We start from the raw sequence: 576716 nt of genomic DNA, 5'->3' as shown, positions 1-576716 counted from the left end.
TGTTACGGGGTTGTGTGCGTGCATGCGTGTGTGTGTGTGTGTGTGTGTGTGTGTGTGTGTGTGTGTTTGGGGGATGGGGTGGGCTCCCAAGCTTATGAATAAACAACAACAATCATCTAGATAAACAACAACATTATCTGGCGTCTGAACCTTGGCGACGATCCATTATGGCCATTACTGTCACATCATGTGCTACAGTTGGCTTTTAATTGCTCTTATTTGCTATTGAGAATGGGGGGAAACTCAGACACTGTATCAGTCGACACTCTTAATTGATTTGTCCTCATGCTTGCCAAGGCTGCAGTCAATACAGTCGAGTGCGGTGGAACCTATCAAAGCAGAATTAGGAGTGAAGGCACGAGCACTGAGAACAAAACAGTTGTAGCTTGTGGAGAGAAAAGGGAGGAAGAAAACAGCATTTCTACTTCTCCCGATCCTCCACCCTCCTCCGTCCTCCTCCGCCTCCTCCTCCTCCTCCTCCACTCACATCTCTCCCTCACCTCTTGCTCTGCTCTTTCTCTCTCCACTCTCTCCTCTCTCCATTTTCATGCCTGGCAGCAATCTTTCTCAGGAGACTTTCTCTGCAGTTGTGTGAGGAGAATGTCAGTCCTGTGTAGTCAGATGTGTGTGTGTGTGTGTGTGTGTGTGTGTGTGTGTGTGTGTGTGTGTGTGTGTGTGTGTGTGTGTGTGTGTTTCTGCCTCGACACAAAACGTCCCCTGGATGTGCTCATTACCAAAACACAAGTGCGTATGGCTCCCCAGAACAAGGCATTCTGGGTACAGCCACAGTCTATCTTAGCTTTGTGACTTTGTAAGCAACTAATGAACAGATTTGGGCGTGAATACACACACACACAGACACACACACACACACACACAGAAAATAAAAACTAACTGACCTTTCATACATCACAGACTAAGAAAAATAACTAGTTGTTCAATATTCTACAAATTTGATATTCTGATTTTGTGTGTGGATGGTCTGAGGCTGAAGCTGTGCTCTGCTAACAAAAAAAAGAAGAAAAAGAAGAGGAAGAAGAAGAAGAAGAAACATTTTCTGCACAATCCCCCCGCCTCCAAAAAAGTGCATAAAATCAGATGCAAGTGGAGCTGCTGCTTACAATACTTCCCAGGCTTGTACATTAATTCAGCATTCAATATTTAGCACACAGTGGGGTCCTGCTGGTGGGCTGGAGGAGGCTCTGTTAGTGTGAGAGGATTTATTTTCTCTCGCAGCTTGACTCAGTATGACTTTCAATACAAAGTAAGTTTTTGTATTTTATAATATGAAAACTGGCGTCCTGATTTTTGAGAACATTACCATTCAGTTCAGCAGTTGGCCAAACAATATCTCTGCAAGGTCTGTTTTATTTTTGTTTTTGTCTCAGTTTTTTTTTTTTTTTTTTTTTGCAGCTAAATTATTTTTTTATTACAATTAAGATAGCATTTTGATCATAGTTCCATCAACTTTAAAGTATTGCAAAAATTTACTATTGCACTTCAATAAAATTGGGTGACTTGCCAGAGACAGATTTTTTTTTAATTCAGTGTTAATTGGCTTTTTTGGGCAAACAGTCAGTCAACAAAACAAGAAATTCAGAAATGGGACATAAAAGAAAATGTACATGATTTAGAATAATGTAACTTTAAAAAAAGAAAAAGAGAGAGAGAGACAGAGAGAGAGAGAGAGAGAGAGAGAGGATAAAAAGAAAATGATTAACATCGATTGCTCAAGAGAGTAACTAAAAAGTAAATTTGTTTTATTGATTATTGATTATTTCAAGATAACCTGACCTTTAGTCCATAGGCGGGGCTCAGCTCATCATTAGTGCTCTCTGTGACCAGTAAAGATCTTAAGGGGGGGGGGGAACTGAACAAACCACTCTAGTTGGGTTCACATTCATACGCAACCTTTCATACATATAGTGGGGGCCAAAAGTCTGAGACCACTTCCCCGGTCAGTGCTCTCAAACATATTTCTCCCCAATCAGGAAAGCACATGTTTCCTGTAAGTGCTGCGTAACTGATCAGTACCAGAAAATAAAAGTGTTCAGTTTTAGTGTTACATGTGCAATATGTCGAGAAAGACTGTCTAAAGATAGAGTGGTGTCAAATGTATTTCAAGCTGAGCACAGGCACTCATAAATATGTATTTTCATGTACGAAAGGAAACAATTTATACCCAATCATATTCCTACTGTTCAAAACTAATCAGCACATGGCCACGAATGAAAAAACACTCTAATCCCACATGGAATAAAATGCTGTGAAATGAGCAGGTGCATAGGTGAACAAAGATAAATATAGCTTGGCTTGATGAAATAATTTCTCTACCTGTCCTGGATAATAACTCATTATGTTAATCACAAGACCTATTAATCATTTTCTCATTTGAACTGTCAGGATGTGATTGTTGTACAAGGACATTGTGTGAAGTACAGCGAAAAGATTCGCCTTTTGCCATTCATCAAAAAAAGATGTGAGCGCTGCAGCGGAAATCAAGGCTGAAGCTGCTGTGATGTGTCTGGACTGAGCTGCAACAATGAAAAGCCTCCTCATATCTTCAGCAGCAAAATAGAAAAGAGTAATGATAAATGCGTTTGCTCTGCTGACCCACTCCGGCAGTTAGATTCTGATGGTGCTGTAACACAACAGCACAACAGGATACATATTAGCAATAGCCAGGACAGTGCGTATGCGTGTCTGCATACTGTATGTGCTCTCCTCTGCGTTTGTGTGTGGCACTAGGCTCATATATTGTGATTGTCTCATTGTGAAAATGCCCTACTGGGATGGCCAGCTGTTCCTCTGGCCATAAAAAGGAGGCAGGAATGTCTGGTGGGATGAAGGAAGCTGCAGAGACGCAGAGAGAGAGCGAGACACACACACACACACACACACACACAAACACACACTCGCTTTAGAGGAGCACATGTAGGACACAAGAATTTAACAAAAAAGGGCAAAAAACTACAAAGACACATTCACATGCATATACATCTGCATGCATGCATTTAGCAGCATTCTACACAGTTCAACCAGCAGCAGCAGCAGCAGCAGCAGCAGCAGCAGGCGAGGTGGTGGAGCCGTTATCGGCCCATATCTGTGCTTGGAGCCACAGCAGTCTCCAAGGCTGCTATCTGCTCCCCCATTATCTCTGTCTGAGAGTGTGGAGGAGGAGGAGGAGGAGGAGGACAACGATGAAGCCTGCTTCCCCACCCCCCATCAACCAGCTCCCCTCATCGCTCCTGTACATACACACACACACACACACACACACACACACTCAGCACCAACTCGTTAAGAGGGCGGAAATGAAATGTCTGTCCCCCGAGTTGCTTGAGAAGCAGAGCTGTGCTACTGTGGCACAACTTTGGTAGGTACAATAGGCATCAAATAATAACTCTACAGACAGAAAGAGAGGAGGATAAGGGAGGAACAGAGATGGCATGAACAGGACTGAAAGAATATCACAGAGAATGAAAGCGAGAGAGAGATAGAGGGGATAGTTGGAGGAGCAAAGAGAGGGAGCAGCCTGCTGCTGCAGCCCCTACCTCAGGTGTCATTAAGCTAATGGTCTCTGTGGATGGTGAAGGGCTGAGCGAGGATGGAGGGCAATGGTAGAGGAGAGGAGAGGAGAGGAGAGGAGAGGAGAGGAGAGGAGAGGAGAGGAGAGGAGGAACTGCTAAACAAACTTGAACTAATGTTTCATTTTGTTTTAGTCTGTGTTGCTTATTTTAGTTTTCAAAGAAAACTCACATTTCTTTGTGTATTTCTGTTTAATTTTATATCTTTATTGCACAGTCGTGTTCATGCTGTGTAAAATTTTCTATTGAAGACAAAACTACAAAACTACAGCTAAAGCAAAATAGAAGACGGCTCAAAGTGTTCTCCGCTACACAGGCTCAATGTGTGAGTGCAGACTGTGGATCCGTTAAGTGTAATGGATCTAAAAAGCATAGCATAGCAGAGAAATATTTGCACTAAATGTGCAAAAGAGCAAAGTACAAAATGAATTTAATATTATGTAAATATAGTTTAAGTTCAATAAATTGCACAAAACAGAAAACACAACTTTCCTGTCACTTGCATTTTGCATTCTGCTCATTTTTTAGAATCAGAGTCGTATTGTTGCTACTGAGCCAATGTCCCTAATTTATGCATCACAATAGTGTTTTGTCAAGTGGAAATAGAGAGGGGCAAAAATAATGTGCATTTATATGAGGCTACAAGTTGAAAACCAAAGCAACTCAAACTTTGCAAGAAGGACGTAATGAAAGATTAATAACTCAGATCAAACCCTTTTTTCTTTTATTCACTTACTTCAGGGTTTGTTGTTTTGTTTAGTTTTGTTTTAGACATTTTTCATTTTCCCTAAAAGTCTATTTTTCCTCTTTCAGTAACACAATCAGCATAAAGAAAATCTATATAATACAATAAACATTCAGCGTAGTAATAACAGTGATGGCATATAATAATCAATAAATGGAAGTCTTTACAAAGGGGGAATTAGATGGAGATACCATTTCCACTCTATAGTCCTACTATAGGGGGGGCATTTGAACAAAAGTACAAAAAGTCACTGTGAAAAAGGTCCAGTAAGAGTGATCATAGATATAGATTTTTGTCATATAAATCGCTGGGTTAATTAATGGGGAGATTTTGTTTTTCTACATTGATCTCAGACCCAGACCACTGTCTTTATGAATCTGTCTCCTCTGTACAGAGGGACCACTTCTTGTTTTCATCAGCGTGCCTCAGCAGCACTTATAGTTCTTCAGCGCTGGTGACATGGCCGTCAGTGTTGACAGGGCGTCCGGCCACTGGCGCCACACTCAGAGGAGCCTCTGCACCACCTCGGGTCTGACATGAAGACACCCAGACACATGAGACAGCTTTTAGAGGACTGCTGTCCGGAACATAGACAAAGAATGGGCAGAGAGACTTCCTGGTACTGTGCTGTTGATTTTAATATAATGTCATTATTGCATGCGTAGGATGGAAATCAGATTTACAGAGACCGAGAAGACAGCCATTGGCATTTCCACTGAAATGCTGCTCTCGCCATGGCAACATATTAGCTTTCTGCATGTCTGTATTCAAAATGTATTTCCATGACACTATTAATCAGAGGTGTCAAGTAAGTGTACCGTGTAAAACCACCATTCAGTAATGTGAACTGGGATGAAAGATCATTCTTCTTATTATAAATCTGCTCTGGTCTGAAAACGCAAACAGCTGCTGATTTGCAGCATGACAGACAGCATGAGGGTAGGACAGGAGAGACAGATGACAGACCTCAAACTATTCTACATACATAAGACTGACACAAAAAAAAAGCAAGAGGGGCACTGCAGAGATGAATGGGAGAGGAAGGGAGCTGACGAGAACAATATTTAGCACAGAGGGACCGAAGGGGGACAATAGTGACAACACTGGAGCCAATATGAGTAGAAAAGCGATAATTCATGGGAAATGTAGTGAGAAATAATTTGTCATCTCTGTTAAAAGTACCTTGATCACAGCTGTGTGGGTCTGCAGGGGGAAGCATCTTCAGAGAATTGCTTATCCACCATTACAGCAACTCACTGTGTTCAAGTTTGCTATTTCACACACAAGGTTTTCTGTAAGTTACAACAACACACGCACACAAATACACACACAGCAGCGCACTATTTTCTCTCTCACACACACACACACACACACACACATACACACACACACTGCAGGGACCATCTGACAAGGCCAAAGTGATGTTGGTTTCAGGGGACCGTGAGTCAGTCCCTCCACAGATGGGCCGGGGCCCTGCACCCTTTCCCTAATGCTCCATTCTGCAGCTGTTTGAGATTAGCTAGGTACCATCAATGCTAATTTGTGCTGATACAACCAAAACTTTTATTGAGATGAGGGGGAAAAAAGTAGATAAAACACACACACACACCCCTGGTACACTGAGGATGTCTCCTTGAGTCTGCTGCGGAGGCTGCACCCAAGGTGTGCAGATTCCAGAGTTTGTATTTAGATACATTATTAATTGTTAAAGCTTTGTGTAATGATCATTTCTAGGAATTTGAGCCTTCTTGTAAAGCTTTGGATAGTTTTAAACCATTACAAATGAGAAGCTAACTATTCATTCAACCAAGGTAGTAACTTGTGCATGTTACCTGGCAACCCACTGGATCAGCTAACAGCTTGGCTGGCTTGGCTTTCCTTTGCTGACAAGGTGTGGCATTGCTGCATAGACCGTGCATGTGCACATATGAATGTACTGTCGAACTGGTTGTGTTTGCTGACCAGAATGATCTGGAACACAGCAGGGTGCAATGGATTCATGTAGATAAGCTATTAGATATGCATTGGACTACCTATGACCTGCAGTCTTTTACGTCTTTCTTGGTTTCCCACGGGGCAAAAGTTGTGGATAGCACCTGGTACCTGGTACTTCTTTTTGCCAAGGTTCCAAGCAAACTTAGGCGATGCCTCAAGGTGATGTGAAAACACTGCAGACTACTGATTGGTCGGGGAGAATCGTTAGTACTACATCTGTGTGTGAGATTGGATGTTCTGTACAAATCCACCATTTTTGAACAGCTAAGCAGCTGTCTGACATCTGGCATCTTGTACTGTACTTCTAATGTGACAACCAACAAAACCACATCATGGTAAATTGAGGAGATGCAGATCTTTCTCTCTTTGGTATCCCTTCGATATCCTCCATTGTTCATGTGGTGGTGCAAGCAAGCAGCAAAACATGTAGGCAGACGTCTTTTAAAACATATTCTTTACTCAAGTATATGTATATAGGCCATATACAGTATATTCCATATATGTATTACTGTCTTTACACCATCAAAGGTTAAGTAAGGGAACTTTCATGGATGCTATTAAAACTGCTGTACAAGAATAAAACACACCTTTACTCTACTGTCAATGGTTTTAACATTGAGACTTTTTTTCTTGCATTGGCTCTATAATTTAGCACATCAACACAGAAATGAAATAATAACTATGGTGTACATACACTACTCTGACACTTAAAAAACTAAATAGAATTCAGCCATGATTCATTTAAATTATTTACTTTCCTTTTCTACCTGACACGTCAAATGTTTGGCAAGAAAACAATCTAGAAAGAAATGTTATATAGGAATAACATATTATAGAAATGTTGACCACTAGTGCCATTAATATGGTGCAGCGTCAGCAAACTCCCACCAGCCTGTTGAGCTGATCCTAGAGAACTATTACAAGGATGAATATGTTTGTTTCTTGAGGCTGTATGTGTATCATACATTCAAATCTGCCACCACGCCTCACACATATCCATCCATCCAGTTTTGTCAGCCTGTATACCATCTAGTAAAGCAACAGTAATGTTCTTATGGTTAAATACTTGAATATCTCAATAAATAAGAGATTATCCAGTGGGATTCATATTTTTGTGGATAATGTTGACTGATTACTAGTAAATTTACTGTGTTGTGATAGAATTTGAGCCAGTAATGCCACACAGAGATCATCTATTTACAGATGTTTACACATGATGCATTTGTTCATTTTCCATTCGGCTGTGTGTTCACCAAGTTTCATCCACGGCAGCAATAAGCCACAAAAACACACCAGACCTCTAAACCTCTGTAACACACACACACACACACACACACACACACACACACACACACACACACACACACACATACACACACACACACATACGTCGTTTTAGATCTCCCTCTCTGTCTTTCTCTGTCTCTCTCTCTCTCTCTCTCTCTCTCTCTCTCACATAGACACACACATCTATCCCACATTTGGCCAACCCAATACATTATTTATCATGTGCATAATGTCTCCCAGTTAGCCTATTTTTCCCAGATAAGTAATATACAGTGTAATGTCACTGGAACGCACACTGCAGTCGGAATAATGAGGAGGTTTGTTCACTTTATGAAACACTATTTATCACAACAGAGACAAACAAAACCGATTTCGGCTCTGGATTATTCACTGACAGAGACTGATATTGTTTTCATGCAAAACTAATAAAGAGGCATCATGTGGATGTTTTGATTATATTATCAGGGCTACAAATACATTTAATAATAAAAGTGCACTAGTGCCTCATGACTGAATCCTAATACAGCATGGTTTATTCCTTGGGGTTTTTAATACTGTGGAGCCATGAAAATAACACACTTATTGTCATTGTCAAATTAATGACATCTTAAATAAGCTTAGCCTGCCTGGTGACACACTGTCATGGGGTAAGTTCTGTGATGTCATCTTTTTAATTCATTGGGTGGTGGGTGAGTAGTACTCTGAGTAAAAGGTTAGAGTGAGGTTAGACTACTGTCTAAAGGGCAAGAACAACTTGAAGCATGACCATTTAATAGGACTGAAATTGCCCTATAATGTTTTCATATATCAGTCAGTATAAACCATGTTTTCTTAGAGCCTCCATATTAACCAAATTTGGAGGACACTGATCAGATAAGATAATTCCATACCTTTGAGCATGGTTCAGTAGAGATCACCACTTATGATATGAAACCATCACCTGTGACAAGTCACTTGGACAACAACTCAGGAATGGTTACAACCATATTAGCCACTTCGCCTTACCCATTTTCATACAGTGTTCAGTCTCTCTCTCTCCTGTGGAGGACACCCTTAACATTTGACTTCACTGATGACAAATTAACAGTACTTTGCACAAAAGAAGTTGCTAAAGTTAAAAAAAAGTAAAGAACGTACAGATTACCACTTTAAAACTGAGTAGTTAATGTGCACACACTATCTCTCTTTCTCTCCCTTCTCTCTCTCTCTCTCTCTCTCTCTCTGTGTCTCTCTCTCTCTGTCTCTCTCTCTCAGATCTGATGCCAAGTGGGCACAAGAGAGGCGCTGTGTGTTTGTGTAATGACTACCTGCTGCCTGGCACAGTTACCTTTGGACACTGCAGAGAAATCTGATTAACCACTCAGCACACATAGGTGTGTGTGTGGTGGGGGGGGGGGGGGGGGGGGGGGGGGGGGCAACGGGCACATTTCCTCTCTGGTGTACAGCTCTGAACATAAAAACAAAAAAAATCTGTTGTGTTGTTGTTTCTTTTTAGCTCCATAATCAGAGCTGTTTTTCTTCGAAGCTTTACATTGACTTTCTCAGATATCATTCCCCTTTCAAAGCTGTTTCTTTTTCTTTAGATTTGCTTTAAATCTATAAGGCCTCATTCAGTGGTCTCAGATTTGACCAACAGGGTCACCAGTGTGAGCTTGTGCAATCTATAAAAAAATCATTTGTTCTTTCAGCGATTTGTGGGTGATTATGTGAAAGACTGTGTCTTTTCCTGTAATTTTCCTGTTGATTCCAAACAAATCACTGTTATTGCTGCAGCGAACATAAGACATCACGTTTGCCAGATGATTCTCGCTGGTAAACGTGCACCACTCACTGGGGGTGGAGAAGAGTGAATACTGGTGTCAGATTGTAATAAAACATTGTCTTTATATGAAAGTGACTAATTGGTTTTTTAATGATCTCAAGAAAAAAGGTCAGACTAATAGATTTTGTTTCATCTAAATCAATCAAATCTTTTAAACCCAGTTAGAGAATGTGCTCGTCAAAAAAAAGAAGCTAATGTGGAGCAAGTCGCAATAGATATAACAGGACATGTTAAAAATGTACCAACTTGTGAAAATGTTGCTCTGTTTTCATTTCCCAGTTCCATAAAGATTTAAATGAATCTGTTTTCAGAAGCTGCAAACAAGGAACAAGGGCTGACACATTTAGATGCCTCTCTTTCTCTCAGCTTTCATCTCTCATAAACAATCCTTCCTTCCTCTCTCTCTCTCTCTCTCTGCCCCCCCCCCCCCCCCCCCCCTCCCTGCTCATATTTTACCATCTTGTCAATTAATGTCCCAGTGGTTTACCTCCTCAGTCTGACACATCCACAGAGTGTGTGAGCATTCATCAGAGCTGTTTAACCCTCACAATGGCCTGAACTGGAAAACAGCCAGGGAACGTCACGGAGGCAGCCAGTTGTCATCCCCTTCACCCCCCCCCCCCCCCCGTCACCGAGGAACAGATCAGACAGGGAGCAGGCCTTGTTGATGAGAAGAAATTCACTAATTGTTTGATTATACAGATCTCCATGATAATGAATCACTACTCCATGGTTCGGGAACATGGTGTGCAACCCGAATTACCACCCCAACACTCAAGCTGTGAAAGTTGATTACTCATTAGCGGGTGACTGAGTGGCACAAACAACCCTGACACCCCTTTTAAAATCCCCTCCTGTGTTTTTTACTGTATGTACTTGTAATTGCTTTAGGCAACAGTACACTGTGACTCAGGAGACTGGCCTGCAGCAACATAGAGATTAAAATCCAATCCAAAATCATGAAGCAGCACTGCTTCTTTGCTTTTACACCAGTTGTTAAATACTTCAAATGTTCAACAATATCGTATCATCTTGACTTGTCTGCAGGCTTAGGGGCAGAATAAAATGGCACATGACTGAATGAAAATACGACTGAAATGTTACTGAAACATCATTTTTCTGCACATCTGAGCAAGATGTGGAGTTGTAAAGGGTGCTGGGGGATCTTCATGGTTCTGAGCTGCTTGTGTGGTTCAGATCCCAACTTCTTCCTAAACTTTTCACTCCAAGCTCTTTCAAATATTATACCTAATATTTACTCAGTATTATACTTTATGCTACTTTATGATTACATTATCCATCATTATATATTTTTATTTACTTAATAATGTAGGCCAAAACTTTTCCTCTACAAAATAACTCATTTTATAATAATTCATTTTTCAACCGGTCAGGTTCAGGTCTATTGTCATTTTCACACACTTGCTTGACATACAGCATATAACAGACTTACAAACACCACACAGTCTTAATGGTGGAGTGAGTGCTCTTATATTAGCAGTGTTGGGGCACAGGTAGAAGCAATTTGGTTATTGGCTTATCATATTAATGATTATCAGTGATAATCACCAATATATATATAGATGTTTACTACAAGTAGTAACCTCGGGGCACCACCCTGTCACCAGGGACCAATGACCAAATTGATGGCTCAGAATACAGTCTCAGAAGGTTGGTTGAAGGATAAATTCGAGCACTGACTGTTGTGAATCCAGCTGTTATCACAAATATAGTCACAATAATCACAGACAATGACGAGTTAAATTATAACAGGATTTATTAATAAGAGTAATAATTATTCAAAATAACATCACTTAATATTAAACCGATTATAACTCAACTACAACTAAAACAAACATTGGTTACTAACTAGATGATTACAGGCAAAACACATATGTACAACCGTGTGTGTGTGTGTGTGTGTGAGAGTGTGAGAGAGAGAGAGAGAGAGGATGTGACGAGGTCACGTGAGTGACGTGTCAGTAGGAACCAAGATGGCGGCAGAGTGAGGTACTCGCTAGAGCCAAGATGGCGGCTGGCCGCAGAGCGTGAGTGGCGTGAACACGAGAACAGTGGGAGGGGCCTTGAGCCTTACGTGTATGACGCGACCACACTCTCGGGCCTGAATGAGAGAGAGATGTAGATGAGGTGATTGGGAGGAAAGAGGGAGAATAGAGGTGAAGAGAGGAAAGAGTCCACAAGAGATCGTCACCACAGTTAATAATCACCACAATATCACTACACAATAACAGAGCCAGAGAACCGAGCTCGTCTGGTCGGTCCTCGGCTGGAGGACCGAGCTCCGGCCGAGGACCGAGCTGTGGAGACCCAGAGACTTTCTGTTCTGACTCCGGAGAACCGGAGCCGCTCACAGTAAGAGGCCGATGTCTGGGCAGAAACACAGTTAGTGTAGCTGTTGTATTGTTGCTATCTGACTTATAAGTGCTGCAGATCCTGTTGTTTAGATCGTTCACTGTGATCAGCTTAATAAGCCAAATATCACTAGTTAAAGGACCAATATCCGACCAGACGAGCTCGGTTCTCTGGCTCCGTTATTGTGTGGTGATGTTGTGGTGATTATTAACTGTGGTGACGATCTCTTGTGGACTCTTTCCTCTCTTCACCTCTATTCTCCCTCTTTCCTCCCAATCACACATCTCATCTACACCTCTCTCTCATTCAGGCCCGAGAGTGTGGTCGCGTCATACACGTAAGGCTCAAGGCCCCGCCCTTTGTTCTCGTGTTCACGCCATTCACACTCTGCGGCCAGCCGCCATCTTGGCTCTAGCGAGTACCTCACTCTGCCGCCATCTTGGTTCCTACTGACACGTCACTCACGTGACCTCGTCACATCCTCTCTCTCTCTCTCTCTCTCTCTCTCACACTCACACACACACACACACACACGGTTGTACATATGTGTTTTGCCTGTAATCATCTAGTTAGTAACCAATGTTTGTTTTAGTTGTAGTTGAATTATAATCGGTTTAATATTAAGTGATGTTATTTTGAATAATTATTACTCTTATTAATAAATCCTGTTATAATTTAACTCGTCGTTGTCTGTGATTATTGTGACTATATTTGTGATAACAGCTGGATTCACAACAGTCAGTGCTCGAATTGACCCTTCAACCAACCTTCTGAGACTGTATTCTGAGCCATCAATTTGGTCATTGGTCCCTGGTGACAGGGTGGTGCCCCGAGGTTACTACTTGTAGTAAACATTTATATATATTGGTGATTATCACTGATAATCATTAATATGATAAGCCAATAACCAAATTGCTCCTACCTGTGCCCCAACAGCAGCAACATCTTGGGTGTAAACCAATGATGAAGCATCTCCACTTCCTCCCACTGTACAAAAATGAAGCCAAAGTATCCCAGAAACAGGTGCTGTCATTTTGTGCTGATGACGTCATATGAAGCCAGAGTCTGCAGAGTAGTGATCAGTGGGTGGAGCTGGTATGGAGGTCCCACCCATACACCAGCTGACATGTCACACTCCTGTTTTATAGTATCAATAACTAACTGAAATCAAAATTATCAGAAAAATAAACACGTGAACAAACATCACCATGTTAAGAACGACCTAAAATGACAGAAACCATCTTTGGAAAAAATGTATTTGAACTGTTTGAAATGTATTTGAATTTTTTATTATGTCTAACTCCTCAACATGGAGGGGGCGGGGTTTATGACCAGTACAGCATCCAGCCACCAGGGAGCGGTCATGATGTTTTGGCTTCACTTTTGAAGAGCTGTCATGTCATCCATCTTTAGCCTCAGTTGTGTAAACTGCGTTCCCTCCTCTTATAGCAAACTTGACGTGTTGGTGGAATTTTGGCAAAAAAGTCTTAAAATTTTCTTGCTTGAAGTCGTCAACAATGCTGAAAAATCTGTTGGAGTGTGCCGTTGTTGATCACTGATGCTGCCTATCTCAGGTAAACTGCTTCAATAAACACAGCAAACTCCCTCAGCCGATAATATGGCCAGCATCTCACAACTATAACTCCACCAGCGGTAAACAGTCTTTGGAAATAACCACAAGATTCTTGCACCTGTCCTTGTAGTTATAATCACACAGTTCCCCGCCACAAGCCCCATCGCACAGTGAGGATTCCCTGTCCTTTCAGTAGCAAGTTAAGCTCGATGGCCATGCTGTGTAGCCACAAAGCTGTATTGGTCTGTAAGAGGGCGCTGCATCTGCAGCCTTCCATGGCAACCAAAAAAAAAAAAAAAAGGGTCTAAGGACAGAAATACAGAAAGAAAGAAATAGCCCATGTCACAATAGGAAAGGCACAGGTGTAAATAATAAAAAGAATGATGGCTGAATTCCATTTAGCTATCATAGCTTGAATCACTGGGAAACCTGAAGAGAACAGAGCCACTGTTAATGTCATTAGTCGCCGAACACCTGTACCTTTCCAGCTATGGCAAGTCAAAATGGGCTTTGGGCTATAAATATATATCCAGGTACATGTAGAAACTACCCAGTGGAGTTTTCCATTTTGACTGATTCACAACCACTCTCAGTCGCACTTTGACTGGCTCATGTGTCTGAATGATTCATTCAGTCCAATTCAGCTACTGAGCAACAAATTCACACAGTATTAGTCGCAGTGCTCAATGACCTACATCAGCGCAACAATGTGACTCTTGAATTGATTATGTGGAGAAAAGCCAGCAGCAGTTGTTGCCAAGGTAAAAGTATAATAACTGTCTTAGGCCTGAACATTTGTGTTTACAGGAAAACTGACCCTTTGCTAACGCTTTTTATTCATTTCCATCTGACTTCACCTCAGCATGTCGTTGAGTAATGATTCATGTGTAAGCTAAGCCATTTGCAAACGCACAGTGTGGATTGTTGGTATTAGTGATTTCCTTCACTTTGATTTGATACTGACACTCATCCACTCATCCATAATGTTCACACTGGAAATCAAAGCAAACATTTGAGACTCAAATATTGCTCAAGTATCTATCATATAGTCTAGTTGGAGAGCGGCTTCAGAGCTAAAGATGGACAGATGTGTGTGTAATTGTTTGTTCGGGCTTTTGTGTGCACACATGTTTGTGAGTACATGTATACGTGGGAGCGTCCATGCCTGTGCGTATGTGCAAGTGCGTGCGTGCGTGAGACTGCCGCAACAAGACAAAAGTTAATGAGGTTTGAAGGCTGCTGTGGCAGCGGCGGCCTCGTCTTAGTCTTCGTCCTCAGCCTCTCTGCGTCCTGCCCAGACCTTTATTAAAAGGATAATGCAGCATGGGCCTTTAAGTGTGCAGCTGCAGAGAGAAAGGCAAGGGTGACAGAGGGGTAGAACAAGATAGAGAGAGAGAGAAAAAAAAAAGAGAGTTAGCGGTGGTAAGCAAAAAGAAAAAGGAGTCAGTGAGAGTGAAAGAGAGGGAAGATGGCAGAGAAAAAAGAGAAACTGGCTAAATTAATAAGAGGAGCAGGGGGAAGAGGATCAGGACGGGGCGTGCAAGGATAGATGGATAGATAGAGACATGACGCATAACAAGAGGAAGACTGGAAATGTTGGAGATGAGGGATAAAGAAGGAACTGAAACAGAGAGAGAGACAGGGCACTGCATACTGTAGCAGGCCTGTGATCACAATGAATACACAACAGGGAAAGAAGAAACACTAAACCAAACAAACACATTAGGACTGTGGTTTCCATTTGTTCTGGCATTACCAGGGAACATTTTGACTTTTGGTATACTTAGGCCTATACTACTGTAATGAGAAACATCAAGGATGTTTAAATACTTTATATCTTAACAACATCAGTTTCATAACATATTACACGTGTACATTTACAAGCCAAAAGACTGTAAAACTAAACCTAACCTGATATTTTCATCCATCCATTCATTTCCTTTTCAGGATCACAAGGGGTGGGAGCTTCCCAGCATGCACTGGGCTAGAGACATATCAGTGGTTTTGAGGGTAGAATGAATCACACAAACAATTTGAACGCTAATTTTGTTGGGTCTTTATTTTCTTGTCTTAGTGCTATTTGGGGGTTTAAAATAAAACATGGTTTCCACAGAGGGAAATCAAATATTTCATACAGCAAATAAAAAAGAAATCCAGTACTATTACAGTACAGATGCAGTACAAGTCTGCGAGGGCTCAAATACAGAATAGTATATGCTACACACAGGACGTGACAGTTATTACACTGCCTTGTAAAATCCCCTCAGAGCGTTTGTGCTGACCTATTGAACTTGGAAGAAAACAGAATATGTTCATACTGTGGAAAAAGAATACAAAACAGCAAATCAGAAATCATCATAAAAGAACAGGTTCCTACTCAGAAACAGCCACGTAACCACAATGTCCAGCTGGAGTCCTTTGTTTGGAGTCTCTTTCTCCTCCATATTTCCTGTCGGCCTCTTCACTGTCGACTGTCAAAAATAATCCAACCTGGTAAAAGTCAAATACAAGTGACAAAAAATGAGTCTTTATAAACAAAAAACTTTAAAAGAGTACTGACACATCTTGGAAGTTCTGTATATTTGCTTTCAAATCTCTCAAGTCTTAGGTGTTAAGTAGGTAGGGGGCAAATAGTTTAGTTTAGGAGGGCGAAAGCCTGGTTCTCTTCAATGCAAAAAAAAGATAAATACACTTAAAGCTGAATCAATACATATCTTGCTTGTGTAACACAAACAGCAATAAAAAAAAAAGACCATCTCTATTAGAGGGAGTAACAAGGTGGAACTGTTAGTGTGTACCCCGTACTTCCTGTACATCGTCTTCTCTAGTTGCCTGACAAACTCACTACCTCTGTAACTCTGTAACAACAAAGTGCTGTTTCACATTAGTGTTTGTGCACTGATTAAACAAATGATATCAAAAGTGATTTTAGTTTTTAGACAATGTCTAATACCAATAGCGACAGCTGACGCTGATATTTTGTTAGTTTTAAATTGTGTTGTTAAGTAAACAAAATCCAACGTCTTCCAAATGTCTCATGTCAAGGTAATGTTGACTCAAAAATATTGACATTCTGGTCGTGAGCAAAACCCAACCTCTACTACACATCAGCTAAACATCACTTCAGTTTTGACATTAACGCGATTAACATCCAGATCCAGGAGGAGAGAGCGCTATCAATTTCTTCATCTGACTTTTAGTAAGAATGCAAATGAGTGTAATTCTTAAAATGTCAAACTGTTATCTTAACATAAGCTTTCTTCCAAATTTAACAAGCTTTCTTCTAAACTATAACAATGTCTAATTAGTTCCTAACTGTCACAACACACAGTAACAGCGTCTCTCTCCCCTGTGGATCAATCAGTCTGTTGAGACGAACAGACATTTTTGTTATATCCTACTTTGTACTGGCCAATTAGTAACCTGTTAATTGGCGCAGGTGCACATGTCTGAATCCGGGGGCATTGTTATTTATTAAAGGATCTCTGCAGACCTCCTGCTGGCTGAAATTAGGCCTCCTTTCGGCCAATTGCAGGTCTCAGGTGTGAGTGTTGTGGTGGAGACGTGTGCCTGTTAGTGTTGGTAAGTGCATTGTAATTAGTCTGTGACTGTAATAAGTCTCTCTCTCCTCTCTCCTGTCTGCTTGGCCTCTCCCACCAGCTGCCTCTCTCCTTTCCCCCTGCTTTGTCCATCTTTCTCACCTCTCCTCTCTCCATCTGCATGTTTGTCACTTGAAACATATATAAGTCTCTTCTCCATTCTTCAGTATTGCATCTGTTTTCAAATCCTTCTATTTCTGTTGGGACTAACTTTAAATTTGTGATTTTTTTAAATCATATTGCTGGATTAGAGCAGATAGGGAAGTCAAGATTTTGTGTGAAATTATACCCAATTTATGACTCTACAGTTTTTAACTGCGAAGAAGATTCTTCTGTTTGACATCTGTATTTGATTGAGGTGAATTATCATTGACTTTCAACTGTGGATTCACTGAGACACTGCAGCAGGGTGAACTTCATGTTGAGCTTCATCTACAAGCATTGTGTGTTTTCTGAAATACAATACAATAAAATACAAACAGAAATTAAATTAGTGAATTAGTTGCAGATTTTGCAAAAAAATTGTATTTTGAAATACAAGCATATATTAATTAATTTATTTACACAGTGCCATAAGCCTTTTAGTTTTTTGTTTGCACGTGTAGCTGGGTATAAAATGGTGTTAATTAAGAGACAAAAGCTTTGGTCTGGATTAGATACTGACACTGTAATCTACTAAACATTTTATCTACCTCATGAACAGCAGTGGAAACAAGCTTTAAACACACAATTGAGATATTATCACCCTATAAAATTGATATGGTGAACATGTCGGTAAACAAGTGTCGCAGATATGTTGGATGTTCACCAGCGGGTCGATAGCACTGTCAGTCTGCCGTCGGGCACTGGGCAGGTAGTTTACCGTAGCTTTTTCTTCAAACAACTGCTGCTAGAAACACTGGTGATGAGAAACGAGGGAGTTAACTTTGCAGTAAAGATGGGGGCCTGAAAACCAAAAAAGAAAAACCAACTGAGAGACGCTAAAATGATCCATGAGAAGTGGCTATTCGCTGTGAGTTTGTCACTACAAGCAACACAGCACTTTCACACACAAGCAGTCTCACCTATCAGTCCAGTTGGCTTTACATTTTAAAGCAGCCACAACAAACAACTTGGCATCCAGATACCCAGCTGCTCTTCTGCTGTTCACCTGAACTGAAGTCTCTTCTGTTACTGTCAAATCACCTCCTTTTTTTTATCTCAGCAAAAGACCTAAAGGACATGTTAAAATGTGGATATAAATGTGGGTGTAGCCACAGCCTGGCCATTAACCCCTCTGTGGAGGAAGGACAGAGGAGGAGGAGGAGGGGCTGCAGGGAAGCTGTAAAAGAGGAGGGGGTGACAGACAGCTGACAGACTCCTGCTGGGAGCTTCATTTGCTTCCAGGACACTGCTTCTTCAGTGGGTAAGAAAACTCTGGCCTGCATTACAAATACCCTTTTACACCAAAAGTATGGGGGGAAAGCAGGTTTTTAAACAGACAACAACAACTGCAAGGAGCGACGTCATTGTATCAGATGCAGTGGAGAAAGAGTGAGCTGCTAGCCGCCGTGCAAGCTGCTAAAACAGATCTGTCCCGTCTCATCTCCAGGTTGGTGCGTGTTCACCCGGACATTATGTTTACATCACTGCCAATCAGAGCTGAAGCCAATAAATACCAGTGTCTACTGCAGAGTCATTTGACCCAGGTGTTTTCCCGAGCGCGGTCGCCATGGACAAGTCAACTGGCAGCAGATCAGCATATATAAGATATAATAAGAAAAGTTAAACACATAATCTAAAAACAAAATGCAGGAAGGAGAGCTGGCTAAAAATTGCAGACTACGTAAAGGTGTAAGTTAATAGACTAGTATCATGTAAAGCTCCTACATCATGGCACGAGCTCTGACCTTAAATAACTTTTGTGTATTCCTTTAAATTAATGTGTTGCTTAGTGTATTACAAGTTTAGCTTTATTCTTTCAGCTGCAATCCTGGTGAAGTCAAACAGACCTGGGAGCAAATAAAAAAAAACTAAAACATGATTCGAAGCACTAAGCTGTCTTATCTTTCATATCTTGGAAATACAAGGCTTTAGTCCTTCAGTCAGTCTCTGTTAGGATGACACTGATACACACAAGCACAATAAAATGGCTTTGACACTGCTTTTAGCCAACAGGGAAAAAACACGATCCCTGCACCAAAAGCTCCTCTGGATCTTCTAGGCATGATGATGCCATTTTCCAAGAGAACTGATTAGTCAGCAGGCTGTGTTTTTGTACACATCGATCTGTTATCTCGAATTGTCCTGAGCAGGTCACATGTGCAGCGTAAGTTACCATGGCGATGTAGGGTACACCAGTAAGATGTGAATCCCCTCAAACCTTACCTTGTTAGTTTAAGTGTTCATTGTGAACAGACAGCACTCAGCAGTGGTGAGCCAATGATCTGGGACAATCATATCTTCATTTGGGTACAAAAAATCATCTGCAGTTGTGTCTCTTTCAGGATCATTCTCCTGAGCCTCACAATTTTATCCACTGCATAAAATGTTCTGCCTCCCCCTTCAGTAAGAGGTCGGTCCCTATAGATGAGATGATACAGCAGCCACCTAAACATCAGTGGCAGTGATGGAGTATGGCGGCAGCAGCTGAGTTAATGAAGCAATATCTACTTTGTTTGCAGAATATGAAAGCTTGAATATATTTGAATATATCTGTAAATACCCACGCTGAAGTCATACATTTTTATTAGAGAATATGAGAATATGTTGCCGCTGTTTTTCTGACCAATTTTGCAAACAAAAGAAAAGAAAAACAAAAAGAGGCAAGAAGCTAATAAACTTCATTATGTCATTATTTGGAGAAGCTGATTGGCCAATGTGCAAACTTAGGTATCCTTGCTAGTTAACGTGAACATACATGCAAGAATGCAGAAATACAACTTTCACTTAGTTAGACACTTATTTAGTTAGATGCTAGTCAGCAGTGATGCAACCTCACATAACCAGTTGTATAAGTCATGATCAGTTTGGGATAAATCTTTAATATGTCGTGGGTAGGTCGTCTAGTGTGGACTAAAATTTAACTTTAGGGTCCTCACATTTCTTTCTTTCATTCCTCTTTTGTGCGTCTGTGCTGCTGCAAAAATTCTGATTTTATAACATCATCTGACAAAATCACCAAAGGCGTAAATTAAAGACAAAGACAGTGCTGTGATTTTGTCTATATGTTCTTGTAAAATGATCACTCAGAGAGAAAGTTAGAGGCTTATTCACATCAGCATGAAGAGGCCTGTCTTCAGGTGGAAAGCCCAACCTCTCACTTGTGGAGCAACACTGGAGACTCTCTTCTGTGCAAAGTAGGTTTGTCCAAAAAGTCACTGGATTTGTGGCTCTGTGCTTTTTTGAAAAAAAATCGCTAAAGACGTCTGAAAAGTTGTTTAAGTAGCTACAAAGGTGCCAAGATGGACTACACTGTTTGCTTGTACCAAATCATTTTAAAAGAGCAACAACCAATGGGGAAACCCCAACACTCAGCTGGCTGACCAATGGTGTAGCTTTGTCACTCGACCCCAGATCTCATTCAGTCAGCAACATCCACGTAAATAGGGCTGGCCCTGCTGCTGCAATCCAACAAAATATCTTTTAAAAAAAGCCTTCAGTTTGGCACAGACACGTTAGCGTGGAGTGTGGGTCTGTACTAATGCACTTGTCTGTGTATGAAGCATCATTCTCTCCATCCTCTACATGGACATGGCCTTCATTTTCCTAAGACACATCACAGCAACACGCTGAGATCTAACATGGCATAGATGATGGACCAAACCAAGTGGATGAATCCCATTGCTTTTATATGGGCCATTTATTCCCATCTATCACTTTCAGTTAGGAGCACTGGGACGAGGGAGACTGGTCAATTTATTAGTCATCTTCCTCCCCGGTGGGTTCAGGAGCAAGAGAAAGCCAGGCATAGAATACAGACAGGGGTTCAACGTGGGGAGAGTCCACAGTGAAAGACCATTTGACAATCAATCAGAGTGACAGAGGGCTCTGTGGTGTGTGAAGCAGACTCGAGGTGTGGACATGCGTAAAAAGAGAAACATAACATCTCCTTTAGTTTATTGTCTTTTATATTTATTTCTGTGGATTACTTTAGGAACATGAGGAAATGTTTTATTTGTGAACTCATAGTTTGATTTGCATTACTTTGGCCGAAAACTGTGATTAGAATAGGAATAAATCATTTTTAAACAACTAATCCAAAGCTTAGTGTAGCGGCCATGAGATTTTCAGTCCCTTTGTTCTTTTCATTTCTGTGATATGTCTTATTTTCTCTTCAGGTGCAGTCTGTCCCTCAGTTTTCTGTTGTAAAATAAAGAAAGAATAAGTTAATTCTTGTGAGAATGAATTAACCATACATAGAATATCATTGCAAAAGAAGAAAGAAAGAGGGATGCAGGATGTAAGAGAAGAGCAAAAGAGACAGGAAAAGAAGCAAAGAAGAAAGTAAGTGAGATAGCAAAAAATGAGAGGTGAAGAAGAAAGTGCACAGACAGAGGAGGTGGAGGGTTGTGGGGGGTGGAAGGACCACTCTCCTTTTTATTCTGAAGAAAAAAAGGAGAGAAGGGACGAGTGGAGGATGACAGCAGGGTCTGAAAGCAGAAGCCTTCTGAGAGGATCATACCTCCTGTCAGACCATCACTCAGGATGTCATGAATTCTCTCTCATACACACACACACACACACACACACACACACATAAAAGCAGGCAGCTCAGGGAGACCTGTCTGAGGAGAACACGTGTGAATGGATAAGAAAACAACGAGGTCAACAGAGGTTGATGGGCACACTGCAGTAACACAACACAACACAAACACACATACAACAAGCCTCAGTTCCCATTCAGGGAAATATTGAGCGGAATAAGGGGGTGATCTTGTCTCTTAAAAAAAACTCTTACACAACTCATTTGCCCACAGTGTTTTGTTTTTTTTATTGAACATATACAGTTCCCTACCTGGATAAACTCAGTGGATATATCGCACATCTATAACATGTTGACACATTTCACTTGTTCGCCTTTTGACATTCACTCCTGGAAGATGCTTAACATTATGTGAAAAAACTACTCGGAGTACTTGAAAAGGTTCTTTAAAGATTGTGTCACGGTTAAATACTGAAAAAGTCAACGCTGACTGAAAACACACCGTTAGGTTTATATTCAAAAACAGTGTGTGTCTTTGATGTCTGACACACATGTTCAGAGCGTTTTCCTCCTTATGGGACATTTACCAAGCTGATTTTAAAAATATTTTAAATCCTACATTGGTCATGCATTTATGCTTGAATCATCTTCACTTCTTCCCATGTTACAGCATTTCTACACTTCTTTGCACATGTCTGACCTGTGATCAGTGGAGCAACCATCGGCAGGATCTGTGTTTTGTTTCCCTTATGCTCGTGCCAGGATGTACGGAAGCGCACTGCTGCCATGCCAGAAAAAAAAGAGTTTATTTTAGTTTATAACATGAAAAGTGTGCCATTATAACAATATGTTTTTCACATTATAGCAATATATTTTCATGTTATACGACATACAAACTTATCACGATATAACAGTATAGCACTTTATTGTTATACTGTGAAACATTTCCATTATAACATGATGATTTATATTGTTAAAACATGAAACGTTTCTGTAGTAGAAATCTGACGTTGATTTCCCAGATGTTTTTCTGTTCTTCTGACGTGAGCAGTGAGTCGTCTGTCCCAGTCTCAGGCTGAGCTCTTCTTCCTTTTTGCAGGGGAGGAATTATCAACAGGAGGTTTCTCCAGGCTGTGCGTACAGTCTTCCCTCTGAGCCCTGGAGAGCAAAACAATATCACTTGTGACATCCCATCCCCGGTTGCCAAATTGTTGTGGAAATCCTAAAAAACAAAAGATAAAGACTCATAAATGTCTTTGGTGGGTTTTATTCAACACATTCAAAACTTAAACAGAGCCCTGAAGTGAAACATTCCAGTCTCTTATACTATAGCAAGCAAGGATGTGGGAGTATCTGCCCCTAGCTGACAGATGGTGATCTCAGGCTGCACAGCCAGGTAGCTGTAAATTCTCAAAACCCGATTAAAAGGGAAAGGAATGCCGATAAAGTACTATATGAGAGCACACAAAAAGACCCACTGAAACAAAAAGAAGACAAGTCACACTAAAATTTTCCTCTACAGTTTCACGTTATAACGTGATAAATTATATTGTTAAAATGTGAAATAACGTGGTAACTTCAAACTCATGTTTGAAATGAGGAAACGGTGTGCCGAGAATAAACTGAGGAATATGGCTCGTTTACAGGATTAAATCAAGTTCTGTTTTATCCGTGGGATGAGATATGGCAAGATTCTGCTGTTGTAACACAAATGACCCCTCTCTCCTGCTGTAGTGAGGTAGACAACACCTAAAACCTAGTTTTCCTCAAAACGAGCTGTCCCTCGAGCTGAAGAAATAACAATGATCTCTGTGAGTCGAGTGCGCAGGGCCCGTCTCCAGAGTGCAACAGCTAAAACAGAAAAAAAATATTCACTCCCTTCTCATACAGTATAGTGTCACAAAAATCACTTCACACATCACCAGCCCCCTCTTGGTTCCACGACAATGTTAACATGATAATTAGGTTTTATGTTATAACGTGAAATGTTTCATGAAATGTGCGTCCTTTTGCATGAAACAAATAAAACAGTGGTTTTTAAAAATATGACTCCAGAGCACTTCTGTTGGTCAAAAACTCTACAGGGTACTTTAACCAAACCCCAGCCTCTAAGAATGAGGCTGGCAGCATTTTCCCTCCTGTTTTTTATGGTCGACAAAACTCATGACGAACAAGTGTTGTGTGTGTATCCAAAGCCTGGCCCCTGTGCCATAGAGTGTCATCCAAAAACTATTAAAAACATATCAGTGAGCCAAACTGGTGCACTAGCCAACATTTTCCATCATTACCATAAACACACACACTGTAGTTTATTCTAACTCAGTCTTACATACACCATCCTGCTGCCAGAAAATGTAAATCTAAATTGCTAAATACGACTGTGCCCAGTCAGGTGTCATGAGGCCATCATGTTTTATGATCTCAAAGATGTAGTTATTTATTTATTTTATACAAAAATAATAAAAGAGAAAAAATAGCCCTGAATCTGTTCATAAGTCATTCAGATCTTGCATTAAAGCCCTTGAAAACAACTTGAAACTGCTGATCAAATACGCAAGTACAGTCTGGGTCCTCTGTGTCATTCAAGCAGCAGATCTTCTTCACACTTCTTGGCATGTGCACATTTTGTGTGAGTGCAAGACCAAGAGAGAGAGAGAGAGTGAGCGAGAGAGAGACAGCAGCAGTTACAGGGCTATTGTTGGCATCTGGTGGCAGCTAACGAGCTAAGGCTGTGGATAAGAGAAGATTTTTCTTAAACAAACAGGATGAAGGAGGCAACGAGGTGCAGGTGGAGGAAGAGTCAGGACCTAAGAGCGACACTGACTCACCTTCAAGCTCAGGCTGGTGAAGAAAAGGCCCCTAAAATGTTTTTGACACACGGCACACCTTACATGTAATTATAGCTATGTGACGGCACCGCTGGAGAGCTGCTGGTCTGGCTAGTCTGTGCTCACTGTGATATTAATGCAGAACATGGGCTAAGCATTTCCCCTGGAGCACCTGTCTGAAGCATCTCTGCAGCTGATCTGGTGATGTATTCTACCCTACTTCACTCTCAATAGCAACTAGAAATGTCAAGCTAGCAGCAGGGTCACTTTTAATCACATAAAGGACACTACACATTACACATTTGTGTGCCATTCAAAGATGGCACACAAATCATAACAACACCTCTGGTGCCCAGTGTCTAAAAATGACATATCTATACTACTTTATATTTCTAGAAACTATATATCTGTGACCCGTTTTTAAAGACGTGAACCAGTGGGTTTGTGCCACTGACAGGATGGAGAAGTCAGAAAGTATCATGAGATGGACTGACTCATTGTTGATTCTGGTCTTAATAATACACCTGATCTATAACTAGCACATTGGTCTTTAGGGTTTATGTCATGTGCCGTCTGTGATCAAAAATCCACCCAGACTTATTCCCTATAAGTTCAGTGTAACAGAGCAACAGCAGGATGTCGCACTGAAATGGAAAAGTGTATGTAATGAATTGACAGTAACGCAAATGTATGTGGGCGACATATACTGAATTTCCACGTATGACATCATATAAAGCCTGTCAGTATAAACAGGCTAGTCTGAGACCACTCTTCCGATCAATAAGAAACTGATAAGAAACATATATAAGCGTATAGAATTTTTGTGTTTGTCTTTCAAAAAACCAGCATAAAACAATATTGTTAACATTTGTATAACATGGTTGCAACATGTTATACAAATTTCTGAGGTGTATCTAACTATTCCACGTCACCCGTGGCACCAATGTGTTTTCTAAGTGTCCCTGCTCTTGTATCCAGAGAGGGCCAAACCTCTCCAACACACAGCAAGCATCAAGAAGGAGCCTCTTCATACCACTCCTCTATATTCATTATCTGGCTCTATTGTACACTAGATGTGTGCTGCTGGGCTGTGATGTGCTGTGTTGTTTGGTGCCATGCTCGGCTGTGCACTGAGCTGTGTTGGTTGTGTATACTTCCCTCCTCTCTGCTGTGCTCCCTATCACTAATGCAACAGACATTAGCATAGTGTTTGATGTTGAGTTAGAAGACATTTAGACGCTCTCTGTTTAACAACGGTGTCAAGTGTTTGCTGCATCTATTTACTTCTATAACAAAATCAAACAATGCACGCACAGGGCCACAATGACTCCCCGGCTGTGGAGGATGATGAGAGGAGGAGGCGAGGGGAAAGAGAGAGAGAGAGAGAGAGAAAAGAGAGAGAGGAAGAAAGAGAAAGAAATGAGAGAAGAGCCCTCCTTCCAGCGTAGGAACTGTGAGTGCTGTGAATCAGCAGCACTGCGTGGAGACTGTGGTGTCCACTGCAGGTCTTCATTAGAGCACAGCTTAGACAGGAAGAGCCCGCTCACATCCAACTGAGCTATTCAATACTTTTTTTCTTTTATCCGCAGTATATTTGGATCACTCTGCATCATTCCTCCTCCAAAGCAATGAAAGAAAAGTGTGTGTGTGTGTGTGTGTGTGTGTGTGTGTACACATATGCAATTCTCTTTGATTCTTGTGTGGAAAAACTGGTGCAATTAAATCTGTTTGGATGAAAAAGATATGTTTATGCAAGATTAAAATGCAGATAAATTAAAATAGAATTCACCAATTTGTACAGTTGCAGAGAGAGTGAATAGAAGTAATATGTTTGGATTTCCTGCTTTCACTGTAGAAGTTTAAAAGAAAATCTGCTGCTTCGACGTATGTGTCACATCATCGGCATCTCACCTCAAGTCTAAATTCCCCATGAAACTGAATGACTGGTGGCTCCGCTTGTTTACCTGTTAAAGTTGTGTCAAGACCCAGGTAGGATTTTGTGCTTTGTTTTTTATCCCCTGATGTAATTGTTCCATCTATTACAGCTTGGAAATAAAAGTTTAGCAGTGCCATGTGCCATGCCACAGGAACACCTAAAGGAATTTGGATGACCTGCATCCATTAGTGGGGGAACCATTTTTATATTAGATACTCATACTTGAAATCCCCTGGGAACTGCCAAAGATGTGGCATCAGGTAATGGTGAGGACATGAGTCTATGCACCGATCTGATAATATGTAATTTTTTTATAATCTTAATAGTGTCGCACCCAGATAGAATGGCAGCTTTCCTAGAAATCAATTCTTCTTCACTGCTCTGAAACAGTGGCCCACACATGAAGGCAACGACTGTTTTAGAAGAACTGATTTCTGGTCAATAGTGTAACATTAGCCATTAGCAAAATATCGGTAATTTGGCAAAATGACACACTGGAAACTCCCACCAGCAAAGTGTACAGTATGTAAGGCTTTGACACTTCAGCATTTGGAAGCAAAAATGGTACTTGAACATCTACACTGCTTGTGTTTACCAGCCAGCAAGGTAAGTTCAGCAATATGAAATAAATTTATGGAGGGCTACACCAAAGCATTTTCACAACTAACAGCACATCAACACAGGAGGTGTTTCAGACGTGATTTTCATCCCGGTCCATCTCAAGTCTGATGTAGCAGATATATATGCTTCAGTTTTAATTAATGCAATTGTCTGTGCAGGCTTTTTTGTAGCACATAAATGCAATTTAGATGATATCTTTATGTTTTAAGTCTATTTTCTTACCTACACTTAATATTGTGCCCAGACAGAGGACTGGAGCTGCTGCAGCTGCTGCAGCTGATGTGCTCCTCACATGGCATAACTTGTTTTTTGAGGACATTTTTTCACAAGTCCCCGTGAACAATGCAGCATCTAGTACTGTGTATGCTGTGTGCTGCACAGTCATGTGTAGCTCATGTGCTTGTGTTTCTCTTTGGTTGAGAGTGATTTATTAGATCAGAACAAATATAATCTATAACCTATATTTATCGCCACAATAGTGTATCATCTGCATAAGTGAACATGTTTGTGTAAGTTTTTATATGAAATAAGAGGAGCCAGGAAGAAAGAAGAGAGTGAGACAGAGCAAGAGAGCAAGAGAGAGAGAGAGAGAGCAAAAAGGAACGACAGCTCTATGGAAGGAGGAAGATAAGAAAAGGTGAACAGCAACGCTTGTCACAGCCGATGCTGCTTCAGATTGGGATGGATGGAATTTAATGGAATAAAGGCAGGGCTGGGATGGGCTGGTGGAAAGCACCATCAGCGCTCTGCTGGGCTCTAACCTACATAGAATAAAACATCTAATGTTGCTTGTTTATTATTTGTAATTTCCAGACCTATCACATGCTAAATATCATAGAAATTCTTTAAGAAGTCTCCAAATTTTGTATAATTGCATTTTTATGAATAAAAATGTTTTATGTTCGCTTAGAAAAAGGAGCAAAAAGGCAATGTGTGTTTTTTTGGGGATTTTTTTTGTGAAAAATTATACAAATTATCAATAGCAGTAAACACTTCTGTCATGTCTCATCTTTCTACACACACATCAGAATTATGTATATCTGCATGTTATCCCTGCAGTCAATACCTGTCCATCATCCTCAGCCAGCACAGTGTTTCAGATATGTGTGTGTGTCCAGTTGTGGCAGGTGTTTCTCTCTTCGGGCTGTCAAGGACAAATGGTGGGAGATGGGAGGGTCACTTGTAAGTAACGAAGAGCAATCTGTCCCTCATCTCCGCTCCATTCAGCTCCATCAGCCGCAAGCTAAACGTTGCAACAGTAACTCTGGCAACCAGGGCTGTACATCAAATAATGTTGATGTGTGCTTTTCTAATGCATTTGTGAATATGTGTGTGCGTGCGCGTGTGTGCGATCTGGGAGCATTGCCCTCTGAATCTCTACTTCCTGTATAACAATCCAGCAGAGGTGTGCAGTGGCCAGAGACCTCTTTTCTTTGATATGAATAGCAGCCAAAAGGTCTTGGCTGGAGGCTGATATATGTCAATCAGCTTTTTCTTTTTTCTTTTCTTTTTTTTTTTTACCTCTCACACAGCAGCAGCGGCAGCAGCATCTGCCGTCCTGTCCGTCTCTCTCACCTACAGCAAATCCCTCCCCTGCACTGATAACACTCCAAATAACAGGTGAGCGACTGCTGGCAGAAAGGAGATTGCCTGACCTTATTGTTTGCCTTCGCCACCTCTTTGTTCTTCACAAATAAAGGGTTTTTTAATAAACTGAAAGGTCCTCTGCCGTGGCCCATAGAGAAAATGAAAGGGGGCAGTGAGGTATGGTACAATGTGGCGGGAAAAAAAGAGCAGCTCATCAGAAAATAACAAAGGTGCAAGTTAAAGATAAGGCGCCTGTCAGAGATTAATCCAGGCCTGCTTGATTGTTTTCTTTAATACCAGACCTGCTACAGCAAGCGATAAGTTTGCTGAGTAATTTGGTTTTGTAGGGGACGGTTAGCGAGTGGGTGGCTGGGTGCTCGAAATAATATTCAGGTGTGCACCATAATTGATTTCTTTTTTTTCCCACTCCTCAGTTCTCAAAGAAAAATGAGATGAAACTCAAAACTGCTTTGACTTGCCATTCTGTTCACCCCGATCTTTCTCTCTCTCTTATCCCCCCCCTTTTTTTTTTTTTTTTTGCTCTCTTCCCTTCTCTCTTTCGTCTTTGGATTAATAAACTGGCTTTGTTCAAGACAATAAAGGGAAGGGGAGAGTATGCTTGAGGAAGCAGTTTTCTCTTCTTGCTAGCAGCTCCATTGTGACGGTTTCTGAAAGTAGCAGAGAAGAGAGAAAGATGGGTAGCACATGCTGCAGATAGACAGTGCAGTGTGTGTGCATGTGTGCCTGTGTGTCTGTTTGTGTGTGTGTTTGTGTGTGTGTGTGTGTTTGTGTGTGTGTGTGTGACTTTTTGATGTGTCTGAGGAAAATGAATGCAAAGAACAATAGATTAAAATCTATTGGTTTGGCAATGAAAAGCACGCATACAGTCACCCTATGTTAATATGGCTGCAGAAATAAAATATGTACATACAATATATGAGGGAAAATGAGTTGATAAAAATGCTGCCCAACTTATCTTAAAGGACTTTTTAATTTTCTGCAGCAATTACCATCCTTTCCCCTCTGTCTCTTCCCTCAGAGATTATTCCAGTGAAGTTTCTCTCACTTGCTGTATAGGAAATGCTTTGGGACACATACTTTAAATTAGATTCGTTTGACAACATACAGATCAGCTGTGGGCAAAGCTCCACATATTTTTTATTTTTTTTATATCTCAAAGGTGAGTAATAGGCTTTTCCATTTTTGAAAAGTAGACAAGCAAAATCTGAGTGAAATATTTATCGTCAAATCAATCATTCATCATCATCATTTCAGCTTCAGCACTGTGCCCGTTCACCTCTGCGTATCTGAATAAACAACTTGAAAGAGGGATTGGAGAGACAGACACAGAGGAAAGGAAAAATGTCTCATATTTTTCATCATTTTGCCATTTTGATGCCAGAATTGATCCTGCCTCACAAATCCCCCATCTCTCTGCCTCTCTCCTCCCCTCTGCTCTCACTCACTCACTCTCTCTCTCTCTCTCTCTCTCCTCCATCCCAGCCACTTCTGCAGGAGATGGCCTGTACTCCAGGGCTGTTTTCCAATTACGGCTCAACCTTTTCAGAGAAGGTCATTATAATTAGAGATCCATTTAGCTTTTCTGTGAAAAGCACGAAATATTTTTTTTCTGATTGTGGTCCCTGGAAGAAGGAGAAAAAAAAATGCTGCAGTGCTGATCTCAAGTGGCTCTATTATTATGGTTGGGTGGACAGGTTGCATGCATTAATGGCTTCACTTGGAGGGGAGACTGGCCTTTTGCACATTACTTGAGCATGAATGGAAAAAGACATCTTGGAAATAGTGCCCCAAATCAATACCAGGTCTGTATGTGTCTGTTCACCTCAGCAAAGAGAGGATAATAAGCAGAAGAGGACTTCATTTGGAATGGAAGTTGCTGTGGACTATAACCTGTCTGAAAAAATGAATTCTTCATATGTAATCTAAGAAAAAATGATTATAGAGCCATTGAGTCCTGTTTGAACAAGTGTGGCGTGGCTAAGATTGTCTTTTATATAAGACAGTAACAAAAGTGATCCTGTGGATATAGATTTCTGTTTCTGTTGGACCATTAAAGTGAAAATATGAGCATGTCAGCCAAACCTAACATCACACTGTTTGGATGCCTAGCTTCTTGTTCTGATTTTACATTTCTACATTTTTTTCATATTATTATTACTCTAACTATCTCGACACTGCAATAACAGATGGCTTCATTTTTGATTTCCCGCCCTGATTTCCCCTGTTTTATAATCAGTCCACCAGATATCTGGAGATGGTGTTTTCGAAGACTGTCTTCTGAAGAAAAAGAACAGCACTGGTTGTTTCAGCATGGGCCACAAAATAATATTACAGTACAGTACGTTTATGTTCACGTGACAAAGCCCTCCGACAGAGGAGGGCGTCAGGAGATTATACCAACGAGTCCTCCAACCTGAATAACCATATAAGTTTCTCTAAGACCTCTAATGCCTTGGTTGTTATGGTTACAATAATAAACACCAGAGGATACTGACAGCAGTGTACCGTGCCTTTGTCGCCATGGTTACAGTAATCATGGTTTGGTTACATCCAGGCACAAAAACCACTTGGATAGGTTTAGGTTAATAAAAAGATCATGCTTTGGGTTAATATAAGTACTTCCTTACGATTAGACAACCTTTGTTGTCATTGTTACAATAATAACAATGTGGTTACAGGTGTCAAAACTAGATAAACTGCTAGTTATTTTTCAGCAGGGATTTGTAACAGTTTAGGAAAGCACAGATAAAAAATGTTGTCCTGCTGACTGGGGTATCATATCAGAAAACGCTTCTAGAGAGCACACTGTTGATCATTTATTTGGAGGACTTGTTGGAGAGGTTGTCAACGCACTTGTGGAGCCAACATTAGCTTAATAAGCTAGCTAGCTACAGCTCATAAAACCTGCTAGCTACAACTTATTTCAGCTACAGATAAAAACACTGCATTTGTCAACCTCTGTCTGAAATCAGGAGCCCATTGCTTCAGAAATACTAATCTGTCATCACCACTGTGAACTGTGTTGTTCAAACATCTAGTAACTGGGGGCACGGCTTAGCAAATGGTCACTTCTGACTTTACCCAGTTTTTATCGCCTGCCTATCTCACCTGTTAATTGATTTTGTTTTTAATGGAAACCATGTAAAAAATATCAGGCCCACACTTGTACTGTTGACACATTATTGATGAAGGAATCTAATATTCATGTTCAACCAAAACAATGTACCTGTGGTTCAAGGTTTGTACTTTTCACAATATACATGAACGTGAATGATGCGTGTTTGTGGACAACGATCCTAATTTAAATTCCCTCTGCAGCCGCACACAGATAGGAAGTGGTTCTGTGCAGCATACAATCTATATACAGCAGTATGTTTTCTCCTCTCTGTATTACAGAAGCAGATGGCTGGGGACCAACACTCCAAAGTGGTGGAAGCCAACTAATTGGTTTGAGGGAAATCGATATGGTGCCAGCAGCAAACCCCCTCCTCTCCCCTCACAGTCCATCAGTCTTACTCTGCAATTACCCCATTGATTGGCTGGTGCTAATTGCAGGTCTCATTATTGCAGGTTTCAGCCAGTTGCCATTACAGCAGATGAGTTCAGGGGTAAACAGTGAGGAGTAAGTGCAGAGCATATACATTACGCTATAGCATGAATGACAATGCAGAGGGATGGTCCGGGGGTTAGTGGGCTAAAGTCTCTCTCAGTGTATCTGAATCTGGATCATGACATCAGACATTTCATGGAGCCTTATAACAGGGATGGAGAGTTCCCTGTGCTCTATTGCAGAGGGAAGTCAAAGGTCAGGTCAGCTTCACACCAGCAGCCTTTCAGCTGCAGGATGACAGCGTACTGTGTCATACTCCTACATGAGCACAAACAAGTACTGAAATGTTCTGGTCAAGTGTAAACTGAACTGCTTGTGCTGCTCATGAGATCATAAGTTAAAAAGCTGTATACGGTGCCTAATTCAACTCCTTTTTAATCAGAAACAGATAAGTTGTAGATCAATAAATCCCAAAGGGGGTGATGTTTTGTTCATCCAGCACTGCAGCCAACACCCTCTCTCAGTTAATGATTACTTTAGCATGTCTCTGGGATTTAGTTGGACTGACCATAAAAGTAGTTTTTGTGATCAATTTAGAGTTACTTTGAGTTGCAACAACAAATGTTCAAAGAAGAACATTTCTTCTGTAACGTTGATCTCTCAGTGATGTAATTTAATATTTTATGAAAGTCCTGAGAACATAAACACAACCACTTCACTGTTGTGAAGCATGATGATAAGGAGCGCAATGATTTATAGACATGCAGCTTCTCTAGTGTTAAACCGACTGAAGGAGTGAGCACATGATGACACAGTTTTAAAAATCAACACACTAGTACACCAAGACCAGCAAGTCACCAACCCAAACAACCATATAGGTGATTTGCCCTTACCCTCTGATACGACCCAAAGGAGCATATCCAGAATTAGCGCCCAAGAGATATGTCATATATAACCTGTTAAAAATCACTGTTGAAAAATAAATATATTAAATTAAACTAATACTTGATACTCTGTGGCTCCGTTAACTAATCCTATCCTAATCCTTTCATGATGTGACAATGCTATTGTAAGAGTTTGGTTGGAGACAAACTTGGCTAGGTTTAAGGAAAGAGCGTAATTTGGGTTAAAATAAGTACTTACATCTCCCATGTTTAAATATAATGTTTTTTCAGCCTGTCCATCCACCCCACCCTCCTGCCTGTGCGGACTTTGTCGATACGTAATAACATCACTTGATTTCCTCCTGTCCTCGTGTCATTTGTTGCCTGAAAATAAACCTTTTATATAGTCTGCAGTCTATGATGTCAGTATGTTTGCTGTGATTCAATTTACGTACTTCCTTTCTCAAACTTGCTATTTTGAGTGCATAAGTGCATCCACACTGATAAGTACAGCAACATGCAGTTGTACCTGGGTGGTGCACTTAAAACGGTCAGAAAAACTGAGAGTGGTACGATGGGCACCTCTCACCTCAGCAGTCGCCTTATTGGCTTAGCAGAAGGAGAAGAAGCACCAGCATATTTTCAAACTTGTGAAAACGGTGACCCAGGTAGGAGGACATGTCGCCGCTTACAGCAGCATACTATCCAGGCGGGACACAGGGAGCACACACAAGTAAAACATCAAAAGTAAAATTTTCGAGTCAAGTGAACAAATCACCCAGCGGACATTTTGGCGGGCGACCCTCACGTGTTGTGAATGTTGTTTCATGTGCTGTGTACGTCTGTGTACGTCTGTTATCCACACCAACCACCTCCTGGCTGCTATGCTGCCATGTTCTACAGAACAACAAGCTCGAGCTCCAGTAACTCTGTTCACTTCTTTACAAATCTGTTCCAGCGCTTGGCTGGTGTTGTTTTCACAGAAGTGAACTTTGAGCACTTTGGCAAGTGTTTATACATCTGTCTGTCTGTCTGTCTGTGGACAGATTTTGTCACCACAATAGCTTCACAACCTGCAAGATACAGTCACAAAATTTCACAGGTGAGTAGCTGAGATCAAGATGATGAGCTCAAAGATAGCTACTGAGCACTCATTGGTCAGAATGTCAACATGTTGATGGGTGTCACAGCTGATGTGATTCCATCACAAGATGGTCTCTAGTTTTAGTTAATTAGCGCTGATAAATTATAACAATCAGCGTTGGTAGGATCAGTGGTGATGAGAATATACACTGCAAGTATTTCTCACAACCACTCATTAAAGCACCACTGAGAGAGAGAGACATGATATCCCAGAACCAGAGAAAGTGTTTGTTTTGAATGAAAATTGACTTTATTTTTCTTGAAAAGTTTTCAGTTTAGTTTTTGGGAGCTGAAGTTCATGCAAGAAGTAAATCTGCTGGAGAAGGAACGAGGTTAAAATATAAAGTTTCAACGCTTAATATGAAGCTAAAGCTTTTGTCAGCACTAATATTTCTGTAATGGGAGAATAGAAAAGAAAAGTGTGATTGTAACAGACTAAAGGTGATTCAGGTCATTCACACAATTTCCCCAAATTCAAAGAAGTGTAATAGTCATTCACATATACTTCAGGAGGACCCTGTATTGAATCAGTCATTTCTGTTTCAATGTGACTTTTTTTTATTACTAGGATGGTCAGTCAGAGCAGTTGGTCTGTAAAGTGTAAAATTATTTTAAAATAAGCACTAGGAAGGAGAATTCAGGCTTCTTGCCGGAGAAAATGTACCGGGCAGAATCCCCTCGGTCAATGAAAACATACAGACGAAGACATTTTCAATGGATCACATTAATGCATAATTATTCTATCGTTTCTATTATATAAAATACACGCACATATATTTCATTTTGATTTAAGTCAAAATCAATTGCCGTGGTGTTTACTTTATTGTTTTCCTTTCAAAAGGTTGTGAACTAAAGGAGCCTGATGATAAAATACAGCACTACAGCATTACAGACGTGTCCCCACCCACACACACTAACACACTCACACAGACACACGTACACACACCACAATTAATCTATTCACACATTAAATCCAATGGCTGTAGAGTAACGCACATACACACAGGTAAACACACACAGAGAGACACACACACAGCCTCCGCTTGTCCTGCTCTCTCCCATGGGTCTCTGTTAAAATTGACCTTCTCTGCCTTTCATCACAGGAAAATATCACCCTCAAAGAATAATAAGGCCGCCAGACACATTAATTAGAGAGCATCTATTTAGATAAACGTCTGAGAGAGACACAGAGAGAGAGAGAGAGAGGGAATGTAAGAGTAAGTTATTAATATGCAATATGAAAATAATTACGCCCGATTCTTCTTAATATGTGGAAATGGCACCTGTGCATTTCGTTAATGTGTTTTTCAAATGCAAGCTTTTTATGGACATTTATTTTGTGGGTGGAAAAAGCATTTGTAAGGTTTATAAGCTTATGTGTTTTACTGTTTGTATTTTCTTGTTTTTTTTCTTGTTATTTCCATGCATCTCTATATTTGGTTAATTAATTAATGTTACTGTTTCTGCAGACCTGCAGTATTTCCTGTGATTTAAAATCAAGCTTGCAGTACAGCAGCATCAGTCACTTCAACAGCATGAAAGGCTGTGGTTTTCCCAGTATTTAATCCTGAGCCTCGGTTTTTATCAAGGTTAGGACAGTAAACTGCTTGTAATTGTGCTGGTTTTGTCGTTAAGTGTGTGTGCCTCCTGCAACAGACATATAACAGAAAAAACTCAACACACATCACTCTTTCTTGTATTTCTCAGAACATGTTTGCATTAAGGTCTGTGTGTGCGTAAGCAGCCAATGTGCTTAAATGTGTGCGGTTTGCTTTTTGTGTATCTGCAGGCGCTCTTACATTCATGTGTGTGTGACCCTCTGTAAATAAGGGTCTGTGCTCCATCTGGTCTCAGTCAGAACAGTTTGAGGCAGCATCTCAATCAGAGCTGCTGATTGGTGTTGTTCTCATGTGCTGCAGCTGCCCAGCCCTCAGCTTGACACATACACTGGGATCAGCTCTGCTCACACCTTTTACCCACACGGCCAACTGCAGAAACAGCCCACTTCATGCGTATAGTGATTTTTTGATTTACCATACCCTGCAGTTGATTCTGAGTTTCTGCACAGGATGCAGAAAGCATCAAAAATATAGTCTCTCTTACACCATGAAACCTTTGTCTTAACAAAGAAAGCTTCACACATTTAGTTCTCCTGGTCTCAGCTAATTCTTTGCTGTTGAAAAAACAGTGTTGTATCAATCACACCTAAACTGAAGTGGTAACTATGGCAGGGAAAGTGGGAATTTTCTGTTACACGAGTGGCAGAAACATGACATTTAAGATTATGCTTTGTGTGCTTATAATATATTATATTTTGTCTTGTTTTAGATTTGTTCTATGTGAGAAATATGGGGACACTTTGCCTTCTTTTCTTTTCAACCACTGACCATGTGACAGGTCAGAGGTGCATGATTTCATACACAGGGGTTTAAAGAAAGTGAAAGGCTTCCTTCTCTCTTATTGCTGCTCTACATTTCTCCTGCTTTGTCAACGTTTCATTGTTATTTCTTTAATGCAGATTTTTAAACACCTCAGTCGACTTCAGAGCAGTCATCACTCTCTGGGGAGACAGACAAGTTGTGTTTGTGTGTGTGTGTGTGTGTGTGTGTGTGTGTGTGTGTGTGTGTATGTGTGTATGTGTGTTTGTGTGTATCCCAGGGTTGGGGGTGGGCTTGATGGTTACCAAGGCGACAGAAATATGTTTCCCTGTTCTTTTGCAGCAGGAAGCAGGAAGACTTCATCAACTCTGGGTGACCCCCCCAGAAACACAGGTGCCATATCGTCCCTCTCTCTCTGTGTCTTTCTCCTCCTCACAGTGTCTCCCATATACACAAAAGCATACACCACACCTATATACATATGCACACACACACACACACACACACACATACACACATTGCAATGCACTTTTACATATAGGACTGGAACAATATTGGGTTCATCAGCTGCTCAAATGACAGATGAATTAATGGACAACTGTTTAGATTTTTTTTCTTGCTAAAGTGCCAGACTTTCCATCTGTTTCCAGCGTCTCTCTTATGTGATCTGAGGATGAGTCTCTGCGAATGCTGAACAAGACAGAGGCAGTTTGAGGATGTTGCCTTGGGTTGTGAGAAGTTATGAGCAGCATATTGATTTCATGTACCTTCTGTATTGATGATGCATGTGATCAGTCTCGGGTATTTATACCTGTTTTTAAACCATTACCTTTTTCCAGTCTGTCCTTTTCTTTTCCCTTAAAGACTTCAATAAGTTATTGAGGACAGTGGGTCAGAAGTAGGGAACAGTTATGTTTTTCACCCCACATTCCTCATGTATTTCAGCCTTTACTTTAAAGATAAACTTTGAAAGAAAAAAAAAAAATTATTTACAATAATTGCTTTAATGTGTACACATCACCATATGAAAAGGACAACAATCCCGCCTCTGTGTCAAGGTTTTATTTGTTGTGGTGAATTTAAATGTGTGGTATAAAAATAAAATAATATAATATATTTTTCTTTTCTTTTCATTCAAAGCTAAATTAAGGAATATCCCCTTCACCTCCATCAGTGATTTCTTTGATTGTGAATTGAGTTGTAACTACTCAATATAAAACTGTCATATTATTTTAATTAATTTTGGCTGTTTTTTTGGTAATTAAGGGTCCAAAGAAATTATTATTAATCCTGGGAAGGGGTTGTTTTTTTTTTACAAGTGAAAGATACAATCATTTATATGTCATTACGCCCTACATGTATTGGAGTTTTGTGTAAAAAATGTTAACAAGAAAGAAAGAAAGAAAGAAAGAATGAAATCAATCAATCAATCAATCAATCAATCAATAACATAACATACACATACGATACCACTGTACCATGTACTGTGGTATCCTGTGTGTTCTTTTGTTTTTCACTAATGAAAAACAAAAGAACACAAATTTCTCTGCAGGGATCTGTGTGTGTGTGTGTGTGTGTGTGTGTGTGTGTGTGTGTCCTGATTATGTACAATAAGACCTTTCCACCGTAAAGCTGATGTATGATGAAACACAATGTGGGAAAGGTGCTGCCAATAAATGTGAGAGCAAATTTGACAAACAGGGAATAAAAACTGCAGATAGACGCTCGACAAAATGACAGATGACATGAAAAAAGAAGCAAAATGACACAGTGATTGTGATCTGACGTGTCTGTCTAACATGCATATTAAACTGCTGGTGCTATCAGATCCACAGTGACTTTTTTGGCTTACAACATTTAAACACAAAGGTTAAAAACAGCATTCTTTATTACACTCTTTAGAATAATTACATGGATGTGTGGTCAAAATCAAATTAAAGGTTTAAGTATTTTTCAGTATGCTCTTGGTTATCTCTTAACCAGGAAGACTCAGGGAATGTTTAACATGCGGCACTCTGGTTTGGACCTTTTCTTGGCTCCGTGCCTCATGAGTGTAATTTGGATGAGTGCAGCTTGCTTGCCTTTGGGCTCATTAACAACAATATAAACAGTAATTACTGTGATCGCCTAATTAATTCATTTAAAAATGCTGCACGGCATAAAAGGCATGAGCAAATCTTTTCTGGAGATAACAATTTTACAAAATTATTGTTGGCATAATTAGCAATTTTATGTTCCAAAATACAAGTGAAATAATTAAAATTCTGTTTTGTCCCATTTCATACATGTACTGTTTTATTATTCAGATTCCTCATGCTTTTCTTTCCCTTTTCACTAAGCCTGCTTTCTGTGAGCTATCCGCCTCTGATCCCGTCTCTGTCTGCACAGCAGCTCTGCAGCCCTGATAAATGTAATCCTCCCCTCTGGACACATTCCTTTGTTTTTAGGCCATTTCCACGCTCTCCTCTGATCACCAGGCTTTACTTATTATAGAATTCTTTGCCTTCATTCAGTGGGTTTTGTTGGATTGAAGAATGGTCATTTGGGCCTCAACTGTCCATTAATTCTATCTACTTTATTGGGCAGTTAATTGTGATTAACAGCAATTAAGATTCAGCTGAACAAAGAATAGGTTTGTTTTGCTTCTGGACAATAGACACTATAAAATCATGAACTCTTTCAGTTTCATTTCTCCTACCACATCCACATCAAGATTTTCTCCAGAAACAACATTTCAATTAAGTATAACAATACACAGCATAGATCTGGTCCATGATAACGAGTTGCTATAGTTTCTATATGAAGGACAAGATCAGCTCTCCTCGAAATTAAATCCAAAAATGGAGCACAGCATATAAACATTTTGTGTCTGTATAAATCCCAGTGGCCTTTAATTGTATTATATCTTAATATATATTATTATAGCAAAATCTATTGTTTGAAATTCTAACTCCTCCAATGCTTTAATGGGGGAAATATGAATGCATAATATGAGAACTACAACGAGGGACAGAGTGGTTTATGGTACAGGCACGGTCCTCTGACCCTTCAAAACCCCAATTAGTATTCCTGCTGAATTTATTACCACGCCAGGCCTCACTTCTTGTTTATTACGTCTCTACTCATTAAAATGAGAGTAGATTTACGGACAGATCTGACTGATGCATGACTGAGGGGGAAAAACACACTACATCAGAATGGGGACAAATCTGTATTTGATCCAGTGCAGTGTGGTGGATGTTTTAGTTTTAAGTGCCAGAGATTAATGGTAAGGATAATTATTTAGATTAAAACAGAGGCAGAGGTTATATGGGGTAACAGTGACATATCAGCAATGTGTGCAAAATGCCTCTCATCCCCACACACACACACACACACATACACACACACACAAATACGGATGTACACAGTAAATGTTAAAATTATTCTTTTCTTGATGTATACACAATTTACTGACCTATATGGTCATGTGTAGCTAAAGTAGACTTTGACGCCCATTGGAGTAATTCTAATTCGCTGTATGTGGAGATAAATAGCTTATAAATAATGAATAGATAAATAAATACATAAATAAGCCTTTCAGCTGTTCAGCAGGATGTATGCAATATAAGAACATTTTCATTTTTGGCACCTGAACTTACAAGGCTGTGTGGAGCACAGCACTTGATCACCATCTGCTGGTCTTTACTATACACAGCTCCATGCTCTTGACTGACTGACTGATTGATTGATTCTTGTCACATTTTGCAGTAAAGCTCAGGAGCTTCTTTCCCAGAAGTCATCATGTGTTTGCATTATTAAGATAATGTATAGCTTGTCTAAAGCTGTTCTCTGACACTTCTCTGCACAGGTATGATACTAAGTACTACAACATACTATACAAAGTATTATCTTTGACTGCTCAACAAATCACTGACACTGACCCAGAGCCTCCCTGCCCTCTTTGGTTCTTGTGCTTGTTCCTGGTGGGCCGATCAGTAGTCCATCCATGCTTTGGAGAGGTTCCCAAATTGAAATATTTTCAATGCAAAGTAACAGTCAGAGACATTAATTGAACTCAGTGGTCATTTTTGAAAGTATCTGCTTTCAGTCATTGTCACTGACGGTCTCCTTGTGCCCACTGTTGATGTTCCCTGTGACTGGCACATCTCATGATGTTTGGCATTTTGAATATTTTCTTATGATTTTTAAGAATTTCCTCAAACCACATTACATTTATTTTCCATGCGTTTGCTTAATACAACATTAATTGTAGAATGTAAAGTTTCCTTAAAAATGGCAAACACAGGAAAAGCGTCATGACGACATCCAAAGAAAGGATAACTGTGTAAACAGAGGTGTTCGCCACACTGCCACACTGCCACACTGCCAGATTATGGCTTCAGGAAACGGCTCACCTGCCCTGGTTTTTCACTAGGCGGCGCCAGAGGCTCATTCACAACAAGTCACACTGTCCATTCGTTCTGAGTGGTTAGAGAGGAGGGAGAAGACAGAGGTCCCACTCTGCTCTTTTCTGGTTGCCACAAATGCAAACAAATATGGATGGAGAGTTAAAATATGGATGGAAATTTAAAATACAAAAAAAAAATACAAACAACAAGACTCTCTCGTGTCACAATTCAACAATTCTTTAAAAATATCTAAAGACAATATCCTTGCTTTGTCTGAGGGCGCATGCGTCAGACACAATTTTGCAGTCCGGAAGATGAGCCAGTGTTGCTCCGGTGCAGCGCATCTCATTTGAATGCAATCTTTGATGTAACTAACTACACACTGACACTTGTTGGGAATACATGTGTTCCCGCGTCTCTCAGTTTACCGATTTACCGGCAGATGAAGACACGTCCGATGACATTGTTAACTGAAGTGGTAAGTGTCCTGTTTGGGCCTAGCTGTTTATGGCATTTATAGCTCTTGTCCCTCTTGAAGACGCTTATTTAGACTCAGTATATAGCTGTGTCACGGTGTGATAAACTCTGCAGTCTATCCTTTTTACCCGGGTCATAATATGAGCAGTCTGATAAACATTACCTCCGCACACACTGTCGTTTCTAACACGTTTAGCTAGCCACTGCTGTCTGTGTTTGTGCTACAGGTTGAGTCAACACACAGTAAAGCGTGTGTAGCTTCGGCGCATCCAAAAGCAGTAGCATCTTAGCTTGCTATGCTAGTAGAGCTCAGTAGAAACAAACGTATCTTTGGCTCCGGTTGGATGCCACAGGCTTTTAATGCTCCGCGGGCTTTTCCTCCTCTGTCACGGTTGTGGTGGGGTTGCACTCTCATTGTTGTGTATTTACAATTGTAGTAAAGATGTCCTCAAGTTGTACTGTAGGCGGATACATACTGAAACTACTAAGATTTATTGGCGCAGAAAGTCGAGAGGGATTTAGGGAGAAGTGACGCTGTAGTTTTTTAAACACACGTTCAGCAGATCCCCTGCGGTGTATCTCACCACATAGAACCGTGTCTCAAATGATGTCGTATTTTGTTATTATGATGAACACACTTCTGTACTGGGAAATTAGTCCCCGCTTGCCTCGTCGTCTAACTTTCAGCAAGCAAATAATAAGGGGATGAAGCTTTTCCTCATCTTGCTGCAGAACAAGAATCCATATTTTTGACAAAGGTGGAGCCTGGTTGTATGCAGCCCCATTCCTCTCTGAGGGCTGAGGTCCCGCTGATTTGCTATTATAAATTACACAATCAAGTTTTTATAAGAATCAACTTCTATCATTAAAATGTATTGTATAGGTCACATTAAGTGGTGGTGGTCACTAGAGCTAGACAGATCAATCAGCCAGGCCAATATTCACCATTGGCTTTTTGTACATACACCAGTGTCATTGTATATGTCGCCAAATAAGTGAGAATTAACTGCAGTGCAGACGGGCCAAACCAGGTTTAAGGTCCTTTGAAAACAGTGTCCTCATTACATAGGTTGTTCAACAGCTTTGACATGTAGAGTTTTATAATGAAAGATGTTCTTGGTCTCAATTCTAAAACACAAATCTGTGTTTTGTAATAATAATGACAATAATGATAATAATACTGATAACAATTACTATCAGTAAGTATTTAATTATCAGTATTTCCCTCAAAGCTCCAGTACTGGACAGACTATATTAGACACCTGGTGTGACATATTGTTATATACTAGACAATGGATTTTTATATTAAGTTCAGTTTTTTTTTATTTCATTTTTGGCAACAATTATTTTAATTATTTATGCAGTAAACTCATTTTCAAAATGGTTGCAGATTGTTTTTCTGTAAAATCAAATAATGATTCCTACCATCAAAACAGCTCAAATGCTTATAGCTTACACCTCTGGTAGATGCAGGTTACAGTCCCCTGCTATAGCAAGTGAGAATATTTGCTTTGATACTGACTGCACCCGCATCTACAACAGGAGATTGGTAGTGTGGTTTAACACGTGTGGGTTAGTGAAGGTCTGTAGCTCATTTCCCCTCAATGGTGAGAAACATTTTTTTCTGCACATCTCTGTATGAATAGTGCCCTGAGATAAGTCAGGCTACATAAATAAAACTGGCTTAACTTGACTCTCTGGCAGTCTCTGTCAGTATGATTGTTATTTGTTTTATGTGTTGTTTAAGTATCAGGGGTGTTGGAGGTGTTGGCAGGTGCAGATCAATAAAAGGAAAGCAGTGGTAGCAGCCGCTTTCTGGATGTGCAAAGTAGATTTCTCACCTTATCTCCTGAGTTTATAACATGTACAGAGCAACAGATGAGCCGACATCTGGGGCAGGTTGCACATCATCAGATGGAGTGGTTTTCCTGACAGCTGCAGTCAGCATCAAAGACATCTCACTGCTGCTGTTGGGATGGCAGATTTGGTCAAAGGTTTTCTGTATGTAAAACTGAGCTGTAGATGAATGACACCTAGTTATGTACTTTTTGTTTGAGTATTTGTTCCTAAGTGAAGGTTCATGTTATATTTATGATATTTCTGACATTATCTTTTGAATTATCCCTTGTTAAATGTTTCTGCTTGTGCTTTTGATTTTTTTTTTTTTTTTTTTTTTTTTTTCATACCAGCCATGCTAAATAACGTCACAAATTGTGGAGTAGTCAGTGAGCGTCTGAGCAGCTGTAATACTGTGGCTGTGATAAGAGCCAGTTGCACAGTAACATCATCTGAGGCTTGCTGTGTGTCAGTGTTTGTTCTGACCCAATGTATGAACCGTGGGTCAGTGACTCTGAACAGCACAGTTCACACTCATCTGAACCTCAGTCACAACCCACTGACCTACTCATTAACGTGCGTGGATGTTTGTGCGCACACATTTAATACAAACACAAACATACACCAGAGTACATATTCACATGTCAAATTCAGGAACTCATTGGTTGTTTTACTGGTAAATTGGAAAGTATGTTTCTATACATTCTTCTTCAGGTGGTGTTAACTTTCAGTTAAGGTCATTGGTGGATAAGGAAGGACGCTATTAACCCAAACACCAGAGGGAGTAACCCAACAGTGTGAAACCGCTCACCTGGGCTGCAGGCGTCTACACGTTCCACCTGGTAAGTGACAGATAATGAATTCATTGTTGCCCACCTGATTTAGAGTAAGTATGTTTGTACTTAAAAGTTATTGTACATACGTGCAGGATGAGGACTTCGTGAGGACACGTGTTTAAATCCAATGCCAATGTGAAGACTGAATGAATTGGAAAATAAAAATATAACTTACCCAGAGCTCGTCTACGGATTAATAGATTATCAGACGTCTTCATAATTACACGTCAGACATGCTAACATCAGCTTCTAGTTCAGACAGACTGACGGTTATGTGTTGTCAAGCAAGAGAAAACAGTTCTGAAATGCGAAATGACAGAATTTTAATCATGTGATAAAACATGCGATTAATCGCGATTAAATCGTTTGACTGCCCCATTAAATGTTCCCATAATAGTACCAGTGAGTCTGCCCTCTGTTTTTATGCCCCTGAACTGTTCAACACACTGCCTCTGGATATTAGAATGGCAAGCTTGATGTGGATTTTTCAAAGAAAACTAAAGTCTCGTCTTCTTAATCTGGCTTTTAATTTGGAGTAATGTTATAGCTATAGTCTTTGAGTGTAAGCCATTGGTTTTCATATTTATTTATATATTTGTGTTCACTCTATCTTACTGTGTTTTACTGACTTTTTTATTTGTTTGTAACTTTCTGCCTTGCGATGTGAGCCACTTTGGGCTGCATGTTTGTATGAAAGGTGTGTTATAAATGAAGTTGAGTTGAGTTTGAATTGTTACATTGGTTGCACATACACTTCATTTCATCACATTGCTTTCTGTTAGTACACGCTTACCAGGGCATAGTGCATTTTTTTGTGTAAAAGCTTTCTGCAGTGCAGTGGTTAACACTGTGGTCCCAGAGTATTGGAACCTTGCCACAGTCAAAAAAACATGTAGTTCAGGTGAATTTCCCATAGATGTGAACGTGATGTCTGTTAAATGTCAGCCTCTTGCCCAACACATGCTGGGATAGGTTCTAGCCGCCTGTAACTCCAGTCAGGATAAACAGTTGAGAGAATGGACGGATGAATGGAGCATATAAGAATTCTTATTCACTGCTTATTGTAAATCTGTTGGACATTTCTGACATCTCTGACTATTGAGTGGCAAGACTCTGACATCAGTATTTCATTTATTTATTTGTTGTTGATCATGAGGTAGCTGTTGTTTAGGAAATAGGATTATTTAATCCCAGTACCAGTTCTAGTGGATGTTACAGTTTAGGAAAGGCTCTTATGTGGCTCTTATGTGGGTGTAATTTATATATTTATTCAGTGTATATAGATATTGACTCTTGTGCTGCAGTTAAATTTTTTCCAAGTGAGCTGAGTAACTAAAACTGTTCATTCTATGTTTTTCTAGCTAACTGGAAATGTGGAAGAGCATCTTACTCAGTCTTATTAGTCTCAGTGTGATAGGTGTTACATCCTAGTGTTACTGTCATGACACATGTTCTAATTATTGGCCTGGGGCCAGGAAGGGGCCCTGATCTCCATATTCTTGGTGAGGTTGACATCACTGGTCAGTTCAAGGGCTCTTGAATCACTTGTGGTCAGGCTCCAAGCCACTGTGTCATATATATTATGTCTGACAGACAAATTATCCCCAGTTATACTATAAAAGTATAACTAATTACAAAAATCTTGTGAAACAACAATTCATTATAAGTTACTGTGAGTGAATGGTAAAAACAAATGGCTGTAGTGAGCAGGATAAGAGCAGCAGACGTGTTCCCTGCAATGGTGCAATGAACGTGTAGGAATTTAGCCAGAGCTGACATCATGTCACCACTTGTGCGTTGGTTGTTTGGTTTTCTTTGGCTCTTTTTCCTTATCAAGCACAGACCCTGTGGGAAACGGTTTCTACTTTTGTCCTTCAGTTTTCCCATCATGGATAGTTAGAATTGTTGGCATTCCTCATTGAAACCAAGGACTCAGCGATACCACGGCTAGATGAACCCCCTGCACATAATAAGAATGTCGAACAAGTCAAATTACAGGCAGATATGTTTTTAGTTTGTTTGTTTTTACTTATTATTGGCAAGATCATTTTAAACATAAGACTTGAGAGTTTTAGAGAATTTGAAGGGGACGACATGTAAAACATCCCAGATCTTAACCCAGGACATCACATTTACACAGTCTGTGCCTTTAAAAAGGTGAAACTGAATTTCCAATATGTCCTGTGAAGAGGAAAAATAACCCTCTGAAATTCTAAATGTCAAGGCATGTCCTTCGTGAAATATCCTTGAAGCACCACTGTACAGACAAATATCACAGCATCTCCACTGTAGTGTACAGAGCTCTGCAGTGGTTCCCCTGTGCCCCTGCTCCACACACGTGTGGCTCAGTGGCTTAGACCAAACAGGATCATCAACTGTCAGCCTCGTGCTTCCCACAGACACAGCGGTGACAGCTTGAACAAGAGAACATGATGTGCTGCCCGCTGCCTTCAGGAGAAGGCCTGACACACTACGCCCCCTCACTCCATCCATTCATAGGAGGATCATTTGTGAATGTAGTGCTTGTGTTGCCTTGTGGCTCGCTCATCACTTCATATCATTTAGAAAATACCCCCCTGCTCAGTTCCACAAATTTAGATTTCTGACCCACAGAGAAGGCAGTAATCAGTAAACACAAATCAGAGTTTCAAAGTGCTGTCTGAGAAACCCATGGGTGTCATCACTGTCGCTGACATCCAGACCAGACTGTCACCCCCAGACCGGACTGTCACCCCTAAACTGCAACAAACAAGGGGAAAGCATCTAGTTATGTTGTGTCACTTTGTCATTGCTGGTGCTCTGCTGTGTAAAGTTGTATCATCACCCTGATCTTAAACAAAAATTTTTGACTATTACTTATAAGCCAGGGATGGAAACTAGCCAGTGGCTAAATCTGGTGCAGAACATCTCATCTTTTGCTGAGAAGTTTTTATATACTGTCCCTGACAAATACTTCAATAATTATATAACAGTAATATAAAATAAGAAATAGGACTGGTGTCAACTTGGTGCTCAAGATTTTGTCTTCAGTAATACATATTTGCCAGTTTTACTGTTCTATAAAGATGTCCCTTACAGATGGAATATACAAAAATGTATTGATTAAAAAAACACCATCTATTTTCAGCTTGAAGTGAAATGTAAAAATTCCCCTTATTGAACCAAACATGCAGAAAAAGTAAAGCAGGCTAAAGTATTAAAATCAACGAGTCACTCACTCTTCAGTCCCTTACACAGTGTGGCAGTAGCCACTAAGATGATACAGAGATGATTCTCTATGGTTTTAGTAGCAACTTAGCCTGTATAGCCTGAAAGTTTCCTTGAGCCAAGCACATGAAATTAGCTCATACATCTGCTTCTCTTTAAGTTAACTTTCCCAAAATTCATCATTGGGGGCCATGAATGCTGGATGTCTTTGCAGAGGATTGTCAGGGATGGATCAGAAAGATTCTTTTCCAGGTGTATTGTCAGAGAGGACATGAGGTGTGAATGAGAACTCATTGACAAATGCAGAAGGCAAGGTTGACTGGTGCAAGGTTGACATGTATTTCTATTTTTGTAGCTGTCCTACACAAGTTTAGGGGAAATGTATAGTTTCATTACTGGAATGACTTAAGTTTCATTTTGTGCACTTAGAATTACTCTGTGCAAGAATAAATAAAAAGAAGCACTTAATTCATTCATTTCTAAAAAATATACTCTGCGGTAGCCTGTTCCAGGCAATAAACAATTGTCCTTTTTGTTAATGGAATCCTAGCTTATGTTAAATAAATAAGATATACTTAAATACTTTGTAACAAGTGACAAAGTGTTAAATTTCAGGGAAAAACATTGTCAGTGTTTGGTTTGAAAGTGAGAGTAACTGCAGGTCGGTAAAGAGAACTGTGTGACAAGTTTTGAAAAGGGGAACTCTTTAGAGAAACGTGTGTTACTAACTGCAAAAAACTGTAATGAACTGTAGTTCATGTATCTTTTCATTATACAAAGCAAGCTATTGTAGAAGGAGAGGCAGAGTGTCAGAGTGAGCCTGCAGTCCATAGATGACTGACACCTGGCCTTGTGATTGGTCTTTGACCTCTGAGTCATCACAGTTATGTCTGATGTGTTAGATCATAACAATGGCTGTCATTAAATGTGCTGACAGATTGCTGCAGTCTGCAGCACTTAAGTCCACTCTGAAATGGATATACACATTTCCTTACTAGGCTGCACACTTATATAATCAAATATAATCAAAATCGCTATATGACCAAGTGCAATATCCAAATCACAGATGCTGCAAAAAAAACAAAAAACACAGGAGCTGTTAATTTTTTGATAAAGCTAAAATGTGTTGCAACATTATTGCACACTACAAATGTTGTGATGCTACAGAGACAACCCAGCCTACAAATCATATTCTCCAGACATAAGAGAACATGCTTGTTTGGAACAAGCCCCAACAAAAGTCTCATCACCATCATTGAAATTTTTTTTTTTTTCAGTGAAAATGAAATGGAAAAAACAAATCTTTCTTACTGAAATTTGTACTCCTATTGCAATTGCAATATCTGCCAAAATGATCACAATATGATTTTTCTTGCATTTCATGCAGCGCTAGTTTCTTTTTTTTTTTTTTTTTAAAGGAGACCACAGGGAGAAATGAAAGTCAGCCGCTGATTGTGAGTGTTATCACTAGTCTGTTTGTCTTTGAGATATGATACGACAGTTTACAGTTGAGTCTCGTTGGCAGTAACAGTAACAAATTACTGCTAATTAAATTGTCTGGACAGTGGAGTGAAGCTTCCTAACAGCTCTACATTATGTGGACTGTAGAATGTGCTGAGGATCCACATGGTTTTGCCTTGTAGATCTTAGTTTTACACTCATTTAGCATTTGATCAAGTTTATTTTGATCAACACTGCGTCCATCACCGCACCCCTCTGTTGGTGTGCCTAGAAAACCACATCCTTCTGTGGTCATTCAAATGTCAGCTGTGCATTCAACTCTGTGTGTCTGTCTGTACATGTTTATCTGTCCATCTGTTTGTCTGGCACAACTTTCCTCTATTATGGTCAAATAGAAACACAGAGACCAACTGCCAATGTTTAATATTTTGGTGATGGCTTCATGGCCTGATGCTAAATAAAACCACATTTCTGTTTCCTCATACACATTGAGAGGTGATTTGAGCGGAGCTGGTGCTGTATTATACATACAGTGTATGAAGAAGTCAAGGTCTGAAGAAAACTGACCAACATTGCAGACCAGAGAAACTCTTTGGGTCACTGAGATCACACAGTAACTCCTGAACCAGCTCTTTTCACAGATTAAGACTGTGAGTTGCAATTTAAAGCCTCAAAAAGCTAGTAAGTGGACCTGTTGAGTTTATATTATTTTGTCACACAACTTTGATATTTCCTGTGGCATTTCCCCTCAGCTCTTCAGAGCTCTTTGTTTTGGTTCTGCAACTTAACTGTTTTGGTTCACTCTCACTGTATTGCAGCTGTTTTCAGGAAAAGATCTCGAAAAACCCACTGTACACAACCTGCTCAGCAACAGCCAGCAGACAGACACAGTTGGCAACAGGTCAGTGAACATTATTGAGCAGATAATCGCTAATCAGCCTAGTATGTCCATCAGGAAGCTGTGGAAAGCAATGTAGAGACATATTAGACACACATTTATCAGGTGGACAGAAATACATCTTCAAATGAATACAAATGTTGCTCCATGTGTGCTAGATGTGGACATAGGCAACTGTTTGCTTAGAAATTTGGGGTCAGACATTCACACCCACTTCACACTATGATTGTGCAGCTGTGTAGATGTGAGAAACGAGCCGAGGATTGAACTTCTGAACTCCTCACTCTCCTTTTCCATTTGCTACACAACGATTTCACATCACTTTTAATGTAAACAACTGAGTGCAACACCATGAAGAGACTGGAGAGACTGACTGCAAATACACAGTTATAAAGAATATCATGTCTCCCCCCTCTCCATGACTGCTGGCTTTTCACTCCACCTTCCAAGATCTTACAAAGAAATCACATTTGGGGCCAGTTAATACAACAAGCAAGCTGCAGCTTGTAACTTGAAAGGCATTTTCTCTCACATAAATTTTGACACATTTTGGTAATCGAAAGAAAAACCATACTTGTGGTCCATGCTTGTGCATGCAAGAGGACTGTAGATCTCAGAAATGTATCTGCCATTTGTAAGCGACAATCATTTGTGAAACAGGACGTGAGCACCATTTTCGATCTGCGTGTAAGCTGTGCAGGCAAATGCCCTTTATGAAACAGGGCCCAGTAGCCCAAAGATACACTATGCATATGCTCAGAAGCAAAGCAAATGACCCCATTCCTAAATGCAAATAGGCCCACTGAATTCTCTTTGGTAGTCACTTCTGTCAACATCATCCAGGTGCTCAAAGTCAGTGTGGAGCATCTACCCCAGTGGGCAACATACCACAGTGCATCCATGTATGAACTGTCTTAATGGGCAGCAGCTGCGGCATTTCACAGTGATCTCTGTCTATCATTGTGCCACTCCTTATGTGGCTTCAAACATGTCTACAGCACAGTTTGACTGTCATACAAAAAAGATGAATGTTTAGCCATAGACTTTCATTTTGCACTTTTGCTGTTGTGTGTGTCCGCGCTGGGGCTACATTAGGAGGATCCAGCCTCATCTCCCTGTCCAGATAGTTATCAGACTTTGTTCCCACTTGACATGAAACAATCCTCTACTATAAAATTTTCTTCCATATTTTTGGCTGGACTGCAACAGCCCTATAAACACAAATGTGAGTGAGTTACATCACTGGTCAGCCAAATGTTAGGTGACTGAATCATGAAGTTACGCCAATGGTAACTGAGGGTTGGCTGTGTGCCGTGTGAGAGACTAAAAGATATTCTGTTGCTTCTGTGTTTTGTGATTTTGTCAAATTACATCATGGTTATAAAATCAGGATTTTGGCTTGGAAGTGACTGTTGGTTAACGTGTAGTGTTAATGGGCTGTGTCCCAGTCACTTTCATACTTGACCTGTTGTCTGACAACAGAAACGGAAAAACATGCAAATGAGAACAGATTTATTTTAAATTATTAATATTAATAATATTGAAATGCTGTATATAACAGAGCTGGAGATTAGGAGGCAAACCAAGTTAAACCAGGGGACACTAGGCAGACTGACGATGAGCAGCAATGATGTCAGCTGTTTAGAGAGGTTCCTCATCAGTAACGTCTTCAATCATTGACCGTATGCGGTCCAGCCATGTGGCCCAGTCTTGTTCTTCATAATAAATGTCATTGTCTGAATAAATCAGGATGTATAATGTGTCTGATCTGCACATAGGATGGTCGGATAGCATCGGAAAAAACTGTCGATCCGACGTTCACACACCATGATTGGGAAACTGCACAGAGATGAGAGAGGAGCCATTGTACTTCTCTCTCTAGCTCTATTTTTAACTTTGTTACACATCTATTTCTGTCACTTTTAATGTGAACAGCCAAGTGCAACACCATGAGTGTCTTCCTGGAAGAACAGTTGTTTTCATGTTCCCCCTGCATGGCTACGTTCGCACTAACACGTTTTCAACTTAAAACAGCATTTTAAAACAAAATATCCACATCAAAAATAGTCTCCGTCCATAATAACACACCTGAAAATGCTTATCTCATGTTTACGAACACTGGGCACGTGTGTGTAAGCAGGAAGCAGATTGTCTACTCTACGAACGAGGAACAACAAAGGCAGTGGTAGCAAAAACGACAAGGCCAGCAACACTTTTAGTTCCTTATCCATGTTGAATTCAACCCTGGTATTCATGTCTGATTAGACCAATCAGAGAGTGGCCGTGGGTGTCTCCCTCATCGTCTCCAAAGGTTTCCGTTTCCGCCCGTCCAGATTGCAACGCTACCCTGGAGTTATCAAACTAAAACACCATCAGTAGCGTCTCTGAAGGTCTCTGTTTAAGGGCTGGAAAAGCAGCAATAAACGTAGCAAAAAGAGATGTATTTTACAGTGAAAATGTGTTCGTGTGGATGTAGCCTGAGACTTGTGGCTCTTCATTCCACTTCTCAGTGCTACCACCAACGAGTTCAATGAAGGCTTTGAACAAGCAAATGAAGACCTACATTTTGTATTTGTCTTTGTAAAGGCAGCTTCGGAACTAAAGATCGAAGGAGTCACACACAGTCACAGTGGTTGTTTTTACTTGTTGTTGCTTACATCAAATGTGTGTGTGTGTGTAATCTTGAACAACAGCTGCTAAACTTGACTCTGAGTTCTCAGGGCTGTATGTAGACTGAAATAGATGAATGCAAAGTGACACAGAAACAGTATGCACAAGATACGCCAATGTACTACAAATATAAACATAGGTGAAACCAAACAAAGACATACAGTACCGCAGGCAGGCAGATAGTCAGACAGATACTAACAGGTATGCATTTTTAATCTGAAGTGCTAAAAAGATTTATGCACTATGACACCCTTAAACCACACACTCCATTACCTCACCAGTTACACAGTGACACCCCTCCACCAAGGCCAGACAGATTGTCAGAAGTGGTGGCATCACTCACTGCGGGTTGTGTTGGAAGAGCTGAGAGGAGTTGCTGAGCTTCACTGACAGGTTTGGCTTCACACCCTGCCTGGCCAAGAGTCCACAGGGATGCCCTGAATTAGCACAGGGCTTTCCCACTATGTGAGGATGCTGTGGCGGCTGGAACACCTGTCACTGTCAGACAAGTGTGAAAATCTGCATATACAACTGACCTCACAGGGATTTTGAGGCACATAGAATACCGAATACTTCAACCCTGTTAGTATGAACTCCCAGTGGGTCATCAGTACGTTTACTTTTGTGAGATTTCTAGCATAAGCAGTTCATTGTTGCAAGTGTGAAAATGTGGGCATAGAAAAGACACATCAGCATGAAGCACAAACGATATGGAGAGAACTACTCCCAAGAGTAGTGACAAATGTGTCTTTTATGATCCACCAAAAAAAAAACAAGAATTGTTAATGTGTATGACAATTTGCGATTAAGTTCGTAAATTTTTTGTACACCCCTAAAACCAGCACAAAATTTGGGAGCACCACTTAAATCGACATGAAACACAACACATTATTTTTTTTTTCCATCTTAACTGCATTAGTGATACATGCTTTGGTAATAAATTGACAATTTACAGAAATAACAATGTGTTGTTTTAATTTCATTTAAAGGAAAGTCACAAGTAGTGGTGTAAGACACCCAAACATAGACATCCAATAATACATTTAAAAATGGCAGCTGCTCCTTTGTGGTGTGATGAATTGTGTTGAATTTTATTGTCATTTCAGGCTCTTCTGCCTTCAAGATGCTGCTAGCAGAGGAGCTGCAGTTCCATCAGTGCATCTGTCCATGCAGAGTTTATGCTGTTGTACTTTACAAGTGTTTTGTGCTTAAAGTTTATGGTCAAGTCATCGTACTCGGATGCGCCCTGCAAATGTCGGGCTACACCAAGAGCAGCACATACGATAAACAGCATACCTTTCTTTGCAATGTCTCAGCCACATAAACTGTGTGAGCCATTCCTTTTGGAAAGAGTAGGGCTTTTTCATTTGTGGCACTGGAACATTTGAGCGATCTGTGTTTTATTATTTTGTTTTATTATTTGCAAGTTGCACTGGTGCTCCTAGTTAAAAAAAATTAGTAGCACTGTGTCCAAAAGTGGTCGCAGTCTGGAGTCCTGAAATGCATTTGTGAACATCATGATTCATTCACACTTTATCTTGTTCACCATGAAACCTGCACATAAAATACCACTGAGGCTAATTTCTCTCCATAAAATAACAATGTGTCAGAAAAAGTTGCATTCAAGCTGGTGCAGACAGCCTGAGTAATTTTTTTTTTAGATAAAGAGAAATGAAAAAAATCTACTTATATAAATGAATTAGTTTTATTTAAACCCTTTGAGAGACTCACTTTTTATTTGGAAGTGGGGTTTATATCACAGAGGTGAAAATCTTCCACAAGCCCTCTGCTGTAAAACAGAATAAATGAAATTCTGCCAGAACACAATGTACTGGATATTACACATAACTTTAATCTTCTGAAAATTACTTATTTAAAAATTTATTTTAATAAATTAAATTACTAATTTAGATGAGAACCTGTTCCCTCCACAAAATGTTAGGCCTTCACCCTTCTGTTTTTAATTATTCTGATATGCAGTCTGTTATGTCGAAACTTTTTACACTTTTTCATGAATGCAGGTGAATATACACAACTAAATGCACACGTCCACACTCAAACGTACACGCACACACGAGTTGGGCCCACATTATCTTTATGTAATGTTCCAGTTTGCCGCCCAGTGTGCAGTGGAGGAGAGGCGGGATGAAAGCTTCTCGGAACGACAGTTATATGAGAGAGGAAAGGTAATGAGTGGGCTGGAAACCGTGACAGCTGGTCAGCCGCAAGTAGGGGAGTGCGAGAGAAAGAGTGAATAAGAGGAGGGGTTACATGTGGGAGTATACCACAGCGAATATGGTAGGACGACGACTCGTTGCAGCCGCAGCCCAGTTTTATTGAGCAGATGAGCAAATGAGTGAGCAAGCGTGTCTCGTCCAGACACCCACACTGCCTGGGCTGGTGTCCTAGGAGATTAGCAATGCATTGTTACATCGTCCTCTGTTTTTCTCCCTGTGCGTTATGTCGTTTTTAATACCTGATGCCATTTCATCCATCCATTTACATCCATCCAGGACATTTTTATATTGGCACTGTGAACATTTTTCAGCCATTCCCATGTGACAAGTAGACCCATACCATAGCTTTTATAGCTGCACATTGTACTCCAGATTAATTTAATGAACTCAGCACATGTCAGGATGCAGGGCCACTTATTGTATATCACCAAATAGGTGACTAAAGACATCAGTAATGGATGAAAGAGAGAGAGAATACTGTTTAATGAAAAAAAAAGATATTATGAAAAAGGAAAAAAGTTCAACTCTGCTCACAAGCCGCTCATGTGTCAGCGCTCACATTTAGTATAACACCTCATTATGAGTTTTAGAGATGGAATATGTGAATATGTGGGTCAAGCGCTCTCAACACAATGGTGTGAAATATTTGTCCAAAACAGTGGCCAGTGTGGAACCCAGTCCTAGTCCTCCCCTATAGGCAGAGTGAGCGCCACCGGTAGCTGCATTGTTGGGCAGCAGTGATTTGGTTTTAGGGTGAACATTTTTCAATCAATTTTCACAAAGTGCACCACTTGTATTCTTCATTTTCATGTCGTTGGGATCGGGGTGTCGTACCACAACATGAGCTACAGTGATCAGAGTCTGTGCTGGTGCCATGTCACAAACACACAGTGAAAATGTCAGTGTCAAGAGGATATACTGAGAGGGACCAACAGTAAAACCTTACGGTAGCAGGTCGTTGCTAAGTCACATAATCTCCTTGTTGAGCTGTCAGTGTCAGTGTTCGGCCATTGATGAGGATGTTTTATCCTCATGAATGTAACAGAAATAGAACACGAGAGCTTGCAGCTAATAAAATGTTAATCCCTGGAATTACACAGTCTTCCTGCTCATTTTACACTGCTGCTGGTGTTTGTTTTGCATGAATACACACACACTCACTCACTCCCCCCCCCCCTTCACCCTCTCTCCGGGGGTTTTTGATCCTTGATCGTTCTCTTGGAGTGGAATATTGTTCTGGTTTTTACACCTGATTCTTACTGCTTTGTTTTACCTGCCTTATGCCACATAGAACATGTTGCCATGGCGCCAGTGAAAAGGCTGAGGTCCCCCTGTTGTCACCTTTTGTTCAAAGACAACCATAGATTTCCAAACTTTACTTTTCTGTACCTTCATACATTTATTTCCTTTATTTCCCCCCATGTGTCTTCACAGAGGAGCTGACCACCCTGACGACATCATCTTGACAAAAAACAAAATGGAGGAAATGAAAAGTCATGTGATTGCAGCCAGGAACTGCTCACATTTTTTCAGTGTGTACTCTCTACCATTAAGGACTACGTCATGACTTTCAGCTCTGTCTGTGGTTGTAGCCTGATTAGAACAATAACCTCTTATTACAACTATTTAGTTGCAGCAGAGCCTGTTTAAGTGGCACTGAGGTAATGTAATGGCATTGAACACTCTTGAGAACAAAAGCATGGCCTCTGTCATGGATTTATACACAAGTTGTTCTATTTTTAGTTTTGTTGTAGCTCTTTCCTCTTTTTTCCTGTAGTGTAACATCAAAGTTATGTAGTAATTTTGTTATTGAGCCAGAAGCTGCATATTCCATATACGGTCGCTGGTCAGGCCAACTTGTATGTCATTTGTGTTTGTCTAGTTTCACAAATGGTGTGTGAAATATGCTCGAGCCTTGGACAATCTGTAGTGTGTGCACATGTTTGTGTGTGTCTGTGAGAGTGAGAGTGAGGGCATAAATGTGCATAAACACCAGTGGTTCTGCTTTTACTTGCGGGACTATTAAAATTGCTCTAGGCCAAAGCATTCCTCACAGAACCAGAGGAAATGATTCCCTTTCATTGGAAAGCATCAGTTGATTGAGGGAGTTGCTGTTGGGATGTATTTTGGTGGATTAGCGTTTTCTCAGGCAGCCTTCCCTCTCCTTCTTCTCTCCCTCCTTGCTGTTCGGTTGCAAGGTGCCGAAGTAAAGTTAAATTTATTATAGAAAAATAGTAGTTTGGTCACTGAAGAGACAACATAAATATTTGCCCCCTGTTTCAGCCAGTGGTAAGATATTTACAGGAAGCTCCCTAACATAACTACCCAACTCTAAAAAGTGTTGTTATCTCGTGATAAAAAGGTGTGTAAAGTAGAGCTGCCCCCTTAAAGCTGATGGGTTGATATGTCTTTTTTTAGCTGCGTCACAGTACACAGCAGTGCAGGAGCTACAGTGTGGCAGGCTGTAAACCGTACAGTCAGGTCTCATCAGTGTGTGTCTCATCAGGAGAGCTGCTAGTGCTCTGGCTATGACAGACTGTGTGGATTTAAAAAAATGCTGGTGTTTTGGCCTGACTCTCAGATGTTTGGGGTCGACATCTGTTGGAAAGTTTTTATTGCATGTAACATGAGGAGGTGTCAACCAGGAGAAGAGAGAAATGTGACTGACTGTCACAGAGCTGAAATGAAACAAGTGCACATAAATCAGATAAATGACATAGATAAAATGTTTAGTTTCCTTTTATTCTTTTATTTATTGAATTCTTTTTTTCCTTTGGTTTCTTGGAGGCAGGCGGACACCACTAACTGACCAAACCACAAAACTGTGATGGAGGTAGAGAGTAAGGGCAGAGTGGCTGGTTTCTGTTTCTGTTGACCGCTCTGATCCTGTCAGCGCTGGGGTCTGGCTGACAACAATGTGACAGCTCTCTCCTGCTGAGCTGCTGACATTCAGGGTTATTTTATAACCCAGCCATGACCAAGACGCCAATTTCGACTTTTTGGATTTTCTGATTGCCATCTGGTCTGTATGGGGGGGGAAAAGGAACAGATAGTTGAATCTTTGTATTGAACAGCCAAATCTAATTCGACTGACAAAACTGTGGGTCGGGTACAGCCGCAGCCGAAGTGTAAAACCATCCCACTGACTAACTATTCTGGGAAAGTTACAGCTGAAACGCCTCGTGTTTGGAGTGGTAGTGGAGCTGTTACACTGGCACTTTCACTGGGTGCTTCCCAAAGAATGGAGCAAGGATGCTACATCGTTCTTATCATTCCACAATAAACATTTAAAAGTACATGTTTTGAATTAATATTCCACCCCTCCCCTTCTAATAAAGGGTATGCACTCCTTTGACTTTTTTACATGGGACAGTCCCACTCACAACCACTGAGCAAACCAAAGACAAACAAATATCTTGATGAAATGAAGGCCATCAGAAACTATTTGTTTTTGTATGACTATGGCAGAAAGTCAACATTTTTCCTTCATACACAGCACAGTGCCGACACAAAGTGTTCACTCACCCCTGAACAAAGTCCAAACTTTCTTGCCTGGAGTTAAATGAGGAGGAGGATACCACCCTTTTGTCTGTACATTACATTTGAAGCTACCCTCAGCAGTCACTTAGCTTAGCACAGAGACTAAAAACAGAAGGAGACAGCTATCCCGGTCTTGTCCCAGTGTATAAACAAGTCTTGCCATCAGCGTGAGGTTTCCAGAGAGTTCAGGAAGTTACTGCACTCAGCCAAGAAATAACCTGGCACATAACCCTTGTACAAGCACAACATCTTGTTTTTACACTTTGGTGTTGGGTGGATTTTGTTACCTTTAGGCAGAGGCTAGCTGTTTCCCCTGTTTTGAGCCTTTGTGCTAAGCTAACCAGCAACTGGCTCAAGAAACATGTCTAACATACAGTTTGGTTTCAGTCTCCTCGTCTAACTCTTGGCAATTAGCTCAGACGTATCACCACATTTTCATATCGTATGTGTCAGTGCACATGGCTGAAGTTGTTGATATAAAATGTGTCCAGACCACCTCTGGTGGCTGAATGGTTACAGCACGTCCAACCTCACTATCCGTTCTTCAATACGTCCAGAGACCTTTGTTGAATGGCGTGCCCCATCTCTCCCCCATGTTTCCTGTCTGCCTCTTTACTTAACAGTCACATAAAGACACAAATAACTAAAAATAATCTTGGGGAAAAAATGTGTCCAAATTGTTCAAGTTCAAGTTAAAATAGCAGTAAACCCCTGCTGTGGACCTCATTGCCTGGAACTAATTGGGGTCTTTCCTCTATGTGTGAGGTTAGTGCAGACAAACGCCAACCTGCGTTTCAAGTTTGAACATTAATGTGGTCACATCTGGCCAACACCAGAATTTTCGAATGAGGTTAGTGACACAGGAGTGTTAAGAAATGATTAATTGATTCCTCTGTAATTATGCAGACTGAAAACAAAATGTGCGGTGTATCTGAGAGAAAATCTGTGTCTGCATGTCTTGCCAATCTTTTTTTCTTTCCTTTTACAAGAAAGCAAAATGGTTGTATAATGCTGCTGTTACACTTACGCAGACAGAAACAGCCTCTCACACACGTACACAGCTGTCAGTTTGCCTGCAGAGTTTGCGGTTATCAAGCTGTGCTCTGCGAGAGGAGTTGTGTTATTTGACAGAGCTTGGGGAAGTGAGAGGACAGGAACCTGAGGAGCTGTTCTGTTCCTCATCCGCTGCTACAGGGACAGTAGCTCTCCTCATACCTTCCCCTCCTCCAGGCACTCAACAGGAAAAAGCTTTAATGGCATTGGCTCGTATTGTCATAGCTAAGAAAAACACTCGATGCTTGCAAAGAGCAGGTCATGTAGCTTTGCATTTAAAAAGAATACCAAGAATTGAAGGATAATTATCATGAAATGACTCAGCTCTGTGGTAAAAAGCACAATAATCAAATGAAGTCCTCCGTTCTTGAATAGATGAACCATTGTCGTTTTGCCTCCATTCACTGCTCACTGCACATTATAGCCATAACGTGAGACTTTAGGATTCTTGGCATCTTTAGAACAAGCTTCCATTTTTTTGTGCTATGACTGGACTGGTTTTTAATTCCAATTTTTTCAATCTTTTTAATTCTTTATCACTCAACTGCACTTTTAACTATGAACGTCCTCACTAACATACAATTCACAGTCACTCTTTTCTGCCTGCTAGTCAGAAAACGTGTCATTGTTGTACTGAAATCTCACCATGCTGTGTGGTTTAACCTCATTTGTGTTATCCAGTCGGTATCTATAAATATACAATATATACAACATTATGTGATATATATATATACCTGTCTTTTTCCACTCTGAAAAGCACAGGTGTGTTTTTGGCATGAATGGCACTCAGCTGTTCTGGCCTTACTGTAAGTTTAGGCATCTGGTTTGGCCTAAAATGAGATTTGAACTTTGAGATTTGAGGTTTTTCCAATTCTTTTCCCTACTATGATCTAAATATAGAGGACTCAATGACCATCATTAATTTCAGCAATTCCTGTATAATAAGGCTGTTTCTCTTTGAAAAGTGCAGTAACTATGTTTCCCAGTGGACTGGGAAAACTGCAGATGCTGGTGGACAGGTCATTTGGTCAACATGTTGCTGTATGTACTGTATGTCTCTTATAAATAAGTAAACAGCCTTGAATTTTCATCTAGTGCCATCAATCACTTTTCTTTAGCGTAAATAAATAGTGAACAGTCAGCTGTGCAGGGATAAAAAGTAAGCTGGTTTGAAACTTCCACATTCTGTCCTCTCTGTTTTGTTTTTTTTTTCCAATCTTTACACCACTATTTCTGTCACTTTTCACAGGTACAGCTGAGTGCAACATTGGGAGTGTACCATTATCCTCATATTTAAATCATTGTTGTGTCTGGACAACACAGTGCTGTGCCTAAATAAAGCCTCACAGAGCTACTTTATTAGCAAGGTTGTAGACACTTGTTTCACTATTTGAAACATATTTCTTCTCTTTCTACAGATCTGACGGGCTGTGCAGTCTGAAAGACAGAAATTACCCTGTGAACCGAGACGAAGACACTAAAGGTTTGCAGAAAAAAACATCTTAAATCTATGTTCATCTGTCTGCTTTGAAACTCACAATGTATTCTGAAATGTAGTGTTCAGGAAGTAATCCTGGACAGACTGATGGATAGACAGAGACCCTAGGAAAAGTGGGAGGGACACACTGTTGAGTTTGTGGTGTTGTTACTAGTATTGTATGTATTATTTTACAGCATAAACACTTTTATAAAAAGTGACATGAAGAACATCATAGCATGGTAAAGAAGAGTGCACTGAGTTGGACTGAGAATGTTTCCATTCACCACAGATGACCTTGTGTGAAGTTTAGGGCTTTTATATTTCATCATTTTCTCTATATTTTCATGAAGTAACACGGTTCTCATTCTACAAACTGTGAGATCTTGAATATTTAGCTTATATGTTTTTTGCCTGGACCAGCACTAGATCTCCCTCCATGAGTAAGCTATGGAGATGAGTTTGAGATGTAGTTACACCAGTGTTTGCCCAAGCATTGGACTTTTTTTATTCTTTAGACTTTTCGGACAAACCTGAGCTACCTTCCATGCAAGAAGTCGCCAGTAGAGACACATCTCTCTGTGTCTACTCTGCTGCAATTTACAAGTAAATGTAGCCAAAACCACACCACGGTCTTTGTCTTTATCTTGTGTGTTTGGTGAGTTTGTCAGACGACATTGTGATTTAAAGAATAATCTTTAAGGACTATAACAGTAAGAACAGCTGCTTGGAAAAGGCTTGAAAGTTAACATGTAGTTGTAATGAGCCACATGTCAGTCACCATTTCACACTTCACACTTTCAAACAGAAACAAATTTATTGGGAATTTGTCTGTATGAAAATACTGTATGTGTAGGAGAGACACAAACAAATTGAAGACTGAACCAGCTGACACTGAGCAGATAATTAGTGTAGTACATGATTTAGCAACATTTAGTGACATTTCCAGCAGCTTTAGATACTTACCATTGAAAGTAGTGTCTTTCAAAGCCGTTTTCAACCACATCCTCGGTTTCGCACATTGACCATACACACACACACACACTAGGTTTTGACATAGTCTTGTTGAAATATGTGATTTTGTTCTGGTAAAATACTGAAAATCGTTTGACTCAATGAGGACAAACATGAGTTTAATGACGTCTTGTTGAATATTTTTATCATGACATGTAGGCGTCAAAAATGATAACTGTCGTAATCATTGACAGTCTGATTTTGTTCATATTTCCCAGCAGCCATAGATCAGTGTAGGACGCACTGCTCTCTGCTTTCATCTCTGATTATGTCTAAACACTAAAATGTTGAGTGGTCAAGCTGCTTCGTGTACAAGCCCTGTTGTTTTTGGTCAGTGTTGTTTCCCATGACTCTGAGATGAGCCAGAGGAAGCTCAATGTGATTTCCACACAGTTCCCAGGCCCTCAAATCCCTCCAAACACAGGCCATTACACACAGTCACACACACACACACACACACACACACACACACACACACACACTTGCTCAGAAATCAGCAGACAGTTGTGTGTGTAAGTATGTGTGTTACTGACATCAAAAGATATAAAATGAAATTGCCTCAACATCCTTTAGTCATTAGTACACAAATTTTAACTTAAACTTGTCAGACACACACACATACACACACACACACACTGTGGACTACAGGCCTGTGAGACTAAGGGACAGCTGCAGCTTGTCCAGTTAAGAGGCCCACTGCTTTCTAACCGGGGCCGACTGCAACTGTGCCTCACACACTCACACATAGGTCACTTGCTGTCAGTGAAACCTCTGAACTTCTTGAACGTGGCAGTTTTAATACAGAGTTGTATTCAGATAGGGGAACTCAGTTTGCTTCTGAAACCATGGAACAAAGGTAATAAATAGCCGGTTAGTCTTGAGTAAAAAAAAATTGTTCCACTGTGTAACTTCCTGTAACACCATGATTTGTTGTTTTTACTTTTTGGTTATTGTACAGCTTGAGCTAGTGTTTGGCCCCTGCTTCCAGTCTTTTTTCTAAGCTAATCTAACTGCTAGCTGTCTCTAGCCTTGAGAGTAGAATCAATCTTCTTATCCAATTCTTGGCAAGAAAAGCAATAAGTGTCTATGTCTATGTCTATAATGTCTATAATTATTCCTTAAAGAAATGGTATTGTCACCAAACCTGTATGTGGTATCAGCTGTGAAATGAGCCACAGAAGAAGTTTTGTTCTCTGCATGGAAGGTTTTAGAAAGGTTTACATATAATATATACAACATATATTTTGTATATGTGTTGTATATTCTGCCACATTTAGGAACTACATTTTGGATTTAAAACCAACTGACTTGTATGGTTGACAGTAAGGGGTTGGACATACGTGTGTGTGTGACACTTTTGTTAGTATTTTTTCATATCACATGTTCATTGTGCAGCTGTGTTAGCAGTAAGATGCTGCACCTGTTGTCTCCTAGAGATTTTCTCTTCAGTCTTTCATCACCAGTTGCTTTTTGTTTTCTCTGTATGTATTTGTATGTTTTTAATTTGAGATGTTTTGGATACAGCGGCTGTCCTGTCCTGCTGCCTCCAGGTCACTCCATTAGATCAGACTAGATGTAACTATGTATAGCAGTATTACCTCACCCTCTCTGACAGCCTTTCCCTCTTAGCGGATTCACAGCCATAAAAGCTGCTGGTTTTAATGAGGTGTTCTGGTGGAGATGGTGGGGGAAATGCTGCTGTAGAATGTTACTATCATACTGGTTTTAGACTGATGCAGTGACCTGGGGTAAACCCGTATTTACCATTGTTCTAAGGGGTCAACATGGATTAACAGCCAAAGTCTAGTTAAACCCAGGTTTATAGTGGATCTGAACAAATGGAAACAAGTATCTATAATAGCTACAAGATTACTGCACAATTGTTTTAGATTTATCCTGGTATTACACTAGTTGTGCAGGTTGTCAGTCTCTGTTGACATGTAGCATTTAAACATAATACTTCCATGGGTCATTTGATAAAAGTTTGGTATAAACCTTAGGATTTGCTATTTTCTGTGTACCTGTGATTTCTTAATTACCCCTCATGAAGATTATGTGAATAGCAATGGCTGAAGATCTGGATGGATGTGATGTGAAGCAGGAAATCTGATGAGATCAGTGGAAGGGGCCATGTACACTGGTTCAAAATCTGATTGGTTTACAAAGAGAGAGACAGACGGAGAGAACAGAGCAGCATGAAGTTAGTCTTCCTGATTGAACTTTCCTTAAGCTTCATTTGTCCAAAGTTGGAAAAAGCTGTGACTCACAGGAAGTGCCTGGCCAATAAAAATAAGAGTGCGATGGCTGCTCCTGCAAGCTGAGTCCATGAATCTGGTTAAGTCTGACATTTGATAGGCGAGTTGCATCTGTCCCTCCATTGCATGCCAGTAGACAGTCATTAATATGCAGAGACAACTGCTCTATTTCTGCATGATTGGTGTGTGTGGAGTCTGTATGTGCGTATCAGTGATAGTGAGCAGAGGACCGGAGCATGACTCATAGAGAGGAGGTGATGTGTCTTTTTCTCGCTCCTGACTCCCAACCTGCTGCTCTCTGATAAGCGAGAGGCTGAGACAGTCGGCTCTGGTTAATCCTCTCTCTGCATCCAGCCTGCTGTCTGCCATGAACAACAATAGATGGGACAGACCGCTCGTCAGTCTTTTCTTCTGGCTTCTGTTTATAGCTCCTGAATCACCAGGGATAGAGTGGGTTGTAATGCAGTTGAGTAACTCTTGAGACTCTTTGTCGATTGTATAACAATCCTTTTTTTTTTTTCACCCCCAATTTCCTGTTTCTTCACAGCCCACCTCCCGAGCTATAAATTGGATTAAATAAATACATTCTGTAAATAATGTTCTTCTCACCACTCTGGATAATGAAGAAATATAGACACATCAAAGGTTGAGTCATACACAGTAATATAATTATTATGACTACCAAGAGAGAAGAGAGCGTCATGGTGGTGCTTAGACTCTCCTGAGGAGAAAGAGTTTGTTGCTTTGTCAGAGGCTCATTAAGATTATTTTAGACTCTGGACCATCAGCATTACATCAGATATGATGATCCATCACGACACTCCTGGATCAGGGATAATTCGTTTATAATCATGTTCACCAGCTTTAAGAGCTCACCTGAAGTTCACCCCACTCTCGTCACGTTCACTCATTAAGCTTAAAAGCTCAAACCTTATTAGCCTCTTGAGACAATGAGGCACCACCTTTTTTACATTAAATGTTATTGAAACTGTTTTGCATGAAAGCAAATAGGTGCATAGTATCCTGTTTCAGTCACATTGTAATGCATATTCTACAGATATATTCTGCTATCAATTAAATCATTTACTGATTTAGTGATTATTGTTTCATACTGTTTAATACTGAAATATGTGTCATGTGCTACCAAGAGCTGACAGATGTCTATCAAAGGTTGCATGTGGTTAAAAAAATGAAATTATATAAAGCCAGGATGTGTGTTGCATAGAAAATGAATCTCTAAATAGTCATTTTTTTGTCTGTAATTGATTTTGTGTATCTCACTCACTGAGTCACAATGATTGGCTGAGTAGCATCACATGACCAGTGCTGCAAAGACTGGAAAAGCTGCACCGGTACATACACTTGTACACTTGCTGATTCCTGATCCAGTATTTTTGGCAGTTAGGCAATCGGAGGGGTTTCTGATACTAGTATTAAACATGGGTGATGGAAAGCAAGTATAAAACAAGAGGAGGAGGAGGGGGATGGTGGGTAATGTATATACAGTACATAGATACTTTTATTTTATGGCATGAACACATTTAAGTTTATTCTTGCCAAAGCAGGTTGTTTAAGCTTTCACAGTGTAGACATAGCATTTCAAAAAGAAAAAAAAATGGTAGGCACGACAACAAGAGGAAAATACATGTTTGAATAACTGCAGTATGATATGTGAGTTTGGGAGCATGCATGCAGTGAAAGTGTATGTCTGTCAGCTGACCTTCCTTCACCTCCTCTCTCTTGGTGAACCGTCCAATAACTCATTATTTTCTTCACCTCTTCCCCTCGTTCAGGTGGTTTTTACTTTCTGTCTCCGTCCCGTCACAGATCATATGTCTCTGACTGATCCGTTTCTGTTCTTAGATCTGGATCAAAACACCTAATTCATACAAAACTGGAGTGAGAAGAACTAAAGATTTAGTGAGAAACGCACACTTAATTAAACTCCAACCAAATTCACACACTGTTTTAACACAGTGTCACCAGCTTAAATGCATGTAGTATAATTTCAGTCAGTCCATCAGTCATTATTTTAATACCACCTCTAATGGTAATTTAGCTCATCTCTTTAGACTGTGCAGCTATTTCATTGCTAGAGATTTATTACAATTTATCTTTAAAATTGTGAATATTCACTATTTTATTCCTATGGTAAATAATTGCCCACTTAATTGACAAATGGTTGTTTTCTTCAGTTTTTTTCTTGAATTAATCGACATTATCATATTCAGTCATTTTACAGTAACAGACTCTTGAGATGCTGTCGTCATTTCTTTTGGCAGGTGGTGTGGTACATCGGATTAGCCTGTTCAGCGAGTTGCATCAGCTCGCCCACCTCGTGTACTGCAGTTACATAACACATGAGGAGATTTGTTTTTAAACAGTCTTGTCTCCTCATTTCAGTGAGTAGTGAATTAACCTACTGTATGTGAGAAGCTACGAGAACAGCTGCTGTTTGTAAAAGACTCTCTGACTACAACTGCTGCAGGTTAAAGGAGCATGCACCATCAGAGGTAAACTCTATTATCAGAGTGGTAAAAAAAAATAAAAACTATAGTGGAGTAGTGTTGCACAGTGTAGCTTCTTTAGGTTTCCTGCAGTATGCAAGTGTGCATGGCTGCACAATTACAATTGTGATGGTGTGTACATACACATTTACCTCACACTACCACCACCACCACCACCCCCCCTTCTGTCAGGACAGTGCATTGTTACATTCATAACCATATGGTGTGTGGGACATGACTCCACTTCCTGTCTGCTGGCCAGGTTTCTGCTGATTCCTGAATGTGTTGTAATTGGCGGTTACATAAAAAGGTGGCGCTTGTAATTGTGTAAAACCGTCATCATTTTAGTGCTCTATCTGTCCCGTGTTGAGAGTTAAGCTCCATGTTCCAAACAGATCCTCATAAGCATGGAGCAACAGTGCATCAGGCGTCAACATCTGCACCACGGCTTCACCAGAAACTCTGACCTGATAACACCTCTTTGTTGTTGTTTTTCAGAGCAGCTTTCTGAGAATACCAGTAAGAATAGATATTGGTGTTGGTGGGTGGTTGAGAGCATAAATAGTACCAACTGTCTGAACAGTGACCAGTGGTAAATCTGCTTTATGACATTTCCCAGAGTTTAGTGTCAAGTCAGCAACTGTCCTGTTTTCAAAAGGCTGACGAGTTGAGTATAGACCAGCTGTGGCGCCTGTGTGTATTAATCCACAAAAACAGGAAGATTGAGAAGTGCCACTTGATGTATATTTGCCTCTGATGATAAGTGTTTATTATGTGCAAAGGGATCTGCCCAGTCAGTGCCCTCCATTCAGGCTGCATGACTCTTATCCCATTATCGTGGATGGAATAACTACATAACGCCTTGAGAGAATTTCTTCAAATTTGGTAAAAAGATTCACCTTGACTCCAGGACAAACTGATTACAAATTGGTGGTGACATGTCAAAGGTCAAGCTCACTGTGACCTGACAAAACATGATTTTGGACCTGTGAATACAATATCTTGAGAACTTTACGAGGAAATCCCTTCAAATTTGGTATAAACGACTTTGACTTTGGTGTTCACAGGTCAAGGTCACGGTGACCTCACAACACACTTTTTGGCCATTACTGAAGACTTCACACAGCAATTATGTCAACGTTTAACACAAAATGGTTAATATTTTATGTGACTGGATAGACGGGGATTTAATCTGAAATTGGTCTGAGTGGTGGAGGCATACAACCGCGAGGCAGTAATTCTAGTCTTCAGAGATATCAGTTGGAGCTGTAATGACATCCAGTGCTTTTACACTGCTAGTAGAAGGAAGTGTAGCTTTAGGCTTGTTATTTACTTGTCTTTTAGCAAAGTGTGGACAAGCAGCTGTGACTCGTGGCATTGTCCATATACCTGTCTGTAGGTGATTAAAAAGTTTATCAGCAGATAATGGCCAAATCATCCTTACCCGACACAGTGTTACCTTGAGAACCAGCAAATTTCCACAACATAAATGTAACATGGAAACATTCAGGGAGGTTACTGTACTGTTAAAGGACAGATTCACATTTTTTCTTAATTGTCTCAAAATAATAGTCATGTGCCCATATAAACACATTGTACAGGCTGCAATCACTCCTCCTGTTCATTCATGTGGCGCTTTGGTCAGTATGAATAGAAGGAAACTACAGGAACAATTACAGCAAGTCCAACTGTATTTCAGTGTTCTCATGGGCACCAGAGTAATGATTTTAGATGGCTTGAAAAGTTGTGAACCTTCCCTTTAATGTTGGTGTCATAGCAGAAAAAGCAAGTGGCAACCTCTGGGGCTGAAAAAATGATGCCAACGTGGAAGTGTTCCTTGAATGGCCACCAGCAGCTGGCTCCAGAAGTGAGTCATTCCCCATAGACTCCCATGTTAAAATGCCCAACTTTACAGCAGAAATAAACATGTTCACAGCCTTGTGCTAAAAACGGTGCGGTCTGTGTCGCTATTTTTCCTGTTCCCTGTGGCAACTGTATTGGGAGTTAATTTTTATGTAATACTTAATTTTATTGAGGCTTAAGTTCTGCATAATTGAGGGTGTGCTGCTTTGTGTGACAGGTGGGGGAGCATGTGCTTACCACAATGACTTGACTCCAACACCCTACCTCGTTGCCCATGTTTGGATTAGCAAGGGAGTTAGGTGGAGTCGGGCACTGCCAAGATGAAGATGGGCTGCCATCAAGCCCATGTGAACGTGTAGTTAAAAGCAAGTGTATGATAGGCTTAGAGACACAGAGGCTTAACAGTCTATATCAAGATAAAACCACTCACATCATGCCCCTGTCACAGGCTCCAGGTACATTTGTTCATTGTGCAGGATGGGGCAGGTATAGTATCCCAGTCACATGAAAATGTAGCATTTCATGGATGTCTGTTTTAACTATTGTTTTAAAACAATTTAAACCAAAATCAAATGTTGCAGAGACTCAGCTTATGTATTGTTCACAGGGATGTCTACAGAGCTCTGTTACTTGGAACAAAAAATACAACTTTATAGCCTATTATAAATGCATTTACAAAAGCTTTTCTCAAAATATTGCTCTAAATCCATTGAGTAAAATGTTGAAACAACAATACCACCTACTACCTTCAAAAACTGTAGAGGAATCACTGTGTCTGTTTACTTTATGTGTTCATTGATTTGTTAGACACTCAAACCTTGTTATGGGCTCTGGGCCCTCCCCCTATTTTATAATCAGTTGTTATCTAATACCTCCAGTCCAGCTGCTGAAATGAACATAACAGGTCTCTGATACAGATCCAACCTTCAGCTTCAAGGTCTCACTGTCTAATAACAATTCACTCTTACAAAAACACTCATAAGCAGACATTTGTCATTGCTTGTTTTGGGTTCATTTACCATTTGTGAGTTTGAGTCTGTTGATTCATACCTGACTTCTTGTACCCTGAGCTGATTTTAGTAACATACTGCAGACAATGATGGAGTTATTTAGACATGAGTTTCTAACATTGACAGAGTGTGGGGAGTGTTTCCTTTTCTAAAGGAACAACTTCTGAAGGGTCTGCCTTGGAAAGAGAAGTTGTTTTCTCTTCCGCTCATGCTGTTGCTTCCTGAGCATTCTGCAGGAAGGAATTCCCTCTAGTGCCTGTTACCCACCCTACATCCTAACACACACACAGACGCTGGTTACATGCTTCTGTAGAGGTGCTGCTCAGAGAGTCTAAACGCGGTGAAAAGCACCTTTCAGAAAGTCAAATATATATCCCTTTTCCACCAAGACAGTTTGAGGGCCAGTTCAGAGCTGGTTCCTTGTCTCTAAATATTTCTTTGCATTTCAACAGCCAGAGAACTGGCTCTCCACCAGGAATACTGGTTCTAGAGGGTGGGGATTATGGTGACAACAAGACTAACTAAAAACAGAGCTAGTGTAGCATCTTGTCTGCCTAATCCAAAGAAGAAGAAAAACCAGAGTTTCAGTATTGACATTAAACTGGAGCAAAACCGTCAAAAGGACAATGTAGTACGCAAGCAGCAACCTCAGTGGCTGAAACATGAGGCAAACATGGAAGTGCCAAAAGCTGCAGTTCCTTTAATGGGCGCTTGAGGCTGGTTCCAAAACCAAGTCAGTCCCCATGTTAAAATGTTCAACTTAAAAGCAGAACTAAACATGTTTACAGCCTGCTACAAAAACAGTTTGGGTCTTTATAGCTAATTTCCTCCTTCATGACCACTGTACGGTGGGTGAATATCTATATAACTCACACATTTAAATTTTATTAACTCTTTAAGTTCTGCATAATTGAAGGCTTGCCACTTTGAGTGACAGGTGGGTTCGCATATGCTTACCACCCACCGGCATGCACCAAAGTCTCAGCTCCTCACACGCCCCACCTCTGAACTTCAAAACTGCTCTTCAGAGACGTATGGGTGACGTTTCGGAGGCTATGTCCTTCTTTGTATACACTATAGTAGTACGCCATTGTTGATGTTGTGCTTAGTGCCAGCATTGCTGGGAAAGCATAGTCACATACAGATGTATATAGTGACGTAATGACCTGGCTCTCTAGCTGTGGAAAAGCAAACTAGTTCTTTTAAGGTTCACAAGTCAACTCCAAACCAGCATGAATACCAGCCCAGGACTAGCACTAGTTTTTCATTGGTGGAAAGCAGCTTAAGGTGGTCTGCAGTACCAAATCTTTGTATTTTTACCAAACTGAAAATCTACAGGCATTACCACTTTTCACAAGGATATGCACAGGCAGGTATGCACAGGGATGAAAATGTCAGATAGGCAGAACAGTGTGACCTGTATTGCAGTAATTTTTCAGCAGCCTGTACCCATACCAAAGAATATTTTCCTTTATCATTCCCGTGCCCCTTAATTATGATGACCAGCATCAATCTCATCCCACCTTCAAAGGCAGCTCACATAAAACAGTATATACAGCTTGGCTTTTCTAACATGGTAGACAGTGCTTCTCAAAAACTTTTTCTGACAGGCCATGTGTTCACCTAAATTAGCCCAGGCATCACCGGTCAGCCCACTAATCCCAGGATTCAGGCTCTAATCTAACTAATTTATCCCTCTACCAATTTATCTACCTGACAGTCAGACTCATTTCAGTTTCTTACATCATCTAAGCTCCCTGTGCTTTGCTCTTCTCGTCCTAATGGCTTTCTCTCTGGTCTCTCGCTTGACTCCTCGACAGGATCTTTACAATCATATTTATTCTAGCTGCAGGCTTCATTACATTATGTCTCCCTGTATTCTGTCGATTCTCTCTGCCCTGCCTGGCATTTCATCTTGCCTCTGTCCATGTGCCTCTCTCTCAGTCACACATGCCCTTACTCACAGTAGTCCAGAGGGGGGTGGTTTTCACTTGGCTGACCTCAGCCCCACCCTCCACACTACCCCACCCTGCTCTGGGCCCCACAGCGCTCCATTCAACAGGCCAGCAGATGCTCTCCAAATGAATGTAATCAGACCAAAGCTGTTCATACTTGCAGCTTGGTGGAGGATGGGATAAGGGTCTTTGGTTGGCCCTTAAATAGTTTTTTTTCTTCCCACACTGCACAGCCTCAGTCTTTGTCTCATACACAAACCCTCCCCACACAAACTTGACACAATGCACAGCACATTCTGGAAGTGGAGTGGAGGTGATTCTTCAACAGACCACTATGTAAAAATGTTAAAACTCTGAATACAGAGAGCTTCTTGAACACACACAACACACGTGCATGTAGGGCTGCAGTCAACAATTATTTGAATGATCAATTAATCTGCTGATTATTTTGTCAAGTATGTGGTCCATAAAACATAAGAAAAGAGTGGAAAACTTCCATCCCAGTATTGTGCTGTGCTGTGCTGTGTGCTGTGTATTGTGCTTCAAATCCACGCTGCTGCTGGGTGAAGACAGAAGTAAGACGTCTTTCTGTCGAACACCTGAAAGTGTCAGGCTGTGACTCATCCAGTCTGACAGTGACAGCAATACACCATTGAGACATGAAGTTATAATCAAACCCATATCCCCACTGCAACACTAATAGTCACCATTGTTGATTTAATTGTTATTTCTGATAATTACTCACAGTGGTGCACTTGAAATCCGTTGAGGTTTGCGGCTCTTCTCACTGTGTTACATAAATGAAATACAAAAGCAAATGAAACTAGAGCTACTGTATTCCCCACTTCCCTAAAGTAATGAAACTTGTTTAGTTTCTTATTTTTCACCATACTCCTTCATACAGATATAGTTCTTTTGTTAGTCATGTGTTGAATTAATCACTGGAGGATTTGTGGGGACTTCAGAGTAGCAACATAGAGGGAAGTTCCATGTCTAATAACCAATGTCATGTTTTCATTTAATCAGCTGTCTGTCTTTAGAACCAAACCATGGCAAATATATGAGATTTTATTCATAAATAATCTAAATATAATCTACTAAAAATAAACTGTGAAAAGCCTTAAAAATGCAATAAAATCTGCCGTCTCTATACATATTGGCCCCTCAGAAAGGTCACACACTGTCGTAAAAACCAACTTTGAGCAGAACATGCTTATTTTGGTTCAAGGAGCCTAAGCACAAGTTCAAAAGGGCAGTTTGTCTGGTGCACATTCCTTTTGTTGATTGCATGTGTTTCTGAGAACTGTGAAAAAAACAACAACATAGGAAATTTGAACCATTTGTATCAGTTTCTTCTTCTCCACTTTTTCTTCTCTGGTGCTCCTTCACACTGTTCATCCTGTCTAGATTATTCTGTCTGTGCAGCTCTGAGCTTTGGCTTTTTCCAGCGTCTCTGTGTGTAAGAATCTATGTGTGTGTGTGTGTGTGTGTGTCAGATGACCTATTGAAATCATTGCGGTGCAGTGTGCCTGTTACCACGGAAACACAGGCTTCTCCGTCTCTCTCTTTCTCTCCCTCTCTGTCTATCTCTCTGTCCCCCCTCCTCTTTCATTTCCCCTCCACACCAGACTGAGGTCATGTGACCACTCTGACGTCAAGCTGGGGAGGCAGGCAGGCAGAGGAGCGAGTTAGTTTGTGGGCTTTTAACAGACCTCCTGCTCAAACTAGCCTCTGAGAGTCTGTCAGTCACCGCTAGCTCTGTCTCACTCGCTCACTCTCGCTCTTCTCTTTCTCACTCTGCCGTTCTGCCTTCCTCTCTCTTGCTCTCATCTTTGTTTCTTTCTGGTGCACTCCTTTATTCTCGCCTGTTGCTTCTTCTGCAGCTGCCGCTGCCACAAACTTAGTCTAGGGAGAAAGTGTTGGGTGATGGACTGCTGAACAGTTCATACGTTGCTACAAAGTGAGGTAAGCTTCCTGTGTTTTCTCTTTGTATGAATATTGTGTGTTTTAGCCAGTGGTTTCTTCCAGAGGAGTGTGCAGCAAGTTAAAGCTGGATAAAGGTGTACTGTAAGGGTTTCTCGTGCGTTTGAGTCGCAGACTTGTGCAGAAGGGAAGTTGTCTTTTAGGTGTATTCTCTGACAGAGAGTGAATGGGGGTTAATAGCAGAGAGCTCTTTTTGTCACTCTTAGATAAACTTTAGGGTAAAATAACAGCAGAGATGTAGTGTGATGTTTGAGGTTTGAAGGGAGATCCCTGATCAGGGTGTGAAGAAGACTAGCTGCTTTCTCTACCAGCGAACACAGCCGTATTTGTTTCCAAACCCCCTGCAGGAAATGAGTGATGATAGAAGAGAGAGAAGGGGAGTGTGATCATTATGGGGGCAGAGTGTGTTATGTGCCGTGTAGCTGGAAGTGATGGGCAGTTCCACATGGCTTTTCCTCCCAAAGCGTGGCTAATGTTAGAGGCAGTAGTGTGGGCTGGAGCTGCTGGCTCTGTCTGCCAGAGAGTCAAAGGCAGGGAGAGGGGCAGAGCAGCTGCCGCCTGCCCCCCCACCCCCCTCACAAAGCTTCAGAGGTATGTGCTGCAAAAATGTAACTCTTACAGTTTCAAGGTCAGTTTTAATTTTTTATTTTTTCGAAAGAAATTCAATAATGTGATGAGATAAGGTCATTTAATCCAAAGAATTTTTCTCAACAAGTGTTAAGCTTGAGAACCCCCCCTCCCAACATCACCCTCACAGACACCCCCCTACTCCCTGTGTTGCTGCAAACAAAGGCATGCCAGCTCACATTTAGCCCAGACAAGGTGGAAAGAAAGGGAAATGTGGATAACAAGTGGTTTGGATCTCCCTTCAGTATCCTCATTCTCTCTACCCCCCTCTCCATCTCCTCTGCTGTGAGACTTTATCTCTTGCCTCGTGCCTCCGAGCTCCAACTTAACAAAGTTGAGTCGAGCCAAGAGCATGTAACAGGTCTTTGTCACTGTATCTAATGTGTCATAGTCACAGATTTCTCCATAAATGCTTGTCGACGCTGTGGAGAAGGTTACTGTGGGACACAAATTAGTATTTACAGTTAGTTAGTTTCACAGTTTGGTTTTTGGAGAAAAGGTTATGCCTTACCTTACATGGTCCGTTTGAATATAATCGAGCATCTTAAACTTATCTTTCCTAAACGGTGAGTACTTCTGCTCTCATTAACTTCATGTAAATGTGTCATCAGAAGCAGACAGCATATGAATTTTGACATTTCACAGTTTGTGAATTAGAGTTCCACGTGTGCATTAGTCTCCTTCCAGTTTGTTTTGTTTGTGTTGAGCATTTCCAAATGTCCTGTAAGCCTGAGGGTTCATCATCCACAAGTGTCTTCCTGTTGTGAAATGAGCTGCATTAATACCACAAGAGGCCATTTTGAGTCAAGAGACAGAAGACATATGTCACATCCTACTTCTGTTGTCATGTCCACCCCATAAAATAATACTTTGTGTTTGTGCACACACGTACTGTTATCTAATACTTTGTGTGTTTTCATGTTATGTGTGTGTGTTATAAACTGGTCACGTTGGCAGCCTTTACTCTGGCAAAAGATCCACCGCCACACACACCTCTAGCATACAGCCAGACGCTTTATCTGACATCCTGCAACAATGGATTGTTTCAGAGCGCACACGTGTGTGTGTCTGTGTGTGTCTGTGTGTGTCTGTGTGTGTCTGTGTGTGTGTGTGTCTGTGTGTGTCTGTGTGTGCGTGTGCTGTTGTTTCCCAGCAATAATTTCACAGATGACATTGTGCAAGAGGTGAACAAATATAATATCATCTTACATTTTTTATAACCTTCGTATTGAAACAGCTTTGTGGACTGAATTCATAAAATGAAACAGGTGGCAGCAATAGGTGATTGCATATGGTGTTTTAGCTTTTATCTTGGCACATTGGTTTTACATTAGAATATCAAAAAGAGATATATGAATGTAGTGTATTCAGAGGAATTATGTATGACGCCACGTTTACACTCACAATTAAAAAGCAAAGCCAAGGAGATAATCCTGGATCTGAGCTTTGAATCTAGAATCTGTCATGTGAATGATCTGATACTTCAAAGTGACTCTGTCATTTCATGCTAACAGCTCGACACACACTGCACACACATTAGAACAGAGGTAATGGGATGATTGAGCGGGGTGACATGGTTACCATGGTTTTTTCTCATTTTGTTCTCCAGCTTTCATTTACATGGAACACGCGCCGGGTTAGGTCGGGCTTTTCTCCAGCTTCATTCTCTGGGGGCGGCCTTATCTCTGGGTCAGATGCTCTGCCTGATGATGGCAAAAGTGCTTCACTGATATTGTGTAGATATCTCAATCCAAACAACAAATTAGTACTTCTTTATTATTTTTACACCTCTGTTTCATTCACCAGGAATTGATAGGATAGTACTGGGGGTTGAGTTTATTAATGTCCACATGACAATTAAACAGCAGTAGAGCAGCAGACTCATTTTCCTGCTTGACTAACAGCTGTTTGTTGTTATTCATGCAAACATAACACTTCCTGTCACTGGTTCAGAATTAAAGCTTTCCACTGACCAACCACTGTAAGTCTACAAATGTGAAGCAGCGACAGCTTCCTGTAGCCTCAGTTAACACTGTGACAACTGCTTTCAACTTGCTGCAGAACAAATGGGTTCACATGAAGTTTCAACACTTCACCAAATAATCAACAAGGGCAGCAGCAGGTGATTTAACCAGAAGGAACTCTGGCACACATGATATATAAAAAAAAAAACACTGGTGCTTTGCTCTGTGTCAGTGATTGTTAAATGTGTGGGATTGTTTGAAAAAAAAATAACATGGTTAAAAATGGTAATTAACTGCTTTCAGTGGTAAAATAACTGCAACATGATGTGTTCGATTTCTGCTGAGTGCCAGTGTTACATGTCATCACCTGTTTCTCTCTCCTCGTTTCCTGTTTACATCTTTCCAGTCACTATCAGATAAAGATAAAGTGCAAAAAACTTAACTATTAAAAAAAAAAGTGGTGGCTGACTGCCTGACGTCTTTGAGTGCACTGACCTGTCATTGCATGAGCCCAACAGCCCAACATCAGAAATATGACACCTCAAGAAATCATCACTAAACGACAGATAACGGTGCTGGTTTTGGAACTAACTTTGTATTTTAAGATGTAGGAGGAGATTTTCTGCTGTGCAACCGCATCAGGAAATTCAGGTGAGTTGAAAATGTCGAAAAGCAGATGGTGCAATATTATAGAATTCATAGTATTCTGTAATATTGCAACAATGAATATCATTCATTGTTCGTTATCTCCTCTTAAGAGTTATTACCATCAGAACTCTGCACTCAGATCAGCCACTTTTAGTTGAGTGTGTTTGTGAGTGCGCAGTTTGTGTCCTTGTGGTTGCAGCTGGGTGAAAGTAGAGTGGCAGTTATGTGTATTTCACCGAGTGTGTGTCTGTTCTATACATACATTCTGCATGTCCAAGTGAGTGTAAATGTAACTGCTACAAGTGTGTGTGTGTGTGTGTGTGTGTGTGTGTGGAGCAAATCCCGAGCTGTGCTGTGTTTCAGTTGATTTAAGGAAGTTATATCATGGAAAAAAGTGACTTGCCTCCCTCCTGGTTTTCTCCTACAGCAGCCCACACACACTGTGATGTGTTTATGCCCATTTCTGTTTAAAAACCTGCTGAAAACAGTTAGATTCTGCTACACACAAGCTCAGCTGAACTATCTGAACCAGGGTTCTATAACATCCCATTTTGTACTTAAGGGAGTCTCATGTAACACTGGTGGAAACTAACTTTAAGGCAGTTTATGTAACAGTTGATTTATGACCAGAGTCAGAGAGGGAGACAGAAACAGAGAGAAATGGAAGGAGTTTAAGTGAGGAATACACTCAGAGATAAGAGAAGAGACAGACACTGGAGGAGGCAGTTGGAGCTCTTTCCTGTCTAGATTCCTCTCTCTCTTTTGGTGGTAAATAATGGCTGCTCCAAGTGATGGAGCTTTTTGAAAACCAGGAAGCTGATTCAAGGAAAACAGCGCTCATTTCTCTGTTATTATTCAGATAAACTGATGTCCAACAGACCATTTGCTTTAGAAAGCAACAATCTACTGACATTGTTTGATATTGGTAAGTGATTACAGGCTGTAGGAAACACCTTGGGCCTTATCTTACACCAGGCGCAAGTGAAACACAAGTGTCTTTACTAGTTTCAGACTGACGCAGTTGTCATTTTCCCGTCCTGCGCCCACGTTGTTTAAATAGCAAATACACTCGTGCTCATATGTGCGCACGTAGGTGTCCTAAAATGAGGTGTGGTCAGTCATATTGTTGCCGCGTTGTTATCTTGAGGCGGCAGAAACTAATTGTGCAATTGATCAAGAGTAATATGCACCAACATATGAAGGTGCACCACGCTCATACACTCTGCCTGTTACGCACAAGCAGAGTGTGCTGAAAATGCGCCTCGGGTGTTTGGATAACTCAGGTGCAACATTACATTTCAGCCTCAGAAGGTCAGAGCACTGTTTGTGGCATATTGTGTGTTGCATAATTGCTCTGCATCAACGATGTCTCTTGGGCATAATGAGGTTCTGTGTCTTCCTGCCTGGTAAATCCTCCACATTTTTTTTCCTTCATCGGCCAGACTAAATTTGTCCACGGTTTCATAATGAATTGAAAATTGATTTACACTTGTCATAATATAACACAAAAAGATGTCTGTTGTTGTGATTTGTGTCATTGCTTCTTAGTAGAACTGTGTGCAGCACATTGATTTGCTCAGCCCGTCCTTGCCCCTCAGCACTCTGGTTGGTTTATCGAATGTTACACAAAACGCTCCCATGATTAATTGATAGAAGCTTTTTTTCCACCGTTGGTTTAGAAAAAGTGGATTTGGACATGCCCTAAATGCATTTGCACCATGTGCTTTAGACTAGAGCCCCTTATGTGTGCGTGTGTGCATGCATGTGTGCGTGATGGTCGCCAGCAGTTTACCTCATTGTAAAATTCTCCATTCACCCTGCAGTCACAGGCACACGTGGCAGAACACAAGACACAAATGATAAAGGCACCTGCTCATCAAGACATTGTTCTGCAGCTCCACAGTCACACAGTCCACAGTGAAAATGAAGCTTCATGCTATCATGGACAGATTTGTGTAGCATGTGGCTTTAGTTGAAAGTGGAAAAGGTTTTAAAACGTGGGCCCTCTCACATGAACATCCACTCAACAAGCGCTCCCTATGGGTCACTGCTTCTGGTTTCAACTGGGAAACAAACTTCACTGGGTGAACTGGATGTCACAAGTAGGTCATAGGTACTTCACACTGGGTTTGAGAATTCTGAATCCTCCATGCAGTGCTGCATTGACATATTCCCACCGAGTGCTTTATAGCTTTAGGCTTGTTATATACTTGTTTTTTATCAAAGTGTTTGCAGAGACAAGCAGCTGTGAAACATGTGGCATTGTCCACATACTCGTCTGTGTGTGTGCACCTGGCTGATTAAAAGTCTATATTCAACAATGGCAAAGGCACTCACATCTCAAATGTGTTTGTACAGTGTAAATTCCCAACTGTGGAAATGTCAGCCAGAGAGTTCACTTCACTTCACTACTCCATCTGCACTCACCACATAGGTCAAAACACTGAGGACGGGACAACCAGGACAGTAGAGGTGCAATTCCACTTCTTTGCTGATGTGTTATGATGAGATCTCTGGGTGAGGCGTGTTACTCACTGAATGTCATAGCGCCTCTGCACTGATGGCTGTGTCATGCATGTATCAGACATTTCAAACATATTAAGGATGAGTTTCGTTTCAGTTTTTGCAGGACTTGTTTTGTACATATGAAATGAACTTGTTTTCATAAATGTGTAAGCAGGCTTTGAAAATGCTCTGCATTTTATTGTTTTAATTATATTTGAGTAGATGTGGATCAAGGAGGATAGATTTTTACAAATCCTGCCTGCCTGAACAGAGTGACCTCCAGCCTGTGAGTAGCTGTGGACTGGGACCCATCAGTGATTGAAAGGAGAGGAACAATACATGTAGAAATATGACATTCACCACACTTATGGAAACACTTAATGAGTCCAGTGGACGTTTGACAAACAGCAGCACTCTGTAGTGTTAGTCTGGAGCCTGGATCTTGGAAGAGGAGTCTTTTGCTGTTGCGTTTATAGTGATGATGTATAGAAAAGCTATAAGGATCAGGAAACGGTATGTCAACAATTTATGTCAGGCCGTGTTTGACCTAGAGATGAGTTTATGATAAAATAAAACAAGTTTGCCTCAGAGCAGCAGCGTATAAATAATTGCACTCACCGTCCCCTGTGTAAGCATCCATCTCTGTGATATACAAGTTGAGCAAGCGCTTGCAGACAGACACAGTGCTAGTTTCAAGGGACAGCTGGTCAGCCATGCTCTTTGTCATTCTCCCATGGGGTTCTATATGAAGAGGTCAAAGGTTACTCCTGCCCCAATGGGCTGCAGGATGCTCTCAAAGATTGCCTGCAGTTTAAAAGGTCCCACGCAGAGCAACACTCGCTGACATAGATCATTTTTAAAGGAAAGTCTTGGCCTATAGGTTGCCATGCATTGGTTTAGGGGAACTATGGGAAACAGATGTTCTATTTTTAGTCACAGAGAGGAATTCACACACTCACTGTCATGTCATGCTGGACACAAGAGAAAAAAGGAGTTCTTTTTTCTGTGAGCTGTTCTTTCTAGAGTATTTTTGTTGGTAGTACGTCACACGAGACAACTCCCCTGCTGCCATTACTGAGAATGTTTCACAAAACCACCTATTACGAATCAGAGTTCGCCCATTGTGAATCGAAAGATGTGATTCAAGATTATCATCATTATGGGGAATAACAGAGTAATAAAAAGCATACAGTTTGTTTTCTACTTAACTTTAATTGGTTAATTTGGTTTTTCCAAATTTGTATAGAGTTTGGTCAAGTTGGTTGTTTGTTGGCTCTGTAAGTTGAACAGTTCCATACAATTCAATATTTCCTTTACTTTTTGGTTTCAAAGAAACATAATTGAGATGTGTGGGTTAGCTTCTTTATTACTGCCTTTGTTGAGATTTATTTCTCGCACTGTGAACAAAGAAACAATAAAAGACAAAAAAAGTTACAGCAGAGAAAATCATTGTATCTGTCTGAGGAGTAGAACTGCACCATTCACATCACACAAAATTAATCATTGCCTATCAGTGCGTTACAATATGACTTTATATTATGTTGCAGTAAAAGTTTAGCGAGGCTTAATTGCTTTTGCTGGAATACCCTGCATGTTTTTGGCCTTAGTCTAAATTATTTTCACAAAAATAACCTTTTTTAAGGCTAAATTTTGTACATGTGCTCACTGCACACGAATGTGCTTAATGTTTGTTGAGACCTGGTCCACGATCACAGTCCAGACTGGGATGTGAAAGACTTAATAAAGGTGCTGGGTCACTAACTCATATCATAGATTAGGGCTCTATACATTCATTCATTCATTCATTCATTCATTCATTCACTCCTTACTCTTAAAAAGTCAAATTAGTTTTTATTTTTTGGGAATAGCTACTAGAAAATTGATAGTACACACGGGCATTAAATAAAATGTGGGTTCAGTAGAAAGACAATATTTTAATTTTATTTCATTAGATTTTTTTTTTTTTTTTTTTTTCAATATGCATTACTGCTGACATTTTGAACCAAGCTGTTTTTCTACCTTTGACATGGAGCACAGACACAGCTCTCAGATACTGAATCGCTAACAATATAATGTGAATAATTTCCCAAAGGGAGTGTAGCCAATGACACTGTGGCAGCTTGGGGTTGATGGATCTCCAATGCACAGCTACTTAGAATTCCTCAGTGCTTGCAGAGATCTTTGGCAGTTAGGACGCGTGCCTTACTGGGGAATGTGAGGCAGAGGGAGATGAGTACCATCACTGAATTGTCACTTTAAGAGAACTTGAATGCAAGGAATCATGAGCAAAAATTAAGGGGAGGGGATACTGAGGAGGAGTTCTGTCTTTGTATGTGTAAGCCTGTATGTTATTGTGGTAGCTGTTCAGGATACAGACAGAGACAGTGTAAGGCACACAGATTAATATTTCACTGATTTTTGTTATGAATATCATCTGCACAGATATGAAAAATACTGTGTCAAGACATACTCTGTGATAAGTTATCCGCACAGTTACTGAGTCGTCCTCTTGGGTCTTCTGTCATTCTACAATATGTATTAACTCATTGTGTGCAAGTTGTCAGCCCGACTGATAACAGTATTGGAAGCAGTGTCCAACTCAGTCTTGGCCTATTCTGTCCCTAAACCCATGACTTTGTGCATGCATATGTGAAAGTATGTGTATTTGCATCAAAGTACATCACATTTAAAAAAGAGCTCCTATAAATCTAGTATTGCCAAAATGTAATGATGATTATTAATTTCCAGCATTGCCCAAAATGTAACATTTAATGGGATAGCTACTTTGCTACTTTAATGGCAGAGCAAAACCATATTGTATCAAATCATATCAGCTGCTGCTCCTGAAAGTCCCAGTCCATTGTTTGTGACCATTCTTAAATAAATCAAATGAAATACAACAGGATAACACGGCTGAAAAAAACCCTCATAAATCATGAACATGGGTTTTTGTGCGAAGACCAAGTTTTAATACTCCAGATTTACTATAATAGACACAACCAATAAGCATACACATATACACTCACCAAGCTACAATACCATTTCCAAAAAAGTTGGGACACTGTGTAAAATCGAAATAAAAACAGAATATGATGATGTGCAAATCATGTAAACCCATATTTAATTGAAAATAGAGCAAAGATGAATGAATTTGATGCAGGCAAAACATTTCAAAAAAGTTTGGACAGGGGCAACAAAAAACTGGAAAAGTTGTGTAATGCTAAAAAAAAAAAAAACACCTGGTTGAATATCTCACAACTAATGAGGTTAATTGGCAACAGGTCAGTAGATGACTGGGTATAAAAAGAGGCTCCAGAGAGGCAGTGAAGATGGGGAGAGGTTCACCACTCTGAAAGACTTTGTGGACAAATAGTGCAGCAACTGAAGGATAATGTTCCTCAGCGTAAAATTGCAAAGACTTTGGGAATTTCAGCATCTACAGTTCATGATATCATTAAAAGATTCAGAGAATCCGGAGAAATCTCTGTATGCAAGGGACAAGGTTGAAAACCAGTGTATGGTCGTGATCTTCAGGTCCTCAGGCAGCACTGCATTAAAAACAGACAGGATTGTACAGTGGAAATCACTGCATGGGCTCAGGAAGACTTCTGAGGACCATTGTCTGTGAACACAGTTCGTTGCTGCTCCACAAATGCAGGTTGAAACTCTACCATGCAAAGAAGAAACCAGATCTAAACGTGATCCAGAAACGTTGCTGACTTCTCTGGGTTCATTTGAAATGGTCTGAGGTGAAATGAAAAACTGTCCTGTGGTCTGACCAATCAAAATTTAAATTTTTGGAAATCATGGATGGCATGTCCTCTGGACTCGAGGAGAGGGACCATCCAGCTCGTTATCAGCGCACAGTTCAAAAGCCAGCCTCCATGATGGTGTGGGGGGGCATTAGTGCTAATGGCTTGGGCAGCTTGCACATCTGGGAAGGCTCCATTAATGCTGAACGGTATACACAGGTCTTGGAGCAACATTTGCCGCCATCCAGACAACATCCTTTTCAGAGAAGGCCTTGCATAGATTTAGACAAACTACACTCTGAGCATATTCCAACAGCGTGGCTCCGTAGCAGAAGAGTCCAGATGCTAAACTGGCCTGTCTGCAGTCCAGACCTGTCACCCATTGTAAACATTTGGTGCATTATGAAACAAAAAATACAACAAAGGAGACCCCGAACTGTTGAGCAGATGAAATCCAAGAATGGGACATTTCACTTCACTCAAAACTCCAGCAGCTGATCTCCTCAGCTCCCAAACATTTACAGAGTGTTGTTAAAAGAAGAGGAGCACAGGGGTAAACATGACCCGGTCCCAACTTTATTGAAACATGTTGCTGGCATCAAATTCATTTTGAGCAAATATTTTTCATAAAACAATAACATTTCTCAGTTTCAACATTTGATATGTTGTCTTTGTTCTATTCTCAATTAAATATGGGTTTACATGATTTGCACATCATCACATTCTGTTTTTATTTACATTTTACACAGTGTCCCTTCTTCTTTGGAAACAGGGTTGTACTAATAGGAACATCATAATAACAGGGCCTGCCTTTGCTCTCACAACAGCCTCAGTTCTTCATGGAATGGATTCCTTAAGATGTTGAAACATTCCTTTGAGATGTTGCTCTATGTTGACATTATTGCATCACACCATTTCTGCAGATTTGTCAGCTGCATATTCATGCTGTCAGTCTCCTGTTCTGCCACATCCTATAGGTGTTTCCTGGATTCAGATCTGGGGAGGACATTGAAGTTCACTTTGACATACATAAAACTAGTTTGAGATGCCTTTTGTTTTGTGACACAGAGCATTATCCTGCTGGAAGTAGCCATTAGAAGATGGTCAATTGTGGCCGTAAAGCAATGCACACGGTCAGTAACAATACTGGCTGCAATGTTAATGATGAAACCATAAAACCAAAACAACGATCTGAAAGATGCTGTGAGGAAATTAGTTCTCTTTGGGTTCATCACTGAGTGACCCCTTTCACATACACTCATCATTTGAATCATTGTTGATATAAAAATCTTGATCAAAGCAGCCTCTCATTTTTTCACTTCACAGTACAAGCATATTGGTTGAATGTCATTAGGCACCTATTGTAGCCATTCTTTATTACCAGAAACATGCAGCATCCGTGAGCACTGACTACAGTTGTGGTTAATGATTGGAAACACTATGACGGCACTGGCTGTTTCCCAGTCACACTGCTGAATAATGGCTGAGTGTCATTGGTTCTATTTAATCATCTCTGGTGGTAGCCTTGCACCTTTCTGATGGTTACTCTACTTTAATCTATTACTGAAGGACAGAGGGAGTGTGTGTGTGTGTGTGTGTGTGTGTGTGTGTGTGTGTGTGTGTGTGTGTGTGTGTGTGTGTGTGTGTGTGTGTGTGTGTGTGTGTGTGTGTGTGTGTGTGTGTGTGTGTGTGTGTGTGTGTGTGTGTGAGACTCTACAAAGATTCTCTCAGTAGAATTTTCCCATCCCACTCGTCAGTGTGAAAATGTTTACGGTGCCAAATTGCAGTGGTTCTTTCTTCCAAAAGAAAAAATGCAACTGTGAACTTACTGACCCTTAACTAAAATTAGTTTGGTCCACTACGCAAATTATTCCCTGTGAACCTCTGCCATGAATGAGGAAAAATCCAGTAATGATGAGTTAAACATCACTGGATATGAGTAATATGAGCCAAAAACATGGGCTGTGTTTCTTTGGCATCACCTTCGTGATAAGTAGTCGTAGCGTTGGTGTTTTGTTTCCAACACTATCACCAGTACACCCACACCCTGAACCCAGTGTTATCTGCAAATACAAAAACAATAGCCAAACCTTCCTGCTCAAAATAAATGAAGTCACATCTGTACCACTCGTCATTTCTAGTCTGAGTGTTTTTCAGTTTTGAAAGCCAAAGCCAGTGTGGACCTAAAGTAACTAGGTTACTCAGAGAAGAAATTTACATGCAGTGTATTAAGGTGGCTACTGTAAATCTGTGTATACATGCTGGATATTTGTTATCAGCTTTGTCTCCTGACTGAATTTGGAAGCCACAGACTTGGTGCTGAATTTTTTTCTTTTTTCCTTTTCTTTGTGTTTTTTTTCTGATGAGTCTTTGTGTCTCTGCCAGAGCAGCCTGACGGTGCAGTGAGAGGACAGGCAGACAGAGCACAGCTGTCCTGCACAGCGCGAAAACGTCAAATAGTCAAATGTTCAGCATGGAGACCGACTTTATTTAGACTTCTAGAAGATACTTGGTGGTAGTTTCAGTAAGTCTGGAGTATTAAAAGCCAATTAAAAATCTTGTTATCTTTATATAAAGAAAAGAAATCTGTGTTCTTCTGGAGAAACCTGGGAGAATAAGGTTCCTGTAATCCCCTACCCCATCTACAGGAACTAGATTTCTTGTTTCCATGACATTTAAGAAATCACCTAACTGGAAAAAGCAAAATGTAACCTGATCATTAAGTTCTTACTGTTGTGCATTGTGTGTTCACTTAACCATATGGCTGTGCAGGCTCACTACTTATTTTTTCTTCTCTGAAACAAGTATTTGTCGTAGCTATTCCCACCGTTCACTGTCCTCATAGTTCTAAGAGTTAGTGACACACACCTCAAGTTGTATATGAGTTCACAGACTTGGCTTTAAATTAAATCACTTTGCTGAAAATCCTAAAATTATTTATTCACATTAAACAGTTGCAGATTCTTGCATTACATGGCACATTGAGAATCAACTCACTCAAACTGCTGACTAATTTGTGCTCTCAGTAATCCAGTTCCCTAGGCTCTTGCTGAACCCTGACCTTCACTGTGATGTAACTTCCGTTCTGTTTGTTATTTTCCGTGATGTTATATCCTGTTTCTATATTTTTCTTTGACCACAGGAAGCAGAGCAAGCTTTGTTGCATCCCCAGGGGTGTTCTTCAATCAGAACCATCTCCAGGCTCAGTCTCTGCCTGAGTCACGTTTTCTCTTTCCCTTTCTTTTTTTTTCTTCCTCTCTCTTTCTACTCTGTCTCTCATAACACATACACTGTCAGACATGATACACCTTGCACTTATCCTGTTACAGCCATACATTTTCCAGCTGTTCTGATAGTTCCTTCTCAAACATCTTCTATCAGTTATAGCTCAGCTTTAGTACATTTTACAGCCGTCCTGCTTCATCTTTTACAGTGCTAATGGCACCTTGAGTCCAGCAGGTGGAAGGCAGTTCTTTTTTTTATCGTCAGTCATCAGTTTTATGGAAAATTCAGTTGGTTGAATAAAACAACATAGGCAGCAGTTAGTGTATAAAGATTTAAATTGATTGAAAAACTTGTTTTCTTTATTGTGCCACAACACAGGTGACCCATGTGGCTGGAGGTATTATGTTTTCAGATTGTCCAGCCCATTTTTTTGAACACAACATCTGAGGAACACCTTCAGGGAATCCCCACAAATGTTCACTTTGACTCAAGCATGAACTGATTAGAATTTTGTGGTCAAGGGTCAAAAGTCAAGGTCACAGTGACCTAACAAAGCACGTTTTTGACCTTTTAAAAGTGATATCTTAGGAGTCTGCCTTGATCTGTCCCTTCCTCATGAGGACTTCAGAGTTGAGTCCAGTTCAGTTCTTCATTGATTTGATCTGTAGGAGCCCACCCCCTTCACTTCCTCTTCCTGGATGACAACCAGGACAGTTCCCTCCTGCTGCTCATATGGTCCACCACAAGATCATTGGTTTTGCTGACATTTAGTTTCAAGTGATTGTCATTGCACCATGTGACAAAGCTGTCTGTCAGTCCTCTGTACTCCAGTGTAATAACAGCCTTTAAAGTGAAGACAACATATTTCTCTGTAAAAATTATTCACTGGAATCATCAATGTTAACATAATGATAAGTTTCATTTTGCCAAAAACCCATTTGCAACTAACTAGCTTACTTCCTACAGTAGTGACCCAGTGTAAGTCCAGGTTACATAGGCTACATTATTATGTGGGATTACAGGTTATGTTAAAAAATTCAACTAGCACATCCACTGTGTAGTACGTCTCTTGTGGATGCTGCTCTGTCAGACTGTAGGCTAATGTTAGCTGCTCTGTCCTGCTTTATTGGATTTGGAAACATTTACAGCCAGCAGCCCCACCCAAACTCATTGTCGAGATAGCATGATGTTCACCACATACACTGGTTAGTCCTCAACACTAAGGTCGTCTCTATTGTTACCTTAAAAGTGAAATCAACTATTTTGACACAGGAACAGTAAGGAAGAAATTTAACCACGATTTATACACTAACCATTATACTGTGTATAGCTTGTCTAAGTATGTAAGCTAAGCGTCGTAAAAGATTTATGTTAGAATAAAATAACAGTCTCATCTTACACTTTTCTTTTTCCTGCTTATAATACCAGGACTAGCTATACACTAACAACAATGCTGTTTCTTTCTCTGCACAATAGCATGTGTGCAGGGATTAAGTGCATATTTAAAACCACTTTTATGGCGTTCTCATTTTAAAAACAATCTGGAAGATGTAAAGTTGTAAATCTGCCACTGTTATCATAACAAACCACATACTGTCTGTTCTGTGCACGAATGGAAATCTTAACCAGCATAGCAACAGTGACAAAAGGAGGCTGGACTGGGCTGAATTTCTGCAGGCTAGATAAGTTTTATATTGAAGCTGTTCGTGTTAGCAGACTAGATCATAGAAATGTATTTAATATAATAAGAGACAGGAGGATATTTATCCAGCTTTGGCATCCAGGAGTTCAACCAGTTAACCAGAACCAGTGGTCCAGTACCTGGCAGACAGAGCTCCCACCATGGCACTGCAGACAGGGAGCCAAACAAATTATACATGACCTCCATGTACAAGGCAGGGGGCATTTTCTGTTGGACAAAGACAAAGAGAAGAAGGAGGAGGAGAGTCCATAGAGACACAAACACATCTGATTCTCACAACACTTGACCAGAATAGTTGTCAAGTTGTCAGTTGACTCAGCTGAGAAGTTGCTTAATCCACTGTTTTCCTAGATCTTTGCACAATTATATACCCAATGCTGGCAAAAAAGCCAGTATAAACAGTAACTGTTAACCCTTATTTAATACCTGAATGATCAAACAGAGCTGTGCAGGTACAGTAACCACAGACCCCTGCACTGTGGCTTCATGGATGAAATTACATAACCCTGCAAGTTGATTTTGAAATTGACTTGAGGAAATGCGTCATCTTGTGCTTCTCACCAGTTCACTCTTTTTCTCCTGAATCAATAGACACAATGTGTGGTTGCCACATCCTCCTCCTCCTCCTCCTATCAGGTCTGTTACCATAGCAACTTAATGAGGGCTAAGAAGGCCATTTAAAAGTATAAGGGCTGAAAATAACGTTAGGCAGCATCAAGCTAACCAGGTAGCAACCCCAATCTATCTGACAAGACGTCAAACACTGTTTATCTCCTGTCTCCTGTTTGGTGTTGATTTCATAGAGCTTGCACAAGTATGGTCAGCTTTATTACAAAAGAAGAGGGAAATGTTGGCTTTAGTCCAAGTAGTACACACTCATCTGCCCCCCTCTTGGGTCACCCTCTCTCTAGCTACTCCCTGGCTGTCTGCCAGTGCCTGTCTCTGTGTTTTCCTACCTCACCTCCCAGAGCCATTGCATTGTCAGGAAGTTTACGGGGCGAGGCTCCTCTTTTTGGAACCAAAGCACACTGCAGACCGGTTCTATGTTAAAGTAAGATGCTTTTAGATTTCACACTCTTCTCTGGAAAAAAGCAAAGCACAGGTACACTGCTGAATAATTATCCTACATAAACAGTGTTGCTTGAGTGATGAATTATTATGAAATGGCTTGAATTGTCTTAGGGGTTTCCTGCTGGAACAGGAAAAGAGAGAACAGAGGTATGTCTGGTAAGGCCCAGTGGGATGTAGGCAGACACAGTCATCATCCATTCACCCAGCATTTTCTTTCTTACTTTAATCTCTGTTCTCTGTGTGTGTTCTGGAGGCTCGACTGCCTTTCATTAAGAAAAATGAAGTGTGCCTATGTTTCTCAAGAAAATGAACTCTTCCCCCTCCCTGGGAAACATTCTCGATCTGTCACTTTTACTGCCTTTTCTTTGTCATTTATTTCCCCAAACCAAAACTATTTCTTTATGGTTGCACATCAGTCTCTGTGTGGTCAACACACACATTATTCATGGGTTTCAGCACAAACCACTTTGCTTTTCCATTTCAAATGTAGCATTTCCACTTGGATTTCCATTAAGAAATATTTGCAGTGAGTGAACAGATGAACCAAATTAAGAATCAGAATCAGAATCAGAAGTATGTTTCCACATACAAGGAATTTGTGCTGGTGGTTGGTGCAAACAGTAACATAAATAGACTTAGGGTAAAATAAGAGTAGGATTTACAAGTTAAAAATTAAAATGAGATTAAAATAAAATTAAGATAAAAATATACAAGAAAGATAAACAAACAAACAAAGTAAAGGTTAATTATTCTTTAATTGGCACAATATGTAAGCATATATTGGCTCTCAGCATTTTGATGCTAAGGTAGAACAAAACAAAACAAAGGCACACCACATGATGAATTAGTACCCTGTTATGCAGAGTACTTCAGGAAGTGGAAAGGAGATTTCCAATTTGAAGTGCTCTGCTACACTCAATTAGAAACTTTTAAGACAGGTTGCTGTAGAGTAAATACAAATTAGTTTGCCATTAACTTGCTACATTTATAAGCAAAATCACACGGCACACCAGTGAGCCATTTTAACATTTAATTTAATATATTATACATATGATTTGAGTGTGCGTGGGTGTGTGTCTGTGCAAAAGAATGCTCTGCTACAGTGTGAACAGACCAGACCACAGCCAGAACCAACAAGGCTTTGTAAAGGGTTCTTTGAATCCAGTGAAGATGGAGTTATTTCCTCAAAGCTGCATGAGCACAGTGGGATACATGGGGCCATTGATCCTGGTGTACAACCACCACAGAGGCCCACTTTTACATATTTGCTGCCTGGCTTTTCTCCAGTGTTATTCCAGAGAGAAAGGAATTGTTTGAAACATCCTACACGGTAGTAAGGAGAATATTATTGTTACCAGTGGACCAGTGGGTAGTTTGAGAGATGGACAGACCTGTTGACTCATAGCCAGAATTTTCATGTTGATCACCTGGAAGTTTTACATTACCAGACTTTACAGTAAGACATGGCAAATACTGTCAGCTTAATGGTAAATGCAGTATATCTTTATCTTAAATGTATGAAATGACAAAAAGAACTTCAGGAAAGATGTAACCAAAGAGAAGTCCTCACTTTTTAATGCAGCCATTATATCCACAAGTGAAGTAATGGAGCTGAGTGTAAATATGTTCTTTTTATTTACACAGAGGTGCAAACAGCTGTGTGCCGCCTCTTTTATTACCTCCGCCAGTAAGGTTATGTTTTCACCTGTGTCTGTTTGCTCGTCTGTTTGTCAGCCAGATTATTTAACAAGCACTGAACCAAACTCGGTCGAAGTATGGGGCGTGGGCCAGGGACGAACCCATTACATTTTGGTGTGGATCAGTGTAATTGTCTGAATAGTTACCACACTCTTGTTATGGTTTGAACCTATGTGTGCTTTTGTAAGAAGGAATAATGAAACATTGTTTGGCATCACTAACAAAATGTCAATCTTATGGCAGCAATCCAGTTCAGTTTTGGTTACTACACTGCTGGTTATAGTTGACCAGTGGAAGAACAATGGGCTGGAGAGGCTGTTTCTGATGACAGACACACAAAGAGTAGACCGCTGTAACGTTGGACCATGTTGTGTCTCAGTTCTTATTATTTGACTCCCTGCTTCACAACAAGGATGTTTTGTTACCTTTCTGAATTTGTACAGCTGATGATCACAGTTGGCTACTTGCCACTCAATTCACTCATATACCTGCACCCACACAACCACCCATACACCTACACACACACATACACACACACATCCCGCAGTCAGTGATTGTGAGTGTGAGTAGGGTGTGTATGTACCCATGCGTATGTTTATGCAATGCACTCAGCCAGAAAGCTCATCAATGGCTGTGAGATTTTGCCGAATGTTACTATGGTAACTGCAGTAAAACTGCTTCATAAGAGAGTGAATTGGTCTTGTGTAAGGTGAAATAAAACAGAGGGTGAAGGGAATGAAAATATAGTGCAGACAAGGTGGAGTAGGAAGAAAGAAAGATTGGTTGAAAGTGGGATTAATGAACGAACAAAGTATAATTCCCATTGACCATCCTGCTGGTCAAGGGGAATTTATTATTATTGTTGTTGTTGTTGTTGTTGTTGTTGTTGTTGTTATTAACAGCAATAATGATAATAATAATATAGAAAAGAATAGAACAGAATCTTTATTATGTCATTGTACATGTAAAAAAGATAAATAAATAAAGAGACCGTATATACACAACATAACCACAACATGAAACAGTATAAAAACAGGCACTTAAACATTAACAGACTTTAAACACAGGGCATTCCACCTATTGCATAATCCATCTATTGCACTTAGCATATTGCTCAGTTCATGTTGTTGATTGCAGCTATTATTATTATATTATTACTACTACTATTATTATTATTACTATTATTACTATTATTGTGATGAAACTGCTTTCATGCATGTCATCAACAAGTTCTGTGAGTTAAACAGTAAGAAAATGAATGCTCAGTGGAGTCAGTGGAGCAACAGCTTCTCATGTGCTACACAATCGCTAACAGATGTGGATAAAGGTGACTGATGTGATGATGGAAGTAGCACATGAAGAAACAGAACTGAATTTATGGACCAACCCGTAATTCTCCTTTTATCCCATCTAAGTCCACCTGGCGTTTTGTTGTGGAAAGTGGGCGTAGACGGCCTGTTCTTGGATAGTCAGAAAAAAATTGTTTAGATATACCACCCCCAGCCCAACTGTGAGAAAGCAGCTTTCCAGTGCTGTGTAGCTCTCTGAATAGCTCGTTGAAGCATGCAGCAGCCTTAAGAGACACAGAAATGTGTTCTGTCACTCACCAATGCCTACTCCTTTTAATGTCAGCTGTTGTCAGTCTCAAATGTACAGTGCTGTACATATCCAAGTGTTTGTTCTCTTTTCAATACATATGCCCACATACAGTGACATTTTTATATTTCCCTGTTTCCTTTGACTACATTCATTCCTGAAGTAACCAACTACAAGCAAATCTAAACCTGAATCCATGTTGGATGAGAAAACCAGTGAGTATCAGGTGTGACCACACACATCTCCTCTGTACAGAGTTGGTCAGGATGATTGTGGCCTGTGGAAATGACAGGAGGAGTAACTGCTCCTCTTCAGTGGCTCTGAAGTTGCTTGATATTGGCAGGAAGTGCATCATGCTGTGGCACACACAGGTCCAGAGCCCCCCAAACATGCCCAATGGGTGACATGTCTGGCAATGATGCAGGCCGTGCAATAACCGGGATGTTTTAAGCTTCCAGGAATTGTGTACATCATGCTGCAACGTGAGGCGATGGCAGCAGATGAATGGCACAACAATGGGCCTCAGAATCTCATCACAACATATCTGTGTGTGCATGTGTGTGCGTGCAAGCGTGTGTTTGTGTATGTCTTTTGTCTTAGATCTTTTATTTCAACTTGTGAAAAATGGGAGTGACAAAAGTGTTGCATTTATATTTTGTGCGTATATTTGTTCCAATGGTTTAAAAATCGAACTGAAAAGATGAGAAGAGGAGAACAGAAGTACAAACGCACACACATACAGACAAGCCTGACTGTGTGTGGTGTGTGTGTGAGTAGCTTGGAAATAGTGGGTGACAGAGCACAGTGGGTCACTGTGAGTGTGTTTGCACCTTGGCAGTTTGTTTGTACTTTATAGCCACATTAATGGCATGGCTTTGGATAGCAGTGTCAGTCAGACAGTGTGCGTGTATGGACTGTGTTAGAGCAGTGGACAGGGTCATGACTGTGATTCCATTAGTGAAGACTTGGCTACGCACTGAAGTGTTATCACTCAGGGTCAGTCGCTGTAACGGCACCTTAACAGTACAGTAATTGGCAAATTACGTTTAACTTTTTCAACCAAACCCTCAATTGTGTAGTTTCACTTGCTATGATAGGACAGAGGATGATAAAAAGAAAACATCATGATACTACTTGTGCCAAACACAAACTCATCCAAAGACCTGTTTTTGACCCAGATTTTGGAACGTTAAACCTTTGTTGATCTTTCATTTAATTTTGAAGGCCTTTACGTTTCTTTGTTATGTGTCTTATTTTTGATTGAGTTGCTTTACACTTAATTTGGTGAAAGCAGATATAAAGGAAGGCAAAAAATGGATAAAACCACCTAAAATTAACCAGTGATTAAATGTGATGTCTGAGCAGTATCTGTAAACTGCAACAAAGGACTTGGTTACCTCCGCCAGAAACGGAGAAACTGGACCAGAAACTCAATGTTTCTTTATCATTCTCAAGAAGCATTGCATCCACATTCAGGCTGTGTGTGTGTGTGTGTGTGTGTGTGTGTGTGTGTGTGTGTGTGTGTGTGTGTGTGTGTGTGTGTGTGTGTGTGTGTGTGTGTGTGTGTGTGTGTGTGTGTGTGTGTGTTATTGGATGGACCATTTCCACAGTGAGGTTGACATTTGTGGTTTTGAGTGAAATGTCTGAACAGTATTGGATGGATTGGTGTGATCTGCGTCGCACCCTTTCATGTTCCCCACAGGATGAACTGTGATAACATTTGTGATCCTCTGACTGATCATCAGGTCAAAATATCTTAGTAATGACGTTACCATCAGCCTCAGCTGGCACTTGTCTTTAGTGTTAATTAGCAATTGTTTGCATACTAATATGCTAAACTAAGACAATGAGCATGATGAACATTATACCTGCTAAACTTACAATGTCTTTCTGACTATGTTGATGTTAGTATTTAGCTCAAAGCACCCCTGTGTCTAAGTCCAGCCTCACAGAGCTGCTAGTGTGGCTGACTTTTGTTCAGTTTTTGTAAGCACCTTGTTATGTATAGCATTAGTATCTTGGTTCTTGGTTCCACATGGCCTTGAGACTCTGTTTTCTGTTGTGTTATTTTGGATTCCAGTCTCCAGTTTATCTTGTTTTTATTGACATACTGTCCCTGCAGCCTGTTTAAATTTTGCATCTACTTCCATGTTATCTCTCTTCCCACATTTTCAGTATGCTGCTGTTTAAATGTGAAGCAGTGTTTTTTTTCAGTGCTCAGTGTGTCTGTGCAAACAAAACTCAGTGATAGATGTAAACAGAGGTGAATGTCACAAATAACACCCTGCAAAAATCAATCATTCATGTGCCACTCAAGTGATTGCTTCACTTGATTATGATTCAATCCCACAAGACATAAGAGCTGTTTTCATCAACATGTTTACCAAAGAGAGGTAGAAGCTGTTGGCCGCCTTGCTGGGTGTTACACTGTGGTTTAGAACACAGTGAGTTTCAGGTTTTCCATCAGACTCTGAGAGTAGATAATTCATGCTTATGATAAGTTATCAGTTCTCAAATATCCTTGCTTGCATTGTGGAATTTCTTCTTGGTGGTAGCCTTGGTTGAACCTTGAGAGCAGGACTGTTTTTTTACTATGAGCTGTTGGTAGACTAAACTGCAGTGAGTCAGAACTGCAGATCTCACTCACTCTTTTATTGCCATATTAGTTTGTAGTAGTTAACTAGACACTGTAGATGATCTGCTGTGATGTGAAAAAGAAACTTTTTGCAGTTGTAGTAACATCCCATGGTTTTCTATAGCACGGTTGTATTCAAAGACCTTGCTAGGTAGCTTTCAGTACACAAGTGACTCATTTCCTGATTCTTTTCACAGTGAAACCCAAGGCAGGTCTAACAAGGCAATGCACAGAGCTGAATACATGCTGGACATAAATACATACGGACCTAAACACACACGAGAAACTCAAAAGCATGTTAATGACACTTCTCCATGTGCTGTTGTTAGTCCAGACATGTTTGGTTCTTATTATTGTATTTTTATTACATATGATAACACACATTCAAGAATGAGCATGTATACACTCCCATACACACATAGAGCATGGTTACTGTACTGAGTGCAATCTCACTCAGACCAGGAGCAGGCACTTCCTGTTTGTGTCAGCAAAAGGACATAGAAAAACACAGAACCTTTCCACTGTCTCTTGTCACTTTTTGTCTCACTGTTACTGACTGATTCTAACTCTCCATCCGTCTGTCTGTCTCTTCCCTCCTCTGTCCAGTACCATAAGAGAGGATTTTGTAAATTACAAATAAGTGTATTGAAGCGCAAAGTGACCAACATTAAGTAAATATGACACTAAGAGAGTAAATACAGACAATATATTATAGTAAAATAATATTTGAAATAACCATGACCCAATCCAATTTTACAGTCTAACTCAGTATTATGAAATATTATGTAATTCTGCTTCTTTTGACAGCAACATAGATCATTTTGTCATATTTATTTAATTCCAGCAGTTTTTATTTCAAAACTTTTTTATGTTAGACTTTGTTTTGTTTTAGTTTTTTTCCAATTCCAATTACCTAGTTATTGTTAATCAGCCAGACCAACAGCCAGTCAAATACTTTTGCCCCATTTATCTTGGTAAACAGGCAACACAAGTTAGAGTCTGTTCCATGAGGTGTTTTATGACCTTAATATCCAGGTCATCCATTAATTTCAAAGGTCCAATCACTCGACATGACAGACAGCAAACACTCACTTCGATAAGCACTAGGAGTTGTCATACAAGGTGGTCGGCTCAACTGCCTGTAGATGAAGACTCACTGGTGATGAATCATTGTTACTGTTTTGAACAAATGTGGTATTTTGACATGAATATTTTAATCAACTACAAACACTGTAAACAGGGTTTATAAAGCTTTATCCTCTTCATAAAGATTGGCACCACAAACACAGAGACTCCAGTTCTAGGAAGACAATTAAGAAACTGTTTCTCAAGAGGTTATGAATCTGAATGATGTTTGTTGAGCAGCTCAGCTTAAATAACATTTGACTCCACCACCTTTTCCTCCCTGTGTATCTACGCCGAGTTTAATGTGTGTACAGAGATTTTATAGACTAATTAAACCCATGTTGGGCATATGGCGCCGTGTGTACTCGGAGTACACAAAGCTGTTTTCCATGGAAAGTTCCATTAGTTTTTAAAAAGGGAGTGATTTAAGTCCTGATAAATTTAAAGTATAAAAAGAAGGGTTGCTGACATTTCTGGTCCATACCTCGATTAAGCCACTGGAGGACACAGCAACTGTGTCCTCAGCTTAGTCTGATGGTTTGTTTTTCTCCCCTCCCCCAATATCACTTGGGAAACTCTCTATAGATTAAAATTTCTTTTTAATTTATCCTAAGCATTTTATACATGTATGATGAACAGTTTTTCTTCTTGTCATCTCTGTCCTTCAGTTAGGAGTAAATTTAAGAAGCCATTGCGTTGCACTGTGGATTGTCTGTTGATTTTTATCTCATCCTAAATCATCACCTTCTTCCTTCTCTGCCCTCCCAGCTGTGTGCAGAGTGATCAACAGGACTGACAGACATGGGGAAGCAGAACAGCAAGCTCCGTCCTGAGGTTATGCAGGACCTGCTTGAGAGCACAGACTTCACCGAGCATGAGATCCAGGAGTGGTACAAGGGCTTTCTGAGGGACTGCCCCAGCGGGAACCTCTCTATGGAGGAGTTCAAGAAGATCTATGGTAACTTCTTCCCCTACGGAGATGCTTCAAAGTTCGCCGAGCATGTCTTTCGCACATTTGACGCTAATGGCGATGGGACAATAGACTTCAGGGAGTTTATCATCGCATTGAGTGTGACATCACGTGGCAAGCTGGAGCAGAAGCTGAAATGGGCATTCAGTATGTATGACCTGGACGGCAATGGGTACATCAGTAAAGCTGAGATGCTGGAGATTGTACAGGTGAGTGTGCATGCATCATTTATAGTGTGTCTCTGTATATAAATACCACATATTGACCAGATAGCAGCAGTTCCCAGTGGCTAACATAGAGAAAAATGCAAAAGAAGAAAAACATAGAGAAAGTGTCTATCGTCATGGTAGCCTCTGTTTTCTCTGTGACTGTGAGCCTGTCAGTTCTTAATTAATTAATCCAGTACACACTCACACGTACACATTAACTGTAACATTAGCCAGGGCAGTGATTGTTACATCATTGTATTAACAGCACTGCCTGTGTATCCATAACACACTCTTTATGACAGTGCTGGCATTTTAAGCGAGGCCAGGAGGACATACAGCTCTGCTCCATGGGGGGAGGAAGCTCTTACAGACATGGAGCTGGATGTGTCTCCAGACTCACATGATTTCTTAGAGAGATGTCATTCAGGACCTCATTTACTGTCAGCACTGAAATGTCAGTGTACTAGATACTAAGACTAGGTAGAGTAATTGGAAAAGTTCCTTGTCTGGCAAATGAAAGCAGTTGTGGAAACAGTCAGGGGTTCATTGAGCTTTACTGCTTTTTAAATGTGGCTTTAAGGCTTATCAAGAAAGGAAAATGATAGATTTTCCATTTGCTCTGCCTTTTTTACAGGAGCAAATGGAACCAAAGCTGAGCCTAATCCAAGTCTGCATTTCTGTTTGTTAAAAAAATACAGCTGACTCAATTTGAGGAACGCCATTCAATTTGTAATAAGAGGAAAAGCTGATTTCTAGATTTTGGAGTATTCAACAGACATACTTGTACTTGACTTGTTACAGTGATCTGTTTTCTGAGCTGTACAGCAGAGCACAGCTGGTCTTCAACAGAAAACAACAAAGCAAGTGATGCATCTTCCTCTCTTACATTGTTGTTTTCTGTTTTCAGGTGACATTTATTGCACAAGAGCGCCTCATGTAAACACACCATTACATGCAAACACAAATGCAGTGTAGGTTTAAGTGTGTGTGTGTGTGTGTGTGTGTCTTCTCTTTTTTTTTTTTTTTTTTTTGTTAACTCCACATTTGTGGAACAGCAGCTACTTTCACATATAGACTGTAAATAAAGGTGCCCGCAGCCTCTGTGACGTCACCTATAGGTTTCTGAGGAGCAGTTTTGAAGCTCAGAGTGGGCTGCTTCCCTATCACCATCTTGGCAGTGCCTGACGCTAGCTTACTCCCAGCTAATCCAAAAATAGGCAAAGAGGAGGGACAGAGACTTCGGTCATGAAGGAGGAAACTAGTGGGTGGCCCGGTAGTCGAGTGGTTAGGGCGCGTACCATGTTGAGCGCAAGAGGCTCTTGGCAGGGTAGTCACCGGTTCGACTCCCGACCGGTCCGACTCTTTCCTGCATGTCTACCCCCTTTCCTGTCAGTCTCCACTAAGCTATAATAGAAGGCATAAAAAGCCCCCCCCAAAAAAAAAAAAAAAAGCTCAGTTTAGCTCAGTTGGTAGAGCACCCGCCCCATGTGTTGAGGAACCCTGGTTCGAATCCCGCACCGGGCGGCCCTCTCCTGCATGTCATTCTGCCTCCCCATTTCCTGTCTCTCTCAACTGCCCTATCCAATAAAGGCATGAAATGGTTCATCTTTTATCCAATAAAGGCATGAAAAGGCCAAAAAAATAATATTTAAAAAAAAAAAAAAAAAGGAGGAAACTAGCTATAGAGAAATTACACGTATTTTGTACCATGTTGTGAACATTATGTGTGATGTGAACATATTTCTGTTGTAAACATTTTGATGTGTGAGTCTATGGGGACTGACTCACTTTTGGAGCCAGCCTCAAGTGGCCGTTTGAAGAACTGCAGTTTCTGGCACTTTTGTGTAGGCTTTATTTTTCAGCCCTGAAAGTTGCCGCTTGATTTCTCCCACTTCAATGTCACCTAATTTGACCTCCCATTGAGGAGACTTCTCATCTTGTCTTTGGGGTGGGAGTCCATTAACCAACAGGAAGTTTTTGTGGCCTGTGTCAGGATAGGAAGATGTGTGGCTGAGAAGAACTGCACATTCTGTACATAGAAAAAGGCTGAATAGAGAAGAGAGCAGGTGATGGAGAAAATATATTATAATAGACAGTGTTTTTCAGAGAAGAAGCAGAACAGTTTACAGTGATCACAAAACCAACACATCTTGGCACATTGCCTTCATCAGGGATTTAAATCACCTTTTGGGGAAATAAAGAATATTTTTCCAGTTTTCAACCAGTGTTATTAAGCTGTCTTCACGTTTGATTTAAGTCACCATGATGAAGGCCCTGTGTCCAAATGTGTTGGTGAAACAAAGATGACTCTGACAGTTAGTCAGCCAGTGTTGTTGAGCTGTTTTTTCACATTTGGTTCATTGTTACATGAGCACATAGTTGGCTGGTGAAGTGGCACAGCACATTCCTCGTGCTCGACACCGATAGCAGAAACCACAGAAAAGAGGAATGCTGCGGTCACAACACAGAGTGACGTTCGCTCATCAGTGCAAATGTGGGGGGCTGGAAGCTTGGTGATGTAGTGACTACCTGCAGGCACTGGTGGGTGAACTACTAGCTGGATAGTTAACTGTTAGCTCAGTCACAGGAGCTCCCAGAGCCTCTATATTCAATCTGCTGTTGGCATTTTGTTCAATGAAATGTTCATGAAGAGGGAAAATAAAGTCAGCTAGCAATCTTATTAACTTAGTTTGGCCACTGCTTCACCAATAAGTTAACAGTTTATTCAAAAGATGTACTCGTACGACTTCTGTCTCACAATTGTTTGGTGCTCTTTAGTGGAACAGTTTTTACGATGATAGAAGAGGTTAAGAGTTGTAGTTGTCTCCAGCTCTCCATCCCCTCACAGGTCAGCACTGTCACGACAGCAAGCTGTTAGTTCATCATAGTTAAACTCCACACAGAACATTAATGCAGATTCATTTTAGATCTTCTTACCGCTCCAATTTTATTGGAATTAATCAATACAGCAGTGAAATTTTTCCTCTTTAAATCCTGCTGTGTCCAGGCTATAACAACACATTAATACTTGGGGGCAGCAAACATTAACTGCAAACCCTACTTTGATATATTATTGCCATTTAAACTTGATGTAATTATTTATTCACACATATGTGAGCAACATCAGAATTCATTTGAAGTGAACGTCCAATTTTCACTCTGATTGTAGCTCTGTTGTCTTGTCGTAGTAAAACTAGGCACTTTGTCTTCGGTGCTGGACTGGTAGTTCACAGTGGGTGGGAGACTGAACCAAAACAAGAAAGTTGTCGGCCGTAAAACTAAAACAGTAACGTGCAAGATGCTTAAATGCTCTGTGGAGCTCAGATGAGCTGAAGATTTGTATGATAATTCTCTGTCATAGCCATTTGTGCCATTGTTAGTCTAACAATATAATGTTGTAGCTGCTTTATAGTTTGATTTAAATACCCTTTTTTCATTCCCATCACCATCACAGAGCTTTGGTTTGTATTTTATAAGCATGCTCTGAATCACTGATGACTCACAGTACGGTAGCTGTAGAATTGAGCTAATTAAGCCAAATTCTCTGATTCATCTCTAAGTTAGTCACTGCCAATCCCACAAAATATCAGTTTATAATGCCTCACATGTATCACACGTATTGTTGCTTTAAGAATAAATTCCTACATCAAGACCACACCGATTCAGACTTCAGTCTGTCATTTACCTCTACATCCTGACAACATAAACCCTCTGCCTGCTTTCCATTAAACGGTGGTGCTGTTCTCAGAGACAGCAGAATAGAAATCAATGACTTAAAGGCTCACGTCTGACCGTCTGCAGGGTTGTTAATTAACTGCAGTTTGTTAACGACTCAGAAATGATGTCCACTTGGACCATGCATACAGAAAACAGTATTGTAGTTCGTACTCTGATTTAATTGTAGCTTTGGTAAAGTAGACACAGGATCTCTGTGTTTTACTCATTAGATTAGACAGTGCCATTCCTCATTGTTCAAGCACAGTTTTACAAAAAGCCCAGGGCCGTCTCGGTTTCTATCTTTTTATCTAACATACACAGAAGCATTTATTCATACACACATACACACAGTATTCATTTATCCTCATGTCTGTCTCCTCCCTCTCTGCATTTGGCTGGCTGAGTCTGTTGGTTCAAAGCCAGCCACCTCCGCAGAGAACAACGCAGGCTTAAGAGAAAAGTTTTCAGGTAGCGCTGACTTGTGCAAGTAACTGCACAAAAGGCTCAAAGTCTTTGAATAAAATCTGCAGCTTAGTGTGATCACAGTATCTGCTTTCGGTGGTATCAGAGGGCAGATTGTCAGGCGGTTCTCATAAAGCAAAATCCAACCATTTCCTGCCACTTGTGCAGGTTGTGATAGCCCAGACTTCTCCCAATCGTCTCAGTCTCAATGCAAGAGGATAATCACAAGCTTCAGTGTTAATACTGATGTAGCACTACTTCAGTTTAGGTTGAAGGAAGTAAAAATGAAGTTTGGAGTGAACTTTCCACGTCTTTTTTTGCTAGTGTTAGCTCAGTGTGATTGCTTTTAGCCAGGCATTGTCTTTCAATCTGTCAACCACAGGAACTCTTAGTGATGTGGCTCTGCTGTCGTTCTACAGACGTTTCATCACTTATTTAAAAACCTACAGCAAGTTAGCAGGTTTGTAAGCCACATCCACCCTAGCTAGCTAAACCTGGAAATGCTGTCAACACAAAATGTGTTCTGTTCATTTGGATAAAGATCTGTGACCATACTGAAAAAACATTTCTTTATTCTCTTTTGTTCAGAAAAAAAAGAAAAAAAAACAGTTGACATCAGCCAATAATTGTTAATCTTATCCTAAATGAATCCCATAATAATAAGGTGAAATTTTTAATTTGTCCCATACTTTAGTTTACAACTAAACGCCTGAAAAACTAATGTCGTCCCCATTAGCCTCAGCTGTACTTTATGTTTGGTGCTAATAAGCAAATGTTGGCATGCTAACATCCTAATCTACACCATCAACATTGTCACTGTGAGCGTGTTAGCAGACTAACAGTAGTACTTAGCTCAAACCACTGCTGTCTATGCACAGACCCACAGAGATGCTACCTTGGCTGTAGACACTTAGCCGTGTTCATAATCTCATAATCTCGTGTGTCCAGCCTGTGTTGTTGTTAGTCACAGAAATAACTCTTTTAATCCTCATTTGGCAGCAGGTTTTAGAGTGTATTCTCTCTGTAAGGGATATTGTCCATTACACCAGTATTATTGTGGCCAGCACTTTCCAGTGCTTTACCTAAAGAGCTCTCTCCTCCCACAGTGGTCTCCATCTTCTCTATTCACACTCACCTCCATTTACTGTAGTAACTGGGAGCCAGCTAATGCTCTCCTGCAGAGAGTGTGTAAAATCTGGTGATGCTCACAATTAGCCTTGCAGTGGAAGTACTTGAATGGGATGGATCTCAGTCAGCCTGGCTCATCCTATTCAGATAATGACAAAATCTGAACACAGGGAGAAAGATAAAACTGCCTCATCCACTCGGTAATCATTGATATCTAACCTCTGTCTGTCTTTCATCTGAGAAACAGAGTTAACAGCAGAGCAGACAAGCACAGAGGGAAGTTCATCAATCCACAGTCTCAGTTGGCAAAAAGCTTTCATACTGGTAATTTAAAGAGTGATTGAATAGAATAGTGGGAGTAGATGAAGAGATCACTGCTCAGTTAGATAAAGGCACCATGGGAAACGTATCCATCTTTGGTGTGAGGATGAGGCGAGACATGTTGTGCCTCAACATTTGGATTACCCCCCCCCCTCCTATTTCTTTATCTGTCTGTCTTCAACTCTGCCCTTCCACATCTGTCTCTTTCGGTATTATCTGATGTGACTTGGGTGTAGAGGGAAGGTAATAACCAGGGTGTTTTAATTCTCACTCTCATTCATAAGTGGTCAGGTATTAGTCCAGAGCTGTGGTTTAGTAGCTATGTGCTTTTTTTTTTTTACTCTATCTGACCTTAACTGTCGCTCAGGCTGTTTCTGGCTCCACTAGAGGTGATGTTTTGTTGTTGTCTGGAAGGTCCCAGCTGAAAGGGTTTGGAGGAACCTTCCTTTCTCTCTTGGGGGCATTCAGGTAGTAGAAAGGCTCCTCCTCAAACTGCTGAAGCGTGGTGAAGTCTGTGTAAAATAGATAAAATATATATGTGTGTTACAGACTGATGGGGAAAAATCAATGTCAAAGCACGTTTCATTGTTAGATTAGTGAGAAATGAAGAGAATCCATAATATCAGGTAAGAGGAAGGATGGAGACAGACAATCAATTATCAGCTTTTGGGGTAACACTGGTTCTACTTTTGGTGAGAGTTACTCTACCTGTCAATTAACCCCATCACTGAACTATAACCAATAAGGTCTATTAATAAGTCTGTCTCTCAATGCTGTCTAACTCCCCTGCCTTTCCTTGGCACAGTGGTTCCTACTGAAGATGTAAATGTGTCACAAATAAATTCTTCTTTTTTTAAAGGCTGAATACTTTTTCTGAAACAGTGGGGCACAAATTTTCAGCAAATTTTACTTAAACCCAAGTGGAAAGTGCATTTGATAGGGACTGTCTTCAGCCACAGAAACCCTGGCTAAGAAGAGTAAGACATGTCAGACTTGGGACACACAAATGAAAAGATTACCACACTTGTACTTTAAAACAAGCAACCGTTGTTTGTTATGCATTTTAAGATTTCACTGGATGTCATTGTAGAATGAAATGGGTTAGAATAATAACTTCCTCTGTCACTCTTTTGTTGTAACTGCTTTCATAGCATCCTGAGTAGTCAGGAATACTGAGAGGGCTATAAGCTACAGATCATTTCACTTCTTATTGGTTGCTTGTAATTTTGGGATTTAGAAATTTAATCTTATTCCAGTGCATTGCTCTGGATTAGACCAGCGGTTAAATCCCCACTATGTAATATTGGCTAAATGTAATAAACTCTCCCGGCAGTTTGAAGGATCTCAATGAATAACAGACCCAACTCCAAACTGAAATAAATCCTGTTATTTCCTGTGGCTGCTGCTTGTCTCTCAGTCTCTCCACTTTGACCGAGAAGCTGAGCTGCCCTGTTACTGTGTAATAGGAGGCATAACCAGCACCTATTTAAAGCCCCCGCTGCACTGTAATCACAATCAAACTTCTTCTGTTCACGTGTCAGCTTCTATTCCTCCTTATTAGAGACTGAGAGAGTGGGTTGTGATTTCACTGTTTACTGCCAAACAGCCTGCAATGCAACAGAGAGCAGAGGAGACACAACACTGATAAATAGTCTGTGAGAGATTGTGCATGTGCATATGTTTGTCTCCACCCCTCTCTACCTAAACCACGAAAATATAATCAGTAGTTGGAATAAATTCTCGTCTGTGCTGAATGGATGCAAGCACTGAGTACTTATATTGACTTACCTGTGTTTGTCTTTGTGACAGAGCAGAATAAATGTTACTTGTATCAGTAAATTAAATATCACAGGGACACGTTACATAAGATCCCGTGTGTGGCAGAATCCTTTGTGTGGGCTTTCTGGGTCTCTTTTGTTATGGTACTCTTTTCTCTTCTTTAACAGAACTGAATGAATCATCAGTTCAGCAAACTGAAGCACAAATAAAAGAACTGCAGAACGTTTCCTCAGCGTTCAGCACAGAAATGAAGTGGTTCAGAGAATATTCATGCTGTGTGTATAGATGCTCCTTTAAATTCCAGCAAAAGGACTAAGTGTGTGTGTGTGTGTGTGTGTGTGTGTGTGTGTGTGTGTGTGTGTGTGTGTGTGTGTGTGTGAAATAATGACCCAAACAGTTTGTTCAACTTAGAAATGTGAGTCAACTGAAATCAGGTTAAAGTTATAAGTGAAGTTCAACTTTCACCTCGATGAATCTTTTATTGAGCCATGCGCTCTTCATATTCAGTAAAGTGATTGTGTTCAAAGTAGTTGACCAAATTGGTGATGTCACCTTTGGTCACTATCCATGTTGCCTTCGTCTCTGTCTGGTAGTGGTGATTGATAAAACCCAATCAGGAGGCGAGGCAGGTGTCTGTGTCATTGTTTCCAAAAGTCGCCATTTTTGCCCTTCAAGATTACAGCGCAGGATTTTTCAAACTAAAACAGATTCAGCAGCATTTCCAAAAGTCTTCGTTATAGGAGAAGAGGACACCAGGCATAAGTGTAACAAAAGTGATGTGTTTTTAAATTAAACTTCTTAGTGTGGTGTAGTCTGAGGCTCAGTGTTCATGTCATCCATATCGCCAGCTTCGCTGTGAGTGAGACAGACTGATGTCAGTTGGATGAGGCAGAGGCAAGTGACTGAACATGAGGTAGTTGTTGTATCTATAGTTCATGAACACATGCGTTGAGGAAAGTATCCGAATTAACCGACATGAGCAAGAAGTCGGTGAGAGAGGTGTGTGTGTGTGTCTGTGTCTGTGTCTGTGTCTGTGTCTGTGTCTGTGTGTTCCTTGCTCTCTTCTCTTCTTTCAGTGCTCTCTGATGAGGAAAAGCCACACCAGTGTTAATCCGTATTTGTCCTAACCATCGATCGCTTTCCTTTTAATCCTTCCTCTGAATGGAGTTTCTTATTTGTCCGGAGAATCACAGATTTTTCTTCTTAGGTTTTTCTGCTGTGCACTAGCTACTCTACACTACATGCTCCTGCTGCTGTAGCCTGCTCTGTCGCTGTCACTACAGTCACCCCTCCTGACACCATGTTTTATTGTCTACATGTACATTGTAAACATCTCTCGAGGCTCAACACAACCACCCGACAGGAACCTTCAGCATGTTGCACTGTGTAATAAAAGTATGAGAAGTAATGTAGCTGTCTGTCTGGTGCTTAATTGAGCCTCCACATATGTTTACAATGTACACACAGACAACAGGACACACTCCTCAGCTCTGGCAAACTCACTGGTTGATGTAAAACACATCACTACCACTGCACAGTGTGGGGAAGTATCCACAGACACCAGATTTAAAACTCTGCTGTTGAATGTACAGGAACTTACCTGCTGCTCATAGGCTTATTCAGCATCATGTGAACTGGTTTGGAAAGGGCTTGAATGGAACGGATGTTTATATTAAAAAGTCTCCAGCTTTAAGTAGTTGGTTCAGTGTTGTTTTGAGTTTTGAAAATGTGAAACTGAGTTTACTGAACTTGAGAAAACAAGTTCAATAAACTTCAGATTTTAAGCTGACTCAACTGTTTAGTCACATGGACAGTCATCACACACAGGCAGACAGATTTGCTTTCATCTAACACTTTCTCAGTTTGAAGAATCGGTTCTTCATTTAGAAATATAATACTGACTTTCATCGTGGCGAGAACTGCATTTGTTATGATAAGAAAAAGTTAACATGTATTAAAGACACCGTTTCTCAGGAGGGGAATGCTTGAGTGTCCGTCATGAATGTGTGCTTCAAACACACACCAAGCTTAGTTCCCTGAGAGGTGGAAAAGCAACTTCATCACTGAAACAGAATTTGGTAAATAACGAACACAAGACTCAGATAACATACGGCCAAAAGAAGGCTGTGTTGAAGTGGTCTCATAGAGCAAGTAGCAGTTTCCAAACTGTTTCTCAGGAGGGGAATGCTTGAGGTGGGCTCGGAGATACCAGCAATTCACAGTGGATGACTGGAGAAAAGTCCTATTTACTGGAGAATCGAGGTTTTGTTCCTAATGCAGTGCTTGTGAGTGTGTAACCTCAGCTGTGTCCCCATGTAGGCAATCTATAAGATGGTGTCCTCTGTGATGAAGATGCCTGAGGATGAGTCAACACCTGAGAAGAGGACAGAGAAGATCTTCAGGCAGATGGACACCAACAGGGACGGTAGGTTAACCTCGTCTGATTTTTTTGGCTGGACTTTAACAGCAGGGCCTGCCCTATAAACACCAATATCCATGACTGACTGACTGACTTAGTGATAGACTTTTTTTGACTTTTCAGACTCCTTAACCGACTTTAAAAAAAAAAAAAAAAAGCACCTTGTGACTTTTTGGACAAACTAGTGCTAGATGCTAGTATCGGAATCAGAACAACTCTAGCCAGTATTACCCTAAAGAAGTAAATAAAGCTGAAATCACACCATAATCTTTGTCTTTAACACGTTTGGGGATTTTGTCCGACAACATCACAGTTATTTAGTCAGGATTTTAGCAGTAGCTTGGAAGTGACTGTCGGAAACAGTGTCATCGGGGAACCTTTCAGTCACTGTTTCAAACTAGTTTCGTTTTCTGACAACAGAAACAGAAAACATGTAAATAAGAACAGCTTTATTAGAATTCAGCTGTATTGAAATACTGTATATGTGAGCACAGAGAGGAAGAGAGGGCCTGCTGACACAAGGCAGGACGCAAACAGCCAACGACTTGGTCCAGTCATATACTAGGTTTTGACTTAATCTTATTTAAAAGAGGGTTAGTTTCACATGGATGTTACATACATTTAGTAGAATAAATTTATGGTACAGAAAAAGGTTAAAGTGACTGTAAAACAACATGTTGGTTATTTTTTGTGCCAAGACTAACTGCCATGGTGTATTAAGATAACCAAAGGAGTACCTTCTTGTATCACTGCTCTTTAAATCAAAAAATGTTGCATCAAGTTAATATTGATTAGATACCAAAGAGATACCAAAAGCATTTTAAAACAATCTGGTCGAAATTGGTTGATTGGTTGGTTGATTGATTTCAGTGAAATGAGACATAACAGGCATTTAAAATGCAAATGTTTTGAACGGTTGGTCCATGTCACACAGGCATTCTTCAGTCTGAGGCAGCTATTCACTGACAGCAGAATTCACACCTGACCTGTAATTCTAGCCACACACAACACACTGGAGTCACACATCATTTTAATGTAGGTGCTCAGAAAGCACATTTATACAGCAGAAACACTCCGTCAGTGATCCCGAGCAAGCACAGGGGACACAGACACGGGGGGTGGGGGGGGTGGACAATTAGGAATTAGGGACTGGCATGGGTGGAAGGAGGAGACATGGTGAAAGAGGAGTGGGTTGGAGGAGGAGGAGGGCTGGGCCTGGGAGGAAAGTGACAGCAGAACAAAGACGGCAGCACACAGCGATAGGAAGCGTGCTGACCTGGATGTGGATACGTGCTGTCTTTGTCTTCTTCTAACGAAAATCACAAATAGTGAGGAACACAGTGTCTGTATGAGAGAGGCAACTTGAATGTCTCTGGGGGGGTGTGTGGGGGGGGGGGGTCACGAGAAGGAAGAGCCGTCTCAACACTGCCACCTGTTGGTGAGAAATGGGGCTTGTCAGGACGCACTGATGGATGTTGTGAAAGCTCTGAAGTGAGAACGTGTGAAAACATGAGCCTTCTTATCATCTCAGTAACATTCTTCCAAAAACCCTTTAGTTCAAAAGTCACCAATCCATCCCAAACAACTGCTCAGGCAAACCATGGACGATGAGAGAATTACACTAACATGAGGTACCCTATAAAGCACTTAAAAAAAGGTCAATTTTCACAGTGGAATGGGTGAACGAGTTTATCAGAGTAGAGATTCAACAGGAACACATTTAATGAAGAGCTGAAATGCACATAATGTAAAAAATATTTGCTTTTCAGAACAAAATGTCTCTACTAGTGCTGAGTCGGAAAGCAGTGATTAACCTTCCATGTTATCAAAACAGGATGTCATCACAGATCCTCTTTTGTTTCAACCTTTAAAGGTATAATAGGTAACTTTTCCACATTAAAATGTCTAAAAATGACCAGACCTGTGTTGTATCATTTGATGAGTTGTGTACTCACATTGTCCCAAATGTTTCCAGCAATTTTCAAACCTAAAGAAATCTGTCATTTTAATCATGGTGCGTTTCACTTGATCGCCTGTCAATGACGTCATGTCCCCTCTGCACATTCTGCATAATTATTATGTTTTTACTGGTTTTAATCACCTGCACTATAAAACAAGTTCATTATACCCAGAATAACTTTTCATCACCTCGCATAACATAACATTGGCCGTCCAGGATAACTTGTACTACCAAGCTGGTTATCAACTGGTTCAGTTAACCCTGGGTTTACCTATCCAGCTACGGCGCATTCACGTAAAAAACAGGTGGAGTTTTTAGTTGTTATTTCCAGTCATCCTCACAGTCTCCTCATGTTATTCTGAGCTGCAGTGATGAAGAACAGTGTATAAGCATCAACACTGTCAGGAATCCTGTCAGGATTAAGGAAACTTTGTTTAATGAAATTGTTGCTATAGTAGTTATTAAGTTAATCATTTATTGTGTTAAAGTCTCTCCTTGTTTATTAGAAGCTCTGTTTTAAAACCAGTGGACACATGGAAAGCCTCAAACAGCAAAACTGTTCCTCTGATTTATAAAACTGTCTAATGCTCAATATTATTTGTCACTTTATTATAAACTCTTCTGTCCGAATCCTGTAGGAAAGATGACTCATTTTTTCCAGTAACCTGATTGGTCAGTAGTTGGGCTGTTGGCAGGTTTTGATCTGATCCTCTGACATAAAGCTGCTCCAGAGCAGGTTAGGAGTTGAGCATAAGTTACCATGGTGATTTACCCTGGTAAGTAGTGAACCACTGTCGTAGGACTGAAAACCCAGAGTTAAACCTGAAGTTACCTCATTAACTGCTTGGTAGCACAGGCCTCTGGTCCAGTGGTTTTAGAGAGAATAATTCAGCCCCTGGTAAAACCCTCCTGAAAGACTGACCCTGAATGAATCCTAACAGGGAGAAGCTGACTGCAATGACAGCAATGGTGGTGAAGACAACAACTCCCATCATCCCACGCTATTTCACATTGTCACCAAATCCCATGTTCTGTTATTGATTTGATTGAGAGACCCTTAGAAGCAGAAAAATAACATTCTGTGCATTTAATTAAGATGGTATCCTGATAAAAATCTAACTTCAGTCTGTTTTTTATCCTTAGCCTCTTTACTTTCCATCAGTTAAAAATGCAGACATATGAATGACAGAAAGATCATTTCTCTCCTAATTTCTGGCTGGTTTTGTGTGTTTTAGGCAAGCTGTCTCTGGAGGAGTTCATCAAAGGAGCTAAGAGCGATCCCTCCATCGTCCGCCTGTTGCAGTGCGACCCCAGCAGTGCTGGACAGTTTTAAACCTGAGGCATCAATATAACCTGTAAGTCTCACATTTACTTCACTTGCAATACAACTCATAGTGGAAGTTTCAGTTGCCTAAATGTTTAATTGCATTTTTTTTTTAAATCGCAAAGTGTTGCAAGTTCAGAGGGTGAGTTTCTAAAAGTGCAGTGGCGTTATAAAGCTCATGTTCAGCCTCAGGAGTGATGGTACTTCTCCTGTGAACAGTTGTGCCTCCCAGGCAGTGCAGTCGCTTGCTGCAGGGAAGCTACTGAGAGGCTGTGTGCGCTGTGCTGATTGTGGGATGGGTCACGCACAGTGTCACTGGTGACTATGTGTAGTTCATGGACCGATATGAGAAACTTTGCAGGAGGTGGCCTGGTATTTTGAAAAATGCATTGAAGCTGTTGAAGCTCCTAAGAAGCTTCTGTTTTCTAAAGCCTTTAGTGTTGGATCTTTGAAGTGCTGTCTTTGTGACCACATCTTGTAAAAAACCTCAGTATTCTCCAAGAATTTAAGCCTTTAACTAAAGATAAAAACCCAAGAACTTGTGTTGCCTCCTCTGGTCTGAATTATTGTTGTATACTGAATTATTTTGATACTGTTTAATTAAGATGGTATTCTGATAACACATCCTTTGTAAGTGTTTTCATGAAATATCAACATTTCATGTTAATGTAGTATCTGAAGTTCTGTATGTTATGTTGTGTGAATTTATGGATTTGGTATGTTTAGCTAGGAGTCCCCTGGTCAAAAAGATTTAATGGCCTTAGACAGAGGGCTCTAGGGCAAAAAGATTTAGGGGTCGTGTTTAGGGGTTTCTAGGTCAAAAGGTCTAGGTGTGGAGGAGAGATTGAAGACTCACCCATCTTACGTAAGGAAGCCCTTTTTCTGTAAGTTAGGAGCCATATGTTTCACCTTAGGTTCACGAAAACAACCAGCCTATATAGACGGGGAGTTAGAACAGTTATTCAGAGGAGATTCACATTGGCTTTAACTCCTCTCTCAGGCAACCCATGGTGCTTGATTTGATGCTGGACTTCTTTGTAATAAACCTCTTTATATACAAGCAAGACGGTGTCAGCGGAGTTTTCTTCATCATCATCACATCATCGCTGCTTAAGAAACAACATTAATATTTGGGCTCTCTAACGTATATTCTTCGATATGTTCTTTACTTACTGCAGGATCAAATAAGTCACGTACTTGTTGACAGGGGGTTGATTAGTGGTTAATTAGGGGTTAACTCCAGAGTTGCTGGAGTAGTTCTGCTTAAGGTTGCTGCCTGTAGCATCATATTTACTCTACAGACATGACAGTGGTATCATCTTCTCATCTAACATTCTCCACCAAGCGAATAAGCATAGTTCTTGAAATGTTCAACTTTAAATTGAAAACCATCCATGCAGTTTCTATCTGAACAGTAAGGTAGTTCAATTCAATTCAATTCAATTTATTTGTATAGCGCCAAATCATAATATACATTATCTCAAGGCACTTTACAGGGTAAGGTCAAGACCTTACTTTGTTACAGAGAAAAACCCAACAGTTCCCACAACGAGCAAGCGCTTAGTAGTTGCTGCTTAAAAGAAGGATTGGTGCCATGTTTTTAAATGAACCTGCTCATTTGTTGACCTGGCAGCCGTTGACCTGTTCTGTTTCATATTGTTATTATTGCAAACCATGATTTCAACATGTGATGATGACTGATGACCACCACCTGTTTTCACAAGAGCGTGTCTCATTGCTGACGTCACTTGTCTCCTTGCAGAGCTTCCTTGGGTGACTCTAAATGCCCTTAACTCTCCACTATGGAGCAGACTGATGATGAAGGATGACAAGCTGATGAACGATGAAGAAGACAGGCCTTCAATTTGCACTGAGGACTTCAAAGATGGGCAAAGGAGCCACGTTCTCCAGTTTTCCACCTTGAGCCGTTTTATCAAAACTCTCCAAACTCCAACAAAGACTGAACCTGAAGATGTTTCCAGACCCTCAACAGGTTATCTAACCCCGCTGATTGTAATTGACCAGGACCCCTCAGTTCTCCTATAGGCATGTCAGAGTATAAAGAAGGTCTACAGTAGGTTGTATATATACAGTATAAACTGGATTCTCTGTATCAGTGTCTTTGCTTGGCTCTCTGTGCCCTCTGAGGCTCCAGCCAGGGCGACAAAGAGCCTCTATCACTCTAATGTGTATCATAGACAGAGTGCGTGCATGAGACCCCAAGAGAGAGATGATGGTGTTGAATAACAGGAAATACTGTAGGTGAGATCATTAAATCTACGGAGAGGACTTGTGAAGTTTGTCCTTCACTCAGAATAAGTACTGCTTTTAGTTTCCTCTTTTCTACTGTGAGAATGTGTACGCATGTTTGTGTATTTTGCAAACTTGATAGACTTTGTTTCATATTTTGTGCTGGGACAACAAGAACATGTATTATGCTACTATGCATATGCACCCTAATCAATAGTTTGATTTTGTGAAGTGTCACTGATGTAATGAAGGATGAAATGCATCCCTTTATCCATCATCTGTCCCAGTGGTTTTTCATGTCAGTAAGAATTTGACAGAGGATTTTAGAGTTGCAGCGTCACTGCACTCTATCTTAAGGTGAAATAGAAAACTAGTCTTTAAAGTATTTGAGTAGTGTAGATATTTTAAAGTGCAACTACATTTGTAAAGCAAATTCACGTAGCCCAGAATGCTCGGTTCATAACAAATGTTGTGAAATAATAATGAAAATGTTTGTGTATTTAAACTGTTGCAGGATATCAAGCATGCAAACCAGTTTCTTTTTGACATGTACTATGTGAAGAACAAAGACACTTCTTCACATTCACTTTCAGATGTCTTTAAATGCTGCATGTTGAATCAGTCGTTGAACAGTTGGGTACAGTGGTGCATAGACTAAGTAACACATATGCATGTGACTTATGCGCATGTGTGTGTTTTTAATGTATGTTTATGGACATCAGTGGCTAAACGGCCAGTGGCCCATCCAGCTGAGCTCACTTCTGTATGTTAGTATTGTCAGCGTGTGCCACCAGTAGTCAGTGTTATTGACAGCATCATTGACTGCCAAAGCTGGCACATCTGATGGTTCGTATGAATACCTTCATGGGGGGAAACAAAGATGTAGAACAAACTATACACATAGAGACGCACGCTGTGTAACAGGGATGCTGGGTAGTCAGAGCTGAGAGATGTCCTTTCTGTATTGATCTCAATAATTCAATCACCTTCTAGCTGTATCTGTAACAGGGCCAAACATGCACAGAGTCCCAAATCTGAGTATACTTTCAACTAAATGGTATTTAAATAATTTATAGTATTACAAAAAAATGACTGACATGATGTTGGGTGACACAACATAAATGCTGGTGTCGCACTAATACAAACACTCACAATAAATCAATTAACATTTTTGATCTCATACCCTCTTCCTCCTTTTTTCTTTGCTCAGTTGCAACAGATAATTCCTGAAAAGAAAAGGAAGTTGTCCCGCTTTAAATATTTTGGGGAAGATTGGCCAGGAGCAGGGAATGTAACCAAACCCTCCTCCATGGCTGAGCAAAGCCTTTCAGTTATTGCATTGTTTCCCAATTAGAAAAGCTTTGAATGTTTTATTAAGTAACTGCTGTTTTTTGTAAAGGAAAAAAAGATGCAGACAGACAAACAAACAGAGAAACACAACTACTGCAATGATATTGTCACAATGTGTTGCTTTTATTGTATTTTTATGATTTTCCTTTTTTTTCCCTTTTTTTTTTTTTTTTTAAACCGTGTCAGGGTATAACATTTCTGTTAAAACACAAAATAGCATCTTGTGCCAAATAAAAACAAAAACAGTATTCTATACATTTATACTGTACAATTGTTCTTATCTGTTGAACAAAATGTTTGTAATTGTTGCATTTTGTAGGTTTTGTATGGTATTCTGTATTTAGTGACTGCATTTTTGGGACACAAGATTCAGTTTTTTGGTCAACTTTAAAAGGCAAGAATTAAATTTACAATTTATTGTGTGCAAGCATTTATTTGGTGCCTGGTTTATTGTGTAATTTTATGCATATTATTGTGGTTTTAATTAGACCTTGATGGATAAAGTTCAGCCTATATTGGCTTATTGAAGACATATTGTATCATGTAAGTAACAAAACATTTCAGGATATTTTTTGGTCGAAACAGTGTTGCCATCACATAGTTTGTCTACCAAGACAAGTTTAGTTTTTAAGTGTAAAATGTCCCAATTTGCACATATGTTTGGTAGAATTTAAAAAAAAAAAAAAAAGTATCAAAATGTTTGTGTTTATGTAATATAATAAGAATTTCAAAATTACAATATTCAAGTACAAGTATCTCAACTGTACTTAAGTATGTAGAACATGTACTTGGTTACTTCCCACCACTTCTATGGGACACAGATTGTGAAGTGGTGCGTTGAAATTAACGGCTACATTTAGCCCAAATAATGTTTAAAAAAAGTGATGTAAATATTTTAAATTTTTTACCAGATTTACAGCAATATTTCTGAACATTGTTATAGTTACTTTTCTTTAAAAAAAATAATGTTAATGTCAAATCTAAAAGTCAAATGTTCAATCTAAATCTAAATATAGATGTTAAATATAAATGTTAAATGTTTAGTCTGAGTGTTAAACATAAATCTAAATGTTAAGTATAAACATGCCCATAAAGTTCTAGTTTTTCTTATCCTAAAATGTGCTCCGTGACATCAAAATGCTCACAAGCAAAAATGTTTTACTTATTTACCATCCTGTTGACCTGATTTATGTTTTTGAGCATATTGTAACTGAATGGAAGGGCTTAAGTATATACAGTAAGAAGATACAGTCTGTGCAGCCTGATTACACTGCCTCTGACTTAACCTTTCACTGCAGTTGATGCCCATGGTGACAAAGAAAACAAGAGTGTAGAGAAATGCTAGCAGCTTTTTGAGGCTGTACTTGGTAAGTGTGCAGCTTTGAGCTAAAAGCTAATGTCAGCATGCTTACACGCAGATGATACACCACCAGGTCTTGGTTCAGTATTGGTCCGGCGTGTTTGCATTCTCAATTTTGCAATTAGTGCAATTTGCACTACAGTACAACTGATAATGATGGGAATGTCAATAGCCTTTTAGGTATTTGGCCAAAATCTAGAGTGTTGGATTAAATAGATTTTGACCTGATCTAGACACTACATGAATGTGTGTACCAACCTTGAAAGCAATCCATCCAATAATTTGGGACATTTTACTCTGAAATGTCAACCTCATATTGGCAATAGTGGTTAAGTCGGGGGGTATATAAATAATGTCAAATGAAGACATTTGTCAGTTCAGCTTACTAAAATGAGATCACTGTGACCTGTCATACTGATCTAGAGTCAGTGTGAAGAACTTTGATCCATCATTACAGAAAGGAACAGAGTGAAACTGTTGTAAAACTGAAAATAATACATGCCAATACTTTTTGCTGGTGCAGACAGTTCAGTAGAAACTCTGATCCATCAGCCTCAACCATATGACTCAGTACAGTGTCACTTATTCTTAATTAGCTGCCACTTCCAGCAGAACAGGCTCCATGAAATATACTGAAGATGAAGCTAATGTGAACATTGGGAAGAATCCCATAAAATATTAACTTGATTGTATTTATGCTGAATCCACAAGTCACCACAGGAGTGTGTGTGTGTTGGAACCAACTTTATCAACTTATTCATTTCCAAAGTTGGGTGTAGCTGTTGTGTCTGCAGGTTGTTGCTGGCTGCTGCCAGATACCAACATTTGAAACTACATTATTACTGCATGTTTTTAATTGTTTATAACTGATATATAAATCATTTACTAATGCTTTACCACGAATAAAACCATTAATTACAGCTCATAAATCCCTCACAGAGGGAGCCCTTTGACCTTTGATGCAGCAGAAACTCTTGATTAAAGCTGCAAACAAACTGAAGTTGGAGGTAAAATAAAGAGACAGTGATAAGTGACTGCATATAAAACTATATTTATTGAATCATTTAAAAGACTGTACATCACAGTGCATGAGGCATATGAAGGATGGAGATGTCAGTGGATCAGGTGTAAACACAGGCAGTGAACAGGAACAGAACAGTTAGACTGTTACATTCTAATGGTTCGCAGTAGCCTCAGACCGGGATTGTGTAAATGGACCAGTTGGGCTTTGTAAGTCCCTAACTGTCATAAATACAACTGACTACAGTCTCCACAGAGAGAGATAAAGCAATAAACATTCGCACAGAGGAAGCAAAACAGTTTAACAGCATCCTGGAGACTTGCAGTCTTGCTCCATAATGGTTCCTCATGTAATTACAGAACCTGTGACACCAGCATATAATCACAACCGGGCATAACCATTATTTTACTGGCACCAATTGGAAACATTTCATAGGCAGTGAAAATATGGCCAATCAATGAAAAAGCCAACCAATAAAGATTAGACAAAGTTCACTTTGACTAAATCAAAAGACCAGAACTACTTTCAAGACACGTCTAAAGATTATTATATACATACAAAACAATAAGCCATTACCTTTAACTGCTGAGTGCCAGCAAAAGATAAACTTGCTTATAATGTTATAAAACATCTGATCAAGTCATTTAAAAGCTTCCACCACTTGAAGACGTAACAGGAAGAACCACAGGGGCCATGGAGGAACCAAACAGCAGTCTCTGGTTAATCCAATAAGACCACTGTGTGCTGTTCTGTCCTCTTCCTGTGAAACCACAGCGAGCTCGCTGTATGGATGCTTTGTGGTAATCTCATCTCAGTCACAAAGTGTTAACAAGTGAATTCTTATGAGCTAGTGAAGACTTGCAAAGGTAGAAAGAACAACAAATCCACAGATTTTCAACATTAAACCTGAGTTACTAGTGCAAGAAATCCTAGAGCAGGTTGTCTGGTAAACAGGAGCTACAGCAGGTGAGGTGGTTGTGGGTTTACATGCTGGATGGAGTTTGGCCAATGATCCATTCAAGGCAACAAACCCTTCTGAGACTCCTATGTGCCCTTCAATAAAGAGGGTGCTGTCGTCTAAATACTGCTAACAATATTCACAATTTTTACACGTGGCATTGCTAAAGCTTCACCCACAACTGCTCACCTCTGTCTGACAATATGATGACCAACAGCGATCAGATCTCTGACAGAGTCACACGCAAGGAGTCTGCTGAGCTCTCGACAGCCAAGATGAAGGTGTCCTCATTGGAGAAATGCTGGATGATGTTGTCATCCATGTTCACCAGGACCCTGAGGAAGGCAATAAACAGATTAGAAAGGCTTGTTTGACTCACTCAGTGAAATTTTCCTTGAGTTCATCTGAATGTTTTTAGCCATGCCTACAGTGCGGCTCGATGGCAGTCTGTCAGTTCTCATCAGCTGGTGCACCACTGAAATATCCTGCTGCGTTTTTATTTGTCCATTGAAATATCCACACATCTAGCAGATGGACTGGCACCACATCTTGCACATTCCTGGTTTCCAGATGATGTATGCTAAATATTTAAGTGATCCCCTGATTATTTTCGAGCAGCGTCATGAGGTCGACAGCTGTGGTTTTAAGGGAAATGCATTGCTGGTGATTTGGATGAACTGCAGTATGTATTGTCCTGTTTACTGGGAACAACACACTTTGTTTATGACCAAAACTAATGGCATTCACTGCACATTGTGCTTTGCACTAATTAGCTGATGTTAGCATGATAACACAATGAACATGGTAAAAATGATCTGCTAAACATAAGCATGACAGCATTGTTACTGTGAGCATGTTAGCATACCTACATTAGCATTTAGCTCAGAGCCATGCTGTCCATAATTGCAGCCTTATGGAGCAGGAAGCACAACTACAGACTGTTGGTGTTGTTTCTGCGGAGGCCGACTCACCCTTTTTTGCTTTTTTGGTAAACTTTGTCCATCTTGTCAATAGGCAATGCATATTTCTCTGAGATCTGTGAAGAAACAGTATATTTTAAACATGAAGCACCCTGAGGTCACTGCGTAGTGTTACTGTTTAGTAAAAGATTATATCACTTTTCTAAGATTAATTGTGTTTAGTGCAATGGTTCCAATGTGTTTTTCCCATTTCACCATACTACAGTTAGAACCACATTACAATGTTACTTTCAACACTCACTGCCTCCATCAGTGCTTTGAGGGTTGGGGTATGCAGCATTAAGGCATCAAACACTTCATCACACTCCTTCCTCACATATAGAAGGACTAACATGGGTTAGAAAAGACAAAAAAAATCAATCATCAATCAATTCTATAAAATGGTTTACAAGGAGAAGAACCTGGCACAGATATACAGTGAAGCCCAATGTTCTACACAGATACAATGAAAACATTAAGAACAAAAGAGACACTGACGAACCTCTTCTTTCCTCGTCTACTTTGACCTTCTTGGACTGAGGTGGACAGCTATCTTCCTCAGCAACACACGACATCCTCTTCACCATGACACTCCTGACACATACACATAAACACACACACACCAATTAAATCAAGCCTATGGCTGCAGTCAAAAAGTCTCCTTTACTTACAAAGGTTCCTAACTGAGTATCTAACTGGCAGCCGTGATAAGAGCTGGTCCAACTGTCTAAATGGTGAGCAAAGGAGCTTCAATGTCTCCTATCTTATCTCCTTTAGCATAGGGGACACTGGACCTTCCTTTACGAACTGAAAGGAGACAATGCCATCCCACAATTCTTTGCAGCAGCAACATTTAACGCAATGCACATTATAGTTTTTTTTTAGCAGATCCATGTGCATGTAGATACAACAGAGCACCTATTTTATGCTTGGGCATGATCCAAAACGTCCTTGTGTGATTGGCTGAGCGCCATATCAACAAATTTAATTTTCTTCTCTTTCACATCCGATTAGGAGTCAACTTCAAGAACAAGCAACAGCAACATCATCATCATCATAACAAAATACAATACACATGAGCTTGTTTCTTTACTTGTATATTCCTTTCATGTTATATTATTTCTATATTTCAGTTCTGTTTGTTTAGTTTTAGTTTTTATTTTCTGTTGGGCTCTGAGTCTGACTGGTGACACAGCTCATGTACAGAAAACAAAGCGTACTCATGTACAGAAATCAATCGCTCATGGATCAAACACAAAATCACAGATAACAGAGCAGATATAAACTCAGCTTTTCCAAGATACAGGGAATATGCTGCCATGGATTAAGTGAGTTAAGCTGTGAGCTTCTTTTTTCTCTGATTTCTGTGCAGATTTATGGACACTTCTTTGCAGTGGTACTTTTGACACAAAAACTGAAACTGATGTGATATTTTGATTTGGATATTGATATTATTATCATTCATCTTTGGTGGTTTGGATCAGGAGTGTTTTGATACGATATGAGAAAAAAAGTAACCAGTAATACATGAGGAGCTCTCAGCCCCTTTCATTTCGTCAAAGTAGCTCTCAGAGGAAAAAAGGTTGGAGATCCCTGCTTTAAATGATCTCAATCTTTGCTCCTCTTATGGAGATGGTGTCCAATCCATTTCACAATCTGTTTCACCACGACACAAGTACAGAGACTATTCCGCCATGGAAAGATCATCAAAAATAAACCACTTCCAGTTGTTACACAGGTGCACATGGTGCAGTGAGGTGCACGACATGAGCATTTAGAGCAAACCCAGGGTGTAGAAATAAAGAAACAGTATGATACTCACCCTTCTCTATCAACCTCCTCAGCATTAAAAGCAAACACCTGCAAACAGAGTCAAAACCCATCATGATTCACACCGGGTCTTTTCCTGTGTGTGTGTGTGTGTGTGTGTGTGTGTGTGTGTGTCAGAGACAGAGAGGGGTCCCTCACCTGCCCTGCTCTCTGCAGGTTTCCAAAGTGGACATCAGGAATGAAGAGGACAGGCTGGGAGTCCAGGTCTATCATGGTTTTGAACAGTGTGCTATGAGCCCTCTTAACAGAAGAGTTTTGCCCCGAGCTGCTACTTTTCCCTAATCCAGAGAGAGCATGAACTGAGCATCTGTTGCCAGGCAACCACTTCATGTACAGATATGATAAGGTTTGATTACTTTTTCCTGGCTTCTGCTGTCCTCTCTGTTCCATTCAATTTTATGATTTCCTGGTGCTTTGTAACCTCAGCAGATTTCAAATCAAATGCAGTAACATTATTTATGTACATAATCAAAATGAATATCATCATTTTCATTATTTAGCCAAAATGAAAAAGAAAGAAAAAGCATTTTTACCTTTCATCCTCTTTCTGAGATGTTTCTTTTCCTCATCACGAAGCTTCCTCTCAGCGCCCTGCAAAAAACCCAGGGGGATGATGGGACAGAAAGTACGGAATATGCATACACAGACAGTTAAAGCACAGTCCGAAATAATTGCTCAAGTTTAACCAGAATGTGCAGATGACTGTGCTAGCATCCCTCCTCACCTTGTCACAGAAGACCTTGATCTGAGAGAAGGCCCTGTGGATGGGTCTGCTGCTGCAACTGTTGTATCTGTAGGTGTCGATCTGGATTATCAGAGGCGTCCCCTTCACGCCCTTCTGTGAGGAGAAGTCCGTGCTCAGACAGTTCACTGAGATAAAGACCTAGGAAACAACAGGACTAGATCAAAACCTAGTATAATGCTGGACCATGTACGGTCAATGTTTAGGTAACAAACTGTGCTCTGCCTCACTACCACGCACTGAACAGTGAAGACACGGAGGAGGTATGCCTCTCGCTTGCCAGTCAGTACTGGAAACCTTCCTCTATGGAAAGCAGCTAGCTTCAAGTAAAGTAGCTTCGTCCAAAAAGTCACTAGATTTGTCGCTAGGTGCTCTTTGAAAAAAAGTCCCTAAAGCGGTCTGAAAATGAAACCGTAATAGAAAATGAAAATTGTCAAATCATTTTGAAAAGAGCAAAGGCCAATTGAAAACGTCCAACACTCAGCCAACCAATGGCATCACTCACTCACTCACTGGCACTCAGGGATATAACAAAATAAGTTCCTGGTCAATTTCTGAGGCTTCAAACAGTGGTCATACAGCAGTGATTCCCAGTGTCTGGGGGAGTACTTCTGAATATACTGTATATCCATTACTTTTTTATCATTTATCAATAAAGTCACTTGTCTTTGTTGTCAAGTGCTTCGGTGAGCCTGTGTCCACTGCACTCTCAGATTTCTGTTCCTGAAACTAGGAAATACATCACTTTAATCCACTGTTACAGGTAAAGCAGTAACTGCTGACTTAAAAGTGATAATTAAGGTATTACGCTCTTCATTTTAACAATAACAACCTATTATTTGCCCGTCATCAGCTGAAACTTAGTTTCATAGCCACTCTGTCTCAGACAGGGAGTCAGATAATGAAGATTTTTGTTCCCTAGTGAAACTCGACCTGACTCAGTCTGTGCAGTAATGAGTGAGAGGATCACAGGGTCATGAGTCACCACAGCAGCAGCTGCAAATGTGCCCAACTATGCCACTTCTCAACACTCCTTACCTTAAATGTCTTATATGCTTACAAATAAGCTTGAAATTTATGTGAGCAAACTTGTTAATGATGCTAATTTAGAAGTGTGATTTCCATTATGAAACACTGAATTATCAGTGGTTTCATATTTTTCCAAACCCCTCAGTTTTTAGAAACACGTTGCTCTGCTCCAAAATCTCTCTCTTCCAGAAATAAATAGTGTAGTAGAGCAGGGCAGCAGATCTGCTGCAATGCTAAGTGGCTGAATCTTTTACACACTTGTAAGAGAATAACAGAATTCACAAAACCTCACCCAAATCGCAGTACAATCATTTAACTGTTTTAAACAATGTTTTAGAACAACAGTGTTCACCGTCAACAACTACATTTGGTTAATGTCACACATTTAGTTACATGATGGCAAAGATTCCCATGATTAATGAAGACATTTGTTTAATGCCAAACAACCTAAACCAAAATAAACTCCCAGTTAAACAGGACCAACAGCCTAACAACATGTCGGCAGAGACGGATAACAGTGAGATTCCTCACGATGGCTCAGCAGCAATTTTCCCACTACACGGTATCAACAGCATCGTGTCTGAACCTGCAGAGGTGAGGGCTGATTGCTGGAAAGGCCTGGAGCACAAATGAGCCTCCTACACTCCCCCACAAATTCACACCTCCACAGACCCAAGCCATTTGAATTTCTCCAGGATTGGTGAATACATTGCTGCTAGCATCTGTGTGTGTGTGTGTGTGTGTGTGTGTGTGTGTGTGTGGGAGGCTTGTTGTGCTTAGGCTTACTGCATGTATGAGCATTCAAATACCTTCCTTAAAAAAGTTCATAAGGCCACTGAAAGTGGATGTTTAGTGCCACCCGCTCGACCAGGCACAAACAAACACAAAAACACTGTCATGCTGCAGGAAGCTGCTCATCTCTCCCACCAATACATTTCACACTCCATTAAAATGAGGATGATGACTGTTGCCTGGCAACAGCAGAGCAATGTTAAACAAAACTTATCATTTGGACCAAATATATATGGCAGCCCATCAGAGTCTGATTGGACATCCAACAAAATCCAAAATGTCTCGGTGGTGCAACCACAGAGAGAGGAGAGAAGCGATAGCAGTGACATGTGAGCCCACATATTTCCTCACAATAACAGAGGTTTTCTTTCTCAGCCACTTCCACCTTATTTCCAGGCCAGTTTCAGAGCCTGAGAACTGCACCTCTGTTTTCTGCGGATGATGTGGTTCTAGTGGTTCAACCAGACCATGACCTTCAGCGCATGCTTTGTTGGTTTGGAGCCAAGTGTGAAGCAGCCATGGTTCTCTGCCAGAAAACACTGGACTGCTCCCTCTGGGTTGGGGGAGGGTTGCTGCCCAAGCAAGGAATTTAAGTATACTTTGGAATCTTGTTCACGAGTGACGGTAAAATTGAGCAAGATTGGTCAGGTGACACATGTCTTTGTTGAAAAATACAAACATGCACAGGCTGTTCTGGACCTCTGCTGTGAAGAGAGGGCTTAGCCAGAGGGCAAAGCTTTCAATTTACCAGAGAATCTATGTTCCAGCCCTCACCTATGTGTTATGAGCTCTGGGTTATGATCGAAAGAATGACACTGTGAATACAAGCAGCTGAAATGAGTTTCTTCTCTAGGGTGTCTGGGCTCAACCTTAGAGGTAGGGTGAGGAGCTCAGACATTCAAAGGGAGCTCAGAGCAGAGCTGCTGTTCCTTCACGTCAAAAGGAGCCAGTTGAGGTAGTCTGGGCAGTAGGATGTCTCCTGGGTGCCTCCCCACAGGGTAGACCCAGAACTCGCTGGAGAGGTTACATGTCCCATCTGGCCTAGGAGCACCTTGGGATACTCCAGGATGAGCTAGAAAACAATCATGAGGAGGGGAGATCTGAACTACTCTGCTCAGCCTGCTGCCACAGCAGCCCGAGCCTGATGGTTCGGGGCATATTTCAACTAACCAATATAGACAAAAAGTTACATACTGAAAAACACATGCTTTTTGAAGTGAGGCTTCAGGACAAGATGAGAGTTAGAGTGGGGCATTGGAGATGAAATTAATGTCACAACTTTACATGTATTGTATAATAATACAGAAAATGTAATATGAAACAATCCTACTGATATTCAGTGCAGCAAACTGTTGTCCATTGTATGTATTACATCAGAAAAACCTTTCACAGGGATCCAACGGTTGGATCCTTCATGGCCCAAACTATCCCAAGATGCATTGCACGCTGGTGATGAATCAGTATGGAATTACTTTTCAAAACAAAAATATGGTGGACTCCGCAAATAAAACAGTGGCCAAAGATGAATAAGAAGTCAGTCAAGTTCTAGATGCATCTGAAAGATAATTGTAGGATGCACATGACCCTAATTTGGAGAGCCACACCAAAGGGTCTGAACACATAAGTAAATGTGTGATGTGATTTTAGTTTGGAATTATTAATACATTTGCAACCTTTTCCAAAAACAATTTGTTACTTTGTCCTTATGAGTTATTGAGTGTAGACTGATCGTTACAGTGACTGTTGGGTTCTTTGTCACCTCCCTGATCAAGGCCCTTAAAGGGAAAAAATGGCAATTTTATCCATTTAAAGTTTAAACACAATAGTGTGTACAAAAAGTGAAGGGGTCTGAATACTTTCTGATGCCAGTGCCCAAGTAGCATAAATTGAGTGAACACCGGTTGATCCTGTATCATCATCCAACTACCTGAACACAATAAAAACTAGAATGGCACTCAGTAGAGTGCATATCTTCACAATGGCCAAACAATCCTACATTTTCTTCTTGCACCAAATTGTACAAACTCATAGATCTGAACACCATAAATATGTCAGATTTTGTACATTAAGATCCATTCATTTTTTTCTCAGAAATTGGCAAAAAATGCACTATCTCACAATGTCAAAGAAAATGTTTTTTTTTCTCAAAATAATTTTAAAATCCTGGATCCACTCCTTTAACTAATCCACAGCAAAATGTAATGGGTTCTTCCCTGGCCCATGATCCATCCCTCCACCAAGTTTGATGCAAATTGATTTAGTGCATTTTGCATAATCCTTATGGCAAATAAACGAACAAACAGACACAGGTGAAAACATAACCTCCTTGACGGAGGCAACAGTTCCCCATGTTTTGGCCAACACCTTCACTCAATTAGTGAAGGTGTCCATATTTATCCACAAACCCACAAGCTGCAAATAACTCTCCTTAACAAGGTTGTTTTTGGAGTTCTCATTAAATTTGAACTGAATGGGAGCTGCAGCCACAATGACCTGAGCCCAAAACAGCCTGAGGGGGTCTGATGCTGTGCAAGGGGGTATGTGTGTGTTTACCACCTTTACAAAAGGTAAAATCCAAGTAGCCCCTTTTCCAGGTTTGTTGCCATGTGCCTGGCATGCCCCGTCCTCCCAAATAATGACCTGACTCAAACCAAGAGATGCTCCCTATGTCATGGACAACAAAAGGGTTGGGGGTGGACGGGGGTCTGGCATATGCTCCATCAACTATTCTAAAACCCTGAGGTGACAACAGTCGAAAACCCTGAGGTGTCAAGAGAAAGAGGACACAGGACAAAAACAGGACAAACCCCCTGACTGAATGTGAAAGTGAAGGAAGGAGAATAAAGAATAGTGAGAGCTATTTCATGTGATCAGTCAGGTCTTGCTTTGACTTAAACAGCACAAAATTCCCACTTGTTTTTTTTGGTTTTGTTTTTTTTACCTTAGCTTCTTCACTGACATCCCATGTGAAAGAGACAGCATTGTAGGCAATTTCCTCCACGTTCCCAATCGTGCAGAAGCTCTCCTTGTAGTCAGCTGCATGCAAAGTGAAGACCAGGGAAAAGTGTTTCAGCAGGTGTCAGCCTAGAGCACTAGAGCATTTGAAATTGTGGCACAAGTAATAATACAATATAAACAATGTAAAAATACTGCATTACATGTACATGTAAATATCCTACATTCAAAATCCCACTCAAGTTAAAGTGTAGAAGTATTTTAAGCAGATAAACCTAAATTACCAAAGGTGAAAATTCTGGTTCTGCAGAAAAATGCCCCCCATGACTGATATATTATTATATAATCACATTATCAATACATTTAGCATTTTAGCATTTTAGTATTATTTTACTGTTGCATTTTACTGTTGTAGTTTGGACTACAACTACAGTTGGGTAGTTTAAGTCCAACTAAACTACTCAGGCATCTAAAACATGACAAGGAGCCCCAGCCAGACTTTTTTGTAAAGTATGACAAAGCCAGAAAGGTTGTCACTGGTCTCTGGTTTAATCTATAACAATGCACTGAATTCTATAAGATCATAATATGTTTTTAATGCAAAAATCATAATCTATAAAGAAACTAATTATAAGTGTAGAAATCATTAATGTAGTGGAATAAAACAGTTTACATCAAAAACATTGTAGATTAGAGGTATAAAGTATCTTAAAATGGAAATACTCAAGTAAAGTACACGTGCCTACAGAACAGAACTTGAATATATGCACTTACTTTCCACCACTGTTCAGCTGCTAGGAAACAGTTCTGTCTTGAAATAAACTTTATCTGTCTAGACTCACTACCAAATGAAGCCATATCATAATCTGGCACCTTTTCACAAGACAATTTTGCGAACAAATTAAGATGTAAATTAGTGAAGATTCGCAGAAATTCCTTGTTACCTCCTAAAACACTCAGCCTCTGCTCATGTGGGCTAATTTTCACCCACCATGGTGTTGGCATGAACTTGCCACAGACAAAACCACCATAGTGTTTGACATTACTGGTTCATTCAGTTCATTCCATTGAGTTTAAAAACCGCAGGTTGAGGCCTGTCTCTTGCTGCTCGTACAGGATATGGCCTTAGTCCAGGCCCCCACCTATTTCTCCTGTTAACGTCTATGCAAATGCAAACCCATTGGCTGTCTCTTCACAGAATTCCTGTGAGAATCGAGGATTGACAGTTATTTAAATTGTGTCGGATGTCACTTCAGGATGTGTGACGGCATTCTCTTGGAGGCTCCTGGAGGTTTTCCAGCTGCGTACTCTCTCTTTACCAGCATGGTTTTGTGCAGCTTAGGAGTCAAAATATCTATATCTGAGTGTGATATAAAATACCTATCACATTCATCTCATATAAAATACCTATCACACTCATCTGTTCTACTTATAAACCCCATCAAGACATGTATGTAGTGGGCAAGGCTGTCTGTGACAAGCATAACAATAATCTTACCAATGTCCAGGACTCTCTGTTTGGCAGTGTGCTGACGGGAGTGCCAGTATTTCCAGTTCTTTAGCTGCTCATCTCTGCACTTGTCTTCCCCAAAGACAACCATGATAACACTCTGTGGTGCGAGATGTAGTAAAATCAGGCAGAAACACAAGATAAATAAAAGCGCAGGTTTCATGCTACCAAACAATAAGTTAACAGTTACATTTTCAGTCTCAACCTTTAAACCTTCTCACCCTTTATTGTATCTCCCCTCCCTCACCTGTACAATACTGTCACGCTGCCGCTCAGAGCCTCCCATGGTGCATTGCTCACAACTGGATTGGCTCCCATCAGGCCTTTGTGACACCGTGGGTCGACTCACCCGCACTTTGCCTCTGTGCTGACATGGGGATGATCTGAAGCCGGTCTCAGACAGTGTCAAAGCATAGAACTGGCCCCGGTTCAGGTAGGCCATGGGTCCATCTCCTTGCCGCAGCGACATGCTGGCCTCCAGACTGTATTGAAAACTACCACTGTACGAACATAAGCATGTGTGGAAACATTTGATAACCCATCATGAAGACAGTATCTGTTCTGATACAGGAATAACACCACATTTTGTATATGCAAGTAAAACAAGCACAAAAAGTGTGAACATTTTAATGAAAAAGAAAAAAAAATTAGAATTAAATTTGAAGATTTTTGACTCTGGCATAAACACTGTCCTTCTGTTGTTGTACAGTAAATACTGACTAGAAAACCAAATTTGTATTAACCCACAGGTGGAAATAGTCCCCAACAAATGCACTATTTCCTCTTTTTTGAGTAATGTTTTCTAAAAACTACAATTCCCAGCTGTTTTGTAAATTAATTCATGAAAAATTAAACAATATATTTGTGACCCTCTTTTGAAGATTTCCCTCCTCAGTAGGAATGAAGGGGCTTGGGGCTGAGAGCCAGAGAGAGAGTGGGGAAGTCATAATTAACACATTGTTGGTTTCAGTCTTTTTCATGAGTCAAATATATAGAATATTGCCAGTCTTCTGTGTCATATCACTCTGTGTGCACATAAAACCTCTGTAAATCTTCTTCATTTGTAGTGTCTACAAGTTAAATACCTTTGTTTGCATCTGAATTTCAACTTACACTGGAGGGCTGTGGTGGAATTCATCAGCTCCTGATGAAGGACTTCTGTGGTACATCTGGGAAAGAAGACAATACATGCCATGTGTTTCAAAAGGAGAAAGGCGGGAAACTACTGATCAAGCAAAAAATCCAAATGATGTGAAGCTGACTTATAAAGCGAGACATAATGCCGCCACCTCCACCTCACTTACCTCCCCCTCCACAACATCCTCATATGTGCTGTCAGGAGTGCTTCTCTGGTCATCTTTCAAGTACCCGGAGAAGGACAAGTCATAGCAGCTCTGCTCGTAAGGCATCCTTATCTGGTCTCTGGGTTCTTCTAGACAGGAACCTCCAAAGGAGGACACTCCCATAGATGTCTGGCCCTCTGTTTTGACCAGAGCAAGAGCCGTTCCACCTTTTCCTTTACCATCTCCTCCTCTGCTGTCTCCTGCAAGGCTGGTAGCCCCATACTTGGAGCCCTTATGTTCTGTAGTGGTGCTGTTGTTGAGAGAGAGGTTGACAGGCATGCATCTAAGAGCCTGAAGTTGGTGATCTAGTATTTCCAAGTTCCCACAGGTATTGGGCCCAATAGCGGGGGGGTCTGTGGGTGTAATGCTGCTGGAAACACGTCCCCTCTCTCTGACCTGACAGGGTTATAGCAAATACAAAAATACATTTTGAAACCAATCAGAACACATTATGTGGCTGTAATGTAAAGCCTTTCACACCTTGTAGTAGTCATACAGCAGTCCCAGAGCTGCTGCACTGTCCTCATCTCCATTGATGCTCATCATGGCCTTGGTGGCAGCGGTCAGTGGGTTCTCCAGGTAGCTCCTCCATGCCTCATCCTCACTGCTGAACACCCTGCCTGAGGGTACTGACACCTCATTTGGTATCACCACAACCAGCCGTTTACTGAGAGGTGCAGGACAATGGGAAGAGACGATAAACAATGTTGTCACTGCAAAGCCATTCTGTCATTAACAGAGGCCACGTCTGCCAAACCACAAAGTCTGCCCCAGGTTGTTTCTCACCAAACTTCAATCTAATTTCCCGGTCCGTGTCAGGTGTGTTTATCTAAGTTCACTGAGGAGTAACTGTTGTGTATACCACATTTAAATAACAGAAAGATATACTGATTCAGCTCTGAAAATGTCAAGCTGGTGATCAAAAGGAAGAGTTACTTTTTAAATATGTCATTTATAAGATATCATCCAAACAAGCTGGTGAGAAGAGATATTGTGTGCAAGACCTTGGTTTTTAAAAAGCATATATTGTAGAGTTTTAATATTCACAGTTTTGTCAAATCTTTAGCAATAATTATAGTACATCACTGTAATATTACCATTATGTTAATTAAGTAATGCCTGTGTCTGTAATGCATTTAGGGAGATGTATCTCTTGTAGTGCCACTATTTAATAAAAACTACTGCATATCATATTAATGTTAAAAGAAATAAACTACGGAAATTATGTATTTTTTAATAAATGAGAAATATTCTGTTGCATATATGCAAAGGACAAAGAGCCAAACAAAAGAAAATGAAAATATTTTAAACACTTGACGGAACTGGAGTAAAACTGGCAAAAGTTATTAACCGTAATATGAATATGTCTTTCCTACCTGTCCAGGTCCATGTTGCCTCCAGGACTCTCTGATGTTTTCTAAGACTTGCTTGAGAAACTGGACTTTCAAGTTAGTGCAGGTAAGTTTCTGTGGGAGACTGAGAAAACTAGGCCGGCAAGAGGCGGGCTGCATGTAACCTCTCAGTCCAAACAGCCAGTGAAATCCTCTGCAACCATGAGCACTAAAGTACATTTGGTATCTTTGACGTCAGGTATATACTGAGGTAACGCATGGAGCAGGTTTCCATCCAGGCTTATATCCGGTATGGAAGTTGGTGAATCAAGAAAACGTGAAAAGGACAAACAAGGAAACGAGGGATTCATTGCTCATTGGTTAGATGTTTCTACACGGCTGCCGCAGTCGCCCCCCCCCCCCCCCCCCCCATTGGTGAATCAGGGGAAGGCGTTGCCAGAAGCGAGGGCGGGGCGGGCGCGCCGGTGCTGAGCTGAGTGACCGTCCGCCGACACCTGCCCGCTGTCCGCAGCAGCGGCCGCGCCTTGTCCCGCTGCTGCGCTCAGCTTCCACACTGACGTCTGCAGATACTCTTACCAGCCCCAACCTGCAAATACACATGACTATATATAAAGGTATGTCGAACAAACAACTGTGGCCAGAGAAGTGTACACACAATCAGGCATGACATGCAGGCAATATTGTTTCCTTTGAGTTTGGTTTGAACAGCGCTGTTTATATTTGGAAAGTAATGGACGCCTTGGGTTATTCATAGGATAAAGAAATGATCTGTTAGATTAAAACCAGTCCAGTCGGTTTAAATATCCTTAAAGCTGCAATACTAGCCACAATAGCTCTGAGGCTGAGGAGGTAGGCTAGAAAAAACAAAACAGTGGACAAACCTTTTCCAATCAGCAAAACTTGACCTTTTCTCCCCACACTGGGATGATTTGGTTGCTCTTAATTGTTTTTACCAGTAGGTGTCATCAGTGAACACTGTGAGACTTCCACTAATCAATCTTTTGGCGATACAATTAGCTGCAAAGTCTAAATGCTTTGAAAACTTTCTCCATCTTCTTACATTCATAAGGTGGAAGCAAACACGTCTTAAAGGGAATGATAATGCTGCTGGGTCCGTTATAAACAAGACAATTTTCACTGTTGATTACAGTTGTCACAAGGTCCCAGGTTCAAATCCTGGAAGAGCCCCCATTTGACACAAACTGGCTCAGTGAATGTGACAAGAAGGGAGTCCACACAAAGTTAAACTAAAAACAAACAATTTATTATAACTAAAGGTAATGCAAATAAGCAATGGGGTGTGTAAATCAGCGATTTTAGCCATGAAAGCAGTGCATGAATGAGTGGCATGTCGGCTGTGGAGGTGTTGTATGTGCAAAAGCAAATAATTGCCAAAGCAAATGGATGTCAGGAGTTGGAAGGGAGAGGTCAGATAAACACATGGGCCAGCTTTTACACTCCAGAAGGCCTGAGGTGAACTGCATCAGCTGACAACCCTCCCTTGTCAACCAATGGCCTACTGAGGTTGGCCAAGACAACCTCCAAAGCAATCATTTTGATAAATTTAATTGATAACCCAAAAACCGATGATGATTTTGTATGCTTTGTAAGGGCATTTTAAAAGACATAAGAATACTAATTTATAATAATAGTTATACTAATTTGTAATAATAGTTATACTACTTTTATGAAATATATTATGAAATATATTATTTCTTATACATAACTAAAAATTTCAGGTAAAAGAAATGCAAGTACACAAAAAATACTGTGTAAGTTATTTGTAAATTTTATCTTTATAAGAATTAGTTGGAATATTTATGTAGATAAGTGTGATCTTGCACACATACAGAACAACTCCTTTTACAATCTACAGTCAGACAGACACATTTGTTTTTATCCAACAAAGAACAAAACCTGATCTTTTTTAGCATGAGAGCCCTTACAGGCAAGTGTATGACACTAGTCTCTCCCAGAGTTGGCGCTCCATCGAGATGTGGAGCCCACACCAGCTCCCAATCTTCTGTCAAAAGCTCCTTCTGACAGAGAGAGACCTGGAAGCATGTCTCCTGAGTTCTGCTCCGCCCCTGCGCCATGCTCCTGCTGTTCCCTATATATCCCCATCTCCATTCTTCTGCTTCTTGTTCTATGCCCCCTGTATGGAACATCTGGGACTGTCTGGTACAGTTTCAAATATGATTACAGCAGCTCGAACATATATATACTGCCAGGAGTAAATAATGAGTTTCTCTTAAGTTGAAGTCATGTTTTTACATTGACAATCTCATGGTCATCCTATGTTCCGTGAGTATTGTTGTTATTATTGCTTTGTATTGTTGTATTTCCACAACCATCTTTCTGAAATTATTTTTAAGTCTCTAACAAGCTATATGTTTTGTCAAAGTCTGTTTCCAAATCGATCTGTGTTTCCCTTACCTTAGCATGGACCTGAATTTATCCTATTGCTAACTACAGAGAGGGTTGCTACAGGAAACACAATTGTAATAGGAGGGAAACACTATCTGACCTGCATTTAGTCTGTAATCATAATTATGGAGCTCCAGCTGCCATTTAGGACTCCAGACTCCTTAAAAAGAAGAGCACACAGCTCTTGCCCCAGTTACCCATTGCTTTCAATAGAGACACTGGGGGAGTTTTCTGTTGCCTATTGGCAAAAAGACATTTCAACAAGATCTACAATTTTCCATGGGACTGTGTGAACTGTCTTCAGCCTGTCAATATCCAACACGCCTGCTGATTAACAGTAGATACTGCTGAATGGGCTAATTAATCAAAAAAACAAAATGATGCTTGATTTACAAATAACCAGCATGGTTCCTGTGGTAATACTGCAACAGTCCGGTGCTTGCTGCACTAAATTGAAGCAGACTTGCCATATGTAACTGTGGCTTGTCAAAGAACAACATCACTCCTGTTAGGGACTGCAAACTGAACAGACAGAGCTACTTGATGGATCTGTGGCAATTTTATCAGCAGCACAATAAAGCCGGCCAAACACTGGTCAATCAATGATAACAGCTGATCCACTGGTATGGGGCCATTTCCAAGTACTACAGTGATGGTGGGACTGAGAGCTGACCTCTACTCAGCAGACTTTTGACCAAAAAAACAAACAAAAAAAGTCACTCCTGAAATTGGAAGAACTTGAGTATGCCACCGGCTGCACTCACATTGGTTGTCAGACTCAGGGATCGAGACTCTGGTGACACTGATAACAAATGGACAAAAGCTGACAAAAGCTGAGTTGAGAGCTATGGTTATGACACTGTGTCCACATGGGGGCAGTACTGCATAGAGGGACAGATTTTCTGTTGTTGGCTGGTGATTATGTTCAAGCTGCTCCACCATTACTGGCTGCTTATATCCTCTGAACCTCTCACATGTTGCTGTTGAGGTGTATGGATTTGGTCCATAGTTTGCACACAGACAGTACAGACATAAACAAATGCAGATGATTTGATATAGGTCACTGAGTGACAGGCCTAACTATGAAAATGACCCTAACCCTCTGTGTGTAAAACAATAATAAGTTTGAACTAAAAATAAAAACTATAAAGTGAAAATGAACATAACACACTGGCTCAGTTATAAATAAGGAACAACAAGATGTTTGTTGTAACAATGCTTTAAACATTAGACTTGGAGCTTATTCCATACAGTGCAGTGGATCTTTTTCATTTGTTTTTATGGACAAAGGGAAATAATTACATTTAAGTAATTCAGGTAAACAGCAGCACATAAAAATCAAATGTCAATGACACAAAGTACAACTAGAGAACACAAAATGAAAATACTGAGAGTCAGTTTCCGTACCACAAAAACAAAAGGCATGGGTACATGAATACTGAACTATTCAGTCACAGGTGACAAAAGCGTATTAGTTTTTCCATTATTTAATAAACTGAGTGAGTTGAGTGGAGAAATCAGTTCTAGGAGAAAAGGTGAAAACTTGATTTAGCAAATTTCTGTTTGTGAATGAAAAAAATGCATATAAAATAATGAAATGAATCAGCTATACAAGAGTGCCATCATTTGGATTATCATAATAACAGATTATATCTTTAAGGTTAAAGGAATAAACAGAGTTGAGACTCTAGGTCTTTCAAAAACCTTTGGAATATGTTACAATCAAAAGAAACATAAATTATTTCTATATTATGTTTACAAAAGATACAAGAAATATCAATGTCTGCAAATTTTGCAATAAGTCAACTAGCAGGGTATATATTGTGTGAAATTCTGAAATGACCTTTCTTAGCCTTGTTTGATATACAGTGTTCATAAAGTAAACTGTGTATAGACATAAACCATTTATAAGGCAGCATATTACCATATTCATGAAAAATTGAGAGGTGAGAATTTATGGACAGGCAATCTCTCTGACAAGAAAGAAAAGAAAGATCTCCAGTTTTGACGATTTGCATGTCACACAGTTTTGCAAAGATTAATCAGGGCTCAGAACAGAGCATCAAGATTATGTTTAGGGGCTGTGAGAACAACTCCAGTAAATGCTCTGGTAGGTGCTGTTACATCTTAGATGAGAGAAACTATCAGTAGTGTATTGGGTTTGACTAAAAGGATGTGTAAAGGTACACCCTACCACTGAAGTGAATTCTGTGAGTATACTTGGAGACTGACTGATTGTCAATATACAAGACAAAGCAATAGAGGTCATTTTGGCCTTCAGTGAATGTAGCTAACAGCCTACAGCCATCCATGTTCATTTACACAGATCAGATTCAGCAGCAGCTCTCAGACATTTGTCATCAAGGCAAACGGTCAGAAAAGAACTCATGATAGAAACTCACATTATATGTCTGAGGATGGTTATAGAAGTGCAGTTTTGTTGGGTCTCTCTGCTCATATGGGTGTTGGTCATGTTCACACAGATACATTGGCAAAGCCGGCTCTTAAAGAATATGAAAACAAAGTGATGGAAGTAGCTTATGGTAGGGGAGAGGCAAAACCATTAAGTAGAACAGTCATAATTAATGCCTGGCAGAAGGAATGGGATACAGACAATAAAGGAAGACATCATTATAACATACAGAAGGCTGTTCATGTTTAACAGTTTAAAGGAAGATTTCAGAACCCCAGAGAGGCTCTGATGTGCAGGTTTTCACTCCGCATTTGATATAATGGGGAAAAGTCAAACAAATCTGTCAGTGATGAAGCATTTTGGAAGATGTAGGGAACATTAGCATAAGAAAGCATAAGCATAAGAAATATTGTACATAGGGCAGGAGTTACTACTGAGCACAGGACAGGATTTCGGGGAAACCAGCAGGTGGTTTGTATGTTATATAATACATGCAGGATGAGGAAATCTGGGTGTGATTTTTCTAATGGACCAGTCACTATTCAGCTGATCTAATCCCCTCTACACACCCCGACGCAGTAGATGGCGGAATTCCAAGTTGGTTTCCGTTGCTGCAGTAAACACGCAGAAGAAGAAGAGCGGCGCGACGAGGACAGGCCACTGGGAGCGGCGGGAGCTCCAGAGGACCCAACGGAGCGTTTCCTGGGTTTCATTTTGGAGGCTACCTTCAGGAATACATTTATTTTTCACTGGTAAGGCATTACAAGTGTGTGTTATGACTCTTAAAGACCAACATCGACCAAAGTTTTCTGTGTGTATCCCTTCATACTATTCTACCTAGCTAACCTAGCTACCGGCTAACAATATGGTTGTGTTTAGCAGAAAATGAAATCCATGTTATATTTCCTCTGTAAAGATAAACGCACTAAAGGATGCTACTTTTATTTTACTAAGACGACCCTGTCTTCCACAGAAACGTTTTTCAACAGTCGCTCTGAAACCAACCCCTCGTCGGCTAGTTAAAGTTGGCTAAAGTTACCGGTTGACCAGCAGTCTCAGGTATTGTTGTAGTGGCCGCATAAGAGCACTGCATGGTGGAGACTGCCCTCTCCTCGCCCTCAGTGCTCATGGGTGGAGGATATTTCCAGTGTAAAAGGTTGCAAAGTTAACAAAGTTATAAGCGAAGAGAGTAATGGTCACTCCTGTCCAACACAAAATGTTATGTTAGTGGGGGGTTGTGAAATGGTCCCAGACACAGCTGATGTAACTGCATTGCATTTCCAAAAAGTGCTACTTTCAGTCTCTTGGTGCCTTCCATTTTCCTGGAAGTCATTCTTTGCAAGCTAGGTTTTATCACTCATCACCCTCTTCGTGGTGTTGTGCTTATCAAATTCCTCTATAATTTCTTCAGGTCTAGCATCAGATATGGCCCGTGGGCACCAGAAGTTCCAGTCCCAGCAGAAGAATGCCAAAAAGCAGGCAGACATCAAGAAGAGCAAAGGCCATGACCAGAAGGCTGCAGCAAAGGCTGCTTTAGTGTACACCTGCACTGTGTGTCGGGTATGTGGTTAGGCCCAACACAGAACAGAAAATTAATATTCTCTTTTGGCTTTGGTATCATTTAACCATGGCGTTAAGATGGAACTCAGTAGCTTGAGGACAGGCAAAGGAGCCACATGCCTTCCTGTACTGAGCAGTATTAAATCGTTCTCAAAATGAAAGTATGTATTAAAGAGAATGTATCTAAGCGTAAGTATGATTCAGGCAAATGGCTGTTCCAGATCATCTCACTTGACATATTGCTTTGGCCATGTAGGAGAGCTTTTTTTTTTTTAACTAATGTGCTTTTCTTGGACTGCCTGTTTAAATGTATATTTTCTAATTTTTCACTTTTTTTCTCCCCCCACATTTTCTCAGACACAAATGCCTGACCCGAAGACCTTTAAGCAGCACTTTGAAAGCAAACATCCAAAGTCCCCAATGCCCCCGGAGTTGGCTGATGTGGATGTGTAACAGATTCACCTCGATTTCAGTTAGACATTTCGGGCTGATTCAGGACAAGCTTCTAAATTTTGCAGCGTTTTACATAAAATATCTTCAATACAACTTCAATTATTGCTCATTCTGCTTAATTCAGTTATTGATGCAGGGATGGTACTTAGCTGCATACTAATGGTCATTTTTCCAGATTGGATATTTCTTGCCAGAATTTGATGCAGGATGACTACTGAGGGTAGACACACAGCAGCCCGTACCTTCTTTTGGGTTGTGCCAAAAATGTACATGTTCATTTTTTATTGTATGCAATATAATAGTATCAGATCATTTAATGATATTATGTTTACAATACCAGCTTGTCCGTGGGCTCTACCACCATTACACCATCTCAGGGCTCCCACTGTTCCAGAATGAGCTTTGGGTTCAGAAGGAAATATGAATTGGCGTTAGCTCAGCTGAATAAACTTGTAATACTAGGATGATAATTGGAAGTCATCTGCAACCAAATCCAATATACTGTGAAACCCACAAAGGTTTGACACAAACTTATTAGTGATGCACCAGGGTCGGGGTCATAATTATAGGTTTTTCAGAAAGACTAGAGCTCATGGTGTGTTTGGACACTCAATCAAAACCAATAATAATGTATTCCATTGAGTAGATTCAGATTTACTTCCAATGTGCACTGATTTAGTTTTTCCTTACCTAGATAATTAAAAAAAATTCTACTCAAGTCTGTAGTTTTTGTTAATATAATGAGTATATTAAACACATTGTGCTACACGGGTACTGAAATTGTGCATTGCGTTTCCCCTTTCATGACTTTCATGAAATGTATGTAGTTCATGTCCATTGTGTAACACTACGCAGCAGAGTTGTAAAAATTCTAAAAAGTCTACTCCTAACAAACCCTTCCATGACACAGAAGCTCCTCTTTTCACAGAGCAGTGTGATGACTGCTTGATACATTAATCATCTTTGATCCTGTTAGAAGTGATCTGTTGAGTGAATTATGGTGAAGATAAAAGTTTGCACTAGGTGTTGTAAATGGTAACACTAATGGGCTACTCCTACACCCCCAGTTTGTCATTGTAATAATGAGTATGTGGCATAGTTATGTGCAGCACTGTAGTATTTGATCATGATTTTGTTCATCACTGTTGTATTTTGCAGTATAACCTATCTCACCGTCAGTAGCATGTGTGGAAAGGATCCCAAATGCGGTCTCACACTCTTCAGTGTTATCCCATCATTCTGGTGCAAAAGTATTTACACTCTGAACCTACATTAAAAGTCTGAACCACATTACACTGTGAGTTAGCTTTGATTCTCATTTTTATATTGTTTTCTTTTCATAACATGCTAACAGAGATTTCATTTATAGAGAGGAACTATTTTCAATACATTTGGACCTACTGGTCATTAGCCACTGAAATTGTATCACTGTGCTTAAGTCTGGTCAGACAACCAGCCATGTTTTTACTTTTGTAATAATCATATCTTTGTCCACACAATGTAGAATGTATAGCCCTTTAATAAAGGTGTTACTTTTTATATTAACCATCACTACACTGTGTGTGGGGTTTATTAAACTACATTTTTAAACATGTAAATATTTTCATACTTGTTGTGATTCCACCTACTGTACTAGCCTAAGCTCAATAAAGCAGGAAATTCCTAGCACTGTAATGCCAGCTCTCACTTGTTTCTCACCTGTGGTTAACAAACCAGTGAACACTCATTCAACATTTATGAGCCGTGCTATGAAAGTGAAAATTAATCTGTTATTAATCACATTTCCTCATCTAAAACTGCTCTTCCAGATGTTTCAGTTAGTTCTCTATTCCCCATAAATTCGATCTCAGCCATCATTAGCTTGTCAGTTAATACCTTGGTAATAGTTAAAGACAGCTGCTCATCCACTCAGCTGATATTAAAACTAATTAAATATTTAATATATATACAAGTCATCATATATTGCATGAAGGTAATAATGAATCAGAGCCTCAGTGAAAGCATTACAAGACCTGACAAACACTAATCATGTTGGTTCATTTATTAGTCACATCCTTTATCTATTAATGCTCACATCCTGTTGCTTGATCTATAAAGTCTGTGTTGCAAGAGGCATGTAATCCCATGCAGCATAATTACAGTGGATAATATCTTTGAAATATTACATCTCTTGAATCCAGAATACTCTTTAAAGAATTCATACTCTTTCTATTCCCTTGGATAGTGATTATTTATGTTTGCCAGTCTCTTCCAATCCCAGAGCTGAATGTTATCAGTACAGTATAATGCAAAGTGGTGGAGTAAACCTCATTAAAGTGGTGTTTCAGGTAGTTTAATACACTATCAATCACACATGCTATACTGAGACATAAGACAGGTATGCATATTTGTACACAGTGCCTACTAATACAGATGTAAACTTAGCTACACATACTTCCAAACACAGGACATGTTCTTCCATCGACATACAGACTGTAGGCAATTTATGTGTCATATTGATTCAGTATGTTTCATACTGACTCAGTGGGGGTTGACTTTGCATACTGGTCATTTTATTTACTTTTTTAAATGGCCATTGTAATTTTTCATCATTTGTGTGGTATTCGTTGCATAAGAATCTAAGGCTTGATCAGGCTTGTGTATGTGCAAAAGACTACAGTTGTCAACAAGTCCTGAAGTCCAAAACTACAGGCCCAGTTTACAAAAGACAAGTAACTGAGTCCTTCAGACTCACAAAGACAAACATCAGGTGTAACAACTGAGAGCAGTAACACACTGGCTTAGACCAGTATATGATGGCGGGGTCAAATTAGGGTCAAAGGGATTTTGAGCCTGTAAAGAGATGTTTGCAAATAATTTCAAAGTTTGTAGTTATATATCAACCTTACCTAAACTGTAAAATAAATCTACATGAGAAATCCAAGTTTGTACACATGTAGAAAAGATTTGTATATGTAAAAAAAAAAAAGAGAGAGAGAGAGAGAGAGAGACTGTGACTAAAATTTGTGAACAAAGGGTACAAGTGATAAAGTTAAATATATATATATATATATATATATATATATATATATATATATATATATATATATATATATATATATATAAGGCGGAAACTGCGTCTAAAACTGTGAACAACGCTGAAGTCACAAGTACGAGTTTCGACCTTTACAAGTGAATCTGATGTGGCCGAGTCCAACCAGAGGACACATGGCTCAGTTACCTTCATATCCAGCTGCATCCGCCGGACGAATGTGAGGGAGGCTGAACTTCCAAATATGGTTCGGGTTTGAGGTTTGGACTCTCCTTCGCCGCTAGCGATGACTGCTGCAGATGACAGTGGGTGTGGCCTGACTGGGCGTCGCTGGGAGAGTCTGCAGAGAGTGCTCTTGCTCTCCGCCGCAGGTGTAGCTCATTTTCAAAATGGATGAAGGCTTCTGCTGCCATATATATATATATATATATATATACACACACACACAGTGTGGGAACTTCTGCTATTCTGTATACAGATGTTCACAAAAGCACTTTTTTCCAGTGTCTGCATGATAAGAGATCAAATACATCAAAAGCTCCAAGTGATCCAAAATGATTTAACATAGTGCTTGCAACGCCCATTTATTTGTAAAGGATGGACCCACATGTAGAAAGAAACCCCAGGTACACAAAGCTCTACCAGGACGACAAACTACAAATACATGGATTAAACTAAAATACAAATCTGGTACTGCAACATATTCCGAGATCAGGTTATCAAGTTTGTAAATTGAGACAAATGACAGAATGAAAGTTTCAAAACAGAGCAGTGAAAAAAGACAAATGTGTTTTTGAAGTTATTTTATACTGATTGCTTTTTTGGCCTTTTTGTGAAAAAAGGTTCATGTCTATGTCTTGTGCCTGGGGACACCTCAAAGAGGAGATGTAGCAGTGCATCTCAAGGGGTTTATCTTTAATTAGCAATTAAGTATTGTACTATCTATCACAAAATAATGGTTGAAATTTAAGCAGCAGTGGCCAAAATATCCAGATTTTCAGTCACTAATATCAGTCAAGCACCAATAACACTAGGTCCTAAATTTCCCATAATCCTCCAGGGATTTGATTGTTACAAAATATAGAAGCTGGATGACTCTTTTAGACTTATGTATGACAACTGTGATTATTGCTGATAACTTAGCAGTAGTGGGAAACACTTGAAATTTGGATGTAATGTGAATGTGGGTACTTGTGTGTTGAAGTTCTCAAAATGTGGACAAACTGGTTACACATTCTTTTGTCTTTACTTGAAATCCTTTTGGTTTCATACTACAACCCTTCTGGACCACACCTTAACAAGTGAAAGGAGACTTTCGTCTTTTTTAAATACTTGCACCTCTGCATTTCTACAGCTAATACTCTCTCATCTACCCTTAAATAGGTTACAAGCTTGAAATCTTGGCCCTTGGGAAAATGTGACAAGGCAAAAATAGCCTCACTCTCTCCCCTTGGAAACCAACCAGAATGCAGAAATAGTAATTTCTATTAGGCAAGATATACTGTAGTTCTGTGTCCTGTGCTCTAGTTTGTGATGTCCTCATCACCCATAGCAAGTTGGGGAGACTGGGGACAGTCGCAACACTTTTTGTATTTCTCTTTATTTTCTCTTGACTATTTGCACTAGACCAACCAAACTTACATTTGTCTGCTAATTTCCCAGACCATTTAAAGGTGATTACTTATTCAAAATATTCATTTGAATGGAAGAACCCAGATGTTGCAATTGATCCTAACTCTTGGGACTTTTATATAAGCTAATTGATGGTATAGAAACACTTTTATGTGTAGCTTAGCCACCATCAATGTCCAATGTTGGGCCGCCCCCGATACTGCTGGAGCTCACAGTGTGGATGCTCATACCGTTATCATTAGTTATCTTACTTGGTGAGAACGGCCTTTATAATGGTAATGGGGGGAACACTACAACTCCCATAATGTCTCTTGTTCGGTTGCCTGGGTAACGTTTGACGTCACCTCCAACCCCCTGCTCCCTCCGGGCCGTGCCTTGGACTGGTGTGATTGGAGGGAAACCCCGTCGACTATATTCGCACAGACGAGCGGAGAGAATCAGCTGTAGTTTGATACGCCGACATCACTGCAATCAGCCAGTACCCAGGTATGATAGGACTTACAGTTTTTAAAATTGTGCTTTTACCTTTGCATTAGTCAATGTTAGGTCTTCTAAGTAGCAGTAGAATGTAGCGACAGTGGACGCGCATTTTCTCCAAATGACTGTGGGCTGTATGTAGCGGCGACAATTATCAGACCAACGAACAATGACTAGCTTAGCAGCCGTTTGGGATATGTCTAACGTCTGGTTTCAAAATGGGACAGAAGACGGGGAAGGCGTGTCAGGCTTAAGATTGTTGCTCGGATTTTCTGTAACATCGGCTACAAACGTTAAATCTGCCGAGTGAAGAGATTTGTCAGGGTGGTGTAATCTAAGAAGTGTGCATGTCACTTGATATAAATGAGCGGAGGTGATGGGGATGTATTGTCTGGGAAGAATTATTGCGCTGGCTTGCAGTTAAGTATATACCTTGTTCTTCAGGTTACGTTATCAGTTGTCCTGATCTCAGTTTTAGTGTAAGAGATATTACAGGTCTGTACGTCAGTTTTATTTGCTCATGTTAGGTGTCAGGTAGTGCGTTAGCAAACTCACAGGAGGAGGTTAATTGTCTTACGGCGGCGGCGGCGGCCAGTCGGGCGGCTCAGCTCAGATGCACCCGTTTTAACGGTTTGGCGTCGCGATAACCGAACATGTTCATGATCTTTTGGTACGAGGGAAACACAAACGGTGAAAGGTGTGTCAGCGTAGCTGTGGAAATGGGTGTAGCGCTCAGCCCGTTTGTGGAGGCAACCTGGTTGGGAATGCCTCGGTTTCAGGAAATAGTCTGCGCCATACTGGAAATGGGTCACGAGGGCCTACTGAGAAGCCGCCATGGCTTGATTTTCTGCGCCAGCTGGAGTCTCACGCCGCGGAGGTGTCTCCAGATGTGCCGGGAGCGTTTCTGGGCCCACCGCGGACAGATGTGTCGAGGTGCATCTCAGCGAGCGAGGCTTAAACGCGCTGTTATTTCGCACTTTTGCGCTTGCTGGGCGAGTCTCAGGTGGAGGGATGGGTGTGGTGTGCGCGCTTACGGGGAGAGGAGGGGACGCGTTTGCCCCGGAGGACACATCCGTTTATTTTGTGCCGTGACTGTAGCTTACATGGTTGCGAATGGAATTCAAGCGCTTGACTCAAGTTGTAACTACTTGTTAACTTTTTTTGTTGCATAGTTATTTACTGATGTACCAGTGGGTCATGTTGCATCATGTCCATGTGTCTGGGTGTTGAAAATGTTACAATTCCTGCAGATTGGTAAATCCTTTTTGCGTTCGGTGTTTAGATATTTTTAAACACGGAAATTGTTCAGCAATTCGGGTTTATGAGTGTTTTGGAGTGGTGGAAGCAATGCTACAATAAAAAACATAAACATATTTGTGTGTTCTTCAGGTTAATATTTGTTACTTTTCAAGGAAACATGTCAACTCCTGTTTGAAACAAAGAACTACTTGTATCTTTCTGCTGATGGTGTTTGTAATATTGTGATTTGGACAGTTTTTTTCTTTCTTTTTATAGTCTGCAGTTTATTTGCTCACCCAACTTGATAGAGAGTGTGATCTATGTTAGAATTTGCTTTCTTTTATGTATTTCAGGTCAGACTTAGAACAAGTCACTCTGCATGTACTGCCTGGAAAAAATGTGATTGATTCTGTGGAAGCCCGTTGGCTAATTTGGATGGGTCAAACGGATGTGTGATATTGATGTCATGATACTTCCTGTGTATTGGTGTTAAAAAGTAATGTACCAGCATACATAGTCTGAAATTTTTTGATAAAGCTGTGTCAAAACATTCCATTACAAATGAAACATTTTGTTGTTACAGAGATGCCTCAATCATATTGTAATTTTTTTTCACGACCAAGTTAGATAATCAAGTTCCCACTAAAATTGTAATGTCTGTCAAAATAATTGCAATATGATATATTATATTGAATATTTTTTTTTTTTTTTTTTTTTTTTTTTTTTTTTTTTTTTTATAAAAACATCGTTCAGGCCTTCTGCAGTGTAGCCATTTTTCTCACATCACTATGCTTATGGGCCTTGCAGGCATTATTTTATTTGAATGCAACTAAATCTTTACTTACTGCATCTTCTCATTTAGCTAACAAAGATGCAATTCAAATGGATGTAATCTTTTTTTTTTTTAATAGATTTTTAATTTTATCTAAAATATATAGTCAGTGCACTCTTGCTTTTTTTTCTCACTTGCTCTGTTTAGTTGATAGCTCTTGATAGCTCTTGCCATACTACATGCTCTTAAAATTTTATTTTGCTCTAAAGGTTTTGGCTCTACACATTTATTATTGGGTACTGGTGTAAATGGGTACCATCCATATTTAAAAAAGTCCCATTAATTGACCTCAGCTGTTGTCTTCTTTTCCTTCCTTTTCTTTCTCCAGTGAGCAGTCATGAGCGAGGCACCCCAGAAGGAACTGGTGCAGAAGGCCAAGCTGGCCGAGCAGGCTGAGCGTTACGATGACATGGCTGCTGCAATGAAGGCTGTTACGGAGGATAGCGAGCAGCTTTCGAATGAAGAGCGTAACCTGCTGTCAGTGGCCTACAAGAATGTGGTGGGGGCCCGCCGCTCCTCGTGGCGTGTGGTGTCCAGCATCGAGCAGAAAGCTGAAGGCAGTGAAAGGAAGCAGACCATGGCCAAAGAGTACAGGGAAAAGATTGAGAAAGAGCTGAGAGATATCTGCCAAGATGTGCTGGTGAGATTGCTAAAATTTCATTAGACAGCATTCCTGGCTTTATTTGTTAGTAATGTCTTCTTGCCATTTAGACATAGGTATCCGGAACTTAAATGTTCTTTACAGATTAATTTCGACATGACAGGGCTGCTATGGAATAAAGCAAAAAGTATATGGTGTTTTCTGTTTAACTTTCTTAAGAAGGTGACACATGCACAGTCGGTCTTTCGCCAGTTTGTACTCAACTATGTACTGCTGTAGCCTTTAAGTTAATTTGATGACATTCAAGTCAGACTTGTCATGTTGGCGGTGTTGCTACAAGATGCAACTAAATACATGAAAGTTAGTTAGGCTCTTTTTTAGATGTTAAGTTGACATGTAAAATTGCCATTTTATTTACATAATGTAGTGCATGTCTGATAGTGGCTTAAGCTCTCTTTAGCAACTATGGGGTCATCACTAACTGTCCAGGCCTCTATTTGCTGAATGGTTAAAGGTGTACAAATGTTAACTGTTCAATCTAATCTGATATTGTGCAGTGTCAGATTAGCATTTTACCTCAAACAATAATAATCCTCAGAAAGTTTGATCACTAGATTTTGGGCATGTCAAACTGATGAGGCAAAAACAAGGCTTTATAGATTTACCCCAGGCAAATTACTTCACCCGGTCATCTCCTTTTGATAATCAGATTTTGTGAAGAAATACTGGATGACTAAGGAGTGAGTTGAACTCCAGTAACTTCAGCAGTTCATGTTGTTGGATGTGTCGTTTCTGTCAACAAGATGACTAGACCTCATAGAGAAGTGCCACACCTAGACTGCTTAATTTCTCTTTCTGGCTCCAGCTAAAGTTTTCCAGCTTTCATTAAGTCATCAGTGATGATGTGTAGCTTATCATGGCATTCTTGTGCACATGTGACACTGCATTGGAAAAGGGGTTAAAGTGGTGTGAGGGTATGTAAGAAGAGGAGTTTTTGTCTTTCAGCAGTATGTGAGTTGGAAAATGTGTTAATGTGACAAAATCAGGCCTACTGCCTAGTAGGCCTGATTTTGTCACACCTGCAGCAGCAGTAGAAACTCCTCATAAAATGCAGTCCACTACAACACCATCAGTAACTATGACCTCACTGGTAAAACATAATTAAGTTAACACTTCTCTGACAGTTTTAACAAAACTGAACATTATATGTATAAGGGTAAAATTATCTGGCTTTATGCTGGAATTTCAGCATGGGGTTGTTTTAGATTAAAAAACAGATAATATTCTTGCAATTTTTTGTGGTATAGCAAGTATATGGCTGTATATGTAGGTATTTAGCCATTAGAACCCTTTTATTAACACTTGTTTACACTTAATAAACTTGGTATTTGGCTCTGCGAAGTGTCAGCTCAATAATGCATGTGACAGCGTACTAAAAAAAAAAGTCTTAATCAGACTTTCATGTTTTTATCAAACTGCCTGTTTAAGAGAGTATCTCATCAGAGTTTAAATATACAAGAGACGATCCTTAGTGTAGCCCTCTGTTTTCACTACATCTGTCTTCAGATGATGAATAATGGACCTTTTTTAGTAAACCTGGGGCAGAAGTTAACAATCCTGAATCAGTGTGGCACAATGGCTTGGAATAACTAGTCCACAGGTTTAAAGAGTGTTATCTGCACAATACACAGATACATATCCTTTTCTCTTCCACAAGAAGCTGATTGGACTTTACAAAGTTAGTCAATTTGTCACATGCCATAGATGCATCAGAATTCAAGGCTTTCTGTGCACAGCTCCTCTTTATCAAATAGTGTCACCAGTTTTAAACAATTATTGTAGTTTTACTAGTTTTTGTACTTGATGTACTGTAGCCATTTGTAGGACCTCTGCTACTCTATGCTTCTCAGCCTGTATATTATCTGATGACTCACAAGGGCCTAATCCTATAATGACAGCAGCTGAGCACCAGCGTTCTGGCTCGCTGATCTCACTTTGGCTGAATGGCCTTATGGGGACCAAAAGAGAAACAGAGATTATAGCTACAGTGTACTAGAAGCAAATTAGTTTGTAGAAGGTGTTGTCCCACCACATCTAAAGACATTTTTACTCTTGTTCTGAATGACCATTATCAAAGGCAGGATGAAGAAGTGGTTGTCATAGAGATGGACAGTCACAAATCAAGTGGGGATAATGGCACATACTTTTGGACAATTACTTGTCTGTGTTATCATACTTGTGACTTAAATGATGGAAGTAACAAAGACAAAGAGACCATGACTACTTCCTGTAACTTGCCTTAGTAAACCTGGCAAATTGCTGTGTAAAGTGGGCATGCTTATTGGTTGTTCAAACCGACAGCAAACATTTGTTTTACCAGGGTTGTCGCTTTGGTGTGAAGGTGATATAAGCAGACATGTTACAAGGGAGAGATGAAAACAATTTAAAGAATGAATAGAAAAGTCTGTAATGCTAATGATGCCGTTTGTATGACACATGTCCTGCCCTGTTTCCAATAAGCCAATCACCTGCTTTGTAACAGCAGAACCAGAAACATATCAACGCAATCGCGTTGTTGCATTGATGTAAGCAAATCCTTACATATGCGTAGCAGAAGTATACCCTCAGGCGGGGAAAAGCATTTTGAACCTCATTTTGGGGCAAAGTCACCAAACCTTTTAATCCAGCCGATCATGCATTGAAAACCCAAAGGGCTTCCCTGAACCCTCACATCAGTATAAGAGCATTCTGCAAATGCAGGCTCTTACATCAACCTTGTGTATTCCTTTATACTTGAGATAATATACAAATGCACTGTGTAATCATTAGGATCTTGTAGAACTTGTTAAAAAATGTATCCATTTGGGAAATTTGTCTATGTTTGAACTACTAATATCATGTGGTGGTTGTGTTCTGTGAGCCAACATTATATTCTTTTTCAGACCAAATCTATGCATTTTTTCAAGGTGTGACCTAAATGATAACTATTGTATTCTACTAAGGGACCCTGGCTCAGCCCATGACATTACTATTCCTATGTTGAGAGCCTTAATGTGGCCCATAACTTGTGCCGTCTCAACGCATAGTTTTAGAAATCAGCAGGCTTTGTAAATTTAAAGGGAGGTCTGGGCTGGGTTTCATAATAGCATATCATCACTAATGCCATGGGAAATTGTACTTTCCTGCTTGTTTAATCTGTCTGTTTTTTGTTTTTTGTTTTTTTTTTTTACAGCTAGTATGCTAGGGTACACTCCCACCACTTAGCACCATACATTCCCTGCCAGCTAGTATTCAGATTAGCAACAGGGAGAGGCTATCAAGTGGTGCATGCTTGTGATGTAAAGAGCCAAGCTGGGCTCTGAGTGACCTACTTCCTCAGCAAAAGCTCATCAGGAGTTCAGCAGCCTGGCTCTCTGCTCTCTTTTTCCACCCCTGCCATCTTTCATCCATATTCCCATCCTCCCTGTCTCCTCCACTCTTTTTCACTCACCACTATCTTCTCTCTTCTGTCCATGGTCTCTGAAGCATCTGTGATGGGGCTCAGGCAAAGTCGGAGGCTGAAGCCCTGAGGCTATTGGACATAGTATAATCAGTTGAAATAACTACCACTGCTCAATGGTCAATGGATAAGTGGTGTGTTTTTAGAGGAAAATGAGCATTATTTTAATCAGTGTTAAAATTCCGTTCTTCATAAATGAATTGTTTACACATTTTACACCGATTGTTGAAGGATGGAAAACACTCTGTCTCATTTCAATATCTCCCAGCCCCAGCTGTAAAACAAGCTATATACATTACAGGTGATACATTGGATTAAATACCTTAGAACGTCTGTTTTTTTTCTAACAGTCTGTTTTGTTTGTTTTCTGTCACAGGGTCTTTTGGACACTTATCTTATTCCCAAAGCCACTGCAGCAGAGAGCAAAGTCTTCTATTTGAAAATGAAAGGAGATTACTTCCGCTACTTGGCTGAGGTGGCTTCAGGAGAAGAGAAGACAAGTAAGTTCTGTTTGAAGTCCTTTTTATATTGGGGGGGTATTTCATTTTCATTTATGCATATGTACGTTGAAAGCTGGATTGTAAGAACTGATATCTGAGCCAAGTAAGACGTATTAGACAAAATCCTATTAAATGAACACTTGAGTATTAGGATCAGCTTTACGACACTGGCTCCTCGATGATGACAATAGTATCGCAGTATATGCCTTTGGCAGTAATAAAGAAAGGATAGATGTACTCGAATGCTAACATTTTCTGTCATTCTTGTCGACTGCTGGTTGTTAACGAGTGGCTCTTTTTTAATGCAAGAGTCTTTCTCTCTCATTTCAATTTCATTCTCATTTTGTTAACCCTTTTGCCCAAAGGACAAAGACATGCCATAAGTATACATAAATAAAGAATAAATACACATTGGTATTGCAAAGGGCAGTTTCTGTATTTTTATGTTTATTTATGTCTGCAACTTATCCACTTATTTAATTATGTATTTCTACATTTATCTATTTCTGTATTTCTGTGTCTGTATGTTAATTAGGTAGGTGGTCCTACCTCATGCTGTCTAAAGCCAGAATGGTTATAGCAGTGTGACTGGATCTTCTACTACTGCCTTGACTTGACTGGTAACACAGCAGCTTTGCCTTTTGCTACAAGCCACGTAGCTAAACTTGTGTTGTTCAATTCAGTTTTATTTATGTAGTAGCAAATCGTAACATACATTATCTCAAGGCACTTTATAAAGTAAGGCCAAGACCATACATTGTTGTAAGAGAGAAACCTGACAGTTCCACCCATGAGCAAGCACTTGGTGACAGTGGAGAAGAGAAACTTCCTATCAACAGGAAGAAACATCTGACAGAATCGGACTTAGGGTGGGTGGCAGTCTGCCTCAACCAGCTGGGTAGAGAAGAAAAAATGAGAGAGAGAGAGAGATTCACTCACTCAGCAGAGTAGAATATGGCAACACTGTTACTTTCTTCAGTGGAAAGTAGCTCAGGTTTATCTAAAAGTTGCTAGTTTTGTCACAAGGTGCTTTTAGAAAAACACAAAAAATTTCACTAAGAATGTCTGACAAGTCACTGAATCCAGTGTCAAAGTTGCTAAGTTGGCAACATTGGAAAGGCAATGTAAAGGCAGTAGTAGTAGATGCATTCAAACACACCACTATAACCAATCCGACATTAGATTGCGGTTGGCCCGCCTACCTAACAGACACAGAAAAGCAGAAATGAATAAATAAAAGTATCTTTCAACCACACACTTGTTTGAGTTTTCACTAATCTTTTTTTCCAGTGAAATACAGGATATTTTCACCTCTTTAGGCCTCTAAAAATTCAAATGAAAGGAATGACAGAAAAGTCACTGCTCACATATCATATGTATATATGTCACATTTATAACCTGTGACAAGCTTTTGCAGGTGAACAGTGCTTTGTTTTAATGGTTCATGAATGAAAATGTTTGGGAAACCACTGTGGTAGTATATAGAGAGCATGTTTATGAACTCTGCAAGAAAGCAAGTGTATTTTCCAAAATCTTAAACTGCTCAAACCAGGCCTGAATCAGGCTGATCACTTTAGGTCTGAGTTGGTTTTAGGAATCGCCTCGTTCTGTTTGTTAAACTTGTTTGTCATTTCATTAGAAGTCTTGTTTTCTGATCCACCTTCATGACACAGGAATCTATGAAAGAATTGATAGATTGAGGATTAGACAGGACATCATGAAAATGGACTCACCATCTTTTTATTGACATTTTTCCCAACCTTATCAGTCTGTTAGGCTTTTTAGACTGCCCCTAAAGATCATCCTGAAATCCCCCACTTATTTTTGAGTTAAGCTTGTCAAGGTGGTGTTTAACATATACCAGGAAATACAACATGTAAGTGTAGTATTCTATTTTCTGAGCCTTTTTTATATACCTTGCATCTGCTTTATAAATCCCCCTTTTTCAAAGTCCAATTCTAACAAAGTCTATTTAGGCCTTTGGAAACAATTGTGTGGTTAATCTCACAAGAAGCTACCTCCCTGGGGCTCTGCACCCAACACCAATACCACAGAGGGGTGTGGCACTTCAACAGTATTAGTCATAGTTTATTCTTATGGTATTTCTGTAGTGTGTTGGAAAAATCATTAGATACGTGTTAAGATAAGATAATCTCCTTTAAGAAGTAAAGTTTTAGTAAAGTGTTGATTCAACTTTATCTCTTTCAGTTGATTATAAATAGGAGTATGATGCATTTCTTTTCAACAGCACCACAAACTAGTCTTCATAATGACAAAACATATTCAGCCCCTCTCTGAAACAGTTTCAGCAAGAACAGAGCATAACCATAATGAAAGTAGGAGTTACTGCAGGACTCATTGCTGATTGCATTAATTTTAGATAGGTGAACCTAATAAACTAGCAACTGAGTGTGTTGTATAGTATCTTTTAGTCTTTTCTATTCTTTTTATACATTGTATGAAAGCATTATACATGATAACAGTTTTCATGCTCTTTGTTTTCTCTCAGCCATCATCAAAGACTCGCAGGCTGCATACCAAAATGCCTTTGATATCAGCAAAGATGAGATGCAGCCCACGCACCCAATCCGTCTTGGTCTTGCCCTCAATTTCTCCGTTTTCTACTATGAGATCCTCAACTCACCTGAACAGGCCTGCCAACTGGCCAAACGGGTAAGTTCACAACGCCACAGAACTCTTCATATTTGTGAAACTGTTAAATTGAGATGTACTAATTATATGACAATAAAAATCTGCATTATTTTTGAAGACTGATCAGAGACACATACATTCTACTGACACATAACTGCACAGCTTGTTTTAGTCCATCATTTTTCCACCAATTAAAAATGTTTTTAATTCTTGTAGGCTTTTGATGATGCCATTGCAGAGCTCGACACACTGAGTGAAGATTCATACAAAGACAGTACACTAATCATGCAGCTACTGAGAGACAACTTGACAGTAAGTTTCATTTCAACTGCACCTACTTATTATTATTTTATTTGATTTGTCTGACACTTATTTCTTTTCAAACAATTGTTTGGTATATAATGCGTCTCATAGCCCATGGTGATGTTTTAGTCCAAAACCTAAAAAATTGAATTTGTATTAAAAAAGTAAGGGAACCCAAAAATACTCACTTTACAGGAGCTGAAACAAGAGACTATTTTGCAATTTTAGCTAAAAGAAATAATGTATACATGAAACAATTCAGATTCATTTTCGAGTGATTGAATAATTTATTAATCGATTAATAATTGCCGCTCTCATTGAAATAACATTCCTATGAGCTGTGCTTTTCTCAGTGATCTATACATGTTTCTAATCAACACTGTGGCCTTAAAATACCTTGATGATGGGGTGACCTGACGGCCATATGGTTAGGGCACATACCACATGGGCACAAATGCCCTGAGCAGTGAGTCCCTGGCTTAACTCCTGGTCGGTCAGACTATTTGCTGCATGTCATTCCCCTACTTGCCCTCTCCTCCACATTTCCTGTCTGTTGCTATCCAATGAAAAAGACAAAAAACATGGGGATAGTGTTTTGTAACATTTTTGGAGCCATTCAGATGGCATACACTGTATATTTAAGCAGCAACAGGGGACCAGTTCCATCCACTTAAATGGTCAGTTGACCCACATATTCTCACTTGCACCAAGTGATATCTAGCATTTAGAATAAAAATAGGTGTAGTAGAGATTAAATATATTTGAAGACTTATGATGATATGTTGATTTGTATGTCATTTAGCCTACTTTGTTTAAAGTGGAAATCTTGATTTCACTCCTTGGTGTTTGGTGATACCTGTATTAACAGCAAATGTGATTTTAAATGACAGAACTTTAGAATAAATTTTCATAAAGACGTCGGGCAATAATTGGCCTTTGTACATAATTCTGAGCAACCATGATCTGATTTTTATGCTGCACACGGCATGAGTCTGCGAACAGCAGGGCACAGTGAAAGTTGTTGTGCACCTCGCTGGGAAGTTGGTGGTATGCAGCATAGCACCTGCTTTGTACCACTACTCTGTGAAATATTTCAAACTGATCCACTCTCAAAAAATGCAGAAAATAACAATCATCATCTTGTTGATACATTTTTGATGAGTGATGGTGTAAAGTGCTGAGCTCACTTACATTAAATGTCTCTGCTTTTCCTTCTACTACCGGTTACAAGTAGTACAACTTGTACTACTTGTACACTCATGTATTACCAGTTAAATGCTTTTAATGGGAGGCTGCAGCAGTAGGAGATGTTTAGTTTGCATTAGCAGACACTTAGTTCGTAATACTGTAATGAATATTGCAATACTTTCATCAATGGGCAATGGACTCAATCACCATTGTATTACCTCATTGGGCAATAGATACTGACTTAAAGGACAATTCAATTAAAATCTTAAGCCATTTTAAGTTGACCAGGTTTGGAGGAGGAGCTTGTTTATGTTATATGTGGGTTAAATGTAAGGAGTTTTTATTTTTTGTTGTATGGGTATATATGATGTACACCTAAATTGGAAAATCTAAATAAAGGATTTAACAGAGACAAATATTTAAATATGGCCTAATAAAGCTGTTAATTCCAATGCTCTTAAAATGGCCAGCACCTTTGCAAAACACTCACACAATGTCTATACAAGGGTACATAACCCATTTGTGTCTGGTCACTTTGGAATAGAGACCATGCAATGCTCCTAACACTGTTTTCCAATGGAAATCCACTTCTTTCAAAGATAAGCTATTAATGGCCGTTGCCCTCTTTTCTTTACCCCTACTCTGCCTCGTCTCTGACCCTGCTGTTCTCCTCCCTCTCACTTTGCTTCTTTCTTCAGCTGTGGACCTCTGATAGCCAGGTTGAGGGAGAGGATACAGAGGAGCCCAGAGATTGAGCCTGACCCCCATAGGCATCCCTGTCTGCCTGCCATCGTCCCAGCTCATCTTCATCATGATCATCAACACTGAGACCACCTCACTATCATCATCGTCATCCAACTCTCTCCATCTTTTTCTATTTAGGTGTCTCAACACTCATCTCTCCTATCGGTTTACGGTTTCCTCTTTTGTAGTAATGGGGAAAGGGGACGGGGGTTGAGGGTATGTTTTAAATTGTCTGCTGGGAGGGTCCATGTGGAAGGGTAAAGTATATTTTGGGTTAGTTGCCTGTCTGCTGACCTTTTTTTGTGTGTGTATGTGGGAGCAATAGGGGTGTTGTATTAATAAGGTGGTGGATGAGAGGGGAAGTTCTTGAGTCATGAAACATGCAGCAGGTTGAATTTTTAGATTCAGACAACAGGTTATACTGTATATGTATTCTATTCATATTAATGGTCTTATTCTTGAATAGCACCATTTCTTGATGACCAGCCTGTGGTTTCACAAAATCAAGAGCTGGCTTCTCACCTGAGCAGACAGTCGCAGTTAATCTGTACTTGACGAGGAATGACAGCAGAGGTAGAGTGGAGGAAGCAAAGGGGAGTGCTGGAGAGGGAAGGCAAGGTTTAGTTGGAACACAAAGGTTACATTCCGTTTACTGTCGGTTTCTCAACTTTCTACTCTTATTTTGTTCTGTTTTCGGGTGACCTGCTTTTGTATTTCTATGTATCACTTATGAGGTATAGAAAATTTTGAAGAACAAAAGAGCACACAAGCTTGTTATTGTTGCTGTTTTGTATGAGCACAGCAGCAAAAAAAAAATCCCACATGCTTATGTAGTTGCTGCTTTTTCAAATTAAGATTTTTATTTGTTTTGTCTTTTATTCTCTTTTTTCTTTAAATACTTGCCTAAACTGCATGTTGGTAAGAAGTAGTTTGTGGAGATGTAAGGAAGGTTGTTGTCTGGCTGGCTAGCTTTGTTCATGTCTTTGTAATTTTCATACAGAACACCCAAGCTTAACTGTTATTTGGGGGGAAATGTGTAATTTCATGTAAGTGGAATTAAAAAAAAAAAAGAAAAAAAACTTTGATGTTTTTGTCTGTTTTGAGGTGACATACTGGTTATCCAGAGTGGTCCAACAGCCCTGGAGTTTTTTGTTTTAACATTTATATGTTCCAGTCATCTACGTATAATTCACATGAATGAATTTCAATGTTCTGCAGTGGTTACCCTGCTTCAAAAACCAGTAGGATTTGCTCAATATTGTGGTGGTAAATCTAGCAACCATTTTAACTCAAACTTTATTTTCTGCAAATTGCTGTACAAGAATAAATGAGTCACACTAAGGTGGAGGCCAGGAGCAGACGAGACCCACAGAAAGTCCTCCCTCTTTATTATACACCAGTTTCACTCAGTGTCTCCAATGCAAATACGCCGCTGTGACAATGAGGCCTTTTGTTTCTTTGTAATGCATCGTCCTTGAGCTACATCATATAGACTTCTTGTTGGAGGATTAATCAAAGATTTCTTTGTACCCAGGAAAATATAAAACCCTGAATACACTGGACTTTTGGAGACCATAGACATGCAAAGTCCACTGTTCTATCACATCCAAAAGGCAAAGCTAATCAAAAAGCACTGAGCAGAACAACAGGGTGGGTGACTGGAGGCCATCATTTCAGAGGGCTCAAGTATGTCCCTTATGTTCTCTTACATAATCAAGAAGCCAGTTGGTTTGCTTCACTGCCACTGTTTGAACAGCTAAAGGAAAGAACTTTAAAACTTTCCATCTACATAGCCCTCTGGGTGTGTCTGCTCAACTGCCGTGGTCATGGACTGGGGAGGAGGGACTGCCACAGAGGAATGTTGAGCTGCAGTGCCATTAATCCAACCCGGAAAAACACAACCATGACAGACGGTTCCGAAAGTTAGAGATGTCATAGTTATGTTATGGAGCATCTTTGGTCATGTGCACACTCTCAGCAGGGAAGTCCCAGCAAACATTTAACCAAGTTAACACATTCAGCTGTGTCCTATGGGTGATGCAAAATATTATAGTCACAGTGAACCCTAAATTATGATTATGTTGTATTTTGCAAAGTCCAATTAGAATCCTCAGGAACAGGTTGTATCCATTGAAAAACAGGGTGAACATGTAGCATAACGATAAATAGACGATAGATTAACATTCAGTTCATTAATAATTTTTATTAGATTACATAGGAAGAGTGTTTTCTTGATACAATAATCTAATCCTGAAATATCTGAAGATATTGTTCTTCAGTAACCCTAGATAAAATATGCGCAGGCAACACCACTAGAATTTAAAGGTTCATAATCTGAAAGGAAGGATGCAATATCATGCCATACTTTCTCAGCAGTGGTGGCGCTTTTTCCAGTCAATGTGAGTGTAACATGTATTGAATGTACTGTGTCAAGCCAAAGCAGCCTGGAAATAGTATTTGATTCATAAATGTCCTCTGTCAAACTTAAAGGCATCCCCTAAATTCACCCTAAATGAATTTAGGGGATGCTTTAATGACTTAAAGCATTTGAGGTTAACGGTATAAGACACCAATTCCTGCTGTTATATGGATAACTGTTTTTTTTCCATTCTGACTCAATGAAAGCTGCAATCTTTGGGGAATGAATTACAACTATTCTTTCATTTGCAACGGTTATGAAGACTAGGTAGCAATCTAATAGTTCTGCTATCTCAGAGAAACATGTTAATAATCGAGTCACAGAGTGCCAAAAAAGAATCTATAAAAGAATAAGAAAATAAATGTGGAAATATAAGGAGGAATAAATAGAGTATGTAAAAAATGTGGACATATACAGAGAAAAAAATAAATGTGGAAATATAAAGACAACCAAATATAAACATGATAATTTGGACATTTATTTTTTCATTTATTTCTGAATCATATTTATGTAATATTATTTAAATATATGTTTAGAATACCTATTTCTATATATATACATTTTTTAATTTTTCAATTCATTTTATATGATGTTATGTATCTATTTTTATCCTTTTATGTAATATCAGTTGGCTGTGTGTTTGCCTTTTTTGCTTAGGCTGTGTTGTCAGTTCCTGCACACATGGATCCTGCCTTGGTAGGATCTTTTTATTGGAGACAACAGGAAGTAAGCCCTGCTCATACCTGGCCATAACATGCATCTTGGGTGAATTGATCACAAGTGGACAGCTCTCAGTACATCAGTTCACATTTAGCATTAGAATGCTTCTTCACATGTGTCACGAGTGACCACTGCTGTAGATGCATATAAATATGTACATTGTTTCTGTTTGCCAAGACCAAATGCAATGTTGTTTTTCCTGCTAATGGTAGGTACTTATTGCTTCTTACTGTAGGTACAGGTAAAGTAAAACTAACCAGTAAGTGTACTGTAACCTGATTGACATCTTGACCCCTAAAATAATAGCTAAAGCAATAGGTAAAATGACAATGAGAAATAAAGGGATAAAAATAAATAAATAAATAGACTACTTTGGGTGCAATAAATGAGTGAATATACTTGGAAATCTATATACTGTATATACAGAAAGAAATGACTAAATGTGAAAATAAATGAAAATGCTTATAAATCAACTTTGACATGGTTATTTGTCTTATATTTCCACATTTATTTATTCTTTTATTTAGTTCTCCTTATATCTCCACATTTATTTTCTTACTCTTTTAGATATACTCTTTTTTTATGACACTTCTATGACTCCACAGATGAGTGTGGAGCACATGAGTGCACATGACAGGAAATATCTTATTCTGTTGGCCCTAAATTGGCCATTGACACTTTCTTTACATTCCAAAGCAGAATAGAGCTGAACTATGTATGCAGTTTATTTGAAATGATCATTAATGTATTATAAGACCAATACATCTACACCCATGGTAATAAAAGAAATTAAATTAAACATAAAATATCGCGAGATGTATGACGTCAGCCTTGGTGGTGAACGCGCAGTAGTTTCGACTGGAATCGGGAAACAACCTCTACCGACCTTCCTTTCATTCCCGTAATCCGTCTGCGTAGGGTGTGCTCCGGAGCTAGTCTCGGCACACATTTTATTATTATGAAACAAACCAAAAGCTAGAGCGCACACGCAGACATATTTTTATAAGAAAAATAAAAATCGGTGAAGCAGGATTTCATTTGCCAACCCACGCAACGCGAAGAAGACGCTGCCTTCGAAAAAGAACGAAAGACGGAACGAGAGGAACGTTAGCACGTTGAGCAGTTAGCGTCATTGTTGAAAGCGTGTGTGATTAACGTTAGTCAGTTATATTGTTAACTACACATTTCTGCCTGTTAAGGGCTTTGTCATTCAAGTTATCATTGTAAATGAGAGCATTTGCGTCGTCTACCACCGCCAGGTCAGCTTAATAACTGAAAGAGTGCGAGTTACATCGGTTAGGCCACGCTCCGACATTTTGCTAACCAAGCTAACTGGCCCACGTTGCTAACGGTCAGGATAGCTACTATTAGTGTCTGCGCCCTCGATTTTCTTGAAGCTATCGAAGAGACCAAGAAGAACAACCATTCCTTATAGGAGGCTGATATTGGCTGACGGTTGTCGACAAAATATAGAGCTGCAATAACCCTACAATTGTCGTATAGCTTGTGAACACGCGTCGTCGGACATGAATCCCAGCGCGCCTAGCTACCCAATGGCCTCCCTATATGTGGGGGACCTGCATCCAGACGTTACCGAGGCCATGCTGTACGAGAAATTCAGCCCGGCTGGGCCCATTCTCTCCATCAGGGTGTGCAGGGACATGATCACCCGTCGATCCCTCGGCTATGCCTATGTGAACTTCCAGCAGCCTGCAGATGGTAGGTTTATCATAAAGTAATTAAGTAAGGACTGCTGACATGCCATATTATAGCATCTGTTTCAGTTGCACTATTGGTGTTTTTGTCAATATGTTCCTGTCACGTCATTAAAAGATTTCAGATTGAGCTCTAAACATGTCATTCATCTGTCATGAAACATGTTTCTTCTTCCTTCTATAGAGGAATTTATGTCATTGCATTGTGGAAAATGTACCCAGTTTCAGATGTTATGTCATCTGCTTTCAGCTGAGCGAGCCCTGGACACCATGAATTTTGATGTGATTAAAGGCAGACCTCTCCGCATTATGTGGTCTCAGCGTGACCCCTCGCTGAGGAAGAGTGGAGTGGGCAACATCTTCATCAAGAACCTGGACAAGTCCATTGATAACAAGGCACTCTATGATACCTTCTCTGCATTTGGAAATATTCTTTCCTGCAAGGTAGGCAAAGCAGAATTCATTTTGTCTGCCTCTGCTTTCTTGTTTGACCACTACTTTGCATGACTAAAGATTGCAGCAGGTTGAATCTGATTGTGTGTCTGTTTTGCAATGCATGATGTTAAGGATTTTTTTGACGTGCTCAAATTTCCCTTTTCCAAGGTGGTTTGTGATGAAAATGGCTCAAAGGGTTACGGCTTTGTACACTTTGAGACCCACGAGGCTGCTGAGCGGGCCATTGAAAAAATGAATGGCATGTTGCTCAATGACAGAAAAGTGTAAGTGTGTCTACAATTATACTCACATAAATTAGTGTTTGGGGGTGTCTGATTAACATGAATTTTACACCTAATACCTTTTTTTGTGTGTTTATTTGCATCTTGTCCGCAAACTCACTTAGCTATCATCCCAAATGTACCTTTGGTTTTTGTATAACCCAGTTAAGAATGTCAAACATCCCAGAGAAATGGGTCAGGTTTAAAAGATCTTAGAGCATTATAAGTAGAGAATGTTCCACCCTGCTTGCTTTGTCCACTTGGAGAATGTCCCCAAAAATTCTATAAAGTCTCCCAGGCTCACATTATCACCACACAGTCTGGTCCTCCATTGCATTAAACCCAAAATGCATTCTTTAATAAACGTTTTGTCTCTGTCAATGGTTAAATAGCTATTAAAATCTTAAAACACTGCAGATGTAAAAAGCCAAGTGTGTGCTCCACTGTAGCTAGTGGTGGTCAACACTTTTAAGTGAAATAATTATCTCATATTAAATGATAATGTCTACGTGAATAATTTGGTTGGAAGAGAAAAATAAAGAAATGCATTAGAGTGATGTCCCTGAACAGCTCTGGGCAGCATTTAAGGGCTGTCCATTTATTTCAGCAAAGGTTGGTGGAATAGTACGGTAATTTAGGAGTTAAGGAGATAAGTTCACAGCACATATGATTTATTTATTTTACCTAAATTTAAAAAAAAAAACTTTTGACCAACAGATTTGTCGGACGCTTTAAATCACGCAAAGAGAGGGAGGCTGAGCTTGGGGCACGTGCCAGAGAGTTTACCAATGTCTACATCAAGAACTTTGGGGAGGACATGGATGATGAAAAGCTGAAGGAGTTGTTTGGCAAATACGGTAAGATGATGATGATAGTTCAAAGTCTACAGGTTTATTAAGACGGATGTTACCAGTGTAATTTGGCCTGTTAAATGTGTTGATAAGCTGTTGTATTTTATAGGGCCTGCACTCAGTATCCGGGTTATGACTGATGAGAGCGGCAAATCCAAGGGATTTGGCTTTGTCAGCTTTGAGAGGCATGAAGATGCACAGAAGGTTAGAATCAACTTCATGTTCTTTTCTTTGGGGACATTTCCCCCTGTCGTATCTATGCATTGGCAAACAAAACATCCACTTACTTGGCACTGTACCTCTGCTGTTGGTTAAGAATCAATATAAACATCTTCTGTTTTAGCTTGATTCAGTGGATGTCTGCTCATTACATTGCAGGCTGTAGATGACATGAATGGTAAAGAACTGAATGGCAGGCAAGTGTATGTGGGCCGCGCACAGAAGAAAGGGGAGCGCCAGAATGAGCTCAAGCGCAAATTTGAGCAGATGAAACAAGATCGCATGACAAGATACCAGGTTTGTTTGTCTTCAACTCTTCAGAGAAATTAAATTAATTTGTTGCTTTAACTACAGGTATGTCAATCGCACATTTTTCTGCCATCCAAAACCTCCTGGGAACTAGTCTGTCTCTAGGTACAGTTATGGCTGGCTATACAAGACTAGGAGTTGATTCGACTTATTCCTGAGAGTACAATCTCACTGTCATTTTTTGTTTACTAGGGTGTCAACCTGTACGTGAAGAACCTGGATGATGGTCTTGATGACGAGCGTCTGCGTAAAGAGTTCTCTCCATTTGGAACCATAACAAGTGCTAAGGTAAAGATTAAGCATTAGATGTGCAAGGTTGAAATGTTTCAAGACTGGGTTACAAATTGAGATTGTCTTTATATGTTTCATTTTCGTGTAATTTTATGGTGATGAAGAAGACAATAAGTCACAATAAATGCTAATCAGTCTCTCTTCTGATAGGTGATGATGGAGGGTGGCCGCAGCAAAGGATTTGGCTTCGTGTGCTTCTCTTCCCCAGAGGAGGCAACAAAAGCTGTGACAGAGATGAATGGACGTATTGTTGCTACAAAGCCACTGTACGTGGCCCTGGCCCAGCGCAAGGAGGAGCGTCAGGCCCATCTAACAAACCAGTACATGCAGAGGATGGCCACTGTCCGCGCTGTGCCCAACCCTGTCCTCAACCCTTACCAGCCTGCCCCACCCTCAGGCTATTTCATGGCGGCCATACCTCAGGTAAGTCAGTCAATTTGCTTAGTATACAAAACCAAAAATTTGATGACATGTTGGTTGTAGAGAAATTGATCTTTGCCTCCATTCTTCTCAGGCCCAGAACCGTGCTGCATACTACTCCACCAACCAGCTGGCGCAACTCCGCCCTGGCCCCCGTTGGGCCACTCAAGGAGTGCGTCCTCAGCGTAAGTAGCCACATTTGTATAGCTCTCGTATTTATTTATTTTTTTTGTATGAATTGAAGTTCACGCTGCCTCCAGGAAAAAGCCATATGGTTCAGTACTGTGACAGTTTAGGTTGCCTTAGACAGTAGGTCAAGGGACTAACACATGTCTTCTCCTGGCATTCAGTTGCTGTGACTGTTAAATACTACAGACCAGAATACTCAACTCTACATATTTGATGTCCTTGTCGTTTATAAGAAACTGCACCCTGTACACGAAAGAATGCTGCAGAGCATGTTTGGGAGCATCAGTGCTTTCCAGATTTGTTCATATACCTACGTCAAATGTTAGCCATGATGCTTGTTAGCATGTGGATTATATTTCTGATAATATTGGAAGTATAATGAAACATATTGTTTTACTTCCACTTAATACCCACATATCCTGTTTGTGCGCCCTGCACTTATTTCTCACTGAAATTCTTGAAAACCTGAATTTACATTTATTAAAGACCCCCTTGATGAAAATCAAGTTAACATTATTAACATGTCCATATGATGTGTTTTTATACAATACAAAACATATTGTGAGTGAAATAAGCAGTCAGTGCCATGGCTGCGCATTTTCACCTTGGAACGGCACTGAACCAATGACAGTCCCATAAACAGACAGCCAGGGTTTCATGTGTAACATAACTAAGCAACCAACCCTGTCAACTTTCAGGGACAAGTGGAGAGCAGTGATGGAGCTGTGAGGTGTGCCATGTACCATGTTCAACTAAATATTTATCATAGCAGATTATTTTTACACAGCTGAAACCATATGTGGAGAGGAACTTTATTTGGATTGCTAAGTGATACTGTAAATGAGTTGATAACCAGCTTTTTTTAATACTGAAAGAACGTAATTGAAACTACTTAATAATGGATCTCCAATTCTGTTTTCTCTTCTTTCAGACTTCCAAAACATGCCCAGTGCTATGCGCCCATCAGCTCCCAGGCCCCAGGCCTTCAACACCATCCGCCCCACCACCACCACCAACACCCAGGTCCCACGGATGATGGCTTCCCAGCGTATGCGTACGTATTTCAGTTTTCAGAATTGAAGAATCTGCTATTTTGTTCCTCTGTTACTTCCTGTTTTTCATTAGATGTACTTTTTGTAACATGCCTTTTTCTCCTTCCTCACCTCAGCCACCCAGGCCCTCGGCCAGCGCCCTGCCAGCGCTTCAGCCACTGCTGCCCCAGTGCGTGCCATGCCCCAGTACAAATATGCTGCCGGTGTGCGCAACCCCCAGCAGCACATGGCCTCCCAGCCACAGGTCACCATGCAGCAGGTAAAAATTCCATTGACTTTCATTTCATTGTAAGGCTTGGAAAAATATGAGCACAGTTTCATTCCCAAACATGGTTATTGCAACTGGTGGTACTACAATAAATGTGCTTTTGACTACACATAGTGATTCCTGATGTCAACCTTTTAACCAGCTAGATTTCATTTGAATTAAAATCAGTAAATTCAAACAACACCCATCACCAGTGAGTCATTCATGTGTGTAGAAATAGATTGTAATAACTACTCAGTAGTATTAGTTGTGAAGTGACTAATTTTAACTTTTGGCTGGAATGTGTCCCTCAACTCAAATCTTTTTTCCCAATCTTAGCCTGCTGTCCACGTCCAAGGACAGGAGCCCCTGACTGCCTCCATGCTGGCTGCCGCCCCCCCTCAGGAACAGAAGCAGATGCTGGGTTAGTACTTTGTGTGCTCTAATTTTGGAAGATCTCACATGTACTGGAGTCTTTTGAGAAATCAATAGAATTTTTCCTAGTTACCAAGTTATTTGACATCTTATGTCTGGTTTCCCACATCAAATTCATTGGTATTTAAATGATTGTTGCTAACTTTTTTTCCACAGGTGAGCGTCTGTTCCCCCTGATCCAGAACATGCACCCCAGCCTGGCAGGCAAGATCACGGGTATGCTACTGGAGATCGACAACTCAGAGCTTCTTCACATGCTTGAGTCACCTGAGTCACTGCGCTCAAAGGTCAGTAAATGGTTAATCTGCTAGATAGATCTCTGTGTAAGCCTGTTGGTTGAGATTATTTTCTCCTTTGACCATTCTCATTTTTGAAATTTGTGTTCCTCGTAATCAGTTTGTGTTTGTGCTCCTTATGCAGTGATAAATTAAGTGTTTGCTGTTTCAGGTGGATGAGGCTGTTGCTGTGCTTCAGGCCCATCAGGCCAAGGAGGCTGCTCAGAAGTCCACCACACCTGCTGGTGTGCCCAGTGTCTAAGGTGTGTGTGTGTGGGAGGGGCTTTATTCTCATAATATAAATTGTAGATAACACAGTTGAAAGGATATCATAAGTTAATGAACTACATTGTAAGCTCTAATATCCTTTTTTTAATTTGTTTTACAGATTGAGCATTTTGAAACCTGCTTCACCGATGGAAAAAGAGAAAAAAAATATTAAACATTGAAAAACCTAAAACTCTGAAAACATCGCAAAATGATAAATTATTTCTTAAAAAAAGAAGAAAACAATTGACTCTGCCAGGTCTAGGAATGGTTTGACTGGACCTTGATCATAAAAAAAAATTTGTTGAAAAAAAATAGCAAAATAGAGAAAATTGAAATTATACATTTGAATGCATTCCTCTGTTTTATGTCATTTTACTGTGTCAGTGCTCAGAGTATCAGCCATGTTCAGGAAGGTGGTAGCTGAGCGTTTTGAGAGGTGATTTGTATCGTAAACTACTGGCTGTAATAAATTCTCATTCAAAATATATGGCTCTTTGTTTCATGAATTTCCATGAATTTGTATTCCTTAATATTAGTACACAGAACATATACCCCCGTTTGAGTATTGTATGCGTCTTTACAGAACACTTCATACACTTGTATTTATTTCACTGAACTGTGCTGATTCGTCAGATGTTTTTCTAAGCGTTAGTTTTGCAGTCTCAAGTCTGTGTTCATGGATTGGTCAGTTGTCTTCCACCAGGTGTCAGTATCATTTGATGACAGTTTATCCTTAAAATCAAGCACAGGGGGCATGTACAATATTTTGGAACTGATGAAGTGTGAAGTTGTTAAGAAAAAGAGGCCGCACATCTTGGAGGAATACAGTAACTGCAGTTTGTTACATTTGTGGGACACAACATGCCTACATAATCACTTGCCTACCTTTTTTGATACATAAAAGTTGAAACTGAAGTGGTGCAGTATCCTAAGCTAAACTAAAGCTAAACTAATTTATAAAAGGGGTGTGTTGCATTTGTATTCTTAATTCACATAGTAGAAAAACAGGAAATTGGTTATGGAGATGGAGGAGAAAGAGTGCAGGTAGGAAGTCATCAGTCATCATGGATCATCAGGAATCAATTTTAAGTTGAAACGTGTGCTTTTATCACACTTCCAATAGTCACCGAGTTAATTGTATTGTTGGACAGAAAAGCCCATTTGCTATATCACCATACTGTTCAACTTTATATGGGCTGTAGGCTCTTCCAATGTATCCTCTGACAAATAGGACTAAAGATTCGGTCTTGTTTGAGCTGAGCCAGACCGAACATATATTAAAACCTGAAATAGCACATGGCTGACCCAAAGCAACTTTCCACTGGGATTTCATAGGATTAGCCAGGTTTGACTCTTGTTTTTCATATCAGTTCATGCTTCACAGAGGGTGGATTTTCAGTGAATATCTTTCATATCCACAGTTCCTTGGGTTCATGTAAAACCCCATCAACACTGTATGTGCCTTCTGTTCTGAGATGAGACTGTTGGTTCTCCTGTTTTTTTATTTTTCATTTGCTCTTGTGTAGCCTGCTTGTAAAGCCCTGTAGATGTAGATGTTACAACCCAGCTCTGTGAGGGGAAAGGGAAACAACATAAATCCAGGTGGAATTGCTAAATTAGGACAGTTATTGCTTATAGTTATTGACAATAAATGAGAAACCACAAAGGAAAAGGGCCTGCAGGTGCTGCCAAATAACACAAAAAAAAGTTTTTGGTAAGCTTGCCTGGTTTTATCAAAGGAAAACAAAATTGTCATTATTATGAATTGCCTATTGAAACAAAGACTGAGAATGTCTTCCAACAAGAACAGTCTATCAACAATTACATAGAGAGGGACATAATAATAATGATAGTAATAAGCCTTATTTATATAGCACCTTTCAAAGCAGAGTTACAAAGTGCTTTACAAGACAGAATAAATTTGAGAATGAACAATAAAACTAAACATTAAAAACAGTTTAGACAGAAACGCCTTGGTGAGACAGGTCAGAGGAGAATAGCCAGACTGATTGGAGCTTACAATTGTGGTGAGCAGGAAAGCATCACAGAATACACAATACGTCCAACATTGAGGTGGATGGGCTACAACAGAAGACCACATCAAGCTCCATTCCTGTCAGCCAAGAGCAGAAATCAGGCGACAATGGGCAACAGCTCAACAAAAGTGGACAGTTGAAGACTGGAAAAGCATAGTCCTGTTTGACGAATCTGGATTTCCGCTGGGGCAGTAGATGGTAGGGTCAGAGTTTGGTTATTCTTGCTGACCATGTGCTTTTCCTTAATAGGCACAATTTACCATCTTCTAATGGCTACCTCCAGCATGATAATGCAACATGTGACAAAACGAAAGTCGTCTCAGTCTGGTTTCATGTATGACCGTGAACTTCAGTGGCCTCCCCAGTCACCAGATCTGAATCCAGTAGAACACCTTTGGGATGTGATATAACAGTAGACTGGCAGTATAAATGTGCAGCTGACAATCTGCAGAAATTGTGATGCAATAATGTCAACATGGAGCAGAATCTCAAAGGAATGTTTCCAACATCTTGTGGAGTACATGCCACAAAGAACTGAGGCTTTGACAGCAAGGGGAGGCCCTATTCGTGTTGTGCTCCTAATAAAGTGCTCAGTGGGTGAATCATGTCAGGGATGTCATTTCTGAGGCATGGTTGAGCTTATTGCTTGACATTAATGTATTCCTTGCATTCTAGTTTACACAACACTTGTTGCAATCCATAAAGGTTTTCTTCTTGGCAGTTTAATTTACTTTTAATTTGCTTACTAATTTAATTTAATGTACTTCATCTCTCAGACTTCTTAATAGTTTATTAATGACATTTATGACAGGCTGATTATTTAGCCTGATAGATGTTTTTTATGCCTGTTTATGCAGGATAGGAGCTATGGATAGAGAAGTGATTAAAGCCCCTGGGCTTGAAGATGGCATCAGGCGTCATATTCCCTTGAGCTGTGCTCATATCTCTTTTTTAATTTTTTTTTTAAAATTTTACTATTTCAGTCTGTTTCACAGGTAACGTACCAGCTCCCTGGTAAAAAAAAAAAAAAAAAAAAAACTAAAAAAAAAACTTTATCATTAGACCTGTGAAACCGTGATCAAAATCTCGCGATGCGATTTGAATTTCTGAGCTAGAACGAGAACAGTGAACAACAGAGCCAGCTCCATCAGAGCTGTTGTCGTTCGAAACGGAAAGGATAGGTGGGACCAAAGATAGAGGAAAAAAAGAGTTAGTGGCAGTGGGGACGTAATTCACGGCACTGCAGTGGGGCAACTGATTACTTAACTTAAAATCGTGTTTGGAAAGGAGAACGATTCCTTTCTTATTTGTTACTGTCTCCGGAACAAGTGTCACTAGCAACAGACGGTATGTTCTCATCGTTTCTAGCTAACCTTGCTAACCAGCTGCTAATGCTCGCTGTTTGGTAGTTAGCTGGATGGCATTCTGGACACTTTCTATAAGGCATGAGAGACCTATGGAAAATGTTTACTGGTTCATAACTAACTATATTTTGCTAACGCCATGTGTCCTATTTGTTGTTTGGACGTGTACCAGGTGGTGATCATTTATGAGGTAACGTGAAGCGATATTAAACACAATTAACTACGTAGCTAACCTAGCTATCAATCTAACGTTATTGAGAAGTCGAAGTCAAGTAACAGTACAAAACGTATCGGTTGACATGTTCATACATTTTTAAATCATAACAAATGCCTACCGACATATGACTTACTAGACTTTAGTTTGAAGCCATTTAAAGACGCTGAGTTGTCTTTGACCAGCGTCAAGTATTTCAGCAGTGCGTTCAACTTGGGCAGCAGGGCTGGTTTGCTAATGACTGCCATGACACGCTAAAAACAGCAAGCAGAGAGACAAAAAGTTGTGATTTAGAGGGTTTCGTAACGCTATGTCTGTTACAAAGTAAACCAAAATGTACAATAGGACACATGTGTCATTGATAGATTTGAGCAATTGTCTTGGCTTGGCTAGCTTGTTGCTCAATGTTTGGAGAATTTGGTTTGCATAAGAGTTTACTTTGCATAATTAATTCTTCTGTATTGTTGGATTTCTTAGAGTTTACACAGACTACTTTGTCACGACCTTTGATGTTTCTTTTAATACCTGTCAGTCCAAAATAAGGATGGCTACTACTGCTCACTTCAAAATCACACACAATGCAAATGTGGATATTACGTAGAGGTGATGAAAACTAGACATATTTCTCGCAATAATGATATGAATTAACAACTGATAATAGCAAATCTTAGGCAACAGGAGAAGAATTACCGTGGACTTTTGATATATCTCATGAATAGGACTTGGATATTTGTATGCCAGGGACTCATGTATACACCAGTCCTTGCCTAAATCTGGAATCTATGTTAGAGCATCTCTCAGTATTCAGGTGAATTATTCAGAAAATGTCTGGCGCAGCTACCTTTGCTGATTAAGTTTATAATCCTAGCTAAGTCTTCATTATACAATGGTGACTAAGTATGTTTACAAGTAGGGTATTGTTTGAGTGACGTCAGTTGTAGTCTTTCCGGGCACATTTGTATAGTATTACTCAGTGTACACATCACATGCTTGAGTTTTCATTAGGCCATAATTGGCTATACCAAGTTGATGAAGCCATTGTGAATTGTGTTATTGTAGTAAATGTTTACACTGTACAGAAGAGTAGAAATTGTGTCTTACTTCCCTAGTTGCCAGTCTGTGTAATTGTCCTGCTCTTCTTATCATCTTTAGCTGAAGAAAGACTGAACACTTTGCTTATATGTTCTGACACACACTGCAGTTGCTCTGTCATTGTCATTTGCTTGTCATGGCAAGGCAGTATATATAAAATCTGTAAGGATTATGCATCCACAAGCTGTAATTATGCTGGGTTCTTCTTATTGTGAGGACCAAAGCTTAGTCCAGATACTGATGTTAAGAAATGAGTCTGAATAACACCAAAGAATGCCATTGTTATTTTTCTCTCATAGACATTTAGTCAAGGATGTAGTTATGTTGTTTGGAAAAGGGGCCCTTTGAACACATTTTGATTTCTATTGTGGGGCCTTAGAACTGACAGTGTTATCATAATGATATTTAATTACTGAACGACTAAAGTAATGGGTGCTGTTTATTGAAATGTCTTTAACAAGTATTTAACTATAATTCAGTAGTAAGTTCTTGGTCTTGTAATGCCTAACCACTGATGTGTACATATGTCTGCTAATCAAAAATGTCACCATCTTGAGTTGAATTTAAACTTTTTTTATGTACTTTGTCTGTACTCTCTGAATTGCCTACCATCTCATTCACTCATTCACTTTGCAATCTTTCAGACACCTACGTTCGCTTCCTAATTTGGTCTTGTCAATCATGACATATCCTTTATAATTTGTCATGTTCCTATCATTTTTCCGGACAAATACAAATGGCATCCTTGACTACAAGTCGTGAATGCAAAATGTATAAAAAATTACAAGTGCTGCTGACCTTGTTGTCTTTGCTAGAAGCTCTTGTGCCATTAAATTCTGCATTTTATATTGCTAAGAAATATCTGGTCTTAACTCTTTGCTGTTCCTCATTCGTAGTATTGTCTGCAACTAAGCAACGTGACTGCACAGTGACCGGTTTTTATGTGATATGTGTTTTCAGGTGTGTTAGTATGGGTGGCGATTATTACACTCACCTGGACAGAGATCAGTTTTATTTTAAAACGCTGTTTTATAATGAAAACATATTCGTGTGAATGAAGGCTAACATTATTTCCTTCTATTCGGTTGAAGACTGTAATTCTGCTGTGTACTTAACAAAGAAATTATATATTATTTCATAATTTAGGGACAAAAATGTAGAAAATTATTGCCGGTGCTTTATGGCTCAGCACTTCAGATTTTTAATGGAGACTCCCCACATTCAATTATTGTCATTTGTATTGTCATGTATGAGTGCTAGACGCAGCCCTCCAAAGTCAGTGTTTGGGTGTCAGTGGCTGCTCTAGCAGCATGTTTTCCAGACCTGTGTGTTCTGTGAAAGAAAGGTCATTTGCCCAGCATGCCAACCTGGCTTCTGTTCTCTGAGTGTGTTTTTGCCAGGACATCTGTGACCTCCCTTGCTTGCCCTAAGGTAAACACAGATGACACAGAAAACATCAGGGTGCTGTCATTGACTATGACACATTTATGTGTTGTGTATGATCAGGCACCTATCTGATTTAGTTTAAGTTCATTACATTTATGATGCATTGAAATAGGAAGGCGATTTGATTGATCAGACCATCTCCTTCATGTCTAGTCAAAAACTAAATATCATCCTTTTCCCAAAAAAGAAGACATCTTAACTGCAAGGCAAAAGTACTTTCATTTGTTGCTCATTACATTTGGAACAGACTGTTCACTAAGCCCTGCCCCCATAAGTTATGTTGCTACACCTGTCAAGCTTTCAATTTGAGCACAGCACTAAAGCAGCATCCTTTGATAACAATGGCAATTAATAGTAGTGGTATTTGTGAAATAAAGGGCACAATTCAGCTAGAAGTTGCTTCCAGATTTAATCAGCTGTGGCTAGCAGGCCCAATTGATGCTACCTTTGTGAGTTGGTTAAAACTCTGGTAGACATAATCATTCCATCTGATTTGTTTAAAAATGATAACTACAGGTCCCAGACAAAAAGTCAGCATCCTCTCTGGTACATGAACCATGTCGGAGAGATGGAAGCAAAAAGGCAGGGTAGAGCTAGTTAGCCTTGGTATTATAGTACAGTGTTATCACAGAAGCTTGCTATTAAATATATGATTTGTGCTTATTTGTTGGTATTGTAATTTCAAACATGTTTCTCTTATACAAGGGGTTTGTTAAACTTCAAAGTCCAGTACTGAGCATGAGAGAGCTGCTAATGTTACCATGAAATCTCATATAGGGGACTGATTACCACATAGTGGTTGTGCCAGTTGTGAACCAAGCTTTTTATAATGTAACCTGTAACCTTACACAATATTGCAGCTAACTAATAATATACTATCCCTGGCCTTGCAGGGGTTTACTACTGTGTGTAGTAAGCTAGTAAGGCAGGGACAGAAAACTGTGAAAAATACTTCATGGATATTGGACATAATGACACACAGACTGGAGGACCTACAGCAGTAACACAACATTACCTAACCTGATTAGAGTAGAATTTGTACCTTGTGTAAATTGGATTGTGGGTCAGGTGGCTTCATGAAGACCTCTAGTTAAGAGACTGGTCAATTTATAGGAAGGACAATTTGGCAATTGAAGAAATGATAATTAAAGGATATTGAAGTGAGATTTTTGTAAGCCATAAGGCCTTCTGGAAGACTTGTGTTAAGATGGTGAAGATTAAGGCCTGGTAATAAAATGATCTGTAATTATTACGAAAAAACCTAAATGTATCTGTGCAGATGAGGGTTGAACCAAACACAGAACAATCACCCTATCATGCTACAGCAGTAGGCTCACAAATGTAGGCCCAACACGAAGGAAAACAAAACACACACATCGGAAACTTAAAACTGTGACTGTGAGGAGAGTCAGATGGCCACACAGGATCATGAACCTGTGTCATAGAGAGGTCACACAACACTGGTAATTTGGAAATGGTTTGGATTTCTACAGCTGGATAGATGGAGAGCAGAGAGGTACCTGCTGCAAAATATGCAGGTGATGAAGAAACACAATAATCCTTTTCCACCATTCAAAAAGTTAACATTAGTGTGCCGTCCCAAACTGCTAGCATTAACACTAGCACCCAAGCTTGCAAACACGGCTTTTGTGATAATATTAGTTCAAACCCTAGTAGCAACACTCCTGTCTGCCTTTCCTAAGACTAAGATGTAACCGCGGGGCTGAACAACTAACTGAAGTATTATAAAAATTGCGCTTAGTGACAGATCCTTGTGTTTGAGCATACAAGAGAAAAACAGATGAGTAGAAAGGAAAACACTGACACATCAATTATGGTTTTTACAGGTGTGTAGGTAGGATCAAAATTAAAGCTGAGTTCTAAGGTGGGTCCGGACAAAGGTGCCAGAAATGGGCAATGGGCCACTGGCCCTCCACGTTACGTCCCCGGCCCATGGTTGTTTTAAGTCATGCATCAATTCATCCCAGTTTCAATCATTCCTGTCCATGCTAAGACATGAGATAAATCTACAGACCATCTTGCAGTGGGATCACGTCAACTGCAACGCCTGTCAAATGTATGTATGTAGTAATGTAGTAATGACTACTGAGTATTGTCATATTGCCCAGATGTGTGTGTGTGTGTATATATATATATATATATATATATATATATATATATATATATATATATATATATATATATATATATAATTTTTTTTTTTTTTTTTTTTTTGTCTCTTCAGCATTACCAGGGGAAATATATCACACACTCCCCATTGACCAGTTCATTCCATTCTATTTCACACCCTTTTTTTGAGTTCTTGGCTCTCAGCTGAGCAGAAATGCCAGGATGCTTACCTCATTTCCTCCTCTCTTGAGTGAAGTGAGGGAGGAAAGAGGGGAAGTCTGGGAGGAGGGGGGGAGCTGGAGACTGTATTGGCTTTGTTGGGGTTGGAAACTTTTCCTTTTCTTCCCCCTGTTGGCCTGCCTTGCCTCTCTTTTGTACATCAAACAGTGCCTTCCCTGTTTACACTGTTGTGGTGGTGGTTGTTTGCACTGTTTGTAATCCTTTGTTTCTGGAAGGGTCAGATCCAAAACTCAATGCATGACCAAGTCTTTGATTATTTGTTATATATTGGCTTTATATTTCTCTTCTATTTAATACTGTATTTTGTATGTAATCTTAACTCCCTGCAAAAGAGGGAGATATTCATTTAATCTCACTGATATGATTTGAATGTCTTTGCTGACCACACTAGCACAAGGTTAAACCTGTCATTTAAATAGAGCAACTGACCCCACCCCTAGTTTTCAGTTTGCTCCACACTTTGGTGAAAAGGAAGGGAAGCTGTTTGACTTTATCCCACATCAGTCAATAGCTGCTCAGCTTGCCTGCCAGGAGGTCGCTCTGTCTGTCATGATGCAGTGGAAGCCTCACTAATGCAGTGACTGTCCCCAGCCCCAATAGAAGCCCTGGAATGTGCATGGAGGCAACATTACACAGGAGACAGGCAGGTCAGGAATGCAGCTGGAGTGATACTGACTGGCTGACTAAACTGGCTCAGCTGCTGCATGTTTCACTGTCTATGTGCCTTTCTCATTCATAGCCTGTTAACACTGTTGTCTCCCTGTCTGTGTACCTATCCATCTGCCAGTCCGTCTTTGAATCTACTTGGTCTGTGTTTGTCCCTAGTTGTATCTCTATCTCCTTGTGTATTTACGTCCTGGTATTTTATTTGCTAGCTTATTAGCTAAAAGAAATAAACAAATAAAGGACATAAAAAGAACGTCCCTTATGTCCTTGTAGACAGGACTACAAAACCAAAAATCTCAATTTTCACAGTCTGTCCGTCTCTGGAGTGACTGGTCTCTTGGGCTAATGGTAGAATAGTTCTGAACCTAACACACACAGACAGATATTTGTCCTTTTATTAAATTATGTTTCACATAAGGTTCCACAGTGCTATTCTTCATGAGACAATACATTTGTTTATACCATATCAACAGACCCTTTTCTTTATATATGACAAACCTTTTGCTCCTGATCTCATGAATCACAAAGTTACCTGTTAGGAAAATTAAATGACAAATCATTCAAATAAGATGAGAATTTGATATCATTAGCCCAGGGAAGGCCATGCTTGTCCCAGTTGAATATCCTTTTGGTCTCTGGTCTTTTCCAGAGATGAAGCAATTGTACATTTTTGTCTGAAGTTTGGAGGTTCCCGTTCCATACCTCCATTACTGTCCAGAACTGAAGTAAATGTATAGATTCAATAAAGTCGAATAGCTTTATGATGTACAGTGTTACAACTTGTATGTTCCCACAAACCTCAAACATCAGACACATAGTCAGACACAGGGCACACTCTTTTATAGAGATTACCACATTGTTTAACTTTGTTCAGTACAGATCCCGGTGCTCTACCTGCTGAATGAATAGAACAGCTTCTTCACATGTTAAGTGCTCGTCTGTTGTCAAGCCAAGATATTTGTACTGATCAGTGTATGACAGCACTATTGAACCAGAATTTAAAAGAACTGAACTTCTCTTCAAATATTTTTGTCTTTTGATTATTTTTTGTGTGTTTTGTCTTAAAACAAGTCTCCATTTCCAGCAAGTAAAACTATGTTATGTCCTTCTAACAATATGTCTACCATCTGAGCATCAACTTTAACTCCAAAGCTAGACGCTTTAGTTTGAAGAGCTAAATCATTAATGTAAAAGAAACAATGTTGGAGACAAAACATGTCCTTGCTGGTCACAGGTGCTTGATAAAGAGTCTTAATGGCATTGCCCCACTCACATGTAACCCTGCACACACTGCTTACCACTTATAGAAACACAGTTCACTAGTGAGTCTCTGCAGGCTAACTTTAGACCTAGTAGAATCCCAGATCTAATTGTCAACAGAGTGGAATGATAGACATTCTTCTGTACTGCTGAGTCACCCAGGGTGGTCCTCTCCATTCCTACTCCTCCTAATGAAAGTTGCTGGTTTACTTTCCTAGGAAAATACAAGGCTTAAACATGGAAGGTTGTACCCTTTCTAATTTACCTTTAGTGTAGAGTTGATCTGAGCAGGTTTATGTTTAACCAGTATGTCAAAATGGAAGGAAAATAAGTCGGTGAGAACTTTAAAGGTCCTCTAACTGAGCTTGTTTAGATGGATTGATTGATTTAACTCATTGGCCTGCTGTTGTAGTGTTGATGGATGACTTTTTCAGCAGGCCACATCCCCGAAATAAAAGGGTTTTATTGAACCTGTGTGGCGTATGTGTATATTACCCTGGCAGTTGAATTGAATATCATCTAAATTAACATTAGCTACTTAAATGTACCTTTCCAGGGCTCGAAGCTCACTTTCTTTTCTCACTTTTTTCTCACTTTTTTCTTAGGGATCACTTGGGGGCATTGATTAGTGGCAGGTGATATGATTCACCATCTGCAACATTTATCATGTTAACCACCAAGAGCAATGCTCAGTGCCGGCTAATCTCTACATCTTCATATACAGCTAGAAGCAGAAACTGATGAGTCACAGAATGTGGTGTAACACCGGCAGTAGACCACATGCTCGTCTTTCCCCAGTTATCAAAAAGCCACAAGTTCTTACTTTAGCATGTTCGAATGTAGATATTAAACAAAGGACTTGCTGTTACACCTTAAAGTACCCTCATATAAATATTGCAGTTGGTACTTCTGCCAAAGGGGTTATGTTTTCAGCTGTGTCTATTTTAGTTGTCAGCAGGACTGCAGAGCAGCACAAGAATTGCCATCACTAGCTGCAGTTAGCTGGCTAGCTGTTTGACTGTTGCTGTTTAAATCGACTGGTTAGCAGCAGCTGAAGACCAATTTATACATAAAGGCAGGTAATTCAAAAGGGTTCACTTATTTTTTCTTGACCTGAGTATTTTTCCATGTTCATGTGGGCTGGGTTGATTTCTTTTTTTAAGGGGAAAACCATGAATTCCTGCTACAAGAAATCTGTGTAGTGTTAAAATGTTGAGTGTTCATAGTTCTCAGCGTGTGTTGAATCAGAGCTGTACTCTCCCAGGCTGCAGAAGGTCAGCTGAGGTCAGCACTGGATGTGTTCTCTCTCTGGAATGCCTAATGAATTCTGTCCCTAAGGAAAGCTCTGGTACATTCACCAGCTCTCATCTGAGAAAGCACATTTGCCTTCTCAGTTTGTTTTTCTTATACATGCACATGCTTATGCAGACTGAAATTGTCACTGCACTCATATCTGCATTTTCCTTTATGATTCACTATTTACACTCATACTCTTTGTATTGACGATTACCCAAGATTAGTCTTTTTTCTGATTAATCCCTACGGCCATTGTTGTGGTGTGTCTAGCAGCATGGTGTCTCTGCCTGTCTTACAACACATGCTTTATTTGGCCCTATTCAGACCTGGTATTAATATGTGTCCTCAGTGATCTGATCTCAAGTGGTCAGCCCTCAGTACGTCTGTTCACAACTGGCTTTAAACTGCATCTCCACATGTGTCTCCAGTGACCACTTGTGATTGGATCTCACTTCCCTGATTCATATGCAAATAAACAGGTATGCGGTGTTGTTTTTAGCCAAACAGACAGACGGTTCAGTTTCATCTGCTATGTATGTGCGTTTATGTGTGAGTGTGAGAGGGAGAGAGAGAGTGAGTGAGAGGGCGAGCGGTATGAGGGGTTGAGCGAATCAATGCCCTGCGCACAGCTCTACAGTGAATAAAGGGTTTGGCCATTAGAAATAGTAAAATATTTTCGGTTCATTATAAAACTATGACATTACAAATCAGCCTGTGTCAGAGGACGTCAGTAGAGTAGGCAGTTCTTCAATGTGGCCAGGACACATTTGCTTTCACACTGTTAAAAGAATGTGGCCACTTGTGTCTCAGACCACCTCTGAATGTGGTCTGAATGATCAGGTCTCATGCATCCTGAATGCATTCACACTCACTCAGGACGGATGTTATTACCAGGTCTGAGCGGGGCCTTAGATGCAAATTTAAAGATGCTATAAGGTGCATGTATACATGCACTATCTAATTAATTAGACATGTTTACTTTTGCATTCAAATGGCTTCTTGTGTCTCCTTTTTTGGGATATTTTGTCTTTTTGGGAGTGGCATTGTCACACTGTTTTATAGTGACAAACCTCCAAGCACCTTTTGGTTTCCCTCACTACAGTATGATAATTGACCTGCTGGGCCACATTTTGTCCTTGCTGTAGCGGTACGAAAAGATGCCAAATCATAGAGCAGGACTTTGTACTAGGAGAGCTAACTTCTTCTTCACATCCACCTTCAGCACCTCCTTCCACCATTGTCTCTCAAAGTTGTTTTTTGCATCTTACTCTCGCTGTTGTTTCGCTGGTTTTTACCTTGTCCATGATTTCTCCTTACGCCACCCCCCACAGTCTCCCTCAGTCCCCCTCACACTGGGAGATTTGGATTTTGTTAATGTACTTAAATCAGCAAGCTGTATGAGAAAAGCCTTTACTGCTGACCACAGCCCCACAGCCAATGAGCTGATATAGGTGTTTCATTTTGTGAGTGAGACTTAGCCAGGGCCTTTGGGTGAGGCAGCTGGCCTAGTCTATCAGCATCATCAGGCCTCTCATCACACACCCACACACACAGCTATCCCCTCAGTAGCAATAAGCCTGGACAGTCACTCCTTGGTTGATGTGGTGGACGCCTTGTGACAGACATCAAGGTCAGAATAAAGCATTTGCCCTTCAATCATCTTTTCATGGTTGAATCAAATGTATTAGTCTTTCACACTCAAGCACACAGTTTAGTACAAGCTGTACCGCTGTATCTCACTCACAGTGCAATGCATTCAGCAGCAGCACTATTGAATTGCAGCCTTACTTGTGGATGAATGCAGAACACCCTGAAGGTCAAAGCTCAAAGAGTTTCTGCTCGATTAATGTAGTGACCTTTTTCTGCTTCCCTTACCTTTTTCCTTTATGGCAAAATTTCACCAACTATGACAATCTGACTTTTCTATTAAAGGTTTGTCCTTTTAACCATATTCTAACTCCTCCATCTTATAACTCTGTGGTGTTCTCAAAAGTCTTAAAATGGTAGAGATGATTAGTAATAACACAACATTTTAAGGAACATACATAAGTATAGAATACATGGGCGATTAAAAAGTGTTGTGTTACAAGATGAGAGGGGAGGAAAAATACATGTGGAAAAAATCCAGTCGTGTATGTAAATTTAAGAGATGTCTCATGCCTCCTTCCGTATGTGCAGGAGATACTGAGGCCAACCCTGGCCACCACGTCAGTTTTCTGTTTCAGTCCTGGCTCAAAGCAAGGGGAGTGAGAGCTGTGGAACAGGGAGGGTATCGCTCTCTCTGTCTGTCTGTTTGAGTGTTTGGGTGAGTGAGAAGGAGAGAGAGAGAAGGGGGTAGGTGGTGGGGAGAGAACAGTATGTGTTTCAGAAAAGCAGAGATGTGTGCTGCTGATCTTGTCAGTGTTTGGTTGCAGCTGCAGAGCTGCTATTTGTTGCTTGTGATTTTTCAGTATAGTGGTTTAGATTGACAGATTTGGGAAGGCACTGTTTTACTGCAATTGCAGTAAGCTCCTACAAGGTATGCACATGTACAGTATGTGTGATAGAGCATGTTCTGTAGGTCTCTGTGGCTTCTGTGTGTAGGTTATGGGTATGTCTGTGTCCCTTGGCACTACCCTGTGTGTGCTTCCACAGCATGATTGATTACCAAGGTGTAACCAAAGACTCAGATAACATACACGTACACACTCAGGGATGGACATCCAACAAGCAAGGTGGACCTCAGTAGCAACACTCTCCTAAAATAAAGTAACAGACATTCTTTTTCCACCAGCCTCATCACCACTCCCAGAAACACAAAGCACAACACAGATGTAGAATCACAGACAGTGCTGTGCTGTTGCAAAATAGTAGTTACTGGATGTAACTCCAGTTCCATGAGTATGTGCGTGGCCCTCCTATGGCTTTGCTGTTGGTTAACAGCCTTGAGACTCAGGTGACTTAGTGAGTCATGACGTCGGCCGTTCGAGTTTCCTCACTGTCCTTTGCTCTTTCAAAATGAATTGGCACAAACAACTGGCGGTGTTCACAACCTGCAGTGTTGCCAACTTAGCACATTTGTCTTGATTGAGAGACTTTTTTCAAAGTGACAAATCTTGGTACTTTTTGGACAAACCTTAGCTACAGTGTTCTGATGTCATTGATTAAAGTAAACAAATCGAAGTGTCTAACCAGAGAGTCACACACACACACACACACACACACACACACACACACACACACACACACACACACACACACACACACACACACACACAGGGAGGAGAGAAACCCTTCCTGGCACATCATCACACAAGTGATGGTCCTTTTAACTTCATCGTTGTATAACATATCCAGGCGCAATGTTATAAATTCATGAGGTTATTATAAAGATCAGATCTGCATGTGATTTTAAAAAAGAGCAGAGGAGCAGAATTGCTTGGTGACTGGGAGAGAAATGCACTTTCAATGTGAGCAGTCGGACTGCTGGTCGTGCAACACAGAATCACTGGTCACTATTCCGAACTTGTTCTGTTGTCTGACAATGGAACAAAAACGTGTAAATGACAGCAGCTTTATTGGGAACTTGGATGTATTAAAGTACTGTATATGTGCAGGATGGTAAACAAGGATCATACAGGTAAATGGGTGAAACCAGCTGGCACTAAGCAGAATGCAAATGCAATGTGATGATGTCAGTTGTTTACAGTGGTTCCACAAAAGTTTAATTATGTCCTTAGTTTTGCACATACATGGTACAGCCATATAGTAGGTTTTGACCTAGTGTTGCTTTTTGCTGTAGATCTTTATTTACAGTGATTATAATTTTTAAAGCAACATTAAACATAATATTGCTGTTTTGTTTTTTTTACTGGGACCATCAAGCTTGATTTACCTTTCATATGTCACTTAACAGAAAAAAAATGGTCAGACTGGTATTAAAGTTGACACAGTTACAGCAGTGGTTACCTGAATTGCTTGTGAATGAGAAACCAGTCTACCAAGGCAACCCCTTGCTCTGCTCTACCATGCTTTATCTTTTGCCATTATCAGCAGAGGACATTCTGGCCTCAGGCCTTGCCACCGTTGATCTTACAGTCAGATCTGAGTCTCTGCGTCAGTACTGTCCAAGGTTGTTGACTTGTTGTCCTCTCCTCACCTGTTACTGATGCTGTGATCAGCTATTCAAGCCTTCACTCTGCCAGCTGTGATACTAACTGAGCCGATGTCAAAAACTAGCAACTACACTGGAAAACTGCAGTAGTTACTATAACTGAGGACTGGCAGGCCTCGCTCAGGGGTTTAAATATAAAATTATCAGTGCTCTGACATGAATATTCTCTTCTGTTGCTCTCTCCAGGTTCTGTTGCATCATTTTCACAGCAGGTGACCCCCACCCCTCCGCCAAAATCCGGCTATTAGATGTGACCACGAGGTTGATCAGGAGAAGCCACCATGTCTTAAACGCAGACGGGCCCTCTGGAGCCCTATCCCCCCACCCTGGCCCATCCTCGCCCTCCCTCATCCACCACCTTACCCCCTCTCCAAGCCCCATCCCTCTCCCAGACCTCCCTGCACATGTGAGGGACAGGCTACCTAACCCTGGCTCCCCACTGGCACACCCCTCCCCTCCCTCAGGAGAGATGAGCTTACAGAAGCACCAGCAGCTGGGTGGTGGTAGTGGTGGGGTGATGGGCTCCGACCGGGACCTGCAGTCCACTGCTTCCTCAATCTCACTGCCCTCTGTGAAAAAGGCCCCCAAGAAAAGGCGCCTCTCCCTGACCTCTCTCTTCAGAAGGCGAGGACGGGAGCCCAAATCAGGGCGCCAAAGGTCCCGAGAGCTCCAGCACTCTGGGCCTGGAGGCCTTGGAGGGGTGGATGGCATTGCCAGCATTGAGAGCATCCACTCTGAGATGTGTAACGACAAGAACTCTGCCTTCTTCTCTGTGGCTGGGACTGGAGCTGCCTCTGCTGCTGCTGCTGCTGCTGCTGCTGCCGCCGCCGCCGCCGCCACCGCCGCCACCACCTCATCTGCCTCAGGGCCTTCTTCCTCTACCTCGTCCTCCTCCTCCAAGGTGGGGGGTGGGGTAGGGGCAGAGCTACTGGAGTGCCCGCTGTGCCTTCTGCGCCACTCCAGGGAGAACTTCCCTGACATCATGACCTGTCACCACCGCTCCTGCATCGATTGCCTCCGCCAGTACCTTCGCATTGAGATCTCAGAGTCGCGTGTCAACATCAGCTGCCCCGAGTGCTCGGAGCGCTTCAACCCACATGACATCCGCATGATCTTGAGTGACCGGGCGCTCATGGAGAAGTATGAGGAGTTCATGCTGAGGAGGTGGCTGGTGGCTGATCCTGACTGCCGCTGGTGCCCTGCGCCGGACTGTGGGTAAGCAGTGAATTTAAATAAAAACACAAATACAAAGCCACCATGATATGCACTCTGATTCCTCTCACACGGATCCTGTCACATAAGCTCTGAAAATTACATGTAGTGGGTTTTTCAAGTTTTCTTCAAATTTTCTGTTTTCTTCCAGCAGAATGGTGCCTGTGTGTTCAGGATGTCTCAGGTTTATCTGTTGTGAGATGGAGTGGTGCAGGTTTCCTCAGTCAACTGTCTTGAATTGAATCTTTATAGGTAACCCTAGCTTGAGACTCAGAGACAACTCTGCTCTTAAATAAAAAGTTGGCTTTATATAAGACAACTTTATTCGTTAATTATGAGCATAAGTTTGTTGGTCATAGTGTGGTGTTGTCATTGCATTAGACTGAAAAAAACATGCTGTCTTTGCTTAGCTAGCAAGCATGGTCAGTAGACGAGCTAAGTGCAAGCCTGTCATGGGGCCAATCATTGAGCCACTTCTGCTGAAAAATATCTGTGTGCAACTCCTTAATATAATCTAAACAACTGTTAAAGACCCCACGCAATCACACTATATGAGACCTGGGAGTGGCATGGCACTCAGTTAGTATGCTGCCATAAATGCGCATCAGACTATAAATCACTTTTTTCAATCTAGACTATAATAGAGTGATAAGAGGGGTGGGATTCATGTCATATCTTACCACAAAAATCTGATTTATTAAAAACAGCATATGTAAACATAGCTGGTTAATTCACATTTTATCAGCTTTTATTGGATATCTGCTTTGTCTTGCATCAAGTACTGTCATTATGTTTACCTTTCAAAATTGACCTCTAATTTGAACCAAAAATGATAGAAAAGCTGTCAGGGTTCATATGGTCTTGAAAAACCTGGAAAAATAATGGACTTTGGAAAAAGCTAAGAGAAGTTTTGGAGCAATAAATATATCCAGATTTTGGAAAGTCAAGTTTTGAAAAGTCAATCAAATTGGCTTCACAAATACCCGTATAATAGAGTATATGTGGTTGAGAAAAATCTATATTGATTACATAATACTTTAATGTTCAGACAGCTCAGTCAAGATGTAAATTCATGCAATGCCAGGAAAATGTTGATTTGCTATTGTCTGGCTTCAACAAGTATAAGGCATGGCTAGAGAAAGACCAGGAGCACGACCCAGGGTGTGCATAGCTGCAGAGTTAATGTGGGAGCTGAAGATGGTTGATTCTCAATATTCCTACAAGTTGTATGACGACAGCTTTAGTGATGGAGGAGAGGAAATACAAAAAGGGGTGAGAAGCAGAAACAAACATTTAACAGAATTTTGTCTTGTTTTGGTTCAGCTTGATCTGTAACTCTGTAATACCATTGCGTAATATGTATGCACAGTGTATTATGTCAGAGGAGCACCTAAAGCATACCTACGTACCTCTGCTTGTCTGTTCCAGCCTGTTGATCTCTTTTCCAACAAGCTTCTCTATATCATCTGTCTGTGTCCTCCCATGTTTGTTTTTTTGCAGCTCTCTGCTTGCCCCTGTAAAAGTTTTGCTGTTTAATCCCATTCTTGAGTGATGACTCATTGGCCTGCTTCCAACCAGTCTCCCACACTGTCACTGCAGTCCGTCTTTACAGAGGCCCTGCAGGGTTCAAATGGTGACTGACTCACTGATTAGTCAAATCTTCAGCTCATTTGTATGTAGCTAAGTGGACATTTGGCTGAAGTCCCTTAACTTAACTGCTGGATCTTCATAACTCACAAAATGAAGGACTCATCTAAGGAATTTACACTAATTATAACTTGATTGAATGAGCCATTTTTTTCTCTGTGAGTCTGAAGTGGCCATGAAAAACATGGTGCACTGTATATCTTTATGATGAACAACTAGACCCTATATTTGTATGTCAGAGGTTTAAACCTTTGGAACATTTTGGCCATAAATCACTGAGATTTAGTGACAACCTGGAAAAAGGGTTGAGGAGATGAAGATACATGAACACAGGCACAACAAACATTTCTGTGTGAAAAGATTTATTTATTTGGGAGAATCTGAATCCTCTCTCTCCCTCTCTCTCTCTCCCTCTCTCTCACTAGCCTGCTTGCTCAGGTACTTGGATGGCCATTTCCTTTTCTTGTAGAGATTTATGTCAGACAGCAGTTGCCCTTAGTTTTTGCAGTGTGTCTACCACTGCTAGCACTGGTTGACCCTCAGCGGTGGTACTACTGCCAGCTGTGTTGAATTGATGTTGGCAGCAGTCAGCGAGACAGAGCATATTCTTTGCTTTTCTGCTCTTGCAAGCACAGGACCACAGGCTGACAATGCCAAAGCAAAGAAAAACAAAACTATACAGTAGCAGTTTTAGTAGTAGCAGCAATACATAATGTTTTATCAGCCAACTCCTTCCTTCCTCTTGCATCCATGTTTGTCAGAGTCAGACAGCACGTGTATCTCTTATGCTGATGGCCTTTATTTTTGCACAATATGTGGTTCTGAGGAAACTACATTGTCCTTCCGTTTTAGTTTTCCATTTCTCTGCAGCTTTTCTCTGCTCTGTTATTTCCTCTTATGGGTTCCTCTTTGCTGCAGCTCAGAGGCTTCTGCCAAAATGCTAATTTTCAGCTGGTTTATTACTCAGTTTAACAGGTGCATTGTTTTGGAGAGGTTTGGGAAAAGACACATTTCAACCAATTATTATATAGTAGAGGTTCTGGGACTGAGCCAGTGTTGGCGGGCCAGAAAGTCTGGAGCTCCATTGATTATCAACACAAAGACACGACTGGAGATATCATAAATGAAAAGATTGCTGCAGGGAACTCCTGAAACTGACCAACATGTCGGTGGAGGCAGAGTTTGAAGACTTGGGAGAATCCCCACTCATATCCCTGGCAGAGGTCTCTGATGTACAGTAGTTAAGAAGCTCCTCAGCAGCAAGGCAGCATGTGTGGATGAGATTCGTCCTGAGATGCTGAAGGCTCTGGACTTTATCGGGCTGTTTTGGCCAACAGGCCTCCTCAGTGTCGTGTGGAGGGAGGGGGCAATGCCTGCAGAAGGACAGCCATAGGTGGTGGTTCCCATTTTGTAAAAGGGGAACCGGAGCGGTGTGGTCCAGTTGTGGGGTTATCATACTGCTCCATATAAGGACACACACTCTCTTGAGGTGTATCATGGAGAAAGCGATGTTGGTAAGAGAGAGGCATGGCTCCTAAAGCAAAAAAGCTGAAGAATTATAGAGAAATTGAAACAAGTACTAGAAATTATAACAGTGGTCAACAAGCTTCTGGAATAAAACCAAACTAACTTCTATTGTTTTACATGCAGGTAATGTAAAACGTGTTCTGATAGCATTGGTTTAAAGCAGTCACAGAAGACGTATGGGCTCGTTCATTATCTTGAATGCCTTTTTGAGGACTTGTTCAGTTGTAACCTGTGCTAGGGATCTGTGTTTTACCAGTAATTTTAGAGCTGAGGTTAACAACACCATGCAATCGAATTTTGTCCTCTTGACAGAGGGAAGCGAACCAAATCAATAACAAAAGGTATGTGTGTGTATTTTGTTTGTCCTCTACAAGGTATGCAGTGATAGCCTTTGGGTGTGCCAGCTGCCCTAAGATCACGTGCGGCCGGGAGGGCTGCGGTACTGAGTTCTGTTACCACTGTAAGCAGCTGTGGCATCCCAACCAAACCTGTGATGCAGCACGGCAGCAGAGAGCCCAGAGTCTTCGTCTGAGGACCGTCCGCTCGTCCTCCCTCAGCTACAGCCAAGAGAGTGGCGCTGCAGGTTAGCTGACTCAGCACACACACAAAAGCACAAGCAGTTACATGACTGGCCATTTACTTTTTTAACACCATGATGAAATGTAAGTGATGTTATCTGACTGACCAGAGCTCATTTGCTGACAGCAGTGGCATTATACACTTTCTAGTCCGTGAAACTTAATTATAAACAGTTAAATCATATCTCTGTCTCTCAGCTGATGACATCAAGCCATGTCCGCGCTGTGCTGCCTACATCATCAAGATGAACGACGGCAGCTGTAACCACATGACCTGCGCCGTCTGCGGATGTGAGTTCTGTTGGCTGTGTATGAAGGAAATCTCAGACCTGCACTACCTGAGGTCAGTATGTCAACACACAGACACACTTTACATGGTTAGTTTAACATGTGGACATGAAAGTAAACTTACACTGTCAATGTATGATGTTATTGTATAGGCAAATCATAACTGTTCATCCTCAACCGTCATTACTGCCTTCATCCATGTGACTGTGGTTTAAACAATGCCCAGGCCAACAAAAACAGTCATATTTGCTGTTGTGAGATTTTGTGTCACTTTTTTATTTTTAGTTTACAACTTGTGGTTCAGTTATGATACATGAATGTTGATTTGGTGGGTTGAGGACAATAGGTTTTGCTGTCTGAAAAGACCCTGACCAAGATCAATTACAATATGCACACAAATGTATAAATGACTGATCCTTTCAACATTTTATTTTCTTAATCTTTCCCCTGTACTTCTTCTTCAGTCCATCGGGCTGTACTTTCTGGGGGAAGAAGCCATGGAGCAGGAAGAAGAAAATTTTATGGCAGCTGGGAACACTTGTGGGCGCCCCTGTCGGCATCGCACTCATCGCTGGTATAGCTATTCCCGCCATGATTATTGGCATCCCTGTATATGTGGGAAGAAAGGTGAGGCTCTAGAGGAACAGTGCGCGCGTGTGTGTGTGTGTATATGTATATATATGTGTATATATGTGTATATACACATATATATACATATACACACACACATATATATATATGTGTGTGTGTATATATAATATATATATATATATATATGTGTGTATATGTGTATATGTATATGTATATGTGTATATGTATATGTATATGTGTATATGTATATGTGTATATGTATATATGTATATGTGTATATATATTCTGATTATAGTTTAACTACATGGATGAGGCAGATTATCGACTCATTTGTTCACTGTTTAGATTACTGTTCAAACACTTGACTGCACTGAGCTGTAGGGAGTTTCATTCTGAGTGCTGCATTTTAATCATTTGAATAGTTCCCTTGCTTTCGAGCTCTGCCTTCTTACATTTCATTTTATTCCTCTGAGGCTAGATATTTTCATTTTCATACTCAGTCTTACATAACTTTATACCTATGGCAGTTATTAGTAATGGAAATAAACATGACTAGAAACAAGCACTATATATCAAACAGTAACTAACTAGTTATAAAAAAACATTGTTAATAATGTCATGTATTTTTCTAAGGCTCTGAAGTTATCTCTAGCCAGCTGAGGTCATGTCTGAATAACTTGTGTTCCACACTTGTGTTGTATCACTCATCCCTCTAGGTCTGATTAATGATAGTTTGACACTGCAATAAAATGAAAGTGTTCAGACTCTCCAGAATTCCCCTCCTCCGCCTGCCAGGAAGAAGCCAGAGCCAACAAACTTTTTCCCCTGACCAAACCAGACCACATTCACTAGTGATCACATGACGCATGAAACATCTGAACATGAATCACCTGAATTCCACATGCACTGGTTGAATGCTGCTGTTCAGCCATGATATTGAATCTGCGTTGTGGTGACTCATTACACCAAAGCCATGGACATTTTCTTGCTGAATGGTGACATGTCATACTCTTTATACTCACACTAGTGTTTCATAGCAGCTGTTCTTTGTGACTGTTGACTGACTTGTAAAACAGTTAGTCATGTGTGTTTCTGTTGTGTGTGCTTTCTTGGATTTGGAACAACAAAGAACTCTGTGGACCAGATCAACTTTTTGCTCACATAAAACTTTACTGACAAGAGTTTTTCAACATCAAATAACCAACAGTAACAAAAAGTGTTTGGATAAAACATGTACATTTCTTAATCATTCATGTTGCCACTTTGACTTTAATACTTGAGTGTTGTGTTGCTTCTAGTGTGGAGTCAGTTTTTAACAGTTACTACCCATGTTTGCTGTGTCAAGGGAGCCATTTTCTCAAATTCTTCTTACTAGCTTTTTTAACTTTCTATTAATAGTATTTTAGCAAATTGTAAATGTTTTACTGTTGTTGACAGACTTGTTTATGTGTCACTTTGACAACTATCCTTTACACTGTAGACTGAAGAATTAGTTTTCCCCTCCTTCTTAGTGGCTGCAAGTTGAGAATGACACGCACTCTGCTCTGTTGTTTCTAGGCTATGAGCACTTTCTAACATAAAGAGTGTGTGGAGCTGTGAAAGAAAATGGTATAGGGAAGAAACTGTGGCAGTGGGTTGTTTCAAGTATTCAAGTTGGCATCAGCAGCCAGCTCAGACAGCGTTTCCATGAACAGCCAGCCCAAACATCATTAGTTAAAGACTTCCTGGTTTTTTTTTGTTTTGTTATTTTTGTTTGTGGTTGGTCCAAAAAGGAAACAGTCTGTTCTTAGCAGAAGACAAGTAGGTAAACAGGTGGAAGCTTTGTAACTTAAGCACTTCATGTACCTACTAGAGGAAAAGGGATAATGCTAGCCCAATAACATGAGCCTACTACTCAACTGAATAATGCTGAATTGGTAGTAATCACTGAACTGGTCAAGCATTCTTCTCATATATTCAGTTTGTTTGAATACTAGAAGTTGGACCTCTGAGTTTCCTCTGACGGTGTGACTGTCATTGTTCCCTTTCTCTCTGTCAGATCCACAACCGCTACGAGGGCAAAGATATTTCCAACCACAAGAGGAACCTGGTGATCGCTGGTGGGGTGACACTCTCTGTCATTGTGTCTCCAGTGGTAGCTGCCGTCACCGTCGGTCAGTCTCTTCTCCAGTCTCTCCTCCAGTCTCTCCTTGCTCCTTCTTCTTCCTCCTCCTCTGTGTCTCTCCCTCTGCTCTGACTCTCTGCATCCCTGGATATCTTTATTGACATATCCCTGTTTGACTTTTGAGTTCTAATTATGCAGAGGTTTGTTTTCAAAGTTAATTGGATTTCTCCTGAGTTGTATATAAAGATGTGAAAGTTGAAGGAGATTTAGACTGCTATGACTTGTGTCCGTCAGCAACACTTGCCCCCAGTATTTTTTTTCTTCCCTCAGTGCTGTGGACTAACTTGTCCCTGTCTTTGTCTTTTTCTGCCTTTTTCCACCCCACAGGCATTGGCGTTCCCATCATGCTTGCGTATGTCTATGGTGTTGTGCCCATCTCTCTGTGCCGCAGTGGAGGTTGTGGCGTCTCAGCTGGGAATGGCAAAGGAGTTCGCATAGAGTTTGATGATGAAAATGACATGAATGTTGGCAGTGGGGCAGCTGCCACTGGTAAGCTTTAGTGCCCCCACCCACCATAACCCTCATTGACATCCAAAAGCCACCTTTTGTGTTTATGCCCTAAGTCAGCAAATGACACAATTTACTTTTTGCTGATTGATGCAGTACTGAGTCCCAGTTAAAATGAAGTCTGCAAATGTCAAGTTATTATTTCACCTTTTTGTGATTCTCCTGTTCAAGCAAAAGTATGATAAACATAAAAATTGTCTTACTAGTCCACAACACTGTGTGTTTTCTGTAGATACTACATCAGTGGCAGACACAAGGAACAACCCCAGTATAGGTGAAGGCAGTGTTGGGGGGTTGACGGGCAGCCTGAGTGCCAGTGGCAGCCACATGGACCGTCTGGGGGCCATCAGGGACAACCTGAGTGAGACAGCCTCCACCATGGCGCTGGCCGGAGCCAGCATCACCGGCAGCCTCTCTGGCAGTGCCATGGTCAATTACCTAAACAGGTACTGAAACAGAAACACATGGCATGGGATTTAAATGTTAACGTAACCTTGGACTTCACTATCTAAATCTCCCTCCTCACATGCTGTCAGGCTGGAGGTGCAGGCTGATGTGCAGAAGGAGCGCAGCAGTCTCAGTGGTGAATCTGGCACCGTCAGCCTGGGCACAATCAGCGACAATGCTAGCACCAAAGCAATGGCTGGATCCATTCTCAATGCCTACATGCCCCTAGACAGGTGAGCATTACTTACTTGTTATCTGGATAATCACTTAGGAAAGAGTCTGTTCATCTGGATCTGTCTAGCTAGAGTCCTTCCAGAAATCCTCATTATAAAACAGGGTAAGGAAAATTTTAGCTCACTTTGTGGAAATATGGGATTAATCAGAATTATCCTGCGGAACCCTTTTAATGATACAATGTCATTTGAGTCAGCACCATAAGAAGGATTAGATAAAACCAACAACCAATGATCAGATACGTTAAGTGACTGAAAGTAAGTTACAGAAAACACAGGCAACAACTTTATACTTCAGCATGCATTACAACACACTACTAACAGAGACTGACACTACAGCAACACAACAAACACTAACTACACATACAATGACACCACAGTAAAAGGATAGATGAATCTAATACTAGCCAGTTGTAATTTCTGTATTCACCTGGTTAGCAGAGAAGCTACTTATGTCTCTGTGGAACGTTTGATTCAGCACAGTGGTGTCTGCTGTAAGTGAGAAGAAGATGATGCAATAGTGGAGGTGAAGATGAAGATTCTGATGAAGCTGAGATTAGCAGAAGAACATGGAGACAGAATGGGACACCAACTGTCTTTTGTTAATAAATAATTACTATGAGTAAAAATCTGGCCTCCTGATGTTCAGGTGATTTTAAGCAGACCAAGCACCAGATGTTTATCTGTAATAGTTGTGGAAATATTCATTTATGAGTTGAACAAACATACAACTTGCAGAGTTAGCTATAAATGATGACAACTCTATTAACAGGAGTAAGGATACAAATACACACATCCAAACAATAAGAACAGGAATACATTTATGACATGATAGCATTTTAGATTTACATGTTCTGTTGTCTGGACAGGAGTAGACAAGGAGGGCAGTGAGATCAAGGTATGTGTCGGAAGTGTCTTAGGGTGGCAGACAGGCCTGTGGAATCTCCTATGGGCCATCAGAAGTAGTTTCATAATTTGATCTTATCTTCTGCCTTCTTTCAGAAGCTTTAATCTGTCTTTAAATGTAAACCAGGTCCAGGTTTGGTGTTCTGCTCAGAACAGCTAATGTCCTCACAAATAATTTGCTGCTGTGAGAAAGAAACTCAAAGCCAAAGTCCAAAAGCTGGGGTTAATATTTTGGGGATTTTTTTTTCTGATCAAAAGCCGACGCTCGTTTACAGACAAGATTCTAATTATTTAGAATATACAAGTGTCTATAACCCATTTAAAAAATACCACAAGGGTTAAAGTGGACTGGAACAATCCAGAGTGTGACACAGACACACACACACACACACAGAGCTCTATGTCATAAATTCATGAGGTTATTAGGAGGATCAGCTCTACGCATCATTTTAGAAGAAGAGAGCAGAGGAGCAGAATCACTTGTTCAGCATCGTGGAGAAATGCGCTTCTGGTGTGAACAGCCATGCTACTGCTCGCACAACACCACGTCAGACTGGCATCAAAACTCAGAGTAAAATAAACAGGTCAGGCCTCAGCACAGTGGACAGTTTGTCTGCTGGTTTTTGTTATCTGTCGGATTGGTTAAAAACAACGAAGCATACATGTTTACTTGCATATTAAACAGGGAAGTGAAATCCGATCACAAGTGGTCACCCGAGACACATGTGGAGGCGCATTTTAAAGCCAGTTATGAACTGATGTACTACCCTGATGATGCCTCTTAGCAGTTGCAAACTTACTGTAAAACAGTTTTCTGAGGCTTATTGTTAAATCATGAACATGTACAAACATGTACACAACTGCATGCAAACCTACATACTGTTCATATAGTCTTTTTTCTTAAATGCCTTTTGTTTTGTCTCAGAGATGGGAACAGTATGGAGGTCCAGGTTGACATTGAATCCAAACCTGGCAAACTCCGGCACCACAGTGGTAGCAGCAGTGTAGATGACAGTGGCCATGTTGGCCGCTGTGGCTGGACCTGCCCTTCTAATGGCTGCACCTCCTTGGAAGGCAAAGGAACCTCCACCAAGTGGGCCAAAGAGGCATCCTGCTGCTCCTCCTCCAGCTCTGGGGGCAAGAAGAGCAAAGGCAAACTGCGCAAAAAAGGCTGCGGCGGCACCAAGATCAACGAGACACGGGAGGACATGGATGCTCAGCTGCTGGAGCAGCGCAGCACCAACTCCTCTGAGTTCGACTCTCCTTCACTGAGCGGCAGCCTGCCCTCCGTTGCTGACTCCCACTCCAGCCACTTCTCTGAGTTCAGCTGCTCTGATCTGGAAAGCATGAAGACGTCCTGTAGCCACGGTTCCGGTGGAGGTGACTACCACACGCGCTTTGCCACTGTCAGCCCTTTACCTGAGGTGGAGAATGACCGACTGGAGACCTGCCCCACTTCCTCCTCCTCCTCCTCCTCCCATGGACAAGGAGCTGTGATCACTCCCCACTCCCCCACCTCCACCACATCCTCCCTGGGCCATGGGCCGGAGCTCTCACCTCTCTGCTTCATCACAGAGGAGAATGTCAACCTGGTGTGTCCCGCTGAGTTGGACTCTCACAGCAACACTGGGGAGCAGCTTAAAGAAACCAACAACAACCACCATCAGCCACAACATCTAACCCAAACCCAGCAGCAGCCCAAGAACTCCTGTATACAGACTGACATCTAAAATCTCAATACCTTAAGTGCTGCACAGACGCTGTTTTTATTTAACATCCTTTCCTCCATTAAACTAACAATCATAGCCTACAGTTTAGCCTGCATTTTGTGTTCCTCCTTTGTAAAGGGGACATGTTATTTTTGGATTTATGTCCTTCATAAAAAAACAACCTTTGAGTGAAACAGAACTCTGCGTCCACTGACCGTCAGGAGGCTGGAAGTATTAAAAGGTCCCCAAAAAGTGCAGCCATGTGAGTAGCGTTAAGGTGGTGAATGCTGGTGTTTCTTCCTGTGTGACTGCCAACACTTTTTTTTTTTTTTTTTTACAGTTCACTCTCTTGCCACTTGTAACAGAAGACAGCCCACTGATTAGGTCACTGTCATTTTGATCCGTGTAGGTTATAAAAAACCACTGTGCCAGTTTTGCAAGTATTTGGTTCTGGCTCTACAATGTGGATGCAACACCATGCAGGAATCTTAATGTTACAGCTTTCTAGAAGAAACAGTAGAAACAGGGACCAGGTAATATGATTCACTATTTCCTCTCTTTATTTTTCCCAAAATGTATTAGTCACAGAGGAGCCTTTGTGCTCTTGTCTGTATTTATTATTAGACTTTTTTTCCCCCGGATGTTAAATGAAACATCTAATATATAAATAAAAGGCCTGAGCTCGACATTGTGAAGTATTTTAGCACTAAAATTGACTTGTAACACAACACATATTATCTTTAGATGGATGCACAGAGTCCGTTTGTGGGAGAAGGTGCTTGTCAGTTCGGTAACCACCGAGTTTAGACCTGTAGCCTAAAACTCCCCGAGTGTGCTTTTAGTGCTAAGATGACTTTGGAAGTTCAGGCTTTGTTTAGTTCTGTGGAAATCTTGCGATGATATGTTGGGGGGTGGGTGAGGGTTGATGAGATTTGAGAAGAGGTCTCTGGAAGGCCACAGTTGTCAAGATAATGCTTAAAGTCATTATAATAACATTAACCAATGGGTTGGTCAATTCTGTGAAATTGTATAAAGAAATTGTTTTTGTCCTTTTCAAAGGTGATTTATTCAGGCTGATGGTCTCGCCTCACTGAGTAAGAGAGAGCTTTGATATCTTTCTTTGTTAACTCATGGTGCCTTTAAGAAGCTGTGTTGTTTGTCTCTCTCCACTGTGTCTTCAAGACTCCAAACAGCAACTTATTATAGGTTACAGAATGTGTGTCTGTGTAGGGGGATGCTCATTTCCATACAGAACACACTGTGGTAGACGTGGTAAATGAAGACTTTTCAATTGCCTACCAAAGACAGCACTCAGGCTCTTGTTAAATCTTATACCTTTGACTTGTCAACTGTACGTAGTGTGGTGCAACCTTTTACACCATGGAGATGAATGACGACAAGACCCGCGATTATACAGACATACAGACTGCTGTTTCATACATGCTTCACAAATGCTACGCAAATAACTGAGGCCCCACAATGGCCCAAGGCACCTGCACTGTTACCTGTATTTCTTATTACATTGATGTTCCGCGATGCACAAGGTTAATAGGGATACTTAGGTTTGTTCTGGGTTACCTTCCATGTTGATTTTCCTGTGACTCCTGTTGTCAATCGGTGCTGCTGAGCAGACTTGAAGTCAAATTCTGTTTTCAGCACTTTTGTTTCAGAGTGTTTGCTTAAGCCCGTCTTTACTGCTCAGTGGTCGGCTGTACTGAGGCCACTGAGTCGGCTCAGGTGAACCTCTACCACCTAGGTAAATGCATCCTGAATGGTTTTTTGACCCAGTTACCGAATGAACACTTAATTTGGTTCAGTGGATAAAGCTACATGCTGCAGTCGTCCACACATTGAAGCAAAATATTGTTTTGTTCTTCCTCCTCGGTTCTTTTTCCTCCGTCTTCACCAAAACTTTCTCGATCCTAATTTGAACACTAGTGCCAGATATAATTTGTAATTTGTGCAGAATGGCATAAGGTATTTGTATATTTGTTTGGTAATTTGCTTTACTATATGCGTGTAAATGCATATCAGAAAAAATAAAAAAATATATATGAAGTGTTGACATCCTCAGTTTTTTGTGCTTCAAATATTTATATTATTCCACCTTTAAAAGACTATTTCTATAACACCGAACTCACTACAGCATAAAGAAGAACATTTCTATATTTATCTCCAGTTTATTGAATAGCCCTAATATTGTATACATTTACATATCTATTGAAATATAACTTCAGACCACAATGAGGAGAAACTAGAAGGTGCAATCATTGTCTGTTGCTCACCAACTTGTTACCCTGAACTAAATTTGGTACATTCATATTGAGCAGATAAAACATTTGAAAACAAAAATCGGTTTGGATTCAGGCAGTCTTCAGTTTTGACTGAATATTCAATAGTTAAATACATGGATAGGATTTATTTATATTAACATATAAATGACACATTTTTTAAACAATTACGTGCATGTAGCTAAGTGAATATATGAATAATTTATTATGCAAATCCAAGCCATTTAACAGTTTGATTGGAGCTACTGAATGACATAAATATACTCTCTCTTTAGGAATATCAGTACACTCACCAAAATGTAAGCAACCCAAAGTCTGAAATCCAAGGCACACATCTCATACAGATGCTGCTTCTCTCCAGTGTGTACACTTCTGCGTGGCTGAATTGCTGTGAAGATAAATGTGAAGATGTGCGTTGTCTGGCAGGCTCATTTGGTAAACAAACAGGGTGAATGACTTTGTCATTCCTTATGGAAAAAACAAACACCAGCCTTTCAGATGTGATTTTACATTAGAACCCAGATATATTAACTCCATAGCTGGATAAACAAAGAGAGCATCTGAGTCATGTAAGGTTGCAAACTGTATTATCTCGTACAGCATTGTCAGTAGATACCAGTCCAACAGATACTGTTACCCTACTGCGCAGAGCATCAATAAGATGTCATGCAGGCCTATTTCTTCCTCAAAGATAATACAGTACATATGGTCATAATAAAACAGTTAAAGTTACTTTATCTTACGGGTTTGTTCCACTGCAAAGAACATCTTAATTATCTCTGTAGCAAATGACCTCGCTTGTGCCTTTGCTGGGTAAGATTCAGGATGCACCGAATATCATTTCTGATCTTAGGTAGTGTCTGATATCAGCTCATTTATCAAATGCCTGACATCAAAGGACTGACAGTGTTCAAGGACCAGATCAACCGAGCACAGCTGTGGGAACATGAGCTTGTCCTGAGCAGTTGCTACAGCCTGTAGGGGGGAAACACTTGCCTGTAGCCTTACATAACTTTGTACATTGGACCCCATTTATCAATACAGTTAAAGGTCCTTGGGATCCCACTGTCTGCCTGTTGTATAATGCAAGTTGTTAGTGGTGGTACAAAAGTAAATCTGCATAGCAAAATATTCCAGAGAAAAATTCCTTATCATGTCATTCAAACATACGATGTGATTATTTACAGTACAGATCAGTAGAGTGAACGTGACTCAGATCCATTGCATTGCTCTGAGCCATTTTCTACAGCTTCCTGCCTTTGTTTAATCAGTTCTTGTGCAGTGTTTTGCATAGATCCAAGAGTTGTAGTGGTACAGCAGCTCATGCAACAGGGAGCAAGGGCAGGAGGGTCAGATGTATTTGTTGGCTAGGTTCTGAACATCGTTCTTAGTGAACTCCGTGCTCTCCGTAGCTGACAGGTGCTCAAACAGATGAGTCATGTGGCGACGCTCGTCCTTCTCCAGCAGCATGAGTACAGTCTGCAGAAAAAGGACATTATCACTTATCACCAAAACCTCAGCTTCTGTGAACAAAGTGGACAGATGACTTATGAAATAATGTGATCAGATTATAAGAAATGGTCACTGACTTGTGAAAGATTTTTATGTGACATAAAAATAAACTTAACCTCATCTTTTCAGATTGTGGCTTTTTCTAAGTCACAAAACCTTGTTTGATTGGGAAGTAGCCTTTATCTTACCGAGAACCTGTCAGCAGTGTGCAAATGGTTGAGGTGCTGGTAGACCAGGTTGGGGTCTTTCTCCAGGAGGTGGGAGTCCAACACCTGCATGATGAAGCTGAATGTGTGTCCGTCCAGCTGGGTGCTCAGGTACTGTGGAAGCATCTCTGAGGATGTGGAGGCCAGCAGGTCAGCGCAGGCAGCCGTGTTTCCGCTACAGCGAGCTGCATTCAGAGCCTGCCCGAACTCGTAGACGTTGGTCGGATGGAGGTTGATGGTGATGTCCTCTCCTCTGCAGTTGCCCTCGGAGTTAGGAACAGCTGTTGTTTCTTCATCACCTTCAACCTGAGGAAGATTAGCAAAGGCGATTTACAGAGGAAAGACACAAGTAAAGGATTTGTGGAAAAACTGTATGACTGTAAAGACTGAGAGAGATGCGAAGAATATAGCATACAGGTATGATTACGCCAAGATCCTACTCAAAGAGTAATTCATATCTGGCAAGTCTCAGTTACTTATTCACAATTTTTGGGAACTCCTCAGAATTAACTTTCTTTTCTATAATCTGCAATGTACTGTTTATTTTTAAATCAACCTTCCTGGTCTTTCTCTACTGCAGTGTGAAGGTGAAGCAAAGGACACCACATCCTCACACAGAGTAACAGAAGCGGAGGAGATTCTGTACTTTGGGCCTCAAGCGTTCAGGAAGTATGCCCTCTTTATTTTTTGCATAGAAAGTGTCAGGTGTGAGGTAGTTGTTGCACTTTCATCAAGTCTACTGCACCAACAAATACAGCTGTGATATAAAACACAACAGTGACACAAATCACACAATCAAATAGCTACCTGAAGATTGTAAGTCCAAAACTGACAAGAGTCTTAGTGAACAGGAAAATAATTGGTGTGTTATTTTGCTAGATGTTTGTTTTTCTGCACATGTCACTCCTGCTGATCAGATAAACCAGAACAATGATCTCTAAGCTGCAATGTTAGGTGTTGATTCTCAGTAGGTTCTATGTAGTAGTTGTAGGTTCAGTGTTAGTATATAGGTATTAATGGTTGAAAGAGTGAGAACTCACATAGTACATTTAGAATCTGTGTGACCTGCAGGAAATTTCCTTCTTAGTTTTAGCTGTTTTTGCAGTGGATGCACGTTTCCTGCAGTTTCCACTATGGACACTAAACCACAATCACCACATAGCCCAGTGCTCATTGGTAGCGCCAGGCTCCATGAATATACAGTATTATCTTCCACCTAAACATCCTTTCAATAGCTATACAGCTTATCCTTTTGGGGATTAGTAGGTGCTTGGACCCCATCCAGCTGACACTGGGTGACAGGTGGGGTACATCCTGGACAGGTCGCCAATCATTCACAGGGTGGACACATACACACAAACAACCAGTGATGCACACATTTACACATGCGGGTAGTTAAACCAAGTTAACTGGCAAGTTCAAACCCAGATCCTTCTGAAGCAACAGTGCTAACCACTGCACCACCTTGCTGCCCATGTACACAAAACAGAGAGGAAAATGACAATTTGCTCTTTCTATATGAGCACTGCACAGGGTCTGACTCCAACCCTCCTTAAAATACACATCAAAAGATAAGTGTCTCTACCTCTGTGATGGGGACAGTCTTCCTGGGCTTGGCTGGTGAGGCCGCGGCCAAACTCTGTCTAAGCAGCACTGTCACCTCCTCCAGCTCCTTCTCAGCCTCCTGCACGTTGGGATCCTGATGCAGCACCTCTTGCAGGTCAGAGCTGCATGCCAGGTAGTCCTGTTGGACGCAGAGACAAAATACCACTTTACATGTAAACCAGTATGTGCAAGTGACATTTTACAGAGTTGAAATATTTTAGGGTGCTTGACAAATTAAATTATATGCCCCTTTCACACAACTTGGGGTGAATTTATAGATTTCCCTCCTTTAAATGAACATATTCCCTTGTGGTATTAGTCATTAATAGCAAGCTCTATTCACCTTAAGGCCTTTATTGGCCAGAGCTCGTCTATAGAAGGCTTTCTTATTGGTTGGCTCCAGTTTCAGTGCTGCATCACAGTCCTGCTTGGCCTCAGTAAACCTCTCCAGCTTCAAGTAGCACAGGGCTCTGCAAATAAACACACACACACACACGCACACACACACACACACACAAATATCACTTGTTATTTTTATTTTTGTCATGAGCAACTGATCTGACTTGATGCATGGCTAAAAGTTACCATGACTTTGTGACTCATCAACTGTGAATCAGCCTTGGTAATAATAACGACTAAAGGCATGACAATCATTTTCATATGAAATACATGAGACAAAAGACAACATATACATGTCTGAAATTAGCTCCAATAGCTTCTTCTCTTGTTTTCTTCATGAATGTGTTATTTCAGTCTAATGAGTCTCAGCTATTTAGCAGTAGCATACGAGTGTCTGTTCTTGTGTGGCCTTGCATACAAGCTATTTCTACAGTAGAGCTCAATATACACATGCAAACATGAACACACAATAGGAAATTTTTCATCAGCATCACAGTTGACATGACATGATCAACAATCTACCGACTATTGTGAAAAAGAAGGACGGAGTGTGCAGCAGTGGGAGACAGAGAATGAAGTCAGACCTGCCTCCTGCAAGCACTGCGCTTGCTGTATTTCTCTTTCACCATAAGATAATAGTGATGATAGTGGTTAAAAGTGGTGTTGTGATAAACAAAGAGCTGAACCAGGCAGCTGTTTCCCGAGCCCTGGCCACTCTCTTCTCACCAACAATAGACACTAATTTACTACCAGTGACAGACAGACTGGTTGGGATTAGCAACAGAGCTGAATGCACTGTCTGAAATGTGACAGCTGGGGATAAGTAATCAGTCTGTTTTAATTTTTTCAAACCAGTGACTGGATTTTCTGAGTGTTTTTTGACATTCCTGCTTGACAAGCAGATAAAGCATGAGAAGTATGGAGTATGATAAAACAGCAAGGAACAGAGAGTGAAACAGACCAGTGTGTGTGAGACTGTTGCCTCTAACCTGTTGGTGTAGATAGCACACTCTTCTGGCTTTAGCTTAAGGCATTCAGTGTACTTTCCCAGTGCATCCTGGTATTGGCCCTTCTTCACAAAGTCATTCCCTTCTTGCTTCAAAGCTGTAAAACGGACTTCTGCTTTCCTTTCTGAAAGACAAAGTAAAATGGTGATTACTGATTTGGCTTGTTGCAAAAAAGACCAGTTCAACTCTCTTTTTTGTTCCAGCATGGATCCACATTGTCACTTGCAATACATTTGAACAGATATCCTGTTTATTTATTAGAAAACCTAACATAAGGAAATACGCCAGTCCCCTGTGCTATAGATCTTGAGGATGCAAACCCTTGAAATTAATGCTGTGCTAGCTGCACACGAGGAATGAGAGTTAAGTCAGCAATCAGTCACCATGTGGACTAAGGACTAATCAATCTGCTGCAGAGTATCTTCAGGGAGAAAAACTGTGCCAGCAGGTCTATTCTTTCATTAGAGTTTAAAAATAATAGCTGTAGCATAGCCTTGGGAACTGAGAAACTGCACTGTCAGTGAAAAGAAGTGACACGTCCACTTATATAAAAAAGAGGCCTTTAACATCTTCCTCCTATTCCTCCTGACAGAGAAAAGGGAAATGAGAGGATTTCAGTGGCCAAAATTCAGAGTCAATTCAATTCTATTCTTTTATGTTGATATCAAACAGTGGTAGAAGAAGTATCTGTATCCTTTAGTTGAGTAAAAGTATCAAAAGTACAATGTAAAAATACTTCATTACAAGTAAAAACAATTCTGCATTGAAAATGTTACTAAAGTAAAAGTTTGTAAGCATTATTATCAAAATGTAGTATCAAAGGTAAAAGTGATACAGTAGATACACAGACTTGAACCCAGAACTTGTTGTTATTAGGTGACAGTGCAAACCACTTCATGTTACATGTGCTCCCTGTGCCTAGACTGGTTTCCTCTGGGTGCTCCTGTTTCCTCCCACAGGTTAGGTTAACTGACAACTCTAAATTGCCAGTAGGTGTGACTCTGAGCATTAATGCCTGTCTGTCTCTATGTGTCAGCCCTGTGATTGACTGGCAACCTGTCCAGGGTGTACCCTGCTTCTCAGCCAATGTAAACTGTGATTGACTCCAGACACCCTGCAACCCCCCTCAAGGACAAGCAGGTACTGTATATCTAATGACTGGGTGAATGAATGGATGGATACAGGTTTTTATAATAGTACTCTCATGAAAGCTTTTCATACTGTAACTTCTCGACTCTATCTTGCCTTTGTGTAACACTTGTATGTATTAACCTAGAGGTTACTTGGAGTAACTAGCCCCAATTCACACCAGTAAGTGCAATCCTGTATTTCTGTGGTTTTACGATTTTTTAACACAAACCTGCATCCCTGGCAGCCTTCTCTGCTCGGGCCTGAAGAACCTCTGCGCTGGGTGGCTCCTCTCTGCGGTGCTGCTGAGCTGACAGAGGCACCAAGGGAATCGCTGGAAGTTTCTCTCTCCACTCTGGACCGTCCTGTTCAATCAGTAGCCTGGTGATCCTGGAGGAGGACACAGATCAGTTAATACATGGATGTTACACATGAACAGATGTACAAGTGGAATATACTATACACAGTTCCACATAGACAAGAAAATAAGCTTTGAAGGAATATGGAACTAACACTAACATTGTTCAGTTTTGTAAAGTATATGGACATGTATTAGAGCTATGAGCCTGTGGTGCTCCTGAAAATAAAGCAACCAGCTTAGTTTCTGCAGTAACAGAGGGAGAACATGCAGCCTAAGAGCCATAATTAGCCTCTAGCTGGAACTGCTTTTGAACACCAGCTAAATCTGCTTCCCACTAATTAAAGCGTGTGTGTTTGTTCATTTGATTAGTTTTTACTTTGTATTCGGATTGTGTTACAATCCATTTCCTGAATTTAGAAATAGAAAAAAATATGATATAAAGTAGATGGAGCAATAAATCTGCTAATCTTTTCCCTCGTTTTATTTCCTTATCTAAGATAAATAACGATCTTACATATCACCCAATTAAAACAGACACCTTTGTCATTGATCTCTTTCTCAGTACAAGTAAAAGGGTAGTCACAATCATTGAAATAGCTGACATTACAAAGTAATATTCAGCCAAATACTGCCTATATGTTGCCAAACAGACCACTCAAAAATGTGAATATGAATGTTAAAACTCATTCAGTCATGTCTGTGTTTCAGTGCTCACAGCTCTCTGCCCTCTGCAATGTCCCAGCTCAGTTGATAGGTGAGGGCTAATACCTGTTGACGCTGTCGTGTGCTGCCTGCACACTGACATCTATCTGCAGGACTGTCTTGTAATCCACGTATGCCTTTCGGTAGCGCTCCAGGGACTCATAAGCCATGGCCCGGCGCAGGAGGGGCTTTAAGGAGAATGGCTGCAGCTCCAGAGCTCTGGTTGGTATAAATAGATGGGATGAGACAGGAGCAAAGGATCAAGTCGGCTGCCTCTGCTATAGATGCTAGTGTCTGATAGTACTGTCACTATGTGTGGAATCACTATATGTGACAGATACTGTTGTATATGTGTGAACTGACACACAACCTGGTGTTTCTGTTTGCCTTAGAAATTGAATCTGAAGCAAACATACCAAGGATTTAAAGGCTTTCAAGTAGGAGGTTCCCTGAAGTTATCCTGTGTTTTTTGCTTATAAAACCACTTCTGAAGACATTAATTGAAATCCCTTACAACACACCCACACAAAGGACAGTGATCAGCTAATGAACACCAAATGATAAGGCTGTTAGATTTTCAAGGTAAGAGCCAGTGTAAATTGTGAAATTTGGGTGGACACCCACAGCAAACATTACCTCTACCTCATCTTGCTGTATGCACTGCGACAAGGTCAGCAAGTAAATGGTCTCACCTTGTGCAGTCCTGTATGCAGTCTTGACTGTTGCCATCTTTCAGGTAGCAAGCAGCTCTGTTAGAATACAGAATACATAGATCCTCTGGACTATCAATCCCTGTAAGAGACAGATATCACAAACATAAATATATCAAACTCAGAAAAAACATTTCATAGTTTATAAATCCCTATGTAAATCTGTGCAAATGGCATAAATCCAAATAGGCTTTAAAGAATCGATTGGCTTTAAAATGCCTGAATGTATTATTAATCATTTATACCTGACCTGAGTAACTGTACAAACATGTACTGCTTAGAAAGCACATGTATTTCAAATGAAAGGTTGATATCTGTTATATTGAAATATCTCATTGCACTGCATGGGCTCCTGTAATGATGAAATAAAGAACTTCCTCCTGCAGATCAGACAGATAAGTGCAACGTTATTCCAAAGCTGCATTCAGACACTTGCGATGCAGCAGTTCTATGTATTCATGTGCTTCACCAATCTCCTTGTAACTTGCATGTTTTCAACTGAGCTTGTAACCTAAGGTAGGAGTCTAAAACAGGCCTACCTTTTCTTCCACTAGTGCTATGGCTGCACAGTTAATCGAAATATAACTGAAATCACAATATGGCAAAATGCAACATCCCAATCACAGGAGCTGCAAAAAATCGCAGGAGCTGCAATTTTTTTTGATAAAGGTAAAATGTGTCACAACATTGCTGTGCATTGTTTGCACCATAAGCATTGTGGTGCCACAGAGACACCCCAGCCTAAATATCATATTCTCCAGATGTAAGAGAACATGCTTGTTTGGTAGTCCCAAGTCCCAACAAAAATCACACCATCATCCCCATTTAAATTTTTTTCCAGTGAAAATGAAATGCAAAAACGATCATTCCAACTGAAATTGTGACTCATATCACAATCACAATGTCTGCCAAAATATCTTTATGCATAGTCCCTAACTATTACAACCCTTTTTTTTGCCTTTTTATAGTAGCAGCACTATGAGCTGATATTCCAGGACAAAGTTTCTCAGTTGGTTCCAGGCTTGACAGGTTGAAAAACAAAATGAAGATGAAGCCCAAGGAAAAGCTTGTCAAACCACTTTTTGGACCCTTTCTCTGGTAAGTTCAACAACTTGCTCATACGGACTGCACACAGTGTATTTGCTTTTCTCTCCACTTGCCTAACAGGAATTTCATTCCACTTTCATTATCTTCATCACTGACAGTGGGGAATCAGATACGCCTATACTGTACATTACAGACAGAGAAATACTCCTCTGCCATACTGAATACAGTCAGCTTAGCATGCCACCTCATGAGATGAAAATCTGATTATGGATGACACAGTGTGGCACTGATGAAGATGTCTCAGCAAACTGCTCTCACTTTGTAAAGTTACTTTGACAGTGGATCATGTCTAGTATGCTAGAGGCATAAACTAGGAGATCTAAATACATACCCATACATGACACTGAGACTGAAAAAGACAATTTGCATGTCAATATTACAAGTCTGTTTTTCGAAATATCCATTTTTGACAGGCCACTGTTATGTTGCATGTTTAAATGGTTTAATAGGGTCAAAAAGAGAGTTTTCATCCCTGTCCTGAGCTGTAATCTTCATGACATGTATCTTTCACTACTTCAGTTAGATGATGGACCATGGATGATGTCGATGTCCCATCACTAGTAGTATATTATGGCAGTCCACAGAGAGACAGAGAATGTTTATTTGATGGTGGATGAGACCTGACAAGCAGCAGTTTCTCTCCCTCAATCAATCACTGAGTCTCTAACTCTCTGTGAGAATTATAGCTGTGGTCGCACAGATTCAATTTCACAGTGAGTGGTTACTGGTCATGTGACCTGGACAGACCTGAGCTGAGAGGCTTAGCGCCATGCTGAGGCAAACACAGAAGCACTGTCCAAATACACCACAGCCACACTGTGACGCATTGCTGTAGGGATAGAGTCACTAAATACAGTAATGAATGGCCTAACATTTTAACTCTTGTTAAACTCTTGTACTCTTTTTGAAATATTTGTTACCATTTCAAGACTTTATGTACACTAATGCTGAGAGAAGATATAATTTCTGTTTAGAGGTTCATAGCAAAGATTGTTTTGATGGTTTTTTTGTTGATAATCTGTAATATCCTGCAGTGTGATTAAAGAAACAAAGAATATAAAGCACTAGTATTATAACAGCAAGGTCATGACCTTTGATTTACAATTGTATTGGCCAGTTACAGGAAACAGTCTCAAGTGCAAGTGACTAAAGAAATATTTATTCAAATATGGGCGAGTCTGGTGAGGAAACATCATTCAGTTAAACTATAGGCTATTTGTTTCTTGTTACATCACACTGATGCCAATATAAACATTGCATGTTTACTGACACAGAGGCACCTAGCTAACTTTTCCCTAGTGTCATACGTCAACCAAATTCTTGCACAGTATATAACTGAACTAACAGGCTTTAACAACAGGAACAGCATCAAGAACTGCTCAACCCTACCTGAATCAGTGTAGCCTTGAATGGCTAGTGAGTATTTCTCCAGTGCATCGGCGAACTGTCCATTTTTAAACAGCAGGTTTCCTTCATTTTTTAGGCGGGCCAGAGGTGGGGGCAGGGCTCCACATGGGGCATCAAGGTTGATAGTTTCCTCTCCAGTTCCTCCGACCGGCGTTCCCTTACTGCTGCTGCTCTGATCAGGCTGGACTGAAGCTGTCGAGCCCCTCTTGCTTGTTCCATTGGCTACCTTTTCCTTAGACTCCTGCGTGACTTTGTACTTGTCTGAGCTGCCTCCTTTGCTCCTCCAGTGTCCTGGGTGAGAACTGTTGGACTCACTGTGTGGACCCCCGTCCCCTCTGCCGTGGGGCTTTTTTTGAGCGTTACCCATGTCTCCCCTTTCCGTAGGAGCAGCTGAGTTCTCCTCCCCTCCCACAGGCTGGCTGGGTTCAACCAGGAAAGCTGGAAGGGACAGGAGGGGAGGGAGAGACAGAGAGAGGGGAGGCGGGCACACCCACCGGAAGGAGTCAGTGGTTACATCACAGTGGGGGAGGGTTGGACACAAAGCCACTTCAAAGAGGGAGTTCCAGGAAGCAGTCCCTCTCAACAGTGAATTACGAAAGTGATGGGTGGGGGCAGGGTAGACAACGTGTATACATAGTATGTCACATTACAGGGGCAAGGGGGTTTCCTCTATAGCACAGTGGACAGACTGGTTTGAGATGAAAATGACTGTCCAGAAATTCTGAAGCATCTTCAAATGTTTCCTACAAATCATGACTACATTAGAGGGCAATTCCAATGCCAGGCAGCTACAGTGGGGACTAAATCAAGAACAAATATACAGATATACTACAATTTGGTTTAAAAATACATCACAAAATAACATTATATACATCACAAAATATTGACTATTGCTAATTGTTTTCAAGCTCTACATGGTCAGACTTGACAAACCTGATTCACTGCCACTTGGCTCCTTGAGCTCTTAGATCTGAGAACAAATCTCTCTTGTATGTCCAAATGGTCACAAATAAAACTTAAAGGTGACAGAGCTTTTGCAGTTGCTGCTGCACGATTTTGCAACCAGTTAACGTTGGAAATTAGATCCATCTCTGTTTTTAAATCAAGGCTAAAGACACATTTTTAATTCTGTATTTGTGCCTCACTTGTTTATTGTCTTGGTTGGTATGTTTTTCTTTGTGTTTTTTTACCTTTTCAACCCTTTTAGCCTATATTTTAATATCCTTTGTACAGCAATTTATGTTTAAATGTGCTGAGTGGAACAGTGATGACACTGTTTCTAAACCTCCTTAAACACATCTTTTGCATGTCAATACGATATATTACAATATTATTGGCAGTATATCTAATTTCTGTGATAAGCTACTAGTGCCCATATTATCAAACATACCAATATGTGTGTCAGACTCTACTGTATAACTAAGGAAATATTCTCCACCACAGGGCAACTGATGAGATTGTTTCTTTGGTTGTTCTTTTAATTTGAGAGAGCTAGTGATAACTGGTGTATAGGGGGTTGATACTCAGTGCACTGCATACAGCTATCATGTTTGCAACTTCACAACTGCAAATGCTGATTTCTTCACAACAGAGAGTGACTATCATTGAAAATAGACTCAAATAAACTGTGTTTGTTGTGTTAAATATAGGATAGGGAACAATGTCCTAATTAAAATTAATAAAATACATAGAAGTACATTTTTAGTTGGATTTGGGGGATTATGAATGGTCACTGGTTGGTTTATAGTGTCTGTGTCTGTGTGTGCATAAATCAAGGACATAAATATTGATTAAGGTGTGCAAAAAAAATTACCGTCTGCTTTTGTCTCATCAGTTCTGTTGTCATCTTCCTCTTGTACTTCTTGGATGAGGATTTTTTTCCCTTTGCTTTTCTTCTCTTGCTGACTTCCCTCCAGTTTCTCAGTTTCAGAGAGAAGTTGCTGAACCACAAATGCAGACATCAGAATTTGTCAACAGTAGGAACCCACCCAGGTTTCGTTAAATAAGTCAGCAAAGGTAACACGCATATTGATACCACAATCATTTATATAGTGCTGAGTGATGGTGAATAGCCTGTGTGCCAATATAAAGATACATAAAGATACATAAATAACGACCAATAACCAATGTCCTAAAAAGTGATGACTAAATGAAACACATTCTGGGCTCTGACCCTCTCGAACACAGGACTATTGAAAAAGCTACGTAATTCTATTTTTACAGAAAGAATAGACAACATATGATTTATTAATACCTTGAAGCAGCTGCAATATGTTTTATAACTCTCTGATTTCACACAACTACAGTGACCCATAGTGGACAAAGGGCTACTGGCAATAAATCAGCATGCCTCACTACTTCTGTCACCTACTGTGGCTGCAGTATTGTGTGGCTCTTTCACAAGTACCATCCTCAGGTCTTCAACAGCCAGTTGGAAGTGGCCCATGTGCTTGTGCACATTGGCACGACGTAGCAGGGCTGATGATAAAACATACAGCATATTCATATATTACATGCATTTTTGTTATTGTAGGCTATTGTGTTTAAAGTTATAAATATGGCATGCAGAACAAAAAGAAATATTTCTGTTTGCGAACACTGTATTATTGCAATTAAAGTTATATTACAAAGGAAAGCACCTTTCACATTGCGTGGTTCCATCTCAAGTACACTCTGGCAGTCCATCATGGCATTGTGCCAGTGCTTGAGATGGATCTCTGCCTGGGCTCTGTTGTTGTATGCAGCCACAGTTGGTATAATGGAAAGGCTCCTATAATGGGAGGCCAAACAGACCTTTCTTTACAATGGACAAACACTTAGAGCTATTGTAAATGGGAATTAAATCAGCAAGATAGCAGTCAAATTAAATGCCATGGAAAATAATATATCTCCCTTAAGAGATGTAAAATGCTTTCTATAATAAATGAATTGTTTTAAGAATCTGACCTGGAATAGTATGCAACTGCCTCCTCATAATCGTTTGATCTGAAAGCTTCATTGCCTTTGTCCTTTTCACGATTTGCCAGGAAGAGCTTCTCCTGTTGTGTCAGCACTGGATGCATTGTAAGACGCCACACATTTGACAAAGCCACAGAACTGAAGTATACACAATGCTTTGCAATGACCACAAAATAGGAGTTGTTATGCACAATACATTACATGAGGTATCCACTTTTGTCCTGATTTTAGGATGTCCCATGATTCTAATGGCTGGTGGATCATTTTTGACCACACTCCCGTCAATCCTTTCACATTCTCTGTCAACATCAAACCTGTAAACAGAATGAAATATATTCGGGTAAGGGATGATATTGTGCAAAATTATTATATAGAACAGCTTCAACATTTTAACTATGGATCATTGCAATTAAAAAAGCTTAGATAAGGCCTAGAAAAACTCTTGGGAATGTACAGTGCCTGCAGCTGCTGCAACAGTGTGTTCTTTCTTCTGAACATACTAGACAATTGTAGAGACAAAATGACTCACTTGTCCCATTCTCGACAATCACGTGGGAGAGCGCATTTTGAAGAATCCCTCTTTTCTTTTGCAACTGAAGTCTGTAAAGACATAACACTTCATTTGACTATTTTTCTTGTATACACAAGAGTACATGGTTAGGTACATCAGTGGAGTTAACTTTTACCTCACTAAGTGGAACAGAGCAATTGGAACCTCTTATGGGTGGCATATTTTCATTCACTACATCATCGAACATTGACTGCTGCTTTAGTGAAGTTTCAGTTTTTTTGGTTTCCTCTTGCCATGTCTGTAAAAAACAAATGAAATGTTTATGACTACTTTTCTAAGACAGAAACATTTAACACAAGAGTAGAAAGTAAGCAGGATTATTAACAAGAAATAGACCTCAATGTGTAGCATACCTTCAACTCATCAACAATTTGGCTCCACTCATCTTTAGAAAGGCTGGCTGCTGTTGTAACAAGGTTTTCCTTCCTGAGGGCTGGGCTCCGAGGGTGCAGTTTCTCCAAGTGATTCTCACAGAACTTGATCAAATGAGGATAAATGCCCACATCACCAGACCTTTATACACAGTAAAACAATGTTTTCTTATAGCCCATATTTCTAGCAATAATGTAAGTTGAGTTTATCAGACTGTATTGATTTAAGATGTGGTCTATTAAGCTTTTGAAATTGGTTATAGGTTTTATATAATGTGACAATTATTTGTATGGAGAAAATCTCACCAACAAAGAAAAGAAATAAAGAAATAGAAACAAAATCCGTTGTGCCTCCTCGCACCTCAAGCTCATTTATGTGGCTTTTACCTCAGTACTTTCAAGATCTTGTCCAGGTATTTCACATCTTTGCATTTTTCAATGTACTCATAGTCCAGGTGCTCCACAGGGACCTTCCCACTATCGTCAAAGGTGCTGGACCGGTTTTGAAGAGAGAAAACTGCATCCGCACTCATACCTGTGAAGAATTTCAGCTTACTCACTTGCCATGTCAACTAGTATTGTCCTGTTAATGGCAGACTTGGTATATCTGAATGATATAAAACTTTTGCTTGCTCACAAAAGTTAGCTAACCCAGTGTGTAATTTAGACAGCGTTATCTCCACAGAATGTGGTGAAACGTAGGTTATATGTTCATATTTGTGTTTCTCTTTGCGGATGAACTGTTAATGTCACCTTAATGTGCGACTAAAACCTCAACATATGCTACTGAAATGAAAAGAAACGACTTTACCTGCCGCTGTTTGGCGAAACTCTCTTGCAAAGCGGGGGTCTGTTACCATGGTGACCACACAGGGTCCCAGCGGCACACTAAAGCGGAAACACGTCACACACTCAACAGTGGGCTCCAAATTTGAAAACGTGGCTGGTCGGGTCCTGAAGACGGGTCTGGAGGAAGCAGAAATAACGACAAAAAATGCGAGCTGAGGCCTAGAACTGAGCCTCTGGAAACAACACTGTCTTTGCATTAGCCCGGTTTTGTCTAGAAGTAAGTATCTTTATATACATGTGAATTTTATAAAGCTGTTTTTAAAGCTAGGTGTTTTTTGTTGCTATTTACGACACAGCTAACAAATACATCCTGTGAGCCGCTCCCTAGTGGCTTCAGGAGGCTAACATAGTTACGATCATTATATGCTGAATGTAGTCCACACTTCACCGGGTGTAAAATTATTCAGTTAAAAAACAGTCCTCGAGGAATGAACTTACTGACTCTTCGGTATTGTGTGTGGGTGTATGTGAATAAGAGAGTGTGTGTACGTGTGTTGAGTTTGTTTCTCATACTAACGTTACGTTTAACATCATGGGTGACATTACACAGACAACACAGTGACAGTGTAACAATACTCAGTCGTTTTTAGGCAGATATATTCCTTTATACAAAAGTTAACTCGGTAATTGACACAGGTGGGCTCACATCATGCTAATTGCTGTAACACTGGGACCTAAGGGATTCTTACAAGCTTTAGCTCTAGATTAGTCTTGAAAGCAGTTGCCTATAACAAGCTCTACATTATATCTATTTTCAGATGCATTTTAACAATATTACTTCCTTTGTGCATGGTAATGTTACTACCTTTGATTCAATGGTTTTAATGAGTGGCACATTTCTGTGTTGGTCCGCATATGAATGGGGATGAGGTCTACTTCCAGCTCCCGGGGGCAGGTTGTTCGTCTTGGCGGCTATAGCTCCCTTTACAGCGGCATCACGAAGAGCAAACAACTACCATTTAAATCGACAACATGCGCTCTCATAGCAACGCTGACGAAACGGACGATGTTTAGTGTTGAGCTGAGGGTCTTAGACAATTTGTGTTGCACAAACTGTTACCTATATACGCCGATATCGACCGAAAGACCGATTCGACATATTGTTATTACTTGGCTCATCTCCTGTAGCAAAGTGAGTTAGCTTTGTTTTGTCATGTATGGACCTTTAAAGTCACAATCTCTTGTTGACACTTTCTTAAAACGAGTCAGGTAACAGGCAGCCACACTCATTGTTGTCCTCGGTTTTTTTTAAAGCCATGTTTGTCTGTTATCCTGGAGCAGTGTTATTAACTACTTCTTTTGCTGCAGGTTATCTCATCTCTTGGTGAAATCTGCGTTTGAGGCAAAGGCTGCACACAGGAGGAGGAAAATGCAGTTCACTCCTGAATCAAATGTCTACCATGACAGCTGCAAAGGCCAGCACTGTTATGAGGACTGCTGTGACAGTGGATACTCAGGTTTATTCCACAGTCCACAGAGCATCAGTGGCGTTGACTCCTGCAGGTCATTGTCTCCTGCAGAATTCGATGAAACACCGAAAGAGAACCTCAGGCTTTCTGTCACACCTAAAGCAAGGACCAGAGAACCGGTCAGGCTTTTGGGCAGAGACTCCAGGGGGGTACAGCAGCCATCAGCAGTTAGCTGGTGTGAAACTCCTAAAGTATATAAAAGAGATGCCTCATTGCGACGCAGACTTCTAATGTGCAAACCTAGCACAGGTGTCAAAACTGACAATACAAGATCACCATGCACCAGAACGAGTGAATCCTCCATCAGTACCAGATCTGAACACTGGCTCAGTGCATCATTTGACTCTCTAGACACTGTGATGGGGGCTTTAGCACCAAGCACTTTAAAACTGGAGCAGGACCTGCTATCATCTGGTAGGAAGCGTCGTCTCCTTTTCTCGAAGGTGAGGACCTCCACTCTTGAAGATGGTAAACTCCATTCTAATCTCCCTTCTAATTTTGAGAGAAGCGTTTCACTCTCAGATGCAGATTTCAGTGAGAGCATTTCTGCCTCTGATACAATTTATGTTGAGACTCTGCACTTAAGAAAATTCCTGCCTGCAACATCTAAGGAAAACTCTCAATCACCAGTCAGTGGTGTCACAAATGGCCTAAATGACAGCTTAAGCGTGTTGCGCACGCCATCATCCACACATACACCCAAATGCATCAGGTATGTATTTTTTCAACATTTGATTTGTTGTAAATTTTCCAGCTGAATACTTGGAGAAGCAATGTATAAAAGAATGTTCTTTACATTCATCAGAAAACATGTCTCTCTTAACTCCGTACTAACTCAACAACAGGTCTGTGTGTGAAGACAGTGGTTTCAGTTCCCTGACTCTCGATAAATCCCAAGACTCCTCAGTGGACCCCGATGGCTCATTTCAGGAGCTGCTGCTCTCTGCTTCCAGAAGAAACTGTGAAACCCCAAATCTGGCAGAGGCAAAGCGGCGCTCCCGTTTGCAGCGTCAGCACAGGCTTTCTACACTGAGAGAAGGCGGCTCTCAGTCTGAGGAGGACCCAACGGACAGAAAGCATCAACATCTTCATCAGTGCCACAGCCATTCTAAAGATGATGTTTTTGCTGATGGCGCCACCCCTCGCAGTGTTCTTTCTACTAAATGTGGTAATAGCATGACCTCTGATGGTTTGGCCTACGTGAAACAAGACTATGCCACCCCACTGAGAGCCACCACAGCCAAGCCAGAAAACATGACACCTTTTAGCACAGCTCCTGCTACTCCAGATGTAACTCCTCTCAGGACAACCCCAGTCAATCTCTCTCTGACTCCAGCGTTGCAGCTGGTTCATGCTCTGTGCCAGCAGAATGCCCAGTTGTTTGTTGGCCAAAGTCCAAGCCTGAAGGAGCAGCTGAAGTCCACAGCAGCTCTGGCTCAGACCCCGGTGACGTTCAGGACCACTATGCCATTGGCAGGACTGATTGGCAGGAAGATGGGCCTGGGGAACATGGACATACTCACAGAGCTGAAGAAGAGGAACCTCAGGCACATCTTGGCTGTCATACTCAGCCACCTGACTTCTGAGAGCATCTACAGGTGAGGAGTTTTCTACAAACTTAAGTCTCATCATGGCCATGGCCAAAATATAATTTTTTCATATTGTTGTTGCATCTACTGTGTAATTTAGCACACCCTCCTTACTTCTCAAAGGCTAAGTGCTTCCACTCCCACTCTTACATTGATTAAACTGATAATGATTATTTGTAACAGCAGTGTTAAGTTAAAAATAAGTGAATGACATAAATTGTACAGAACTATGTGGAATTCATACAGCATATGATGGGTGCTTATCTTAGACAAAAGTTCAGGACATTACAATAGTCCAAATTATATATGTATGAAAGTAAATCATCAAAATCAAGATATATAACCATTGAAGTCTTAAGTATTGAAGAGCAGAGTAATTCACTTTACAACAAACAAGTTTGGTTTGAAAAATATTAACAAAACTTGCTTTTTGTATTTTTAATTTAAAACTTGATCATTCCTCAAAACATCAGGCTTGATGAACAGTCAATGACGCAGCCAGTGCTACAGGTGCAGTGTGGGCTGAAAGTACTGGTCTCACACCTGCATTCGTTTGACAGGTGTGGTCAAGTGAGCAAAAGCTGGAATGAAATTATCCAGAAGGACAAGCAAGCTAACTTGAGGAGAAGAAACCACCTGAGCGAATTGAAGGCTACTCTTGAGGTAGGAGATTTGCTATATTTGCTACTATTGGCTGACCAGTGACAAATCAGTCTGATGCCAGTATGCTGGTGTTTGACAGGATATTGTCTGTTGCTGTCTACTGAAGCAGGTATTCTGTCTGCATCTGCTGTTGAAGGAAAAACATCACACTCATTAACATCACATTAACTGTTGTGTGTGTGGTCTGAAGTCGCAGCTCATGGTAGGGCTGTGCGATTATGGCAAAAATAATAAGCACAGTTATTTTGAACAGTACTGAGATCACGATTATTTAACACGATTACTCATTGACTTTGGAAGGGCCATGCATTTATTAAACTCTAAAAAAACAGAACTTTAAATACAATTAAATGGAAAAACAAAACATTTTAATTTAAAAAAGGGGAAAAATAAAATAATAAATATATAATAAAAATAAATAGCATCAAGCCTGGCAGCATGCTTGTTGATAGTAAAGCTAATATCAAGCACTATCAAAGAGAAATAACATAAATAAAAGTATTCAAAACAAAAAGTGTTGTGTATGTAGTTTTTCCAGTTATACATGATATAAGTTGAACATATCTGAATGTGTGATAGCAGCCAAACAGGCCATGGTCTCTTCTGACTATATAAAGTCTCTAAACCGGCAAACTGCTCGAATTGACACACTCTGACGTTTGTTGCTATCATACAAAGAAATGTAACGCAGAAGTGGATGGGTGGGATGGTTTTTGTAGGGGGGATGAAATTTGTGGCGAAACAGAATGCAGCAATCGTTGTATCTCAATTATGTTGTTTTCATAATCACTGAATGCCAAAATCGCCATTGAAAAATAAAATTAGATTACAGAGCCCTAGCTCAAGGAGACCAGTACAGCAGTAGTTTTCTGTCTGATGGGAAGTAACATTTCTGAATTACTGTTTCACTATCATCCAGTTAATGGTGACTAATAGCTGAAATGACCTTCCAACTTTTTGTTGTCTTATAGCTCAGTGGTGCAGTCCATGTCCCTGATGCAGAGACCAGACTGACTCTGCTAAAGAGGTCGGCCCTCAAGACGGTTCAGGCCCAGTCCAAGACCTCTAGCTACTGCACCCCGCAGTCAGCAAATAGCACTTTAAACCAAGCACAGCACAGTGTTGTACATTCAGGCAGCAGCAGCAAACGGGAGAAATTTCTAGAAGTGAGTTTGAAAGCTATTACTTCCTATTTTCCATTTAAATGATTCAGTTCAGACTGTAAGTATTTGGACAGTTACACATCTTTTGTTCTTCAGGCTCTGTGCTTCAAAACACTCAGAATTAAAATAATGGATATATGGTGTCAGGGTGGTGGATGTTTTCTTGTGCACACTTTTTTTCAGAAAAAGATTATTATTATTATTATTATTATTATTATTATTATCATCATCATCGTCATAGTCACTGTTTTACTTGTTAGCTCCACCTCACTCTAAATGTCATCTCTCAATCAGCTCTGCACCACATGTGAGCTCCTGTGCATGAACAAACACTGATACAACACACAGCTGTGTCCGGTTACATGGAACCCTTGCAATCTGGGCTCTGTGTGTTAAAGGGCTGTATCTCACATGCAGTTCTTTGAATATTGACATCACCTTACTCAACGTAAAGCCAAGACTGGTCACTATAATATTGTCTCCATTATATTATTTCAAACTGAATGTGCTGAAGCACAGACCCTGAAGAACAAAAAAAATGTGTGACTGTCCAAATACTATTTTGATATATTAGATATGTTTACAATGTCGTACTAATTACTGTGAGTGGACGGTGAGTGGGATTTTCTAATTTGCCTTATTGAAGGTGAGTTCTCAAAAAACATTAACTTCAAGTAATTTCATACAACTCTTTTTCCCTTCAGGTTGCCAAAACCCTCTTCAGTGATGAGTGCCTCAAGCCTTGCCCTCGATGTCAGCATCCTGCAAAGTGTCATTCAGTGAAAGGGGAAGGTGTATGCAGCAGAGCTGACTGTGGTTTCCAGTTTTGCACATCGTGCTTGTGTGCCTTTCATGGCTCTAGAGAGTGTGGCAGCTGGTCTGCAGGCCGTCGCAAAAGTGACATAGTTCTTCCAGGAAGTGCTCAAAGCAGGCGAAACGTTAGGAGACTGTGAGAATGAAGTGAATTTTATTCCTACTTGCAATGCCAAAGTCAATGTAGCATTTTTTTCTGCCTAATGGTGAAAACAAGGCTTGGCAACAAGGAAGCTGATTTCTAGGCAATACATGAATCAACATCTCTACTCATCATTTTGTCTTTGTGCCTGTCTATGTACTGTATTTCCCCCTTTTTTTTCAATGCAATGTGTTTTTAAGTATGAATTTGAAGGTAGGAATTTTTCTATTGATGTCCTTCTCTGTACTCACTGAAGGGTACTCATTGTTTTTTTTTAATTCTGAGATTTTCACCTTTTACTAATGTGTTTCCAGATCCATTTTAAATAAATCTGATGATTTTATTTCTTTTTACATATCTGTGTCACTTGTCTCATTTGTGATGGTCTCCACTGTAATCTGTACAAACTGATTTTTCAGTATTTGGCACCATCTAGTGGTATGTTCATACTTTATCTTGACTGCAACAGCAATGTAATTCTTTCATTACTTTTTATTACAGAAAAGTGATCTCTAGATAGTAAATGTAACTTTTGTGACAAATTTAGAATAAAGTAAGGTTAGGTAGGTCTCAAACTGCAAGAACTACAACCCTGTTTTTGTTTGTCTGGTCTTCTCTAGTTAAACTTTTACTGCCCCCTGTGTTTTGAAAATGAGTCCACTTCCATAGCAACCTGCAGTGTGTCTGTAATTACATGGAGAGGTTTGTGGCTCGCCAACTGTAACTCCCTGGTTTGACTTTCTGGGCCCTCTGTTTCAAAAAACTGTACGGGCATTTGTATTTTTGAGGTGAACATGTGTGGAGTAGTTTCAACAGGTAAGAGCACTATTTATTTCTAAATTTCAATGTACTTTTTTTTTCTAACTTTTTGAACAAATGTTGGTTTGCTAACTTACTGTAAGTGTTTTTCTGCTTAAAGATTTTCCACATCTTACTGCTGGTAATTTTGTGAGTACAAACTTTAATTGACCCTTAACCTCATGAACTTCAATCTGGAACCGCATGTTGGGTTTGGCAGAATTTCTATACTGTGCCTCTTTCAGTGTTCAATGTTTATATCCACACAGGAACAAACTCTGGCCTCTGATGATGTACTGGCTCACTTCTTCAATGGTTTCTTAAGTCTGCCGGTAAAGTAGTCCAAATGTACAGATGTAGCATATTTTTTAACAAAACTTGTAAGTTTCTTATACCTTGGCACCTTCTCAGTCTTTCCCAGAGGCTTTGCTGTACAACCAGGAGACAGGGCTGTTTGAGGTGGTGAGTGGGGCAGCTGAGCTTATCTGCAGAAGAATCAGATCAGTCCTACATCAAAGCAAATCACACCTCCTTAGCGGTAACCCCACAGTGCTGACCAGAACTACTCCTGTAGACAACCATTATACCGTCCGTGTAAGCAGTGAATCTTTCCTTTATCTGTAAATCAGTTGTTGAATATATTTGGTTTTGAGGATGAGCAGAAGTCTGTACTGTAGTTTAGAGTTTGACTCTGTCTCCTGACCTTTGCAGTGTCTGGACAGAGAGCAAGGAATTCAGTGGATCATAGAAGAAAGATTCCCCTTTTTCCTTCAAAGTGATTGCTACATTGAATACAGGTACTACAAGTGCTAGTCGATTTGTTTTTGGACCTGCCATACATACAAAAGAAATACAGTCTTAACTATATCGATATTGATTTAGGTCTTTTTATGTTGTTCACGTCATGTTATTACTATAACTTTTACAGTTTTATCAGGGCCAGGTGGTGTGTCTTATAGCTCATGCTGTTACTTGCTGTATTTGCTCATTTTACCCCATTACCTCAGCTTTGCAGCAACCTTGAGACATGCTTGCCTACTGACCTACATTTAAAAGATAACTGGCTTCGTTCGGCTGTGACACATGATCATCATTTTCAAAGAGTGTCTTTTCAGTGATTATGGAGTGTTATCCTCTAGCGGTACAATGTGGTAAAGTGTAATTATTGTCCAGCTTCTAGAGGTCCTGGTAATTGGGTTCAAGATTATTGCCCCACGTACACATTTGTTGTAGTCCACCTAATTCCTTATGCATATAGTGAGAAGCGTTACAGCCACACCTGTGTACAGATCAGATGACTGACCGACCCATGCTAACTTGCAACCTGCGCATGAAAGAGAAATAATGACAGCCCAAATTTTTAATCCTCTGTTATTAATTTATAACAATTATGTGATGCTTTCAGAAAAACACGTGTTTGTGTATTCTGTGAATAGTGTTCTATTGGTTCTCTCTGGTCTTTCCCAGACTTGCCAAGTTGTTGTTTCAATGGGAACCAAACCTCTGTATCCAGAGAAGGAAAAGCAGCTCAAGTCGAACCACCTGGTCAGCTCCACAACTGCGTTCTCCCTCCCAATTTGACAAACAAAATAACAATACATTGAAGGTCCTAACATACTCAGATTCTGAAGCAAAACAAGGTATATACCTGTGAGTTTTCTATTTGTACATCATACAAATTGTATGAGTGTATTGTATCTGTGTGCGGATTGAAGTCTAGTTATGAAGCTGAAGATACCTATGATGTTTTTTTCCTTCTTGTTCAGGGTTTATGATGATGTACAACTTTACATATCTACCCTCTGGCCAGACGGAACATAGCAATACAAATTGCAGGGAATCATCCAGATGTTTCTCCAGCTGCTCTGAGTCCAAAAACCCTTGTACCTTTTCCTCTTTGTCCTCCTCATATTCCTCCTGCTCCTCTAACCTTAAATGTGAGAAAACTAAGGAAATTGGGGGCCCACAAATTGAGCAGCGCCTCTGCTTCACAGAGCCTTCAGCTGGCAGCTCAGAGAGGCAACATCTTAAAGAGTACAGGAGAATGGATTTTGACTCTTCTCAACTACAGCTGGAGTACCTTGCTGCCAGAGTGGTTAAACAGGTTCTTAACAACACCCTGAACCTAGTGGATCATCAGAGCCAGGAAAACATTTCTGACTGTTTTAGCAAGACAGGAGACCAGGCACACTGTACCAAAACAGAGAAATCCTGTGAATATGAAGTTTGCCAACATTCAGCTAATGGAGGCAGAGAAAGACTGGAGGGGAAGAGACAGAAAGTTCAAGAAGGCAAGAGTGGGAGTAGAGTGGAGGAGAAGACAGAATGGGATAAGAGCATGGAGATGAGGAGTAGGGGCATAAACCAAGAAAATGTCCCAGATATTCGTTGCCATGGTAGCTGTTGCCAGGACAATAGACCAGGCTTGGATGCGTTCAAGGAGTTTTTGCGAGGAACACCAGGAGAAAAACTAATCAATCTCTGGATGGATATAGAAAAACTGAAAGTTATACAGCACAAAGAACGAAAGGACAGGTGAACATCTACTTAGTCTTTCTTCACTGTTGACTGATTGCTGTAAGTTTGCAATAATGGTTTGATACAGAGGTCTTAGTGGCCAACTGCAACTACAAAAACAAATACAATATTTGTCTTTTAAAAGATATAATAACAATAAAAGTATCAAATGCTGTCCAATGTGGTATTTTTCACAGGTACTTGGTCCTGATGAGGAGCCGGTACCTGCTGAGCAGCAGTCAGAGCAGTCTGAATGCAGAGCTGCTTGCCAGACTTGGGCTGACGACCTCCCCCTGCTGGACAGAAGGGAGACTGTGCTCAGTCCAGCCCTGCCTCACTGAGGCTCTGCTCCACTATTGGTGAGAGGCACATTGAACTATATTAAACTTTCAAATGTCAGTGAATGTGAAAGACCACGTTCTCATTGACTTTAATGGGAAATTCAAGTGGTGTCAGAATTTTGGGCCCCACTGTATATGTGTTTATACACATACATGTGTATATGTGTTTAAACACATTTACATACATGGGATAAATTAAAGGAAAACAGACCCAAGTGTGTTAGTGATGTGATGTTCAACCATGAGCCTCCAGAACATCCCCAGTGCTCCTTGTCATAAATTCATTAAGTGCTTTGAGCTCTATTGGAGGAATGAACAATGTCTCCCAGAGGACATTTGGTGTTTTGTTGATGACGGTGGGGAAGACTGTCCAACACGTCACTGCAAAATTTCTTTTAGAGGTTTAACCTCCTATAGGACCCCTAAAATCCCCTAAAGACCCACTAGAAACCTCCCTAAGGACTACTAGGACCTTGTAAAGGACCACAACAACCTACAACCTCCTTAATAACCACCAGAACCTCCCAAAGGCCCACTAGAAACCCTCTGAAGGACTTCTGGGACCTCTTAAAGGACCACTAAAACCTCCAAGACTCATTTGAACCTTCTAAAGGACCTCTGCAACTTTCCGAAACTACATGTAGAACCTTCTGAAAGATCACTAGAACATACAAAAGGACATCTAGAGCCTCTTCACTGATCACTACAACTCTTAAATGACTTCCATATCATCCTAAAGGACCACTAGAATCATTTTAATGACCATTTAAACCTCCTAAAACCTCTTAAACATTCTAAACAACCTGTAGAACAACCTAAGGGACGTCTAAAACCTTCCCACTGACCACCAAAACATCTTAAATGATCCTGAGAACCTCCTAAATAACCACTAGACAGGACCCCTAGCACCTTTTTTAGATTCTGTAGATAATGTGGAGGTGATGTTGTGAATTACTTATAACATCATATGGGTTATCTTTTTACCAATGCCCAAAGCTTTATATAGATAAATATCGTTCCCTCTCTCCTTCCCCCACAGGGCTCCAAGGTTCTGGAAGTCTCAGTGTGTTCGGAAAGACCGTGATGACCCCCCTACTGTGGGGCTGCGGTGGAGGAATAGCCGTCCATCACTCCACCGTGACTCTTTGACCCTGCCTCCCCTCATCCCTGACTCCTGCTTGTCTCAATCCTCCAACACTGTCCATTCACAGGTAGAAACAGTAGGTGGATGTGATAGGACTGGGTGAAAAAAAAAGTTTTAAGGTGGTAAGCAACTTGTGAACTTACACAAAAATACAGGGCACCAAAAGCTAGTATCAAATACTGTACTGTAAGTCACTTATCAAACTAAAATGCTAAACACTCATTTCTAGCTCATACTTTGTGAAGATTTGCTGCACCTTTCTGTTTTCTATCTTTTATAATTTGAGTATGTTTGGATTTTGGACTCTTGTTTGGACAAAACAAGCATTAAGGCATCACCTTCTGTTTTTCACTTTTTTGCACATTGTAAGGGATTAGGAACAGGAGAATCATTGTAAAATAACTGTATAGTTCTAGCCCTAGATTAAAGTTATTATTATTATTATCATCATTATTATTATTGTTTTATAAATTGTTGTGGTGATTGCATAAATGTTTCCTGTCTTTGTATTCAATCAGTCATACTCAGAAGTCAGAAGTCAGTTACTGGGAGGCAGAAGAATGGAAAAGATGATACAGGCTCTTTGTGTTGACTCACGTGCCGGCTGCTACTTCACACACTTTTGTGTACAATCTAGAAACCAGGTACAACGAGGACTACTGGATTTTAATGCACTAAATTGCACATTAATTCTGTATAGTCCATTATATTCAATTATGGCATCCAAGATAGCAGATAACATGTTTGTAATCACAATGTGGAGCAGTTCAGTTAAAACATTTTAAATGTGATGCGACAAACACTGATGTTCCTTTGTCCTGTCTCAGCTGTGGGAGAATGCAGTTTATTTCTGGACTGACCTGCAGCACTACCACCAGCTGTTCTATCAGGATGGGATGGACCCCTACAGAGTGCAGAGGCAGGCACAGGTCAGCGTGCACACACACACACACACACACACACACACACACACACACACACTAAATCAAGACCAAAGTTGTTCTACTGAAGATTTCATTGGAGTGTTTTCCACATTCATCTCACACTGACAACTAACTTAAGGAAAAATACTAAGCTGTAACTGACACAGATGTTAAGTTGGTGTGATAGAGACCTCATATTATCATAAGGTCATATTAGCTAAACTAAGGTCAGTTTATGAGGAAAGCATCATCTACAAAGCAATGACCCCTGAGAGATGTGTATCTTCTCTATTTTACAAATAAATTATAATGCAAAATGTGTCTGTAGAGTTGATTTAAGGCTTCAGGTTTCTGGTACCTTAGTGCATCTGTGGGTTTTTCCTGTCATAAAATTCTCCTCTTAGGATAACTTCATTTTCATTTAGCCAAAAAAATAGCAACACACTATTTCAGAAAATAAATTGTTCATGATTTCATGAATTTGTAAGTTTCTTCAACTATCACCAAGGCCATCTGTACAACATCAAATTAATTTCAACTAATGAAAAATAGTTATATTTATGTAACTCATGTTTTTATGACCAAAAGAAGTTATAGCCAATTTAAAACTTAAATTAATGCTTAATAAAGAGGAATACAATATCCAGAGTGATTAAGAGACTGCCTTTAGAGAGGACGCCAGGCAAAATGATGAATCACAATAAATCAAAATTGCACAGAACAAATGTCTTAAAATGTAATCAAAAAGGCAATGAAACAAATATTAAATGTAACATTTTCTATTACAATCCTTTTTGCACACACGCACACACATCTGACCTTTTTGCCTACTCTCTTGGCCTCCCACTCTCATTGTCCTCGCTGCTTCTCTCCACCCTCTTTACCCCTCACTAAGTGGAGAGTTTTAAACCTTCATAAAAACAAGTGAGTCAGACCCCCCTCCCCTCCAGGTCTGCGCCAGTCCAGTCACCCAGAACCACCCTGTCTTGCTACAGCTGGACCAGGGAGGAAAGTAGAGTGGTATGGTCCAGAATACCTCACAGTTAAATCAATTTTCCTTGAGTTAACCTTTAGTTCACTACAGGAATGATGTTTAGAGGATCTTTCCATAGTGTCATGGCCAACAGGGTTAAAAGACTGACATTTATGTGGTGTGATGGCAGCAGTGATGACAGATAGTGAATATTGTGTATGAGAGCACTGAACAATGGTGATGATGAAAGTGATGGCAGTGGTGAGGAGAAATGTTTCTGAAGTGATGACATTCCTCTCCTCTCCTCTCCTCTCCTCTCCTCTCCTCTCTCCTCTCTCCTCTCTCCTCTCTCCTCTCCTCTCCTCTCCTCTCCTCTCCCCTCCTCTCCTCTCCTCTCCTCTCCTCTCCTCTCTCCTCTCCTCTCCTCTCCTCTCCTCTCCCCTCCTCTCCTCTCCTCTCCTCTCCCCTCCCCTCCCCTCTCCTCTCCTCTCCTCCCCTCTCCTCTCCTCTCCTCTCCTCTCCTCTCCTCTCCTCTCCTCTCCACTCCTCTCCTCTCCTCTCCACTCCACTCCTCTCCTCTCTTCTCCTCTCCTCTCCTCTCCTCTCCTCTTCACTCTTCAGCTCCTATACTCCACATATCTGTACACTTCTGCCAGAAGGAGCATTGGTGTGGATGAGGAGACCAGGACGAAGGTGTACAACAGACTAATGCCGGCTTTTGAGGAGCTGTTTGATGAGGCTGAGGAACATGCCCTGAACATCCTGCTGCAGCCATGGACACTACTAGTCAACAGGGAAAAAGAGTCCTTCCAGAAGGTAACCATAGTACATCCACAGTTTCATTATCTTCCTTTCTATCCCTGTTTTGACAAGAACTTGCCCTGCTGAAGTGATGTGCATATGTATATGTATAAATGACTTCAACTATTAAACAAATAATAAAACAGTTGAGTCCATTGTCTATTGATTGACCAGTGGATTAATCAACTCATCATTGCAGCTCTAAGTGGCTTTATGTCTGTGTGTGTCTAGGTGTGTGTGAATGAGGAGGTGCACAGGGTTGAAAGTCAGGAGTACAGGGAACTCCAGAGTCTGTACGAGGAAACAGAGCACCGACTGAAACAGGTCAGGTCACAACAATACCACAGATTTATTAAATGTTGCTGCTCAGTTAACTCCCAATAAACACACACCTGTGAAAATAGCTAATGTACATATTAATGTGAAAATGGTCTCTTTCCAGTGTTTATGTATTGCTTAGTAACAGTGTTGATAATCTGCTGTTCCAGGTCTGTATGACTTGGCGTGAACGTTGCCATTTACAGTGGTGTCGACTGCTGTTATATAGAAGACATGATGCATGTGGCTTGAGAGCATCTAGTATTAACTCTAGCAGTATTAACTATGAGGTGATGTGATGTGGGAAAATCACATCAGCATTTTGAACCGCACCTATTTTTTTCTTGCTTGTTTTTTTCCCACCTTTTTTCTATTTCTCTGCCTCCTCCTACTGTATCTCCCCTGCAGCCGCAGCAGTCAGGGTCCATACTATCTCTCTCTCCTATTGCTTCTTCTGTTCCCTCCTCAAAGGGCCCCCAAGCACCTGACTCTTGGTCCAGTGTGTCTCCAAATTACCAAGGTTACCGTCTAGGTTCCTTACTTCGTCATCGCCATGAGATTGGGCGCTTTATGTCTTTCCTCCAGAATCATGATGCCAGGTAAACTTTGTAAAAATTACAGTATGGCCCACACCAACATATACACAGTATATTTACAGCAGTGTACTTCATATGATTATAAAAGGTACAAGATGTATATTGTACATTGCACTGAAGTTTATGTGAAAGTAAAATTTGTGTTTTAAATGTGTTTCTGCACAGTATTCATCTGACATGTTGGCTGGATTTGGAGCACTACAGGAGGACTCCTCAGAGGGACAGGGCTGTCAAACAAGAGAGATCCTCTCACATTGCAACCAAATACCTCAACAGGAAGTACTTCTTTGGCCCTGACAGCCCCGCCTCCGCAGAACAACAGAATGATGTACGTTAAGTGTTATGATGTTACTTTTTTTGAGAGACAGCGGGTAGAAACATGGCAGCCATGACATATGACATGGAAATCCACAGATGGGATGTGAGCTCCAGTTGAGGCTCAAAATACACAGGCTTCTGTGGCTCTCACACAATTTCCCACCTCCCTCCTTTAGCATTCTTCAGACTTCATACTGACAGCTCTGACAGCAGGGTGAGAAGACATGGTAAGAATTAAAGTAGAAGAGGGAGAGGAGTGTGATTTTGATCCAAGGAAGACAAAGAAGAGCTGCTCCAGTAACAATGACACTAGGATGAAATCTCTCCTGACATTTATAGTCTGAGATTAAGTTTCTGGATTCTAGGATTACAGCAGGAGGTCATTGTGTGTGAGGTTAGGATGAGTAGATGGGACATGTAGCGGTAAACCTAATTTTCTTATTTTGGATGTTAAAGATATTTATTACACTGTCATGGCAAAGAGTGTTATTTTATATGTGTTACAGGACTGTGGTTTCCACACAACCTTATCAGATAAATTCAAGTACCCCTTCACTGACACTGCTGCATGTTCCAAATGTCACTTAAAATGGTTTTAAACTGTTATTTAACTTTATATAGTAATAATAATAATAATAATAATAATAATAATAATAATAATAATAATAATGTTGCATGAAGTTGCACTAACAGGCTGCTCCGGTCGTTTGCAGTTGGAATGGCTGAAGCTCGAGATTCAATTTCAAACATTTGGATAACTGCTTCAGTCAAATATCTGATACATTAAACTCTAGCTAGCAGCTATTTATTGGTTTCTTTTAGCTAATGACAACTGTTAATCTTATACTTCTAACTACCAGTAACAGTTTCTTAACTGTTTATTTGATATGTGATTATTTCAGTCAGTTCTGTATTACTTTGAGCTCAACTGCAACATTTATGCAGTACTTTCAGCCAACTGTTCAGAATAGCTTGATAACACACTCTCACTTACAACAGGTTTTTTTTTTTCAAATAAACTGAGCTGTTGTTATTTTCTCATTTTTGGGCAACCAGAAGTAGCCACTGGGGTACAGGTACGCCTGGCTGGGAATCACGCTTACACCATGTATTAAAATAATGGCCATTAAAGAACCCTGATTTTTAGGGTGTTCTTATGGCTCACTTGATTATACCATCAAAATAATTATTATAACTGTGCATTTGAATGAGGGTGCCAATTTTAGTGCTTCTAACTCTGTAGGATTGGGTCTGGCTGCTGCCCTTCCATCTCAGCGATGGTTCTCTGCGTGAGCAACGTAGAGACTGACAGCTTTACTGCTTTGGCCCTTCACTCTTTCAATCACTCAGTCATCCAGTCACAGATTGGCCTCCTTTCATCTACTGACTCCCACTCCAATGCCACGACTGGTTCTCATTTCTGGAGCCTGCGTGTGAGTGAGTGTCTGCATGCATGCCTGTGTGCGTGCAAAATGAGATGAGAGAAAATATAAAGGAGATATAAACAGGGAGACATGGCCAGATCGATGTATGAAGACAGAAAGCAGACAGGGAAGATGAAGGGAACGCATGGATTGTGGGAATGATGAAGAGCACAGCAGGAATCAGGAAGGAGAGGAGTTTTCAGTTGGGTTTCCCACTGTGGGCAGTTTTTCTCTGAGTTTGTCCATCACCTCATATGTGCTTCATGCGGTTTTATAGAAATCTTTAGACATGTACACTCATCAGCCTCACAGACTTTCTTTAGTGTTCATATCAAACACATGGGCACACATGCGACCATCTGCATCTGCTGTGGCTTTGCCTGTGACTTCATTATGTACTCCTGTGTGTGTGTGTGTGTGTGTGTGTGTGTGTGTGTGTGTGTGTGGGGGGGGGGGGGGGGGGGGGGGGGGGGTGTAGATATTGCATCTGGCAGGTGGACTGGAGCGTCTGAAGCTAGAGTGTCTGTCAAACGTTGTTGTTGTGGAGATCCAGGACATCATCAGGAATCACATTGAGAAATCATGGCTGCCTCAGTTTCTGTCCACGGCAGAGTTCACAGAGCGACAGAAACACACACCAAAGGTGAACATCCTGATTTTTTTTTACATTTTCATTGTATTTATAGAGGGTGAAATGCAAAACCAGCTGAAATGCAACCATTAAATTTACAGATTGGTAGAGTCTGAACAGAAGTTACTTTAAGAATTTAGCTCAGTTTAGATACTTTAATTGTACTAATATAATTCTTATTAAACAAATACAGTACAGATGTAAGTGTTTTAGCCAAGCTAGCAGCACCTCTTGGTCAGCCAGGACAAAAGTGGTGGACTGACTGACCAAACTTCTCAACTACTAGATGAATTGCCACGACTGTTTGTGCAGACATCCATGGTCCGAAGAGGAATAAGCCGACTAACTTCAGTGATCCTCTGACCTGAAGGCCAAAGTTTTTATTCATCCTGAAAAACATCTTAACATCTATTTAGTGGATTGGCACCTTTCCTCTAGCAGCATCAGCAGATTTACATTTGTGGTTTTGAGTGAATTACCTCAATAATTTTGGGATGGATTGCTACTAGATTTGATATAAACATTCATGTTCCCCTCAGGATGAATTGTAATTACTTTGGTGATTCCTCAACTTTTCCATAAGCGTGTCAAGATTTTAATTCATCCAAAACTAAATAACAAATGTTAACATGCTAACATTTTAAATGTGTTAAACATTAACCTGCTAAACATCACCACATTAGCATTGTAAGCACATCGCATGTTTAAGTTAGCATTTAGCTCAAAGCACTGCTGTGTCTATGTGCAGCCTCACGGAGTCACCACTGTGAAGCCTCTGTAACAGTCATCAGTAAATGGCATATCAAGTGGTCATAGTGGTCATAAACACCCACAGCCTGTGAACATTCATTGAATGGAGGTTTTACGATGCTGTCACTTTGTTGTGTCGTGTTTGAGTGTGTTAATCATAGTTTTGTCTACTGTATACTTATCCTCAGCCTTTCTATACCTAAACACATGCATAAAGTTATTCATGTTGGTTTGATTTGAAATGCATATGACACCATTTATTTTCTGTGAGAGCATCATTCAAAGAAATTCTTCTGCTAACTCTGAGTTCTGAACTTGTATAAACTGTCCTTGTGATTAGCATTAAAGCATCAGATCTCTGCTGTGTAATGGCCTTGAGAGAGGACAGAGATGAGAAGTCAGACACGTTAGCAGCGCTGCAATGTGAGAAACCACTAAACGCTGTCACTGTCCAGTTGCTCTCTCAGGTTGCCTCATCAGGTGGTAACACAAACACCAGAGATTCTGCTGCTCGGCCTCATTATGTTATCAAGTTGACTATGTTTGGTCACATGGATCCTGTCATTAAGTAATGAGAGGTAGATGCAGTTTAGCATTACACTCTGGCGGCGGAGATGAGTTGAAGGGTGGAAAAGATGGTGAAGTGGAGGACAGAGGAGGTTGGGGGTGGGAGACAGATATGACATCAGAGAGAAGAAGATCTCTTTAAGAGGCGTTTAGATCAGAGGAAATGAAGACTGAGTGAAGGTTAAAGGTAAAAAAAATAAGTGGGAGCTTTAGTTTCTGCCAATGGCAAAGAGCAGTGTAGACCAGAGAGGTCTGAGAGGTGTTCAGTGAGCCTGTTAATCCTAGTTTATTCAGTTTCTGACTTTTGACCTTTGTGTGTGTTAGCCCCAAGCAGCAGACAGGCTCTCGCAGCACGTCTACCACCGACACGGAATGAGGAGAAAGGCCTGGAAGGTAAGGGGAAATCCTCTGGGGAGGCTGGATATTTTGAATTGAAAGAAATAAGGCATTTCCTGGCCTGAAAGCATGTGTGATTTAGTTCATGACTTGGCTTCAAGCATTGGCTTTGTCAAATACCATTTGGGCCTTGTGGTTGGTTTTCCAAATTGGATCCAGGATAAATAAGATTAAAGCATCAGCATTACTAACCTTCTTTTAATAGTCTTTGGAGTGTTTTCCATGCAGCTCTGTTCCCGTCTCCTCATCTCAGCTCCACAGTAGAACGTAGATATAAACCATGAGAGTTTCATGTTTTAAGCAGGATGATTACAGGAAGGAGTTTTCATACATGATTGTGTCTATCATCTTTATGATCATTATCTCATCACTGGCAAAGACCAGGCTTTCAGAATAAAGGAGTATCATTATCTCAGTTTTCTGTGAGCTAAGACTGTAGCTCAGAGGTCACAGACGTACTGCTGTTGTTCAAGAGCACACTGCACAATGTTTTCTTTCTTTTTATAATGTTTACACCAGTAAGCAATAATTAACTTTCATTAAATGTATTTTGCTGGAGGGGGGGGGGGGGGCTTATGTGTCCCCCCACACTTTATGTGTCCTTAAAAAACCATGAGTCCTCTGTCTGTTCCCCTGCAGGCTGACGGCTTATGGATGAGTTCCTCCAAAGAGATTCTTCTGTTTCGACAGATCTTACTCAACCCTGTCACTTGTATGCAATTCCAGCACTTTGTCTCCCTGAAGGGAGACTTCCTGGAGAACGACATGCTCTTTTGGTTGGAGGTCCAGAGGTATAAGGTAAAAAAAAAAAAATGGTGCAATGTACTTGTAGCAGTTCAGGTCTAGATCTGAGATCTTTGCCATTTTACTTTCTCTCTTCTTCCTTTTCTCCCTCCATTGTTAGATATAAAATTTAAAAATGTATCTTTAATTTTATTCTTTTCATGCTTCACGTCTGTCAATTAAACTGATAAATCATTTTAGGAGCAGAGGGAAAAGTTTCACATGCTACCTTTCATTTCTCCTCTGTCCCCTCTCCTCCTGTATGAAGGACCTTTGTCACTCTCACAGTGATGAAGCCACCATCCAGCACAAGATCTCCACCATCATCAACTGTTTTATCAACTCATCCATGCCCCCCAGCCTGCAGATAGACATCCCTCCTGAACAGGCCCAGCACATTCTGGAGAAACGCCATGAGCTTGGCCCTTACATCTTTAGAGAAGCACAGGTTGTGTGTGTGTGTGTGTGTGTGTCTAAGACAATGTTTGCTTTGTATGGTTTCCTGTTGTTTGCTTTATGTGACTGTCTTTGTTCTGTTTGTGTAGATGTCCGTGTTTGGTGAATTGCTGAAGTTCTGGCCCGAATTTCAGGATTTGAGCAGCAGTGTCGAAGAGGAGCAACTCCTTCCTCTACTGAAGGAGAAACGAGTCAAACACAGAGCCCGAGTGAGAAGACAGAGGAGGGAAGAGGAGGAGGTGGATGAGAGGGGGAGAGCCCAGGTGAGGAACCAAAGGAAAATAAATAAGAGTTAAAATAATGTGATTATACAATTTCTAATATTACTGCAACATTAAAATCTCTATTCAACCCGATTTCTTGTACAGGAAGAGGGAGAGTCAGAGGAATCCAGAGAGGAGGAGGACACAGATGATGACATGGATGATGTAGAAGAACAACCAGAAGGGAGAAGTGGAAAAAAGCAGTGGCGGACACAGAGCAGAGTCCTGCTGACTCCCACACAGCCAGTAAGCAGCACTCTGATGTTCCTCATTGGGAAACATGATGAAGATAGAGCTGAAGATGTGTTTGTGTAAAATATCTTATATAAAGAAAGTCGAACCAAATTAAATGATTTCATTTGGTAACTATCTGAAAGTTCAACATATTAAAATGAAAACTGCAGTGATGAAGATAAACTCAATTACAGCATGGAGTCTCATCAGTTCCAACCACAGACTATAAAGGCAATCCTCTAACTGAAGCCTTTTTCTAATCTCGTTTTCCCTCAGCTGTCGTGGTCCTACTCCAAGTACATGGCAGCTCTGAAGAGAGAGGAGGTGCTGCTGAGGAGAAAGAGTCAGATGGAAGCATCTTTCTCCACAGCCCCAGGTATATATATACACACACACACACACACACACACACACACACACACACACCCCCCTCCCTTTTCTCTCCCAGTGCTCAGTGAAACTCTCATATTCAACACTTTTGACTACTCTCTGCTGGAGAAAGACTGAGTAGTTAGAATAAACTCAGGAAACCATGACACTGAGATGTTACTGAAATGTTCCCACGGTAAAATTCAAGCTAAATTTTCAAGGCTGTGATGTTACTTGGCAGCTGAAACCAAAACATTGTCAGACCGACCCCCTCCACATGTCAGACCTATCTCATTATGTGGAACTCCAGCCAAAACAGCCACTTCAGCCTGTCCATTAAGTGTCAATACTCTGTGCAGGAGTTAGTCAGAGTCTACACTGTGTGGATATGGAAGTGAAGCGTGATGCTAGTGCAGAACTTAGTTCCAGTCCATAATGAATGAGGAGAAATGGAAATGAAGCATAGTGCAAATAGTGTTTCAATGGGACAGTATAGAGGAGAAATACTTTTGAGAACACAGGTGGAACTCATCGCTGTTTCTTAGTGGAGACAAGCTCAGTGTGAAGGCCTGAGAGAACATGTATGACCAATATGGAGAAAAGTTCACAGTTGAGTAGGGAGGTGTTTTATGATTTACACTGAACTCATTAAGTGATTCATGTCCTTCTCTCTCCCCTGCAGACTCCGTCTCTTACTGCAATGTCAAGTCAGCAGGCAGTAAGCACAGCCACAGGCAGTCACATTGCTCCTCAACAGCAGACAGTAAACAGTGTAACAGACATAACAGGAAGTGAACGATGCTTTTTCAGTGGCTTGACACCTCACTTTGCCTCCAAAACCTAATTCACTCTCATGCTTTGCTGCAGGGGTAAGAGCCAGCAACATGAAATGAAACCAAAGTGTGAGAGCTGACTGAAAGTGTTATTGGAGCATGATGAGTGACAGTAGAGCTGCCACTGATATTTTGATGACAATGAAGAAGTTTGGGTTTACAGATGATGTAAGAATATTTTTCAAACCCACTAGAACAAACCAACTCTTCATCCATTTTGCTTGAGTTTCACTAGTTTCACTGATGTAAAGACAAATGTAACTGACTCTACTGGTATTTAGATTTCTTTTCTGAAATAGCACACAATGAATGACACTTCATATAATTGTTCAATATTTTTATTAAAACATTTCTATATTAATATCCATTTATATACATTGAAGGCAATAGACTTAAATTGCACATAGAACTCAATGGTGCAACAATAAAAAAGGCAACAATAACATGTTGGTATCAGTGTTTATCATCTATAAAAACATTTTGGTTGACAGCTGGTATCTTTAGCATCTATCAACATGTATGAAATATTGCACTCAACATTGGCATGAGACAGTTTCTGAATGTAAACACCAAGAGCTTGTTCTGCAGAGTGAAACAGTGCAGATAGAAATGAAACAGATCTAAGTGACTCCTGTTTGTTGTGCATTTCCATCTGCAACACTGAAGAGGTTTCACACTGCCTGAACAAGCCCTCATTTTAGGTTGACACATATCTTATGTTTTAGTGTTGAATACAGTGTATGCTCATTAAAATGTCCTAACATAAGAAATCTTTTAACTGATCTGTTGATGTGACTCTAAACCCTCAGTTTGTTGTATCAGTAAAAATATATCTTTCAAAGGCAATTCATAAGAATTCTCTACAGTCTAAGGCATTGATGACCAGGTGGACTTAAATATAAGAAAGTGTTATTTTGCATAAATAGTAATCTTTTAGGGATTTTTTAAAAATTAAACTTGGAACAAAGGACTGTTCTTATATGTAATCAATCTCAGAAAGCCACTAGTGTGTGTTTGTGTACATCAGTGGAATCCGATGTGCAAGGCTTTATTCTTCACCATGTTGAACTTGCTGACAAACACCTTGGTGAATGCGGGATCCACCAGGTAGTGGTAAGACTTGGTGACGGAGGGTGGTGGCTCTGCAAGTGTCACCAGTGGCTGCAGCTGGAGGGAGGCGGCAGAGGGGGAGAGAAACTGGGAGGCTCTTGTCACGTAATCCACCAGCCGCCGATACTGCTGCTCTGACAGACGCTCACGAACACCATCGCCCTGAGCAAGAACACACAGATGATTCCCGTTGCACTGGGCCTAATTCTACCGCGGGTGGTGTCCAATCATGTGCCATCAAGGACACATGGTAGTGTTGTGTGAAAGTAAGTTCTCATGACGACCAACTACAGCAGCTGATTTAACCTTGGTGAAAAGAGGTGTACCACCGACATATAAGAAGAGTTTTATCAGTGCCTGGTTACTGGCCCTTGACAAATCAGCTGTTCAATGTTGTGCCACCTTAATACTAAACCAACTTAGATAAATGAAGATAAAATCATTTACAATTCACAAGTGTCTAAAGGGGTTGTACTGACATAGGGTGACATGGAGGAAAATGTATTGATCTGCTAGTCTTATTGTGATATTAAAGCATAATTGGTATCTGAAAATATTGAAGATACTTGGCCCACAATATACTGGCAAATGGCAAACTACCAATATGATTGTTTTCCACTATGTGACCCTGTGTAGCTCCATCACTGTCAGAGTCTCACCTCTGCATCACTGGTGACCGTCTGCTGCTGTAAGGTGAGGGTGAGCTGGCCTTGATGTCCTGGCTCTTGTTCACACTCCACCTGCAGAAGACAGGAGACTGTTACAGTGACTGTTTTTCAGTCAGGTCAGGAGATTCCTGATGTGTGTGGAACATCTTTTCTCCCTGACCACTGTCATTTACCTCTGTGATGGGGAAAGCCTGCTGCTGTGTGTCCTCACTGAGACTGACCACAAACAGCACCTCAGAAGTGAGCAGCAGACAGCCGGCATGCTCCTGACCCGATCCACTCACAATGGTCACCTCCAGGGCCATGTGGAGCTCCGGTCGCCCCAGAGACTGAAGCATCTTCCTGTGGTCAGAGAGGAGAACAAGCAGGGAGGGATATACAGTGTAAACAAGTTATGATATACTCACTACTTAGTTGGAAAATACAATCAAATATTAAAAATAAGGCCTTTTTATGCTTAATCAACATGTTAATTGTAGGAAACAATCACTTCCATGTTACTCTGTGAATATATTGTGTGTATGTAGTGTGTGTAGTTACACAGTTAGGCATAACTTTTAACTTCAGGTATGAACTTCCCCTATAAACACAAGACCACACAAAGTGTCAAACTAACCTCAACACACAGGCAAGTGACTATACGTGTCTGCATACATCCTGTAATTTACATGTTTACATGCTCTGTGCATGGCTCCTATTACACACATGTCCAGCAGGAACATGTGTGTGCAGGAAGTGAAGTGTTCAGTCATGTTCCTCTGACAGTTTATTTACTTTGGAAAGCAGGTGCATTGCAGAGCAGATGTTGAAGCAGCCACAGTAGGGACAGTTTGGTTCTGTTCAGTGTTACTCTGCTCAAACACCGCTCAAGTGTCTGGGCTACCTGCAGTAGTAAAAGTAAGTGATGGATGTCTGATGGAAACCAGTTTGACTGCAATGCAGTATAAATGAAACCACAGGGGAGCATTATCTCAGCATTCATGTTTTTTTATGCTTTTTTCATCTTCCTCTAACGTCAGTACAACAAACTGCTAACCCCTCGGGTGACGACAGCTAAAGTGGAACGTCCTGAATTAATGTTGTTTTTAAAATTTGGCCTTTGTCCTCATGGGACAACGACAGCCACTAGAAGTAAATGTTTGAACGCTATGGAAACCAAACTGTAGAAAATGCATTATAAATGCCATAAAGGCCTTTTCTATAGCTCCTGATAACCTTCTGGACACACAGGCCTCTTATAAATTTTTATGATTTTTTTAAGTGTTTCCCTGTGAGAGTGCACTGGAACCTCTGATCTGTAGATACAGCTGCGCTTCAAGCCAATGTTTCTTTACGATGCTGCACCCAAAGTTAACCTTCTGCTTGGCACAACATGTGACCTTTGTAAACTGAGTCTCCAAACCATTGCAACATACAAAGAAAGATGTTCCTCCTCCATCTGAAGGCACAGGGAAACATCTCTGGATAGACTCACAGTTAAACATGAAGAACAATTTTAGCTGGCGGCTTTGGCAGAGTGCTTATAAAAACCTTTTAACATGGCTCGATGAGAACAAGGGAGGGCAGGCTGGCTACCATGTGTGGGATCAAGGTCAAACATCTTTCCAGACTTTTTTTTTTTTTTTTAAGAAAGTGGGTAATAAACTCTCCAAGGTTGTTTTAAACAAGACAGCAAAAATGAGGAGAGAGAACAGCAGATTGTAGAGAGAGTCCAACAAAAGCAGAGGCAAGAAAACCTGCCATTTCTTAAGAAGACGTGGACAAACGTAAAGATGGAGCCTGCAGGTTTAATGAACAGCTCCGGGTTCATACCAGACATATTTAAGGTGGCTGTTTGGGGCCTGAGCCGACTTCTCCTCTATAGGCAGGTAGAGCTGTTTAGGAAGCTGCCACAGTCCTGCTCCATGAAGGATCCCTGTTAGGAGAGACAGTCAGCACATACATTTACATACAACGTCAAATCAACAAGACAGACTGGTGCCATACTAACTTAAATGTTACAACAAGCTGATAAATTAGATGGGAAAGAACATTTCTGTCGGTGTGAGAGTGTACCTTATGACAAAGTAAACTTCATAAAGAACACATGATTAGGCTGATTCTGTGTGTACATGTCAGAGTGAGTTCATAACTCGTGTGCGTGTGGTCAGTTTTCCTTATTCCACTTTAGCTGTCAGCGGAGCAGCAGCAGCAAAGAGCCAGTGAAGTCATCAAGTAGTTAAAGCAGAGCCATAAAGAGCACAGTGAGGTCCATTAATGATGTCACTGCATCGATACTCTGCAACACTCTTTAGCTCTGAGTGAGTGTTTGGGAGAGTGTGTTTCATAAGAGAGGATGGAGTGTGACAGAATTACATCACAAATCAACGCAGTTGATCTCCCTGTATTAACATCAGATTGAGTTTTTTGTGTCTACGTTGTCAGAGTGAGTAGAGATGTGTGTGTTTCTGCTGAGGCTGCATGTGTATGGATGAGTTTGTGTTTGTGTGTCAGCTTAGAGGAAGAGATAAATCAGAGCCAGGTCCCCGGGGAGTCACTGCTCTTATATGGAGCTGCTCACCTCGTTGGTAGTTTATGTGCTGTAGCCAAGATCTGTTAGCATCTACACGCACCACCCTCAGACCCACCTCTCACCCCCAACCCTATCTTCTGGCCCCAATAAAACACTAACTCCAGAGGCCATAACTGCCTGAATGTGCACAAGATTGTGCATTTATGATTGGGCATATGTGTGTGTGTGGGTGTCAGGGGGTCTTTCAGCAGCTCTCTCCTGGGACCTGCACTACTGAAACAAGTGGCTCCTGTCTGAGGCCAAAAGGTAAAAAGGCCGAGATCGTCCATCTATTTACGATTTTCCTGAAACATTAATTCATATGTGTTTATCAAACTACTGATGCTTAATTCTCCTTGGAAAGTTGTACATAATGGCAGTTTTAATGTGCTAATGTAATAATGTGCTAATGATGTGAAAGTTTGCATCTCTACATCAGAGATTAGCATTCATTGGCAAATGTGATTTTAAGGACTGTTAAGTTGAATTAACAAATTTCAAACACGCACAGTTTTCTTTGCTTGATATTTCCCCACAAAATGATGGCGCTCCCTTCCAGACACCAAAACAACAAAAACCTACTGAACAGAAGATGAAGCTATCAGCTTTCTATGGACCTTAGAGTTTGTTTCCAAAGTGTGTTAATCATGTTTGTATTGTTCTCAGTGAGAGCTATGCTAATAACTTGTCGAGTAATTTTCTCGACAACACAGCCTCTAAAGAAAAACATAATGACTTCACTCAACATGGTGTCATCTAGAACTCACCATATCCAGTCTGGGACACCAATTCAGCTGCTCCCCCGATAGGCTTGGTGAAAACACCCACAATGCCTTTCCCCACTCCAGAGATGACCCCTTTGGCCTTGCTACCAGCTGAGCTCTGAATCTCCCAGTTCCTCTGGAAGTTCTGCATGGGCTGGTCCACAATCCCTGCTATCGCTCCTGCAGAACACAGGATAAAGTCTTTCTTCATCTGATGTGCTTTGTTTATAAACACCAAATAAAAGGCTTTTATAATAATGCAAGATGTGGATCATAAAGGGACATGGTAGTGATGTTAATTCAGTGAGACATGGGAAACAGGGTGAGACACACAGAATCATATATAAGAATCACAGGAATTCAGACACACATGATTCAAAAAAACATTCATTGTTATTCTGCGTTACAGAAAATATCTGACCATTCATTTTATGCATTACACAGATGTTGTGATTTACAGTGCATCTCAGAAATTATAATCCACTGTAACCCAGAGATGCGAGCAGCTGTTTGGTTTCAATGACAATATGCTCAGTGTGTGTTTGAGTCTGAGGGTTTTACTGCCCTCTGGGTGTTTATTGAGTCCCTGCTGTGCTGTCTCCACTGCTCCGTCTCACAGCCCTCTGTAACTGTGCACAACCACAGTGTGTGTGTGTCTTTGGACAGCAGATGAAATATGTGTGTGCAGAACACGTTTCCATACATATCAAGCAAGCTGATGGTGACGCAAGAGGGATGATGATACTGTATATCAGGCTGGAAGATAAAAACTAACACAAAACAAAAATATCTGTATGTTTAAACAGAGGTGTTTCATCATTTATTCATTTATTACTTGTTACGATTCTTTTTGATGAAACCCAACATTGTTTTCTAAAAATCTGGGTAACTACTTCAGTGACTGACAAAACTGTATTATTGTTTCTGACATTTGTGCCATTTCTGGTTCAAAAAAATAAGTGACAATGTGCAAAAAATGTGATTACTTTGTAATACTGGAATTACTGATTAGCAATAATCAATGCAAAAGTCACAAATGTAAAATTGATGATATCACGAGAGGCCTGTGAGTGATACTGCATCCCCACTTACCTAACAAGCTGATGCCCAGTCGTGACAGGCCCTGCCTCAGTCCGTCCCCAAGGCTCTCTGGGAGCTGTCGCCTCCACTCCTCCTGCCTGGTGTAGTGCTCCTCATCCAGAGACAGGCGGTCCATGTTCCTGGCCAGACTTGTTGCTAAGTTGGTGATGGACGTCAGCGTACCTGAACACAGATGGGCCAAGTTCAAATTTGCTGCTCAGAGTTTCCAGTGACATTATGAATACTGCCAGTGGAGGGTCCTGAAGTCATTATAGTGACTCACGATACTCAGTCAGAGAGTAAAAAAAATATTTAGATATTGAGTAGATATATTTAGAGACTGAGTGCTTGATCAAGGTTACTTTGACTCCAGCTCTTGGATATTTACTTTCTTTAATTTGATTAACTTCATTCACTACACGGTTCATGGTTTATGTTAACTGACGTGCCATCACTGCATGATGAATGGAAACTGTTTATCTGATAATAAACGTGCTGTTTCAGTCTGGGAGAAGATTTAAAAGACAAATGTTAATTTTTAGGACACAAATCCAATAAATAAATAAACCAAACAAAGACTGTGAATGTTGGTGTTACCTTTTGAGATATGTTTGACGAAGGAGGTGGTCCCTCTGGACACCCCGCTGACAAAGGCTCCAGGTCCTCGGGTCAGACCCTCATATGGGAGGCGGAAGAAATCAGACACGCCGTTACCAATGCTCCGCACAAGGCTGGCAGGACTGCCAAGGATCTCCAGAGACCCCACCACCCAACCTGAGACAGGGGAACATCATCAGAGGGTCACATTTGGAATAATAACACTAGAGTACTGCAGGCAAATATGTTCGTGTATGATGTGTTTGAATAGGAAAACTGTACTGTTTGATAGTATGTAATCAATCTAATGCTGGGAGATTTGTGTTATACTCATTTATCAGCAGTATCAGAAATATTTATTTAACTCTTTATCCCGATGAGCCTTTAACAGAGGGAATTTATCAACTATTCTGAAGTGCAGTCGATCTCCATTTCCTCAATGCTGTAAGACATTTTAGCTGACAGTTACTGAACAGCCTTTGTTCTGTTTTCTGGAGAAGCTTCAACTTACACTGTGTTGTTTTTGGAGGAAGCCATGTAAAACACAATGTACAGAACATACTGTATAATCCCACAATCATTTTGTACATATCTGAAATGAGTTTGGCTTTTAACAGACATAAAAAGAAATACATCTGGAATGCCTACTCTTAATAGGACCATTCAACATATCAGCCAGTGGAGCAAACTCACTTTCATTATCTTTTTCATGCCAGAAACAGTTTGGAGTGAGTGAGTTTCCCAATCAAAACAACTTACTGAATAACTACAGCCACAGAATAAAATGCTTCACAGAATGATTACATGTTTAACACAGTGTTAATCAGAGTAAAAAAGGTTCACAAACACATGCACGGATACATATACACTCCTGCACACAGACATACACACTCCTGCATGAAGTCACACATGTGCCAGAGCTAGATTTACAGTCTCATACTATCTCACTTCTCTCATTCAACCGTAGAGTCTCCTTCAGGTGGCACGGCTCATTGATATTTATGCACTGACAATTGCATCACAAAAATCAAATAGCCATTTCTCAACGCTCTGTTCTTATTCTCTGTCAATTTGCTCTTGACTGATGGACTCTAATGGGAGGTAACCAACTCCAGTGGGACCGAGTGGTCGTTTCTGTTTTACATGGTCTCCCAGTTGTGGTTTGGGTAAAGCATGAAGTCCTGACAGGAGCTGATGTTTACAGGGCTGAGTCATGCTTTTAAATACACACATGCACATGCACATGCACATGCACATGCACATGCACATGCACATGCACATGCACATGCACATGCACATGCACATGCACATGCTGGAGAGTATGCGTAGACAGAGAAATATCCATATGTCTATAAGTCTTTGCATGTGCAGACCATGGATTTACGCCTGTGGTGTATGTGTGGTTGTAGTACCATACATCCTAAAGCTAATCAGTCCCAGAATGCAATGCTTCCAGGAGTCTCTCTCTCCATGATGACTCAGGAAGAGGGGAACGCGGTGAGGTGATGTGTTGAAATACGAGCAGAAATGAGGGCTCTAACGAGAGACAGCGGGAAGGAAGCATCCGGCCAGAACGGTGATTTCTGATGTGGAAATGTCTGGGTTAAATCAGACCATGTGTGGAGCCTCTGACTGCACAGGAGGACAACGCAGGAGAGAGGTACGGTGCCTTTATAGGGCCCGATAAGTCAGACTTAGACCTGGTGGCTGTTTGCAGATTAACCATAACATCCAGCCTACACGCACAGTGTGAAGCATGAGTCAGACCTTACGATAAAACTGTAAATTATGACAATGAGAGAATCTAAATCCTTTTTGGGGCTTTCAGTCATTCCGTTTTTTTTGTCTCTGGTGCTCAATAGTTACTGCACCTTTGCCACAAATAATGTGAATACAACATTATCAGACCAAACACAAACTGGCTTATAGAACCATTTGCTGTATGGGGTAAGTGATGTGGTAGTAGGTGAATATGTTTCATTTGAGAGAGAGAAGCAGCTGTGTGTCTCCCTCTGTCCACGACCTACCAGCTCTGAAGAGGGCTCCGGCAGCATAGTGCATGGCCAGAGCATGGACCAGCTGTCTGGCTGTGGTGCAGAGTGGCCCTCTCTCGAACAGAGAGAAGGAGAGAGGAGTGTGGTCTGAGGCGATGTACAGCTTCAGGGAAGCATGGATGCTGACCAGCAGGTTGACCGGCTGGATGGTCAGCCTCTGCAGCCGCACAGGGTTGACCAGCGCCTGCATTGACTGAAACACCTGGATGACATTAAATTCACAGTATTAATCATTTTTCAAAAAAACAAACAAAAAAAACACCTATATATATATATATATATATATATTATCATTTATCCCTGTCCTTTACAGTCATATGTCATCATAACATGACGTGATGATGATGATGATGATACAAAGGTAAGTGTGTAAAACACAACAGTAATACCGCTCCCTGCATGTCTGTCCCAAGCTGAACATACCACTGTGATTATAATATAATGAGAATGCAGTAACTAAGTAAAGTGACTAAAACATTGAGCCTCATCAGCTCCTACATGAAGACATTACGTTGTGAATAGTGCACCTGTTCGGGGAGGACGGGGGCTCCACTCCTCTGGGTCTGTGCTATAGCTGAAGCCATAGCTCTGTCGGGGATGTAGGTGTAGAACAGGGTTTTAATGTAGTAAACAAAGGTGTCTTCAAGGTAAACTCTGGCAGGCTGGAGCTGGAAGGTGACCTAAGGTGAATGCACACAAAGCTGTAATGAGAACTGCTGATTCAGGATTGTTAAGAAGGGATTAAACTGACTTTGACAACCACGTGAACAACTAATTTCTGTAGACACTGCAGTTTCCAAGTTTGTAGAAATATAATTTTTTATATTTCTTCTGAAGACTTTTTTGAAATTTTGCATCGAATGCAATTCATTTACTGTTGTATAGCTTACCATTTGTTAAAACAGGAGGAACATTCTTGTTTTGAGTTTCTTCCATCCCTTTTTTTGTAGGTTTTGTGTCGATGCAGCAATTCCTATACATTCTGAGCTATACAGTATATTTAATAATGAAGGTCGTATTTCATGGTGTTAAACATGTTAATAAAAATTTGAATAAAAAAATCGACTTGGACACACCGATGTCCTGTCTCTGAAAAGTGTCAATAGAATTTAGTCTTTTGACAATACCAAAAAAGCAGTAGTAAACAATTTCCTGCTAAATTATTATTACACCATTAAGCTTATTTTGTAAAACTTTATAGCAGTATGTTGCTAAGCGACTTATAAGGTAGTTGCTATGTAGCTATGTTGGTTTTAATGCCAGATACTATACTTTGGCTGCTGAGAATATTGCTAGACAGTACTGCATGGTGCTAGGGCACACGATGTGATTGCTGGAGGTACAGAAGCTTTTAACAACAGAACTGTGCTCATATAATTCAGAGAGCTAGAAAAAGAAATAATTCAGAGCTAATGTCCAGGTTATCAAAGTCACAGCTGAGTCTACTGTGACAAAAGAAATGTAAATAAAAAAACTTAATGAAGATTGAAGGAATGAATCCAACCTCCTCCATGGTGCATTTGTCTCCAGCCAGCGTCATCCTCAGCTGCAGAAAACAAGAGCATTTGAACTCCTCCAGGGCTTCAGGGGACTCTGTGGGGTTGGCATCTCTGCTCCACGGACCTCCAGGATCAGCTCCCCCTCTCTGATCCTGGCACAGCAGCACGGGGAAGTGAAAGCTGGCTCGGTTATACAGCTGGTTGTCTACTTGCAGACTGGAGCAGTAGAACTCAATCACAGAGGTATCAGACATCAGAGCTAAGAGGGGTGCTGCGTCCACGCCAGGGTCAACTGCCAGCTCCAGGGGAAGGGAGGTGGGTGCTGGAGCCAGGCTAAGGAGCAGCTTGGTCAATGTGAGTCTCAGCAGCTCCACAGAACCAGAGGGACTAGTGATGTCATCCCTCAACGCCACACTGGTCTCACTCAGGAGGACTCTGATGGACAGCTTGGAAGACCTGAAAACAAAACAGAAATTATTAATATGACAGCACATTAGGATGTACTGGAATAAATGACTAAAAATGCAAAAACTGAGTGTGGTTTTCAATTTCACTTTTGCTGTCTAAAAGCAAAAAAACATGACTACACTAACTATGCATGTGCGTGATGATTCTGATTAAAATAAGAGGCTGATCTCATTCATCTTGTACTGATGATATGTAATGAATTTCCCACCACCAGAGCACATTATCAAAGATCACACATGTAATTTGTTTACATTTACCTCATATGTGATTAGATTAATTTTCCTGTTTTGCCAAAATGGCGAAGCAGTTATGTGTTGATGTAATGGAATAAAGCTGTAATACAGTGGCCCTGAGAACTTAACACACTGCCACTTCAGAAAACACATGTGAGCACACAACACACAAATTAAGAAAACATCACCAATTTGACAACATGTGAACATGCACAACTAAACACAGAAAACACAGTCAAACACATTAAATGAGCTGCAAAGACAGAAAACACCCAGATACAGACACGTTGCAAATAGAGCAGACAGCAACAGTAATGTTGTATTCTGGAACAGTTTGTTGTTTCTATGCTAATTCAAGTTACTTAGGTTGACAATCCATCAGTGGTGTTGAGAAATTGGCTACGATGTCTAAAAACTTAGTTTTTGGTCCTTTTCCTTTCTCTAAACATTTTGATCAAATGATTGTGATACTACTCCAGACATCTACTGTTGACCCTTCAGTGTTTCACTGTGTTATTGTGTTTTCTGTGAATCAGAATTAGCAAAACTTTAATAATGATGAATTGTTTTGTTACAATTGTTCAACACTCAGTTTGAAAAAAAAAGAGTATATAGGTAAGTACAGACTACTATAAATTAGTGATAATTATAAATACACAATAAGTAAAAATATGTGAATGAATATGTGCAAAAAGTAAAAAAACAATGTGCGAGGTAGAATCGCAGTAAAGACATTAATTCAAAATGGAAACACGCAAAGTAGATTCAAACTAAGTTAAAAGTAAATTAACCATACTGTGTAAGTAAACTGATGAAAAGTGTCAAGTGGGTCAGTGCTGATGTACAGTACTGATGGAGATCTGCAGAAAAAGGAGCAGAGTGGAGCAGAGTCACTCTGAGGCTCTGACTGAACTGCTCCTCTGGCTGAACAGAGCAGTGTGCAGAGAGTGGCAGATGTTGTCCATGACATCTTCCTCTCTTTTGGTTGTGTTTTCTCACTTGGCACCATTTTTTTCTAAATGCTGCACACATATTGGTGAAGATGTTTTCTTAGTTTGAGTGTGTTTTCTGTATTTGCTTGTATTTTCTTAGCATGCAGTGCGTAATACAATGTTCCACTGTACAACAAATTTCACTCAACCCAACACAAGAAGGTTTTAGCGCCCTCCTGTGGTGAAAATGTTGCTTGTTTCTTCATGTTTGGAGACTAGTAACAGCTGCTGCATCAAAACATTACTGTTAACAAGACATTTGAAGTGAAGACAGTAAAGACACACAGGCAGATACACATATGGATGATTTCTTATGGTTCAAATATGTAGGGAGCATGAAACAAAAATAAAACCACTGCCTCTGCACACATACCTGCTGTACTGGTTGATTACAGGATCCACACTGCCCTCTGGTGCCAGAGACAAAACCAGGGTACCGCTCTCATACACTACGCCTATGTAGAGACACCCAAAGCCTGGCAGGAACACCACCTGAACAACAACAGAATACAAATCTGTGGTGAGATGTATTAAGACACTTTCACACAGCCACGGACAGAGAGAGCTGCACGTTTCACCTTGAATAAACTTTCAGGAGGCGGCTTAACACATTGACAGATTCATAGGTCAGCTCAGTGATCTTCTTATGTGTGTGTGTGTTTAAGAGCATACAGGTGTCTGACTTTAACCTCCACCACTCCAGGTCCAGAGTGATCAGCCCCTCATGTGGCGAAAGGAAGCAGATCCCTGCTGAACACTTTGCTGAGCAGTCATAACAAGTCCGACCTTTGACCTCTCCACCCTACCACAGAGGTCAGACTCAGACCTCACAGTAACCAGAGATACGCAGCCTCAACCTCAACCCCAACCTGCAGCTGGCTAGACACAACACCAAACATTAGACACACTACTCCTTAACATCTTGGTAACCACACTATTACACTGACCAGACCCAAAATACTTAAGACTAGCTCACCACTCGACCCCAGTGGGTGTACACACACACACCACACACACACACACACACACACACACACACCACACACAGACACACACACACACACACACACACACACACACACACACACACACACACACACACACACACACACACACACACACACACACTTGTACTTCCATCTTTGTGAGGATTCTCATTGACATAATGCATTCCCTAGCCCCTTACCCTAACCTTAACCATCACAACTGAGTGCCTAACCCTAACCCTGACCTTAACCTAAACCTAATTGGGTTTAGTGAGGACCGGCCAAAATGTCCTCACTTTCCCAAAATGTCCTCACTCTGTTAGTAAAATACTTTTTTTGGTCCTTACTATGTAGCAAGTACAAGTACACACACACACACACACACACACACACACACACACACACACACACACACACACACACACACACACACACACACACACTCTTGAATGTTTATCTGTTGACAAGTGCAGATGCGATTTGATGAAATGTTACATTCCTTTGCTTGGTCATTAAATCTTTAGTTAACAAAAGAAAATGCACTGTATATTTTGCATGGATGGAAGTGAAATACTCTGAGATAAACTCCTGACATTTTTACACCATATCCTACTTACACTACACAATAAAACTGAGTACATCCCTGTGTAATATTACTAAAATGTTAAAAGATTCAAATATATCCCATCTTACAGTAACTGTATCATTTTTAAGTTGTGCAGGGTGTTTTATCTTATGTATAGTTGAAAACAAACTGGTTAGATAGACGACATTGAAAATAAAGACCCAAAAGTACAACCTGAATGCCACAAAAGTGAGTACACCTGTGACCATTGCAACAGAAGTGAGTTTATCTGTGATCACTGGAACAAAAGCCATTACACCTGTGATTTCCAATGAAGTCTCACTGCATGCACAAGGTTATGAAATAACCTGTGAACCTTATTATGGCTCCACATGATAAGGACTTTCTTGGACAGGTAAGAAACAAGTTAGTGATACCTCATTAAGATGAGAGAAGGTTCAAGAGCATCTGTAGGCTACTGAACATGAGCTGAAAGACAAGTGCAGCAGTGGTTAGGAGGCGTAGGAGGAGCCATACAGTCAAGAGCTGAAGACACAGTGGCCGTCCTCGAAAAATAACACCATGCACAATTCCCTATTTAAGCACCCTTGTATTGAAAAACAGAGGTAAGTGCTTCTAACTTGGCAGGATTATCTGTGGGAACTAGTGTTTCAATGATTAATCGGACTGCGTGAAGGACACTGCATGAAGTCAACATGTAACAGATGGTGTCCAAGAAGAAAACCAAAAAACTGCAAAATGAAACTTTGCCAAAGAGCATGAAGATGCCTGGTGAATACTGGCAGCACATTCTTTGGTTAGATAAAACCAAAATCAATTTGCTTGAATCAGACAGGGCCAAGCATATTTGGATTGGCCAGGAGTACTGCAGTGAATCATGGAGGTTGGAGTGTGCTGATATGGGGCCGCATTTATACAAAAGGTGTAATGCAAGTTTGTATACATAAATACTGAATGAAAAGATGACACCCAGTCTCAAGAAGCTTGGAAGAAGAGAGTGAAATGTTTCAACATGACACTGATCCCAAACACACTGTAAACATCACACCAGCTTGTAGAGAAAAACAGTGAAAACTATGACCTGGCCAAGTATGATTCCTGACTTGAATCCAGTAGGAAACCTTTGGACTACTTTAAAGTGAAAGGTAGAGCAACAAAATCCATCCAGCAAAGAGCAGCTGAAAAGAATCATCTGTGAAGAGGGGCAGAACATCTCTCCACAGATTTGTGTCAGACTGGTATCATCCATGCCCTGGAGGATCACATCTGGCATCAAAAATAAAGGCAGACATGCAAAATATTTAAAAAATAAATGAATAAATCTGACTATAGAAGGGTGTACTGACTTTTGTTGCAGTTGGTCCTTTCATCTGACATTGAAAGGATTTGTAATAGTTAACATTTGAGTGATACTGACCAGGGGTGTACTCAGTTTTGTTGTCTACTGTAAATGCATGTTCTACCTGAGTGCCGAGGCAGTTTATATCTATGGGGTCGGTCCAGTCAGTGGTGATGTGGCCTGAAGTGGTTTTCAGCAACAGTGAGGGCAGCATCTCTTTCTGCCTGCACTCAGGGAAACTGGAGAAGTGGTGGTAGAGCTCATGGTGCAGAGAACAATTAGCAAGTAGAGGACGGCAGTAGACCTCAGTCCTTGGAGTTTCTATGACAGATGAGAGAGAATAGTACAACTGAAAAATAACAAGTTAACCCAAAAGGTTTGTGAGGGCTAAGGAAATGGAAAGCCTGGAGAAGATCTGCAACCAGATGAGAGGAGAGTTGTTCAGTTGTGTCTGACCACCCCCTTCCTACCTTTGACATTTTCCTTCAACAGCAGTGGGATAGGACACTTGTTGTGGATCAGCATGCGAGGACATGGGTCCTCATTCAGGGTGATGTATGTCACCCCAAGGTGCTCCTGATATGTCAGTACCAGGGCTCTGCAAAACATAAATAAAAACATTAATAAACAAACCCATAAATAAAGTTTCCACAGACAACTCATATGTCAGCCCCTACTAACACACAGAAGAGAACACACACCCACTGGCATGCTGAACGTCACACTACTGCTGCGTCCATTTGTAAATCTCTTCATTGACAGACCACTAACTGAAGTCAGGCAGTGACACACCATTATGCTATGTGTGTGTATGTGTTTGTGTCCATATTTGTGTTTCTGTTTATAACTGTCTGGAAGCACAGTTAGTGCACAAAGACACAGTAAATGAGTGAAGCCTAGATTAAAACACTAGAACACAAAGGTATGTGTGTGAAAAGAAATTATTTGCACATTGGCCTATATGTTCTATGTGCCACTGTGTCCCACAGAAAAACGAAAGAGTAAAAGAAAGTAAGAAAGAAAGACATGAATAGATTAGAGGGATCGATTGCACAAGACAATCTTGAGAGATTGACAGTGGAAATGTTGAGGGCATTTCTCCTTTTGCTTCATCTCCAGTGTTTAACAAGCTGTGACTAGCTACAGTACCTCCCTGCTTGATGTCTTGTGCCAGCTGGGGTTCAGAACCCTGCTCTAAATGGACTGTTACAGCCAGCAAACCACAAATGCTCCACTTCACCCACCTGCTGTTTAGGCCAACTCCAGAGTCTAGTTCCCCAGGAACAGACAAACTCTGCCTGGGGAAGTCTGGTCGAATGGGAGCAGGAAGGCTCCATGCTGCAGGTCCGACTCCAGCATCAGGTTTGGGAAACAAGCTAAAAAGCATGTGTCTGAGTGGCAGAGGGTACTCCACTTTTCCCTGGACACTGGTTTGAAGGAGGTCCCAGCATGGCACTGAGCAGGGCTTGGCCAGGGATGACTCTTCAGAGGGAGCGAGGCTGAACACTGTTGTCTCTGGTATCTCACAGGCCTGGGGAGAGACCATAATATAAACATGTTGAAAGGAGGGGGAAAAGAGAGGAAGGAAAGAGGAGCGGGCAGAAAGGAGGGAGATGAGAGAAAATAAAGGAAAATAAAATAATTTAAAGACAGATGAGAAAGGAAAAAAAAAAAAACTTTGAGAGAAGAAAAAAGAACAGAGAAGAAAACAAGGAGGTGAGGAGAACAAATGAGAATAAATGGGGGTGGGGGGCTGGGGAATGGGGGATGGAAAGAAATTAGGAAAGGATATGGGATGAGACATGGAGTCAGACACAAAAAGAAAGACAGACAGAAGAAGATGCAAGTGATTACAACAAAAGATACATGGTAAAACCACATTGTTATTGTACTCTCTTCTTTCTCCCACTGAGCTTAGCGCTAAATTGGTAGCAGAGAAGCCCTGCTGTGCTGGTTTAGCAGCCTGTGCCCAGTGAGTAGTTGAGGACTATAGGGATTAGGCTCTAAGCATGATGAATAGACCAACTAAAAAGGCATTCCTAGCCTTGTTTGTGGTCTGTGTTATTGTTAAGCCCAGTGCTTGCTATTAGGTTTTTTAGGCTCTTTTCTTTTTTAAAAGTTTTTCAGTCAATTAGTGGCAACTGGCAAGCTCTGCCATCCTTCTTTAAGGGGATCTGAAGGCTCGTTAGATGACATCACTACATTGTTGCTCTCTTTGGGGACAAGCAGCAGATGAAAGTGAGAAGGGAAACCTGCATTCAATTCTGGGTGTTTGTCTAATGTCCCTATGAAGTGCCATTGCCACATTGTGAGAACGGAGGAGGGAGAGAAGGGGGAGCAACATGATCTGATGGAAAACGGCTTGCTATGTGCCTGCAATGTGTACGTGTGGTTGTGGTGGGGTGGATGTGTGTGAGTAATGTGCGTAGGGAATATACTGTATGTGTGAAGCTTCAGAAACTGCAGCAAGACAGGACGGACACGATGCAGGACCATGCACACATACATTAAAACACACATACACACACAGGCCTTATGATTATGAGGTAGTAGCAAGGAACGGAAGCTACGGGCTGGGACTGACATTATTTAATAGAGAGCTGGAGCAAACACTTCAGCTGGAGGGGACTCAGACACTGGGCAGATGTTGTGATGTATGAAATATTTTCCTTGAAGTGCCATGAAACCTCACAAGCTCCAGCATTATGTCAGCACGAGGAGTTGCTTTACATGTTTAAATAAAGGTGGAGAAGAAAAACATATACAAAAAGATTCTGTATTTGGGCTTTTGATATTTACCAAGTACAGTTTTGGCATGATTGACATCATTTCGTGTATGTTCATGTGAGCATTCATACACAGTACCTGGTCATCAGCTCCCAGTGCGTGGTCAGTCAGCAGAGGCCTGTACTGTATTGTGTAAGGAGTGGCATTGACAAGAATCGTTCTGTCTTCTATCTGCAGGATCTGGATGCCGTGTCTCACCACAGACGACACACAGAACTGACACAGCTACAGGGGAAACAAAAATCACTAAGTTGTCAGTTATCAATGATCAAAAACAAAAAACGAAACACGTTGCTTGAGAGACGTGCATATCATCTTCTTGTGGTGAGATGCAGAGCTAATAATAGATAGATTCAAAATTGTTTTAATAAAAATGTCCTTTCATTGCTCTCTGTTCAACATCTATTCAAAACTGTTTTCAGTTGACTACATTATTACTGCCTTTTAGTAAAAACCTTTTCATGGTGCGGTCTGAAGCCTTAATGTAAAATTCAGTGACTTTAAATGACTACTTCAAGACCTAAATTTTACTCCCTCCTGCCATGACAATATTTTTTAACATCACTATACCTTTTTATGTTCTTTTTTCAAAAATCTGTTTCTCTTTTCCATTTTACTGTTTTGGTATCAGTATATATCTAATCAAGTGAACAGTTTGGTTTTAACTACAGCTGGCTTGTGGTAGAAAAACAACTGATGAATAAAAACAGCTGAACACCACCGTGTAATTCAATAAACACACCAGAACTTGTAAAATGCATTCTGATATATTACTACAAAGTCCCCCATTAAAAGTCTAATGTGTCTTGACTTGATAATTCAATAAACTTTCCCTGTTTGGAATACACCCTTTTAAATATCAGCAAATTCATGATTTCAAGTATGACTGTTTCTTGCCTCACCTTCTGTTTTCCAGGAAAGGCTCCCAGGGTGATGTCGGCCTCCACATACCCCTCCTCATCCAGAGTGACCACCTCTGAGCCTGATCCCTCCTTCCATCGAGGAGAAGTCAAGTCATGGACCAGTTTCAGTGCTGTAGACTTGTGGACGGTGTTAGTGTGGGCCCAGTAGATACCAATCTGGAAGGCTTCCTGGATGGTGAATGGTGGGTCAGAAGGAAAGATGTGAAGGTAAGAATGGGAGATTGACAAATGGAGTAAGGAATCAAATGTCAAATCACTGTCAGTCATGTCATACAATTTCTACCATTAAAACTGACTGTATTTGATTGCATTTTGGAAACAGTCACATGCTAGGGTCAAGTGTGGCTTCATTTCCAACATCTCAGCACAGTGTTTCTGACAGTGTCCATGTTCCCTGCATAGCTTTTCAAACAGTCCTGGCAAATGAAGATTACATAACCTCCATCACTGTAGGCTGTGTTATGAGAACATAATTTAAGAGCCCCACAAATGCTTGAGTGACAGCTGTTTCAGCATCATAAGGCTCCCTCCCTAAACCCATCAACTCTGAGAGTCACAGCAGAGACCAAGTCCTCTCTCAACTTGTTGTTCCATGATAAATAGCAGGGTGCTATGGAAACAATGCTTTATTTGTTTCTGTTTCACAGGCTATTACACATTTACCACTTTTTATTTTGTTTCTTTGTGCTGAACCGTATCAGCACTTGTTCTTTGATATGCTGCCTTCCCGCTTAGCTCTGGGTTAGTGGCAGAGAAATGGGTTTCTGTGTGTGTTATGTTCCACAGGGGGAAAACCATCTGCAGACCTCTTCTTCTGATCTCAGAGACCAGTGAGAAGACATGCCTACAGTATATGGTGACAGAGCTTGGCTTCTGATAAATACTTAGGCAGGGAATATTGTTGTAATGCAGCTCTGGTGAATGATCTCAGGTTTTGTGCTTGTTACTGTAGACTGAAATGAGAAAAGAGCTGGTTTCATACTGAAGGCTGTCATGCCACAAAAAGACAAACTTCCAGGTCTTGATCTGAAAAAAAATATATCCTTAGTGCAACATTAAGATCACCATAGACCATGAACTCACTAAGATTTGTAAAGTGTACGGTCTATTAATGTCTTTCAGAACCAGAATTAGTTTTACATTTGAAAGTTGACATTCTTGCAATATGACTCCTCTGATGTAGCATAGCATGGTATGTAAGTATTACATAAGAAATCTAAGTGGTAGCAGAACCTTTAGAACAGAAAATTTGTTTTTCAGAATCTATGTGAAGTTTAGTTTACTTGTCCTGTGGATTGAGATTGAGAGAGATTTGTGAAGTGTAAGAAAATAAACCTGATGGTATCATCAGTTTCTTGATTTGAGCTTTACAATTGTTACTAGAAAGCCTACATTACAACTGGAAACATGGGGTGCGGAAGACATGGGCAATTACCTGGAGGCCTAACAAAAGATGCCATTAACTTGCATTGTGGGAAATGTAGGATTTAATGTTTTTGGACCTGGGGCCTAAAAGTTTGGATACTATGGCCTTAGTAGCTTTAATTTGATTACTTTTTAATGTGTCACTTGCAGGATACATATAGTGTAAATCCTGTAAAAACTCTACCTTGAAGTTGGGTGGTACAATGACCTTGCCGGCTGGTATCTGGAGTACAATGGTCTCTCCCTCGAAAAGCCAGAGGTCCCATTGGGAGTGGTTGGCCAGCAGGGCCCAGGGCAGCAGCTCCACCAGCAGAGTGTTCAGGCCAGACTTCCAGCAGGATAATTTCACCTGCATGGGACTGTCCCATTGGGCAAGAGGCTCCAGCACAGACCTTTTTTGGGGGGGCACATATTACTATGAAAATCACACTAATAGCAATAGAGTAATTAGATTTTACTGCAGTGACATGTTGACAGGTATACAGTATATGACATAATGAAGAAACCGGCACCCTGTTCCATTGTACGTAGGGATATCAGAAGCTCCAGATATTCTATAATGAGGTTCATGAACTGATTTCCAAATTGCCAAACAGTGTTGTTCCTGTTCCCTGCCCCCCTCTATAATAGTTTTATTACATCTAAGAAAACACTAAACTAATTAATTTCTGCCTGTTTCAAGCAAAATATGTAAATGCTTTAAAGTGGAAGACTACTCAGAGACCTGATTGTGGATTAATGAGATGCTGCATAGTTTGGCATTAGAAAAACTGACATAAATATGTACGGCATATACAGTTTATTATGTATTACACTTTTTCCCACTATATAATTACTTAATCATATTTTATATTGTGCTTGTTAAGTTTCTGTTTCTGAGAATGATGTGTTATTGGGGATGGGAGGGAGGGTTTTTGTAAATGTTTGTTCTGATAATCTAAAATGACCAAAAAGCCAACAAACATAATTTTGAAAAAAAAAAAAAAAAAAACTAAGACTGATCCAATCATAGACCTTCAGAGCCAGAAGAAGCTGTGGTGTTTACAGTAAAATAGTCTATGCTGTGGTTTAGATAAGAGTAACAAACAAGCAAGCAGACATGCTGAACTTCTACTGTGCTGTGCTTGTGCTTGTTTCTCATATAGGCTACTGCAGTAGGGCTCAGCGGCACAGTAAACTCTTCAAACATATTACTATAATGAAATATATATATATATATATATATATATATTTATATATAGACAAAGAGACAGACATAGTTACCTCTAATGCAAAAACAAACAATCATTATTGTCAGATCAGTTTGGTAAAAAAAAACTTCTTTCTGCTCAATCACCAGGATTATAGATATCATTTCCCCTGTCTGCTCATGTACTTTGGCTGTGGACATGTTTTACACACTGCCAAATACCAAGCAGCACGCAGCCTTAAACAGGTATTTAATGTGTCATATATAAACAAACATTAACAATATGCAGACCATTAACACACTGCCTCATGAGCTAAACAAATACATAGAAAGAAACTGTCGGTAAATACGTTATGCAATACAAACAGAGAGAACATTTGAAACAGCATCTAGGAACACAAATGGGCATGTTGAGGCACAGATTAACCGGCAGACAGACAGAAACACACAACCATTTTTCCACCAATCTCTCCACAACAGTCATTTCACAGTAATCATGGTCTTGTGAGCCTTAAACAGTGCCAGAGGAGAGCCAAACAAACAGTTCTCTCAGATTCAGTCCCCCCTCCATAAGGCTTCCTCCACTCTGCTCAAACTACCAACCTGCCACCTCAAACTTGTCACATACCCAAAGACTCGCTGCTGAGGAAAGGGACCAACAGGCTGGTTATTCTTTATCATTTACCGCTCTGTGTGTGTGTGTGTGCATGTGAGTATGTGTGTGTGCCGTGTCCTCAAGGCTGAGGGCAGCAAAGTGCAGGACTCATTAATCATATTTACAGAGCTCACAAAAAAGGTGATTGAAAGAAATGTGCAGAGCAGCTTCTGTCAAAGCTGCCGACTCTGGAGTTAAGAGTTTTAGAAGTGTGAATTTTGAGAGGCGCACTACTCTGAGCACACACAGCCTGAAGTTTGAGCTTACCCTAACCCTAACCGCTACAAGATGTTTGTTTAATGGTTGTGGAGGTGTCTTGCTGCCACTAAAAATCCAACAGAGAAAGAAAAATACCATTTACCACTTTCAACTTCCTCTGTCCCTTTAAGACCCAGTATTTACACACTTCCTGCCAAGGAGTTCGGTTGGTTTGGTTTCTCTGCTGTGCCACAGAGACTGAGCAGTCTCCAAACAGCAAACTGTGTCACTGTTATCAACATTAAGGAAAAATATACAAATTAAACTGTGGGTTTCACTTGCTGTCCAAGTTCTCAGTGTGTTTAGAGATAGCAATCAGTGCTATTAATTCTTTAATGACACTTTTCCCCATTTTCTCTTTCCATTTTTTCCTTATACTCCTTCACATAAAGTAGCAGATTTCTGCCACTTTCCATGATGGGAAATGTGCTTTGGCTTTTCAGTCTGACAGAGAAACCCAACACCGAACAGCAGATAGCAGCCCTGCACTGACACCTAGTGTGTGTGTGACATTTAAAGGTGAACAATGAATATGGCTGTGTGTGTATGTAACACAATGTTATGAATGTGTTTGTACACATGTGCTGGGCAACACTCTGTGTGTGTGTTTGCATATGTATAGAGAGCAGAGAAACCCAGGCAACCACAGGCAGACATATGGCTGTCTTTGTAACTCGGAGACTGTGGGAAAGCATGTGGCTACGTCTCCTACCGCTGCTATCAAGATGTGATTGCTTGGTGACAAAAGATGAGTCCCAGAGTGACATATGTGGGCGGATTCACATGGGAGTGCTGTCCGATGGTATACATAAACTCATGCGTGGGTCACATACTGTTTACACACACTTGCACAGATGCACACATATACAGTATACACACTGTATGTTCTGCAAATCTGTGCCAAGTTTTAAGTGAATGCAAGGCCCTGTGACTTGTTTGAGAAAGTGGGACAGTCTAAATCTCCAATCTGTGGGGACTGCAGTGGGATCACAGCTAATGTCTGATGCATGGCTCTGCATTGTCTTTGCAGTTAACTGTTTTATTATGTGAACAAAGAGCAACCAATAAAGAGAAGCCTCCCTCATGAAAGGCTCGCTTGCACAACTCTGTGCTTTGAGGAGAGATGCTGCAAGAAGCCTGCCATAAAAAAAACTTACTGGTGGGTCTTGATGAAATCTGTGTTATGAAATCCTAACAGCCAGATGTACTGCTTGTCACAGAAGTGCTAAGATAAAGATGAAAAAGAATCATACATGTTGACTCGTTATAAAGGATCATGAGGTGTCAAGGTGTCCAGCTGGAATATAGCTCATGCAGTCATGACGCTGTGAGAATGAATCTGGCTCGTTACTTGCATAATGGTCATTATTTATCTATCCTGATGCGCTTCACTCGTTTATCCTACGTAGGTGCTTGTAAATGCTGACAGACTTTATAAGATTTGTTTCTAAGCAGACGTTCAAGAACAATCATGCAAAAAAACATTCAGTTGCATACACTACATTTGTATTTATCCTCACATTCATGACACATGTTAAAATTTGCAGGGCAGTACCTGTCGCTATCTTTGGTGACGTAGGGCCATAGAGACTCAGCGGAGGTTTTCGGACCATAGAAGTCAGCCAGGATGTGTTTCAGGTTGTCCTCATTTCCAGTCTTATTCACTATCTGTTTGATCAGGCTGGTGGAAACTGGCACAGCACAGTGGGAGGCATCTTCATCCTCCCTGAAGGGCAAAGCACAATCACAAAATCATTACAGATTTCTCCAACAGGACCTGAGTCTGAGTGTGACACATGCTTTTTTTTGTCTATGTGGGACAAGTTTCCGTTTGAAATGGATACTTCACAGGAGAATGTTTTATATAAATATTTTCAGTGATTCTCAACCATGTGCCATCTTTAGCCAACAGTGTGTAGGTTCTTCTGCCAGGCCAGCACTGTACAAGCTCATTTCATTTTGATTATCTCCTCCTCCGGTGAATAGCTTGATAACTGATTGCTTGAAATGAAAGCCTACATAGTTTTAGGGTCATAAAGGCACATGGGTTGAACCACTGCTGTATTTTTTGTCAGCAAACCTGGCTTGGAAGCATGTTTACTCATTCTATGCCAGAAGCAATTCAAATATACTTCTTATTTCACTATAGAACAAGACATCTCTTGACAGCATCTGACTATTCCCATTGTTCTGTTCAGAACAATTAAAGTGACCTCCGGCTAAACTCTGCGTTTACCCCGAAACTTCAAGCAGTCTGAATCTGCCTTTTGTTTTGGACTTTTCTTCCTGACACACTGTCTAGCCTTACAAACAGTAATTCACAAAGATCACAGGAAAAGCTAAACAGCACTAAATAATCCTATTGGATACCTCAGCCCCAGACACTGGTCAATTATGGCTTTACAACAAGGAGAAAAAAAGAGCTAAATCCAAACACTGTAATGGCTTCTTCTCTTTCACTAGACAGCATCCAGTTCCACTTGGCTAAAGCAAAGCAGCCCCCTTACCCCAGAGCAGTAGTTTATTAATAGAGCCCATTGTGCTATAAAAGGAACACAGGGGCTGTTGCTTATGGATCTGGGGCAAGACAGAGGAGAGGGACAAGGTGCTGACAGGAAGCTTTTCATCCAGAGCAGTTCCTGAGGGGGGAAACTGGAAGAGGCTTCTGATTGTAACCCTCAGTTCTCTAATGTGGTGGCCAATATGAGGAGAGCAGGACATAACGGTTCTGGTTAAGACTTGTCTGTGTCTCTTGTGTCGCAGACCGCAGCTATGCTCTCTACCTCGTCCATTAGAGCCCACAACTATGTGTAATTACAGGAAGGAAAGATGAGCTGTTGACCAGTGAACATTCAGGACTGGATCTGTCCCAGAGGGTTGGGGTTGTGGGGGTGGGCTTTTGTTCATGTGTGTGCATATAAAATATGTATATGTGTAAAGGTACATTTACAGTTGTGGCTTATAGTGCGTGTTTGTGAGGATGAAGAGGGATGAGGGATGGATTGAGTTGGGCAGCTAGGAGAGGGGGGTACGTAAGTTTGTGTGGTGAGAGACAGTTTAGGCACTGGATGGTTTGTAAACACAAGGAGCATTGTGGTTGCAATCCAGAAAGACAAGACACTTAGTTGTTTTTGAGCTTGTTGTTTGTGCGCATGAACGGGCAAAATATATTCCCAGTCACTGTATGGCCACTGTGGTTCCTTTAAGGCAGCTGAAATCAAAACAAACTTTGTGACCAGATATCTAAACACACAACAGTTACAGCAAAAAATTATCTCAGGGGGAGTCAATTACACTCAACGTTTACTCTGTTTATTCAGATCACCACTAGTTGCTACCAAAGGGGTGATTTCTCTTCCATGGATTTGCATAAGACAACACAAATTACAGATGTACAGATAACAAATACAGTAGGAGCAACAACAAGACAGTGTGTACATGTGGGAATCATTACCTCTGGGGCCATCCATACTGAAACATAAACACTCATGTTACTGAAAGACACTTTGGACCAAAACATCTGTCATTTATACACTATGTATGAGACATGCTACATGAGGTATAGTTGTGATGTTATTAGACTATATAACCATCATATGCATTTTTTATGGGTAAATTTTGATGCAGCTTAACATCTTGACAATTGATTCAGCTTAGTGGAACCTGCTATGGTAAATTATATGAAGAGTTGAGGATGTGGACAATATGAGAAAGTGAGAACACACACTGACAAACTGGGATGGAGTAACAGTAGTGATGTATGTGACAGACTCTGCCCATGATGAAGTGGCGACTGTCACACTTATGTTGGCACATAGCTAACCAAGACAACGACAGACACAGACCACACACACATGTGATGACACATATCCACATATCCTCCCACGCAAACATGTGTGCGCACACACACACACACACACACACACACACACACACACACACACACACACACACACACACACACACACACACACACACACACACACACACACACACACACACACACACAATTGAAGCCAAAGCAGGGCCAAAAACCTGCTCTCTGTTAGGGTCTGTATCTAAATGAGGTGTAATTACAGTCCAGCCTGACATGTTGGAATTGGAGCTGTGTGTCAGTTGCTGCCAAGCTGGCTTCCTGTTCCCATGAAATGTGCCTGGATACCCCTGGATCATGTCTTCATGTTGGCTCACAGAAACCAGAATGTGGTGTGACAGAATCTTAAGTAAGTGTCTCTCCATCTTCTCTAAATGGAGACATAAAACACCCATTACAGCAGACCAGAGTCGGACACTGTCCTTTGCAGCAGTATGAGCTGGTTGCTGATGACAAAATTTAACACTGGATTGAAAGATGTAAATTGTCCAGTGAATCTTTCCTGCTCATTGGTAAAAAGCCAGGAAGGACCCCATTCCTAGATGATATTGGCACTAGACTAGCAGCTATCATGTTGAGGGGTCTGGTGGATCACAGCTTAGAAACATACATGTACTAATGCATAATTAACTTGATATGGGTCACACAGATTGTAAAGTGCTTAGGTGTTAATGATGCTATACTGTATAGGAATACAAGAACTATCTTGTGTTGTTTATTTCTTAGGTGTGACATGGCCTCTCTTCCCCCTTTTTTTGTTGTAAAAGTTGAAACCGTTGTTTTGTTTTTCTGTTTGTTTGTGTTGGTTTATGTGTTTGCGATGTTGTGCTGCATATGGGAAAGAGAAGAATTGTGACTTTGATGGGGATGTGATTTATCCCTCTGTTTCTCCAGTGTATGGCACACCCTTCCCTTCTGATGCTGTCTGGCCTGTTGGCCTGCCTTGTATTTTTTATGTGTGATCCAATTAATGATATTGACCAAAAAAAAGCCAAATCTGCTTCAATTCTGAGTTATGTTAATATATCATAGACTTTGTAGAAAGGTTAAATTATTGTGGCTCATGTAGATTTGTGTACTTGGTCTTGCAGTTGAGATAGTTATCTCATTATTTTTAATAATATCTACCTTGCCTTTAAAGGATGGAAACTAAGAAATGTATAATTTGGGCAATATAATATACTAGGTGGTCTTAACGGATGATGGATTGCCATATGGGTTTCGTTGTTTTGTTTTTGTTTTTTTTTTTACCTGGCCTGGAAAGTGAGGTGGTGGGTGATGTCAGCCTCAGTGTTTAACAGGGGCTCCTGGTGGCCCTGTCCATGTATCAACTGGCTCTCTCTCAAACCCAGACTCCTCTTCTCTATGTGGATGATTACCGGATCTGGCAAATGGCTCCTCATGACAAAGAGTGGACTGAAGACCACCTGAAACATGGCATTTACACAGAGCAATCATCAGTGAGACATACTGCACTAACTGAGTATAAAGAATTAAACTGGCAAAGGTAGTCATTTGAATGTAGTAATGGCCCCGTATGTTCAATGATTGTGCTGTCATGAATCCTTATAAAGAATGTTATTTTTTCCTTTTGGACTAATCAGTGTATCCTAATCAGATACACTTGGGTTGAAAATATAGCAACAAATACTATAACAACAGTACAGATAAAGCAAGTAAAAATAAACAACCAAACCAGGCTGGTTTGATCACTTCATGTCAAAATATACAAAACAAGTGTAGTAACATTGTAATGTTTTGATACAGTGAAGTAATTAATAATATGTGTCTGTCATTATCCACCCAGAGTTGGAGAAACCTCTACCTACTGTATAATTATACAATAACAGTCATAGTGAGTTCAGTCAGTGCAGGTGTTAGTCTAAGGATTGGTGTTGTAACTCCAACACCAACAATAGATCTTAGGACAAAAAAACTTAACATTGCCCACAATGTGGAAATAAACATAGTGCATGTAAGTGTGTGTGCATGAGATACTCACGACTCTCTGCTGCATGTGAGAGTCAGGCTCAATGGTGATGAGAGTGCACCATACATAGAGTAAAGAACCACTGGAACAAGGCACCTGGAAGGAGACAAACAGGCTGTGACTCATCTCAACAATTCAAAACTTTTTCAGAAAAGATATTTATAAAGAGGTCACTCTGTACTTTGGAGGATTCAGTGTTTTCATTGCAACTCATATCTTAATCTATATTGCAAAGGGTTAACAGGAAAATGACTGATCACAGACTCTCAAGGGCAACTTGTTGGTGTTTGTGGTTAAAATAATATAATATGGGTTCTGATGACTTAAATGCCTTTACTGCTCCTCACTCACAGAAAGGATTTTTACTGCCTCCATCAGTGACACATTATCATGTTTTGTCCTATAAAACTTTGTTTCTTGGCTTCTACCAGTAGTTAAAAGTTAAGTCTCCCTCAAAGCCTATAACACAATATAATGGCTGAGGCGACTGACAACTGTTAGTGCTAGATAATGGGCCATTACAGGCAGTTAAATCCTCGCAAGATTTAAACACTGAGAATATGCCCACCGAAGGCTAAGCGCTCTTAATATGGCACTGGTGTTTGTGTCATTTACTCCTCTTTCCTCATGAAAACCTTTGGATGCCAAGGCACATTACAAGTGGTCTAGTTTATGACTGACTGGGGACTTCATTTACTGGTGAGGACAACAGAGTGGAGAAAAGAGACAGAGTGAACATTCAGTTTTAATATACAGTCAGTTGCAAAACAGCCTTGTTGGGATAAGGGAGTGAAACTTTGGCAATCAGATACTCTATAACCCTGATCCACCAAAAACACCCACAGCTGGAAAAAGGTCATGATGACCTCTTGCACTTTGTCAAAAAAAAAAACTGCAGGAGCAAAAAAAAAAAGAAATGGTGAAAATAAGAGATAAGGAGGAAGAAGATGAGATAGGCAACAGACATCGACAGAGGAGAGGGTTCGAGGGTGGAACAGGTGGATAAGCTGGATGCCAGGGGATGAAATAAATAAAGAGGACGAGTTCACAACTACAAGATAGATGAGTGAGCTAGCGAGTGGGCGAGAGAGTAAAAGAAAGGGAGGAAACAAGAGAGTGAAATAGGAAGCAGATAGAGATAGAGAGATCTAAGGATCCAGCTACTAGTCCAGGCAGCTCTCTCATTTAGAGCCAACCCTCCATATGTGTACTGAATGGCTGATCTGAGGAGAAGAGATAACAGCAGAGGTTGGAACAGAGTCAGAGATGTTCAGACCCACACAGAAGCGGGAGCTGTACAATAGCTAGCTGTTAACAGCATGGGGCTTATAAAAGAAGAAAACAAAGAGAGAGGGGCGCACAAAGCCAGAGAACAAGAAAAATAAAGAACAACAGTAAAGACAGCAGAAATGGAGAAAGGAAGTGATCGTCTGGCACTAATCCAGCAGTGTGAAAATGCCTTCAAAGCCTGTCCCTGTGCCCACATATCAGCTAGTGTTTGGTTATGGTTAGCGTTGTTATGAGAGAGCATAAACTGTATTTTCTCCCTCTCAACATGGCTGGGTTATGGGTTGGAGGGCCTTTGTAAGCCTATCTGAGGGGAAGATCTCAATCTGTTCTAACAGTGAGTAGCATGCAAGCTCTGCCACTGTGGCCACCCAGGAGAAGAGGATCCGGTCACAGTTGGTGGTCTAGTCACCAGTTCCAAACATGTGTGTGTGGATGGAGAGCTGGTTGGAGGTGGAGTGTGCAACGTGTGTGTCTGTCTGCATTTGTCTGGGTAGCACATTCAGCTTCCATTTGGTCAATCAGCAACATGCACTAATCACATGCACTTTTCTGTCTGCCAGTCTATGTGACAAGCGAAAAAATGTATGGCGAGGACATCCTCAGATATTTTCTGATGTGCAAATGTAGATTTGTGCACTTGGTCTTGCAAGTGCTTTACAGATTTGAGTTGTATGTAGCCAATAACCAACCAACAGTAAAAAGCATCTTCATAGGTCGTTGGGGAAAAGGCCCTAAACAAGCACCGTCTCTGTCTGGTCATGGAAGTCAGTTCCAGTGTCAGATTGGGTTTATGGCTGGAGTAAAAAGGTCATGAAGCCTGTCCTCAGAAAAAGTTTTTTTATGTTAACGTACCTGTACAACAGAGCTGCTGCTCCCTTTGCTACTCCTCTCCAGCTGAACATCCTGGGACCAGTCTTCATCTCCTCGAGCCCTCACACACAGCTCTGTCATCTCAGTGTCCTCCAGCACATAGGAAGGCAATTTGGCCCCAGCCTCCAGGCAATCACAGTGTTCCCTAACCACCGTCTGACTGTCAGGCCCCACATAGTGCTGCACCACCCGTAGCTCAATGTCCTGAGTCAGATAGCTGCACATTACCTGCCGCCCACAGATTATCACCTGGAGTTAAAGACAAAAGAGCAGAATTGCTACAATTAAATAGAATAATTAATCTCAAGTAGAAGGAAATAGACACCATGCCTTGAATGGGGATAGACTTTCTGTTCAGCTTTGAGCATGGCATAACAGAGAGGAAGTTAACCTCTAAACTTTAACCACAAGCAAAGCAGAGTTTGACCATTTCACCATTTTAGGGTCACTTCTCACAACCTGATAGTGGTACAGCCTGTCAGGGATGATGAACATCCTAAACCAAAAACCCATCTTTTGTCCATCTAGATAAGTTCATAGAAATAGCTTGCTATTTAAGTATAGTGTGTGTGAGAATTGCTACATGAATACAGTTAGGAACAGGGGTTGTACTTTTTTAAAAAACCTATAATTGGGAAAACATCCTCTGTTAAAACTTTCTAACCAAAAGGTCACTAGAATTGCTTCGTTTCTGAAACCCTTCTGAATCAGAACAGCTTAAAGTTCAACAGTCTTTGCTTCTCTAAATGAGTCTTAACGCATTATGCAGCTGTAGCTGCACTGCTGCTATCTCTGTTTTTATTAAAGGGTTGCTATACAGCCTGACTGCTTCCTCACTGCCTGACAGTTTTCTAAGGTCCCTGTCTATCACTCCATATATACTATGCACACACATGAGTGCACACATACAACCTTTCTTTTCATCCTAGCTCATGTGCCAAAGATGTACAGACAATAAGCCTCATGCAACATCATTTTCATATTCTTGTCCTGACATAGATTTTTTCTAAGAGGCTTGTTTGTTTGAGAGCTTCAAGTAAGATTCACCAAACTTTCCTAAGTGGTACAGCCTTCAGCAAGCCATGATACACTGCTGGGTGCAACAGAGGATTATATATATATTCTCTCTCTTTGGATGAAGGTTACATCCTTGGAACTGGGAACCTTGGGAAAAAACAAATCATACCTGATCGTGACAGTGGTCATCAGTAGCAGCCCTAAGACTCTGTCTGTACGTGTTGCCCACAGGCATCAAAGTGTCCCCTCTGTATGTAATTAGAAAATGCTTGTGTGTGCAGATACATGGTATTTATATGAGGGGGACTTATTTGAGGGCTTTTTTTTAACCACAGTCAATGTGCGGTGCTAATATGAATGACAAAGAGGCCGTCACAATAAAAGATCATGGGGTAACTAGACAGAGACGGAGAGAACAGCAGTGTGTGACACAAGATGAAGTATGCTCATGCAGACAGGAGCCAACTTCTTGTGTAGTATCAGCCACTGTCCCACTATGAGGCTTTGTGTTGGGAATTGGATGTGACCAACACTCCTACCCTATTGCTGGTTCCAATGAGAACAAGATGTAAGCAGAGTCAGGGACAGACAGAGGAAGGAATGTGAGAGACCAAGTCTGTTTTGTCTGGAGGACGAGAGGGAGATATGTACGACACTCGACACTGTTTACATAACAAAGTGTCACCGCTGTAATCTGATGGCATCTCTGCATTTTTAGGAATACAGCAACTCTACCTCCTATTTGTGGAAAAATCCAAACATGATTCATTACTAGACTTGGTTTAAAAAGGTGAAAGCAGCAGGTTTATGATTTCCTGTGCTCTTCTTTGAGAAATGATGGAGCACATTGTGTTTTTGGACAGCTTCAAGCTAATGTTTAGTGCTGTACAGCAGATTACAAAACCTGACAAAAGCAGCTGTGAAAAAACTACATCTTAAGATAGAAATGGAAAAAAAAAGTGGATATTAAAAAGTCCTCATCCAAAAACGAACACTGGGAAAAAGGCCAGGCTTCCATAGCAGCAGTCAGCAAGAATAATGTGTTCCTGCTTCCTCTGTGGTAATGAACCGCTTACAAGATTTTTTACAGGTTAGCAGTGAGAAAATCCGCAGGATCCCAATACTGTATTCTTGCTTATGTTGAAAAGTTTGGTCCTCCCATGTATTTGCACCATAAACCTTCACTTGTCATTTAAAAAGTGTTGCCAGTGCTGTGAGTCTTTTCTATAAATTAAATCTGGGTTGGGTAATGCTCTCCATTATTCGAATTAACCTTGATCTGACTATTTGAAAGGAAAAATGTCGAACTCTTTGTACACTAGAAGATTTTAACCCAGAAATACCAAACATGACAATGCGGTGACAATTGAGCAAAGGTGAATAGGCATTGTGTTAAAAAATTTTTTTTTTGTCAAATGGAATGTGTTCCTAGATGTTATATTTATGTCATATCTAGAATAAAGACATTAATTTCATGTAGCCGATACATTTTTAAGTGAATTTATAAAACTGTAATGTTTGTGTAATGATGGTTGCAGGATGAAGAAAGTAAATAATGTGTTTACTAAATTTTTCTTTACTTAAATATTTTCTCAAAGCATATATTCAAGAACTTATGCACGTTTAGAATAGAAACCTGACCAAAACAAATGCAACAACAAAACAAACCAAAACCGACAGTACCTGTTTCTGGACACCACTGAGCTGCACCACCTTTATGATGAGTGAAGCAGTGAGTCCTTTATACTGAATGGTCCTCAGCAGAGTCCCTACGTTGTCCACACTGAAGGCCTCTGACCAGCGCCAGTTCCCCCATCCCTCGATGCAGATGTGCAGCAGCTGCAGGACAGGACAGAGTAGGACACACACAAAAACAGAGACAAAGGACACCTCAGAGGTTATTCTTCTTGCCTTCTATTTATCCCTGAGCAAAAGGCAAGTAAACAACAAGATTCTTTGTTTAGAAGATTTTGGAAGGGGGGGAGAAGAACAACAAAGTTCCTGTTTACTGGTGCTGAACGGGCCTGCTGCTGTTGGAAGTAGAAATAGGAGGTTACACACAATAAACGGACTGGTGGAAAACAGCTGATGTGGAAGCTCATTATAGCTGCATGTGTGTGTGTATACTTATGCGGTTGGATGTGGAAGGCTCTGTTCTCCACACGTCTAAATAAGAGGCAGATAGTTTGGCTCTCAACCTTTTCAGCTTTATATCCATCACCTAAATGTGGAGCACATCCATGTGTGTGGCTGAGTTGAAACACACAGATACAGGAGGACAGCAATAAACAGACTCTGTCCTGTCTTTTGACATTCAAACAACTTTACAGTGGTGACAATTTTCTGACCGTTTTCCACATAATTCCTTGTATTGTGGGCCACAACATGACAGCAGGGCTGAAAATATGAATAGAGGCATCGTTTCTGAATAACTACATCTATATCTGTAGACAGTCTGTAGACTGGTGTTTAAGTTGCTGTTTCCACTACACAATATACACAATGTAATACACTGACTTAGCTTTAAATAAAGTGTCATGAAGTGCATATTTCTGCAGACATGCCCCCTCCACCTAAATCCACTCATCTGCAGTACAAAAGGCAGATGCATACAGCACTTCTATGCTTATAGTGAGGTCATTCAGAGTCCAATTCTTAGTACAGGATGCTGAATGCTACACGACAAGGAAACTAATTTGTCAAACAATGTGAGTGTCATCATGAGACTATGGTCACAATATGGGAACAGAATCATAAATATATAGTGGGTTCCAAAGCCTTCTCCCCTCCTAAGGCAGCGTGGCTGACCTTCCACCTGGCTGAACTCTCTCTGTCAGCCTCGCTGCCAACACAACTTCAAACTTGCAACAGTTAGAAAGGGAGGGGAGAGAAGAGGAGAAAGACAAAGAAGCAATGTATGTGAGAAAGAGTCAACGAAGACAGGGGGAACAAGAGGGTCAGGGGAGGGACAGGGGAGTGACCAGATTGAAACCAAGAAAAGAGTTTTTGAAGATTTACACTTTGACTTGTCGCTTCAATGCACCAAACATCTAGCCAATCTGTTAAAAGAAAAACAAATTACCCCCGAGGTCAAAGAGCATGGGGGGACCCTGGTCAAGACCCTCTGTGTTTCTCTCCACTGCAGTCTTTCCTCTCTGTTTGAAGGCAGATTTCTTTACAATAACATTCGTAATCAAAGCCTGAGTTCACTTTTTTCAAGATCAACCCTCCTCCCTGTTGGCTGAGTTGAAATTACATAATTTCTCAGATGTCCTGCTCAGTGGACTCATTCACAGGGAAAGGGGCAGAGTGGCCTAAGGGTGGAGAACCACTACATGACTCCCTAAACCAGGACTAACATTATAATCAAGACCAGGTAAGATCATGGTGGTTTGAGGAAGACTTTCAAATATATTGTAATATGGGATTTTGTGCCAGTCTCTCTTTAAATGCACTGGTACTGGATGAAATGGAAACTTTTTAATTTGCAATCATCTTAAAAATCTGCTCTAAGTTCTTTGTATTAGGCTTAGTCTTTAAGATTTTTGAGTGGGACTGGATTGGTGTTAATTATGTTCAAAATCATGTGGCGTTGAACCCACTGGAGATCTCTGCTGTGCCTGAACACCATCTGCGAGGACCAATCTGTTATTTCAACACTTCTCTCTCCTTTAACCCCCTCTATCCTTCCCTCTTTCTCCATCTACTTAATCATGCCTGTGGCTAAACTTGACCTTTAAGTGAGAAGTCATAATAATGTCTCTACTCAAACTTCAAACAGCAACTGCAGCCTTTGTTTTAATTCATCACTGTTCTGACTCAAGCAGAGGAAGAAAAAAAAACAGCAGTGACACAGATGAACTGGACACGTAGGACAACAAGAATGAAAAATAAGAAGCTGCTTTGCCTTTGTGATTTATCCAACTGTGACACTGAGAAAACCCAGTCAGCCACATGTGGTAGTTTTACGCACATGGATTAAGCATGCAATGTAGAACGTCACCAGTAGAAATGTCTTTGTAGGAAAATGAGGCTTAATCTGAAGCAAAAACTCACACACCAGACTTCACTTAAATTGGACAATGAATTATCCCTTAGGTAGAATCAGGTAGAATATAGAGTGTCATTTTATACACAACTATAATATTGTAATAGTGAAAAAAGAAAGAAAGAAAAGAAAAAGAAAGAAAAAAAGAAATAAAGCATTAATTTCTAAACCTTAAATATAGATAAGAGTGAATTAATGCATGTTAAGAAACCATATCATATCTGCACCCCCCCCCCCCCCCAGATTGGAAAACATAGTAAGCAAAGTGTAAAATGTCTCAGAGTTTTGAAAAGCCAACAGCAACTACTCAGACTTTATTTTGATAAACATGGGAAATTTAATAATCTATAATATCTATATTAACTCTTTAAAATGTGATTCTCTTACTCTACAAATGTCTTGACAAAAACAAAGTTTTTAGCAAAACCAGCCTCCAGCTTGTAACCTCAGCTGCTTATTAAGTTTTTATCTCATTTCCAGATAAATCGTTTTAAGAACTCCTACATTCACCCTCAGCAACTGGCGAACTTGAAGATGTTTTGTCCAAAACCAACTAAGAAACCATCCGTCATATTATGATTATTTCCCAAGCTGGGTATTGAGTGTGAAAGAAATGTGAAATTGAAATCTCAGTGTTTCCCTTACACCCCCTGGGAGAGATAGTGATTATGGCTGGCTGATAGTGGACACTTTGCTTCCAGAACATTACTGGCCTCCAGTTTTGGTACCAGAGGGATCTGCTTAGGGACTATTCAACTGAATAATTGGATGTAATTGTGCAAAGCATTTTCAGTCTGTGACTGAACTATACAGTACACTATCTGTTATCTGATTTGCTGATAGCAAACAGGAATTGGCCAGGATCATGTCATGTTGTTGCTCTTCCAATAACAACTCTGGCCACAAGCCCTAACATGAACAAAATACACATTTTTTGGAAGTACCTTGACCAATGTTATTGATGTGTCAATAAAACCCTTTGGTCAAACATATTTTCCAGTCATTAATATGATCAAACTACAATCATTCATCCCAGCTCTTTAGAAATTAACTGACTAAAAATTACTGATATGGCTTTTGGTTTGACAGTACACCCCTGCCTTGTGTCATTGTGAAGGTTTACAGTGACATGTCTGTCCAAATACACTAAAATAATGAATCATCTGATTGATTTGAAATGGCATCGTCCATTCTTCTTTGGTCTAATGTCCACAGTCAGACTGCAGAACCACAGGTATTGCTGAATGTTGAGCACCTAATGATGTTTTGACATATATTTTCAAATCAAGGCCCAGCTGATATTATGACTAACCTAGACATAACAAAAAACACCTGTCCATTAAACCCAATATCAGAGGGTCAGAATGACGATGTTCAAATCCACACAGATCATGTTGAGACCATGAATGGTCTTATCACAAGATCAGGTCTACATGAACTTTCTGAAACCCCATCACCAGTTACTATGGAAACAAAATGCAGAACCCAAACATGGGACTGACACATTCAGAAATGCTGTTAACTTCTGAGAATGACCATCTCCACCCGCCTGAACTGTAAGTCACATTCAGTGAGTCAATCAACCAAAGAAATTTCTTTACAGGAACGATGTCATGTCTACTGCCAGGCCCAGTGCTTAATCTTGTCCCGAGAGAAAATAATTAGCAACAAAGTTTCCTGTAAAGGATGGTAAAATATCAGTCAGTCATAACCAAAGCAATGACTATAAACTTCCTGGTAAACAGAGTCATTGCCTCATTCAAATGGCAAACACTCAAGTTGCTGAGTGTTCTTTGATAATGTTGGTGTCAGGACAAACGTCAGCACAAGTATAGATGGACATAACTGAAAACCTCTCTGTCTCACATGCATGCACACTCACTCACTCACTCACTCACTCACTCACTCACTCACTCACTCACTCACTCACTCACTCACTCACTCACGCACACACATAGCCATATCCTAACCTTAAAACATGTCTTTACGATATCCCTTATTGTCCCCATAAGGAAGACAAGTCCTGACAATGTGACAGATTTAGGTCCCCACAACATGAGTAATACCTGGACAACACACACACACACACACACACACACACACACACACACACACACACACACACACACACACACACACACACACACCAAATGTCCTCCCACCCCTGCAGACAGAACGAGTCACTCCTGCCACTGTAACCACTATCCGTCTTCTGTCCTCTCACAGGAATGTGCTTGGGCACACATAACACAAATTAAGTGTCTGTCCGCAGTGCAGATGTAATCAGCATTCCTGGATGCTGCACAGACGGGCTGACAAAGCCACAGTGGTCTTTGGCCGTCCACCCATTACTACCATTCCATCTCACTCAGACTATAATAGGGGATATGAGACATGGGGACGTGGAGTGGAGGTATAAACAACATCAGTAGCTTTGCACACTAGTTTCCATAACAGGCCTAAAGAGGCTGGGGCAAGTCTTTGAGGGCTGATTACCTCTAAACTTTGCCCAAAGCAAGCTTTACATCTAAATTCAAGTTTCTGAAGCTTTAAACATTAAAAAATTGACATATCAAATGTTCAAAAATAGTCTGAGCTGCTCTTCTTATTTAATGTTATCTGGGCATAGATGAGAAACGAGGGATGAGGAACAAAGGCCTGTCTTGACTGGTGAAATTTCTTTGGGACCAGGGAGCTAGCCAGCCACCTAACAAATGAGAAACAGGTTTACACTTAGACACAAAGCAGAATAATATGAAATTGGACTTTGTCCTGCAAAAAGGATGGGTATGAGAAAGAGAAGAAAGAAGTAGGCAAAGTTGAACTTCAGTGAAAAAAGAGAATGTAAATGAGTTAAAGATAGAACAGAGAGACACAACAGCATCCTTGCCAGGGCAGTGAGGGCTAACCCATGTAACATGAGGGAATTATGGTGGTTTTAACAGCTGTCTGCAATGCTTCTCTCCTCCTTGGCTCCCTCTCTCTGACAAAAGAAGCAAGGCAGTGCGACATCAAAGCCCAAATTTGCAAGTCTAAGAAGCGGTTTGAGAGCTGGAAAAAGGTACAGAGAGAAGGCATTGTATGAGTCCGTGGTTGACAGAGGAGACGTTAAGAGGTTTATGCTTGACTAACATTGTTCCATGGTTCTCCCTCTGGTTTCTACCAAGGAATCTTAGACATCTTAGGGCCTCAAAAGTTCCAGAGGATGCAGACGAGGCAAGTGTTTGCACCAAATAAGAAAGCTGACAAAAGGAATACTGTCTGAGAGGGGAGAGGTTTGAAAACCACATGGTGGGGGGATGAAGGAGTCAGTAATTGAGGACCCTTGAAAGGACAGAGACCTTATCTCAGTTTAAGAACACAAAAAACCAAAAGCTTTCCCTGGTTCTCTGCAGAAAAACAAGAGGAAAATGAATGTAATATTACGTAAAAGGCTGTACATATACAGTGTACTGCACACACAAAGTACATATACATTATACACATACATAGTTTGACCCACTGCTTGTTCAAACTAGTATCCACCCAAACATCCATCCTTTCTACTTGCTTATTCCTGTTCAGGGTCACTTGACAATGTTGCTTATCCAGGAAAAAAAAAAACAGCAAAACACTTAATTTGTCCACTGGAGGGCCGACACATACTGTACATAAAGACATTTGTTCAGACAAACACATATAAATAAACACACACCCGTTGGACACACGGGTGAAAACAGTGGTATGTTCTTCATCACAAGTTGACAAGGCAGTGGGAGACCCGTACCATGACCACAACTGCAGTGCCAGCGACTCCAGGGTGACTGCAGTCTAACTCAGACAACATGAGTGCAGTTGATGTCTCCACTGGTTTGACAGTGCAATGTTCAGTGCAATGTAGCACTTCACTACAGAGAGGCTTGCTTCACTATAATAAAACCACAAGCTCTACTTTTAAAGAACAAATGCAGCATTGGTTAACCCTATAGAGCTACTAATACCAGAGTGATAGTTTGTGTAATGGAACTGACCCAGAAAAATGTAGAAAATATATCACAAAAACATGTGCAGATGCTCATAAACCAAAACCAAAACTAAGTTTCTAATGGGTGCACGTATAGCAGATGCATTAGTGCCCCTCTCTAAATCTGCCTGGTTGACATGAGTAAACATGAATGAATCTTAATACAGCTCATTGTGGATCTCAAACATAGTGTATTGTATTTTTTTATTATTTGTAATGCTAAGAAAATATCTTATTAGTTTTATAGCTATTTCATCTGAAATGCTTTCATGGTGGATATACAGTATATGGCCAACGGGTACCAGGGTATCATGTGACCTGTAGTTCCTACTGTGGCCACTGTGACATAACAGCCACTGAGCCCAGTGCTATTCCTGTGGGATCGGTCATTTAGCACCAAGGTGCTCTCCGTGGTGCTGAACCTAGGGCAGCACCAATCGGACCACAATGCTTGCTGATTCTTCACCTGCACCTCTTCATCTTCTGATTCAGGAGAGAATCAAGCTGAGCTGGTTAGACAGTATGGAGCGGAGAGAGAAGGCAGGACCAGCAGCTGTGACATTTTGGGCAGAAGACCTGTCATGAGGGATGCACCAGGCACTTCAGAGCTGGTCAGTGGGGTGGGAGCTGAGCTTGTGCTGGTCTTTTTCACTCTCTGCTCCATTCTGTCAACATGCTACTTCAGTTGGTGCTCCTCCAGTACTGACGTTTAAAAGTTATTGCATGTAAATGTGAAAGAAAATCAACATTACTGTATCTAGACTTATTCAGTTAATCTCTGTGCCACAAGAGTGCTCACCTATCCCAGTATTTCCTTTTCAGTCGTGTGTATGCAAATTTTTCTGGTTTGTAAAATACACAAAAACAAGACAGAATCAAAGCCTTATAGGTTCTTAAAAGTTAAGGTTATGGGGAGCTGTAGATTTCAGGTTGTTAATTGTCCACAGTGGAAAAGACTCAACTGTGGTCCAAACTCACAGCCATGGGTAGGGGATGATGTCCAAAAGAAACTCTCCACCTGGATAATGTGGTTTGTGTGGTGACTACATAGTGCATGCTGTGGTGAACAAGTCAAATAATCCAGCCTGTGGTATCTACTCTGATCCTGTTAGATTGCAGGTAGTTAAAAAGCCTGTTATTTGACTGTTTCATTTTAGATCCCTTTTGACTTGAGTGTTTACAGTTGTCCCAGTTTTTAATACTTCCACAAAGAGTAAACATTCCTCATCTGAGATAGGCTGCTGCAGTTCTCCTGCCAGGTACCTGTTTGTCTCTCTGCATTAGAGTAGTAATCAAATGACAGGAGTTACTGTAAATATCACATTAAAGGTCTACATTAATCTGTGAAACAGCATGCTCCACCACTTACTTTTGTCACATGTTCACTTGGAGAAGTTCTTGATTTCTACCAAATAATGCTGAACTGGTTGGACATTTTATGTGGCATTTTAAGCTTCACTTACATGCTGAAAAAAGACAAGTGCGTATTACATGTTTTTATGGTTGTGGGGTAACGTAAATTATAGCAAACAATCTTATTTATCTAAACAATCTTAACTATCATTTTACTTTTAACTATACACAAGTTCTGAAAAGGTTGTAAAAAGAAAAGATACCCGCTATGTCAAAACAAAAGACATCGGCCACAGACCTCATTCTGTGACTGACATCATACGACAACATGGGCTGGTTGACTTGTTAAGAATGGGATCTCAATTTAATAAATCTGTCATAATGTGGCCTGGGTCATTAAAACATACCAACACTTTTGTCATGTGGACACCAACCAGAAACAGTTCTGCTGCCCAAACCATGGTTTAAGACACTTTGTTGTAGTTTCAAGGCCAAGTATTTGACTGAGAGGATGAAAACATATTTTTTAGACTGCTAACACATTGGCATGTTAAAAGAGATTTACAAAGAAAAACAAATATGAGATTCTAGCAGCTTAGCTCTCATCAACATGATAATTAAATTAATCTCCTCATTTCAGAGGGAGAGCTTCCTCTGGGACAAACTGCACAAGGAGTGGAATTACTCAAATATATATACACACATTCATGACAGACCAATGGCTCATCAGATATACATCAAAATAAAATTTCATGGCATGTGAGAAAACAAACTCTTTTAAATACTGTGTTGAGTTTGGAGGGATGAGCAGGAATTAGCTGTGCAGAAATAAAAAGAATAAGTGGGTGGTGAAGGTGGAGACTGGCTGTCCTCCTTGTATTTGAAAGTCTGTCTATGGTGGGGAGCTGTGGTGGAGAGCTGGGGAATGTAGTGCATTGTTTTAAAACGGTTGGATGGGGGCCAAATGAGGGGTTGCAGAAAGATGAGAATGGGTTCCTAGAATATTCAAGAATCACTGATTTCAAACATTGCTGGCAAAATAAAGACACTGTGTTTGCAATATAAGGCGTAATAAACACAAGGTTCAGAACTTCTTGAGACACATCCTATTAATCACTAATCAAGCCTGTTCCCAACAAGCACTGCAGGAGGAAAATGTTTCATCCCTCCAGGGCAGTTACTAAGAACAAATACTAATTAAAGGGATGTGCCAATTTCTTAAAAAGCTTTAGCATTAACACTTGTCCTGCCGGGTGGTGAGGAGAGTTGGTGGAATGGGTTACAGGAAATATAGGTGGTATACAGGTCTAATGTCTGTGGAGGCATAGAGTCCTTGGCTGATATAGTTGCTACAATTGTTGTTGTTCACTGTGGTGCTGGGATGAACAGAGATGCAGGCACAAGAGACCTTACAAGTGTTGCCTGGAAGCAAATTTTAACATTATGGGTACATGAGGTTTACGATTTTCAGGAGAAAAACAGACTGTGAGCTGAGTGTTGAGGGAAACTCTAACGATTTAATGATGTCAATCTTCCATTAAATGCTTCCACAAAAGCCCCAATGACCAAAAACTGAAATTTTGATGTCTTGAACTTTTTTGTATTTGTCTAAAATGCCTGCAAAAGCAGGTGAGATGAATTATTAAATTAGTATTCACTCTGATATCTCCAAAAAGGGATCAGGGCTCTGGTGGTAGAGCAGGTTGTCCACTGATATCTGGGTTGGCAGTTTGATCCCCTGCTCCTCAAAATCAATGCCAAATTAAATATATGGACAATAAAATCAGGATGATCTGACTCTAAATGGGAGCAGCCAGAAGAAGAAGATTCACTCTGGTTGTTATAAATGTTTTTGTTGCTCTAATCTAGATCATGAAAGTCTGAAGCTCTGATGGAGAAAGTTGAACAAATAGTTTTCCTTTATTTTCGGACTTGTTTACAGTTTAATACACATAACTTTGGATCAAATTTATAATCTGACTTAGACTTGTCTTGTAAACTCATGTAGAAGCACTGTGGCACATGTTACCTTGCATGGTAGTTCACTGCTCTTGGTGTGTGAGTGTATGAGTGAATGGGTGACTGACAGGCTAATTTAAAGCACTTTGGATAAAAGCACTATATAAATACAGCCAAAATGTCGTACACCCATGCAGATGGGACGCAGCTGCATGCATGACACAAAAATAAAAAATTAATTAATTCATATCAGTGAATTGAGAATTGAAGTGAGATGAAAGGACAGAGAGGGTGATTCCTGAATGATGGTCTTAATAATTCGTCATCCAGAGCTGCCAATCTAACATTTGGTTTGATACAAGGTTCTTTCCACGTCTTTCCTTTTCCTTAATTTTCCCTTAACTTTATTCTTATTGTTGTTGTCTTATCACATTTTTTGAGCTGTGTTGACTAAGAAGGCCTCCTCCCTCACCACAGACATTTACCATGCAACCTGGACCAGGAATGTAAATCGTGCATAGCTGAATAAGGCTGATGATGATGATGTTGTTTGTCTGATCTTATCCATCCCAAGAGGCCATGATGATTATGACCAGCTCTTTCTGAGGACTGACTTAGCTTCTGACACACTGACTCACACACAATTTGTATCTTGTTGCCATAGTTGCATAATGTTAAAATAACCAGAACATGATGCATTGTCAAATTTACTCATTCAGCCAACATGGTCAAAATTCTTTGACAAAGGCTTTGCCTTAATAATCACAACAGTGATATTTTGGTAATTAGATTATTCCACCAGGGGGTTGTTTCAGAAGGCATGCCTGGACAAGATAAAGAGTGCGACAGTACAGGATGAATGACTGTGTAGTTACACAATGATGAGCTATTACTAATGACTCCGTGGGGTTGAATCTTTCATGCAGCAGTAGTTTATGTTACTCCAAATGAATGTGAGCTTAAACACAAACCATCATCAAAACGTAAAGGTTAAAACCATTGTTTAAGCTTTGCCTGATGATAGAGTGTTCACCAGCGTTTTTTTTTTTTCTTCTTTCTTTTTTAATGCTTAGATAAAGCCCATGTCTTCCTTCTGGACCCAATCCAGCTCAGAGGATAAACAACAGGAAAGTGTAGGTTTTCTCCAGAGATCAAACTGGACAGCAGTCCTTTTCACTGATTTCTTGTTCTCCCTCTGATCAGTCCATGTGTGGGTTAACCTGACTGGAACTAATATCGCCCAAAGGATCGGCCTAATCTACTGCAGTTAAAGCCACAATCTTGGATGAACAGCACAACTAAACCACTTCACTTGAGGGCAGTGTTTCTTAAACAATAGGTCAGGATGAAGAAATATGACCTCATGCTTGAAAAAAAGAACTGATACAGTTTAAGCAATAAATACTTGTTTTACTTATTTTGAATAATAAGCTGTAAAAGTTGAACAATACTTTAGGTTGAAAAGTTCCCATATTAGAATGACACAGCAAAGCACCTATGGCAAGTAAGCAACAGGACAGAAAAACAATATGCAAAGCTCTGCACACATAAACGTGCACACATGGACACAAACATACTCTACAAATAAGCACATGGAGTACACAGATGTACAACTGTTCCCCAACTCTCCTCTCACACACAAACACACAGACTCATACTCAAATACCTCCCTGTCATGCATGCTTCCAACAACTCGCCCAATCTAGCCGCAAACTAATAGTCCTGGGCTGCTATCTCCAGCACATTACCCCTGGGAACTACACACACGAACACCAACACAACACTGACACACAGATACACATGGCCCAATACCACACACACACCCATACCAACATGCAGAGGAAGAGAGAGGGAGAGCTCTACCGTAGAAGCCTGCTGCTTGAGTACATTACAATTTATTCAACTTGTGAATATTCCTTGTAGGCACTTAAAAAGTGCTTCTCAAATCCAGGGGGCTTTTTACACCCCTCTCCCTGCTAACCACACTAACCACAGGGATTTCCATCAGCCGGGCTGCATCCTGTACAGAGCAGCCAGATATTTCAACCATCCACATCACACCACACATCAGAGCCCTGAAAAAGAGCAGGATGAGGACAGCGAGTGTGTTTGTGTTTGTGACAGATAGATATTAACTGTGTTTATTTACAGAGAGAGTGCATGATCACCTTGGCATTTTAAAATCAATTTATCCATCTCTCTATCTATTGCTTTCTCTATAGTAGATTATGTGTGTTTATAAACTTCTTCACCTTGGCTAGTAAACGCTGGGGTGTGAAGGCATGCTGCACTCGAAAGAGAGAAACTAGACTGAGAGGCCTGATAGACTCCAGGCCTTAGGAAACATTTTATCACAGTGTGTATATATGTGGGTCTGAGTGTGCACTTATGGGCATGAATTGGATAAAGGGTAAGATGACAGCGGGCTCTAAGAACGTGACTGCCTCAATCAACCCTTTTAATGCATCTTATGGTTATAATTGACAGCAGAAACAGGAGAGTAGAGAGAGTGGAAGGGAGACGGGCAGAAACAGAGGAGCAGTGAGAGGGAGTGTGACCTGAGCTGAGGTTCACGTTTCACTGCAAAAACACTCTGCTTGAGTGTTCTTCAGAGAGAAGTGACAGATATTCTGAGGTATGTCAACACTGTGAGAAGTGTACACTAGTTAGATTGCGCAGGATCACACATTAAGCACTCCTCTTTCACACACAGACACACAAAACTACACACAGCAGGATTTTAAATATGCCTCCCTGTTTTAGTTCAAGCTGAAACAACAGGCCTGTTCATAGAAGAAGGTCTCTATACTGACACTTTCTGCCTGTGGCTATGGGCAGTAGGAGATTAACACAGAATTAAAGGATTTAATGAAAATGTATTGCCATTTAATGGCAATTCAGCACATTTACCACATGTACTCACCATACTTCCTTAATGGGTAACTTGTGCATCATGAAAGAAAGAAATGGGAAGGTGGGAGTGACAAAAAGACATTTTTGACTGTAGAGCCCTCTAAGGTCCCATCTTTTACACTTTTTTAGTGTTTTATTTGAAGTCTTGATATCCATAGGAAGATATATTTGTGGCACCATAAAACCATCTCACTGTAGTTTGACATCTCCTCTGTCACGCTTCTCTCTGGATCTCTAGCAAGAATAGACATTTTGTGCTGATCAGCCAATCAGACTTGGCTGACTGTTTTCTGAGCCACGCACGGTCAGACCAACCATAGGTCATGGATTATAGTCTACTAGTGTAGCTTGGTAAAATGTGCCAGTAAATCCAAATGGTGATGGTCAGGTAGCGCAGATATAAGCCTAACAGATGGTCAAATTGGGACTAAAATGTTAAAATGGCGTGGGTGTATACACACAGCTATTCTGGTGCAAACCCCTGGATCATCTGGATCCAAGAGAGGACATCAGGGACATCAGGTACATCAGGAAGGTGGGTGATACAGCAGCTAGGACAGCAAGAGTGGAAGACTGAAATATACTTTGGAGACCTCCCGTCAAGGAGCTTATCCTTTTTTCAGGAAAAAGTAATCCAATGATCAGTAGAAAAATAACACAAAAAATATTGAAAACTGAAAAGATTGTTGGAGAGGCCAAACAAAACACAAATAACAGTCCTACAGATCAAATAAAAATATAGAAGATTTTCAGGTAAACACTTGGAGAAACCAAATCCTCTAAGTTTGGACTGTGGGTCCTGGGGGGCTGTGCTGGGGGCATGGCTGAGGAAGGTGACTACATAGTTATGTAACCGCAAAGTTATGGATGTCTTGATGGTTTGTTTTTAAGCTCAGTTTCTGAATATGTGTGCACAATATGGCACTTTTATGAGTATGGCCGTACATTTACAGTATCCCTCTTGACAACTCTATGAGACTCTACTTTTCAATCCTCCTGTGCATTCTTCCCCAGTCTCTCCTTTTTCACTCCCCCCATCTCTCTTTTTCTGAAGTCCAGTGAGAGAGTAAGGGGACAGAATACTTTACAACAGCAAATTAGTAGCTCTGGCTTGTGTGAGTGTTTGTGTGTGTTAGTGTGTGTGTGTGTGTGTGTGTGGCTGGGGGACAGGCCGGCTGGGACACACGCATCATACCAGAGCCATGAGGACAGGCTGATGGCCTGCCTTCTCGACAGACCCCAGGCCTCTTAGACAAGAGGAGACTGGCCATGACCAGCATGGGCGGGGAGTTTGTACTTCAGTATTTGTGTGTATGTGTGTGTGTGTGTGGGAGAGAGAGAGACAGAGAGAGAGAGAGACGTGTGAAGTGTTGAGCGAGGTTTTATGGTAATGATAGATGAACCTCGGACAGGTACTAAAGGTAGTTGGGCAGGAAGGGTAAAATTAAGGGAGGGAGCTCTGCTACAGTCAAGTAGTGGACAGAGTAATGTGTAATATGACTATGGATGATGTAAGGAAGGTAAAAGGTACAACTGAATCAATCCAAAAGAGGAGTGACTGGGATGGCCAAAGAACAGATTAGGCCAGATGTGGAGCAAGGCTTCAGGGGTAATTGTAATGCGAGGACAACACTTACTGGGGTGTAACGGAGATTAAAAAGACGTCTCCCTCTCGCCAGAGTCCAAGACAGAAAAGGATAGGCTGGCGGAGGCCAGCACCAGGACAAGCCAGACAAGGGATAATGAGCTCAGCCAGCTTGGTTGTGAACACCAGAAATCAGGACTGATCTCACAGGCCTGATGGAGGTGAAGTATCAGGAATAAAAAAAGACCTGGACTAAGCCAAAGACGAGGGAATGTTTTCTAAACTATGGCTTATGGGTGTGTGGCCTGAAATGTTTTGGCCTGTGTCTAGTGGATCCCTACAGAGCATGGCAAGAAAAGCCACACAAAATATTCATAGCATTAACATATCCCCAGTAGAACTGAGCTAATTGCAGTGTGGATCCTAGGCTATAAGGTGTTTACTGATGTTCTTGGAGAGGTTTCAGCATAAGGATGTGGTGGTGGGGGGTAATGTGAAAAAGTGGATGGGAACAAAACTTGGCTACTATTATAAATGGAGCTAAGACAACTTGAAAAAACTCAGGTCTGCTGGCTGCACCAATGTGAGGACAGAGCAGTCAGCTGACTAGACACACATGTCATCGCAGAGTTGAGGTCTGTCAACCAGCTGGCACTGTTTGGAGGGACTGTGAGCTGTTGTTTAACATTGCTTTTCAAAATTCAACTGAAGAAAAAATTGAAATTATGTAAATTGAGATTTGGAGATGAGGAAGGGAGATGAGGAGACAGAGTGGTGTGAGATGTTAGCTTTCAAGTTCATATCATTGGTATGAAAAGAATATAAATACATAATAACAGTGGACATGGACAGCCTTAAAGAGTCTAGTGATGAGTGCAGGATAGGACGTGAGGTTGGCAGAGTAACTGACAAATAGACAAGAGGTCAGAGGTTAAGAGAAAGGTCTTGCGGTTGAAGTGGACAGGCTCACAGATAGAAAGGTTGCTACACAGAGTGAGGAGGTCCGGGAAACAATGGCTCATGATGATCAGAGTTGTTTTAGACACTCCAAGCCATCATGGGACTTAAGCAAAACAGCACAACCACTTATGACTCCGCCTGGAAACTGATTTGTAAGAGCTACAAAAACACACTTGCAGGACCAAGTAACCATTAAAGAAATACAACCCATTCTCTTATCAGTGTCACTATTTTTATAACCCCGGAAAGTAATTAGGAGTGTGTGCTACAATTTGCTGAGGCTGACACATTGGCAGGCATTTTATCATCAAGCTCAGTAAGTTAGCTGAGTGTTTTTGGCAAAGTTGCACTATTTCTTATTTATGTAGTTTCACAAATCATGGTCATCTTGAGAGCACATATTTCATATACCACAAACACATAATGGAATAACATATGACAGAACCAGCTTGGAATCGCATTCTTCATCTATGATGATATTTGGCTCATTCGGACAATCTTTCTTCCAAAACATCCCTGAAAATACAGAGGTCATTTTGAGTCAGTGCTAAAATGAGAAGTGGTATTCACTGTGCCAATATGCCAGATTGCCACTTTCCAAGTGTGTGTGTGTGTGTGTGTGTGCGTGCGTGCGTGCGTGCGTGTGTAAGTGAGAGTGAGGTAAGAGCAAAGATTAACCATGGTCGGTGATTAATACAACTTGACTTACTAACTTACTGTGAGCAATTATGGCCATGTCTTTTCTCAAGCTTGACTATCTCACTCTCCATGGAACACATGGGGGTCCTGAAACATGTGTGCACCAAACACACACACACACACATGTGCCACAGATCGCCAGCCCACCCTCCACTCAACCCCAAAACCACAAAGGGTTAAATATAATCAATCTTCTTTAACAATGCTGTCAGGGCACTGTCTGAGAGTGCTACAGACATACAAAGATGGTGGCTGCACATGGTGTGTGTGGTGTGTGTATATACCTTTGTGAGTCTGTGGACAGAATTTGCTGCATTTGATGTATGTATGGATTTGTATGCGTAAGTCATTCTTAATACATTGGTATGTGTGTGTGCTCTCATGCAGTGCATGTGTATCCAGGTAAACACTTGTATGGTCTGGAGTGTGTGTGTGTGTGTGTGTGTGTGTGTGTGTGTGTGTGTGTGTGTGTGTGTGTGTAAGTTTATGTAGATACCATATGTTTCTGTGCATATACAGCTTGTGTTAATACTCTAATATCTAAACACACTATCTTGTGCATGTAATGTAGATGTGTGTGCATGTCTGTGTATGTGTATGTGTTCCATGTATATATTTCCCAGGCCCTGGGCTACACAGTGTGTGTGTGAGTGTGCTACCTGAGGGGACTTGTGGGATCTCCAGCTGTACTGGTGGCTGTGGAGGCTGGCCAGCAGCACATTCTCATCCGTGTCCACCTGGCCAAAACGCAGCGTTTCGTGGGTGTCGTTACAGATCACATAGTGGCTGTAGACCAGCTCCTCAGCGTCCAGGTTCCCATTCTGAGAGAAAAGATGGGGTGAGGGGGTTGAGGTAGAAGGTATGAGTGGAGGAAGAGCAGGAAAAAGAAGAAGGGTGACATGAGAAAGACAGCGTGTGACTAAAAAGAATAAGCGCAAATACTTCCAGGTGTGTGTTTGTGGGGGGTGCATAATGTATAGTATATATGTAGTGTGTGTATAAGCACATTTACAGGTGTCAACAATTTATGTATTCTCAATCTGAAAAATGCAGAGCTTGGTAGTGCAGCTGTCAGCCAGTAGAAGAATGAGATGAGTGATATCATCTGTGGGAGTAACACAACCTCAACAGGGGAGTGAATCATATCACAGTCTGACAGTTATCCAGGCTGGAGCAGCTTCAGCTGGGCTTCAGGGGCCAAATCTGCTGCCTGGCTCCACACAAAACCTCCAGGAGGCATCTCTCTTTAGCAAACTCTCACTTTTTTCATGTCCGTCTTTGAGCAGCTATATGTTGGTTGTTGAGAAAGATGAACAGACTCAGAGATTTCACCTTGTTTCAAATGGCAATTCTGTGTGTGCCTGGTTTTTCCTGTCATTTTCTCAATGCTTGAAACAAAGTGGGTCACTAAGAGTGCATTGCTGTTAGTAAGAGTCATCAATATATTGTGGCTTGTTAGGAGAAAACAATATGTTTGAGTCTGGCCAGCCTACAGCAGTAGGTCAATGAGAAAGCCTCACAGAAAACTCAAGTCATGCGAGCTGAACACGGATGCTATCCACTCACACGTCACCTTGCATGCAAGACAGAGGAGCTCACTGGCCTACTATTGAAAACACTGGTTTAAGAGGGAAAGGGTGTGTGTCAAGTCTCCTGCATAAAAGAATTCAAATACATAGTTTCAAAACAGTGCATTTTGTGTGAGTTTTTATGTGACTTGGAAGGAGAGTGTGTGGGTGCAAGTGTATGCTCAAGTTTTACTTGAGCTCCTTCCAAAGGCTCTTGGGTCCTGATGGGATCTCTCCTGTACACCCCTCCCTGACTCTTGACACACATGACTGAGGTTCAGACAGCTTCTCAATAACTACTCAACTATCCCAACAAAGAGGGACCCCAGCCTGCTGTATACTTTTAAATGGCAGGGCGGTTGATGGTTGATGGTTAAAAGAGGCTGGCAGTAAAAGCTCAGAGTTTGACTGCCAAGCACGTTCAGGGTCCTGGGGTTGTTGATGCTATTGAAAACGGATGGGATAGTTTACACCATTAAAAGAACACTTGATGATAGATGTGTGTGTGAGAGAGAGGTAGGGAGCAAAATATAGCTGGGACAGCTGCGACAGTGAGTTGAAATCCATTTCCAGTTTTATAGGGGAACACTATCTTTGCTCCCTTCTGAATCCAACACTGCGATTTACAAACTTCCTGCTGCCATCTTAAGATGCCATTGCTAAGCTCACTCTTTGATGGTATCGTCTTTCCGCTCTGATTCATGAGGCAACATGATACACACATCAGAAAAGCTTCCTGCAGTAATCCTGATCACTCCCTGTCTATACGGGGACTTTAAATGGACAAATATTAAGACAAAGATATCTAAAAGTCAACACTTCTTCCTTGTTAAAGAGAAGAAGATGACAGTTTCATTGTTAGACACAGTCCTACTTGGAATCAAAGCATCCATTTCCCTAATCCATCCAGATACTTTTGCTTTAGTTTTCACAGGAGTCTAGCCCAGATCTGCATGGCAGAATGGCACACATATACATGACAAGGTACAGTAAAATGTCTGGAAAACAGATTGTAAATATTGACACCAACTCAAGAGAAATACACATGAAACAGGACACCATGGAGGCGATAGTGAAACCTGTAAAAGGGACAATGAAATACTAATCAGATCTAAAATCAGCTTTATATTCCTCCACGGATGACCCTTGCTAACACATCTGTTCCAACCAGGAACATGATCTCTCTGTCACTTTATTTCTAGTTACAAAGTGAAGCAGAGAATCATTTAAACATGGGAAGAAAAGAGAAAAAAATAACACGAGGAAAATTTCTGTTGTCTCAACTGCACATGTAACAGCCTGTGAATGCTCTGTGAGAAAGCAGAATGTGTAAATACTACTGGGCTTTTGTGTGGCTTTCCACCAAAGCCACTTCCCAGGGGTTAAGAGCTGGGGGGGAGGCAAAGATCGAAAGTGGGGCTGGGGACTGAGTATGAAAATGGAGGCATGGGGCCTGAGGTTAAAGTGGTGGGGGGCTGAGGTTGGGGCCATATGGGGCTATCGAGTGCAAGAAGAGGCAGAAGACAAAAAAATAAAGCAAAAATGCTATTCTCTTTTCATTCTTCCTTCATCTTCAGAACCAAGAAGCCCTCTATAAAATGTGTAAAACAGTAGTTTCAGCTTAGTCTTTTTTATGTTTTACGGATAACAGCATAATTGAAGCTTAGTTTGACCGTATCTCACACGATCTACCTTGAGTCAGAACTGTTAGGACTTGGCAGAGGACTGGCAGCATGCTGGGTATTACAAAAGATGGAATATGCATTGTCATGTCAGTATTAATAAGAAGCCATTATACATGTGTACTTGTATGAAAGGTCTCAGTAAAGTTATCATGGATACAAGACCAGTCCATGTTACCATGACTGCAACTGTGTGTTATAAAAGATTATGGCTATATTACAACCATATACCAAGAAGTTTCTTTTATTTCTATTTATGGCTATTCTTCTGAAAGTGCTCCAGCTGTTCTGGTTGTGGTGGTCTAGTGTGACCATGCCTCGGTTGTGAGGTTTCAATTGTGTGGTAGTTGAGGATTCTTCTCCACAGTTCAACGCTCACCCTGCAGGCCACATCACAACAGGCCTGTCTGCCAGCCATGACACCAGGAAACATGAAAATCACTGAAACAGTTACACATGTTACGATACATCCTTCTGTTGCAGAGGGACAGAGCCTGTTAACATTTCTGATTACATTTTCAATTAGGATCAAGTTTTTCTATTCATGGGTGATGTGTGTGTCTGGAATGTAAGCTTCCATCAGATCAAAGATATATTTCAGCTTAATGGTGCTGGCCTTCACAACCATCCCTGTCGTGCACTACACCACCAGACAGCTTGTTCTTAATCGTACCCATACAACGTTAACCACATACAAGATTGTGTTTCAGTGAAAACCCAAAAAGGGAAACAATATTCCTTGATTGAAATGTTCACAACTTCCTGTGAAATGGACCAAATATTTAAGTGGAGCGTTTCCTCAAGAATCAGCCTTTTGTACTTGACCTCTTTCTACCCCTTATTCCAGAACTACCATATCCACATGCAGCGCATTTGCCTTATAATTATGGTGTATTTTTCCCTTGTGTTCAGCAAAGTGGTGAAGGCTGGAGGTAGATAAAAGGTTCTGAACAAGTTACAAGGCTGCTGCTGTTTAGACCAATCAAGATAATACAGCAGGCTTAATCATTTAATGAATCAATACCATTCCAGTGAACATATAAATCCACCAGTCAGGGTTTGTGTTTGAATGTGAGCATGCCTGTTTTAGAGGTAACTGTGTAGTGAAGGATGGTATTCTGTGTGTTTGTATGTGTGAGCATTGTATGCCTCTACTTTGGATCTTAAGACACCAGGAAATGATGGCATTCAAAAAGGCAAACATATAATTCAATCAATATCAGGAAAGCCTTGACTAAGAGCATACAAGCAATTAATAACCTCACTAATCGTACTTAGCATGTTGGGTAAAGCCCACCAAGCATACCTGGTGTGCATAACATGTCCAAAACACTTCAGTAAAGCTGCAATATGACCTTTCATTACAGCACCACAGACGCTCTAAAGTCTTATTTATGGCTAAATTAACCAGCAGAAATAGGGAACATTCACTAACTTGCATTAAATGATGCAATAATGAAGCTAAGGGTCAAATATGACCCATCAACCAAAATATTCAGTTAAGAGCTTTTGATGAGTCAGAGATGCCATTGAGTGAAAACAAAGGTATTAATCCATGATCCAGAAGTATCATTTTATAGTAGAATTTCTATACAGCTTGTTTAATTTTATTTTTCACAGGTAAAAGACCACAGCTGTTTCTACAAAAACACAAGCTATTATTTCTCTCACCTGGCAGTGAGAGTCTGCATGCATGTAAAACCATGAGAGTACCTCACGTCTCAAGAGGCCAATATATGAGTCAGCACAGCCACAGCTGAGCTGAGCAGAGCCATGATAGGGCATATAAAGCCAGAGAGGCCAGTGTGTGTGTGTATGAATACATGTGCGTGTGCAGTAGACAAGTGGGTGGAGGACAGGGGCCAGATGAAATCTTGGCAGGTGTAACCACTCAAGTTTTACCGTGTTTTTATGGGCATCACTTCACACACAACTATCCTGGCTACTACAGGCAGTGCTGAGAGCTGAGAACTGAGAGATGACGAGGACCATAGACGCCCAAGAACAGATACACTGTAGCCTCTTAGTCAGAGTTTACAGCAAATTGAAAGGCAGTTCCATCCTGCATTACCACTGGCACACAACCAAAACTGTTCTCATAAAATCCACTTTGTTGTGAGTTTGTTTAGCTGATACTCCATCTGGGACAAAGGGCCGTCTTTCAGCATATTCTCTAAATGTACATACATTTCAAAGGATTTACTCTACAGTTTTACTAGCCCCTGCTTCCAAATATCAAACATCAATCAAACAACAGTGCAAATCCCTTGTTCCCTTATGTGTCTGAATGCATCCCACTATGTAAATGTACAAGTGAACAAGTCAACCGCCGATACTTTGAAACCTGAGTGACCATATCTCGATTACTTCAAATATGCTTCCTTTCGTAGTAGTGAAAAATTGCCTGGATGTTGCCTCTGTACATTTCATGTAAGAAATCCACTATTTTGCTTTAAGTGGGGAAATTTAAAAAAAGGAAAATTAAGGACAACTTAGCCAACAGGACCTCGAACATGCTACATTATACCCAGTCTCTGAAAGCAATATGAATACTCTATCATTAGCCTGATTTTTGCATGTCAGTTCATCGAGCTTAGATTTTACTATATTATGTATAGTGTGTGGCATGTATAGTGTGTGGCAGTCTCAATAGCTTGACCCTTCTGTCACCTGTTGCCAGCTGTGCAGTGCAGTGTCCACCGTGTGGATGGCATACTGGCTGATACTGAGGAACACCGGGTCCACAAACACATTCACATCCAGTGTGGTGTTCTGGGGGCAGCATGCGGCTGCAGCCTGGCCCTGAAACGCACAGGAAATCAAATTCAAAATAAACTTTTTTTTCACACATTACCTGATGAATGCTTTAAATATCAAAACATCTGGACAGAAATAAAACCAAAAGAAATAGCTGAGCTCTACCTGTAGTACACAAGGCTGGAGAAGCTGAAGGTGTGTTACGTTTCGGTATTCTAGCAGCTTGCAGTCCAGCTGTGTGGAAAAGCTGAACTCCTGACAGTGACGTGGTCCATTGCTCCACTGGCGCAAGAAGACCCTCGGCTCACGAGCACCAATCACCATGAACTCCTGCTCCTGAGGTAACTTCCTATCTGGCAGGAAGGGACGAAGTTGTCGAGATGGAACTGGAAGAGTGACACACATTATTTTCACTTACAGATAGGATGTTAAATATAAACAAGACATGACTGTCAAACCAACTGATTACAGACTCTTAATCATTGTATAATAAAAATGAATAATTGCTGTCTGGGGCAGTGAGTCTAAGTCAGCTCAAGTCAAATTCATCAACATAATACTCTAAACACAACACAGTGGATCCAAACGGCTTTACAGGCAAAAGAACAAAAATAAAATACATGAATTCAAAAAAGTCGTGTAGGCACAGTTGTAGGTTTTACAATGGAATGCCAGTGAGATGATGTGTGTTTTGAGGTTGTTTAGATGCCATAAATGGACTAATCAAATACAGGACTATTACAAACTATTATAGATTATTATCAATAATTTCTAAAAGGTAGATAATTATTGCCACGGTTTTCAGGTGAACTTCACCATTAATTGATATTGGTGTTATTGAATGTCAGCTAATTGAAGTAAATGAGCATTTGCTCTGAAATTTACTGCTACCATAACATAAGGAGAAGGTAGAACTTTTTCCCATCAACAAAACAAAAACAAAGTTTGAAGTGACTTTTTCCAACAGCTGGGCTACAGTCCATCTTAATAAACTGAAAACTCCTCAAACTCAGAGAGGAGACTTTGTATCCTACCTGTACCCAGCTGTTCTAGGTGGTGGCAGAGGTGAACTTCCAGCTGTGCCAGTTGCAGGGATACGCCCAGGGCAGAGACAAACCAGGGTGCAAAGCAGGAGTCCACACGTGTACAGGCTGCCAATGCCATTGGAGATACCAGCTGATCGCAGGGCACCTGGGAGCCACACTCGCTATCCAAACTGGACGGGAAGAGCATATACAACAGAAAGCTGATAATATTTACAGAGGAGATATTTCTGACTATGAAATAACAAAAAAAATGCAAAGAAATAAAGAAAAAACATACACTGAAAACACCCTGTGAATATGATATTATTTCAGATGGAAATAATAATGCAGAAAGTGCAGAAATGAGTAATACGGGACTGTAATTCACCATTTGACGGTTTTTGGTTATTGATTTTATCAAACTTTGTTTTTTAACATCAAAACCACCATAGCTGTGGAATAATGACCACATAAATTCTATTCACTAATTAAAATAGTCAGATTCTTAGTAATAGCTGAATGCTTTTGTCTCTTGCCCAGCGAGTTACAAACTGTGTGACATCCTTGTCAGAAATCTACAGCCAGACAAACACTACAATTATTCAGAAAAAAAGCAACAAAAAGAGACAATGATGTGGAGGGGGCCTCATTGCTGTCCGAGCCTGTGAGTTTAGGTGCATTATTACTGTCACAGTTTCCAGGAGAATCTCTCCATAGCCATTAATTGCATGTCATGGTTGATGATGTTGAATGGAAGGTAATTGAAGTGAATGACCATTTGCTCTGTAATTTGCTGCTACCATGATCCACTATAAAAACTCCAGCAGGAAACGCTCAAGACCTGAAAAATGCTGGTGCAGCAGAGTGCTCCTTAAAAAGATAAGCATCATATGTTGACAATTTTCATTACTTCCAGTTGGCAGGGCAGCCAAGTTATTTTTCTGGTGGAAACTAAAGTAAGGCAGATGAAACGAGTGACTAAGGAAAGGGGAATCAATTTTGATCAAAAAAGACAAATAATTTAAACATAAAGGAAATGTAGTGTTTGGAGTATGATTGTAATGAAGCACAGATGTATATTTTGCTTTACACTGTATCTGGTTCTGCAGAGTTTTTTCTCTGTTTCTTCTCTTACATGTTTTCTTATTCTTCCCTTTCTGCTCCTCTGGAGCTGTCTAAGCCACACAGAATGTGGGCTTGGCAATTCTCTTCCACTAAAAGTTTCCTAAATCCCAAGAGGAAGTAAAAAGGAGGGGAGTAGATTAAGATGAGGAAAGAATGAGAAAAAGACAGAGAGAAATGAAAAATGGGTGAAGCACAGAAGATGTAACAGAATGCCGGGTGAGACATGAGAGTGATAAAGAGAGGAAGTCGTGTTAGCGAGAAGAAGGGAGTAAAAGTATGCTCTCTGAGCTATTACCCTGCTTGGCTGGCCCAGTCCAACCCATCCCATCCCAACTCAACCCAGCCCAACCCAGGCCTGGCCTGGCCTGGCCAACCCAAAGGGGGCTTTACTCCTCTTGCTTCCCGTGAGCTTCCCCTCGATTAGATACACTCAAGGTAAGCAGGAAGGAATCCGGATGGGCCCTGACAGGCACTTGGTGTGCTGGGAAATCTCATTAGGCCAATCTGAACGCCTTCCAAGCCCGCTCCCTGCTCCTGCACGCCAGATGTGGGGCGAGGGACACATTACTAGCTCTTTGTGCTCAGCGGCCTGGGTGCACTCGCTCTCTCTGCTTTCCTTCACACTGGACGGCATATGTACTGTAGATACAAACACATATCTGTGTGTAGGCACACACATGCTTGCCGATACATAAGCTGGGTGTACAGACACGCACACAACACTTACAGACACCTACAAGCACAAAGAAGGAACACAAGATAAGATATAGAATTTTCCGTCACCTCTGCTCATCTCCTCCCTCTCCGTTGTTATTGAGTACTATCCTCCACAGATCTGAAGCCACCAGCTCCTTCTGCTGGTCGGTGAGGCTGAGGCTGGGAAGCTGTAGCTGGCAGGCACTGCTCTCTGACAGGCTGAACTCCCGGTATGGAACGAAGGCCTGCTGGAGCTCATCCCAGTATTCAAGGCTGCATGGTACCTGGAAGGAAAGACACAGTAAAAATCTTAAATATGTAACTGAATACTGTATTTTCTTTAGCTTTTTTTATACATGTTCTTCATTCCTCTTCAGACCAGCAGTACCACATAGTAATTACTGTCCTTTAACTCAAGTTTAAGTTCTTCATGACAAGTGGCTGCCCTGTTGTAGTGTCCTTGAGAAAGAGACTAACTCTGTGGCTGATTTCCTTAGAGCTCAACATAATTGAAAATAACACAGAGCCACAAATTGCAAAAAATGTTTTTTTCATGATGCTCTAAAGATAAAATGAGGCTTCCTTGTGCTCTCAGAACTACCTATGCAAAAATGTCAAGTCCTTAGTGAAGGTTGAGAACTACAGTACATAGCAGTTACAGCACCAAGACAAAACTAATTCATCAAACAGCAAAGTGTTAAAAATTGTGGTAGCTTCATTCTTGTGCAGGCAGTATTAGGACAATCATTTGCTGCTCATTAAATTTCTGCAGGTCACACAAACTCTCTCATCTAGAGTCAAAGTGAACGAAGTGCACAGCTCTGCTCACTGGTCAATAATTACTAAAGTCCAGCTTTTACAGTACAGCTAGTATCTGATGACAACCCCTGAACACAGATTATAATGATTACATATAGTTGAGAGCTTGGAGGGAGTGTGAGGACATGTCTTTGAGGATGACTTCATGAGGACCCAAAGCCACATTGAATGTACTTAGTTACATCCCTCTGTGTGCCTTATGTGGTTACACTAAGCTCTGAAACTACTGAAACAAATTTTCTACTGAAATTGGTGCAGTTGAATATGTGTGTATACTCCTCAGTAACCTGCCATAGGACCTTTATGTATATTTTTTTTGTAGAAATGATACTGTCTTCTTTCACTGGATCCCTTTCTGTTGATACTGGCTTCACCTCATCAGATGACAGTATTTTACTGACTGTTTTATATTCCCCACTTAGTCTCCTCTTCAGATGGACACTAGTGCATATCTTACTGTTGATTCCCTTGGTTGTTCATCATTTAAACTTGAGGCTTCAGTCCAAATAGACTGTTGTAACGCCCTCAGTGTAAACCTGATTACTCATCTGCTGTAGGATTACTGTAAGACCTTGTTATTGCACAACAGGTATACTTCAGTCTTGTGGATCCCCTAGTTACACATAAAATATTAAGCAACTGCTGTGGTCTGCTGATCATCAAGTGCTGATTCTTTACTGACTCTTTTAAGACAAAGGGAATCCCTGCCTTGGAGAAGGAATGAGCAACTGTTTTTTCATGGTGTCTGTTTCACAATTTTGAATTTTACTCACTTCAGGCAAACCAAACTTTTTTGTCTAGTTGGAAAAAATGACAACACTTTGACCGCAGACCACCAAGGCAGTAAGGCGACAACTCTCCATAACAACCCAGCATGACCACAGCAAAACTAAACACCCGGCAACTGTATGCTACAAGACAGCCATTAACATTGAAGTCCTGGAGCTGTTCCTCACACTGAATAACAATCAGGTTATGTGAGTATTCTCACATTATGTGATGACGGTTAGGGCTCCATTCATTCCTCTCAGATTGAACCAAAATTAGCATAAATGTGTCTGGTGCTCCTGTGTGAACGAAACCAGGTGCTCGGGTTACCTTGACCACTTGCAAAACTCAGCTACTGATGGATCAGTAGTGGCAGGGCGCTCTCAGGAGCACACCTGAAGGATGCCAGGCGCGCATGCGTGTGTGTGTGTGTGTGTGTGCGTGAGTGTGCATGTGTGTGCATGCGTGCGCGCGCGCGTGTGTGTGTGTAGTAAGTGAGTGCATTTGTCTGTGTACATGTGTATGTGACAATCTAATAGTTAACCGGAGGTACGACACTCCCTGGACAATTACCAAACACACAACTGTCAACAAGTTGGTGTGTGTGTGTACGTAAGGGGAGTATTGTGCACAGAGAGTGTGAGTATGCGTCTGTTCATTCATATGTGCGGGGCTGATGGATGAAGTAACCATAGCTTACATCATGTATTTAATGCCACACAGGTTTTCCTGGAATCAGCTTCTCATAATTGTACCTGACAGAGTTGTGCACCCGCAACCCCGATGCTGAGCCACTGAAGAGGAAACTGACTGAATCTCCTCAGAGAATTCCCAGAACTGTGCTGCTAGAACACAAGCCATGTTTTTTTTTTTACCTGTGATATTCTATACACATGACAGCATACAGAAATGAATATGTGAGGTACATATATGGTACAGTGGAATACATTTGCACGGTTGAATTTGCGTCATGTTCCCTTTGACTTGCAGTCCTGGCCTTGGAAGAGAGTAGAGATGAAATCAATTACCAATTCAACAAATGTTGTAGGGAAGATGGAAAAATGAAATAAATGTTTTAGCTATGTTGAGTTGGACGTCTGGCACTGGCTTCTGGGAGGAGAAGGGACCTGTGCATATGTCAGATAAATTGTATATATGTGTTCAAAAGGACGACTATGTATAATTGCATGTATGAAAGACAATATTCGTGTACACATATGTGTATACACAGGTGTGCGTATGTATATGGGTGCCTGATACAGTCTGGGCAGTGTCAGTTTCCGCTGCTCGATTGTGTGTGTGTACCTTATCTGATAAACAACATGTAGCCCTAAATAGCTGACATTCCCTTGGCTGGATGGGCCCAGTTTGTGTTTTCCTCAAGCACTCCACAAAGTGGGCCTGGCAGCTAGACCTCAGGGTGAAATATCAGAGGAAGGATTATCTTAAATGTTATCTTAATTTTTGATTCAAGGTTCCATTTTGGAGGTGGTTCATTGGCTGGAAAACTAAGTTGAGGACTTTTCAAGTAATTTAAATATTCAGAATTATTTACAAATATGTTTACATTCAGGAGTGTTGGGTATATATAGATCTGATTTCCATCCCACCTCTGTTTCTGCTAAATGAACTCTGCATGGATTTACTTTTCTGGGACTAATTAACCAAGCACACTCTGACAAACCTTATGTAAAGGCAGGCAATCTAAAGCAAATACACAACATACAGAAAGGATTTCAATGTCCATGATCAACCCAGGTGTGATCACTGCTAAAGTTCAAATATGTCTCTGCAACTGAAGACTCCCTGAGCTCCTTCTGAGGCTGCGGCTGTTGACATCCACAGCCTTGTCTGCCATTACTTGTATTAACAATATCAACACTGCCATTAGGTCTTCTGTTATTTCACTGATGCCTATATGTCTAAAAATTCCACTGCTAGCTACTTCTTATCAGCCAGCAGACAAATTGAATTGACATCAGCTTGAGCAAATGTTTACTCAGGAGATGTAATGAAAATTGCTCTGAAAATGACTCCTACTATGCTGTCTCAGGTGGGCTAATATACGTTAACATTAATCAGTGTGGAAAATCAAGAATAAGCCCATGCTGAGATCTTTGTGCTCAGCTTTTTTTTGTTTCCTGTGTGATGCCAAACTTTTAAAGAGGGACTGGAGTTTTGGTGGATGAGGTGTAAGAACTCCAGATCAAATTAACCACATGGACAGTCTTTTATTTTTATAGTGCATTAGCTGTGACTAATGCAGGTCTGCTTGAGTGCAGTCCCACTAAAATAATAGTTATCTTGGCTAAAATAGACTCTCACTCTTTCTGGTTCAGTGTGTCGCTCTGAAGTGAAATACCCCACTGACTCCCCACTGATTCTAACTCCCAACTAAAGGGTGCAGATTTCTACTAATTGGAGAAAAAGTGTGCATCAATAAAAAGAGGCACGCTGTGGATGTGAAACTGATGGCGGACCTGTGTTTCTTATAATAACAACAATGAGAGAAACAACAGCTGTAGTTGCGGTTACCGCTGAAGGTTGCTGGTTCATCTCAGGCCATGGAGCTTTTATGATATCGGTCGCAGTCCAGCAGGGCCATGGTGGCAGTACAGAGCCCTGCTGGGACATGAAAGGCTATCCCACAGTGCCATGCACGAAAGCAACAGCAGGGGACCAGATGGTGTGATGTTTGTCTGAAAAAGTCAGTGCAATTTGGGCAACTGCTTCAAAAAGCAAGTGGATGATGAAAGTTAAACATTTGTATATTGCGAAAAGCTAGCGTGGGTAGAAGGCAAATTATGAATATGCATAAGAACAGACTGTGTTAGACTTTCTTGACTATATACTAAGGCTGAACTCAAACTGTTGTTCTCTACTTTAACATACTGTATCTCCTCCCCCTGCTCCCCCCTGAGCTGAGGTCAGGCTGAATCATAGCTCCTGTGTTTACTCCCTGTTTCTCAGACTTCAGAACCCCACAGAGAGGCAGAGGGAGGGGAAGACAAACGAGAGGGATGGAAAAAGAACAGTAAGGACACCTGCTTATGATTCAGAGAACTGGACCTCACGGCGGTAAGAAGGTGAGAATGAGTCACCTTCCTCTCTCCCTCTATCCCTTCATCACTTGAGCCCTCTACAGGTGGGAACCTGTGGATGCCTCATCAGGAAACTGTCACTTTTCAGCTGCTCTCCCATCACTCTGGTGCTCCCTTTCTACTGTATGTAAAAACAGTGCAGGCAGCAATTTGACTTAGAGTAATGGAAGGAAGTTCGAATTCCCCCTGTGAGATACTGGAACCAGTTGGGAAACCACAACTATTTAAATGCAGGAAATCTTGATTTTATAAAATGTTAATATGATATGCTCTGGGGACGAGCAAACCCCCCCCTTCATCTAGTCAGCGCACTCCACTGAAGAGAGGGAGCAAAGGGAAGGGGGGGGGGGGGGGGGGGGGGGGGGGTGTAACAAAAGGAGAGAGAGAGGAAAGGAGGAGGAACAGGCTGAGGGAAAAGGAGAAAATGTGGAGTAAACCCACTTTTACTTAGTTCATCTGCAATCTTTTTCACCCTCCACCTGCTGGTAAACAGGCCCAAATTGGAAAAACATTACTGCCTAAATGATAGTGACAAATGACAGGACAGCTCAATACTAAATATCGCTCTCTCTTTCCCCTTATTTCTTTTTCTTTCCCTATGCCTCTCACTTTCCATTTCTCAAAATCTATCAGCCTCCATCTCTGCGTGGCCACATGGTAATTTTAGAGGCCTGAGAAATTATGACTGCCTTCTTTCTGTTTCCCGCTCGCTCTCTCTCTCTGCACAGTCTTGATGTAAAGTAAATGAAATTCCTTTGGAACAGAAACTGAACCATTAGTCGTTTTTGGATTTTTATGGCTGCATTTCCGTTCTCTGTAGCTGGACTGACTTTCTGGTCTAGGGAGAAATAAAAAAATGAAATAACTGAGACATTTGAGGTTTTGTAGAAAGGAAAGCATAATCACTGTCGTTGTCTCACAGAGGCGGAAATCAAATTAAATCTGGGATCACAATGACTTTGGCTGATGACTAAGAGGTCCAGTTAAAATAACCCCCACAAATCCAACCCCTAACCTCACACATAACTGGCTTAATGCTATGTGAGTGTTTGGACAAAAATATGAGGTAATAAGGACTATGTCACATATCAGTACATGGATCCGATGTCTTATAATTACTTTACAATCACTTCTTTCACAAGGCCCATGATACATGATACTGTTTTTAGCAGTGTTGACAAAATGCATCAGAGTAGCTTTCAACAATGGGTTAAAACCAGTTTAACATGTACACTTGTAAGTGATGTTTCCCATTAATGTTAGCAACGATACCTTTGTGAAACATGCCCACTGCTACAGTTGTTGTCCCACTGAAGACATGTCTCTGCAGTGCCTGGCCAGAATGTTTACATGGATGTGGACAGAAAGACAAGGAGCTGATGTACTTACATTTGGCTTGTACAGTGGTTTCTATGAGTGTAAGTTGCTTTTCTCTTTGAAATAGTTGCTAACTATTGTTGCACAACTGTTTTGACAATTTTCTTAGCTGTCCTCTTTTCACCACTTCCCCCATAGAAGTCGAATCACCTGACTCCTGACTTTTAACAGACTTATCAGAAGAGACAGGATCATGCCAGATGACAGGAGGAGTGGATGGAAGATGTGGAAACCACATGTTCATCAACCACTGCTTCCACTTCTCCTGCTGTGTAATGCAGATTCATGCAGATAAGGACATGTCTGTAGTTGCAGGCACCCATTTCGGTGCGCACACGTAAATAATGACCATCCTCTTGCTCCATCTCTCTGTTCAACTCTCTCTCTTCCCACTCTTCCTTCCTGTCAATCTACTCCCATTAACCACCCTCTCCTTATCTCAACTCCGTCTATCACTGACTCTTCCTCTAGCCCTCCCTCCTCTACACACATCAGCTCTATGTGTTCTGTGCTGTAACTCAATCTGCAGCCAATCAGCTAGAGGCTTTGGAGTTTTGCTCATTACAGACTTTACAGCTGCGGGGCCTCGCTGGGAAGTCAGACATCTGCAGAACCTTCCAATATCTTGCCTCTCCTGGGTCGGCACACATAAACAGACTGAAGAAAACATCTGTACTGTAGGTGAAATGATTGTGGGAGTCTAGGAAAGAATCTGAGAGATAAAGGGAGGATATGGAAAGATGAGAAACTTCTGCTGCAGATGGAGGAAAGAATCAGAAGGAAAAGGAAGAAAGGGAAGCCAACCCCAAGGCTTAAAAATGTGATTAAAAAGTCGTTAGAAACAGGCTGAGAATGCAATAAAACTTACCACTGCCATTAATTTTAGGATAAAAACATTTGTGATAAATTTGTGATAAATACATGACTCATTAGGAATGAGTCATGTTTTACAAAACTCTGTTGGGATTAACTTTTTTATAGTAAATATATTATATTTCTACTTCATTTTTAAATTGTTATAGCACTCATGCATACCAGTTATTATAATGACCTATAATCTATGAATTTATTACATCAGCTGATTTTCTTACATTTTTGACCTGTCCTTGTATAACATTTTACCAGTGCAGTAGTTAAGTTACCAGTTGCTCCAGGGCTGCTTGTCATTCATAGACATGAATATAAAACCACAATAACAATGGAAATTTAAATAAGCTCTGACTAAACACAGCTAATATAAGCTGTGAAACGTTTTATGAGTAGGAAAAGAAGAGGCATAATTAATTTTTTCAGGAACGTCAATGGTTTTAGCTCCAGGAAAAAGGTAAAAATATAGTGGAGGATGAGAAAGAACATGATTTGGGACACGGCTCGCCTTCGAGGATGATAAGCTGGAAAGAAAGGCGGGAGAAAGAAAGGCAGGGGATGAGTGATAGGAGGAAACGTGGGATGTCCTGTCCCCCAGTGAGGCCCTGAAGACTCGGTAGCTGCTACAGCCTGCCAAAATATAACCTCATCTGGGGTTGGAGACACCTGGCTATTCACACCAGAGCATGCAAAATGACTTCCACAGCTGTCTGATCGTGTATTACATGTTTGGAGGAACTGCAGGGGTCTCTGTCATTCAATAACATGTAGGGTATGGGAGTTCTCATGACTCATGTCATGGGAATCATAACGGCATATAGCCCAGCTCTAAGAGAGTTTATTTCTTTTTCATTGCAGGTGATGTTAAGCAGGGAGCAGTAAGTGAGATTCTCCTCTCATTTTACGCCTCTTTCACCCTCTTCCATGTAGTAGATGACCACACATCCTGATACAAGTGATCCCATGAATTGTAACATATGGTTATTCGACAAAGTACCACTCTTTGCTTTACCACTAGCTGTGGTATGTGTTGGGAATATAACACGTTAACATTTCTTCGAATCCAGAGACGCAGTGTGTGTGCATTTCTACCTGCAGGACATCCCCAAGGTCGGCTGTGCTGATCTCAGGGTCCTCTGTGGTGTTGAAAGGGACAGGAGTTATCCTGACGAAGGTTAGGACACGGGGCTCGGGGTATCTCCATAGCATCACCCCTGGGCTGTCCTCTGTCTCGCTGTAGAACACCACCTCATGGGGTCCTGGCAATCTCTGGGAGGCTGCAAGGAATTAACAGTAATATCAGGATAACTTCACTTTAATCTATCAATAATCTAAAAACAACAGTTTTGGTAAGAGAGATAAGACAATAAGAAAATAAGGTTAGGAGAATAGTTGAAACAAGGAACAGAGGAGGTAAAGATAATGTATGATAACAGACTGGAGCAGGTAAAAGAAGATGCAGAGGAGGAACTGGAAGGAATTTGTGTGGATTTTATATTTTAAGATACAGTGGTTTACTAGTTTACATTGCTGCTTACATCTAGCAGTATAAAAAGCATTGTCACATAAAATCCCATAACAAAGACTCTGTTTAAAGACTTCACTGGCTTGCTGGAATATTTTCAGATGCTTGTGGAAGAAAGGGTTGTAAAAAAATGTGATGAAAACACTGATGCAATCATTCTTTTCACATTATGAAATTCACCTTTTGTGGCAGAATAACTATATTTGACTTGCATGCATCTTTGGTGCATTTCTACTATGGAATCTGAACCCCCCAAAACAATATCTCCTAAAAGACCACTGTGGATGTTTCCACGCTTTCAGAATGTTTATATGCATAAGAAGCCGTATGTAAACAAAGTGGCTGAATAAACATTTTTTCTATTGACTAAACATCCATTGATTGAACCATGGCTTGCACCTGCAACAGCTGGATAACACTGGATCTAAACTTCTGAGTGGTGTTTGACTTAAGTCATGGCTGCTGTTTGTGATTCAAGTCCTTTGGAAAAATGTTTATTTGAAAAAAACAGTCAAGCAGAGAACTTCTACTTTGTTTGGCCCCTGGGGCTACAAACACTGAGACTCTCTTTGTAGAAAACACATTTCAAGGGGCAGCAAAATCTGTCTGTGGCTGATTTGAGCCTTTCTGTGAAGCAGTGAGCTGCCCACTTGAAGGTGGACAGTGTATTGTTCTTTTGCAAAAAGGGCGTATGAAAGAAAAAAAAGACACTTTCATGAGGTTTTGCTTTCATTTGTGTTTGCTTGAACTTAGAGAAAGTGAGAGACAGAGACGGAGAGTCCTTCCACCCTTGTCTCCATCCATCTTTCATCTACTCCTCTGACCACCTATCCCTGTGTAAGGCCCCCGGGGGGCAACTCACGATTCTCTGTATTCGGGGGCCTGTTTCCATGGCTGTTGACAACATGTTGCAGACAGACTGCCCCCTCTGTTCTAGTTCACTACTGTACATTCTCCTGCTTCAGTCAGCATAGTAAATGCATCAAAGATCAGTGGAACGGTGCAACAAACAAAGACTCAACCACAGCTGACAGAGTGGACGGCTGGTCTACAGCCAGGCAGAAGTTTGATCCTCTGTGTATAATGTTCGTGTGTGTGTCTGTGTGTGCACATAGAGGACAGCACACTCAAAGCACAAAGAGGGGGAATAAACAGCATGTTCCTCAGAGTGGAACCAGGCAGACATGTCCGATGAAACTTCTTTCCACAGAGGGCTTTGATCTCACTCTGATTTAAGCCTGTGTGTATCTTAAGCGACATCTCACTTTGTCACAAAGGTTTATGAATGATGTTCATCCTATGGATTCAGGGAGCAGTTCTTACCACTGTTCCATCAATTCTGAAAACCTTGTCAAGGAAGAAGCAGGAAAATCTACCTCCAAGTAATATCATTTTACTTTGAGTCTTGGTTTCATCTCTTTATAAAGCTATTTTGCCTGTTTTCAATTACTGACAGCTTACATGCCAGCTGATAAAGCAACCACCACAAGCAATCACTCTTTGGGATTTTGTACTACTGCTGAACATCTCCTCAGTGAAATGAACAGTTCAAAAAATTTGTCAATTCAAACAGCATTTAGAGTAGTGTAAGCAAAGTTTGACCTATATTTAAGCCTGGTAGAGATAAATACACTATGAGCTGCATGTCACCACTGCATGAGCTCAGCATGTATCTATAAACATTCACCTGAGTCCTGGATGTAATGAAAATGCCCTGTGCGCAAGTCATCTGAGCTGTGCTCTGTCTGAGGAGAGGGAGAGCCTGGGGAGGGAGGTGGCTGTGTGTGGCAGGGCTTGCCCTTGGAACTGCTATCAGCTGTATCCCCTTTCTGGAGGAGAAGGTACGCCCATAGGTGCTCCTCCACCAGCTTTAGGCAATTCAGATGTTCTTGGCCCCAAAAGACCTGTGGAGACCGAACAAGAGAGGGTGAGCTGGATGGGATGGAACGGCAAGTGAAGAGTGTGGGATGGGGAATGAAAACAAGGAGGTCAAGACAGAGCAAGATGTAGGGACTAAAAGAAAGAGATATATGGGAGGCGAAGAAAGCAAAATCAGACAGTGAAAAGAAAAGCTAGACATTGTCACAGACTCACAGCTGATACAAAACCTGCGTCAATGATTACTCAACTTTCTTTTCCAAAACAGGAAGAGAAGCAGTCTGGATTATCCTCATCCTCATCCCCTTCACATCCTTACTAATATTACCTAACATAACCTTACATCCTCCTTACTTACCCGTGGCAATCCCCTTCCAGTGCTCCATCAAAGCGGGTCCGTCTGGGGTTTGGACTAAGGACCCGGAATCTCTGAGTCAAAAACTCTTCACACATGGAGCTGCCTGCCTGCTTGCCCGCTACTCACTAGCTTGCAAGGGTGGGTTATGACTAAACTCTAAAAACAGGAACATTTGGGGATTTTTTTTCAAGTTTTTGGAAAGAAAGCATGAGAAGAAGGAATCGGAGGGAATTCTGGTGGTTTTGCACAGCACTTGATTAAAACGCCACAAACGCCAATATTTGCAAAGGGAAATGTACGACTATGTATTAAGTGTTGAATTTCAAGTGATGTTTTTGTTAATGGGCACGAAATGAAGGGAAATAAGGGAAACGTTCAAAACAGGGAAGGGGGTTACCCCTGAAGAAGTAATGTGGAATAATACATTGGTAATAATGCGTTCATTTTCAGTGTGGACATTATGTAACTTCTCACAGGAAAAAGGGCACAAATAAGATACAACCCCCACTCCACCCCTGAAAATAGCCTTACGATATTCCACCACTTAACCAGCAGATGACTCAAATCTACAGTGGAATTACAGCATGCAATTCCTACTGTCATCACTTGAGCTGCACAGAGGCCAGAAGCCACAGCAGAGCTGAAGAGGAACCGTAAATTTAAGAGGAGTGTTAAGTGTGTGATGAGCTGTGTCTGTGGGTGTCAGCTTATGAATACTGTAAGGATTAATTTGGAAACCAAAGGCACTCAAGCAGAGGTGATGCTTTAGTGAGCAATAGCATTGTCTCATGGTTAAAGGGCTGCTCATTTAACTGGAAGTGCCTCACTCAAGTGTCCTTGAGCAAAATACTCAATCCTGACCAGGTGCAGAGGTGCTGATCTGACCCTGACCTCTAAAAACTGTAGCTCTAGTGGCTGATAAATTATATGATTGAGGATGATGAAATGATGTCATGGGCAAACCTGTAGCAGGCCTCCTTTTAGATCCAGCAGCAGTTTAGGGGGGCCACGCTCAGGCCCAGGGCTGCCGCTGTGCCGACACCAGCGAGCCTCCAGGGAGGTGCTGCAGGAGAATGGCCCCAGCAGGAGATGGCTTCGGTCCTTCAGGCCTGTTTTCACCAATACATCTTGCAGCTCCAGTAGCACAGAGGAAGCCTGAACTGCATCTAGGAAGTCAGAACAAGTAGCAATGAATGGTGCGTACTGCACAGGGTGGAACTACTGAGGGAAAACTGAAGGTAAATAATATGTCAAAAAATAAAATAAAATCTGGATTATGATGAGAAAAAAATGTCTTGTTAGTGACACCCTGTTGACAAAACAATTTGTTAGAGGGATCAAATTGACAGACAAACATCTTAAATCAATACTGAAATATTTTTACCTATAATTACATATTACAAACACAGTCAGCTGATACTGATACTCTTACAACTAGGCCAGATAAAATTTAACTGCATAAACAATTCAACCTCAAAATTCAGTTGCATGAATGCCTGCCTCTGTTTGTACACAGTTTAATTACTGGCACTGACAAGTTGACTTTACTGTCAACCTTACTGTGTTTGCCTTCATTATTTTAAGTGAGTGATAATTGAGAAACTAATCTGCTTTAGGGAAATTGACTTAAATGCTAATTAACTTGAAATAACATTTTTAGGTTCAATACATTAAGAGAAATCTTAAAATCTGCAGTAAAATCAGCTTTTTTCCAACTATAGAACGCATTTTAGGTTTCAATGAGTAGATCAGGGATGTTCATTAAATAATGCAATCTAATTCAACATTTTAAACTCTGGGTTAACAACGTGTCATGTGATGCAGCAAAATCCACTTCACTGGCCTCCAAACTAATGTGCTCATCTGTTGTTATTAGTATTAACACTTGGCTCATTGAAGGAAGAAATCCTGATTTTTCCTCTTTAACAATATTTGGGTCTGAGGCTAATAACATACAACAGTTAATAAGATCTGTGTATCTGTGAACAGAGGTATTTTGGGGTCATGGTTACACCAATCTCAATCTGTACAGATTCAAGTTCAGAGTCTGTGTTTCTGTGATTTGGTAAATGAAAAGGTTTAGCAGGCATGATGACAGTGAGAAAACCCTGATGGAATCCAGATAGCGGAGCCAAACACCCACTCATCCTGAAAGAACCAAAAGTAGCAAAAACCCCAGTTTAATAGGGGAAATTTAAAACATTCTCTGTCCTTTCCATTAAAACGGAGATGTGCCACTATCATCACAGCCTGCCCTGAACTTGTCCTTTTGTCCCATAAATAAGTGGGCTGAAAGCCCTTCTCCTAGTCATTGACATGGGAGGGCTGAGCTGGTCAGTTAAAGCTGCAGCAGCAGCAGCCCATTTGGAAACGTCAACCCTGGATGACTAATAATGGCCTGAGAAACAGCTCTTTAAACATGCTTTTTAAAGATTCTCACACCACTCTGCTTGGCTGCATGTCTGAAAAAGCAAAAGAAAGCAGCAGCACACCTGTTTCACCCCAGTTATGTATTATGGTTCCAAATATTTCACTGTTTGACTTTATTAAATTATTAACAGTAGTAAAGAATAAAGACATTTTAAAGGTTTTCTGATTGTCACATTCTAAACAACAGTAATAACATAGGATATTTTTTGTAAACTCTGTAACACAAACAAACACAACAAAGGGCAACCATCTGTAAAACTGAAAATTATCACCCAGAAGTTACAGTTATGTGATAACAGTAAATAAATGGTAATACTGTATATACAATTGAAAATCTGGCTTGTTCTTTAAGAGCTCCACATACAAGAGAATGTGTATTTATCTATAAGTATTGTTTGTGATTTCCTGTGGATGGAAAATGTGTGTGCCTCACTCACTGGTTTCTTTTGGACAAGTACCATGGAGAGTGTCCATGGTGTTTGATTGGAACAACAGAGATATTTTTCTATATATAAATAACTTCCTTATTTATATCTCAGTCCTTTGAGGAAAGACTTTGACCACTTTGGGCCTGCGTTTCACTTGAGGCAGGTAAGCCCAATATATGGGGTTTGAGGGAGTGATGGAAAGGCACATGAATGGAGTGGGGGTGGAGGTGATAAATTAATATAGATATGGAGGGAGGGAGAGACAGAACCAGATGATGTGAGAAACAACAAAATAACTGTAATGGCAGGGGGAGAAGGGGGCAGTTTACCTGCTGCTAATCTCTTCTGGTGCAGAAAGAGCTGTTTGAAATTACCTACTGAACTGTGGACATCGGCTAGGATTTATTAGACGGCACAGGGGAACTCCCAAACTGGACTGTTAAATGGGGAATCTTTCTTGCATAAGTACATACGGAAAAGCACATCCAAATTCCTGCATACATACAAATGTAAATGCAGACGCACAACCAGAGTCTAAGATACACCCCACACACACATTTGCGCATACACACAATCTGTATCAAAGCATTCTCTCCTGTCTCACCACGCGTCATTTAAAGCCCAGTTGACCGCAGTGCCTGGTGTTAAAGCCAGCAGCAGCAGCCAGCACTCCCAAAAATCACCCTAATTGGGAGTGGTTTTAACGAGGGGGAATCCCTTTCTTTCTTCATCCCTAACTCCATTCTTCCATCCAGGCTGAATAACAATCACAGGCACATTTCTCCATCCTCTCTCCATCCCTGCTTTTGCTCTGAATGACTATATTAAAGCTATGTAGGTTTGTCTCCAGAGATGTGTCAGCAGACAGCCCAAAGACATTACACCGCTGAGCTGTGAAGTACTGCTATTAGCAGGAAGGAGAGGAAGGAATGTGGAGGAAACAAATCAAACTGGGAAAGTACAGGAACATGACGCAGGCAGTACCTGCATGTCTTTATTTTCTACATACAGATGTGGCCAAAAGTGTCGCAACCCTTCCACTTAGAAAAGAAAAACTAAGTAACTGGCATCAACTATTCTCTATTCCATATTTCATAGACCAGACAAGTAGCTTTTCATTTTCAATGTAACATTATTTCCATTGTACTGTATATTATTTCCAGTTCTCTCAGCTTTGATCACCTGTTGGAGGAGATGACCTCTGGCTGACAGAGCTCTCTGACACTGGGCAGTATGTTTCACTCCAGAACACCTTGATAATCTTCTGATTTCACTGTGCTCTGCACAGATTCAAGGCACCCAAAGCAACCCCATAACACAAATGAGCCTCCATGTTTCACAGTGAACACAGAGCTTATGTAAATAACCAAAATGCTCTCATTTTGTTTCATCTGTAAACTCCAGTCAGGCTCCAGTTATTTCTCTTTCAGAAGTGGGGTCCTCTTGTGTCTTCTGTGGAATCACTGTCATTCAGAAAGTGACAATTGACATTGTCACTTTCTGCTGTACCTTGATCTTAGAGGTATGCCTGTATCTGTATCTTTAAGTTTTCCTTGGTTCTTGTTCCACCATTCAAACTGTCCTTCTGTTCAGTCTGAGGTCAATTTTCCTCTTGCAAGCTACATTCAGGGACGTTGGCTATGTTCCCATGGACCTTAAACTTCAAAATAATATTAATATTAGCAACTGTGGTCACAGGAACATCATTGGAGATGGGCTCATAAAATTATTTTCTTTCTTATCTCCTCAGGCAACACTCTTCTTTTCTCTGTCTTGTCCATGTTCAGTGTGGTGCTCACAACAATACCAAACAGCACAATAATTACTTTTCTCCATTTAAATAGGCTGAATGACTGATTGTAAGATTGAAGACACCTGTGATACTAATCGAAGGCAAACGTCTGCTTGAAATATTACTGCAATCAACTTATTTATCACCACTTCTAAGGGGTACCAGTAATTCTGGCCAATTTAAAAGATCTTTGTAGAATTAGCAAGAATTCAGCTCTTTTCACAGCTTCTTTGTTTTATTCTGTGGCAAACCAAAGGCAAGTATGCATGACAAGAGCTTTTATCAGCAGTTTTGAGGGAAGAACAGAGCATTTTTTTAAATGAGGTGTAAGGGTACCACTTCTGGCCACATCTGTATGGTGCATAAGTATTATATTCACAGATGATGCATAAAAAAGACAAAAAGCAACAAGACAATGGGGAAAAGAGAATGACAAAGGAAAAAAAGAAATACGTGGACACAGAGAATGGGAGAGAAGAGAAAGAGCATGAGATTGATTAATAATGAGAAAAAAAATGTGTTTTGACCTCAGACATATACTGTGGTGGTGGTATGAGAGATGATCCAAACTGAAGGCCAGTGGATAAACATCAATCCAATCACCTCTTAAAACAGCCCCACAACTTACAGATACAGACACACATGTGCACAAATACCTGAGAAATACCAAGACATTTCACTGAGACCTTATAGAGAAGCGTGGCGTGGGGATGAACAAGGATATTATGTTATGCCACTGGTAATTATGTGGCTGTTCCATTGTCCCATATGGAAAAGTGATACACTCACTCACACTCAGACACACACAGGGGGTAACTGGACAGCTGTTGTTTTGAGGGTATTTGAGGCAGCTCCTCTTCATGTGTTTGGGGTTTAGAAAACAGGCTTGAAGGAGCTGAATGAAATGAATATGGGGAAAAGAAAGTGGCACTAAAATTTAACACTTAACTGTTAAAGAATATAATATTAAATTATCAATGATATGACACTTGGTTATTATTATAGATATAAATTAAACTCCATACACAGATATACCAGGGGCCCTTGTGTTGGTGAGATGCAATATAGGAACTGTGTCAATATAATGAGAAACTTTGAGCACTCTGATCTGAACGCACCAACCTATACCTGCATATCATGTCACAATTAACTTGCCAGTAAAACAGTGCACACAAGCACATCCTCTGCATGCAAACATACAACCTATGACACCCGAGGAACAAAGTGGGTGGTGGAACAGGGTGGATGGAAATCTTCCTAAAGTGAAATACATCTCTGGCAAACACTTGGGTAAGATTAGATAGGATCTGAGACTGATTTACCGTGTCGGTTTCTCCCTGGAAGCCGTTATCTGACCACTGCCTGGCTGATTTATACCCTGGGACGTACTGGTATCAATTAGAAGAAACCTAAAGGAGTCATTACCTAACTAGCAGAGGCCCCTGAAGACTGTCTGGGATGGTAAGAGTAACAGAAGTAATATACTGTCACTCACCACAGAAATACACTATTCACTCACCACAAGACCACTATAGGACACTAGAGGAAACTGGTTTTGTAGCAGGGGACACCGTCAGCCAAAATGGCACAGCTCAGGGAGTTGTGTGTCATCCAAGCCGTTACAAATACAGTATACTGATGAGTGTTGATGAGTTACATATGGGCTCAATGACAGCTGCAACGCATAAGCAAATTACGTATGGTGGATTCATTTCTTAATATTTAACACTACATGTAATTTCTTTATGAGAAGACATGTATTACGATAATGGTCAAACAGAGAGCTCTTATTCCCACAAGTGGAATTTTCACTTTATGCCATTCTGTTCCCAAACCTAAGCCTGAAGGGTCCTGACAAATTATGGGGTTTTGGGTCAAGTTTGGGCCATCTTGTTTCATACTGCTTCAGGCTTGGTTTGGTTTGGGTTATTTTCTCTCTGGCAGCTCCAGTGGTGTGTGTGTGTGTGTGTGTGTGTGTGTGTGTGTGTGTGTGTGTGTGTGTGTGTGTGTGTGTGTGTGTGTGTGAGATATGTTGCAAATAGGATATGCAGTGCCCAGCAGGACTAGCCTAATGTTACTTTAGTCTGACAAACTAATGGTCAGCAATGGAAGAAATAAAGAATAATGTTGCTAAAGGGAGCGGCAGTACACAGTGAAACCTTATGACCTTGAATAACCTGATTGTGCTTGCACACACTTTTGTTCTGGATTAGGTCTGTTTAAGTTCTGAATTTAAGATCCATGTTCATCTGGTCAGTGCTGGATAATGGTGAAGTGGCAGAGGTAGATGGTTTCAGCTGTATTTGAGTAATGTTATTACTGCTGAACCTTTGTACTGTTTTGTAGTCACTGCCTTAAATTTTTTATAGTTTTGCTATACACCTGATACCACATAATTTATCAATAAACTTTATAGTTTCACACCTGGATAAAACAGCAGCTTTCCCTATAATCAATTCTTCTTTGCTGCTCTAAAGCACAGGAAGTTGTACTGTGCAGCTACTGGCAACTACTGTTTTAGACCAGTGAAGAAGAACTGATTTCTGGTAAAGAGTGTAATGTTAGCTGTTAGTGTTGTGAAAGAGTTATTTACTTCAAGATTTATGTTTTTATGATTAAATTAGATAATCAAAGACAGATTCTATGGCAATCATCTATTTGTAAGGTTTTTACCTGAGCCATGCCATACAACAATGACAGCAATCCTATCACATCCATAATGGTTAGTAGTTCACAGCTTTTTTTTTTTCTTTTTTTTTAATGCAGGGGTATCGAAACAGTACTTGGCAAAGGAAGAAAAGAGTTGTATCAGAACATCTCTGATGGCCATTCCCACATTAGCTGGGTACAGATTACAGAGGAAAATCAAAACCTGAATAAATGAGTGGAGAAACATGCGAAATCCAGATGCTTCCACACAGGTGCACTGCATGGTACAGTTACACAAATAACATCTAGTCATGCTTTGTGAGATGTATAAAAATACTGAGTAGACCCAATTTATTCTGACTTTGTATCAAGATGGTAACAGGAACAGAATGACAGAGGGCTATGCAGCCTGCTCCTCTGGCCCGATCACAACAACACAGTGCTTTCAATCTCTGTCTCGCTCCCTCTCTTGCCCTCATGGTCCAACAACCAGCCCAGTCCATCAGGAATCTTCCTGTGCCCCCCAGTTATGCCCAACATACACCAGACTTAATCAAAGTTATAATAACTAATCTGGATCTGCCTCAAACTTTAATGGGTCCTTCCCTGGCCCATGCTTTATCCCTCCACCAAGTTCATGGGTGAACACGTAACCTCCTTAGTGAAGTCCTCATCGGCATCATACACATTCTGGGAATGTAATATCACACAAATGCTCCATTGAGGTGATGGGTAACTAGCTACAAGATACTTAACCTCTTTGGTTAGATCAAACAGTTTGTTCATTTTCCACTGAAGAGTTGGCAAGAAGTGGCACGTTTCAATAATTAACAGGTCATTGTGCTTACCAGAGCTGGAATGATTAGTAAATTAACTGATTAGTCCACTGACTGAAAAACACTGGGCAACTATTTTGATAACTGATTAGTTGTTACGATAACTTTTGAAGCAAGAATGCCAAACATTCTGCATCTTCCCAGCTTCTAAACCAGCTGCTTTTCTCTGTTTTATATGATAGTACACTGAATATCTTTAGGTTTTGGAGTAAATGTTTGACATAGCAATTCAGTGATGAGGTCACTTTGGCTTATAGGAAATTGTGATGGTAATATATTAATACATTCACATTTCAACTTCCAACCAAACAATCAATTAATCAATGAAAAAATGGTCAGATTGACTGCTAAAGAAAATAATCAATAGCTGCAGCTCTACTAAGTTCTTCTTTCTGACCGTTCTCCTGGTTAGAAGTTTCCACTCAGAGTGTAGACTGTTGCTCATCACGGCTCCTTGCTGAGAGCCACCAGTGTTCCTCAAAATATGAGTTTTGAGCATTAAACAAAGACATCTGTTAAAAACTCCTGCAAACTCTTGTTTATGTTTGTCTTTGATAGTCATAGTGAATACCAAGTTGGGTTAAGTTGCCAAATCACAGGATGGTGTATTTCCAAATATAAATCTCTTAAAGCTCTGCTTCTCCCAAAATGTTGAAACAGAAATAATATGATAAATGGAAAAGAGTGGCTTTGTTGCAGCAGAGTAAACACACAGACATGACTGTAATTCAAAAATTGGCCAGGGAAACAAAATAAAACTTGAAAAAAAATGAAGAGACATAAATAAATAATGGATAGTTTTCACTTCATTCGGAGAACATACGTTTTCCTTTACAAGTGTGCTGGAGTAAATCACCATGAAAAAGCAAAGGTTCCACAGAGGCAAAAGACCAAGGAGAAAGGTTTGTGTGTGTACGTGCATGTTGTAGTGTGCATATGTAAAAGTGTGCACTAATAACGGGGTCTGCTCTTGTGTGTGTGTGTATGTGTTCGTAGGAAATCGGGGGCACTCTATGGGCAGTCTGACGGAGAGCTGAGAGATTAGGGAGGGTCTTGTTTCATGGACCTTAAGACATCTGTTCTCTCTCTCTTGCCCACCTCCCAACCTTTCTTTCATTGAACTATAAATGCCCCCCTACCTTGGGGAGGGGTGAGTCGTGGATGGAGGGAGGAATGTGGGGCTTCCACTTGCTTTTCATTAACACAGGATCTGGTAACACACCTCACTGTCAACCTAATCCCCTCTCTCTCCATCTTGTCCCCTGGCAGAGGGGGGCTGCCATGACCAGGTACAGAGCCCCAGATGTTCCATGGATGAGGGGGGTGGATGACAGGGTCTTCACCCCACTGCAGCTATGGATGTACTCTAATGAAGACAGGGTGGGGCTGGGTGAGTGCAAAGACATACACTGAAGAGACCCATGTTACTGCTCACACAGAGTAATCTGCCTGCCTTCTGTTCCCCCCCTGCCCTGCATTATATCTCCTTTAACTTTTTTTAAGTTAAACTTTTTTTTACTCATCTGCTCTTCTGTCCAACTTCAACTCATAAACGTATTTCTTTTCTTGAGCTGACTCTCCTCTCTGCTCAGTCCTGCTATTTTTCTCTTTGTCAAATAGTGATTTCTTTCCTATGACTTCTTTTATCTTACTCCTTCTCCCCCTCTCACATTTCTGTCACTACATCTTAATTTTTTCTCTCCCTCTACTTCTCTATCTCCATCGCCCTCCTGCTTCCCTTCTTTCATAACTTGTTCCCCTCCTCTTCTCCCCCCTCCTGCTTCCTCTTACAAACTGGCATCATCCTGAGGTCTGCTCAGGATGTGGTCCATCAATCTAAGCCTGCCATTGAGGAGCAGCAACGCAACAAAAGCAGCAACAGTAGTGGTACATACTGTAGCAGTAGGAATACTACATTCTCCTGTCTTACATCTCTCATGTACAGGTTCTCCCAGGGGGGTCATTCCCGCTGACTTATTGTGGCAGCTCAAATGCTCAACCTTACAGAACGGGAATCCCAACCTTTATCTTCCTGAAATTCCAAGGTATCCATTTTCTGAGGTATAGAGCGGGCTGGAGAGGCCGGGTGGTGGTGAGTGATGGAGCCAGTGCAGCTAAGGCTAAGAGTCAGCAGATACATCTATTGTCGTCAGTGATCACTCTGTGTAATTTGAGACAGTTTGTCTCCTTTCGATGTCAACAAATCTGGAAACACTATGTGAAGAAGCCCTGTGGGAAAATAACCATGTGTGTTGTGACCAAGATCTACAAGAGTGCTAAAGTTATCAAGAGTGGAAAAAAGAAACAACTGGGTGAGACAAACATGTTATTCAGCAGGATAACATGAGAAATTGACTTTCAATTACTGTTTCCCACACAGACAAAAGATGCTGTTTATGGGGATTTAGTTTCATGTAAACTTTACAACATATGCAGGTGAAGTTTGAACATGTTCTCAGAGATGAGGCAAAGAGATGAAATATCAGGGCCTATAATGAGATCTACATAGAGGATCTCAAAGCTCTCAGGTATTTCAGCGAATGCTCATATATGATATATGAGGAGCTGAATGAAACTTTTACTGCACATGATGACAACATTAGTTTTATGGGCAGTTATTATAATGTCTTGTTCAGAACATACATAGGCCTACATAATGTTATGTTTTCCAAGCCGTAACAAAGAGCTTGGAGCCAAATAGAAGATGACTGATCCAGAGGATGTCAATAAACACCTGTGGTCTTAATCCACCATTCTTATTTGTGTCCAGTCAAAGTATAATCTCTTCAGAGCAGCAGGGGCTCTATGTCAAGGTGCTGGTAACGGTGGAGAAAGCAATATCCATGAACAGTTCACTACACACTGATTTCTATTTCCTGTCTTACTGTAAATGAATCAGAGAACTACTATTAATAAATCTCTTAAAAAGTATTACTATATGCAAAGAAAAAGCAATCACTATAAACTGTAGAATCATTTGAATGGAAAGTGAGTGGGAGAGTCTTAGCTTTCATATTAGCAAAATTGTCTCCAAACTCAATTTCTTTTTCCATTGCATTGCACACAAAGTTTCAACGGTGTTTATTGAAGAATGGATGAAAGCTGAAAAGCTGGTGAAAATCAGGGCAGGGCATGGGTGCTGAGTATTGTGTCACCGTGCAGTTATGCAGATTTGGGTAAACAAAGTGCAAATTGTTTGAGGTTTTAATTAACATTTTCGACAATCATTTTATCTGAAGTAACCCTATATAACAACATCTGCAAAACAGATGCAGGCACTTAGAGAGCCCAGTTCCAGCTCTGTCCTTGTCCCTTCGCACCCCCAACACAGGAGATGCGTTGCTAAGCGGCACTGAGGTATAAACCATGTACTGCTAAATTATGAGTCAACCTGTCCCTAGTTATCTACTGCATGTGGCACATGAGCTCCTCACTCTCTTTTACCCCACTGTTTCCATCTGGTGTCCAGTTTGAAAGATGTGCCAAGAAAACAGCAAAAAACTGAAAAACAAACCAAAAATCTGATCATCTGTTACAGTGCGTTGGCTCAAACCCAACAGCACAGAGAAATTGGAAGCGTTTTAATTTATATTAGTATTAGCAGATCTGATTGTCATAATGGAAACACTGTGATGCCTCCTGGATAATAGTCAGTGTTGATGAAGGCAGGGTTTGGTCTGAACAAGAAAACAAACATCTCACTCTCACACACACTCATACATTAGCACATGAAAATATCATTCTCTCTCAGATCCTAATATACACAGACCCTTGCAATCAAATACACACACACAGTCTCACACCAGCTAAAGATCCAAGACTAACACAAACATCTCACTTTACAGTTTTACTGACAAACCTTGTTTTTGGCAGATGAGGGCTTTGCTAGCATGTGTAAAAAAACAGCAATATTCCAAATAATACTGAAAGCAATACTGTTATGTAGGTCCCAACCTTTCCCAGTATGACTGAATGACAGTGAAGGCTGAGGCATAACATCAACACAACAGACAAAGGTAGAAAGTGGAAAGTTTGGCTAAGTGCTACACAGTGATATACTGATCAATAACTATTCAGAAACTACAACACTTTATAGTTTTATGTGTTGTCCCATATACTTATTGACTGCAGTATTAGAACTTTTCTACTTTTCTCTTAATACAACCTGCTCTTTAATTAAACACATTCCTGAGGAACATGTTGCAACACTCCAGCTACATTCCGAACAAATTTTAATCTGAATGAATAACAAATAGAAGAGTGGGGTGCACTGGGTACGGCGCTTCAGAGTTTGTCCACATCAATATTTGTTTGGTTACATAACATAATGACATGAAACAGAACAATTTGTTCTTCACTACATTTTTATTGGATATTTGGAACTTTGTGTAACTGTACTTTATTTTCAAAGGCCTGGACTGATTCCTGTTGGCTCACATGGTGAGCTAGGGTACTGGACAAATGACACGCCACAAAAAAGTGTACATTTATTGTTGTGTACTCAGGACTCTTAAAATTGTGGTTTCTTTAAAATATGATAAATCTGCCAAATGTGGTGAAGTCATTGCAGTTGTTTCCAATGTAGCTCCACCTGTTTCAAGAACTTCCTTGAAACAAGTGGCAATATCTTGAAATAAAGCATATATTTAATAAGATGGATTACATCACTAGTTTGATGTTTTTCACTTTTTACATTAAGAGAAAGTAAGAGTGAGTTATTTAAGGTCCATATCCTTGTTACTTTTGCATCAATACAACATGGTCCATTTACTGAACTTAGATAAGACAATTGACAATCTAAAGCATCAGGGACTATACAACTAAGAGTCAGCTACAGAGAGCTCATGGAACAAAGGCTGATGAAAGTTAATAATGTAAAACTTTCTTACATGCTGGTATAATTTACAACTAATAATTAACAGTTATTTGGATCCTATGTTTCTGGTTTAAACACAAGGTGAACAGAAGGTCTAAGAGGGTTTGAAGAACTATTACAATTAATATTTGGCTGGCTCATCTTGGTAACAGCCCCCAAGTATGGTTTTCATTACTTGCTTTGGTGTTCAGTTGATTACAAATTAATTCAGCAAATTACAGAAACTGTGGTTTTATGTTTCTGCACCTGTGATCCAGTGCATCTGTTCTACTTGTACTGCTCTTGTGAGTGTCATTTTTTAGTTTCTGCAAATAGAAGATGTTTGTCTTTTACTCACCTTCTATTCTTGGCCCAGACTTCATGTTCAGACTTCCTGTCATGGCGGATACTGACACTGTCACGCTGGGCTTCTTTGGGTGAGCCTCCGTTTCCATGACTACTACAATCTGGGCAGTGTGGAGAGAGACCTTATGGAAGGACAACGCCAGGGCCCTGAAGCTGCTGCTTTTACCCAGGGCTGAGGCCTGATGGTGGGGGTCTGAATGAGAGAGAATGGGCCTGGGCTTTGTCTTTGTAGGGGAAGAATGAGGTGTGGAGAAAGCAGACGGTGGTTTCGTGGAGGTATCCCACTCGTGGTTTGGTAGGACTTTCTTCAGGTAGGCTTTGGCCTGCTCCAGCTTCACCAGTGTAGGATTGATTTTCAGGGGGCGTGAGAGCTCTATGTTCAGCTCAGCTGTGGAGAGAGGGAGAAAGAAAAAGATGAGACATGAAACAGTGAAGAAAAGAGACAAAACAAAAGAACATTACTAATGTTGGAATGAATGAATATTTTATAAACAACAACTCCCTCTGTGGACAGTTACTGAGCAGTGTCTTGTGCTCATCATGAATTCTGTTTATGAAGTACTGAATAATAAAGAAAACCAGGCAGGAAGTAGAGACAGCAATGCTTTTGGACATGTTACAAAAACATGACTTTACTTTTGGGGCAAAAAGCTGCCTCATGACACAAGTACACTGAGAAGTTAGTATGTTTTATTCATGTGATTGTGTTTAGTTAGTGCTAAAGCAGGGCACCTTAAACGAAGGACACAAATTGAATAAATTCCCTGCTGGCTGGGGCCCTTGCTCCTTGCTGAATCTTACATCTTACTCCATCAGTGTCATTTGGAAACACACCATAAACTGGACACAATCCATTTGTGGATTTTAAGAAAAGGCAGGCTTCATCAGTACCACTAAGTCAGATCTGTTGCCATCTAACCCATGGAATGCTGCACAATGCCATGTCTCGTAAATCAAACTTTGAACTCCTCTCTTCTCTTCTAATCACTAAGCTTTGCATGCAAGTAACTGTTAAATAACAGCTGGGTCCAGTCTCAATCTCCTTCTTACATGCACACACACAGTTACTAGCTGTCTCCCTGTGAGATCCTAACGTGACGCTGCGGAATGGCAGAAGAGAATCTTTCTTCATGCCAGCCACATAAATCCAAGACTCCTCGGCATCTTCCCTTCCACCTCTCCCTTACTCTGTGATGCACTACAGCCTTCAAACACTTGACTGGAATTCACAGAGACACATGACTTAACTCAATGCCGTTTTACACCACTTCCATTATCCCATTTTTCCACTTGGTCATGATGATGGGAGAAGGAAGCAGCCGAAAACAACAGCAGCTGTTTTTCATGGTCTCATCAAGACACCAGTGTTTGGAGGCTTTTTAAGGGTTTTAGGCTTCCTGTCTGTCTCCTTCCCAGGTAGGAGCACTGGATGACTTGACCAGGACTGCTGCCAAGAGAAGCAAGTATATACACACAGACACAGACACACAGACACACAGAGACACAGAGACACAGAGACACAGAGACACACACACACACACACACACACACACACACACACACACTTCCCTGAGGGTGGAAGTAAGGCACTTGGTCAAAGAGAGGGATGGCTGGAGAGGAATTGGAGGAAAGATGGAAAGGAAAGGTGGATTTTTCTGTGCAATGTAGCTTATCATTTCCACTTGACTTATCACCAGGAAACGTTCCAGTGGTGGAATAAATAGCCCGTATGCAGCTGTTCATCCAGGTTCCTCTGCTCCCTTTCCCTTACCCTTTCATCCTCTCCCCCTCTGTTTCATGTAGCCCATCTTTCTGCTTCCTCACGCTTCTCTCCTTCCTTTCTATCTTTTATTTTTCCTCCATTCCCCATTTCAACAGCCCCTCCCCCTCTGTAATCACATAAAGCTGTCTCCGATCACCCACTCAGGGCCAGTGCTGGGGCCTGAGCCTTGCCTGGCTCTCTGCAGAAGGAGACATGGTCCTGATTATCATTTGTCCTTCTTCCCAAAGTCTCTTTCTGCCCCGAACCTTAAAACCCATCCTCCAGCCCAGATATGGCCAGTTCTGGAGTGACAGTACTACCTGTTAAACCCTACAGAAACTCACCTGGCCTGAGTGAGCACAAACATGCAATTTGGTCCAGTCACTTCAACTTTTCTGGAAATTTGACTGATCATCTGATCTTGACCAATGATATTCCTGATATTCTGCACTACCAAAGTAGTGGTAAATTGTTTTGTACCGTGTGCAACATTGTGGTGGAACACAAATGAAAGTCATCGGTTGACAAACACCTTTCTATAGCAAAACACCCAGAGAATGGCTGAATTGTTTGTTGATGAATTCCCCCCCCCCCAAAAAAAAAAAAATAAATAAATAAATAAATAAATAATTGAAACCATAGAAATAAGACATTATCATGTGAAAAATATTCCTGCACTGCTACTACACATTCAGGACCTTCCACTAATGGGTCGTTTGGTCCTGTCAGAGCTGTCTCTCTACCACATACAGCTCTCTGGGTTTGTGAGAATGTTTTACTGGACAGGCAATGAACTACCTGTTTTTATTGTAGACGGAACTTAGACAATGATGCATCAAGACTGTTAACTGCACAGTGTGTAAGAAAGGATATTGTAATTTCCATCAAAAAGATTTGTCTGTTGCCCAAAACTGTTTTACTGACATTGTTTGTCATAAATGGAAAAAGCAATGAAGTGCAGCAAACAGCTAGTCCATTAATTCATAAAAATCATAATGCTTTCAATAACATGACCTCAGACATGTTACATGCTGCAGTTTAACTGACTGACACACCTATCATTTTATATTTTAACAATTCCTTAAGAGATTAAAAGATGAGTTCAAAGAAAATTAATTTGACTTTTGCATGGTGAAATGACAAAAGGATAAGCTTCAGTCATTTATGCGAACTCAGAAACACTGGAACGCTGAAAAGGAAGGGGGCCTCAGCATCTGTACAGTTTCCCCGTCTTTGAAAATTCATCAAAGGATGAATTTTTGCAGAATTCGAATGAAATCACATCATAGCTTTACATGGCCATAAGTAAAGCACATTGGTCAAATCCTTCAGTTTAGTTGTTTCTGAAGGTGTGTGAGACAGCCTTTACAGTGGTGTTCCATGTGGCTTCACTGTGGAGGCACAAAAAGAAGGAACTAAAACCTTGCAACAGGAAAAGAAAAAAAGAAACTATTTAACTATTTACAAGTCATGACGGACTTTTTTTTTTTACAGACTAAACTGCAAAATCATGGATTTATGAATCAAGATGTGACACAGCAGTATGACTTCTCAGTGATATGCACTGCCACACACTTACACACTGCAGTGAAGAATGGGAAAAACTTGGGGAAGTACAGATAACAATCTCATTTACTGTTGCTTTCAAACGTGCTGTTATTCTTTACACGGACAGCAGCAATTTTTTTTAAAAGTGAGAAAATATCAAAAGAGAGCTTTTCCAACAGTGGCATTCTCACACATGAGAGTTTTAATAGAAAAATGTTAGCTTCAGCTGTAAGAGTAATGGCTATTTTAAGAGGACTGTCAGTGGAAGGTCTGTGCAAGGAGTAAGCATCAAGCCTGGAGGTTAAGAGGTGGTGTTAGTGTTCATATACCTTTCAAGAACAGGCCTTAATGTGAACAGGCTGGGGGGAATCAGAGACTGGCCCTTCTCAGGTGTCAGCCTCTATTAGCACTGGAGAAAGTGGGAGATCAAGGCCTGACAGAGGCACACACACACACACACACACACACACACACACACACACACACACACACACACACACACACACACACACACACACACACACACACACACACACATATATATATATTACTCTGCAAAGTGGTGGGGGAGATCAACTATGCTTATTACCCAGGTTACTGTGCCTTTTTGGCAAGGTCATACATGACGCCATCCCCACTTTGAACCTAGTGTTGGGAACAATGTGTGTGTGCAAACACCACAAACATTGTTTTCATTCCCACCCCACTTTTGATTTCTGGAGCTGACTTTTATGCTCAACTCTTGACAGCAGAGAGCCTGTGTCAGACACAGGTGGCAATGTGTCAAATTACACAGGACCCATATGTGAAGGGCATGTGTGGATGTCTGTGTTTGTAAGTGCCAACATTTTTTTTCAGGTACATCTGTGGAATTCCACAGACACAAAAAGCCTCATACCAAGTAAGGCCAGTGACACGCACCTCAGATGCCATCTGACTCAAATTATAGTGGTTCTGGATGGTTCGGAGGGGCACAGGCTTGTATACAGTAACTGACAACAATTCTACAAACCCATAGCTTGATGGGAACCAGGGACACAGGAGAGTAATGGTTCCAATTTGTTCTAGCTAATCTATCACCTGCTGCTTCTCTACAGAGGGCTTGGATGATCTCTCGTCTCCAAGTGGTAGCAGTTACCTCTGGACTTGTTCAGTGACCCTCTTAAAGACTGGAACTGAGTAAGAAAGATGAGAAAGGGAGGGAAGGAAAGTGTTTGAGTGTTTGTGTTTTCACTGGTCAATCACTGAACTCCTCTCATGTTAGAAAAAAACAAACCCAGGCCGATCTTTTTCATGTACGTTCTTGCTGGTCAAGCCTTGAACACTCCCGGTGTCTGAAAAAATCTGGCTTCTTGTCCGCATCTGCATTAGTGGTGTATATGTAAGTGTGTGCATATGTGATGAGCAGCTGCTGAGAGAGGATCAATGCTGAAACACCACCCAATTTACAGTACACATGTTACAAGTATTTCCCACTCAGCATCCTTGGGAGGGCAGCTTTGATTGGTCCTGCAGAGGAAATGCTGCTGAAATTGCGAGCATATTGCTGTAAACACACAGCAAGACCTGGCCTCGTGGCAGTCTGCTCTCTGTTTGCGCCTCGTTGAAATAAATGAAATGTGAAGCATTGTTGAATCAAAGTAGAGCTGCCAGACATGATACATACACATTGCAGCACAAACACACAGCGACAGACAGTTAGAAAGACTTGCATATGCAAATAAACCATCTCTAAAAACATCACGGGGGAGATAATTAAAATGCTGGATGTGCATTTTCTTTCTAATTCTGTCTTCATTCATCCTTTCTTTACTCTTCCTCGCACTCTTTTTTGTTTCATATTAAAAATAGGTGAATCCATGCAATCAAACCACTGAGTAGAGGCATCAAAACATGTCTTACCAGGTCAAGACATTTACTGAACCTTCTTATGAGTGATGCCAATGCCTCAGTTAAGACTGATAAATGTTTCAGACTCAAAAATGATTCCTGTTTATCTCCATGTATTGTCCAAATGACAGCATTTTGTGAATTAGTGCACTGTGTATTTTGTGTATTTTGAGTCAGCATCGATGCACAAATTCTTGGGCTCTTTGTAACTTCCTTCTCTGCTCCTCCATCCCTGAAGAGGATAACTATCTGCACCAGAGAGTCATCAAACCAAATAACACACAGTTGTGTACATGTTTGTGTGGATGTGTGTGTGTGACTGTGTGGGTAATGGGGGAGCAGTAGCATGTGTGGTCAATTGTGGATGTTTCCAGCGGAGCCTGACCTGGGGCAACCTTACACTGGGCCTGGATTCTGTGTGAGTCATTTTGGAGGGGGCTGTTTGTATGTGTGTGCATGTGGGGAGAATGAATGAGAGTGACTATGATTGAAGTTTTCATACAGACAAGGACAACTCTTTACTAGTTCAAGGGAAAACACCTGACTGTAATTGCACAATGTTGGCATCTGTGCTTCAACTGTCTACTAGAATCAGATGTAACCACAGCATAATGTGACTGATCTTTAAAGAGACAGGTATTAATCCTGTTAATAAATTGCATGAAGTTGCAAAATCTATGATGAATGTTATGTAAATTCTAATAGACATGAAATTAAATCAATTTAAACATTTTTGAATCTTTGGAAACAATACTAGACCTACTGCTGTTTGTCTTTGTTTCACCTCTCCTTAGGGAGATCAGGTCAGTATTACTCATTATATTGAAGGACAGTCTCTCTCTACTCACTACACCAATGTGCCTCTCCTGTGTACAGTGAATCCCCATCAGAAAGGACTCATATTTACCATATTTGATCAAAACCTGAGTGAAATTCTGATGTAATTCATGTCTCATGGGAAGGTCATGCTCACTGTAATTTGGCTGCTGGCGCCATCTGGAATGAGCAGAGGGGTAGATAGACATTACTGGTGTGAGGTTGTATTGTGTGACTGCTGTGGTGTACAGAGAGCTGCATTGTGTTATGTTGTGTTGATTCCATGAGGACAGATAAGCTGAGGGCTCTCTCCTCACAGCAGGGATGTGTGTAGGCGAGGGGGCTACTCGTGTCCAGCCTGGAGTTCCTTCTTGTATACAGGCACAGTATGTGTTCATGATTGTATGCATGTGGAAGTAAGACAGAGTATATGTCAAAGTATATCCGTAATTGAGTGTCAGTGTGTATGCATCTGCAACATCTGGACTGCTGGGTTCAGGGAGCTGAACTCTGAAGGATGTCTTGTGCCCACACACACTCCATGAAACCCTCATGGATACGAAGGTTGTGCATTCTCATTGCAGCCCACTCACACTTGTATTCATGGCAGTTCTGTTCGCGTAAAATGTCAGCCACACCCTGAGGTCATGGACCTTAGCTTAAAGCTGCTCATATGGATATCATATCAGTCTAAAAATAGTGAACCAAACCCTGTGCAAGGCAAATCCACGGGAACCTGATGTTATACACACGCACACTTAAACCAACAGGAGCTTGTAGCCCGCTGCTGAAAGTGAGTAATATTAGCAATATCAGGGGCCTCCTGTAGAAAACATCCACAATCTAATTTAGACTGCCCATTATGTACACACATGAGGAAAAGAAGAGCTTTGTGTTTGCCTTTGGTGTGTGTTTGTTCAGTGTGTGTGTGCTCTTCTTGCTCTTTCACATTGCCCCTGAAATGTGAAACGGATGCTCTAAATCGTAAAACGAGCAAGTTAGTGTGTGTACAAAAGTTACATGTGTTGCACAATGAGTTTGTGTGTCTGTGTGTGTGCATGATCCCCACCTGGTCCGTTGAGGAAATCTTTGATCTGGAGGCAGAGCAGAGGGGGAGGGATGCCCGTTTTACTGTCCACCTCTCCTGCTACTGTCTGCAGCCAAAACACGTTGTAGTCTAGAGATTCTGGGAGAGTCTTTCCTGGGTCTGGACAAAGTGAGGCAGATGAAGAGATTAAGAGAAAAAAAGAGAGGAGAAGAATGTAGAAAGGAAGAGAACACAATAGACAAAGAAACATATTCAACATTAAGAGATTTTACATTTACTTGTCTGTTAGACTTTCTTTGTGGTATGGTGGGTTTGTTGCAAATGTACAATCCTGTACTTTGAATATGATCTATATCTTAATCAGCAGCAACTCACCCAGGCACTTGTAGTCAGAAGTTACTCCTCTTAAGGCCACATCAAACACAGACAGCTCCATCCTCTGCTTGCGGTGGTGGCAACTGAGCAGAGCAGAGGGTTGCATCACCTGGAGGTACAGGAGGGGTTCCAACACCTGGTCTCCAGCCCCTCTTCTCCCTGGCTGCCTCACTATGGTCACACCCAGTGCCTGGCGGGCTGAGGAGCGACTGGGAGTTGGCAGGCCATCCAGGGAAAGCAGGCTGCCTCTCAGGAGCGGAGAGGCTGGCTGGGAGGTGTTGCTGTTGAAGATGTCCTCAGCTGTCAGGCCAGCAAGGGAACCCTGTGCAGCTGGGGCAGGGTCTGGAGGTGGTGAGGATGAGGCTGGAGGAGACTCAGACAGGAGCTCAGGCTGGTTGAGGGCACTCTTTCCCACCTAAAGCGGATACAGAAGGATCATTTAGTGCCATGTCAAACATTATTTAGCACAAAATTCAATTCTCAATTATTTGAGACAAGGATTCAATAAGAATTTGTAAACATTTTCATATTATTATGCACAATGGACATGAAATAATCTACAGAAAGATCTGAAATTAGATAAATTCATATCCACTGAAAACTTTAAGGGCATCATAAAGAATGTGGCAAATGAGACATGTACTTTTTTCTTGAGAGGCCATTGAGCTCAAATTGCTGTCATGTCATATATGTGGTATTTTATGTTATTGCTGTATTCAAATATGTGGTGTGTTTGTATGGCTGCTATTTTGGCAGGGTCTTGTAAAAGATAATTTTCTTTAATCTCAATGGGACTTCCTGGTAAAATAAAGGACATAATAATTACAGGGGACTTTTGGTCCATCATAACATCATAACAAGCATCAGGTAGTTTATACAGATCCTGTTGACACATGGACAACTAACAAAGGCTTCTTGTTTACCTTCTCCCCAGGCTCCTTCTTCTCCAATGTGCTGGGGGTGTCAGCCAGTAAGGGAAGGGCTTTTGAGGGACTGGAGCAGGCATAAGTCATAACAGACAGCTTGCTAGCGGTGAGAAAGATGTCGAAAGGGATGAAGCTGAGGTTCTTAGTGATGGTGGACTTGTGGGAGGGCCTAGCGATGCAGTGGTGGCTGGCCCCACTCTGCTGCTCTATTTGGACGATGCGGATGTGAGCACTGTCGCTGCCGAAGCCGCTGTCCTGCCCAGTTCCGCTGTGACGTGAGGAGGAGTCAGCGCCTGTCGCGGGGTCACGACTGCCATGCTTCTGCTCCTTTCGACGCACCTGTACATAGAAACAGTGAAAGGTAAGACCATGTTCAGGCTAATGTTGATTTTTTTTGGATACTGAAGTCAACTGTAGATGGTTGAGGGGATGGAGAGAAAGGGGCCTCAAAATAAAAAATAATGCTTTGCTTGCTACCTTGATAGGCAGAGCTAAGTAGCTAAACAGAAAAAAAGACCCACAAAGTTTCTGTTTGTGGTAGAATGTGTGCATATTATACTTTACACATTAGTACTGAACAGTGGTGTGCTGTTCAAAAACACACACGCAAGGAGTGATCCTACCTGTGTAACTACACAAACCCAGCGAAACATACGCAACATCTTCATGATTGTGACATGAGAATTCAATTTGCATTAAAACAAACTGCCTTATCTCAAACCAAACCAATATGGTTTGTTAGCATTACAGAAGGGGTCAAGAGCATCAGATAAAATTGGATGAAAGCTTTTTTTTCCTTTTTTCTTTGGTAGAATTTGTTTCTTGTTTGGATCCTGGCTTTACAAGAGGACAGAAACCAAATAACTCGCTTGATTGAAACCATGGACAAATTGACCAAAAAAGGAGAGCATCGTATAACCACAGAGACATTAAAGGCATGCTCTGGGACTTTTTCTGTGGTCTAAAAATCATTTTGCACTTCTTGCAATATTGGAAATGTCTTTAGAAAAGGGCCTCACCCTGGTAAATCGAATTGTTTCGTGCACTGACTGTGGTACTGTGTATAATGCAGCTGAGATTTTATGCTTGGCTCCAACTAACGGATATCGGGAGAGTTCCAGCCGTTGCGGCAATAAAAAACTTTCAGTGACAGATGCTATAAATCAATGTAAGTAGGTTGCTGGGTCTCAAGCAACAATGAAAATAGGCATCTTTATTCTGCTACCAAAGCATGCCATCTTCAAGACTATAAAGAGGCCGACACTGATTCCCAAGAGATGGGAATGAGACAAACATTTCTGCTAACTGCTACCTGCCAACTGATAAATTACTGGACATGTTTATGTAAAACTGACACGTGTGGCTAAAAAATAGCTTGAATAAACACAAACTTCTACGTTTCAAAAATTTAACAAGCACATGGAAAATATTTTATAGCTGCTGCAAAATTAGTGGGACTGACTGACAAAAAGGGAGAACTAAAAACATTGAAAAAGAGAGGGCAAAGAACGTCAAAATGTAGGACAGTATTCAACCACTGCGTCACATCATTTGAACAGTCCTCTGATAGCTGCATGTTTGACAGGTGCATCATGAAGAGACTTAGGCCTATTCATCAAAATCATTTCCAATAACATGTCCAACATTATTATCCCTCTATTGAGGCTTCTCCTCCATGTTTGTCCTTCATGTTAATGGGTACAATGTCAGGTTCAATTAGCTACTGCTGTCTTTTGAAACATGATTATGATAAATTGAAAAATTCAAAAAACACAGAGAGGGAGAGTTTTCATCAGACCCAAGGTGTGTCCCATCCTATCCCACCCTCGTCTGCCCCAACCTGCACATGGTTGCTATTATAACATGTACTCTTAGCTGCCCCCTCTCCTTCTCTACATCCCACCCACTCCATGAGAATTTTAAATGTATATTATTGCTGTGGTGGAGATAGTGTTTCAAGACCTCCAGGCAAATACTAAACCCACTGGCAGCACATTAGACAGAATACTTGACTTATTAGATATTTCCTATTCTAAACAGTGTCATCAAAGGCTAAGAACAAGAGCCATATAAAACACCGCGGCATGCCTGCCTGCCTGCCTGTTCTGTTCGGCCGAGCTCATATGAGGGGCTTCCATAGACTCGGCGCTGCCAGATTCCTCTCCTTTCCCTGGCCTAATGAGGACAGGATGTGTGCACTCCTTTTCTGTAGAAATGTAAGATTTTCCAAGCAATGGGGAGGGGAGAGAAGGCAGAAAAGGGCCCGGACCTGTCTCCATGTGTGTTGTGTTAAGCGGGTGAAACTTGTACTGAGGTAAGGAGGTATTTCAAAAAGGTACTTGGCAATGGCAAAATGTCCACTCAAAGGAGCGCCCCACGTTGGAAGGGACAAATAAGCTGCACAGCAGCTGGGAAAGAACAAGCGCCAGGAGAAACTGCCAGATACTCTTTACGCTTCTCTGTCTCTCTTCCCAAGCAGGCTATACACATGCATTTACAATTACAGTAAATACCCCGTCTTCTTTTTAACCACCACTACTAAGAGAGTGCCCCCTAAGCAAATTCTTGGTCTATATTTAGATGTGCTTACGAGTGGAATAAGGGATAATGGGGAGCACAAACGAGGGGGTGGAGGGGTAGAGGAAAACAGACAATGAGAAAATATACCACAGTGCACAGTTGTTCATATAGCTTGAATCAACACATGCAATCAATGCTTTCACAGGCATGTACACATAAACACACATGAAGTCAGTTGCATTCCCAGGGTTTGATCTCAGCAAGAGTTTTCAACCTCACAACTGTGCTGTTTCTGGGCTTGGCTACAGCCTCAATGTGCTTACTCACTGAAAAAGAGAACAGGTATACACACAAAACATAAACCTATGGCTCTGTAGTCTATAGGCTTTAACCTTTAGCCAATTTATTCACTGACAGAGGGCAATAAATTCAGAATACAAACATGTACTGCAACTACAGGCCTGCTCCCAGCTGAAATCCCCTTTTCCAACCATTACTTTCTATTATACTCTATAATGGCTGCACTGAAGCGCTGTTTCCAGATCCCAATGCAATCTTTCTCTGGACTTAGTTGATCATGATCATGAACGTGAGACTACACACACATACACACAACCCCCCCCCCAACCCCGATCGGCCAGTCATGAAGTCATCCCCTCAGAGTCTCTAGGCAGAAAATTCTGGAAAATGGAGGATAATCCCCAAAGTGTGAAACCGTGAGTCTCCCAAGTGCCAATCATATCAGAGCGCATCTGTACGACTTCTGACCCCTATTTCTGTCAGTGTAACTCAGAACAGCTTGGCTCGAGGAAGGCTAATATGTGGAAGCAAATGTCACATCATCCAAATGCCACCCGTTTACAGTGTTGGCTGGCTAGTTGAATATGACAACATAACTTTTACATCTGAATACCACATATGCACTTGATTGTTTCCAGATGAAAGAAAAGTAGGTTGAAATTCAGGTTCAGAGATCAGGGAACATGAAAATCTGAATGTTTTAAGATGGTAGGGAAATCCATGGTAGTCAATAGGACAGAATATAATAAATACAGTCCAAGTAGCAAAGGTGACTATTATTCCTTTCAAAAGGGTCCATTTAAAAGCCACATATCACCACTGAAATCTGAAGCCAGTCAAATTATATAATAAAGGCTTCTGGTGTGCCCAAGTTTACTTTAGGGGAACAAAAAGCACTAAAAAAAGCACTATAAAAGACTGGTCACTATATGTTAAGGGTAACACAAAAGACTTCATGGCAAATGTAACAAAAACCTGACTGACATGCTAGAATAAGAATAAGAGTGAACTGCATGAGAATAGACAAAATACCCAGAAAAACATTACAGAAACACAAATGCAAACACACAGAATACATAACTATGACAGCACAGCATCACCAGTAAATAGTTAACTGTCTGTTGGTGACATAATCAAAGTGCTGGTGAATGGAGAGGTTGGATGAGTGACAAAGTGGGCTAATTGTGGGAGAAGGTCAAGGGAGCTGTATTAAAAGAACTAGACCGTTAGTGTTGAGTGAAAGAGGTCAGCAACTTGACACTATTATAGAATTACAGAGTTGTTCAAAGAAACTGAATAATGTGGGAACAGAGTTGTTGCAGAGAGCCAGAAATAAACAGGCAAATTTCTTTACTATGTCATGTTTTCTTCCAAAGAAAAAAAAAAAGTTACTGCACATGTATTGTGTTTCCATTTCTGGGTGTCAACTCGGAAGGTCTTCCTGTCATGGTAAAATATGTGCTTGTCTTATAACTCTAATAGATATAACAGTAACTGTAGAGAAAAAAACAAGCTGCAATTAGTTGCACTTTAGAGCCTACATGAAACCAGTGGCAGGCAGTTGCAGGGAGCTGCTTTTCAAGCATTTCATGTTAAACAATTGTTTAATGTTTATCACACATTTCCCATGTTCTGTTGTAGCTCCTGTAGAATTGCCATTGAAAAGCATGGTAGGTCAGATTACTCAATCTTTTTGACGTAACCATTCAGCTGAGCTTCGTGCCTGCAGGATGCCTGCATGGAAATTAACTTCTGTATCTTGACAACATCAGAGTTTACAGGTTAGGCCCCCGCTGTGCTACCCACTATTGTTTACCAGAACCATAAAGTTGATAGCAGGCCTCTGTGCCTTTGTGCTGATGGAAGAAAACCTCAATGCAGCAATACCTCATCTTAATCAAAAATAAAAACAATAATACTTAACCAAATGCCGTAAAGGCCGCAATTCATTCTCTCATTTTTTTGTGGAGAACAGAGGGGGGAAGACATTCATAATATGAAGTCACTGCTCTCTGTATGCCACAACAGCGGTCACAAAAAAGGGCATCAAAGGCAGTCATTTAATACTTGTAACTTTGTTTCAATAACAAAGGCAACCTGCTATGCACTTCAACTGAACCACAACAAAGAAGCAGTGGAAGGTCGCGACCCTGGAGCTTGGAAATGGATGCAGAGTGCTTCAGAGTGACTGTCAACTGTGCTTTAAACACAGTGTACTCTAGGCGCAGAGTGGGGCCATTTTAACAAGCTCCCTCCACCCAGTAATGCTGGTTGGTGGGTTTATTCCTCCAGGGTTTAACAACATGTGTCTCGAAGGAGCACGAGAGACAATATCCGACACATTTTGTTCTCTCTTCTCATTCTCCAGGCCCCCAAGCATCTCTCCCTGGTCCCTTTCTACTTCTACCTCCTTTGAACTGGATTAGAAAAATAACAATGTGAGAATATTTTGCCTTCCATGTCAGAGACTCTTATTCCCCTGATGTCCTGTGACATACAGGGGGGAAAGCAAACATCCGGGTGACAGTAATAATTTATGCATGTTTACATTCCTAAAGTGCTGGGTCAGTTGGAACACTTTTCTTCTGGAAAGACCTACAGAAGGAGAAGTGAGGAGAGGACCGAGCATGACATGGCTGGTCTAAAGAGAGGAACGCCTGTGAAACACCTCAAAAAACAAAGGAAAGATGAACAGACAAGAAAACATGGATGCAGAGATGATGTCCTTCCATTTTCAGCTGCTTTATGGTTTGGAAAAGCCCTGGCTCAAAAACAAAGATGCAAAATGATAAAGGCCGGAGAATGAAGAGAAAAATTGTGAAAAGAGTGAGTTAATGCAGTCCATATGGGATCCACAGTATGCTGCTCAACAAAAACCTGGCTCTGGCAGATGTGGCAGCCAAAGACTCCGTTTTATAATTGATTGAACTTCAAAACCTGTTTTCTCCTACGCCTGCACACGACATTAGTTTACTTACAAATATTTTGGCACAAACAGAATGCAGATTGCCATTGCATAGTAAAACAGAACTGTATCCAGAGCTCTGACATTCAGCAGGCTGCAGTATTGTGCTCAACACGTTGAGTTTAATACAGAGGCCTTCCCAGTCTGACTCTAGGCCCTTGAAGAAGCTCGCCAAACCCACCATGCCCCGCTCCTAATCTCTGGCAATCAGGAATGATTTAAAAGGTTTGACAGACACCACCCTTTCAGCTCAACAGGATACTTATTTCATCAGTCATCCTCAACAGATCCACCAGTCTAAACCAAAACCCCGATTCAGATCCACCAATCAAATCCAACAGTTGGGTTTGGGGTGATTGTGAGGACATGCAGGAATTACCCCATGTCACTACAAAAACACTGACTGTTTGTATAAGCAGGATGCACTGTAGTTCTATTACTCATTGAAGGAAGTGTTCAAAAATGCCAGAGGACAATTCCTAGATTAATAACACAACCGTGTTAGTGAAAACAAACACAGGGGAAAAGTGTCCTGACCACCATGATGTAACTCTTCAGAAATGATACACAGACCTTCTCTGCTCATCCCACATAATCTCTTGGCTGGAATAGGATGCTGCTGAATGGACTTTATCACCAAATACTTCCATCATTAATGATAAACAAGATATCAGCCATATGGTAAACAAAGCAGGGAGAGTAAAAACATTGAAATTTTATAATAAAGTTATCATGGGGCTAAAGCCAGATGGAGAACTTGGCAGAGTGAACAAGGCAGATAGATGGACGAATTGCTTTTGTACATGTAAAATAAAAAGAAGTATATTAACTTCTTCTCTTAATCCCTGGACGGCTGCAACCTGACTCCTAACATCTTATTTGGTAACTAATTAAATTAAGATGAAGGCCAGATGTGGAGAAAGGTGTAATTAGAAGACACACTATAGCAAAAGTGAAAGTGAATGAGAGACAGAAGCACCCTGGGGTCCGTCTTAATTGCTGTGATCCTGGCTTCCACAGCAGCAGAGTCATCATCAGACTTTTTTTCCGTCATCCTCTCTTCTTTCTTTCCATGGGAATGGGGTAGAGAACAACTGGCTCTCATTAACTGTCACCATCCCTATTTACTTTTGAAATTTGTGTGGGGGTAATTTTCTAATCCAATATTCAGGCTCCAGTGTGAACACATGCCAAGTGTCCCTGAGTGAGGTGGGCTTGATGGTGACAAGGGCATCTCAAAGCTGTGGGTGTGAAAGTGTGTGTGGGTAAACTTCTGTGAGAAATCTTACAATGTGAAACCAAAGTTTGTTAGAGAACGTGTGGAGCATCTTTTATATTTGCAACTTGACTTTAGATCTCTATTAATTGTGTCATTGGTTAACAAGAACCAACTGTAAAGAGTACTGCCTCAATGTAATTATTCTTTAAAGAATATTTATATCTATTGGATAAAGCAAAGTGTACCACAATTCAAAGGCACATACTCAGTGCAGCAAAAAGCTATGCAGCAAAGTAATCATCAGGTTTCAGCTTGGCCCTCAAAATCACTCATCCAAGCTTTCAACTTAACATCATTAACTTTGGCATTATGTTTTCAAAAAACAGACAACAAAAGAGACTTCAAACTGCATTGTCTTCAGCCTGGGCTCAACAGTTCACAAAAGCAGACGTCTGAGAGACTTCAAAAAGCAGCAGAGATGCCTTTCATTAGGTCATAGAGTGTTCCTCTGAAACGCCTGCCCGCACTGCCTGGCGGCCATGTCTGTTTTCTCTGCTTTAGTAACAAGGTCATAGGGAAACAGCAACAGCAGGGAAAACAATGGTGACCTGAGGTGAGATGAGGCTGTTTAGAGCAGGATGGGGTGGGAGGTGCAGGGTTGAGAAGGGCAGATGAACCCCAGGTGGTCTGCTGAGGACTGTGAGTGATGCTGCTGTGATCAGCCCACACCCTCGGGAGCCAGTACGCACACACTCATGGTTATGAAAGGACACACTTGCAAGAATACACCAACCTGTATACGCATACAGTAGTGAGCACAAAGACACACACAACAGTGAAAATGGGAGCGCACACACAAATCCACACAAGACTGCATACAAATTCAAAGAGCGGCGTGAAGACAAGAACAATCCTGGCTTGGTGTCTATTTACAGAGCTGAAATTAGAAGAGGAGGACTGAAGTAATCTTACTTTAATTTCTCCCTGGATGTGCTCCCAGGACTGAGTGAGACAAAGGCTCTTATGTGCTGTACGTTAGGTTCTCAAAGGAGAATGATGCAAGACCCCCTGTCCCCTCATCTGAGTTAGCGGGGAGGGCCTCGATAAGGGGGACATAGAGGACACGGCTACAGGACACATCGATACAAGAAAAGACCCAAATTTAACTATGTGACAAAAAGTTAAGCTGACTACAAAAATGACCCGCAGACTGCAGAATACCGCAGGCTGGACTGCACACGAACAGTTCACGACAACATCGTGGGATAAGAAACAGTTTAACATGAGGGGAACATGTGTGAGGCTTTAACCTGCAAAACGAACTCATCGTAACATTCTGGGATTTCAAAACCCTGCAACTAAAATTAACACTTCATCAGGAACTGATTTTACCTCTGTGTGTTGGAGTATGTGAGGAGCACATCTACACACATGCTTCTGTCTGGGTTTAGGGCCAGTCACAAGCCTTAAGCACAAAGACATCGTTCATTTCACATGAGCATTCATAGATAGCAGTTGATAAAAGAATATTTACTTCTTCAAACAAGCAAAGAAACAATGAAACAAAATAAATGTGAAGAAACAACATGTGACACGGTAAGAAAATTCCTAAGGTAAACACCCACTTACACAATAGTTACGGTTTCAACTAACAACTTTTTTCACTGGCAATTAATCTCTTATCTTAATCTTGATTATTTTTCTGAATAACTACTTAATCTTTATTTGTGTTTTTTTTTTGGTTGACGGAAAGTTAAAAACTCAAATGTGTTTTGTATAATCATAAAGCAGACACTGCAGCTAGTGTTCACATTTGAGAAGCATTTTGCTTGATAAATAACTTAAACCACACATCCATTATCAAAATTGTTGTTGATTATATTTTTGTCGATTTCTGAATTGATTATTATTTTAGTACCTAATAAAATCTTGAGTGGCTTAAAAAGAGATTGCAAGAGAGAACTTACAATATTTAATGTTTTACTCCTATGTGACCTGAATAACATACCAGCAGAGAGAAAAAAGGGAAAATGTGCCTGCACCATGGAAAATCTTCCAAAAGCCTGGAATGATGTGTGAATTTTGATTTAGGGTAAATATTTAGTTCAATGAGAGCAGTCCAGGAGGAACTCAGTGCTACTCCAATCAACCACAGGAGTTCAAAAATCAGTGAGGAAGAAGCAGATACTGTACACTGATATAGCCAAATGCAAACATTTACATGCACATGCATGCATGTATGCACATGCAAACCCCCGCACGTGTGCAAACACACACTTTTACTACACTATCCAAGTTACAGAGAGAGAACCTAATACTCCCCATCACCTGTTATTCTAGGTGGAATCTTGCTTATACAGGTGTAGAGAAAAAAATCTGTTTCCTCTTTTCACCTCTTCAGACAAACATTCTGGGCTTTTTCACTGAACAAAGTCTACTATGGTGTGTGTACATGTGTGACTGTACTAGTTGGCCTGGTGTGCCCTGCTTTTACTAGTCCCCTGAGTCTGTGACCCTGTTTCCCTTGCAGGCAGAGAGAGAGGGTACTCCTGACTCCTCCTCACCTGAGTCGACACCCGATCCCAGAGTTCACGATGGGGGCCTGCTCCCTCTCCTCAAAGGCGCCGTTTGTTTCCCGACTCTAATAGAATTCCAGCCTTCGTGATTTTATCTGGAGTTTTCACGCCAATTTTGCCAAAACTGATTGAGGGCAGAGCAAATTCAGCTGCTACTGATCTCAAATAGACAGAGTTTCCAAGGGGCCAGTTTAAGAATGTGCCATGGTTATGCTTTGAGAAGAAAGCTGGTTGGGGTGCGGGGACTGAACAGGGAAGGTGAGTTGTTATGACTGGCTGTCAATTAGCAGTTGATTCACACAGGAGGGTCAGTGAGACATGAACAAAAAAGGAAGAAAAAAAAGATACGGTTTCATAACAAAAGAAGGGCAGCGAGATGAACACTGGCTATGAAAATATGTATGTTTAAGATAAGCTGAGACAACAACGCTTACTTAACCAATGTGAGGCAGCCAAAATGGAAAAGGAGATGGCTGTGCAAGGAGCCTTATTTATTATTACTCTTAGCAGCAACAGGGTGAATGAAAATAGTGCTACATAGGATGGGAAGAGGTCAGGGTGAAAGGGATCTGGCCCTCAGAGAGGGTTAATAGCTAGGCTGACTGGTTAAGAGCTGACCTCGCAGGAATGTCAGCTCCCACATTTATGGACAAATACTTTACACAGAACCTGAAATCAAAACAAACACCGGATTCTGACTTTTTTTTCTCACTGTGTCATGTCTCATCTCATCAGATTTCTCCCTTACCCTTGTTCCCTTTTGTGTCCTCTCTCAAGCTGTCTCCACTGTCTTACTGTCTGCCTTCTTCATTTTCCATGCTTCAGATTTTCACTCTCATCTGATGTCTCGCTATTTCTGTTGGCCAGCAGAGCTCATAAAAGCTCCTCTGACACCTCACTGTCCTGAAAAGATCGGAGGTCAAAAAAGAAATGTCAGTTCTCAAAGCTCAACAGCTACAAGACAATATGAAACACTCATCACAAAGAGGAGCGGTCTTGGAAAAGGTTTACTTTAAACATACACAGACAAAGATCCAGCCTTAGGTCGCTCACTGAGCCAAGCTTGTCAACAACACTATGGCTTAGATAAGCTGTCTTATGTGCTTTTGGCTTTCTGGCTAACACTCCTACATGAGTGAGAGCTAAATTGCTATACGAGAGCAGAATAGGTCACCGAGCTTCCATTCTCCCACAGTGTAACATTTAGTAGCATTTGGACTGAAGACTGAGGTGAAGAAAGGTCTGTATTTGTTTCATAGGTTTTATTATTTTATTTATCTGCAAGCAATGTCTGAGGTGTCTGCTAACTGCTGACCAGTGTTGGGTTGAGTAACTAGCTACATGTAATGAGATTACATACATAAATTACAAAATAAATGTTATTGTAATCTGTTACAGTTACTGAGGGGAAAAAAAATTGTAATCAAATCTGAATTTATTCTTTTTGGTAAAAGCTTATATGTAGACAAACAGCTCCTGTTGGTGTATCTGTGGACAACACATGTCAGGTACATGATAGATGTGAGATCTAATAACACTTTATTTAACACTGTATTTTCATTAAATATCAACTTGGAGAGGCTGTTAGGTTGTGAAACATCTACAGGGTACCAACAGAATAAATGAATGGCACTGAAATGCAATCAAAAAGTAATCACATGTAATAAGTTACATTACTTTGATGAAATAATTAAATTGTAATCATCATTTTCTACTATGGACAACTTTAAAATCTATGAAACAAGAATACTCAAACCCCCCTCTGTCCAAACACATTTAACCATAGTTGAGTGTGGATGACATGCACAAAAAACACATGCATCAGTAAAAGTCTGCCTCCTCCCCACTAATAGCTTAAAACTGCTGTCCAAACCCACTGACAAACCAAAGCAGCTACTGACCAGCGTGCTCGTGCCTACTGTAAATTCACTTCTCACAGTGGTTCGTCTTGGCTGCTGATCTACCCCGCTGTCTAAGTGCTGCTGCATTAGTCCAGATTTGCATGAGAGTGCACTCTGTGTGTATCCTTAGTGTAGGCATTTAAGACTACACAGATGTAATAGTGCAGTAATACAATAATCTACAGACTGTCAAATTCTATCTGTCGCTAGAGGCAGACCCTTCTCCGCTGTCAGCCAGCTTCATACATAACTAGCCGGCTCTGGGTGAACCAACACTTTTCCAACCAGAAGCTGTGCCAGTCCCACGAGGGAAAAAGAGATGAATGAGAGAAGATGAAGGCATGGAAAAGAGAGGGAAGTGATAAAAAGGAGAATGAAAGAGGAGTTGGATGAAAGTAAAAAGATGCAGGGGATTGAGAAGGAAAGACAAAGTCGGTGGCAGACAGCTGCACATAGCCTTACAATGTAAACTGATGTGGGAGGAAGGAAGAACCATAAGAAAAGAGAGAGAAAGAGGGGAACGAATGAAAGAAAGGATAGAGATAAGGCAGGTAATGGGTGACAGAGAGGTTTTCACCCATTTGTGATTACTAAAAACTGTAATTCAGAGTTTCCTGTGATGCCTGATACTTTGTGCTGAAGCTGGGTACTGTCTTAATGTGTGTTTGTGTGTGCACTGGCATCAGTGTATGTGTGTGTGCATGAGTGTTGGAGGAAGTCTAAAGCCCTGTTTCCCATGCGTGTAATCATCCCAGGATGAGGTGGAGGATGAAGCAGAGCGGGACTTCCCCTGCACCAGAGGGTATTTTCCTCTCACATTGTGGTACAAGCACATGGCTGACCCGAGCTGCCTCTGTCTGTGTGTGTGTCACAGAGAGAGAGAGAGAGAGAGAGAGAGAGAGAGGGAGGGGGAGAGAGAAAGAGAGAGAGAGAGCAACATTTTTTTTTAATTAACCTGTATCCTTGCTCTTTACCAGTTTGGTGGGACATTAAAAAAATACTTTGGGAGCTTGTCATTGTGGCCAGTGATGCCAACAATGACAGCTTACACTGCAAATCTGCATGAAGGAACGGATGGCATCATTGAGGTGGTAAATAAGAGAATTATATAGTGTATCTGGAGGAAGAAGTGGTGGTTAGACACAGACAATGAGAGCCTGCTTTTTGTTTTCAACTTCTTTTTCACTCTTTCTGAAGAACAGATAACGTCATAGCAGAGCTGAGACACAGAATGCAAACACACAACCAGACACTCAGGTCAGCTGTTCAGTCATAAAGCAGCATTACAGTGCTGGCTCCCAAATAAAAGGCTGCTGACAGTTACCATGCAGAGAATGTGGGGACAATGTGTATGTATTGGTGTGCGTATGTGTGTTTGTGTGTGTGTCGACGTGTATGTGAGGGTATACACTTCTGTGTTGCCATGTGACAGTGCCATTGACAGAGCAATGAGATAAGTTCTAAAAGCTGCTCTGTCATCTATTCATAGCTCTCTGACTGTGGGACCTCCTGCTGCTGAAAGATGCCTGATCTGAGCCCAGCCTCACTTCATCATCATTACCATCCACCAAAAAATACAGAAATGAAGTCAAACTGTGACGGAGCATAGCTAATGCTGTGATAAACATCCTAACAATACAATGATTTAAAGAGCAACAAATCTGCTTATGGACTGCTTAGAAATCACGTTTCATTTACTTTGCATCTCAATCATGATTTACATGGAAACTGTTGATAACTGGCTACAATGCAGAATGACAGAATGTAATGGCTTATGAGACAATAACAACCTAGCTCTGTATGTATGTAGGGAAGGGTCATATTAGATATGTGTGTGTGTGAGGACAGATTCTTTGAAAGCACAGCTCAATGACTAGAAATGACTGAAATCACACACAAGGCTTGCACACATTGCCCACGCGCCTGGCTTGCCTCACCACTGCCAGGGAACCCAAAAGCCCCTACAAAACAAATTCATTAACCCAGACAATAAAACACAGCTGTGAGGGGCAATGGGAACTGTTTGAAATCTGCATAGAATCTGTTCAAGGCACACAGCATGTTCTCAAAATGTCTAGGACAGAAGAAAAAAAGTTGAGAAAAGAGAGGAAAAAAATTGGAAATAAGAGAGAGTGTGAGCAAGGAGCAGTGTTTGATTTAAACTTTAGCTGAGGACAGTGCTGACTGTGAGAGCGGAGATTCTTTATTGAAGCACAACAAAAACAATTCCTCTGCTCCAGATGCTTAAGATCCTGGACCTGTTTTTAATTGAATCCTTTGAACAGGTTGTATAAAGGAAGTACAAACAAAACTGTCAAATACTATAAATATCATTACTGAAGTTGAGTTTGAATAAAAAACAAAAAAACAAAAACAAAGCAGGGGGTGAACATCTGTTTCATTATATTCAGTTGGTCAATTAGAACCATATCAAGAACCTTTACCTGTTCAAAACTCATATGCAAAACAATTTCAGCACATATACTATTTGATATTATATGATGGTGGTGTTTCTAATGTGTTAGCAGAGGGTAGACAGGCTGCTGGGAGGGCAGACTGTGAGTGAGGGGAAGCTGCCCTCAGGAGCTGGGGCCTGAGCATGTAAACGCTCCATTCTGTGGTCAGATGCACCACTAGAGGGCTCTGGAGCTTGAAGAATGAGCCGCCGCAGACCGGAACACACCAGACCCAACCATGTCTTACTCATACTGACCTCCCTGCTGCCGGGTCTGGGCCAAGCAGCCGGACAGATGCCGTTGCCAAAAGACTTACGACACTGAGATAGATGGAGGTACAAATAGTTTTATAGAGAGTGTCCAACAATCCAAAGCCAAACCACATTTATTCAGAGTAACCTCTGTGCTGTGCAGCTGCACAGAGGTGAAGACACACACCGACTGACCTCAGTGTTAATGATACTGTTATGCTCTATAATGGTACTACTATTAAACTGAATGAGTGAAGAAGATGGTATAATGCACCTGAAATTAATATGGTACAATAAAAAAGTGAAACAAGAGAGTTCCCAACAACACTGCCCAAAAAGCTATTATTAAAAGAAAGAAGAGGTAATTTCCCACATATATTCTTCACTTCTCAAAAGTGGATGGACGATCATTATGTTGCATCACTCCAGACCGAGGTCATTTCAATTTCACTTAAAGTATAAAGGTGGTTAGATGCAAATGTCTTAACAAAAATGAACCATTCCTCTCAGGACAAACTGGGAAACAAAGCCGGGGGAAAAGAACTTAACACTTAGCAGCTACTGTCACGTTGCCCTTGAGCAATACCCTTAATCCCCAGCTCCTCCAGCTAGAACTGTGTATATGTGAAGCTAACTGTTGCTGGAAAAGCAGGAAAAAATGCTCCATTTACATTGCCTTGAGAAACATCTTAAATCAATCCAATTGAAATGACTTTTCTTAAATGGAGTAAGACTTTTTTTTTTTTTTAACTGTTGCCAGTGGACCTCCCAGAATAGCTGATGAAGTTTCTCATCCTGCCTTAAACCTGGATGAACCCACTGCAGCCGTTAGCTGCCCCTCAACAGAATCAAGCCATGAATCATTACAAGTCGGGGTGAGGGCTCAGAGATCACCCAAATCAAGACCAGATGCACAACAGGCACCTCCTTAAGACTGACTGTGTAAATAACAATATAAATGAACAAATAAAAGAAGTCAGCAAACTTCACACCATGTCTTTCTCTCATTTGTTTCTATAGTGTAGCTTTAACAAATCATTGACAATAAAATGTCCATTTCAACTTCAGATTTAATGATGTTGGTTTGCCCTCAGGAGACAACCTGCTCTGTTAAGTGTATATAAAAACATCATACTGCTTGTATTGTCTGATTGGTTACTGAGGCATTTACTGAGGCATTGTCAAGCACATCTGTAGTGGTAACAGAAACAAAGTGTGATTATTGTAGCTAAATCCCTTTAACGTATGTGTTTTTTTCTTCCTGAGAAGCAAACCACAGCACTCTTAAAAAGCCTTTACGGCAGGGGTCAGCAATTAGCTCTAACCATGAACCAGTTATTGTCAGTATCGTTAATGGATTAAATGGCCAACATAATTTTACAGGCACGGTGGAGTTGCAGGCTTAAATGTTGTAATGTTTTGTTTGTTGAAGCATTTTCATTTTCAGTATATTTAATTTCATTTGGGTTTGTTTTAGGATTGTATCTGAAAGCAGATGTCATTTTCCCATTAGAAAGTGCAAACTACAGTAGCTCATTTATACTCATTTGGCAAAAAGAAGACTAAAAAATGCTTTATTGATGGTTGAATGAAAGTGCTGCTGTTAATGTTGTTGCCTTAGAAAACAAATGTTTGAACAGGCTGTTGGTCTGCCACCTCCAGTCTTTGTGTTTGAGATGCAAATTATTGGCTTTTAATGCAAAAGGGGAAACTTCAGGTTTCATTGTGGGGCCAAATATTTTTGTCGCAGGGCCGGATTTGGCCAATGGGTTGCTATTTGCTTACCACTGCTTTACGGGATCTGAGTCATCTGATGTAGTAAGAATCCCGTAAAGAATCTCAAGCAGAGATAACAATAAATTCACTCTGTCAACTCTCTTAATTTCATACCATTCCCCCTCCTCTTCTCTCCCCTGTCCTCTTCACTCCTCTGACTCCCATCCTCACCGCAGCTGGTAAATATTTTTATATTGTGTTCCATTAGAAAGCTTTATTAAGCGGTCAGACGGGGCAAATGGCGCCTAGGAGCTCCCTGTCCTGTAAACAATAGGAAGGGCCCTGAAAGCTGCAGCTGAGCACTATGCAGTAAACTAAGGCCACATTAGAGAACTGCCTTTCTCTGAGTGAGTAAATATTTAAATGTGTTAGATCCACCAGAATAGTCAGGGACGATAGTTAGGGGCACTGTATCAGGGAAACCGTCATGATGGATTTTTGAGCAAAACTGGCATAGCCCTGTGGAATGATTAGTAAATGGATGTATATCAAGTTGTGGTGCTGTGTAAAAGAATTAACAAGCCATTAATCATAACAGCAAGAGAGAAGTGGTCTTAGGGCCATGGTGTGATGCCTGAGTGTGTGAATATAACAAGCTAACCTTGGTGCACAACATAGTTCACGTCTCACATCTCAGACCTCTGTATAAACACTTTAACAAAGGAGCCACAGTTTCTGTGTTCAAATAAAGTCATTCCAGTTTTTTGTACATCTGCACATATATAGCTTTGGTAAGTGAATGTCATCATCAATGTGTGAATATGAGTTTGGGCTCATATTTATCTATTGTAGTATTCACCTCAGCACTTTTCGCAGGAGTATCTATCCCCACCATGTTGTCTCTGAGAAGCTGCTGTAAGAGCTGCACCTGGGCAACGCTGAGGTAGAAATCCAGACTGCTGGTCACATTCACCTCCAAAGAGTGGCCACACACCACCACCTCCTAGAGATGAAGAAGATAGTACAGGGGGAATGAAAAGAGGAAGGTGGGTGGAGGAAGCAAGAAAACCATTCAATAACACATCAGGACTGTTTGTGACCTTGTGTGCTGCTTCTCTCTTTTTTAACTTTTATACTCTCAGTCTATTTACTTTCTATCTCCCCTCTATCTTGTTCTGTTTAGCTCAGTTGTTCCCTCCTTCCCGTCTTCCCTCTGCCCCTCCGCCCCCCCTGCCTGGAGGCTACATCTAACAGGATATCACTCACTAACACTCTGACTTGAACCACACACATGAGTCAGATCTACAGTAACTACACACAATGGTACTGGCGACTGCTGTGTAAACACAATCTAGTCAGACGCACTGTTTAAAAACAGAGCAGGACTGCTAATATTTTATTCAATATATATTGTAACATAATTTTTTTCCTGTTTTTCCTCATTTAGATTAATGAAATATATGAAGCGTATCATCATTAGTATTACTGTTAGTAGTAGACATACTAGCAGTAATTCTAACAAATTATGTCATAATGCCATGAGATAAGAAAGTTACAGAACATGCTGCAGTGTATGAAATTTAGACTATAGATTGTAAAAGTCGACCATGGACTGTATAATATAACAAATGCTTTTATATCTATTACATGGTAAGAAAACCTAAATATGTTAAAAGCAGTTGAAGATTAGCTAAAAATAATTAAGAATTTTATCATAGAAATTGTCGTAATTTATCTACACTACAAACAACAGTTTAAAGTTCTGTTTGGCTTGTGTTGTTACTGGGTATGGGTCTCAAGGAGATACAGAAATCACATTGTGTGTGGTGTGTGTGCACTTGTATGGCTATCTTTGTGAGGACCAGTTTGAGTTTTAGACCTTGGGAGTGAGGCCATTTTTGGAGAGTATGGACATTTTGGCCAGTCCATACTTTTTGACAAGTGTTAAGGCTGTTTGATGGTAAAGACTTGGTTTTAGTGTTAAAGGTTATTCTACCTTTAACAATAAGGGCAAGGGTAAGAGTAAAAGTTGGGACTAGGCACTTAGCTGTGATGGCTAAGGAAGGTGTCCTCACAAAGATAGAAGTACAAATGTACAAGAAAGTGCGTGTGTGTGTGTATGTGTGTATGTCTCAGCGCAAACTATGGATTAGCTGTTATGCATTGTCAAGGGGCACTTTAGCGTGGTCGGACGAAGCATCAAAGAGGCAGGAAGTCTAAGAGAGCTGTGCCAGAAAACATCAGCTGTATAAGCAGAAAGGTTTGAACTCTGTGGGTCAAAAGCCTCCATTACATGGCAGACTGGCTGAGGGATTCCTAATGAGTAAGTTACTGTATGTCAATAGAAGCAGGACATAAATACTTCTGACATCTAACATAATCAATGTCTATTTTAATATGAACAACGGATTGTGAGAGTAATGGTTACAATCGTGACTGTAACAGGTCATGGTCAAAGGGCACAGGATGTCAGTGTAAGTAGTGAACAAACTTCTACAAAGCAGATGAAGGAAAATATGCAACCTCTGACTGTGTGAATTACTCCTCTGGACCTGTTGCCATGGTTACGAATGAATTCTCCTGTGGAAAATTTGAAAACTTGATGTAATGCTGGATTCATAAAAAGCTGTGTTGAGTTGAAACTGACCTCTGCCTGTCCGCTGTCAGGAGAGAGATTCTTGCTGAAGATGATGGCTGGGGCTGCAGTCACTCGAACAGAGAAGTCAGTCAGGATTGGTGTCAGGATGGCCCGCCGCTCCTGGTGCCTCCTGATACTGCACAGAGATACAGGATTAAACTGTTAACAGATACGTCTTCAGTCAGGTTCCATAACTAACATGTTGCTGTTAATTTTCTCTTAAGATCTAAGACAAACTATGAGACAAATTTCATTGGTTGCAGCAACATCTGGAGAAAGTGACATAAGAACATATGAAGGTTCTCTAGTTGGAGATACATATACTTTCAAGCAGGTTTAGGTATAATTTACCTTACAGCAACTTAATGGACATTTTCATTCAAAGTCTAATGTGTAATTATATTTTAACTAGTGATGCATTACACTAACCTAACCTTAAGGGCTCATTGATTTATTTACCACTCTTTATTTACTGATAACTTGTTATGGTTGTAAAAAAATTTTAAGATTGTCTCATCTGCCTTAAAATGACAAGTCAACACAATACAATCAAAACCACAAAATGTTCACAACTGAGCTATTGTTATGCCGTGTGCTGACAGACAGACATGCATTTCAAACTTGTTCTGGCTTTTCAAATTCAAACAAGTAGGATGACAAGCTCAACTCAAAATAAGAGACTTCAGAATTGATTTTCTCCTGCACGTCTGACCTGTGAAGTATTTCTGGTCTTTCTTTAAATTTCTGCTCTAACACATTTTAGCTGGGTGCTTGAATATAGTTTTAGAGACAGAGTGAGACGTTATTTGACAAGTTTCAATTGGGAACACCCCAAAATTGTATACACAAGATCAAATTGAGACCTTCTCACATCAACTCTCTCCATTTCTCTAATGTTCATTCCCACAATCAAGTCATATTTGTGGGAACATTTGTTAGCAGTAAAACAAATATACAAGTGGGCTTTATAAGGTGGTGTTAATTGCCACATCTGCTGCTATTAAAACAATCAAGGGGTACGGCTTCCAATATTTATAGTTGGCTGGGATTATAAAAAGCCCTGTTTCTAGGTGGCCTAGAGTACAGTACTTAACCAGAACCAATATCATATTCACTTCTGCTACACAAATGTGCATTACCAGTGCCCTTAAGGGATTATTTCTGACACATTTCTTTACATAGAGAGTTTGAGGGAGGCCTAATTCGGAGGTCAAATGATCTGTGAGGCCAATTGGTGTTGGCTAATCTCCCCTCAGACAGGGACTGAAACAATGAGTGTCTCGTTGCAGCGGACAGGTGCTATCATTCACCAGCAAGGCTAGGAGGTGTGAGTCTCAATTTACCAGTAATATGGGGGCCTCTGACAGGGCGGCAGCACTCTGTGTGCCTGTGTGTGCGTGCACCTTTGATTGGGTGTGGTGCAAACAACAAAAGATGGAAAGAAAGACTTTTCTTTCATACAAAGCCACAATGTGAACAGTGAGTGGAAATATCAGTGGCATGGACAAAGAGAGAGAGGCCTGTACAGGGTGGCTGACAAGAGGGGATACAGAGAGTTCACAGCTCCCTGACACAGGGTCTTTCCTAGCCGGCAACTACACACTGTGACGAGGACAGATCCTGTCAGTGGATCCATGGTGCTGGAATTTCCTCGCAAAACCTCAGGAAGCCAACTGAGTCCACTACAGATCCACAACTACTGGAACGGAACCCAAAAAACTGCAGCGTGAACATGCCACGAATCCAAAGCCGGACAGGGGGAGGGGGTATCAATGTAGGGAATGAGGAAAAGGTGTGAACTTTGGAAGTGGTGCGTGTCAAAACTAATTACAACCAAGGTGGTGTATTTCTGCTGGTGATTGCAGCAGACATGTAAAGCTGTGAACTTGACTCTCCTTTCCTTAGTGTGTAGGAACATTCTAAATCACATGTTCAATTATGACTAGTTCGGGTGGTGACTGAGGCTGGGGTTTACAGTGCAGCACACAGTAGTGCAGCAAAGCCCATTTTCCAACAGAGCCTCCAGTGCTGTTCCTGCCACGACCAGCGGAGAGGGGAATGAGGAGGCAACCACAGCCACCTTCAGTGATTTATTTGGAAGCTAAAAGTGAAATTCACAAACCTCAACAACAACAGCAGCAGCTGTGACCACACAGAGACACCGGTTACTGGTGTGAATGTTAATCATTTGGATATGAATCAGAGATCAGAGATGTTGTGATGAAATGAGACTTCCATGTTTGTACATTTTAAACAGACAAAGTTAGATGCTGTCCGTAGCTAAAACCTTCTGATTATTGGATGATGAATTACTACAGCATTATTCACTGGCAACAGGTCACTGTGAGAGTGACCTTTACAATATAATACTGTGTGTAAATCCTTTGAGTACAAAAGTAACTGTTAAGCTACATGTTAGGTCATCCTGTAATCAAATTTTGAATAGAAATCCAGACATACTATGGCTAAAGTATGTCCAAAGAAAGTTGAGTCTTTTCAAAAGGCATTCAGCATCTTCTGGAGCCCAAAGTGTGAGCCCAGAATCTCAGCTCATTGCCCTTTCACAGAATCTGGCCTTGGCACCTGGCCCAGGCAGCCGTGTTTTCATCAAGAGAGATATATTGAGAGTAAGAAAGAAAAAATGTAAGTGGTTTAAGCCTTAGTAGCCCTTCGCTCATATGAGCTCATCAGACTGAGTAGTAAGAGTGTAGGACTCTAACATTGGTCCAAATCAGCTACTTAAAAGGGCTGTTCAACAACAGACCCTGGCTGCCACGGTTGGAGAAAGACAAGTGAGGACTTTGGGATCGATGGAAGCAGGGGGGAGAAAAAGAAATCAGGGTGGTCTAATGGTTAGAGATACTACTCCTTTGTCTTGCTGAAATGTCAAACACCAAAGGTCAACTTGCTTACTCATTTAGAGTAATTTGGTTGAAAGCATAGTGTGAGATATGAACACCACAATATAAGAATTTCTGTCTTATTACTGCAGGGTTTCTCCTGGATAGACAATTACAATGCAGCTGCCTCTGTCAAATGTTCTGCTGCCTCCAGCTCTCGACAAAACCCTGACAGGTGCCTTCATGGAAAACGGTGTGTTCTAACAAGCACTGCACTGGTGGATTTGTCATTTGCAACTGCAATTGTGTCATTATGCCAGTGTAGTGGCACTATATCATAATCAGCAGTGTATCAGGAAAAGTTGCCAAAACTGCCACACAGGAAAAAAAGAGTGGTGACTTTCCTCAAAGAATTTCCTCCAAAGGAAGTGGAATTGAAAGGAGTGTGTCAGGCATGACTTGATATTTTGTGGCTGTTCTGACAGGTGAATATTGTTTCTTTCACATCCGAGTATGTCCAATTTCTTAAAAAGTATTCCTAAATTAATGTCACAACCCATTAATGTAATGTTTTACATTGATGCTTGCCTTAAGATCTATACTGATGAAGAGGCTTAATTAAAAGGTGCTGCCAGCATTTTGACATTAAAATCTTCCCAATGTTTTTAACAAAAGGTCCCATTTACCTGACCAAGAAGAGATTAACCATCTTTTTGGGTATTGTTTGCAGTTATTAAAAAGCATACAGTGGCTAGACCCCAAGCAGGAAGAAGAAACTGTAAGAGTGGGGTCTCCCTTGAATAAATCTTGAGTGGTTGTCACAATAAAGGATCTTTTTGCAGTCTGAGAGCTGAGGGCTCAGCTTTAGTACCACCAGTAACAGCAGCAGTCTGTGTTTTCCTGGCAGGGCTCCAAACACTATCATAGTCTCTCTCTCTCTTTGTGTGTGTGTGTGTGTGTGTGTGTGTGTGTGTGTGTGTGTGTGTGTGTGTGTGTGTGTGTGTGTGTGTGTGTGTGTGTGTGTGTGTGTGTGTAAAACACAGTTAAGAAAATTGTGTCCATAATGAATATGAATAAGGATTTGTGTGTGTGTGCTTGAGTTTGTCTCTCTGTGTGTGAAAGGTGTGAGTATCTTAGCCAGCCTCTCTCTAAGCTCTGATGACCTGAGAGCTCTCAGTCTCAATCAGACCCATGTTGACTTTGTGCTGCATTCTTCCACAAGGCTTATTTTTAGTTGACAGGGAACAAATCTGGACTCTTTGCCTGCGATTCTGTGAGTTTTGGGCCTGTTCCCTTTCAAAACATGAGTGGAAAAAAAGGATGTGGGGCCAAACAGGCTGTTACACTCATGCTTGTTTTAGCTCCCGAGTCTATAAAAAAATGACAGGGTTTGTAATTATGACTGTGCATGGAGGCTCCATGATAGGGAGCTAACTCAATAACTGTATGCTGCTCCCACATAAAGACTGATGAGATAACTTATGAGACATTCACAGCAGATCACACACATAGCACCTGACAAGGGGTGTAATGATTAAACCTGGCAGCAATGAGATTCAAGTTTATACAACACCACTGTTGTGCAGTGACACAAACCCCCCCCCAAAAAACAATAACAATGATACTTGCTTTATGTAACATTGTTGTTAGTCATTAGGACACATTGACTGCCTGTACAAAAAATGGAAAAGGTGTGTGTGTATGTGTGTGTATTTTGAACATTGATTGTTGTACAAGGTTTTGTGCCAATCCATTTTCCAGATGTTGAGATATTTCCCAGGATAGGTTACCTGCTGACCTGCTAGTGGCACTGGAGGAGAGGTCAGGGGATCACCACATGAATGTCTGTATAAAATGTCATGGCAATCCATCTAATATGTGTTCTAGATATTTTATTCTAGTGGGCCAACAGACCAACATTACAATTCCTCAAGTCATTCAGCCATAGCTAAAAATAATCAAATAATCAAAATTCTTGTCCCATACAATGCAGGAAAACAAAACACACCATTGAGCAGTTGAGGGTCAAATGGCTAACAGCTTAGCTAACAACTGCCTGCTTAAAAACATAAGGCAGATAGGGAGCAACATGGGCATCCCAGTGGAGTTCTCTTTCTGGCCACCACATGAATTTAGGGAAATAATTAACATTTTGCCAAGTCCTAAGAGAAATATCAAGCTGTGTTTGGCTTGTTAAATTTATGACTTTACCTGTCACTCATTTCATTTGCTCACAGCTGTTTAGTATTCATCAGATAACATATAGTTGGCCTGCACAGGTACTTGGGATGGGATTGGCTATCACTGATTTCACCAGACTTTACAGATAACAGCACAATTAGCAAAATATCTGAAAAAACTCTTTCTGAAAGGGTTAATAAGTTGCTGTGACACTAGAAAAGAGAAAACATCATAGAAAAACACCTGTGTGCAAATAATTGGTATATTGGTACCTACTTACAACACAATGAACTATCTAACATCTTCCCCTCAGACTAAACATGCAAACACTGACTCCTGACCTGCTGGCCATGTTCCACTCCAGGGCTGGGTTCTGGGAGTTCCTCTCACTCTCTGCTGAGACACCTCCTTTGATTCCCTCCTTCTCTGGCTTGAGTTGCTCCCACTGAGCTGTTCCAATGGTGATGGACTGAAGGTCGACCTGGTACTGACGGTCCTCCACCTCTGAACCCGGGTCACGCAGGATGCCAAGGTTCAGTGCACGTCTGGAGGGAATAGAGAGAAAAGGCTATTTGGTAGAGTCACTTCACAAATCATATAGTGTGCTAATAATTCTAGAAAGGCTGGGTCAGACTGAGACTTAGAGCTTTGAGAGAAGTGTATCTTGTTGACAACATACTGGAGGAGGTAGTGCAGCCACATTCAATGAGCAGGTGTCCAACTACCCTAAATGTATAAAATATGAATAGATTTTTATTTATTGTTGTGGGGGTCAGATTGGATCAGGCTGTACTTTATATAGTCAATTACAATGAAGAACATGACCCCAGGAATAGACCAGGTAGTCTGTTTTACTGAGCCAGTAAAGAGCTTCTGGCACTAGGCCCTAACCACTACTGACTTCTTTCTTCCCTTTGCCTGCTCAGTGGTTTAGTAGCACAAGTTTCTTACAAGATGATTTATGACTAAATCAAAGTCTGTGGTACTTGTACAGCCAGACCTCAGATAAATAACCCCACAGGCCTCAGGTGAAATAATTTGCCTTTTATAAAGTTCTGATTCATGCCAGCTTATCATTAGCAGTAAACATTGCCTAAACCCCTGGCTTGACGCCACAGTGGTCTGGAGTGTGGGGATCTTACTGCCTCTTTTTCTATTTCTGTCTCAAGAAACACAGGACTTCTACAGTATACACAAACTGTAATATGGTAGAAGAGATGTAGAGATATGTCAGGAGTGGGCAGCACGATCTCTGAACTGCTACAGTCAAGTGAGTAAAACTGTCCCATCAGCGCCAAGAAAAAATGATGTCATGTATTTTGCCTTTGAGAGACAAGATCCTGACGAATTCACGAGGCAACAGGAATAATCAAAATTCAACATCTGCATATGACATCAGGGCTTTCACTTCGTTATGATATGTTTATTTGTGCTGGTGAATTCAAATGAGAGCTTAAATGGTATAAATAAGGGCTTAAAATGGCTACAGATGTAGTGGCTGCATGAGTAGTTTTATTTGTTTCGGCAACGTCAATGGCAATTTTCATATAGCGTTTCCCCTCCTTAGCCACACTGGAAAGGCCTCTACCGGAGCGTGATGTTATGACAATAAGCACCAAGTACAAAAACAATGGCAATGGGAGATCAGAGGTGCATAACTGGATTTAGCTGGATTTGTTGACATACAAACAAGTGAAACAGATCCTTAATCAACATTTGGAACCACATTTATCAACAGAGTATAATATAAATCAAACCAAGAGCCCTGTAAGATTTGGGTGGGATGTGTCAGTCTAGATTCATTAGGGCTTTTGTAACAGTACCTCCATCACCCTCCCCAACCCCAAACTGTATTTTTCACATTAAACAAACCACAGTTACCTCATATGCTTTCCAAATTATCTCTTAACTTCAGCTTATTTAGGAGACTCTCTTACTCATAATCAACATAACACGGGAGTCTGCAGCCAAGTCTCTGCATTGCTGAGCTGCAGGGTCATCTCCAATGACATAAATAAATATGATAAACATTTGTCTTGGTCATGCAGCCAGTGGAAACCAGTGTGATTTAATATCAAAAGACATATTTCAGCCAATCACAGGAAACGAGAGCTTCATTTCTGACAAATGAGGAAGGGAGGAATTTTGGAAGTTCCCCTTGGGGTGCAATAATAATTGAAGCCAGATTTTCTTGTTGTACATGTGGGGGGAAAACACTGGTGGTTTGACGTATCTGATCGGTCATGTAAAGACCACACTGCTTGGCCAAGAGGACTCAGAGAATGCCTCGGGAAAACATGGCACTCACTCTGCCCAGTGCATGCACGGATGAACTGAAAACATACAGAGCAAGGCAGGTGGAACACACCCTTCTGCTGGGTCTCTGGGTCTGCCATTATCAGACATCTGTCTGCCACTACCATGTGGTGACATGGTACATGACATGCTTTCGCAGCTGAGGAAGGCTAGGCGGTGGTGGTGGTGGAAGGGGAGGGGGCTTGGATGGGAGTTCGGAGAGAAATTTTCCTCAAACACAAGTACTTCGTTTTGCCCTTGTTCCTGAGCCAACCTTATTTTAATTGCAGGAAAAGACCACAGAAACATTATTTTTTACGACAAAATTCTGCTATTTATAAAAATGGATCAAAAGCTCTGCAGTAAGAACGCTCTGTTTCATGGCATTCATGGCTATTATTTTAAAAAACATTTCTCCCTCTTCTGACACAATTTAAATCCAATTTGACTCTGAAAAGCCACTGGGCCGATTTTGCATCAGAGCTGAAATATGAGGGCTCCCATCCAACATTATTATGGCTCAAAGTCAAAGCCTCCATCTAATTCAAGCTCTCCAGTGGGAAACAGCAGACAAAATAGTGAAGACATGGCAGTGTTATGTATCTAGTATTCAGGACTTGGAAAGAGCAATTTACTGGTACTTCATCACTGAGAAAATAATAATGATGTTCCAAATTCCTCTGGAAGATATGCAGACAAATTTACAAATGGGCAATTAATTGCAAGTTATGTTCTTCTGTTTAGCATTCTTTGGGTCTATGAGTGTGCTGGGCAGGGCATCAGTCATGATTTGGGTTATTAGGTAGATGTGTGGGAAGACTGTGTGTTTAACGTGTTGCAGACTCGGGATTGTTTGCTTAAGTGGTAATAGGATTTGAGGAGGAACGTTCTGGGCACATGCACAATACATTAGTTAACACACTAATGTGCTAATGCACATGTATACACTTATAAACAACAAATAAGCTCATGCAGACACACTGTTGCTCCATGCCATGGTGGTATTAGGTGTAACCAGAGACGGATTTACTTTGCTGCTGCATATGACTCTGAAATAAAATCCAGAGTTGGAATATAGAACTTGCACGATAAGAGAGAATGGATGGCAAAAAACATAAAGTGAAATATAGCCCAGTGTTAGAGTGTTACATGGATACAAAATCATACTGAGCAGAGCCAGTGGGTAAATAAGTAAAAACGTTTGTTGAAAAAGAGCGAAAGTGGAATCTTGGGAGAGCCTGATTACCATGCTGAGGTTTTGAAGGCTAACAGTGGTTCAAGGTTGTAAAATAAACCACAAGGGGATCTGGTTGAGGTTCAGGGCTTGATGGTAGGAGTGTGGGAGCTGTGGGCTCTGTTAAAGCCTCTTGCCGAGGGGATCCTGTGGGGCAGTGTGTATCATGGCTCTTGGCTTTCAGTGGCCTCCCACCTCCCTCTCTCAACCGCCATCCACACCCTCCCCATTCAGGCCAGTGGGGCAGGAAGCACCGGGGTAATACCAAGCGCCGCTGGCTTCTGGATCTCGTCACTCTGAAACCCGCAACCTGAACCCGCAACCCCAGACCTGTTTTTCACTTCATTTCCTCAACAATCACATACAATATATGTCTGGTTACATGTTCAACAGAGGCAGGGGTGTATGTAAATGTGAGTGTGTGTGTGTGCATGTGCTTGTAAGTGTGTGTGTGTAAGAGAGATGAGGCCCTCTGCTTCTGCTCTCCTGGTTGAACATAAATACTGACTAGAAATTTCATTGAGATCTCAGGCTTAATTCGGCCAAGTCAAGCTAAATTAGGTTCCTACACAGATGTGCTATATTTCATGAGTATTCCATGTCCTTAGTTTTTAGCAGACCCCAACTAGTGTATATTTGAAGTGGGAGAACACATGCTACTTGAAAAGCTAATGGTGCACATCTTGCTGTGTCATTTCATTAGTTTTAAACTACTTTTTCAAATGCTAAAGTAACATCCAAGGGGCAGAGGGTTTCTGTGAAAACAGCTTAAACAGTTTCTGTCATCTATAAATTCTAAAAAAGAAAGTGTTCAATTGAGGTTTTGATTTTCTTTCTGTGTGGCTCCAAATGTTATTAACCAAACACCATTAGCACCCAGCAACTCCTCCATGGTATTTCTGCTGTGGAGAGGCCAAAGCTGCACAGTGGCTTCTCAATCAGTTTACCATGACTCCCAGTGGCTTAAAGCGGAGTCCCACTGGGCCTGTGTGTGTGCCGAGGGGGAATTCATAAGCATTATGATTCATGAAACTTGCAATTACTTAGTAAGTTAAGCACCCCTGTCTACGGTGGTCTGCTCTGAATTGCCAGAAATTCGGCAACTTCTGAGATGTGGATTTATGACCCCAGTCAAGTCCAATTGCTGTTAATTTGCATCTACCAATTACAGTAATTAAGGCTCTGAATTACAATGCTGAGCAGCCCTCGGAGTGAGAGGGGAAAATGATGTCGTGGAACAAGGTGAGTCAGCAGAATAAGACCCAGTCACTCAAGGATTTTTATGCTGCTGCACCTAAAATGATTTTTGATGACTGGCACTTTTTCAACAGAAGTCAAATGCAGTTACAAAAACAACTAAATATCCAAGACAACAAAGTTGTAATAATGCTCTAAATTTGTCACTTGGCAATAACAAGGGACTTACTTGTGGGTGTTTTAAGCCAACTACAACAATTCCTATCTATGGTTGATTTTTTTTCCTCACTGGGACAATTTGCAATAAACAGAAATTGCCCCTTTCCTGTATTGGGTCTAGGCTTTGATGTACTGACAAATTCCCACGACAAAAACTCAATAATCTATTCTTTTCAAGCCCAACAGCATTACTCAACTCCACTGCTGCTCCCAACAGAAGCCTGTTATTCATTAGGCTGATTGCACTTTAAGACACTCATACTCGACCAATTATATTGTATTTACATAAGATCTTAGGAAGAAACTATTACTTCTATATACAATACAAGTAGGGCTTAGCTCAAGCTCATACCACCCTCATGACAGAGGTACATGATAGTAAAAAGCTGAGAGAAAGCTCAACAGAAGAAGCCCCTCTGTTTACAATGACATGGTGTATACCGAAAGTCAGTGTTTGCACTTTGATTTCAACATATCTTAATTACAGGAGTCATTTATCTCCCATGCAGTTTACATGTCAGAAAAGTTATATTGTTATAAACATGGTCGGTGTTAGACATGGTTGCTCTGTAGAAACTGGCTAACATGTGCTCGCCATGATGGCCTGTTAAAGATGTCAGTCTGGCGGGTATAATTTATAGGCTCATCATGCTAATTCAAAACCTGCTTCTTGCATCATTGTTGCAGAGAACCCATGTGTGAAGTTTGTACAGATATTTCCTTTGGCTTCAACTGGTGTATTTCATGGAATTCACACATGCCAGTGACTATACACATTAAACTGCTAATCCTTCATCATACTCCATGATTCATTGTGCAGTAAAAACATACAGTTTTCTATAATCACATGGTGGATACTGACTCATTTATTAACACATCATATCAAAAAGTATTTTTACAGTCACATAATATCACATATCCTTGCTGTACATCAATCAGACTGTTGATGCAACTCAGAACTTAGAATTCAGTCTGAAGTACTCTGCATCAAACTAATGGCACAGATGTCATCCTCATCCCCACTGCTTCTGTTCTGCTTAGACTTACATATGCACACACACACACACACACACACACACACACACACACACACACACACACACACACACACACACACACACACACACACACACACACACACACACACACACACACACACACACTTTGCCTGGTCTGTTTAGCTTTAACTGTGCTCTTCTCCTGCTTCTGCTTGCATGTAGCTCTAAGCATGGAACATTCTTGAGTAACAGGGACAGTAATTCTCAGGCTTTTTAAGGGCACTAGCTTCTCACTGGATTCCTTCATACAGTAGGTACATCTGTAATGGATCCACTCAAAATGGCTCCTTGGATCCTCATTTGTGAACAACTGAAGTTGTGGCTGCTGCTGAAAATTGCTGACAGGTTTGTGTGTGTGTCTGTGTGTGTGCGCGTGCATCAGTCTGTCTTAGATCTTCTTCGACAACATACGCACTTGAAGTTGCTGCTGAGAATTAGTACGAGTCATCTGTGTGCGTGTGTGCGCATCACCGCAGGACAAAGCTACCATTTTTCCCATGAAACCAAACGGGCCAGTGCTTGTGAAATCACTTCCTCTGTTAGTAGTAACAGATTTGAAATGCTTCCTCCCTGCTGTGAAAATGGACATAATGCTGCTTTTATAAAACATGTCAGGCAGAGTTTTAGCAGCAAGTCCCTGATGCAGAGGTGTGAAGGGAATGCCTCTCTGACTTCCTCAGACTTCAGATTGAAACCAGATTTGTGTCCCCACCAAGAAATTTTACAATGATGTAATCTCACCACCATTTTAATTTGAGAGGCCTTATCTTTAATTAATTGCTAAACACATGCATGGAATAGATTATTCATAACTGGCTGCAGTAGGGAACATGGCACGGGAGGTCAAGGATCTGGCTTGCCCTCATGTGCAGTCATTTTCATCAAGCCTAAGCAGAACAGACACATACCTCAATGCTACTTTTACACTAATTAAAGGAAAATAATCCTTTTGTTGGAGGAAGATTCCAAATCCAAACCCTGTCCATGGTTTCTGGGAAGGCACTTGTTGTGTTCACTGGTGAATGACAAAGCCTGAAGTGAATCAAACTACTCTAGTACTACTCAGAATCACCCAGGACCCAAACCATCGATTCCAGCTGATTCAGTTGCAAGTAGATTGACAATAACTTATGAAACAGCAAGAGCAATACTTGTACAGCTGCAACTCACATGCTGCATCAGACATATTGTCCAGTCTGTCAGAAAGTCCTCTTATCATTGCCAGATCTAATAACAGAAATAAAAGCATACTTAAACACACACTCACACACAAAAACAAAAAAATCAAAAAAAACAAAACAAAACAAAAAATATATATATACACACACACACACACACACACACACACACACACATTACATACCTTAAATGCATTAAAACATAATGCTCACATGAACAAACACATGCAATATACATTCACTCTATGATATGAGTCTGAAACCGAGGTGGCTACACTCTTCAGAGCATTCCTTGTGATTTACTTCTGCACATAAATTGTTCAATTCATGCTCTGGCAAGCAGGGTGTTTTATGGAGCTGTAAAATTAGGCTCACTTTATGGATCCAACAGCAAGAACCACTACTGTTTTTTCCACTTGATATTGATTAAGCGGTTCAATATTGCCAAGCTGGTTCACATTAGTATACACACGGACACGTTGTGTGTATTTTTGAAGATGCTCATTTTTATCTGTGAAATGAGGGGCTTTGGCAGAGCACTTTGAAGTTGATTACACATTGTTTACAGCAATTATTGAATTCTGACAAATGTTTAAAGCAACCAAATTACATATCAAGGCCTTAACCGTCTTTGGATAAAGAATGACGATTTTCCTAAACAAAGTCAGGCAAATGATGGCCATATTTGATTAGGTTAATGTATGCTACAGGTTTAGCAGACAGGCTGAACAAACATGTAATCAGATAGCTAAAACAGTAGGTCCTTCTTGTTGACGTTTGCCTTGACCTTAAACAACATTTTGTTCTAATTCAAATTTCCTTCCAGCAAACAAAAGGCAGAATGAAACAAAATACAGTACAGTGACTGGCTGCTGGAAGCTCCCACATAATGGAATTAAAAACTTATGTCTAAATCACAAGCTTTACGAAGAGACAGGTCAGACTTTGAGAATATGAGAGCAGATTAGAAACCCCTGGTGCTGCCCAAGACTACAGGACTACAACCACTTTCTCATGAGATAGTGTCCAAATGCTTTTATGTCAGCAAGGAAACAGCATAAAATAATTACAATAATCTGGGGCACACATGCTTCCTACATCAGCTAATTCTTCCTCCTCTGTGAACGACTGTGGAGCCAGTGTTTATAATTCTGAAGCGGATCTTGCATTCATCCACACCACTGAGTGTGTTTATACAGAGTGACATTTCTGTATGAGAGATTTCCCCCTTTTTTCCCCTCTATCTGACGAAAGCACATGGGGGGAGTGAACTCTCTGTGCTTATCTAATTCCACTAGTGATGTTGTTGATTTGGGGAGGGAGAGGGTGGGAAGAACGGAGAAAAGGTAAAGAAATGGGACTGAAGAGAAAAGACTGAAAAGACTGCAATGACATAAAAAAACAGAAAAGGAAATGTAAATGTAGCACAAATGCACTTGAAGTATAAGTGCAAGGTTAATATTGCAGACTGGAATAAATGTAATTTAGCTCAGAGTCTGACCATGCATACTGAAAGTATGCATAAAAAAACTGAAAAGAAGAATACAAAATCCAACTTTTTCACAGCACACATTTTGACTTGTTATAGTAGGAAAAGCAATGGTGCTACTGGCAGCATTACTGATGGGTCTGTTCTGTTTCAGTGTGACAGTAAGTCATCTTCTTCAGAGAAGCAAGTGAACTCATTCCTTCACTTTAAATATCATAAAACATATGAACACAAATCACTACCAAAAATTGCTATGACTATTACGACTCTGGCTAATTTCTGTTGTGTCATCATGAGCTATGTCATCAATAAAGTTTGCACGTCATCACACCAGTTCAACTGCTTTAATTGCAAGATTAATGATCCACCTTATGTCCACCTCACTTGGAAACATACTGAGAGAGAAGAGGAAAGAAACTGACTGCAAAGATTAGTAACAGGCAGAAAGGCCACAAAATAAGGGGCTAGGTATAACTGGAATTCCCTATAACCATCTAATAGGTCGGTGAAATGGCTCCATATCAGAGAGCTTCATCAGGCGAGAACTGGAATAAAGACTGCTTTCAATCAGCCTCTTCTGGAGCCTGTCACACTTTACATGTGGAATGACAGTGTGCTCTAGGAATCAGCCTGAGTCTGGCTGTTTGGTGTGTTTTCTGGCACGGCACCCTGTTCCAATAAGGAGGAAGAACCATGCAGAATGTGAGAACCACAAAATGGAGAGAAATGCTGAGGGAGATGAAAGTCATAGAAGCGGCAGAGAAGAAAGAGGAAGCTGCTGTTTGAGACACAGAATGAATGGTAAGATTGAATCGTAGTAATTAGGGAACAATGCTCAAAGCCTAAAGGAACCTCAATGAAAAATAATGACAGAGAAATTATTAAGATGTGTGTTTCTGGAGAAGATAACCCCCCTCAATAGTTCCCTGCTGCAGCACCTCACCTCTGCTCCTTGCTTGCCAATGTCTCTTTTACCTTATCCATACATCATCTTTACATAAGTCCTGCAATAATAACTTTCGACTTTCGACACACACACACACACAATAATATCTTATTCTTTTTTCTCCCCTCTCCTCCATTGCCAGTCAGTGTTTTGGTACAGCGACTCCAGAACAGTGAGGAGGAAGTGGCCTCTGTGGGCCAGGCTCCTGACAAAACCACAACTCTAAACAGGCAGTGCTGTGAAAATATGGCATTCAAAAAACACAATACCAAAACTTCTGACCACCATCCAAACAGCTGCAGGCACTGAGAGCCTTTAATGGGAAAAAAACAAAGAGAAAGAAATGGATAGAAAAAAAGGGACAAAATAATAAAAGTAAAACATGCAAAACAGAGCTACAGCAGTGTCTGCATTGAGCTGGCAGCGGGACTGGGCCTTGGTTTTATTAGAAAGAACTGAGAGATGAGAACACGACAGCCCCCTGTGCCTCTGTGGAATGGAAGTTTATGCCCCCTTAGGTCTTAAAAGCATATTGAACAAAAAAGCATTTTGTGTAGCCTGCGTGGAGAGATTGAGAAAATGAATGAAGGATGGTGTAAGAAGGAAGGAAGGAATAAAGGAATGAAGGAAGGAAGGTAGGAAGGAAGGAAGGAAGAAAGGAAGGAACAAGAATAAGCAGTGCTTCTGTTAAGCCAAAAATCTGTATAGCAAACAGTCCAGGTGTAAAAAATTAGAGGAGATGGCACATCAAACGAGCCTGTGTTCAGCCTCTTTCCTGTGGCCCTGGTGGCAGGAAATGCTGTGCAGCATCCTGTGAGCTGACCAGAGAGAGACAGATGAGAGGGAGCAACAAGGAGACCAACTAAAGTGGGAGGTGAGGAACAGAAGAGGACAGATGTAGAAAATGTTCAACAACATCCTGCAGAGAAGAGGGAGATTAGGGGACAGACGGGGGGAAGATCGAAAGCAACAGTAGAACAGAGGGAATTCTGCAGAGCAAGGGAGAGAGAGGAGGGCAGAGGAGAGGGGCGAGAGGGAGGAGAAGAAGCAAAGAGAAGGTAACAAGGTAAAGAAAAGGCAGGAAACAACATCCTGTGTGTTGACTTGGCACGTGGGTGGAGAGAAAAAGGAGAAGTGCATTGTGGGGACACATGATGACTGAATCATGTATAGACAGGGGAGTAATACAAAGCAGGCATTAAATGAGCAGTTGCACTGGGCCTGTTAGGGTTGGGTGGAGAGGAAGAAGAATTAATTGAGGACAGAAGGAAAATGAATTAAATGGCAAAAACAGTTCAAAGTATTTGTTAGGGTTCAAAGATACAAAGCAGAAAACACTGAAGAGTTTCATCTTACTCTTATTTGTGTATCTACATATACAAATTACACATTTTGTCAATTTTTGAAGTGAAAAGTAGTAAATACAACACACGGAGCAAAGAGACATTAAACAATGAGTCTTCCTTCAAGTGTTAATGCTTTGTTAGTTTTTATTTCATAAACTTAAAGAAGAGAAACAAATGAAACAGTAATTGTAGCAACAAAAATCAACAAAAACATAATTGCCCAAGAGTGGCCAAACATCTGCAAACAACTGTACTTTGCTGTTACTGAACATGTTTAACTTGAAAATAACAGACAGGACAGTGAAGGTTGCACAGTGTCTGACATGGCGTGTGTGAGAGTGACATGTCAGGTTGTTATGTGTGAACTTTCTGTCTCCCTGTTCTCCTTATCCAACATGTGTGTGTCAGCTGGACCTCTCCCTCAGCCTCCTTGAAAACACTCTTATGTGGCTTTAAAATGCTAATAATATTAGTCCATTACCAGGCTACACATAATGTGAGACCAGTGAGAGTGTGAGAAAAAACTCTGTTCAAAGCTCTTCGAATGCCTTCTCAGTTGAAGAGAGGGTGGAAAAATATATCAAGGAGAGAACAATGATTCTTTAAACACTAGCTCCTCGTCATCACTGAGGAATGGGGGGGGGGGGGGGGGGGTCTTGCCAACAGTTGGACATTTTATTTCAGCAAAAATATATGGTGCAAAGCATATTTGCTCGAGTTAATAATTTTTACACTGCTTACATGTGTGTAACTATAGCTGTGCATGCGTGCAATGATAAAGTGACAGGGTGGGGTGCTGACTGAAGGTCTGTTGTGTGTGTGTGTTTGTGTGTGTGGGGTAAGTTGTGGAGAGAAGAAAGGGGACCACCGCAGTAGAGTTGTCTACACGGTGGCTTCACATTTCCCTCTGTGGTTCTCTCAAACCTGCAGCTGAAGTAACACGACTGACATTCTCACACACACACACACACACACACACACACACACACACACACACACACACACACACACACACACACACACACACACAGTGCTCTGTTATGAAGCCTCGGCCTCACACTGCACTTACCTGCCCGCTTGCTAATCTTGCCCCCCTTGGATATAAACTGTTGTGAGTTTAACAGAATGCTCACTTTGTGCCAACCTTGGGTAACGACACTACCATACCTGATTTCGACAGTCTACACATTGCAAGACCTCTAGCTACATTCAGAATAATTCAATAGATTCTGTGAGTGTAATACATGGGAAAGGAAAAGATCTGCACATACAGATATTGAAAATAGCACAAACAGCTCGGGCTGGTGCAAATTTATCCCCTAATTGATGGATAAAAATCTTGCTACTGGTACATTGGTAAGGATTGTTAAGAAGTAACTGCCCAGGACAAACATTTGTGTGTTAAGCAAGATTGTATAAAAGTGGTGGAATAAGACAAACATAAGAACGTAGAGCGACTAATCAAACTCATATATCAAATATATATATTTGAGTTGATAATATATGTCAAATAAGCTATTGAGTGAGAAGCATTGAAAAAAACAGGTGAAGATCAGGAGGAGGAAAACAGTTCTAAGATACTTTAGTGCCAGCCTCTGGTTCTTTCAAGGCTGGTTGGACCTCCAAGGGTTGTAATGTGCCTATTATTACACAAGCATTAGGCAATTACACCACTGTTTTCTCACTGACTTCCCAGAGCCACAGAGGAGCTTATGACACACGTGGACACTGGAAAGCATCTGTACGTTCCTTCTTTCTTGAGGTTTTTCTCTTTCATACTCCCACTCATTCCTCCACTTGCCTCTACTCTGGACACATGTTCTACTGTGTAGACCAGTGGCTCTCAAAGCAGTGCTCCTTGAGGGAGATCCTGCCCTCCTGGCACTGGATGTCAATATAACGTCAGAAAGACATTTGACTCTAACCATACTACCATCAGATCAACATTAAATTTTGTAGTATTTATAATCTTGTACTGATGCAACTATTCTCTATCATTTGCCAAAGAACTAAACCACTTACAAGTGTAAGAGCACTACACTGTAACTACCTTTGAAATGTATTGTGTCAGACTTTGCTGTGCATATCGACACATGGCTCAAGTTCTTCTATTGCCATGGAAGTCCTATCAAAAAAAACTAGACAAAGTGAAGACACAATGACTATCAAGTAACTATTCCCTGTGTTCCTAAATTCTACTGACAGTCCACCTGGCCTCCGATACTGCTGTATGACTGACCAGTCTCTCCCTGTCAGTACAATGACCGCTGCAAACTGCACAGGATGCCAGAACATCAACATGTCATGAACAGGGAGAAAAGGAACTAAAACATAATAATGCACAAGGCTGAGGTCGAACTACACACAGGCACATCCACAAAACATATGCACTTACAATTTCATGGACACCCACACACACACACACACACTTTGACAGGGTAACACTGGTATGTGTGTGTATCGCATGCTGCTATTGAGCACAGAGCTTCCTAGGTTGGTGGTATGGGTGTATTCTTAGAACCCTTATTTCCTGCTTCAGGATAAAACATTTTCACTCACACACACATACAGGCACACTCATTGAGGCTGAAGTCCTGCAGCCAGGCGGTCAGCCCCTGGATCAGGCCCTTTTATGACTGCAGGACAGCTGAGGGGTGATCCCTCTCGCCTCTGTCAGCATGTACTCCGACTTGACTGACAGCAGTTTGCCAAAACACAAGAACAGTTTCCGGGAAGCTCTTAAATAAGGTCTGTCACCTTGAGTGCCACCAAACAAAGAATACAAAACTGCCTCCACACAGACAGATGTTACAGAAAAAAAGGAAAAAGACAGTTGTTGGAAATTCATACTCTGGGTGTTTAGGCTTTGCACACTTACATTACACACAAATGAAAACGTCAGCCTGTGGGTGATACGACATGAAAGGTTGAGCTGTTAACAGAATTCATCAGGATTTATCCTCTGAGGACAATGATTATGGACCAGACAGTTTTAATAAGCTCATGGTGTCACCACAAGACACATTGAATAGATTGATAGAATTCATCATCTTTAGATGATATTTGTCCATATCAAGTTTCATAGAGACCTTTCCAAATGTTATTGAGATATTTCAGGCTGGACCAGTGAACCCAAAGATAAATCGACAATGCTGTCCCAACAGCCGCTCCACTTTGAGCCAAAAAAGAAAGGGGAAAATAAGTTGTGGTTTACTTGTTTGATTCCCTAGTGGTGAGTCCTAATACCCATTTCTTTCCCCTTCTCCCCTTTCTCTGCACACTACATTGGAATCATATGCATAAAAATGGTCATAAAAATGTATAGCAGGGCCCGGGCTGGGGTTTTCTCTCTCCAAATCCCCCTAAACCTCTAACTGCAGGCCGAGGAATACAAGTGTTGTGGTACAATCTTCTCACAGAGCAGAGGGCCTGAGAATAACATCACAAAGGCCACAGATATTCATGGAATGAACCACAGGCTGTACACAGAAGTCAGCAGACACCACAACATAGCACACAAGACGCTGTATACAGCTCCCTACTCATATACAGTACAAGAGACTGCCAGCTAATCACAAAGTGTAGAGCTCTGATCCAAAGCTCTGCAATGATGGATAAGTGGAATTACAGGTACAGAAAGAGAGATGATAAAGATACAATATGATATGGAGGTAAATACAGTGGCTTCAAAAAGTTTTCAGACCCCTTCACTTTTTGCAGACTTTATCATGTTTAATTCAAAATGGATGAAACTGCCATTTACATTCAACAACTGATCATGACAAAGTGAAAGCATGCTGTTAGAAATTTCTTTTAAAAACAAAGACTTAAGTGTCTTATTTACAAAAGTATTTAAACCTTCTGAAGTCAGGTGTGAATCTACCTTTGGAAAGGCAGATACCTGTGTATATTAGATCACACTTTGCACACTGCAAATCAAGCCGTGAAGTCCAAGGATCTCTCTAGAGACCTCTGTGAAAAAAAATGTTGTGAGGCACACTGTAGATCAGGGCTAGGGTATAAAACCATTTCTAAAGCATTGGAGCACAGTGGCTGCAAGAATTGTGAAACGGAAGCAGTTTGGAACCACCGGGACTCTTCCTTGAGTTGGCCACCCATCTAAACTGAGTAACCAGGCAAGAAAGGCCTTAACCAAGAACCCAACAGTCACTCTAACAGAACTTCAGAAGTCCTTTGCAGAGGTGGAGGAACATACCAGAAGAATGACCATTTCAACAGCACTCCATCAATCAGGCTTTGTTGGTAGAGCAGAAGGGCACAAGGCATATGACAGCCAGTTTGGAATCTGCCAAACTGCATTTAAAGGACTCAAATTATGAGGAAGAAGATTCTCTGGTGTGATGAACCAAAAATCAAAACTCCTAACACTATTTCTGGCAAATCATGTCCTGTCCTTGAATGGCCCTTGCTAAGGCCTGGTGTGCAGAGCTTGTAGAGACTTACCCAAGAAGATTCCAAGCTGTAACTGCTGCCAAAGGGCTTCTACATAATACTACAAAAGGGTCTGAATGCTTTGCTAAAAAAGAGATTTCAATTTTTATTTTTAATAATATTGCAAAAAATTCTAAAAACATGTTTTCACTTTGTCACTGTCAATCGTTTAAAACTGAATCTACAATACAATAAAGTATTGTAGATTCAGCTGTAAATCAATGATTTTTACCCAGTATTCATATGATTTTGCTTGTAATAATCTGCTCAAAGGCCTCTAGTCAGACAGAATGAGGGATGGTTGGTGGTCAGCATGGACAGTGTGGAGTGCGCCCTTAAGAAGACTGATAGCCAGTCGCTCATAATGAGCGGCTGGCTATGACTGAACACAGTGGTCAGGTACTCTGGTTCACAGATCAATGATCACATCCATTAACATTCATCTGGTTTCCTCTGTTCTGCTCTCATAACTTTAGCTTTGCAAACACAAACCAACTCTTACAACCCTCTCTCTTACAGCTGTAGGGGAAAATGACTTTTTTTCCCCCCTTTCCATGAAATCAGCTTGCATGACATGTTTGCTCTATCATCAGGGAGACAGAGAAATCTATCAATAACACTGGTTCCCACAGAAAAGAATGACAAATATCACTTCACCTAACGAAAAAAAAAACCTGAAGGGGGAAATAATCCACCTCAAACAGCAGTACTCAGTGGCTAAGTCTAAACTTCCTGTTCATATTACGACACATCGTCTGAGGGCTGTTTCAACATGAGCCCTTATGAACCCATTCCCAGTCTCATCAGTCAGCTCTGTGCAGGCTATCCTGTCTGAATTAAAACATAAATTCTAGGGCAAACTTTAATAAAAAGGGGCGTATGATTTACTCTGGGCAGCAGCTGTCCCCATTTTAAAACAATTTGATGTTGCATTAATCCTGAGTGTCAAGGCAATATGAAATATGTCCTCTGCATTTACCAGCACCAGGTGTTTCATTTGCTGGACTGACAAAAAACAATGTTTATTCTGGCTGACCCTCAAATCCTTGCTTATTTTATCTTCTTTCTCCCAAGAAGAGAGGGAGAACATGGGTGTACATCTAAAGAGAGTAAAAGAGAAGATTAAAAGAAAGGGAGAAGAACAAGTGGAGCTAAATGATTTACAGTTGACCGAGAAAGGTCTAATGCTAATCATCGCAACTGAATGTCTCTTTCCTCTGTCTCCAAGGCCCAAACAGAGCACAAAGAATGAAGTACAGGCTTTGTGATCCCTCAGAGACATTCTTGCTGATGAAATATTTCACACTATTGGCCACCATACTTCTGTTTGACTGCTGGGTGGGTCTGCTATAAGGCTCTTCTGTTGGCTGGCTCAGGTTCAACAAACTCTCATGGCTCAGTGCCATTTCCCCATTTTCTGCCCTAAAAGCTTAGATTGACAACTGGATTACATTATGATGATTGAACATTTGCCTTTAACGCACTATAACTATACTCACTTTAAGACAACCAGCGGTGTATCAAAAGTGAATTCTTGTAAAAACATATATTTAAGTCAGAGTCATAGGAGAGGCAGTAATGACATCAATACACACACATAAACCAACTAAAAGATCAGAACAGCTAGTTGGCCAAAAAAGGACCAATGCAATTAAAGAGATTTATTCAGTTGGTTTGGTTTTGTCCACAGTTCTATGTTAATGACACACTGGCATATTTTCACAAAAAGATAAAATTTAGACCAGCAAGAGTGTAGGATTAAGATCCTCTGATTATATTTTTAAAGCCTGAAAGTAAAGACAAAAATAGATAAAGAGAACTTTATTTCAAATGGTGTATGTTTGGTTGGACTATCCCCACAGACATCACTTTTACTGCATAACGCTTCTCTGCATACTCAAAGCTCTGTGTAGTCATTTGCTTCACTGGCAGGGAGTAATTTCCATCATCAACTACTGTTTCGGAACTACATTTGGTGCATTCAAAATCTAACTAATGAACGCCGCTCATTATTTAAGGTGTTCTGTTATGGCAGTTTAAAAAAATCATACTAAAGACTTTTTTTATGCTGGTGATACAGATATTACCATCATTGCCACCAATGCCTCTGAGTTTATCATTAACCGTGCTCAGAAGCCAGGGGAGTTTTTAAGCAACTCCTAAATCAGAGTATATAAGTGTAGGTCCTGGGTGTCACTGTGTGTGGCCCAAGCAGCTCTTCTCCTCCGCTGCTGCAGCGAAGCAAAGCGGCACACTTTTTGCTGGTGTAAACAAACGGGGAAATGGGGTACTTGGCAGCCGACTAAAGTGAATGATGAGGCAAGTGTGCACTGAAGCATCTAATGAATCATTTGCTGGGAACTCTGGGTTTTATGAGGAAAAGAAAGATGAGGAGAAAGACATGAAAGACGGGGACCAGCTGAAGAGCATATAAAATAGAATGGCATTTCATATGAAAAGAAAAGAAACTAAGAGAGCTGCAGCTGTCATACAGACGCCTGAGAGGATCATTCATAGTTTTACCCCGATGTGAAGACAAGAGATTATAATGCATAAAACTTGCAGGGTCTCCTAATCCTACCACCAGCATAGCAGCAGGAGCAGTATGTGAACCCCAGTGACCGCTGGTGAATTTACTGAGGTGACTGTGGCTGTGACAGGTTTGCACCTTGGAATGGAGCTGATGTGCTGGAGGCCTGTGAGCAGCTTTGTTCTGCACCCTGCCTTCACCCACCTCCCACTGCTACTGCCTCAAATAAATAAAACTGGAAATGCCACCCCTGCTTCTACTACTGAATGAACTAACCTCATTAAAAATCTGTGAAACTTGTCTTTATTATAGGACTGATCAAATGTCTCACAACTGTAAAACCATAATATCCAGTACGGTTGAGTGTTCACAGTAGCCAACCCAACATCTATCAACATACTCTCGCTATGGTTAAGTGTTAAGTTAATTATTACGTATCTGTAAAAAGTGATAATTATTGATTACATGTTATGAAAGCCACTTTTAAAATCAAATAAAGTGTAAACTACAGAGTGAAAGTTTACCACAACTGCAATGTACATAGTTAACTTTATATTATCTTTTATTTTACACTAAAAAGTGTTCTGTGCTAAGAACACTTTTAAGGACAGAGAAATTAGTTCCCTTAATAAAATGTCTCAATAAAACATAAATATCATTTAAGCAGTGCAGGGTTTGCTATACAGCTTTACTGCAGAAAATTATTTAAATGAATATAGTAAAGATATGAGTCCATTTAGGAGAAAAACAGAGAGATTTCCTTTAATATCATTTTCTTATCAGGTGAAATCCCTTTTATTGTAGGGCAGTAAGAAAGAAAGTGTACCTCTCTCCTTTTTACCACCAATCTGGGGACTTGTATTCCTCTATTCCTCCGTCCACACATCCGTTGTCATAGAAAGGATGCTGCTGTGGGAGAAGGGTGCATGTAATGTTCTGCCAGGGAACTTTATTGGTAACAGGCAGGGTCCTGGCTTCAGCGGGCTGTGTTTATCTGAGGAAGGGAGATCCCCATCACAACCACTTATGAGGACATATATATGGGCTTAACCAGGCAGCCATTCAACAGCAATATGGGGCTGGCTTACTGACCACAGTGTGCTGGGACTGGGACCAGTCAAACCAACACTGGAGCAACAGAGAGAAAAAACCAGAGGAAGGAAATAACAAATACACAGGAACACACAGAAAAAATGTTGTGGCAAAAATGACAGAAGAAGGTGAGAAGGAATGGAAAGAAAAGGATGGAAGTATGAAAAGACCTATTAAACACACAGGGAGAGGGGCAAAAGGGAGCATACCAGAAGGAGTTAGTAACATTAAACATTAAAACAGAAAGGGAGAAGGAAGGGAGGAGGGAAGAGGAGGGAATGAGGGAAGGAAGGAAAGAAACTAAAATAATTGCTAAACAGGTAGAGTGGGTTATAAACACCAGAAACAAACATGATATGAGGAAAGAAACTAACGAGAGAAAGAGGGATGTACAAAAAATGCTTGAGCAAGAACAGTCACACTTTGGAAAGTGTATGAGAAAAACACACATGACCTCCTCCAGAGTGAGTCCATTGATACAGCCACGTTATGTTGACTTGGCGCTGCATCACCACTGACACAGCAGACTTCTCTGCCGTTACCATAGAAATGCAGGCATGTGCGCTAATCAAAACAAAATACCAAAAAAACCCATATTTTGTGGAGGCAGGATGCTCCCTGAGTCTCCCTCGGACAGACCATGAGGTAACCAAGTTAGTGATGGAATTTAGAGCTGTGTCATTTAGGTGTGGGGATGTCGGGAAATGTGCAGGATATTTTAAGACACAAACACACACACACATGTAGAAACATGTGCAGACAGGCACAAAGGAAAGGAAAAACACATAAATAAATATGCTAAAGGATACTTTCATTGTTTGAACTTTATACCTGAGTTAAAACTGTTTTATAGAAAATAAAGATGGAAATTATTACGTAGAACTCTTCTTATCACTAATGAATCAGGATGTCTGTCAAGCCAAACGTCTTCCATAACAATAAATACTGAGGCAAATATCAGAAGTGGAAATAAAAGGCCATGTGGACGAATGACGTCATTTTAAAGGCTAAATCAGCATTTGAAACCCACTTTCTGTCAGCAGAATAAAATGTGCTTTGTCCATCAATTTTTGGAACTTTCCTAATTCCTAAACAGACAATCTGACAATTCTACCGATGGACAACATCACTCACTGTTAATTATAAAGGCAATTAGCTGATATTCAGTTATTTCCATTAACGATTTGTAGGTAAAGTCTTACTAATAAGTATGTCATGTCATTTAAAGTTACTGAGGTTTATATACGGCCAATATTAGGAAATTGGCAATACACAAACTGTATTAACCCTCACACAGACACATTTAACAAGTCTCTGTGCAGCTAAAAAGGGAAACCTAATTTCCTTGGGGTATTTGAAAGAGTGGTGCCCATTCACCCCAGTACACAAGAAGCTTTCAATTAAGTGTTCCAAGAGTGAAAAAAAAATATCTCACTGGAAAAAAGGAGAGAAAGTGAGACAATAAAAGAAAATAGGAGTGGGGAGTAAAAGATCTGTGAGATTTTGCAGAGGGACCAAACCACAAGAAAGTCAGGGCTGAATGCATGCTGGACATTCCCCGGGCCGACGTTCATGTACTTGGAAAAAGCCAGCTTTTTCAAGACAGGAAAATGATTTCAGCTGTGTAAATTGACAGCGGCCTTGTAGCTAGAGATGAAGAGCGAGAAAGAGGGGAAGCCTGCAGCTCTGTGTCATAATTCCTGCTTGGTAAAGAAGCCCCTGGGGACCTATCCCTTCAGGGAAAGAAAATCCAACATCACATGATCAAATGAAACCGTGTTAATTGTTACCAAATGATTCTGGTGGTGGATATCAACTTATCTCTGCAGCGTTACAGTCAACCAGGTTTATTTTACCTTCTTTGAAGAAATTTATCTACTCTAAATGATAAATACATACTGTACCCTAAACATGTAGCGGCTGAAAGGGAAGCTGAGGAGCTTTGAAGTGTGTCAGAAACAGTGTTAGCAGAAGAGTATCAAGATATGCTCCATCAGGATGTTTACACATGCGTGCTATTTTAGCCTTCACTCCTCCCAGGGTGTTATTACAGTAAATCCTGGACATTGTGAGGCAATCATTTCATGTACAGTTAACAATAACAATATAGCTGCTTAGACCAGTCATTCAGTTATGACAACGGATGTCATTAGAGGTGAGCTTTAAACAGAACTGGAGCAAATGGCTAGTAAGACTCAAAGACAAGATTCCTTCCTATAGTTACAGTTGGTTATAGATTACAAACACACGCTGGTTTGCATGATTACAGGCTCTCACTATGCCTTTCTCTATACGACTTGGGAGAGCTCACACAGTAGTTTTCAGCACAGATAAAGCACATGACAGGGCTTGGCAATGGTATGGCAACAAGCCCTGTTTTCAATCATGTGACTCAGAAGTGTGATCATCCTAAATTGGAGGGCAGATGTGAACAGGGAAGGTGGTGAGCATAATGCATGGTTAGGAATGGAGGGACGAACACAGAGAGTGGTTTGACATAATTCCTGGGTTTCACTGCAGCGAGGGAAGTGGTGGCTCTTGGCTTCTGTGTGCAGAGGTTAAGGGGGTGACTGAATGTGGGTGTGTTTGTACACATGACCATGCCTGCTGCTAGTGCTTGTGAGAGATTATGCATATGTGTGTTTTGTGTGCATATGTACAGGACGTGGTTGTGTGCATTGCATATTTGGGTGTGAATGCATGACTGACTTATTGTGTTTGCAAGTGCATGTGAGCCTGACCGTGCATTCTGTATGCCTGTGTTCGTGTGGAGGGCTGCGTGTGGAGGGCTACATTGGTGGCGTGTGTGTGTTCAGGCCAGGGCTGAGCGTCGTGCAATGCACTCTTCGTCTATGAGCAGATGTGGGTACCACAGCCACAGAGCCACCATTCCTGTAACCACCAGAGGCAGAACATTACTGGCCAATATGGGGTGAAATTGCATGGCTGCTCTTACTGGTTTTTCGGGTGAAAGTCTGAGAAAAACTCCAGATTATTTTCCATGCCCACAAGATCATCATTTATCATCTGACATGATAACAACATGGCCAACATGTCAACAAAATAAATCTAGGCACTGTTTCCATGGAAACACAGTAATTACATCCCATTAAATGTACTAACTTGTACCAAAACAAACAGCAAACATTTCATCACGGCACACTGTGTGAAACTAGTGGGGATAAAAAAAAAGACTCCCCAAAAGTCCCTGCAAAACAGTAGCTATGGTTACTGATCAATACATTCCTTGCTCCAATACATCAAACGAGTAAATGAGAGACTGCCTTGATGCTTACACATTGTCCATAGACCTAGACCCCATCTACCTCCCTGCTCTATTCAGTCTACCTACATATGACACTTCCACCAACTGAAGGCTGCAAGGACGCCTAAAGTGGCCTCTCCTCTCCTTTTGTTGTCCACCTTCCAGTTTTATTTTTCTCCATTTTACATCTTGTGACAGCTCACTTGCAGCTGCACAAAGCATTAGGCACCACTTTTATCTCCCTCATTACATGTGTTTGCCAGCTCCATATCTGCCCATTCGCACAACTAGCCCCCCCACTCTCTCCCTCTCTCACACACACTCTGTGGGGCTGTGGTTTCCAGGCAGTTATGACACAATCCAGATTCTCTTAGTTGCCTATAGTAGGGAAATGTGTTTTGCACTGAGCTATTTCCCTCAGAGGTCCAGATTTTCCCTGCCTTGCAGCTTTGATCCACATGGCATTGGAGGCTTGTGTCAACAGTTTTGTGTTTCAGCTGTAGGGCCAAGCAGTGCCCCACAGTGTCACTCAGTGCGTTCTGTCATTACAGGGGCAGCTCGACCATATGCAGTGCTGCCATTTGCTGTGCCCTAAAAAATCTCCTATGAGAAAGCAAACATCATGAGCGCACGGATGTGCCCTAATGTACAGGCACATACACACCTAAAACACTTGCCTCACAACAGGTTTTATGGAGTGTGACTTGAGCTCAGACAAATTTGAGTAGCACCTTTAATGAACTGTGATCACCTTGCAAGTTTTGAGGTGGTCTAGTAGTAACAGTCAGCGGTGTGTGTGTTTTCAAAGCAGAATGCGATAAAGCTGTGTAAGTGTAATGAGATTTAATAGCAAGAGAGGTGTCAGACATGACAGTTAAAATGTGTAAAAGGCAGGGAGGGAGACTGGGAGGTAGAGTCAGTAATAAATGTCTTGCACATCATGTTGTACTGGAGAAACAGGATAAATTTATAGTATGAGCCAGCATGTGCAAACACAAGAGAGGGAAAAATGTTATTGTTATTGTAATGTTATTGGGAACTGGAGAAGTTTGATGGCTCTGCATGAATCTTGAAATGTGCTGCTGTGTGACTGAGTGTACTCCATTCCTAACCACAGTAAAAAAAAAAACCTGTTTTGCATAAATTATTCTAGAAATATCTTTCCGCACAACAGAGCCACAAGTCAACCTTTTGCTTTGTTTTTAACATTGCTTTCATATTGAAAATATCCATTTTCCTGTCAACCACAAAAACCTAAACATGAATTTAGTAGCAAAGCTTTAGTGAGAAGAGAGTTTGTCTTACTGGTAGATGTCTTTCCGCAGCACAGTGCGGGTCAGGGGGTTATCAGCCTGAGGAGCCATGCTGAGGGAACCCATCTTTAATACCAGGGTGTCCTCTTGTTTCACATGGGTATCTACTAGGACACACACACACACACACACACACACACACACACACACACACACACACACACACACACACACACACACACACACACACACACACACAGAAACAAATACATTGAATACAGAGGAACTTATACAACACTGCGTGACTGATTACACTGTAGTGTGTATGTGCACGCCAGTGTACTTTCAAATGAGACAAGTAATTCTCTGACCTGCTGCTGTATGTTTGTCTTGTGCTCCAGGACAGAAGACCCTGATCACACTGGTGTTGATGTAGATGAGAGGTAAACAACGAGAAGTCAGTGTGTGGCTTCTCATTGGTTGGCCTGCCGACTTTCCACGCTCTCTGTAGCGTCTTGGTACCGTAGCCTGAAAAGACATCCAGTTAGTGGTTTAAAAAATAAATTCATAAGTTAATCAAAAGTTTTGTTGTTTATTGGCTGGTTCAAATAACAAATAAAGAAGTAAATTGTTATCATGGAGTAGATGAAAAATAAGTCTATAGTGTGTGCTATATTAATTATTAGAACTGACAGACACTTTTTTCTACCTGGAGTACCCCTGCTACGGTGGCCAATAAGGGACAGGATAACACCACATCAAAGGGCTGAGCTGTCAGCAGGATTTCTCTCAGGTACTGAGGTGAGCTGTCTGCCAGAGGATCAGTGGTCATCCGCTGACTGGCAGTGGTGGCACTACTGCGTGTTGGCCGCTCAGACCGAGTCGTGAGTTTGTGACGGACATTTTTGGTGACAGCCTGAGTGTAGGTGATTGACAGGAAGCCGTGCTGCTGGTGGGAGCCCTCCAGGACCTTGGCTGCCGTCTGACCAATGGTGAGACAGCACAAATCAGACGAATAATAGGTATCATAACACAGAGCAATCACAGACAAACACTTAACTGATCTGTGTTATTTTGGTTTCTTGGATGAGGGTTAAGCCTGGCTAAAAATAACTGCAGATTTTAAAATATATACACATTTCCCCAATTAAATGACAAATATTTTATCTTTAACAAGAAACTGGAGCAGATTTACAACATTTTTGAGAAAAGTAGAAATTTATACATTTAAATTTGTAGAAATACTCCATTTAAAATTTGGAATTCGTAAAGCCTTGTTTAGACTTACTCCTTGAATTTCAGCAAAACTTAACCCCAGAACTCCATAAAAAAAAAAAAAACACAACCCTCTATGTTCCCATATACACCTCTAAAAAAGCCAAGCTGTTCTGTGCTGCAATTTAGATTGAGTCATCAAAGCAGTCCCCTTTAAAGGATGCAAAATTCTTGCAACACCAATTAATGATTGTGGCTGTTTTCTGAGGCTGATTTATCAGAAAAGCCAGACGTCAAATCATATAAGTGATTTGCAAAGCAAATACAGGATAAAAATCACTTAAATACCAATTCCAAGTGTTGCATGATTAAAAGAAAGACAGATCTAGGTAAAATTTGCACAAACATCCAGGAACAGTGGACTTAATAGCTGTTTATTTATTAAAAATGGCTATGATCATTAAATAATGCACCCATGTGGGAGACATTCTACAATAAATGTAAGTCGAGTTTAGAACACATTCCTCAAAGACCAAGGATATTGTATAACTAGCCATAGAGTTATTTTCCTTTACAGCATTAGGTGATTGAGTTTGTTAATTTGTGAAAAATTTCAAAGCAACACTAAAATAGTTTTAATTCAAATTAAAGCACTGGCTTCTGAAACATCTGTGAGGAGCAGACAGAACTTTTCTTTTAGGCCACTGCTGATGGAGGATAAGCAGAGTCAACTAAAAAGAAGAACTGGATTCTTACAGGAGGGAAAAAGCTAGAGAAGTGGCTAAAAGAGTCTTGCTTGCTGACGGGTCGAACCAACACAGTGCGTCTGTTCAGCTTGTCAGTGCAAGAGAGGACCACTCCTCCACAGCTGCCTGAGCTCCGAACACCATCCTCAATACTGGAGGTGAGGAGAGGGGAAGAGGAGAGAGAGAGACGGTAGATGCCCAAAGAGACAGAAACGGCAAGAAGTCACGGGGGGGGGGGGTAGATAATTTCATGTGTTGAGATAGAGAAGGGTAGGAAGAAAGACAGATTGGAATGAAAAGAAAGAAGAGCATGAAACTTTAAGATGAATTTTGGAAAAATAATTATAGAATAAACTGATTAAAACCAAAGAAAGCTGCACCAGATACAATACTGGAGAATGGTCTTATACGATCTAGAAAAATAACAGTGAAACCACTAATTCACTCTGAGATGAGAAGTGTTTGAATGGAAAAAGTGCAGTTTAGAGGCACTTAAAGATAGACACTGAGAAAATATGTGATAAAGTGTTTAATTATGTTCTTAACAGTTTAATTCAAGTGTTTAAATGATGTAAACTATGTTAACTGCCATTTTCATTTGTTAAGTACCAGTATAAGACCATTACCAGAGTAAGATTTCATCAACAAGAGAATGGAGGCCAATGCCGTAGTCTCCTCCCACACATACACATATATACACACCCAAACACACACATACAGACAAACGGTTGTCCCCAAATTTAATTGGCTTGATTATTTAGCCAATCAGATCCACTGGAGAGACAGGGGAATGGAATTTAAATGTGATATCATTCAGTTTTCTTCTAAATATTAAGGTGCAGCAATATACTCCACCAGTTCACATCCAGAGTTACAGCCAAAAACAATGTTTTTTTCTCTTCTTCCTTCATTTTCCTGTCTGTCCAGCATCAGCAGAGATGAGGAACCTTGATTAGGAGCAGCAGAATGGCAGAGGCACAGAATAAAGAGGCCTAAGGATGCTAAGGCTGCTGTGGGACAGGCAGAAGCCTCACCCCGGCTGTCTCCTTGCACTGCAGAACGAGTCCTTCATATTGGCCAGAGTGCCAGTCATGGCCTGGCCTGGAGAGACACACAAGGCCAAACTTAAATTGGGCATCTGGGACTACTCATACTGCTGTGGCAGCGCCTGATAATATCTCTGTAATGGCAACAGTACTTACAAAATTACATTTAGATAAGTGAACCACAGACTGATAGTAACATTGTTATCAAACTTTCAGCAGCCTAGAGGCGTACCGCGTAAAATTACCATTCCTTTTAAATTTTAGATAGTGCTTTGAGATAGTAATAAAAGTGCAACATGTGTATTAACTTGGGGAAATTTTCTGGACATAGATGATGTGATGCATTGTTAATTTTTGTGATGTTGAATTTTCATTAACTGTAGTGGCCATCCATAAGAAGCAGAAAGCACCTGTAAAGCAGAAATCAAAAGACATTAACATGAGGACAGAACAACAACAATTATCACTCTCAAGTTGCGGCACCACAAAAACACAAAACCTATAGTATATAAAATACACACACATATACATGCACAGTTTCCAGTTCTCTAGAATGCCAAGTCATGCACAAAACATGTATGACAAAATGTTTCACACAATTAAAATGTTTAACACCATCTGCACCACCCTCACACTCTGTTTGCCTGCTTCCCTCTTAATTACTCCCCAACAGACTTGTAGAAATTCAGTGAGTGAGGAGTGGGCCCACTTGTGAGTGTGTTCGTATTGTATCTGGATGGATTTCATGCATTATTATCTTGTGTGTGTGTGTCTGTCAGTTCTTTCTATGTGTGTGTCTATGTGGATACCTTTCTGTAATCTCCCCACTCGGCTGTAAGTGTGACTAATACATATGGACCCCCCACAGCTCATCATTCCTCTATTTTCTCTCTCAGCTCCCATCCAGTCACCCTTCGCTCCCAGGCATTTGCAAAACAGCTGGAAGACATCAGCTTCAATTTGTGTGAGATGCTCCTTGGAGTGACTAAGGGTGAACTGTCACCGGCTGTCCTCTCTCAGAGGGTGGGAGGTGTCCCTACGTTTCAGAATGGTTCAAGGCACCATTGCAAGGCAAGATCTGACTAAAATAAAGAGAGGAAGTTGTTGGAAGTTCAGTAGATTAGAAGATCTGAAGTTACAGCAGGACAGAAGATGTCCCCTACAGAGTTTAATACCCAATCAGCCTGTCACTCCCTTGCATCTTTTCCTCCCCTTAATTTCCCTCCCTTGCTCCATGATGTTATTTTGAATTCACTGGGAACTCTCATCATTTTCCTTCCTTTCTTCACCTTTTCTTGTCCTCCTCCTATTTTTGATACAAACAGGCATTCAATTATATATTTACCTCCCATATATACCTTCTCAATCTATCTTTCCATTCATTTTCCATAAGTGAGATAGCTAAGGCCAGATGAAACATTTTTCTGTTAAGCTTGATTTCATCTGACCCACTGCACACAAATAACCTGGACTGGATGATGAAATACATAACAATTATCTGTTCAGAATGATTAATATGGACTCCAACCCCTGTGGGCTCTCGTATATACGTGGATGATAGAGATTAGAGTGGGCCAGGAGCCCAGAGGTCCTCCACTGTGTCCTAAACAGCCATGACTGTAACCTGGCTCAGATGATGGAGTGCTTCTCCCTGCCAGAACTCTGGTCGGTTAAAAGTGTGTTGAGAACACGTTGTTAAATGCACATTAAACTGAAATAACCTAGAAATGAGAAAATTGACCCATTATCTATTTAGGAAGGCATAGGGGTCTACTAAAGAGATTAAGGTTGGCTCTGTCTCAGGAGCAATTGGACACACACCTGTGAGAGCAGAGTAGTATGATATAATGACCCACAACACCTTCACGACCTCAAACTGTCTAATCACTGACATTATCTGGGTTTGGGGTGGTACCCCATACTGTGTAAAACACATGTGGCCTGACAGAATATAAATCAGCTGACTACAGTGAGACAGGGAGGTCTGTGAAAAGCTTGCTAAACAGTCAGGTTCAAATCCAAGGCGACTGCCTGAGTCCCGCTCTGACCTGCACTGAAATGCTTAGGACCCAGCTAAGGTGATTTTAAAATGTGGCAAATCAGAATCAATTTATATTATCAAATCAGTGGTTCAATATGGGCGCAGGGCCCGGAAGGTCCATCTCCCTTTCCCTGTCTGGCTCAATCAGAGAAGGAGGCACTTATATGAACGTGTCTACGCAGGCACAGAGCTGAAAACACAGACAAACACTCTCTGGTCCACTGGATGCAACATGGTGGAGTGCTAGATCACTATTTCATTATCTCCTCAGACCAAGACAGGGAGAATTGCCTCCTGCTAAGTGGTCTCTTCCCAACCGAACAAGACCTCAGGCACGTACACAGTGCACACTTGGAGCTGCTGACTCCATCACAGATGTATGTGATCAAGGCAAAGAGAAAGAAATACAGGGAAAAAAAGGGATTTAGATATTGAAAATGAGGCCACTCTCTAATTAATGGCAAGAATGTGTGTGTGGGGCATGGAAAAAAATATTAGAAATCTTTAGTCACAGCTTCAGTTTCACCATGCAGCACGATGCACTTTCATAATTTCAGAACCCAGAGCTAAATGATCCCATTCTGACTGGAGCTTGACGTGGGGAGAGATTACCATAAGGATGTAGTGGAACATCGCCCAGTGGTTTTCCTCCCCTAACAACGTGTTAATGTTTCTGTGAATCGATTCAGACACCGCAGTCTGAGAGAAAATGACTGACTGAACTCCTCTGCTCTGTGAGTCAGAGTTGGGCCAGGCCAGAGCCCGTTCTACCCGTCCGTCTAGTCTGTCGGTCCATATGTCTGTCCATCTGTCTGTTAATCTGTGGTCACCACCACAGCAGCTGTCTGGAAAGATAATGACCCTGAGGTGATAATCTGAAAAATCACCCATATGAGCTGAACAGACCAAGTGTTAGTGGTATTGGTGGTAAAAGTGTGTGCATGCATGTGTATGTGTATAGACTCTAGAAATGTGAGAACACAAGCATGTGAAGGCAGCACAGTGACCTCAGGGATGAAGTGTCTTGAATTGGAAGATCCCAGGTCTTACTGTATCACTGCATCGGCTGGTGCCAGACAATTTAGACAGGAAATTGTCAACAAGCCCATTCCTGCTCGCTAACCTGAATGCATATACAGTATATGTATCTGCTTACATGTACTAGAAGTACTCTACCTGCATCTGTAGTGGTCGATGTTGAAGCTGCCAACTTTACATTTGATCTTTGTATAAACATCCTGGACATCTACAGAGGCACTAAGGTCTTCTAGTTCACTGATGACACAGATCTCTGACAGAGACACAAAAAAACAGAAAATAAAGTTACAATGTGCATTTTATGATCATGAAGTGAATCACAGTGGAAAGACATTCACTCATTAGGCAGCTTAACTGTGTATCAGTTTAGATTGCAAAACTGGCCACCCTTGTACTTGGCAAACAAGCAGTAGAGCTGGACTTGGACTCCAGGAGAGGAAGTTTCGTATGTGTGTGTGAATTTCATTTCTGCGGGCAAGGACCTGTACTATAGCTAACCCTGTCCAGGTCTTGCCTTTGGCCCTGATCCAAATGCTGTGGTCAGTTTGCACACTAGAGGCACAGTATGTTTTTGAAGCTGGACTGGAGTAAAGCTGATTAAGGCTGCAGTCTATGCATACACACCTATTCACACACACACACACACACGCACACAGTGTGTGTATATTCATAAAAATGTACGTACATGCCTCTATGCACCTTGTGTGCAAACAAACCCACCCACTGCAGGCAAAGTGAGTAAGCGTTGCAGAAGAACTGATTAACTTTGTATTGAACCAAGCCTGTGAGCTTAACCATTGGTTCTCTCTCATTGTTTCCACTGAGAAAGTCCCACAATCACAGACTAGCTTGGGAAAATGGACTTCATGCGTGTGAAACTTTGGTTGTTGTTGTACTGTTGCCTTGTGGTGATTCTGAGAAACACGTAGGTTCCTAATGGTTTATTAATATTGAAACACAAGACTTGTCAGCTTTATTGTGGATACTGTGTGGAAAGAACTCTCCCAAGTTGTTAGATCCTCAGAAACTCATAGTCTCCAAACATGGCGCTGATATTGATGTATGAGTTTTCTAAACCCACCCTGTAAGAGGACTGGAAACCCTTAGCCCTTCATCTTGAATGGCTCATCTTGAAAGAAGGAAAGTGTAACACTGATTTGTGCCTTCAGCAAAGCCTCTGGAGACTCATGCTTGAATTTCTACCTCTAATCTTCCAACACATAATAGCATAACATTATGCCCGGAAACTAATACGACTGGAATGGCTTTTTTCTTTTTCTGAAGAGACAAAAATCTCACTTCCTTTGCAGTTGAAAAACATATTACATCATTGCAGATTGTCTGCAGTCATATCTGTGACTTTCTTATCTCAAAGAATGTATTATTATGCATACACACAATTTTTGTTTTCAGTAACATACTTAATTCGTTGCATACTGAAAATCCAGTGCTAAGTTCATCGTGCAACTCAGATGGCACATATTAAGCCCAAATCCAAAGTAATGCCTATTTAGGATGTCTCTAAGTCAAACCATCTCTGTGAGGTCCTCCAAAACATTCCATTTCCACTATTAAAGACCTTAAGATCAGCGATCTGGTTGGCAGATGCTAAATATTATAGCCTCCAATTAAAGGTAAAACTAGCTTTTCATCACCCCAGTAAATCTAAAGGGGACAAAAGGCGGTTCACTTGGGATTCATCACCCATTTATTTATTTGTCTTTCCCCTTCTTCTCTCCAGCTGCTTTTTCCCTCTGAGTGCTTGATGTTTGAATGAGAAAATAGGGGGGGGATAATCACTTTAAGGGCCTGATACAGCAACACTATAAAAACTCTGACTAACTTCCCACACTCTTTTACATTGCACACAGACAAATTTGCATTAATAACTAGATCTGCTTTTGAAGCTTGTCTCTATTGTCTTATAACTACAACTTCTATTGCTGCTGCCATGAACACAGAGACTTCCACATATGTGTTTAGAGCAGCAGATTATCAACTTGACATGTCTAAGTTTGAAGACTGCAGTGTGTTATCAATAAGCATTAGACAGAAACAAAACACAAGGCTGGGACAGAAAAAGTACCAAAATTCATTCAGCAAAAAAAGCATTAAGTCAAGTATTAGTATTATGTAAAGGTGAATGTACCTGTTTTTTTGGCAGTTGGGTCAGAAGCAAACAGTTTAACAGTGACCTTGGGTAACATCCACTGCATCCAAAGGCTGACCTTCCCACTGGTGCCACCAATACTGCTAGTTTTCTGCTCCAAAGTCACTGTGTCTGCGAACGGACTGTTGTCTGCAGCAGGCACTGAGTCACCCTAGGGAGCCAAAACAAGATCTGTTCAGTCTGGGCTGGTAAGACAGTCACAGGCCATGATTTGAGCCTAAAGACTGTGGCAGAATTCAAATATTTACATCTATTAAAATTATTTGTTATATAAATACAGAACTAATATGCAGTGTAGGAGTGATTAACAAATTGCATTTCAACTTTCAAGCAACAACACAAAATAAGAAATAACATCTTGAGGAAAAACACAAGCACAATTCCAAAGTTACCTTAAAACTGGAATATGTGTCTTTGTTCTTTTTGTTTGTCTGTCTGCTTGTGTGCATGTTCAACCATGTGTTCAGTGAATGTGTGTGTATGTTTGAAAGTGTTGTCGCTGTGCATGTAGCCATAACAAAGCAACCACCAGCTATTGAGTCCTCTGGAGTGTAAATGACATCAGTGTCTGGTGAGCAGATCTCCACTCAGAGCTGAGCAATGTGGGGGGAAAAGGACCATTGTCTGGAGCTGTCACTGGTGTTAACCCTAAACTGAGCCACCAGCATCCACATGGCCCGCTTTCACTCAAGTGTGCCAGGACACAAACGTCTTGCAGACTGGGAGAGAATGGGAAGTGAAAACTGGAGATGGGTGGTGAGATGGGGGGGTGAGGTGGAGAAGCAAGCAGGATGCGGCAGAGAGGGCTGCCTCCTGTGAGCTCTCATCTCATTAGTAGAGGTTTGGCGAAGTGCTGACGATGACAGTACTGGGGATATTTTTTTTATTCCCCCAGTCTTCCTGGTAAATCTGTTTTCCAAGTATGTATCTGCCTGGTTGATTCAGGCAATATGGCAGCTTGCAGCTCTGGCATTGCAGGATTACACTTTTTCCACTTCAGTGTGGTAATGACAGATTGTGTCATGGTTATCAAGCCTGGCTGTGGTTGGTGAGGAGGTTATCGACCATCTCAATTAGAAAGCACACAGCTGCTGGCCTGATTACAGTGTCTTAAAGAGGATCCAGATGAGGAAATTATTTCCCCTTTCCACAACTGGGGGGAGTGATGAGGGCCTCACACTATTTAGCAAATTCAATTTATTCATGTAGTTGAGGGTGGATGACAGCAGAGCTCAATAACAACAAATGACAATAGTATGGATAAATTAAAGATTATGCTTATTCAAAAAGCTATTTAACTCTACTGTGTATAGGGACCATGAGACACCAAAGAGCCATGTGCTAGAAAAGTTTTTACTTTAACTGATTAAAAATTTTCTTAAAAAGATTCAAACATGAACTAAGGACTCACACACTAAAAGAGGAGACTGAAAGCTCTGCAGGCAAGGGGATTAGAGTGGTATATTATATCAAACACAAACTATACATCTTCTTACCTCCTAAAAATCAAATTAAATACTGTAGATATGAACAGACATTCAATAAGAATACTAACACTGAATCACTTTATTACTCCACAACTTGCATTTCCTCCAGTTATGTTCCTAGGAGGTCATTATCCATTTCCACAGAGCCAAACAGTCAAGGTGTGTATGTGTGTGTGTGTCCATGTGTGTAATAACTGTGACTGGCAGTGAGTAATATGAGCCAAGTACTAATGATGTTCAGTCAGTCTCAAAGAGAGATATTCTAGTGTCAACTGCCATTTGTGTACTAATTGTTGTTGAGCTGGAGTCAAAACATAGCACTCTCTCTCTCTCTCTTTCTGTGTGTGTGTGTGTGTGTGTGTGTGTGTGTGTGTGTGTGTGTGTGGTTACGACTATTTAGTTTACAGTTCTGGCCACTTGGTAGGATTAGGCTCTGTAATGTCATGTGTGGAAACAGGAGCCAGCGCTGGCACAGTGTAGCATGGTTACTGCTGCAGCATCACATACGCGACTGCACCTAATCCCAACTAGAACTGCTGCTGTCACTTTCAAACTCTCACTCTCATATAAGTTGATTTTAACTGCAGAAAGGAGAAAAGAAGCTTTTGACAGACTGACATCCTTGGAGTCAACACCCCAGAGTAGTCAAAATCTAGAGTATCTACATTTTGTAGAAAAACAAGAATTTCAAGAGATTTTAAGGCATACCTGTGATGAAATTCAGTGTCAATGAAATATGCACATTCATTGTGTTTGTAAAGCAGATGAGATGAAAAAATATGTGTAACAACAAAAAAAAACGTTTCTAAAGAAAAGTGAAGGTGAGATTATATGACAATGCCAAGAAAATAACGCACCAAACTCACTGCTACATTTGTTTTGGAAGCTACATCTAATCTTTGGCAGCTAATGTTTTTCAATAAAGGTTGGGTACAACCACTCTCTGGATGTGGCAGCTGAGAGATACCGTCATACGTGATGTGATCTGCTTTACTGACTAGTATGTTCTCATTCTAAATAATTCTAACTTTGACTTCTACTACGCACTGGTTACTGTGTTCAAGTGGGAGTTTGGTATGTTGAAATGCTTTTATTTATTGGAAACATATATAACACTACGTTACTAAAATGTCTGGGTGCTCTTTCTAGGTTGTACAGGCTTCTGCTTGCTGGGAAGGTCTCCTCTCTCACTCTCAGAGGTGGTGGGAGATGGGGAGGGGGGCAGGGGGCAGCTTGACCATAGCTCTCCCCACAGGAGCAGGGAATCTATCAAACACCACACTTCTTTCACTCTCTGTGCAGTATCAGTATTTACAATGCAATTGCTGGGCAGATTTCATATGATGATGTAATTGATGACATGCATGTATGAAGGAAAGCAAGAAAGGTCAGTCTTTAGATGGCAGTTGTGCAATTTAATCATGAAATAATCTATAGAGAGAGAGAGAGAGTGAGAGAGAGAGAGTGAGAGAGTGTGAGAGAGAGAGAGAGAGAGAGAGACTATTTTCTATGTATTCTTGTTACTTTATTTTGGTATTTATGATTGTATGTAGTTTCAGCAGAAACTGATGAGGGGGGATGTTTGCCCAGGCTGCCATACAAGCTAGAAATGCCACTACATTACCATCGGACATCAACAAGAATTTGTAATGTACTGCGTTATCAGCAGAGCTAAGCTACATACTAGAAGCCAGCAGACTGTGTTTTCCATGGTGTGTGGAGATGATGTTGATCATAATGTTACTAGATTATATTCACATGTTGGGTTACTCAATAACCGCCTGTTGCCATGGCTACAGTTCTCACTGCTGCCGGGGGAAGACCCATCCCTGTTGTTAGTCATTCAGTCAGTGTGCTAGTTAGCTAGCTCCTGGCAACTACCCCTTAGCACGCAGCTGCTGTCAGTTCAGATGTTTTCAGTCAAAGTAACCTGATTACTTGTGACATGGGTGGAAAGTGTGATTGCTGTTTGTATTGAGAAGATGATTTTGTGTTGCCTGAATTATTGATAGGCTATGTTTTCTTTACAAGCTGTTAGCTGCTTGAGGCACCCTGCTTCCAGTGCCCTTCACTGCTCAGACATGAAGCCTAACAGAAATTAATGTGCCAACGTCCTATAATTACCAGTTGTTGCTGCAGATGCCGCTGTTGCTGCAGCTCAGCAAAAGTTACATAGCCAAGTTTTTAAGATCCCTAATTACTTCCAAAAAGCCAAAGTTCATGTTTTTATCAGTGTAAGAACCCCCCTCCTCTATCAAGGTGAGGCCTTGAAGAACAGATGTGTTGATGTGGTGTAGGTAGAGGTGGGCTCTGCCATGTGCCTGAGCTGCCAGATTGGGGCCCCAAACACACACACATTCTAAGAGGGAGCTATTTTCCCACACCTCCACAGGCCAAGTTGTAAAGTATACAATTTAATTCCTGGGCCTCAGTGCTATAAACGGGCTGAGGATCCGGGTTTATTTTCTCTGCAGAGTTTGTCTTTGCTCATCAGAGAGACCCAAACATTGGAAGACAACAGCAGGCTGGGAAGTGTCAAAGAAAGATGGAGGAAAAGGCAGATTATAAAAGAAGAGTGGAAAGAGAGAATAGTTATGGACAAGTGAAAGAATGGAGACAGAGGTTGGAGAGTGTATTGGAAGGCTTTAGAGAAAGAAGAGGTTAAAGAAGGAAATGATAAAGTGAGAAGGGCAGAATTAATCTGCAGATAGAGAATAAATAGGGGGAGAAGGGGAAGTGGGAGAGATGGGATAAAGTGTGGATGGAGGAGAGACAGAATAGGAAGATAAATAATTGCAGAGATGTAAAAAGAAAAAACACAACCAGAACCTGACAGCTGACAGGACCTCCATCAAATGTTGACATCAATTTCTAATAATCTAGTTAAGTGAATGTCATGCAAGGTGTCTTTATAATAAGTAGTTATTACTGGTTAGTGCGCTGTAGTCTTTGCTTTGTGGGTTGCAGTTGGTGGTGGTCAGGCTTTAGTCAGGTGGGGAAAGAACTTTTTTCAGGTCAGGGTCAGGTTCAACATTTGGTGTCAAGGGTGGATTAAGGCTTATGAGAGATTGGTATCAGGTTGGGATCGACATAAGAGGAAGGAGAAATAAAAGTTGTGATGAATAGAGGGGAAGAGACAGACTGCAGGGGAATCTGATGGAATAAACATTAAGTTATATTAACTCCTAAATACTAGTAAGTAAATGTATATGAAAATGTCACTGAGTATTGTGGTTTAATAGCAGAGGGGCTCTGGGGGCAGAGGGTTTGAGGGGTGTGGTGTGAATGGAGTTGAAGAGAAAGAGACTGAGCAGCACAGAAGGGGGGGGGGCTGTTGCGGAGAGACTGCTACCACTACTGCTGAGACTTATCAAGCGGCTCCTACATTCTTGCTCAATCACCCAGCCTCCCAGAGGACTAAACACTTCTACCAGTGTTTGTACTTAGTTAAACAGTGACAAGTGGGCAGGGGTCACTGTAGCCTTTTTATAGATGCACTACACCATAGAGCCTTCACTGCCACACTGAAACTGCTGCCCCTTCTGTGCGTCCATGAATGACACAAGAACACATACACCTCGATCACAGAAACAAATACAGACACAGATGCACATGATAAACTTTTTTCATGGGTATGTACTCTCTCTCTCTCTCGCGCACACGCGCGCACACACACACACACACACACACACACACACACACACACATACTTGTACTTCTATCTTTGTGAGGACACTCATTGACATAATGCATTCCCTAGCCCCTTACCCTAACCTTAACCATCACACCTGAGTGCCTAACCCTGACCCTGACCCTAACCTTAACCTAAACCTAATTCTAACCATAACTCTAAAACCAAGTCTTAACCCTCAAAATGTGATTTGAAGGTGTCTCAAAAAGTGAGGACCGGCCAAAATGTCCTCACTCTGTTAGTAAAATACTTTTTTTGGTCCTTACTATGTAGCAAGTACAAGTACATACACAAGAACATGCACATATTACATAAGGCCCTGGTGGCTCAGGCCCCAAAGCCATGGACCCCCAGCTTGTCATTGTAGCTGCTACTGTACTGGACAGAAGAAAAAACACCTGCCACATTACCTAAGCTTCGGATAAGCACCATCACTTGGGGATGAAGGGAAAAATAACACTCAACATTTGTTGTTGCCCCCTAAAAACTCTGACTGTAATTTTTCCATTGGCTTTGAACATGCCTGCATGTACTGCTATATTCCATACTTTGCTCCCTGGGTTTCATATTTTATCTGAGCGAAAAAATGTAAATACAGGTTATTGTTTTCCCTAAATTAAGGAGCAGGTTTATACTCAATCAAACCCCAGCTTACATGAATCAAACAGAGCTCACAGCCTATCTGGGGGATCTGCTCTGGGTATAAAAAACACAAGAAACACAAGCACTGATGAGAATTTTCCAGCTTTGAAAATCCTTCCCAAACAAAACATATTTTTTAGAAAAATTGCATGCGTTAGCACTGACTCAGCTACTCATAACAATAAAAACTACCAAATCAAAATTCATAAATCAGCAGCAGAATTATGTATACAACAAAGGCTTAAATAGCATGACTCACAGCACCTTAGATGAAAAAAAGACCAATAGTTGGGTGTTGGCAGGGTGTAGTCATTAGGCTTCTTATTAATCAAGTAGCACAACATGAAAGGAGCAATACTGGAAAAACACAAGTTCAAAAGTAGCTGATAGTGTGCTGTGTAATATGGTAGAAGGAGCAATAGCAACAGTAAGATAAAAAGCACACAAGTAAAAATACACAAAGTGAATGAATGACATTGTTACACTGTAAGAGTAAATTAAGTCCCATAATGCATTCATGGCAGTGAAAGTTTTTTTCTTTTTGTTTTTTTTTATTCTGAGAAGGCTGGTCCATATGAAAAACCACAACTTAGGTGTGCAGATGATTTTTACAATTCATAAAAAACTGACAAAATGAGACATGTAGCTGCGTGAGAGACACAAACCTCAGTGGGGGAGCCAAAATCTGCAGAGGGGCTGCAGGTGCTGGTGTCTGGCAGGGCAGTGCCAGCACTGCTGCGCACTGGGGAGGATGGTGCAGCACTAGCAGGGGGCTCTGGGATGGTGGAGGTCTGACGCAAGATGCCATGCCTCTGGAGACGAGCCCACGTAGAGCTCCAGCTGAGGAGGAGCTCATACAACAGTTGAACCTTGAGAGCGACAGAAGCAGAAAAAGAAAAAAAGAGAAAACAGACAGAGAAGTTTTAGTCACAAAGCTAGATATATTATACTGAAGGATTGATGTACTTCACATTAATGGGGCTCAAATGAAATCTAATGTCATCTAATGAAAGGAAAAACTACAACCAGGATTGTTATCTAAATCATGCTACTATTTCTAATTATACAAATGTAGACACAGATTTATGCAGAAAAACTGACAACTGCATTACAGCTGAAAATGATTTTGATACATGAAGTCTACTGTGCCAATTGAGTGCCTTAAAAGATAAACCAAACACACCACAAGTAGTCTTAATATTTGAAACCATATTCAAAAGTATTTTTGCCAAGGTCTGACTCAAACAGCTGCACTTGGGAGTTCTCATGTAGTTCTGACTTCTAAGGCCATTAGCATGATTTTACTTGGCAGCTTTGTAGTTATGTGACACTAAACCTAGTTAAAGTTGAGGGAGAAGGAGAGAAAGAAGGAGGAAATATTTGCCATAAATGGACCACTATCAATTCCCATTTCTTTCCCTCTCAAACTTAACACTATTTTAGACTTTGGGCTTGTCATTCAGAAAGGCTTCACTTCACAAATGCAATGAAAAACCAGTGTTCATGTTTCCATTCGATGGCTTTGAAAGGCACAGCATGCTCATACACGTGCTGCACTGTACAAATTTGTTATCCATAACAACAAAACTCCCAAAGAAACACCCACAGAGGAAAGTTAAGTTGTGTCATCAATTTCCCCTGAAAAACTCACCACAGTTAGGAAAAAGTGAAGGCTCAGTGTCAAGTGTTCTCAACTATTTATCATGTGTTCACATGAAAAGAGGCCTTAGCTTTAAACAACAACAAAGCCAAAAACAAGAGTGGAAAACATGAGGGGAAGGCAGGGGAATGTGATGTGATGCTTTCAGTTATTCATGCATTCACTAAAAGAGAGACAGGGAAAGAAAGGGAGAAATGCGCTCTTTTACAGTGAGCTAATTTTTGGATTTCAAATGCTTCGCTTCTGCAGCCAAGTAACTCACCCCCCCCCCCCCCCCCCCCACCCCCCCTCCCCACCCCCACCCCACCCCCCCCTCCCCACCACCACCCCACCACCACCCCACCACCACCACCACCAAGGGTCCCTCAAAAGTAAAGGTGCACAGACACATGAGCACACAGAGAAAAATAGTTCTCTCTACTCCCAACACATTTTTATCCATTATAGCTCACTCACACACATGCACGCCTCTAAGCACACACATTACAGGGAGGCCTTCCATAAATAAGCATAAATCAAATGAAAAGCAGCACAATACATTACAGCTGGGCCATTTCAAACATGTCCAGGAAGAGCTGCTAACGCCGATCCAGCAGCCATCCAGGGACAGGGCCAACAGCTGTCTGCCATACCCAACCAAACTGCATTGCTGGCAGGAGAGATATGGCTCCACTCTCCCTTCTCTGAGAGTCTGGGGCGTGGAAGCTCAACCAAGCACGACAAGGCCTACTGCACTCAGCAGCAGATGTGGAGGAAGAGAGTAAAGAATGGCGAGTAGAGGAGAAAAGGGAAGAAGTGTGAGGGTCAGATGAATGATGAGGTCGCTGACTGATCTCTGTTTCTCTGTTTTAGCGTCTGTTTAAGTCTTGTCCCTAGTTTTATGATGAGAATCTTTTTTCAGCATTTCTGTTTTATTTGATACAGACAGTAGAGACAGACAGGAGAGAGAGAGAGAGAGAGAGAGAGAGAGAGAGAGAGAGAGAGAGAGAGAGAGAGAGAGAGAGAGAGAGAGAGGGGATGACATACAGCAAAGGGCCCTGGCTGGATTTGAACACCGACTGCTGCAGTAAGGACTTATCCTTGTTAGTGGTGTGCCTTCTACAAGGTGAGCTACCGAGACGATGCTTTGATGAGATTTTTTAGCAGATCTGTAATTGCATCATTTCATCATTTGTCTTCGAATTTCATTTTGTCTTTTTCTTTCATCTCTTATATTTCCTCTGCCACCTCCAACTTCCACCGATTTCCTACACATGAATCCCTGCTATAGGGTCAGTTGGTTCACATTAACACACACACACACGCACGCACGCACGCACAGGCTTACATGAGCTCACAATACAGATGCCACAATTCATGATTTGGGAAGTGAGCAGCACATTTGCAGGGCTGGGTTCTCCAAAGACCTGTCATCTGCAGATCAGGAGGCCTGCTAGGCTGCAGTAGTACAAACTGGAGACTGAACAGAGGCTTCCACAGTCATTCATAAATACACACAGATGAAAGACACGAGATGATGCAGATTGTGAGTGTTCGTGTGCCTTTATCTAAGCACAATTTATATAGAAACTTCACATAAGTGACATATTGTTGAGTACGTGTGGTAACACTGTGTGTGCATGTGTTCAGACATGAACATGTGTGTGTGTGTATGTGTGTGTTGGGGGGGTATGTGTTCACTGAAAAGTCGCACAGTTACGTATAAGAGATCAAAGCAAACTGTTGATTGGAGACACATTCACTGTGAAACAAGAACACATGCGTAAGTTCTGATGTGATCACCATTAAAAGTTATCTTAGGAACAGGAACAGGAGGAACGACGCTGGTCGACAGTTAAAACAGTTACTGGCATGCATGAAATAACTCTGCACTCTCTAACAAGAACTTAAATGACTTGCATGTTTATGTGTGTGTGAGTGTCCCACTCTGTTCCTGGATGTGACAGTTCACCTTGGGTGTTCTGCATGAAAGTGAAGGGAACACATGTTGGAAGGCAACAAAGCTGAAAGATCCCATGTGGTTTAAGTGCATGTGGGTGCACGCAAATGTCTCTGCATGCACTGGTTTTCTTTTTTGCTCACACTCCTTTCTCCAGCTTATACCTTTATTTTAGTTTTTCTCACTCTTTCAAAGACACTTACCTCACTTCCTATCTTAGCTGCAGTTGTACCCTTGTATTTTCAGAGACTCCATGATCCATTCAGAAACATGCATATTCATGTGAGCAGTCACTTTTACAGATGAGCAGATGATCTTTTTGTGATTTTTAACATTCGAACCAAATGTCCTACAACACCTGTTGCTAGCTGTAAAATGTAAACTAAAGTTTAAGCTTGAGCATTTCACCTGAGTTTCCACAACACCTTTGTTTGTGCCATGAAGTAATTCATCTCATATTATGGAAAACCAAATTCAAGTTTAGAGGCCATGAGGAGTTGATTATTTGTTTATTTTAAATGTATTCATGACTCAAAATAAGTGTGATAATAATTGATACACTTTGAAATGCTCCACCACGCAAACCCCTCCTGTTCCTTACACACATCACAGTGTTTTTATCTGATTGTTGTGCAGAGACCGTGCAGTGTTGTAACCTCCCCATATACATTCCCACAAGTGGCAATGCTAATTAGAAAGAAGACAAAATAGTGTGAGGTCTGTTTTGTTCTGGAGAGGGTGGAGTTGCTCTGGCAGCAGTTCTTAAAGAGCTGCTGCATGGCTTGAAATGGTATTAGCTTATAACCCCCCTCGAGTCAGAAATTTACACAGAAGAGGGAAAGAAAGAGAGGAGGTGAACAGATGGGAAGAGAAGAGAAGAGAAGAGAAGAGAAGAGAAGAGAAGAGAAGAGAAGAGAAGAGAAGAGAAGAGAAGAGAAGAGAAGAGAAGAGAAGAGAAGTTTTCATTGGACCCAACAACTAATAATGAGTCATCATATAATCGCAATAAGCCTTCCCAGCTTTGCCAGACACAGGCACTCCATTTGAAAGGGAGAACAGAGGAGAAGACAGAAAATAAACTTTCCCTCAGTAAACGACCTGCTTTCCTCATATCTGGGAAAGTTTTCACCACTAACAGATTAAGGCCTTTCATTTGTTTCTATTACCAGTTCCCTTCAATATCACCATGGCCCATCACTGCGGTTGGAGACATTTTACAGTGTGACCACTCAAAAGGTCGCCCCAATTAAGTGTTTACAGAGAAACCTAATTTGATACAGCTAATTCAATTCAGAAAAAACAAAACATGTGTAATGGTACATGTAGATGTGATTATAGCCCTGTAACAGCACAATGATAAACAACACAGACACCAAACTGGGAGACAAACATGTTCGTTTCCAATCTGTCCATATTCATCATGCTCTCAGTAAAACGTAATAACAGACAGTAAAACAATGGTGACGAGTCTCGCAATTCTCCACTCTTCTTCACTCAGATCTCAAAATGTTTGACCAAAACAAACAAGGCAACACTCACTTGTTTACACTTTCATTTTCATGAAAATTATACGAGGTAAGAAGATGAGGCAGTTTGTTTACTGGAGTCAATCTCTATCAGAAAATCACACAGAGGCAGGATCTTCCTGCCAGGGTCTGTGTGTTCATATTTTAGGATATTTACAAGGGGATGATTTCTATAAATATACATGTAATTCTAATGACTTCGAAGATATTCAGGACTGTCTGACTGACCTGAGGATTGGAGCACTTGATGTGGACGGGTTGCAGATCAACATGGAGGCAGACTACAAACGAGTGCCTTCCTTCAGAGCAGCTCTGCAGCTTATGGGATGTGACGGCCAGTGTGGAGGTACAGCCCATAGGCTCCAATAGGCTCAGGCTTCGCTGCTGCCCAAGCAGTGTGTACACACTGAACTGACTCAGGCTTATTGTCCATGGGAAGGCATCACCTGGTGGGAGACATGAGAGAGGGACAAAGGATACATAAAAACATGGGAAAGGGATGAAACTGATAAATAAATTGCATGAGAAATATTGGCAGAGATTAAGTGAAGCAGAAAGGATGAGAAAGAGACATGATGCGAAGGGAGAGCAAAGAGCACAAACCAAGTAACTGAGAGGAAGAGAAAGAAAGATGAAAGACAATTCAGAGAACATTTCGAAAAAGAAGGAAAGAAAATGGTACAGATTAAAGTATTAGAACATTAAGTCAGCACTGCTCTTATGACAACTAGATTTTTATTTTCACTTACCTTTAAAATCAAAGCTAACTGCTGACAAACCTTCAGGAAACATTTAAGACAAACTAAGGTGTAGAATCCTGTCTGAAAAAGAACTTTTCTACACTCATGAGGCAGTGGAGGAGCCCATCAAAATACATTGTAAAGTGAAGGTGTATTCTAAAACTGTGTTTTTGAGAAAAGATGCCACTCTTGGAGCACTTGAATGTGTTAACTTGGCGACCCTGGTACACCCAGCTTTCAGAGCAGGGGAACTTGTTCGCTAGCTCAGGGCCATGAAGAGCACATTTCCCACGCACTGAGGGCAGGACGCTTTGATCTGGAGCATTGAAAATGAGAGATGAAGAGTTTTTCAAAGTGTAGGAATGAATTACTAAAAGCACGGGTTGTTAATTTTAACGGCAACATTGACAAGGCTGCTGATGTCACTGTTTTTGCTGTCGTTTTTCTTTCTCCTCTGTTTTTGAAATCTGTATGCCCAATGCTGATGTCATTGAAGAGTTGAGAGAAAAAAAGGAGGGTGGCCCATTTTTTCTTCTTCTAAAGAGAAAACACTGCTCAACCGTCTGAGTGTTGCTTATGTTAACTCTACCAGGTGTGCAAACCACATGTGCAAGATCTATTTCTCAAAGTCGCTCTACTTAAGTTTGTTTGTCTTTTGTCATGGTAAATGAGTAGCAGAGGGTCAAAGGTTTGTTCAGTGTTGAAAAGGCCATAATGATGATGAATACACATTATGTAGCCTATTACTATTATGAAACCATTAATTTCAATTAATAATAAAAGCAAATTCATTTGTAATAAAACTTAAGTAGATTTTCTCCACCCATTGAAATTTACTTTCCAAGACTCCCATTTTTAACCTATGAACCTATCATCATCATTGTTTTCCAAAGTCTAACATTTTGTTTTCTCAATTAACCTTTCAAATCAGTCTTTCTGACACCAAGTCATTTGGTGTTTTGACTGAGTGTCTGGGTGTGTGTTCTTCTTCAAACATTGAAATGATTGTAATTTAAATTGAGACTCCATTAGATACAGTATGAAAACCTACCTTCCTCCAAGATGGGTTTGGACACCTCAAAGGGGAGCTCCTGCAGTGGTTCCATGTACTTATGCCCAGCACTGAGGACACTGATTTGGGGCAGGCAGACTACAAGAGTCCCCGGCATGGAGGGCTGGTTGTGGTACCAGCTCCGGACGGTGCCGGGAATGTCACCGCAGATGATGGTGCTCGGGGAGGGGAGGCTGTCATTAGGCAAGAACACACAGCATGACTGTAGCTCCAACTGGAGAGGGGAGAGAAAAATAAAGGACACATAAAATCACATTAATTGATTCAGTGTAATTTGATGACTGACCAGCCACCTGCCCTGGCCTCCCGAGATCATTTTCAGTGAGCTAAGAGGCTCAAGGGGCACAGCTCTGAGTCAACATTAGATGACTTGGATTGCAATGGAAAGGACCTAAGAAAGAATGTGTGCACAACAGTGGGTGTTGCTGGAAAAGACTAAACATGCTTAATAAACCTTTCCTTTATTTCCTTTAGTATAACCAATACTGCACATGCACTAATATTATGCATATTAGTTTCAGTTGCTTTGGAGAGTAGGATTTGTCTTCAAAAACATTTAAAAGTTGAATTTGAGACTTTGAATGCCCGTTTAAAACCAATGTGAAATTCCATATCTAGGTAACAGAATACCTTTTACAACTTGAGGGACTTTTGACATTTGAATCTTTAACTTAAATCATTTTTTAGGTCTTTTTTTTTAAAAAAGGGATTGAGACCCATTCCAGCTACATTGTTTCCTACCTATTTCTTTTCACATATTTGTGTTCAAAGAAAGCAACATTTACAAGCCATTAAGTCAGTAGCCAGTAGCCAGAGAGTGAGCAGTGTTAAACCTGTTGGAGCCTTTGTGTTTTTTCTTTTGTCTTTTTCCATTACACTGGGGCTCCTCTGATTTAAAAGACCAGTTAACAGAAAGGAGAGGAGTAGAGGGTCCAGGGGGCAGACAGCAGGTGCTGCCAGATACTCTGTGTGCGTGTGTTTGTTTGTGTGTGTGTGTGTGTGTGTGTGTGTGTGTGTGTGTGTGTGTGTGTGTGTGTGTGTGTGACTGAGAGAGTGCCTGAATAGAAATGTTAGTCTCAGTCGCACTGGGGGACTACAATAATACTCCTGAAATACATGAGTTCCTCAGTTTAATGAGTAAGCATCGTTATCCTGTAATATATGGTCACTGTACAACTGATACACACACAGACACACATCCTCCATCAAAATTTGCATATACACTTGTGCAGCCTAATGTTAACATCTCACACACAGATGTTGGCACACTTCAGACAGGCGTGTATATGGAGCTCAACTCTCCTAGCTTTCGTGGGAGTCGAGAGAGAGGGCGAGAACAACAGAGACTGAGAAAAAGAGTGTGAAAGAGAGATGGAGAGAAGGAGAGAAAAAGAGAGGCACAGCTATGGTTACACATTCATCTCACGCTGCTTCCTCTTTTGATTACTCTTCAAAGGGGGTTTGAAATCTGAACACTTTTGCACACTGACACATAAGGCTTTGGCCTTTTTAAGAGCTGGCACGCAGGAAGAAAATCCACTGACACTGCCTGGTCTGCTGCAGATCTTAGAAGGGTTAAGCTGTAAAGCAGGCAGACACACGGAAACTGCCGGGTTTAACACTGTGACTCTGGTCTGCACCTTTAGCTCACTGCCTGAGGCTAATGCTCTCCTGCTGGACATCTTGGTTTAGTCATACACATTATTTCACATTATTACACATTACCTCTTCTTCTGCTCGGGCTATTTATTTTCAACCATTAAAATATTTTTTGAACAATGGTACTGGCTGATACTCAATAATTGGATGTGTCAGTATGTAGAACATAAAGACACAGGAAGGAAAACCCAGGAGCAACGGCAGGGAATAATGTTTTCATTGCAAGGCTTCATACCTATATTATATGATTTTAGGTATATCAAAAAATAATCTTTATTTAAGTTTGAAGAACCCAGCAAGATCTCTTAATATTATTTAGTTTTTCTCAATAACCATATAAAAAAACAAAGTGATCAAATAACATTGACATGAAAAGGAGAAAAAATCAAACATTTTCAAAGCTGTAACCAGCAAATGTTTGGTATTTTTCTTTAATAATGTACTAATTAAGGCAACATCAACATTGCTTGAGTGGAACTGGTCAACTTTCCATCAATTGTAAGTTTGATTAATTGACTAACCACTTAAGGACTGATTTAATTCAGAACCACGCTCCAATGTAGTTCAAATGTATATCTCTGTATATATGTGAAAGTTTAACCCTATTACTGTCAGAGATAAACATATAGGCTAAGTTCAATCATAATAAATACAGAAAGTAATCTTATACTCAAACATTTGCTGTTTCAAATGGGTCATTTCAGATCACAACTATTCTAACATACAGACGAACAGTAAATGACCAACTACAGTTACCTAAATTATTTTAGTTCCTACACGGTATCTGATGGTTGACTACATCTGTCATCATATATCAAACTTTGGGAGTCCAACCTTTATAGAAAATCATAGGAAAATATTAAACACGAAAATAAATGTTCACTGATGAATGTTCCTCCTGTTTAAATGCTAAAGGAAACCGGTCTGTCTGCTTTTGAGAAGACACAGATGTAAGATTCTTTACTTCATCAGAAATTTAATTTTACAGTAAGCTTTTTACTGGTATTTGTGGGATGAAATTAAAATGAAGTAGATTTTGTTAATTACAGTTTGGTAAGGTTAAGTGAATCATGTGACATGTTAGGCATCTTTTTTTTTTTTTGGTTGAAAACCCCAGCAAAAGAACTTCCAGGTTGTTCCATAAAAGGATGAATTCAGAACTATGGCAGGGCAGATAAAAATGGGAACTGACTGCATAACTTCCCACCATAACTGTTATAGTGAATGTGTACAATAAAACATAATATAATACCCCTTAGTGGTGTTTGCTTATGACTATAATGATTTACTGCTGTTCCCCATGGCAACACAAAACCAAAGATGATGTCAAGTGTATGGTAGCTACAGACTTGCCACATCACATGGTGAAATACTAACAATAATCAGATAACATCTCACAGATGACAACAGAGGAAAAAGATGAAAAATTGAATGGCATTCACTGGGCATAGCGACCGCTGTTTCTAGATGTTTACACCACGGCAAAAATGATCCAAATGCTTCAAAGGGCCACAGTATGTAATGGAAAATAAAATGGCATTACAGTCCTAAATCTGGGTGATAGAAAACTAATCTTTGGTAAGCTTGTTCTCCTTACCCCCCCCTTTGGGTTACAGCTAATAAAATCCCACAAAAAACACAGAAACGAAAATGCTGTAGTACACAATGACAATAGCACACCAGTCGGTGAATTAAGTAATGTTTGCTCTTCTCTTGAGTGAGGGAGTTTAGATCAAAGTGGTAGATAAGACAGCAGTGAATTAGGTATTCCACACCAGAGGCTGAAGCCAATGATGAATATCTAACCCCAAACACAGAGTTGCTACAATGACGGTGACGGCACAGAAGAACAAGGGAAATAATGCTTTAACAAACAGATGAATAACTGTATTGGTCATCAAATATCTTGCCAGGGTCTGGATTAAATCATACTAAAGTCTGTGTGGCCAGAGAGTCTATGAACACGCTACTTTTTGTAATACATACCGACTCCAGGAGGCAACACAGTTACTGGCTAAAGTTGTATCCAAGACAAACATGGTAAACAAGTATGATCAATATATTGTGGGAACTAGAAAGCACTAAGAGAGAGCACGTCTCTGCCAAGGCTGCACAATTGCCTACATTTGTTATTTTAATAATAGAAATTGTTTAGGAAAATTTAATCTGCATCTTGATCTGTAGCAAAATACACACTGTGACAGACAATCATGGGATAAATGTGCCAGATATTTTTTTTTTTTTAAATCAAGCACAATAGTTCATGAGAAAATAGAGAAAATGTTTAAAAATGCCCAAATTTGCAATGCTGAGAAATCATTAAAGAAATCTACTTAAAATCCCTTGTTCCATGAGCCATGGCATAATATTTTTTAGAGGTTGAAACATCCTTTGAACAGAGAGACAGAGAACCTCCTTGGCAGAGGTAATGAGAGACACACACCTCAGTCTGCTGCACAGAATTTATTTCCTTTCCATGTCATATAAGGTTTTTATCATGTGAGGGCAATGAAAGGTCCTCTGCATGTGAACACTGCATGTGACTGACAAAACAGGAAGGTTCAATATGATTGCCTCCCAAATAAACACATGTTCACTGACATGATGCTGGAAACCTTCTGATTCCTCAGTCACAGAAAACCACTGGTCAGACGGTATATTAAACACTCATGACTAACACTTATACATCTGAAATTAATTGAACTCAGTCAAACATAGTAACAGAAAATTGTAAATGCCCATTCTAAGTTCTCTGCTTGTGTCACCCTTCTCAGAAGATGAACTCAAAAACCTTTGAAACAGAGTTTTCACCCTATTAACCTCGCAGACCTATCACCTCCCTCTCTCACTTACACTTACACACTTACACACTTACAAACACACACACACACACAGGAAGCAGACAGGGGGAAGCACAATAGGGGTAACAATGGGCAAACAAGGAGAGCACGGTTACTGTTGATCAGCGCTGACAAATCCAAACACAACTGCCTGAGATCAGATTATCCTGTATGTATTACCGGGGGCTGTCCAATGAGATTAGGGAACAAGTTACTGTATCTCTAAATGAAATGTCCAGATACCAAAAGGGACGGGCAAGAACATTATTGTACATGTAAATACACATACGATGTTAGCTAATTTAGAAATTAACTTTTGAAAACTTACCAAAAGAATTTGACTGGATGTAAAATGGTCCTATTCACGCCGTCTGATAAAAAGCTCATTGTTAACATTGCTTTGGTTGTATAAATCACTTCAAATATCTCTCTTTGTAGTCTAGAGAATTACTCATTACTGGGTGATTTAAAAACACACGTGTGATATAATGATATGATATTGATGGAGATGGAGCTCAGCTCCAGCAGGGAATTAGGTATGAGGAGGCAGAACCCCTGGGTATCACTGCTTTTGACTGCTGCCAGAACTACTGACAGCCTCTCTTCTCCCTGGCCAACTCTATCCCTCCAAGACTGTACTCTCCCATGCCTCTGTCCTTTTGTCCCTCTCACTGCTTAACCCTGGCTGTTGGAGGCCAGGTCTCTCACCACGGCCATGCATTGATTCAGGGTGGACAGTCATGTGGAGATGTGGTGACTGGCACAAAGAGAGGAAAGGAAACCAGGAGAGGAGAGGAGAGGAGAGGAGAGGAGAGGAGGAGGAGGAGAGGAGAGGGCCAGAGGAGAATCCAGTGTTTGTGTTAAGGGTTATGACATGGTTGCATACACAGCAAAACACTGCAGAAAAAACTCAAATGTTTTCTGTCTCACGGGTCAAAGTGGAAAGTAAGAGTATGTGAGTGTTTCATGTCACAACTTCAAGTGTAAAAGTTAAGGTTGTGCAGGACTGTGTTTGGTATTCCACAAAATTGTGTTTAACAGCCCCATAACAGGCCAATAAACACAGCACTGGAAGCAGTTAGCCTGTGTGACAATGTCCCCCTACAGCAAGCTGATAGACATGCCAGGGTTGTTTATATTTGTGTGTATGTGTGAGAGGGAAAGCATGCACACTGTCTAGTGCGGGACAGGACAGGAAACTGACAGGTATGCCTAAAACTCACTTTGTTCCGTGACATGCTTATAAGGCAAAAGGCCACATTTGCTGCATGTTATTGTACTCACAAGCCACTCACAAGACTCAGCAAACTAAATTATATCATTATCCATAACAGGATAGTGGAAATTTATTTTGTGTTAGGGTAGACACATGGTAAGGCAGCCTTTCCAACAAAAGGAAAATTCTGAGACAAATTTAAAAATAATAATGGGTACAAATAATATCTGCAAGCCAGAAGTATGATTGGAGTATGGAAAAATGGTTACACAATCTTACCCTCTGTGGGGTTCAGTGTAATATGGATACAACTGCAGCAAAGGATGATACATGGCCTCTGGAGATAACTCAGGTACAAGAAACAATAAACACAGCATAGGGGTGTGCAGCATTTTTGTGAATGTGTTTACACTTCCACTTTTGATAAGGAGAAAGGTATCTGGTGCTAAAACACATTAGGGAATGGAATGTGGATTATGATAAAGACTTGATTATTGATCATAATAAAGATACAAGTTGAAGCTGACTGTTAGTTTCAAGTTTAAGAATGGCAGGTGTCATTACAGAAGGTTCACAGTCAAAGAGTCACAATTCTTCATTCCTTTGGTCCAATGACATCATGTCCTGTCAAAGTGAAACTAAATCTATTAAAATAATAAATGGAGTTAACTGTCAGCACTCCAGTTACCCACTGCCTCTAGTGAAAGATTCATTCAGGAAAAAACACTGAGGGACAATGTCAGTGTGTGTCTGTGTGTATTCAGGGGTATGGTGTGTCACTTGCAGCACACTCTATTAATATACTTCAAAAACAGCGGAAACACTTTTCAATTTTGACCAGGAAATCTCCATTAAAAAACAGACTGAAGCCAATCAACTCCTTATGAGGCTGCATGTGCCGGGCTTTCACTGTGAAAACATGCTCAAATGACACACTTACTAATTTACAAAGGCACACATACCCATACATCATACAGTGAACACTACATGCAAAAATAAAATAAAAACCCTCTGGCCTCGAGCCAAAACACCTGAATTAACATCCCCCTTCTTCTTTTTCTTCAAACAAGTGTTACTCTGAGAGAGCCCACATTTCTTTCTAATATCCTCGCTGAGCCCTGGCGCTGTGCTTACCACTTCCTCTGAAGGATGGCAGATGCAACAGCAATGAACTTGGTTATACAACTCTGCTGAGTTTATAAGGTTATATCCCCCTGCACTACTGCTGGATGTTGAATTAGATCAGTACAACAAGTTGGCTGCTGCATCCTTTCTCCTCCTCCTCTTCTTATGTTTGCCTGAGGGTGAAATCACCACAAACGGCATCCAAATGCTGACGGGAAACTCCCCTTCAATATGATTTCCACAGAGCAGCGAGGATACTGCTGTTTGGAACTGAATCAGAGACAAAGCAAAGATTGTGTGTGTTGTTTGTACTTACAAAGAATTCTACCCATTGCTGCCTTTCATCAGTAAATCCTTGGTATGTAGAGAAAATATCTGTGTTATCTGGATCGCTCATTCAGACATGAGAGGGAGAGATCTGACAATACACAGCCATTAGAGGGCAGAGACTAGCTGGAAATAATATAGGAATCAGTATATCATGTAGCATGATAGGCCAGTGGTTTTCAGATGTATGAGTCTCAGTATGAACACTGACAAACACAGGATTCAGTAAAAAGCTCAAGGCCTCAAAGGGTGAGCGTGCCAATGGTTTTTGAGTGACAGCCTGTTATTTAGTAGGTGACCATTGCTTATCCTTAGACTTAGGCCTTGATCCCTTCCTCTTAGGCCTCTAAATGAACAAGGCTCTTCTTACACTTTGATCTACAGTCACTCAGGCATTATTTCAATCTAGACTCTGGATCAGGGAGCCAGCATGTACTGTCAGGAGTAAATAAACACTACAAGAACATAAGAATAAATATTCTAGAAACATTAAAAATCCTGAAACATATCCATTTAGAGGGTACTTTGTTTAAAGAGTACGACGCCAAAAGATATATTTTTTCTTTGTCTGTTACTTCCTTCTCATCTCTGTCTGGCATCACATCACAGAGGTCTAAATATGGGTTTGTTCTTTTTTTGTTGCAAGTTCAGCTCAGTTTTACTCCTCATCACTTCCCGCACCATCAGATAGTGTTCACAATTCAGCCACATGTTTGGACCCTGTTTCAAATCTTTCAGTCCCCAAAAAGTGGAGCTTACTTCCTGCTCTTCTCCTCCTGCAGTGGGAGTGTATGATTTGTCTTGAGTAGCATTTCTCCCTTGTGTCTTTGTGAAGATGGTTTATCTGGTTCCAGCAGAGCAGGTTCTAATAGAGAGGAAGCAGAGGGCCAAACACACTTAAGCTTTAAAAGGCTGGGGCCATGTGGAAATGGCCTATATAACCACAGGAGGCTCTTAGGATCCGCCGGGCCTCGCCAGTAAATGACAGAACAGTGAGTTAGATGGAGGACAGCCTGCCTACCCTGACGAGCAACTTCAGCTGAGAGTACATTATTTACAGATAGTCATTCTTAGAGCCACAGATAAAGGTTTCAGACATGAAGTGACAGATTGCAGAAAAGAAATACCTGCCTTTTCTGAAGGAGAGCTCTGTTTTAGCTATTGTTATGATTGCATTCAGAGTGCTTAAAACAATGGAAAACATTTTAGAAAATGTCTCTATTAAGTTCTCTATTGTATAAATGGGTTGCTGTCCTTCACATTATATCTAAATATGTGAGTCTCTGCTGTATTAACCATCTTTCTCCTGTGCAAAGTACTGTTTATTAAACTACAGAACTTATGAGTTATCTCTATAGATTAATCTGTCCAAACCAACCCACCGTCCCGTCACCCACTGGTCTGTGAACTGCCGGTTTGAAGACTGGAGTTAGTAATTTGTCCGTTGCCATCTTGGTTTTTTGAAACCAGATGAAACCACATTTGTGCGAGAAGGTGGAGCTGAGGAGGAGTGAGGGGTGGATCTGACCTGATCTGTCCTCTATCCTGATTGTCAGGCAGGTTGCCTGACTAGCAACTGAGACCATAAACTCATTAGGAAAACGTTTACTGAGGTAATAAATCGAGTGAGAAGTAGAGACATTTTCCCATAGACTTTAATACAGCTGAACTTCTTTTTGCAACCAGTGGAGTCACCCCCTCATGGTCATCAGATAGATTGCAGGTTTAAGGCTCTTCAGCATTGGCTTCACTTTCCAGACTTGGAGTCTATGTCCATTTTATATACAGTCTATGGTCCTAATTGAGCACATAAAAGTAAAAACCTGGGTCTACATATTGACTGTATTATATGACGAAGATATGATGCCTAGTGCCCACTCTTCTTGAAAAATACTTCCAGCAACACAGCTGTCTCGCTAAATAATCCTGACAGTACGAAACAAAATTTCTGATACAGTCATCTAACTTGGACTCAAACAATAAAATATGTGTCTGACATTTGTCCTGTGGTGTTGTGGTCAGATGTGCTGTCAAGCTTATTGTTTTTATATCACTGCAGAGAACAGAAACTTGGAGGACCGGTTCTGTACAGACCTCAGCACAGCACAAACCCTGTAGGCCAAGATCACCTCGCTGTGGAGCGACCTCACAACATGTGAAGCAAACACACTTGCACATAAACTTGCACATTCAAGCACGAATGGACTGACACATTTTGTCTACACACAATAAGCAAGCCATGACACACAGGAAATCACCCAGAGATAGAGGAGAGGAAATTAGAAACACCCTCCCAGCATCCCCAGTGAAAACATTTGCAACTCTGGAGCAGAAAAATCTCAGTGGAGAGATCGGCAGCAAACGGAAAGCACATTCCTTTGTTTTTAAGAACCTGATACCTCTCCAAATGTAATCTTCCTGTGACTGCACCAGACAGGACACTGTGTTCGTAAATGGCCAGTCGAGTGAACAGAAGGTCCACAGAGCAACCCCCCTTCCCATCTCTCTGGATACCCCACCCACTGTTAACCTTCTGCTCCCCCTTCCTCTGCATATCCTCCTGCATTCTCAGCTCTGTCCAAAAGCACATTTGGAATAGTGGGTGTAATAATGTAAATAGTGTCTCCATGTAAATTAACATGATTAATGTGTGTATCTGAAGACGACACTGTGCAGATGTGTGTTGTGGTGCACGGATGTACACAACTTAAGTTTTTCCTGCAACCGCAGAAAGTAGCTTTTCTCCCTGATGTCTATGAGAAAGGCATCTATCCGTGATGCCTCCTGACAACAGATAGGCTAGGTCTCACCCACATGCCACCACAAGCAATAAGCTTGTGGCCTGGCACAGCAGCACAGCCAGGCAACCAGCCATCCCTGTGGCTCTGCATTCCTCTCTTATAACACTGCTTACAGAAGCTGACAAGCGCTGGAGGTCTCTCTGGCTGAGGTGGAAATCTGCAAAAATAAACGCTTTAGGTGACATGAGGGCTTTGTTTGTTTCTGCTGGCCTGGCTGTTTGTGTTAGCGCGGTGGGTTAATTGCAACTTTGATCGCTGCGTTTATTGATCCAACAGTGGCCTTAGGAGTGCGGCTGGCCTGGCCTGCCTTGCCTGTGTCTACCCCCGATCTCAAACAATCACCCCTCCACTACCCCAGTACGTGAGCCACTACAGATGGGTCTAAGGGGTGGCTGCGCCAGACTAGGGCTGAGGGTGCACTTGGAGAGGGTGGTCATGACTCTGATGTGATAGCTGGGGTCTCAGCAGTGCAGGATGGCTTAGTTTAGGTGAGAGACTGCCTGTTACCTGAGAATGGGTGAAATGGTCTAGAATGGACAGGCTAAAGGCAAGGCTTTAGGTAGGGGTTAGTTCACCAAGATAAAGCTGGTGAATTCAACAAAGTCAAATGGCTGATGGTAGCTTGTGGCATGTGTTGTCAAGTTAGGGCTTATGCAAGATCCATGGTACAGCTAAGGACTTAGACAAAAGCCTGGACATACAAAGCCAGCTGGACTGTAGTTTGGTCAGATATGAAATAGGCTTGGCTTGGTTTATCTACAGTAGTGATGTGGCCAGATAATTTTGCTCTGGGCTGTCTGAAATGAGTGGAGGTGGCTGTGATTATGTTATGCAGTGTGCACTACTGGGTCAAGTTGAATCAGATGTTGAGAGACAGCAGATGAAAACAGTTTTTATTGGCTAACTCTGGCAAAATTTTGCCACTATTGATTTATGTGGTGTGACCCAATCAAGTAGTTGAAAATGTGCTCTTCTGAACCTCAGCTGATCTGATCGACCTGTGTTTGGCATGGCCTCCTCCTCTGTCCCAAGACAAGGGGAGCATGCTCCAACAATTTAGCCAAAATTACCTCCAAACAAGCTTTCCAAAACACTTTGCAAAGAACAGGGGAAAACCCGCACATAATTTTTCCCCATCAATATTCTAAACATCCCAATCTTGAAATTGTAGCTGCTATGACAATTTTGTACTTAACAAATGCTACAGTGGATCACAATTTTTATCCTAATGAAAATCAGTTCCAGATCTGTGGGTCTTTTGAGGTTCAAGACATGACAGACACAAGAGAATCAGAGAAGCAGTTCAGCCCCCTGAAAGGGGTCAAACATTATGTATGTGGTTGTCTATAATGACAATCATGTCATCAGTGTATTGACACAGCAGCAGATGATGGAATGCAATTCTAGCCACATATGCACATTAATATACATATATGTATGTATATGTATCAATATATACGCACGCACGCACGCACGCACACACGCACGCACACACGCACACACACACCCAGTAGTGCTCTCATCCGTTAAACAGCTAATAGCACATCTACTGTTCCACTGTGGGGTCTTGATTTATATCATGCGACACCAGAGAGGATGACTGCATAACCAAAAGAGAATGTGCAGCCTTTCTCTTACTCTCTCCATCATATTCCCACAGTACCTGCCCTTGTATCCCTCTCTGTTCTTCTTTCTCTCCTTCCTTGCGTCTCCCTCTGTGCGGAGAACTTCACTTCTGCCCTCAGCAACAACCCCTCTCTCTGTTTGCATTACAACCAATCAGCACTTAGTTTTCTGTTAGACAGCTAGGGACTGCAAGCTATAATAAAAGCCAATTCATTTTCCTGTGCACTTACAAAACACCACAGCATGCCATTTCCTAATATCCCACAGACACTCTGTCAGAGAATATAGAATTCACCTCATGCACAGTTTCAGCATAATTGAAAAAAAAATTGGCAGCATGCAACAAGGTATGCTATCATGCAGATGTACAGTCGCTCAAATGTGCAGTATTTGCAGTTAGCAAATAGGGTAAAATATACAAATACCAGTCAGTGTGTGTGCATGTGTGGTTTAACTGTCAGTTTTAATCAAACAAGCATGCTATGTTTGAAAAGTAGCACTTATCAGGGGACTTCTGGGGGAATGCACTGGGAAAAGTGTGGGTAGCTTTTGTTGTGAGGGTGATTACAGATTAAATGAATAGCTGTTTTATTGCATCTGTTTTACTATAATGGATGTCCCACTGAATCGTCCTGATTTATGTGTCTTTAACCAAAGACATAGTGACCTTTAGCCTTGATTAAATACATAATTAGATAAATAAATAAAGACCTTTTCTCTCTCAACCCTTAGGGTTTGTAATATGATAGTTAAGTTTGAAATGTTGACAGTTTATTCCCACAATCCTCAAAGAAACATGGTGTTTTAAGTGGCACAAAATTGAAGATATAATTACAAATCATTTGGAAATTTTGGGATCTGATGGACAGGGAGGATGAGATGTGTGGGGGGTAATATAGGATGGAGGGGGGTGGGGGGTGTGTGGGGGGGCAGAGGATGAAGTAATGTGCCTGCAGAAGGCGCTCCAGCCGAGGGTCAGATCCTGTTCATGGAAACCATCTGGCCGGCTCGATCTTCGCCACACCAAACATACAGTACACATGATCCTCCTTTCTATCTCTCTCTCTCTCTCACTTTCCCCCTGCCTTCAAACACACCCTCTGCCCATTTCTTCTCATTCTTCCTCACTTCCTAACCTCCCCTTCCTTTCCATCACTTTACCTTTTCTACCCCCCTGCTTTTTCTCCTCTTTCTCTCTCTCAAAAAATATCCTACTCATTAATGCATGGCAGCTGCAGGGAGCAGCGTTACTTCATTTTTCCATGGCAACGGTCTCTCTGTTTCAGCAGATCCCATTTCAGTTTTGGTAGCAACGTGCTCTTTTGCCAATGCTGAACACATTCATGTGTTAAATAGAAGGAATTATTGCAAAATTCCTGAAATAGAATAACCATCCAGATCACTTGCAATTATTATCGGGGCCCAGAGAGAACATGGGTGTCCTCAGCTAGAATGGGCTGGAGAAGGGGGTATGACGGGATGAAAAGTAGTAAGGGTGAGCCGTTGGAGAGAGGGGCAGGCAGGAAATAAGCTGGGGGAGAAATGCATGGGACAGAGAGCGACATGAGAGGTAAGAACACGTGAGGCAAAGTGATGAGTTCAGGAAATGCACTGTATGCAAGGAGCAGCACAGCAGTGAGCTGGAGCATGAGAGAGAAGTAAAGCTGAGGGTCAGAACTCCAACGCTGAGGGCAAGAGGCCATTTAAAAGTCTGCCAGGCCACTCGGGCCAGCGTGACAATTGCAACACTGCCCATCAGGCCTAATGTGAAGTGACGACTAAAATAACAACACCTACACATATGAAAGGAAAGACACATGCACACTCCCTCATTATGCTGCGCGTAATGTCAAGGAGACTCCACCACCTTGGGCCTGAGGGCCACAGTTTGGATGGTATGTCCCTCTGACCTCATTATTTCTGTGTGAGAAAGACACTGGCTCTTTTGCTATAAGTCAATTTATTTTTCTCTTTCTCCAAAGAGTCTCTCTTACTTTCAGTACATTGTTCTTGAGGGGCATCTACACTAATCAATAACAATGTAAAAATGCTATTTGTAGTGATTCACATTTATATGAATTGTATTTGGGTAAAATAAACCATTTATCTTTTAGCCAGGTGGCTGGTCTGTTTTCATGGACAGTTTTTTGAGGAGGTAAAAGACAGTTCTCTGATGGCTTGGAATGGATTGGGAACAATGTTTCAGCCATTTTTATTGCAGAGTGAAAATCGCCTATCATTGCTAGCAAGTTAACAGGAGAAGAGGGTCTTATAAATGGAGATAGATAAGAATGTGCTGTATTTGAAGTCATAGAGGAACCATGGCTCAGAATCATGTCTGGGGTTTGGTTGAAGCACGCAGCCAAACCCGTGGCAGAATGTGAGACCCATAGATTCAGATAATAATCTGTGCCTGTTACTGTCCTATGTATGGCAGAACATTACCAGCTGTCAATGCTAACCATGTCTGTCGCTGAACAAGACAAGTATGGTGTAAAGAGTGATTTTAGAGCTCACAACTACAAATGGAAATTGTGCATGTTCTGCTTTTTCCAGTTGCTATTCTGGGTTTAGACTCTGAGTGGGATATGCATCTAAGACATTACATAAGCTATATTCAAGTTAAGAGCCACACTGTAATGAACTGCACAGTGCAGTGGGACAGAATTGCTTACACAGACTTTTTGAGGTTATGCTGTTTCTTGAGGTAAGGTAAGGGATGATACAGCAAAGTTCATTAGAACTGTTGGTCCAAATGTATGATACGAAAAATATAAAACATGTTTTACTCCTGTTATTTAGTTTGTCATTTCTATTTCTCTGCTGTCACTAGAGGAATAAATAACAAGAGACAATAGCTGCAAATGTAAACCTCACGTGCTCTACCTTTTCCATGCTTCGTTGTCAGTATTTTCTTAACAACTTGTATTAAAATGGGCCAACAGTGTAGACTCTGGTCTACCTCTTTGCCTCTAGCTGTGAATGAAGATTTTTTTTTAAACAATTTTCCAAAAATCACCATTTATCTCATATCCGTATTGTGTTTAAACAGCCTGAAATGGTCTCAGAAGCAATAGAATAATAAATGATAATAAGTAATTATAAGTCCTTCTTTTGTTACTTTCTCTCCCCCAATCTCATTCTCCACCTTCTCTCTATCCCTTGTGCACCCCTCTCTTATGCGAAAGATGGAAAGAAAACCCTGCATGCCATATTGGGCACATGTGCAGCATAAGTGTGAGCCATTAGGTATTCTGTTTACACCACACTAAAATAAATGTGGTTTAAGTTTGGGGATATCCAAGGCCTGGGGTACCAGCTGTCAGGTCGTTCCGTTTGGTCCGCTCCCACTCCCATGTCAACAGGACAGACTGTTTCCTAATTACTGCTGCAGTACATGGTGTGGTCCCAGTTGCACAGCCAAAGGGGACAGAGGAAAGTGGAGGCAATGACGGGCTTAGCAAACTATTAGAGGGTTGAGTTAATTTTTGTGGAAGTACTGTAAACAGCTCAATGGGTTGACATGGGACCTGGGCTCTGGAGAATTACTTCAATTCACATATGTCATGCTCTCTTTCATGTTTGACTGACATCAGTTTGTGTGGTCCTTGCAATAAGAATTAAGATGAATTAAGAATCTCATGGTTGTTGGACTTGTGCATCATTGGTTATTGTTTACTTGCACAAAGAAAGTTAATTACAAGCCATATTCTAATTAAAGACTGATTCGGCTGTTCACCAGCACTTTGAATTGCTGGGTATCCATGATACCTTGAATAAACCTGTTGATAGAAAACTCAACGTGTGATGAACAATCCACCACTAAAAGAGTATGAGAATGGGATCCAGTTGAGTTACGATCCCTGCAGCGATCTGTGTTTGAGTCTGACTGTGTGCTGACGGATAAACGCTTGCACATTGCAGACCAGCAGTCAAAAATGAACCAAACACAACAAATGGACATAAAGATGTCCACATTCCCCAATCAATAATGTACCATGGGCATGTGGCATGTACCCACTGTGGGCATAGGCACACATGTGTGCATGCACCTGCATCAAAAGGGGCCCTGTGACAGAGAATATTGTCAGTGCTTCCTGATGTCGTGATGGTGCTTGTTGTGATGTGGGCTTTGCTAACTGGTCTATGATGGGGACTCTTCCTATCCAGTCAGACACTTGAACAGACGGAAACAAACATTCAGCCAGCCAGTCAACCTGGAAGTCAGTCTGCCACAAAAGGAGATGAGCCACTACATATGGATTTGTATGTAAAATGGCTCACAGAAGTACCTGGAAGCCATATGCCCACGGCAACAGAGAGAGCTCAGCTACGGCAGGTTGAGCTAAACCTCAGTACTTTACTGTAACAGAGGAGAGAAAGAGGTGGATGGGGAGAGGGGTTAATAGTCTTTAAAGCAGATTTGGGACTAGTGAAATATAAAGCTGCTCCCAGATGTGTGTGACAGCCAATAACTACTGTTTAAGGTCAAGCCCATTCATCCATTAGCTATCCCACTTAATCTTTGAGGGTTATGAGGGGCCTGGAGCCAATTCCAGGTAACACTGGGGGAGAGGCAGGGTACATCCTTGACAGGTAGACTCACAAGACTGATATAGAGGCAAACATACAATCATGCTCATAATCACACGTACAGGCAATTTAGAGGCACTGGTTAATCTAAATGCATGTCTTTGAATTGTGGGAGGAAGCCACAGCACCCAGAGGGAACCTCACAGGCATGGATGGAACATGCAAACCACACAAAGAATGGCTCTGGTCAGTCGGCAGGTTCAAACCTAGAACCATCTTGCTATGAGGCAACAGCACAGAACCACCGTGCTGCTGCTTAAAGTCAAAAAGCAAATATGTAGCTCTGGTGCTGATTATTGAACTCCAGAAATGAATGTGGTGAAGACCAGTATAGAGGCCAGGACATTTACAGTAATTATTGACTGATATGAGGGCACCAAATTTCAAATATGAATCATTTTGTTAACAATGGTTAACATTGGAGTAGATGTTTCAGACCACTCACTGATGAGCAATATTTAAGGATCACCATCCAAAATCAGCCCAGTAGGGAAATTTGTTATCTTGTCTACCTGTTCCTATACACAAGTAGAACAACCAAGATTGAGTGTATAGTTTTGTACCTGTAGAGTAAGGCGTTTAACAGCATCCCAGGCATGGGCAATGAGCTCCTTCATTCTTTCCTCTGAGCTTGTCCATGACTCCACTGCTGTAGTATCAGGCATCACCTTCATTGGGATGGACAGAGGACGTGATTCTGGGAAAGAAAGAAAGTGGTAAAGACAAAGGACACTGTATTCATATATTGTTTTAGAACATCTTTTGTTAAACAATCAGCTCTGCTCCGGTTGCTCATCATTTCTCAGTACTCTGTACCCACTATTAATGAAAATTAGATTTATTTAACCTTTTGGTCAAGAGCTGGGAAAACCCTCTTTACCACAGAAGTATTAAATAAAATAGATAATTGGTACATAAGAAAACGCACTGTCCTGCATTCATCATTTATTTAACTCTCCTCATAATTCACTGTTATTTTCATTTGTTGTACAACAGTATCATGTTATATGATGTTTAACTGACACTTCATTGAGGTGATGTAATGTTGGCAGGGGTCTTGTCTCCAACAGTGGGAGAGGGAACCATAAGAACTGAGAGAATGCACACATTCGCATACAAACACACGAACACTCATATTTTTACTTCTATCTTTGTGAGGACACTCACTGACACAATGCATTCCCTATCCCTTTACCCTAACAATATCCATCACAAATAAAAGCCAACCCTTACCTGAAACCTTAACCTAAACCTCATTCTAATCCTAAAGTGAAAATAAAGTGTTGAGGACCAGCCAAAATGTCCTCACTTTCCCAAAATGTCCTCACTCTGTAAGGTCTATAACTGGTCCCCACAAAGGCAGAAGTACACATACACACACACACACACACACACACACACACACACACACACACACACACACACACACACACACACACACACACACACACACACACACAATGTCCTAGACATTACATGTCCTAGTAGGCCTGCTGTGGTCCAGCTGACACTCATGGCAACAGCCAAGCACACAAATCACACAGCAACAACCTCCTTTACCAGCCTTTGCATTAATCGTATAAAACTGAAAGCAAAAAAAAAAAAAAACTTTCAGTGTTCAAGAGACACACTGAGAGAAGAAGACAGACAGATGATGAAGAAACTGCGTGGAAGGGAGAGGTACAGAAGCAGAAACAGAGGCACTGAGACAGAACACACATTCTCCCAGGTTAGCCTGAGGTCTGTGGATGTTAAAGCCATCAGGGCGTCAGAGGTGAGGGAAGGGGGGTCTCTCTGAAGACACATTAAGATATATTCCATGATTTAAAGGTCTGCCTTGCTCAGCAGCTCTATCCCACAGTTGTCATGAAACAGTGGTGATGTCACAGCACCTCCATCCCTCCTCAGATACTGCACTCACAAATATCATTACAACAGCCAAATGGGTTGTCATGGCAACAAGTGTGAAATTAACTAAAAGGATGGTTAGTTACTCTGGTTTGCGGTCATTGTGGCAACCTGCCTAAAACCTGTGTGTGGGAGAGTGTGTGTGTGTGTGTGTGTGTGTGTGTGTGTGTGTATGGTTCAGTGACTAATACTCACAGGTGTGTGTGTGTGTGTGTGTGTGTGTGTGTGTGTGTGTGTAAGTAAGTGCAAGAAAGGAGACTGAAGGCCGAGATCTTCGTGTCTGGACTCTCTTTCAGTATTTTCTCACACTCAGCATCCAGGTGCCTCTGGCACTTGGGGACTATGAAACAGACTGTATTTGTCATGATGCCTACAATCAGTGTTGCATCATTACATACTATGCACAGTACTTCAACCTCACTGTACGTTTTGTACATTTGACAACCCTTTTTTTCCAATCTACCGTCTCTCACGCTCTTATTTGTCAGCTACTACGTTCCTGTGAGCCATGTACATAACCAATTCTAATGTTCGTATACTTTAAAATATCCACACAGTCACAGATGGCAACAATTCACTTTGACAGGACAGATTGTGTTTCATGGACTGTCTTTCACTGAGTAATGTGCAGAGTGCTGCATAAACCACTGTGATATCATTGGGTTGTCAATAGTGTTTTGTTGTAGAGGGCCGTGTATGTGTTAGAGTATTCCTGTCATAGTGCATTAGAGAGCTGTTCCCTATTCAGCTCTGCAGGGGATCCATATGGACATGACAGAGCTCTGTCACTGCTGCTCTCTGTCATGTAGCCCAGCTGTCTAGACCGAGGACTCAACAAACATGAGGGCGGAGTGGACCCTGCATTACTAGTGGTTGAAATCTATTTGAATGCATGCATCCATTTGAAAATTACTACTATGATTCCTTTGATTTAAATGCATAATATTGAATATGCTAGGTAACATGAGAATATATGCAGTGTGCAACTTATTGTACAGTGGCTTCAGAAAGCCTTTAGCCCACTTTATTGTGGTGTATATTTAATTTCAAATTGATAAAACTGCCATAATGCCTACACTCAATGACCCATAATGACAAGGTGAAAATTCTGCAAATTAATTAAAAATCCAAAACTGACACCTCTCATTTACGAAAGCGTTCTGACCCTTTGCTGTGGCACTCCAAATTGTGGCCGGGTGCATCCTGTTTGCATTAATGTTTGTTGAGATGTGTTTAGAAATCGAATGGAGTCTACCGGTGGCGAACTGAATTAATTGGACATAGTTTAGAAAAGCACATATCTTTGAATACGGTATACTACATATTAGGACAAAAACCAAACCATGAAGTGCAAGCAAAAAAGTCCTCTGTAGACCTCTGTTATAAACATGTGGTGAGACATAGATCAGAGCAAGAGAATAAAACCATTTCTAAAGCAACTGGAGGTTTCCAGGAATGCAGTGGCCTCAATAATAGTGACAGGGAAGAAGTCTGAAACCACCAGGATTCTTCCTCAAGTTGGCTGTCCAGTTCCAGGGCAAGAAGGACCTTGATAAGTGAGGTGACCAAGAACCCAACGGTCACTCTAAAAGAGCTTTGGATCAATCAGGCCTTTATGGTTAAGTGGCTAGACAGAGGCTACTCTTGACTAAAAGGCATATGCCAGCACACTTGGAGTTGCCAAACGGCATTTAAAGGACTTAAAGGATTCTCTGGTTTGATGAGACAAACACTGAAGCTAAAAAAACTAACTAATATCATCTCTATGGTGGCGGCAGCATGATGCTGTGGGGGTGCTTCTCAGCAGCAGGGAGAGGAAAACTGGTCAGAATTCAGGGAAAAATGACTATAGCCAAATACAGAGAGATCCTTGAAGTAAACTTGGTTCACAGTGCACACAATCTGAGATGAGGGCATGATTTCATGATGACAATGACCCGAAGCATACAGCCAAGACAACACTGCAGAAGTCTCTGGTTGTCCTTGAGTGGCTCAGCCAAAGCTCAGACCTCAAGCCCACAGAACATCTGTGGAGAGACCTGAAGATGTCAATTCAGACACTTCCCATCCAATCTGATGGAGCTTGAGAGGATCTGGCAGCAAGAACAGGATAAACTGCCCAGGTATGCAAAGCTTTTAGAGACTTAACCATTATGTGATTTTGAGTGTTGAGTGATGGGCAAAAATATCAGTTTTTTCAATTTGAAATTAAATGTACAACACAATAAAATGTGCAGAAAAAGGAGGGGTTAAATACTTTCTGAAGCCACTGTCCATAATGCACTAACATAAATGCAATTTAATAATGCACAACATGCAGTGAGTATTAATACATAAGGACATGTGGGCACACACTGCCTGAAGTTGAGCCACAGGCAATCAGGAAAACGACTATTAAATACTCACTTGAAATCAAGACTACCTTCAAAAATATATTCTTAGTCTTCATTGTAGATGAACCCATCACTCTTTTTTGAGATTATTACTTTTTGGCCAGGCCTCTAAGGTGGTATTGGAGGTAGGACAGACTGTGAAAGTCCTTCCCCGGAGAGAGTCTGTTAGGCCAGTCAAAAAGTGTGCTTAACTACAGTATAGGCAGTAACAATGCAAGTCCAGCCTGCATGCAGCTCTCCGTTTTGTTTTAAATACCATTCCAGGACTCTGTTTGTTAATCCTGGGGTCATTATTTGGAATGAAACTGCCATATCTTGTTATAGTGACTTGGCGCCTGCCATTTCTGCAGGGAGGGGATTGAGAGAAAGACGGAGGCAGGCAGGGACAAAGAATGAGAAAGACAGAGAGAACACAAAAGGTCTAAATTCAAATGAAAGAGAAATATGACAGGAGCGCCCAAAGCTCTTAAACCTGCCCAGGCCTAACAAGTCCTGAGAGTCCTCTTAAAGTGGGGTTATTCCCCCTGCCTCGTGCCATCTCAGCCATGTCCTTTTTTTCAACCTCTGTTAGGCCATTAGGCTAATATCTTATTGGCCAAACTCTGACCATACACCCTTTCTCTCTCCTTTCCTCTCCTATTTTGTTCTCACTCTCTCCAACCACTCCCTCTGTCTTTCTCTCTTAGTGTTCAGCTGGTGTGTGAAGCTGTGGGTTCAGTCCCCTATAAAAATTCTAGTGTTCTGATGGTGATTATTCATCCTCTTTAACAGCTCCATCACATCTCGCAGCAAGTGAAAGGCCAGGGTCTTTGAAGCCTACAGCCTGAGCATGTGTCAAGTGATCAGAGAGAATGCAGAGACCAGCCCCATTACAACATGTTGACTTTAAGGCGAGAAACAAATCAGTGTTGCCTAATTTCATGATGTACAACACAACACCGTCACAGCAGAATGACATGGTTGTAAAATGTATGAGGGCATGTGCTGAATGTAAATCACACATTTGTGCACAAATGTGCACAACTGAACATTATTACACAAAGTCACTTTGATACACCCAACTCCACCAACACTAACAGCTGTAACAATGCCACTGAACTTTCTACTAGAGAAACCGCTCTTTACAAAAACAATGGCACAAAGCATCGATATGTCCTGAGTGGTTGAGCAACTCAACCATATCCGCAGCCTAAGTCACGGATCTCAGGGTATTTCCTCATGCTCCCTGCTATCTTTCTGGAATATTCCCCATTACAAATGGTTTACAGTGAGATGAAGTGTTGTATATTCTATTACAGCTGCGTGCTGAGGCAGCAATGGGGCTCTTTAATAAACCTGCCTGCCTATTTGTTTTCGATGCAAGTCTGTGTTTATTTAAATATTTATGTGCTTCCATTTGTTCAGAAGCCATTGTGAAAAAGTGATGGTATGGGCAGGCTGACTGGAACGGGTAAGCCATGAGGGTGAAAGGGGGTGGTAGGTGATGGGGAAGAGTTTTATCTTACCCATCTCTTTCCACTTCTCTACACATACTGCATCTATATACACACCACTTTCTCTCTTTCTGCCAGCTGTGCATTAGGAAGTCCCCTAACCAGTTAACGTAACTGTGGTGGAAGACTTTCAAGCAAGAAACAGGAAAAGGATCATACACATTTGTCATCACGCTTATTATCACCTTTATCATCATTAGAGAGAGTTCATAGAGACCATACACAACATTGCTATCCAATCTAAATTATATTCAGTAAAGATACTTAACCAAAAAAGAGGAGAGAAGAGAAGAAGATAGACAAGGAGAGGAGAAGAGATCTTCTGCCAGCCAGACCATGACACAGCACACAAAGAATGCCAACAAAAGGCACGTCTTCAGTGACACCAAGACCCTTTGAAACATCTCAACCCAGTTTCCAATCCCCTCCTGTTCCTGTCATCTGAACTAAAGCCCCCTCCAACCTACACACTAATCCACGCTATGTTTGATGAACCAAAACTCAACCCCAACTTCCCCCTCTGCTCCTCTCACTTCAACCTCAAAAACCACAGCCAAGATCCATAAAGTCCTAATACCCTTATCATTCATGAAAGCAGAAAAGGGATACATAAGGACAGATCTGTTCCCCACAGACTGTTCTATCTGTCCTGAATGTCAGTGAGAGGTTCTATGGACTCATCTGAGTGTAGAGGCCAAAGACAAGTCGAGTACCCTACAATTAGTCCTCTCGGGGGGTGGGGGGGTCTATCTCATTATTCCTCCTTTTTCTTGTTTTCTTTCCCTGCTCCAACCATCATTACCTTGATAAATTATTGACTTTACCAGAAAAATTAAACTATATAAATAACTCCACAATGAAAATATTATCCCCTTCTGAAAAGCTCACAGCAGCCAATAAAAACCTGCCTGACTTCCATCAGGCTACTTGGGCTTGGACTATAGTTACGTATAACTGTGTAATTCTGCCTGAAGTCTTCTCATCAGTTCTCTCTCTCTCTTTTATGTATGTGTATAAGCATGTGTATATTAGTTTCTCTCGGCTGATTCTTTCTCCAAAATATATTAATTTATGTCTTTCTTGACTATCCTCTCAACCATGAAACCTGTATTTTTTTTCCCATGTCCACCTCCCTCTTTTTTATGGTTGGGATCACAGGAAAGCCATCAGTCCGGGAACGTTTTTGTAAGCAGCACAACCCTTACAACAACCAACTAACTTGCAGATTAACAGCATGACCAATGCAAATGCTTCTCTTTCTCTCTTTAGTTTTCTGATCCTCCCACCAAACGGGAAAAACATATCTAATCTTATCATCCAGACCACTAGCAGACAGGAACAAACACATCAGTTCTCATTCCAACGTTCAAGAACCACAGCCAGATCGGAGGATAGGTTTCTCAACAAAAGAGGTATGTCCTCAGAGCGCCAACGGCTAATTTTAGAACTGAAAAGAAAAACCAATGAGATCATTACTCTGGTAGATGTTAGAGAACAATGAGAAGCTCGGGACTTGGGACGCTCTCAATCAGAAACATGGTGCTGCTGCCAACAAGAACATTCATTAGGGACAAATAAAGAAAATACTTAGAGGCTAGTTTTATGTGAACCAATTTGTGGTGTAATTGTGCGGGCAGACAGAAATGGACCTCAAACTGAGGAGAAATGACTTGTTTTCAAAGTCGTCGTTCCATGGCCTCGCCGTAAAGGATAATGACACAAAAACAACTGTTAACACTTCTGTGATGATGTTACTAAGCAACATCCAAACCAAATCCATGATGTGAATGAAATGACAAGTCTTCTATTTAGTTTTTTAAAATGAAGTCAAAAACCTCAGCCTCTACAGGCTATCCATCAGAAGATTATATACCAGTAACAAAAAGCATGATGAGATAACCAAAAATATTAGTAATCCTCAAAGCAAACCAGAGGCAAATAGCTATGAAGGGGAGAATTTTGAAGAACTTGCACAAAAATTAAATACGAGTATTTGTACAGTATGCGCACAAAGTATGTGCCATTCTAGAAGAACAACCAGATAAACAAGATTCCTTATGTGATGAACAGCCAATTTTAATTGCAAAGCTGTGTGTGTGTTTCGTAATGTGAAAATATCCTTAATATTTTTTATCATGCACAGTGTTGAGAGTCAGAGTCTCTGTCATCAACTGGAACTGGCTTTGGTCCAGTTCAGCCAATGCTGGTTCTGAAAGTCTGCAGTGCCTTGTAATATGTACCCTGTTTATTTAACATGTGCAATGACCAAAACCATAAAGTAAGAGAGACAGAGTGAAATATTTTGTTGCCAAATGGAGTTGAGTGGATATGGACATTGAGATTCAAGCTGGGCAGCCCCACCACCCCAGTATGATATCACCCTGCCCTCGGTGCTTTCTGGGGAAATGATCTGCAGTGAACTGGTTCTGTGTGTCTCTGTACATTTGCCTACACATTAACAGGCACCTTCCAAAAGCCTACAGGAAAGTCCCCCTTGATTACTACGAAACTGTAGCTAGGCTGAATGTGCTAACAAAACAACATAACACTCTCTTTACATCATAAAAGTGCCAGGCATGTGTTCAAATGGCCAATTGGAAGCAGGGACATCTAGCTAGTGCAATTGTTCTGAGGAGGCTTTGAACTGCTAAAAACTCTGAAAATGATTTTCTTCTAGTGGATTATGATTAATAAGATTAATTCCCTGAGGTGATTTCTGTGAGGAAATCAATAGCACCAGTGGAAAACTATGATAATCAATAAGCACAGAAAAAAACTGGTCCCGCCAACTTATAATCAGGTGAAACAAAACACCACTCTATATCAATATTCCATACATCCAACTCACTAGGTCATTTAACCTCACATTAGTATTTAAAACAATCATACCATGGAGTTGTAAGATATTAGGTTATATTTTCAAATTGACCATTTTAATGCATAGTGTATACATTGTGGGCTTTAATTTTTTGTGGTGGCAGGGGCCAGCACAGAATGTATCCCGGAACACAAAATCTTAGTATTGTGGACTCACGGAGGAATCAGTTAAGACAGTATTGTGCCACTGATACAGTTTCTAAAGAAAAATGGATAGCCTCTTATATGAGTTACAGACATTCAGGTGCTAAATTTTCGAGTTATACATTAAGGTTACTTAATTTGTGACAAAATCCCAGTGTAGTGGTTCCTATAAGAACCTCATGACATCGTCCTCCGAGGGTCAACTGAGCAGCAGCACCAGAGGCAGCCCATTTGGCTCACTGCCCCTACTGAGCCTGACCAAGTCAAATGTGTTTATTCCCTGTGCATCCCTGTGAAAGGCAGTTCAAACACATTTTGACTCAAACTGGCAAACAAGTAGCAAATCTCTCCTCTGTTTACCCAAACAGATGACTGAAGACTGAAAAGTAAAATGTCTGTTGCAGTGACTACAAACCCCCCTGAGAAATTATATGTTGGCAATTAACATGCAGCTAACACTGATCTTGTCATATATGTGGACATTTACAGTATTTGTCCCGTTAAAACAAGCACTTCAAAACTATTGAGGAAAGGGCCAGATGATGATCTAGAAAACAAAAGAAACAAGACTAGGTCAAAACCTAGTACACTATTCAGACCCCTCACTTTTTTCACATTTTATTATGTTGCAGCAAAAATAGTTTAAATTCAGTTCTTCACCCATCAATATATACTTACTACCCCCTCATGAAAATATAAAAGAATTTTAGAATTTTTTTGCAAATTTATTAAAAGGAGAAACTGAAACATCATATTGACATAAGAATTCAGGCAGCGATTACAGCATCAGGTCTACTTGGATTTGGGGATTTTCTTTTCTGCAGATCATCTCAAGTTCTGACAGGTTGGATGGGGACCGTTGGTGGAAAGCCATTTTCAGGTCTCTCCAGAGATGTTTGATTGGGTTCAAGTTAGGACTCTGGCTGAACAACAAGGACATTCACAGAGTTATCGCTAAGCCACTCCTGTGCTGTCTTGGCTGTGAGCTTGGGGTCATTGTCCTGTTGGAAGGTAAGCCCAGCCTGAGGTCCTGAGTGCTCTGGACCTTGGTTTCATTAAGGCTATCCCTTTCCCTGACCCGTGTCCAATTTGCTGAAAAACAAGTCTATAGCATAATGCTACCACCCCACCACCATGCTTCATTATTGGGACGGTTTTCGGCAGTTGATAAGCAGTGCCTGGTTTTCTCCAAACATGACGCTTAAATTTAGGTCAAACATTTAAATCTTGGTTTCATCAGACCAGAGAACAGTCTGAGAGCACTTCAGGTGTTTTTTTTTTTTTTCAAACTCCAAGGGGCTGTCAGGTGTTTCACTAAGGAGAAGCTTCTGTCCGGCCACTCTGCCATAAAGCCTAGATCAGTGGAGTGCTGCAGTGATGGCTGTCCTTATGGAAGTGTCTCCCATCTCTACACAGGATATTTGGAGCTCAGCCAGAGCGATCATCAGGCTTTTGGTCAACTCTCTCACCAAGGCCCTTCTTCCCTGATTGATTATTGCTTGGCGGCAAGGTTTAGGAAGAGTCCTGGCTGTTCCAAAATTCTTTCATTTAATAATTATGGAGTCCACTGTGCTCTTGGGAACCTTAATTGCTGCAGGATTTTTTTGTAGCCTTCCCCAGATCTGTGCCTTGACAAGCCCTCCTTACAATTGAGGGCTTGATTTTTCCTGACACTGAGAAAAAATGAGACCACATAGACAGATGTGTGTCTTTCCAAATCAAAAATTTCAAAGATGATCCAGAGAAATGGGAGACACCTGAGCTCAATCTGTGTCATTGCTTTGTCATTATCAGGCATTGAGTGCAGATTGATGGGGGAAAAAAATGAATGAATTTAAATCATTTTATTTCCACTGAATGCAGCTGGGTGATGTCATAGGCTATTTGCATTCTGAATTACCAATATAAGATGGGCTTATTTACATGTTTTCTGTTTCTGTTGTCAGATAATGGAAACCAGTTTGAAATAGTGACCAAAATGTGGCTCATTAAGACTACATGTTAACTAGTACTTACTTCCAAGATATCACCAAACATAAGATAAAGAAAAGGCTACGCTGTGATTTTGGCTATATTTACTGGTAAAATGATCACTCAGAGAGAAAGTTAGAAGCTCATTCATGTCAGCATAGAGATGTGTGTCTGAGGAGGGAGAATTCGACCTCACGCTTGCAGGGCAGTACAGGTGAAGGAGCTAAGGTTTGTCCAAAAAGTTGCTAGATTTGTCACCAGGTGCTTTTCTGAAAAAAGAAAAATAGAAAAAAAACAAACAAGCAAAAAAAAAAGTCGCTAAAGCAGTCTGAAAAGTCTGGAAATCTAGCTATGTTTATAGGGCTGACCTCGCCATAAAAGAATGTCTTTCTGTGTACCCACTCCAATAAGGGAAAATGAGCTGGACCCTTTCAATTCATCTCTTTTAGCAACACAATTTATTTTTGAGGGCAATTATTACTTTACGTGAAAACCTTGCTCTGTTAAAGCTAAGGAGAGTAAGACCCCTCAAGACACAATGGTCATTTATCAACTACATTCACATCAGTTTTACCCGTCAGTAAATCATTAGGGCTTATTGAGTCAACCAAAGTTAATAGCTAGATCAAATGTCCTGGGATAAACACGCAGTAATTACAAATAGATTTTAAGAAATCCATTAGATGACTTGCCATGGCTAAATGGCTTTAGAGATGAAATGCCTTCTTCTGAACAGTAAAAGCAGTTTTTATGTCCAATTAACAGTCAACAAACTATTAACACCACAGATAAACATGATACACTAATAACAATGTTGGACTGGGGAGCTGATCCTGGCCAGTGTTTTCTTTTAACATAACAGCTAAACCAGAGTGGGCTCCCATCATCTCACTCCTGTTTAAACAACCAGCTCCTTATTCGCAGGGTGCGCCACACATGGTAAAGCAATTAATAAATCATCTTTAGAGAGCCTAATTCTAATCATAACATGTTAGATGTCAGCAGCTCTTCTTGTGAAATGACTGGGGGGAAGGCTTTACGAGGGAAAATCCACCCTAACAACAGAATCCACGTATGTTATTCCCATGACCTTCAACCATGGTAAACCATAGTTCTGAAGTTTCACACTTTTGTTAAACTGTGTACCATTATGGGGTTAATACATGGGAATTCTGTTTTTGGGTGTATTTTTACCTGAGCTGCCTCAGCAAACAGAACTTTCCAGAAAATTCTGCATTGCACAACTATTACCCAAAGGGTGACTAAATACCAGGACAAATCAGTCTACATATCAAGTATCTGTATATTAAGTATGTACCCTACCATGGCCAGCCAACCTTAGGGAATATGAAGATTTAACATTACATTAATCATCCCCCAATTCATCACAAGAACAATGGATTATTAAGAGAAATGAGTTGGAACAGAATTTCAATTTATGAATCTCAGTGTATCAAGTATCACCACATTCCAACAACCCTGGAAGAGCTGAGGAGTTGCTATTTTTCATTCATGGCCCATCACATGAAATTGTCTTTGCATACAGAGTTTTTTGCATACATAATTGTTAATTACAGGAAGAATACATTATTATGTAACAAGGATAAGGTGAAACTGTAGTAGTAGGATGGAGGAACAGAGTACCTGCTATGCTGTAAGCTTCTCTGTAGTGTTGAACTGTAGTTTATCAAGATCCTGTGACTGCAGGGAGGCTTATTGTTTCACCATAATTAAAACCACAAGGGCTAAATGCCTTTTCTTATTCTGATTGCTCACGGAAACAATTTGTAACGTTTCATTACATCTACTCCTGTAACACTGCGGTAATTTTCAGAGAAGATGCTATTCATTTACTTACAAGCTCTAATCCAGTGTGGAGAGTCGGAGTAGGAGCACTGAGGACTAGATTTTAACAAAATACGGTACCAGTGCCTAGTTACCAATGTCTTGTTTTCACTTCAAAGAGAAATATTTGGATAAGAAAGAGCTTGAGTCTGACTCAGTATATGTTTCTCACTAACTAATGCAGCCCAACAATAAGATGCCATATACAAATATGTCTCACACTAAACATTCATACACACAGTTTAAGGCCGGATGTGCTGTCCACTTAACATTTCAAGCCAGTGTGTGAATGTATGAACATCTGTGTCACTGATTAATTCTAAAATCCATTATACCTTTGTTTTCAGTCATTTACAAACACTTGTGTGGTAGACAGAATGACAAAAATGCAAACAGCATGACTCAGAAAGAAAAAAGACTTCAACACAATCTTAACAGAAAGACAAACAGACAGCTAGCCAAGCAGAAAAACAGCTTCACAAACAGGAAAACAAAAAGTTAGACAGCAAGATGGAAGACTGGTCACAGAGATGGACAGCTGGTGGATAGGAGGTCATGCACACTGATAGTCAGTGTACTCAGTTGAGTGTTGCTGACAGCCTACAGCCTGATGTAGCTCTGTGTGCAGTGTTGGAGCCAAGGTGACTATTTACTGACAACCCCTAATGAGAGGATATACTGCTGAGATGTGAGTAAGCAAAGATGCTGTGGTATGGAAAAGCCATTAGTGCATATTGGATGAAAGAAGGAACGGAGGGAAAACCAGGAGGAAAAGGCGGCGTGACCTTTCAGCTGTGAGCTTTTAAAGCAAGCAAGGAAAGAACTCTAATGGCCTTTTTTTAGACTCTGAAATGTCAAAGGAGCATTTTTCCTATCAAAACACTTGACATGGGGGAACGTCATACACATGCAATGTTATTTACAGCTACAGGATGACTTCACCCAAAACAGGGAATTATCACTCCTGTTGGGAACACATTTCCCAGGAACTTAAAAAAGAGGAAAAAAAAAAAAAGACAAACAACTACTTGCTTATTTCCCCTGACTCGTCACTGCGATGCTTTGGCAGAGAACGGTTCAACCGTTAAAGTGTTTAGAGGACCTGGAGCCTAAACACTGTGAGAGTCAAACAACAGAGACTGGGAAGGCCTTTTAATGTATTTATTTATTCATTTTTTAAACTGTGTGACTAATTCAGTGAAATGACGCTAGCCAAGACATTCCACTGGATCACATTCATTAAATATCTATAGAAGAACACCAGAGGTGGACTATTAGGTTTATAAATAACCATGAGTATTAAATGAAAACCATTTCTACAGTCAGCGAGGCTCTGTGCTGTGTCATGGACAGCTCCTAAACAGACTGACTGCTCCAGCCATCCTCCCAGGTAGGAGTCTAAGAATACACATCTACTGTACTGTATGTGTGGGTATGTGTGTGTATGCGTGTGGATACAATATAATATCCCTGAGGTCCACTAAACAGAATCCTCACACTGATGAAAATACCATTACAAGAGCTTTTTGCACTACATTTGTACACTTGATAAATTGTGTGAGAATGCAGTCATGCCACAATCAACAACCTGCTGTTGTGTCTCAAAGTGTGTTCCTAATACTTGAGCAAGCAGTCACATCCTTCACAAGCTACAGTACAGCATCTATCCTCCCTCATCTCTGTCATCTCTGTTTCTCCAATTTGTTCATCTCCATCCAAAGTGTTCAGAATTTCCTACTCACAGACAGCACTGACTTGGAAAATTCTGGAAAGGCTCTAAGGAAGGACCACAGCAATGCTACCTGACTGTGTGAGCGTCCATGGGTCACATGTACAGGAATGCACATGTGAAACCTGTCTGCCTGGATGTGCATGCCTGCACATATGTGTTTTAACATATAAATAATATTCTTCGGCTTCATACATGTGTAGGTGGACAGAACATTGTGAACAGGGTGGGGGTGGGGGTGAGTGGAACACTGGCACAGAGGAAGGCTCCACACAGCCAAGTCACTCATTGATTCTGGGCATCCAGAGCCCATAGAGCCATAGTAATGCTACCAGAGGAGGAAAAACAGAGGAGGACATGCCTGGGTATGTGGTGTCCTCTGAGAAACGGGTTCACTCAGTTGTCAGCAAGCTGTTGTGTGTTATGCAACAACATAGTAACATGGCATCATTGCATAGAAACAAGGTTAAATACAGCAAAGTGTTGTTATTCCAGTACTAAAAGACCGTATCGTTAAACATACAAACAGTGGCAGAAACTGCAAATGTCAAGGGAGAAGTAAATGTCACTGCACTTTTCATCTGTATATTCATCTTTATATAAAACACAGAGAAGATATTTTACTGAACTTGGGGCCAATACTATTCCCTTTGTGTGTGCTGCACAAATGTAATGTCATGTAATTGTATGATGTGCAATGTCGCAGTGATATCTTAAATAATCAATCTATGATAGGGGTTGGGGTTGGCAAACCTACCTGTGACTGTCTTTGTTTTGACTGGGCTGCTGGCATAGTCTGAGGCCTGATTGGAGGGCTGTTTGACCAATGGTGTGCTCCCTACTGACACCTCGTCCTCTCTCCTTTTGGCCAAAGAAACTGGACCTGGATTCTGCAATGACATCACAGCATGACTGAGCACCTATGTGGCCATGGGGCAAGAAACATGCAATCACATGGATGTATTTCCATTAAATATGCTTTTATTCAGTCCTAAACAAAATGAACATGTTATTAGGTGTAAACAAAAGAGGAAAGTTTTTTTTTAATTTGAAAAAAAGACTGTCCTATGTATGTTACCACCATTGTTCTGTGTTAGTAAGGCCATGACCCAGAGACAGCGTCAGATGACTTCAAAGATCTGGGTTAATCAGGAAACACAATGCAATGTACAATGCAGTGTAAGACAGAAAGACAGGCAGAGAGAAAAGGGAGAAAAGAAAGATGCAGTGGAACACAACAGAGGCATCCAAGACCAACAAGGACTAGTGACAGCTCCCTGTTTTTTTGAGCAGTCTCCCATGCTGCTGGCAGGCAAACACACACACGCACGCATGCACGCACGCACGCACGCACGCACGCACGCACGCACGCACACACACATTGCTGAAAGACAGAAGACTGGAAGATTGGTCTGAAATAAGGAAACCCCATTAGCATCAGCCAGCAGCACCACTAGGCTATGATGCAGCTGCACAAGGCCGCAGGCCAACCACGTACTGCAGCCTGTGTAAACACACACACACACACACTCACACTCACACTCACACTCACACTCACACTCACACAAACACACACACACACACACACACACACAAACACACTGTTGTTTTTCAATGACTGGGTCAGGACCCAAATGCTGCTTGTGGTAACATTAAAAATGGGCCCCCAAATTACATTAGTATTTGAAGCTACTGACTGAGGTATGAGGCCAAATCCTTCTTAGGTTCTTGCAACTTAACATAGGGTGAATAAAATACTATTGGCCAGCAGGGTAGTTGTCCAAAATCTAGTTTGACTTGAAAATCATATTTAGGTCTGTGGAAGATCTGAGAATGTATAAAACACATTTTAGTTAGAAATACATTTCCAACAAATGAATGTTTGGGAAAAACAAACCAAACCAAACCAAACCAAACCAAACCAAACCAAACCAAACCAAAACAAAACAAAACAAAACAAAACAAAACAAAACAAAACAAAGCCCTGAAACACTCATATAGAGAGTATGAATGTCTACTAAATACTATATGCACAATCCATATGATCATTTTTATGGTTCATGTGTCAAGGGAAAAATGCAAAATGGTTGAAAAAGTTATATAATTCAGTTTGCACAATTCGTGGAAAATATGTGCTTGGCCACATTTAATACTGGGTGCTTAAAGCAGGTACCTTACCCAATGATCATCGCTCATACCTGTTGGATGACATAATATGAGCTAACTCCTTCTTCCACACATCCTAGGGGGGTAGCCAAGGCAAATGCCTATTTGGTTTTCAACCTTCCTCTCATTCTGTTTCTCTTCATAATGAGCTTCCCCTCTATTTCTCTTATTTCTCCTGTTTCCTGCTCGCTCTGGTAGTTTTAGTTTACTGTTAATTCAACCTCCCTGTCCTTTTTCCACACCTTCTCAATACTGTCTCATACGTTGTCTACTCTGAGTTCCATAATCATGCCCTCTTTGTTGTTTGTGACTCCATTTTTTTTCTTTGATACTTTCTTCTCGTCTTCTCTTCCTCCTGTCAACTTTTCTTATGCTTTTTCCTACTTCTCTTTTCATTATCTTTGTGCTATCATATCTTACATACTCCCCTTGTGCATACCACTAATTGTCCCTTTCTTTCTCTTGTTTTCAGCTTCGAGTACCTCCTTTCATCATTTCCTGCCATCCTGACCCTAACTAGTCAGTGTCCTCTCCTCTGTCCTTCACAGGCAGTTGAATGGCCTTCAGCTGAAAGCCTTGTCTAGGCAGCCAGACCTTGAGAAGGCCTTGACAGGCAGCTGAGGTATATGGCCTTACAGAAACAAATCCATGAACATAGGCACACACACCCACGCATTTGCTGTAGCATGTCCAGACACACAGCAGCCAATGTTGTGTATCCTTCATACTGGCTGCAGTTCAACTCATAACATGTGTTTAACCCCACACAGCAATAACCTCCAGAGTGAGGAGTTGGTGCAATTAACTCCTTCTCTCTTTGTCTCTCACACACATGCATGCCAACAGCCCTTGCAAACTGCAGGAGCCATAAAATAGAACAACTTTCTGAAAAAATAAAACAATAAAAGTATTACAATATGATGCTTTCAAGTAAAATATATATTTATATGCCTTTATGGGGGGAACCTGTGCTATATCCAAGGCAATCAGGCTGAGCATATCTGCTGTGTGTGTGTGATGGAGTGTGTGTAGTGTGGGCACAGAGCATTCAGTGTCCATAACCATCACCATGACCCCTGTCAAATAAATAGAGAGAGACTGGATGGAAGACAGGGAGCAAAGCACATGGAAAAAGGTAGCTGGGAAAAAGGAGGCAAGGCAGAGGGAGGGAGGCAGAATTACAGGCATTTACATTTGCTTCAGATGCCAGTGTTTCCCTTACCATTGCTTTTTTTTGGGGGGGCAGCCCTCCAAACTCACCCACAAAATCACACAAAAAAAAATTAATTTAATATGTTGTTGAGCCAGGCAGAATAGACACAGGTTGACATCTTTTTCAGTTAAGTGCAATAAAAAAGCTTGCAACCTGGAGACAGTGGCGAGGATGTTAGGAGCTCTGCTGTTGATGGCAGGGAGAACACTAGCAACTTTGCAGCTTCAGACAAAGCCAACAGCCCCCCCAACCCTAGAAACAATGCTGTCGTTGACAATCATACAAAGGGCCAGGAAAAGAAGAAGCAAACAAATCTTGTCTGAGAACATGAGAGAGGATCATGTACCTGTTGCTGTTGCCTGCTGCTCCCTCTGTGAGGTTGATACAGCAACCATGTGCAGAAGACTGGATCCATGTTAACGGCGATGCCCTGAACACTGACCAGCAGGACTGCACCTGGACAACACAAACACACATAGAAAAAGAAAGAAATCTGAGATTTAATTGCACAACTCTGAAGACAAAGAAAATCAAAGCCATGATAAAAAATGAGGAAAAAAACAATTAGGAAAGGATATACTGTACATCTGTCTTGCCTTTAAAAAAATCTAAATTACTGTTCACAAACACAGACCAATTGTTTGATCAACACAACTAATTCAATAGGATCCAGATCAAGAGATACTCAGAATTACTGACTGAAGTGGAAACTATGTGAACTCGCACAGACAAAAATGTTCCAATGCTCCTGCTGCAATTATTTCTGTAAAGTAGGAAGGACATCTATATGGATCACTGAAATCAATGTAAGGTAATAATCACTGAGCGAAAATGACTTAAGGCAAATCTGGTCAGATTGAGTGTCAGGTTCTTCCTCTCCTGCACAGTTTACACTGTGTCCTAATGACCTGCTCATGGGCATCAAGCCTGCTTGTTGGAGAGCAGCAAGGAGCACTGTTTGTTTCAAGTGCTCTGTTCAAAGTGGTATCACACTAAGCCAAGAATAACATTTTCTTTTGATAAATTTCTATGAAACTCAAGACTTTCTCTGGGTTTTGGTTTACTCTTAAATAATAATCTTTACCAACAATAAGAGGGCCCTGAGGTAATGCATTAGGATCCTATCAATAATGATTCCCATGCCGGCAGGATTAGTGCAGGGTCTTTGGCGTGCCGTGGAATGTCCCAGCATGACGATAGGAGGATGTTTCAGCTCTAGAAGGACTTTCAGCAGTTTAATGGAGCTTTGGACAAGAACCCAGTCTTCTGTTTCAGGCCCTGAGGCAAAGCCGAGCGTGTATGTGTGTAAGTGTGAATGTGTAAATGTCTGTGTGCATTTCACCTCCGACAAAGCTCAATTTGCTTGTTGCTTTGCCTAACATTTAAGTGTCTCTCAAGCATTGACAAAGCACAATTATAAACTCTCCCGTGAAGCACACTTACAGAGACACACATATTTTTCTTACACCAGCTCTCTAGCTTGGCAGGAATTACTCGCTCTTCCATTATTCCCTGTGAACAATGCAACTAAAACGGCTCCAATTTGCTCCACTTTTACAATGTTCAGTGATTTGTGGCCTGTGAGCTTGTGTGTGTGTGTGTGTGTGTGTGTGTGTGTGTGTTTGCTGTAAATGTGTATGACTGAGAGCGTGGGCAATGAGAAATGTGTCTGTGTCAGTACTGTAAAATATATGTGTGTACGTAAGGTGTGAAGTCTGTAGTGACATTATATAGTGCATACATGTATCAGTACTGGTGTCTGATCATTATTCACTAGGTGCACTTTAATTCTCATGGTTTATTACTAGTACAGAATATGTTCTAGACAACGTTCTCTGGGGAAACTTTCTCATTGGATCAGGTCAAACTGACTCACAGTTCTTTCTCTATTGCTTCATCTATCTTTCTACTTTCTTTACTTTCCATCACTTCCATCCTCCTGCCTCTTCACTTTTTTCTCTAAAATCCCTACAAACCTCTTTTTCTCCCTAACAACAGCCTTGTACTTAGTCTACATCCACCTCTCTCCCTTTCCTCCTGACGAGGAATCATAACCTCAGCCCTGTGGCTTGAACTCTTATACCACAATGTGGCTGCTTAATAGGCTCTGGCTGTGGCTGTAGTGCTGGGGCCTGACTTCAAGTGGTTTCATCATAGCCCAGAACAGCATGAACAGTATAGGACCCAAAAGTCTGGGAATGGGCTGAGTAGTGAAGATGTTGTGAAGATGTATTCAATAAATTGACCCTAAATTGTGGTCTATGGGATGCACTGAGCATGAAAAACCACATTCTGCAGAAATGAGTCATAGCGCAATAAATCATGTAACTTAGTAGAAGGATTGCTTAATAAACAATTGTTCAATTATTACAGAGATAAATGAGCAAATAAAAAGATATAAAATGCTTAATTGCTGATAACTCTCTCAACCAGAGCAGCTAAGCTGTGGTTTTTGCACAGCATTAATATGTATTAAAGCCAATACAGCTTTAAGGCACACTAACACATACTGCCACCAGCTTGCTTTTTTCATTCTAAACTTTAGGTGGAACAGTTGGAAAGAAAATAAAACATATTCACTTTCTGGGGGAAAAAAAATTGCACCCAATTTCGTCTTAGGATGTCAGAAACTGCATTTCTATGCAAAGTGACCATACCCATAAAAGACAACAAAACAGTCTGGTAAGTTGGTTCTTAAATAACTAAGTAAGCTGAAGTAAAATGCAGCATACCAGCAGCTCTCATCTTATTGTGGCTCTGTGTCGTGTCTGTCTGGCCGCTTCCAATGACAGCCATGACTATGTTGATACCTCACAACACCACTCAAAAAGCTCTCTTTCTGAGATTAACAGAGCAAACAACCTTTCTTCCCTCTCTCTTTGCCAGTCTGACAGTGACACAGAAACAAAATATGTGTTGACCTGGCTTTTGAGGCTTTGAAGACCAAGGCTTTACCATCCACACTGTGTGTTCTTGTTTCATCATAATGTTGACATAACTGCCAAGAGTGACACCTCCTTTGAAGCATGCAGCACCATGAAACGGCCTGGCATGCTTAGAGGGCGACCTCAGCAGCAGGTTAACTGTTGTTTTTCTCTGCTCTAACAGCACGGCATATGGGTAATTACAGAAAGTGATGACAATGATAACAAAGGTGTTTTTCTTACTTCCTAAATGATTCCTCAAGAAAACATCAGAAAACTGCTCAGTGGCCTAGACTCTGAAAATATACACAACCACAGTATGTACGTGCAGGCATTTGTGAAGACACACTTACCTTGACTCACCCAGAGTGGACCTATTAATGCCAAAGGTGTTATTTTTTCTTCAGTGGAGACTAGTAGAGTTAAAAGAAGGCATGGAGCTGCTGGTGTTGTTTTAAGGCTGTCTGACATCTGTCCTCAGGCTATAGTAGAGCATTAGACGAGACAGGCATCTAACCTTGAAGCCCTGTCTACATTCTTCTGCCCACACATCTTTCTGTCTTCTTATTGTCTATTTATCAGGTTACATGGTTTATACATTGACATTTTTTAATGCAAAATCTGCTTTTGTTCAGTCACTGCAAGCATGAAATTCAATAAACTGGGAGTGGTTAGGTCAGTGCAAGTTCAAAATCAAGTCCCACAGTGGAGACCAAAGCCCTGATTGGGGTTACAGAGGGCACAACCTCTCAACAACAGGGCTGTGACCCCACCATCAGAGTAACAGACAGGCAAAGAGAGGTGGGAGGTGCTCACCACCCACCCCCCAGATAGACAGAGGGGGGAGGATTCATATCCTAGCCAGCTAATCGCCCCCGCAGAATCACTTCATTGTTGGACGTGAGGCAGTGCTGGGACCCTGCGTCCAGCTTCTCCAACAGAAAATAAATAAATATAGCCCAGCCCGCGTCAGCCAGATGACTTCTGACAGGTTTGGTTAATTTCGAAGCCAAGTAGCAAAACAAAACATTACGCCAGCGTGCGGGGCCTACGCTGCCTTTAATTGCTTTTCCGATGAGCTCATGACTCAAAGGTGTCCTGGAGCGAGCCATGCAGCCCGACAGGTGTTCTACTGGTGTGTGTGTCGGTGTGAGTGTCTGTAACTCTGTGTGTGTGTGTATGTGAGAGTGTGAGAGAGACAGAGACAGAGACAGAGACAGAGACAGAGACAGAGAGAGAGAGAGAGAGAGAGACAGAGAGAGAGACAGAGAGAGAGAGAGAGAGAGAGAGAGAGAGAGAGAGAGAGAGCTGGATCTGATGACACCACTGAAAATGGACTCAGCTGTGTGTGGGTGGGTGCAATGAACAGTGTGCAGTATATGTTATGTGTGTGAGTGTGTATGATAGGAGTATTTACATGCTTCTTTATGCACATGTCTATTTGTATCCATTTGTTTACTTGTGTATAACTGTGAATGGACACTGATTCACAAAGCTGTATAACTTCTCTCAAACACACACCACTCTCTGACACATATTCAGTGTACTACTGTTCCCCTGCCTTGCTGAAACCCAGCAGCCTGGGGGCAATGCTGCAACACTGGGGCCCAGAGGCTCAGGAAGGACACGAGCAGGTTTGACTGGAAACAGACCCTGGTCTGGAGTGAAAGCCTGCTCTCACTCTGGGCCCATACGACCATCTGTATTGGAAGCCAGTGTATATGTGTGTCTGTGCATGTGTGTGTGCTTTTAAGAGAATATAAGCGTATATGCGTAAGTGTGTCTTTCAACATGGCCCAACTGCAGTAGCCTGCAGCTGACAGTCTAGACCCACCTCATAAAGGTTGACTATGGCTGTGGGTACAGTAACAGTAAAAGGCAGGAGGAAAGCTGGAGAGGGATTCAGCCTGTTAGGGAGTCAGTAAAATCCAGACAGATAAAGATGGAGTGACAGAAGCAGAGAAATGGCAAAAAATACAGTGAAAGACAGAATCAAAGAGAGGAAGAAAAACAGAGAAATACAGAAACGTCAGACAGATATACAGTACTTAAGCAGACAGAACATATAAAATAGTGGATGATGAGAAAGTTTTTTTGGTCATTTTCTAATCAACATGATAAGGGAGTAGGCCTTAGTATTTGGCTGTGGATCTGTATGATTTATGGGACGACTACAGTAAGTCTCCATACATGCAAAGTGCTGTGAACCGGATATATCACATACACTATAGTCTGGATAAGCAGGGTTAGCACATGTATCTAAATCAAACACATGTCTGAAAGGTCCACGTAGATACACATACATCCAGTACATAATTTAAAACTGTGTGTGTTCACTCACTGAACACTTTATCAGGAACACTATACTAACATTTGGTAGAGCCTCCCTTTGCTTTCAAAACAGCCTCAGTTCTTTGTGCCATGATTTCCACAAGATGTTGGAAACATTCTTTTGAGCTTCTGCTCCATGTTCACATGATTGCATCACATCATTTCTGCAGATTTCTCAGCTGCACATTCATGCTGCCAATCTCCCATTCTACCACATCCCAAAGGTGTTCTACTGGATTCAGATCTGGTGACTGGGGAGGCCACTGAAGTTCACTGAACTCATTATCATGAACACAGAGACATTTGCTTTGTAACATGGTGTGGTATCATGCTGGAAGTAGCCAGTAGCAGATGGTAAATTGTGGGGATTCTGGCCATTATCCTCTGACAGGCCTCATCAACAAGGCGTTTTTGCAGAACTGCAGCTTACTGGAGCACTTTTTATTTCTGTATTTTTTTAACTATTCTAAGAACTATTCTTAAAAGCTCTAGAGATTGTTGTGTGTTAAACTTCCAAGAGTTCAGTAGTCTCAGAGACACTCAAACCAGCCTGTCTGGCACCAACTACCCTGTCACTGTCAGAGTCACTGAGATCACATTTTTCCCCATTCTGATGTTTGCTGCGAAGATTAACTGAAGCTTCTGACCTGTATCTGCAGGATTCCATGCATTGTACTGCTGCTGATTGGATAATTGCATGAATAAGCAGGTGTACAGGTGTTTCCCAATAAAGTGTTTAGTGAATGTACATATATGTGCTGTACACAGGCCAATAAACATCATGCACATGTGTATATACAGTCCAGAATGTGTGCATGTCAACATGTATACTGGATGGTTATGGATGTAGTGAACACAAAGCTGTATCTCATCCACAGAGAGATCTATCTCCATTCCCATCAGGGATGAGGCTCCTTCCATCCCATCTGCTGGGTTTGTTGACTCATGGTTGTTAGCTCTGGACTTGACACATTTCCCAGGCTAATGTTCAAATCCAGACAACAACACTGACCATGCAGATCTGTTGTCTGTACAGCTTTGGGTGGTGCTTGACTCAACAGTAGCAACACTTTCCCAGTATAGGCCTACTGTATGTATGGGTGGGCATGTCACTGTGCTAATGTGCACATGTTGTATTTGAAGATACATGTTTGATTTGGGGTGATTTCACAAGTACTAAGCTATATTTCAGGCTGAGCCAAACAAAGGTCAATTTCTGACTTTAACAAGTCCCTCTGAAGGTGTAAATAAACCCAACACAATTTGTCTATTATGTGATTCAGTTGTAGTACATATGGAACAAATCCAACAATAATAAATTGCATGAAACAAACCACAAATTACATATTTGACCATGGGAAAATGGACTTATGCACATCCCTAGTATGTACTCTAAACCAGTAGTGAGGCCAGATGAGGGGTTTAAAGCAGCAGAACAGCAGCTTTGTCAAGCTCCAGATGTTGATAAGAGGCTCTATAGCCATACATATCCCCCTTCTAGTTGATTCCTAGACTTCTTAAATCCAGATGACCTCTCATGGTGTTGAAAAGACAACCAGATACTGCACAATTGCTGCATTTGCCCCTACTGAAACCCAAGCAGCCCCTGATTTGGAGTATTCCAGCTGTTATCTCTCTCCCTGTCCTCTTTCTCCCTAAAGTATTTCTCTGATATGCCCACAGAAATACACTCTTTTTCTGTCTTGCTCGCTTCAAATCACACCAAAGGAAAATGCTTAAAGTCAGGACCAAATGTGACCTGGCCCTTGTCAGCAAGATAGCTAGTCTTCTTAATGAGACGAAACAGACCTGGTCCTGATTGCATTAATGTATCATTACCGTATCCATCATGGACCTACAGTGTACTGTGTGAACTTTAAATGAGCCCCAGTGTAATGTAAGGGGAACAGGAGAGACACTTCTGAGCTCATTAAAATAAACAGACTTCTGCTTCTGCTGCTGCTTTCCCACAGACAGTTTCAGTTTTGCATAGTTACCTTGAAAACTCCTTATCACTGCTATCATTCAGCTGACTCATGGGCTTTCTCTACAGTTCAAGCTGAGTTCTTTTAGTTTGTCATGAGGAGGGAGGGAGTCAAGCAATTTAATGTCTGTCATTAGCAGGGGTTCCTTCCAAGGAAAGTTGTATGATTTACATTGTAACACAGAGAAAGGCTTATTGCAAATGGCAAAATTTGAAGTTTACTTGATATTGCATGAATGTTTCTTATACTCTTGAGGCTAATATGTCAATAAAGAAGTTATGCAATAAAAAGCACAGGAAATACTTTGTCAAATAAATAAATGATGTAGATCTGTCTTCATCCAAATAATAACAACTTGAAGAAGACTGGCCATCCTCTTATGTTGACCAATTTACAAATATTGTGTTTGAAAGATTTAGTTCATTTCATCTAAATGGCATAAGGTTTAAATTTTGGTTCTTTTTTGGCCATCTGTGGTGTTCATGACCAAAAATGATCAGCCACAGGAAATGAATGGGTGACACTGCAACCCCCCATGAGAACACACCTTCAAACTAAATATTATACCTTATTATACCCATATAGGTTATGGTTATACTGTCATTCTCGCAAACAGTCGCAATCACATAGAGCTCCTCCCAGCTCTGGTATATTAAGCCTCCTTTGGATAACAGTATATTCTGTGGCACCACAATGGTCAGACCTTTGATCATGACACCAGTGGGGAGCAGAGACAGGAGGAAAATGACAGTGAAGATGGATTAATAGAAGAAGTGAAAAAGTTTGTTTTGTCCTGGTTTTTTGAGAGGGAGGCAGATAGTCAACTGAGAATATTTCAGGAAGACCCCAAAGCCAACAAGGTTCGCCATATGCCGAATTGATGACATCAAATCCTACTTTGAAGTGTTCTTGACAGAACCAATTGAAACCATAGTCCTTCATATATCAAATTTGGAGAGAAGATGGGTGTTCAAAAACTCTGAAAGGAGGTACACCAAACAGACATTGTGGGTCTGCCGATTCTGTCTGGTGTGTACAGATACAGAAATGAATCAACCTCTAGTTAATGGCCTGGTCAGGCATTTTTTCGTGCCACCAAGTACACAGTTTATATGTTGTGGATGTTTTGCCATTAGAGATACCGGATGATGTCAAAGACCAGCTTGCTGTAAGCCCAGAGTTCTGGAAGAAGTGGGTGGAGCGCCATCTATAACTGCCATCTATAATCCCAGTCCAGACGTTACGGTGAATGAATGTCTGGTCCCTTTCAAAGGTCACTACGCCTGGAACATGCAGCCGTATAGTAGCAAACCTGCTGGTGGAGCTCCAGAAAAGAATCAGGCCAAGAGTGTAGTCTTGGACATGACAACAAGCCTCCAGAGGCACACCACCACATGTGATAATTTCTTTACTTCATATGCCCTTTGGCCAAGAGCTGCTATGGAAAAACTGACCATGGTAATATTTCAACAGACATAATGTTTCACATGTTACTATGTCAGACATGAAATATCACTTCCATGTATTCAATATTTTATTGATTAAATGTTGCATGTTACTGGCACATACTCGTGTAAAAGAATGACTGCATGATGGCCCCTGGTGTTGTTTTCCATCATCCTAGATGTGCCAACCTATAATGCTTTTGTAGTGTTGATGGAGGTGAATCAAGGCTGGAGCCAGAAGAGGACATTCAAGAGGAGGCTATCTGGAAGAACTGATGGAAGCCTTGGTGTTGGCTCTCTTTCAAATGCTGACACTTTCCGCAAATACAAGCATCTGTCAGATTGATGAGAGACAAACAAGGGCCAGGATTTAGCTCTACAACCACCAGAGACTAAAGAGACAAAAGCAAGAGGTGCACCACAAGACGTAAAAATGAGCATCATTATGCCTAAAATGCAACACACATAGTTTCAAGGCCACATATTGTCAACCATGCACATGAGCACACATATACATAATGTAACCACCATTTAATGTTTGATTCATTGACAGATTGTGAACCATTTTGTTTTTTTTCATGTGAAAATAGTTTTGGCCGTGTGTCCTCTATAGATTTATAAAACTATCACTGTCCACTTTGACCAGAAAGACCCTAAATAACATTTTGTACCACTTTTTAAAGATTTGAGGGGTTTCAAAATAAATGTCCTGTCAACACTTTGACACTAAGTGGTCTGTGATAAATAGCACAATATGTCTCCTCTGGTATTTATCGTCAAAAGGAAAAATAAATACTTCTACTCAGAAACAAGATGTATACGTTCATCTCAGTGAGTCCTACAAAACTGCTAAAGTTCCAAAGTAAAGAAAAAAAATTGTTATAATTGTTATAAATTAAGTTAATAAAATGAAACCTGAAATGCTTGAAATGCACTCCCTGTCTGTTTGCATGTTACTTTACAGGCATTCTTGTTTTGACATTATGTGCACTTCAGTTTATTTGATTGTATTAAAAACTTCAAATCTTTCACTCTTTGAAAACAGGAAGCTTCCATTCTTCTCCATTTTGTTTTTTTCTCTGGGTCACTTTGGAAGCTCCATACAGCTGTATACAGCTGCAATTGATGTGGATTCCCAAAACAGATCCGGTACAATTGCAAGAACAGTTCAACAGTGGCTATGGAGATTTCTAAAATGTTTGTTAAACGTCAATACATTATGACCCATACAAATGACATATTGGTTATTACTTCTGCACAAGAGCTGGGCTCTGGTTACATGAAAATGAAATGGTGTTTTACTATGTGATGGTTTTGTTTTTGCCATTAGACAGTGCTGACAGTGGGTATAATTTGATGGCAAACAAAAAAGTTGACACTAAAAACAAAAAGCTGGGACTAATCAATTCATCTCTTTTTGGTGTGTCATTTGTGTTGTTTTATGTTTGTTTCAGAAGCCTACATGCTGTATTTTGTTGTGTCCAGCTGACAGAGGTACATTTAATTCATGGTGGCTTCCCTTTTCTCTTCTTTTCTCTTTCCTTGGTCTTATATCACTTGCTGATTATGTTTTCCCTTCCATTTCTCCCAAATATTCTGCCGTCTACAGTTGCCCTGTCCTATTCTCTGTCCTCATCTACAAACTGACCAGATGGCCTTCTCCAGTCATCCACTTCAACTGTCTTCTCAACCCTCAGCTTTCTGGGGAGCAAACAGGACAAGATCCTGTCTTCAATTACTATCAAGCGTTTCCACCTCTCTGCAGAGTCTCTGTGTCTGCGTGGCAATACGCATCGAAGGCCCTGCTTTCGTCTGCCTTTCTATGTACTATATCTATCTGTCTACAAGTCTAGCTGTCACCCAGTCACCTGGTCTCCATCAAGTTATGTGCCTGTTTGGTCTATGAGTGAAACTGAGTTCATTTTAAATACTCTTTCAATTTTGGCAACAGTTTAGGGGATAAGCAGTCACTGATAAAGCATTATTGCACTGTGCTCCTCAGAGATCAATAAAGAACATGGCCAGGATATAAATGTGTTTTTCTGTGGATGTTCAGCTGATTACTGCTCATGTTAGCTTCTGGGTTCTTATATTTATTCCAAAGAAAACAATGTTGCTACTGCCAGAAATGAGGAGAAAAAACATTTTCTGCACACCAGAGGATTTTCTCCTGGTAATCTACACAACACCAAATTTCAGCCAATAGTTCTTGTAAAAACATTCAGGATCCATTGAGGGAATCAGAAGTTTCTTACAAGAAGTGGAATTCAGTGAAGGTAAATGATTATGGTTTTAACAAACTGATTTTTTCACAGAGGAAACTCAGCAGCACCTTTCCCAGTGGATCAGTGTTTCACTCTGCTAGTGCAGATGGTCACTGTGCAAGTATCATTCTCCACAGGTGTCTAACTGTTAGTATGTCTTTGTATTATACAGTTTCTGGTCAGATGATAAGATGAGCAACTGTAATGTATCACTTATCCCAGATGTGTAAGTCCTCATCTGAAATCATTATGTACATGTACTTCCATCTACTTGTAGACTATTTACACAGAATTGTCTGGGTAAGTATTATGCATGAGTGTTTTTGCTCTCTATTAACCTTAGTTACAATCAATGTGTCAGCCTCTCACATTTCAATGAATGTGATTTTGTAATTTTATATGAAATAGCTAATATCTCTTAGCTTGCACTCCTGTCTCTTTTCTCAGTTCCTGTCTCTGTGGATCCCTCTCAGTTCCCAGTCCCACTATCCACCTCATCCTCTTGTTGCTGGCCACAGTAGATTGAAGATTACTCCTCTTAAAGACATAGCCTTAAGTGGTTGCACATTTGAACCATTTAGCAATTTGGTCTAATGGTTTCAGGATGAGCTATTTTAGCTGCAATGCGGGAACGAAAGGATAGAGGGATGAAGGGCTGTACAGTATGATGAAACACAAGCTCTGATTGGCTGGATTTCCTTATCCAGGAAGGGGGTCACGCTGGTGTCAATGCTAGGGATGAGCTCAAACAAAGATAGGATGATTACAAGGGAACAATTAGAAGTTTGCAGATGGAGAAAAACATTCCAAGACATGTTATCAGATTTTGATGGCTGTTTTAGATTCATAAAGTAAAGGTCTCTTGTTACAGTAAGGTCATGGGGTAGGGCTACGTGGTTAGGGTAGGGAATGTGGTGTGTGTGTGTGTGTGTGTGTGTGTGTGTGTGTGTGTGTGTGTGTGTGTGTGTGTGTGTGTGTGTGTGTGTGTGTGTGTGTGTGCGTGTGTGTGCGTGTGTGTGTGTGTGCACCAAAGGTTCAGAGGAAGAGCTCCTTTGTGACCTTGGCCTGTTATTAGTTTCTGTTGAATGAAGCCTCACTGACAGCAAAGTAAAGGCCAAGTGCGTGTCTTGTTGTTGGAGGATGTCACTCCTATCTGCACGCACACTGATGATAGGGAAAAAGTGTTTATACCCATCAGAGCTGTATTCAATACAGTCAGACATCACACATACAGACAGACATGTACTTGTACATGCACACACAAATAAAGGATGCTTGGGCCACCTGCAACACAGGACATCCAAACCACTATCAGCTGCCCTACATTAACAAATCACTGCACAAAAGCAGTGATGACTCAGCTACTCTAAACACACTTGAAATGCTCCCTGGGCTGGATTATTGCAGACGAACAGGACAGATAGGGAGGAGAGGGAGAGGAAGATGGCGGGACGATAGGGATGAAGACAAGGGAGGGGAAAGGACACGTAAAGAAAATGATGGGAGTTAAGAGGTGAGTTAAGGGAAAGAAAGAGGGAGCGAAGGCAGGAGAGATATATGGGGAAGGCAAGGAAGAACAGAAGAGGGGGAGAGAGGAAGGACAAGTCTTTGAAGGTAAAAAAGCAGCAGCAGCTGCAGCTGCTGCCAGAGAGGCTGCACTTATCCTTCAACCTCTAATCTGAGAGTTATCATCAGGACACAGTCTACATCTAGAGGGACAAAGACCCTGTCTTGGTCCAGTTATTTCTTGCTTGCTGTCTAGTTCCTAAAAAACAAACCCAATGTATTTGAAAGCACACACACTCTAATGAAAATGTCCATATGAAGACATAAACATACTATGCTGATGCAGACAGTAAACACATACTGCTGTCACGCAGAACAAGAGCAGCTCAACACTGGACTTATTCTGTAGACTGTTGTTCATCTCGCAACACCTTGGCACCATTCCTTCTACATGCAATGTTGAGACGCCACAGACAGAAAGAGCAGCAAAGGCCAGCTTGCCAACAATCCATCTCTTTTCCTTTTGGATGTCTGTCGGCTAATGAAAAAAGTGAAGATGACATACTTGGCCATGGTGATGGGACAAATCCCAAGGTGATCCAAAAAAGCCCAATATGAATGCCTCTATGGAAATCTTAAACCTGATGAAAATGTTTTCTGTCTAGACTCATTTAATTCACAAAGAAAGGAGGGTTTTTTTTAGCCCAACCTTGAGAATTAGTGGCCAACACCATTTAAAAAAATGTAATGTGAGAGCAGGGGACAAGATGGAGGAAAAGCTGTTCTGACCATCTAATGCAGAGTATTGCTTACCATAATTAACCTTTAATATTATCTACAAAATCTACTTTCAACAGGGCATAAACTATGGGAGATGCATAACTCTTTACAGTGGCTGTGACTTGACAAAATCTACTGTTCCAACAGTGGCAGCAACAGCTAGGACTTAGGAGAGTTGATCTAAGATGGGTGATCTAAGATGGGTACTCACTAATATTAGAAGCTTTATGAACCTGGTGACTGAACACTTAATTAAGTGCCAGTGGAGGCTGGTTGAAGCTAATCTCTGGCTATTAGTGTCGGGAACTAGTCCTTTCATCTGTGGACCTTGTATATGTTGAGAGGGGAAGAGAGAGGTGCTAAGACTGCCTGTGTTTACTGCTTGTTTATCTAAGCATCTAGGCTGGAGGGCCACAGCAGGTCAAACCACACACAGCGAGAGGAGTCCAGGACCCCTGGAGGACCACTCAAAGTGATGAGATTTTACAACTACAGCTTGGCCTATGACTACTGTTGCTGCTGCACACACACACATTTGTAGTAACAGACTGACACACACAAAACCCTGTTTCAGAGTGATGAGAGTTTATTACTACTGTGTTGAGACTAAGTGCCCCTGGGGTAGGAAGGCAAGTTGACGGTTCCTGTGGAACTTAGGGCCCCCAAGGCAAACATGGCTTTGAGATGGCCAAGGCTGTATACACAAGGTTGTAACTTTAAATCTCTAGTATTTACATTACACATTGGAACTGCAATACACACATAATGTCCAGCTGATAACACATTAACGGTGTAGGCCTAACTAGTTTGTAGTCTATATTACAACATATATACATCTATATATATATATATATGAACAGGCATGAGAGAATATTCCTTCATAGCAGATGGTCAGAATGCTACTGCCTATGTGACGTTGAGAGGACTTAGGACTTTAGAGGACTGCCCACCATGAAGAGAGAGAAAGAAGGGAATACTGGGGATACTGGGAAAGCCGTGAGCAACCAGCAAATCAAAGGCAAGCAGTCTGGTTTGTTTTCTCATGGCACAGGGCCTGAGTGAAAAAAAACAGCTAAATAAAATAAACCTTTAATTTGAGTGAAATTGGAGGCAACAAGCGCTGCTGTAGAAAAGACTGTGAAGTGTGATTTCTTGCGGTTTGGGTTAATCCTGATTGAGGAGCCCCTGAGTTGAAATGTCAGCAATATGAGACTAAAACAAAAATAATTACACCCAGGGTTAATGAACACAACTGCCTGAGGCACAGGGAACTACACAGGAAAGGGAGGGGGAGAGAGGGAGAGAGAGAGAGGGAGAGGGAGAGAGAGGGAGAGAGAGGGGGTTAAAAGAAAGAGAAAGAGACTGAGAGTACGCTGAAGAACAAGTTGAAGAGGTAATTTGCCCTCATTTCTCAAACAGAAAGGGTCAAAATCTTAGACCCATATTTGTCTTCATGCAAGCTGCTAAACCACTAAGGTAGAATAATAAATTGTAAGTGAGCAGGCTGGCATTCTGATACAGGGCCATTCATCTGGGCCATTGCTTTGCCCTGAGTATTATTTCCCCTCAAGGTTAATGACTTCTATGGCTAAAGGATGAAACAGATGGCAATACCTTAGCTCCTTTTTAACTACTGCAATGCCCCTCAAGTTTACACCATCTCTTTTCAACCTGCTTTCATCTTTGCTGTTATGTCTACACACACTATCTCAGCTGTGTAGAGAGCTGCCCATTACAATGAGACTGTTCCCTGGTGCTAGGAGGCACCTGCACCTTGTATTGCTGCACTAATGTGTTTGTGTACACACTCTGTGTACGTGAATGTAATAGCAAAAGACTGTAGTATAGCAGGTAGGTATGCAACCTAAAGAAAATTCATGTATTAGTAGGAAATTATTATTTCTAAAATTCTGATCATTTAATTTTTCCCCATTTTCCCCATTTTCCCAGTGAACTACTTAAGTTAATGTTTTTTAAGTTAATTCAATTTCTTAGGTGACCATCTTTTGCCTAAAATCTGAATTATGAATTATTTTGTTATTATTTCTGCTGTGGCTCTATTATACATTACATACAGTATATTCATTGAAGCTTGTTAGTAATTGTGTGGTAATGTGTACATTTAAGAAACACTAACTATGTGTCAGTACTGGCAGAGTCTTTTGGGGCTATTGCAGTGTAAGATGGTTCAGCTCAATGCATGAAGGTGTTGTGACTGTATATGTGAGTATGTAGAGTGTGGTTAAAAAGCCAATGCATGACCACCAAACTCCATGTCCAATTGGAAAAACTGAAATTCAATTTTTGGACAATTAGCGAGAATTGGAGCTGACGTAACAATTATGAAATACACTACTAACTATTTTCTGCATGAGGCCAACGTATATCCAGTCAAGTGTGTGTGTGTGTGTGTGTGTGTGTGTGTGTGTGTGTGTGTGTGTGTGTGTGTGTGTGTGTGTGTGTGTGTGTGTGTGTGTGTGTGTGTGTGTACTTCAGGACAGTTCTCAGTATGTCTCTCCCTCTGTGCTCTTAAAGCTGCCTGCCCAGTGCACAGCTGCTGAATGGGGGATGCGTCCAGGCATGGAGTCCCACAGAAACAACAACAACCCACATCAAAGGAGTTACATTGGCGGAACATGATTATCAACCTTTATCCTATGAGTGTATGAGTCCTCCCTCCACCCAAGCATCACTCAATGGTATGGGGAGGGAAGGGAGAGGAGAGGATGATTTTCTAAATACAAGCTGACCACAAACTGATCCCTTACTCATATCTTCCTTTTGTTTTTCTTTCTTTTTTTTGACTATTGCCCTGTTCCAGTTTAAGCTCACGCAAACACAGACACTCATAGAGACAACCATCACAACCATTACATTCCATTCAGTCACGTAACGATCCATCAGGTCTTCCAAGTCACATCGCAGTTTCTAACTTTCAGACAGACAGTGCACTGTTAGTAATAGTACTAACAGTGCACTGTAAGCCCTACACATCTGGCAGCTAGTGTCCCATGTCCAGGGTGTGTTATCTGTTACACAGAACAAATACAGTATATTCAATGATGATTATTATATCAGAAGCTATTTTTCTGTGAGGGTAGATGTTCTCCTGTGATCATGTCATTTTGGAATCTCTTTTTGGTGCATTGTTTTTTAGAATAAGTTCCAATGTTTCAAATTAAAAGTATAACATTAGATTAGACAGTCTTTGCTATTCAGCATCCATTAGCAATTTAACTACCTAAGCCTCTCTGGAAACCAGGGGAAACCCTGATCTGCGTGTTGAAATGATCTTAGTTTCACTGTAAGTAAATGGGCTGATATGGTCTTAGTGGTAATATGCTTTTGGTAATCCAGGCCCTGGGCTGGGTGCAACCAGTCATCTCTTTCAGCTCCAGAGGCGCTGACTAATAAAGACTAGACAGGAGGCTAGAATGAACTGATCTCTCAGTCCGAGCCCAAGGGATGATCAACAAGGGTCCTCTGAGCATTACCTAACTTTAAAGGATTGTGTTCAGCTCGTGTTTTGGTTCCTGTGAGGTCAGGGCCCTAAGACAATGTTGGATCAGAGGGGAGATAGTGTTGCAAAATAGTGAGCTCTGCCGCAGCAAAATATCCAAGACATGGACCTGACCTGCATGATGTCATGTACCTGGCTTAAACCTCATGACAAGAATGAGGAACATATACTGTCACACACACACACACACTCTACAATCATAATCTGTGCATGCTTTGCAAAATATATAACACTTGTTAGCATACAGACCTTCACACTGTATATAAAATCCATATGTGCAATGTGCAGGGATATATGCAAGCACACGAAAAAATATTTAAAAGTTTCACCTGATTTACAGTTTCTATTTGAATATCCCGCACAGCTCCAGGTGACAAAACTAGTTCCAGGATTTAAGTAAATTCTACATCTTCCTCTCTCTGGTGCAGTGAATCTATCAGTGACAGTTATTCACAGTAGATGTCAATCTAGATTCTATATTCTATATTCAGATGTGCTTCAGGTTAACAAAATATTTAACAGTAGTCACATTAAATGCCACATGATTTTCCTACTGCTGCTAAAAACCAGACAGAAAAATGCTTGGCGGACAGTGATCACATCTACTTCATGAACCTTGTGTAGGAACTAAAATATACTTATACTTGCAAATACACACATAGTATAGCCCCCCCACCCCCCCCACCCACCCCCTCACTCACACACACATACACACACACACACACACACACACACACACACACACACACACACACACACACCAGATTGTAGTGGAATAAAAATGTGCAGTCAGTGCTGTGGATAATGGGCCTGACGTCAGGCAGACCTATAAACCCAGCTCAGGTGTGGGTTTATTTTTCTTGGACCTATCAGACAAGTCATGAAATAAGAATCTCACTGACAGACTCACAGCTAAACAATAAATTGCTATTCACACTTTCAAAAATGTTAAGTAGAACTGCTGTTCAAATAAACCCTGGCATCTCCTCAGGCACACAGGCTATCGTGTCATCTGACACATCTCCCATGACCAATGGGGTAACACCCACCACTTGAACCATACACTGCATGTTGGGGCAACTGTATCATCGGCTCACCCCTCTGCAGCACTGCAGGACTGCTGCCTGGCCAGAGAGCATCTGGACAGAGCACGAGAAGTGCTCATTCATTGTGAATAAAAACAAATTTAAACTGAGACACATTTAACTGTTTTACTCACTCGCTGAGTCATAACCAGTGCTCATTATGAGGGTAGGAGTCTGCATTACAAAACTGATTACTCTATGTGCCTTTGGGTAAAATGAACTAAACATTTTCAAAAATGCTTCATTACAGTATATTACAGCTGCATACACCCATTTATAATGCAAGGTCTGGCTCTGACATGGTCTTGGGTGGACATATACTGTTACTTAAATAGAGTACATGTAACATAATGTGTGTATGTGAACATATACATGTTATGTCCACAGATTAAAAAAAAAAAAAAACACAAAATATTGTGTTTCACCTTGCTTATTAAGACACAGAGAACATGACACTTAAAACATCTGAATAATGACACAGTGAATGTCATCAGTGTTTTGTTTTGTTTTTTTTAGAGGGGGGGTTGTCTAGAAGTTGACATATATTTACAAATCTAAATTTATCAAATTATTTGCTTCACATAATTGTCAAATCCTAATTGTAAGTAACAGCATAAACTGTAAGAATCAGCCAGCTCTCCAGGGCTACTGTTAACTTATGGCCTTTTCACATTTGGGATTCATTGATACCGAGGCTGTCCTTTGGTCCTGACCTCTCTCTGGCCCTCTCTCATCCCCACCCCACCATAAAGTAAAGGGAGTGTGGACATAATCTGTGAAACTACTGGCTCACCCTACTATGACCTGCCTCAAATGCTTTACCCTGTCTGATTACATCTATTGTTGTCAACAGCAAAGGACCTCCCAGGAAAGGTCCTTGGAGCTCATGATATCTTTGAAAAATCTGCTGTGGTTGGGGTACATCCTACACAATACTGTAATGTACCATTATGGTGAACCGGACTTGTGTAACAAAGCAATGCTCTCAGTTTATCTGTCAGTCTTCATTCTGACCCTCACCTATGTCCTTGTGCCATTTCTCCAGCATACAGATTTCTCTGCAAGGTGGCTGACCTTACTCTACATGAGTCTAGGACCAACACTTTGGGAGGACCTGTGCATGAAGCCACTGTTCCTTCATGTTGAGAGGAGTCAGATGAGGCTGGGCAGCAGCAGGGCAGTCTCAGGACATGCTGAAGGAAAAACATGTCTCATCTTGATGGAGTGCTTGAGGACCCCATGGGAAGACCTGGGGGAAGGTGTTTGTCCTGATGTGACCCAAACTCCGATAAGAGGTAAGACGGATGGGTGAAACAGATTATCTATGAAAATGTTTTTTTTTAATCTTTGCTTATTTATGTTTATAGTATATACTGACATTTATTTAAACTATAAAACATGGCATTATTACATTACATAAAGCTGAATTATAATATCTTATTTCTTAGGGGACAAATGTCAGACATAAACTGTGGTAGAGCATAAAAGCAACAACGTCGGCAGGAAGAATCACAGAATTTACCTGACATTAGAAAACATCATTGTTTAAATAAGGTCAAGACTAAGAAAACACTCTGGAATTCAAAACTTCACAAGTACCAGACTTTCAAGTTATGTCTGGTTCAGACTTTATAAAATACTGCTGTAATTTCACTTTGAACTCTGTACTGTGATCTAAGGTTGTGATAATTTCACACTGTTCACAAGTTTTGTTAAAAAAAAACACAGCTTTGTAAATAAAATCAACCTGAAGACACACTATCATAAAAATCTGCCAAAGACTGGATCTGATGAAAGACACGCTGTAAAATATTATCACTTAATGTGGTTATACTGTTAAAATTTATTGGAAAAGAAAAACATCTTTTAATCTTTAACTCTTATGAACAACACCAATTCGATTAACTACAGTTACATAAAAATGAGCCATTGTTCACAAGGAACAAATTTATAGAATAGAAGTCACAGTTCAAAAAATACAGGCTAATTTTCCTCAGTCTAATATTTAGGAGACATACTGGAGGAGGGAGATCTGAATCAGAGTCCAAAAAGTTCCACCTGAACTTAGAGAGGACTGTTGCCAGCAGCTGAAAGCTTCACCCATTTTCACACAATTTCTCCTTCTTTCCCCACACATATTTTTCTGTAATATATCACTAAATGATATGAAATTTCTATTATAAAGCACATGTCTTGTTAACACGTCTTGTAAGTGTAGCAGTCTGTAGAGTAATTTTCATAGACATCAGGTTCTAGTTACGCACTTTGCAGGAATACAACGGCTGATAAGAGGATTGTGATGCATGGAAAGAAAACAGGCAGACTATATCATATCTTCCTGTGAGTGACACACATTTTTTAAAAATAAAAAAAATCACAGACAACCTATTGTAGTGAAAATCATACACTAGGAATCACAAACAGCAGACCACTGAATGGATGCATAGATGCACTATCATCATTTTGTCTTATCAGACAGACTCTGTCACCATGAGGCCACCTCACCCTCCATCAGCCTATCACAGTCCAATTTGGTAAAGCTTGGCTTGACTGTTAAGAAGTATGGTAACCTCCTACCAAAAGCATAATGCAAAAGGGCTGACAGCATCGAGAAAGTATCAAGAAAGTAAAAGCATTATACCTAATTTGAAAAAAAAAAAAAAAGCACCACCAAAATTATAACAGAGATTTCTGATCTCTCCATGTTCAAAAGTTTTGGAACACCCTCTTTTTCCAGTTTTTATTGAAATGTAAGCTATTCAAGTCCAGTCAATAATCTTAAATTGTACAAAGGTAAGGTAAACTGGCCAAGGTTAGAAAAAAAATAAAAGTATAAGTTACCTGAATTTTCATAGAAAACCGGCCTTTTTCAGGGATTAAGAAACTGGTTGACTTATGGCTTTCCTGCAGGAACACATGAAGCACTGAAAGTTGATGCCAACAGTTCCTACACGTGAACCTACTGTTGTTGACAACATACGATCTCTGTCTGAACAAAGGCAGTGTTGGAACAAACTTTGTTACTTCACACATTAGAAGAAGAGAAATGGAGTGATGGAAGATCAGCACAGTCTCCAGAGCTGGTTTAGGATGAACTGGACAGAAGGTGAAAGCACAGCAACACAGTTTCACCTGTTTCACCTTTCAACAGTGCAACACATAGGAGGAACTTCTGCATCAGTGTTGGGACAAACTTTCCAAACAATGTTTCTTTTCCACTCTACGCAATACAATCTTTATTATTGATGCTTTCTATGCTTGAATGTCAGTACACTGAGACGTTACACTATGTAAATTTAAGTAACAACTGGAAATGATGAGTGGATGGATGAGTTCTAAAACTTTTGACTGGTTGAGTACATCAGCCGCTCTCTCTTTTTCTCCATCAGCCTATCTATCTCCATCATTCTCTCTTTCTTTCCAGCTTGTCAGAAACACACACACATCTGTGCCCCCCTCACCACCACCAGTGCTGAGGTTTATTTGACTAGAAAATTACCCTCCTCGTGTTTAACATATCTCCAATATTGTCATCACCAAATATTTATTTGTAGAGGAGAGGACCTCTGAATGGCCACATTCCTTCTGCTTTCCAGCATTTATACAACTTTCTGTACAAGCGCACACACACACACACACACACACACACACACACACACACACACACACACACACACACAGAGTCAAGGCAGTGTCAAAAACACTACGGTTTTTAAGTATTTCACACAACCATCTTGCATATTTATAAAGTGCCTGTGTGTACTCGCATGAGTGAATTTTTAAATTATTTTTTTATTATTTCCTAAAGAAAAAAATTCCAATGCCTCTCTCCCCTCCTCTTGTGTAAACCACTGCTGAGCTGCCTCCAGATTACGACAATGTGTATTTTCTGTCAGACAAACACACTAATCTAAATGTTTCATATAATAAAGTGGCCAGTGAGAAGGAGAGTCGGACTATGTTATATGTCAGAGATTGATCCAAACTTGGCAATGATGATGTAAAACAGCAGAGATTGCATGGTGCATTTGCTTTACTCTGGTTCATCAGGTTAAAGAATTATTCCCAAGATAATTTACTTGATATAGTCACAGTACCCGTTGTGGTTTACCATCAACCTGACTGTGGGGGGAGGGGGGGAGGGGGCTCAACCTTCTGAACAGTATACCACAAGGGGGCAGTGATGTAACAAGGACCTGGAAATGGTCAGAGGCAGACTCATTAAAAACTTAGAGAGGACAGTGAGAATGGAATGGGGAATACGGGGGTGGAGGTTGATGGATGGGGAAGTTAAGGTGGAAGAGGACGAGGGAAGGAGAGAAAAAAGATAACGTAAGAGCAAATCAAAGTATCCAAGAAGGGAAGAAGAGAAAGAGGAATAGAGAAAAGTTAGGGAAAAGGGGGAAGTAGATTGAGGGATGTCTGAAAAGAATTTAGGAAGGCATATATACAACTGTAGAGAGAGCAGGAAACAACAGGAGAGATTAAGGCCACTGAGTGTCAAACAAAACCAAGTTGCTTAAATAAGAGAAGTCCATTTCAAGACCACCCAACAAACTCTCACCTGTAATCTAAAAAAGGTAAGGATTAATTTAAGTGGTAAACAATATCATCATTTCAAATCACAGCTCTAAATACTAAATAAAAGCTCTCTGACCTTTTCACTTTTTGAATATAGCCCTGCACTCTAGCAAACCAAACCAAACAATCAGACCTTCATTTAGATACTGTACTAAAAATATTCAAGCCTGTGAGCCAGCTATGAGCCAGCTATGTCCTTTGAATGGTGGTGTGCAAGCACGCACGCATGCACGCATGCCCGCGCACACACACACAAACTACCGGACTCCCAGAGAACTGTCCCAGTAAAACACAAGTCCCAGAGGGAGGCGCCCTAGTGTCTTTGTAGTGACCAGGTCCTTAAACTAGCCTGGAGATGACACTAATAGAGCAGGCAGATGGGTCATGAATGCACTGAATAAGGAGAACTCTGTACAACTGCACTACATACCACAAGTATGTATGACCTTGTGAATGGTCCCACTGCCCATCAACCATGACATTTACACATACTGTATAGGTTAGTTTGATTTGTTCACCTCTTCCCTCTTAATCTATGTACTTGCTTGCACCACTGTAAGCCTACACTGCCTGGCCACTACATGAAAAGCAACAACTAGCTGCACTGCATCTGAATATTTGTGGGAGACACTCATGGAAAAACTGTTAATGGTAAACCTAAAATCTTATTTCACATTTCACAATAAAGATATTCCTATTACACTCTGTTTATTGCTCCTATGTTTTTGTTATATAACAATCTGCCCTGGTTCATACTATCTATGCCACACACACTGTCCAATTCCCACTTTATACCGTATGCCTGTGATATTTTGCCAACCCAGATGTCTAAGCTGTGGCCTGTTTGTCTGCTTTGATAGCCCATATTGGACTCACCAATGCTTAATGTTTCTCTCTGCCTCATATTGTTTTTCTCTCTGCTTGTCTGTCTGTCTTAAAGGGCAAACCACAAAGATGAAGAGCCCAGTGACCAGTGCAACACATGTGGTAAAGCACAGACACACACTCATAAAGACTAGTAATATTACTGTAGTATTTGCTACCAACCCACAACCAATTCCAACCAAACTCAGCATGCACTCACCACACCCAGTGCTGTGTCATCCTGACAAAGTATGGGCTATAAACAAATCAGTGTACGACAATCACACAAGCACAGAGGAGTTCTGAATCAGAGAGGCCAAAGATTTCTTTTAAGTCTTTGAAAGAAAAAATAACTGGAGGTGAACAACTGTACAACATTGTAACATGAAAACGATTGTAATGTGCAGACTTCCACATAGAATGAGATATATAATGACTGTAGCATATCATAAGTTTGCCAGAATTTAAAGAAAAAATAATAATTATAAAATATTTGGCCATTTATTTACATACATGAGAACACTTACAATATAAAAGTACTAGAGGTGAGCCAGTGTGAAGCTGTGGTTCATTATCCAGTGTCATCCAGCCAATGGAGTGAGACCATGTAATCAGTGTCTGTCTGACAACCGTCTCCAGTACCCTGCTGTTCTGTGCTGTTCTTTCCCTCCCCTGGCATGGGTGACCCCATGTTCACACCTGGAATAAGGGCAGGGGTTCAGCAATGTCTGTGAAATGTCCCTCTCCATCCCTGATACCGCAGCAGCTCTCTGTCAGGTTGCCCTGTGCCCACAGGTTCACTGTACCACCTACTGTGTGGGCACCAGCTAAGGGGAATCTGCTGGACGTCATAACAAGGCAACTTCCTTTTAATGTCTGCTTAGCTCAGATCCCTGGATTACACTAGATAACACTGGATTAAGACAGATAGAAAAAAATCATGGTAGAATTGTAGAATTAAGAAAATTAAAATCAAATTCTAAAATAATAGCTCAATAAATGTATTGACCATCTAAACATAAATTATCCATCCAAATCTACAGATAAGACCATTTCCCATATCGCCTCTCTCTTGTACAAAGTGTATCTCTGGCTTTGGGGCTGTGTGACCACAGAGGAAGCTTCTGTGAAGGTTTCTGATAGCAGAGAAGGATTGGCGGCTGATAAGAAAGGTGTGAACAGCAGTGTAAGCTTGTCACTGCAGGGGGCTGGAATGACAGACCATCAGAGGTTAGGGGTTACAAGGCTAGAGAACAAGACGTCACAAAGCTGGGCAGTGTCACATCTATCTGACATTACATTTATCTTGGTGAGTTTTTTGATTTATTGAGCCATGGCTATGATTTCTATTAATATTAGGTATATTGTCTGATCTGGACTTACATTTAACATAAAATGGAAACATTGCATTATTAGAAACTCGATTTCGATTTCCTTTTCCTCCTTTAAAATGATTATTGTTAAGTTTCAAAAAGTAATAGCAAAAATAAAGTTTGGTAAAGACACTTACGGGGGCTTGAAAAACAGCCCACCAATGTGGTGGCCCACTGGGATTTGTCCTGGTGGTCCCAATGGCCAGTCAGATTACATGAGACTGACCGTCATCATGTGGATAGATGAGGTACCTCAGTTGCACTGTTATTATAGTTCGAGAAACTTCGATAAAGTTAAAAAAACATAACAAAATCAAACAGTAATTGTGGCATTTACAAAACCTCAACCCTAACAGTCTTTCTCGTCTTGATTTAGGAATTTTCTCCCACTTTTCCTTGCAGATCATACACACTGCATGTTTCGCATCTACCTCAGATTTTCAATGATGTTCAAGTCAGGACTGTGAGGGCTGTTCTAAAAGGTTCAGCTTGGTTTTCTTGAAGTAGCTCATAGAGGATTTTGAGGTGAGCTTTGGTTTAATGTCCTGTTGTAGAAGCCAGTCTCTTTTCAGTTTCACGTTCTTGACTGACTACATTACATTTGCATCCAGAATTTGCTGATACTAGTGAAATCCATTCTTCCCTCTCCCTGTGCAATGTTTTCTGTGCCATTGGCTGCCACACAGCCCCAAACAGAATATTTCCACCACCATGCTTAACAGTTGGCATGGTGTTCTTTTCATGATGTGCTGCTCCTTTTTTCTGATGTGGCCTAAGAGCCCAATCTTAAATTTTAACTAAACTTGCTTTGTGTACTTAACAAGTGGATTTTTGTGACGAGGTCACAGGTAAGGTTTCCATGTAGACCCTGTTTATGCAACCAATGCTGCACAGTGAACAGTGCACCAGCACGCAGTCATATGGGGGTTTGCTTTGCCCTTCTGTAACAGTAACAGTGCACTATTTCCCTCACCTGCCCAGGGACTGCAGATGTACCAGCTGAATCTGGTTCTCTAAATCTTTTCTCTTTTTCTCAGTGAATGTATTTTGTTCACGGCCCCTAATATAAATCAATTTCAGCTGGAAGAAAGGTTCATTATTAATGTCTGTTTGCTGCAGGGACTGTATTTACTTCTTTTTGGTTGAACTAAAGTTGTGTGGGTGTTGGTCTACAGTATTAGAATTGTTGCTAGAAACTGATGCAGCACTTCATGCAACTCTACGGTTCTACTGAGTCATAAATCCACCATGTGACTTGGTAATAAGGTCCCGTTGCAGTGTCCCCCCCCGTCTGTGTCTTATCACACTGTTGCACCCCCCCCTCATCTCCACCATCCCACCTTACACCCCCCTACACGTTGCAGACAAGCACGACAGTATGACCTTTGACACCTTAATCAATGGGCATTAAAAAGCCTCTTACAGAAAACTGATGAAATGGGAAGATTGGGCTGACAGGGCGACTGACTGACTGGCCCAGAGGCTAAGACGGATCCAGAAGCAGTGGCGCTGAAATGCTGTCACTAACACATTGGAGGTGGCAGAGCTGGTGGGAGAGTGTTGGCTATCACAGGGCTTACAGATTAGCCTGGCTTATTAGTTCACCATAGGTACCTTCCACCTTCTCAGGGCTGTCACACATTGCTTTGCCTCCTTGCCTGTTTCAGCCCTGTCTCCTACAGGCGAGGTGTCTGTCTGTCAGACACAGATGGAGGTGAAAGGGTGAGAGTGATTCAATGATCCTGTAATGTTGGAGAACTTAACAAGAGCCGCCAAGCTCAGCAACAAAAAGGCAGACAAACCCGGTCACACACTTGTGTCACAAAATACGCACAGACACACATGCACCAAAGCACAATGGTTTTATGCAGTCTCTTCCGCTCCAAGATTTTCACCACAACAAAACTCAGCATTAGCACATGTCTACATAGATAAAAGACTTTGCTCTTGAATTTTAATGATTTGTAACAAGCAGCGGAGTGATGGCATGAGAAAAATATGCAAAGTGCACAAAGAGGACAATGGTGCAGTCACAAAACACAGCGATTAATCAGAGAGAAAATGAGAATTAGATCAATGTGTTGATATAACAAGGATAAAGGAGCAAAAGCCTATAACTTATACTGAGAGAGAGAGTCATATATCTAACGCATGCTCAAGTGGCTTTAGCGTAAGAGTGACCAGGATGGGGGTCAACTAACGGTTACCTCCAAGTGGATTACCATTAAATCCACTAGGGGCAGTGTTTCCCTTAAAATCTTGTACCGCTGACGAAAATATTTGTTGCTAGAAAACAATATATGAAGAGATAAAACACAACATGGCTCGATGCCCAGTTGTCTACAGACAGTTTTCAATTTTGTAAACAACTCTTTGTGAAACAAAAATCAATCACATTGTAGCATAACACAACATGATGAAGCCAGAACCCATGAATGGTGCTGTCTGGTAGGGATAGGGACTGATAATACAGTCAACGCACTGTGGATTACATGGTGGCTTATTCTGCACAAGTAAACCAAAATTATCATTTGTTTTATCATAAATACTGATGTAGAATTTGCATTTATGTTGCCATAAATCTATTATCCATATCTCATAGGTGTTATTTTTTGAGTAAGCGCGCAGTCATATCCAATTTTCTGTATGAGGAAACAGGCCCTTGTGTATTCTGGCCTACTGCATGCACCACACATGTAGACAAGTCATCTATCTCCCTGTGTGGAGAAGCAGACTGGATTTAGTGCCTGCACCTGGTCAGCGATCTTCTGCCTGTCCAAAAACCAGGCCTCATAGTGACACTTTAAAACAGAGCAGGCTCATTCAGCAGTCAATCAGCAGTCTCTGCTTCCTCCCCTTATGCTATCTATCAACACCCCTCCCCCATCATTTGCTCAAACACACTCATCTATTATCATTCTAATTATTTTTTTGTTACATATGACTAATTCGTCAACATCTCATATGCTCTCGCTCCATGAGTTGAGATTACCATAAACTGCCAATTCTCAGGATGGATAAAAGTCTTTCCTAAACTGAAGGATTGTAAGTAAAGATTAAATCTTTCATTTTATTACCTCTGCCAAAGAAATTAAGTTTTCACCCGTGCCTGTTTATTTGTTAGCAGGATAACGCAAAACATACTGAAACAATGTGCAATGAACTTCGTGGAGGGATGGGTCATGGACCAGGGAATAAATCATTAAAGTTTGGGCAGATCCAGATCATTCACTATGAATTTGAATGTTTTTCTCTGAAGTCTGGCTGTTATTTGATATTGGCCTTGGCAGACATCTGCACTCTCTCAGTGTATTTATAGTTATTATAAAGCATGAAAGATCATGCTCAAGTCAGTCAATGATCAAATCGGTTTCACTTGATCATAGACACCACATCCACGTTCAGATAGCCTGTGCTGTACTATGATGCTGTTAGTAGTTAAGAGATTCCCTCCAAAAAAACAGTGGATTTGTGCAATGGCTCCCAATCATCCTCTGAGGCTGAAGCTGAGGCTTCATCCTGCAGTGGTGTGTTTTGTGAACAATCAATGTGTTAGTCGGGTAGAAACTTAACCCTTTAACTCTGTACAGGAGCCTCTGGCTGCTACTGGCCAACAGGAGCACAGCAGAAACTCATACCATCTGTAGTAGTTTAACATACAGTTCAACACATGGGTACAAAACACTTACACCCTTCCCATTCCTCATGCACACACACAAGCACACACAGTCTGACAACAACTGGGGGCTTTAAAGTGCACCCCACAGCTTTCATCTCCCCTTCAATCAGGTAAATTAGCTGCCTGCTGGTTACTGGCTAGTGTGTCTCCTAATACAGGGGGGGTTATGCCTGTTTCTCCCCCCAGCAGGACAGAAAGTGCTAGAAGCTGCATCAGGAACATCTTGATACCAGAGCAGCTCATAGTTCACATCAGTCTAAAATAAATCCACACAGACAAATATTATATCAACACATTTACCCTGATGTGGACACATACATGAAATCAGTCAGTGCAAGGGGAACCACACATTCATACTTTACCCCAGGCATACCAGAGAAACAAGGCACTAATAGTGCTGTCAACCACAGAGCTGAAAGAAGGCTCTGAGATTCATGGCCCTGGAGCAAAGTCTGCACCCTGGCTGTGAAGCTCAGCCTCACAGAAGCAACAATGTAGCCCCTAGGCTGGGGGGGTCAAACCTCCATCCCAGTTGAAACTTTGTGCAGTCTGAAGGTGATTAAGTTCATACACACCACAGATACATATTAGCTACATCCAGATGGTATTTCTTGGTAAAATGTTTCCCCTTATTGATTTCAGTAATGAGTATGTTGCTAAGTGGGCCTGTCTCCATCTCCCTCCCTCCCTCCCTCCCTAGTTTTCTCTGATATCACACAGATGTGGAAGTCAAAAAGTGTGATCATGAGGCATGACAAAAATGACAACCTTTTGTTTTTTGGGCAGAGCTCTTTCTTGGCCTTACTATTTGGTTTCCTGTGAAAATAAATTAGTAAAAGAGAAGCAAAAGGCATCAGTAAGCCAATAAAACCAGAGTGAGTCTGAAACACAGGTGAGAGTGAAGACATGAGGTTAGTTGTTTGGGGCTGTCTCTAAGATACACAATGTGAGAGAGAGGGGAAAAAATACAGATAACAGAACAAGAGAAACTGAGGCACAGAGAACAAAAATAAGTCAGAGTCACAAAATGACAACTGGCCATAAAAGTTTAGTTGAATTGAAAATGACCAGTCATAGGGGCTTGTGTGGCCTTAAGAAACACTCAGGCTCAGATTACCAGGACTGACTGAGGGGGTCAAAAGAGCAGGATGCTCTCCTCACCCTACAGGCATGTCCTAATTAATCCACCTGAGTAACAGTTAATAAAGAATTGGTTACACCTGCTTGGGAAGGTGTACATTTTAAGCTATACCTTAACTCTATGTTGTTACTAACTCCCACACTACATTCAAACTAAGCTATGTTTGAACTTTCAGATACCTGGTGCAACAGGCTGTTAGCCAGTAACATCAAAGCTTACTCAGTTGAACTGCTGAGGTCAAATGAGATGAAAGTGACATAAGCCAGAGTTAAATCTTTGAAAGGAGAAGTGTAGCTATGAAACAAGCAGGCTATGAATCCCTCTATTGTGGTTTAAACCTGTGATTTTGATCATGTACACATTAATTTAGAGGCTGTAGATGCTTTGAACAGATGTATTCTGTACATGGTAGCTAGTCAGGTGATGATATTCTTAACAATCACAAGCTGAAACACAAACACTAACAAATGCTTTTGTCATCTTTGCTGGAGTATGAACATGCAGAGGTACAGACAGCAGCTTTGAATCAGCTTTAAAAAAAAAAAGAAAAAGAAAATTCAAAATCAGCTTTTGAATAATTTCTACAGCCAGTCATTTTACTGTAGAGAGCTGGTCAAACCTGCATATACTTAGTCCTCAGCAACACTCTTAGTTCGGCAAAGATGTTCTTGTGTGGTCTGAGAAGGACTCTGAAGACAAATGAGAGCTCTGCATACAAAACAAGAAGAATTACAGAACTCTAAGGAGGGGGAACTGCTTCCATATTTAGGGGATAAATATGTGATGATAGAGTGAAGACTCTGAGAGGCCATTCTTCAGTCTGTCTGTCACTGAGACAAATCACAGTGGTTTTGGATGTTAGAGAGAAATACACTTTGAACAACAGAAGGCTTGGGTATATGGCAAACAAAACCTTGCAGATTTTACTTTTTTCCTTTCTCTTTTACTTCCCTCTAAGAAACAGATTATGCTTAAGTGTGCTCTTTGCTGGCTCCAACAGTGTTTCTGAACACAAGCCAACCCTGAAAAAAGGTCAAAGACCTTGTAATTGGTACTATTGAGAATTTTCTGTGTGTGTGAATGAGAGTATGTAAGAATAAGCCAGTTATGAGAGAATTCAACATTAGTGTGGGTTGTGTCACATTCCATTCTTAACTGAGCCTCACTGGGTCCCTGACTGCCCGCCCCACCCCCCAATCTGGTTCCTACTGGCTGATTGTGTTAATTACTTTGCCTTTTTCATTCTATCAGAGTTGTGAGAAATCTCTCTCACCACCACCACCACCATCCTGCCCAAACCTAAATCACATCTTACTACCACTAGCTTAATTACTTGCATCTGAACACAGTGCTCCAGTAATAATCCCCACCTCAGCATCAAAAGAAATTTCCAAGAATATAAGCTCTTACCCTTATCACCACTACAGTGCATTTCAACTCCTCTTTCCCCTCAAACCTTTTTTCATCCTTACCACTGCTCCTTTATGTGGCACTGTACTTAGTACACTAACTTTTAATATTTCCCATTTTTTGGAAGAGTCAGTACTGCTGCAGTTCTGTGTGGTAAAGCTTTGCCCACTGTGTGCACTGATTTTGGGCAACAGTGAAGCATGGGAAAGTGTGTCTGGAGCACTGAACAGGAGGGGGGAAGTGGAGGTGGAGGAGTGTACTGTAGGGGGAACAGGAGAAGAGACGAGGGGAGGGCATGAAGGGAGGAGGTGATCCATGGCAACTGAGCTGTGAAGAAGCTAATGGGCTCTCATCCCCTTCCCACGCCCACAGTGTGTTTTCTGATGGGCACTCAAGCAGCGAGGCACGGATTGGTTTGGCTACCGGCACAGAACTCCAGCCAGCTTGCTTGAATACTGCTTTGCTAGGCCAATTCAGCATCTGTCTGAACTCTGGGTAGCCTGCATGTGACTTCAGGACTGGCAGAGTATGAATCAGTAACCAGCCTCTAATAATATGAGGAGGTGGTGGCTGATCTCACTCATAAATTGAACAGCAATAACGAGAAATGAAAGAAGCATGGCTCATAGACACAGTAACACTGATAAACTAAGTGGTAAAATGAACAGGGAGCCACCACAAATCAGCGTTTGTCTCTGTCAGCAAAGATGAGAAGGCATTAGAGAAGGAAATTCTATATCAAAGGGCAACTTCTAAACCACAGACCATCTCATCAGCATATCTGAACAGTTCATCATGAAGCATCAAAGGAGAGGGTATTTAAAACAAGTGACACAGATAAGTGTTTCTAATGAATTTTTCATTCAAGCTAGTCAAAACATACACAATTACTTTATTAACTATATTCTGTAAAGTATAGGTATTATAAGACAGAAGTAATAAAAGTGGAAAAAGTATACATGGGTAGTTTGAAACTTGAGAAAACACAGTATGTACCAGTATAATGAAATCTAACTAAACAAATCCAATACGATAACTCAAGACAGTGTTCTGGCCTTCCACACACAGTCTGAACATTATCCCCTCTAATTTGTGAGAATAAAACCCCAAGCCCCTGATTAGGTGATCCGGGGAAGCCAATTGTTTTGATTGTGCAGTGTGATGTTTGATCTGAGTGTGTGGAATGTAGCGACCTTTGATCCAGTGACAACATTCAATTAGATAAGGTTAACTAAATTGACCTCTTCCACCTCTGCTACTCAGCCCAGAACTGGATAAAGTGTAAACAGCTTGTATTCTACACAGTGAATGAGGGATTACTACTGCCCACTTTAGCAAACAGTCAGCAAGCCACCAACCATTCACAGCACATACACAATATACACAAAACGCTTCTGCTTTGTAAATGGTGAAAATTACACTACTTACCTTTCTTCTCTTGTTCTTTACTTACTAATGATGACTGGAGAACTTAAGGATATGGCTGGCACTACACTGAGTTTAGGGGTACTTTGTGTTGTTCCTCTTCGGATCCTTCTCCTTCACTAAAGAGCACTTTTTGCATTAACTCTGCTATAACTAGGGAATTTAAAATGATGGGTGTGGGGATGTTTGGGGTATTGTCTCAATGTGAATTGGACATAAAAGTCAACATTTAATGTGATGCTACTGTACTTGTCTAGCATTCACTGGCATGCAGTGCTTTTCACAAGAGATGTAGGCATTTTTCTGTTGTTTTGGTTTTTCTGTGTGGACGGCACAACTTTGTCTTACAACTTGAATGAAACCCTTAAAGTGGATAGAAGACAAAAACATGGAGTTTTTAAGTGTATTAGATTAATGCTGGAAATAAACTCACACGAAATGTGAGAAAAGAGGCCCTCTTACAGCCATTAAAGGCAGTCATTAGGTCTTTACAGAGATCATCTTAATGAAACTGATTAACTAATATTGTCTCCACTCACTCAGCTTACTAACTCTCTCTCTTTCCCTCTGACCCTGTTCTACATAGGCCACAACTTTTAGAAGTGGAACAGCAATGACCCAGAATGAACTCCCCTCACATTCAAGGTCTAAATCTTAATCTCTATCTGACTCACTTACACACCACCATGCTGCGTTACACAGACAGCTAACTCAAGAAAAGCCTTTAGTTTGACCACTGTGTTCCCCTAAGCTGCACTTAACCCTGTGTATCTGCAGCTTCAGCCCAGTCCTAGATGGAGCACTATTAAACATGCCTGCTTTATTACCACCACCTGATATCCAATCATTTTTTTTCATTGATTAATGTTTACATTATATGTTCTGGTGTTCTTTGTTTAATGTTGGCCTGGGCAGTTATACCTTCTGACTTTCCAATTGACAATTTATAGTCCATTATCTGTTTGGTGTATTCTGCTACTTTACTGTTGCTATGACAAACTTCCCCACAGGGATCATTAAAGTGTCGTTTGCTTTCATTTATTCTCCAGTCTAAGCACAAATCCCAAGCTCTGTCCATTTTGAACCTACAACTGAGAAACTAAATAATAACCTGGAAGGATGTATAAAGGCAACGGCCAAATGGCCACATGGAAGCTGTAATATCACTGCAAGGTGGAGGCTAGCCTGAAAAGCAGCTTTGGCCCCAGTCACACTCCAACCCAACTCCATCTCTAGCCCTAGCCCTCATCCCCTTGTTCTGAATATGAGCGCCCTGCCCCTCAGCGTCACACTCCAGTCAGCCTTTAAGCACTGTGAGAGTGGCCTAAGTAGCTCAACACTTCCCAGATGAACAGCTCCAGTAATGGGCCATGATTGACCCCAATAGCCAATTCTGAGTGGGTTCCCCCAGGTCTAATCTCCACATTACCTGCTCTGCTTCACACACACTGACTGACGAGACATCATGAGAATGGCTACCTTGAAGTTTTAACAGATTATTGAGAAAGTTACAGGGTGATTAGGCAAATAAACAAAATCTTATGGTGTCGTTTCTTTTAAATCTAAAAATGACCATGGATCCATTTTAATCTGTATGCTCTAAAACCTGGAGTTTTTATCAGCTGCATTTTAATCACAGAGTTGTATTTTCTGTAAATAAGTATACTTTCAGACGTGCTCTGAAATAGGTTTTTGTCTTTCAGATGTTCAAAATCACTTCAAATGAAGCTCAGGTCAGGTCCCAGCAGCTACAAAGCTGGTCCCTTCACTTACAAGATTAGCTTGTGTTTTCTCACGAGCATCTACAATAAATGTATTTTAAGTCTACCTTGGATCTATCAGCCAGTAAAGGTTCAGGCCAGCAGCTTAAAGCCATCAAGCTGCTGCCTGTGACAAAGACAGACTGTTGATTTAACACTTAATGGAGTGAGTGAACACATGCAAAGGAGGGGAAAAAGAACATGATAGATGGATGTATGAAAGTGCGGCAGGCCTTTGAAAGACTATAATGGAGGAGGCTGCCAAGGGAGATCCTAAAATTCACATCCCATCTATGGTGTCAGAGCAACCCATTCAAAGATTACATAAAAGTCAACACTAAATGAGATGCTACTGTACTTATCTATTGCGAAACTTCAAAGCACTGCGCTGCTGGCCTTTTTGACACATGAAAACAGAAACTTAAAATGCTTTAGACAAAAGGAAGGCCAAACTTTTCAAAATACAACATGTGACTCGCGTGCTCTCACGATAGATTCAGGCATTTTTCTGTTGTTTTGGTATTTCAATGTAGTTGGCAAAACTAGCATTAAAGGCATATATAGAGTCTAAAAGTATATTGGATAAGTGCTGGAATTTATGTTTACAACAAATCTACTGAAAGAAGCCCTCTTACAGCCATTTAATGCAGTCTTTAGGTTTATAGGTGTACTTACATACACACATATACATACATATATGTATAATACACATATAGAGTGTAGATCAGTGTCAGATCAGTTAAAGACTGGACTTAATTCTGCATTAAAACTCTGAAACATTTTCTTCCGTCCATCTGTCTAATATAAAAACAGTAATTGAGGAGAAAACAGCTTTAATAGCTATTAAGGAACTAAATATGTTCACTATTACACCACTCGGGGAATTCTCCAAGGATTAATTCCATGTAGCTTTCATAATTCCCTCCAATATGTTAAATTAAGATTAAAGATCACTTTGTTCCCCTATTCCCACAGCTCCCATGGTATGGTAAAGAGATCAAAACTGGAGGGTTTTATAGGGAACATCTTTAACATTTGCTCTGCGCTCAGTGTGCTTGATTAAATGTAACATTTTGAGTTCCCAGAGCTCTGAGAAAAGCATAAATCATTGTCTCACAGCTGCTGGCGTGCCTGGAGAAAACACATGCTATCCCTTATTCTCCCTCTCTTTTTGTCTTTTCTATGATCATGAAGCCCACCCGACCCATTGGCCCCTCCTCCTTTGGTGCAAGTCGTGGTGGTGGAGGGTGGGAGGAACACCTGCAGGCTGCCGCTTACACTCAAGTTCAGCAAAAACCCCAGCTCCACACACACCCTCTAGCCCTCTACTCCCTCAGACTGGCCCCATCCAAGACCCCCTTAGTCTCTCCCATCCATCAGTAATGACAGGCTCAAGACCAAGCCAAAGAGGATAGTCAGCCAGCCAGCCACTGTCCAGGGATCAAAATGATCAAGCTGTCTCTTGAGTAGCACTGATAATTTACACGCAATGTAGCATGAATGACATGGCCAGCGGTTTCAAGTCCTAGTGATCCTTAAGGCACAGCTCTACTCTGATTAAATTCACAAATAATTTATAGATCTAATACCAGTTAACGCATCAGTCCCAGTGTGTTTTCGCCAAGGATAAGCTGGCTGTCAGCTGGGCCCATGCGGAAGCCTAACCTGTGCCCTTGTGATCAAGCCTGCCAGTCTGGACTGCAACAACAACCTCACCTCCTAAGCTCCACAAGCCTGGCTCCTCCTATAGCTGCCTTGGTTTCTTCCATGTCTTGTTCCATCTCTCACCCTCTTATTCAAGTTATTTAACAATGGCATTGATTTCTCATTCTTCATAGTGTCATAACAGAGCACACACATGAATCATGTTTGGTTCGTATAAAAGGGGAGAATATTTGGCTATCATGGTACTCTACAACTGCCAAAAAATCTCATCGCTGTTGGGTCCATCTGGAATGACTGTTCAATTAGGAGAAATCATCTGGGACAGCTGCGTTGTGATGCAAAGGGTTAATGGCAAGATATGAAATTATCATACGACTTTGGATCTACAAAAGAGGACATTTCAAAGCAGAGCCGCTTAGTTCTTCTGCGTTAAAACCCATGTCTTTAATTGTGTTTAATTTATTAGAATGTTCCAACCTCAACTCTGTTAAATGAAAACACATTAGCCTGGATCTGCAGGAGTTCTACAAGTGTATAGGGACACCCTCCAACCGCCACTCCACCCCTAGCCACTCAACCCTCTCTTCATTTTCTAAGTAAATTGGAATTTTGTCTTAATTCACTGGTAAACAATTAGACAGAAAACAGATGTCACTGGCCATATTTGAAAGCAAATCATCTCTTTGGGGAATTAACTTTGCATGAAAGAATTAGAAAGAGCGAATAATAAAAGTAAATTAAAACTTGTCAAAGTTGCGTTAAAATGCCGGACCACGCATTAAATTATTTGAAATATCATTATTTCAGCACAGTGCACATCAACATTCTTCACTGTGCTTTGAGGTTTATTCTAAAAACATTTCAGACAGACAACTGCATCATAGAAAGAGGTTCAGACACAAGTGCTGAAAACTTGCGTGGAGAGTTGTGTGATTGGCTGACAGCAAAGAATTTAAGTGTCAATTTGACCAAATACATTGTATTGGCAGTGAGGTCAGAGACAGCAACTTTTGAGCTCTAAAAAGGGAAAAACTAAGCCATGGGGAAATGGCCTCTGAGGTGGTTGAAAGGATCCATGGAGAAAGTGCTGATTTCCAGAGTATGTCACATTCATTATGCAAAATACAAAAATCACACCTACATTATCAGTGGGGAAACACTGCAAGCACGGCCTCTCTTGACTTACAATCAACAGCAGTCACTCACATCCACCAAAACAAAAATACAAATTAAGGTATATGCATGTGAAAGCATCATGACATGTGAGTATACATGTATTCAAATGTTTCACTGACTACACAGTGGTGGCAATAAGCTCTCCCTTAATTCTTTAAGTAAATATTTTGCCTTGAGAATTGGGCAGATCCCACAGCACTGGTGCACTTTACATCACTTCCTTACAAAAACCAGAAGTGACTAATCAAATGTTAAATAGAATATAAAACTTGATTGTGGCTCATTATATCTTAATGTTTTCAGTATGTCTACGGTTGAAGGATTCTGCCCCCCACCCCCTACCTCCTCCCAAGTTTTTTGCTCAATGTATAATGATCATGCTTTACGAATGTGCTAAATGGAATCAACAGAGCCACATGGGACAAACCAAATGTGTTTGATGTCAAGGCCAGGAGCTCCAACAATACAGAAATGTCATGATCACAAAATTTTGTACCTCTGAGTCTGTCCTATGGGAGTAAAGGGTGCAGCCCATTTAGAGTGGTGTTACTCCACTTTTCATCTCTGGCTAAATGAGGTGGTGCATCCATCATTCCATTAACGCTGCTCTAACAGGCTCCCAGTCACCCTCTGGTTGACAGCAGGGACATGGGACATGTGGACTGACCAAAAGCTTTGATGTAAGTCTGACCACCATACAAAACACAGACCTATAAGTAGACACCAAAAAATGCCAGACACACTAAATTTGCAAGATTTTCCCTCAGCAGCATGTGAGTGAGTGAGAGAGAGAGAGAGAGAGAGAGAGAGAGAGAGAGAGAGAGAGAGAGAGAGAGAGAGAGAGAGAGAGAGAGAGAGAGGTTCCAGTCTGGTGAAACTGTTATTGTCAAGCCACACTGCTGTCTCCAGCTTTGACTGCATTGACAGGTATATTGTAGATAAAAGAAAGATTTTTGGCAGAGTATGTGTGTGTGTCTGTGTGTGTGTGTCAGCTCTTCTGCACTGCTTTGTGGTCAACATGTAACTGAAAATACAAAACAGTTAATGCTCAGTTTTGTTCCTTTTTTATCTATTACAGATTTAATTAATCTGTTGTCAGATTACTAAGAAACAAAGGAACAGAGACATGTGCATAGAGAATGGAAAGAGGGAGAGACGGAAAGCATGAATATTCTTGATTCCTGATATTAAATGAAATCAACAAGGTTAAGAGACAAAAGAGATGCAGACTGTATAAAAGAAAAACAGGAAACAAAGAACATTAAACACAGAAAACGGGGAAAAAAGGAGCTCTGAGGCAGTGATGAGAAGGAGCGCAGGCCTCCACTGCTCCACATCTGCTGGAGATACATCCAGTGCTTCAGGGAGTCAGCCCCCCACCTCCCTTTCACCTTCATCTTCTTTCCCTCTCGTCCTTTTCACTTCTTTTTGGTCTTCTGGTTTGTGTTCAGATCAGGTTTTAATATTCAAAAATATGTGCTGTCTTTATGAGCCATTGTTTTGCTGAAATAGTATGGTCTCTGTATCACAGTAATAGTTTGTGGCTGTGCACCGAGCAGAATTTACCAGAGTTCCTAAAAATATCTATGTTCTTGAGACTGTTAGGGGTGGAACAACCCCTTGTCAAAAATACAACGTTGCTTTTAAAATCTACTCCTATGTCATTGCAACGTTCTGAAAATTTATTCTGTAAGTACTCACATTCATCAAACTGTGAGTTGCCAATGAAATGTAAGCTTTTCCCTGACTTACATTTTCAATTTATAGCAGTGTCTTGGTGTTCTGTTCACTAGTAGTGGGACAATGATTGACTGGGTGACATTTAAACAGCAATGGAATTCCTGGTTAGGGATGACCTCCCAAATCCACTGTCTCTAAACTGTACTTATCTTTTTACTTCACTACACCCTAAGCCACAGCTGCTACAGCTGTATCTTCTCCTCACAGTCTGAACCCAGCTGAGGCCGGCTCTATCTCCATCTCAGCACTGACATGTTTAAAGTGCAGGGGCCTGATATGATTCAGGGCTCAGTTTGAGGGTTTACGTAAGTCAAGGCCACACAATGAATCTCTGCAGCCCTGTATTAAAAGTGATGTACAGTTGTGACTCTGAAGACAACTCTAAAAACAAGTACTGGAAGTACCGAAGGTGTATTGTTTTACATAGTCACCACAGGCTTCTCTTGTATCTGCTGTTGGGCAGGAAAGGGTTGTGGGACGACAGCCCGAAGTGTGCGTTGTGAGATTCGCCTTTTGTGGACTTTTAGAGTCTTGGGGCAGAACTGAAGGCAATAAAATAGGAAAGACTGTCAAGTATATCTATTTCCAAAGGTATCAGCCTGGGAGCCCAGTAGGGCTGCCCCATAGGAGAACTAGTTGCAGTTGCAGGTGGGGAGGAGAGATCATGATGACATACTGTGATGACATACTGATATTCATGGCCTCATTCACAGGAGAAAGCACCACAGGAGCAATTTCAGCTTGAAAAAACACAGAAGACCATTTTGAATAGATGAGGACAAACCTGTCTACTGCTGTAGATACATGAGATGCACTGAGTTGTAGTCATTAAATATCCAACTTAGTAAATCAAGTGCTATAGCACTTTGAGCTTTGGAATCTGACTTACAGTTTTAGTCTTTTAACAGGGCTACTGAATAATCCCACTCCCTCCCTCTAAACACACATGCATACACCCACACACTCTCACACTGACACCAGAAACATAATCTGTGGTCTAAGAACGCAATCAAATACTGCAACCTGACATCAGTGCAGCCCTCAACAGCAATCCTCGAGTGGTTAGCTGTTGTTAGCCAGCTCAGCCTAGTGCTGACAGAGGCTAACTGCTGTTTAGAGAACTCATGCTGCCTGTAAAGAGACACTGAGTTGCCAACCTCGCTTCAAGGATACTGGACTGGAAAACACTTATCGGCCTTACTAAACAATCAGTTACACTAAACAAATAACGGAAAGGGGGCACTGCGTGACATTATGGCAGGAAGGAAAATATGATGATCTAAACAAACTGAGACTCTTGCATTAGATCATCAACAACTGAGACGGAATATGGACTACCACTGTCTGTCACAAATCCAAACAACAGAACCTCAACTGAAAAATGAGCTAAAAAATATATCAATGTGCAATTTTGATTAAAAAAATATACAGGCTGAGTAAGTGTGAGGAGAGGAGAGCATTTCAGTAGCTTCTACCTGAGTTCCTGCAGTTCTCTTCTTGCTGAGGGACCAGAACAGAAAACGCCAGCAGGTCAGGGGCAAGCAAAGATTCAGGTTTGCGGATCTCATTAAGCCAGCGGCTCGTATGGAGTTCTTTGGTGTCTGATGGGCCCTGAATGAGAGGAACCAGCTTCTCCTTCACCCCCTCTCCCGAACCTGAGAGACAAGAATCAAAGGCTAAGTAATATCATTTTACAGTTACCAAAATCATTCAAAATTATTCACACTCACAAAAATGATCATTTTATTTCAAACTGTAATACATAAAGCAAGCATTTGTCGTGAGTGCTTCATGGATTAAAAACACATCCCTTTTATTTGAATCAGTTTGTGACTCAAGACTCTGAATTTTATTATGTAGGCTTTTAATGATAACGTAAATATGTTTAGACAAATTGCAGCATTTTAGGTCAAACCAAAAAACATCTCAACTTCATGTCTGCTGGTGAAATTGGTGAAAAATATGCCAGAAACTTTGTGGAAACTTGTGGAAAATCTTTAAAAAATATGGAACAGTCAAGGTAAAACAGACCAACAGGAATGTGAAGGGCATGTACACTGATTTGGGTTGACAAAACCTACGCTGAGTTAAACTCTTAATGTTTACTTTACTTTATTTTGAAATAATTTCATTGTACAGTATTTCTATATTGGCAGCTGCAGTACATCGTATCATCCACCTGATGACATGTCTGACGTTTGACCCTGTGAACTCTGTGCTGACACTAGCTCCAATAACATCCTTGCCATCAAAATACATGGCCAGGGCCCAATGACAGTACCCCAGGAGAAAACAGCAACTGAATCACACTGCAGGAAATAAATCATGATAAAGATTGAGAAAAAGGAAGAAAGACTGGGTGTGTAAGAGTATATGTTAAAGAAAGTAAAAGAAGAGTCTAGTCGGTCTAACTCTCTCCCTCCTACACAGGCAGTAAAGTTTTAACAGGGCACAGCTGCACACACCTGGGGTCCTGGCGCATACTTTTACAGCTCCCATGGTTCCTGAGGCGCATTTCACCGTCACACGGCTGCAGAACTTCAGCTCCAGGTTTTGGACCGAGCCCTCGAGAGTCGGTGACGGGCCCAGAGATTTCACACCTAATAAAAAAAAAAAACCAAGGTGAAAATGAAGTGCAGTCCAGCAGGTGTAAACACTGCTGCAGTGGCTTCGTTAAACACTTGATTGGCCTTTAATTATTCTTGACCCCTTTCTTTCCCTTTCGTTCTCTCCCAGAGTTGTGAGAAACCAGGAGCTCTTAAACACAGATGTGAACACCAGGTGAAGTGTGCTGTTGCCACTCTGGCAGGATTACTTTTGGTGTCCTTTGTTTTAAAGGTTAAGCTGTTGTTATGTCTGTATACCATGAAAAATATATCAAAATACAACTGCAACCTGTTGTAAGCTGTAAAAGACCATCAGTAAACATTGCCCTCAATGTGTTTACACCTGCTGGACTGCACTTCGTGTGGTTTTTAAACAGTGCCCAGGATGGTTATTAAAAGAGATAAAACCCCTTAAATTGTCAAGTGTTTGTCTAAATGTTTTATAAGCTCCCAGTAAATCTACTGAGTTGAATGACATGAACATTTTAGGTTAAGTAACAGGAACTATTGGTATATATGTAACAGGCCAATATAAAGAATATATCTTTCCAAAAGAATATCCAATACAGTCACGCCTGTATCCATCTTAGTGTCAACTACAACTCACCTAACACCAGCATTACATCACAAGAGCCTTAAGTGCTCTTCACTCTATGATTATTTCTCTTAATGGCAGTCTAGTGTGGAGGAATCTTTCTTCTGCCATTTTTCCAAAATGAAACTGTTTGTGCTGTGGTAAGGAGTGGGGGGAATTACATACTCGCCACTATGATATGTCAATGTTATTTCTATGGTGAGAGGCTATTTCAAACACATAACAGGACGAGGAAGGAGAAGTAACTGGATGGCGGAAAGATACTGTGGAGTAAAGGGAGTTCTGTGCCAAACCGCCTGTTGAGAGAGGAGAGGAGGATCTATCCATCACGTTACATTCTTCCAGTGAGCTGGAACTGTCCGAGGGAATCATATTAAATTCTTACATCACCTGTTCCAATAAGGCTTTACTTCTCAGAATAATCCCATCTTACAGTGATAGCACTTCATTTCCTAAAAGTGTCCATAGCACTTTTTGACTGAGTTTTTACAACTGAGTGGGGCTTTTCCCGTCAAATGCCTGCCCAGTGACCCTAAGATCAACAAGTCAGAAAGGCAGAACAAACAGCGAGAAACACAAAAGAAACATAAACAGAAATACATGAAATGGATAAAGCAAAAATGAAACTGATTTATTGGCTACCCTGGATTTATTGCCTACCGGTGAGTGAGAAGGTATTGCATTAATAAGGCACAGATGAGTGGTGCTACCAGGGAGGCTATGAAAGCACAACAGGTCATTATTTGGCAACGGTCCCTGAAACTATGGTCTGGACATCTAAAGGCTCTTTTTTTCTTTCACATCCACTTCCTCTGCCATTTTTTCTTACATTTCTTATTACTCAACTCTTCTACCTGTTTCTCCTCCTTCGCCCCACCCTATTCTCTGTCTGTTCAGTGAAGTCATTACTGTTCAAATTTTTACTTGCTTAGGTTATCCAAAATCTAAATGTTGCATGAATAAAGATAACTTGGTGGGTTGTTTTACACCAAAATTAGCACACATTTGTTTGCAGTTTTTAATCAACTAAATAGTTCAAATGTAGTTTTAATGTTAAACAGCAGGCAGTGTGGAATAGTGTGGGTTCAAGTAGACACATATACACAGCACATTTAACCAAGGGAATTACTGGCAATTGCTAAAATCCCTAACCACTCATTTCCCTCCTCTTCCTCTCTCAGACAAATTACCCAGCGACTTCTTCACCTGCTGTCTTAGAGGACCTCTATCAGCCCAGATGCAAGATGGGAATGTTAATAACCCCCATTCTGTCTCCCTGCCTACCACTTAATATATCTGCAGGTCAAACAGAGCACTGTTGCATGTGTCTCTGTGGCTTTAGTTACTTGCTTCTCTTTCAGCTTCCTCTTTCTATAGGACAAATGTTATATTTGTGTGGAAACACTCTATGTACATTTTTTTCCTCCCAGAACCCAAACAAGCATGACGACTCCTCCTAGAACCAGATTGTACTAACAGTGCTAAACAGTATATGTTGCATGCATAAATATCAATGTTTTTTTAAGTAACTGCCCATACCATACCTTGTGTAATTACTGCAAACAAACAACATTGCTACCAATACTGTCACTACTATTAAGAATTAGGACCACAAGGTTGGTTTTGTTTTTTGGACTGTCCTTCTGTCTCTTGGATTGCTACGTGTTCAAGTACCAGTGATTCTTTTCCTAATATCCTCAAAGTTTTAGATGAATTTAGTCATCATCTTATTTCTTTACCTAAAAAAGAAGAAGCATGTACAGTGGGGTCCAAAAGTCTGAGACCCATTTGAAACCCACTTTTCCATTCACTTGACTGGGAAAGTGGTCATGCAAGCTCATGCACATATATGCAATACAGATACACACACATACACAAACAGACATTTGGGTTATTTGATGCCATCTAGTACCAGAGGGAAAGATAGAAAATGACATAGGCACTACATAAAGCCAAGCTCCTTTCTCCCACTGGAAACAATATAGCTTACATACATACCTTTTGCCATAAAAGGACTGCACCAGACATGTGGCTATATTACTGACTGTGCCTCGGTGAACCTAAAAACACATGACCTGTCTATCTTAATGGAAAAAAGGATAACCAGATCCAGTGATCATTTGGCCTTTTTAAAAACAATACTAAAGAAGGAATGATTGCAACAGTGATGGGTAGGCCTCCATACAGACTGAACCCCTGATTCCTTCATTATTTGTGGAAAAGATGGAGACGTTAAGAGTGCAAGCCAATCTGGAACATGACAGGGGCCATTCCCACTACTCTGGTTGGTCTTTGATAAATGGAATTAGGGGTATCACTATAACATACCCCCCTTGCCTACACAGATGTCCTAAAGGGCACAGAACACCTGCTGGGGTGGTGGTTGTTGGGTGGGAGAGCTCTGGACAATGTTTTGTCCAGCTGTTGGACTATAAAAAAGTGGGGTACACAGGAAGAGGAAAAACACAAGGGTTGGTAGTTTGTTGGCTTGAAGAGTGGTATTTGGTTTGGTTTATGTGTGCATTATTATGTAGTGTGTGTATTACAGCCAGACATGTGTGAGAGTGTGCATTTCTGTGAGTGACTGAGTGACTGAGTGAGTGAATGTGTGTGGTGCTGTTACTTGTCAAGCAAGGGCAGGTGCGAGGAGTACATAACCACACAGCTAGGGGCCAGAGGCTACAGCACTCCATCAAACACTACGAGGGCAACCATGGGCAGCTGGATTTACCATCCCAAACCTTGAGAAGGGTGTGGAAAATATGAATGGAAGGAGGGATGTAAAGTCAGTAAAGAAATACTGAGGACTAGAAAGAAAAAGAAAGAACGAATAAAAAAAAAGAGAAAACACACTCTGATGGGCCAGTATGGGATGTGGAGGCTGCTTCTTTGCTTTCTGCATACTTCAATAGTTGGCGTGCACGTGTCTCAATATGTGTGCGTGGACATCTGTAGACTTAAAAGGCATGTTTTACACATTCCAACATGTCCTGCTCACTCTGCTTTGAAGAGAGGTATGGGAAAGTTGTCTTTCTATGATGCTAAACCAGGCAAATCTACACTGCGCAAGATGAAGCACAGTGTTTGTATTAGCTTACATTCAAAAAACATGTATGATAATACATGGCAATTTGCATTTCTGATGCATTCTGAAATGTTTTTTTTTTAATGAATAAGGGAACATGGAAGTGTTACAAGACGAGGAAAGGAAAGGCAGAAGGCCTCCTCTCTGTGTGAAAAAAACTAATAATATCTGGCAATTGGCTGAAGCATACGACAGCATTGAGAAGATTGTGACTTCTGGTAAAACAACCATTAAATCTGTGTTTTGACTCAAGTTACTACACCTCCACTCCACACAGCCACATTATAGACATAAGTGAGAGGTTCCACTACTTTTCTGAAAACCGGTCCCTGGCACGTATTAATGCATTGGGGATCAGTTTTATATGTGATGACGATTGGTTGACAAGAGGATGTACACTACCATCAAACCCTAATGGGCAGGTAGACAGACAAAGACAGACGGAAAGAGAAAGAGAACCTAAAGTGCTAAAAGCTCTAAGTCTGGCAGTGGGCCCACAGCAGCTAGGGGGCTGACAAAAAAAAAAAGAGGTAGACACTGACAAGTTGGGTAGACCAAAAGCAGCCAGCTGAGCCATTAAGTGCTGATGTAGAAACAATAACTGTCTCTCCCAAGTCAGGAGGGGCTGAAGTAGAAGCAGTAAGTAGGAGCAGGAGGTCTGCTGGCACCTTGCCCAGTACTGACACACAGCAAAAATACAGACACATGCAGAGAGAGTGGGACAGGAAAACAGACAAGGTGAGTGGCTTGTCCTGCAGTTAAAGCTGAGACCAGAGCAGCTCTGGAAGCAGGCAGACACATGTCTGTAGGGAGAATTACCACTTTTAACAAATTCAAATTTTTATAAAACCAAGACTTGGTTAGGATAACAGGGACTTAAACATAAAGGTTAGGTAAGGTTAGGAATGCATTAAATGTTTAGAATCCAGAGAATGTGTGACATTTTCATAAAAACCCTACAGTCAATAAATGAAAGCAGTTACAGTACATTTGGTGTCCTAATACTCGAATGGGTTATGGCAATTTCAGGAAAACTTCACTTGCACACAGAAACAGATGAATTTCACATTTGAGGTGGCAGCAACAGCTGTTTTTAGATAAATGAAATGGGGACTGGGCAGTTTACATGAGAAGTGACGGCTTCCACTGCTAAATAACCACACAAACACAAACACTCCAATCAACAGCCAATTCTATAGAACCCTGACAGTGCAGCTAGGTGCACAGACAGAAAGAGTAAGAGGCAAGAAAACAAGTCTGCGCGCGCGTGCACACACACGCACACACATGCACGCACGGACAGGGAGAAAGAGAGGAATGCTTCTCCCCATGTCAAAGCCCAGCCTAGCAGCTTCCAGCACACTAGCTAGAGGTTGGAGTGGGGGGGGTGTGCAAGTGGTATTCTGCCTATAACAGTTGTGGTATGAAGACTGTGATGGGGTGTAAGAGCTGGTGGTAGTGGAGGCTGGGGGTCTAATTTTCATGATTATCATCCCCTCCAGGTGCTGCCTGTCTTTCTGTCTGCCCACTAAAGCAGTGACACATGTTCTCCGCATTTTCAAACCATGGTTCCCTCTGCCACTGAATTACCACAATTAAGGAGTCTTCATGCGGAAGCAATTTGGCCAACACTAATGGGCCTAGGCAGTGGGGTTTGGAAGACAACTTGGAAGACAGTGGGGGGTGGGGACTGAGTGAACCAGTTATACAACAAGTAAGAAAGATGAGAGAGAGTAAGAGAAAAAGGAAGAGACAGATGTGCAGAGAGTCATAGCAAAACATGTGCTGTGACATAGAGCCACTTGTAAGGAGACAATTAGCCAGTGGTGAGATAGGCCATTAAAACACAGTTCTGGATGAGAGGGCCTGCCTCTCAATCTCCCATATCCCCAGCCTAATGCTGTCCTGACAAATCTGTTTAGCATAAGAAACAGGGGCATTCTGACTTTGAAGTCGCAGCCAGGATGAAATGCCACTGTGGTTCCACCATGGGAGAGATGCTTGAAACTACAGACCACAACTAATGACGCTAAACCAGCCCCTCCATCACTGAAATGTAACTCTGGATTACTGCTCTCTCTCTCTGACTCAAGATCTGTGTCCCTAAAACTCACGCTTGCCCCCCCCACACACCTCCACTTGCCTCATGGAAGAGCATTAAAGAGAAAACAGAGAGAGGGCAGAGCATTCTTGTTTATCAATAATCCACTGAGATCAATATTTATGTCTCAGCTTTGCAGAGGCTGAATGTGTCTGTGTGTGGTGGTAGCCAAGACGTGACTGGGGTTTTGGTGCTGCTGAGGGACTTCAGTGGGAGTTACAGTGAAAATTTATGGCCTTGTGACATGGAGCTATGTGCTCAGTTGGCACTAGTCACTTCACTTAGATGGGACGGTTGGCTCACAGTAGGGAGCCAGCTCTGCAGACACTACCAGATGACATAAACACAAACAGATTTATTTGGGGCTGTCATTGAGTCAGGGTTTAGTAATATTGAGAGCAGTCTTCTTTAGAGCCCTTTCTATCTGCCAGTACAAATACAATGCTATATGTCATGTATCCCTTACACCACAAACTTTGAAAGGCTCTAATGTTTCTATGATGCTCCAGATACTTTCTTTATAATGCAACAATTATTTTAGTAATTTGATAGTGTGACTAGTGTATCTGTAAATGCAGAGCATTCACTATAATACACCATACAACAATATACAGCTTACTTTAACTGCACGCTGCATGCCTTGACTTGTTTTCCATGACACATTGAAGGGGCCTACAAGTGTTTACCATGGTAATGTTTCATAAACCATGGCTGCAGGGCTTTTTCATATCATATTTCAGTTTACTCTCCACAGCTCCAAATGACGAAAGATTAAATTGACAGAAACCTTGCTGTACCCGTGGCTGGCCAGCTAATTAAACTGCTCTACTCAAATACGAACCATCAGCCAGGTTTTTAAAAGCATGATAGATCTTTGAGAGCAACTACCAATTTACGTGCTATACAGTGCCAATGGTATATTGGATTTAGTGGTAAGTGGAAAGATGCCTCTGAGAAAACATCAATGATTCATATCAGAGAGCAAAATTTGGATGTGAAACCCAGGCTTCCAGATCCTGTACCGGGATCATCCATGTTCTGCAACATGCTTCAGATCACATCTTATTTCCCATGACAGAAAAGTGGGCTACAGGGGAGAGAAAATCCTTGGAACACTCTCAGTTGCACACTCTTTTAAATATCATCTTTCACCAGAAGCCAGCGGACAGTGTGAGGAAAAGCGGAATGATAAATGGACAATCATGGTGAGAAATGACAAGCTTGATGTCCCCTGATGAGTGTTTGAAGTCACCAACCATGAGGGGAGATGCATGTGTGCATCTGTATGTGTGTGCGTGTGTGTGTATATTTTTTATGTGTGAGTACATGTGCAAAGTGGTTGTTGCTGACTTGCGATGTTTGATGAAGGAGCAGACCTCAGGCACTTCATGTTTCTCTCAACCCATTAAAAATATAAATATTCATGTAATCCAATATCTAATTGTGGGAGAACACAACAAACTTTTTTTGTATCAACTGCAGGCTTCTCTCACCAGCTCTGAAGTGAAATGAGCGACAGAGAAAGAGCAGAGAGCTGTAGGAAGACAAAAGAAAAGAGGAAGGTCTGAGTCTGGATTGACTTAAAACATCATCACAATCTGCCAGGAGTGGGGTGAGGGCCGTCTGTAGCTCATTGAAGTTTTCATTGACAAGAACCGTCTCAAGTTCCATCCAAGATTTATTTATCAGTTCTCTGATGCTGACACAACGTGTTTTTAATGTTAGAAATAAGGTTGCGTATGGATAAAAAAAGCCTTCTTTCTTTCCTCTCCCTCCTGCTTTCTTCTTGCTCTGATGTCAATCCATGAAGCAGACAAGTAGACAGGCAAAAATTTCTCTCAAACCAATAAGTTACCTCTTCAAAGAAGTATGGATACTTCAGTGAGGGGCCAGGCCACGCTGAAACAGACATCTCAGGGTTTTCATTAAGCTTCCCATCTCTTTACTGACATTTGTGACAACCATAGACCATGAAAAAAAGGCTCTTGTTCTTCCTTCTTTCTTTCACTTTCATTGTGGAACAATGAAAATGTGCTGAGTGTATGGAACTATTATATGACAGAGTAAACCTGCACGTTCCTCTGGCCTCTGAGTAATAGATGGGAAACATCAAGGTTGTGATTAAGAAGGCCATGTCAGCCAAACTCTGCACAGGAAAACATTGGAAAACTGAGCGGAGTGCAATCTCCACTGCTGAATCTCACAGCCAGGACTATACCAACAACAGCTTTACAGGCGATCACACCAAGAAGAGAGAAAAGATAGATGGATATATACTGGGACCAGACAACATTAAATGCACCGCATGCTAGGGATCAACTCATGGAGGTGACAGAGTGATATGAAAATGAACACTTTTTTCCCCTTCAATAACACAGAGCTATTACCGACACTTATACTATGCCACAGCGTCACAGGGGGATTTGCGTCAGACCCATGCTCCTGAAGGCAGTTAGATCACAGGGATGTGGACTGCTGGCCATGACAGGAGCAGCCTTTTTCATGCAGTGCAAAAATGCGTAAAAACTGTTGTTGACATGGTCTTCTAAGAGACTGCATTTGTTTCCAAGCAATGGGAAATATCAGTGTGAAGAAAAGGATAAGGCTCTCTGACGTAACCTTGAATAGTCTTGGTTCTTTTTTCCACTCTTTTCTCTGTTCTTCTTTTGACCACTCCATCCCCCCATTCTATGTGTAAGGGAAACTTGTAAAAACAAAAGGCTTGTTTTAATAATGATACTGTTATGAGTGAGAGCATAAGTCCTGTACTATTATTATCAGCATGCTTTTAGTCACTATGTAGTGAGAGTATTGGCTCACTGTATCCAAACATTCTTGTCATCATTTGCCTTAAATGGGATCGTATGCTGTGAGTTCAGGAGTACATATAGCTTTGGGAGGTGGGCATGCATCTGTGTATATGCACGTCTGTGTGCGTGTATAACCTGACACTCAATTAGGTGCCAAAGCTGGGTTTAATAAGGAGAACCAATAGTTAGTTGTGTTCCTGGGCACTGAGATCTCTTTATTTCCTTCTTTCCATCACTTTTCCCTTCGCCCTTTATTTTCCTTTTTTCTTTCATTTTTCATTCTTCTCATTGTATCATTTACTCTCTCTTCCTCTTACTCTGTTCTCTCCCCCCAATATCTGTCATGCTTAAGTTATGTCACAGCTCGTATATCACCCAGCAATCATCTAGAGCACGTCTGGTGACCACCACCAACCAACTTCTACCCCCCCATCCTAGTCAAGACCACCACAGAGCTCTGTGGCCAGGAAGCCAGCTGTGGTAGCTGCATTAAATCTGAATACATTACTGGTGGAAATGTCAATTTTATGCTGATTTAAATTACCCTTTGTCTCTCAAAAATGCAGCCTTTCACAGGATGCTTAAAAAGGGAGGCAAATGCAAGGACCAAATTTAAGCTCAAGCCTTTCTGCTCTGCAGGGAAGAATTTAGATTATTGAAAGTGAATAGCCTTAGTTTCTGCTCAACTTTCATTTGGTTGGTTGGAGATCATGCACTGGTCCCATTACGGTTAATTCAGGGCCAATGTTCAAGGTTAATATAAAAAACAAAACAAACAGAGAACCATCAGCAGGTGAGCCAAACTCAAATGAAGGAAAAAAATGATTGATTAGATGATGCTTACTTTAACTGTCACTCTGATTTGGCAAAGAAATTAAAATTGGTTTTCCCTGAATATCATTTCAGTTCTTGTGGTAGATATCAAGGACCTAAAGTTAATAAGTCAAATAGTACTCAGCTTCAACTCACTTCCAGGCAAATAACACAAGCAGGAAAAAACAGGCTATGAAGCATTTCTACCTCTGGCAGTCTTTTAAAGGGATGGACAAGCAAAATCATCCATCTTTTATAATGAGTTTTCTAAAGTCATGGATGCAAGAATACAACCAGTACTTCTAATTTCTGTTTAATCAGCAAGACAAAGAGCGGGAACACAAAAAGCACACACATTGCCTAACATGCAAATAGTAAAATACACATGCACGACCCCAAACATACAAAAGTAGCCATTAAACAAACATATATTCACAATACATGGCCAGGGGATGGCTGGTCCCTAAGCCAGAGTTATACCATCTGCAGGTTTAGGTGTACGCTATGAATCATCACTATGTAAGGAGCTATAAACACATCTGTTGAAATTGAAAGACCTATGTCCACTGGGGACGTAAGTGCATGAATCAAAATCCAATAAAGCTATCATCAGCAGGAACATACATGACAAATACAATAAGAAAACATACAGATTCTGTGTGCTCATGGCAATGTGCAGACTCGATTTGCTCAAAACTTAGATCACTGGGATCTATGATGATTTTTAAATTTTATTGCTAACATTTATTTCAACACTAGGTGACAAGAAACTGGAGGCAGTAACTAACTATTAAAATTTGAACCACTGACTTACAACTGTGACTGTAGGTAAGGCGGTGTCAATAACATGTAAATCTCCACACTTCTCTTGAATTGTGTTGTAATTATTGTTTGCTAAAGAGCTGCTCTTGTTTTCCTACATCATTATGAAATTGTTTTATCACATTGGAGATGTGTTTTCTACAAGATTCTAGGATAAAGTAATGTGTAACAGAAAGCAAACAAAGGCAATGCAAATAGGTACAGTCATTGACTATCCAAATGTTTGTATAAAATGCACTGACGAATGAGCAATGAAAAACAATTTGAGCACTGAGATTACACTTTCCCTGTACCAGAATTAGACACACTCACCATAATGCACAACATACAGTGCACTCACAAATATATGCAGACTCAAGTAGTATGCTGGAGATAACTGTGGTCAGTGTGCTAGAAGCTGTGACAGGTAGGAATTACTGGCTCCTCTGTACTAGTATTGATGCGACTGCTACTACTATTGCTCCTGGAAGTATAAACAAAGAAAACATGTAAGATGGGTAGGCCACTGACAATCAGATGAGAAGAGGAGAAAATGGAAAAAATAAAACATACAATATGAAGCAATGAATCCAGATGGAAAAAAGGAGAAAGGAGGAGAGAAATTAAGTTGGCAGTAGAGAATTGCACAGAAAAGATGTAAGGAAAAGAACAGAAAAAACCCAAAAAGCAAGAACGAAGGAGTCGATTTTGTTAAGTCAGAAAATGGGAATTATTAAGGAGGGAACGCACCAGGACAGAGCTGAGTTGTTGTTACCTCCACTGTGCAGCTGACAAGGCTTGCGGTTAGGTGGAACATACTGTAAGAGTGCATGCACTAATATGTGCACAAACACACATCTGGACCAGGTGTGGACCACTTCTCCATTTTTACCAGACCACCAGCCACATATGATATGGCATACTGTTTTCTGCAGAGCTCACCAATAAATTACAACAGTAGTGTGAGCTTCACTGGAATGTAAAAGAAGGGTGGAATAATGTGTCACCACAGAAAACAGAAAAACTGATGATGTCCTAAAGACCGACAAACCAGGCTGTCATTCAATAGGCAGTGACTGACAACATGTGATTCTCAAGGAAAATACAATTTTACGGTTTGTTTTCTGATTTCACTCATTCGTCTCTGGGCTTGTCGACCAAACACAGGCTATACTGCATATGCTGCTCGCTAGGTTACTGCTGCAGCTGCCAGTGAGCAGCACAAACTTGAAGTTTTACAAATCCTAGCGGCTGTGTTCCAGTCAGCTGCGATGATTTAAGGTCTATGACTGTTGCTTTAATCTGAGTCCACCAATTATTTTGAAGAACGTTTTACAGTCTGTCAGTACTCTGAGATTAAAACTGAAGTTTTTGTTTTCTTAGTTTTCCTCCTTGCTGAATTATGGAATTTCCTTTGGACAGGGAATAAAATCTCATACCTAAATGGCTCCCCTGCGAAGGACACTTACCATCTGTGTTATCAGCTAGACCTCAATATGAAACACCTTCCACTATTGAAAGGCTGTGTAACATCAAAAGGATAGAATAGAGGAGGAATTCCAAAAGGAATGAAAAAAGCACATGTTCAAAGCAAACAGCTTTTATTTGCCATGTTCAGCGTGTCAGAGCGTATGTCAGCTCTGCCCTGGCAATGGCTTGATGACTGCTGGCTAGTGACACAAGAACGAGCACAGAACTTAAATCAGGATGCAGATCTGAATCTTGTTATGAAAGACCCAGCACTTTTACCGAAAACAGTTGCAGCCAGTCAGCCTGCAAGTCACAATAGGGGACAAATGCAGCCACTGCTAAGACTACAAAACTTTTGCCACACAAAAGTAAGTGGCACAGTGAGAGCAGTTTACCAGTACAGTCTTTGTATTTGACATTAGACAGGTTTAAAGAATATAAAGCTTTTCATCAGGTGTTATGACAATGAGGTCTTTGTAGAAATCCCACCAGGTTTGTCTTAGTTAAGAAAACAACTCAGAGCAAAGCAGGGCAGAGGAGTGAGTGGGAAAACAGGTAGCTAGCAGAGAACAGCAGCAATGCCCCACAATGAAGTTACAGTGTGGACACAACCACAACACCCACAGGAACCAAAACTATTAAGATAGGTTGCACTGGGTGTGAGGCAGATGCTCTACAGCAAACACAGTCAACAACAGTTCACAATGTGTAACTCTGCCAACTTTTCTGCTTTATTTTCTTGCATCTCCTCTTTTTCCATTTCTCCTCCACAATTAAGCTGTCACACCAAGGACTGAGAGGGCCTGGGACAGCTAAGATCTTCCTTAAAGCCTGTGAGTGTCACAGTTTCAAAAGCAGATACAGCACTAGACATCTTCTTTATACCATAGGAATTATTGCTGCACATCATCTATTCCCCTTCACTCTTCTGCATTCTAAACTGGAACTCTTTCCCCCACTGCTCTTTTTCTAACCTGCCAGCACATGAACCAGATGTGCAAATGTTTCTCTATGTTGCTAGTCAAGCCCCATTCCAAGAGAAAAGCAGAGTGAGGGGAGAGGAATATTTGACTTCACTCCACGGGAGACCAGTTTCATAAATTTTGGCGGCTACACAACGGTGAAAAAGGTAGCTTGGCTGGCTTGGCTGAGGGAGAATGTTGACGGCATACCAAACAACGTGATCCTAATGAGTTGGAAAATCCCTGGCCCTCCAGAGGACTGTCCAGATGCTACCGTCATGAGAAACGCTACTGTTTTATTGAATTCAGGCTCGCCTCCTTTTCTTTAACAAGGGGCAAAATTTATTATTTGACCATTAAGGCATCCTAGGTGACATGAAGCATAAAACCGTTTCAGAGTTAATTTGCCCTAGGCTGCAGGGCCGGTACCCCACACCGGGCACAAGACAAGTTGATCTTTATGCAAAAGTATCTCACGGGAATGTGTATATTTGGAGACCTTAGGTTTTGGATGTCTGCTTGCACCCCTGCATAGGGTCAGTAAGATAAGAGCAAGCTGGGAAGCCCACTGACTACTATCAGGTTGACTTGTTTGGGCAAACGATAATACCGTACATGATGTGCTGAGCCCTGAGAAAGCTTTTCACAAGAGGGTCAAATCACTTTGGCTCTAGCCACTTCCATATATCTCTGTTGACATTGTACTGGTACCAAGAAACAAGCTTCAGTTCATATAGAACTAAATAAATAAAGAGCAGCAAATACAGTTTATGAGAAAAAGGAGATTTCAATAAATCTACTATGATGAACGCATTAACATCTAATGTAATAGTTTAAAAGAGACCAGATGAGCAAAGTGATGTAGTTTGGTCTTTGTTCTTTCACTATTCATGAGCCGTTAAAATACACATTAATCTTCTGTGTGGGTATTTTCTTATTTTGCCAAGTGGCTGAGTTGCCATTGAAGAATTATAATTGCTACCCTCCAATAACAACTGCATTATGAAAACAACTGAAAAAATACCAAGAGCCTGTTGCAATGCAAAGCAATTACAAACACATGCCCCTGGAAAAACAGCCTCTGTTTCTCCATTGCCCTGCTCAGACCTGGCATCAACATCCGTCTCAGGTGTTCCAATCACAAGTGAACAGCTCTAAGTGCAGGTGTACTTGAATGCTCTGAATATGTGGGGAAATGATCAAGTCACACACTGTCTTCTGTCTCACTATTGTTTGGATTTGTTGTAAGACAGCAGAAAAAGACCCAGATTATTAACATGGATAGGTACATGAAATTCATGAAAATAGATCTCTGTGTAAAAGGATTTGTTGTCAAAGAACAGGCATGCACAGTTAACTGCATGTGGTTTATGTATAAGTTGTTTACCTGGAGCTTTGTACACCTCATTGAGCAGACTTTCGCTGAGTGTCAGTGGGGCTCCATTGGTCATGCTGTGGGTCCAACTCTGACAGATTGCTTGAAGCAAGAGTGTCTGGGGCCTTGTGGCCTGTACAGTGAAATGGGGAAGCTCAAAAATACACTCTGTGGTGGGGACCAAAGACCTTTTGCTCCTGGAAGAAAGGGACAAGAGAGGAAGAAAGAAGTGGTTAGGTAAAGGCTAGTGCATAGAGACACAGAGTCAGGGTACAGTGACAATAATAAATGAAAGAATGGAGAGTCGCACGTAAGTGCTAACATACACTGAATGAAACAGACACCAGTGGAAACAAATGGTTCACAACTTCCACGAATCCATCAATATCACATCGCAATATAAAACAGCTCATCGATAGCAGGAATGGCCAAATAGGTAGAACTACATTCCAACAGCAAATTGAAGAAGTACCAAGTGCAAGCCAAGCTTTCCTTAGTTACTTGGCAGGTAGGCGTAGCTTGCCTCTTTGCCACCGACCCTTCTCTCCCCTCCATCCAAACTGTGATGATGATTTATGTGAAGATATGTACAGCCCAGAAACCTGACCCTGAAAAGAATCTCTACGCATTTGACATTTCATCTGTCTCCAAGAGTGTGGAGGGAGAGTTTGTGTGAGTGTGTGTGTATGACAAGCTGATGAGTTGAGCGTTCAGGGGGATGAGGTAACAGCACAGTCAGATGTGAGTCCTCCAGGCCCCTGTCCATCAGAACCTCAGTGGACCATGCTCTCATCTATCATCTGACTACACACACAGACACACACACACACACACACACACACACAGACACACACACACTTTTTTCATTTGCTCTTTAATTCCTCCTTTCTTTTGAAACATATTCAAACACACTTCTCTCACACCTCTGATACCACACAGACAAACATCTTGACACACATTCACTGCCCCTGAAATCCCTTTTTCTATCCAGTCTGTGCAGGATCCTCGGTCCTTAAGGTCCTGTCCATGACATCAGCTACAGCAGAAGGAGGGAATCCCCAACACATATACACACCCCAGCAAAAGGCATGGCATTATACACAGTATTGAGTGTGATGGAGCACTTGTCATCGCCATGACTACTGATCTCTTTTCTTTAAATCTCTCTCTCTCTCTCTCTCTCTCTCTCTGCATCCACAGGAAAAACACCCAGGGAGCCTGAACTAAACACTGCAAAACAAGTCTGTTTGGTTCCACCTCCATGTTCCACTTCTGTATTTCTCTCTGCTCTGCTGAGAGATTGACAGCGCTTTTTTTGGAGGGAGAGCCATATGCTCACTTCGCTACATACTGTAATGGAAGCAAAAAGGGACTGCCCTGTGAGTGGTACTTTCGATGAAAATAGAACCGTGACTAATTCCAGGGATGGCTGCAGCGTGTCAGGAACTAGCATCACAGTTCATTTAATCACACATCCATTTCGGTCTGGTCCCAGTTCAGAGTGTGGGATATGTCACGGGGTCTTTCCCTCTGCTCAGCAGCTCTGCAATCGTTTAACTCCTCTGCTTCCCTCTTCTCTGCATGTCTCTTTATCTTTCCCTTTCTTCTGCTCCTGGGTGGTTCGGTAGGGTGACATGAGCTGTTAGCTGCTCACAGGCAGGTCCAGAGTTCTTAACTGCCTGTGCTCTCTAGGGGGACTAGTATGAGAGACAGCAAGAGAGGGTTTGATAAAGAGAGAGTACAGAAAAAACAAAGGCAGTGAGAGAGAGAAAGAAACTCCAAACCTGACAGGGTCAATGAGTTTACCTTGATAGCACACATTTTGAATTCCCTGGCAACATGTGGTGCATTTGGCACCATGGTGAACCATGCAATGTCATGCTTCTCGCCTATTAAAATTACTACTGTTGCATGCTATACAGCAAGACATCAATCAAACTGTTTTTCAAGTGTGTTTTTGTGCGTTCATATGCCTGCATGCCCATGTGTGCGCGTACACTTAGCTAGATATCACTGCTGAACAAAAGAAAGTGAAGGGGACCCAGCAACAACAATGTCCCCACATGCAGAGCAAATGTGCCGGCAAAGCCACTTCAATGGGAGGACTGGCAAGGGATGAAAGTTTGTTGGCTTATTCGAATGTTTATAGCGTTTCAGGGGAGCTGTCACGTGCATGTGGTCGTCTAAAACTTTAATTATGCACCTGTTTTTATTATATTATGCCCAATTCTTTGTGAGCAGCAACTTGAATCCTGGAGCTAAATGAGAAACAGAAACTCTCATTAGGCTGTTTTGGGAATGCTGGATGTGAGGACAGCCAGACACTCATCGGATTTCATTAAGTATATGGCACAGTCAGTGTTTCTTGCTGCAACATGGTAAACATCTTTCTGGCAGGCAGTTCTTTCACTGTTACCAACAGTCTTTGAAGGAAATAAGTGTCCAGGAGGTAACAAAAGCAGTACTAATACCTGTAGCATCAACAGCAGTAAGAAATGACACTATAGCATGTATCTTCGAACTTGAAAAACATATGCATGCATCTAACAAAATGCAATTTACTGTTACAGTGTAGATTCCATATTAGAAACGGAGTCTGTAGCCTGGGGAGCAAAACTCATTAAAGCATACTTCTACTCTTATAAAGTGGAGACCCACCAGAATTGGGCCCACAATCCATTTGGATCCTGACTCATAATTTAAAAAATCAGAGCCTTGGCTTGAACTTTGGTGCCTCATTGAATAGGCTGTCTGTGACCTCACAGTAGTCCTTTAAGTCAATAACTTTTTTTTATTAAAATACAGAGGCCACCAGGAATATGTTAAGAGGAAATCAAAATTAGTCAAGAGTTATGAAAAATTAGGTGTTTCAATTTCAGCGGATGAAATATGCTTTCCTCTGGTGTATTTCAACAACATTAGGCCTCATTTCCTGACCTGTCCCCTGTTGGTGCCGTGACTGAGTGACGAAGAACTAGACCGGGGCTCGGACAGGCCAGTTGGCGGACTTGCTGACTGCTTGGCTAGGTAACTGGCTGACAGGCTGGCACAGTCTTTCTGTCCAGTGTCGCTGTCAAAATCAGGCAAAACAGGGCATAGTGTTGTGCAGAGGGCAATGAGTCAGAGTCATGAGCACCATAACAGCTGTGGTGCTCTTTGCCTTGTCTGCTTCCTCTGTGTACATGCTTAAATGTGGACATAAAGCAGGGACAGCAAATTATTTTTAGTCATTAAAATGAATGAGTGAAATTTACAAGAGAGGAGACTTAACAGAGAGCCCACACAAAATATTTTTTGTAACTTTCAAACATGGCTCAGAGCCATTTAGTGATATGTTATACCATTACTAGCATAAGGTATCACTTCTTAAGTCTAACCTTCCATTTAAACAGCCTCTGGGTAATCCCATATCTGTACCAAACCCTTTTCACATCATTATAGCTGATATCCATTTGGGCCATTGGTTCTCAGGCTAATCAGCTTCCCGGTCTGGTCTGACTGTGGTCACGACTATATTTAGAGGAATACAGCTGGGGCTCCAGCTAAACAGCTGTGATTGCTGCTTTACAGAGGCCACACACATGCACATACATGAACATAGACAGGAGACACACACAAGCACACATACAGGAGGTAACAAAAAGCAGTACAAGCATGCACAAAAGTGTACATACTTGTACAGACACAAATGAATAAATGTTGCCAAATATGCACATATACTTGCATACCAACACATTGCTGTCACACAAGCACACATGTATACACACCTGTACACGCATATGAACAAACCAGTAACAGCAGGTTGGTCAGCCAGAGCACGATCAACAGCAGTAATGAGGCCAGGGCTGACAAGGCGCCTGCTGATCTAACAACCTGCAACTGAAATAATTATAAAACTGGCAGCCAATGCTAAAGCCTGAAAAGACTGTGTTCTGTAAATGTGAGAGGTACAAACTGAGCAAAAAAGGGAAGCCAGAGAAAAAGAGAACAAGAAAAATATAATCAAACCTTGCAGAAAACATGAAAAAGAATGAGGGAAAACAGGGAGCAAAGGCAAGAGAAGAAAAGAGACTGCAAACTTGCAGGTCATATGTTATTACCAGGTAAAATAATATCTCACATGGGGAGTCTCACTAAAAATCCATTTGGAAAAATTCCAGTACAAACTCAAGGAGAGCAGAACTGGTAAGCTGCTGCTTTGTACTTCAACTGACAAAATTAAATGCAGCCTAATTAAATAAGACTGGTTGGGGTGTAAGTCTCTGTGTATATGCAATTAGGTGGAGGCATGCTGCACAGATGTAGATGTCCAGCAATGTGCTGAAATTAGAATATGTTGGCATTAATGCAGATCTTCTGACAGGGGACATTACTGAGAAAGAATTGCATTAAGCCAAGCTATGAAATTATAACACCTAAACTGCAGGTTCAAATGAGGTCAGCAAATCCTCTTTTGGCTTGACCTCAAGAGCAGGGCCAACCCTATAAATGTGAATGTTCGTGACTGACTGACTGATTGACTGACTGATAGAATTGTGTGATCAAGTTACACCATTAGTCGGTTGGCCGAGTGTTGCCGTTTCCCCACCGGTCACTGCTCTGACAAAATGAATTGGCACAAACAGTTTCTATTAGGGGAGTGTCTACAGACTGCGGCGTTGCCAACTTGACGTATTTGTTGCTAGAGTTAGAGACACATAAAAAAAGCATCTTGTGACACATCTCGCGATTTTTTGGACAAACCATAGCTACTTTCCATAGAAGAGAGTCACCAGCAGGGGTTAAAGCAGGCCGGAACAATCTGGAATGGAGTTCCAGCACCTTCGATTAAGTGGTAAATAAATCTGTCTAAATAGAGAGCGACACACACGCACACGCACACACAGGCAGGAGGAAAGCCCCTCCTAGCAGATCATCATACAAGGCAATGGTCCTTTTAAATTCAACAATAAACAACATTATAAATTCATGAGGTAATTATAAAGAACAGCTCTACATGTGATTAGAAAAGAGCAAAGGAGCAGAATCGCTTGTTGACTGACAGAGAAATGTGCTTCTGGTGTGACCAGGCTACTGCTCAAGGCCTGAAACCAGCTGACACTTGGCAGAATACAAATATGACATGATGATGTCAGTTGTTTGCCGTGGTTCCACAACAGTTTTGAACTACATCCTCAACTTCACACATTGACTATATGCAGTCCAGCCATATACTAGGTTTTGACCTAGACTTGGTTTTTTAAGATCAGCATCTTGCCGTGATTGAAGGAAAACTGCCAAGAGTAGCTAATCCTAAAGGTTTACACAGTGTCCCAGAATGCAAGCTTGGAACCTGTGCAGTTTCCACAATGTTCACTTTTGTCATTACTCATATCCTGTACAGTACCAAAAAACTGTTCTCTCACTCTTTCCAAAATACAGTGACACAGACAACTGTAGTGCTGGGAAATCAGTAGGAGATGTGGAGCAAGGTGTCTGGTCCATCAATGGACCACAGAGAAAGAGGAGGCACACTCACACAAAAATCCATTCCCGAACCCAGGTGGATCGGGTCTGCAATGGGAACTAAACAGAAAATTGCAGCCGCCTGCCATTAGCTGGAGCTGCAGCCCCTTTCTCCCTCCCCTAATGCCCGAATATTGTAAATAAACAAGATGGAAAGCAGGACAGAGGACATCTTGTAAAAAACACTGGCAGTGTTTTGGTCTAGAAAATGAAAATAAATGTATATGTAGGCTGTGTTAGAATAAACTGGCATATAACACATGGCTGGAGCAGTGAGTAGCCATATTCAGCCCAGGCGTTTGGACGTTAATCTGCAAGGTAAGAGGACTGCTGGTGCTAGCATTGCTAACATTAGCCACACCTGGCAAACCAATATCACATTGTTAACCACAGACGCAGTGATCCCAATTAAATTGTGCTCAATGTTGACTGTTTTCTGACTTTTTATTATTCTAAAATAAGCAGTCCAAATTTAACTTTCTGTTTAATCAGCAGGAAGATTAGTCATTAGGATATCCCTATTCAAGACAGTAGAAAAGACAAAAAAGTCAATAAAATCAATTCAATTTTGACCCTCCTCACATTGTGTTACTTTCTCTTGACTTTAACTAATCTGAGTCTATTTACAAAGTCTACAGCAACACCAATTCATTATGGGATGACATATTTGTCTAATAGATACAACAGATAGCCACTGTGTGGAGACCAGTGATAAGTTATCTGAGGTTTCTACAAATCATTCACTGTCACACCCAACCTTAAGTGACCAACACAAACATTCTCAACTCAAAAAATTAACAAAATCCCCTACTGCTATTGTTTTCCCGCTTTTAGAACTTATTTGGAGGGAATCATTTTGAAAATGGAGGAAAGGGAAGACTGACAGTTTGTACCTTCAGTATTTTTTTTCTCCTTATGGTGGACAGACTGATTTGAAGTGTTGCAGAAATCCCCATCTCTCCAAGCCAAGGTCACTGACCCCTTTTGAAAATAACCAGAGTGAATTATGGGCTGCTCTCAAGTCCCTTCTTTTATCCTACTACAAAAGCCTCACTACAGTGTCTCGCAAAGCCTCCAAATGAACATTATAAATCATGCAAGAACTTCACACTGAACAATAACTCGGGGGATGGGAAAACTTGTCATTTTACCACCTGGATGTCAATTGGGGTAAAAAAAAAAAAAAAATACTGCCATAGAAAATCAAAGCAAAAAAAACAAAAAATTACAAACTAAAGAACATGATGAAAAATGATGGAGAAGAAAAAGACATGCACCTATAACTAATCCATTACATGTCTATGTTCGTCTCATTTGTTTCATTGAATGCACATGGTCTATATCATTGGCTTGATGTGACATGTACTAACTGGAGCAGCAGCTGGGCCTCTGATATAGAACATTCAGTCAATGCTGGTGTCAGCAGCAGCCATAAATGACTCACAGCAATTATTACAACTTGGCTCCAGCCTCTTGAATTTGACTGAACTCTGAAAGTGCCACTTGAGCAAGTTAGAAGAAAAGTGATCAATAAAAAGGATTTTCCAAATTTCAGTTATATTAAAGCAACCTTTCCTGCTCACAGTGAGATTACAGATGACCATTTATGAGTGACAGTACTTTGAAAAATCAATACACAGTTTACAATGAGCATTTCTTGTTCTGTAAAAGCATCATAGTAACTGGTGGGCATCTTTTATTGATGCAACATATACCATCTGACTCATTAAATTCTTTTTTCTTTTATACCTTCAGATACTGTGTTATCATTACTGCCAATGGCACCCTCCTCACTTTGGTTTTCCTTATGTAAATCCAGTCTCATGTTGATTTTTCACTGTGATTCTGCTGGCGCAATTCAATGATTACAAATCTGTTTTACCTCCCAAACACAATCTGCAATGACATCCACTCTCAAACCAAACCTAACTCTAAGTCTCTGTGCTGGAGCTGGGAGTGAGTTAGAGGGTGGCAGGGACTGCATTCGTAGCCAAAGCTCAGAGTTTTGTGGTTCCCCAGGGTCAAAGGTGTTCCATGTGTGCATTTCTCAGTCATCAGTCCTGAACAGTCCAAACTCCTCATAGAGAGAAACACTTCACTCACACACTCAGTCCCCCTCTTCTTCCCATCTGGAGCAACCCTGACCCAAAACACACATATGTGCACAACTTCACACATGCACAGACACGCACACACTCACATACTCACACATGGAGATCCATTCTCAGGAGAGGGCTTCATTACACAGGGATTACTAAAAGAAATGTTTTAATCAAGTTGTGCAGACAGCTGCAGACTGGAAGGCGAGAAAATGGCAATGACGTGGTTCATCAGGCGTTAAAGGAAAACGCATCAAGAGGCCTGTGTATGTATGTGTGTGTATAGTGGTGTGTCTGTGTGTGCATGTAGCTTCCTGCCTCTGTCCAACATGTCCAGCTGTGGAGAACATGCGGTTCCTTATAAGGACAAACAGAGATAGGAGATCTCTGTCCAGAGACTACAGACCTAATGTCACATTTATACTTTCAGACTTTGCTGTAGGCTTTTGTATGCCCTGTTGTCCTCAACGGAAGCACCGGCTGTCCGTTATTTTCATCCAGATTAGTTGTCCTCAGAATTATTCTCCCAAGGCCTTTGACCTTCACGCAGATGGTCATTGAAAGTAAGAACACAGACTCCTGTGAGTTTTCATTTCCCTGAAGTTGCCTGGTAAAATAAAGCTTTGATTTTTTTTTTTATCATGGTGACAACAATGTTTCCTATACCTCATTACTAACTGCAGATTTTTACTTAAGCAGTGAAAACTGGATGGGCTTGTGTCTGAGAAGTGATGGACCAGTACTGAAGCCTGGTGGGGCGGAGAGCACGGTGGAATGCACACCACAGTAGATGATAATCCACTCAGAGCTGATAATCCATCTACCCTTCCCTATTTCCCACTGTTTTCCTTCCCTCAAGCTTCAGTGCCTAAGATGACTAATTCAGGCATTAATGGAGTCTTTCAGTCAACTGAAAACATCTACAGCTGCTTGTGAATCCACTGTCTTGACTTGGCCAGTCCATTCAAATACATCTTAAGGTACAGTTTAACTTCAAAAGATATTCTTGGATTGCAAAAATATTGCCTCTTGAAAACATTACAGCCTATAACATACACTTTAGGGCTGAGTTAAAACCCATGTTGATTTAAGCTACCAAATGACAGTTGTAATCATAAGGGCAAGTACACAGCTTCTGCAGCAAAGTGACTATGACTTCTGTAGCACTGAGCAGTTAAATGCTAAAAGAAAGGCTTGGAAGCTTCCATCAGAACTTAGATGTCAATCATGAGAGCATAAGGGTTGCATTCACTGATGCCATTTCCTTATTATGAGGCTCCTCAATACGTCCATTGATCTCTGTCAGCCATAAAACCAAATAAAACTGTCTGACACCAGATGTAGAGGAAAAAAATCTTTACCACAAAGTTGGCCACAATACTGTGCCACATAAAATATGATGTTTTACCTTGCAGCTCACAGTCCTTTGCACTCCTGTGCTTCAATGGGAAAAGTGGAACAATATTACATCATATGCCATTCCAGGTTTTAAATATACACCTGTTAATACATAAATCCTACTTGTTGCAGTGTGTCTACATCCATTCAGTTTAATCATGTGAAAACTTTTTTTTTCTGTAAACATAACCATTTCTCTCAAGAATAGTGAACAGCCTAGATCATGCCTTGCCCTGTTCAACAAAATGAATACACTGCTGCTCTTATGGCCACTGAACCACAATTCAAAGCTGAGCATGACCACAGCAACCACACAATGATTTAAGGTCATTCAATTATCTTTCACTGTAACAGCTCTCAGAAACTTTAACCCAAGCATCACAGACCTGGTGGATAAGACCCTGATGAGTAATACAAGTGATTACTTCATTATAAAATCAACACAAATCAAAGTTTGGTTAAAGGGCAACAAGTGATGCAGAGTCTGTGTGTGACATCATTCACAAGATCTGTCATATGTCATATACATGTACACTCTGAGCATAGAAATGAACTTTTCCATTCAACAGCCACTCCCAAATCAGTTTGCGGCAGCCAAAATCATTATACCAGTTCAACTTGTTGACGATACTGCCGGCCAAAATGGCTGTTAGACAAATGGAACAGCCGCAGTCAATGTTCTCACCAATGAACGCTGTTCATGTACATTTGGTAAATTTGACTTAGATCTCTGTGGCTCACTACTGAAGGACACAGAAAGCATTTGTCCTCCGGTTCTTGGCTGTGCTTGGAGACACAGACCAGGAGCAGTTTGCTATGACTAACTATGAACGGGAGTAATGAGGCATTACAATCACACCAGAAGCCTCATGCCTCAGATGCCTAAAGAAGCATTCATAAATCACAAGAGTCTAGACTACTGGTCCAGACATGGTAATGGACTTCTAAACTTCACATAAAAAATCCTACAGGTGGTGCTAAAAACTGAACTAACCATTGACGATGTAATAGAGTTAGACCAATAATTAGATATCAAGGGAAAACCAACATTCTTTTCTATTCAGAAACATTCACAAGGCAAGTCAGCTTTTCGTGGCTATATAACATGCACCTGTAATGCCACATGCTTTAAAAAATTATCCCTCAGAAATAGCTGAGTGTGGAACAGGGGCTGCTAAAAACGCCACATAAAAGCTGGCGTGGGGCTAAATTATGGCCTGCAATGCAACGAGCCACACTGGACTGCTGCTGGTTTGTTGGTGAGCCCCAGCTTTGGCCAAGGCTGTCAGGTGGCCCTGCATAACGAATATAATATGGTGTGAGTCCATGTGTGCGTGTGTCTGAGTGAGAGAGTGAGGTTCGGTGTTTGGGAGATCAATGCAGGTTGCACTGCTACCATCCCCTCTCTACTGCCACCTCCTTCCCTCTCCTTGCCTTTCTGCAGGCACTGATTTTATCTGGGATAACAGTTTAACAGCCAGACCAGTTGAGGCTCTCTGTAGAGTCCCTGTGGAGTTAGTGGCCCCATACATTGCCTTTCATTAAGGTTAAGTACAACCTGATGCATCTCAGCTGCACTTTAATTCACTGGGAAACAAAGTTCATTTCTGAGGATTTAGTTTTTTTTTTGCTAACCAAATGACTAATTGGCTAGTTCGAGTATACTAAGAGGAGAAGTGCATACATTTTATTTATTATATATAATATATTATATATATTTTCTTCAGAAATATCCAATATTTGAAATATCTCAGAATCTACAGGTAGAATTGGTACAAAATTTGGTACCGATATCTATGTTGCCCAGACTTCTTCGGTGCACTAAAACAACAGTTGTCAGTGGCTGCACAGTGCAACTTCCTGTGTAGGCTAAAGTGGCAAAGAATGGATTTTCCTTGATAACTGCCGTTTCAACCAGCTGTGAAAATATGAAGTTTATTAACAATTTACATCATATATGATTGGTGCATAGACTTGCATACTCGCTAATACTCAGTCCAGTAGACTCTAGATCTAAGGTGGCCTTACAATAGGATTTTGGGGAATATCACTAAAGAAGGCTGCTTCAGTCACCCTTGTCTGCACAACCTGGAAATCTATTGCCTATATTTTGGTTTGAGAGATTTTTTTTGCACAAGGCCAGAGTCTGCAATTGTTCTGAAACAATGACCTTTTCTTAAAATTTCATTTTGCTTAAAACCTGAGGAAACACAGACATTTCGGTCTAACTGAATACATCCAAGTTCTCACACACATTACCAAATGCCCAGTAAAAGCCAAGGCTGGCAGGAAGAAGATGTCAAGGCAGTGTACTTTCCCTAGCGAAGGCCCCTTGTTGCCCACTGTGAGAGGCAGGAGCCTTTGTGGTGAGACTGAGGGAAACATGAGCTATAGTATACACTGTGGGCCAACTCATCAGGAGAGGTGCTGGGTCTTCACAGACGCCCAGTGCCTCTCCAAATCCCCCATGATCACCTGGCAGTCATAAAAGCTCGCTTAAGCACACACAGTGACAGAAATGTTTGTGTATGTGTATGTGTGTGTGTGTGTGTGTGTGTGTGTGTGTGTGTGTGTGTGTGTGTGTGTGTGTGTGTGTGTGAGTAAGAGAGGGAGGGCGGAGAGGGTGGGGGGCAGAGGAGAGGGATGCAAAATGTGTGTGTATGAGATCACCTTCTGTACTTGCCTACTCCAAGCCCTTCTCTTCTGTCAGTCACAATACTCTTTTAATTGAGTCCAGAGTGAAACAAATCTAAGGCTACCTTTTATACTGGTAATGGAAAAGCTGATCCAGGAATCTACTTAACAGAACTACTGAAGACTGACAAAGCAACTGGAGACCACTCTTTTTCTCAGACCATTCTCTCACTTCTCTCTCCTGCACCTTCACTAAGGCGTCCCACTTTCTTTCATATCTCTTTAAAACTTCAAAAAAATTGTCCAGCTCTGCTCAGAGAACAGAACATCTTGGAAAGGGGTGTTGTTGGAGTTACATCAGCACTAAGAAGCAGTCCCAAAACAAACATCAGTACAGTCAAATTAAATGCTACCACCTGGTGGAGTTCATCTTTTGGCTGCTCCAATGACCCAGTATGTCACTCTCAGGCTCAGCTTTCAGCTTTAGGAGAGGAACTATCTGTCTGATTATATGTCTGTCATACAACGGTGTATCAAATGTAATCTGTAATACACTTGTGTTGTGAGTTCTACATGGAATCCCATAGCTCAAACACACTCAGAATAAAGTCAATTGAAAGATCTCAGCCTCTCAATTCACTTGAGGGTCATCCACATCCATACAGACAACTTAACTGTGGGAGCTAACCTCAGCAGTGTACCAGGAGATAAATCAATTTCTTATTTTTCACTCATTACCATTGCTGGTTGACACAGAGGCCACTCTATTTCTCTCTTATATTTCTCATAGCCATTGTCTCTGCTTCTGTCAAACCTGCTCATCATCATTCTTCCAAGGTTAAACTGTCAGGTTGTGTTAATTAGATTTTGACTGTAGTAACACACAGGTCAGGAAGCAAGACAGCCACACCTCCTGCTTAGACAGAAAGGGTCAAATATGAGTCACTTCAAGTCTGAAATGACAGGTTCACAACTCATAAACCTGCACAATACAAAGAGTCCCATGATCATTTACAGGAAAGAGACTGACAGTGAAACAAACAGGCAACTGTAAGAGGTGGTTCTAACCTGTCCAAGAGTTGGAAACGAATTCAAGTTGGGGATGAGGAAAAGGAGATCAAGTGGAAATGATCCTGTTAAATGTGGGTATAACATGCTCACCTATTTTGAGAACATCATCATGTAGTCTAACAACAATCACACCAAGCTAAATCATACTGTTACTGGACATGTGCATATTGTATTCCATCAAAGGCCTGCTTACAACAAAGAATAACAGAGCACTTCCTCAATGTGTCAAGGTGACTCTGAGAGAGGTTGGGTGTGTTATTTCTAAGGACTGGTCCGGGCTGGAAGAAAAGCCACAGGAGGGCACTGATCTGGAATGTTCTCTGGAGACACATGTAGTGATTGTCAGAAAGAAAAACAACATCCTTTTGACATCTGAACCCACTATAAGAGGCAGGTAGAGCAGAGCAAGGGGGGACTGGAGATCAAACAAGCAGCTAGACATCTCTTATTGGGAGCAGAGAGCACAGGGAAGCACGCTCTGTCTACAGACACACTCACATACCACTCTGCATTAAGGTTTTGTGATTCCCTAAGCAGCCAGCTAACCACTGTACAGTAGATACAATGTTTGCTTGGAGAAGAAGCCAGAAAAAGCCAAAACCATCTGCGGCTCTTAGACTCACATCTAAACTACTGGGTGGAAGTCAATTCTGATCCACTCCTTCATCTATCCTCCCATTTATCATTTTCCCAAGCATTTTTCTCTGTCTTTTTACACTTTTCCCCATCATACTCTCATCCTCTCTACTTATCTTCCATTCTCTCATCTATTCTGCTCCTCCTCCTGTCCCCTTTCTCTTGCCTCCATTCTGTCTACAATTACTGAAGCTGTCTGAAATCTCCACGTAGGGTTGCTTATTTGTGTAGTTCCTTTCCTTTTCTATTTCCCCTTGTTCTCGTCCATTTTCTTTGTATTTTCATAGCTTCAATATTCAAAAGCTATATAGCTATTTCATGTCATCTCTGGTTGTCCAAATCCTTAATTTGTCAACAGTTCCACCTCCAAGCTCCTATCTTGTCATGTCTTCAGCTCCTAACCTCTCTTCCCCTGTCTAGGGGACATCCCCAATGACTCATCCTCTGTCTGGTACAAGGACAGGGATATGGCAATATGTTTTTTTCATCTCCCTAGACATCATTGTCTTATTTTCCCCTCCTTGTGTTTCAAACCATCTGAGAAATTGTTGCAGTTGCTACCCGATGACGCTGTCTTTCTGTTTTCCCCACTGACCGCTGAAGAAATGGCTCATCTATCACTTTAAATGATGTACTGGCCACAAGAGTCTGCAATCGTCTACATAAAGTACAATGAACTGGCCTGACAACACACATGCAGAGACACAATAACAAACACTTGGATACAGACATGCCTAACATACATATAAACACTCCCAAGCACCCATACACACTGAAGGTACACACCTTAACCCTTCTTGAATCATTTCATCCATGTTTGCCTCCCTGAATTTGGCACACATCTGGTACTGGGTTTAATTGTTGGGTGATTGATACCAATAATGCTTTCTAGAGGTTCTTCTAAAATGTAGAACATCCCTTCATTTATTGTAGTTGATTTAGTCCCTTTAGCCTTCACACAGCAAAAAGAATACAATGACATTCCATTTGCGTTTGTGTCTTCTAGGACTGTGTTGACTGTAATCACCTTGTCCTGCAAGTTAGACACAACATGACACAACACCATACCTGAATCGAACAAAATAGGTACTGTACTCAGCCTATAGTGCTTTTCTGCACAGCAAGGCTGTAAGATACGTATACTGTGGCCCTGACTGTGTTAAATATCATTTTCATTCTTGGAGAGGAGGTGGGGGTAGTGGTCGGACACAGATACATTGGAGTCTACCTCAACAACAGACTGGACTACAAATGCAACATAGAGGCTTTCCACAAGAAGGGACTCTACTTCTTGAGGGTGCAGAAGCCTAACCCTAACCCTTTAATGTGTGCAGCAAGATGTTGAAGATCTTTTGTTGTCTGTTGTGACCAGTGCAATATTATTTACTGCTGTCTGCTGGGGCAGCAGCATCAGAGCAAGTGACAGCAACAAACTGAACATATTGATCAGGAAGACTGGCTCTGTGCTGGGGACTTCTCTGGGACACCTGGAGCTGTGTGTGGAGAGGAGGATGCCACAAAAACTCCTGAACATCATTGAGAACATCTTGCATCCCCTCAGCGACCTGCTGGTCAAACAGCGGAGCACTTTAAGTAAGAGACTTCTTCAGCTCCACTGTGACAAGGAATGCTACAGAAACTCATTCCTGTCAGCTGCCGTCATTGTACAGTGATCCTCCTCTGTGCCGGGAGAAGAGACTCCTCTGACAGTAAAGTAACAGATTTCTCCCCTTATTTATCTTCTTTTACACACACACACACACACACACACACACACACACACACACACCACTTTATTAGGTACACCTTGCTAATACCGGGTTGGACCCCTTTTACCTTCAGAACTGCCTTAATTCTTCATGGCATAGATTCAACAAGCTGCTGAAAACATTCCTCAGAGATTTTGGTCCATATTGACATGACAGCATCACACAGTTGCTGCAGATTTGTTGGCTGCACATCCATGATGCAAATCTCCCGTTCCACCACCACCCAAAGGTGCTCTATTGGATTGAGATCTGCTGACTGTGGAGGCCATTTGAGTACAGAAACCAGTTTGAGATGATCTGAACTTTGTCACATGGTGTGTTATCCTGCTGGAAGCAGCATCAGAAGATGGTACACTGTGGTCATAAAGGGATGGACATGGTCAGCAACAATACTCAGGTAGGTTATGGCTTTTAAACGATGCTCAGTTGGTACAAAGGGGCCCAAAGTGTGCAAAGAAAATATCCCCCACACCATTACACCACCACCACCTGCCTGAACTATTGATACAAGGCGGGAAGGTTCCATACTCTCATGTTGTTGACCTCTGACCCTACCATCCGAATGTCGCAGCAGAAATCAAGACTCGTCAGACCAGGCAACATTTTTCCAGTCTTCTGTCCAGTTTTTGTTGAGCCTGTGTGATGTAGCTTCAGTTTCCTGTTCTCAGCTGACAGGAGTGGTCCCCGGTGTGGTCTTCTGCTGCTGTAGCTCATCTGCTTCAAGGTTTGACGTGTTGTGCTTTCAGAGATGCTTTTCTTACACTTTGCTTATAACGAGTGGTTATCTGAGTGACTGTTGTCTTCCTATCAGCTCGAAGCAGTCTGGCCATTCTCCTGTGACCTCTGACGTCAACAAGACATTTTCTCCCAGAGAACTGCTGCTGGATATTTTCTCTTTTTCAGACTATTCTCTGTAAACCCTGGAGATGGTTCTTAGAGAAAATCCCAGTAGATCAGCAGTTTCTGAAATACTCTGACCAGCCTGTCTGACACAAACAACCATGCCACGTTCAAAGTCACTTAAATAACTTTTCTTCCCCGTTCTGATGCTCGGTTTGAACTTCAGCAGGTCGTCTTGACCATGTCTACATGCTGAAATGTACTGAGTTGCTCATTAGATATTTGTGTTAACTAGCAGTTGAACAGGTGTACCTGATAAAGTAGCCGGTGAGTGTGTGTGTGTGTGTGTTTGTGTGTGTGTGTGTGTGTATAACACCCCACCTTGTACTTATCTACAGTGTATTATAGTATACAGTATATTATATTAGTATTATACTGTATATACCAATATTATATTAGTATATATTATATTACCCCAATTGTGCAGTATATATTCAGCATAGCTATGGGGCTATCCTTAGCTTCTATTCTCTTTTTCTATTATCTATTTTTATTTTTCTATTTTACAATTCATTTAGTATTAAGTTTCATAAACAGACTAAATAGACTACAATTACAGTAACTGTTTAATCTAATCCTTTCAGTTCACAAAGAGGACTCCACCCGCCTCCACGCCTGCTCAAATTTCCATCCATAATTCAAGTATTACAAACTCACCAGTATGCAGGCATCTGAATCTGCTTTCCGTAGAGTGCAGTGCTAAAGGAGGGGATGATGGGGATGAGAGGCAGGAAACCCCCTGTGCTGTCCTGGCATGTCAAGCCTGCCTGAAACCCAAACACCTGGAAAGAAGGGCAGAGAGGGAAGACAGAGGAGAAAAAAGCTAGAAATTCAGCATTTATATATCAAACAATTTACTTGATAAACATGAAAAAAAAGCTCTCACTGAACTCACACTGTTTCTGAAAAGAAAACACCGAAAATACAAGCCCACACAGCCGTGCCTGTTGTGTGGTTTCCTGCTGGTTGTGTGCTGGTTGTGTTTTTCTGTTTTCTTCATCTGAGCTGTCACAGGCCCTGGCTCTAACAGAAAAAGACTAAACCATCTTATCTAAGGGTGGGCAGGACACCAGTTTTACCACAACACGGCTGGTAATACCACCCTTACTGTGATAAACGCACACACAAATACACGTGGCTTCTCTGACACGCAGGATGTTTTTTTCCTAAGAACTTCAGCTCTGTTGTCTCCTCTAGTTATCTCTCCTAAGGGGGGTGCGGGTTATTTGATCTCCTCCTCCTATGAAAATTATTTGTAACTCATGTTACAAACGTTTGCACTAGAGCATGCAGCAAATATTACAACCTGAAGTTGTATTGTTCTAGTTCAATAATCGTGTGTGTAGGATGATTAATATTATTTTTCAACTTTATTTGAACTCTAAGTGTTTCAATCATGAGGGCCAGAATTTGGCCTCCTTGTGTTCAACAGTCATTTGCGTAACTTTCCTCGTGTGGGTTAATATGTAAAAGGTTATGTCAGCTTTCAGTTTCTTCAAAGATGTAAATTCTTGTAAGAGTGATGTAATTCCCAGTTTGGCCAGTGTAGGTGTTGTATGTCAGCTCACAAATGACGTAGCATCTTTATGAGATTAAAAAAAATTATATGAAAATAAAACTACAAAATAATAAAACATAAAACAGCAGCATAAAAAAATAGCATTTTTTCCCCAATAATCTTTATTGCTGAGATTCAGGTTGCTCAGCAATATGGTTCACTCACAGCTCAAAACAACAGAATGGCTGTTACTACTAACTCTGAAAATGAATCACATTACATTTACTAATTAACCTACATTATGGGGCTGGCTACTCCTCCCAAAACACATGTAGGCCAGACCTATACCTTATTTTCATTCCTATTTTGAGCCAATAAACACATATTTTTTGTCTTTCCTAACTTGTGTTCTTACATTGCAATGGAGGGGAAAGAGGTAGAGGCTTTGAATTTTGTAATACTGTGATATAACACAGTCATCGTAAAAAAAATAACAAAATACAGTGATACAAATTTTAGGTCATAATATCCACCCTACTTATCGTCCTTCTTTACTGTACAAACAGCTGTCAGTCCATCTTACAGTTTGGGAGCAAATATTGAACCCCCTGTATACTGTATACACATTAGATAACTACAGACAGCTGTCCTGTAATAGAATGTAAAGGTATAACTAATTACATGGCAGAAGTGACATGACCACTGCAGTGTGATTTAATGATTACACATATTACTCGTCTTGAACACATTCTGTGCGCTTGTGTGTACTGAATTTACATTTTCAGAATAACTTTGACATTTTCTATAAATGAGTGCACAAACATACAGTAGTAATATAAAAGTACAGTTCTTGCAATCAACAGCACAGTCACAACATGTTTCAAATGGATCAGATTGATGAGGTCCAGATTATTGAATTCTATATTGAAGTAAGATGATAATGGCTGGGCTCAGCTTTCCAACATGCAACTGCTGTATATGCACAGATCACTTGAAGTCATTCAATTCCCGCAAGCGAAGGTGTACCAACCACTTTGTTGTGCACATGGCCCAAAACTTTGGACAAAATTAAAACGGTACTTCATTTATAATAGGACAAGTGGTCTGTAGATGTAATATTACACATCGCAGTAGTGTATCAAGTGGACCTGTATGATCGCCACAAGCAGATATAGTAAAAAAACACACAAAACTGGGACCATTCAGCCACAGACTGATTCACAGCAGCTTCCTCGGAGAGACTAGATTTCAATTTTTATTCTCTCACCAGCCTGACGTGATTAGTTATTCAAATAGAGCAAGTTCTCAATCATAATGGATCTATTTACTTTGTGGCCTCCTTGTTAAGCAAACAGACTGACTTTCGAGAGCCAGAGTTCTTGTCTACAACCATGGAAAAGTAAGACAATGGATAACTGCTACTCACTAGACAGACACCGAAGCTCCGACAACTAGTGTCAGTAAAACACAGATTAAGATAAGCCTTAGTTTACAGCCATTTAAAATCACTTCCTAAATTGGGTGAATTGCGGCCTGAATGGCCTTCACCCTGTCAGGAGATCCCTCTGCCAAAATCCAGAGGTAGAATTAGTACCTTGGCAGATACAGATGCTGATCGGATGATTGGCCAGAATGATCCTTGGCTGCTGAGCAACTGACTGTTAACCCTACAGTGACCCTGTGATAAGGACTACGAGCATGACATCCAGCAAACATCTTGTCTTAAAGAAAGCACACCCTGGCCATACCAGGCCAGAGTGAGCAAACCCAAATTACTCCAGAACTATTATCCAGGCTTCCTAAAAGGTGGATTAGCTGCCTTGATTGTTCTATATGTACTCCATTGGACATCTGGGTCTTCAAGTAAAAATAAATATAAAGCTTATAACCTCTTTAATTCTAGTTTATAGGTAAATCTGAAAGGCAAAGTGAGTGAGAAAAACACATTTTACTGCACAATGTAACCATCAGGTATGGCTTCAACTTTACTTGAAATTATTATATGATTAATCAAATAGTGTGCATGTAAACAATTCATGGAACCGCTATGTACACAAAAAGATAAGACACATTCAGAGGACCTTACATGATAATTTCTAAATGCTTTGCCATGAACACATGCTATGTGCAGAAGGGTGTTAAAGAATACACTTAACTTGTTGTCTGAAGAACCAAAACATTTTGTCTTAGGCTCCAGTTTGAAAAGTAACTCTCATTAACAACAAAGTTTATCTTCTGAGCTTCACACTACCAAAGTCAAAAGTATACAACCAACACAGGAGCATCCCATCCATTTTGTGGGTGAAAACCATGAAGTAGACCAGAGATGGACTGGTTTTCATCAGGAAGCTAAGTGCTGAGATTTTTATGACCAGGTGAAAAGAGGTCATCAAGGTCATTAAAAGGTTCATTAGGGTTGTTTCAGGGTGGACTGAAGACTGTGGCCACGCAGCTGACCCATTGAGTTTGGGCTTTAGTGCATGAAAATCATACTGTACAAATTAGTGGTGAGTATTTTGTGTTAACTTAGGCAGATGAAAGATAAAATGACAAGTGTAAAACAAATAGAAAGAAACAAAACAGGAAGAAAGCTGTGATAATTAAGATATCAAAGGAGAGGCAAAAGGGTGCTGGAGTATAATTAGATTTACTTAGTGTATGGCTTTTTGTGTATGGTTTTTTAATATGAAAGCCAAATCAGCAAAAGTGATACAAACCCAAGATGTGAAGGTTTAAACAATCCAGAACATCTGCTCTTCTTCACTTCTTTTGGTTGCAACTGACATTTCATTTAATGGAGTTAAGATCTTTTAGGAAAAGTCAGGCAAAGACAGAAATTAACTCATTTAGCAGCACACTGACGAAGTTGATTAGAAATATTATTAAATGGCAAGAAATTACCAGTGTCATTTGCCATATGTCCCACTTTTGTGTCATGTCTACAGAAAGACAAGTGGGATTTACAAATGTGAAAAAAGGGATGTTTTCAGTACTACAGCAAAGAACATTGTCCTGCTCACCTTGAGGTAGAGGTGTGCATAGCAGTGATGTAGCAGGTTGTCAGAGGGCTGGTTGAGACTGCTGACGGTATTGACCAGTTCTGGAGCATACATGGGCACTGAGTGTTCAACATTCACCTTCTCCACCTTGAACTGCACAGCAGGTAGAGGACGCACTGGCTGAAACACTGGCACACTAACTGGCCCTGGTGCAGCCTGGAGGATGAAAAGAGCAGGTGAAAATGGCTTTAAAACAAGACAACATATCACACAAATTGCTCTTGTTCAACTCAGAATGTCCACATCAGTCTTCCTCATAAGTCCTTAGGCCACCACTCTCTCACAAGTTTAAATTTTAAAGGGGACCCATTAGCCTAATTTCCAGCTCTATATATTTATTCTGGGACACCAGTGGGATAGGTTTGCCTAATTCAAAGGTGAAAAAAAGTCAAACTACCTGTTTTACCTCAATTAAGCTCAGGCCTAACTTAAAAGCCCACTTTCTCCTAATTGGCCGAACATCCAGAGGCACTTATGAGCAATGCCTCATCCTATCATTCAAATCAAATCTGTAAAACTAACTAACAAGTTACTAAAACTACGTGAAAGAACATAATTGCCTGAAATGGCAACTTCTTAAATCCATTTGTACATGTTTGAGCCAGAACCTGATCCGGAATATCAGAGACTTCTCTGTTCAGTAAATTCCTATTACCTACTTATTGTGTGACATAACAGTGGATTTTCAATGACAATCTGTAAATAAATTTTTTTTCTATATATTTCCCTGTAAAAGTTGCCGACTGAATTGGAAAATGTCTGCCGTCAGTTAACCAAGGCTAACAGTGCTAGTAAAAGGTTATTCTGGTGTTGCTATAACTATATAGTAAGCCTGCATCGAGTACATTAAATGCCTATAATACTACTCTATTAGTATTAGTAAATATTAATTGCCTATAATACGTTTGGGAGAATAAGCTGTTCTTGGAGTGGATAAGCGTGTACAGAAAGAAGGAGGAAAAAAACCCACCAAAAGCCAGAGTTCAGAGCAGTCTGATGCCTCAGCTTTTCTCTCACAGAGATTATTTTACATATGTTTACTCATTTGAAACTTTTAACATGTTTAATATGGACATCAAACAATGTAACATTATATACATGACAGAAAATAAGGAAAAGCACAATAATAGATCCCCTTTCATTCAATCTCAACTCTGTGTGATTTATATAATGGTGTATTATGGCTGCATTTAATGTTTCAACTTTATCTTTTCACTATAGTCCTATAGTCAGGAAATAGTCAGAGATATACAAAATCAAGTGAAATGAACTAAAATAACGACAGAATGCAACAAAATCTGATTTTTTTTCCTTCACTACAAGAAAGAAGAATGTGGTTATTCTCCATTTTAAAGGTGCAGTGAGCACCTAATATCATTTATTCTCCTCCATAAGAATCTTGGCAATCCATATTTGTCAAAATCAAAGCTACCTGCTGATCTGCTACCTATTCAGATAAGTGTATAGAAGCTTCTGTGTCAATAGCTGCAGTGTGCACTCTCTGGTATGCATTACATTTACAGACGTCTTGCAATGTAGCCAGAAGCGTTTGACCAACTGGTGCACATATCATTCTTTCTACATTTTGTATTCTAGATTTTCACACAAGGAGCTTTTTGTAAGTGTTGCTATTGCTACACAGCCAACATTAGCATTAACAGCTTATCAGTGTAGAAAAAAAGTTGCAAGTTCAAGATCAAACATTTTTCCTTTAATCGCCAAGAGCCATCTCCAGCGTCTCCAGCACTGGAAAGCAACCCTACTGTTTTACTTGTATTTCTATTTACCTATCACTGCTTTTCTTCTACGTAAGTTAGCATGCTAACCAGCTAGCCCCGGCCGAGGGTCTCTTCTCTTTGCAATACCATGTCACTGTAGTGTCCAGCCTATCTTAAAGAAGTAACACTGTTCAGAGGATGTATTCTAGCCTCCTGTCTTATAAATGCAACAATGGCTGAATCTCTTGGCAAGACTGTTAATACTAATGTTGGCTACACAGCAATAGAAAAACTTCTCAATTCTCAGTCATGATACATTTATAACCCTTCAAGGGGAGGTTCCCAAAAAAGATTAGGGCGAGAATTGGAGGATGTTATTTTGAACAAAGCATGCCAGTGTACACTACCTTGTGCCCCATGATGACAGGCATTAGTGCTTGAAGGAGGTTGAACTCTGCCATGGAGACAGTGACTGAGACTTGGAGCAGTGTGAGACAAGTGAGTCTGGTTGGGATGAATTCCTCCAAACTTGATATCTCTTCTGAAGTAGCTGGACCATGGCTCTCCTGAATCACTTCTACAACGATAATGACAGAACAAAAATAATTAAAATTACCACCTCGTGGTTGGATGCCTCCACCAACGAGTCAAGCTGCACGAAATATATCACAATCTCCCTTCTGTCCCTGAGTTACAGCGCTGAATAATGGCCAGAAGTATTTTTGCTGAACATTATGATGTCACAATGAGGATGACCTTTGACCACCCAATTAAATTTAAATGGATTCCCTTGAGTCATTACTGAGATATTGTATTCACGACAATGGGATAGATGGATGGACAGACAATCCAAAAACATAATGCTTCTGACCTCGGCTGTCGCTGGCATAAAAATGCTATCTTTGGAACAAATATAACATATTGTAAAGGTGCATGAAATGCAGAGGGTAAACTATAAGATTCATCATAATACTAAAAAAACAAATTATTTTCCTTTGTTTTAAACAAGTGAATCCAAACACAAGTATGCGACCTGTGGTGTATTATTTGAAATAAAGTGAGGGAGTGGGAAAGGCAAAAGGCATTTGGATTTGAAAACTAAAGATTGTTTTACAGAGAAAGAGGTTAGCTGTAAAGCACACCAATTTCTTTGAGTGGGCGCCTCTCCTCTGTGCCTGCAGCAATAAAACAATAAAAAGGTCTTTTCCAACAAAAACCACCACCTCATACACAAATAAAATAAACAAGCACTATAAAAGTACTGGCATGTCCAAGAGATATTCATTACAGTGGCTGTTTCCCAGTAGCTTTGTTTTTGAACTCTCTCATAAAACCACTCATTCAATCAATAACCAGAAGCATCCGGAAAGGCAGAAAATGTAGCGGACCAAGGCGACATGGAATAGAGGCTAGCAAGGTCAGCGCTTGCAAAACTAAGGAGTGACCAAAGCAATGAACCACTAAACCATGTCAGGGACCGAGTTGGACCAAAACCTGAGCCCTTTATTACTGAACGGCCATGGCTCTGGTCCCAGGACAAGGCTTGTTTCAGTTCAGTAAATGTTCAGTTGGGCTACATTCCCAGCTCTAAGGTGGGCTGTGAACCTGATCCCAAAGCTGTTTTGCTATTTGGCCTACCGCCACAGCCAACATCAGGTTCATCTGGCACCGCCATGTCCAATCTAATCATATACCAGGGCTCAAGTCAATATCCACAGTCAACATTCAAATTACAACAAACATGCAGCTCACATAGTACACAGGGGCATGATTACATACATTAAAACCTACATTACATTAAAACGCCCTCTATATCACACAGATGAGATGAAAATATAATAAAAAGAACAAGTGTGCTTAAAAAAGCATTCACACAAATGAACACACGATAAGTACTTTGCAAGTTTGAATCTCCTGCTCTGAATAGAACAAGATTTTATAAAACACCATCTTATAGACACCAGCCAATTTGGCTTCCATTTAGAGCAAACTTTGGGAAAGAAAGGGAATCTTATCGAGCTCTTGGCAAGTAGTGTGTGAGGAGAAGCAGAGAAGAAGAGGACAAGATGAGTAGAAAGACAGTCATGTCTTTGACCTCATGACCTTTGCTTCTCTTCTGGCAAGCATACAAACACTTTCCTCATGAAGCCAAGAATGGAGCACAGAGCAGCAGTCACCAAAATCATTTGCAGATTAGACAAAATTAGGAACATCCCAAAGACAGTCAGAACTAAGATCATCTACCCTTTACACTATTCAGTAAAATATCTGTTGATATTAATGCAAACTTTGCTAATGAAGCTACCAAAACTTCTACTAAACCAAAATTTCACAAATCATGATCACATTTTTAGATTTTTAGAATTATTTGTATATTGATTGCTATCAACTGTTTGGAATGGCAATAAAGGTGTACTGTATTACAGTGGCAAGGAAAAATAAAAGAACCCTTTGGAATTACTGTCATTTATTTATAGGTAAGTCCTAAAATATAGTCAGATCTTCATCCAAGTTACAATTATCAACAAACACAATCTATTCTAACTAATAACACACAAATCATTGTATTGTTGTTGTTCATATTGAAAACATTCAAACATTTCCAGTGTAACTGGAAAAAGTATGTGAACCCCTCGGCTCCTGGCATTAACAAAAGCTAATTGGAGTCAGGAGTCATCAAGCCTGGAGTCCAGTCAAGGAAACCAGATTGGAGCTGTGGGTGAGAGATACTTTGACTTAAAAAAAAAAAAAACTTCAACATTTTGACATTGCTGTTCACAAGACGTGTTTGCTAATTTGAACCAAGCCTCATAAAAAAAGAGATCTTAGGAAACTTATGATCAGGAATTGTTGATTCACATTATGCTGAAAGGGTTCAAGTCATCTCAAAGAGTTTAGGTATTCATAAGTCCACAGTCAGACAATAAATGGAGATCATTTGGTTCCATAGCTTCTCTCCCTAGAAGTAGGCGCCCTGCTAAAATTACTCGAAAAGCACAACACAGAATAATCAGCGAGGTAACAAAGAACATCAGAGTAACAGCTAAAGGCTTGAAGGGATTATTGGAGCTGGTTAACATCTCTATTCACATGTCTACCATATGGCATATGGTATATGGTGCATGGTGTCCTGCCATGGACACCACAGAGGAAGTCGCTGCTCTCCAAAAAACACTGCTGTGCCCCTTTAGTTTGCAAAAGAACACCATGTCACTCAACAGTGCAACTGGGAAAATGTTTTGTGTACTAATGAAACTAAGTTTGACTTGTTTGGGAAGAGCATGCAGCACTGTGCATGGTGTAAAAGGGACACTGCATACCAACATGAAAACATCATCCCAAAGGTGAAGTATGGTGGAGGGAGCATCATGATTTGGGTCTTTGCTGCCTCTGAGTCATTTTCACCACATTTTCATTAAGGTGAAAATTAATTCCCAAGTTTATCAAGATCTCCTCCAGGATAGTGTCAGGGTGGCTGTCCACCTACTGGTGATGTAGCAGGACAGTGACCCTAAACACAGACATAAATCTACTTCAGAATGGCTTCAAACTAAGAAAATCCACCTGAAGGAGTGTTCCAGTCAGAGCCCAGAACTATACACAGGTAAGATGCTGAGGAATGACCTGAAGAGAGCAGCTCACACCAGATGCTAAGAATATGTCTGAGCTGAAGCAGTTCTTAAAGAACGGTCCAAACTTCCTCCTCAAAATTGTGCACATCTCATCAGCAGCTACTGGAAGAGCTGGTTTGAGGTTATTGCTGCTAAAGGAGGTTCAACCAGTTATTAAATCCAAGAGTTGACTTACTTTTTCCACCAGCACTGTGAATGTTTAACGGCTGTGTTCAATAAAGACACAAGATTATAATTGTTTGTGTGATATAGGGACACTGTGCTTATCTACATTTGTCACATTTTATGACCAATCAATACAGAGAACAGAAGGTAAGAAAGGTAAATTTTGTGTTTACCTTGTTTTTGTACTATATCAGGCTGATGTTTCTGTTTCAACTGTTCTTAAATAATAATGTAATCAAATGGTAATGGAGTGGGGTGGAGTGGTTTAGAGAGGAGAGGAGAGGAGAGGAGAGGAGAGGAGAGGAGAGGAGGATTTAGAAGAATATATAAGGCATGTACTATTTTATTATTCCATCTGCAATAGCTACCTTGGTTTCCTCTTTTACGCACTTTCAATTTCTCAGTCGCACCCCCAAGGGTCTAACTTCACTGACCCTTCCTAGAAAATGTGAGATCACAGACATGTATAGAAACATGAAGGAACATGCTGATCTATCCACTTTTAGTCAAAAGCTCTATCATAATTATCCCATCATCTATTATCTATCACAGATGCTGAAACAACCGAAACCTACGGATGTTATCATTTCGCAAAAATGAGTTATTGCTACAGATATTACACACAGACACACATTCCATGTTCTTTCACAACATCCCCGCGATGAGCTCACCAATAGCTGTGCAGGGACGAGCACTAACAAAGGTGTTTGGCTTAACCTCCCTCATGTGGTCCAAAAGGTCACTACTTTCATGTACAGCTGTGTGTTGAAAGATGGGTTGTGCAAGGAAATAACAATGTGATGAGAATACTGTAACATGCAGACTGTTGCAGTTTCTGATCATGGGCAGAATATAGCAGAATAAAATAGAGTACAAGACAGGAGAGTGGAGTAGAAGACAAGAGAAGAGACACAGTTGAGAAGAATGTAAAGTTAGTTGAGCGTAGGGAGAACAGTGAACTACAAGTTGCTACCTGACTATTAGCTGTTAAAGTCAAGCCAGTAAAACAGATTGATTGATAAAACAGATATTAGAATGAGATATCTGACCTCGCTGTGGTTTGCAATAGGGTTCATACTCGTGGTCCATGGCACACGTGACCATCTTGAGGATGCGATGGACAGCACTGCTGTGCAGCCTGACGTCCAGAGGTCCCACCACCAGCCTCTTGATGGATGTTTCTTGAACAGTGGGCACTACCTCCTCCATACTCACCACGGAGAAGTCCTGGGAATCTATGAACACAAACACACATACAAAAATACATATAGTACATATAGTATATAGTAATCCATTATTCTGTCAGTCAGCAAATTTAATACCTCTTCCGATATTTTTTTGAAAGTCAAAAAGAAAGTACAGTAGACATATCAACTACTGTACGAACTTAATGTATGTGTGTGTTTTTGCATAAATATTTAGGGCAGGAACATTTTTCCCTATATCCACTTTTTAAATTAAGTACAAGTAACTGTCTTCATCCGTTGTGTAAAAATATAACAAAGATGGCAGCGGTGTAATGCTGCAGCAGGGAGCAGATCACATTGCCGTGAACCGCTGGAATGATGAATATTCCAAATGTCCACTTCTCTCACACAGCTGTCCCTTCATTCATCGCAGGCCCCTGTTCCAGAGGTCCACTTAAAAGACTCAGCTCTCCGGCAATAAAAAGGAGAAATTAAAAATAAAAGAAGGGGGTGGTGAATGGCAGTGAAGGAGGAAGAGGACAAGGGGTCACAACTTGCTTTATTCCCATTACATTCCACCACTGCACTAAACATTCTTATTGCTCAGAGAGTCAACACTAGGAATTTAATGTTTTTAAGCTGAAAGGGCTAGAGGATGGGGGTGGAACTCCCTCTGAATTTTGGAGATTTATAAAGGGCAATGGGCAATGCCACTTCCCCTTCCCTTCTTCAGTGAGATTTGGCTGTAATGGATTAGGCCTAATATCAACCATATGGCTCCAGTTCGAATGAAGTGGAATGAGAAGGAAATTAGCCAGGACTTCGACAATTCATTTCCCAAGAAAAAAATTAATTAATTAATTAATCTGCAGCGTTACTTTAATATGAAGTCAGTGGTGACCTGGGTGGGTTAGTTTTTCAGTTGACTCAGAGTTTATGTTAGTTCCGTGGCAATGGAGAACAATTTGTTTGGTTGACACTGGATCTGGTCCACGGAGGAAGAAGAGAAACACTGACAAAAGACAAGCATTCCAGTTGTCAAGGGGAACCACAACCATCCCGCAGGAGAAGAGAGTGACACTTATCCTGCTGTCAGAAATGACTTTGACATCTCAGGATGACAGTATCAATGTTGTTTTTAATTTAGATTATTATCTGTTGCTGAAAGCAGCAGGAAACAATAGCCTAGTCAGAGAGACAGACAGGCAGAGAGAAGTAAAATGAAAGAGAAAAACAGGGAGACAAGTGAAACAACACAGGTTACAGTTCAATGTCGCTGAATTGGTTCAGCTATATGCTTGTTTCGTTTATTCTTTTATTATTTTTTGTGTTATTAAAAAGGCAACTGTGAGCTATATCATCATATATTTCAGCCCAAGTAACTGACCATTTCCACTCCATAAAGCATGAACATCTAATACCATATTTGCATAACATTCATGGGCCAAAAAACTATCCTATAATACTTTTGGCATTAGACACTATAGGGGGTTGCACTTTCTCTAGGTTTAAGCACAGAGACATTTGTGGGCCAAATCTAACATTTCAAACTGAAGGAGAATGCTTTATCTCTTAATGGGGACTTCAGATCTTTCAGACTTGAATAAACATTCTTGAGTGCTGCAGCTGAGGAATGAGAAATCCTGCCCGTCTTAAGGCTTCTACCAGGAAGAGTGACACCTAATTAGGCAAGAGAAGCCTATTCACTTTCTCAACAGCTTACAGGTAAAGAGACAGGGGGGAAACAGTGTTTCAACAAGCAGCGGGTAAAAAGAAACTCAAATACGTGTCAGCGCAGACTAAACACTTCTGACAGTTGCCCTCCAGGTAAGTTTGGGGTGAGAGCGAGGACAGGAAGGGTCAAGGACCAGGTGGTTGTGACTCAAACAAGACAAGCTCTTTCTTCAAGTCTCCAGGGGGCTTGTTTGACAGAGAGGAGAGAAGAGAGAGAGAAAGACATGGAAAGCGAGAGAGAATTAAATAGAAAAAAAAGAACAAGGAAGAGGACGGGGTAACATGACAGATATAAAGAAAGAGAGAGAAGAGGTGGCAAGGTGAGCAAACAACCTCTGTGAGGAGGAGGGAATTAGACAATACCTTTGCCGCTGCTGTTCTCCATTGTGTAGAGATAATCCATATAGAACGCACCAAAGCGCTGCATGCCCGCTATCTCAGTGTAGGTCTCCTGTCAAACAAAAGTAGAGTTAGGTAAACATTCAGCAGTAAGGGAGCAAACAAGCTGATGAGTGTCAGTGACTGGGGTCATGGTGGATATGGCAAAGGGGGTCAAATCAGAGATTAGTTTGCAAGAGTATAAACTCAATGTGGCTGTAAAGGACTTGTGAGTAGATTGGTTTTCATGTTCAGCGTGACATTTAATGTCACCAACAAGCTCTGTAGTCTCATTTAGCCACTTGTTAGCAAACACCTTTTTTAAGACACAGAGAAGCTTTAAAAAAAAATCACGTGGAGTATTTACTGACACATCATATGTCGTAGAATAAAACATGAAAATGTCTTGGGCTTGTGTTAACTACAGACTTTATTTCAGGCATCTAATCAAAAATCCATTCAAAAAACCCATCGACTTCAGGACAAGGGAACAGGAACTGCAGAAATGCTAACTTGTTTCCGGGTTTTATGACTCTTTCCTGCAGCACTCCACTTGCAAAGACTTAAAATTAAAATAAATTAAAAGTGATAACAGAGCAGGAATTTAAAAAGTGCATAAGGTAGTATAACTAACTATCTGTTCAATACTTTACAGTGCATATGGAAGTACTTTACTCGACATCACGTCTCTACTTTATTGAGCAATAAGCTATTGCTAAATGGAAATGAAAGTTTCCTCATTCAGTTGGTGCTTGGAAGTATGCCACTGGAAATATCTTATCTACTAAAAGATATGACTTTTTCATAAGAAATCTGTCTGGCTGAAACTGTGGCTTATAGTTTCAATCTAAAATTATGATATGTTATGGAAATATTTACTAAGACAGCAAGATGCAGCTGATCTCTTAGTCACATATAAGCCAGTGCATTGCCTCCCAAAGGCAGAGGTCTTTTTACTGTTCTGAAGCCATGGTTGAAAACTGTGACAAACATTTCAGTCAGAGCCCCAAAGACATGGAATGAGCTGCCTAAGAAAATCAGGTCAGCAGAATCAGTGACCTCTTTTAAACCTCTTCTTGAAACACATTTTTATCGGAGACTTTTATTTGATTCTCTTGTTATCTTCTCCTGGTGACACTGTAATTGTCTTTCTTTGTTTTATTTGCTTAAAACTGTATTGGAAATTGTTTTTATGATCTGCTTTTTTTTTTAACTTGTTCATTTACGTGAAGCACTTTGTGTTGTGGGTTTAGAAAAGTGAAATTAATGCGCATTATTATTGTTATTATTATTATTATTATCATTATTATTATTATTGTTATTTAGAGTTTACATTTGACCGAAACATGCATTATGTGGACAATGGTCATCATTAACAAATAAAACCTAGACATAAGTAAAACTGTGGACTTTTATCTTATTGTCGATCTAAAAGGGTGTCAGTGTATTATTACACCATAACTAATCATTTATTTGTCTGCAGGTCAAGGGCTATTGACCCTATCCTAAACAATAATTCAAAGTATTTTTCTACTGGACAAGAGACCATGGTAAACAGTGAGAATTAGTGCAGAAACAGAAAGAAAAAGATTGAATGAGGCCCCTTACACACACACACACACACACACACACACACACACACACACACACACACACACACACACACACACACACACACACACAGTTAACATCTCCACCCCAGACAACTACTTCTGTAAACAGAGATTTCAATGGAGCCTTATCAGGGAGCAGGTTAATGAGTAATATTTATTAGGGGATATCTAATGGCACTGGCATGCTTTTGGATCAAAGCCATTAGCTGGTTTCAAAACCACTAATGAAGTACCACTAAACCTTTGACTCTCCTACTATCAAGTATGAATAGATGGATGGATGGATGTCCAAACAATTGCTTCATTGAGGGTCATGAACATTTCTGAGCAGAGTCAACATTAGAGTTGTGAGGCTGATGAAGTGAGCTGAGAGTTATCAGGAATAATGGCTTTAACACTACTACTTAGATAGCAGCAACAGTCCTTACTGCAGCCAGTGGGTGCCTGACACTCACTGGCTGCAGTAAGGGTGACTGACAGAAATAACTAAAGTGGTAGGGATTTAAATTAGAATGATTTATTGAGAACAAATCACTGAGAGTTAAAAAGGACAAAATATTTTATGAACAACCAGACATTGCTAAATACTGCATTGCACTGCAGTTTTTTCAAAAGAAACCTAAAGAAATGTTCATGCACTTGTATAAGATTGTTGTTTACTGACCCAGATAAACTACTATCAGCAAAGTAAACAATGTGCTTGCTTTAGAATGCCACTTCCACTAGCATGCCATATCTAAACTGATCTATGTGAGGAAAAAACATTTGTTATCTTTTTGGCAGTGATGGGCCTTCAGTAATCCCTTTATATATCTGAAAATTGAGAGAATTCTGTCTTCAAATTTCTTTGAATCTCTCTTGTGAATATTTGTTTTCTTAACAGCTGAGGTCATCTCAGCAGCTTTGACAATCTGAACACTCCAGATGTCTCGTTTAGTGGGGAGTGTGTCAATGGCAGGTGCTGTTCATGTCAACAGCAACATTAATGCATTTAATTAGTACATTTTTTCAGAGTGGTGTTGTTGGTCAGATCAGTGTGTTACTGTGTAGGCCTGTCTGCCCAGCTGTGAGGTGTGTGTGGAGTTGATTGTAGGTTTGGCTTGGAACTGACTGCTTAATTTTTGCCATATGGTTTAGTCTCTGCTATCACTACTGTGTGTGTCTTTTGAATGCTCTGTGGTAAGTCCCCTGAAAACAAGACTTGGTCAAAACCTATTATATGGCTGGACTGTGTAAGGTCAATGTTATTGAGGACGTATTTGGAAACTGTTGTGGCACCGCTGTAAACATTGCACCATATTTGCATTCTGCCAAGTGTCACTCGGTTTCAGCCTTTTATCTGTTTTCTTCTCTTCTACTCTCTGGGCTCATACATATAGTGTTTTAATAAAGCCAGATTCACAATAAAGCTGTTCTCATTTACATGTTTTTCTATTTCTTTTGTCAGACAATGGAACAAGTTTGAAATAGTGACTGAAACACAGCCCATGAAGTCTATGTGTTAACTTCCAAGCCATTTCCGTTCCAACCGTTTGTGGCAATTCATTCAAGAGCAATTGCCCATCAGGAGAGTACGATCACCCAACACTGTTGGTCAGTCAGTCAGTCAAAGATATTTGTGATTATAGGGCTGGCCCTGTACTGTATATGTCACAAACAACCGTTTGTTGTTGAAACTGTTTTTCTGATGTAGCTGTGTAGCTATTACTGCAAAAGTAGTGTCTTCAACGACAAAAGAAAATTTCCAACTTAAATATTTGAGAACGATATTCTTTGGTACAGTAGTGTTGGGGATGGGGACTACTATTTAGAATCTCATATAATGACCTTGTGACTGGTGGCATCCAGGATGAACTCAGCCCTAACTCCGTTGTTCTCTGGACTGCGGTAGTCAAAGAGAGAGTTGGTAAGATAAGTCATTCCTTTACTGCTTAGGCTGTCCCCACAGCTGAAGAACACTGCATCCTGAAGAGACACAGGATAAAGAAAAGAGGAAAATGAGGAGCGGAATGAAGGAGAGGATGCTCGGATAATGCAAGAAATACTTCAGATTATTTCAGATGCTACAAAAACACAATCAAGCCCATGCTTAAAAAAAAAATCTTATTCAATCTTATGCAAATCCAGATGTTTTTCCAAACTATTAACTAATTGCTTTTGCACAATTAAAAGAAATAACCTGAAAAATGTCAATATATGTATGCATAGTTAACACAGTTGATGACACATATTGATTTAAATTAAGCAATGCAAAACCGTTGTTCTGTATATTAGCAAACAGTAAGAATGATGTTGACACAGTGATGTATGTAGCAAATCATTATGCTGAATTACAAAAGGCAGCTGGATCACACTCTTCCATAAACAAATCAAATCACATCTCTACCTTCTTCTGAAAGCTCTGAAGTGCAACAGAGGTAGCAGGAGACCAGTTTAGGTGTCAGTGAACACTTTTCCTGGCTTTCAAGTTCTCTTTCTCACTCAAGTCTTCCGCCTTTTCTCATTTTTCATGCTGTTTTTACCTCTTCACTTCGGTTCATGTTTTCCTCAAAATCCCGTACTCCCATGATGCCTTTCAGGCACAGAGCCCGGCAGCCCACAAAGCCAATCTGACAATCGAAGAAAGGCTCCCCCATCATCAGCACCTGGGATGAAGACCAGAGGAAGAAACTTTAACCAGTTTTTTTTTTTACAGGAAACCTATCAATTAAACAAAATAAATATTAATAAATATTTTTGACTTGGCTGGATGGCAAAGAAATCTGAGGGGAGGCTTGAGGATGTGACAGTGTGAGGTAATTTAAAACTGAACAGAAGGAGAAAACGCCAGCTACAAATCCTTTCCTCTCCAAAGAGAACACCCATGATGGTATTAGTAACAGTGCAATACTTACAAAAATTGTTTGGCTGAATTACCTTTTTACATCACAATAAAATCATAAACTGTGAAATTAATGACAGTTCCAGACTCAATTTATTGTGGCCTTATCGCAAACAAGGTTCTCCACCATGACTTTTTTGTGGGATCATTTCATTGTGAAAAAAGAGCAGAGGTCAGACAGCTTCCATTTTCCCTTGAGAGTGGTGTGTGCATGTGGTAGCACTCCAGCAGTCCCTGTAACTGTTGAGGTGTGGTAGGCCCTCACCCACCATGTCTTTGCTTTACCCAGCAGACAGCTAAACAGAAAGCAATCCAATAAACCTTTACATTTTACCACAAAATAATTACAAGGCTTAGTTTTCCCTGTTTTACTAGCCATCCCTTTGCCTTTCAATGCTCTCACTTTTGGTCCCAGGTCAGGCTGCTTTCTCTCTCTTCCAGCAAAAGCATAAATTACAGAAATTGGAATTGGAAATCTCTCAGAATTCTCACATCTGGTAGAAAGCTTAGGAGCAGAAAACCCCTTTCCTACTCCAACCAGGTATTCAGAGAAAAAGGTTTAAAAATATTTTCTACACCAAGGGGGAAATGCGGAAATGACCAGACTTGGGCTCGACTCAAACACAAATTCCACTGTCTTCACAACAGGCCACAGATTAGTGACCTGGAGGGGTTTTATAAGTGTACTTGGGGAGAGAATTAAGAGGAACCTCTCTCCAAATGAATAAGGAGATAATAATAATAATAATAGAGGATCAAAAGGATGGACAGGGATTTTTGTTGGCCAAGTCGAGCAATGATGAGTAACAAGATTGCTTTCCAGATTGGTACAATTGCATGTATCACTAATAAAATCATTTGGTTTGGGTTTTACATTATTTTCACAAAAATAGGATTCATCATCATTAATAATGTTGTTGCCCAGGTTGTAAAATACTGTTTACAATCTGAGCAAAATTACCTAAAATATATCAGGAAAAATAATTACATTTGCCTCTTGCTTATTTCTAGATAGTTCTGTTAGTTAAATGTAAATAATGAATACAAACAAAATAAAATGGCAATATAAAAAAAACAGTGAAAGAGTAAAATCCATTAATCATGTTCAGCCTTATTACAACTGACATATTTCTGGAGACAGGGTAAGAAGAGTCTTACCTCAATAGTGATTCCCTGTTGCTCCAGGCACAGGACCTCTCTGGACTTGACCTTCTGAGGACTGTAGTAGCTGCTCTCTGAATGCGTCTCTGTGAGCTGAGAGAGAAGAAAGAGAGACAAATTCATTTAAGGTTCTTTAGAAGGATCAAGTTAAATAATAAACAATTATCAAATAAATGCATAACTTTGCAGTCAAAGCAAAAAAGAAAATACTATTCAAATTTTACTTCAACGGGTGTCACAAAAAATACATCAACGGAGCAGACAGTGAAATCTGAAGACCTTACAAAGTCTTATTTTGTGTTACAGTGAAGGCTCTGTGCCTAATTGAAAAGTGTGCAACACTGGTTGAGTGTACCGTAGATCTTCCCACCTCATAATATTGGAAAAGGAAGAGGGAAAATTAAATTTTGTTTGAGTAACAGTTACAGCAACAATACAGATGTCACAAAAAAGCATCACAAAAAACTGGAAAGCATATGTCTCATTGTGTGTGTGTGCGTGTGTACCCACAATTCACTGCTGAAACAGATACGTGATTTGAAAAATAAACAAAAGCTATGCAAGTCTTGGGATGAGAGGGACAATGAGGCCCCGAAAAATAATGCTTAAAACCAGAAACAAAAACATTCAAACAGGGACAGATGACATTTTCTTAGATCAGAGACTGGATACCAGCCTTGGGACTTTTTGGTTGTTTTCTCTTCCAAGTTTGGACTCAGGCCAAAGACATTCATCAAACCACATGACAGCCACTCCCTCTCTGATTTTAAGGGAGGCTGTCTCTGGCTTTATTGGAGATGGCTAACAAAAATGACTGAAGCGCTCAAGATAGCAAGGGGAAAATGATGATGCACAAGCGATTGTTCACTGAGTATTCAGATAACTTGGTAAAAGACAAGGATTTGAACTCATTCAGTGCAGCGATAGACTGACCAACTGCCTGGTCAAAACTGCCTGATTAAGGTGAGAAGGGTATATAGCTATGACGCTTTTGAGGGTGGCCAGTCTAAAAACTGTGGGTGTAGAGCAGAACTGTGTAGGCCCCAACCCACTCAACTTTAACACAGGAAGCAGGTGCAGAGCTACAGGCAGCTGTGCCTTATTATCCCTAGTGATAGAGCAGACTCTCTCACCCAAGCTCCCTTTCCTCTTTCGACTCTGATGGTTTGCTCACATGCAGGGACCACCCCACCCCAACCAGCATGTTCCTGGGAGCAGCAGTGAGCAGGGACATAAAATTATCTGCCTAAGAATTGCACTGACATCATCAGTGCACAGTGGCACTGACAATAAATAGCTGCAAGTCAAATAGAGCCAAAAAACATCAATGTTTATCCCATAACAATATGGCCACCTTGGCATTGCGTACACTAGGCTGGTGGGGTATTTCTAACTGCCCCTAGGCATGAAACAACACAGCAAACAGGACAGAAAACAGAAAACCAGCATAGCACTGAAACTCCAAGACAAATGCTTAATATGGCCAGTAATCCATTGAGCTGCAGCTACTACTACTTTCCCTGCTACGTCTCTTTATTATATTTCGGCCCATTTAAAGGCTTTGCAAGTCCAACACAAATCAAATTATTCTTTATGAAGCATCTTGAAAATGTTATAGTGTTGGATGGGAATATTGGGATACTCTGTCTTTATGTCCATTTCTCAGAAATATAACACAGTATAAAAGATCTGATGAAAAAGATGAAAAAGAACATTAGAAATTTTATTTATTTGAAATAAATGAAAATACCAAAAATGAAGAAACAAAGTTTCTTAAAACAAAATATGGCATAAAGTCTGGCAAAGCAATGAGAGTTTGGCAGGTGAGCAAAAATGAAAAGGGGAACAAATGGTCAGTGCTAAACTATGCATTCTGTGTGTAAAAGTCATTAAAGTGTACTGCCAATTTCTCTGATCAAACAGATCTGGGGAGTAATGCGTCAGCAATCTAAAAATACCTCTCTGATTTCACGTGCATGTCAAACTCAGGTTCAGGCAGTGGGTGTTCAAAGACATGAAATTCCCTCAAACTAAATACTTCCTTGTAGGAAAGCAACAAGAACGTTTAAAAAACCATCCTTTCAGCTGTCTGCAATTACTCCAGATGAGAGGCAATTAATTGATTAAAAGAACTCAAACAATGCAGGAACAATTTAAACATTATTAGAAAAGCACCAAGGTCTGTTTGTACTGAGACATACCTCCCCTTTACTGATCTCTCTCTCTCAAACACACACACACACACACGCAAGCAGTAATGTGATCTGAAGAGCCTGAACCTGAGGGGAAATGCAGATGAATTCCAACTATTCTGAGTGTGAGCAGGCAGGATTAAAGTTTGGGATCCATTTCTGAATAGTCATCATACCATGTATAATGTTTAAGACATTAACGTGACCCGAGACACCAGTTAGACATTAAACTACCCTCCCATGTACCGCACAAAGAGGACTGAAACTTCCTGGGCATCAAGCTTTCCTTTAAGACTCAAACTTAAAATTACCACAAAAAGCAGTAAATAAACAATAATGTAATCTGTTACACAATGATATCTTCAGCAATCAGGAAATTCCCAAAGAATTACTTACTAGGTTTTGTGTAATACACACATTAAAGACATTTACCTTCCTACCGAAACAAATTCCTTGTGATATCTGACAATAAACTGATCATGGCTTCCCTCGTTCCCAGAAACATGAAACAACTTTACAGGTGGAAAAAATATTATTGTTACATACATTTGTACATTCCAGCCCCCGTGTGCCATTTAGCAATGATTTGGTAATAAAATCATTTATGATGATGTATGTCTTTTTAAACAGCTTATTTACCTTAAAGGTTACAGAAGCTTTGGTGCAGTAGAAGCCTATGGAAACAATGGGATCTTTGTGTGGGTGTTGTTGGGGGCTGTTGGGGATGCCTCCTGTCTCTCTCTGCTGGTAGAGGCCTTCCTCGCTTTCCTCCTCTGTGCCTACAATGGCTGGAACAAATGACCAAGCCCAGGACACCCAGCCCTGGTCTGCCTCTTCAGGACTCCCAGTTTGCATATAGAGGTCTGTGTTGGAATACTGGCTGGAGCCCTGGCTTTCCATATCCACATCCATCCCTGAAGAGGAAAGAAGTTTTAATTAGTTATAATGCAAATAAACATGGATTCATTTGATGTAGTTTAATGTAAAAAAACCAGCGTTAGTGTCTGTAGGTCTGCTTTTACTCCAAGAAGACTTCAAGTCTTCTTTTTAAGATGCTTCAGATAAATATTTAGGCAGTTACAATCCACACTTCCAAACCTACAAAGATCTGGAGCACAAAATGTAGTTTTAATTAAAAAATTAGAAAAAAGCATTTAAAAAAAGCATGTATAATTATTCTAAATAAGAATCCTGCAAAAAAAGAAAAAAAAAGACAGAGGGTCATTGCTTTGTGCAAGAAACAAATGTGATAAATTTTTGTTGCCAAATTTACATTACATTAAAATCGGGGTTCAGATGAAAAAGTCCCCATCAGTATGCTTTAACTCCAACAGATAAATCAGTTTAAATATTCAGGCTCTGAGAAAAAACTGGTCAATCACAGAGAAACATGTTGATAATGGAAGTGTCTGTGCCCAATGTAGCACACTAAATTAATTTGTCCATGCCTTCAGGGTAGTTTAATACAAGCAAGTTGTTTCAGCTGTCAAGATAATGCACAAAAACAGCACAGACCAAGGCAGTTTCACAGTAGTTGCTGCCAATGCTCCAGTATGCAGGTGTGCAAGTATTTCATTGCTGCATGAACTCACTGCTGCATGAACTCTACAGAGAGACGGAGGGGAAGTCCATTCCAGTGGAGGCCAGAGGGCACAGCCTGTCAGCCAGGATCCTGACAGAGGTGAGCCTTGACTGGGCCCAGTGGATCACTGTGGTCAGGGTTGTCTGAGCTGGACTCATCAGTAAAGGCCACATCCACTAACGCTTTCAGTGAGGGGTTGGGTCACATATTTGTATCAAGCCAATAGACTGAAATGGAAGCCAAAAGGGAGGCTAGGTAGCTGTGAGCCATCAGCACACACAGAGCTTGGCTTGGGGTGCAGAATGGTTGCCTGCAGGACTGTGCAAACTAAGCTGGAGGAAGTGGGGTGATTGGTCACACTTTCTGCGTCTAGACAAAGTTCAAGAGGTTGACTGGAGTATGGGCTACTGTAAGGCACAGGCCTCACACCTTGTGACAAGGTAATGTAGAAAGAAGTGGAGTAAGCTAATTGAGGATGAGTGGATGCTATACTACCCAGACTTACCGAGGTATAAATATGGGACAAAGTCTGGACAAAAAGGATTTTGAGAGAAGTCCTGGGGTTAAAGTTAAACAGAAGCTAAAGGCTGTCAATGGGACAGTCAGTAAGACTAAACCTAGCAGAAAACTAGAAAAAATTGAGAACTAAGTCCAATGGCATGAAAGTCAGTGGACTGGCATGTTGATGGTGTGTGTAACAAAAGACAAACAGAAGTGTGGTGAAACTCATTCACTGTTATCTTTCTCCTGTTTCTTAGCAAACCATCACAGGTTCCCCAAACCACCATGCACCACCCCAGTCCCTGATCCCCACCTCTGAACTCATCCTATCGTCTGTTTCCATACAGACTAGGAGAGAGGAAGCTGATGTCAATACACAAGAATGTGCAATCCCATTCCTCGTGGCCTCACGTCCTCTGTGAGAAAACAATATTGTCCGTGAGGTCACAGCTTAGGAATCCCAGAGGCTAAGGCGGTGAAAATTATGACATGTTTTAATTAAATCTTTCACTTTGTGAATTGGCAGTTGGAAATCCCATGTTATGGCTTTTTAGAACCCCCCATGCACACATACACACACTCACACACAACCTCTCCATCCAACTCTGTCTCTCATTTCTCTCTTTCTCCTTTTTGTTTTCACTCCATGAAGTCTTTGAGGTGTCGGTTCAACAAGTTAAGCTCTTTCGCTTCACATCACAGCCTGACGAAGCCTACATTTGAATTGCAGGGCAATCAAAATAAAAGCACAATTACCAATCAAGTGATCAAAACAGACTGGCTTAAGGAGACTTTGAAGTATTAATCCAAAGAAGTGACTGAAAAATTCCCAGGGAGTGATGAGGGCTGGCCAAAACGTATGCTGCTGTGGAGTAACGCTCTATCACCACACAGGTGTGAAATACAACTAAAACTATTTTCTGATTCACTATGAGAGCAATCAAAGACTGACTAGATTTTAGTCAGTCTAGAACTAACAATATCAGTGTGTGCATATGTCCATACACAGAGCTCAGAGGGACTATGTAATAGGATATGTCAAGGTCAAAGTTAGTTTCCATGAGTCCAAAGTCTCCAGGCAGTGGTGTATGTCTAAGCTAGAGAGAGAGTGGGAGTGCAAGTTTGTGAACAGCTGAGTGACATTGAGACAGTAAGAAGGGAGGACTGAGGGAAGGCAGTGCCCTCACAGGCCAGTAGATGTCCCTCCATGTTTATAGAGGGAGAGGTGAACTGTTACCTGACTACTGAGCAAAGGCTGCTCTGCTTGTCGTCTTATGCATCTGTTGAGTATGCATGTGCATTTGGGCATATGTGTATACATGCATGCATTCAGACTACATTTATAGATATTCAAAGCCTCCCAATTCTAAAAATGTAATGCATACATACAGGATACCATATGATGGTATCATCTGATTAAACGCTATGTGTCTGTTCATCACTTCCTAGCAGAAAATGATAAAAAAGACATGCACATCCCAGTATCCAATAGGATAGGTACTAGATCAAAATTACATCTAGCAGTAGTTGAAAATAGATAGACCTGCACACCTAATAGCTCCAGTTAATGGGTTTTATTTACTGTTGTGACGTTTAAAGCACAAGGTTCTTCCTCAGACTTCAGAAGTCTGAATGGCAACATCAACACCAATATTAAAAAGCAAAAATATGATTAAAAAAAGGCCCTGTCATGTCACTGGGCTACCATATGGAGGGCAGATGAGGTTTATAATGGGGAAATGATCTAGCTGATACATGTATGACGGTCATTTGCATTTGATAATCCTCTGAGGAGAGGGTGAGCTTTCCTACAAGGCAAACACTATACAGAGCGCAAAACATACACACACACAGACACACACACGCACACATACACCCTGCCACAGTCCTCAGTTCATAATTCTTCACATACTTGTTGAAACCATACAGCTTTTGCTGCCGTGACCAGCTGGTCTATTCAAGAATGTTAGTCATCTATGTTTCCAACTGCTGAGATTTCAGTGACTTCATTGAATATCAGACAGCAGGAAAACTAGCCATCTATTCCTGACTGAAAGTTTGCTTTGGTTAGTGACACACAAGTATCATGCACCATTCACTATTAGCACTTTTCATTAATGAGACATTGGCTCTTACGTAAAAGAGTAAGATTCAAACAAGAACATGCAGCCACAGTGAATCATGGGAACATAAACACATTACAAGGCTTTTTCCACTTTGTTAATTGGCAAAAAGAAAAACACCTTCACATGGGGGAAAAATTAATATTCCCTTTGAAATGTTCTAGAAAGAACCGCTTTCAATTGAAAGTCACGGCTTATTAATCCGGCACAGAGTGGATCCAGACTGAATCCATTACTCTTGCCTCAATCTTTTGTCCACATATCTACGCAGACACACACTTATTTTGTGAAGACACACACACAAATATGAGCGTTCATTCAGTCCAACAGCATCAGCTATAGGTCACAGCAAGAGTTAAAAAAAGAAACAAACAAACATACACACAGCAATGGAGGCAGAATATACAACAGAGACTCACCAGGAGAAGCCTATGGGAAATTAAGTGAATGTGATGAAGTGCTATGTACAATACTGGGATCATGTTCCAGCAATCATGTAACAATGATTATTTCATACAAACTACAACCGACTAAAAATAAATATGCATGTAGGCTAAGTCAGTCACTATAAGCCTCAACATACATGAATGTTGTAGTACTCAGAACCCATCAATGGTAAAGGCTGTCTGTACTGGTTAAGAAAGATACATTATATTTTCTCATTGTAAATAAATCATTTGAACAGTAACTCTGCTACTATCATCGCAAAAATTCAGCTTTATTGCCTTAATCTGAAATGAATACACTGAAAACCATATGTTCATGAACCAGCCCAAACCCCTTCCTACTCCCACCCCAACAAACATTCACACACACACAAACATACACACAACTGCCCCCCTTCAGCTTCTTCACTCTCTCGATTACTTCCAGCATAACAAGATCTGGGGCGCTCAGGTTCCAAGAGCTGGTCCCCTCTTGTATATTTTTGTGATGGGATATTAATTCATTCTCAGAGGCTCCACATAGCAGTAGCATGACACTGACTCTTACATCTGGCATGGGACACCGAACTGGAAGCTGCGCCAACTCGCAGTAAAAGTCCCAGGCCAACAGACAGGGAGCAAGTAAGAGGGAGTGAGCAAATGGGCTGTTTTGTGTTGGGCTGCTTGCTTCCCCTCTGCCCACCACTTCCCCTCCACCGTAATTTGCTCCTGGTGCTACAGAGGCTGATTTAGCCCAGCGGGACTTGAGACTTGATCCTGCTCTATTTGGCTAGGATGCGGATGAGCACTCAGGGAGAGATGTGATGAGGAATAATGTGCATTTTTGGCTGCAGGTATCAAAAGTATATAGTCTATGTACCTGTGTGTGTGTGTGTGTGTGTGTGTGTGTGTGTGTGTGTGTGTGTGTGTGTGTGTGTGTGTGTGTGTGTGTGTGTGTCTTTAACTCCTACTTTATGTGAAAAAACCTCTAGGTGGTTGTGCATAGTTTGCAGTGAGTGTATGCAGTATGCCTGTGAGAGAAGCCAGCTGCGTGTGTGTATTTTGTTCAGCTCCTGGATGTGTGGAGTGTGATCTCCCATGGTGCTCCAATCAAAGAGACAGAGATGGGCCTGTATTTGATTCATCCTTTTTTCTTCCCTTCATCCTCCACTCTCCTGCCTCTATCCACATGGAGGGGATCAAGCCTGACGACAACAGTCTGTGTTGAGTTACACGCTCTGGCTTTTGTTTGTGGAAAAAGCAGGAGGAGCGCACACCATGGTCAAAGTGATGTTAAATGTCCCATTTAGGAACAACACCAGCATATGGACAGACATAGCCCCTGAACACAACAAGGCATCATGCAGAGCATCATGAGCTGTCTAAGGAAAAGTTCAAAGCTTTGCACATGGTCTAATGGTTCATTAACCACTTCAGAGCTTTGTCTGAGAAATGTGACTACAACAGGAAACATACCGACACATAAAAGCTCCACTCATTCTGAAACCTCAATATATCATTTTTAAATTTATTTAAATATTACAGAATGATGGCTGTAGAAAAATTAAGACTATCACAGTGAAATTTTTATTTATTTTTCTGTCCGTGTCCTTACTTGGCGCATGGTTGGACATGTCCAGCTACAGCATAGTATTTTCAGTATAAAGGAGAACCCTCAGCCATAACAAGAGGAGGACTGCCTCATTCATTATGTATATTTGCTATTGCTTAACAGACACAACTATTCTAAATGTGGCAAATCTTTCATGTGTAATTCTGTTGATGAGACACCATGAAAACCTTATTGAAAATCGCTAAACCAGCTTTTAGGTGAACATGTAAATAACACGCAAGCAAAACAGCCTAATACATTTTAATTAACATACTTACATATGCAAGTTTTAGCCAGTGCTAGTCATCAAATGTCAAATTCTACTGAAAACAGCTTTAGACAAACTTGGCTCAGGTTTTTTGAAAACATTCAAAATTAAATAAAGCAAAGCTGAATTTTTTAGAAAGCAAAAAATCAAAAACAAAGCAGACACAAAATAATCTAAGGGATAACAACAGAACTGTCAAATAAGAAACCTCACTCACCAGGTAAACTTGCACCAGCCTCCTTGACATGACCACTGCCATCTTCTCCCTCGCCCTCTTTGTGTCCTCCGATTTCCCCATAATAGAGGGCAATAATCAGCTGTAAAATGCGGATAAACATTGGTAGCTGCTGATCAGTAATGGACAACTTGAGGCTCTCCACCATGGTCTGGATCTGAGAAAACATAGGGAAGAAAAGTGTAAGAGAAGGTTTAAATTTTGAAATTTGATTTGTTAAATTATATGTTCATATGTGAAATGGGCTACAGGCCCAACCACTTCTGGTGGGCTCCTACATAATGTGAAACGAATATTAAAATAAAGAAGGATAGAGCTGCCCAGGGCCCTGTAAGAACTGGTATGGATTCTCCTGGAAACGAACTGTTTTATATATTTTGCATTATGCAGTGTTAATACATTATAGAGAGTGTAAGATTCACAGTCAAAGCTGGAGTTTATCTTTGTTACCGTTTAACAAACTGTAACAGATACTACTAATCTAAATGTGGTAGATCTTTCATGTGTTATTCTGTTGATGAGACACCATGAAAACTTTATTGTAGATCGCTAAACCAGCTTGTTACTGACTGTATACAGACAGGAGGAAGTTCTACTTTAATTCAGCCTGATGAGAAAATTAGTTTAACAGATAAATGGGACTGAATTAAATTTACCATGATGTAACTTAATGGCAGACAGTTGACAAATGCAATGCACAGAAACAGAAATCACAGACAGCCACGGTAGATTTTCTTGCTAGAACCTACAAAAGTTCACAAAAGACACTTTTTTTAACCAAAAGTTAAAAATGCACCAGGAAAAGAATTGTTACTTTTTCCATCACAAATAGTTTAGATCTGACTACATGAACAAATCTCTACCACATTAAGGAACAAGACAGCCAAGACTCTAATCTATGATTTTCAACAAACATCTTCCACTCTTCCACTGAAATATGTAGAATGACTGTGACTGAATGTGATGATTCTCTAGGGAGAGGAGTACTTATTTCTAAACAAAGCTGTTGCTATCAGAATCAGAATCAGAATCACAATCAGTTCTATTGCCAAGTATGTTTCCACATACAAGGAATTTGTGCTGGTGTTTGGTGCAAAACAGTAACATAAATAAATAAACTTGGAGTAAAAATTATATCAAACATCAGTGGTGTCATCCAGAAGTTGATGTTTCATGACATGAAATAGTTTTCTAGATTGGGTGTCTACATCAACATGGTTGTCTAAGTTTTGAACAAACATTGATAGAATTGCACAAGATGGGAAGCATATTCTTCACCTAGGGTAGCTTTTCCAAACCTACCACAGTAAAACAAGGTACCATTTTCCATATAGGTAGACCAAAATGAACAGAGATGGTGATAAAAGTCAAATCTCACTTGAGTCTAAACTAAATACTGGTGGTACAACAGTGATACATCATATTATTTGTGTCTTGTAGTTTTGTGTAGAAAGTAAAATCTTGTTAAAACAAAACAGCTGTTTCCATACATATCCAGAATGTCACCAGATTAATACAATGGGCTGAAACGATACATTATTTTGCTATTGATTTGAGAAAAGGTAAACTTATAAAAGTGAGTCACATGTTTCTCTAACAACTGTTAGCTGCCAGGTAAAATGTTTACTTTTCCATCACTAGCATGTGTGACATATTTGGACCATAGCAAATTTACATCAAAATCAACTATATAACCCACGTCTTGATCTGGAGCTTTGGTTAGATAATGGCAGTTATGGAGTTATTCCTAAAATTTAGAGCTACTCACTTTAATGACAGATGGGATCTTGGAATTGATGTTGTCATAGGTGAAATGAAGGCGTGTTCTGAAGGAGCATTTGTACAGCAGTGGGTCCTGGTAAAACTCGATCTTGCCACTCGCGTTGCGTTTGTCTAAGCACACAGTACAGTCTGCAAAGTTGATCACTTTCCTTAGGACAAGCTCTGGAGCTGCACAGAGAGGAAAGAAAACAAAACTAATGTAGATCATTTCACACACTGAACACATAAGAGGTTGACCCATTGTGCTTGACACTCATTAAGCATGTCAACATGCTGGGAGGTATCATTAAACACAAACAAATGCAATGATACACACTAACAGAGAGCACGCCCTGACCCGTTGGTGTTGGCCTCTCGAATACTCTCAGCTCCAGTGTCCGGCTGACAGCGCTGTCAGCAGGACGGCAGGAGACACTCTGCTTTGCTATAGGATTTCATAACTCAGCTATAACCAAGATGCCAATTTTTATTTTCTCTGACTGTGTGGAAAATGTGACGTTTTCACATCCCAGATGATGAACAAAAACATTAAAATGTGAGTTCTGGTGTGGGACTGTACTGCATGTACAGCAGTGAATGACATATTTCTCCTAGTTGAAGATAAGATGTAAGAAAGAAAAAAGACATAAGTAAGTTATGAAGTGTAATCAAAAGTGGGAAAAAAAGATAAGAAAAAGCATGAACCAACAAACACAAACACCTGACCAATTAAAATACTGAAGATGACAAATAAATCCTCATTATCTCTGATCTCAGCAGACATCACAGAGCTCATTTACAAGAGGTGTGTGTGTGTCTGTTGAATGATCACACATGATCAGATTCTCCAGTGTCTGAGTCACTCACCATCCTTAAGAGACTGATAACAGGACTCATAATTCCCGGAATTATTTTATTCTCTAAACTGTCAGTAACTATTATTGCAGCCACTTCTTGCTTCTTGTATTAGAATAACAAAAAATTCCACAGTGATAACAATGATCGAAAATGACCAGTTCATGATTCTTTGTTGATATAGGCTTGTGTGAGCCAATAAAGAACCAGTTCTTTCTTCAAAGTTATGATGGCAGTTCAAGTTTAAAATAACTGTAATTCTCTGGAAGTAAGATGAGAAACCCCGGAGTTTCTACTGAGTAAAAGCTTCTAAGTACAATGGACAGAAATGGAAATAGTGGTGCTGGATTTAGAAAATAAAAAAATTAAAAATCATATTCCAATTAATGGCATTTATATTTGAACAATCAAATATCAATTCTTCTTATCACTTGTTAAAAAGTAACATAGATTATAACTGAATATATATGACCCACACTGAGTCACTAGAGTCCTGTAAACTGTCAACAGTCTATGTAGATCCGTCACAGTTTAGTTGGCTCTGGCTATCTCATAGCAAATCTAAAGATCGCATCTACAGGAGGGATAGACTGCAAAAAAGACTTAAGCACTTGAGGTCTTGGTTTGTGTTTGTGGAAGAGATATTATCTCTGACTGCAAGATGCATAGGCATCTAAGTCAAGTGATCAGCTTCTGAGTGCTACTTTACTCAGGCCAGGGAGCTAATGCTAGCCACCCAGATATCTGCAGATACCTGGTGTATGTCTTGACAACACAAACAGAGCAAATTAATTAGTGAGTTGAATTTTAGTTTCTGCACTGTCTTTGCTCAAATTGATTATTAAAGTGGATATCCATACATAGTTGATGCACCTGCTTCTGACAGTCCTTGTGTAGCTGTATGGATATCATGGATATGCATTATGCCCCCTTGTAAGTGCTACAGGCTATTTATTGTTCTTTCTCAACTGTTTTGCACATGTAGGCCTAAAAAATATAGATGAGCAATGTTTTAGTTGGTTTGCATTTACTCAATAATTGCTTGGTCCACAGTTTTATTATATAATAATATAATAATATTTCCTACTGCTACAAGTGACATTCTCAGGTTTAAAATCCCCTATCTCATCCATCTTTCGTATTTTAAAATGTGAACTTTTTTCTTTGTCAAAGCCTACTCTGCATTGAACCTACACATGCTCCAATTACACTGTGGAGTTTATAATGAGTCTGAATAGGAGACTAAATAGGAGACTACTCTCTCTGTGCAGCTGACATTGGGCATTTAAACAAATAGCCATGTTTAAACGAGTCTGAGATGTCTGTTTGACCTTTGTTTGAACTAGCAAAATTGAACACTTACTGTAGTATATAGGTTCTTGTCTTAGTGGATTTACTAGTTAATCCCACTACCAAGGAATGTAAGCAGCCATTGCTCACCAGTGATGTCCATGAAGGCCCTCTCCCACATATCATCCACAGTGTAGCACTCTGCTGAGGTAATGTTGACCGACAGCACGATGTCATCTTCCACATACTTAAGGATCAGGTTGTTCACCACAATATTCACATTGTTCACCACACGCCTGATCAGACTCTGCACGTAACCTACAAACAAATAAGCAAAAACATAGATACAAGTTAAACTGCAAGTCCTCTCAGTTGGCAGTTTATTAGGTACACCTAGCTAAAACTTATGTCGTCTAATACAACAGTCCTGCAATACATCCTATCCTCATAAAGGTTATAATGTTCCGTTTTTATAGGAATTGGTGTTGATGCAACTATATAATAATTTAGAAAGATGGTATTTCTGTTGTTTATGAATGGGGTGAGCAAAAATAACATAAACAATTCAAAAGCATCACAAACTGCAGCCTCCAAAATGACCATAAACTTGAATTAATACCTCCCTAAACAGTCTCAGTAAAAACCTATTTACTGAAGGACTGTCATATTAATCTGCATTAGTTTTAGCTAGGTGTACCCAAATGAGTGTATCAGCAGACATTAACTTAGTGTTGAGACCCTATAAAAGACTAAAATCCAGAGCTGCATTCTGTGAAAGTCTAGACTCAGTACCACTGACCCCTGCCATCCTCATGGGCTCATAAATAAGAGGAGGTCCTGACATGTTATTTTTCGCCACAGTCTATCCCTTGGACATGTACAGTTAAAGCAGCTAAATATCCATAAGAAAACATTTTTACAAATCCTGGGTGAATTTATGAATCTGTCCCTGACGGACTATCCTCTCAAATGCTAAGTCCTATTTAACCCAAAACTATGCACGTGCCGATTCAAACATATCCCTCCCAAGCCTGTTTAACCACTGTGGAGCCTGCGTGTTCACTTAAACATACACAAGTTTCATTGCATGGGCACGCAGGCATTCACACATACAGAGTACAGGGCTTTATACATATTTGTGCAGGATACAGTCATTTAGGGATGAGTGAAACTCCAGTCTGGCAGGATTCAAAATGAATGACACATTCTGCCAATGGTGAAAAGAAAGAAATCACTAATGTATTAAGTGCTTCTCATCTGTGTGAAAAAACACTCAATGCACATTCATTTTATAGAGTAATGACCAGACAAGTGATGAAGAACAGGGGCTAGAGACATTTTGTACAAATGGATAGAAACAGAATATAGAATGTAGAAACAGATTTTACGGTGAGGGTGAAAGGTGAAGGGGCGGTGGGTTTTGTAGTGAAGAGGTAGAGGGATGTAGTAACCAAGAGCAGGCAAAAGAGAAAGAGCACTTCAATAGATTGGGTTTCAGCAGAGCTGGGGGAGCCATCCTGCAGTGTTCGCAGCACCTCCTGTGGCAACAGTGACGCCCAGAAACAGAAGCTTCACAGGAAAAACATACATGGTAAGGTTATTACTCAACAAAGTAAGAAAGAACTTAAAATATTACAGACAGGGGAGTTTCGACCATAAAATATGAAAACATACAGCAATAAATTCTCCTAACCACAGGACCAATGGCATTATTCATTCCTCCCATGTACTGTTAAACACAGTCACTACAAGTTAAAACATATAAACCTTTAAAGCTTTTCCCTTATTTTCCAAACCAAATGTTTGCCTTCCTGTATCTACATGCCTGGCCCAGGGCATAACAGAACCGATAATTAGGCAGAACTAAATGGTTCTGTTGATGAAAATATTTATATGAATTGGTTAACTGTTAGGTGTCTTGTACACGCGCCCGACTATGCATTAGCATAATCCAATTGACAAAATTCTCATAAATTTGCTGCCTGACCAAACACAGCAGCAGCAAGAGAGGATGACATAACTTCATCTCATGAACGCCCTGTGTGTTTGTGACATTTGTGTGTGGATTTGCATGCATACATGTGATTGTCTGAGTTTAAGTGGGTGCCTGGCTGCTTTCTGGCATGCATGAATGTGAATGTGGGCATGTGTGCGCGCGTGTGTGTGTGTGTGTGTGTGTGTGCGTGTGTGCGTGCGTGTGTGCGTAGATCTGGGGTCAGTAAGAAAGCTGCTATCCCACCTGCAGCCTGGGCAGTAAAACCAGCACTTTACCCCCTGCTATTTTCCTCTCTGGATCTAATTTGCCAGTGTCAGAGTGTCTCTCTTTCTTTCTTGCACTCTCTTACACTTGTTATACCTATTTTTGCCTCACACCAAATCCAGGGCCCCAGTACGTCTCTCTGCGAGTCATCGCACTGCTCTGAACTTCTGTAAACAATTGACACAGCCAGCACCTGTGCTGTGGCCCACAGGGAAGGAGCCCATTTAAAACTGCTCAACCATAAAATGACTGGAAAAACCAGCTCCTTTATGTGATCTCAGAACAGGCCAAGTACTCTCTTTTGTGCAATACAGGAAAGAAACACTATAGTGTCCATGCTCACCATTTTTCATGTATATGGAAAGTATTAGCAGCTATTAGCCTTGCCAGTTATTAGACTGGAGAGAAAGAAAGTCCATCAAACAATAAATATACTGTAAGTTGGTCCTGCAGTTTTATTCTGAAATGTAATTTGCACAGTTAGCAATCTATCCAACAGGATACATACAATAGCTAGTGTGGGACATAGCACATTCAAAGTGTTGAGTATAGTTTACAAAACTCTATGAATATGCAAGGATCTCAGTTCCACCATGGCAAGGACTGTGGAAATACTACAAACCAATATTATTACAAGTTCACCATCACCAGTAAAACTTACACTTGAATATGTTAGCCATTCAATTCACTCTAGGACCTCTTATAATAAAACGCTAGATTCACAGAACCCAACCATGCATGGTACAGCAGGTCTCCAGAGCAGAAGAAAGCACCAGCTGGAGAAAGCTCCAGCCTTTACCAGTATGGGATATTCTCTAGCCATAAGTAGCATTTTCCAGTAATACCAGAACAGCTGCTACATTTAGTTTCTGAGCAAAGACCGCAGTACCAGGACAGCAGTAGCACTGGACTATAGATTTATCTTAGGAGTGTGTTTGCATTTCAGTCCATGCAAATAACAATCTCCTCCAATCACATGCATACTTATATAACCATGTATGCATGCAGAATTCTATGCTCAGTCTTTGAGTTGAATCTGGAAAAACAGAAGAAATAGCTTCCAAATGCTCTAGTACGCCTTATGGATTTTATATAAAAGGTGGATAACTGATATAAAAGGTACAGGTTGATAACTGTACACAAGTAAACTATGTAGGTGTGAAACAATCTATATAAATGAATATGATGCCTGCAGATGCAGAGCGTCCATTAATGTTTCAAAGGTCTCAAATGTCTCAAATAAAAAGTTATCACATATAACAAGAAATAATTTTATAATAATTCTCAAGGAGAAGGGATGGAGATATACCTCACGTATGTCTGTCATCACATCTGCATATACAAGCTCCCTTTACCTTGAGAGACTGTTATACTGTTAAGACTTTTCATACTAAATGTCCTAATGCACGTGGAAAAAACGAATATTTTTGTGGCTCTTTAGGGAGAGCTCAGCTTTGAAACTGCAAATCTTGAGTACAACTTTGATCCAACCACCTCACAGGTAGAAGGCTAAGCCTAGACTCAAATCAAGACTTGCCACTATTAAATCCCTTTGAGCTCCTATAAAACAAAGCATGGTTTCAGCAGTGTGAACAGGACCAAAACAAGAATCCCCTGGAAGACAGAAATGCGGTTCTCACAAATGGTGACCACTGGACCCCCACAAAGTAGCAGTAAACATAATTACTCACAGAATCGCTCAAGGTGGAAGCACTTGGTTTTTGGTCTTTGTGTGACTACCAATCCAATGGCATATGAATTAACATCTCTATTTCCCACCACAGGGAGGACAGGGAGGATAAATTCAGTCAGCATGTGAGGGCTTAGGGCCAAATGACTGGATAATTGCTGGTGGCTTGCTTTTTAGTGTCGGCTGTGTTTTGATTTGGCTGTTTTTAAGGGGAGGAGCGCAGATTAAAAACAGTAGTTAGTCAACATAGATGCTGAAAAGTAGTAAGACTGCCCATTAACCTGTGATGTTCTCACTGCTAACATACCTTCATTAAAGGTGTAGTTTTACATCTCCTCTCTGATGCTTCTCTATGGAGTTCTAACAAGAAAAGGGTGTTTTGTGTCCATCTCTGATCCTCTCTTCTGACTGTTTTCTGAGTGATGCACAGTCAGGCCAACCTAACAGTAGCCCCCTGCTGTAGCTTGGTAAAACTCATCGGTAAATGCAAATGGCAATGGTCAGTCAGCACTGAAATGAGCCCAAGAGATGGTAAAATTTGTACTCAAATGCTCCAGTATTTTAGAAAAACTGAGCTTTAGCCACTGGTCTCCAATATTACTATCCTTGGGAGGGTTTTGCTGTGATATAATGGCTTCCTGAGATCCAACAATTGTGAGGGATTTCCTTTTCTGTCTTGTAGCTGGCTAGTTCAGCAACTGATTATGTTGATCATTGTCTTCTGACCTTCTGAGACAGATGTATTGAAGTGCAACTAGCTCTAAATTTGGGGATGCATGCATGTGGCTTATAAAATAAGGATGTCAGTCAAGGGATGTCCCAATCACTCCAATCCCAGCTGGAGTTTTGATATTGTTTTTTTTTTGTTTGTTTGTTTGTTTGTTGTTGTTTGGTTTTTTTTCTGATATGAAGTTAAGTTAAATTAGGTTAAGTTGTTTTGACATATGAATTGCTCTGCATTGAAAAATATGTAGCAATATGTGAAAATGTAGCTTTGTGAAACAGATTGGGCTTATACAGCTGAACATTAAAGTCCCTCTGTGTAGGATTTAGCTTTGGCAACTCTTCAGACCTCATTAGTGGTAGTATCAAAACAGAGACTGTGGCAGACAGCGGAGGTAGTGGTATACATTTCAATATATATTCTCAATATATATTTGAGAATATATAGTATAGGGTCAATTACAACGCCTCACAGATAACAGGTATTTCCTTTGGCGGAAATGGAAATTCAATAGGTCTCAGGACAACATTTCATTACATTCATCTGACATATACACTTTTGTCCAAAGCAACTTGTGTAGGATGTAGAAACAATCCTCAAAAACTGGGAGTGTATCCCCTTAAACAAATAACTAAAAGCATGATCAGTCCTATAATACAACTTTTATCCATACCAGTGGACTAAAATAGTCTAAAATGAGATAATGGTGAGACTAATGAATGTATAAAAAATTACCTGTGTCTGCTGCAATAGAGTGCAATGCTGTGCCCTCACAAACATCCTTAACCACATTAAATAGTCCTGACAGGTTTGTTTTGTATCTTATTCTTAGCAAAATATCCTCTGTCTGAGTCATAGCAGGTTAGTTTTACCTCATCTACCTTTTAACCTCTACCTTTTAATTAGGGAGGCTGGGATTACAGCATTCATCTGCTTCCTCACTGTTATTGAGGTGCTGCAACCTCTGACCCCAGAGTTGTCTTTATAGCCTATAATGGGTTGAAACAAGGTCCACTGCTGGAACAGTGTGAGGTGTGCACACAATTTAACACAGATACACTAAAACATACACACAGAGAGATTAACACAAGCACATACTCACACAGACACACACCCACACACAATCACTCACACACACTCACACACACTCACGCACACACGCACGCACGCACGCACGCACGCACGCATGCACTTCGGACGTCTGTTAGAGGCAGGTCCAAGGGGAGATGCTGGGGTGTGAGGTACCCTGCTTTAACAGCTGGAGAGAGATATTATCTCATGTCAGGCCTGGAAATTGATCCTCCCCAGATACAACCAGATAGGAGGGTAGGCTCGTACATTCATGCATACTAGTACTCTGGGAGTGAGCCTTACGGTTGGGTGCCTGTGACCTGGATCTTAAAGCTCAAGACCCCCACCTTTTTTTCTCTCTAAACACCATATCTTTTCTTTATATTTAAGTCTCCTCTCTCTACCATCTTTCTTACTTTGCTGTTTTCTCTGCAGTTACACATACTTCTACAACTTTTAATGAGTTATAATTTTTGCCACAAACTTGTGTCTGAGAGGTTGCTCTATACCATTTATGAAGTTTCATGAGTAATTCAGTAAGATTACTTAATTTGTGCGCTACGTACAATTAGATAAGATTCTAATTGTCTGAGCCAGCATGAACATAAAGATAAATGTTTACTAGCTAATAAGAGCTCAGTGTATAAATTGATTTAAAAAAAAGAGGTACAGGCTTAAATATTTTCAAAAGACCATTATCCAGCACCAATCAAACAAGGCCCTTCTTTGTGAGGTGCTGCAAAGTGCTGGAGTAAGGCAGGCATGGAATCCACGGCCCTGTAGGAGGCATGTGGTCAAGTGGTCTTGTTGATAAGAGCCATCACTATGTGATTTATCAGAAACACATCCCCCATGCTCTCTCTGTGGCTGATTTACACTAGTGAAAAATGTAGTGCTACATGGTTCATCCCAAAAAGAATATTTCTCACAGTGTAAACATGTATTACATACATTTGAGTCATTGACAGTGGCCTATGTAGGCAGTGGGCCACCAACAAGCCAAGAATCAAATTAAATCAAATTATTTTGTCATTAAGCATTCTTAGAGGCTAGAAAAGAAAAACCAAGATTTCTCAGTAGTATAAATAAGTGTTAATCTCAGTCTCACTCCGTGGCCCTGTCCTCCCCCATCAAGGGCAAGCCTGCCCAGGTGGTCATTCTCTGAGCAGGGAGGTAGACTAGCCTCAGTGGCCCCAAGGCCATCATTTACCTGGGGGCAGGTCTGGGTCGCTGGGGGCAGCCTGCTGGAGGCGGCGGGGCTTAGCCACAGCCTTGGAGCTGTCTGAAACACTACGACTGGTGGAACTAGAGCCGCTCTCGTGGTCATCCTGATGAAAAAAGAAAAAAAGAGCACCCGAGAGGACGGTTAGTGAGGTACAGAGTGCTACAGAACCAGTGCACTTCAATTTGTTCTGGCAATTATTCAGTTATTGCTAGATTAAAGTAATACTAAAAAACTTTTAGTGCACAGTAGTAGTGTAGTAATACAATGGAGTGTGAAGATCCTAGGTAGCTAATCTCTTATAATGCTTTTTTAATTGCAATTTTCATGTATCCACTATCTTGCTTGTGTTAATCAGGTTGTAATCAGACTAACCACACTGAATCGCTATCTGTCACATTATTCCTGACATATATAAACATCTTTTTTTCTGCATGTGCACCACAGAGGTGACAGAGTGCTCTTATGGTCATACTAATGCTACTGTTCTTGTCTTGAGAAGCTACTTCATTTCAATTCATCACTGTTAAAAAACCACTTGAATCCCTAGTTTTCACACCTCTCACCACACATGAGCATGATTGATTAACAAACAAGTCACGTAAATAAAAATGTACCCAGCCTAACGTAACTGTAACCTTTATCTGGTTACTGAGGCAATCAAATTATTGGTGGGCATGCAAGTAGAGTATCTGTTCACCTGCACTGCTGTATGTGCAATGTCCAGAGGCATAATTGGGGGAGTATCCACTATATACCATTGTTATTGAGCCCCCCTTCACACCAGACCTTCCCACTAACCTTGCTCCTATCCCCATTTAACAACCATCTTCATGGGCTCTACAAATAAACTCTGGTCCTTGGATGAGAAGGCTGAAAGACTCTCCTCCACAACCGCACATGTCACCTGCACTCACAAACCAGCAGCCTGTTAAGCCCAGGAATGCAAGTACAAGATCTGTGTGTGAGTTTATGTGTGAGCAGGAATGACGATTAAATGGACTTCCCCTTCAGAGATGAGCCTGGAGATAAACAAAATGAGCCAAGGTTCTGGTTGAGGAGGTTATTTATTGGTTCAGCTTGTAGAGTGCCTCAGCCTAGTGGGTGCTCTGTGACATGAGGTGCAATTAAAACGATGCGGACATGGGGCGAAACAGTTAAGGGGCCATTAGATTGTGGTTTAAGACCTCCAAGAACTTTTACTAGGTCTTCTGCTGGAGTAACTGCAATTTTAACTTAAGCTTAACAAATCCACACATGTACAAGAGTTCCCATGTTCCCATTCATGTTGATAATATTTCAATATTTTTAGCAATATGTCTTTTATGTTTAAAGCACAAAAGAGGAGGCTCTCATATCTGATGTCATCATGTTACAAACCCTGGAGCAGCTCTATGAATGCATGTAAAATCTGTACTAGCAGATTGTCATCTTCACCAGGGGTCGTGGGCATAATGTTTCCAAGTTTTATCTGAGACTTGTTATCTTGTTTTCATGGTTTAGGAGGGACTTTCATGTTCACAAGTTTGATTCACCAGTTCATAATCAGAGGTTATGGGATTTTGCATGCAGAAGACAAATATTCAAATTTGTCAAAAAAAAATTCAAATTGGAATACAGAACTACTGCAAAAACAACCCAAAAATTATCAGTTTGGAGAAAAGTTTGGAGAAAAACAACCTTTGACATCAAAATCAAAGCACCTCAAAATATTGTGGGTACTATAGCTTAAGTTCTTCTTTGCCACCGCTACCATGTATAATTGAACAAATACCACATATTCACATTAACAGTAGACGTAAGCCTGCAACACAGAATGGTAGGAAGGAATGAAAAAAGAAAATAATGCACAGAAAAAGTCCACCATAAAAGGGAAAAAGAAAAGAACCCAAACATACTAGAACCACTAAAAATAGAAGGAGAAGGTAGAGAGTTGAGAGAGTTAACCCCCAGTATGGCATTGATTAGGGGTTACTGCAGCACTGTAATCTTTCCATAGTCAGTCTGGGTGGTAAGTTAGTCACAATTCGGACAAAGAAAGAGGCAATCACATATGTGTAGCATTTAAACGGGGGATTGTTGTGGCAGATTGTTGCAAGAGTCATGCCTCATGCTGACTAATGTAAACACTGAAGGTGTCAAAACCAAATATATTTGGCTACTCCATGAACACACACTTCATTCACGCACACTTCAATGAGCACAGCCACACCTTTAAGGCAAGCCACATGCTATACATATTGTACATGTATGTGCCCCATGCAATTAACACGCATTCCCTGGTTATCCACTATCTGATGACAATAAACCTCTTTCTCTCTGTGCGGTTAAGTAATGAAGATTATGCTTTAAACATACTTTGCATAATTTGAGTTGTGGACACACTGACAGAGAAGCAAGTTTCCCCCAGTGCAGTAAAGTAAACATGCAACTGCCATGAGAGACGAGAGAAGCTCTGGCAGAAATATTTACACATTACTTCAGTAAGGGCCTTTGCGGTAGAGCTGTACTATGCAAGCAGTTTTCCCCATCAGTGAGTGGTGGGAATTGGTAAACAAAAGAGGAGGAATAATAAATACTTCATCAAGGTTCCAAAGAATAGAGATGGGCAAATAATAAGATATAAATTTGTTGCTCATTATTCACACTTCATTTATAGTCACGCAGTTCACACTTCTAACTAGTCATCACTTCTAAAGTAGCATCTGCAATATTTAGATAGATCACATAAAAAAATAAAAAATAAACTTTTAAGTTGAACTGTTATTTAGATTAGGTAATTTTATAATGAGACATGCTCACATATTAAGGTGTCACTACCGTCAAACAGTCTCTCTCCCCTGTCAGCTCTCATATCTATACCTAAAGGAATGCCTAGCCCTGCAGGCCAAGACTATATTTCAACAGTTCAACAATTCAAACTGGCACTAAAGGACGAGACTGCCAAATTTGGAAGCAGCGCAATTAAGTGTTCAATGTCAGTGTGGGCAATGAGCAACTCTCTAGAGGCGAAAAATGCCTTTTCAGAAGGAAGCCCTGGGACAAATGAAGCCTGCCTCAGCTGCTGCCGGGTAAACTGATCCCTTCAATGCCACACCAGGGCACAGGACGGGGAGGGAAGGATGGAGCGATAGAGAAGGAGAGAAAGACAGAAGGGCCAGGGACCCGGTATGGGGTGGGGGTTTCTTCCCCTGCAGGCATGTCAACTCAGCTGCTGAACAAAGATGACGGTGGCAAAAAAGTAAAAGAGAGAAGCGAACAAAGAGATAAATGGAAAAAATAATAGTGTGAGAGAAAGTGAGACAGTCAAACAAAGAGTGGTTGTGAAACAGTAAGTGAGAGTGACTTGGAGATAATGAGACCGAAACAGAGGCACAGAAAAAAGGAGCAGGTTCTGGCAGTGTGAATGACAGGTGAGCTGGACCCCCTACTCAGAGGGTAAGTGGGCACCCATGGAGGGTTAGGGCACAGGAAAGCCAGACTTGACCTCTGTGCCCTTACAGACGTCTGGCTCAGTCGGGAACCAGGAGGCAGTGTGTTGAGCCTGTCTGAAGGGCCGACCCTCATCTGAGCTGCTCAGCACATCAGCTGAACCCCAACACCACCACCTCCAACTCTTAGAAACTGCACCTCTACAGATACTGTCACAGTTTTCCAAGTACAAACAAATTGGCTAAAGCTCACTCTTTGGTAAGTGGAACAGATATTTTAACAGCATGATGAAAGGACACTAATAGGACATAATAACTGACACTGCCAAATTCAGTTTTACTTTAAATGAATATGGTTCAAAGGCATCTGTTTAAACTGTTTCAAATATAAGTTTAAGATTCATTTTATAACAATTTTAGACTACTGAAAATAATACTCGGTGTAAAGTGCAGAAGTACAACAAAATAATGGTTTTACTGCAATTTCTTGTCATTTGAGGTTTTCTCTTCAACATATGTTGGCAAAGCAAAACAGAATTGGCAGAGTTTGTTTTTATTGCCCAATTTCTGGAAAATAAAAAATGACACTTTCTTCTTTTCCCTCCACAAATTACTAAGCAATTTCTCAATTTCAGCCAACTACACTGCCTGTAACTGCCTGATCTTTGAAACCCAAACATTTTTAAAACTGGTCAATTTCACACAGTTTCAGCAGATTAATGGGAGCATGCAGAAGACCATTTCTGGATAAACACACTCTTTGTTATTGTTGTTTTTCCTCTGCAGGCTGCTGGTGAACTCATGCTGACATCAAAGCAGCAGGCCTGGAGATTGGAGGCCAGACAGTGGAGGGCTAACACCTACGAAGTGAGAAAATACATGAAGGTAACCCAATAGCTCCTTATCTCAGAAAAATCCCTCCTACTTCAAATAATTGAGATACACATACAAACACAAGCACACACACTGGGCCTGACAAGTAGAGACCCTGTCCCCCATGTCAGGGCCCACAGAGCACAATCCTTGGGAGGATCTAGCAGTCAGATCTCCTCCCTCCCTCTCACAAGCAACACATTTTGTCACATATAACTTTCTTCAAACCTAAAAGAAAACCTCTCTAACACTGGCTGCCCAGAGACACTGCAGATGTGATGGGTTTCAAATTGTTTTTCAGGAACAATACTAAAGACATTCACTGCTAACAAGACACACTCCACATTCAGCAGTGCACACTGCTATGATCTTGAAGCAGTGCCTGTTCTCAGTGCTACTAGTTGTCTTCTCAACAACTTTTTCTCTTTCTCCTGTCCTAATTCCTTACTCCTCATCATCCTTTTCATCCTTTTCACTTCCTTTCATCTTTTGTCTACAATCTATGACCTTTTTTATACAGTTGATTCTAGTTTGAAGTCATCATCATGTTCATTCCGTTGCTTACTCTAGACTTTCTCAACCCATCAATAACCAGCTAGATTGAAGCTTGTTTTAACAGTGATGACCCTGGTTCTCATTAGAATGGTTTCCAGCTGGCACAAAGAGGAATGACACAAGAGAAATTGTTTACTGTTTCAAACATACAGTCACAGTTTGGGATGGTTCCAGTAATGTCAAATGGTATGCAGCCACCTCTTTTACACTTAAGCTGCTCGACCCATTGATGACGACCCCACTGGAATGTAAGAGAACAGAGCTCATCACATTTGACTCAAATGACCTTTTCTCTAACGTTCCTTGGCTTCGAACACATCCATCGGCTCAACTAAAAATTAGCTGCTAATGGGTTTTTAATGAAACTGTAACAAATGTAGAAAGCCATTACACCATGATTAAAGACAGGGGTTTCATTTTCTCCTCAAAATGAGGTAGGCTAGAGAAGGCTGCTGCCAGCCAGAACAGTAAGACAGAATTTCCTCACATTCATAAAGTATTTTTTATACAGATAAAATCACATTACACTACATATATGCACTAAAGACAAATACTCATGCACATGCAAACAACACCACACACAAAATAGATGTACAATCTCACACAACCTAAATATAATGACCCATACTCTAACAGCACAGTTGAGTCGTGCAGCTGGAATCCATGGCAGACTGGAGGGATTAGAGCCCGAAATGAACCCAGATGAATATCACATCGTGTGACATACTGAATAATTATCTCAATGAAAACAGCTTATTACAAATATGTGGTCTCTCTCTCTCTCTCTTTTCCCCTCTCGTCAAGTAATTAAATCCACAACTGAAAAAGAAAATCCCCATCAACAATGGATGTACTGCACTAATGAAATATTGCAGTCCTGAAGTGTACACAATGTGCTGCATTACTTAAATTGCACTGGAGTATTCCTTAGTCTTGTTTTTCTGAACAAACAGTCTGAGTAAGATCACTGAAAAAAAAAAGTGCAACTTTAATACTTTGTCAAAAAGCTCAGACGTTTATCTCGATAATGATTAATGTACAATTACTTCTTTATATGCTTTTTTAAAACACTTTAAGCACAAAAAGTTCTCAGACAAGGTCTGGACTGTAAATATGCTGAACTTATGAAGCACACTTAGATTAAGTATTTATGGGTATTTATTGAATATTTTGAACAGTTGAAATCAAAGCACACATGACTTGAAATGAAAACATTTTTGAAAAAATGTTTTCCTGAAGTGTTTGCATTTAACTTTTTGTCCAGAGTCGTCTTCACTGAAGCCAAAATGTGCCCAAACGATAGAAAGGGCATTCTTTTTAGGTATAAGCTACTCAGATTGAGGTTCAGTATTTGCTCTTGTGTCATCCATATTGCACGCTTTACTCTGAGTGAACGCAGACTAATATTAGTTGGATGGGGTGGAGGCAAGCGACTAATAACGTGGTAGTATCCTTTTGAGGAGACAGTTCATGAAATCGCGCACTGGGGAAGTATTAACTGACATGAGCAAGATTAAGTTGGTGAGAGGTTCATTTTTGAATATGCATGTGTCTATGAATAAAAAATACAACACAATAATGCAACTAAAATGTTGATGTAATTTCAAAAATGTATAAACATTCAACAGTCTCCAACGTTTATTAAAAAAAAAGCCAATAAAAGATGGCAGCACAATTATGAAATGTATAGCTAAAATGAATGTGCTGCTTCCTAATATCAAAAAATAAAGCTATCATGATTCTCATATAAAACTTTTGTCACCACACACTGCTGCTCTGGACAGTCTGTAAAAACATGTATCCAACCTGGGTTTATTTGAAACTCTTGTTATTTTCTTTATATTCAAATGAATGATCTTTAATTCATGATATTCAAAATCTTCATTTCTACGTAATTTCTGCAACCACAACAGAGAAGAGACAGGCTTGTGGGATTTCTTTGGAATTATATTGGGGGTAAGGGGGCATACCAGAATACCCGAAGCATTACTTAGCATATTTCATCCCTGTAAACCCTAACAGTGAAAGCACTAGGTTAATTTTCCAAGTGTAAGCCTTCTTTCTGTGTTTCAGAAGCTCAAAAATATAACATGTTCATTGAAGAGGGATACAGAAAAGATTCCAAAGCATCTGCCAAAAGGAGAATGCACAATTACAAAACTATTTCACAACGACAGCACTGGTGATGTCATGTTGGAGGCCTCTGCCAAGAATGCCTTCACTGTACCCAAGTCAAACTGGCTGTGTTTAATATCTGCCTCAAGCATGCCCAGAATAACAACAAACAGGGATCCCAGCTACAGACCAGACCCACAGGGAGTAATATAAGGACTTCTGACTTCTCTGTATTTCATTTGGACATCTTGTTCAGCCATTGTCCTTGCATTATCTTCACCTGATATGATACAATTAGCTGCGGTTGTGGTGCATTTCTTTTACTAAGGTACAGCAAAGAACTTTAAAACATAGTGCCACACTCTAAAACCTTAACTGTATGGAGCTAAACACCAGGCCCTAAGCTTTGTGTCCTCCTTGAACCTCTTCAGCATTTTACAGAGGTTTTTACAACAGCATCTCAGTAACTAATCAGTACAGCTTGTTTTCAATTACAGTGACCCATGACCTGTTTAGGTGCTACAGTGGACCTATTGCATTCTGTAGTGCAAGACATTTTCTTTAATCTTACAAGAAAATCTTAGGTAATGCCAGCAAAAAACAATCTTTTCTTTACAGTACAGTAGCTGTTCTGCTCCAGTTAAAGTGTGCATAATTCTCCATTAATCTAGTAAATCTCAAAGCCAGTGTATTCATGCATGAAATCAGTTTCTTTGTTACAAAATTGCTTTTTTTTTACTGATTATTTCCCCACAACAGTAAACAGGTTAGCAGAAAGATATGACAAAGTAGAAGGAGAACTGAGGTCAGTGCTCTTTAAGTTATAGTACCTCCAATCCTAGGACTTGATTAAAAGCCAAGAATCAGGAATTCAGACAGGCTAGTGACTAGTCCTGATGTAGGTGCCGTGATGGAATTTGGAACCTGGCTGAACAGTCAAGATCACCGCTGTCTCCATTTTCTTTTCATTGGAGCCCATTCGCATTCTGCCCAGCGACCTCTTGATGTTAACATACCATGTGCCTGCTGGTCCCTGCTCAGGCACTTATGCTATTATTGCACTTGACATACCTAAATGTTGTCTCACTGGTGAAAGAAGAAAACATTAAGTAAAGGAAGAGGGAGAAAAAAAATGAAAGAGAGGAAAGCGTGAAAACAAAGTGAGAGCACCACTGGTTAAGAGAACAGAATGCCAAGACAGAAAATAAGAAAAATACAAGTGAGACAACAGAAAAGTGGAGGGAAAAAAATCAAAAGACAGAGAATGGGAAAGAGGGAGAAATTATTCCTGATTTAGATCTGAGAGGCTCTGGTCCTTCAGATGTCTCCATCAGCTAACCACAAGCCTGGGCTGAGCATGTGAGGCATGCTGCTTACACTGGCACAGCTACCCCCTAATGCTAATAACTGCAATGTGTTAGCTACAATAAAACACTCCACAGAGAACCCCGATGTACACATACACAGGCATGTGTAAAAAGACTCACACATCTTGTTCAAGTCACATGTGACACACATAGTTATACCCAGTCCCTTCCAGCAACCTACAAACAAAAAGCTGTTGGCTTTGAGCCTCGCAGTGTAAAAATGCCCACAAGCCAGAGGTTTAACTTCAGCTTTCTAATCGAAATAATAAGTAGTCCCTGATTATTTTCCCAATTATCTATCACATGATAAATTATTTCAGCTACCATGTTACTTACCTTCATGATAAAAAAATATTTAATAATTATTACAAATGGTAAAGAAAATGAGCATCCCTTAGAGACATATTTATCTTCTTTCTATTTTGGTGAGTTCCTGGCAACCTGTGATCAAGACCCCATTAAAAAAAAAAAAAAAAAGGCATTCATCTGTCAAAAACTGAATCATCCCTGTTCTGAGCTTTGCCCATTATGTCATACACAATATTAAGCGCATTATACAAGACATAAGCACCCCTTGAACGATGTAAGCACCAGCCTCCAAGAACAGTGCAAGCAGTGGCTGGGGCTACTCTGACAACTTAATTGCACACGTGAGGTGCAGCTGGAAGGCACAAACTATAGAGGCCTAAGTGTTCTTGGAGAGCATCAATGTTCTGAAACCACCAAGATAGAATAAATCAAGCAGAGAAAAATGAGAGAGGACTTTCCCTCTATGTTGAGAAATATCAAAGCCATATTGCAGTGCATGAGCATGCAAGTGGAATGTAGCAGGCCTTACGTTTGCATAGCTTCTATGCACCAGGATCCAAAGCAAGTGAGGTACTGTCAACATTCATCAGCTTACCTGTCAGCCTTACTTTGGAAAATAATCATTTCAATTGCATCCTTGTAAAACTTTGTAATCCAGTCACTGCCCAGAGAGCTCAGGTCTTTTACTGTCTTCATCAGTGTTACCAAAGGAAATGTTTCATGTTTCATTTCTTAAATTAAATTTGCATAAGGCATCAATGACACAAGGCCTGGTAAAATTTCATAGATTACAAGTAAGATTTGAAAAGGTTTCATTATGGAGAAAAACATTTTATAATGGGATTTCAACATTTAAAATTTGAACGTCTATAATACCTGTTTTATGCTAATGTCTGCAGTATAATGTCTAATCTTGCTAAACTTACATTTCTGAGTATATGACTACATCTTGCAAAGCTGTATGGTTGGAGCAAAGGATTAACCCTTTGTCACTGCTCAGGCTTGTGTGGAGTGTTTGGAACAACGTTCCCTGTTGTCTATAACAGCCTCTGGACTGATTTTTATGTAAAGGATGTGATATTTCTGCTCCTTCCCGAGTGCCTTGTCTCAATGTCTCTCTTCTGCTCACCTACAGCACCAACAGTGTGCAACTCTAGCTAACATTAGCTTAGAAATGGAGTCCACTACCATCAACAAACGACCAGTTCTCAGCATTACACGGACACCAACACAAACTCAAAATGGGCATGAAAAACTAAAACACGTTTTATCTAGTGAAGCCCTTCTGGCCAAATGACCGACATCAAAGGAAACTAGGGTCAACATTGGCAGGGCGTTCGATTTATGTAGGGACCTTCATTTGGTCTTGGCATTTACATTTTTGAGGCATTTATCCATTGAACAAGTAAATTTCCTTTCACTTGACAAGGTACAAAAATCACTCATCTGGGTAAAAGTGACAATAATTTGCCTTTTTCATTCTGTTTGCGAATACAGAATTCAGACAAACAGTTGAAAGTATCCAAACTATGTCAACATATACAATGATTCAATTTCTAAATTTTATTAGAGTGGCCACAGTAAAACACTGTTTGTTTGGATTTTCAGTCAGTTTCACTGATTGTGTTATTTTGCAGCCACAGAGGCATATTATAAACTTAATTTTAAATCACAATATGTCAGTAATTAATTTTCATTACTTTTTATTTACAGTCAAGCCATTTCCCTGTTAATGGCCTTTTAATTTGATCCTGAATTGTGAAGCACTTTGTAAAGTCTGTTTCAGTATGAGCTCTATGATTATACCATAAAAAGCCAAAGCAGTGCATAACAGACATGAGTAAGGGCATTTCTAAATCCATTCATGGATAATTGTGGGAGTGGAAATAAAGCTTGCACATGTGCACCCATTTCCACAACGGTTGAGATGTATAAATCTGAGGAAAAGTATATGTATTGTCTCTTTGATTTGTGTGGTGCAGCTGTAACGTTTCTACTTCTTGGTGCTTTCCCTGGCATGTCGCTGGGCTCTGAAGGAACATTACTGCCACTGTTCTGAGATAAAATGTTTGAACTACAACTGGTTCCTACACTGCAGAAGACTTGGATTGACTACTGGTCAATCAAGGCATTCTGAGTTGGACATAACATGGGGAAAATAATGCATTCATTTCAAATCAGTTCTTATTGTAACATTTATTCGTTTAACTAAATAGTCGAGTAATGAGTGCATGGATGAACACAAGGTTTTAGAAATACAGAGGTTGCGCTTGCTGAGGGCATGCTCTACACAGGTGCATTTTAAGAGGTGTTTTGAAGGCAAAAATCAAGTGTAGAAGCCTTGATGTCGAGCCCTGTTTGGGGATCAAAATCAACCCTGGAGAGTCAAATATAGTTTATAGTCTCCAATATATTATCTATCAAAATGATGCTGGTCAATCACATTCAGTCTTGCATATCACTAACTGTTTTGGCTGAGGCTCAGGATGCTAGCTCTATGAAGTGTGAGCATGTGCACGAGTGCCATAAACAGCATGCTGACTGCAGTTCACTTAACGGCCACCAGTGTTATTAATAAGGGTTTTCTGAACGTTACATAATAGAACGTTTAAAGCCATGGCTAAAAATCCTAAGCCTTACTTCTATCTTTTCAAATATTAATTTAAGTTTTACAACATGTGAAGGTGACATTACCTCATACTCCCTGATATCGCCATGATACTATTTCTCAAACCAGCATCCAGTTATCTCTATTCTCTAAAGAGTTGCTATGATTAAAAGAAAATGCAGCATGTAAATTATCATGTTGGTCATTTTTAAGAAGCAGTGTCAAGCCAGGCTGATTCACACATTATTTCTTGTTCTTCTCTCTCCCACCATGGTGAGTGAGATGTTATGCAATTATTCACATTATATTCTTCTCTTACCCACACATTACAGGGGCCCAGGCTGACAAAGATAAAAGCAAACTTTACCAGTTCTGGCACTCTCTCGGGTATGTGGAATCTAACTCAACTACCAACACATTATGTAGAGCAGGGGAGCTCATTTTGAAACGCACTAGGATCAGTATTCCTCTGGATTTAAGAATCATTAATCATTACATATAAAATGAGTTACAGAAAGAACAGATTACTACTACCACCTATCTATAGGAGTGGATCTAGTATTAGAAAAAATACTAAATGTTTTCAAGTTTTACACTCTACCAACCAGTTTGCTACTGACTAGATCTGCATACATGATTTTACTGATTAAAATACCCTGGCATCATCATTTCTATAAGAGTGGAATTATTCATAGGTCAAAGAGGTGAGGGTCTGATAAATGGAGCACACTCACCCTGAGACATATAGCAGAGACCACCCACAGTTTGTCTAACATGGAGTCACACAAGCCTACCTTTCTCCTCTGAGAAATTACATACAGAGGCACCCAGTTACCGGGATACTCCTTTTTGTAACTAACTAAGAAAAAAAAAATCCCTATAAAAATCTGGTTAGAACAATTACATAAATAGCAATATAGAAAAGAATGTCTTAGTCTACAGCCTTAGCACCCAAAAAACAAACCAAAATAAAGTCAATTAAATGACAGTCAGTTGTGTCACACTGACAAAGAGTCCGGATGGCCTGAGAGCAGGGATTAAACTGTGAAGAAGCAGCGGCTGTCCAGAGTGCATGGATCATCAGTTGACTCACTGGATGAAGGAAGCTGATGGGTTTAATTTCCCCCCAATTGCTTTCCTGTGTCTGAGGACTGTCTGAGGAGCTGGAGTAACCCTCAACCAAACCTCAAAGACAAAGCAGTGTAACGCTGTGGGTTGTGTAGCCTTGGCTGACTCACAGGCAATGGTGGCTGGGTACAAGGCTCTCCGCTGGAATTACACACTTGTGCGTAGCCTTCAGCAGATGCTTTAAATCAGTTTGGAATGCCAAACAGAGACCAGTGCAATGGGTCATTCTATACTAAGAACTTGAATGAAAGGGCAGACAAATACAGCATGGACACCGTTATCTCCCACACCTTGTCACATTTCAGTGCAATAAGCAGTTGTTTGAGGACAAATTTGTAGATGGGTCATAAAACAAACCGAACAATGGATGAGAGCTTTTGGGAGAAGTTTACATGAAGATCTTCAAAGCCATGAAAATACTGCAATTTTGTTAAAAAATAGCCAAACACAAACACATATATAGAGACCTAAACACATAGAACCTTTCATAGCTAATCCCAAGCACACACACTCTGATAATCAGTCTTCTGTCTCTCTACAGTTTTCTTTGTCTCTCACCAGAATGCATGCTCTGGCTTCCAACCTGCCTGAGGAATCCACAGTGTGCCAACATTACTCCATCCTTTTATTATTTACAGTCAGAGATGGGTTTTGTTACTGCTTCGGGGGTTGGATTCAAGGAAAATAGACTCACCAAAGCTTCATGTCTTCGCCCTCTGTCTCCTCAGTCTTGAAGACAAGGCCCTGCTGAGCTGATGATCAGACAGATTTATGGTGGAATCTCTGTAAGCCATTTGCTCCCTGCGAGCCGGAGAATCAAAGGCAAGATTTCCGGATGGCATTGGGACAGAGATTATCCAGTTTGTGCTATCTGATTGCATACTTCCACAGGCTGTTTTCTTTTACTTGTTTAACTTTTTCCTTTATGTTTTCTGACTTGTGAAAGATGAGTCGCACAGGGACAAACAGACTTGATCTCAGTCTGTCAGAGGAAACACACTATGGAGGCTGACTGTGAAGGTACAATTGACTGCATGTTTAATGTTGCACTTACAGGCACCATTATAACAATACAGGCCTTGTTTTTTTCATTGTCACAACGTAACATGTTCACTGCAAATGAAAATTACATATCTCAACTTAAACCACAAAGTAAAGCATAACTACAACAGACCACTACAGCAGTCTCCACACAGAAGCTGGCAACATCTTCCTATTTAGTAGGTTTCCCATTTAGTGGGTTGTGGATACAACCTCTGGGTGGCAAAACCACATATTAAAGCAGCAAGATCCAGAGTGTAACAAAACAACAGCATCTGAAGTCACAGTGTTTTAAAACCCATGTGTTGATATTCAAAATTCATGCATCACATCTATAGATTTCTGTTTAATTTTCAAAGTCAAAGCAGCATTTTTTGTCTAGTAGGTGGTAGCTTTAGTGATGGAATAAAAACTTGGGTTTTTTAAGAAGTCTTCAAGAAGGGGTTCCCTAATTCACATGTATTACCCATTATTTAGAAGCAATGAGGTTTAGTGGTGTAAGGACCTAAAAATAGTTTGGAAGGAATCTAACAGAAGAAAGGGCCTAGTTGGACCATATGCCAAACCAACAAGTCTCAGAGGCACCTCCCCAAATCATCTTGAGGCAATGCATCAATCAGAACCTCCACATCAGTGGCAAATGCACTCAGCGGCCATAAAACTCCCAGATCAAGCAGCGATCTGAGCCAAAACCAGAAAGGCTCTCCTCAGTAAACCCAAGCCCTTATCTTTGTCTCATAAAAAATAAAGAGTGCCTGAGAGTGTTATGATCCACTGTAACAGTTATCCAGCCAGTTCCTCTCTGTCTTTGCTGATCACACCTCATCCTCAACATCTGGAGCAGTTTACCAAGATGTCAAGAAGAAAAGAGAATGTGCCCATAATTTTGCAACATTACATCAATGTTAGCTGTTAGGTCTTTCATTAAAGCCTCAGTTCAGTGTTGCCTGTTTCTATTATTGCTACAACTAGTTACAAATACAAGAACAAAACTCCTAAAACAGCCACACAATAAACTGTATCTCCTAGCAAAGGTTTTATCCATCTCCTCATTATAGGGGGAAGCTTGAGGGCAGTAATACCATAAACCAAATGCTCAGCATCACATACCAGCTTTAGTCCACCACATCTGAGCTGAAAACAAAATGAAAAAATGACACCACCTGATGAAGAAAATTAAATACACCAAATACAGAAAATCTGTCCTGAATGTGAATAGGCTGGTGTGAAGCTGGTAAAACTGAAGATTGCTGCTAACTCCTTCCACGAGATTTCTATGGGGCAAATATAACAGATACCTTGTGAGTTCTATTAATAACTCCATATAGGCTCTGTATATAGAATGACAAATCACAGTTTTATCCTGTGCAGTTACTGACATTTTAGGTCGCTTTGTAATTTACAGTGAGCTCAGCTCAAACTATCCATTCGCATCAAGTAACTCGAGGAGACACAATGAGAGTGTGTTTGCACAAGAAGAAAGACGTTTAAAGCTGACTACTACAAAACCCTTTCATCCCCATGACCAATTTCCTGTTACATACATTAAGCTCTTAGGCATAGACCAGAGCTTGGTCTAATTTCACATCGTGCACACTAATTAACTGAAGTCATACAAGAACTACATCAAATTACATTTTTTAACTTAAACTGAACAAAAAAATATAAAGGCAAAAGTATCTGAAAACGTAATAAAGGTAGTAGTGACTTGAAAGCATGTAAACTGTCTAATTTTTAAATAAAAGAAGTAGCACTGACACCATAAGTAGGACAAGAAAGATATCTAAGCTTGCATCAGAGCACCATACGACTTCAGGACACAATAACTCACATATAAAAACTAATTTTGTTTGTAAATAGCCTCCAGTTTGTAAAATTAATGTCAAAACAAGTTGACAACATTTTTTTCTATTACCATACTTTCTGCACTACAAGTCCTCATTACATCTTATTTTAAGTAATTACACTGTCAGCAGGAGCTGTAATCTCCAACTGCTGCTGAACTCCCAAATTTCCACATTTGCTGGAAACTATAATTGAGAGCTGCTCTTGGTGCTTTGCAGATGGGTCCTATTGAGCAATCTCAATATTACCCAGTTCCTCTCAAGGGGAAACACGAACATTAAAAAGGTCCAAATAATTCCGGTCAAATTACACAACCCTTAATGAACTTCAAAAGATGTACGGATGTTTTTACAGGCCAGCGCGCCGGCTTTAACAGTAATTATGAAAACAAACCATATTAATGATATCATTTATCATTTCCACACTTTGGCCACATGAGGCCCACCACAAAGTTCCTGTCTCTACTGGACAAAAGAAACACTAGTAATCTACTTAAACTTAAAGTGTAAGATTTTCCACACACAGATCAACTCTCTTTAAAATCCTGTGGGCCATAACCCAAATTACTTGAGGGCTTCAAGGAGAACTGTCATGGCCCAGGTTCTGCATGCACCTATGCCAAACTCCTTGCATCCCTGCTAGGATCTGATTAAAACTGGAACTGGGCCTGACATGTATATGAATAGAATATCTACCTTTCAGAGAAATATAATCTTGTTATTGTGAGACTAATGCGACAAAAGCCTACAGACCTTTTCCTTCAATCAAGGAAATTCTTTTTGGGCTGACTAAAGTGGGAACTGCCCCCACAGAGATAACATAGCAAATATTGCTGTTTTTTAATGTTCTAGCAATGCTGAATGTGTAATAAAGATGAACTCAAGGTAATACAAGATACCGCTTTACACAAATCCAAAGTAATAAGAAAATTGGCTGCACTTTCTTGGTTTAAGAACACAGTAGTCAGTCTCCTGCCTCTCACTCACATAGGAGAGAAGTGTAGCAGCTCATTTAAATTCCACACACTAGAAGGACTTCTGTTGTATGTCTGGCTTTGCTCCAAATTATGTCTCATGGGTGTGCATACCACTGAATTATTTGTCCAAATGTCATTTGTAATTCACCAAAAATCTTTTCTTGACTAGAAGCCTTTTGCAAAACATCTGTAACAAACAGCTGTTTTGAGACTATATGCATTACACCAGTGCCTGCATTGGTACATGGGTTTAAGCTGTGTATGAGGCATAAAAAACAAGTTTAAATTTCCACTGAACAAGAAACCTGATCGCATGAGCAGTAGCCACCTGCATAGTATGATATTTAACATTAGTTCTGGGCAGCTCAAGTGTTACAAATCTTTTTGCCGCAGTCTATGTAATTAGCTGTAATTGACTTCCCTTGAAATGTGTTTCTTCTGCGACATCTGGCCTTGAAACCTCAACCTCCCCATAAAGGGCCAGTGCCGAGTTACACTTTCAATTTTGCAAACTGCATGGGTGGCAAAGGTAGGAGCAAGATCTTATGCAAAATTAAATCTAAGAAAAATGGCTTTATACGCCACACTTCAAAAATGAAATTATTTATGACTTAACTAAATACACTAATATGAATATTTCTCTTGGGATAATTGTTCCCAGGTTTAAGCCCATGATGATGCATGATAGGGCTTAAAGTCATTTTTATTGATAATCTACAATGTCACAATCTCACTCTTGTGGCTTTAAGGTGCCATGTGGAGTTTTCTTGTAAAGAAAAAAACTTTTGCATCGGAGTAGGAGTAGGAGCAAAAACTGCACACGGTGCCTTTAAGCAGCCTAATTTGACAGAGATGTGAAACAAATTTTGTTCATGAGAAGCATTGTTGAGTGCTTGGGGACCGCATAAAAGAGAGAACAATGACAGGCTAAAGATGGAGTTGGCAGAGTAGTAAATAGCACTGATCAAATTCAGTAAAGTGTCCTCCAGAGCTTCTCTGAATATTTCTGGTCAGTTCAAATTCAAAATGTGCTCTTCATTGCAGCCAGTCATTATATCACTTGCCAATGTGCTAGCTTTTGAAAATGAAGATAGCCATACAAATCCAAATCACTCTTTTTAAAAGGCATAAAGTCATCACCTCGCCACAATGAGGCAGTGATTTATTTGCCTGTGTTTCTTTTTCATCAGAATAATTAAGCATTTATAAACAAGACAAAATCAACTGCTGTCTAACTATGTCAAATTAATTAGTTTTAAGCCCTGGCTATGAAGTGCTTTACCACACTATAGCCAAATCAGATTAATACAATTGAGTTCTTTCATTAGCAAGTGTGGCTAGTTCATAACAAATTACAGGATCAAGACTCAAATTCAAAATTCGTGCTTTTGTGCGGAAATAATTGGCTGTCATCATGGCAGCTCTTTACAGATGGAAAGCTTTGAGATCAGAGTTCACAGGCCAGAACCATCTGTCATATTGATTCAAATCAGCACACCTTGCCTAACCACTAAACTAACGTTTGCATGATGGCATGACTAGCTCAGAAACAGGATTTCTTTAAGTTTCTCAAATCTCTGGAGCTCAGCCAGAGTGTCCATCGGGTTCTTGGTCACCTCTCCTACCAAGGCCCTTCTCTGCCGATTGCTCAGTTTGGCCAGGTGGCCAGTTCTAGGAAGAATCCTGTCTCTGAGCTCTGTAGGAAGTTCCTTCTTGATCATTATGGAGTATTGAGTGTAGATTGATGAGGATTTTTTTTTTTTTTAGCATAAGACTGCAACAAAACTAAATGTGAAGAACTTGAAGGGGTCTGAAAACCATGTGAATGCACTGTAGATTTTATGCAGGTAACTGATGCAAATACAAGACCACATGACTGGAATTGTATTTGAAATGCTGAACACTTTAGGATCCAGCATAAAATGAAAATGAAATGGTAGGTTATACTTTTTCTTCATGTGATTTTATACTGGTCAGAATTACAGTATGGCTTTGTCACAGCAAGTCCACAAGCAAGCATGGTCAGAAATCTCAACATGTTGTTTAAAAAAATAAATAAATAAATCAGCATTTGTTTATTCAAAATAAAGACCATTACAAAACTTCTTGGAAACACAGAAAGAAAAAGGAACGAGAAAATGAAACGTAGCTTTGGCGTGAAGAGGAATTTCACATAAATAACAGGAAGATCTGGTCAGCGCTGTTTTGGCCCTGTGGGGAAATCAAGGATATAATGCTTCTCATACCAGTAAAGAACTAACCTGAGCTCCATCCCTCAGCTTGAGAATGCACTCCATGGTGTTGATGGTGATGACTACAGGCTCTGAGCCCAGTTTGGTCCAGGGTACATGGATACGCAGTTCGTGGATATGACCGCTCATGAATGTAAAGGGTAGCTTCAACTCCTATAAATATGCACAGATACAAAAGATAAAAACAACAGATAACTATTAGAATAATCTTTACCACAGTAGTACATATGCAATGCAGACAACATTGAAGTTAACGCTTCAAGACTATTTGTACCCTTCATCCATTTATTTTCTAAACAGCACTTTGCAACTAATATTTGAAGGATAGTAAAAACAACAACTACATATTAGATGTAGGTCCCACTTTTAACAAAATCAGTCAGATTTTCTCAGAGGCAGACAAATCACCGTTCTGCATCTTGAACTACTCTGTGAGAATGAGTCCCATGAAACCAGACTGCCTACACGCAGGCTTAACATGCCTCCTCCATAAGTCTAAGCCAAAAAACTAATAACTACCCATATTTCTCTACAGTATGTCTGCTCAATAACCTTCACAATGTTTCACCAAAACATTGCTCTTTGTATTAAGAAAATGGTCTCTGATTGCACATACTAAAAGTGGTACTGTCTAAATAAAATGCAATAAAACAAAGGAAGGACAAATGCCAAGGTTTTGACATAGCGTTACACATCAAATGCTAACACAATTCCCACTGTCAGTTGGCTTAAAGCTGCTTCCAATAAGAACTTTCATCACAATCTCTGTTGGGTTAGGTAGTGTTTTGGTCTGCTCTTCAGAAGCAGTCAGAATCCACTCAAGAGAAATTCTTTCAACTCATGGTAGATTGATCTAATCCAGACATTACAAGTGTAAAAAACAGAACACTGTGTCAAAATAACACTGCAGAGGAAAATATCACAGTAAATCTATCAAACTTCCTCCAGAATGACCATAAAGATACAGTGCCTTGCAAAAGTATTCACCCGCCTTTGTATTCTTTCTATTTTGTTGCCTTACAACCTGGAATTTAAAATGATTTTCAATTTGACTTTAAGTAATGGACCTACACAAAATACTCCAGATTAATGAAATTAAATGGGGAAAAAAAACTTGTTTTAAATAATTCTAAAAAATATAAAAATGAAAAGTGGTGCGTGCATATGTATTCACCCCCTTTGCTTTGAAGCCCCAACCATTACCTTCATAAGCCACATAATTAGTTAAATAGGATCCACCTGCAGGCAATCTAAGTGTCAAATGCTCTCAGTATATATACACCTGTTCTGATAGCCCCCAGAGTCATCACCAGTGCAACACCACTAAGTAAGGGCTACCACCAAGCAAGCAACAGCATGAAGACCAAGGAACTCTCCACACAGGTCAGAGAGAAAGTTGTGGAGAAGTACAGATCAGGGTTGGGTTATAAAAAAATATCCCAAACCCTGAACATCCCACGGAGCACCATTAAATCCATTATGAGAAAATGGAAAGATTATGCCACCACAACAAACCTGCAAAGAGAGGGTTGTCCACCAAAACTCACAGACCAGGCAAGGAGGGCATTAATCAGAGAAGCACCGAGAGGCCAAAGATAACCCTTCAGGAGCTGGGCAGCTCTACTGCAGAGATGGGAGTAGCTGTCCACAGGACCACTATAAGTCACACACTGCACAGAGCTGGGCTTCAGGAAGAGTGGCCAGGAAAGAGCCATTGCTTAAAGGAAAAAATAAGGCAGACCCTTAGGAATTTGCCAAAAGGCATCTTGGAGAGTCCCCAGACATATGGAAGAAGGTGCTGTGGTCAGATGAGACCAAAATTGAACTTTTTGGCCACCAAGGATAACTCTATGTCTGGTGCAAACCTAACACCTCTCATCATGCTGAGAACACCATCCCTACAGCATGATGCTGCCGCCACCATGCTTCACTGTGGGGATGTTTTTCATCAGCAGGGACTGGGAAACTGGTCAGAATTGAAGGAAAGATGGGTGGCGCAAAATATGGAGAAATTCTTGCAGGCCTGTTTGAGTCTTCCAGAGATTTGAGACTGGGACGGAGGTTCACGTTCCAGCAGGACATTGACCCTAAACAACACTCCAGTGGTTTAAGGAGAAACAGTTAAATGTCCTGGAATGGCCCAGTCAAAGCCCAGACCTCAATCCAATTGAGAATCTCTGGTATGACTTAAAAATTGCTGTACACAAGCAGCGCCCATCCAACTTAAAGTAGCTGGAGCAGTTTTGCCATGAAGAATGGGCAAAAATTCCAGTGGCTAGATGTGCCAAGCTCGTGGAGACGTACCCGAAAAGACTTGCCGCTGTAATTGCTGCAAAAGGTGGCTCTACAAAATATTGACTTTGGGGGGGTGAATAGTTATGCACGCTCAGGTTTTCTGTTTTTTGTCTTATTTCTTGTTTGTTTCACAATAAAAAAATATTTTGTATCTTCAAAGTGGCAGTAAATTTAAAAATACAACCCCCCCGAAATTCCTTTTAAATTCCAGGTTGTAAGGCAACCAAAGAGAAAGAATACCAAGGGTGAATACTTTTGCAAGGCACTGTACTTTGTTTGTGTCCAGCTGAACAGCATTGCTGCAGTTTTTTCCTATTCTAATAAAGGCAATAGACATTAACAATACTAAGAGCGAATATTAAGACCAGTGTTTAATGTTGTGACTGATTGGTGTATAGACACTGTAACTAAGATGTTGGCACGACTGAACTGAAAAAAGTATTGTAGTGGGGCACATGCTTATCCTCCACTCATGAATTCCTTTCCAAACCTTTTACTTTATTCTATGTTATTAATATTGTTAGTTTTTACAGTCTAAAACCTGATTTTATCGTAAAGACATTTAGTAGTGTTAGCACTGTCATGTCTACATGCTAGTTATAGAAGTACACTGGATTCACGAGAGAAAAACGTTTTGAAGACCTTATCTGAGAATTATGAGATGAATATTTTGGCAGGAATTGTAAATCTTTAAAACTTGCTTGAGAATTATCAATTAATCAATCAATCGTCAGGTTTTTAAGATTTCTTCAGTATCAAAGTAATTCAGTGATAGTTGTCAGTACATCCAATGGTACATCGCAAAAAGGAACTATTAATAGCTAATTTGATATACTTAATTTTTGCAGCCCACAGTGTAATTGACTGTATCCATGGCAACATTATATTTTGTTTTCTTGTAAAAGTTTACATCTGTTCATAGAAGGTGAGACTTTTAACTTTTAATGTGTCATTTCCCAAAATACTTGTTTATTTTTTAACCAGGTAATGCCTTAATGCCCCTGCCTTCTAAATTAGCCATGATTGATAACCACCTTAACCTTAGCCTCATCTTTCTAACTATGAGATATGGACCATATGGACCATTAAGTGTGTATGATTATAAAACCACTTTAGTTAATATTTTTCCCCTCTAGCAGCATTGAGCAATACCTCGTAACTATCATTCATCAGAACTGCATGGCCATCCTGCAATCAAAATGACCACTTTGCCTTATTATGTTCAATTAAATGTGAAAATACAATGTCCGTCATCCCAATAAATATATGTTCTTGTAAAAAAAAAAAAAAAAAAAAAAAAAGTTAAAGAAAGTAGAGATTACATTCACTATACAGTACCTGTTCCAGCACATCCAGCTTCAGGTCCAACTTGCTGAGCACAACATCTCCTCCCCAGAGAGACAACTGCAGGTCAGATGGCTTCAGATTCTTAATATACTTGTTCACATAGCTCATGAGGAGCGGCGTGACATAGGATTCCAACATCTTGACCCTGTCCTGAACACACATCAAACATTGAACAGAACATTGTGACATAATTCAACACTGTGTTTATGTATACACTGCAGTGCTAATGTATTAAATTTCCTCTTGCCATTATGACTCCACTGCTTCTGAAGCTTAGGCCAGAGAACAGACATTTTCTCACAGCAGCATATTTTGAAATGCACAAGAGTGCATGTGAAATTAATAACATTAATGATGGCTGCATTGCATTCAGGTGTGACAGTTCCAAGGCAGAAGTATATGCCATCTCACTGGCATAGTTTATAGGGACACTTAAATGGAATGGAGCCATAATTAAAGATATTATGCACATCTGTGCTTTTCCTGTTGACATGACAAGTTAAAACATCAGTTTGAGGCCTTGCTCTATTAGCTCATATTCCACTAATATGTAAAATTTGAGGTTATAATATAGTTATAGTTTCATATTAGCGTCATGCTGCCATTCAGCACAAGACTATATGTTACAACTCTATATTCAACTGAGTACATTGTCATGGTTCCTACCCCCAATAAGCAAAAGAAAATCCTATTTAACTGGCACTGATAACGTAACGTATATACATCCTGACACGAAAGGGTGATAAACATTACATATGCATTTGAAGACTGACAATATTTTAAGTTATATCTAGGGATACCGAAGTATTAATTACATTCGGTTGAACGCTAAACCGATGCAAATAATAATATTTGCGTAAGTTGCAGTTCAAGTATTAACTTCTTAGTGGTTCTACTTGGAAGTAGTAGTTTTCACTGTAGTGCCTTATTTAGCCTGTATGCTAATGTGACTTCACTTTTTATGCCTGCGACAACAGAGAAAAACGCTAGCAGTAGTTAGCTACTATATGTCCAAATGAATAGCAATGTAACTAAATATAACTTAGTGTTTTAAATGAAACCACGCATGGCTACGTAGTAAGAAATTTTACTTACTGCGAAGTAGTTAACGCCAGAGAGGCTAGCTATGCTCTCCTGTCATTCTAGCAATTCTAGTCTACACCACAGCAGCAGAGAAGCTAAGCTAACTGAGAAGAAGTCGTCCTAAGTTCGTTCATTTCAGATGACTTATACGTGTGGCCACAGGTAAAAATAGAAAAACCTCTCCTTACTTGACTCCTGTTTGTATCCTGTAGAGATCTCTTGAGTTTGAAATTTAATATAACCCATACATCTCGTTACCGTTAGCTACATCTCTCAACGGCTTCTGCACAAACGTCATCAGTAAACACCAACGCGGCTTCCGTATGCCTGGTGTTGCCTTTCGTCCCTGTAGGACATTTGCGCTTCACAGTTCAGTACATATATACGACCCAAAATAGTGGCATGCGAAACACTAGGACTTACCAGTGATACATGAGTGGGTGATATGATATTTAGAGGACTGACGACTAAAAATAAATCCATGAGAGCGTGAAGTAGGCTAAATACCTCATTCATGTTATATCGTTCTAATCAGGTTACTGTATTATGTGGTGCCATAATTCTATATTAATGAAATGGAATAATAGCAGATTGTTGTTGTTGTTGTTGTTGTTGTTGTTGTTGTTGTTGTTGTTGTTGTTGTTGTTGTTGTTGTTGTGTATGTTTCAAAGTCACGTTTATTTGTATCAATGTGCTTGGTGTCACGACAAGAACTCTCTCTGTGTAAGTAAGTATTTACGAGGAGCTCACGAATGCATCATTCTACGTTATATTCCTGATTTCTCTCGCATGCCCGTAGCCCTTATATGGCGGTGGAAGCTCACCTTTGCCGAGAGGGTAGAGAATAAACTTCACAATGGGCAGCACCTGAATAGTCTTAGTGTGTAGGCTACTTTTTCCTGATTTTTTTAATACGCTATGTCGTAGGCTACAAAATTAAATCAAAATAGAGAGGTAAATAAAACTGATCATGACTGCTGAAGTAAAAGCCATTAAAATTAGATCTTTTTTTTCATTTGTTATTTTAGGATCACGGTTGACCTTTGATTCAGAAATCACATGGCCTATTAAATAAATACAATATCAGAATTTAGGAATAACATGGTTAAGCTCCATCTTTACTTCATTAGAATACTTGGACACACCAGTAATGTCTGTGGCCAAGGGCCTCTTGATCAAATCTATATCAAATCTTTCTCTCCTATCATTTTAGTTTCTGTAGTTGTAACGTTAATACCCTGGAGTTGCCACTTTTTAAAAACTTTTAGACTTTTTTAAATGGGTAGGCAGTATTAAAAATACTGGCCAGAAAAAAACACAAGAAGAAGTTAACCTGCAAAAACAAATAAATCCAAATGATTGTGCAGCTTAGAAAACTTTAATGGATTTCTCAAATTATGTCAATAGGGGCAGTGGAGCTGAAATTAAAAGGTCAGTGGAGTGCAGTGGCCTGCAGTTAGTGCAGGGTGGGCGTCAGATCCAAGTGCTTGGGAGTAGTAGATTCTGGGAGAAGTGGAGTCTGCTTCAATATGTATTTCCCCTTACTTCAACCTGGACCTAACCCTAGCCTTACCTCTAACCATTCATGTCTTATGATGCTTAACCTGGCCCCAGTCTTACTCTAATCCTAACCAGTTATCTCTGCCTACTCCCAAGGTTTGGAATGTGATGTTTACCGTCAGTGCAGTCTTTCCCTTGCCAGCTAGATAAAGCTTCCTGATGACACAATCCACATAGGCCGTTGAAGTTCACCATGTGACTGTCCACTCTTTGCCCACTGTGCACTTGCGTGCGTCAATGCATGTGTGCAAGCACGCACACACCATTACTGTGATTATTCTGAACAGTTCAGTGCGAGATGTGCTCAGTAAAATAGCCTATATTTGATACCATGTTCCCACACATCCTCTCTGTGTCACTCGGTCTTATGTTCCTGCTGAAGAGAGTTCAGTTCAGTTGATTGATCACTAAGTATTCACAATGTAGCTGCGTCATCAGGCCCACTCCGACATTCTGGATGTGTAGGCCTACAAACTGCGGGACCTTTGAATGATTTCAACCTGCGTCTTTAAATCCAGTGTTACGTTTAAAACGAGGATGTGGTTTTTTCTATTGTTGTTCTATTTAGACAATGTGGTTCTCATGAACAGATAAAATTTCTGGTTTTTACCCCGACGGAAAATATTTCCAGTCCAGGACTACCAGAAAAATCTGAGTTGAAAAATAGACAAACTTGCTGAACAAGGTCCGTTTTCAAATCCGTCAAGGCGTCAACACATTAAAAACATACTCAGACAGTTAAAAGACTTGTACATGACAAAATGTACCGCAGCCTAGTTTTGTTCCCAAGTCAAAGGACTCCAGAATTGTTGAAAATATATTTTCTTTTTAAATGATATATTTTCATTATACATACCTGCACATCATTACACATACAAAAGCCACTTATTAGTCGCCTTTAGCCTCATACTAAGGTCACAGGCTTCAGAATTGTTTTTGTTTATTTAAGTTGATTAGAATTAACTAATCTAATTAGTTCATCACAAGATAATACAGACTTAAATATAAATTTCAGGGATAAACTTATACAAAAAATGAAAACAAACTATATACAAAATAATAATACGAATAATAATAATAATAATAATAATAATTATTATTATTATTATTATTATTATTATATTACTCATAATAATGATAATAATACCACGTAATATCTATCATTATTATCATCATTATTATTATTATTATTATGCATGTAAATAGCATTCATTCATCATCTTTTTTACATTTCCATCGTTTGTCGGTTTTGATTTTTATGTTTTGATGATGAAACATTAAGCTTTTTTGGTGCCACTGTTATTATGTAGCTCACTTGCTCTTTGTAAATATGAGCTTGCTCTGCTTTGACTTTGCACTTTGTTGCCTTTCCATTTAGAAAGTAATTAGGAAAATACTGGCCTGCAGTGCGTAATAAACTGGGTCTTAGTTAATGGCCTTTCAGCAGCAATGAGCGCCTTGCTGTTATTGTAATCACTTGTTCCAGGCCCTATTTCGAGCCCATTAAAGATAAATGCATTTTTTTCAAGCAACTAATTGCACTGTCAGGTGAAAACCAGGCTTTTAAACAAGTCCTCGGTAGCAAGTGACGGCTGGTGAAATTATGAAACAACAGGCCTGAAGGCCAACACTGAAAGACAGGGGAGGACGGAATCAGTGGGAGAGAATCTTACTTCAGCGAATAATAATAAAAAAAGATTATAGATGAGTTCATCCTCACACAGGCCGCTGCTCTGATGGTTAATATTCAAGCGCAATTTGGTCCGATCAAAGGTTGGGTGGACGAAATCCAAATCATGGAAATTATATCTGCGTTTACACAAATCTTTCTAAACCTGGGTGTTTAAATGTGACGCCCAACGCGCTCATCTGAACTGTAGCGTGTAAGTTAATATTTAAACAGCTCAGATTTGAGTTCGTGGAATCGACTTGTAGGCTCAGCTGAGTGGAATTGATATGATGTGTTCAGTAATTGTTTGGTTGATCAGGATCTGACAGAACAGGGTCTCAAAAAAACAAATATAAAAACAGCTGATTTTTTGTTTGTTTGTTTGTTTATAGTGTCATTTAAGTGATGACTTATGTGAACCTTGATATTCCCCCAAACAATAATCTGTTTCAGCTCGTCTCATCGCGTTGGGTTGAGTAGCTTTCTTTGAGCTGACGGCTGCTTCTGCTGCTTTGCAGGTCAATTATTATATCAGAGGTGATGCAGATAAAGACATGTGATATGGCTGCTAATGCGGCTAATGTAATACTAATCATCCTCTGTAGACTCCAGATACTGAAAATAATAATGGAGCTGAGACATACAAAAACACTATGGATGGCAGACACTGCTGCATAGATAATAATTATATGATCATCATTTTTATTTTAAAAAATCTTTTAAATTCTTAAAATCGATGATCAGTCTGTTTCCTTATTAATTCATTTTCTGGTCCGAAAGACTTAAACTGCTAAAGACTTGTCATTCATGCTCCCTGTTAACTGATAACTACTGGTCTACTATAAAAAGCCCAACACTGCAGCCACATTAAGCTCCCGCGGCCTACTGGCTGTAAACATATAGACTATTAACTTAATGGCCATGGTAAATGGCTTAATCTAAATATTGCTTTTGGGCTGTAACATGGTGTCTCATGTTTCAAGGCAGTAAAAACAGAAATAAAAACAGAACAAATGCAAATGTATCATGGAAATATTTATTTCTAAAATACAATTTAACATACTTTAAACTTATGACTGTTTTTGACAACTTTATAATTTCAAGGTCAGAAAAGAAAATAAAAAACAACATTATGTACATGGTCTTGATATTTACAGGTGGTTTGAAAGCTGGACGTGGCCATGGCTCCGCTGCTGTCCCACTTGAGGTGCAACCAAAATTCCACTCTACAATGTGCTGCAGTAAACGTGTCCTGATTTGGAGATTGTCTTTGAACAAAAAAAAAAAGGAAAAAAAAAAAGAAAAAAATGAGAAAAAAAAAGAAAAAAAGAAGAGGAGGAAGAAGAAGTAGAAGAAGTCTCTGACTTGTCTTCCTGCGTTTTGTCCATTGTTATTTTGTTAGTCTGTCCAGGCTAGTAGTCCTGATGTGGGCTGTGCGTCAAACTGTGCCGTCGCAAGTCACAGTTGCGCCGAAACACCTTTCCGCAGCGGCCACAGCTGTAGGGCTTGATGTCTGTATGGGTGAGAAGGTGAGTTTTCAGGTTACTTCTTTGATTAAAGGTTCTTCCGCATGTGGGGCATTTGTGGGGAGACTCCTGTTTAGATTTAAAGCAAGCAAAGAATTATTCCCTTTAATTGTGTAGAACTAAAATAATTAAATCCACTATTGTAGTTATAACTCAGACTGATTTACACAATTATTTTTATATAGCTTGTATGTGTATTTCTGACTCACATTTTTGTTTAAATTTGATCATTGCCCAAGCGCAATCGTTTTGTGAGACTCATTAACATCCCCATGCATGCAGTGGACCGTGCAGAGTAGGTGAATTATGATCCTAACGTAAGACAGTTTGGTGAGGATAACATCATGGTGACTGTTAATATTTTCAGCTTACCTGCATATGTAAGGTTTTATGGACGGCTAGAGTTCGAGACTGACAGAATCCTTTCCCACATTCTTGACATTTGAATGGTTTTTCCTTGGAGTGGATGTATCTGTAAAACAGAAATCGCACTTAATCAAATGTCTGCTCATGCATGGATTTGCTTGTAGCTTTTACAAACCCCAGAGTCACAGGGCGAAAAATCTCAACTGCGCAAGTTGTGTGTCCAACGTTATGCATTAAAGTGCTTTAGCGCCCTCATGGAGAAAGCTCCGGGAGCAGGTCTGTCTCTATCTTTAAAATGAAGAGCATGTTTTTAATTACCAGTTGAAGAGGTAATTTAGAGAAATACATATGTTTGTATTTAAACTCAGGATTGCTGCTGGCATTTTAGACCCCCCCCCCCCCTCCTCCCCGCCCCGACCCAGTGAGTAATTAATGCATGACCCGTGAATGTGTCCTACCTGTGGTCTCTGAGATGGTCCTGTCTTCGGAAGGCCTTGTGGCAAATATCACAGGTATAGGGCCGCTCGTCTGTGTGGGTCCTCTCGTGGATGAGGAGGTTGTAGGACTTAGTGAAATGCCTGCCGCAGAACTTGCAAATAAATTCCTTTTTAGTTTTGGACGGGAGCCTGCCCCGGGTGGGTTTTCTTTCCGGGGACAGCTTGCTCAGCTCGGAGATGGTTCCCCCTAGTCCCGATGCCAACTTCGCCAAATCCGCAGCTTTCGGCGGGTCTTCCTGAGTGGCAGCGAGGGCCAGGTTGGCGAAGTCAAACCTCGGCCTGTCCTTGTGAAGCGAGGGGACGCCGTGCGCAACGGCGGCTTGTTTCGGATGGAAGAGCTGCGCCGCGGCTGAGAAGGGTATCGCTGGGAAGGGAATCCTGGGGTCGACCAGACCCTGGGCGGCTGCCATCTCTGTGATCGTCGACCTCAGTCCTTGAATGTGCGGGTAACCAAGAGTCCAGTGGTTCATGTGCATAGTTTGCACCGCGCTGAGGCCGTACAGTCCCTGCAGCTGGTCAGCTGGGAAAGTGTTGACGGCCTGCAGGAAGGAGTAGTTTGTGAGCTGGAGCGCCGGGTGCAGGGGGATCGGAGCGTGCAGGGCTTTGCTCCCCATCTCGACTCAGACCTCTGCAGAGGACACGGTGAAAACCCTGGGGAGAAAAAGATGAGTGTTGTGTGTAAGTGCCACATTAGAGCCAGTAATTATGTGCTTACAAAGGCAGGGAAAGTGTGACCCTCAGTTAGTGATCATGATACAGTAAAAAGCACCTGTTTGCCTATCAACAACTATTTGTCTAACCTCTAGATTTTGTATCAAATTTCTCCAGTAATTTAATAATCACATATGAAGAATCTGTTTCCAGACTAAGGCTCAAATTAAATAATTAATTTAATTTTAAAAAAACTTGCACAAAGCATGGAGCTAATTGTGTGAATAAACTGAACAACGTGTAAAGCTGCAGCAGTCTCGTCCTTTACTGACAATTATGCGTAAAAAACACATTTCGTGCATTATAGCAAAAGCGGAGCTGTTTCCTTAAAATCAGAGATGCATCCACAGCTATTTCATAAAATACACCAGTCCTCGAAACTGTAACTAAATGAAGTGGGAGAAAAATAAAACACTGTAAATCACACATTTACTTCGCTCTGAATTAAACACAAAAGCTCATACACGGTAGCCTAATTAGAGAAGACACGTTGCTATTTGTGGCTGTAGTTGATGTTTCACAATGCAAAACAAGTGCTCTGTGTGTAGATTTGTAGAAGTTTTAAATATTGCCAGCACAGATCAAATATGTTATTGAGTGCATGAACATGAGTCAGAGCAAAACGCACAAATGGTGCCTATTAACCACAAGAAAGTTACTTTAATCTTTGCTGGAAATACATGTGCTTTTTATTTTTATGGTTGCGGGTAGTAGCCAGCAAATTTTATAGGCACTAATATTTTGCTTTTTAGGTCTGTTTTATTTCTCGCTGCATGTTTTTGTTTCCCCTGGGCAGGAGAACATGGTAGCAAATAACCTGAGGGCATTTTAACCTACATTCACCAGAGCAGTGTTCGCGTTAAAGCCAAGCAGAAACTGTCTATCTCCACAATGTGGGACACATAAGGTGAGCTGACAGTGCGAGGAATGAGAGGAACAGGTTCCATGTTTGTGGGGATGACAAGTTATGTTTTCCCACACAGAAAAAAAATCCACCGTGTAAGTTCAAGACTCCGGATGGTGAAAGCGGGACTGGCAGAGAGCCAGCGGTGCAGCAGCGAGCTGACCTTTAGATTTTGAAGGGAAAATCTATGTTTTTCTCTTTTTGGCTTATGAAATAATAAGATTGGAATCGTTTCTGACTGATCAGACCAAATCACATTTTAACATAATGTTTCACAAAGGCCACCGAACCTGAAACTTAGTGTAGTTTAGAGCATTATTCACACTCAGGGAGACGTGCAGAGTGAAAGTCCTGCTTACATGCAAGCTGTAAGTGTAAGTCAGGTCGTTCTATTTGCTTCACAGACGGACTCTTATCGCTGTCTCTACGCTGCTTTCCCTTTTACAGACGGTAGCCTTTATGGTGAAGTGTAATTTTGCAACAGAAGTCACCATACAGACACTTGTTGTTCTTTGTCCATCTGTACAACTTGGTTCAACCTGTTCTCCCCTCAAAAACCTCTGGACTTCATTAAGACTCTGTCGGCAGCCCCAGTGCCTCGTCTTGTTCTTTAAATCCCCTCTTTGGCAGAAGGTTTTACATTTCTATAGGTCGTGACAAGTCTACAAACGCGAAGGCCACTACTTGTTTCAGCGTTGTTAGGTGTTGTGGACAGAGACCAGCGATGTCAAAACATGGGTGAACCCTGACCTCAGACTGGCGATTATCACGAAGCAATAATCACCCTCAGAAACATCAATTGATTTAGTTTCTCTCCATGAAAAGTTGACTTTTTTTTTTTTTTTTTTTTTTTTTACAGACAATTTCAGATCAGTGGCTTGTAGCTCAAAGCGTAAAAGTGCAGCCTTCTCTTCAGATAGAAAGTTACAACAAATGCTCTGAGTGAGGTTGGTTCCCTTCCTGCAAAAGACTGGCATATACCCTGCCAAACACAATCTTACCCCCAATAAATAGCTGCCAAAGGTCCTGCGGTATGTCAGTAATCCACAGTAACTATAGAGGCGACGAGTTCCAATAAAGCGCCGCTAAAAGTTTTCCAAGTTCCAAGTCCATGAAACTTTCATGTAGCCATGCAGCCAACCCTGATGTCTCGGACCTTTGCAGAGATGTGACAAGTTGTGGAAAGAGACGCAGAAGTTTGGAGGAGAGACAGCGGCAGCGTGGGAGTCTCCTCCGGAGCTCGGGCTTGAAGTGTGCGTAATGCGCTCCGGTCCTTCACTTTTCAGGGCTTCGGGGCTCTGGAGTGCTCAGCCCGCCCTCCGACACGCCTCCACCCCCCGTCCTCTATCATTAACTCCAATGTTCCTCCTCTGTTTATTTGTGTTTGGATAGCAACTAGGGTTCCAGACCATAGTAGAGAAGCGTGTACAGTTCAACCTGCCTCCACTGACACCTCTCATACCATACAGCCAAGTTTGATAGGCCTACCTTCCTTTGGAGACATGACTGGAAGCGCAGGAGGAAACCCTGATCATTTTTTCCTCCAACTCCACGCTTTTGAAAACGTGCTTTTGGATACTCGAGCCGCTTACAAGATTTTTGAAAACCACTCACCCCATTTGCTAGAATGGAGGGCACATGCAAGAGCCACCACATTAAATCGTTGCATTTCATTGTGGTAAGAGTAAAAAATTCTGAGGTTTGTGACAGAGATGCAAACATCCCGATATCGGCAGCATGGTGAACAAATATAAAGTAGACAGATGAAGCCACTTGAAATCTGAAGACAATGAGCTGCTCTTTCTTCTTCTGCACAGTTTGATATTTTTCTTTAAATTGTGTAAAAGCAAGTGAATAAAACGGACTCATCTCATCGTGATGAAAACTTCGCACAGGTTGTCTGAACAGTTAATTACAATTAAATAGATGCATTAGTCTACAACACGTATCATAGAATATATTCTCCAAAAATGAACTGACATTTTATTGTATTTGATTAATTGCGTGCAGTAAAATTATCCACTATACTGAGGGACTATATTGATGAATTCAGATCAACCTCAACCAGGAAAACTCATTTATTTAAAAGCAAATTAAAAAAAAATCTTCCTCATTTTCTCATGTATCATATGTATGGATAGTGCTTATATTTTCCCCATCTTTTTAAGAATTAATTTAATGAGAAATTAATTAGACTGCTCTTTATAGACTGTGGTTTGTTTCTGGCCACAGATTTAGGTGTAAGGTAATTAAGACTTTTGACAGCCAGGATAATAGTTAAAGTCTCTTTGTGCTGCATCAACGGGGAAGCGTCTTTACGCATGATGAAAAAACGGAGGCTGTTTGTCAGTTTTTTCATCCAGAGCTAAGTCACCGAAAAGCTCGTTGATTACAGCCTAAATTTAAAGTCAAATATTTCGCCTTATTTAAATCAACGGTGAAAGGCTCTACTGATATTTCTCCTTTGAAATGTCAAATCGACACATGTTTAGTGACTTTCCCGAATAACCTGATAATTTATATGAATGACAAAGCGACTGGCGGAAAACTCTCGTTTTTAACATAAATATGCAATTCATAAATGTTCATTGCAGCAGAGCTGACAGGAGTTTTCAGCTGCTGCAGTTGCGTCTGTGCTGCAGAGACTTGGTGTCCGGAGTGCAGGTCTGCAGCGCCGCCTATTGGGACTTTAACAAAACAACAACGTGTCTCCTCCACCCAAGTGCTTGCGGCAGTGACAGAACACAGGCTGAGAGAGCAGCGCGTTTTCTGTCAACATCGCTGAAAAACAGCTTTAATGAAAATGCCTGAATCGCTGTGGAGGAATTCACGCTTTTAAAATAATCAATATTAAAAAAGGAAAGTCAATAAGTCAACAAGTCGAAGAACAAAAACATTTAAAATACATTTGGTCACTGCAGCGGATCACTTCTGACCCACTCATGCACGTCTTTCAAACCAGAGTTAATAATCAAATGAGAGCAAAGGGCCAGATCTCTGCTCATCATGTGAGAGATAACACCCAGAGCAGGCTCCTTGTCTAAGACGTTCAGTCTATCCAAGAGCTCATGTAGCCTAATTTTCGTTTTCTTAGCGCTGCAGAACATTTTCTGCACACAACATGCTTGTGGTTTTCGTTCGGTTTCATATCACCCAGGCGTCTATTTTCACTGTCAAAACACTGAACAATTGCAGACAGATTAGAAGACACATAAAACCCCACATTTTTACATTAGAGGTGATGGCGTTTTCTCTACAGATCCTTTTCACTGTGGAAATATATAAAAATGTAAACTGTGTTTATTTGTGGTCCTTGTAAAAAGGCCATTAAAACAGCCAGTGATTTTTTAATATCTCTTGGCCTGCTCTATAATCCAATCACCAGTGATTCAATTAGGATTTATCGGTGAAATCCATATTGTCGAAATTCATTAAAATCTTACATGATATGTAGAATATTCTCAGGGAGGGAAATATCGACTTCCTATGGGAACCGAGCTGTTTTGTGGATTTTATCTTTTTAATGTTCCTCACAGAACATGTTGTATATGTGACCTCTGCTTTTTATTTTACAGCCAGAGCAAATTGCACTATAGAATTACTGTATTCTTTCTAGTCCGGGTAATGTCAGAGCCAGAGAGTTAGTGCCTTGCCCTTTGGCCCTTCCCTGAGTCCCCTGAAGCCGCCATCATTCTCTACGATAATCTGACTCCCACAGAGTATCAGTGTTGCAGCTCAGTGCAGCTGCCAAGCCCGTAATGGCTGACACTCCTCTTCCAATAACACAGAGTGACAGAGGAGAGGACTGGCTGAGATTATTAATGAAGAACTAGAGAGGTCTCATGGGTTTGCACAAAAGATTCTGGCACAAAAATTCACTCAGGACTTTGTCAAAGCATAATGTATATTACTTAAAGTATTTCCTGATTAGGATTTTTATATGAAGATGGTTTTAATGATTTGTAGTGTGACATGTAGTCTGGTTAAATGGAGATTTTAAAATACAGATTCTTAGATGTTACTCTCATTCAGGCTATAAAAAAAAAATTCTCACAACAATACTTTTCTCACAATTTTTATGATGCATTCATAATGTATAATCTTCTAAGGATCAGAAATAAAGTTCAGCTAGAGGAAAAATTTAAATCAGTAGAGCTACAGTTCCATGTGTAACCGGTTTCTTTCTTTCTTTCAGCTGTCAGTAGGACAGCTATAAGTTGACCAGCTCCTGTCACTGTGCTATTAGTTCATGAATTTAACGTCCCAGCTTCTAAGATCTGAAGACTCTGCCTGTCTGATATCATGATATGATATTCAGCTCTGAATACATATTTTGACCTTTATATATCCTGTCATATGACGTCGCCTCACTTTCAAATGCTGCTCTTTACCTCTGCAATACTCACATGAAGAGTCCTTGACAGAGACGGTGGAGCTGCTGGTTCGTTCGGGAGTCTGACTGGGCCTGCTTGTCTCTTCTGTGTTGCTGTGTCTCTGTGCATATTGACAGACAGGATGTTGGGTCCATACTGTAAGAGCAGGGGGAGGTGAACCCGTGACTCTTACCTACCTACTGTGGTTTCAAAGCCCCCACATCCCCACCCACAGTCTCACTCATCCTGTCCCAGCAGCAGCTCTCAGGATGGGTGTTTTTCATTCAAAGACCCCCCACTCATACTTTCCTCAACATCACGCTTGTTTACCTGAAATTATGCACGTCTAGAAAAGGGGGTTATGCCTCTCTCTCCTCATGGCTTATTGATGTCTGAGAGTGCAATAGAATCACGCAGCCTGTTCTTTCTACAAAATCTGTTTTAAATGAATGCATAATGAATTAGGTACAGTGCACTGCAGATATTATTTCCAGACACAACACTGTCTAATTTAAATAATCATTAACAATTATTAACAATTATTAACAATCATTAACATGTTATGCCTGAAAACACGTCTGAACAGAATATCGGCAGTACGCTGTATCTAATTCAAGACACATAACTTCCCCCTCATCCCCTCCTACATTCTCACTCATCCTGTCCCAGCAGCTCTCACGATGAGTGTTTTTCATTCAAAGACCCTCGACTCATATTTTCCTCAACATCACGCTCTTTTACCTGAAATTGTCCACTTCTAGGAAAGGGGGTTCTGTCTCTCTTGCTGTTGTTGATATCTGAGAGTGAAATAGAACAATGCAGTGTGTTTTTTTAAATTTATTTTAATTGTAATTTTTTTTAAATGAATATGATAATGAATTAGGTACGGTATACTGCAGATATTATTTTCAGATATTTTTCAGACACCGCCATCACTGACGGATTTAAGTAATTATTAAGCAAATAATTCATAATTAGGAAGGATAACAGGAAAAGAGTGAATGCCTCTGCTGGATATGTAATAACATATCTGCTATTATAATGACACTATTATGCTGTTTATTCTGTTAATGAATTTAGGTGTATTAGCCATCCTATATCTGTAATTGTAATGACATCATTATACTATCACTGTTTATTCTGTGTTAATGAATATAGGTGTATAAGCTATCCTGTGGCTGCTGCTCTTTGTATCCCTAAACCTTCTGCAAGTTTTCACCAGTTAATTTAAAACATTTTTTAAAGGTATTTTAAGAAGGCGCATTCAAGCAGGAACAATTAAACAACTAAAACAAAACAAGGTGGACGCCTGAGAACATTTGAGTGATTCAGATGTTTTGTGCTCTGAAAACAGAAAACTTAAAGATCACTAAAGCTGTGTTTAAGATCTGTTTGGACATAATTTATATAATATTACTGAAATCTACTGTTGTTAACATGATGCTGATGTCAATGCAGGCTTCAGGTTCATTTCCAGAGTTTTTTTTTCTGAATTGGCAAAAGAGAGAGAATTACAGGATTAAAAAACTAAATAAATTAAGTTACACATATTTCCACCAGTTTAAATGAATTAAGTGCCTCATTGTCTTGAAACCAGATGGAGATGACATTCTGCAGAACCTCACTTTCCTGGACAGTGCAGCACAGACTGTTACTCAGTTATGACAGCCATATGCTCTGCCCTGTTGCTTTATTGTACAACATTGCCCCCTATTGGTTCACCTTCAAACTACTAATGCTGCAACATTTATGATGTATCATCATAAGCTGAGATGAGTTCATCATTGTCAGTTTTGGAAACGGCATGAATGTGGCATTAAATAGCCTGAATGAAGACGTCGGTCTCCAGGATACAGTGCGTGCTTACATTTCATTTCTGTGCTCTATGTGCTCTGAGAAAAAGGAAAACCTGTTCTATTTCGTTCTCACTTCATCTTTTATGAGAATGCACAGTATAATGTACCGATATAAATCCCACTCAGAACAATTTACATTGTGCATGATGAAAAACTAGAGGATAGCCTCATCATGTGCATGTGTGTTGTGATCAGGGACAGGGTACTGGCAGTGTGTAGTGTATATACACTGCATTCCTCTGGTCTCCTGCATGATCTCTTCTCCATCTGCTGTCCATTGCCACTCTCTTCACTGGTCTCCTGCCATCTGTTTAACAGCGCTCGGCACCTTTGCGTGACCAAATGCCTTTGCTCCCTGCAACGTCATCCACTTTGCCAGAGAGACATAGAGAAGCAAACCGCCATGATATCGTGCTCCTTCAACCAATAAAACCCACCAGTTAATGCTGCTCAAGCCCAGCACCAAATCCCATTTGTCAGCAAATAGCTTCCTTTCAGTTGTCTGTGCTGGCCAGGCACTTCTGTAGAGCTCCCTGCCATTAACATGACTTCTTTAGTTATGTGTTGTCTGCTGTGATGGCAAGCAGAGTGAAGGAGACATGAAGAGACAGAGCAAAAAGAGGGATCTGTGCATGATCATAGAGGTGGCGTGAAAATTTGATCTCTGTTAAATCATCAGCTCCTTTAACTGACAGCTTGGTGGCCTAAATATCAACACCATGCCACACATAAGTACACAAGTTCACCTTCACTAGAGTTAATCTAACTCTAGACTAGCATGTGTCTTTTGGTTATTTTGTTTTTGCCAGGTAGAATAATCCATAGGTAGAAGAAGAGGGTGTAGCAGAATTGTTTGCTCTGCCGGTCTGGTACCTGTGGTGAAATGGTGCCACTGCAGGGATGGAGTGAGGTGATCAAGCTGAAATTATGGAAGGACAGGAGGAGTGAAAGCTAGAAATACTAGGATGGAAGTGTCAAAGAAATGCTGGAATGGTTGGATGGAAAGATTTTAGAAGAAACATGAAAAAATGGGTAGATGGAAAGTGAGAGAAAAGCGCAGAGAGGAGGATTTGTGTAAACTGTTCTGACACTGAACTTTGCCAAGACTTGAGGGACAGGTAGGTGAAAGTCAGAAAGCTCTTTACTTAGATCAGGCATGGTCAGTAACAATCAAGCCATCAGAGAAAATAAAGTCTACAAATCTATAAATCTCTTCAAACCTCAGGCCGGCAAGAACAAGCAGAGGCAAAGGCTAGGATCAGGTAGGCAAGAACTACAGCTCTACTTACTTTACAGCTAAAATATAGGCAGAGAGCACCACATCACACTGTCTGAGGCATGTTCTCCCTGCTCTAAGGTCATTTTATTTCTACATTGTTATGTGATATGCTTGGTAGCCTACTATTTCTTGTCCAGGAGCAGAAGCTTCCTGGAGTTTCCACTGACCACCTGCCTAGCTCTGACCGACTGACCGACCAACCGACTGACCGAAACCACAAGCTGTTTGGGTTTTGTACAGATTAAAGAAACAAGATATAATGTGTTAATTAGTGAGCTTTAGAGGTGTTGGCAGGTGGACTGTAGGTGTATCCCCTGCTCCAAGTCTTTATACGAAACCGACACAACTGGCAGCGGGCTTTAGACTTAAATGTATAAATATAAGGCTTGGGTTAAACTGCTAGTTCTTAGGTTGTGTTGTCCGACCACACTATAAGGAGTGAAAAGCCAGCCGTCATAGTGAGAGAGGAGATGTGATATTATTAATGTATGTATATAGGAAGACATTCAGTGTTGCACTGCACATGAAAAGTAGCAGATCAATTTTCATCAAGAAATAAGAAAAAAGAATAAGGACAAGTATCTGAGATGGATGTGAATGTTGGATTGTCAGTTTCAGAAAGTTACAGAAATGGTTGAACACAGCTCCTCTGATCTGACATCAGGAAAGTGTGGTTGGAGGAGGTTTCTGGAGTGTTTCAACCATGGCACAAGCAGTTTTGAAGAAACATATTGGCAGCTTAAGAGATGTATCAATCTTCTCTTTTCCAAAGCTTTAAAACTGCTCTGACACAGTCTCACAAAAAGTTAAAACATTGACAAATATTTGAATTTACACGTATTCCCCTATGCTCATTTTTTTTGCTGCATCTCTCCTTTGCTGTTGTTTTAACATAAATTACTACACACTACACACTACCATGTATTACTTGTGTCTTTGTGGGCCCAAAGCGTTGGAGCTCACTCCCTGCTCCCTACCGTCAATGAGCTCCTGCTGGTGAGGTGATGGACAGTAAAACTCTCCCAGCACCTGTTTCCTGGCCACGCTCAAGTGTTGTTAATAGGCTGATGAGAGACGTTAACAAAGTTACTGTGGCACGCTGGAAGGATAAATCAACAGAGCGTAGAGTGTCTCGTCCAGTCTGTCAGAAGCAACGGTTTTAAAAGGTCCCAGTGACTGCTGCATCCGCCCTGTACCTGGGGTGAGATGGAAGGATGGAAACAGAGCGAGGATGGAGTGATGAAAGCAAGAGATGGAGAAATTTAACAGTGCTTGGGTGGACAGAGGAAAGGAAGATTTGATGGATAGAAGGGTGGATAAACAGAGGAATGGCAAAGGAAAGGGAAGGAGGGACAAATGACAAATGAAGAAGCAGTGGAAAGATGGAGAGATAGGTAGATGGAAAGGCTTGAAATAAGGAATGGAGAGATGAACGAATGGCTCCAAGAAGTTGTTGATCCAGACTACTAGTCATGATTTAGTGTAATCAAGCCTCCTTGAAAACATTTCTGTTGGATGAGGAATGAATAAGGCAATAGACCCAGTCATTTTCCCACATCAACAGCAACAACAATAACATTCATCCTGTGTGATTTCATATAATTTCTTTATTCCCCTGCCTTTCTCTCCCTTTGTGATGTGCCAGACATATGCACATTACAAAGAGAGTCAGGAAATGGCTTTCCACTTAAAAAAAAATGAGAGCAGATCCTGACACTGTTACAAGAAGGACCTTTGGCTGTGAAGGCCCTTTGGGAGAGCTACTCTATAGACAGGCAGTTGTCTCTGATTCTCATATAGGACAACATAATTAAATGTAACCACAAAGAGAAATATTTCCTCAGTGTGTTATCATTACTCTGCCAGTGAGTCACTGAGATGTTACCATCATAAAGGACTGAGGAGGCGATTGTTTTCCTCAGTGCTAAAAATATCGCTGTTGGCCGGAGTCCAGCCTTGTTGCTCCTCTGCCTCTCATTTCCCTCCCGCTCTTTGAACTAAAATAACATCATTTTTTTGAATGGACTCTTGTGTCATTGATGGATTTCTCCTCAAATGTGGTTTGTATTAATAGCTTGGATGCCTGTATGGTTGCATTTAGTGCGTGGACATATGCATGCATACACACAAAAACGCTTTCAGGCATTATTACACTGGCACACACACATGCTAACTCACACACACAGTGAGTAAATGTTAATGTACACAGGTGCAGTCTTTAGGGAGGTTGCTTTTGCTCTCTCATCAGTCACTCGTAATCACTTCGCTTCCAGCCCAGTAAATCACCGTCTTTGACTAATGCATTTATAGGATGCATGTTCACAACTTGTAGCCTGGGAAAAGTTTGACCACCACCAGGAATACATTACAGCTTCTGCATCCATACAGTCACACAGTCAGTACAGTCATACATTCGACTCACAGACAGGAAATATTGTTTTATAAATGTCTACTTAGTTTCTGAAATTATTTGTGCTTTTAATAGGGTTTTAAGCTGTTTACGACATATGGGTGAGAGTGGAGTTATTGGTCAAGGGGGGGCTCCTGGGCGGCTGTGGATATTGGCAGGTTGCACAGCTCCACCAAACTGGTCCTGGGGAGGTCCCAATGACCTGTTTTATATCAACACTGGTGCTTTGTCGTAAAACCAGGGGGAAGTCGAGTCACAACTCGAGTATTTGTTTGAAGCGGATGGAAAAAGTCCTGCTGGAACAGGACTATGTGAGTGGTGTGTGCTGCTGTGTCAGATGGGAGTGGAAATGCACAGGAAAACAGGCTACTTTGTCTGTACGTAGACTTTAGATTGGTGCCCAGATTCTGGTAAAATACTCCTTATACCACCGAGGAAAGAAAATCACATTCCCCCTTTACTCTTTTGGATGGAAACACTCTCTTGTCACTGGTGTTCGAATGCTGTAATTGGACGTTGTGGGGCTTGCAGAGAGAGGTGTGATGTAGTGTTAAAACTGCTCACAAATCACATATTTCTCACCTCTGTGGAGGTTCAAATAATGGCTCCAGCATTTCCCGGCCATACCACCTCTATTGCTGCTACATTAGAAATTCACACAGCACTGTCCTGAATGAAACAGGTGAAGAAAACTGCCTGAGTGGAATGGTGTTTGAATACATTTAATATTGACTAAAAGCCTTGAATTTTACTTGTCACTGTAACAAAAAATGTGTCTATGTATGTGCAGCGTGCGTCAGAGTGATGGATGGTGTAAGTGTGTTCCAGGATTATGTTTTATGAAAGTTAAAGGGCCCTGGGGTTGGTCTGCGAAGCACATAATCTCAGTCAAAGTGCTAGGCTGGATGGGCCAAGGCTTCATTATTAAACACCTATGAGAGGGCCTAGAGCTGGTGGAGGCCCCTGCACATCCACATTAACACTCTCGGGCAGCTCTCATCACACATCCTTGCCATTTGGGCATGAAATTAAAATCATTCTCAAGAATCCATTTACTACTAAGCACAAAATAAGAATCACATTATTATGCACTGACACATTTTCAAAGGGCAATCTTTGACTTCATTTAAATGTGGTGTCATGTCATTCCCTTGTGCAATCTTTCCAGTTTCTTTAGATTCTTTTCATAAGGTGGGTTTTATCTTTTAGGAGAGAGTATTAAAAAATGTTATACTTTTGGCAATATGTTCCAGATTTGATGGTACAAGTGAGAATTGGCTATAAATGATGTAGTATTGATTTCACATGTGGAATAGGACTCCTATGGCACAAGCAGGAGAAGAGGAAGGGGAATGCAGTCTTTAGGATGTTCATTGAAGGCTTTCTGGAGGCTCTAGGGGCCCGGGAGCTGGTTGCAAAGCTCTGGGAGCTGTTAAAAATACTATAAAAGTTCCATATTCACAATTATACTGACTTTTTAGATTTATAAATCTCTGCTAATGCTGATGGTGGATGTATTAGTGGTTTAAACATGGCAATTCATTGCTGCTCCCTTGGTAACAGTGCACTTGGTAATTATAAATAAGCCAATAAAGGCATTTTAATAGAACCTGGCAGAGCAGATTTGGTAGTACGTTGTGACCTGTAAAGGTTAGTTTGTAACAGACTGAAAGATAGGTAGTGCAGGGTTTTATTGTACTGCAACACTGATACAGCTGAGAGATTAAAAACATTCTTCAGCCCTTAAAGTTCATGCCATCATGTCCACGCCATTTCACTTTAATATGTCAATAATCAATATGAAAGGTGTCACTCATAGTGATGAACCCACAGAGATTTACCACTTGACTCCTCCACCCCAGCTCTGTGGAGCATTTTAGCATCTTTCAGCCTGTTGTTTTGTTTTTCTGGCTGACAACTGTTTTGATTCAGTTTCATCACATTCATAACCTCCTTTTAAGATGCAGCATGCTGCAGCTGTTTTCTACAAAAAAAGCCGTAGAAATCCTCGATGCCACCTACTCAGCACCGAACAGCGGACACAAAATTAGCAACCAGCGAGTGAGCAGAGTGGAGCCTGATTTCTTTCTCGGAAGTTAGTGGCAACCAAAAACAGAACTAAAAGGAGATTGAGTATTGGACTACCATTTGCCTTGTTGTCATGATTTCAAATGAATGCTTATGTTACTCTGTATCTGCTGGATGATTAAATCACTAACAGTATGCTAACAAGTTGACCTGTCAACTTAAATGTGATAATGTCAGTGTTGTGTTCATAACTTGCTTCTGCTGCCTCCAAGTGGCCAGATAAAAAGAATTTCCACAGGTTTGAAAAAGTTACTGACAACCTGCGTAACCTGTGAATTCATGGCGTTGTAGGAATAACAACAACTTGAAATAAAGCATTCTTTTTGTGGTCATCCATCATCGTCTATATGCTGAGGAGATGTGAAGTGGTGCAGGGAAAGGTTGCTCATGTTGAAGATCCCTCACAACTTGTGAAATAGGCTTTTGCTGTGGAGTTGAAGTACAGCACATGTAACTTTAGCAAGCTGCAGCTGGCTTGGACTGGGAAGCTGGAAATGTTTACCGTGGTCCACATGGCTAATTTGTGTGTTTTTATTTAGCTGTTGTGTATCTGGGATTTTTGGTTGGGGGGGTGGGGGGGGTGGGGGGGGTGGTGGTGGGGTGGGGGGGTATGGAATAGGGGGGCGCAGCTACAGTCAACAGATGCTGTAAAAGTGACCGCAGGGAGGAAGCAGAGACAAATGCTCCTCATTACAGTGCTGACTGCAGCCCAGTGGCCCAGTAACCAGCAGAAACCAGCTCCATGTCTATGACTCCACAGCTGGAGATCAGCTGATCTTCACTGGCTTCACTTAAAGTCAAGTCCCATTCACTTCTTCTTCTCTTCAGATGAAAACCGGAACATTGTAGCAGCCTTTGTTGTACCAACACAGGAGATATAGTCAAATTAAATATGTGGCCCCCCTGTAGAAGCTGTTGATGGATGCTGACTCAGCTCAGCCATGATCAGTTTTAAACAGTTTTTACTATCCAGTCATGCCCTGATACACTGACTGACAGCTCAGGACACTCTCAGTCTAGATTCTGCTGCAGTGCAGTGAAGTGCACCACATCTGAGGTGGTTAGATTTCATTGTCAGTGGAATTCCACATTGTTTGGACACAGTCCAGTCACATTATTCTTTTGAGAGACATAAAGAGATGGAGGAAAATATGAACAAACTGATTTAAATGCAACCACATGAGGTGCATAACAGACATTTTCAGGCCAAGTGTGGGTAACCAGAAATTCCCTCATGAGATCTTTATGATCAGATATCAAAAATCACATTGAAATGACAAGTGTAACTGCAAGCTTAGACACAACTGGCTCAGAAAATCCATCTGTCATTTCAATTAATTGTTTGACTTTAGATCATAAAGTTGTGATCATTATAGATGTTGGAGCCCTATACGCCTCAAATGCATTACATAATAACATGGATAACCTGTTTTGAACTTGTTGGGCCCTCTAAGATCAGTTATGCTTCTCAAATAGATTCTGTTTGTTTTCTCTTACATCATGTTTCCAGCTGGTTCCTGTTTCCTTTATGATAAATTGGATGATATTATTATTCATTATCTCAATTATCTTTTCACTCAGCCTAAATGCTAGAAGTTCATCCATACACTTTGTGTTACAGCACAAAGTGAGAAAAAACACATTTTCCCCAGCTCCTCCCTGACCGAATTAACAGTACAGTGCAAGCGTGTCCATTGGGGTGATTTCATTGGGCTGTGAAACCAATGTGAGCAATGTTCCTGACCCCAGTCAGAAGTCAGACAGCGGTACGGAGGTCACCAGGGGTTACATGGGGCCCCTTTGGATGGACAGGCAGGGAACTGTAAACCTGAAAAACCAGGAGCCTGAGCTCCATGTGTTTACCTCGCTGCTTTTACAAGTGATGTCACCACGTTGTAAAAAGATACAGTTCTCGACGGCCCCGTCCTTTTGTTACTATTTGAGAGAATAAACATGGGCTAAGTGCATGGAGAGAGAGATGGAAGCTGAGGACTCTGTGGTTGGAGGCTAGGGGAGAAGCAGGCTCCTGTGGTGCATGGTGAGTCCAAGCAGTTGAAGTGGGCTGCAGGGATCTGTAACTGTCCAGGTGCTGCAAGCCCGGGCCCAACCTCTGCTGGCCAAAGCCTGCTCACTGTTGAGGAGGGAGATCCTGGCTATAAATACTCAGCTATCCTGCCTTTTTGTGGACAGGTCTTCAACAGCGTCAAAAACACCAACTGTTGACGATCTGTTTGGGCCCTTCACTGTGTGTCTACATGAATCTGTGAATTATAGCGTGTCTTTCCTCTCTTGAAATAGAGAACGGAGTGAATAATGTCCTAACCTTCTGTATTGATCCTCAGAAATCCCATTTTCAAAACACTTTTCATTGCAGTTTCTTTTGAATTCCATGAGTACTCAGCTCCCACTTCATATCCCTGATCTCTTTCCTGTTAACAACGGCTCCTCTAACTAAAGGTCTGTGCGGTATTGTGACAGAAATTCTCTTTACATAAGTCAAAGCAGCGGTATAAGTGTAGATGTATGGCAGTGAGACAGCTTGTGTTTTATGTGAGCTCTCCTGGCTCAGACAGCTGTGTGGTTGCAGGGGCTGTGTTAACCTACAGCTCTGGGGGTCCTGGTGTGCACTGCAGTGGTGTAAGTCGAGCAGCCCAGATCAAAACAATGAA

At 40.8% G+C, this 576716-nt stretch overlaps 11 protein-coding genes across 28 annotated transcripts; 7 read left to right on the top strand and 4 right to left on the bottom strand.

The window, feature by feature from the left end:
* The first annotated feature begins 41342 nt into the window (after positions 1-41342).
* Positions 41343-114154, top strand: ncalda (neurocalcin delta a). Of its 2 annotated transcripts, XM_071468262.1 has the most exons (7): positions 41343-41482; positions 44032-44159; positions 60638-60702; positions 96600-97010; positions 106737-106842; positions 110032-110151; positions 111883-114154. In XM_071468262.1, the coding sequence occupies exons 4-6, from the start codon at positions 96633-96635 to the stop codon at positions 110127-110129; spliced, it is 582 nt and encodes a 193-aa protein (XP_071324363.1). In that variant the 5' UTR covers positions 41343-41482; positions 44032-44159; positions 60638-60702; positions 96600-96632; the 3' UTR covers positions 110130-110151; positions 111883-114154. The 2 variants fall into 2 exon arrangements, with proteins under 2 accessions (XP_071324363.1, XP_071324364.1); XM_071468263.1 differs by lacking the exons at positions 41343-41482; positions 44032-44159; positions 60638-60702 and adding an exon at positions 72968-73265.
* A 1961-nt stretch (positions 114155-116115) lies between these two features.
* Positions 116116-129747, bottom strand: LOC139612577 (grainyhead-like protein 2 homolog). Its single transcript, XM_071468261.1, has 15 exons — positions 129596-129747; positions 128700-128886; positions 128181-128615; positions 127990-128045; positions 127124-127376; positions 126865-126976; positions 125353-125447; positions 120573-120731; positions 120382-120439; positions 119987-120126; positions 119841-119878; positions 118521-118612; positions 118281-118366; positions 118031-118095; positions 116116-117394 (listed from the first exon to the last, which is right to left on the bottom strand). Exons 1-15 carry the CDS (start codon positions 129607-129609, stop codon positions 117280-117282), a joined length of 1905 nt encoding a protein of 634 aa, XP_071324362.1. The 5' UTR covers positions 129610-129747; the 3' UTR covers positions 116116-117279.
* Positions 129748-135017: 5270 nt separating this feature from the next.
* On the top strand, positions 135018-137975 carry LOC139613408 (zinc finger protein 706). Of its 3 annotated transcripts, XM_071470024.1 has the most exons (5): positions 135030-135163; positions 135385-135470; positions 135823-135971; positions 136329-136443; positions 137583-137714. In XM_071470024.1, the coding sequence occupies exons 3-4, from the start codon at positions 135837-135839 to the stop codon at positions 136422-136424; spliced, it is 231 nt and encodes a 76-aa protein (XP_071326125.1). In that variant the 5' UTR covers positions 135030-135163; positions 135385-135470; positions 135823-135836; the 3' UTR covers positions 136425-136443; positions 137583-137714. The 3 variants fall into 3 exon arrangements, with proteins under 3 accessions (XP_071326126.1, XP_071326125.1, XP_071326123.1); XM_071470022.1 differs by having other exon boundaries at positions 136329-137975; XM_071470025.1 differs by lacking the exon at positions 135385-135470 and having other exon boundaries at positions 135018-135163; positions 136329-137975.
* A 3464-nt stretch (positions 137976-141439) lies between these two features.
* LOC139613042 (14-3-3 protein zeta-like) lies at positions 141440-154201 on the top strand. The gene is made up of 6 exons (XM_071469334.1): positions 141440-141573; positions 143964-144275; positions 148112-148235; positions 150745-150908; positions 151104-151199; positions 153077-154201. The coding sequence occupies exons 2-6, from the start codon at positions 143973-143975 to the stop codon at positions 153131-153133; spliced, it is 744 nt and encodes a 247-aa protein (XP_071325435.1). The 5' UTR covers positions 141440-141573; positions 143964-143972; the 3' UTR covers positions 153134-154201.
* Positions 154202-157141: 2940 nt separating this feature from the next.
* Positions 157142-163735, top strand: LOC139612549 (polyadenylate-binding protein 1A). Its single transcript, XM_071468198.1, has 15 exons — positions 157142-157980; positions 158227-158420; positions 158580-158695; positions 159410-159549; positions 159653-159747; positions 159922-160059; positions 160264-160359; positions 160513-160785; positions 160877-160967; positions 161903-162025; positions 162140-162282; positions 162610-162694; positions 162862-162992; positions 163153-163243; positions 163369-163735. Exons 1-14 carry the CDS (start codon positions 157788-157790, stop codon positions 163240-163242), a joined length of 1908 nt encoding a protein of 635 aa, XP_071324299.1. The 5' UTR covers positions 157142-157787; the 3' UTR covers position 163243; positions 163369-163735.
* Positions 163736-166396: 2661 nt separating this feature from the next.
* Positions 166397-193014, top strand: LOC139612547 (E3 ubiquitin-protein ligase RNF19A-like). The gene is made up of 10 exons (XM_071468192.1): positions 166397-166633; positions 179334-180362; positions 183908-184116; positions 184310-184454; positions 184864-185026; positions 187029-187143; positions 187482-187643; positions 187894-188107; positions 188198-188341; positions 190173-193014. The coding sequence occupies exons 2-10, from the start codon at positions 179617-179619 to the stop codon at positions 190975-190977; spliced, it is 2703 nt and encodes a 900-aa protein (XP_071324293.1). The 5' UTR covers positions 166397-166633; positions 179334-179616; the 3' UTR covers positions 190978-193014.
* A 798-nt stretch (positions 193015-193812) lies between these two features.
* On the bottom strand, positions 193813-208337 carry LOC139612545 (sperm-associated antigen 1-like). 2 transcript variants are annotated; one of them, XM_071468188.1, is made up of 19 exons: positions 208103-208337; positions 207679-207826; positions 207274-207433; positions 207036-207158; positions 206879-206949; positions 206551-206663; positions 206338-206443; positions 206031-206161; positions 205763-205869; positions 205205-205331; positions 203374-203829; positions 200860-200959; positions 200234-200386; positions 199337-199494; positions 197959-198100; positions 196914-197040; positions 196551-196709; positions 194948-195271; positions 193813-194726 (listed from the first exon to the last, which is right to left on the bottom strand). In XM_071468188.1, exons 1-19 carry the CDS (start codon positions 208335-208337, stop codon positions 194598-194600), a joined length of 3069 nt encoding a protein of 1022 aa, XP_071324289.1. In that variant the 3' UTR covers positions 193813-194597. The 2 variants fall into 2 exon arrangements, with proteins under 2 accessions (XP_071324289.1, XP_071324290.1); XM_071468189.1 differs by lacking the exon at positions 208103-208337 and adding an exon at positions 207877-208091 and having other exon boundaries at positions 207679-207824.
* On the top strand, positions 208218-214334 carry fbxo43 (F-box protein 43). Of its 3 annotated transcripts, none has more exons than XM_071468196.1 (6): positions 208218-208357; positions 209449-210321; positions 210455-211207; positions 211759-211861; positions 212833-213027; positions 213729-214334. In XM_071468196.1, exons 2-6 carry the CDS (start codon positions 209510-209512, stop codon positions 213975-213977), a joined length of 2112 nt encoding a protein of 703 aa, XP_071324297.1. In that variant the 5' UTR covers positions 208218-208357; positions 209449-209509; the 3' UTR covers positions 213978-214334. The 3 variants fall into 3 exon arrangements, with proteins under 3 accessions (XP_071324297.1, XP_071324298.1, XP_071324294.1); XM_071468197.1 differs by lacking the exon at positions 208218-208357 and adding an exon at positions 208788-208932; XM_071468193.1 differs by lacking the exon at positions 208218-208357 and adding an exon at positions 208963-209349.
* Positions 214335-216470: 2136 nt separating this feature from the next.
* Positions 216471-229743, top strand: LOC139612546 (regulator of G-protein signaling 22). 2 transcript variants are annotated; one of them, XM_071468191.1, is made up of 17 exons: positions 216471-217312; positions 217492-217653; positions 218675-218846; positions 219298-219423; positions 219607-219708; positions 221297-221491; positions 221708-221800; positions 222203-222393; positions 222556-222718; positions 224611-224775; positions 226405-226473; positions 227116-227274; positions 227528-227707; positions 227850-227978; positions 228084-228224; positions 228489-228588; positions 229264-229743. In XM_071468191.1, the coding sequence occupies exons 1-17, from the start codon at positions 216549-216551 to the stop codon at positions 229374-229376; spliced, it is 3024 nt and encodes a 1007-aa protein (XP_071324292.1). In that variant the 5' UTR covers positions 216471-216548; the 3' UTR covers positions 229377-229743. The 2 variants fall into 2 exon arrangements, with proteins under 2 accessions (XP_071324292.1, XP_071324291.1); XM_071468190.1 differs by having other exon boundaries at positions 227805-227978.
* Positions 229737-555132, bottom strand: LOC139612544 (intermembrane lipid transfer protein VPS13B-like). 9 transcript variants are annotated; one of them, XM_071468183.1, is made up of 68 exons: positions 554997-555132; positions 553717-553875; positions 550093-550236; positions 531572-531689; positions 524767-524934; positions 522479-522660; positions 520693-520867; positions 514604-514878; positions 511770-511865; positions 510253-510375; positions 509558-509695; positions 506103-506190; positions 503868-504053; positions 499429-499598; positions 497265-497459; positions 493404-493528; positions 476747-476931; positions 462582-462716; positions 461592-461771; positions 421809-421918; positions 418841-418973; positions 404287-404420; positions 387516-387750; positions 385953-386170; positions 381265-381468; positions 374759-374930; positions 372748-372862; positions 369519-369585; positions 367233-367505; positions 366895-367051; positions 366576-366690; positions 343311-343514; positions 337958-338084; positions 336170-336313; positions 319404-319745; positions 318481-318895; positions 318127-318264; positions 311034-311429; positions 298649-298851; positions 297137-297353; positions 295017-295201; positions 287080-287276; positions 285181-285362; positions 284312-284532; positions 284060-284191; positions 278799-278960; positions 262303-262458; positions 259585-259851; positions 257455-257538; positions 256704-256879; positions 253134-253304; positions 249661-249868; positions 248031-248219; positions 247207-247353; positions 245586-245872; positions 244812-244939; positions 244466-244662; positions 241804-241922; positions 239743-240193; positions 238766-238918; positions 238212-238440; positions 236185-236361; positions 235600-235770; positions 234511-234687; positions 233005-233107; positions 231366-231534; positions 231184-231264; positions 229737-230686 (listed from the first exon to the last, which is right to left on the bottom strand). In XM_071468183.1, the coding sequence occupies exons 2-68, from the start codon at positions 553861-553863 to the stop codon at positions 230438-230440; spliced, it is 12117 nt and encodes a 4038-aa protein (XP_071324284.1). In that variant the 5' UTR covers positions 553864-553875; positions 554997-555132; the 3' UTR covers positions 229737-230437. The 9 variants fall into 9 exon arrangements, 7 of the variants coding, with proteins under 7 accessions (XP_071324284.1, XP_071324281.1, XP_071324283.1 ...); XM_071468180.1 differs by lacking the exon at positions 369519-369585 and adding an exon at positions 368495-368636; XM_071468182.1 differs by lacking the exon at positions 369519-369585 and adding an exon at positions 368495-368636 and having other exon boundaries at positions 366576-366687.
* Positions 555133-559059: 3927 nt separating this feature from the next.
* On the bottom strand, positions 559060-563297 carry osr2 (odd-skipped related transciption factor 2). Of its 3 annotated transcripts, none has more exons than XM_071470371.1 (4): positions 563043-563297; positions 560388-561077; positions 559936-560035; positions 559060-559550 (listed from the first exon to the last, which is right to left on the bottom strand). In XM_071470371.1, the coding sequence occupies exons 2-4, from the start codon at positions 561038-561040 to the stop codon at positions 559476-559478; spliced, it is 828 nt and encodes a 275-aa protein (XP_071326472.1). In that variant the 5' UTR covers positions 561041-561077; positions 563043-563297; the 3' UTR covers positions 559060-559475. The 3 variants fall into 3 exon arrangements, with proteins under 3 accessions (XP_071326472.1, XP_071326470.1, XP_071326471.1); XM_071470369.1 differs by having other exon boundaries at positions 559060-559632; positions 563043-563294; XM_071470370.1 differs by having other exon boundaries at positions 559317-559632; positions 563198-563287.
* Between the last annotated feature and the right edge of the window lie 13419 nt (positions 563298-576716).

This window comes from Trachinotus anak, unplaced genomic scaffold (genome assembly GCF_046630095.1).
Source record: "Trachinotus anak isolate AG129_WGS33_773 ecotype Australia unplaced genomic scaffold, CSIRO_AGI_Tana_v1 ptg000032l, whole genome shotgun sequence".
NCBI classification, from domain to species: Eukaryota; Metazoa; Chordata; class Actinopteri; order Carangiformes; family Carangidae; genus Trachinotus; species Trachinotus anak.
The sequence above is the reverse complement of the archived record's forward strand: the minus strand, read 5'-3'. Positions and strand labels throughout refer to the sequence as shown.

What these genes read in the sequence shown, in the direction of transcription:
- ncalda (XM_071468262.1), top strand. Translation starts at nt 96,633, where the DNA reads ATGGGGAAGCAGAACAGCAAGCTCCGTCCTGAGGTTATGCAGGACCTG. An exon ending in AGATGCTGGAGATTGTACAG is followed by an intron (nt 97,011 to 106,736) that starts GTGAGTGTGCAT and finishes GTCCCCATGTAG; the next exon opens with GCAATCTATAAGATGGTGTC. An exon ending in GATGGACACCAACAGGGACG is followed by an intron (nt 106,843 to 110,031) that starts GTAGGTTAACCT and finishes TGTGTGTTTTAG; the next exon opens with GCAAGCTGTCTCTGGAGGAG.
- LOC139612577 (XM_071468261.1), bottom strand. An exon ending in ACCTGCAGAGAGCAGGGCAG is followed by an intron (nt 119,879 to 119,986) that starts GTGAGGGACCCC and finishes CTCTGTTTGCAG; the next exon opens with GTGTTTGCTTTTAATGCTGA. An exon ending in AGTAGACGAGGAAAGAAGAG is followed by an intron (nt 118,367 to 118,520) that starts GTTCGTCAGTGT and finishes AACCCATGTTAG; the next exon opens with TCCTTCTATATGTGAGGAAG.
- LOC139613408 (XM_071470025.1), top strand. Translation starts at nt 135,837, where the DNA reads ATGGCCCGTGGGCACCAGAAGTTCCAGTCCCAGCAGAAGAATGCCAAA. An exon ending in ACACCTGCACTGTGTGTCGG is followed by an intron (nt 135,972 to 136,328) that starts GTATGTGGTTAG and finishes ACATTTTCTCAG; the next exon opens with ACACAAATGCCTGACCCGAA.
- LOC139613042 (XM_071469334.1), top strand. Translation starts at nt 143,973, where the DNA reads ATGAGCGAGGCACCCCAGAAGGAACTGGTGCAGAAGGCCAAGCTGGCC. An exon ending in TTCAGGAGAAGAGAAGACAA is followed by an intron (nt 148,236 to 150,744) that starts GTAAGTTCTGTT and finishes GTTTTCTCTCAG; the next exon opens with CCATCATCAAAGACTCGCAG. An exon ending in TACTGAGAGACAACTTGACA is followed by an intron (nt 151,200 to 153,076) that starts GTAAGTTTCATT and finishes TTCTTTCTTCAG; the next exon opens with CTGTGGACCTCTGATAGCCA.
- LOC139612549 (XM_071468198.1), top strand. Translation starts at nt 157,788, where the DNA reads ATGAATCCCAGCGCGCCTAGCTACCCAATGGCCTCCCTATATGTGGGG. An exon ending in ATCGCATGACAAGATACCAG is followed by an intron (nt 160,060 to 160,263) that starts GTTTGTTTGTCT and finishes TTTGTTTACTAG; the next exon opens with GGTGTCAACCTGTACGTGAA. An exon ending in GAACCATAACAAGTGCTAAG is followed by an intron (nt 160,360 to 160,512) that starts GTAAAGATTAAG and finishes CTCTTCTGATAG; the next exon opens with GTGATGATGGAGGGTGGCCG.
- LOC139612547 (XM_071468192.1), top strand. Translation starts at nt 179,617, where the DNA reads ATGAGCTTACAGAAGCACCAGCAGCTGGGTGGTGGTAGTGGTGGGGTG. An exon ending in CCAAGAGAGTGGCGCTGCAG is followed by an intron (nt 184,117 to 184,309) that starts GTTAGCTGACTC and finishes TCTGTCTCTCAG; the next exon opens with CTGATGACATCAAGCCATGT. An exon ending in GCCTACATGCCCCTAGACAG is followed by an intron (nt 188,342 to 190,172) that starts GTGAGCATTACT and finishes GTTTTGTCTCAG; the next exon opens with AGATGGGAACAGTATGGAGG.
- LOC139612545 (XM_071468188.1), bottom strand. Translation starts at nt 208,337, where the DNA reads ATGCAAAGACAGTGTTGTTTCCAGAGGCTCAGTTCTAGGCCTCAGCTC. An exon ending in GCAGTTGCATACTATTCCAG is followed by an intron (nt 206,162 to 206,337) that starts GTCAGATTCTTA and finishes CTCCCATTATAG; the next exon opens with GAGCCTTTCCATTATACCAA. An exon ending in TGTGCTATCTACACCAACAG is followed by an intron (nt 197,041 to 197,958) that starts GTTAGAGGCAAC and finishes GTTTATTTGCAG; the next exon opens with AGCCCTGTGCTACTTGAAGC.
- fbxo43 (XM_071468193.1), top strand. Translation starts at nt 209,294, where the DNA reads ATGTATGGACCTTTAAAGTCACAATCTCTTGTTGACACTTTCTTAAAA. An exon ending in ACTTCTGAGAGCATCTACAG is followed by an intron (nt 211,208 to 211,758) that starts GTGAGGAGTTTT and finishes TTCGTTTGACAG; the next exon opens with GTGTGGTCAAGTGAGCAAAA. An exon ending in AATTGAAGGCTACTCTTGAG is followed by an intron (nt 211,862 to 212,832) that starts GTAGGAGATTTG and finishes GTTGTCTTATAG; the next exon opens with CTCAGTGGTGCAGTCCATGT.
- LOC139612546 (XM_071468190.1), top strand. Translation starts at nt 216,549, where the DNA reads ATGATGATGTACAACTTTACATATCTACCCTCTGGCCAGACGGAACAT. An exon ending in CAGAGCACCGACTGAAACAG is followed by an intron (nt 221,801 to 222,202) that starts GTCAGGTCACAA and finishes TCTCCCCTGCAG; the next exon opens with CCGCAGCAGTCAGGGTCCAT. An exon ending in TGGAGGTCCAGAGGTATAAG is followed by an intron (nt 227,275 to 227,527) that starts GTAAAAAAAAAA and finishes TCCTGTATGAAG; the next exon opens with GACCTTTGTCACTCTCACAG.
- LOC139612544 (XM_071468180.1), bottom strand. Translation starts at nt 553,863, where the DNA reads ATGTTGGAATCCTATGTCACGCCGCTCCTCATGAGCTATGTGAACAAG. An exon ending in AGATCCCATCTGTCATTAAA is followed by an intron (nt 520,868 to 522,478) that starts GTGAGTAGCTCT and finishes ATGTTTTCTCAG; the next exon opens with ATCCAGACCATGGTGGAGAG. An exon ending in AGTATGCGCCAGGACCCCAG is followed by an intron (nt 461,772 to 462,581) that starts GTGTGTGCAGCT and finishes CTTGTCTCTCAG; the next exon opens with GTTCGGGAGAGGGGGTGAAG.
- osr2 (XM_071470369.1), bottom strand. Translation starts at nt 561,040, where the DNA reads ATGGGGAGCAAAGCCCTGCACGCTCCGATCCCCCTGCACCCGGCGCTC. An exon ending in GACCATCTCAGAGACCACAG is followed by an intron (nt 560,036 to 560,387) that starts GTAGGACACATT and finishes TCTGTTTTACAG; the next exon opens with ATACATCCACTCCAAGGAAA. An exon ending in ATAAAACCTTACATATGCAG is followed by an intron (nt 559,633 to 559,935) that starts GTAAGCTGAAAA and finishes AAATCTAAACAG; the next exon opens with GAGTCTCCCCACAAATGCCC.